General features: G+C 44.1%; 9 protein-coding genes, 3 long non-coding RNA genes and 3 other non-coding genes across 58 annotated transcripts; 6 read left to right on the top strand and 9 right to left on the bottom strand.

The window, feature by feature from the left end:
- Positions 1 to 7,815: 7,815 nt before the first annotated feature.
- On the bottom strand, positions 7,816 to 10,633 carry LOC122465411. The gene is made up of 2 exons (XR_006290255.1): positions 9,784 to 10,633; positions 7,816 to 8,709 (listed from the first exon to the last, which is right to left on the bottom strand). It is a non-coding gene; the product is annotated as an uncharacterized LOC122465411 (long non-coding RNA).
- A 23,837-nt stretch (positions 10,634 to 34,470) lies between these two features.
- On the top strand, positions 34,471 to 58,441 carry CD8A (CD8a molecule). Its single transcript, XM_037898303.2, has 7 exons — positions 34,471 to 34,839; positions 35,556 to 35,930; positions 41,707 to 42,081; positions 47,503 to 47,607; positions 48,131 to 48,247; positions 49,316 to 49,346; positions 56,102 to 58,441. Exons 1-7 carry the CDS (start codon positions 34,794 to 34,796, stop codon positions 56,151 to 56,153), a joined length of 1,101 nt encoding a protein of 366 aa, XP_037754231.1. The 5' UTR covers positions 34,471 to 34,793; the 3' UTR covers positions 56,154 to 58,441.
- Positions 58,442 to 67,499: 9,058 nt separating this feature from the next.
- RMND5A (required for meiotic nuclear division 5 homolog A) lies at positions 67,500 to 112,029 on the bottom strand. 3 transcript variants are annotated; one of them, XM_037898302.2, is made up of 10 exons: positions 111,888 to 112,029; positions 102,778 to 102,920; positions 87,705 to 87,839; positions 87,405 to 87,505; positions 79,919 to 80,085; positions 77,047 to 77,212; positions 72,751 to 72,853; positions 71,194 to 71,348; positions 70,222 to 70,235; positions 67,500 to 69,217 (listed from the first exon to the last, which is right to left on the bottom strand). In XM_037898302.2, the coding sequence occupies exons 1-9, from the start codon at positions 112,027 to 112,029 to the stop codon at positions 70,226 to 70,228; spliced, it is 1,122 nt and encodes a 373-aa protein (XP_037754230.1). In that variant the 3' UTR covers positions 67,500 to 69,217; positions 70,222 to 70,225. The 3 variants fall into 3 exon arrangements, with proteins under 3 accessions (XP_037754230.1, XP_043400811.1, XP_037754229.1); XM_043544876.1 differs by lacking the exons at positions 70,222 to 70,235; positions 111,888 to 112,029 and adding exons at positions 107,466 to 107,576; positions 107,789 to 107,813; XM_037898301.2 differs by lacking the exon at positions 70,222 to 70,235.
- Positions 112,030 to 112,246: 217 nt separating this feature from the next.
- Positions 112,247 to 118,589, top strand: LOC119566152. Of its 2 annotated transcripts, none has more exons than XR_006290249.1 (2): positions 112,247 to 112,381; positions 113,132 to 118,589. It is a non-coding gene; the product is annotated as an uncharacterized LOC119566152 (long non-coding RNA). The 2 variants fall into 2 exon arrangements; XR_005225260.2 differs by lacking the exon at positions 112,247 to 112,381 and adding an exon at positions 112,597 to 112,772.
- A 780-nt stretch (positions 118,590 to 119,369) lies between these two features.
- On the top strand, positions 119,370 to 175,944 carry LOC102937884 (charged multivesicular body protein 3). 6 transcript variants are annotated; one of them, XM_043544875.1, is made up of 8 exons: positions 119,459 to 119,473; positions 121,331 to 121,601; positions 126,215 to 126,354; positions 159,557 to 159,617; positions 168,410 to 168,589; positions 172,747 to 172,868; positions 173,794 to 173,908; positions 175,418 to 175,944. In XM_043544875.1, exons 2-8 carry the CDS (start codon positions 121,376 to 121,378, stop codon positions 175,555 to 175,557), a joined length of 984 nt encoding a protein of 327 aa, XP_043400810.1. In that variant the 5' UTR covers positions 119,459 to 119,473; positions 121,331 to 121,375; the 3' UTR covers positions 175,558 to 175,944. The 6 variants fall into 6 exon arrangements, with proteins under 6 accessions (XP_007063773.2, XP_043400810.1, XP_037754225.1 ...); XM_027826187.2 differs by lacking the exons at positions 119,459 to 119,473; positions 121,331 to 121,601; positions 126,215 to 126,354 and adding an exon at positions 154,028 to 154,156; XM_037898298.2 differs by lacking the exons at positions 119,459 to 119,473; positions 121,331 to 121,601; positions 126,215 to 126,354 and adding an exon at positions 154,151 to 154,304.
- Positions 175,945 to 181,421: 5,477 nt separating this feature from the next.
- On the bottom strand, positions 181,422 to 228,118 carry KDM3A (lysine demethylase 3A). Of its 4 annotated transcripts, XM_007063710.4 has the most exons (25): positions 226,967 to 228,118; positions 222,039 to 222,194; positions 219,464 to 219,574; positions 217,763 to 217,865; positions 216,533 to 216,657; positions 215,861 to 215,933; positions 215,684 to 215,772; positions 208,469 to 208,629; positions 205,039 to 205,598; positions 203,361 to 203,562; positions 200,558 to 200,772; positions 199,088 to 199,240; positions 198,801 to 198,896; positions 198,206 to 198,333; positions 195,370 to 195,553; positions 194,384 to 194,553; positions 193,283 to 193,519; positions 191,787 to 191,958; positions 189,360 to 189,450; positions 188,551 to 188,681; positions 187,561 to 187,680; positions 187,332 to 187,471; positions 183,990 to 184,166; positions 183,775 to 183,909; positions 181,422 to 182,134 (listed from the first exon to the last, which is right to left on the bottom strand). In XM_007063710.4, exons 1-25 carry the CDS (start codon positions 227,138 to 227,140, stop codon positions 182,039 to 182,041), a joined length of 3,999 nt encoding a protein of 1,332 aa, XP_007063772.2. In that variant the 5' UTR covers positions 227,141 to 228,118; the 3' UTR covers positions 181,422 to 182,038. The 4 variants fall into 4 exon arrangements, 3 of the variants coding, with proteins under 3 accessions (XP_007063772.2, XP_037754223.1, XP_027681975.2); XM_037898295.2 differs by lacking the exon at positions 183,990 to 184,166 and having other exon boundaries at positions 226,967 to 227,793; XR_005225259.2 differs by lacking the exon at positions 181,422 to 182,134 and having other exon boundaries at positions 183,990 to 184,195; positions 226,967 to 227,793.
- A 20,977-nt stretch (positions 228,119 to 249,095) lies between these two features.
- On the bottom strand, positions 249,096 to 256,914 carry LOC122465410. 4 transcript variants are annotated; one of them, XR_006290247.1, is made up of 4 exons: positions 256,378 to 256,914; positions 255,763 to 256,049; positions 254,904 to 255,130; positions 249,096 to 249,206 (listed from the first exon to the last, which is right to left on the bottom strand). It is a non-coding gene; the product is annotated as an uncharacterized LOC122465410 (long non-coding RNA). The 4 variants fall into 4 exon arrangements; XR_006290246.1 differs by lacking the exon at positions 249,096 to 249,206 and adding an exon at positions 253,187 to 253,889; XR_006290244.1 differs by lacking the exon at positions 249,096 to 249,206 and having other exon boundaries at positions 252,718 to 255,130.
- On the top strand, positions 252,136 to 364,917 carry REEP1 (receptor accessory protein 1). Of its 11 annotated transcripts, none has more exons than XM_037898283.2 (9): positions 252,136 to 252,528; positions 298,292 to 298,364; positions 302,667 to 302,949; positions 303,049 to 303,125; positions 305,836 to 305,956; positions 308,124 to 308,237; positions 324,604 to 324,772; positions 333,413 to 333,448; positions 334,495 to 334,547. In XM_037898283.2, the coding sequence occupies exons 3-9, from the start codon at positions 302,785 to 302,787 to the stop codon at positions 334,530 to 334,532; spliced, it is 720 nt and encodes a 239-aa protein (XP_037754211.1). In that variant the 5' UTR covers positions 252,136 to 252,528; positions 298,292 to 298,364; positions 302,667 to 302,784; the 3' UTR covers positions 334,533 to 334,547. The 11 variants fall into 11 exon arrangements, 9 of the variants coding, with proteins under 9 accessions (XP_037754211.1, XP_043400807.1, XP_037754212.1 ...); XM_043544872.1 differs by lacking the exons at positions 302,667 to 302,949; positions 334,495 to 334,547 and adding exons at positions 352,227 to 352,378; positions 357,674 to 359,519 and having other exon boundaries at positions 252,138 to 252,528; XM_037898284.2 differs by lacking the exon at positions 334,495 to 334,547 and adding an exon at positions 357,674 to 359,519 and having other exon boundaries at positions 252,139 to 252,528.
- MRPL35 (mitochondrial ribosomal protein L35) lies at positions 336,166 to 367,320 on the bottom strand. Of its 10 annotated transcripts, none has more exons than XR_005225256.2 (7): positions 367,187 to 367,239; positions 364,219 to 364,405; positions 363,056 to 363,200; positions 362,683 to 362,816; positions 339,044 to 339,069; positions 338,510 to 338,937; positions 336,166 to 336,797 (listed from the first exon to the last, which is right to left on the bottom strand). XR_005225256.2 is itself a non-coding variant. In XM_037898292.2 (7 exons), exons 1-7 carry the CDS (start codon positions 367,215 to 367,217, stop codon positions 338,820 to 338,822), a joined length of 603 nt encoding a protein of 200 aa, XP_037754220.1. In that variant the 5' UTR covers positions 367,218 to 367,239; the 3' UTR covers positions 338,212 to 338,819. The 10 variants fall into 10 exon arrangements, 7 of the variants coding, with proteins under 7 accessions (XP_037754220.1, XP_037754218.1, XP_027681986.2 ...); XM_037898292.2 differs by lacking the exon at positions 336,166 to 336,797 and having other exon boundaries at positions 338,212 to 338,858; positions 338,897 to 338,937; XR_005225258.2 differs by lacking the exon at positions 336,166 to 336,797 and adding an exon at positions 343,213 to 343,263 and having other exon boundaries at positions 338,896 to 338,937.
- A 6,498-nt stretch (positions 367,321 to 373,818) lies between these two features.
- IMMT (inner membrane mitochondrial protein) lies at positions 373,819 to 412,990 on the top strand. Of its 9 annotated transcripts, none has more exons than XM_037898278.2 (16): positions 373,851 to 374,063; positions 381,570 to 381,643; positions 382,486 to 382,675; positions 383,465 to 383,543; positions 385,523 to 385,612; positions 386,252 to 386,389; positions 387,468 to 387,575; positions 390,448 to 390,584; positions 393,981 to 394,084; positions 395,911 to 396,046; positions 398,689 to 398,818; positions 402,663 to 402,677; positions 408,248 to 408,471; positions 409,699 to 409,830; positions 410,304 to 410,433; positions 412,015 to 412,990. In XM_037898278.2, exons 1-16 carry the CDS (start codon positions 374,019 to 374,021, stop codon positions 412,620 to 412,622), a joined length of 2,340 nt encoding a protein of 779 aa, XP_037754206.1. In that variant the 5' UTR covers positions 373,851 to 374,018; the 3' UTR covers positions 412,623 to 412,990. The 9 variants fall into 9 exon arrangements, with proteins under 9 accessions (XP_043400802.1, XP_043400803.1, XP_037754207.1 ...); XM_037898280.2 differs by having other exon boundaries at positions 373,853 to 374,063; positions 386,252 to 386,332; XM_043544867.1 differs by lacking the exon at positions 383,465 to 383,543 and having other exon boundaries at positions 373,819 to 374,063; positions 385,489 to 385,612; positions 386,252 to 386,332.
- A 397-nt stretch (positions 412,991 to 413,387) lies between these two features.
- On the bottom strand, positions 413,388 to 453,255 carry PTCD3 (pentatricopeptide repeat domain 3). The gene is made up of 24 exons (XM_037898282.2): positions 453,124 to 453,255; positions 451,162 to 451,211; positions 450,871 to 450,910; positions 449,635 to 449,680; positions 448,603 to 448,671; positions 447,419 to 447,523; positions 445,824 to 445,947; positions 444,755 to 444,873; positions 443,163 to 443,236; positions 434,469 to 434,556; positions 434,317 to 434,377; positions 433,859 to 433,941; positions 433,108 to 433,252; positions 431,350 to 431,400; positions 430,283 to 430,357; positions 426,486 to 426,514; positions 425,740 to 425,846; positions 422,336 to 422,414; positions 422,141 to 422,231; positions 421,484 to 421,569; positions 420,210 to 420,358; positions 419,282 to 419,323; positions 416,967 to 417,125; positions 413,388 to 415,515 (listed from the first exon to the last, which is right to left on the bottom strand). Exons 1-24 carry the CDS (start codon positions 453,225 to 453,227, stop codon positions 415,455 to 415,457), a joined length of 2,037 nt encoding a protein of 678 aa, XP_037754210.1. The 5' UTR covers positions 453,228 to 453,255; the 3' UTR covers positions 413,388 to 415,454.
- LOC114020364 lies at positions 421,677 to 421,808 on the bottom strand. Its single transcript, XR_003565204.1, has one exon. It is a non-coding gene; the product is annotated as a small nucleolar RNA SNORD94 (small nucleolar RNA).
- Positions 428,702 to 428,834, bottom strand: LOC114020365. The gene has a single exon (XR_003565205.1). It is a non-coding gene; the product is annotated as a small nucleolar RNA SNORD94 (small nucleolar RNA).
- Positions 434,034 to 434,180, bottom strand: LOC114020366. The gene has a single exon (XR_003565206.1). It is a non-coding gene; the product is annotated as a small nucleolar RNA SNORD94 (small nucleolar RNA).
- Positions 453,256 to 453,404: 149 nt separating the features above from the next.
- On the top strand, positions 453,405 to 508,167 carry POLR1A (RNA polymerase I subunit A). Of its 3 annotated transcripts, none has more exons than XM_037898276.2 (34): positions 453,405 to 453,542; positions 454,464 to 454,668; positions 456,700 to 456,849; positions 456,926 to 457,033; positions 458,536 to 458,621; positions 458,744 to 458,853; positions 462,407 to 462,493; positions 463,260 to 463,362; positions 463,806 to 463,968; positions 465,791 to 465,964; positions 466,201 to 466,323; positions 468,880 to 469,107; positions 474,061 to 474,315; positions 475,098 to 475,289; positions 476,588 to 476,737; positions 477,303 to 477,486; positions 481,502 to 481,584; positions 481,696 to 481,854; positions 482,313 to 482,411; positions 487,579 to 487,731; positions 487,977 to 488,059; positions 488,840 to 489,005; positions 489,756 to 489,977; positions 491,771 to 491,985; positions 493,295 to 493,462; positions 494,034 to 494,169; positions 496,638 to 496,795; positions 497,861 to 497,990; positions 498,805 to 498,915; positions 499,874 to 500,131; positions 501,047 to 501,247; positions 502,047 to 502,164; positions 503,392 to 503,556; positions 506,479 to 508,167. In XM_037898276.2, exons 1-34 carry the CDS (start codon positions 453,466 to 453,468, stop codon positions 506,577 to 506,579), a joined length of 5,121 nt encoding a protein of 1,706 aa, XP_037754204.1. In that variant the 5' UTR covers positions 453,405 to 453,465; the 3' UTR covers positions 506,580 to 508,167. The 3 variants fall into 3 exon arrangements, with proteins under 3 accessions (XP_037754204.1, XP_043400798.1, XP_043400800.1); XM_043544863.1 differs by having other exon boundaries at positions 498,799 to 498,915; XM_043544865.1 differs by lacking the exon at positions 453,405 to 453,542 and adding an exon at positions 454,002 to 454,151 and having other exon boundaries at positions 498,799 to 498,915.
- The last annotated feature ends 64,925 nt before the right edge of the window (positions 508,168 to 573,092 follow it).

The following is a 573,092-nucleotide window of genomic DNA, read 5'->3' as shown; positions in this document are numbered from 1 at the left end:
CTGGCCCAATGCACTTTGCTTTCCAAAGCTGGTGGCAATACTGCATCATTTTTAGTTGATAAGTGTGGGCATAACCTGAACTTTCACCCAGGTGGCTTCTCTGGTTGAGATGATCCACTGAGCTTGGGCAGCAGGGCGATCACTGAGCACACTGTAGACCTGAATCCTAGCAGTCGCTGAAATGCATTACCCGAGTCTGCCTGAGAGCTTGTTGATCCCTGAGCCCTGTGCATGTTCTTGGTTCACTGCTCTGGGTGTCTGCATGGCACTAATCAGTGAGGATGGAGCTTTGAGTGAGGTCTGAGAACCCAGTACGGAGAATACGGCTTGGGATGGTGCTGAGGACACTCTCTGTGGATGCGTGTGACAGTGCGGATAACTGTGCTGGCTGGATTTCTCTCCCTCAGGCTGCTGCAGGTCCCAGCGCCTGAGGAGCAAAATGAATGAGGATCCGCAGCAGCAACCCCCTAACCCCGGGAGCCAGGGTAGAGCTGGAGGGTGTGATCTCAAACCACAGCCTGTCCAACAGCGGCATGTCCTGGATGCGCCAGCACGGGGACTCTGCCCCCCAGTTCACCTTGTTCATTTCCTCCCTGTCCTGGACAGCAGCAATGGGGAGTGGAAAATCATCTGCACACTTTGAGGTGAGGAAAGAATCCAGCAACTACAGACTGACCGTGACGTCCCTCCAGGAGCAGGACCAGGGCAATTATTACTGCAATGTCAACCACAACCAGAGACTGCACTTCAGCTCCAGCCTCCCGCTCCACCTGCCAGGTCAGCACCAAGCTCACCCCATCTCAGCCCCCTCTGCCTGGGCTGGAGCCCCAACATCCCATGCCAACTCTGCACCATGTCCATCACCCTGCAGACCCAGTCCCCAATGCCTGTGTGCCCAAGAAGAGGGATGTGCAGATGGATGGTAAGGGTCCTTGTCTCTCATTGGCTTTCTTCCCCTGAATGACTCAGCCAGGCCAACTCCTGGCACCTGCCTCAACTTCCATCTCAGAATCCCAACCAATTCCAGTCACTGTCTGTTTTGCTAGGCGCTTGGCGTCCCTGCAGAGTGAGGTTCTCAGGTTCCTGGTGCTCCTTTTTAAATTTTCCCCTTCAAAGACTGAAGAGGGTGAGTGACGCCTAGTCACCTTTCCTCTCCTCCCTCCCCATTCCCAGTAGGAGTTCAGGGACTTTGCTGCTCTTTGGATCCTTGCGGGGGTCCCAGCTGGGAGAAGCCATGGAGAAGTGAGGGGGGAGAGCTGTCCATGTGGGCTCTCTGTATCTCATCCCTATTTCATGGATGTGGGGCTAACAACACTTCCCCAGGGCTGAGGATAAATTTACTAATGTTTGTAAGGCTCAGGTACTATGGTGATGAGCAACATAGAAAATTTCATTATCCCTTATTCTGTCCAGAGTTTGATGGCATGCAGTAAATAAGGTCTGGGGCCACACGCTGAATGAGGAGGTTAAAAAGAAATATTGGACAGTTCCTCGTCCCCTGAACATTGTCCATCCCTTGCACTGAATGAGGTGGGGGTCCCGTGGAAAAAATAATAAATGATCATGTAATTAAAGACCATTGTAACATACACACACAAGGGGGCCAGATTAAGATTCCACAGTCAACTGTATTGGTTAGATGTAAATTAAACTTGTTGAAATTTTTTGCATTAAACACCTTTTTGTCAAAAAAAAGCAGATGTTTAAAACAATATGTTTCACGGAAAACTGTCGCCATTATCTACATTTTCCATTTTATGCAAAAAAATTCATTTGATTTTTAGACCAAATTTTTTATTGAAATCATTAGCCACTTTTTTTGTTTACTGACAACATGGTTTTCAACAAGACAACACAGTGTTTGGTAAATGAAATATTTTGCAGGCAAAGGATTCATACATGATTCAATTGATAAAGAGCTAAAGGATAGGAATATAATTAATGCCGGTCACCTGGTTTTATTGAAAATGGGTCTTGTCAGGCAAACCCAATTTCATTCTTTGATGAGAATACAAGTTTGGTTGATAAAGGTAACTCCACAGCTGTAATATACTTAGACTTTTGTAAGGCACTTAGTACCTCTCGACATTCTGATTAAAATGTTAGCACTATACAATATTAAATGAACACGTTAAATAAGAACTGACTAAATGACAGATCTCAAAAAGTAGTCATCAGTGGGGAATCGTCACTGAAGCAGGCCTTTCACTAGGGATTGGTCTTAGGCCCAACACTATTCAACGTTTCCATAAATGACATTAAAGTAAATATAAAATCACTGCTGATAAAATTTGCAGATAACACAAAGATTAGTGGAGTGGTAAATAATGATGAAGACAGGGCAACCATACAGAGGTGATCTGGACCACTTGGTAAACTGGGCACATTCAAACGAAATGCAATTTAATATATCTAGGAAGAAGAAATGCCAGGGGACCGTATCCTGGAAAGGATTCAGGGGCCAAAGTGGACACACAACTCAACATGAGCTCCCAGTACGATGCTGTAGTGAACAGGGTCACTGCGAGCACAGAATGAAGTAGTTTCCTTACACTGCTGAATAAATATAACATTATACAAAATAAGTGTTTGATCCTGAAAATATTACTCACATAAGTAATTGTTCTTCTCATTGACTTCATTGGAACTGCTCACGTGAGTGAGGACTATTTGCATGCACAAGATTTGCTGCAAAATCTGGGCCCAAAGCAAAAGTAACTGGCTGATCCAAACCTAAACCAAGTCAGAGCTCAAGTCAAAGACTATGAGTGTCTGAGCTAATACCAGCAGGGTGCTGTTGCAGTTTCTTATTTCCTGAACAATGAATCTTTGTAATATGTTTAACTGGTTTTTTTTTCTTTTTAATTCAGGAATCCAGGAGAAGATTCAAATCTAAGAAGCTGAGAACTTTGTTTTTCAACCAACTTGTTGAACAGTAAATCATATTGCATACCATAAAAGTACTTTAATTAATGCATAGGCAATAGCAACACTAAACCTGTAGTAGACATATAATACAGCTAAATATGTGATAGATAGTTTTACTGCATGTGCATTAAAACGGATGTCTTCATTATATGTATTTTTTTAAACCCAAATTTTGGAAGGCGTTATTTGTAGGGAAAGAGAAACCATGGGAGAACGGGAGAACACACACCCATCTAGATTCAAAACCAGCTGAATGGATTTCATTCAAACTTTCCCATAATTCATTTTTGGGCTCAGACCAAAAACTGGGAAGTTCCCAGCCAGAAAGAATATTTCTGAGAAAATTCTAAGCGTTTGCAAAGCGAGTGAAAGTACCTTTTTATATATTTTTTGGAAGCTTAGGGGCCGAGGCCTGTAAAGCCTTACTCACATGACTACTCCCGTTGACTTCAATGAGAAAACTGATACCAATAAGTAGTGTCAGGCTCAGACCCTGGACAAAACAGCTGGAGCAGTGAAAAGCTGCTCTAAAAGCTCTAGATCCAGCCAGAGGAGAATTCCCCTTGCGCAGGAAGTGAGGAGCTCTTTGCAGGCCCCAGCACAGGGGGCATGGTGGGGTGGGGCTGGGAGCAGAGGAAGTGATATTTCCAAGGTTATGAAAGCAGGGAGTACCCTCCATTCCCACTGAGGCCAGAGGCCCCTTTATCTTTGTTAGCAATAAGGATAGTGTTAGCGGTCAGACGGCTCACCCAGCTAGCTGAGTACCCGACATGTGTGTGCAAACAGGTACTTCAATGTCTACATGGCCCAAGCTGCCCCCAGGGAGACTAAGCTTTGTAAATTGGGTCTGCAAGCAAACAGATCAGGCAAGTGTTATTACAAAGAGCAAGCCAGCAGGTGTTTGTTCTGTTTTAAATGGGTGATCTTCGTGATCTTATCCGGGTAACAAACACAAACGAAGAGCTCCCTTTCGTGTCATTCTCTTTATGTCATGGGGTTCATTCACTGCTAGGCAGCGCCTCCTCCTGGCTGCTCTAGGGATTAGCTCCATTCAGGTCTGATGCCCCCTTCTGTGGTTTCTCACCCTATGGTCTCGCATTGTCTCTGGAGCCAGGTTACTCCCAATTCATCATTCAGGCAACTCCCTCCTTATGATTCAGCCCTCTGGCTAGGTCACTACCTAGCCCGCCCCTGCTGGGGTACCAAAGTCCCACTGGACAATCTGTCTCAGGCAGACTCCCATTCCACTGCCCAGTCTGTGCCACTTCCCCAGTGACTGGAAAGGGAACCCAGGCCCACCCACTACTCTGAGTTCCAGCCCAGGGACCCTACAACCAGCCACCAAGGTCTGCACTGTCCGAAACCTTGCTGCTGTTTCCCTAGGCTACTTCCCACTTTGGCTCCATCTTCTCCACCCGCCTCTGGGTACACCCTTCCTTCAAGGCCAGGCTACCAAGGCTTCTATTCTCCCCCTGGTTTCCACCTGTCCCCCACTCAGCCCAGCGAGTGACTGCAGACCTTCACATACTGCCATCTCCTGCACATCACTTCCTAGTTATCTATCGGCCCAGCTGGGCATCATCGTCAGTTGGAGCTTATCAGGCCTGACTCTCCTCCAGGGGCAGCCTGCCATGGGGTTCGTTACCTGGCCATTTTGACTTCCTCAGGCCTTGTGTGAAGTAAACCCCCCCATCACACTTTGACTAAACACAGGGTTTGTACCACTTGATTTCTTAAAGAAGTAACCAGAGATGACACGGCAAGACATAAAGTATTTCACAAAATAAGGATAAAAACACAAAAGGCATCTGCAGAGCTCTCTGTGCTGACAGGCAGGGCGTGCAGCATTCAGAAAGAACCATTTAAAGGGTACGCTGCTCCTAGGCCGTATCTTCTGAGGACTTTGTACAGCAACGAGCACAATGGGCCCCCAGTCTTGACTGCAGCCTTTGCGCACGACTGTAAGATAATAATAATATCTATTCTCAAGTATTTGCACTGAGAGAGAGAAAGCATCTGTGATCAAACACCTACTAAGGCCGATCTCTGAACTACTATCTGCTCTACTGCTGGCCCGAGAAAAGAATATTGAGCCTTTATTTCACTAGCAAATGTTCAGAGCACTTTGCAAATGTCAATGACTCCTCAGAGCACCCTGGGTGAGGGGTAAATCAATATCATTAGCACCATTTTATAGATGGGGAAAATAACGCCGAGTTTAAAAAATGTGTCCAAGGCCACAGAGAACATTTGTCAACACACGGTTTCGGACGCAGACGCCTAGCTCCCAGCACTCTTTCTGTTAAGAAGTTCCATATGTTCGTGGCATACAGATCTGTATTCATCTGAGCTCGATCCTGTAAATATGTACTACTGGGGTAGTGGATGCTACCGTGGTTCCTCTGACTTCAGCTCCTGAAAGGAGCTGAGCATCCTCAGTTCCCATTGACTTTGATGCCAGTAGTATGGCCTGTAGTCAGAGTTTACAGGATTGGGCCCTATTACCGTTATTCCATTCCCTAACAATGATAAAGGGGCTTGATCCTGCAAGGTGCTGAGTGCCCCTGGTTTCAATGAGAGTTGAGGGTGCTCATCGCCTTCCAGGAGGTGGTCAGCACAGGATCACGCCCTTTGTACCAAGCAGGGCATTGTCATTGTGCCAAATCTTGACAGGGGCTGAGCACCGGCAGGTTCCATTGGGCCAAGTCTAGAGTTCCTGTCTTAAGCCAAGAAAATTTACCTCTGTGTTGACTGAAGGAAAGCTGAGTTGGTACCTCAGGGTTTGACTTATTGACCTTCGTGAGAGTTTCAGGTGCTCAGCACCTCTGTTGGCCCAATACTGTGAAGTCATGATTCTCCTCATCTCTCAGTGACTTCCACAGGAGGTAAGTGCACTCAACAGTTCCCTTCAGGATCAGGCCACACTACAGGTATATTACTTCTGAAAAGTTGCTACACTTGTTAATCACTCCCATAAAAACACGTTCTCCCTCATTCCACTGGGTGGGGAGAGTCTGTAGGGTAGGGATATTAAATGATATTTCATTGAAGTCTTCATCGAGCAACTGCCTTGATGTCAGAAGATTACTGGTCGGTTTTAAAATGAAGTCGATTTGTTAAATGAAAAGGGCAAACACCAGCAGGGACATGTGGTATTTTCCTTTTAGGGAACATTATAGTTCTTGCTGCTTCATCCTTTAGTCTATTCAGGTTCTTATGCTGTGCCCATCACCATGGTATCTGAATATTGAAGCAACCATTTGACTTGTCACGGCCTCACATTTCGAGCTTTCAATCACTGGAACATCGACTAGTCCAGAATGCAGTTATTTAAGGGCTGAATTGCCATGCATTTACTTCTCTGCCATCTTCCAAACTGATGCCGATCTAGTGTAGTAACAAGGGGCACTATTTTAACAAACTTGCCCGAATAATATAATGTTGCTTCGTTGTGATTTTTAGAAAAAGGGTTTTCATCTCCGTTCGGTACAATGGACAACAAAACTCCAGAACCCTACATCTAGTCTGGAGAGACGCGTGTATGTATTTTAATAGCAATTACGAATGTTTGAGTGCTGATAACACGCATAACCGTTACTTTTTATCAATGCAGTGCATTGTCTTTAAATATTGCAAACATCTGGACTTTGGCAGCAAGTTTCACCTTCTTTCTCATAGACTCTTCCTGGAAAACACACAAATAAGGAAACCACCCACACAGGACGTTTGATGAAACTAGCCTTGTGCCCAGATATTTTCCGTTTCTTTTCTCAGACCCAGCTCAAAGTAGCAACCTCAAGAACCATCCCACTGAAAGTCCGAGGTGTCATGTTTCCAGTACGAACAGGAAAAGGGTACTTTGCTCACATAGTCTAACGGAACAGCACCTGTCATGGGACTCTGCTAGGAGTACTATGCACATAGTAAATATCAAAATAAGATTGATGGCTAAGAGTGACGACGTCACTAGACCTCATGCCATGCTGCACATGACATTGCGTTGGATGTGATGTTGTATCCTAAACCCTTTGCCTTCTTCAGCATAACATACCCCCTTCCACCAGCTGATCGTTAATAGCAATATTCCCCTTATCTAGGGAGGGAAGCTAATGGGTTTGGGTGTATAGCCCAGAACTCTTAAACCAACGACTAATAAGTAGCAGCACCCTTAGAAGTGATAAAAAAACATGGCTAAAAGTATGAAAAAATATCAAATAGAATATTGAGAGAGCAGTGTTTAAAAAATGTGCAGAGAGAATTGTTGAGGAAAAACGGACATTCATAAATTTATATATGAACTAAAATACCCCACTGCATTTTCGCATGTGAATATCTGGAGAGAAAAGTCGCAGGTATTTATAGTGATATGGCATAATAATCTGAGTTATATATTTGTTATGAGGTGTATATTTTTATTAAACATTTTTGTTAGAAAATTTAATTTTAATTTAAAAACAAACTGAATTGCTGATAGCACATGTAATTTCCTTAAAAGGTATTAAAAGAGAGGAAAAAGAAAAGGAGTCTTTGTGGCACCTTAGACCTAACAAATTTATTTGAGCATAAGCTTTCATGAATGCATCCGATGAAGTGAGCTGTAGCTCACGAAAGCTTATGCTCAAATAAATTGGTTAGTCTCTAAGGTGCCACAGGTACTCCTTTTCTTTTTGCGAATACAGACTAATATGGCGGCTACTCTGAAAAGAGAGGAAGTAAGTGTAAAAGGCAAGGAAATACAGCAGAGCAGAGACATTATAAGTTATATTTGCGGCAGGTATTTATATTGTTTTTGTAAAGTACTTAAAAAAATCAGTTCATCCCTTTTGGCCCATATTTCCCCCCCAAATAGCTCAACTGTTAATCTAATACAGGCAGTAAATCGCTCCATTTTTCTTAATTCTTTTATTCATATTCATTATTCAATCCCATTTCCATGGATGATTTTTTATTTTTGCAACCAAAGAGACAAGATGCAAACTGGGTGCAGTCACAAACATTCCAAACTGGCATCTCTCCTTACTTACCATCCACACAGCAGGATGTGTGCCTAGCACCATGGCCGCAGGTACTGTGGGATGTGGCCCTTCAAATAACTCTTACGTGTACTTTCTAATGTCCTCACAGAAGCCATATCTGATTTTAAAGCCACGCAGAAAATATGTGCAAGCTCATAAACGTATGCCTTTTTGGTAGATTCGTAAAAGTGAATGGGAAAAGCACTTGTAATGTTCCTAGAACTTACATTATTAAAACTGATAGTCATGCAAGTGGGACAAAAATTGAGAAAAAAAATCTATCTATTCTCAAGGTAGATGGAATTGGGTAAAATGTCCACGTTTTCACATAGTGCAGTCTAACTTACTTATAAACCCATGAACACACACAGAGAGGCAAACTCTCTGACATATATTCAAGTTTCTTTTAAAATTCTTTCAGCAGCAAAGCATATAACACAAACAACCCCGCAACACCTCATCCGTAGCACACACCCAACGGAACCAGTTTATAGATGCTATTTTATAGATAAACTTCTTGGAGCCTACTTACAAACTAACTTGTATATTTACAGCTGTGTCACCCACAGACACATACATTGAAAAATTAGAAAAACACCATCTTGGTTGTGCTGCCTAACAAATTAACAATAGAACTGCAAGCAGCAGATGTTAAGCCGTCCCAACTCCTAAGAAAAGTTCCTTGAGGAAAAAGTTGGTTTCTGTCTGACCTTCAGGGCAGCGGTGTTGGTTCACAAGGCTCCAGCCCTCTTCATAACACAGGAACCTAGTTTGTATAAAACACAAAGGAAAGGTGCTAATTACACTCTGCAGCCAGACCTGCAAGGACTCGCTACTCCATCATGGTCACCTTCCTTCTCCCCGTCTCTGACAGGCTTAATGCTTCGCAGTAATGGGGAACAGTGCAGGGCAGTCTCTGCGCAAAAGTTAATGTGTATACAGATTTTACGTAACAGACAGGCTTTACCAATTTTAGCTCCCCTCCAACACAGTAATATTTCAGTATTTTAGAAAAATATATGCACACAGGGGCTACATCTGAAGGCCAAGTGCAATCAGTACAGATACACATAAATAGAAACAACATACATACGTAGAGGAACACTGTCAGACACCCAGGGCACTGCCTATACCCAGGGATTGATAACAATTTCAGAGAAAACCAGGCTCTCTCACATACAAAGGCTATATAGATTATCCTGTGTGAATCCGGTACCTGCATAGCTCAACCCCAAAGTACACAAACTCAGTCAATCTTTTTTAGCAATATTTTATAGAAAACACACAGCCTAGCTTAAAAGAAATGTGTGTTAGAAATATACAAAACCACATTTGTATTATCTGCTAAATTGCTATCAAAGCTACAAATGATCTAACCTTTGAGTAAAGTTAATTACTACATTAGTTGTTCTCTCTTGGTCAGACTATTCTATGTAAAGGAGTTGAGCACATTTTTGATTTTCTTGCCACAGATTATGCCCTTTTGGTAAATTAAATCTGTAACTCTTTCAGAATTTAAGGTACACAGGAGTATAGGCAGGTACTCTATTTTACTGTGCTTTTAAATAATGGAATGTCAATGTATGAAAATGGTCACCTTTTTATTTAATAAATAAAATGTAAATTGCCTTTAAACATTAGGCAAAGCTACAGCTGTGCTTTACAGTAATCAAAACCAAATTGTTTTCCTTAAGATTCACCATATCTTAAGTGCTTTAGCAGTAAACATTTAGCAAAATACAGATCTGTATACATATCTATATCATGCAACCCACACACAGACACACACAAAGAAAATACAGTGGCTGATGGTTAACCTAAAAAGAAGACCTGCAAATACCAGATGGTAAAATGCTCCCAAGCTGTCACTTCAGAAAGAGCTGGTTGTCCATCTCTCTTCCTCTGTGTTGTCACACGACCTGAGAGTAAAAACTGCCTCTAGTCTTTGTGATACTTTTTGCCTACTGACAATGAGTCAGAGAGACAGTTTTGGCGCCCAAGCTGTCAGCAAGGTACACAGGTTTTGCAGAGCAACCTTCCTTCCCTCCCCCGCTTCTCTTTACACAAACTCTGACAGGATTAACGCTTCACAAACCAAAGGGGAAACAAGAGGGCAGGCTTACTGTCAAAGTTATTGCATATACAGTGTTGTGTATTGAGGCCTGTGGGAACGGGAAGCTACCACTGCTTGCAGGTGCTGGGGCTCTGTACCAACGTGTGGGAGTCCATCTGGAAAGAGCCAGCTAAAAGCAAGGTGGGGTGAGTTGTGCCTCACTGCCTTAGGGAGCAGTCTGCTTTTCCTCTCTCTGTTTTGGGGCTCTTGTGTGTTACTGTTCAGAATTGTAAGAAATGAAGTTGTGTCACACTGCAGCCTTCCAGCAAGAGTACTTGATGTTTCTATCTAACTTCTTGGTGTGTATGCCATGAATGTAATATATAGATTATAGGTAAAATACAGATTTTACCAGACAAAGACTTTTGCAACCTCCAACAAAATAAAGTTTCAGTATATAGAAAACAACACGCACAGGGTACATATGGACACCCAAATGTTAACAAGGGCTCCCCAAACCTATAGTAGCAGGATCCTTCAAGCTGGACCCAATTAAAGTAGCAGGCCCTAACTGATGGGGTGGTCTTCTCTTAGCATAAGCAGGTGGTGAAAACGTTCCTTGGGGAGACTGAGCCCACCCCACACTCACCCTGCAGCAGCAGCTCCTGTCCCACGGGGCTAGGCCTGACTCCCCGCTCTAGCCCGTTGGTTCTCACTGCTGGCAGATTGGGAGGAGCCCACCACAGAATCACTTGATGCACAGGTCCATGCATAGGTGACGCCCCCCCCCCCCCTTCCTGGCCCTGGATCTCCCCCTCTCCACCTGGGACTCCTGCCCCCCCCCCAACCCTTCAAGATCACCCTTCTCTCCCCAGGGCTCTGCTTCCCCCCCAATCCCCTCAACATCTCCTCTCCTCCCCGCAATCTCTTCAAGATCCTTCCCCCCAGGACTCCTCCCCTTCCCAGTCCTCTCTGGATCTCCCCCTTCCCCTAGGACCCGCATCCAGCCCCAGAGATCCTCCCCTGGTAGCACCACTCAGGAGCCAGCACCTCCCTGTATGGACTGAAGAATCTAGTTCTATCTACAGGAAATCCAGTGCGCAGGCAGGGCCTTCCCCCAGTGACACCCTGACCCCATTCCAGCTCCAGCACCACCAAACATGGGGCTCTGCTTGCCGACCTGGCCATGTGCACAGTGTGGTGAGGGGCTCCCAAAATAGATTGGGGTGGTCTGTGCCCACTCTCGCCCTAGCCACCCACCGTCCATGTCTCTTAGTGAAACCTCCAGTAAATGAATCACTCATGTCTCCTTTAAAAAACACCTGCCATAAACCAATAATATCCAGCACACTTCACATGGTCCCAGATGGGGAACTGTCCATATATCTACAAGAGCCAACCCTACAGACACACACACAGACGGACAGACCCTGTACTTTTGTTTTGCTCAAATGTCCCTCCACCCAACCCCCACCAGGTCTATCATGGAACATAAATACAAAACTAGCTGTGCAAATGTCTTGTTGGAAAGAATCCTACTCCTTAAACATGCTGGCTCCACGGGTGCCCACATCAGGCAAGAAGGGGAAAAAAACCAAGCAATGGCCTGAGAGCCAACAAACTAGGAGGTGCAATGTACACAGCCTGCAAATCCTGTGCAGACAAATGGAGAATTATTATTATTATTATAAATGGAGAATTATTAGACCTCGCTTTGCTTGACCAATTAGTTGTATCTAATGAACAATTAAAGACCTGAACACAAAAAGGAAAACATCTTGGCTTGGTACGGTATCGCCACCCTTACTTCCGTGCTGCTGATGGCGGGATGCTGCCTTTGGAGCTGGGCATCCAACCAACAGCCGCCACTCTCCAGCCACCCCGCTCTGAAGTCAGCACAGATGTAAGGGTGGCAATACTGCAACCCCCCTAAAATAACTTTGTGATGCCCCTGCAACTCCCTTTTGGGTCAGGACCCCCAATTTAAGAAATGCTGGTCTCCCCCATGAAATCTGCATAGTATAGGGTAAAAGCACAAAAAAGACCAGATTTGACGGTTTGTGATGCATTTTTCATGGCCGTGAATTTGGTAGGGTCCTAAATTATGATGTATTTGTAGCATCACCAGATTTCAGTCGCATTACACAGTTCAGTTTAACAGGAGCTTTAAATCTTTCCTTTGTAAAGATCTCAATGAAACAGCAAGAACCAAACCACAGTATATAAACTGAGCCCAGTGTGAATTTCTCAGGGTGATTATTGAAAAATGAATTGACACAGAGAGAATAAGAGTTCAGAAAATCAGCCCTTTTGGTCATTTCTCACTGGATTGTCTCACGTTTCTTTGTACCACTTTTGCAAGAAATGTACAACACTCTGGGATCAGCCCTTTGGCCAAACTGTTGCTGCTCATAAACTGATTCCTAAGATATTAGTGATACATCAGGAATCTTTGTCGATAGAGCGTTTCCTACTATTTTAGCCATAAAAGAAAACATGTGCACCAAGGTAAACCCACCAAATAATCAGCTATGGCACAACCGCCATCACCCACTTCTGGGACAGGGAAACAACTCATCAAATACCTGTTCCTCTTGGTTTTGGGAAAAAGGAGACCTTAACAGTGACCTCAGAAGGGGTAAGGCAGAATAATTTCCCAGAGACACGGAATGTGTGACAGTAGGCTGTGCTGATCTGTAGATATAATTGATATAAAAGCATACGAGCTCACTGTTAACGTCTGCAGTAGAGTGCAACTTCTAAGCAGCTTCCTATCCAAATACACTTCACCCAGTAATGCTGAATCTGAACAGCGATGGCCTCCAGCCAAGAAAGTTACATAACTGATCCATTTGTTTTCTCCAAGTGGGGTTACAGTGTACGAAGAGCCGTTCTCCTTTCCGTCAGTAACACTGGGTTTTGTTGATACCGTTGTGCCGAGTGTCTCCTGGGTTCAGAATTCACTTGACTTTCTCAAATCCTCCATTTTGCTCTGCTGCGATCACAAAGGAACCACAATCTAACCACAAACATCTACCACGCGTGCCTGGGGCTTTTGTGACAGTTAATGGCTGCATTGGTGCAACAAATGAGACTATTATACAGGCAAGGACCAAAACTAAACAATAATGAATTAAAAAAGGAAATTTCAGCTGCATTACAGAAGTTCTTAGCTTTGAAGGACTTGCACCAGAAAGGGCTCCTGGGGGTTACTTATAACGTGACCAGTTATGCCTTGCCTGCTATTACCTACAATATCAGTGTGCACTGCACACCTGACTGCATGCTTTAATGTGGTCAGCGCTATGTAGGACACACCACACAGCAGCTGCTGCTACACCTGAATCTGCCACTTCTTGGGTTCTTAGAAACTGACTCTTCTATTATGTTCGTTCGGTGCAAGCGAGCTGTCTCCAAAATGTGTTTAAAGGCAGCTGATGAAAGGATTTTGGTTTGCTAAGCTCTGTAGAAAAACAACAATAATCATGTCACTTTATCCACTGCATGTCCCTGCCCCTGTGACTGCCCAGCCAGAGCCGTTTTATTTTAATAAGAGACAAAATAAATGCATTTTTCATCACAGATTGTCATTCACCCCAGTGAGTGAAAATATCCCATACAGCCCACAGCATTGCACTCAGCTATTCAAATTCCACTGTATAGTAACTGTGTTTGTCATAGAAAATATCCCTGTTAGCGCTAAGTGGTATCATTAGTCTGGCAAGTACCGCAACGATTTAAGAATAACAAAAGGGAAGGATTATTAGGTTATTTTATATTAGTAGTAGCACCATAGCACCTAGGAGTCCTAAGCATAGCCCGGGACCCCAAAGTGCTAGACGCTGTACAAACACAAAACAGTCCCTACCCCAAGGCACCTACAATCTGTGCATAAAACAAGAGACAAAAGACAGAGCTAGACAGACGGGGAGTACAAAGGAGACAACACTGGTCAGCATGACAGGCAGTGATCTCAGCACACCAGCTGCCTAACTGTATTCCCTGGACTACAAAGGATGGGAACATTGTTCATGGCAAACAGAAGCAGAGGAATTGTTCCCAGTAGCCAGTGTCCACCGCACAATAGCTACCACTGCCACGACAATAGCTATCGCCACAGCTGGTCAGATAATGGCGAACAAGTTTTTGCAGAAATGTTTCAACATTTTCCATGAACATTTCTCTTCCCGATTTTGAATTTTTGAAGAACGTTGGCCACATCGTACACCGGTCAGGACACGGCGAAACTTATCTGCAGGGGGAAAAATCTAAACTGTGAGAAGCATTCAGAGCCAGCTCTGATAATAACTAATAATTGGGACCTGATTTTCCCTCACCCTTACACTGTTGCATAGCTTGGACAGTGAATAAGGAGCCTTCCTTTTCTCCTATGACTGCTCCGAATCACAGCCCCAGCAGACCAGGGACTGCTATTGAGATGCTCCCATCAGAAAGGGAGAAGGAACTAGGGGAGGCTGCTTGGCAAGTGAAGCCCTGGGCTTATTCCGGGAGTAAATTACAAGTCAGCAGGAGTAAGGGTGGCAGAATCTAGCGCTAGCTAATCAATTTCCTGCCCTATGTATTAGGAAAGTAAATATCAGTATCCCCACTGTGCAAACAGATTCCAAGAGGTGAAGTGCCTTCCCCAAGGCCACAACAGAAGTTAGCACCAGAGCCAGAATTAGAACAGAGAAGTTCCTGGTTCCCAAGCTTGTGCAATAGACAGGCATTTCCACACACATTGGTGGGATGAGCACAGAAGACAAGGACTGTGTGGGACACGGACACTGCACTCCCCTGTTATCGTAGGGCTGGTGCATCCAGGTCAGAGTCAGTCGTGGATTAGCCACTCGGCCAACAGGGCCCATGCCCAGGGTCCCCAGGCAACTGGGGGGCCCTGGAAAAAATCTGCCACTGGCCAGCAGCAGCCCAGAGCCCCCGGCAGGGGGAGCCCCCGTGGCCCGACCCCACTCCCCGGCAGCAGCTGTGGGGCAGTGGGGGAAGCCCCTGCACCCCGTGACCCCATTCCCGGCAGAAGTCATGGAGCAGTGGGGGAAGCCCCCAGCACCCCGACCCTGTCAGAAGCGCCAGGAGGGGGGGCGGGAGAAGCCCTAGTGACCCGACCCTGGTCCCCCACAGAAGCACAGGGGGTGGGAGGGGAAGCCCCAGCACCCAGGCCCCTGCTGCAGCCCCAGGACTAAAGGAGCTCTCACTGCCTGCCATGGCCTCAGGGCTGGGGGAGTTCTCACTCCCTGCTGTGGTCCCGGGGCAGGGGCTGTGGTCCCGGGGTAGGAGTGAGAGCTTCTCTGGTCCTGGGGCACCAGTGGGGTGGGGGAAGAAAGCAAGCAGGTTGCAGGGCCGCAGTGTGGGAGCGGAATGGGGGAGACCCTGGGGGGAACAGGGGCGGGCCCCAGGAAAGGGGCAGAAAGGGGTGGGGCTAAGGGCGGGGCCACAGGCAAAAGGGGCAGGGAGGGGCCCAGGGCCCCAGGAAACCTTAATCCGCCTCTGATCAGACTTGAAGCACGCTGGCAGGGCTATGGGGGGAAGCTTGTACTGCCAGTTCCCATGCTGGACCCTTTCTGTAAATAGGCAAGACGTCAGTCTCCCTGGCTCTCTGTATAGCCCCTTGCCCAGGCACTAAAAATTCACACCTTTTTTAAAAGGTCAGACTAGAAGGTCCAAGGCACGACCTAGCACACGCTGACCACTCGCCCAATGGATGGATTAGCTTTCCCCAGCCACTCTTCTTTCCTAAGAACTAAATTCTGCGAGCCTCCTGGATGCTACGGAAAAATGCAAACCAGAAGTGCTATAGGTCTGCCCCGCTACAAGGAAACAAGTAGGACCCGAAGGCTACCCCTCTGGGTGTGATCCCCAGCGAAGGAGCCATAGGACATACAAAATTAAATCCGTTTAATGTTTAAATAAAAGAGGTTTGGAGGAAGGAATCAAGCTGGATCAAATATGTCACCAACCACCAGCCAAGTAGGCTGGTGTTGATGATGTGCTGTGTCCAGTAGGAGTCTTGAGTCTTATCATGGCTCTTTGGGCCAGTAAGGACTGGCAGCTCTGCAGTCAGCTCACTCTGCTCTGAGGAAGGAGAGCTAGCAGAACAGTATCGCTTCCAGTTAGGGAAGGGGCAGCACTCACAGACTTTGAGGGGAGTTGCCCAATATCCCTCCTTCTGCTGAAAGGATGGTGGCTGTGACATAGGACCTTAAGGGTATGTCTACACTGCACTCTAAGCCCAGGCTCTGACTGAGGTTTGAGCCCAAGCCCCCCTTCCGTCCACACACAAATCAGTTGGATTCAGGTCAGCAAGCAGAGGCCCCATCCCATGACTCTCTTTTCATTTCACTGAAATGAAACAAAACCCAAATTTTTTTCAACATTTCAATTTGCCAAAAACTTTGAAAATTTGTTTTCGGTCCAACCCAATGTGAATCTTTTTCAGCATTTCAAAGTAGCCAGCAAACTGAGCAGTCCATTATTCACCTAGCTCCAGCCTATACCACCAGATGGGCCAGGTCCTGAAGCAGCTTCCAATAGACAATCTTGAAAAACATTCAGGTTACACATACAGACAGTCCAGAGAATCCAAACACCCTTGTGCTTTGCTGAGAGTTCAAAATCCAGACCCAAACCTAGACCCAAATTTTGCATCTCAGTTATATCTTGAGTAACATGGACCCACCAGCTGGTGCCAGCCTGGTGGGTCCATTTTGTAATGGTTATTGCTGCTCATTCCTGAATCTAGCAGGTTCCAGAATGAACTTCTACAACTGTTGTTAAAATGCCATGTCCCACAAGACAGCACTGTGCAGCACAATCACATTGCTGAATGGTTTTCAAAACCCTCCCTTTACCCTGTTTTTGCCCTATCAGGAACTCGCTAGAATGTTGTTGGGGACTCAGCATAGTCCCTGCTTTTGGCCAACACCTTCACCGGTGTTATACGCTGGAAGGGAACTAGAAAGGTTGGGGTTATAGCCTGCAAAAAATGCGGGACAGAGAGTGTAAAACATGCTCCAGCCACAATGCAGCCCTGGCAGACTCCCTTGGCACTCCCAAAGTTGACCTGTAACCCCAGAACTTGACCAAACTCCAGTCAGCAATTTTGTGTGTCCAGCTACAGCTAACTGAAAGCCAAATACCACAGAGCTAGAAATAATCATTAGGGCTTTGAGAGGCAAGGCCAAACAGCTGCATGATTGAAGTTTTGCTAATCAGAATGGGAGGATGGGACAGAGAGTGAATGTACCATGAGAATGGAAGGAATGTTTGGACCACCAGATGGGTTTAAGTGCCCCTGACTTATAAGTTTTATTGTTGTTATGACTAGAAATACTAGAAATGCTTTGATGATAAGAGATCATAAGCAATTTGTTGAAACTAGAAGAATTGTAGACCAAGCAGGAGTTTTAGACCAAGCTGGATGAGCAAGCATCTCAGAGAGGTGATTAAGAAAAAGCAGAAAGCATACAGGGAGTGGAAGATGGGAGGGATCAGCAAGGAAAGCTATCTTATTGAGGTCAGAACATGTAGGGATAAAGTGAGACAGGCTAAAAGTCAAGTAGAGTTGGACCTTGCAAAGGGAATTAAAACCAATAGTAAAAGGTTCTATAGCCATATAAATAAGAAGAAAACAAAGAAAGAAGAAGTGGGACGCTAAACACTGAGGATGGAGTGGAGGTCAAGGATAATCTAGGCATGGCCCAATATCTAAACAGATACTTTGCCTCAGTCTTTAATAAGGCTAAAGAGGATCTTAGGGATAATGGTAGCATGACAAATGGGAATGAGGATATGGAGATAGATATTACCATATCTGAGGTAGAAGCGAAACTCAAACAGCTTAATGGGACTAAATTGGGGGGCCCAGATAATCTTCATCCAAGAATATTAAAGGAATTGGCATCCGAAATTGCAAGCCCATTAGCAAGAATTTTTAATGAATCTGTAAACTCAGGAGTTGTACCGTATGATTGGAGAATTGCTAACATAGTTCCTATTTTTAAGAAAGGGAAAAAAAGTGATCCGGGTAACTACAGGCCTGTTAGTTTGACATCTGTAGTATGCAAGGTCTTGGAAAAAATTTTGAAGGAGAAAGTAGTTAAGGACATTGAAGTCAATGGTAAATGGGACAAAATACAACACGGTTTTACAAAAGGTAGATCGTGCCAAACCAACCTGAGCTCCTTCTTTGAGAAAGTAACAGATTTTTTAGACAAAGGAAACGCAGTGGATCTAATTTACCTAGATTTCAGTATGGCGTTTGATACCGTGCCACATGGGGAATTATTAGCTAAATTGGAAAAGATGGGGATCAATATGAACACTGAAAGGTGGATAAGGAATTGGTTAAAGGGGAGACTACAACAGGTCTAACTGAAAGGTGAACTGTCAGGCTGGAGGGAGGTTACCAGTGGAGTTCCTCAAGGATCAGTTTTGGGACCAATCTTATTTAATTTTTTTATTACTGACCTCGGCACAAAAAGTGGGAGTGTGCTAATAAAGTTTGCAGATGATACAAAGCTGGGAGGTATTGCCAATTTAGAGAAGGACTGGGATATCATACAAGAGGATCTGGATGACCTTGTATACTGGAGTAATAGTAATAGGATGAAATTTAATAGTGAGAAGTGTAAGGTTATGCATTTAGGGATTAATAACAAGAATTTTAGTTATAAGCTGGGGATGCATCAATTAGAAGAAACGGAGGAGGAGAAGGACCTTGGAGTATTGGTTGATTATAGGATGACTATGAGCCGCCAATGTGATATGGCTGTGAAAAAAGCTAATGTGGTCTTGGGATGCATCAGGCGAGGTATTTCCAGTAGGGATAAGGAAGTTTTAGTACCATTATACAAGGCACTGGTGAGACCTCACCTGGAATACTGTGTGCAGTTCTGGTCTCCCATGTTTAAGAAGGATGAATTCAAACTGGAACAGGTACAGAGAAGGGCTACTAGGATGATCCAAGGAACGGAAAACTTGTCTTTTGAAAGGAGACTCAAGGAGCTTGGCTTGTTTAGCCTAACTAAAAGAAGGTTGAGGGGAGATATGATTGCTCTCTATAAATATATCAGAGGGATAAATACTGGAGAGGGAGAGGAATTATTTAAGCTCAGTACCAATGTGGACACAAGAACAAATGGATATAAACTGGCCACCGGGAAGTTTAGACTTGAAATTAGACGAAGGTTTCTAACCATCAGAGGAGTGAAGTTTTGGAATAGCCTTCCAAGGGAAGCAGTGGGGGCAAAAGATCTATCTGGCTTTAAGATTAAACTCGATAAGTTTATAGAGGAGATGGTACGATGGGATAACATGATTTTGGTAATTAATTGATCTTTAAATATTCATGGTAAATAGGCCTAATGGCCTGCGATGGGATGTTTGATGGGGTGGGATCTGAGTTACCCAGGAAAGAATTTTCTGTAGTATCTGGCTGGTGAATCTTGCCCATATGCTCAGGGTTTAGCTGATCGCCATATTTGGGGTCGGGAAGGAATTTTCCTCCAGGGCAGATTGGAAGAGGCCCTGGAGGTTTTTTGCCTTCCTCTGTAGCATGGGGCATGGGTCACTTGCAGGAGGATTCTCTGCTCCTTGAAGTCTTTAAACCTTGATTTGAGGACTTCAATACCTCAGGCATACGTGAGAGGTTTTTCGCAGGAGTGGGTGGGTGAGCTTCTGTGGCCTGAGTTGTGCAGGAGGTCAGACTAGATGATCATAATGGTCCCTTCTGACCTTAGTGTCTATGAATCTATGGTGACCCACTAGGGGTTACTATGGTGACCCACTAGGCGTCACTATGAGTTATGTCCTTTGTTTAAGTTAGCTATAAAGATAAAGGAAAAGAATACATTTTGGAGCCATCAGCAGGAGCTTTTCTTTGGGCAAGGAGCTGACACTTAATCTCACCTTGAAGCCCAGCTGGTGATCACTCAAAACCATCTCAGACTTTGGGTAACTATAATGTTTGGGGTGCTCTGACCCCATTGCTACAGCGTGTGTGTGTGTGTGTGTGTGTGTACGCTTGAGACCTAATAAAAGAGTAGTTTTAGGTACAGGGACTCTGGTTTGTATCAATCATTTATCAGACGGAGGAGCTGGGTCCCCACTGGTTTCTTCCTGACACCACCTGGAGAAAACCAGTTGTTACTGCTGCTTAGCGTTCTGAAAACCCCAGGTAACAGCCCAAGGCAGACTCTTTCCCTAAGTTTTCATATAATACAGCTGCATCTTCCACTGGCAGGTTTTCAGGGCAGGAAAGAGTAGATAGTGTCAACTTCTCAATCAGGTACTTCATGATCCTTACCTGCTGCTGCCAACTGGCTTTGATAATTCACTTTCACATGTCAACATCACTTACCCTGTTTTAGAGACCACCAGAGTCAGTGTTTTGGCATCCTCTGTGTTTCAGAAGTGATCTGGAGGATTCCATTGCGGGAGACCATAAAAGCAGTTGCAATGAACAATGGGTCAGACTCATGGCTGATGTAATGCGATGGACTGTAATGGAGTAAGCAAAACCAGGAATTACTTTGGCCTTGAATCTCCCACCATAAGAAACAAATCAAAATTGCAAGAGATTCCTTGCTAAAATAGAACATTTCCTCACCCAGTTCCCAAAAGTATCCTGGGATGCTGAAAATTCTATATTCCACCAGCAATAACAGGAGACAGAAAGAAACTGAGGAAAAATCCAGTGAAATAGAGAGAGAAGTTGCAAAGCTATTGAGAACATTTATCCTTCATCAGATAAAGCATTTCTTAAATATCTGACCAGTACCTCTTGTCTGGCCTGTGGTCAGGAGAAAATAGTTTTGTGCCTTCAAAAATAATTTCCCTGGACACTGATCCATCTTCTCCCCACATTTTGTTTTCTGATTCCATGACCAACAATTCAGGTTTGAAAACCGCATACCATCCAAGTGATGCTAAGCAGGTACTGCATACAGAACATGTAAAGACCCAGGAAGTGGTTTCTTTCTCTAAGCAACAGAAACCACATTAAAGAATTAGGAACATTTCTTTTCTCTGTCATTTTTTGTTCAGCTTTTGTGGTTCAGAAGATGGAGAATCAGATGGTGGAGTAACCTGGCAAGATTTCAAGATTAATTCTGTAAAAGGGAAATTTCTTTGTGTCCAATCAACAACCAGAGTTTCATTGCAGTGCATTATAGCGAGATGTAATCTGAACATGTAAACTCAAAAATAAATAGTCTTTCAAAATATTCTCACTTACTATAGAGAATGGAAGTGGAGTTTTTCAATGAACTGTTTGTTCAAGATTATCATTGTAATAAAAATCTTACGTTATGTAGCATCTTTTAAACTAGGTGATCTCAAAGCAATTCTGAATGTCTGAGGGTCTGCATGTATTTATATATATTAGACAATGTTTGTAAGAATCTTTTAAAATATAAGCACTATACAAGTACTTGATGTGTGATTATATTGATGATGATATCAAAAATAGTAGTAATCAAACTTTTCTCTAAAACATCGCCATTTGGGGGCACACAGAATATATGATGGGGTGGTATAAAGGTTTTATTGTGTGTGTGTGTGAGAGAGAGAGAGAGAGAGAGAGAGAGGAAATGGAGGGGGAGGGGGAGAAGTATGCAGGTCATCACAAACTAATATTAATAAATTTCATCCTAATGCCATGTATTTTGGGGGGACAATATTTTAGAAATATCTCAGAGAGTTTTCAATGTTCAATTTGTACTAGTCCCCAGTTCCCACCACGTGCCCTGATACCATGAGTTCAACGGTACAGGTCTCAGAGAAAGAAAAAATTAACTAAAATATTTTATAAACCTCTAAAACTTATGTATAATAATTTTTCCATGCATAATATTCTTGTTATTGAAAGGTTTGGTAACCTTTGGACACCCCAGATTTAGAAGTACCTGCTGGGTATCCCATTGGAAAACTAGGAATCTCTCCTTTTCAATGATATAAACCTCACGTTTGTAGCCGAGCGGCATTGTACAACTTGTCACTAGTAGTGATCATCCTCGGCCTTGGGCCAATGTAATTTCAAGGGAGATATTCCGCATTTGAGGCAAAGAAGGAAATGTTTCACTGACTGGTTGGGGGTTTGCCTGATTTTTTTCTTGTTTTTGAATAGCAGCTTTCTGTGTGCGCATCTTCACTGGAGACTTAACTCCGGTTCAACTAGGTGTTTTTCTCCTTAACATGCTCTGTGTCCATACCTCCGCATGCCTCAGCCATGTCGTGGTGGCGCCATACAGTGACGCAGCCATCATGCTTTCTGAATGAGCTTATCCTGCACGTTGCTAACTGCAATGAAAACACATGACCGCAGCCAAATCACAGCAACAGATAGAGGTTGGTCCACCAATCCCTTCCCACAAGCATCCTGGTTATGCCTTCCTGTGTGCTATCTTGCCATTTACATGTGCTCTGATCTCTGACCAGACATGGCCTACAGTTATAAGCCTCCGCTCAGCATCCTCAATCCCATATTGCTTGTAGTTTCTCTAATTTTGGTCATCTCCAATCTTCAATACAGCAGCAAGAAGAATACCCAGGAAGAAGCCCCAGACCTCATGGAGACCTGAGGACAGGAGAGACCATGGCCCCAGAACTCACCATCCAAGGACACCGAGAGACGCTGCAGTTTGGTATGATCCAGTCCCTGCATTTCCCCCTGATTCTCAGTGTCACCTGACTGGTTCTCCACAACCCCCACATCATCTGGCAGGAACAAAAAAATCAGTTTCCCTCTGAATTCTGCCAGCAGAGCTACCTGCAGCCACCAGCACCAGGTCTTCAGACCCGGCAGACCCTTCCAGTATAAGGTAACACCAACCTTAAAGGTGTCCTGATGGAAGCAGAGTCAGGATGAGCTCCACCCTGACATCTGGTGGTGAGTTGTGGCAAGTTGTGGAAAAGAACTTCAGGGGCTGATCTCATTTGCATAGGCACACCCACCCCGCCTAGCATGAGCCCATAGCTGCCCAAATGGTCACTTCAGCTGCTGTGGGGTCCCCAGTTTCTCTGTTATTGGGGCAGGAAGAATAAATTGTTATGATCCTGATTATGTGAATCAAGGACAGTGGAACAGTACTTGGTCTTTTGTTATGATGGAGGGACTCGCCATCAACTAAGTAGCACTCGCTAGGCAAGGGACATGGGTTCCAAAACTCTGTGAATGAAGAGAAAACTCTTTGTAGGTACAGAGTGCTGGCTGGAAAGGTAGTTTTGGAACAACAACAACAACAACAACAACAACAACAACAACAGAAAAGTCTCCTGCTGATTTATTCCTACTATATTCAGGCAAACAGGACTTTATGTGCATCCTCTGTAAATATACAAGATTACATTAAATACCTAGCTCTGTCATCAATTTCTCCTTCTAGGTCCCAAACTTTGACTAGTCACTCAGGTCAAAAGGGGAAGCAATAGATGTGTGTTTGTGGGTGTAGAGATTACTCCCACAGTATTCTTGCCAGCAAGTTAAAGAAGTATGGGCTGGATGAATGGACTATAAGGTGGATAGAAAGCTGGCTAGATTGTCGGGCTCAACGGGTGGTGATCAATGGCTCCATGTCTAGTTGGCAGCCGGTGTCAAGTGGAGTGCCCCAAGGGTCGGTCCTCGGGCCGGTTTTGTTCAATATCTTCATAAATGATCTGGAGGATGGCGTAGATTGCACCCTCAGCAAGTTTGCAGATGACACGAAACTGGGAGGAGAGGTAGATACGCTGGAGGGTAGGGATAGGATACAGAGGGACCTAGACAAATTAGAGGATTGGGCCAAAAGAAATCTGATGAGGTTCAACAAGGACAAGTGCAGAGTCCTGCCCTTAGGACAGAAGAATCCCATGCACCGCTACAGACTAGGGACCAAATGGCTCAGCAGCAGTTCTGCAGAAAAGGACCTGGGGGTTACAGTGGACGAGAAGCTGGATATGAGTCAACAGTGTGCCCTTGTTGCCAAGAAGGCCAACGGCATTTTGGGATGTATAGGTAGGGGCATTGCCAGCAGATCGAGAGACATGATCGTTCCCCTCTATTTGACATTGGTGAAGCCTCATCTGGAGTACTGTGTCCAGTTTTGGGCCCCACACTACAAGAAGAATGTGGAAAAATTGGAAAGAGTCCAGCGGAGGGCAACAAAAATGATTAGGGGACTGGAACACATGACTTATGAGGAGAGGCTGAGGGAACTGGGATTGTTTAGTCTGCAGAAGAGAAGAATGAGGGAGGATTTGATAGCTGCTTTCAACTACCTGAAAGGGGGTTCCAAAGAGGATGGATCTAGACTGTTCTCAGTGGTAGCTGATGACAGAACAAGGAGTAATGGTCTCAAGTTGCAGTGGGGGTGGTTTAGGTTGGATATTAGGAAAAACTTTTTCACTAGGAGGGTGGTGAAGCACTGGAATGCGTTACCTAGGGAGATTTTTAAGGTCAGGCTTGACAAAGCCCTGGCTGGGATGATTTAGTTGGGGATTGGTCCTGCTTTGAGCAGGGGGTTGGACTAGATGACCTCCTGAGGTCCCTTCCAACCCTGATATTCTATGATTCTATGATTCTACTAGATTTAGGTCTTTATTCAGCTGAGGTTTTCTTACCTTTAAGGATTGAGATTCCACCACCTCCCTAGGTAACCCATTCCATTGCTTCACCCCACTCCTTGTGAAATAGTTTTTCCTAATATCCAACCTAGACCTCCCCCACTGCAATTTGAGACCATTGCTCCTTGTTCTGTCATCTGCCATCACTGAGAACAGTCTAGCTCCATCCTCTTTGAAACCTCCCTTCAGATAGTTGAAGGCTGCTATCAAATCCCCCCTCATTCTTCTCTTCTGCAGACTTAATAAGCCCAGTTTCCTCAGCCTCTCCTCATAAGTCATGTGCCCCAGCCCCCTAATCATTTTCATTGCCCTCCGCTGGATTCTCTCCAATTTGTCCACATCCTTTCTGTAGTGGGGGCCCAAGTCTGGATGCAATTCTTCAGATGTGGCCTCACCAGTGCCGAATAGAGGGGAATAACCACTTCCCTCCATCTGCTGGAAATGCTCCTACTAATGCAGACCAATATGGTGTTAGCCTTCTTGGCAACAAGGGAACATGGTTGACTCATAGCCAGCTTCCACTGTAATCCCCAGGTCCTTTTCTGCAGAACTGCTGCTTAGCCAATCAGTCTCCAGCCTGTAGCAGTGCCTGGGATTCCTCCATCCTAAGTGTAGGACTCTGCACTTGTCTTTGTTGAACCTCATCTGATTTCTTTCCGCCCAATCCTCCAATTTGTCTAAGTCACTCTGGACCCTATCCCTACCCTTCAGTGTATCTACATCTCCCCCCAGCTTAGTGTCGTCCGCAAACTTGCTGGGGGTGCAGCCCATCCCATCATCCAGATCATTAATGAAGATGTTGAACAAAACCGGCCCCAGAAGAATATTATTATTATTGAGATAATTCTACACATTTTCTTCACGAGAATGTGAAAAGAGGATGGAATAGCACAATTCCACAAGTCAGTCTGAAGTCACTAATAATACTGGAAAAGAGATGGGTCTAGCGATACAGAGCAGCACACTGGTATAAGTACTGGAAACACATCAGCAATTTCTTAGTTCAAGCTCCTGAATGCACTTTTTTATCTTTCATACCAGTTCCTCCAGAAATAATGAACCTGTCTAAACTCAAAGCAGCCTCCCAAATCCTCACTAACAATAATTGAAGGTCATATCAATCCCTCTCCCCCCATGGAAAAATAAACACACCCAATCCACAAAGGGATCCAGAAACTCCATAGGGTCACCTTCTAGAGTTTCCTTCTAAAGCTCTTTGAGGTAAAAGTTATGGGGTCCATCAAGGGAATGTGGGACTCCAAACCTGTAGAGACTGAAGAACTCAGCTCCTAACTCTGTGAGGATAATGTGCACTGTTTCTTTAAATCTGTCACAGTGAGCCAGGCCTAAGGGGGCTGGGGAAGGTTCTATGTGAAAGCTTTACAGGGCACTAGAGAGTAGATTGACAGATAACGCTGTTTCCCTTCTTCTAAATAAGGTCCTTGTTCAGTGTGAGAAGAAAGTCACTCTTCAGGTGATTCTTTACCGAGTCCAAAGTCACCAATGCCCCCTAGAGGATGAAGGCTGAAAAGCATCTACCTTCACTTTGCCTCACTCCAGCTCTGCTGGCAGTCCCTTGCTTTCAGTATTACAAACCCACCACTACCAAAAAGACTGGCTAGTTAGCAAATCGCCACGCAGCCTGCTGATTTTCAGCTCTGCCATATTGATAATTAAGGGTGAAATTCACCTCTGAGCAGAGAGCCAGCAGGAGGCCTGTGCACAAGGGTGAATTTCACCTTTACTGTATACCTTTCTCCTCACTGAAATTAACCAGCTGGACTAGCTAGATGCATTAGGACAAATGAGCTGTGATCTAGTGATCAGGTGACAGGACTAAGCAGTGGGTGGGAGAGAGGGAGTGTTTGTGGTTAGTAACCCATGTCATAAGATTACAGAAATCTATAGAGTACTTTACTGGACACGTGAAGTTACAATGGAAGGAGACTCCCTGGGGGTCTCCATCTCACCGAATCACTTTCAGTGCTTCCTGGGAGACAGAATATTTTCTTCTGATCTATTTTAAAGATCAACAGAAGGACAATAAGCACTGGACCTTAACCATATGTCATTCCAAAGAAAACCTTACCTTATCGAGTGATCAAAGCAAGGGAGCAGTGTCCAGTTCCCAGCCTGTTCTGACAATGACTCACTGTGTAACCTTGGACAAGTCACTTAGCACAAACGTTTCAAACTTGGCTGCCTAGAGGTAGGCACCTAAATAAAAGTGACCTACTTTTCAGAGCTGCTGAGTACAACGAAGACAAAGGAAGCTGCAGGTGCCTAACGTTAGACACCCAAGTTTTAAAGGTTTAGCTGAAGGGCTATGTTCAGAAAGGAAACTTGGGCACGCTAACTCCTAGGAGTCCTGCCACCCAGTGGAATCTGCAGCTCCATGCATTGGATAGGGCAAGTTAGGCACCTAAGAAAGGGAGTCACAGTAGCCAGCATGCTGATCCAGGAGCCACCTATGCTAGCCAGCAGTGAAATGCAGAGGAAACAAGGCATGGGACCCAGATCCACAAAAGGACTCAGGTGCCTGACTCCCATTGTTCTGGTCCATAGGCACATTGTGGCATGGGGATCTCTCAGTCTCTCCTGTTGAAGCTGTTCCACTTTGTACTAAATAATTAAATATGCATTGGGCCAGAGAGAGAGAAACAATGGGAGTCTGAGTCTATAGCCTGCTGATGCAGCCACTCGCCTGGGATGTGGGACACCCAAATTCAATCCCTGCTCCAAATCAGGCAGAGGAGGGATTTAAATCTGGGTCTGTCCCATAGGTGAGTGCCATAATCACTGGCCTACTGGGTATGGTGGGACACACACAAATTCCTGGCTGCCTTTGTGCAGGTTAAGCATGTTCAGCACCTGCCTACCAGACTGGGCCCTATGGGCAAGACAAGACCTAGATTGAGAATCCCACAGGGGTTAGCTGTGAACAAGGGCTCCAAGCAGCTCCCTACCTGTAGGGTGGGGTCAGGACTGAGGTGGCTTCATGCTCGCCCACTGGGGTTAGGTGACAGATGAGGAGTGGCTGTATGAATGTCAAGGCACCTAAATGTTGGACTTATTATTTCTATTACTGTATACCTAGGAGCCCTACTCACAGACCAGGACCCCATTGCGCTAGGCCCTATACAAACAACCTAAGTCCCTTTGTGAATCCAGCCCGACGTTTCTTGTCCAAGACAAGTCAGTAACACATTGTAATCTTAGAACTCAAGAGTCTTTGGCTCCTGGGCAAGTGATTAGCAGTTCAGACCACACAGCTTCCTTTGGCAATGACAACTGTAGAAGTCCCAAATAAAAATAACTCAGAAAAACACACCATGTCCACATTATTAATAGCAAAAGACAAGTGCTACTGAAGAGGAAAAGTTAATAGGAGCCCACTCGTCAGAAAGAGAAGCCTGATGAGAGGAGGTTGTCTTGAAGAAATGACTTGCCTGTTACAGATTAAAGTAAAGAGCTAGTGAGATAGTGGCACATTTGACGTTCTCAAGACCTCTTTAGTGCCGCAGTTTGCAAAGGAAAGGGAGCAGCAAGCTAGCACATAAACCACAGGTTTATTACATTTGGCGCCGGAAAAGTCAAACAATTGTGTTCTTAGCAATTGAGTTTGTTTTTCTCTGTTCAGAACAGAAAGCTTGTGGTCTGAGACTTCACTAAATTTGGAAATAATATATCAAAATCTTCAATTTCTTTTTAATCGCTGAGTTCCTGATGGGTGATTTTAATGACCAACAATAGCAAGAGTTAGGAGTGCTGAAATAAGGACAATCATGTCTCATGCTGCAGGGCATAAGATGATCATTTAGAGGGGTCAGGAAGGAATTCTTACTCATGTTCAACATTTTACAGTTGACTAGACAGAGGAGAGGGAATCTCCTTCTTCAAAATCCTTAGGTTGGGGCACTGTCAGTGGCAGGATGCTACGAGACGAGATGAACCAAACAGTCTGATTTAGTCTGGTAATACTGACCATCAAAACTATAGCTACCACGGGATAACACCCAAGATAGTTTGCAGTGTATCCGAGATGCCGATAGTGGAGGGCCAGAGTGAGTGCAGCTGGCTTCAGCAGTGTTCACATGAGCATGCTCAGTACAAGCCAAGCAGCAAATTGTGGGGGGGACATGACCCCGCACACGCTCTGCCAACACGTCACCTCTGTAGCATACATAGCTTGACAGTGGGATGCCTTGTGTTTTCTGCATACTGACCCCACAAGCCGATGGTCATTAGAGGAGGATGGGGCTATGCGCCACTGATAAGGCCCCAGCTGCCAACCACACCACACTGTGCAATGTCTACAGCATGTGCTTTGCACTGCAGGGTGTAATACCACCTACTCCCCTTGGGAGGCAGGTGTTCATCCATCTAGCTAATATGGCTCCCATGGCCGTAATAGGAATATGATACTTGACGTTTCCAGAGACAGACGAAACAACACAATCGCTTTCTGAGCGATTTCACTGCTCTGGCCTCCCCAGGAATCTCTGCAGAAAACTAGCTTCAGGCAGCTAGCACAGGGGAGTGAGGTCAGGACTCAGCAGGATTAATTCAGATTAGCTCCCTTTCAGCAGAGTCTGTGGCTCTGGATATGGGATTTTCTTACAAACAAAATGTTATTTTTTCAGATAACACTGCAGCACAGAATGTCAATAAAACAATAATTTTGCTTAAAAAAAAAGGCTAAGACACAAATCTTACAAAGCTTTAACACAATTCTAACCTGAGGCCGCACTGATCCCTCTCCCTCTCTCTCTCTGTTTCTGCATCTGTAAAATGGAGATAATACTGTGAGGCTTAATTTACTCATATTCCTAAAGCCCCACGAGACTATAAGAACTGGAGAGAGCCTGTTATATGCGTATGCACACAATACATACATGCCAACATCTGCGGGCAAAAACACCCAGCCGATTTTCAATTTGCATCCATCTAAATAAATTTGCATAAATGTGCATATATTTGACCAGCCCTCATCTAAACCGGGAATTTGCCCATGTTACAGCTGTCGGTGTAGCTATATCAGTGTGACCCTTAGTGCAGCCAGGCAAAGGCTGAGCTAAAGAGCCAGGCTGTCACAAACAGACAGAGAGAGGACATGTAATCCACACTCACCAGTGGGCTATACCAGCATTTTACAAAAGGCACTGCCTGTCATTACTCTCACTTTATCCATGTGGAAAGTAAGGCCCACAGATGCTCAGTAATTTGACCAACATCACAATGTGAGCCAGCAGCAGAGCTAAGCACAGAATCCAGGCCTCCCCAGCCAGTGCCTTCACTAAGGGACCACCCTACCTTCACCCACTCCAATTTCCTCGGCAAGTTCTGAAGACATCTGTTTTATTATTAATTACTTTGCAAGCCAATGTGAGGGAAATTGTTCCGCTTTGCACCGTGCTTCGGAGGATGGGGCTGACCCAACTCCCATCCAAGTAAATGGAAGGAGTCCATCCATGAATATGCTGCCTCGACAGCAGATTTCCCTTTCCCCACAACTCAGAATCCCTCCCAGCACACAAAGGATGACTGCATTTGGAGCTAATTTGGGACATGCCGCAAGCTGCTTCATAAATGTAAACCACATATATGCTTCCTATTTAGATACGTTTGGACTATCAAACTGGGTTTTCACTTTGTTTGTATACAGTGGGGGTGTACCAAAATTAGGAGAGGGTAAGCAATGAGTAAAAGTAAGACTCTTACTCAGGATTTGGCTCATTGGTCCAGAGTCTGAGCTCAGAGTTGTTGGTGTGAATCCTCAGTGACACCATTGACTGCAGTCGAGATACAGCAGATTGACACCAATACAACTGAAATACGAATCTGGACCATTGGGTTTCAGTATTGCTGTTTACATATTATTTATCTTGTTTATTTACATTGGATCTGATTTGAAGCCAAGTCTGTTCTAGTCCACACTTTTTCCTGCTGGCATTTTTTCAGAAGGAAATAACTACAAGTACAGTTTTTGCATCCACAAATTTCTGCAGGTACTGAACAAATTAGGTCATTTAACTCTCTACGTACCACCTATGTGGCGACAATCCAAGTAGTTAAATGTCTGATGGGAGAGATGGCACCCAAGATGGCTAGGTTTTCAGGTCCATCATGAATAAATTAAGGGCACTCTTACTATAAACATTGTTACGAATTATACCTGATAGAACACGCACACAACTGCTGCGAATTACGGCAGGCTGGAGACAAGGAGGAGGATTTTCACAGGAATGCAGTATCTAAGGAACACTCCTCCTGGTGCATGGTGTGCTTGCTTTTAGACAATGGTGGGCCCCAAACCAAAATGGAGTCACATGTGCTAACTTTTCCTTAACACATTAAGAATGTGTTAGTTCGGCCAACCCGAACTAGGGATATTTTCGCGATCTCATTGCTGCAGCAAACATAAATGAACAGCACCCTCTAATGTCGTTCTCTTTGACGCAGCATAGTATTTGTACAAGTTACAAACCCACCTGCATCGCAAAGAAGTGAATAAAGATGAGTGGGGTTGAATCTGTTTTCCTTACAAACATGAGTCACAAAGTATTTCAGCAAATAAAACCATGAAGATAAAATGCATCTGTAGAGTCCTAGGAGCTTATACAGTTCTGCTGGAACTAGCAGTGATTCATGGAAACCCATTTAGATTTCTTCAAGGCATAGACCTTGTCTTCCTATGGCCTGGTATAATACCTAGCCCAGCATGCGACCTTTGGGCATTGCTGTAATCTAAATGATAAATCATAATAAAGATTCAGGAAACTGCCTTCATGTCAGGAAATTTGTAGGCATCTTTACAATGAAGATTATCTTTCCTTGTTAACTGGAAAAAGGGAGAATTGGTACGTCCTTTTTAGGCAATACTATAGTCTTTACTGCTTTATCCTATTCTATACAGGCTTCCATAACATGCCCATCATTAGGGCCCTACCAAATCCATGGCCATGAAAAGTGCATCATGGACCATGAAATCTGGTCTCCCCCTGTGAAATCTGGTCTTTTGTGTGCTTTTACCCTGGGGAGACCAGTGTGAGTGAGGGGGGAATTTGATAGCAGCCTTCAACTACCTGAAGGGGGGTTCCACAGAGGATGGAGCTCGGCTGTTCTCAGTGGTGGCAGATGACAGAACAAGGAGCAATGGTCTCAAGTTGCAGTGGGGGAGGTCTAGGTTGGATATTAGGAAAATCTATTTCACTGGGAGGGTGGTGAAGCACTGCAATGGGTTACCTAGGGAAGTGGTGGAATCTCCATCCCTAAAGGTTTTTAAGGGCTGGCTTGACAAAGCCTTGGCTGGGATGATTTAGTTGGTGTTGGTCCTGCTTTCAGCAGGGGGCTGGACTAGATGACCTCCTGAGGTCTTTTCCAACCCTAGTCTTCTATGATTCTCAAATTGGGGGTCCTGATTCAAAAGAAAGTTGCAGAGGGGTCACAAGGTTATTTTAGGAGCATCGCGGTATTGCCACCCTTACTTCTGCGCTGCCTTCAGAGCTGGGCAACCAGAGAGCGGTGGCGGCTGACTGAAGGCCCAGCTCTGCAGGCAGCAGTGCAGAAGGAAGGGTGGCAATACCACACCATACCATTTTTACTTCTGCGCTGCTGCTGGCGGCAGCTCTGCCTTCAGAAGTGGGCTCCCAACCAGCAGCTGCCGCAGTCCTGCTGCCCAGCTCACCACCACCACCAGCACAATAGTAAGGGTAGCAGTATCCCACCACCCCTACAATGCCCTTTTGATCCACACACACACACACACACACACAACTGCTTTTTGGGTCAGACCCCTTCAATTATAACACTGTGAAATTTCAGATTTAAATAGCTGAAATCATGAAATTTACTATTTTTAACATCCTAAGACTGTGAAATTGACCAAAATGGACCATGAATTTGGTTGGGCCCTACCCATCATCACTGTATGTGAGCATCTGCAATATTAAAGTAACCATTTGACATGGCACAATTAGAACCCAGTTTTAATATACACTTGGTATCCCTTTTATGGATTGTACAGAATACTCCAGAATACTGAAGAACTGGATTTCCCTCTGCTTCCAGCTACACCAGAGGTTCCCCAACTGGGGGGACGTGCCCTCCGTGGGGGGCACGGAAGGTATTCTGGTGGGGGCGTGGGAAGCTTTAGGGGAAAAAAACCTTACCTCACACATTCAGAACTGGGTGGCGGGAAAATAGCGACTGCTGGCCAGGCCCCGGGGTGTGTGTGTGTAAACTAATACAGACGCAAAGAAGGGGGACGTGATGAAATAAGTTGGAGACCCACTGACCTATATGATGCTAAACTATTGCAATGATATTGGAACCATGTAAAGAACTCACATGAATTTTGTTTTGAGGTTCAGACATAGATGTTTGCTTGATGGAAATTAAGAACATTTCGTTTTTAACCAGAAACATGGCATTGCTGTGTTATTTTTATCAAAGTAGCACATTTTTTCTTAATATTGCAAATGTCTGGTATATTCGGGCAGACTTCAGCAGCCATTTTCACCGTTTCAAGGATGTTTGCTCAGCGAGACATGATGGAAAATCACCTGTGTTCTCATTGTATGTTCCTGGAAAAGACACAAAATTAGAACACACACACACATACACTCAAGATCCTTCCATGTCTGCTTAAATTAGCCCAGAGTCTGTCAGTTTTTTGTTTCTTTTCTCATAACCATCTCATCAAAGTAGCAGCCAAAATAACAATTGTATCAAAGGTCAGAGGTGCCAGGTTTCCAACATGAACGGGAAAAGGGTGCTTTGATCACAGAGTCTAATGCAAAAACGCCATGCATGGGACTCTGCTCCAAGATCCATCAGTTTTCAAAGACATGGAAGGCAGAAACAGCCAAGAGAAGAAACAAGAGATGGCGCAACAAAAGTCAATGCCCTCCTGTCTTGTGGAGCTGCTTTCTGTGCTGCAAAGACCCTGTGGCGTTTCATCCCCTCCACCTCTGTCTGCAGTAGCCCTGGTGCAGAGAGCAAAGGCCTTGTACATAACAGAATTTGTTCCTCTTCTGCAGGGCAGAAGTCACAGTGGTTAAGAGAATAAAACCACAAGATCTGAAAAAATACCATGAGGGTCGTGGGCCGCTCTTGGTGGGTTTTACACAGCACAGACCCTCAGCACTGCACAAAGCTGTTTTTGCAAAGCGTTTGCAAGCATAGTAACACCTGACTGAAGGCATGGGTGCAACTAACCTAGATCCCAACTCTGTGTTTTTTTCATAGAATATACTGTACAACAAGTATGTCTGATCGTGTGCTGTATCCTGCTTAGTATATAAATAAAATAGCGTGTTTTGAAATCCACATTATAACATTATAGCATTATGGCATTTCACTAAGACTCTGGCTTGGTGTACACTAAAAACTGACGTTGATATAACTGCATCACTTGGGGTAAGGAAAATTCACATCCCTGCCACAGTTATACTGACCTAACTCCCAGTGTAGACAGTACTGTGTCGATAGGAGAGCTTCTCCCATTGACATAGCTACTGCCTCTCGGGGAGGTGGATTACCTGTGCCGATGGGAGAAGCCCTCCCGTTGGCATAGGTAATATTGTCACTGAAGCAGGCCTTCAGTGTAGGTAAGCCCTCAGTGTAATGCAATGAACTTTTCCATCAGGAAATAGGAGATATGGGATTTGAACACTGAGATCTAAACCATGGGTTCTTAACCTCGGGTCACAACCACCTTGTACTTCCCATATATCTCAATGGGAGGAGGGTTGCGACTAGATCCCAGTTAGATGGGAGGAGAGTTTGAGAGTGGATCCCAGTATGGAAAAAACTGAAAGCCACCCATCTAAAGGATCCAATGCTGCTCCAATCAACATTCATTTTAGTGAATGGTAAAGGAAAAATACAGTCACTGGCAAGAAGATAGATACATGACAGATCATCCCTGATTACAATGCAAAGGTGTTTGGCCTTAAATGAAAAGATAATTGAAACGAATATTTAAAAATGAATCAAGACTGGCTTAGGGATGAATTCTTCTCCTCTTGGTTCACTTAATTTTGGAGGCTGAGAAACTTTTCTACGATGTTTGCTGACATCACATCCTTCCGAAAAGCACTACGTCCTATCAAGCCAAACGAGCAAATTCATCTTTGCTCTGCTGCGCCTTTCTTGAGAACAGTCAGCACAAGGAGATAATGGCCAGATTCGTTTCTTTGCTGTTTTTTCTCAGTCTGAGCTTGTGTGAGTACAGAATCGCTATTTAGTGTAACCTTTTTAAGAAGGGTAATTAATAATGGGAGTTTAGGGTGGTCTCTCCAGAGTCATCTGGATGGAGGAGTCAAAACAAATGGGCAAGGAGTCAAAAGAAAGATTAACAAGCAAACAAACCCACCAGATTAATTTTCAGTTTGGGGTTTTACTTTGTTTCTGTGAGTGAATAGAAGAAAATGGCCCAGAGCCTGAGTTCCGGCATGCAGGTGCAGCCAGTGGGGTTACTCCAGATTTACTCCAGCATGACTGAGAGCAGAGTCTGGCCCAAGGATTTTTTTGGGTTCCAGCACAGTTAAGACCAATGCATCATTTTAAAAAACTTGGTACAAGTCAGTGTAACCCGAGCTTTCACCCAGATGGCTTCTCTGCATCAGATGATCTATTGAACGAGGGCAGCCATTGTAAGGGCTAGGGCAATCGCTGAGCACACTGTAGACCTGAATCCTAGCAGTCGCTGAAATGCATTACCCGAGTCTGCCTGAGAGCATGTTGATCCCTTAGCCCTGTGTAATATTCTTGGTTCACTGCTCTGGGTGTCTGCATGGCACTAATCAGTGAGGATGGAGCTCTGAGTGAGGTCTGAGACCCCAATAAGGAGAATACGGCTTGGGATGGTGCTGAGGACACTCTCTGTGGATGGGTGTGACTGTGTTGATAACTGTGCTGGCTGGATTTCTCTCCCTCAGGCTGCTGCAGATCCCAGGGCCAGAAAAGCAAAATGAGTGTGAGGTTCCACAGGGGCAGCAGCCCCCTTTCCCTGCGAGCCAACGTGGAGCTGGAGTGTGTGATCTCAGACCACAGCCTGTCCGACAGCGGTGTGTCCTGGGTGCGCCAGTACAGGGATTCTGCCCCCCAGTTCATCTTGTTCGTTACCTCCCTCGGCCGGGTGGCACCAACAGAGAATGGAAAACCACCCGAACACTTTCAGGCGAAAAAAGAATCCAGCAACTACAGACTGACCGTGACGTCCTTCCAGGAGCAGGACCAGGGCAATTATTATTGCATCGTCAACCACAACCAGAGACTGCACTTCAGCTCCGGGATCCCACTACACCTGCCAGGTCAGCATGAGCCTCACCCCATTTCAGCCCCCTCTGCTTGGGCTGGAATCCCAGCATTCCCCCTCCATCCCAGCTCAGCATCATCCTTATCAGCCTCATCACCCCTCAGACCAGGCCCTTTCTTCCTGTGTGCCCAGGTGGGCAGGTGTCAGGGGTCTCTGTACAAAGCCCCGTGCCCAGGAAACCCCTCTCAATGTTTTGCTTTCCCTGAATGTCTCAGCCACGCGGACTCCTGGCATCTTCCTCACCTTCCTTCTCCATCACTCCCCTTCACCTCCACTCACTGACCGTAACTGCCAGCAGGTGGGTGTCCCAGAGCAGGGTGTGGGTTTCCCCGTAGGGTCCTAGTGATCCCCCTCCTTCAGGAGACTGGAGACAATGGGATAGATGCCTGTTCACTTTCCCCTCCCAGTTCCCAGTCATGCTTCAGCATGGATAACGCCGTGGGAATGATGCTCAAAATACTGGCATCCCCTTCAACCCAACAAACCCCATCACTGAAACCCTCTTCTACCCAACAAATCCCATGTGACCAGGGTCCCAATGGGGAGCCAGCTGTGGTCACTCAGTTAGGGTGAACTGCAAAGAATGGGGCAGACAATCCCCAAGACAGCATAAAACAGCTTCTTTATTACATTACTGGTTACTCAGAACTCCAAACAACACAGTTCCCTTAAACTGATCCAGCTTCAGGCCTCCATCCAGGTACCCACATCAAATATGATGATTTCTGAAAATCTTATTTTATCATATAAAAGAAAAGGCTCTACCAATCCCAAAGGATCGGACACGTCACCTCCCAGGTTAATGAATGTTTCAGATCTTACCCAAATACATGCTACAGCCAATTCTTATTAACTAAACTAAAATGTATTAAAAAACAAAAGAGAGAGAGTGTGGTTAAAAGATCAATATACATACAGACATGAGTTCAATTCAGCTTTGTGGTTGCAAAGAGTTCCTTTAGAATTCAGGTTCATAGGTCTTAGTCCAATGTCCACATCTCATATTCAGGGCGTACCAGCATAACTGGGACCTCAGTCTTGCGACTCAAACTTTTTCACAGGATTGCAGTATCTAAGGAACACTCCTCCTGGTGCATGGTGTGCTTGCTTTTAGACAATGGTGGGCCCCAAACCAAAATGGAGTCACATGTGCTAACTTTTCCTTAACACATTAAGAATGTGTTAGTTCGGCCAACCCGAACTAGGGATATTTTCACGATCTCATTGCTGCAGCAAACATAAATGAACAGCACCCTCTAATGTCATTCTCTTTGACGCAGCATAGTATTTGTACAAGTTACAAACCCACCTGCATCGCAAAGAAGTGAATAAAGATGAGTGGGGTTGAATCTGTTTTCCTTACAAACATGAGTCACAAAGTATTTCAGCAAATAAAACCATGAAGATAAAATGCATCTGTAGAGTCCTAGGAGCTTATACAGTTCTGCTGGAACTAGCAGTGATTCATGGAAACCCATTTAGATTTCTTCAAGGCATAGACCTTGTCTTCCTATGGCCTGGTATAATACCTAGCCCAGCATGCGACCTTTGGGCATTGCTGTAATCTAAATGATAAATCATAATAAAGATTCAGGAAACTGCCTTCATGTCAGGAAATTTGTAGGCATCTTTACAATGAAGATTATCTTTCCTTGTTAACTGGAAAAAGGGAGAATTGGTACGTCCTTTTTAGGCAATACTATAGTCTTTACTGCTTTATCCTATTCTATACAGGCTTCCATAACATGCCCATCATTAGGGCCCTACCAAATCCATGGCCATGAAAAGTGCATCATGGACCATGAAATCTGGTCTCCCCCTGTGAAATCTGGTCTTTTGTGTGCTTTTACCCTGGGGAGACCAGTGTGAGTGAGGGGGGAATTTGATAGCAGCCTTCAACTACCTGAAGGGGGGTTCCACAGAGGATGGAGCTCGGCTGTTCTCAGTGGTGGCAGATGACAGAACAAGGAGCAATGGTCTCAAGTTGCAGTGGGGGAGGTCTAGGTTGGATATTAGGAAAATCTATTTCACTGGGAGGGTGGTGAAGCACTGCAATGGGTTACCTAGGGAAGTGGTGGAATCTCCATCCCTAAAGGTTTTTAAGGGCTGGCTTGACAAAGCCTTGGCTGGGATGATTTAGTTGGTGTTGGTCCTGCTTTCAGCAGGGGGCTGGACTAGATGACCTCCTGAGGTCTTTTCCAACCCTAGTCTTCTATGATTCTCAAATTGGGGGTCCTGATTCAAAAGAAAGTTGCAGAGGGGTCACAAGGTTATTTTAGGAGCATCGCGGTATTGCCACCCTTACTTCTGCGCTGCCTTCAGAGGTGGGCAACCGGAGAGCAGTGGCGGCTGACTGAAGGCCCAGCTCTGCAGGCAGCAGTGCAGAAGTAAGGGTGGCAATACCACACCATACCATTTTTACTTCTGCGCTGCTGCTGGCGGCAGCTCTGCCTTCAGAGCTGGGCTCCCAACCAGCAGCTGCCGCAGTCCTGCTGCCCAGCTCACCACCACCACCAGCACAATAGTAAGGGTAGCAGTATCCCACCACCCCTACAATGCCCTTTTGATCCACACACACACACACACACACACAACTGCTTTTTGGGTCAGACCCCTTCAATTATAACACTGTGAAATTTCAGATTTAGATAGCTGAAATCATGAGATTTACTATTTTTAACATCCTAAGACTGTGAAATTGACCAAAATGGACCATGAATTTGGTTGGGCCCTACCCATCATCACTGTATGTGAGCATCTGCAATATTAAAGTAACCATTTGACATGGCACAATTAGAACCCAGTTTTAATATACACTTGGTATCCCTTTTATGGATTGTACAGAATACTCCAGAATACTGAAGAACTGGATTTCCCTCTGCTTCCAGCTACACCAGAGGTTCCCCAACTGGGGGGACGTGCCCTCCGTGGGGGGCACGGAAGGTATTCTGGTGGGGGCGTGGGAAGCTTTAGGGGAAAAAAACCTTACCTCACACATTCAGAACTGGGTGGCGGGAAAACAGCGGCTGCTGGCCAGGCCCCGGGGGGTGTGTGTGTAAACTAATACAGACGCAAAGAAGGGGGACGTGATGAAATAAGTTGGAGACCCACTGACCTATATGATGCTAAACTATTGCAATGATATTGGAACCATGTAAAGAACTCACATGAATTCACATGAATTTAGTTTTGAGGTTCAGACATAGATGTTTGCTTGATGGAAATTAAGAACATTTCTTTTTTAACCAGAAACATGGCATTGCTGTGTTATTTTTATCAAAGTAGCACATTCTTTCTTAATATTGCAAATGTCTGGTATATTCGGGCAGACTTCAGCAGCCATTTTCACCGTTTCAAGGATGTTTGCTCAGCGAGACATGATGGAAAATCACCTGCCTTCTCATTGTATGTTCCTGGAAAAGACACAAATTAGAAACACACACACACATACACTCAAGATCCTTCCATGTCTGCTTAAATTAGCCCAGAGTCTGTCAGTTTTTTGTTTCTTTTCTCATAACCATCTCATCAAAGTAGCAGCCAAAATAACAATTCTATCAAAGGTCAGAGGTGCCAGGTTTCCAACATGAACGGGAAAAGGGTGCTTTGATCACAGAGTCTAATGCAAAAACGCCATGCATGGGACTCTGCTCCAAGATCCATCAGTTTTCAAAGACATGGAAGGCAGAAACAGCCAAGAGAAGAAACAAGAGATGGCGCAACAAAAGTCAATGCCCTCCTGTCTTGTGGAGCTGCTTTCTGTGCTGCAAAGACCCTGTGGCGTTTCATCCCCTCCACCTCTGTCTGCAGTAGCCCTGGTGCAGAGAGCAAAGGCCTTGTACATAACAGAATTTGTTCCTCTTCTGCAGGGCGGAAGTCACAGTGGTTAAGAGAATAAAACCACAAGATCTGAAAAAATACCATGAGGGTCGTGGGCCGCTCTTGGTGGGTTTTACACAGCACAGACCCTCAGCACTGCACAAAGTTGTTTTTGCAAAGCATTTGCAAGCATAGTAACACCTGACTGAAGGCATGGGTGCAACTAACCTAGATCCCAACTCTGTGTTTTTTTCATAGAATATACTGTACAACAAGTATATCTGATCGTGTGCTTTATCCTGCTTAGTATATAAATAAAATAGTGTGTTTTGAAATCCGCATTATAACATTATAGCATTATGGCATTTCACTAAGACTCTGGCTTGGTGTACACTAAAAACTGACCTTGATATAACTGCATCACTTGGGGTAAGGAAAATTCACATCCCTGCCACAGTTATACTGACCTAACTCCCAGTGTAGACAGTACTATGTCGATAGGAGAGCTTCTCTCACTGACATAGCTACTGCCTCTCGGGGAGGTGGATTACCTGTGCCGATGGGAGAAGCCCTCCCATTGGCATAGGTAATATCGTCACTGAAGCAGGCCTTCAGTGTAGGTAAGCCCTCAGTGTAATGCAATGAACTTTTCCATCAGGAAATAGGAGATACGGGATTTGAACACTGAAATCTAAACCATGGGTTCTTAACCTTGGGTCACAACCACCTTGTACTTCCCATATATCTCAATGGGAGGAGGGTTGCGACTAGATCCCAGTTAGATGGGAGGAGAGTTTGAGAGTGGATCCCAGTATGGAAAAAACTGAGAGCCACCGATCTAAAGGATCCAATGCTGCTCCAATCAACATTCATTTTAGTGAATGGTAAAGGAAAAGTACAGTCACTGGCAAGAAGATAGATACATGACAGATCATCCCTGATTACAATGCAAAGGTGTTTGGCCTTAAATGAAAAGATAATTGAAACCAATATTTAAAAATGAATCAGGACTGGCTTAGGGATGAATTCTTCTCCTCTTGGTTCACTTAATTTTGGAGGCTGAGAAACTTTCCTATGATGTTTGCTGACATCACATCCTTCCGAAAAGCACTACGTCCTATCAAGCCAAACGAGCAAATTCATCTTTGCTCTGCTGCGCCTTTCTTGAGAACAGTCAGCACAAGGAGATAATGGCCAGATTCGTTTCTTTGCTGTTTTTTCTCAGTCTGAGCTTGAGTGAGTACAGAATCGCTATTTAGTGTAACCTCTTTAAGAAGGGTAATTAATAATGGGAGTTTAGGGTGGTCTCTCCAGAGTCATCTGGATGGAGGAGTCAAAACAAATGGGCAAGGAGTCAAAAGAAAGATTAGCAAGCAAACAAACCCACCAGATTAATTTTCAGTTTGGGGTTTTACTTTGTTTCTGCGAGTGAATAGAAGAAAATGGCCCAGAGCCTGAGTTCCGGCATGAAGGTGCAGCCAGTGGGGTTACTCCAGATTTACTCCAGCATGACTGAGAGCAGAGTCTGGCCCAAGGATTTTGTTGGGTTCCAGCACAGTTAAGGCCAATGCATCATTTTAAAAAACTTGGTACAAGTCAGTGTAACCCGAGCTTTCACCCAGATGGCTTCTCTGCATCAGATGATCTATTGAACGAGGGCAGCCATTGTAAGGGCTAGGGCAATCGCTGAGCACACTGTAGACCTGAATCCTAGCAGTCGCTGAAATGCATTACCCGAGTCTGCCTGAGAGCATGTTGATCCCTTAGCCCTGTGTAATATTCTTGGTTCACTGCTCTGGGTGTCTGCATGGCACTAATCAGTGAGGATGGAGCTCTGAGTGAGGTCTGAGACCCCAATAAGGAGAATACGGCTTGGGATGGTGCTGAGGACACTCTCTGTGGATGGGTGTGACTGTGTTGATAACTGTGCTGGCTGGATTTCTCTCCCTCAGGCTGCTGCAGATCCCAGGGCCAGAAAAGCAAAATGAGTGTGAGGTTCCACAGGGGCAGCAGCCCCCTTTCCCTGCGAGCCAACGTGGAGCTGGAGTGTGTGATCTCAGACCACAGCCTGTCCGACAGCGGTGTGTCCTGGGTGCGCCAGTACAGGGATTCTGCCCCCCAGTTCATCTTGTTCGTTACCTCCCTCGGCCGGGTGGCACCAACAGAGAATGGAAAACCACCCGAACACTTTCAGGCGAAAAAAGAATCCAGCAACTACAGACTGACCGTGACGTCCTTCCAGGAGCAGGACCAGGGCAATTATTATTGCATCGTCAACCACAACCAGAGACTGCACTTCAGCTCCGGGATCCCACTACACCTGCCAGGTCAGCATGAGCCTCACCCCATTTCAGCCCCCTCTGCTTGGGCTGGAATCCCAGCATTCCCCCTCCATCCCAGCTCAGCATCATCCTTATCAGCCTCATCACCCCTCAGACCAGGCCCTTTCTTCCTGTGTGCCCAGGTGGGCAGGTGTCAGGGGTCTCTGTACAAAGCCCCGTGCCCAGGAAACCCCTCTCAATGTTTTGCTTTCCCTGAATGTCTCAGCCACGCGGACTCCTGGCATCTTCCTCACCTTCCTTCTCCATCACTCCCCTTCACCTCCACTCACTGACCGTAACTGCCAGCAGGTGGGTGTCCCAGAGCAGGGTGTGGGTTTCCCCGTAGGGTCCTAGTGATCCCCCTCCTTCAGGAGACTGGAGACAATGGGATAGATGCCTGTTCACTTTCCCCTCCCAGTTCCCAGTCATGCTTCAGCATGGATAACGCCGTGGGAATGATGCTCAAAATACTAGCATCCCCTTCAACCCAACAAACCCCATCACTGAAACCCTCTTCTACCCAACAAATCCCATGTGACCAGGGTCCCAATGGGGAGCCAGCTGTGGTCACTCAGTTAGGGTGAACTGCAAAGAATGGGGCAGACAATCCCCAAGACAGCATAAAACAGCTTCTTTATTACATTACTGGTTACTCAGAACTCCAAACAACACAGTTCCCTTAAACTGATCCAGCTTCAGGCCTCCATCCAGGTACCCACATCAAATATGATGATTTCTGAAAATCTTATTTTATCATATAAAAGAAAAGGCTCTACCAATCCCAAAGGATCGGACACGTCACCTCCCAGGTTAATGAATGTTTCAGATCTTACCCAAATACATGCTACAGCCAATTCTTATTAACTAAACTAAAATGTATTAAAAAACAAAAGAGAGAGAGTGTGGTTAAAAGATCAATATACATACAGACATGAGTTCAATTCAGCTTTGTGGTTGCAAAGAGTTCCTTTAGAATTCAGGTTCATAGGTCTTAGTCCAATGTCCACATCTCATATTCAGGGCGTACCAGCATAACTGGGACCTCAGTCTTGCGACTCAAACTTCCCCTGATAAAGCCTAAGCAGATCTGAGATGACAGAATCAGGACCCAAGGATCTTTTTTACAATTTCATGTATTTTGACAAGTTGGAGTTCTTCAGGAAACAAAAGGTAATTAGGATGACTTTGAAGGAGGTCCATCACCGGTACTTAGCTATCCAAATTAACATAATGCCATTTGCTTGTTCCTCCACCATTCACAGTACATTTCAAAGAGAGAGGAATACTGAGATATCCCGTGTTTACAATTCATTTACATGATAGGATGTTCTTTTGACCTCTGAATTATCAGAATACAGCATAGACAGGGACTGTTGATTACATTGTCCACCCTACTTATACATATGGAAATACATAAAAACACAAACATTATCTCCCCACACGTCTTCTGTGGGTTATTTATTTTCCAGGATATTTAACCCTTTCTAGCCTGCATCAAACCCCCAATGTGAGACTGGTGTGGAAGGGCGAAATTAGAGCTCCTGGATACACCTTAAGGACCTTCCAACAGTGATATGAGCTGTGTTTACATTGAATTCTTTTAAGGCAAAATTATTGAGCCATGCTTTGGCCCCAGCCAAAAACTTAGTACAATATTTGTGAAACACTTTAGTGATTCCAGGGTTTTGTCTATTTATTAACTTAACATAGCCATTCATGTTTTTTAAAGAGCACTTACTCTGGCATTCAGCCATGAAGGCTGTGTGGCGTTGTACCTCAAATTCCCTTTGTGCTCAGCAGTTCAAGCTTGTAGTGGTTTTTCTGCTGTGGAAAGTTTTAGAAACGTGTCTATGCATTAGCTCTGAAACCTTAACATTATTAGGCTCTTTAATACAAAGTGTGTTCTTGTTGAACCAAACAGTATAATCATAAGGGTTTCTGTTATGCACCACTCTTAACATGTTCAAGGGATTTTCCAAAAGACCGTGCACATCATACATTTTGACAGTTCTTGGTATCAGCAAAAGTTAGTTACAATCATTAGCAAGAACATTAACATCAGTTCTATCATAAGTGTACGTTTACAATTATTTTTGTCATGCCAAGCCTTTGGTTTAGACATACCAAAGGGTATCAGGTCGTGGGGTGGTTTGGAACTTTGGACAATTTGGCTTTATTTGCCCAGGCTTTCCACACTGGTAATAGGTAACCGGCCTCCCTTTTGGGTAAGAGGTTTTCAACTCTGGGCTCCCATGAGCTTTTTTATCCACGTTGGGGTTAGGTTTACTCCTAGGCCCTTCCTTTCGATTAAACTGGGGTGAATGGTGATTATTCTTTCCCAGGGGCTTACTTCTTTCATTACTTCAATTCTGCACAAATTCATCTGCAATTTCAGCAGCCTGCAAAACAGAATTGGGCTTTCCATCGCATATAGCAGCCTGGACCTCATCTGGCACCAAATTTAACATTTGTTCAAGTGTAATTAATTGCATTAACTGTTCAAAATTACTCCAAGCTTTCTCACCAGTAATCCACTTCCTGACAAAACCTAACAGTTTATGAGCACATTCCACATAAGAAATACCATTAGACATTTTAAAACCTCTAAATTTCAACCTGCAAGTTTCAGAGGTAAGCTTAAAACATTTTAACACAGTATCTTTATATTTTACATTATCCAAGGCTTCATCCATATCCATTTCACTAAGCACTTCCCTGGCTTTCCCAGTTAATCTGGTCAGCAGGACAGGCATACGCTGATATGATGAATATGGGATATGGTGGATTTCACATAGATGTTCAAAGGTAGACAGAAAAAATTCTTTTTCCCAATTTTTGTTGTCCCAAGGGGATGGATTTCCAGGTTGTGGCAGCTTTTTTCTGCTCTTCCAACACTTGGAACTGAAGTCTGGCAGATTCCTGTTGCATCTGGTGAGCCTTCTCCTCAGCAGCTAGCCATTCTATATGCCTTAAATGGGCCTCTTTTTCCATTTTATCAATCCTTTCTTTAGCCTCCTTTTCCATATCAGCTAGCTTTTTCTTCTCCAGTATATAAGAACATAAGAACGGCCATACTGGGTCAGACCAAAGGTCCATCAAGCCCAGTATCCTGTCCTCTGACAGTGACCAATGGCAGGTGCCCCAAAGGGAATGAACAGACAGGTTATCATCAAGTGATCCATGCCCTGTCACCCAATCCCAGCTTCTGGCAAACAGAGGCTATGGACACCATTCCTGCCCATCCTGGCTAATAGCCATTGATAGACATATCTTCCATGAATCTATCTAGCTCCCTTTTGAGCCCCATTATAGTATTGGCCTTCACAGCACCCTCTGGCAAGGAGTTCCAGAGGTTGACAGTGCGTTGCATGAAAAAATACTTTATTGTGTTTGTTTTAAACCTGCTACCTATTAATTTAATTTGGTGGCCCCTTGTTCTTGTATTATGAGAAGGAGTAAATAACACTTCCTTATTTACTTTCTCTGTACCACTCATGATTTTATAGACCTCTATCATATCCCCCCTTAGTCGCCTCTTTTCCAAGCTGAAAAGTCCCAGTCTTATTTATCTCTCCTCATATAGAAGCCGTTCTATACCCCTAATCATTTTTGTTGCCCTTTTTTTAACCTTTTCCAGTTCCAGTATATCTTTTTTGAGATGGGGCGACCACATCTGCACGCAGTATTCAAGCTGTGGGCATACCATGGATTTATATAGAGGCAATAGGATATTTTCTGTCTTATTAGCTATCCCTTTCTTGATGATTCCCAACATTCTGTTCGCTTTTCTGACTGCCGCTGCACAGTAAACGAAGATCCGTAAGCTTCTGTTCAAATTCAAATTGCTGTTTGTTTCTTATCGCAAGCATTCTCACTGGCTCTGCTTCCTGATCATTTGCCATTAGCAGATTTTTCAGTTCTTGATCTGGGGCTTTTTTCTTAAATGACAACCTTCTCTGTAAGCACAAATCTTCAAGGGCTTTTTCTATGAAGTTCTTCATATGATTGTTGCACGCTCATTGTAACAGAGTTTTAACCCTTAAGCTCTCCAACATCAAAATTACGTTTTTGACAAGTGTGTGGTTCTGATCCAAAAACCCAATTAGTCTGTGGTAATGTGCATCCCAGCACGACTAAGCCACTGTGACTGGAGTCCTAGTGGGGAGCCAGCTGTGGACACTCAATTAGGGTGAACTGCAAAGAATGGGGCAGACAATCCCCATAAAGCTGATGGATATTCCAACACTTAGATTTACCAAGAGAGCATAAAATAGCTTCTTTATTACCTTACTGGTTACTCAGAAGTCCAGACAACACAGTTCTCTTGATCCAGCCACAGGCCTCCATCCAGGTACCCACGTCAAATATGATGATTTCTGAAAATCTTATTTCATCATATAAAAGAAAAGATTCTACCAATCCCAAAGGATCGGACACATGACCTCCCAGGTTAATGAATGTTTCAGATTTTACCCAAATACACACTACAGCCAATTCTTATTAACTAAACTAAAATTTATTAAAAAACAAAAGAGAGAGAGTATGGTTAAAAAATCAATATACAGACAGACATGAGTTCCATTCATTTAGGTGCAGATTCATAGCAGAGATGGTGAGCTTTGTGGTTGCAAAGAGTTCTTTTAGAATTCAGTTTATAGGTCACAGTCCAATGTCAAAATCTTGTACAGTATTCATGGCACACCAGCAACACTGGGACCTCAGTCATGTACTCAAACTTCCCCTGATGAAGTCTAAGTAGATATGAGATGGCAGATTCAGGACCCAAGGATCTTTTATACCATTTCATGTCTTTTGACAAGTTGGAATTCCTCAGGGAACAAAAGGTAATTAGGATGACTTTAAAGGAGGTCCAGCACCTGTAATTAGCTATAAGTTAACATAATGCCATTTGTTTGTTCTTCTACCATTCACAGTACATTTCAAAGAGAGAGGAATACTGAGATATCCCCTGTTTACAATTCATTTGCATGATAGGATGTTCTTTTGACCTCTGAATTATCAGAAAGAAAAGGAGTACTTGTGGCACGTTAGAGACTAACAAATTTATTTATTTGTAAGTGCCAGAGACTCCATGAAGTCCAGGAGGGGCTTTCCTATTGCTACTGATTTTATGTGGACTGGAAGGCACCCAGATACTATGATGATGGGCAGCAGGATAAAACCAGATAGATAGATAGATAGATAGATGAACTTGCTGCTCTTTCGTGTCTGTTCCAGGAGTGGGATTGCCCCAGGAGGTCCCTACAGAGTAGCCTTGGCTGGGGAAGGAGTTGCTGTCCACAGGGGCTATGGCACAGCCTCTGTTGGGGGAGTGAGTCTTGGAGGGAGGGTCAGAGGAAGGCAGCGAGAGGAGATGAAGGGACAGAGATTGACTTCACTACCTGTTGTTTCCATTCTTGTTTCCAGCCCCCGCCACCACAGCCGCCCCTCCGAAGGCAACCACGCCCCAGCCCAGCACCACCACCACCCGCAGCAGGGAACTGGGGGGCTGCAAACCCTTCCCGACCACAGGTACCGGCTTCGGCTCGACCCCGCGGCTTTGGGGGAGACGGAGCCCCCGGCGGCGGCGGCGGGCGGGGAGGGGGCGGCTGTGATTTCTCATGCCCCGGCTGCCCGCTCTGCACGCAGCATTGGCTCCCAGGCTCGCGCCGGCTGTCCCGGGCTGCACAGATCCCAAGCCCGGGTTCGCCGGCCACGTGTTTTCCCTGCGGAGGGGAACCCGGCGGCTCCTTAAACCAGCCCCGGCCGGCGATAAATTCAGCGGCTGGCGCCCGAGCACCAGCCCCGTCCTCCCCGCTGGGATCGCTGCCGAGTAGCAGAAACGGCTCCCGCCGCTGTCGGCCAGCGCGGGTCGCCTCTGTCTCCACCGCACCTTGTGCAGCCTGCACCTGTCCCTCCCTCCCCTGCCTGCACCGAGTGCATCCTGCCTCCCCACCCCCCGCCTGATCCCTCCTCTTGGAGCGCAGCCGGGGGGCGGGGGGGTCGCTGAAGCTCCTGGTTTCGGTTTATTTTTTACGCTATTTTGTTTCTGCAGAGAAAGCCCCAAAGAAAGGGATGGATTTATCCTGTAACATTTTCATCTGGGCCCCCTTAGCCAGCACCTGCCTTCTCCTCTTAATTGCCCTGCTGGCCACCATCACGGTGTATGAAAGTAAGTGACTCCTCTCCAACCGGCTGAGCCAGATACTCCTTCGCTCCAAGGCCAGAGAGCAGCGTTTACAACTTAAAAATTGTCAGTGATGGTGAATCCACCATGAGCCTTGGTAAATTGCTCCAATCGTTAATGGCTTGCGCCCTTAAAATGTAGGCCTCATCTCCAGACTCAATGTGTTTAGCTTCAACTTCCAGCCGTTGGATTGTGTATTTCTGTAATTGGTGAGTGGCACAGAGATTCCCCCAGCAGAGAGCAGCCAGGCCATGAAAATAATTTTGCCCAAAGATGTGGCCTGCTTCTTTTGTGCTAAAATAAATGGTTCTCCCATATATTGTGTCAAATACAGCCCTGGTGCAATGTCCCTGGAGTTATGCCAGGGATGACGTTGGCTAAGTGGGCCAGATACACCACTGGTGTAAATCTGCAGCGCTTCATTGAAGTCAGTGGAGCAATGCTAATTTTCACCACGTGAGGATCTGGCCCAATATGTCTTATTATCCCAGAGTACGTGGGCAACAGAAATGGATTCCGTGAAGAGGGCACAGGGTGATCTTTACTCAGAAAGTCCTCCTTCTTTTTCAGGGTCAGATCTCAGTCGCCGCGGTGTAAATTTGGTTGTGCTCTGCTGGCAAACCATGCCGCTTACTTATTGTAGAAATAATCACTGCAAACAAATTTTCACTGGCTTTCCAGATTGGTATCGATAGCAAACAGTAACTTACAGACAATGCTCCAGTTTTGAGTTTTAGTCCTGAATACAAACCGAAGGCTGGATCCTGCAGCCATTAATCACACGAGCGGCTCTTATTCATGGGAGCAATTTTGTTGACTTCAATAGGACGACGGGTTGGATAAGGACTACTTGCCTCGGTTAAGCGTTGCCCAAAAGAAAGCTAAAAGAGACAGTGGCTGAACCAAACCTACAGCAAATATAAACTCAGCTCTAGCATGCAGAGGATGATTTTGCAGGGTGGAATGCCGGTAATGTGTTGCTGCAGAGTCTTTCTTACTGAATGATGACTCGCTCGCTAATTCTTTCAACTTCATCTTCTTTTCTTTTTAAAGCAACCAGAAGACGAAGATGCAAATGTAAAAGGTTGGTAAACTTCCATTTTGGGGCATTTTCTCTTTAGTTCTTGCACAGCGTGTTGTAAAGTAAATTGCTACCACAAGCCAAAAAGTCCCACGCATCTGCCCCCTCATATGCACACAATATTACTTCTGAGGATTTGTGTGTGTCATTGAGTCCGAAAAATCAGCCTTAGGGTTTTTGCTTTAACCTCTTCCCCTTTGTTATTATTATTTATCATTTAAATTCAGTAGCACCCAATATGGGGTAGGTGCTATACAAACGCACAGGAAGACAGTTCATGCCTCAAAGAGTTTGCAGGCTGAAGACTTTGTGAATGTGAATTACAGCAGGCCCTTTCATTAGAGGATCACCCAATGTACCTACCAAATGTTACGTCTCTGTCAAGGATAATAAGGGAAAGTATAGTTCCTTTGTTTTACCAGCAGGCGTGCTGTCACATTGGCCTGTGTTATCTCAGGGCAGCAAGGTGCTGAGTCCTCTGGCCTGGACCACCAAAAATATTTTAGCACATGCATGATCCTATTGAAGACAGTGGGACTACACACATGCTTAAAGCTGAGCTGTACTTAAATCCTTTTCTGGATCAGGGTCAGAGAACTCAGCCCCTTGCAGGATCAAGCCCTAATTGTGTAACAAAAGGTGTGCCATAATATATACACACAAGGGGGCAGTGTTAAAGTTGCTATGGAAACTTGAATGTTCTGAATTTTTGACACCTCAAATGTAAGGCCTATTATCTTGCATTTTTCTGTTCCCAAAACTACTATTGGATTCAAAAGATGCAGTACCTCTCATAGAATATCAGGGTTTGGAGGGACCTCAAGAGGTCATCTAGTCCAACCCCCTGCTCAAAGCAGGACCAATCCCCAAGTTTTGCCCCAGATCCCTAAATGGCCCCCTCAAGGATTGAACTCACAATCGGTTCAGCAAGAACCTCGGTTTAGCAAGCCAGTGCTCAAACCACTGACCTATCCCTCCCCTTGACACCTGGCCCACTGTGTTGCATTAACATAGAGTTTGGGGCTATTTTTGGATATTTTGGATATTTTTAGATTTTTGGATATCATTTCTTTCCCCCTTTTCCAGATAGTTGCACGTTTATTTATTTGAATAAACAACTGCACATTCAGATAACCACACTGTGAAATGTACCTGTTAGCAGTACTATAAATAAATAAATAGTAATGACAACTAGCATTCAGGCTCAACTGGACAAGTTCTGTCTGCACAGACTTCATGGGCTCTCCATACACCAAGAGCTTGTAAGGTCACGTTCTTATTGTCCATCTTCAAAGCTATTACCACCATTAAGTAAGACTTCGCAACATCACTGTGTTGACTAATGGGAAACTGAGGCAGACAGGTTTAAGTAGCTTTAAGTTGCCAAAGGCCCACAGAAGGTGTTTTAAACAAGGTCACGTCACACTTGTGTGAACCTCATTTTACACTGTCCCAGTGAGTGCACACTAGGAATTTGCATTGGTGGAACTACATTGGTGCACAGATCCATACTATAGACAAGCCCTAAGTGTCAGGGTTGGGATTAGCATTAGGCCATCTGGACTTAATGAATGCTCAGGATAGTATTTCAAACCTCCAGAGCCTTTTCTTTGGCAAATCCAATGTCTGCAGACAAAGCTAAGCTTCACATTCCCCCTTCAGGACCCACATATGTCAGATTTTAAATTTCAGAACAAGCTATTTTTGAGTTACCTAAATGAAAAAATTCATCTGAGAAAAATTAACATAAGAAAAATGCTGTTTTTAATATTTCCCTATTACAGAATGGTTACCAGATTGTTAAAACTTGTTAAAAATGAACTCCTAGGCTGAGATCAAGCATTGGAAATTGCTGCCCAAAGAGTAATGTTTTGTGAAAGGGTTTTAGAATGAAAATGCCTTCTGATCTTTAAATATAACACAGCAATCACAGCTTTGTGACCACACCATAGCAGCTTTACACAGGAACCTAAATATATATATATGCCTCTATTATCTCACTCTATCTCCAGTATGAGATATTTATTGCCTTGTGAAGTGCAATTCTAATCCACCGCAGAGTGTGTTACAGGCCCCCTCTGTGCTGACCTACAGAGCATGGGAGTTGTTGTGGTCACGAGCTGAGCGTATAACAGAGTTTTTTCACTTTGGGAGTCGAATTGGGGGGGAAAATGGTTCAGTTAGAACCAAAACTGAATTTTTGCTGTTTTTCCTTGCCAAACGAAAACATTTTGTTTCAGGTCAAATGAAACCTTTGGTTCAACCCAAAACAAGGGGGCTTTGTTCAGTTTTGGATTGTTTTGTGGTGCCTTTTACCCTTCCTTTTTCTAAAAGTTAAATTTCAAAACAAAATGCCATTTTAAAACCAAAACTCCATATTTTTTGTTTCGAAAGGGCTGAACCGACACACTTCAACATTTTTGAAAATAAAATTCCAATTGTTTTTGGCCAAAACTAGTCACTAACTTTGACCCTAATTCGCAAATAGTTTTGGTGACCTGAAAAATACATTTTGTGGTAAAAAAAAAAAAATTCACTTAGCTCTGTTACAGCCCCCAGCCAGAAAGGGTTGATTCTTTAGTTCAAGCTATAGCAGCTCATACTTTTAGCTCTGGATGTCCCCAGTTCAATACCTGGTTTGTTGGCCAAGAGGTCATCATGCCATGAGTTATCTTTTTGTTCTGTGTTTGTACAGCACCCAGCACAATGGGGCCTTGGTCAGTGACTGGGGCTCCTAGGTGCTACCGTAATAAATAATAAAAATATTGCCTGTTTGCCAACCCAAAACTCCCATTGAAATTACTATGCTATGTTAATATGGGAGTACTTGTGGCACCTTAGAGACTAACCAATTTATTTGAGCATAAGCTTTCGTGAGCTACAGCTCACTACATCGGATGCATTCAGTGAAAAATACAGTGAGGAGATTTATATACACACAGAACATGAAAAAATGGGTGTTATCATACACACTGTAAGGAGAGTGATCACTTAAGATGAGCTAATACCAGCAGGAGAGCCGGGGGCGGGGGGGGGAGAAAACCTTTTGTAGTGATAATCAAGGTGGGCCATTTCCAGCAGTTAACAAGTTAACAGCAGTTGCATCCGATGAAGTGAGCTGTAGCTCACGAAAGCTTATGCTCAAATAAATTGGTTAGTCTCTGAGGTGCCACAAGTACTCCTTTTCTTGCTGGAAATGGCCCACCTTGATTATCACTACAAAAGGTTTTCTCCCCCCCCCCACCTCCTGCTGGTAATAGCTCATCTTAAGTGATCACTCTCCTTACAGTGTGTATGGTAACACCCATTGTTTCATGTTCTGTGTGTATATAAATCTCCTCATTGTATTTTCCACTGAATGCATCTGATGAAGTGAGCTGTAGCTCACGAAAGCTTATGCTCAAATAAATTGGTTAGTCTCTAAGGTGCCACAAATCCCCCTTTTCTTTTTGCGAATACAGACTAACACGGCTGCTACTCTGAAACCTATATTTTAATTACTTACATTTCCATTATTTTAAAACTTTTCCCCAAAAAAGCTTAGCAAAGCAATTAATTATGCCTTACTGCATCAAGTTCATCTGTTGATATGTCATTTGTGCACAAAATGAAATCTTGGGAAAATGGGAACAAGTATGTATATTTTTCCTGGCTCCATTCAAAAACAGCTGGATGGATTGCACTCAAACTTCCCCAGAAATTCACCTGAGGGCTGACCAAAGCTTGGAAAGTTTCAGGCCAGAAGGAACATCTTGGAGAATTTTTGAGCTAGGAGCTGTTAAAGGGGAAGTACCAGTTTTCTTTTTGCTATGTGAGGCATTTAAACCTTACGCTTTACCGTAGTGAATAAAATGAATATCACAGACATTGATGGGAAATGAGAATTAAAGGCCCAATCCTGAAAACCTTTATTCACAGAAGCAGTCCTTGCTCTGGTGAGCAGTTCACTGATTTCAATAACAGCTCTTCAGTGGTACAACTCAGATGATAAAGGACTGCTTCTCAACAGGATCTGGCCCCAGGACTGGCACTGGCAACTTCAGCGTTTATTTTTTCCACCACAAATGAATCATCAGTGAAAATATGCACTGTACACTGAGCTAGATCTTCAGCTGCTGTAAACAAGCGTACATCCAAAGGCCCTGGAGAGGCGCAGATTTACACTGCTTGAGGATCTGGCCCGCTAGACTTTCCTTTTAGTTGAACCTGATGAAACAGATTACTATAGAAGGTGATTCCAGACATTACACTGACAGTCCTGGGCCGGATCCTGTGTGTACTGAGCCCTTCCTGCAAGGTGTCAAGTGCCTGAAGTGAATGGAGGTGGTGGGTGTGAAGCAGGAGGCTGGACCTGTGATCCTTTGCTCACACAAGGAGTCCCAGTGCTTTCAGAGCTACAACTCCCATGACTGAGAAGGGTTAGCAGGATCAGGCCCGAGATGCCCACCACTTGTCAGCATTTGGCCGTTAGTAGACTTGGAGAGCACAGCAAGAGGGAAGTAGGAGCAGGCTTATTATTTGCTGCCAGCTTTCCGTCATAAAGTAAAGTATGATGATGATAATGTATTTGTACTATTGTAGCATCTAGGTACCCCAGTCATGGACCAGGACCCCTTTGTGCTAGGTGCCACACAAACAGAGAACACAAAGCCCCAAGGAGTTCGCAATCTAGGTATCAGACATGAGACAACAGATGGATACAGACATACAGGGGAGTACAAGGAACCAGTGAGACAATACTGGTCAGCATGACAGGCAATGGTCTCAGAGCACCAGCAGCCTGACCGCTGTCCAGTTTTTTGTAGGCATCACAGCAAGAAAGAGTTTGATGGAGGGATTTGAAGGAGGATAATGTATTAGTTATGCAGATGTCTATGGGGAGTTTCTCCCAAGCGGCATGGGAGAAAGCACGAAGGTGCTTGTTTGAAAATTTAACATGTGGGAGATGGAGGCTCATTTCATGGCCTATTGGAGGCAGAAGTTGATAGGTTGTGAGGGACCTTGAAAGGAAAGACAAATCGCTTCTTTAGATTTGGAAGGATTCGATTTTTATCAGTAAATGTCAGTAAACACTGATTTCACTGCACACATGCAAACCAACAAAAATATATTTCCATCGATAATTGAAATTTACAAATAGGCAAAGTAAGAAAAATGCTGTTTAAGAACTTCTTAGAATCAACATCCACTTATTTATTAAAAAGAAGAGGAGGACTTGTGGCACCTTAGAGACTAACCAATTTATTTGAGCATAAGCTTTCGTGAGCTACAGCTCACTTCATCGGATGCATTCAGTGGAAAATACAGCAGATGGACTAGCAAATGAATAGTAAAAACAGGTATGACTGCTTGATTTAAGGCTGTTTACTTGGTATATTTTGACATGTGATGTTGACAATTTGTGTTTTAATGGTTTATAAAGCTCTAACTTTTTGAATCTCAACATCTGATGTCATGAAATAATTGTCTGTCCCCCATAATTTCCCACAACTGTGAAAATTGATAAAAATAGATAAATATAGAATAAAAAATATAAAAAAATATAAAAATAAATATAAAAATATAAAAATAGATAAAAATAGAAAAAAATTGCTTAAAACACATACATTGCGCAACTGTGAACATATAAATTGATAAAAATCTAAAAAATTGCTTTAAAATAGACATTGACATTATCTTTCAAAATTATAAAAAAAAATAAAAATCAAATTCTGGCAAGCCTACTGATATTTGATACAAGACTTCTCTACAAAGTATACATTTCGATCAGAAGCGTCCCAGGGACCACATGCCCTTTCTCCCTCCACGCCAGAAGCCACACCTGTCTTGCAGAAACCAGGAATCTTAGCTACATGAAAAAGTAATAGCAGGACTGTATAGCAAATAAACTCACTCTGACATGGTGGGTACTGACAGCTTAGTTACTTCCCTCCTTTATTCTTGTATCTATTTCCTGTTCTCTGAGCAGGACCTTACAGTACATTGCACTGGATTTCCCCCAGTTGCCTGCAGCCCCCACTGCCCGAATCAATCCAGGTCACTTTGCATTATAGGTCTCTTCCCTGAGTGCTTGTTACTCCTCCAGGACTGGCAGACAAATTTGATCATGGTTGTACTTCCTCCAAAAAAGCTAATTCTTGCCATTTTATCAAAGGTCTCATACTATTTAATGTTATGGTGCTAACTCCAGGAGTCCTGTGATTATGTAAGAGTCTCGGCTTTCATTTTAAAAAAAGACATTTTTAGCCCTCATGATTGCAGAGAAATGCCTGAAAACATAACCTGAGTGTACCCCAAAGGCTCAGAAACCAGAGGCAAATAAAAATAATCCAAATGCATTTTTTTTTTTAAATCTCATGCTGTTAAAGGCAGTCTCACGATTACTGGGGGCCTGACTCGTGATTTTTGATGTTTGGGATTGGCAATACCGTGTCACAAAGAACAATACGAAGCAGCTGTACAGGATCCAGATTGGGGACTTGTTTTGCTGATCAAAAAGGCTTTCTAAGGTCCTGAAAGAATTATGGTGCGGGCTACAGCAAGCAGAAGGTGTCACTTAGTTGATGACTGGCAGATGCTTCACCAGTGTGAAGTGTACCCGGAAGTACTCCATGGCCTACAGCTTGAGAACCATTGGTTTAGATGAAGGCCAGATGAGCTGATCAATGCTAGTGGATCTTGCTTTTTTACAGAACTCATTTTCTTGTACACTTCACATCCAAATAAATTGTAAACATTACCTTCTCCTCTCTCTTTAGACCTATGCATGGGAACAATGGAAAACCCAGCTTGCCAAACAGATACGTGTAACGTGACTGAGCCATTTGCATCTGGATCTCCAAACGGGAGCTGTCACTGCATAAACAAACCCTACGTCTATTTCCATTACTCATTCTCGCTCTCACTTTATTTTTTAAATTGTTCTTGTACTTTCTAGTCTGTTAATTTTTAAAAGGCAAACTGTTCAAAAAGAGCATATAGATAATGCTGGACATCAGCCACTTCCTACATCAACTGTATTGCCTGGATTTTAAAATGTAGCTCCCTCCAAAATTTTCTTGGTTGAATCTTTCAAGCTGGTTTCCAAGTCATAGAAAAGCAAAACATGCCAAATGATATAATCCATAACTCTGGCAAAACCCTCACTTACTGAAGCCTGTGGCGCAAATCCTGAGATTTTTATTGTCCTTACTCAGATATATACCAATTGACTTCAACAGCTAAGTAAAGACCTCAACATTCAGTCTGTTGGAATTTTGCCTGCACAAAAACCGAGTAAAGACTGCCAGATTAGGCCTGCCGCAACAAAGTGTGTGATCCTGCCGCAACTGAAGTCAGTGGTAAAGCTCTCGTTCACTTCAGTGATGCAGGACTGGGGCCTTCGTGAAGACATTTCTATTTGTGATGCTGTCTACAATGGGGAAAGGAGATAAAAGGTATTTAATCTAATGAGCATCCCAATGCTGAGCTAACTGGAAGTGGGGCATTAGCACAGGTCCTAGGCACTGCTAGGATTTTTAATTTTAAAAGGGGGCAAAAAGCCAGTTAAGGTTGAACAATCACAGAGTTTAATATCAGCAACTGGCTAAAATCAATGAAACTGTAAAACTTTTAGAAGACATGATGCAGGGTTGAAAGGGCAAATGCTAAAAAAGGCTGTTATTTCTTTCACAGTCCCTAAGACTAAAGATTGCAAGCTCCAGCATTCTGCCCTTACTCAGGTAGACTGTCACTGACTTCAGTGGGAGTTTTGACTGATCAAGGTATGCAGGATTCATCCTATTTGTAGGCACCCACAGGCAAGTGGCAAAAGAGTAAATCTAACCCCACTCTCCTTTCCGCAAACCAGTGTTTTAAGCACAGAATGAAAGATCTTATTTTTTTCAACTACGTAGTTGATGTAAATATTTTCTTGCTATAATTGCCATAAAGTTTTTCAATATTTCTATTCCCAACAATCAGTATAAATACTGTGGAACAATTCAACTATACTTCTAGATAGTCTCACTGAAGTACATTGCCTTATCTTCTTCTTAGCCTCAGAAAAGCTAGAGAACTAAATAAAAATATAAATGACCTTTTTGCTGAGAGATTTGAATAAGAGAAGAAAGGTGTTGCTGTGGTTAAAGATACAGGCCTAGGCTTCATGAGACCTGGGTTCAAATCCCAGCTCTACCACAGTCTGTAACCTTAATCTCTTCCGTACCTTGCTGTCATGCTAAACCCGTAAATACGTTGGGGATAAAGGCCTTATAAGTCTGTAGATACAAGATGTTGACTGGAAAGAGAAATCTCTGGCTACATATTTGTACACAAATCAGCCAGGCAAAATGTTCCCATATGTATTGGCACTACCACAGTAACACAATCCAAATTCACTTCCAACATCCCAAGTGTATCTCTTCTTAAACAATGGATCTGGTAATAAGTGTGGCCCCAATTTAGTAAAATCTTAAGCTTGTGCCTATCTCAAGACTTGTGAGTAGTCCCATTCACTAGACCAAGAAATACTTTTGTGACAGATGTTGAGATGCCATGTAATAATCTATGAATACTGAGATATAATAATGTTATGAACACTGCATGTGACCTGCTCTGTAAAGGGAAGTTACAGTATAGTATGGTGGGTTATTGGAATTTCCTGAATGAATGTATCGATCTGACTTTATAGGAGGTTGTGAGAAAAGCAAGCAGGAAAGCAACAAAATAGCTAGAGGTAAGCAACCCTTACCCTCCCAACAAACACAGGGGTCAGGGAGGGAGGGAGGGAGTATGAGGGGCAATTGTAAGACAGTGGCATTCCTCCAGGCCCTAGGCCAAAGTGACATAGCTGTTCTGCCAATGCAAGGAACTAGTAGATCAAAGGGCTATAAACAGTTAAGTCTCCTCAGGAGAAGAAGAAGGATTGATTGTCACTATGTGTGACAGACCCAGAGAGAGGCTCTGTGGAGGAGTCTGAAAGATTAGGATCTTTCCCCAGATCCAGGGAATGGTAAGCCTTAGGGAAAGACAGGCAAGCATGTAGGGTGTTGATTGTTTTAAGATTTGTTTTCTCTGAAAGGCTTTTGTACTAAATAAATAATGCATTGCTTGACGAATGCTGTCTGGTCACTAGTTATCACTGTCATTGCTCCGGAGGGGATGGAACTGCAGGTACTAAGGATAAATCAGACCTGCTGAGGTAACCACGGTTGATCACAGGGGACTACAGAGTGGGAGAATCACATGATCCCATACCAAGAGAGGTGATGGTGAGAGGCCCAAGACCTGAGAGGGGTGCATGTGAAGAGACCAGAAGGAGTCAGAGGTGCAGTTAACTCAATAACTTGGACAACTTTGTTACACAATGCATAACTAATCTTTGGAACTCATTGCCACAGTATTGCCAAAGTATTATTGAAGCCAAGAGCATAGCAAGATTCAAAAAAGAACTAGACACACACACACATATATATATATGTATATATATATATACACGTCTAATTCTTTTTTATATATAGTTATCTATATAGTTATATTGCAGTAGCACCTAGAGGCCCCATTGTGTTAAATGCTCTACCTACACATCATAAGAGACAGTCCCTGCCCCAGAATTTATAGTCTACATATACAAAGGGTAGGAAGGGCAATAGAGGCACAGAGACGGGAAATGACTTGCCCAAGGTCACAGAGCAGGTCAGGGGCAAAGCTGAGAGTAGCACCCAGGTCTCCTCACACCCAGTCCATTGCCATAGCCTCTGGACAATAATGGCCTCATTGATTGAATCCACAGTTACAGTAGACTGCTTTTTTTTTTAATGTTTGTTTAGAACGGAGCATTTACACTCATGTTGCAGGGCATAAACCAACTTCTAGCTTACTAGAGGTTCAGAAGAACCTTCCCCTTTGGGGAGATTATTCCAAAATTGTCCACCAAAGAATTTCTTACAGTTTCCTCTGAAGCATCTGGCCACTGTCAAAGACAGGATACTAGGCTAGAAGGAACCCTAGCATGATCCAGTATGGCATCTCCTCGGTTCCTAAGAGAAGCTGTATTCTGGGTTGGTACTTTCCCCTAAGGAATAATGGGGGACTCAGAAATAGTCTCTGCACCTAAAACTATATATCTGGGGTCTGTAAAACAAGCATTACAATCTCACTGCACTGATCTCAGACTAAGAGAGTTGAGCTGTCATAAACAGAACCGTAGGAAATCTCACTAGTTGGAACTTTTAAAAAAGTTTTGTCCTTTTCTTTCCCCCATACACATTGAAACAAAGGCTCAAGTGTGTTGCTCTACTCAGTAATGGCATTTGTCATTTTAAAAACAATAATTCAACCACTTTTTACAGTAACTGAGAGAAAGATCAGAGAACCCCTCCAGCTGTGACATCCCCTGAGAGCTGTGAGCTCATCGAGGCATTTTAATGACATTATGTTAACCGCACGAGTAAAGGCCACATAGTTTGTGTTGGTTTTCAGAACCCTCAGAGAAGTTTGTGACCTTTGTATCTGTTTACACCTATTACGTATTTACAAGGGCTTCCATGCCTGTCTAAAACTACGGGCGATCAGCATAGTCTAGTGACTGGGAACCTATCCTGGGAAATCCTACTATCAGCCTTGCCACTGAGTTGTTTTCAAACCACAACTTCTCTGTGCCTTTGTTCCCACTGCTGTAAAGACCCAGCCTTGTCAAGAGCTCGGGTGTTTTGGATGGAAACTGCTGTATAAGTGCAAAGTATTATAACTGCAGTGTGTTCTCGTGAGTGGTGTGGGTAATGCCTAGTGCCAAAAACTGTACAGTTGTCCAAACGTCAAGCAAGTGAACATCACTCCAGAGAAGGCCCTTTTTCTGGTGAAATCCCTAGGGTCCAGGGTATCTGACCACAGCAAGGCTTGGCCAAATTCACCCAGCTCTGTCCAAGCTCTGTCCAAGTCCTTCCTCAAGTGACATGTTGGAGCTGTGGAACCCATAGAAGTAGCCTCCCAGGCTGTCTCTGAGGAGTTTGGATTCTGAGGACTTTTGAGTTATTTCTGGGACTTCCTACAGGGCATCTTCTCCAGAGACCAACCCTTCTGGCTCTGCATGGAACCACCAAACTTCAGATCTGAGGCAGGTTTCACAGCCGCGCCACTTGGGCCTGGAGAGCTTCACTTTGCAGAAAACCTCTCCAGCTCTGGAGTTGTTAAAGCTCCCTCACACCAGAAAGAGACTTGCTTGGTGATTCTTTGGGAAAGGGGCCGGGACACTGGGCAAGTCTTTGCTAAATGGCCTTTTCCTAACCAAGGGAGACATACCTTGTGCCCATCAGAGGATGGGAATTTGCTGGGAATGTGGTGCATCTCTTAAACCCATTGATTGTTTGATATTTTGCCAGATCCTCAATAATGACCAGATCCAAAAGGATCCTATAAACTTAACAACATATGAAATATATTTTTTTAAAGTTCACAATAGAGTGAAGCACAGAACTAGCTCCAGGGCAGAGATTTCATATCATTTTCCCACATAGAGCAAGAGGAGGGAAAATTATCTAGATCACTGAGTTTGTCACAGAGAGAGGAACTAGGGAGTAGAGGAAATGGGTTAATTACAGCATCAACTCCGCGGTGGCAGGGCATTCGGAACATACCTGCATTTCCAACCATAAGGCTTGAAAAGGTTCCATGGTCCAGCAGCTAGGCACCCAGGCCTACATTTTCAAAAGTGACTCATGGTTTTAGGTGCCCAGGTCAGGGCACCCTGATGGAGCCTGATTGCCAGAAAGCACTGAACATCTTCCCTCTAAAAATCAGGCCCTAAACACTGAGGCACCCAAAATCACTAGTCACTTTTGAAAATTTAGTCTACAAATACCTATTGTAGGGCTCTGGAAAAGGCAGTGTCAAGAAAGAGAACCAATTCTTTTCTCATATCCACACTGGCTCCCTTAAACTCTACTCACACTCATGGCGTCTGCAATGATCCCTGATGTGTACAGAAAGGTGCTGCAGGAATATGGTAAAACGTGCTCATCATGTATTTTATTGTCACAAATTGGTCTAGTAAAAGATATTACCTCACCCACCTTGTCTCTTTCACATCCTTTAAAATAGCATTTCCCATTCACAGTCCTTCCGAACTTCATTATATACCACAGCTACGTGAGATGTATAAATAACGTTAAGCAGAACATAACCAAAAGCAAATACTATTCCATTTTTTAAAGTAAGTCCCTGTAAGCGACAGTGCATATTCAATAGATTTTTCAAATCAAATGGACCGATTCTTTCACGATTCATGCATTAAATAATATTTATGGTTAGTTCTATTGCCTATAATCTACAAGATTCAATATTGTACTCTTATATTACAGTGCAACACTTCTTGTTACATGTAAATTATAGATACACTATGGAATCCTACAAAACAGACAAATACAATCCTGAGCCATGTGAACAAATATTTTGCTATTATTTTGGAATATTGCATTATCACTTTTTAGGAAGAACCCCCTATTGCTTTCTATGGGGAGTTCGGTTTACAAACAGGTGGCACAAAAATGGTCCCTTTAAGTTAAGGATTAAAAAAACTCAGTGAAAATAAAAATGAATGTGTCTGTTCTAAACCATAAACAAGCCAGAGAGAGAACAATAGCCTCACCTCAGACATGGCTATGGGGTTTCACCTGTGGATGTCACTATCCCTATACAAGGGGGAAGGGTCCGGCTCTCAAGTGAACTCCCGTCTCAGAGTGGAGTCAGCAACTAGCTCATTGGAAAGCAGTCCATTGTTAAGGCAAATGTTCAGGTGCACATTACAGCCAATTCTAACTGGCAAAAACAGCCAGCAGGCCACTCACATGGTATTTGAAGGGGGCTATCCCTAGGTGAAAATAACAATGTTGATCCAGACCCATTGAAGTCCATGGAAACCTTTCCATGGACTTCAAAGAATGCGGGGATTAGGCTTATAATGCTGTGTATATTGAAAGTGCTGGGAATGTGAGGAAAATTCAGAATAATTTAACCCTAAAGCCTTAATCCAGCAATTGGATCCATGCAGCCGGACCATATGCCCATGTTAATCATGTTGTTTAATGCATCATTAGGAGGCACCCAGATAATACGGCGACGAGTACAGTAAACGAACCTATATAGAATAGAATACTACGTGGAGGCCCAGTGACTTCCTGAATTAATCTACTGCCAGGATCAGTAGATTATATATATATTTAGTTTTATATTTAGATTGCTATATATATATTTAGTAATTACTGTTTGAATTGAAGATTAACATAAAAATGTTATGATACAAAGAAACAAAAATAATAACCCTCCTATGTATTGTCTAAAAATACATTTGCAGTCCTACCTATTTTGCGTATCTAGTTTCATCCCAACATCTCTTTCAAGAAATTTTGTCACTATTCATATACTCTTCATGCTAAATCACCAAACTGCACTCTGCTGGCCAAAAGTTATGTGGCACCAGAAGTATTTTCTCAGCATTCTCAAGTGCGTAGCACAGCTGTAGCTGCTGTAAAAAGAACAGCAGCATTTGAGATCACACAGCCAAATGCAGCAATTGTTCCTTTTCTAGAATCCAGTCCAAATCCAGATTATTTGGTCTGATGCCCAAAATGGATTCCCCTTCCTAGATTCCTTCCTAAAGATAAAGCTAAGTAATGCCTCGCCTTTTAAAATAACCAGTCTTCATGGATACACTGATGAGCCTAGCAAGATCTCCATGATTTTTGATCTTAAAGAAGCCTCTTGTCACAGTACTTATGCAACATGCTCCCTCTCTCAAGGCTAGAGCTGACTGTTTCAGAGGGAAGGGAAGGATATTTAGCGCAAAAATCTCAGCATCCCTGATAGGAGAAGCTGCTCCCTGCTCCACACACTGGCATGCCGGAATACAATGGGACTGTGCCGTGCTAGGTTACAGGCAATTGCACTAATTATTTCACATTCACCATCTTTTCTAGTTACATTGATTATAAATTTAAGGCAAAGGTGGCGACTCTCTGTTGAAGGGTATGCTGCTACTTTAAGAGAACAGAGAAATAGAGAGTACTTATATATATATAGTTTACCAAAGAACATGGGATCAGTGCTACTTATAGATACACACGCACTGCCTATGAATGTGAGATTCTTAAATATCCACATGAAAACAAACCATTCTATTCTGTGCTATAGATTAGTTAGGTCCACATCTCCCCCTCTCCCCCCGAGCACTCTCTGCTGCACTGTCTCCCCGAATCCAGCCTCATGGCATCACACTGGCGTGGGGGTGGTGGGTATGCAGATCAAGACAGCTGAGTTATGTTCTTTGCCTTCTGTCCCCATGGAGAATCCCCAGACTAGATTACACGGACCGAGGCTGTATTATCTTCTCCATAGAGTTCCTAGGTGGGGGTCCTGAGTGAAGCCAAGGCCAGAGCAGTCCTGATAGTGGGGCTTCAGTGAAGCAGTATTTCCAGAAAGGATGCCAGGGACCAGGACTATTGTGGTTGCACCGGATGCCGGGGAGCAGAGCTTCTGGCCTTTCCCATGGTAGATGGGGCTAGAACATCTGCTTCCCTCAGTGATGCAACACAAGGAACAAAGCTTGGATCAGCATGGAGGAATCTCCTAAAGGGATTCTCACAGAAATTCCCTCCCTCAGAGCCCTCTCCTCAGGGCTTAAAGCAGGGGGAGATAATCTGGGCCCTGGGTTTATAAAGTAACATTTTATCACCATTAAAATAGGAGAACCCCACAGTGAATGCTAGGAGAATGAGGGAGCTGGAAGAAGAATGCTCTGGCTTCCATGTCTGATTTTACTATACAGCTCTCTTGCTCTGTGGGGCATTTACATCATATGGAGTTGTCTCTCTTATTTCCAGCTGCTAAATTACATCAAAGACTGCTGTAAACTCATTAAATGCTCCTACCGTTTTTCCATGTAAGCATTTCCTGGATTTGCTACAAGGGACATTATTGCAATGGCGCGTGGGAGGAGCCATCACACACAGGAAGGGACATGTCTTATGAACCTTCACAGTATTTAAATATGGTTCATGCTATGAAAGTGCTTGAGAAGCCCTATCCCATTGCTTTAAAACAATGGGTATTTAAAACATTATTTTTAAAAAAAATCTGCTAGCATCATCTCGGGGGGTGGGGTATTCAAAAATGCAAATAATTCCTGTAGATTGCTTTTACCAGGAACAGGACTGCAAATGACTTAGTACATGTAATGCAAAAGCAGGGTATGATGAAAATAGTAAAGCTATTGTTTTAATTATTTCCATTTAAATATATTTACAGACATGCATTACATAAAAGGCAAATCATGAAGGTGTGGTATTGGCTTGGTGGCTTGGCTGAATGACTCATACCTGCCTAACATTCAGTGAGGATGAGGGAAGATGAATGAGGTCTGTGGTCTCATACTGCAAGGTTGTAACTCTGACCTAGGCTTTTCCATTCTTCCTGCACAAACTGTGCACCTTCTAACTTACTGGGTGACAGAATGAACACGAGACAACTCGTCCACAGGAACTGGACTCACACAAAGCTAGCATTCCCAGAGTCCCAAGCAGGAAGAAGCTTGTTCATGGTAAAACAACCTGCTGAGAGGTAAGAGAGAACAAGAATGGTCATATTTAGGGCCCTAAAAACGCGTCACGGACCATGAAATCTGGTCTTTTGTTCACTTTTACCCTATACTCTACAGATTTCTCCAGCATTTCTCAAACTGGGGGTCCTGACCCAAAAGGGGGGGTAGCAGGGTTATTGTAGGGGGGGTTGCTGTATTGCTACCTTTCTGCACCGCCGTCAGAGCTGGGTGGCTGGAAAGTGGCAGTTGCTGGCCAGACGCCCAGCTCTGAAGGCAGCACCCAGCTACCAGCAGCCCAGAAGGATGTCAATACCGTACCACGCCACCCTTACTTCTGCACTGTTGCCTTCAGAGCTGGGCGGCTGAAGAGCGGTGGCTGCTGGCCGAGGGCCCAGCTCTGCAGGCAGCAGTGGAGAAGTTAAGGGTGGCAATATCGTACCACGTCATCCTTACTTCTGCACTGTTGCCGCCGGTCGGCGCTGCCTTCAGAGCCGGGCTCCCGGCCAGCAGCCGCCGCTCTCCAGCCGCCCAGCTCTGAAAGCAGCGCCGCCGCCAGCAGCAGAGTGGAAATAAGGGTAGCAGTACTGTGACCCCCATACAATAGCCTTGCAACCCCCCGCAGCTTCCTTTGGGGTCAGGACCCTACAGTTACAACACCGTGAAATTTCAGATTTAAATAACTGAAATCATGAAATTTACAATTTTTTAAATCCTATGACCATGAAATTGACCAAAATGGACGGTGAATTTGGGAGGGCCCCAGTCATACTGGGTCAGACCAATCGTCCATTTAGCCCAGGATCCTGTCTTCCAACAGTGGCCGGTGCCAGAAAGGATTCAGAGGGAATGAATGGAACAGGGCAATTATCAAGTGATCCAGCTTGTTGTCCAGTTCCAGCTTCTAGAAGTCAGAGATTTAGGGACACCCAGAGCATGGAGCTGCATCCCTGACCATCCCTAACTGCCATTCATGGACCTATCCTTCATGAACTTATCTAATTCTTTTTTAAACCCAATTATACTTTTAGCCTTCACAACATCCCCTCTTAACGAATTCCACAGGTTGACTGCATTGTGTGAAGTGCTTCCTTACGTTAGTTTTAAACCTCTTGCCTATTAATTTAATTGAGTGACCCCTGATCCTTGTGAAAGGTAAATAACACTTCCCTATTCACTTTTTCCATATCAGTCATGATTTTATAGACCTCCATCATATCCCCCCTCCGCGTCATCTCTTTTCTAGATTTAGATGAACTGTTCCAGGCTTTTTAATCTCTCCTCATATGGAAGCTCTTCCAGTCCCCTAATCATTTTTGTTGCCCTTCTCTGCACCTTTTCCAGTTCTAATATATCTTTTGTGAGATGGGGCGACCAGAACTGCATGCAGTATTCAAGGGATGGGTGTACCATGGATTTATATAGTGGTATTATATTTTCTATCTCATTATCTATTCCTCTCCTAATGGTTCTGAACATTGGTAGCTTTTTTGCCTGATGTTGCACATTGAGCAGATGTTTTCAGAGAACTAGCCATGATGATGCCATGGTCTTTTTCTTGAGTAGGAACTGCTAATTTAGATCCAATCACTTTGTATGGAGAGTTGGGATTGTTTTCCAACATACAATACTTTGCACTTAAGAGCCCAGATGCCAGGGAACAGCTCCACTCAGACATCATCAACTTTATCAGTCTCCAGCTGGGAGACCCTAATCAAACGCACTGACATGGGAAAGCATCACTTACTGCATCAAAGCAAGATAAAGACCCCACGCATGTAGCCAGAAAGGGAAAACTTTGATTGGTGTTCTCACTGCATTCGACATCATAAAACACATGCAGCGTGGGGAAAGCAGCAGGCAGAGCTCGAAGCTAGTCCAACATTGAAGAAAGCACATGGGTTCCATATATGGGAAAAGCAGCAGGCAGAGCACTAAACAGGCCCAGGTGCTTGGTCCTGCTCTGCTTTCTTTGTGCCACTCAGGCAATTCAAAGGAAATGGCCCACAAGGTGCCAGCTAGGGAGATCCTGGAGGAAGGGCCAGGGGGCCTAGAGGCAGTATAGCTAGCTCCTGCGTTACCAGCAGCAACAGTCCAGGAGGCACAGTCAGCAAGCATTACACTCCAGCTCTCCTCAGGTGGATGACAGTCTTTTTAGGGACTATCAGCTGCCATGGGTTAGAAGCTGGCCCTTGCAGGCCAGGATGGAGCCAGACGGAGTACTAGAGAACAAAAAACAGTTCCCTGGTAATTCCTATCTCTGCCCCCAGGCCTGAGCATATTTTGATTACACAGGAGAATCTGGGACAAAGTTCCTACCTACTTAATACAAATGGCACTATTTGTGTGTTATGAACAATTCTCTGTTCAGGACACCACAGAAATTAGCTTTTGTTTATGCTGATCCCGCTGCACCAGCATTATAGATAGCACTGTATGTTACAAAGTGGAAAGCTACAATAACATTTTTTAAAATTACATTTACATCATTTTTCTTTACAGTACACATGCTATTTTGCTGAAATGCCAAAATAAAGCAATTCCACTCAAGATAAAGGTTAAAAGTAACTTCACCGAGACTAAAAACCTACATTAAAAATAATATCCTCACCCGTTTATTGTTGATTTCACCACTTAGCCTCGTTTTTTTAACTCAGTATGAATACAATTTAATTGCAGAAGAAGTCACACACACAGCTCTATTTTTTCCACACACATACTGAACACATATTCAAAGTTTAATGTGTGTCTTGGTTTGCTCCTCTTGTCTCACTCAGAGCGTCCATTGCCACTGAGCCCAAGTCCATCTCTTAAATCGGACGAAACAGGGATGCAAAAATGTAGATTTCTCAGTGATGTTCTCCTCTGTCGTGCATTGTACTAGTGCATTCAACCAGTGTGTCAGAATTCAATCAGATAAGCTGGGGGGGGGGATTATTACACAATACAGAAATATATTTTTACATGTATCTTAACATGCCATATGGCTGCTTGCCCTACTATAGTACAGTGCAATAAATACAAATATATTCACACTAGAAAAGTTTTAACTGCCATGATCTACATCTGGTTTATGAGTACAAATTCACCTAGTCAACAATATAACAAACTGAGCAGGAAAAAGTGGCATTGGCAGTAATAGTCTAGTACGAAACGCAAGGCTAGAAGCAAAGTGTTTTCAAGCTACAGAAAATTTGCTAGCTTCTAATATGAGGATGTAGGGCCCAATCCTGCAAGGTGCAGCTTTGTGATCAGTAGATTGCATCAGAACATGGGTTGGTTTTTTTTCCAATTTAACAATGAATACTCTGACAGTTTATTTGGCTTTGCTAACCGTTTATAAATAACACACTATGTCTATTAAACTATACAGCAACATGACATTTATAGCCTAATCCTGAATACAAAGTTCAAAGAACATGACTACAAAGGCCAAAGAGCAAGTGTCATTGACTAAAAGCATTTCCACTTAGAACTCCATTTTATTGAATATTCTGTTACACAAACATTTCTTGATCACGAAAGCAAAAGGAACAGGATTCCCTGTTCCACTCCATTCCAGTAGTAATTTATCCATACACCACTTTTATAAATTAGTGATGGAATTTAACAGTTAGCCCCTCAGGGCTATATATTTATATATTTTATATATATGCACATTTACTTTGAGTTCTATGTAAAAATTGAAAAAATGTTTGAAAGAAAACTCAGAATATATCACAGCTTTTTTTTCCCAGGAAAAAAAAAATTAGTTTTATAACACTATTCAATTTATCAAACTTTTTCGGAAGTATTTACTTTGAATTATGTACACATTACTGGAAATAAAACTTTTTCCACAAACATTCCTTAGGGTGACAGTTATCAACAGGATGACAGAAGAATAGCAGGATGAATATTAAACATATTGAGGGGAGAAGAGGGAGGAGGTGATCGGTTTATACTTTAAAAAGTCACCATATAATTAAGTACAAAAACCTGCATTGAATGACAACTGCTGGTGTAGAAACTTGATCAGATATGGAGACCAAGAGTATAGTAAAGCTCTATGGTAATATTATTTCTGTAGCATTTCCACTCTGTATGTATATACTAAACGTTGGCAAAGTTTCTGTAGCATTAGCTTATACAAACACAGGAGTCCTCAGTCTGCTGCATAAAATGGAACAAGTGTTTTTAATTCTTCTGAAATGCACCCGTAATTCAGAGTGTCACTTACAAACGGCATATTGAATCACTTCTTCAGAAAAATATCTGTTTGGCATCTCCAGGACTCTGTTCCATTGGACAATAGGGGCATTTTAATCTAGAGACAAAGACAACGTGTTAGGGTTGTTCTAATATGACAGCCTGCAGCGGAGCCGCAACTGCAATTACTGGACATCTCCATTTGTTTTCACATGTTGAAATAACAGACCACTAGGAATTTACATTAATTATTATTTATATTATAATAGCACCTAGTTCTCAATTATATTTGATAGGGTAGGCAGGAAAAGGAGACTAGATAGCCCTTTCTGCATAATGCTTTCCTCAGCTCCACTGAACAGATCCCCTCGCTATAAAGCAGGGGTGGGCAAACTTTTTGGCCCGAGGGCCACATCGGGGTTGCGAAACGGTATGGAGGGCCGGGTAGGGAAGGCTGTGCCTCCGCAAACAGCCTGGCCCCTGCCCCCATCCACCCTCCGACTGCCCCCCTCAGAACCTCCGACCCATCCAACCTCCCCTGTTCTTTGTCCCCTAACCGCCCCCTCCTGGGACCCCACCCCCTATCCAACCCACCCTGCTCCCTGTCCCCTGACTGCCCTGACCCCAATCCACACCCCCGCCCCCGACAGGCCCCGCAGGACCCCCGACCCATCCAACCGCCCCCACTCCTTGTCCCCTGACCACCTCCTCCTGGGACTCCTGTCCCTAACTGCCCTCCCCCAGGACTTCCCCCCCATCCAACCCCCCTTGCTCAGTCTCCTGACCGCCCCGAACCTCCACCCCATCCAACCGCCATCTGTCTCCTGACTGCCCCCCAGGACCTCCTGCCCATTATCCAACCACCACCCCCACACTGCCCCCTTACCAGGCCGCTCAGAGCAGCAGGACAGGCTTATTGGAAAGCCTGGGAGGTGAGCAGGCGCAAGCCACGCTACCCACATGGTGGCATAACTCCGGGGGAGGGGCCGGGGGCTAGCCTCCCTGGCCAGGAGCTCAGGGGCCAGGCAGGACTGGACATGGCCCGTAGTTTACCCATCTCTGCTACAAAGGGACTCTAGCCAGAGTTAGAATAATTTTTTTAAAGATGTAGTTGCTACTTACCTTATTATTCATGCCTAGATTATTAAAAATGAAGAAGTTAGATTTTAAAATTCATTCTTTATCCTGTGTGGTTGCTTGCTGCATTTTGCTCAGTTTGGGCTATGAAATTAGACCGGCCACTTACAGTTAACGTCTAGACAGTTTCATGGACTGCCTCTCATGCACTAACACAATGCTATTCCGCTGGGGTTTCTAACCCAGCAGTGAATATGAAAACCAGAACACATCCAAGATTTTCATTTGAAAAAACCCAGCAACATTTTCTATTTGGTTTCACAAAACCCTCGTATTACAAAAATCTAAGTTTGGGCCTAAATTAACGTTATAGTGTATTTATATTGTGCAGCTCTCTATGCTTTACTGATGCGGTGTGTCCTAAAGTGGAATTACCAGTAGTTGTACAGGTTCCCTTCCTAAAAAGTACTTTCCTTATTTCCTGCATTCCTTCCTGCCCCCTCCACATCTAAGTAGTTAATGAATAACATGAAATCACCATTGCAAGAAATATTCATCTGCTCAAAGTTATTTGATTATCCTAGTTTCCTCCAAGGATCTCCCCCAACTGACCCCTTTCCTTTTTTCTGTTTAATTTGTTTGGTGTGTAATTAACCTTGCTCTCCACGGAAAACCCAATGCATAGAAAACCTGAGCCTTCATACAGCAATAATTAATAGGTACTTATAGTTTCTGTAAAATGGAAGGATAATTTTTCAAAGTGATGTAATCCTATCTACTGAGATTCTTATATCAGGTCCTTCAGTGTCATATAAGAGAATAATATACAGCCAACTCACTCGTTCTTATTCTAGTGCACCAACAATGCTATCCTGCTTTGAAGTCAGCCACCAGAATTTCAACTAGCTTCCCACCCATGCTGCCTTTATGGAGTCTTCTCTCACCCCAAACTCACTCTTTTAACCTTAAAATTGGTCCCTGCCCACACTTTGCTAATAGGGAAAGAATGAGACTTACTTGCTGCCATTAAACATTTTATTCAGAGCGTCTCTTGATATAATATGACCACAGACCAGTTTCATAGGTGGATTATTATCTGTTGTTTGCTGACGAAGAATGGGACAGGCAAATATTGAGTGATACCAGCACTTTTTACCAAGGTCCACTTCAATCTGTATAAAAGAATACAGTAATTAAAATCACCATGTATCTTGTGTAACTGCATTTCCAGCAGACAGTCATCACCACTCTATACAGGGCCATTAAACACATTTCCATATAACTTTAAGTACACCGGAATCACTTGTGCTGATGAGTGGGAAGCCTTCAGCCAGAAATATCTCAGAGTGATCTTAAATTAAACTGTTTTCTGTTTTTGCAAAGCAGAGCATAGTGCTGGCACACCACTTGTAGGTACGCATTGTAGAACAAACCAGCACTGGCAGGGAAATGGACCTGGAAATGGATGATCCCACAGGACTTATCTGTTCTAGGCAGAGATTTCCAAAGCTGGCTAAAGGATTTGATGACTAATTTCCATTAGAAATTAACTAGAATGGATTATCCACATTCCTAAAGTGCTTTTAAAACTCCCACCACTAACACATTTATGATTCAGATCAAAAGTCTTGGGATCACTCCAGTCAGAGGCCAATGCAGAAGATACAAGTCCAGGCAAAAATTCTTCCACCACTCCTCAGGCAGGGGGATTGTATGATTTCAGGAAGAGATGAATGCAAAGACAGAGAGAGAAAAATGTGGCTCAGTGGTTTTAGGCAAAGGACTGGGGACTAGGAACTCCCAACCTCTAATCCTGGCTAACACTGGTGCTTCTGATTGAGTCCTTTAACCTTGGTATTACTTAACCTCTCAGGGGTGTGGTGAAAATGGATTAGGCAGTGTTTGTGAAGTGTTTAGACTATGCAAGAAGCTATATACGTACTGTTAACGAATCCACATCTGCTGGATGATCCTTTGCTAAACCACTTTCTTTCCAGTGATTCTTTTGGGACTGGTTACCCATCTCAGACCAGATTCCACAGTCACAATTATAAAAAGCAATACTGGACTGGTCCCAACAGACACTTTGGTGCCACACATGGATCCTCATCACAACTACAGTCAGGAATGCCACGTCTACTGCTGCCCAGCTCAATGCCTGAAAAGTTTTCTCCTTCTCAAAGCAGGAGCAGAGAGCCTTGAACAGTTTCATAGGCATGGTCACACGGATTTTGCTATGAACAAGCTCCTCCAGAATTGTGTCTGTGGGTCCCAATTCAGTCCACCAATCATACAACGATGCCATTCCTGGTCATTTCAAGCCCACCTAGTATTGTGGCAGTACTCCAGCAAGCTGTGGGTGGAGCTCAGGCCTGGCTGAACAATGGGAATATAACAATCTGATTTTTTTCCTCCCCATTTTTACAGCAGCATACACTCCTGGCTGTTTTAGCAGTTACACAGTTGACTTTTGGGGTGAAATAAAATCCATACACACTTTCAGTGTAAGAGAAATTCAAAAGGCTTGCTCACTGTCCGAATCCCTGTCTGTCTGAAAGTACAGAACATACTTACCGGCAATTCATCTTTCTGGTTCCAAACTCCAGTGCACTGTCTTTGTTCGATCACAGCTTTGATATTAATTAAAGCTGGCAATGCTACACAACCTGCTGAAAAACTGCAGAAGGCACAGAAATGTTAGCACAGGATGCTGTTTTAAAATAAATATTTCGCACAGCTCTACTTCATTAGTAAGTTACTGGGGACAAAAGACTGTCATATTTCCTCAGTCCATTCTTGCCTTCTGTATTACTACCCAACAAGTAAGACTGCAGGTTGCTGGGATTCTGTTATGTTCAACAAGCTGAAGGGTAACAATTTGAGCGAAGCACATCAATAATCTGATTTACGGTACCATTTGTTTTGGTATTGTGACGGGGCAAGGCCAGATGTCTATAGAAAAGTAGTGGGAGATAGTAGATATATTAGCTCCAGGCTAAACAAATCCCTGGTACCAGGATAAGTGAAATGGCAGCTGTTCCAGGTCAATTAAGACACCTGGGGCCAATTAAGAACTTTCCAGAAGGCAGGGAGAAGGCTAGGTTGATTGGGACACCTGAAGCCAATCAGGGGCTGGCTGAAACTAGTTAAAAGCCTCCCAGTCAGTCAGGTGGGTGTGCATGTCAGGAGCTGTGGGAGGAAGTTGTGCTGTTGGAGAGGCTGAGTAGTACACACCATATCAGGCACAAGGAAGGAGGCCCTGAGGTAAAGGTGAAGTTGAGCTTGAGGAAGTGAGGGCTGATGTGGGGGAAGTAGCCCAGGGAATTGTACATGTCATGTTTCTAAAAGGTCAGCTACTATAGCTGATGCTATTAGGGTCCCTGGGCTGGAGCCCGGAGTAGAGGGTGGGCCCTGGCTCTCCTCCCCCACCTTTGCCCCCTGATTAATCACTGAGACTGGGAGACAACAGAGACTGTGCAAAGAAGGATAACTTCTCCTCACCTCCCTCGCTGGCTTATGATGAAAATGGCTCAGTAGACTGTGACCCTTATCTCTAGAGAGAGAAGGGTTACGTGCAGGGTCACAGTGAGCCTCTGAGACTAGCGAAATCCGCCAGGAAACGTGGGACCCATGGAAGGAAGGACAGAGCTTTGTCACAGTATCCACTGTCCAAGAGAAAAAGGGGACTGGAAACGACACAGCTTTACATGTGGTCAAGAGACTGTTACATAACTGGCATGGCCAAAATGTGATCTGAATGCAGCCTAAGGAGTTGTACGTACATGGACCACAATCAGACCTTTAATAGTCTGCTAGTGTAACTTCAAGAGACTCCAGATCTCACTACCTACGGTCCCTGGGATTAAGATGTACAAGGAGTCTCCACAGAATGGAGCTGAGGAAGGTAATGCAACCTGCTCTGTTTATGTTGCAAATGTGGTCTTCAGCTGGGCTAAGATTGGGTGCCACACAGAGTCTGTTCCAGGAGCTTCCTGTTACCCCAGTATATTCTATTACTTTGCAGTACTCCATGAGGTTGCCACAATAAGTGTGGAAATGATTTTCGGCAAACTATCAGGAAAGTCTGAATATTTTGCACTGAGTGTACATTTACCCCCTGCAACAAATTAACGGAGGACAGGAAGGGGAGCCAAGAGTTCTAATCCCAGCTCTGCTATTGACGTGCTATGTTGCTTTGGCAAAGTCACGTCACTATTTGTGCCAGTTTTATCATCTGTGAAAATAATACTTGCTCCTTCACAGGAGCTTTGAGAGGTTTAGTTAATAAAATGCTTTTAGAACAATGCCTCTGGCAGGGTCGTCTGTGGGGACTACACCTGGAACCTCTGGATCTAAAAGCATGAGCCTGTAGCATCTAAGCCACTTCGGGGGGGGGGGGGGGAATTGCATGCAGGGCCATGAATGTAGGGCTGGGGTGTGGGAGGGAGTGCAGTGTGCAGGAGGGGGCTCAGGGCAAGAGGTTGGGGTGCAGGAGGGGGCTCAGGGCAGGGGGCTGGGGTACAGGAGGGGGCTCAGGGCAGGGGGTTGGGGTGTGGGGTGCAGGAGGGTTCGGGGTGCGGGCTCTGGCCCAGCACCCCTTACCTTGAGCGGCTCCAGGGTGGCAGCAGCGTGCAGCGGGGCTAAGACAGGCTCCATGCCTGCCCTGGCCCCACGCCACTCCCAGAAGTGGCTGGCACCATGTCCCTACAGCCCCTGGGGGAGGGGAAGGAAGAGGGCTCCATGCGCTGCCCTCCCCTCGGGTACCTCCCCCGAAGCTCCCATTGGGCGCGGTTCCCGGCCAATGGGAGCTGCGGGGGGCAGTGCCTGCAGGCGAGGGCAGCGCGCGGAGCCCTCTGCCCACCCCCACCCCCAGGGGCTGCAGGGACGTAGTGCCGGCTGCTTCTGGGAGCAGCGCGGGGCCAGGGCAGGCAGGGAGCCTGCCTTAGCCCCACTGCGCCACGGGGCTGGTAATCCCAAGGGCCATCGTTTGCCCACCCCTGATCTAAGCTAAAGAATCAGATCCATTACCTCAGACACAGTAGCCAATTCAAACCATTATCTGTGCTCCAGCCAGTAGGGGGAGACCAATAGCTCCAGCATTAGCCTATATTACACTTGGAAGATTTATATTCTGCACAAACAAAAGCACCAGCTCACTTAGTAGTCCTAAAAGAACACATCTGTGAGGGATGTCAGAGAGCCTTCTGAAAACTAACAGTAGCTAAAATAAATTGATTTAGCACATGATAATTTATCTGGATTGCAGTAGTGCTTAAAGGGCCCCGATTCAAAGCCCACTGAATCCAATGGGAGTCTTTCCACTGACTTCAATGGGTTTGGAACAGGCTCAAGGGCCCCAATAAGATTGGATCCTCATTGTTGTAAGCCACTGAACAGCCATAAAAAGAGAAATGGTGATGCACCAAAATTTTAGAAAATGAAATTTTGTAGGCAGACTTCTATTTCAAACTGGTCTAATTTTTAAAGTATTTGCTACGTACGTGCAGTAGCCACATTTTAGAGCAGTCTTGTTTATGCCATGAATGTCAATAACACATGCACAATAAAAACATCACAGTTCAACTGATTTCACTTTGGGCCCAAAACGGCTGTCTAATCAACACAAGTATCAATAAAAGGGAGGGGATTTTTCCACCTCAGTGGTAGCAACGCATACACTTGTGCTGATAATGAACTGTGCACATTACTCAGTCAATGCATGGGCCATTAAAATGTCAGTGAGTGACTATTAACTCACTGGATATTGTTCTGGGAGGAAAAAAGATGGACTAAAAATCTACTACAGGGACACAAATTCCTTAGTGCTCATTTTTACATCCACAAATTAAAATTAATCAATAAAACGCTGCTACAGAAGGATGTAGATGCAGGCGTACTTTTCCTTTCCATTCTGCCGCTCCTTTCCAATGAGCCTGGCTCCAAAAGAAATGGATCCACTGAAAATCATTTAATACTATTACTTGGCAGATATTAATGAAATGTCTGAAGTGCTGCTGTAGTGAGTTTGTACCTCTTTAAAAGTGGTCAGCTAAGCAGGAATGTAACTAACAGTCACAAGCAAGCAGATAACCAAGAAAAACAATAGTGGTACTTCCATAGGATTGAGTCCACTGAAAGATAAAACCCATCTCTCATTTCTCATCTAACCTCTACAGTGCATTTGGGGGATGTACAGCTCAAAGTCCGAGTGATGGTTAATTCTTCACTATCTGGGTAAAGGGTGGTTTATGATTTGACTGCTGTCGGCCACTATACTTGTAAAGAAAAATTAGATTTCGGTATTTTCAGATAAACACAACGTTAATATTCACCACAGAGCTCGGAAACACCAGTTCCCGTGAAAGTGCAAGATTTCATCTTTGCAAATCTTGAATTCCCATGAGTGGCTGTAAATTTTACCTGCTGAAATCACCTTCTAGCATATTTAGAAACAGAACTTCAACACAGAACCAATGCAAAGTGAGAAAACTGAATTGAAGATAACAAAATTGACTAGAAGTGTTAGCAAGTAGATAACTGGTTCAGGCTTTTTCATTTTTAAGTGTCAAGTTGTGGTACCAGTCTTCACACACTTGTCCTAAGATCAAAGTAGCTGGTTGCTGCCTCATCTTTAATATGGATGTGTAATCTATAGCATCTTAAGAATCCCAGCATACAATGTTCCACTTTGAGCTGAATAGAAGGCCATTTGGCCACACTGCATGCTGGAATCTATAGTCTTACAACTGGCTATATTTAATGCACATTAGGCAAGTCTCTTGCATTCCTGTCAAGTTAGCACTGCAGCCTGCAGCTGGGAAAAGATTAGACACGCTGGCCTTCAAAACATTTCAATGGGAGATAGCATACCTAACACTCAGAGGTGATTCAACCGAGAGACCCAGGAGAGCACAGGCGTCCCTTGTAAAGATGTCACAGATGTCTGCCCACTGATTTGCATCTAGTAGATGAACGTACGGAGAGTTCTCTATACCCTGTCTCAAGTACACCAGGCTGCCCATCAAAACCTGAATATCTGTGAAGGACAAAAAACAAAACTTTAGCTGTTACATTTCACATTGTTTTATGCTACAATGGGAAGATTAGTCTGAGCTTTTCCCCTTGACACAGGAAAAAAAAGTCATTTTAATGTATACCGAGTCAGCGATTATCAGCTGTGTTACAAGAGATTCAGAAATATACACACACTTCAGTACCAAATATGGGTATGATCAGCACGGAATAGATATCTTTCTGTAACCAGAACAGACCGCAGTGCTATGGAATAGACTGCATTATTTTTGCACTTCTGCTATCACCTGCACTCTGCCCCCACCAACCTGCTTCTACCGGGTCTACTTGCAATGTGCCAAATGTCTGAGCAGCTTTCAGATGTCAGGTTCTGCTTATTTAGAGAGGCTGTTACAAAACATGTTACTTTTCCCCTACCAACAGGTGGTCGGACCCTGGATGAGGTTGGAGCACAGATTATTAGTCCAAGGTCCAGGACTACAGACAGTTTTTAGATCAGATGTCTCACAAATTACTCAGACAAATGATGCCGGAGCAGGAATTCCACTCTTCAACAGGATATGAATCGATCTCTAACTCTGGCGCAGCAGAAACACTGGGGTCAAGACAGCTGGATTTATAGAAATATACTCTTCCTTTTTTAAGATCATTTGCTGAGGTTTTTACAATGTCTTCATACGAATTTCTCTCCCTGCCCAGACAGCTGCACTCATGTTAATAGGGCAATCTCTCTATACAGGCAGAGGGATATGAAAAACTAGTACTGATGAAGTTTTCAAGGCTCCCTAACACTTTTCAAAAGTAGTTCTTCTGTAAGCTTTGTGAAGAGAGAGCCTGGAGTGCTGGGCCTGGGGCAAGATCTGAGGCCTAAACCAGAGGCTTTGAACCAAAGTCTGGCCATGCATTAAAGCAGATGCTTACAAGTTCACTGTCCAGCCCATGAACTTGGCAAAGTTGTTGTTAGTGTACTATGCACTAGATATTTACATAAGATAAGATGGTTTGACAAAATAACCAATAGAGATGTTTTGTCCAAGATATCAGGAACAAGGGGAGGTAACAAACGGATGTCATGAAATACGTAAAGTGGTGTGTAAATTGTGTGTTCCAGTTGTTTGTCTCAGCCTAGAAATGTCAGGGTACTTTGCCGTACCTCCTTTGTCCAGCCTAGGGGGCAGCAGAAAGCCCCGCAGCTGACTGAGCTGAATCCATTGTAACGAGCATACATGCGTTAGTGTAACTGTAGACATTGATCCAGGGAGCTAATACCGTGCTTCGTGGACAACAAACTCGGCTGAGCGCCTTCACCCTCGAATTGTGCCTGTGGTCTTCCTTTATGAGTCTGCTGAACTCACCTGCTGCACGAGCTACTAATAACATTGAAGCTACAAGGATAGAAGCACTGAGCAGCCTAAACGGTGCTACCGAGGCAATGACATTCCAACCTCCCGCACTTAACCACCCTGGCTAATACTACTGAGGTCTGTTGAACCCGCTATCTGTGCGGAGCTGGACAGAATGCTGAAAGTACACACGTATCCAAGCCACTACAACATAAACAGAGTATACAATGGTACGGAATTAAGCTTTTATTGGCTCTCATTTGGGAATGCATGTTTAACTCACTCCTGGCTTCCCAGCTTGTCGAGAGATCAAGTCACCTGAATCTCACGACAAAAAAACCCTTTATATTCTCACATACAGCTGGAATACCAGACGTCTGCCCAAACAGTATTTATGTGCGTATTTTTGTATACTTTACCCTGGCAATGAATCTATATTAGAGAAGACCTAAATAAAAAGCCCAGCAACATTATAATTATAGTTTGAATATATCTGCTTGTCACCTTTAAAAGATAAAGATAATTCAAGCTACCAGGATGCCGGGACAGTATTCCTGAAGGCGGGGGAGGGGGGCGAATTTACATTTCAAGATACGGTGACAAGTTTCAAAAGCATTAAGGTTCTGTGTTAGCTTGTTCGAAAAAGCTAGCTACTTGTGGGAGATGCTGCAAAGCAAAGAGGAATCAGAGGAGTGGGAATGCAAGTGGGTGGGAGAGATGAGAAGGCTAAAGAAGAGTGGAAGAGAGAAAAGCAAAATATCCGGTGAGTGACTTTAAAAAAGTCAATTGAATAATATATTCAGGTTGTCTCTCCTCCCAATCCTACCTCCGCAGTGGATAGAATGTCAGCGTCAAACCTGATCAATATCACATTCTACTAGTTGTAGCCTATAAAGATTATACAAGCTTTAAACTAGGATGTAGGAAGTGTGAAAAGAAAGACAGATTGACACTTCAGATGGAGGAAGATACAGCCAGTCTCACTAACCCATGATTCCCACCCTCTCACTTTCTAGCTAATGTGCTTAAAACATGTATGTAATTATTTTATGGTTGTAATTTCACCTTGGGTTTTCTGGAGAGATGAATACTTAACTCAACATGCCCTTCACTTATTCAATGCTCTATTACCTATGTACAGCTGCTCTTAGCACTTTATTCCTTGTGTTTATTAACAGTCAAGATTTCATTGTGGCATCACAACTTGCTCTTGAATATATTCTAATATGAAGAAAAGGCCTCCACATCTCCCCCTGGAAAAGTAAATAAGTGACTTGATGAAACACAGCAATAGAATACAAAGGCAATTCAAACTGAATGCCAAGTACTCAACGTTACAAATTTAAAAACAACTAAAACTCACTCACCTTTCTGATGGTTTAGAGCAAATGGCTGAAAGTTTTTAGCATATTGCAATGCCTCTCTCTGATTTGCTGTTCCACCCATCAATAAACTAATGAAATATAGCCTGTGTAGTTTAAATTCCAAGGAACTATTCTGGGCCATGAGCATTTCTCGGTTAGATACTGCCCACCTAAAGAAAATTGGGGGAAAAAAATCAGTTTCAGCCTACAGCAGTGCAGAATTGTTAAAATTATAACTTTCATTTCATGGAGCATCTCAGAAAGAATATGGCTCCGTATCCTGCACTTCCATTATAATACTCAGTGCTCAGAGGATCTCAAAACATTTTACAAATAATTAAGCCTCCCACCTCCGGCAAGGAATACATATAAATACAAAGGGATCACTTAATCTACCACTTAAATGCCGCCACTTTTGGGGTTGAATAACGCAGCCCCATTTAACAGCACACAGTAATACTACCCAACAACCCAGGACAGGAAGTATACATCATATATCAAGCTAAAACTGCAGGAGAAGTATAATTAAGCAGAATATAGACCTGGAATTTGACCAAGACACTGGGATTAATACCCATATTGTGTTCCTACAGGATCTTTAATAGCCACAAATTGTCAGGACCTCTATTTTAATTACCATCCAAAGACTCAACCTGTAAGAACGTGGTGCCCCCCTCCATTCTCTAGGTGTCATCTACTGAATCACCAGCATTACGGATGTTCACCGGAGCAGTCCCCACTGGGAGCTCTTTATGACAGATCTTACTAACACCTGACATTTTAAAAAATCTTTCATTTAATAACTGAATTTTGTACTGATTATGCTATTATTCTATTTTCTCTGTTATCTTCAGCTCGAACAATAAAAATAGCCTTGTCAATCTCCCTTTCCTCCTGCCATGCACAATCACAACACTGCAGTGTTTTGAGTTGCAAATGCCACAGCAAAATGTTTATACACAAACCAAATAAAGTGTAATGGAACATTCTAAAGAGTTTCATGGAAACATTTATATTGTTTAGGTTTTATGGAACCTCATTTTGATGTTTTAAACAGGGCTGGACCTAAACCAATCTGATCTTGTCCCTTTAAGAAGCCTTTTGATAAAGCCCAAATTCTAGTAAGATCAGTTACACCTGTCCGTTATTAGTGGCTACCTGCTTTTTATCTGGAGTACCATTAAGCTAGGAGAGCAGCTTTCCACCTCTCAGCAAGGAAGTGATGTAGTCAATAATGTCTTTTACAAGGAAGAGCTGAGTAGGGTCCAGGTGAAATTAACAATCCCAAAAAGCAAGGAAATATATCACCCTACCATATCAAAAACACTTCAGTCACTTAGTGAAAATCACCCGGGTAGGCAGGTCTTACAATCTCCAAACAAGCAAATATAAACTTCCATTTTATTGCAATGAAAGAGTCACAATCCTGACTTAAGCATTGTGGGCTTGAAACCAGAACTATTGACTTGAACTTTTAATGATGCCCGGTGGAAAATATAACCTTCATAATCAGCAGGGAGCCTAGAAATCCGTTTGCCAAGGAAAAATGCAGAATTTGCATTTTTACAGAGAATCTTTAGTTTTTACATTTTGTGAAAAAATAAAAACATATACAGTGGAACGCCATGATTCCGATCTCATTGGAACCAGGGCCAGATTGAATAATCAAAAATTTGGATAATCAGTAGAATTGGCAAAGAGCTTTCTATCCCCTATTTTAAGTTGGCAGGAGGAGGCTAGGGCAGTCAGCCCCAGGTGGCGAGAGCTCGGGTGGTCAGCCCCAGTCGGTAGGGCTGACAACAAGAGCCCCAGCCACCCAGGGTTGACAGCCCGAGCCCCACTACTGTCAGCCCCAAGCGGCTGGTGGTTCAGTTCATATGGAGAGCCGGATAAGGGAGGCTCAAATAAACTGGGTTCTACTGTATGGAATACAGACATAGAAATTTTGGTATACGTAAGAAATACAAATTGCAATTCTATTAATGTTATTATAATGATTGATGGCACTGGTAGGCTTCAAACTTGCTTAAAAATTGTAAAAATAGAACACTGTGTTCAATTGATACCTATATATACACTGTGGTTATGTTTCATTTTAATCAGGGAAAAGGGGGATTTTTATGGAGGGGGGTTAAAATCAGAGAATTTGGGGTTTTTTAATCATGGAAAACTAGGATCCCTGACAATCAGTAAACTTAGATGCTTGAATTTCAGCAGTGCAGCATAAGTCTCAGACGGTTCAACCCAACCAAGTCTGTCAGCATTGTATCTCCACTTGGGGGCTAATGTCACTGAAGAATGTAACAGCAGAACCTCTAAATCAGGAAGCTAGTATCATGAAAATATTGTCCATGGTACAGTTCTGGTCATCTGGCTATACCCACTGAAGCTCAGTCCCTTACTATGAAATAAGTGCCACTAAATGTCATCCACAGAGTGATTAAGTGGCTCATAAATAGGAAAGCCTGTTCAGCAAACACTGCAACTAGAATCACAGAATCGTAGGACTGGAAGGGACACTGAGAGGTCATCTAGTCCAGTCCCCTGCACTCATGGCAGTACTAAATATTATTCTAGACCATCCCTAACAGGTATTTGTCTACCCTGCTCTTAAAAATCTGCAATGAAAGAAATTCTACAACCTCTCTAGGCAATTTATTCCAGTGTTTAACCACCCTAACAGTCAGGAAGTTTTTCCTAATGTCCAACCTAAACTGCTCTTGCTTCAGTTTAAGCCCATTGCTTCTTGTCCTACCCTCAGAGGTTAACGAGAACAATTTATGTCCCTCCTCCTTATAACTACCTTCTGTGTAATTGAAAACTGTTATAATGTCCCCTCTCAGTCTTCTCTTCTCCAGACTAAACAGACCCAATTTTTTTTCAATCATCCCCCATAGGTCATGTTTTCTAGACCTTTAATGCTTTTTGTTGCTCTTCTCTAGACTTTCTCCAACTTGTCCACATCTTTCCTAAAATGTGGCACCCAGAACTGGACCGAATACTCCAGCTGAGACCTAATCAGCGTGGAGCAGAACAGAAGAATTACTTCTCGTGTCTTGCTTACAACTCTCCGGCTAATACATCCCAGAATGATGTTTGCTTTTTTTGCAAGTGTTACACGGTTGACTCAGATTTAGCTTGTGATTCATTATGATACCCAGATCCGCAGTATTCCCTCCTAGGCACTCATTTCCCATTTTGTACATATGCAACTGATTGTTCCTTCCTAAGTGGAGTACTTTGCATTTGTCTTTATTGAATTTCAACCTATTTACTTCAGACCATATCTCCAGTTTGTCCAGGTTATTTTGACTAATGTCACAATCAGAGACAGCAGCACGGGACAGCCTGTTTTTATTAAAAAGATTCCTGCCAAAGCAACAAGTGACACTCATTTGTTAACTAAGTTCAAGTTCAACCCCCATATACGCTCTACCATGCTCTGAAATGAAGCATTAGTCACTGCACTGTCTGCCCTCCCAAAGAAAGCTGATACTTCTTTCAGAACAATACTTGCTTTACTACATATTCACTTTTGCAATTCAAATCCAAATGACAGGTTAATTTAAGTCCAAAATCAGGCTCTGTAAAAACAACCTTCAAAGTTGCGCTTCAGTCTCACCGAATCTTTATATCGCTGCAGTGCTCAGAGACCCCTGTCGATATCGGGACTCTGCTGTGCACAGGGCAGGACAGATACATAGGACGACAACATCCACTGCCTGGAGAAGTTACAATTGAAAGCCTAGATCCCGTAAGCTGTTCCACAGAAGTGAACCCCTACACCCGCATAGAGACCCCCTGGAATCAATGGGGCTCCACAGAGGCACAGGGATCCATCTGGAAAGGACCTAAGGCCTCAGCCCAGCAATCAGACTGAATGAGCAAACCTCTCTGCCAGTGTCAGAGCTCTTTTGAAGTCAGTGGGGTTCTATGCAAGTGCAGGAATCTCAAGGGTTAGAATGTAGGATCAAGGTTGAATAGCCTACCTGCTCAAGCTGAGTGACATGCAAAAAAGTAAATAAACAGCATAATTGGTAAAAAAGTAAACTAGATATAAATGTTAGCCCATGTATTACTAATCTTAGAATTTTTAAGTTTTATAGCTTTTATTTTTAATAATCTAAAGGGTAATCAATAACACAGATAGATCTCTCTATTTCAAAAACTTCCACCACTCTGTCTGGGCACATGAACTTTAATCTGAAAATGTTCCTTTTAAAAAAAATGGCTTCATCTTAAAAAACAATGGCCAGTGATTATCTTTAGGTGGTTGGTTTTTTTGTTTGTTTTTGGGAGGTGGGCAGTTATGTAACTAACCAAACACTGCATCTTCCCCGCCTGATTAATGATGCTGTAATTAACAGTTCTTTCCCTGTTTCCTCCTTTATGCTCCATCGACATCAGCAGAACAGCCCCTGGGATCAGGTCAGCCAAGTACGTGAGCCTGCCATTTAAACACTTCTTTTAAAGCTATATTTAATGTTGCCAGCCTTGTCTGCCCGTTTGTTGGCTTCTCACACAAACATTGCCATGCCTCCTTCTGTGCTGCCCCCATGCATGGACCGAATCTTCCTGAGCTCACCCCCAAGGCCTCTACCCATTCCAACGCAATTCCCTCCTGAAGCTCCACTTCTGCTGGGGCACCCATGGGAAACTAGCTCACTAATGATCTCAAGTTTGAGGAGTAATTGGGAATGGCTTATAGTACCTCTTTATTCGTTCAAAACACTGTTCACATAACTTTTTATAATCAAGATGTCATTATGTACCACCTTGATCGCTCTCCTTATATGCTGCACTACTTTCTTCCACCCCGTCTTTGGAATATGAAATCCCTGGAGAAAAGAACATGCCTTCCCTCTTGTTTGGCAAGTGCTTCGCACATTGTGGGAGTTACCCGAAATAAACAAGTAGCAATGAGTGAGGCACAGGGTATTTCCTGGAAATGTGTAGCTAGCTGGAGCCAAGAGGACTTGCTGCCCGGAGGTGCAGATGACAGTCATTAATAGCAATCAGCTATCAATCCCCAGGTAATGCCCTTCACTAAGGTTGTGCTACTGTTATAACTACAAGAACAGAATCATAGAATACCAGGGTTGGAAGGGACCTCAGGAGGTCATCTAGTCCAACCCCCTGCTCAAAGCAGGACCAATCCCCAACTAAATATCCCAGCCAGGGCTTTGTCAAGCCTGACCTTAAAAATCTCCCTAGGTAACGCATTCCAGTGCTTCACCACCCTCCTAGTGAAAAAGTTTTTCCTAATATCCAACCTAAACCTCCCCCACTGCAACTTGAGACCATTACTCCTTGTTCTGTCAACAGCTACCACTGAGAACAGTCTAGACCCATCCTCTTTGGAACCCCCTTTCAGGTAGTTGAAAACAGCTATCAAATCCCCCCTCATTCTTCTCTTCCGCAGACTAAACAATCCCACTTCCCTCAGCCTCTCCTCATAAGTCATGTGTTCCAGTCCCCTAATCATTTTTGTTGCCCTCCGCTGGACTCTTTCCAATTTTTCCACATCCTTCTTGTAGTGTGGGGCCCAAAACTGGACACAGTACTCCAGATGAGGCCTCACCAATGTCGAATAGAGGGGAATGATCACATCCCTCGATCTGCTGGCGATGCCCCTACATATACATCTCAAAATGCCATTGGCCTTTTTGGCAAAAAGGGCACACTGTTGACTCATATCCAGCTTCTCGTCCACTGTAACCCCTAGGTCCTTTTCTGCAGAACTGCTGCCGAGCCATTCGGTCCCCAGTCTGTAGAGGTGCATAGGATTCTTCCATCCTAAGTGCAGGACTCTGCATTTGTCCTTGTTGAACCTCATCAGATTTCTTTTGTCCCAATCCTCTAATTTGTCTAGGTCCCTCTGCATCCTATCCCTACCCTCCAGCGTATCTACCTCTCCTCCCAGTTTAGTGTCATGTAAGTGGCAGGTGATGCCATTTCAATTGGTACATCCAGGTCATCGTTAGATTATTAATGCCCTGTAATTATCTGGTTCAGTGCCACTGAACCAGCTCAACATTCCATTCACCTTAGCATATTCAATGAGTAATTATTTATGCTGCCCTCATGTTCTATAGAAAAATTTCAGTACTCGGTGTCTGTGGAGTAATGGCTTAAACTTCACAGCGTCGGTGCATTTAACTTTGATGCCAATTTCATGATCATAGATTTTCAAAGTAAGACTATAAGACTAGTAGTTATGAGTGAATACAAGTGTCAAGGGAAAAATGTCTTTGCCCATATGAAAATTACTTCACTGAACAATGAAGAAAATTGGATATCCTAACTGCATGATGATCACATGCAATAAAATGTGAAGGAATTCTGTTTGCTTTGCTCTACTATTTCTAGTAATACAGAATAAATATCAAAGGCTAACAAAGATGTATTTTTAACAACTCATTCTTTAATTTGTCTTGTTTTATTTATAGAAGAGAGAAGCTAAAGTTAATTTACATAGAATTTGATGCACACTGAGAACCGGACTCAAGTGCCAAAATCTCTTTCAAGGTTGCATGCTTCACTGAAAGTTGTATAGCACATCCTAATCAGTTATCCATGGTCTGGAAAGGTAGAAAACACAGTGTAATCCACAAGAGGCGATTTTTCATCGTCTTGCCTTTTTTCTTTATCGTGCACTTCCCTTTACAGGTCTAACGGGGGAAAAACCTACTAAATCCAAGATATATCATAGCCTGAAGTTCAACAACATATGCTAGATGCTCTTTGCTTGCACATCAGATACCATTCTCCGCTGGCTCTTGCCACTGGGAGAAAGGATAATTTTGTCCAAGAGCAGGACTTCACCTGCAATCCATCTTCCCAGTCTGACCTCAGGTGAACCAGGGACTCTACCTGCCTGAGGAAAGAGCAAAACTCTAGTGTGAAGCTAACACCACCACTCACTTATCACCACCAGCCCATGAAGAGCACCTATCCTTCAAACCACCTGCTCCTCCATCCTCCAGCTTTTCCCTTCTCTTGTGATCTCTCTTATTTGTGTTTGATTGGCAAAACTGACAAAATGAATAGCTTTGAACATGATCCTGCAGGGCCCTGAGCACCCTCAGTCCCCATTAAAGTCAATGGGAACGGGGGGTGCACAGCCACGAGGTACTTGGGACTCTCTACTATTAGATCCTTTTAAAGTAAGCTGACAGTGTTTTGTTGTAACCTAGGTAACATTTCATTGTTTAAGACATACAACTGTTTCTGTAACTGACAGTTTTTCCTGCAAGATTAAATTAATAACAGGATTATACTGTGTGTAGTTCAAATTAAGCATTCAACCAGGAGAAAGAACCTGGAAGTTCAGCACTAGCCATAGGGGGGGAAGAAACACAGAATAACATCTAAACCTCCTATAAACTATGACCCCCTCCTTAAAGTGTATTGAAGTCAATGCCAAGATTTCCACCACCCTTTGGATTTTCACTTAAAGTATTCAAATAAAGAAAACTGAGCAACTCACTCTAATGCGGGTCTCAAAACTCTAACTTTTAATGCTTCCAATATTCGATTTAACTCCACAAATGGTTCTTTTTGACTTTGGTCTATAGAAAGACCAGATTCCTGAAAAACAAAGTCACACCTTTTAGTTACCAGAAAAGTGGCCAGAAAAAGTCTACAAAGTAGTATCTCATTTTTGAAATTATTTACACTTTAAATATTAATACTCCAGTTGAGAGCTTCAGCTAACAAAATCAAAGATGCTTATCTGGGGTATAATTTCTACTTCTTGGTAACGTTAATCATCCTGAGCTATGGTTACCTGACAGAGCTCCTCAGCGACATCAAGCATTCCTTGTCGGAAAAAATGTTCTACCATCACCTCATTGAGAATTCGCTGGCTGTCAGCTTGCCAGCATCCATCTATCCCCACGCTGCTGATGTCCGAGTCAAAATTCTGAAACGTACAAATTAACATTTAATAGGCTGGAACAAATAACTCCATGTAATTATTCTTTCATTAGGCAGAGACATCTATGTCTACACTCCGATGCTTTTTGCTTGTTACTCAGCTGCCCTCAATTACCTCCCATTCTAAGAGAAACATGCTTCGTTATCTTCTGTGTGCAGTAAGAAGAAATCCGTGGCTTGCTTGCTTGGAGTCTGAAATTTATCCAATATAAGGAATTATGATAGCAAATTACAAGTCAAGTTAATTAATAAAAGGATTTCCAGCCCATGACATGTCCTCACAGAGAAGTGTCAGCAGAGGAGAGTTTTCCGTATCTTTTAATCTGTCCCTCCACTGTCTCCCCCTTATCTATTTGGGAACCTCTAGAACCTTGGGTCAACCTGTTGTCAGGTGCTAGAACCTTGAATAAAGGCGCTACTGAGTTATGTTAATAGGTGAATCATTAGCTCCAACTGAGACATCAGAAAGACTATAGTATCTCTCTTGGTAGAGGAAATTAAGAGTATAGAAGCTATCCTGCAGGGAAAGCTTACCCTGAGGCTGAGGTATGTTTTGTTGTTTTAGTTAACAATGAAGCAAAACCACAGAAAAGGGGTACATTTGGACTATAAACACTGGGCAGATACTCTGTTTAGAGTAAAGTGGGAACTTCACAGGCTTATTCTACCCAATTTAAACTGCTCATCCTTGCTTTCAACTATAGCTCCCCTTCACTTGCCAATGATGCCCAGTGTCTAACTGATCACTATATTTGGAGTCAGGAAGGAATTTTCCCCCAGGTCAGACTGGCAGAGACCGTTGGGAGTTTTTTGGCTTCCTCGGCAGCATCAGGCACAGCTCACTTACTGGTTTGAACTAGAGTAAACGGGGGACTACTTGAAGTCTTTAAACCAAGATTTGAGGATTTCAGTAACTCAGCCAGAGATTATGGACCTATTGCTGGAGTGAGTGGGTCAGGTTCTGTGGCCTGTGACGTGCAGGTCAGACTAGATGATCATGATGGTCCCTTCTGGCCTTAAAGTCTATGAATCTATGCCAGCTTCACTGTTCCCTTTATTTCCTGCACCAAATACCATCTTCCTGCCTTTTTTCCATGCTGCCCCATAGATGTGGAACAACCTCCTCCTCTCAGTGCATAAGGCCTCAACCATCTCCTTCCAATCTTAAAGACACAGTCATTAGTGAGGAACAAAAACACTAGCCCTAAGTCAACCAACTATCTTCTCCACCTCATTATAGGACGGGAGACATGGAGTGAGTCAGAAAGCTCAATATTAAAAATATAAAAGCTATGACCATTCACAAGCTGTCTCACATTTAACAAGAGGTTTGTCTTAGGTGTATTAATTTGTAAACTTCTTGAGGTATAGACTGTCTTTTCTTTTCTTTTTCTTTTTTGCATGTCTTGAACAGCCCTGAGCACCTTAGAGCTTAATAATAAACCTCATATCTGAAAAAATCCTGTGAACCATGCGAGGTTCATCTCCATCACCAATCCTGATGACAATTTCCCAAGCACATTGTGACTAGACAGATGGAACTCATTACAGCTGTGATATTTAATAAGCACTCAGGAGTTTGGTCTATCAGGGAGGAATGCACAGCTACAAATAAGCACTCAGATCGGTCCAATTCTGCTCAGGCTTTTGCTAAAGAACCTTATAGTAACAGTGGTTCTTCAACACGACTTGTCCATATGGATTTCACTCTTTGTTAACATGCATCACATGCACACAAGATAAGAACTGTTTAACCTGTAATGTCTGTTAGGGTCGTGTTTATGCTCTAGACATCCTCATGTCCTCCCAAACCTGATGCCATAAAGAGTGGAGAAGGTCAAACCATCCTTCAGTTCCTTTGCCAATACAGAATTTATGAGGAGTGGGACTCCACAGTAGTGGGGAAGGATGGTGGGTCATAGAAACCATGTGGACAACACATCTCAAAGAACCACAATTACTGTAGGAAAGTCACTGCTGTTTCTTCTTCAAGTAATTGTCCACGTGGATTCCACTCTTGGTGACTAATACACAGTTATCTGTTTGCCTGGAGGTGGGTAGTAGGAGTCCTACTTAAACAATGACAGTGAGACAGCCCTACCAAAGAAGGTGTCCCTCTAATGTGGCTGGGTGGATTTAATTTGGCTAATTCATAATAAGTACTTTTACTCAGATAATCTGAGAAGATATTGCCTGACCCTTAACCCTCTCTGCAGAGGTCACAAACCATCTAGATATATTCCTGAATAGTTTTCTCTTGTCAGTGTAAAAAGACAGTGCTCTTACTGCTGCAAGTGTGTGAAGATTAGTTTTTCTCAAGGTTAAGTGAGGCTTGGAAGACAAATGAACTGGTTTATATGGAATTCTGAAACAACCTTGGGCATGTCGGAGAAGCTACAATTAGCCTGACTCCTGCTCATTTCAGAGGCCTGCATCCAAATCCCCTTTATCTACTTCCACGGGCAAGAACTTGGGATGAGGCCTGAGCATGACCTTATGAAACACTGTATATGGGGGACCCACCCTGAGGGCCTGAAGCTCCCTTACCCTTTGAGCTGATGTAATGGCTACAAAAAAGGCAATCTTCATTGATAGGTGATATAGGGCAAGTGTTCTCCATCTTCTTCTTTCTGAGCCCTCCTGCAACATGCTATAAAAACTCCATGGCCCACCTGTGCCACAACAATTGGTTTTCTGCATATAAAAGTCAGGCCCAGCATTGGTTGGTAGCAAGCAGGGCAACTGCCTAGGGCCCCATGCCGCAGGAGCTCCCGTGAAGCTAAATTGCTTAGACTTTGGCTTCAGCCCAGGGTGGTGGGGCTCAGGGCCCCAGGCTTCAGCCCTATGCAGTGGGGCTTTGGCTTTCTGCCCTGGGCCCCAGCAAGTCTAAAGGTGGCCCAGCTAGGGGGACCCCCTGAAAAATTCACACAGCTCCCTAGGGGGCCTCTGGTTGAGAACCACTTACATAGGAAACAGGTTGCTAAGGGCTCAAGGGGGGGGACCCATCAACTCTGATAATACTATAGTGAGATTCCAAATGGGAGAGGGCTCCTGAACCAGGAGAAAAACCATAAATTAGACCTTCAATTCATCAAGCCCCTGTAGGTAAGAACTTTCAGCTTGACCCTGGACAGGAGCAGATATTGCTGTGAGATGGACCCTTACTGAGCCAACAGAAAGCCAGGATTGTTTCAGGGCTAAAAATAGCATTGCTGCTGTGGGTGTTGTCAAGGGAGGCAGCAGTGCTGAGATACCCATACAGAAAACCTCTTCGTAAGTCTGTCGCTCCTGCTTTGGAGGATAATATTCCAAACTTGAGTTGAACAGCTTCTTTCAGTGGACAGCATCCAGCCAGCATCCAAGCTGTCAGCTGTAACGAAGCTAGGTCCAGGTGTAAAAACTGACCATTGTTCTGCCACACTATGTTAGGCACAGCAGATAAAGTGATCGGGTGCTGCGCGCTGACAGATTCACCAGCTCCGAGGGGAGGCGGAGGGCGTACCTCAGTCCCAGTGTTCAGGAAGTGAGAAAGGCGTCAACAGTGAGCCTGGACTAGATCCCCTTTGGAACAGAACACATGGCATGTCTTGTTCTGGTCTGTGACAAAACTGGTCTATTCCCACTTGCGAAACACATTCTGTAACACCGGGTCCTTGACTGACCAGTCGTGGTTATTAGGGACCTGTCGGCTAGCAAGTTCTGAATGCCTGGCAGACACAAGGTGAGTGGTGTGATATGATGAAAAATACACCAACGCCATAGTTGAACAACTTCCTGACAGAGTGGCGAAGACCTGGCTCCTCATGGTCTGATGATATAGCGCGTAGCCATGGGGTCAGCACTTGGATAATGGATCCCTGGAGTAAAAAGCAGAAATTCTCTGCAGGCTAGAAGGATGACTGTGATCCAGGACGTTTATGTGCAGATAAGTTTCCTGAAGGGACCACAGGCCCTGAGTACAAAGATGGTTTAGGTGAGTTCCCCATCCCTGAGTGGAGGTATCTGTCACCACAGACTTGGTAGGCGGAGGTGTAAAGAAAGGTACTCTGTTGTGCACTTGATGAGGGTCTTTCCACCAGAGAGAGGACTTCTTGTGGGACCATAACCATCATGTCTGTGTGGTATGAGCTGGGTAAATACACCCATTTCAGCCACCCTTGTATGGAGCACAGGTGAAGTTTGGCAACATGCGTCCCATTAGCTACTGACTTGCAGGAATTGGGTTGCATATCACATGGTACCCAGTAAGACCCAAGTTGATAGGCATATGGGTAATGGACCCATAGAGGAGATTACTGGGAGCCTGATCTCTATGAGATTCGTGCCTTTTCCTACTGAGAACAGTTCCTGGAATCCCTCTTGGATTCCCATTGTGACGCCATGGAGGTGAGTGGGAGATGAGTCCCTACTGTGTACTGACAGAGAGGATGAGGAGTACAGAGGTAAGGCAACACTTTCAGGTGTACAAGGACACTAATGAGCCCTCTACTCAGATAGGAGATGGAGTTGGTACCACTCCAATATAGAGAATTTGGTGACCAGTGGTCTAGCCAGCACCCCTTTCAATCTCTCCAGAGGTGACTCTAGTACTAGACTCACAGCTAAATCACTCAGTACCATATATGTTCTAGGTACCAGTAGGGACAAAGCACCAGAAGCCAGAGGAATAGCAGTCTGCAGGTATAGGGGGTACCGCAAGCATCTGTTTAACAGCTGGTCCCAAGGGACCTTGGTCAGACCAATGGCTGCCCTTCAAGTCCTTAGTCTGAGGGGAGTCAGACCCCCACTAACTTTTTGTCTGGACCTTGTAGGCAGCAGAGAGGGTGACCTACACTTTGGCTCGACTCTGGAGAGGTGCTCCTTCCTGCCCCTTTCCAAAGCTGTCATCACAGGTATTGAAGGCGACGACTGGAGTCTCTAAGTCGATGTTGCCCTGGAGCTCAAGGTTGAATCACAGCTCACCGCAGCGCTCCTCAAAAAGGAACGAGCCTTCACTAGGTCCTTCTTTCCATGTGTGAAGAGGTCTTCACGGAGCACTGAAGAAGAAATAATCAAAGATGGGTTTCCCAGACCTTTTGAATCCACTTGGAAAACGAGTGGTAGATGGGATATGCCCCTCACCATTATTTAGAGGCACAGCAGCCTCCCAAGAAGGGCAAGTTTTGAATGCTGGGGATTTTGCTTCTGCTCTGATGGCTAGAGCTCTTGTACAAGGGGGTCCCTAGCCTATTAAGTGATAAAAGGGTTGGGGGATTTTATGTCAATGGGCAAAATAAATCTACATCAACAACACTAACTAACTAACCATTAGGACAGCATTTATAGGAAACAGGAAAGCAGGTTGTCACTGTAGTGGTTCTTCTCACTGCCATGGGTGGTAAGAAGGAACTGAGGGACAGCTGGCTCCACTCTGCTCTTTACACCCTCAGGTGGGAGTGTGCATGAGGGGAGGATACCTCGGGTGCAGGTGTGGCCCCAACAGACATTGCTGGCCAAAAGAATCTAACCTCAGGCACATGCACACCAAGAATGGAATCCATGTGGACAATCACTCAAAGAAGAACCTTTAGTTCATACCGAATGTGGTCAGAGGCTTACAGGTACTAGTATAGCACTCATAATGGAATGCCAGGCTTATATTTACCTGCACTCTGTCCCTTTAAGGCTGTACCCTCTTCCTTTAAGGGTTTGGAGTTCTGCTGATGAGGTTAAAGTGAACACAGTGGGGAAGCAAGATGTGATGCCAGGAAGATTGCTGTTGTCCTTCAGTGAGACTGAGCACATACAAACTGCGTTTGTTTGGGGGGGTTGTGGATATTATGTTTAATAAAACCCTAGTTTTTAAAACCTTTCCGGGTCTGGGAGTGTAACACAAGTAGAGTCACTCCCATATTATTATCTCATCTCATCTGCCTACTCACTCCCATGTTAGTAACTACATGCATATCCTCACCTCCCTCACCTTTTAGCTATTTTAATTACTGTTAAGGCAACACTTAGTTTTGAAATAACATCTGGTCCATAAACCTTGCAACTCTTTTCAAAGCCACTTAGTGCTGTATGTATCTGGCTATTTTGTCAGGTGACTAGCTATAAATCCCTGAAACCAGGCTAATTATGTTGTGGTTTCCAGTTGTGGCATTGCCAGCAGATCGAGGGACGTGATCGTTCCCCTCTATTCGACATTGGTGAGGCCTCATCTGGAGTACTGTGTCCAGTTTCGGGCCCCACACTACAAGACGGATGCGGAAAAATTGGAAAGAGTCCAGCGGAGGGCAACAAAAACTATTATGGGGCTGGAGCTCATGATTTATGAGGAGAAGCTGAGGGAAGTGGGATTGTTTAGTCTGCAGAAGAGAAGAATGAGGGGGGATTTGATAGCTGCTTTCAACTACCTGAAAGGGGGTTCCAAAGAGGATGGATCTAGACTATTCTCGGTGGTACCAGATGACAGAACAAGGAGTAATGGTCTCAAGTTACAGTTTCACAAGGAGGGCGGTGAAGCACTGGAATGGGTTACTTAGGGAGGTGGTGGAATCTCCTTCCTTAGAGGTTTTTAAGGTCAGGCTTGACAAAACCCTGGCTGGGATAATTTAGTTGGGGATTGATCCTGCTTTGAGCAGGGGGTTGGACTAGATGACCTCCTGAGGTCCCTTCCAACCCTGATATTCTATGATGTGCTAGAACATGATGATTTTGGGATTCCAGTGCCTGAAATAATTCTGCTGGCCCTTATCCTAATTCTCTCCTCCATTCTTTGAGGAATCATGTCTTCATTTTTTTTCTCCTGTTTCAACAGATTTACAGATGTCTCTGGTATTTTAAGTAAATTAGCAATTTCTCTAGTATTTTGCCATAGTTACGGGGATTTCAAGACCCTGCAGTGAATGTTCTGTGCTCTTCAGAAGCAATTATACATATCACAATGAGTGCTTATTCCATGTAGAACAAAACATTGCTTGCCCTTTGTTTACATTTTTCATAGCTGTCATGTAAGTATTATATTTTAGGAGTACTAGTGGCACCTTAGAGACTAACCAATTTATTTGAGCATAAGCTTTTGTGAGTTACATCCGAGATGCATCCGATGAAGTGAGCTGTAGCTCACGAAAGCTTATGCTCAAATAAATTGGTTAGTCTCTAAGGTGCCACTAGTACTCCCTTTCTTTTTGCGAATACAGACTAACACGGCTGCTACTCTGAAACCTATTATATTTTAGTGACCAGGCATTTCTCAATGCTGCTATCTAGATGAGCGAACTTGCTCCATCTTCAGTTCAATATAATTTCTGACATGTGGTATTTAATAAGGATCTAAGAGTCAGGCTTATTAGAAAGGCCCAGAATTTGTATTAATTGCATGAGCACTAATTATCGTATTATCGGATTATATTAATATTATCGTACCCTGCTCAGCCTTCTGGAAACATTATTCATACTGAGCATGGTCAGAGGCTTAACTGAGGTAATAACAGCAAATAATAATTTGCTTCCAAATTAGTAACTTGAAAAAACAATCCTTACAACAGCCAGAATAGTAGACCTAGGACAAAGAAATGTAGAAGATGATGTGGTGAATATACCAGAGCTGTACCGTAAAAAAATATTACTGATACTGATGAAATTTGGAAGGAATTTCAAGAAACATCAAGAAAAAAAATATATAAAGTGACATTGTCAGGTTAAATATCACTTTAAACAGATTACTGGCCTTCCCTATGTTATTAGTAGTACCTAAGGCTATTAAAAGTGAAATGTTTAAGATCTAGCTAATTTTCTCACTTTTGAATAGACATAAAAGTGAGACTAGTAATAACTAGTCTATTTCATTGTCCATTTCGTTTTCTGGTTCATAATATAATATTTGGGTTGTAAAGAATGCATTCTTTAATATCTCGCATAACTGTAATATCTGAGAAGAAAAGGAGTACTAGTGGTACCTTAGAGACTAACAAATTTATTTCAGCATAAGCTTTCGTGAGCTACTTCCGATGAAGTGAGCTGTAGCTCATGAAAGCTTATGCTCAAATAAATTTGTTAGTCTCTAAGGTGCCACTAGTACTCCTTTTCTTTTTGCAAATACAGACTAACACGGCTGCTACTCTGAAACCTGTAACATCTGAACGACACTCCAAAGGAATATTTATTTTTAAAATGTGTGTCCATGCCCCCTGCTCCCTGGACTAATTTTGTTTCATGGAAAATTTTCCAGACATCTTAGTAAAAGCTTGTTTCCCCAAAACTTATATTTGGGGTGAAATCTGACCTAACTGTATGCCTTTAAGGACAAGGTTTAGCGAAGGTATGGAAGAAATGGATGGAGTCAGCATTTCTCCACCTCATTCTCCTGATGACAATCCCACCTCAAAACACCAGCACAGGTATCCAACTACTAATGAGATGGATACTGCTAGGATATGAGCTTCCACTATTCACATCCCAATCATGATCAGCCAGTGTCAAACCATTCAAGAGTATGTTTTTTTACATTCAACTGGTAGAAATCACTGGCCAACCACTGCAGACAGCTTGTTTGATGATAACAATGTGACTCCGATCCTGGGAGGGGGGCAGAGAAACTACATTAAGATTAAATTTGGCTGTAATCATTCCCTTCCAAGGAAGCAACAGCCCTTTGTAATAAGGAGTAACTTTCACAGATGTGGAACCTGGGAATCTTGAATAGTTGATATGGAGACAAAGGGTTTGGTTAGTTAAAGATCTTGGTGAGATGGATGCTAATACTTCATGCCAAATTTGAAGTTCCTCTTCAGTTGTTATGATAATGAGCCTGTGATCTCAGCAAGAACCCTACTGGCAACATGCCTAGTAAATCTGTCCAGCTCATTAGTATGGAGTTGCATAAACAAAAGACTGGCCAACGGAAATATCATGCGTAGGCCCCTCCCTTTCATTACACAGGAAATGAAACATTTAATCTGAAACTCACTATGGACTCATTGCACACCAAATTCCATCAAAATCTGAGCTTGCTGAGCAGGAAGCACTGGTTGATTTGAAACAATAGATGTCACTGGGATGTAACACTCAATTAAAATCAGTGATGAGCTGCCAAAATCTTAACAACCGGTTCCCTATAAAAAGTTCTGATTTAAGGGATGTGCCCCAGTATGTATTTTTTGTACCAACAGGGTTACCATACGTCCGTATTTTCCCGGGAGGAATTTTTAAAATTTAAAAATTCCTCCCGGGCGGCGATTTAAGAACCAAAAAGCCTGACCTGTCCAGGAAAATACAGATGTATGTTAACCCTGTCTAAAGTTCTTTTTTAAAAAGATGGGCCTGAACTAGAATTGAGCTCCGTTTCACATGTGTGGGTCCCTGCCACTCCCTGGGGGTGTGTTAGGGTGACCAGATGTCCAGATTTTATAGGGACAGTCCTGATTTTGGTTTTTTTTTTCTTATATAGGCTCCTGTTACCCCCCCACCCCCTGTCCTGATTTTTCACACTTGCTGTCTGATCACCCTAGGGTATGCACATGTGTGGGTCCCAGCTGCTCCCTGCCCCCCTCATTGAAGCAGGTGTGCAGGGTTACTGCCCTGGGAACTGCAGGGCACCAGTGGACGTGGGGCCAGCTGCAGACAGGGGAGTGGGGCAGGGCTAGCTGGAAGCAGGGGGTGCGGGGCTGGCTGCGGGCAGGGCAAGGGGTGCGGAGCTGGCTGGAGACAGGAGGGTGCAGGGTTGGCTGGAGGCAAGGGGGTGTGGGGCTGGCTGGAGACAGGGCAGGGGCTGATTGGAGGTAGGGGCTGGCTGCAGGCAGGGCAGGGGGGTGCAGGGCTGGCTGGAGACAGGGGCTGGCTGCGGGCAGGGAAGGGGGTGCGGCAGGGGCTGGCTGTAGGCAGGGTAGGGGGTGCGGCAGGGGCTGGCTGCAGGCAGGGTAGGGGGTGCAGGGGTGGCTGGAGACGGGCTGGCTGAGGGCAGGGCAGGGGGTGCGTGCAGCAGGGGTTGGCTGGATACAGGGCAGGGGGTGCGGCAGGGGCTGGCTGCGGGCAGGGCAGGGGGTGCGTGCGGCAGGGGTTGGCTGGAGACAGGGCAGGGGTGTGGCAGGGGCTGGTGCGGGGGTGGCTGGAGACAGGGGCTGGTGCGGGCAGGGCAGGGAGTGCGCCGGGGCTGGTGCGGGCAGGAGGTGCGGGGGTGGCTGGAGACAGGGGTTGGTGCGGGCAGGGGGTGCGGGGTGGCTGGCTGTGGGCAGGGCAGGGGGTGCAGGGGTGGCTGGAGACGGGCTGGCTGAGGGCAGGGGGTGCGGCGGGGCTGGCTGCGGGCAGGCGGTGCGGCGGGGCTGGCTGCGGGCAGGCGGTGCGGCGGGGCTGGCTGCGGGCAGGCGGTGCGGCGGGGCTGGCTGCGGGCAGGCGGTGCGGCGGGGCTGGCTGCGGGCAGGCGGTGCGGGGGTGCGGCGAGGCTGGCTGCGGGCAGGCGGTGCGGGGGTGCGGCGGGGCTGGCTGCGGGCAGGCGGTGCGGGGGTGCGGCGGGGCTGGCTGCGGGCAGGCGGTGCGGGGGTGCGGCGGGGCTGGCTGCGGGCAGGCGGTGCGGCGGGGCTGGCGGCGGGCAGGCGGTGCGGCGGGGCTGGCTGCGGGCAGGCGGTGCGGCGGGGCTGGCTGCGGGCAGGCGGTGCGGCGGGGCTGGCTGCGGGCAGGCGGTGCGGCGGGGCTGGCTGCGGGCAGGCGGTGCGGCGGGGCTGGCTGCGGGCAGGCGGTGCGGCGGGGCTGGCTGCGGGCAGGCGGTGCGGCGGGGCTGGCTGCGGGCAGGCGGTGCGGCGGGGCTGGCTGCGGGCAGGCGGTGCGGCGGGGCTGGCTGCGGGCAGGCGGTGCGGCGGGGCTGGCTGCGGGCAGGCGGTGCGAGGTGCGGCGGGGCTGGCTGCGGGCAGGCGGTGCGAGGTGCGGCGGGGCTGGCTGCGGGCAGGCGGTGCGAGGTGCGGCGGGGCTGGCTGAGGGCAGGCGGTGCGAGGTGCGGCGGGGCTGGCTGCGGGCAGGCGGTGCGAGGTGCGGCGGGGCTGGCTGCGGGCAGGCGGTGCGGGGGCGGCTGGAGACAGGGGCTGGTGCGGGCAGGGCAGGGGATGTGGCAGGGGCTAGCTGCGGGCAGGGCAGGGGGTGCAGGGGTGGCTGGAGACGGGGGCTGGCTGTGGGCAGGGTGGTGGGTGCTCACAGGGAGAGCAGCTCGGAGCAGCCCGAGCAGCAGGACACAGCCCAGGCCCAGCAGAGCAGCTGGGGACGCACCAGGCAGCAATGGCAGCCCAGGGCCAGGGGTCGGGGGAGCAGCAGCAGCACCAGGGCTCGTGCCCTGGGCCAGGCGGCAGCCCACATGGCTCCCGCAGCACAGCGCCCCCGGTGGTCGGAGGAGGAATTACATCACTTCCCAGCCGGAGCCCATCAAAGCCTCAGCGCCCCCTGCAGGGAAGCGGGTTAACAACCGGTTCTAAAACTGCTTCAAAATTTAACAACTGGTTGGCGCAAACCGGTGCAAACCGGCTCCAGCTCACCACTGACTAAAGTTAGTTCCAATAAATTTTGGAAGCCTCATTCTAATCTTGAAGCCCACGATAAATTCATCTGAGAGACACTTGTCCACATCTGATCATATTTTAACAAGAACCTGATGACCTACAAAACACCAATCACATTGTCATGAGGTTTTAGTCTATCTGTAAAAATAAAGATGAAAATGAAGATGCTGCTGGAAGGCTATTGTAAATACAAAACCTACATCTTGTGAATTATAGTAAAAGACTGATCTTTCAGGTTCTAATGAGGATTTTATTTATTGACAACAAAACTTTGTCTAGGATTTGTCTGGAAGCCATGAGGGATCAATTCACTAGATCAATTATATCTAATTACTTTTAATTGGTTTAAAACTTAAGTATATTATTTGGGGAGATTTTAATTTAAATTGTTTATGGAACCCTAATAAGCCAATAGATACTTCATTAGAAGGAATCAGATTTGCTTGAAATGCAAACATTATCTTAAAGCAGTGCAAGCGGATAGATTAGATGGACCCCATGAGACTTCTTCAACCTGATCGTCCATGAAATCATTATGTTCAACTTTATACAATGGATTTTGTGAATAGACCAAGAAGGATTAGAATATATTTTCTGTAGTTTATTTGTCTAGGGAAATTCTCAGCAGATGCAGCTCCTGCTTTCTACCCAGTTTTCCAGCTGTATGGACTGAAGCTTTTGGTTCAAGTGACTTGCACAAGATCTCACAGAAAGTCTGTGTTTCAAGGCATGATCTTGCAAAGTGCCAAATAACTTGGAAAAAGTGTTTGTGCCCTGAACTCCCAGTGATATTGATGGGAGTTGAGGTTGCTCAGAATACCACAGGACTGAACTTTCAGCTAGGGGTCCTTATTGGCAATCCTGCACCCACTCGGGGCACAGACCAGATGAACTTGTTGATGTCCTTCCACTTCTTGTTTCTATCAGTCTCTAAATGTAGTGCCTACAGTTTAATAAAACTTTTATTTATATGGTCCATTTTTTAATACTGGGCAAACGTCATTTGGTAAAGTGACAATAAAACTGTTGAGAAACTACATGAGTGAATAACTGAAACAGTTACTTGGAAACAAGAGACCATGTCTAATTTTATCAAATCCCTAAATGTCAGGGGGGATTATACCTCTTATTTTTTGTTACTACAAACCATTTCCCTATTGTTTCACTCAGTACTGAAATCCACCTAAATTACGTTGCTATTATTTAGTGCTGCTCTGTTTTACCAGAGCAATTAAATTGAAAAAGAACCTAATCAAATTCAGAATGGTTCATAGGAAGTCCATTTGTTAAATCAAAAGAGGACTGAAGTTACAAGTTTCAAACTCAAGACAAGATTAAACAGATTTATAGCAGGTTTCAAGCTACTAATAAGGATGGATTGCTTTTACTTTAGTTAATTGGTTTAGATACAATAGCTAGGATCATGAACAGATGTATACTTAAGCTTTGAATATCACACTGATGCTTGGATTAGCACTGTTGGTATTAAGCCATACATTGTTTTTTAGATCTATATGATAGCTAAATATAGAGCAAACAAAAAAATCACAATTGTTGCACAGATATTCCACCCAATAATGCAGTGCACTGTGTATTGTGATTGTTAGTACACTCTGCTGCTACTAAATTAAAACTTAATGGATTAGGTGTCTTGTTTAAACCTTGTTATGAAAGATAAAAGATTAACCATTACTTTGTATAGCTGGGGTGACTCTTTACAGTCAAGAGACATGTTCACAGGGGTCTCCTTTATAAAAGAATTGTCTGCGGTCTACCAACTCTATGTCTGACACTGTGTTTAAGAAATCTGTCAGTACACACAATCTGAGATCTAAAGATGTCTCAATATTAAACCACAACACAAATGAAAATCTGAAGAGTTTTGGGGATTTTTTGTTTTGTTTTGTTTATTACAGATGCTCTGACACACAGAACTATCTTCCATGAGAGGGAAGAATGCTTCACAATATTGTTTCATGGAAAAGCGTGGTTTGAAGGTTTACATATGGCATCAATTGCTGTGAGAGAGAATTCGGGTACCTTTTCAAAGGGATATTGAAGTCTATCCTACAGTAACTTGTGGCGCTCCTAGAAATCCTTGAAATCAGAATTTGTATCAGAATGTCTCACCAGAAAAGCTTCAACTATAATAATTTTTGTGCTCTCTTTATTATTTATGAAGTGCACAAATGCATCATATTAATAGCCTGATCCGGTGTGGTGCTCAGCATCCTGTATTCCCACTGAGAGTGCTCAGCACCTCACAGGACCAAGCCCTCAGTGAACTGATTAAAAGCAAACTAGAAAAAAAAATCATGCAAAAATACCTTTCTTGATAAAGCTGTTCCAGATTAACAGGTCTCCTAAAACAGGATACAACTGTCTAAACATCAGTTACCAGTGATTAGACAGAAAGAAGACATGATACCCAGAAATAGCATATTTCTTAGCTAGAAGATTTCTATTAATCCTGTTAACACCTGTTAATACATTGAACCAGCTCAGATTCATGGACAATATTGTGTTGATTGCCGAAAATACTATCAAACTACAGAAAATGCTGTAAGAACTCAACACAAAAAGCAGCCAAGTCAGACTGAAAATGAACCGCTCCAAAAATGAAATTTATGTGGTCTGATACCTTGCCAAAAGTCCAAATCACAATCAAGGGAGAACAAACAGAAGAAGTTGAGCAATATGTCTATTTGGGCCAAGAAATTAACATGCGCCACAATCAGGAAGGTGAACTCTCACGAAAAAAGCAAGCACACTGGTGTGCATTCAATTCTATCAGGGATGTCCTCCAAGGAAAAATCAACCAGGCAACACACGCCAACCTCTTCAACTTACCAGTACTGCCAGCAATGTTGTGCGGCAGCAAAACATGGGTGCTGACGAAGACAGAGGAGCAGCAACTGTCTGTCACAGAGAGGGTGATGGAAAGAAGAATTCTGGGAATTTCAATCCACAATCGAGTCCCCAGTGAAGAGATCAGGAGAGCAGAGTGGAGTGTAGGACATTGTTGTTGAGAGCAGGCATAGGAAAATTCGATGGGCCGGACATATAGTGAGGCTTACTGACAATCGATGGACTGCAGCTGTCACCAAGTGGTACCCACAGGAACTGAAACGACCACTTGGCTGACCTCCAAAGAGTTGGGAAGATTTTATTGTGAAAAGACATGGAGAAGGAAGGCCCGGATATGAATTTTCAGAAGACTAGTTTATACACAGAGATAAAATCCTGGCTCTGTTGAAGTCCATGGAAGTTTTCCAATTATTGGGCCAGGATTTAACCCCAACCTTCTGATTCCAAATATAGCAGGGTTGACTATATACTATAAAATACAAGGCGGGAAATATTTAACAAGTTTCAACACAATAGAAGTCATAACGTAAATACCTTATCAATGGCTTTTCCAACTCGGGAAACACTGCTGTGAATGTCTTTATGATCTGAGGCCAATTTCTGAACTGTGTCTTTTATTCTTTTGCAGCACTGTGTCATAACAAGGGAAATTGTCCCTGACAAGGCTCCATCTTGGTCTAGGCAGAAGACAAGAAAATTAATTACAAACTTTATTATAAACAAATGATAATGCTAAATCCCTCCCAAATAGGTGAAGATAATAAAAGGTGAAAATGGTACTGGAAGAGTGAAGAGCTCTGAAAAAAACAAAGTCAAAAGCCAATCTAGAAAGTGTAGGCAAAGCAACATCAGCTAAACGCAGTTTTAAAAAAAATAAAACCGATAGGATATGGGCAACCTCATAAGATGCCAGTCCCAGTTTTGCTATGGCAGGTACAAATTCTCCTGAATGGAATAACAGTTTTTCAAATTGATGAATTCAAGGTTAATGATAAATAGGACTTTCTAGTGCCTTTCACCAGAGGATCTCAAAGCACTAACATTAAACCAACCTTCCTCACAGAATGTACTGAGGTACCATTTCTACCCTCACCATAGGATCAGCTTTCATTTGTTCAGTTCTTTGAGGATGTACTAGTGCTAGGCATTACATATTGCGTGTGCACGCACACAGAGTCCAGGATTAGAATTTAAGGGCCCAATTCATTGTTGCCCTGCACCTTATGTAGCTATTTACACCAGTGCAAAGTGAGTGCCGAGTGCTACCACTCTGATTTGGTAGCATATTACATTCAAAACAAAGTGCAAAGCAATACCATTCGGGTTCTAAATCTTCTGACTCACAATCCCATGTCTAAATAATTAAACTAATAGGTCCTAAACAGAAAAGGAGTACTTGTGGCACCTTAGAGACTAACCAGTTTATTTGAGCATGAGCTTTCGTGAGCTACAGCTCACTTCATCGGATGCATAGCATATCGTGGAAACTGCAGAAGACATTATATACACACAGAGACCATGAAACAAAACTTCCTCCCACCCCACTCTCCTGCTGGTAACAGCTTATCTAAAGTGATCATCAAGTAGGGCCATTTCCAGCACAAATCCAGGTTTTCTCACCCTTCCCCCCCCCCCCACACACACATACAAACTCACTCTCCTGCTGGTAATAGCCCATCCCTCTTTGAAACCTCTCTTTATAATGCGCATGATAATCAAGGTGGGTCATTTCCAGCACTAATCCAGGTTTTCTCACCCCCCCCCACACCCCCCTCCAAAAACCACACACACAAACTCACTCTCCTGCTGGCAATAGCTCATCTTACAATGTGCACAGCAATCAAGGTGGGCCATTTCCAGCATAAATCCAAGTTTAACCAGAACGTCTTGGGGGGGGTTTGTAGGAAAAAAACAAGGGGAGATAGGCTACCTTGCATAATGACTTAGCCACTCCCAGTCTCTATTCAAGCCCAAATTAATAGTATCCAATTTGCAAATGAATTCCAATTCAGCAGTTTCTCGCTGGAGTCTGGATTTGAAGTTTTTTTGCTTTAAGATAGCAACCCTCATGTCTGTGATTGCGTGATTCAAAGAGCAGAGGTGGGCCATGGAGCACTTGCTGGTGGTCCACAAAGAGCTGGCTCATCACATTGTGCTGGATTTCCTCATTTCCAGTTGCTAAATCACATGTGACAGCTAAAAATACATTGTTCCTTTCCAGATATTACTTTTCCATTGCATCAGGTTCAATAGTTGCCACAGGAATGCTATGGGATCACCAGTGGGAGGGGAGGAGGCATACTCTATGTATAAAATAATAAATATGAAAATGTCTGAGAACCCTTAAACTAAATCCCAGTATCTCCCAGGCAACTCACACCATCTATGCCTCAGTTTCCCTACGGGTTAAATAGTCTCAGTTGGAGAAATTGACTTTTTCTCTTCAGCGTTCTGCTTCAATCCCACTTTCTTTCAACTTTTGGATCCCAGATTCAGGAGTACTGTCTCCTCCAGTCTTGTTTTAGATCTTATTGTTGATGAGAGGATTTTTCTCATCACTGCTTCTGCCCAGATCATTCTACGAGTTACATCATTCAATCAGGCACACACACTCAAGGTCTGTGTTAAAATATCCCTCAGGTAGCGTACACAGTGATGGCTGAAGTGACCAACCAGTCCAAGAACGGTTTTCCTAACAGCCGTAGCTATAAATCCTCCCAATGAGAAATATTTAAAAGGATGAGATCCTAAAAGTTCCACAACATTTAATAAAACAAGGTTCAAAAAGCAACCATTAATTTTAATCCCTATTCTTTTCTCATTCTGTGTCTTGAATTACTGTTGGTTGGAGCAGAGTGTTACACAGCCAGTTTCTCTTCTGATATTTCAGGCATTACGACATGCGTAACAAACTGCCATCACAGGAGTTGCAAGTGTGGGGAGAGGAGAAACAAAATGTAACTACCATAATGTATAGCCCCTAACTTCATGCCTCTTACAAGTTGGGTGAAGGAAATCAAAAACATCTCGTAACAGAAGAAGCGTAGCTGCAATCAGAGGGACTAGGTACAAATTTACAGCTCCTTATTCCACACACCTGCTTTGAGGTATCTCAACCATATCTGCCTATTTTACTGACAAAGCAATCTTTTTCTGCCATGAGCACCACAGAACCAATACAGCTCCAAAAAAAGCAAGCCCCCATTCTGTCTCTAAATTCTAAATTCTAGTTGCAGAATCTTTATTAATTGCAATGTTTAAGGTTGCATGTTTGCTACAGCCATAACAATCACGTTTCTCCCTTAGGTGCTCTTCATAAAGCCATGGTCTTTGTCACAAAGGAAATACTCCATATTCTTCCTAGTAAATGAATATGGAGTAACAGCAGGGAGCCAGTCTCCTCTATGAAATGTTACATATTTGGCTTTGTGCACACAAAGTAGGGAGCACGTTTATTGGAATGGCTTTCAACTATTAGATAAATCTTATTGTTTTAATAACTGTTATTGTACAGTAAGGGATATTTGACTTTTCAATTTTCCATGATACATCACTAAAATACTGCATGTCATGACTTAAAAAAACAACCCCTATCTGGCATAAAATCATGACTTTTGTCATGACAAACAGCCAGCCTTGGAGATTATACGTGAGGCAGAAAGAAATAATACCACCCATCAATATTTCCTTATCAACATTCACTAAGATCAGACTAGATGGTTAGAATAGTCCATTCTGGCCTTAACATTTATTAATCTGAAATGCAAAGGATGACGTCAACTTGAAAGCTACTCAATTTTTTAAAAAAAGTTAAGTAGTTTCAGGTATCATACTACACCTGTCCACAGATTTCTCTCCCCCACCAATTATTGTAGTTTCACAATTTCCCTAATTAAAAAGAAATCCCTCTTAAGTTGTGTAAAAAAACCCACACAACAAGTGGAAACTTATTATAGAGAAACAAGGACAATCTCTACACAGAAAAGGCTGTCAACCACACAAAGGAAAGCCAGAAGAAAAAAGATTTTTTTCCCCTCTCAAATCTTTCAGTTACAGTAACAACTGAGATAACTTGAAACAAATAATGGGTTAAAAAACAACAACTTCAGACAGAAATTGGTGTCCCTTTAATAATCCAATGTTAATGGACAGCAACAGTCTGACACGCATACTCCTCAGGGGTACGCAGAGGTCTTCCAGGGGGTACATCAACTTATCTAGATATTTGCCTAGTTTTACAACAGGCTACATAAAAAGCACTAGCGAAGTTAGTACAAACTAAAATTTCATACAATAACTTGTTTATACTGCTATATATACTATACATTGAAATGTAGGTACAATGTTTATATTCCAATTGATTATAATTATATGGTAAAAATGAGAAATTAAGCAATAAGATAATAAATTACTAAGAACAAAGCTAAACACCTTGTTCTATTTAAAAAGTTATAAATCACTAGTGAAAATTAAATTAGAACTTTTGCTATCAAAAAAGGAAGCTTTATAACGTCCCCAAACAGTCTGAAGGTGCATAGTAAACACCCCTTACTTTATTCCAGAGTGTTTACTAAGCAATGGCAATATTCACATTTGGTTGATATGGGGTTATTGCTCATTCATTAGGTACCAACAACGTGCATGGCCCTTTACAAGATATGAAAAAAGATAGCACCAGTCTCAAAGCATCTTGCTAAAGGTCTCGAAAAGAGGCACAGCGGGGACACAGTCAGAAGAGAGTAAAGACATACAAGAGTGTTTTGTTTTGTTTTTTTAACAGATAAGAGGCTTGGACCCCAAAAAGGGGTCCTTGTAGGCTGATCTTTCTGGCTAAAGCAGAACCCCACTGAGATCAATGAGACCCTCTGCAAGCAGAAGGGTCATACCACACACCTCTCCTTGCAGGATAAGAGTCTCAATTTGTAAAATGTATGTTTTATTGATTGTCTTTAACATATCATTATTGTTGGTGTGTTTCAAGGCACTGGAGTACTTGGTCCTACAGCGCATATTACCCGATGTGGAGAGAATTTTGAGCCCTGACCAAGCCGCCTTTCGCCGAGGCCATAGCACATGCGACCAAGTACTCACACTGACCATATTCGTTGAAAAAGGCTTCCAGAGAAACCTGAAAACAGGCACTGTTTTCATCGATCTAACAGCGGCGTACAATACGGTATGGCACACTGGCCTGCTCATGAAGGTATCACGGGTCCTGCTACCTTGGGTCACAGGCGTTGTTGAATTGTTCCTTCGCAATAGGCGGTTCAGAATCCATATGGGGGAGAAGATGAGTGCTTGGAGACAACAGAGCAATGGGTTACCCCAGGGCTCTGTGCTTTCTCCAACCCTGTTCAACCTTTATATCAATGACCTGCCAACAATGGAGTAAATGAAAGTTCATTTACCCAGACAACATCTGTTGCGGGACCCAAGCCCGGACGTTTCACGAGCTTGATGCCATCTTAAACCGGGTCATGATAAAGTTAGCTGACTACTGTAAGACTTGGCGCCTCCAGCCAAGCACCATAAAAACAGTCTCCACTTTGTTCCATCTTCATCACACCAGCGCAATCTGAGAACTGAATGTTTATCTGAATGGTCAGGAGCTGAAACACAAAGTGGAAGCATTCTATCTACGTGTGACCTTAGACCTCACTCTGAGTTACCATGCCCACCTGAAGAAGACAGCAGCTAAAGTTAAGGCGTGCAACAATCTTCTTAGCAAACTGGCAGGTTCGTCATGGGGTGTTTTTGCTCCAACTTTGCGGACATCAGCTCTTGCCACCTCGTATTCGGTGGCGGAGTACTGCGCACCAGTTTGGAGTTGATCGTCACACACCAAACTGGTGGATACGCAGTTACATGCCGCCATGCGTATCATCTCTGACACCATGCGTCCGACTCCAATCCTATGGCTCCCAGTTCTGAGCAATAATGCTCCTCCTCATATCAGACGACAGGTTGCCACTGGCCGGTTACTGGAGAAAGTACGTGTCAACTCAAGCCTGCCGCCGCACAATGACCTTTTTAAACCACCAGCTGCACATCTGCCGTCACGTTGCCCATTCTGGTCTCATCCGCCATGCCAGGATGTCAGGGCGGTAACACTCTGGCGAGAGGAATGGATATCTGTTATAATCCCCAACCAGTCCCTCATCGCCGACCCCACAATTTGCCCGCCTCGTTTTGACCTGCTCCAGCGCCAATGGTTGAATAGGTTCCAGACCGGGCAAGGTCTCTGTGCAGACAACCAGTATCGCTGGGGCCTTCCTGACAGCCCTTTGTGCAGCTGCGGTGCAACACAGCCGATGACGCACAGTGTCAATGAACGCCTGCTGACTAGGGTCAGCGGTGGCCTAGAAGAACTGCATCACACCACTGAAGATGCCATCGCTTGGCTAGACGACTATGCATACGCTAAATAATAAACATACATACAAAGTGCTGGCCACTTAGTCAAACCATTTTGTTCGACAAAGAATTTCTTTGAATTGTGGACCGATAAAACAGGGTGCAGAAGGAACAGATTTAATTTAATTTTTACCTGCCTGGACAACTTGAAAAAAATATGAGGGACTATTAAAAATGTGCTTCCAAAGAGGAAGATTCTCTAAAGAATTAATTTCTGGTAGGTAATGCCACTAGGAATTTCTGATCCACCAACCTTTGAAAAAACAAGGGAACAAGTTTTGGCAGAGGATTAACAGCTGTTCAAGAACTTCTCACAGAATGAAGACTCTACTGCCTATATTGGACTGGACTTCTACAAATACCTAAATTGTGAGATCATCAGAACAGGGCCTGCTTCTATAGTCTCTCTGTAAACTGCCATGTCTAAATAAGAGCCCTGATCCTGCCAACATCTAACTTTACTCACAGGAGTAATCCCACTGACATCAATGCAAGTAAAGTTATGCAGCTGCATTTGCACAGGACTAGAACAAACAAATACAACTCTTGGAACTAAACAAAAGTGGATTCTTCTAGAGCACAGTGATAATAAACACAGGACTGGGAGCCAGGAATGCCCGGATTCTAATTCCATATCTATCACTCACTTCCTCTATGGCACTGGGTAAATCGCATGATTTGTCTCACCACTCCCTCCCATTACATGTATAAATACTGAGTTACTTACCTCTCAGGGATTTTGCAAGGTTTACGTGCGTGGTTCATTTTTATAAAGAGCTGCTATGGCGTATGACACTCTGAAAGTGCTAAATATTATTTGCAAATATAATACTTAGGCGGCTATGTTTATCTTCACCTGAAGCCCCATTAAATCTAGCCCAGAAAATCCAACAAACATGTTGTTTATGTCACCCAGCCTGGCTCTTATGACTCCTCTTTCAATACCAGTGACTAATCCCATTATTACTCAATGCAAAGGAATAAAGATATAAACATATTGACCAATATAAAGATGACACAGCAGAATCTCCTAACCAGGAATAAATATTTCTATTCATTAAAGAATAAGTAGGCATACCCAAAATGGACCAATGCCTTTCCCAACTCAACACCCCACAACCAGAAGTGCTAACCTCCTCCATCACCCAAATAAGGCTCTGTTTATGCTATGGTTAGTACCATGGTAGCAACAAAGGCATTTAAGTTCAGAGGGTAGCAGAGATCTGCACAGTCTCCAGCATGAAGAAGGATTGCTTCTTTCTTTTAACTGGTCAGGGAAACAGAAAAATGCCCCTGTCCCTGCAATATGCAGAAGTTGGTCTAATAAAAAGATATTACCTCACCCCCCCTTGTCTCCCTGTCCTAGCAAGTCAGGAAACCACACTACTGCTAGCAACAATGGTGCCCAAATACTCTTGTTAGCATGTTGTTAACTGTAAGGTGTGGACAGGGTCTAAATTTAAACATGGTTGTAACCTCTTCACTAAATTGCTGTGACTCACCGTTTCCCCCTACAAGGCCATTTAATACTATCTCAGAAACTGTAAACAAAGGCTTGTTTCCCTTTAGGAAAACTGGATAAACATGGGAAAGGAAGAAAAGGAAAAAAGGAAGTTTGTCTACAGTTTCCTTTAACTTTTACATGTTTTGACTGGCTGGGAATTTCCCCCCATTTACACTCTATTTGTGAAATCGCTATTTCATTTTCCTTGAGTGCTTAAAAATCACAGCACCTGAAAAAGCCATGGGCCCTTCCAAACTGGCAGGGACAGGCTGGGGGTGATGAGGCCAGGAAGTGGCGGGAGGAGGGAGACACCCAGCCCCGGGGAGTTGTTCCAAACCGGGAAGGGGCGATGGTGGTAGTAGCGGTGGGGAAGGGGGCCGCTGGGACCGGGAAAAGGGAGCCCGAGGAGAAGCCAGACCGGGACATTGGGGAAGTTGGGGGCTCCGGGTCTCTGTGGGGAGAGGGGGTGTGACACGGAGAAAGTGGACCCCCGGGGTTTCTTACAGATACGGCTGGGAAAGGGGCCTGAAGAGAAGCCGAGATCGGGGGGTCGTTCGGGCGAGTGGCCGGGATCGGGGAGGGGGGCAAATGGGGGACGCCCGGACAGGATTTAGGAGCCGAAGAGAACCGGGATCGGGGGAGCTTGGGGCGGGGGGTGGGCTGCGGAGAACCAGGATGGGGGGGGCTAGGAGAGCCGGGACCGGGGGGTGGGGAGGGCTGAGGAGCACCGGGATCGGGGGGGGGAGGGGCGGGGGGGAGCGAGGAGAACCGGGATCGGGGGAGCCTGGGGAGGGCTGAGGAGAAGCGGGATGGGAGGGGGAGCTAAGAGAGCCGGGATCGGGGGGCGGGCTGGGGAGAACTGGGATGGGGAGGGGGGTAGGAGAGCCGGGATCGGGGGAGCCTGGAGAGGGCTGAGGAGAAGCGGGATGGGAGGGGGGTGTAGGAGAGCCGGGATCGGGGGCGGGCTGGGGGGAAGTGGGATGGGGAGGGGGGTAGGAGAATCGGGGGCGGGCTGGGGGGAACTGGGATGGGGAGGGGGGTAGGAGAGCCGGGATCGGGGGCGGGTTGGGGGGAACTGGGATGGGGAGAGGGGTAGGAGAGTCGGGGGCGGGCTAGGGGGAACTGGGATGGGGAGGGGGGTAGGAGAGCCGGGATCGGGGGCGGGCTGGGGAGAATTGGGATGGGGGGGGGGGTAGGAGAGCCGGGATCGGGGGCGGGCTGGGGAGAATTGGGATGGGGGGGGGTAGGAGAGCCGGGATCGGGGGCGGGCTGGGGAGAATTGGGATGGGGGGGGGGTAGGAGAGCCGGGATCGGGGGCGGGCTGGGGGGAAGTGGGATGGGGAGGGGGGGTAGGAGAGTCGGGGGCGGGCTGGGGGGAAGTGGGATGGGGAGGGGGGTAGGAGAGTCGGGGGCGGGCTGGGGGGAAGTGGGATGGGGAGGGGGGTAGGAGAGCCGGGATGGGGAGGGGAGTAGGAGAGCCGGGATCGGGGGCGGGCTGGGGGGAACTGGGATGGGGAGGGGGTAGGAGAGCCGGGATGGGGAGGGGAGTAGGAGAGCCGGGATCGCGGGCGGGCTGGGGGGAACTGGGATGGGGCGGGGGGTAGGAGAGCCGGGATGGGGAGGGGAGTAGGAGAGCAGGGATCGGGGGCGGGCTCTCTGGCGGGGCTGAAGGGTGCCCCCCCCCCCCATTACTGCCCGAGTCCCGGGCCCGGCGCGCCGCACGTACTCTCGCTCTGCAGGATCTCGCGGCGCAGCCCCCCCGCGTACTGGATCAGCTCCTCCAGGCTCCGCTCGCAGAGCTGCCCGTAGCCCGAGAACTTCTGCAGCACCTTCTCCAGCTCCCGCTCCACCGTCACACACTGATCCATGGCGAGCGCGGCGGGGCTCCCCGCTCGCTCAGGCCGGGTCTCCCTGCCGCCGCCGGGCTCCCCGCCGCTCGCCGGGCCGGAATTTTGTTTAGAACTTCTCCCTGAGGCTGGCGGAGCAGTGTTATTGTGCAGGCAGCGCAAAGGCAGCCGGGGTCCTGAGCGGCAGCGGGCTCACTCGCTGCGCAGGCAGTGGACTAGACACCCGAGGTCCTCAGTCAATTATTGTTCAGGCTGCACCGTAGGCAGTCCGGGTCCGGAGAAAGGCTCTGTTTAAAACAGCTGGCAGGGCGCTGAGGGTCGTCGGCGGTTTTGTTACTGCGGGATCGGGAATGATCGCTCGGATCCTTGCGCAGTGCGTGTGCTGTGGCTGTACGGGGGGTTGGAGTTCTCGGTGGAATTATTCTTCAGGCAGTGCCACAGGCTCCTGGGGTCTTGGAAAGTCTATGATAGGCTGCTGGATGGCCAGCTGGGGTCCTCGGCTGCATTGTTTTTCAGGCAGCCCCACAGACAGCAGGGCTGGAGGAGATGCCGGGAGGGCGCGCTACGGTCGCGCCTGGGCCCGGGCAGGGGGCGGCGGCGATGGGGGCGGGGCTCAGAGGTGGCGGCAGGGGCCGGCCGGCTGCCCGCCCCTAATGGGCAAAGAGGCGATTCGTAGGGAGAAGGCCTGGGGGAAGACGGGTGGGGGCTGCGCCCTGGGGGCGCTCAATGGCGGGCAGCCCCTTCACAGGCTCTCCTGCCCCTAGGTAGGCGACGGGCTTGCTTCAGCCAGCGTCAGGGGTGGGAGCTTGCAAGGGAGAGGCGGTGAGGTACCTGTGGGGGCGGGGGTCAAGGGCTGTGTCTGCAGATATAAGTGCTCGGGTGCGCTTTTGAGGGGGCAATGCAGGGAGCTCTGCCTCCAGCTACACGCACCTTGCTGTCAAGGCAATAGTTGCCCCTGAGGAAACCGCACAGACAGTGATCCCGCACGGGGTATGCAGTCAGTGGCCTAAGGTGATACCTGTGGAGCAAGTACTGGCTGTAGGGAGCAGGCTTGGGCGGGGGGGAGGTTGATTGCGCTTACTGCTTTCCTGGGTTTTGTAACTTGCCAGTGGCCTTTTTCCAGGAGAAGCTGGCACTTTCTACATGGACTGGCTCAGGCAAAAGCATTTGAGGAGTCCTAGAGCTATGACTTCTTCACCCAGGATTCTGCCCAGATTGAAACATCTTATCTTGAAAACTAATGGAAGACAATACATGTTTAAAGTATCTTCATTTCCACCACCTTGCTTCTGTACCTAAACTTACCACCTGCTTTGTCTAGTCAAGCTTTAAAGATCTTATTTCCATCTCTTCACAACTTTGGGAAGGTGTTGCATATGTCATTTTATTGCTGTTGGCTTCATGAATCTGCATATGGCTCAGTGCTTGGAGCTTTTTCAAACAGCAGCCATCTGGAATAAGAGCAGAACTTTTGTAGCTTTTACTGTTGCTATTCAGAATCCAATCCTATCCCATCTGTAGTAGTGGAACTGACAAGAACTATGTCACTTTAACCCTGCTACTTGGAAAAATCCTGAGAGGCAGCAAAAGAAACTACTGGAGAGGGAAATTCAGAGTATGAAGGAAGGTGGAGGATAGACTGGTAGAACAACTTTAAGGTTAGGGGCTGGTAGACAGAATGCTCCTTCTTTTGCAGGGGGAATGTATGGAGAGGGGGCTTCAAAGCTGTCAGATACTTACTAGCAAGAGGCTGACATAAAAGATGGAGCCCTTGAGTAGGTTAAAGGGACAACACCATGGTAGGAACATGATAGCACAGTTTCCCTTTCCAGCAAGTTGGGAAGGGCAGTTGGCTTTTCACTAGATCATTTAAGTTGGGCAGTTGGGCTCCTGTCCTTTTATTTTGGACTCTGTCTAGTGAGTTTAATCTTTTGACTAGTTGGTAGCTGGTAAATTTTTCAAACCCTGCTTTAAAACTTCATCCCATTGCTTTAACATCACTGACTCAGTATTCACTGTATTCCCACTTTTCTGATGGAGAAACTGAGGCAGAATGTCACGAATTGTGATATCACACAGTGCTTGCTGGAACTTGTGTTGATTTGTGACTATTAAAACTGCCAGTAAAACTGTACAATGATATCTTGCCTTTGCACAATATAGATAATGCTACTGAAATTTCATTTTAAAGGATACTGTTAGCTGGGGTGTTTAAAAAAACACTTTTTAAAATTTCCATTGTATATAGTTGCATCTTAAAGGCTTGAAAATACTACTTTCCCTATCGTTTAGCAAAGGTTTTGGGGGTTTTTGTCCCATTTCTCAATTTAACTGTATTTTGGTTAAAGTTATTTAAAATATGAATTTTTGTTTTTAGTTCCAAACTACCAGCGGGCGGGGAGTGAAGGCACTTCTGATTGTCAATGGACAGTTAAGACTTCAAATTTGTCTGTCTGACAAAACATGGTTGTCCCGGTTTTCAAGCTTTGGTCTATTTCTTTCGGGTAAATAAAAATGAAAGATAGTTGCTGCTGTAACTGTCTAAATGTATTTCTCCATGTTCATTTTTGTACCTAAATCAGAGATTTCACTTTATAAGTAATAGAGTACTCTATTCACACTCACAGTACTTGCTTTTTGAGTACGAGATGAGTTTTCTGACCATTCACAAGTAATTTTGCTAAATAGGTTGTTAGAATGAATTTTAAAATGGGCCTTTTAAAAATACCAGTACATATCTTGCCTTTCTTTGGTCCAAACATTCTTAACAATTGAATTAGGGACTTTTCAGACTTTTCATATAGTTAAAACTCACTGAATACTTATGTGTAGGCTACATTTGAAAAAAATTGGGTTGTAATTCAGCAAAGTTGATGGTTGTATCTAGCCTTTAATCATCAGTATAGTTAGGGCCAAATTCGTAGGTTGGGGAGACAATGAGGGGTGGGGGACAGATGGGGGAAGAGGGCTGTGTTAGACTAAGGCCTTGTCTACAGAGTTTTTTCTGCTTTAATTGAAACGGCTGTTGCCTGTCCACACTAGCTCCTTGTGTTGGCAGAGTGCATCCACGCTAACAGCTCTCGCATCCACACAGAGAGCAGTGTACTGTGATAGCTACCCCCACTGTGCAACTAGCTGCAGGGTGCTTTGGGAAGGGTTTGCAGTGCCTCATGGGGCAGGTACAGCATCATATGATGAAGGTTTCTCAATCCCATTGTTCCAGGGGCATTCTAGTAGATTGTCAGCTGCTTTTTCAGATGAAGTGTGTGGGGGAGGGAGAGCAGAGCCATGTGTCTGAGGTGGGGGAGACAGCAGGCTGACTTATCCTGAGGCAGGGAAAGGTGGACGCCACCACCCCACGTCAGCCCCCAGCTCTGGTTGGCACAGCACTCTCTCCTGCAGCAGCCTACTCTGCCTGCCTATGGTTCTGTGATTCTCTCCAAGTTCTGCCACAGTGGCATTCTGAGCAGCTGTGTGAGCTCTTCCTCCTGAGGAATATGTCACAGTAGCACAGCAGTCCTGTCCCTGCAGTAGCAGTCTGCCTGCTGCTGTGTTCCTAGTGCAGGGTAGAACAGGAGCATTCCACATCAATGATTTGCTCTTTGTTTCCCCAAAGGGTGCAGCATGCACAGCTGTTAGATACTTCCTGGAGCTGTGAGAGGGGAGGGGCGCATGCCTGCGGAGCAGCAGAGATCAAAACAATGAGCCGAGCGGTCATGGCAGGCACTGTGGAATAGTGGTGGCAGGCACTGAGGAATACTTGTGGAAGCCAGTTATGTCAACGAAACAAACAGCAGTGTCTACACTGATGCTTTGTTGCTTTAATTTTGCCGCAAAAAGCTTTATGCCCCTTGTTGAGGTGGTCTTATTTTGTCTGCAAAACTGCAGAGTTTTGCTGCTAAAAGTAGCTTTTTAGTGTGTACGCCTCCCCTGTTTTGCTTTTGCCAACAAAACTTTGTAGTGTATACAAGGCCTAACCTAATGTGATGGGGGATACAGCCTGGTCTATCTGCTCATATCTCTGTACTTCAAGGGCTCCTCCTGCTTCAGTTCCCCTAACTGGGCCACCTAGGTGCAAAATGGAGTTGAGGCAGAAGTGTTGTGGGGAGCCTTTCAACTACTGATGCTAAGCCAGATCCCAGTCTGATTCACAGGCCCCTCTTATATAGAGAAACTTCGGTAGTCTCCGCTTCTTTGCTGTGAAAGTCTCAGTCAGTTACCTTGCTGCCCAGTCTACCACTGAGCACTGATAGAAAATCAAATTTTAAAAAGTAGTGATGTCTGTGTCCTTACTATTAGGACGGTCATATTCCAGAGTTTCATATTTTGGTTTGCTTGCCAAAATATCAGCATGTGAATACATATGAACTGCCAGAAAGTTGAACTACAAGCCTAGAGAAATTATTTTAACCAAAAACCACAATCAACAGTGCGTGGGAAGTGTTGGGACTAACTTTTGAGGCACTTGGCAAAGGCAGTGCTGTTCTGCTTCACTTAGTCCATTGACAATAGGAAATGCCATATTAGAGACAAGCATTGTCTATGTGCCCCTACCACACCTTACTTAATTGACATTAAACAGTTTTGCTGTGTGTACTTTTATTTAATTATTGCTATGTGCTTTCCAAACTGAGGAGGAGCTGAACAGCCCCTACCCTGAAAAGCATACACCCTAAAAACATAAAAGCAGTGAGGGATACAACATATGAGCAAAGTATTCATACGGTGATAAGTCCACTGCTTATTAAAAATCCTGAACAAACTTTTAACTGAAATTAAACATGGTAGGTTCCTCCCACCCATCACTCCATGTATGTCTGAGCTGTTCACTTTAGATAAATATATAGGAATTAGTCAGCTACGTTCTTGTATGTGTCTCAGAAGAAGTAGATCTTTAAGAGGGATTTAAAGGAGAAGAGGGTTGCAGTACGGGTACAAAGAATCTGTTAGGGGCCTGACGTCAGGTGATGTTGAACATGCTTTTTGTAATGCTGTAAATTACATTTTGGACCTATCTACGCTAGTAGCCAAACAGTTTTCAGCACAGGCAGGGGTGTGTGTGGGCTGGTCCTGTTAGTGGTCATTACAGCAGTGAGTCACTTTCTCATTATTTAGAAGGACCCTTAGTGCATGGAAGATTTGACAGAGACCCAGAAATTATGCCTCACATTTGTCAGCTTGATAAAGTTTTGTGGACTGTGACATATTATGAAGAAATGGGAGAGCATTACAACCCCTCCCTCTCATAGATTAACTTTAAAATACCAACTGATCCCTGGGTACATTCTGTTCAAGCTGGTCTTCCCCCATGTGACTCAGTATTGAGCAAAACTATCTCCTAAAATCAGTTTGTCCTTAACTGTCTAGTATTGGCGCTATATGGTTCATCCTTCAAATCTTTACTCTTGACTATCCCTTCACAAATGTACATCCTAAGAATAAAGGACTATGACTTTCAATATAGGGAGCAAAGGTGACAAAGCCAAAAGGCTCAGCTTGTGACCAGCTACCACTAAAATCAATTAACCTTGCCACTCTTGACGATCAGAACTCTACTCAGCAAGTACACGGAGGATAAGAGTAGCCATGTTCAAATTTGGGGAATGGTATCTATGGTGTTCTCAGTGAAGGGGCCCTGGCTGTGAACTAACATGCACCAGAAATTAGGTTGAGCTTGTGTCCTGAGACAGCTGAGGCATGTTGCTATACTTTGTTTTTCTGTAAGCCCTGCTATTATTAAGGAGCCTTAGGCCTTGTCTACATTACACAGTTTTGTCAACAAAAGTCAGCTTTCATTGACAAAACAGTGGAGGTGTACACACTGCAATGCTCCTTCTGGCAAGAAAACTCTCCTGCTTTGCCAACAAAATAAAACCACTTTGCTGAGAAGCATAGAGCTTTTTGCAGCAGTTATATCAACTAAGTGTCAGTGTAGACACCGCCTTTGGTTATGTTGCTCTAATTGCCTCCATGAGGTGTCCCACAATGCCCATCGTGACAACTGGTCAGCAGTTTGAACTTTGCTGCGCTGCACCTAGGTACAAAGGTATCCACCCTTCCCCCTTTTAAGGCCCAATAATTTTTTGAAATTCCACTTCCTGTTTGCTCCCTATGGACAGCTGAATGCATCTTCCCAGCTGACCATGGGGGCTCCATGCAGCAAATGCTCTCCAGCTATGCTTTAGCTGTAGGAACTTCAATACTTTTGGTCAGATTTCATGTGGCTTGTTGGACAAGAGTTACGAATGGGACACATATCAGTGCTGTGGTTTTGTGAAGCTTTTCTTTTCATACAAAACTTAAATCGGGGGCCTAAGCTGCCTGACCATCTGATCTAACTCTGCATGGCTTTTCTATAGTTAAGTGTGCAAAGGTTACATTTTTATTGGTAAATGTCAATTTCACCATCCACACACAAAAATGACAAAAATTGGTAATTGAAATGTAACAAATAGGCAATGTAAGAAAAATGCTGCTTGCAAACTTATTAGAGTTTGATTTAAGGATATCTACTTTGTATATTTTGGCATGTGATGTTGACAATTTGTGTTTTAATGGTTATAAAGCTTTTACTTTTTGAATCTCAATGCCTACAATCATTAAATAATTAGTATCTGATGCCTCCCCCGCTCCCAATTTCCTGCAATTTTGAAAATTTCAGTTAATAAAAAAAGTCTTAAACATTAAAATGTCAAAACTATTAAAAAGTCTATAGTCAGTCACCATAGAATTTACCATTAACATCCAACTGAGCACATAAATTAAACTCCAGCTCTGGCAAGGCACAGGGGGATGTGTGGGGGGGTTCGTCTCTCTGGAAGCACTTAGGGCCTGATCCTGGGGAGCAGCAGCATTTGGGTTGCTTGTTATCACTTTGGGTGAGAGGAATAAATCATGTGAGTTAAGGGGGGAGCACACATGAATCTCCATCGACAGAGGCCCCACAAGACAATCTGCCATCCTAGGCAAAACTACATTTGCAGCCGCTCCTCCTCACAAGCGGGCAGCAGATTTGCCCTCCCCCCGTCATGATGGGGGAGCAGCCGGGCCACATTTGAGTGAGTGGCAGTGTGACCTGGCGCATGGGGTTACAAGGCCACCCAAATTTGACCCAGCCATCTCTCCATCATGACAGAGGGGTGGCCGGGCCAAACCTGCAGCCCTAGGCAGCTGCCTGGCTTGCACACAGGTAGAGCAGCTGCTGTCAGCAGGAAGGACCGGGCTCCTCGCGTTACACCCCAGTTCACTTGCCCTGGAGCTCCCTTGTTCGTGGGGTGTCAGCCCTTCACAGCAGGGCCGGGGTGGGGGCGGGATGCTGCGGACTCGCCAACGCGGTTATGAAAAAGCCCGGCTCGGGGTGCTAAAACCATGCCTGCCCCACGCCTCAGCCTCTCCCGCTTCCGCCTCGGCTCGCTTGGGTGGGGGCGACTGGGTCCCACAGGGAGCCCGGGAGCGGGGGGCCGAGGTAAACAGGCTGCTGCCCGTGTGCTTTAGCAAATGATAATCCCAGTCACAGGATATGGGGGGGAGGATCATTCCCTGGGGGGCATGTGTCCGGGGAAGAGATCGGGGGGGGGGGGGTGAATGAGGAATGAGTATCCGGGGCCGGGGAAGAGATGGGGGGGGGAATAAGTGTCCGGAGCCCGGGAATGGGGGGAGGGGGGGATTAGGGGCCGGGGAAGAGATGGGGGGACACTAAGTGTCCGGGGCCCGGGAATGGGGGGAAGGGGGGGATTAGGGGCCGGGGAAGAGATGGGGGGGAGAACTATGTGTCCGGGGCCCGGGAATGGTGGCTCAGGGGCCGGGGAAGAGATGGGGGGGGGAACTAAGTGTCCGGGGCCCGGGAATGGGGGGAGGAGGGCATTAGGGGCCGGGGAAGAGATGGGGGGGAACTAAGTGTCCGGGGCCCGGGAATGGTGGCTCAGGGGCCGGGGAAGAGATGGGGGGGGGGGAAACTAAGTGTCCGGGGCCCGGGAATGGGGGGGGAGGGGGGATTAGGGGCCGGGGAAGAGATGGGGGGGGACTAAGTGTCCGGGGCCCGGGAATGGGGGGAGGAGGGCATTAGGGCCCGGGGAAGAGATGGGGGGGAACTAAGTGTCCGGGGCCCGGGAATGGGGGGGGAGGGGGGATTAGGGGCCGGGGAAGAGATGGGGGGGAACTAAGTGTCCGGGGCCCGGGAATGGGGGGGGAGGGGGGATTAGGGGCCGGGGAAGAGATGGGGGGGAACTAAGTGTCCGGGGCCCGGGAATGGGGGGGAGGGGGGATTAGGGGCCGGGGAAGAGATGGGGGGGGAACTAAGTGTCCGGGGCCCGGGAATGGGGGGAGGAGGGCATTAGGGGCCGGGGAAGAGATGGGGGGGAACTAAGTGTCCGGGGCCCGGGAATGGGGGGGAGGGGGGATTAGGGGCCGGGGAAGAGATGGGGGGGGAACTAAGTGTCCGGGGCCCGGGAATGGGGGGAGGAGGGCATTAGGGGCCGGGGAAGAGATGGGGGGGGAACTAAGTGTCCGGGGCCCGGGAATGGGGGGAGGGGGGATTAGGGGCCGTGGAAGAGATGGGGGAGGGGCAATGAGGGGCCAAGGCAGAGACTGAAGGGCAATGAGGGGCCGGGGAAAACGGGGGATTGGGGGGAGGCAGTTCCCTGGCATCTCCTCCTACAAATAGCGCTCCCGGGTGGGGTGGGGGGGGGGGGGTCTGTGTTCCCGGCCTTGCGCCCCCCCGCTCCCTTTGGTGGCTGGCTATGCACCCAGCACCGCCCTCGGGCGGGCGGAAACAGGGAGGGGGCGGTGCCCGAGGTGCCCCCTCCCCGCTGCCCTTTGCCCCCTCCCCGGCTGTCCCCGGCTGCGACGTCACTTGTTATGTCTCGGCCGGCGGCTCGGGCTCCGCTGGGGCCAGGCGGCGGCCGGGCGCGGGAGGCCGGGACCCGGACCTTGCAGGCAGGCGCCAGGCCCAGCGCCTCACCCCGCTGACCGTTCAGCCCGGGGAGTGGTCTCCCCTCCAAATCCCCCTCACACAGATCAGCCTCTTCCCCTCCCCCCGCCCCCCCGGCCTGAGTGGGGGCCGCAGGCCACCCCCTCCCCCCCATCCATCCCCGGCCTCACTGGGGGCTCAGCCCCCTCCCCCGGCCAACTTGGCAACACCCCTGAGATCTCCTTTCTCTCCCCCCAACACCCGACTGGGGACCAGGGCAGCAAGGAGAGGGCCCAGAAGCCAGGGGCGAGGAGGAGGATCCAGGCGGCGGCAGCAGTGGGGTTATTGGTCTGAATAATTCGCTCCTTCCCCCTGTCTCCTCCATTGGGATCTCTCTCTTTCTCTCTCTCCTAGGATTGGCTCTCTCTGCAGAGAGTCACACACACACAGAGAGGAAAGATGTGGCTGAAGCTGTTTTTCTTGCTTCTCTATTTTCTGGTCCTGTTTGTCCTGGCCAGGTTTTTTGAGGCCATTGTCTGGTATGAGACTGGCTTCTTTGCCACCCAGTTGGTGGACCCGGTGGCCCTGAGCTTCAAGAAGCTGAAGACCATTTTGGAGTGCAGGGGGCTTGGGTACTCTGGGCTGCCGGAAAAGAAAGATGTCAGGGAGCTGGTGGAGAAGTCAGGTAAGAGATCATGTAAGAAGATATTTCACCCATTAACGTTTAGACGTTTGCTGGCTTTTTGCCTAGGAATGGTTTTCTTTAGTTAAAAATCTTTGAACGCTTGATTTTAAAAAAACCTTAATACGCATTAAGAGCTTATTGGGGAACAAAATCATCTCAGTAGTAATAATCTTACATTTCTAATAGCAGCTTTCATACGGAAGGGTCCTAAAGTGCTTTCCAGATTGTACATACAGCACCATTGAAATGCAGCCACCTCTGGGGTATAGGACAGCAGCCAGCTGGCACAGGGCATGCCTTACTATAGTATTGTGGGAGGAGGGAAATTTTGGCCAAGGACATCCGGACAAATGCTACTTTTATGCAAAGTATCACGATATGCTTACTGTGAGGGGTCAGAGCCTCAGTTTTGCAGGTCTTGTCAAATGTTATATACAATACATGTCTCTGTTTCTCAACCTTATGTCCACCTTTATGAGTTAACAGCTCTCCAAGCAGAATTTAAATAAATAACCAGTTGTCTTGGTAGACCAAATAATAAAATATTAGTGTGATAAATGTAAGAGATCATTCAAAAAGCTGTAGAACTGTGAAATACATTAAATTTCTAACAGAAGTTGTAAATGTGAATATCATATTCTACCATCTGTCAAGAAAATAGATCTTCTATATTCAATAGACTAGTTACTGAGCAAGCAGGAAAGGGACTATTTTAGAGAAGTTAGTCTGAGTTGCTGAGGGGGATTGAATCTGAATATTAGATTATGTTTGCACAGTAGGAAGTATCCTGTCAGCTTTGCTTCTAAAAAGAAAAGGAGTACTTGTGGCACCTTAGAGACTAACCAATTTATTTGAGCATAAGCTTTCGTGAGCTACATCCGAGATGCATCCGATGAAGTGAGCTGTAGCTCACAAAAGCTTATGCTCAAATAAATTGGTTAGTCTCTAAGGTGCCACAAGTCCTCCTTTTCTTTTTGCAAATACAGACTAACACGGCTGTTACTCTGAGCTTTGCTTCTGAAAGTCAAACATTTTTTTCCCCTCCCACTCTGCATCCTCCTGGCTACTCTAGCCCTCAGCACTGTAACTACATAGGCCAGAATATTAACTTTTTAAAAGGACACTGTTATGGGCCTAATTTTGGTCACACTGGTCTTGCCCTGGTGGAACTCCTCTAACTTACCATTTATATTACCATAGTGCTCGAAGACCCCAATTAGGAGCAACATTCTTATGTGTGTGTTTATGCAGGACATAGCACAGAGATGTAACTAACTCCTGTGCCAAAGAGCCTGCTATCTAAAAAGAGAAGTAACCTATGGTGCTAGATTCACAAAGGGACTTAAGCATCTAACTGCCACTTTAGGTGTGTAAAATCCAGATACCACTGGTATTTACAAAATTTCTGCTCCACTGCCACCTAGCCCTGTAGGTGCCTAAACTCACTCAGCACTCACATTTTTGCTGGAAAAGATTTCCCTAGGTGCCTATGTTTCAGCCTCTGGGAATGTAGGCTGGTGCTTCACTCTAGATGTCTGGGCGCCCGAGCCCAGTGCAATTAATTAGCTGAGGGAAGAAAAATGCTCCTCCGCCTAACTCACCTGTGGGGCCTGATCTGGTTGGTGTGCTCTGAGCATATCTAACTGCACTTAAAATGGCCCATGATGGTCAGAGGTGTTCCCACATAAATTTGAGCCCAGGGTTAGGGCAGTGGTGCCCAAACTTATTACACAGGAGGGCCACACAAACCTAAGTACAACCTTGTATGGGCCAAACAGATTATACATCTTTTAATAAGATTTAAAGTCACCTGTATTGATTTCTATTTTAAGTTCAGCTTATTTCATATGTATGTAGACAGGTTGTTTCTATGTACAGTATTATCTACTTACACACTTGTGTGCACTGTCTCTCGCTTGCCCAGTGACTCTTTAATTTCTTATCCAAACTGGAACAGCAAGTGGCAGATCAGGCATCAGGCACCACTGCCATCAGGCAGTGGCGGGGTAATCGAACCACTGGGTCATAGACATACCAGGTGAATACCATAAGCATTGGGCTAAAAGTTATGAGGGAGCTCTTCTTCTCCCCAGCTTGAACTTTTTGTAAGAAATACCGTAGGCACTTGACTCAGGAGAGGGTTCACAGCGGAGAATCCCAAGCAGAGATAGGCACTTTGCTCCAGCCCATGGATTTAGGCATGGAACTCCCTGAGAGGGGCATGGCTTAGGAGAGATGCACTTCCAATTGGCTAGCTTAGGTGGCTCCTAATCTAGCTGCTGGCTTTTGTGAACTCCATTTCTAGGTGCCTATCTCCCTTTGTTATAGGAAGCTTGAGCATCTAACTCTATCTTTGTGAATCACAGCAATTTCCTAGGCACCTAGGCGTTAAGCATTGCAACGCTTCGCATCACAATGCCTAAAACCCTTTGTGAATCTAGCCCAGTGATACTCAGGCCTAGGCTCATGAGCCGCAAGTGGCTCTTTAATGTATCTCCTGTGGCTCTTCGCCTCACATTATATTAAAACACTGTGTGATTTAATTATTAGCCAATCAGTATGCTTTTCCTATGTTGTTAACCCATTGTAGTTGATAAAATAATAATACTTGGTCCATCATTTTGCTGTAAGAATAATAATATATAATATTAAAGAAACAATGAATTCACGCTACTGTGGCTCTTTTGGATAATGTCGATTGCTAATTTGGCTTCTGAACCACTGAGGTCTGAGTATCACTGATCTAGTCTAGGAAGAGAGAAGGATACCAACAAATATGCTAATCTTTATAATAATGTGCCAGCTTTCCCTATGTGCTTCTCAACCTAGCAGTCTGACTGGTTTCTTACAGGTGTTGCTTCAGAGGTGTGGGTCTTGAGGAGAGGGTAGTGTAGTGGTTTTATAGTTCTATACATATACAAAACACAGTCAGGAATTAGGCATGGAAATGTTGTGTGAGAAGCTGAGAAAGGATGAGATTGGCATCTTTGAAGGTGGCAAGCAACATAAGGATTGAGCAGACCAGTAAAGAAGTGCGGTGTTGTAGAAGGGCCTTGATGGTGAGGATGTGAAATTAGAATGTGATATGGCGAATGGGGTTGGGAGGAAGGGCTGATGTGGACTGAGTAACAGGCAAGGAAGATAATTTTAGCTGCTGCTTTTTAAATTGATTGTCAATGGGATGTGGGTGTAGGAGAGGGGGAGGATGGAGAAGAGGCAACAGTAATGGGAGCTAGGACTTCAGAGTGTTTGGGCAGAAAGAAAAAGACTAGCATGGACTGACTCTTAATTTACACCAGTGAAAGTGAGAAGAGATTTGGGTCCCATTGACTTAAAAAAATTAATTGTTGATATTAATTGCTGATACTGTTAGCACTGACACTTTAAAAATCTAACTTGCTTTTCACCATTTACCTTGTTTAGTTACTTTTTTTTATTATTATTATTATTTATTATTATTTCCCTTGTTTGAACAGTGACAACTGATTAGTCAGTTTCACTTGTGTTGATTGTCACTTTTGCTTTTTGGCTCCTGTGCTTTCATAATGGTGTAATGTTTGGGTGCAAACACTGAAAGGGAATGTTTAACTCCAAACAAAATGTTGTCACTGATTTTTTTTAAATGTCACAGAAACACTCCTATTAAGTTTTGTAACAATTTTACACAATTTTTTTTTTTTGGCTTTAAATCATGTGATGGTGTCTCTCAATGAAGTTCATAGCTTTCTAACAACCAAGAGTTCAACTTTAATTCTAAATTTCGTACATTTTGTAAGAAACAACTTCCTTGTTTACCAAAAAAAACTTTCAAGAGAGTTTAATACAGTAACTGCTACAATGTTATTTGGTATTAACAATATAATCTAGTTTGTAATGTCTCTAAAAGGAAGTATGGGAAAGGAAATGAGATAACAAAAGAGAGATGATCAAATACGCTTACATACATTGTTTTAAGGAAACCATGTTGCTAGGCTTGAAGTTCTTAGGAAATGTTTACTACTTTGTAAATAGAATGAATAAATAAATTTTTAGAATGGAATAATTTAATCATAGGCTAGCTGTGTAAAAGCTACGTCAGATTATTCGATTGTAAGTAAAATTCTAATTATAGTGTTTGGAATTCTAAAAACCTGTCTAAATTGGCAGTTTTAACAATTTGTCTTTTGTGTGATCTCTGTGTTTACTATAGAACTAAATTTCATGTAAAATAAAGGAGTAGACATCGAAACTAAAACTGATGTCTTCCAATTTAGTACTGCAAATTTCAGTCAACATCAACAGGGACTTACGAGGCTGAAAATACATTTGTTTTTCAGTATGTCCAATTACATATGTAGATGCATCTCTGTAATCTGTGTAATGTTAATTTCTCATGGCTTATTGACAGCTAAAATTGGTGTGTGTGTTAACAGTATGAATACATATAAAAATAAACTAAGAATAGTTTTAATGGTCCTTGGACTGAAGTGATGCTGCACCCAGCTATGTAAAATGTAATCAACAAAATCTTCACTATCTGACAAAGAAATGGCTTTCGTGTTGGAATATTTTTGATTAATGTGACCTTTATCAAATGTAGTGTAATTTTTTTTTTCCTTCTGTCCATTATTCAGGAGACCTCATGGAGGGTGAGCTCTATTCTGCTCTCAAGGAAGAAGAGGCCTCTGAATCAGTGTCCAGTACAAACTTCAGTGGCGAAATGCACTTCTATGAGCTTGTCGAAGACACAAAGGATGGTATCTGGCTGGTACAGGTATTGGAAATTTTTCTAGTTTTGATCGTGGCTAAAATATGCTTCAAAGGAGAAGTTATTTCTGGAGACTAGTTCATGTAATAGCAACATGTAGGGTCTGAGTTTGCTAAGAGACTGCATTTGACTCTATGGTACAAGGAAAACCCCAGAAGGGTACTCCAAGGTAACAAGCACGAGAGAACTAACCTGTGCGACAGCAGATAGGATAGGAAGTGACAGAGCTCCTATACCGATCATAACAATTTTTCATTAAATGTCTCTTACTAAACAGCATACTATAATATAGAACCAGTAAATAGCACAATAATACATATTTGTTCTTAAGTGTACACACTGCACTGGCATGTAGCCAGGTACAGTAAGAATTTGCCATTGTATGTTATGTATATGCATTATGAAACATCCCAATAGGCAAAGCTAAGGATTTGGGGGGAAATGTACTTGACCCCCAGCTGGCCAGGATGAAAAATGTGTGTTGGCACCTTCCCAAAGGTCAGCCCCAACAATTTTAAAGGAATAAAATTAGTTGTGTACTTTCAGTTGCATACTGAATTTGATTGCAATATATTATTCATCAGCTTACTTAATACATTTTAAAAATGTAGTTATTTATTACTATGACTGATCAAATAGTAGACTATATTAGAAATAATTATTTGGACATAACTGGTATTTTTGAATGATATTTGACCAGCTATAGAGTTTGTCACAATACTGCAAAAATAAAAATCATTGAATAAATTATTTGATCCAGTGCAACTTATTGAATAGCATATTCACTAAATAGTATTTGCCCAGTCCTACAGAATAAAAGGAAGAAAGCTGTAGTATCGCCTTTCCATTCTTGGTTTCTCTCCATTTTTTGTTCTAGTAATAGCTTGTGGTATATGACTTTCTGAACTATTTTCATTGTTTCTCCTCCTCCTCTCACTCTTCCCCCCCCCCCCCCCACATTTCTTACTCTACATTGTGGCCTCTACTTTCCCCCCTATCTTTTCTGTTTCTCCTTTCTTTCTCAAATCTCTTGATATCATACTTTTTTTTTCTCCCCTAACTTATCTGATCAATCTGTACTGCTTCTGTCCATCTAATTGGCCACCCTGAGCCATATACATATGTAGGGCTTGGAAATTTAACAAGACAGCTAATAGTCAGAGGACTAAACCTTCTAAGTACAGATCAGTAACGAAGACAGGGACTCCAGTGTTCATGGGCAGTGCCCAGGGAAGATGCCTGCCCTACCTTCCTTTCCCCCACATTGCCTGCCCTACCTTCCTTTCCCCCACGTTGCCTGCACTAATTGCTGGGAAACAGAAAGGAGCTGGGATACCTATCGGGGTACTGTCCCTGGATCTCCAGTCAGTTTTGGCTGCTGTAGTGAAGCAGAGTAAGAGTGACAGTCACAGCTCATCGCATGCTCAGCCATGGTCAGCTGCCAGTGTTTTGTAGGCTATAGAATTGAGGACGGTCTTAAAGTGACAGGTTTCGGGGTTTTGAAAGAGGATAAGATAGTGGGTCTACACTTTTTTTGTTTGTTGTTGTCCTCCCAGGGGTCTGTCCTATGCATAAATAATGGCACAGAAAAAGTACAGAGATGTTAGATTTTTCCTGAAACTGGTGGGTGCAAAGGTTGGTCAAGTGAGGGCTCACTTAAGACAGGTTTATCTGTGAGTGTATTGTTTACGGCCAGCAATATAAACATTTGAAGAAACAGATCAAAGTCAGTATGCAAAGAAATGTCAAATATTTTGTGGCTATGTTCCTTGTTTTTTTGTGAACTCTTACACAAAGTATCCAAAATAATCTGGTAATCTGTGCATCAATACAAGCAATCTCGCCTTCCTCAATGACTGCATATGTCAAAGTGCCTGATATTTCTCCATGGAGCTTCCTTGGAGTCCCTAAAGCTGCAACATTCTTTCTCTTGTATTAGCTGATGAGCTCATTACTTCTTTCCTTTTATCTTGATGATATGGCATTTCCTTTTTGGTTGACAAGGAGGTTAAGTAGTAACTCCAAGAGCTGAGGCCAGTCCAGTTTACCATATTGATAACCATGTTGATGTAGGATTGGTGTGTGGCACTCTTGCTTCCTCTTATCCCTCCTGCTACAGCCTCAACTCTGCAGACAGGTTCTAGAATTTCTTCATGCCTGATGACATGAGAGTGATTCCAATATCATTGTTACACTATATGACTCTCAAATATACAGCAAGTCATCTACAGATAAAAATGCCTCTTTAAATGATGTTATAGTTGTCAGGGCTGTGGCTTAACTACTGCCATATACCACAAATGGATGGACCTGCAAAAACCTGATCAGGTCTCCTGTCTCTGACCGTAGCCATTGCTGGAAGTGTCAGAGGAAGTTGTGAAACCCTCACAGTATACCTGTGCAACATTGTACCATGGATGTGGAGAGGAAAAGGAAACTTCCAGGCTTCAGCTGCTGATTAGCTTATGCCATGAAAACATAAGGAGAGCTAGAATGAAATAAGGACTGTCAAAGGGCAGCTGCAAAGGATATTCTAATTCATGTAAAATGTTGACATCTTTCTGAATTTAATTGGTTTGCCTGAATAATGTAATGTGGCAACAAGCTTTTTTTGTGTTTTGGGAGGTTCTTGTTTTTGTGTTTTGCACACAAGGTCTTAACTTTTATATTTGCCTTTTAATTCATCAAGTACTCTCTTGTTCTTGCATTTTATAAAGAAGGCTGTTATTTATATATCACTTACGTCTTTTCCAATGGAAATAGTCTTTTATGTCTAGATTCACAAAGGTACTTAGGCACCTAAGTTCCAGTTTTAGAGTCCACTGCAATCCACAAGACTTCTACTGAACTCATTCAAGCCTTCCCGTAAAAGTTCCCTAATCACCTAAGGTTTTGCCTCTGGGCATGCATGATCCTGACACCTATCTCCTACTTAAGCCCCAGAGCACTTCACAAACTGGGGAAGATAGATGTTTGTCTGCCTAACTTTCAGATGGGGCCTGATTAGGATGACTATATTTCCCAAAGGGAAAACAGAACATCACATGAGGCTAGCCTGAGGTGCCCCGCCCCACCCCAAACTCTATGCGGGGCTGGCGTTGCTGATCGCCCAAGCCCTGCCTTTCCCCCTGCATCAGGCTGAGACTAGAGATGCTGCTTGCTCGAGCCCTGCCTGTCCCCCACTTGAGCCCTGCCTCTCTCCCTGTGCAGGGTTGGCATCACCACTCCCCCCCACCCCCGTACATGTATCCGCACCCCACTTTTTTTTTTTCTTTTTACACAAAACTAGGCATCTGTCTTGTTTGCTTTTGCCAAAAAAAAGTCAGGACAGGGCTTAAAAAAGGGACTCTCCAACCAAAACAGGACGTATTGTCACCCTTGATCCAGTAGGTATGCTCAGAGGCTGCCTACTAGATCAGGTCCCATTCAAAATCTGAGCGGGGAGGAGGAGATGGTGGTGCCCATCTTATAACTTTTATACCAGTGGTTAGAGTACTCACCTGGGATGTGGGAGACTCAGGTTCAATTCACCCCTCTGCCAGAAGCAGGGAAAGAATTTGAACAGGGGGTTTCCCGTCCCTCAGGAGAGTGCTCTAACCATTAAGCAAAGGGATATTCTGATGTAGGACTCCTAGTCTCCAGGAGAAGCTGTTCTACTGTATATAAATACTTTTGAGTACTTGGAGCAGGGAGACTGGTCCCTGGATCTCCATCCAAGAGGGTGCCCTAAGCACCTGACTACGGAGTCATTCTCTCGCTCTCTCTTTCTGGCCTAGTGACTCTAAGTATTTATCCACAATGGAACAGTTTTAACGTAAGAGACTGAGGGGAGGCCTTTTCAGAATATCCAGAACTCTGTGGTTAGTGCACTCTCCTCAGATGTGTGAGACCCCCCCGTTCGGTCCCCTTTTTTTCTTTTAAGTTGGTATTTCTTTCAAACGGCTGCTGTTTCACCATAGATAGGTGAAATGATCCCCAAGTAGGCTCTGTATCAGTTTGTAGAATGCTTTGGGTTCCTTTAGAGATTCAAGTTGGGTGAGGTAATATCTTTTATTGGACCAACTTCTGCTGGTAGGAGAGATAAGCTTTTAAGTTTACACAGAGCTCCTCTTCAGGTCTGGGAAATGTACTCAGAGAGTCACAGCTAGGTACAAGATAGAACAGATTGGTTGGTCCAATAAAAGAGATTATCTCACCCACTTGGTGTCTTTAATATCCTGAGACCAACACAGCTACAACAACATTGGGTTTCTTCAGTCAAACAACTTTAGTCGCCCTGTGTTCTTGATAAAGTACTACATTTTAAATCACCATGCATTATACCTTAATCTGTATGTGATATGTTGAAAGCATTATTTAACATTCAAATTGTCTAGTTAATCCTGTTTTAATGTTTTCTGCATCAAAATATACCTAATCCCTCTCCTGCATCTCATCCTCCCTCTTGTGCCTCAAATGCACAGAAAATTTTTATCCTATGTCTTGTAACTACAGTGCAGAGGGAAAAACTTATAGAAATCAAAAATGCTAAAATGACATACTATACTGGAGACTATACCAAAGTTATAATTAAATGCGGTTCTTGTCCTCAGTTGTCAACTGCGAGACCCTTCATTCACATGTCTTGTGATGGTTGCACATCTTGGAAATTTAATGAGGGACTAGATATTATTATTATGACCTACAAAAAACTCTGCATGAAATAGCATGAGGGATATCTGGCTTACACCAACAGCAGAAATGAAACTTAGAATTTAGGTTGCTACCCTGGTGTGCTCATGTTTGTGTATTTCTGGAGTAATGGAAAAGGGAGTGATCTTTCTGTGTTGCGTAGACACAGCAGCTGATCTGGACAGTAGGAGTGTTTAATTTCCTCAAGTTCATTGGTTTATATCAAACCCTTTAACACTTGTATGGGATTTATAGTGGAATAATAATAGTTTTTTAAAAATCCTAATTAGGGCAATTGGCAAAGCAAGTAGCAACTATACTGATTAGCTAATGATGGAGAAACCATTTGGCTGCGCAATTGTCTGAGATTCTTTCTTGTTGGGAGAGGGAGAGCCACTTCCTACTGATGTCGTTCTAGGCATCTGTGTGACGGGTTGGATCACAGAAACCCCCTTGGGGCTGCCAGCTGATGTGCCAAGACTACTTCTGCCCCTGCTTTCCCTGCCAGTTTGGGACTCTAGCACCCTGTCTTGTTGAGCCAGACATGCCAGTCTGCTCCTGCACAGACCCAGGGTCTGAACCACGTGTCCCAAAGCTGCAGGCTTGAAATGAAAGCAGTTTAAGAAATGTTCCTGTCTTTAACACTCAGTTGCCCAACTCCCAATGGGGTCCAAACCCCAAATAAATCTGTTTTACCCCATATAAAGCTTATACAGGGTAAACTCATAAATTGTTCGCCCTCTATAACACTGATAGAGAGAGATGCACAGCTGTTTGCCCCCCCCGCCCCCAGATATTAATACATACTCTGCGTTAATTAATAAGTAAAAAGTGATTTTATTCAATACAGAAAGTAGGATTTAAGTGGTTCCAAGTAATAGCAGACAGAACAAAGTGAATTACCAAGCAAAATAAAATAGAACATGCAAGTCTATGTCTAAGAAAACTGAATACAGATTAAAAACCTCACCCTTAAAGGAATTCTAGTAAGCTTCCTTTTACAGACTAGTCTCCTTCTAGTCTGGGTGCAGCAATCACTCACACCCCCTGTAGTTACTGTCCTTTGTTCCAGTTTCTTTCAGGTATCCTTGTCGGTGGAGAGGCTATCTCTTTAGCCAGCTGAAGACAAAATGGAGGGCCTCCCCCCCCCCCCCCCCGGGGTTTAAATAGACTTTCTCTGGTGGGTGGACACCCTTCACTCCCCCTGTGTAGAATCTCAGCTACAGTATGGAGTTTTGGAATCACATGGGCCAGTCACATGTCCATGCATGACTCAGAATTTACAGGTAGCAGCCATGGGTCACATGATACCTTGGACGTCCTCAAGTAGACTTCTTATGTGGATTGGAGCATTCCAAGATCCATTGTTCGTTAAGTGCTTCTTGATTGGGCACTTAATTTGCACATTCCTTTCTCAAGAAGCTGACCAAATCCTTGACTAAGGCTACTTAGAAATCAAGCAAATACACAGCCAATATTCATAACTTCGAATACAACAATGACACATGCATACAAATAGGATTAATAGATTCAGTAGATCATAACCTTTACAGAGATATGTTACATGGCATATGTAGCATAAAACATATTCCAGTTATGTTATGTATACATAAATAAGCATATTTCCATAAAGCCTTATGGGGGGCACCGTCACAATCTGTACCTTATTCATCCAAATATCTGTTCTTAAAGGCCTTTTGGTCCCTTCGCCCCATAATTTTGAGTCACATCTTAAATGAGATTCTTCACTTGAAATCGTTTGGGACCTTTCACTCTAATCCAGTGTCAACAAAGCTATTACATTACAAGTTTTATTGTGAAATTTCCTGTCAAAATCAACAGGATTTTACATTGTTGCCAAATTATATATTCCTACATTAATTAATTCCGGTTTTTTAATTGCAACATTTTAAAAAATAAAGATACATGTCTAATAATACTGTTTTAAGATATTGCTTAAAATTAAAATAGAATTAATGATCCAATACTAACTTTAATTCTGCTTTCATATTTTTCATTTATCAGTGGGAACACCTGTCTGTCTTCAAGTGTATAGATGGCACCTATTATGATAGTATCTGAGCATCTCATCTTTTAAAGTACTTATCCTTTCAATTCTGTAGAAGAACCGAGGCTTAGAGAAACTAAATGACTTACCCAAGGCCACACAGGCAGTTTGTGGCAGAGCATGGAATTGAATCCACATCTCCCAAGCCCCAGGCTAGTGCCCTAACTACTGGACTATTGTGCCTCTCCAAGTTGCCACATTACTCTACCTGACTAGTTGTTACGTGACAGCAATTTGTCTTCTCTCTTCCATATACAAATAGCAGTGATCTGGACTGTGTAAACTTAACTAACCCTTTTCACCTGTATTTAGACTCAGACTATGCATATAATCTTTAATATATATGGGATTGTTAGTTAACACAGTATTTTTTTTATCATACTGGATCCTCTTGACACATTAAATCACTAATGGACTAATATTATATAAATTTTATTACAGTAATTCCCATTCAAACTGATAACCTTTTGCAGATTATGAATACGTATACCATGAAATGTGATGCATAGAGGATAAAGTCCTATCCTGTCTATGCACTGAACTAGTGATGTCAGCAGGTGTTCACTGTGCAAAGTGGCTGCAATATATGGCTCTTTGCCATCTTCGTATTTTACAAAGAAAACAAAGCAAAAGACACAATTCCAAGATGTGCTAGCAAAACTTCATTTTGCAAAACCATGTTGTAAATTAGTTTTTTAACTAGATCCGTCATGGTTTAAAACCACTAATAATGTGTTTATTCTCTAGTGCAAATAAATAACCAGTTCCAAGAGAGAAGCTTTTTTGTCATTTGTACATAATGCAATTGTGCTGTAATGGTGCAATCAGTGCAAACAGCCAAATTACATTGAAGCCTACTAGTAACTGTATTTTCTTGACTGTCATTACAAGTAATTGGATAGTGCAGTATGGAAATGGGAGAGACAGTGAAGTAGTGTTTCACTTTTATGTAATGTTAAAATATATTTGTCCTCTGGACTTCCCACAGCCTTGTTTTTTCCCCTATATGACGGAAGAGTGTTTTTGGCTGTCTTAGGGTTTGGAGTTCTGAACATCCAATCTTTAATTATGTTTCAGCTGTCCTAATGTTTGCTCACAGTGACTATGCAGCCACCTGCAGGAGCAACATAGGGTGGCTAATCATGATGGAGATACCAACTTTTGAAGTGTGTGTGAAATTTCCTATTGTTAGGTCAGATTATCATTGGGACCAGTTTTACTGTGTTTATTTTAATAAACACTTGACAAATGTGAGTTTTTAAAGTGAAGTCTGAAATCATTTAAAAAGTGGTAACCAGTCAGCTTTTAGGGCATATTAAGCATTTCTAAAATAAGCAGTGTGTGTAGATACTGTAATATCATACTGATTGATTCGTGATCAATCATGTAACTTAAAATTACCTGTCAGCAGCCTGCAGGCAGTTTTTTAACTCTCTCTTGGTTTTAATAAGTCAGATGAGTGTTTGTTTAATAATTTATTTGTGACACTTTTGATCAAAGAGGCTCTAAGCATTTTATAGACATTATTAACTAAGCCTTGGAACTTCTCTGTGAATTAAGTATTAACCTCATGTTCAAATGGGGAAGGAACTTCATGTTACAAATGAGGCATCGAGTGGTTACATACAGTTATAGAGTGAGTCACTGGTAGAGTTGGAAGTAAATTCCTAGGTGCCTGTCTGTGGATCTAATCACTAGACAGCATTGCCTTCTTTGGCAAATGGCTTTAGGGAGTCTAATACGGTAATGGTTGTGTGTAGTCTAAAGCAGTTGTGTATAATTCTACTTGCTCTGGATCAACTCTTTTTTGGGTAGGTTTTAGTTTTTCATTGGGAGAGAAAAGAGAGACTGGTTAGTAATGTATCACTAACATTTTCCTCACTGGTAAAGAACAAGCATATTTTTGTACCTGGGCTGGTAAATTTTAATGAGTTTTTTGCAAGGCTGCTATTAAATGTTAGAAGCTTTGGTATGTAGCAAATAATTGTATTAGTTGTCATGTTCCTGACATGTTTTTCTCTTGGCAAGAAACCATAATACTCCTACTACCAATGTTACAGGTTCACTTACAAAACACAATCTTTTAGCTAGGGATAGACAAAACTTCAGAATAAAATCTGGAGGAAATGAAATATTGAGGATGAACCGGTTTCTGTTTTCATGAAAAGTTAACTTAATTGTAGGAGAGCAGATGTTGTAAAATGTTGATTAAGTTTGTTTCTGGCACTAAAGCTTCCCCCCCCACCCCTTTTTTGGCAATAGGTGATAGCGAATGATAGAAGTCCTCTCGTGGGTAAAGTCCATTGGGAAAAAATGGTGAAGAAAGTATCAAGATTTGGCATACGGACAGGCACTTTTAACTGCTCCAGTGACCCCAGGTATGTTCTTTAAAGGGCAGTTTAAATCCATAGGCTGTCTTAAAGTACAGTTGGATTCTAACTGGAATGCCTTCTGAGGTACAGGTAGCCATGACAAAAGCCTGCTACCTACAGGTTTTTATCCCTGCTAAAGTATGTTCAAAACTCTCCATTATGATTTTCATAAATAATGTAATTACCTGTAAAATTGCTGCTACTAAAAGTAGCGTCTGAGAAATATATATTTGGGCTAGGGTAGAGTAGAGTACAGCAGTGTGAAAAGATGACTAAATGAATCTGTTGGCTTTATAGCCATGACTGAAGTTAATGGGAATTGTGCTCACTTATGACCTGGCTGAATTTGGCCCATGTTGGATAAATTTATTAGTTACAAGACTCTAAAGTTTAGTCTGAAAAGGGGGGCAAAATGTATATGTTTTATAGCCACCGTGTTTTAACTGGGGATTTGTCCAAATTGAGGGGGTGGGGGGGAAGTCCACTGGAGCTCTACATGCTAGCTACTCCACACTAACTCGTTGTGTGGACACACACTTACTGTGCACCAGTAGAGCCTTTGTGCACATTAGCTTAATGTACTTCGGAAGTGCATTAAGCTAAACTGCCCAAAGGCACTCTTAGTGCTCATAAGAACGGCCATACTGGGTCTACCAATGGTCCATCTAGCCCGGTATCCTGTCTTCCAACTATGGCCAATGCCAGGTGCTTCAGAGGGAATGAACAGGACAGATAATCATCAAGTGATCCATCCCCTGTCACCCATTCCCAGCTTCTGGCAGACAGAGGCTAGGGAGACTTCAAAGCATGATTTTGCATCCCAGCCCATCATGGCTAATAGCCATTGATGGACCTATCCTCCATGAGCTTATGTAATTCTTTTTTGAACCCTGTTATAGTCTTGGCCTTCACAACATCTTCTGGTAAAGTGTTCCACAGGTTGACCGTTGTGTGAAGAAATACTTCCTTTTGTTTGTTTTAAACCTCCTGCCTATTAGTCCTTGTGTTATGAGAAGGAGTAAATAACACTTCCTTATTTTCTTTCTCCACACCAGTCATTATTTTATAGACCTCTATCATATCCCTCCTTAGTTGTCTCTTTTCCAAGCTGAAAAGTCAGTCTTATTAATCTGTCCTCCTATGGAAGCTGTTCCATATCCGTAATCATTTTTGTTGCCCTTTTCTATACCTTTTAAAATTCCAGTATCCCCTTTTTGAGATGGGGTGACCAGATCTGCACGCAGTACTCAAGCTGTGGGCATACCATGGATTTATATAGAGGCAATAGGATATATTCTGTCTTATTATCTATCCCTTTCCTAATGATTCCCAACATTCTGTTCGCTTTTCTGACTGCCTCTGCATATTGGAAAAAGTGCTCAGTAAGAATGTCCACATGGGGAGTTAGTGTGGAGTATCTAGTGCACTTTAAGCTCACATCCTAGCTTACTGTGCACTGACTTCCATGTGTGGACAAGCCATTTGTTTGAACCTTGACCATAGTACCCTATTCTCAGAAGAATGTACACAGGATATTGTTTTCTCTCAGCCTGAGGAATGTGTGTATATACATGTGTAAATATGAACACACCCTTTTAACAACATACAGTATCCTGTTGGAAAGTAGACTTAATGTAACCGAAGCTCTTAAATGTGCCAGAGACTCTCTGATTCTGGAACATCACTGTAAATGGAAGAATCTCCAAAGAAGTTGCAGCTGCTTCAGCAGTAGCTGTTGCTATGCTGTCGCAAAACCAATACAATCCTTTAGTATACTTAGCAGGCATTAGTGGTCGCTTCCTTCAGACGACAGACAAGCTTGCCTTGAATTTCAGTAGGATGTACAGGAAGGGTAGTATATGTGTGCATGATTCTTAGATGGTCTTAATCCTAAAAGTTTACAGAAGTATTAAACTGAATAGGATGGGAGAAATTTTAGATCAGAAGTGTTTATGCAAGCTAATATTGTATTAATTTTTTTTTAACTTTAAACATTTTAAAAATGAGAGGCAGCATTTAGAGATTCATAGTGCTTAATGCCAGAAGGGACCATTAGATCATCTAGTTGTGTACATAATTTCTGACTAGTCTTCACATTGTGATCAAATATTATTTTTAAATAAAATCTAACTTAAAGAAACAAAACTAACATTGTATTTTAGTCTTTTTTTGTCTCGCTGAATAAATGCTCATGAATAATTTTCATCAGAAAACAGTTGAAACTTCCACTAAAGAGCACATAGCATCATCATCAATTAAGATTCTTTTGCTATTGGCATAATATCTTGTGGCCCTTTTCAAAATTAATGTTAACTTCTTTGTGGTGGCAGCAATTAATTTTTTTTATATGAGGAATTTAAAAATAATTACTCAAAACTATGACTACAGATAGAAAGGGAATAGATTATTTGGATGGTGAGCCAGTCTTCCTGCTTTTATTCCTTTGCAGAACTTGTTTGTCAGGTTTGGAAAGAGAGGCAGATGGCTGTGTTTATAGTTTTTGTTGGGTTTTAAAATGTCCTGAAAAATTTATCAGACACCTGCTAACTAAAGTGATTAATCAGAGGCTGACACAAAAGATTTGTGGAGGAAGGGGTCACCAGGGAGTTCCAGGAACAACACCTGGCAGACCAGACCAGCCCCACAGTTGGTGGGATTAGAAAAGGTTCTTGGAAATCTGCCAGGGAGGTGTCTGTGGACCCTGCTTGGGAGCTTAGTCTTTATCAAACTTGAGCTAGTAGGTGTTTGTTTGAAGTCAGTCTCTCTTCCCTTCCTTCAGCCAGCTGGAAAGTAGAGAAGCTTTCTCTTGTAGAACTTCACTCCAGAACCTCCTGGCAGAATGCCTCTGCACCTTGTTTTTCAAAGCAGCAGAGAAACAGACCAGAATCTTTCCAACTTCACTTTGCTATTGCTTGACAAAGCTGTGAATAACAACAGAAGCACTGGGACGTTAGTTTGCAGAGTCAAGAAAGCACTGCTGCATCTGTTCACATTGTAAAGGTTATCTCTACAACTGGAAGGCCTAGAAACTTAATAACTTCTAAAATTAAAGCTTTCTACTTACCACTTGAAAGTGAGCACATTTTTTCCCCCAAGTTCTACTATAAGAACTTTGATATCAATGATACATGACTTTATTAACTATAATAAACCTTTATTTAGCACTTTCCTCATCACCAATTCTTTACACATCCTCCCAAGACCCCGCAGCACCCTTGTGAAGTAGGTAGGAAAGTAGAAGAATTATAACAGCAGGTTCTGGGAGTGGGGAAAGGTTTCCATTGGTGTTGAGCACACACACCTCCCATTTATTTCTCTGTGTGCAGGTGCTCAGCACTTCTGATAATCATCAGACTTGCATTCAAAATTTAAGGACTGCTGTCCACGAAATATAAAACTGTATAGGCTTATCCACTATTTTCTTTGCAGATACTGCAGGAGAAGAGGCTGGGTGAGATCCACACTAATTATGTCAGTCCCACAAACCAGTACCTCCAAGGGGAAAGTGATGCTTAAAGAATACAGTGGACGCAAAATTGAAGCTGAACACATTTTCAAGTGGATAACAGCCCATGCAGCTTCTCGGATCAAAACTATCTACAACTCTGAACATTTAAAAGAAGAATGGAACAAAAGTGACCAGTATCGGGTGAAAATATACCTGTTTGCTAACCTTGACCAGCCTCCAGCTTTTTTCTCTGCACTAAGTGTAAAGTTTACTGGAAGAGTTGAGTTTATTTTTGTGAATGTAGAAAACTGGGACAACAAGAGTCATATGGGGGAGATTGGTATCTGTAAGACACCATCCTACATACTTAGAACTCCAGAGGGAATTTACAGGTATGGGAATAACACTGGTGAATTTATATCCCTACATGCCATGGATTCCTTCTTGCGCTCAATACAACCTGAAGTTAATGATTTATTTGTTTTAAGCTTAGTATTGGTTAATCTGATGGCTTGGATGGACCTATTTATCACACAAGGCGCTACTATAAAGCGTTTTGTGGTTCTGATAAGCACTTTAGGGACATATAATTCTCTCTTAATTATTTCTTGGCTACCTGTGTTGGGCTTTTTGCAGTTACCTTACTTAGATAGCTTTTATGAGTATAGTTTAAAACTCTTCAGGTATTCTAATACAACTACTCTAGCTTCGTGGGTGAGAGCTGACTGGATGTTCTACTCATCACACCCAGCCCTATTCCTCAGCACTTACCTTGGTCATGGCTTACTAGTAGATTACTTTGAGAAAAAAAGACGACGGAACAACAATGATGAAATAAATGCCAATAACTTGGAATGGCTGTCAAGTCTGTGGGACTGGTACACCAGCTACTTGTTCCACCCAATTGCTTCTTTTCAACACTTCCCCTATGAATCAGATTGGGACGAAGACCCAGATTTGTTCTTAGAGCGATTAGCTTTCCCTGATTTATGGCTTCACCCTCTGATACCAACTGATTATATAAAAAGTTTACCAATGTGGAGGTTTAAATGTCTTGGCATGCATTCTGAAGAGGAAATGATGGAAGCCTCTCAAGAAAGTGAAAGTGACTCAGACAGTGAAAGCAAAGATGTCTTGAGTGGAGAAAAAGAAGTATCTGAGGATGAGCTAAGTACAGTTCACAGTCCCAGTGAAGGAGAGCCTCAGTGCAATGCTGATATCTGTTCATGTGCCAGTAAAAATTGTCATAATGAGCCGTATGAAAGGAAAGCAAGGTCGTATGGATCATATAGCACTACAGAAGACATGGAACCAGATTGGTCAGCCTGGCCCTCTAATATGTTGCACTGTACAGAATGTGTTGTGTGTCTAGAGAATTTTGAAAATGGATGTCTGCTAATGGGTTTACCATGTGGTCATGTGTTTCATCAGAATTGCATTGTGATGTGGTTAGCTGGGGGGCGACATTGCTGCCCAGTTTGTAGATGGGCTTCTTATAAGAAAAAGCAGCCATATACACATCATCAGCCTTTGTCAAACGATACCCCATCTTAGCTGTGTACTAATGTCCTTTGTAAGCTTTCCGTATATTACCGCTTGCCTTTTAAATGTTAGTCACTTAAAAGATTTTGTGGTTTGAAGTTTTAGTTTAAATGTTAGTGCAGTGAACTAAAATATACATGATGGTAATGTTAATGACAGAATCATTTGGTTGCCTTGTACGTTGAAACTGAATGCATACTTACTATACAATTAATTGTTTTTTCCTTTACAACATTTGGAAATTTAATGCAGTTTTTGTAAGCACAAAGATGAAGCCTACAACAAAAGTGTATTCCAGCAAAAGTTTACAAGTTAGGGTTTGGATGAACATTTGAAATTCTAATCTGAGAATTGCATAATTTGAGTTTCTTCTTTTAGAGTCTGCTCAGCACACCTTTGTTGAATAATGTATGTTATATGACAGTACCATTTAAAAATAAATCCGTAAAATAAATTATTTTAAAAGGAGAAGGCTGCAGACTTGTAATATGAGTTTTGATAAATATCCTGTGCATGTGGCTACAGATGTTGCCAGTCTTACATAGCTGTGAAGACAAATAAAAACACAATAAAACTTCTGTGTCTGTATACAGAAGAAATGCAAAAATCAGTAAGTATAACTCCTTATCTCACTCAGAGCCATTTAAACTCATTACTATTTCAGACTTGCAGCAAGACCTATAGATCATCTCTCTGGTGGTGGAAGAATTTGTTTTATTGTGGTAGTTCCAAAAATGTACTAGACACTTGCCAAACACTGGAAGACCATGTGTCCCTGTCTTGAAGAGTTCTCCTTTGTAAGTATTTCTGAGCCTGCTTTTTGCTGTTGTGTGCTGTTCTGCTAGACCAGTGGTTCTGCAGTTCGTTCTGCTAGACCACTTTGTAAAAGGTCTATGAGAGAAGATCTCCCTCTCTCCCCTCACAGCCATCCATTGCTTGGTCCTTTGTGTCTCATTCTACAGCCAGCCATAAGGGCATGTAGACCTTAGTATGAGATCCACTGTACTAGGTGGCATAGCATTCTCACATAATGACTAAAACAACTTTTCTAATATTGTTTATTTAAATAACAAGTTTGAGATTTCAAAGTCCAACTGTTTCTTATTACCTGTGTGTACAGTGCGAGCAGCAGTGGGGAGGATGGGTGCTTAATATAGTGGCAAAGTGTATGTGTTACGACCTTGATGCATAAAATGGATGAAGGTATTTTGTTTACACTTGTCAAAAATCATCTAGCTGAAAATCCAGCATGGAAACTTTCAGTGCAAAAGGTAACTTTTGATAAGAAGGTAAATAAAAAGAATCCAACTACGCAGTATTTCTTTTTAACAGGGGCTCAGTCAACTTGATGTTAATTTGAACGTTTGTACTGCATAGTTCTGACTGAATGCCATTGAACTTGCTTGAATACAAGTAATTTTACCAGGTGTCCCATATTCAGCATAGAGAAATGTGGTCACCCTATGTCAGTGGTTCTCAAACTTTTGTATTGGTGACCCCTTTCACACAGCAAGCCTCTAAGTGTGACCCCCCCCCCCTTATAAATTAAAAATACTTGTTTTTATATTTAACAGCATTATAAATACGGGATTTGAAGTGGGGTTTGGGGTGGAGGCTGACAGCTTGCGATCCCACACGTCATAACCTCACAACCCCCAGTTTGAGAACCCCTGCCCTATGTTATTTGTTACACCTGAAGCTCCAGGGCCTGTCGCTGTCCTCGGTCAAGGTGCACCTGGCAGCCATTTCAGCTTTCCATCCTCTATTTCATGGCAGATTAGTATTCGCCCATGCCATGATGGCGCGGTTCCTGAAAGTTCTGGAATGCCTTTACCTGCACACCCGGGACCCGGTCCCTCCTTGGGACCTGAACCTTGTGCTGTCCAGGCTCACGGGGACCCCCCTTTGAGCCCCTGGCTACCTGCTCCCTTCTGCTTCTCTCCTGGAAGGTCTCCTTTTTGGTCACTATAACTTTGGCCCGTGTCCCAAGGGTGTCCCAAGATCAGGGCACTCGCTTTGGAGCCCCTGTATACGATCTTCTATAAGGACAAGCTTACAAGCTACAAGGATCCAGCTGCGTCCATACCCAGCTTTTCTGCCCAAGGATGTCTCCCATTTCCATACTGGTCAGGACATATATAATAGAATATCAGGGTTGGAAGGGACCTCAGGAGGTCATCTAGTCCAACCCCCTGCTCAAAGCAGGACCAATCCCCAACTAAATCATCCCAGACAGGGTTTTGTTAAGCCTGACCTTAAAAACCTCTAAGGAAGGAGATTCCACCACCTCCCTAGGTAACACATTCCAGTGCTTCACCACCCTCCCAATGAAAAAGTTTTTCCCAATATCCAACCTAAACCTCCCCCACTGCAACTTGAGACCATTTCTCCTCGTTCTGTCATCTGCTACCACTGAGAACAGTCTAGATCCATCCTCTTCGGAACCCCCTTTCAGATAGTTGAAAGCAGCTATCAAATCCCCCCTCATTCTTCTCTTCAGCAGACTAAATAATCCCAGTTCCCTCAGCCTCTCCTCATAAGTCATGTGCTCCAATCCCCTAATCATTTTTGTTGCCTCCACTGGATGCTTTCCAATTTTTTCACATCCTTCTTGTAGTATGGGGCCCAAAACTGGACACAGTACTCCAGATGAGGACTCACCAATGCCGAATAGAGAGAAACAATCCTGTCCCTTGATCTGCTGACAATGCCCCTACTTATACAGCCCAAAATGCCATTAGCCTTCTTGGCAAGAAGGGCACACTGTTGACTCATATCCAGTTTCTCATCCACTGTAACCCCTAGGTCCTTTTCTGCAGAACTGCTGCCTAGCCACTTGGTCCCGAGTGTGTAGCAGTGCATGGGATTCTTCCGTCCTAAATGCAGGACTCTGCTCTTGTTGAACCTCATCAGATTTCTTTTGGCCCAATCCTCTAATTTGTCTAGGTCCCTCTGTATCCTATCCCTACCCTCCAGCGTATCTACCACTCCTCCCAGTTTAGTGTCCTCTGCAAACTTGCTGAGGGTGCAATCCACACCATCCTCCAGATCATTAATGAAGATATTGAACAAAACCAGCCCCAGGACCGACCCTTGGGACACTCTGCTTGATACCAGCTGCCAACTAGACATGGAGCCATTGATCACTACTCGTTGAGCCCAACAATCTAGTCAGCTTTCTATCCACCTTATAGTCCATTCATCCAGCCCACACTACTTTAACTTGCTGGTAAGAATACTGTGGGAGACCATATCAAAAGCTTTCCTAAGTCAAAGAATAACACGTCCACTGCTTTCCCCTCATCCACAGAGCCAGTTATCTCATCATAGAAGGCAATTAGGTTAGTCAGGCATGACTTGCCCTTGGTGAAACCATGCTGACTGTTCCTGATCACTTTCCTCGAAGTGCTTCAAAATTGATTCCTTGAGGACCTACTCTATGGCCTGTAGTTCCCCGGATCCTCCTCATTCCCCTTTTTAAAGATGGGCACTTCATTAGCCTTTTTCTAGTCATCCGGGACCTCCCCCAATCGCCATGAGTTTGATCGTGTAAGATCATATATTTTCCAGTCCTCTGCCCAAAGCCTCATGTTACGGATGAGGAATGCAGGCTGCATATCCTGGACATCAGGCGGGCGCTGGCCTACATAGAGAGGACGAAGCCATAGCGTAAGTCTATGCAATTTTGTTGCTGTCACAGACCGGATGAAGGGTTGCCCAATATCTACCCAGAGAATCTCATCCTGGATCACGGCCTGCATCAGCTACTGCTATGAGCTGGCGAAGGTAACTCCCCGCCCCCCAAGCGGCTGTGACATCCCACTTGACTAGGGTGCAAGCGTCATTGGCATCCTTCCTCGCTCAAGTGCCAATCCAGGAAATTTGCAGTGCCGCAACCTGGTTGTCCATCCACACGTTTGCTTCACACTATGTGCTGACCCAGCAGGCTCAGGCTGATGCTGGTTTTGGCAGAGCAGTACTCCAATCTGCAAGACTGTGAACTCCGAGCCCCCCTCAGGGAATTCTGCTTGTGAGTCACCTACAATGGAATTGACATGAGCAAGCACTTGAAGAAGAAAAAATGGTTACCCACCTTTCTGTAACTGTTGTTCTTTGAGATGTGTTGCTCATGTCCATTTCATTACCCGCCCTCCTGCCCCTCTGTCGGAGTTGTTGGCAAGAAGGAACCGAGAGGGCACAGGGCCGGCAGTGCCTGATCTACCACGCCATGAGCACGGCACTCCAAAGGGTGCCACAGGCAGCCCTACGGGTACCGCTAAGGCAAAAGTCTCTGGCCACACTGTGGGTGTGCGTACATCTACAATGGAAAGGACGTGAGCAGCACATCTCGAAGAACAACAGTTACAAAAAGGTGGGTAACTGTTTATCCATCCTCTGTTGTGTGGTCTCAGCTTCTGGCAGTTGGAGGTTTAGGGACACCCAGACAGGGCCGTCCCTAGCCATTTTGATGTGCTACGCAGCCCCCACCAGGCCTCCATGGGGGCGGGGGGGGCGGGGTAGGGGGGAAACCACCCCCCCAGCACAAGCCGGCGTAGCATAGCGGGCTGGGACCGTGTCATTCCACTTCCTACTGCCTGGTGAGTGCAGGGCGGGCCAAGCCCTGCACTCACGGGGCGATGGGAAGTGGAGCGACCCGGCTCCAGCCTGCTCTGCTCTGCTTCGCTCCCCTGGCTCCTAGCCTTGGAGGGCAGGGGGAACCGCCCACCAGCACTTGCTGGCGCCGCGGCTGGAAGCCGGTGGAGTGGAGCATGCTGGGCCCGGGTCACTCTACTTACCACTGGTGAGTGCAGGCCCGACCCCTGCTGCAGTCCTCAGGGGGGGTGGGGGTGGGGCTGGGGCGGAGCAGGGGCGGGGGCTTGGGGAAGGGGTGGAGTGTGGGCGGAGGCGGAGTAGGGGCGGAGGCCATGGGGAAGAGGCGGGGCAGGGACTGGAGCAGCACACAGCTGCGTAGGGCACCAGGAAATTTGGTGCCTCAAATTTCCTGGTGCCCTATGCAGCTGCATACTTTGCATATGGGTAGGGACGGCTCTGCACCCAGAGTATGGGGTTATGTCCCTGACCATGTTGGCTAATAGCTATTGAGGGACCTATTCTCTATGAACTTACCTAATTCTTTTTTGAACCCAGTTATGCTTTTCCCTTCACAAAATCACATGACAAGAAGTTCCACAGGTTGACTGTGTTGTGTGATGAAGTACTTCCTTTGGTTTGTTTTAAATGTGCTGCCTATTGGTTTCTTTGGGTGATCTTTTGGTTCTTGTGATATGTGAAGGGATAAATAACACTCCACATCATTAATGGTTTTATAGCCCTCTATCATATCCCTCCTTCGTAATCTCTTTCCTAAGATGAACAGTTCTATACAACACTACTACAGTAATGATCAGGCAGAGTGCACCTTTGGGCTAAGTATACACTGTGGGTTACAGAAAGTTGTCATTGTAATGTGAAACCTGAGTGGGTACTGTCCTTGATTTGCAAGCAATAGTGAGCGGATGTCCATTTCAGTCAAAGATTGTTCTAATGGTCACTGCTGCTGTAGAAGTCTATTTCTGTTTGAGAAATAAGCCAATAGTTTGGACAGTCAGAAGGAGGCATATAGAGGACACAGACACACTAGTTTTACATGCATCCGATGAAGTGAGCTGTAGCTCACGAAAGCTTATGCTCAAATAAATTTGTTAGTCTCTAAGGTGCCACAAGTACTCCTTTTCTTTTTGCGGATACAGACTAACACGGCTGCTACTCTGAAACCTAGTTTTACAAGGATGACTTATGGTAATGAAAGAAAGAATCTCGCTGCTGTAGGTCTCCAGATCATGAGCAGTAAGTAATGACTCAGATCTTTGGCATCTGCTGTCTGTTTGGTCGCCTTTGTAAAATTAATGGTCTCAGTCTAGTTCGTAGTGGACATGTGTCTATTTCAGAAACCAGCGCATTTGGTATCTTTGTTGGCAGTTTCGGCTGAGAAGCAATGGCAATGGGGTGCATTTATTATATTAAACTTTTGTTACAGTAGCACCCAAAGGCTGCAGTCAGGATTGAGTCTATTATGCTGCATGCTATACAAACACAGAGACACTCCCTATCCCAGTGTTTACAATCTAAGACACAAGAATAGGCGAAAGGCTGAGAATATAAAACAAATAAGATTCGCACAATTTGGGTAGTTTGTTGTTCAGTTGGATTTCATGAATATTTGTAAAGTGTCTTGAAATCTTTGGGTGAAAAGGGTCTTAGAAGTGCAGTGTCCTAAGAAAGAGGCTGGGCTGAGAGTTCAACAAGTGAAAATGCAAAATGACCAACTTTGAGCTACTCAGTCAATAGACTTAATGAGGTGCAAGAGACTTTGAGAGAATGTCTTTATGTTCTTCTAGCTCGGATGCACTGGAATAAATAATACCCCTAACAATGAATAGAACTCTTCTCTAGAAAATACCTGCTCATACTGGGTAAGATTTAGGAAGGAGACTGAGATGAACGATAAATATTTGTAAGTGTTAAATGGTCTTGTTCTGGGAATTAAATAATAAAGGCAAGTATATGTAGCTACTGTAATTAGAGTAGGATGGTTCATGCCCTTTTCTTTTACCTTGTTCCAAAAATCCTGTATTTCTTCACATGCACTGCTTAGTGATACTTAGCCCTCGTCAAACCCTTCTACAGTCATTAACTAATTCTCCCAACCACCACTCCCTACCGTGCCATGATCTTGGTAGGTATTCCTCAGTTTACAGATAAACTAAGGCAGAGAGGTGAAATGACCTGCCCAAGGCCACACAGCAAATCAGTGGCAGAGCAGTGTGAGAACTCTAAACTATCTGTGTTAATTTAAACCTTTGGCTCTCAAACTGTCTAGACTACTGTACCCCCTTCAGGATTGAATACCACAAGTTTCACCTCACTTAAACTACTTGTTTACAAAATCAGACATAAAAATACAAAAGTGTCACAGTACATTATTTCTGAAAAATTGCTTACTGTTACGTTCTCATTTTTACCATATAATTATAAAATAAATCAAGTAGAATATAAATATTGTATTTACATTTCAGTGTCTAGTATATAGAGCAGTGTAAAAAGTTACTGTCTGCATGAAATTTTAGTTTGTAGTGACTAGTACTTTTTTTGTAGCCTGTTGTAAAACTAGGCAAATATCTAGATGAGTTGCTGTACCCCCTGGAAGACCTCTGCATATCCCCAGGGGTATGTGTGCCTCTGGTTGAGATCCACTGATTTAAACCAACTCCCATTAGGTATCAACCCCCTACTGAGGAAGGGTAGTAGGGTCAGGCATACACAGCAGAGGCCATGGCAGCATGGCTTCTTGAGGATGCCCTGCCATCTTGAAGATTAGGAGGGCTACTTCCCCTGACCGCTCTATGGATACAAAATATTACTGTGCCAATTGCATGGTTTTAATGTAGTCCTTCCATGGGTTTTCCCACCAAGGCACACAATCTAGGTCTACATACAGGTTAACAGAGAAAATTATTTAAAATGTAAAGTGCGTGATTTTAATTCCAAAGGAGGGATACCCTAAGCTCCTGTACAAGTCTGAATTAGTTAAAATATTCCTAAGTAGCTCATCTGTAGTATGTGTGGCATATACAGAATACATGATGGTGTGGCCTGAAGGTTTTATTGCACTCAACTGGGATCAGCTGCATAACTGACTCATAGCATTTGCTTTGTGTGAATAATGTACCCATGACAAACTCGTGATGTTAAAACCTTTGTACCACCACTATCATGTATTCCTGGTTTGTACATACGTAATAAGTAAATGATCAAATGTGGAGTCCCACTAGAGACTTTGCTATCACCACTCTGTTTTATGCAAAAGGTACTCAGTTACTGCTGTAGTATAAAATCCTAAAGTAGGTAGGAAGACACAGATCAGCTTCTCAGAATACACTGGTTTAGCTATTGTAGTGGACGTAGAAAATGGGTCAAATATGACCAAACCTCGCTCTCCCTTGTACAAAGATTCCTTGAGGAAATAAAATAATAAAAAGCCTGGTCTAGTGGTTAGAGTAAGGGCCCTGGCCATTAGGAAATCCTGGTTTCCATTCCCAACTCTGTCATTAACTTGTCTGATTTCAGGCAAGTCACTTTAACCCTTTGGTACCTCAGTTTCCACATTAGTGAAATAGGACTAGTCCTAGCCTGTCTTGTAAAGCACAGTGCAGTCTCTGGATAAGTGATATATACAGTAAATGTAACATTTTAATTGGACAACTCTGTTCAATTCAAGTTGGATTACAGCCATAGAAAAGAGGGTAGGGAGATAGCTACCATTTTCTTTCTTCAACTATAAGACATCTAGAAGGATATGAACACCCACATCCACCACTATCTCCTGAGCAAATGCTATGCTATGCTAACTCAGCATATACACAGTTATTGAGGCTTGATCCTAAGTCCCTCCCAGACAGACATGGGGCTTCTAAGGTCTCAGTTATGCTGTGCTGAGTCCCTTTTACAAGGATGCAAGGATTAGGATTAGCCCCAGGTACCTTTCCCAACACCATATAAGAGACCTTTCCTAACATCATCTCTTCAAAAGCAATATCCCAAATTTTGCTCTAACTTAAAGTGGGACAATTCAGGTTGCCTCTTTGGACTTCCCCAGTGCAACTGAGGGGAAAATTTGGTCCATTCTCTTTGAAGAAAAAAAAAAAACCTGTCAAAATGTACTGCTCTATACACTACACCTACTTGCTTGTGCTTCCTCATGATGGTGGATGGTAATGAAAACACTAATGAGATTGTATTGCCTGTTAAAGTTACTGGCTCCGAGAACAATTTTGCAAGACTGTATTGAAAGTAAAGGAGATTGCACACAAGAGACGACACAGGTGCTGGAGCAATGGCAGGAGCAGGCTGCAAACTACTGCAGGGACATCCCCAGCTGCTGTAAATTGGCAGTGCTCCATTCACTTCAGTTGCACTATGCCATTTTGCTAGCAGTGGTCTTTTACAGAAACCAGTGTAGTGCTGTATAAACAATGCCTCAGGTACTTGTTTTTTCACTATTCCTTACACAAGTAGTCCAACTGCTGTTAATGGACTACATCTGTAACTAAAGACAACAGGATTCTTCCCTAAATATAGGCATCATCGTTCAATGACAAATGATGGTGCTGGGGTGATGAGTAGGGTAGAGAACCAGCACCACGGCACTCGGATTAGGTTTTTATATAATGGCGGCATTATAATCTGTCTAATATTGTTATAAACTAAGTTGACATACATGATAAATAAATGCAAGTGCTATAGGCTGGGGGGGGCAGGCGGGATGGGAGGAGATTAAAGTTAGAACAGTGTTTTTCAAAGTTTTGGATCACAACCCAGTACTGGGTTGCAGTGTGTAAGGCACGGGGTTGCCTTGCTCAGCACCCAGGGACCCTAGCGGCTCTGGTCAGCACTGCCAACCGGGACGTTAAAAGTCCTGTTGGCGGTGCTGCCCAGCTAAAGCAGGCTAGTACCTACCTGTTCCAACACTGTGCCCCAGAAGCGGCCAGTAGCGGGTCTGGTTTCTAGGCAGGGGGGCCACAGGGCTCTGCACGCTAACCCCGCCCTGAGCACCGGCTCGACACTCCCATTGGCTGGGAACAAAGGCTTGCGCGCCTCCACCTAGGAGCCAGACCTGCTGCTGGCCCCTTCCGGGGCACAGCACGGTCTGCGGTGCCAGGACAGGTGGGAAGCCTGCCTCTGCACCCCAGTAAGTCTGTGCCCCAATCCCCTGCCCCAGCCCTAACCCCGCCAACTCGGAACCCCTCCTGCACCCCAAACCCCTATCCTCAGCTGCACCCTAGAGCCTGCAGCCCAGAGCCCCCATCCCACACCCTGAACCCCTCATTCCTGGCCCCACCCCTCAGCCCTCACCCCCGTACCCCAACTCTCTGCCCAAACCCTTCATCCCCAGCTCCACTGGGTCACAGGCATCAACAATTTTCTTCAACTGGGTCCCCAGAAAAAACGTTTGAAAACCACTGAGTTAGAAGACACTTGTCTGGAGATATTGACTCTCCCTGGGTGGAAAGACAAAGAAGGGTCATAAACAGCCAGTGGTCAGGAGAGGGGGACGCAGAGCCCATGGGGGGAGCAGAAGGGAGGGTAGATAGATGTAAGAAGCCCCTGACACAGAAGTGGTGTTGAACACAGAGAGTTGCTAGCATAGAAGGGGTAGATGGAAGTAGGCTCTAGTGTGGAATGCAGGGATGGGGTCATTGCACACAGCCCCTGCCAAAGAGGTGGGGGCAGGGCATAGGGGTGCAGAGAGGCCCTAGTGTGTGGGATGGGATACATGGGGGAATACACAAAGTCTCTGATGTTTGGGGGGAGGGTAGAGGGGAAGAACAGACACAAGACCTATGATTGGTAGGACCCCATGGGGGGAAACACAAGGTGGAAGATGTGTATTGGAAGGGGGACACAGAGGTGTATGGATGTGGCAGAGGCCTTCAGGAGAGAGGGAAGAATGAACAAAATCATGGGAGCCATGTAAGCTTGATTTTATTTTAAAATTTAACGCTACGGTATATTCCAATGCCTGCTTGGATGTGTTTTTACTGTTTGTAAGCTAGTGTTTGACACATGCCATTCATATCAACACAGGTCGTGATGCTGTGGGCAGCCTGCTGGGTGGGGATGGGGCAGAGCTTGTTTCTCTTTCCCTCTCCACAAATAAGGTTGCCAATTTTGGTTAGTTGTGTTCCTTGAGGTTTCATCACATGATCTAATCTTTAATTAAAGATTGATCTTTAATGCCTGGAGACTCCAGGATAATCTTGGAGGGTTGGCAACCCTACACCTTGGGGCTAAATGACCCCCAATGAATTACAGTAGCTGTCCACCTGCGTAATGGGTGATCAGCAGACAAAGGTCTCAGCCTCAGGGTGAAGCTTCAAAAGGCTGAATTCTTCGGGTTACATTTGCATATGCCACCCAAACTATAAAAAGAAAAGGAGTACCTGTGGCACCTTAGAGACTAACCAATTTATTTGAGCATAAGCTTTTGTGAGCTGTAGCTCACTTCATCGGATGCATAAAGTGGAAAATACAGTGAGGAGATTTATATACACACAGACCATGCAAAAATGGATGTTTACCATACACATTGTAAGGAGAGTGATCACTTAAGATGAGCTATCACCAGCAGGAGAGTGGGGTGGGGGAGAGAAAACCTTTTGAAGTGATAATCAAGGTGGGCCATTTCCAGGAGTTAACAAGAACGTCTGAGGAACAGTGGGTGGGAAGAGGGGAGGAATAAACAAGGGGAAATAGTTTTACTTTGTATAATGACTCAACCACTCCCAGTCTCTATTCAAGCCTAACTTAATTGTATCCAATTTGCAAATTTATTCCAATTCAGCAGTCTCTCATTGGAGTCTGTTTTCAAAGTTTTTTTGTTGAAGAATAGTCACTTTTAGATCAGAAATCGAGTGACCAGAAAGATTGAAGTGTTCTCTGAATGGTTTTTGAATGTTATAATTCTTGACATCTGATTTGTGTCCATTTATTCTTTTACGTAGAGACTGTCCAGTTTGACCAATGTACATGGCAGAGGGGCACAACTACAATACCCACCTGCGGAAGTGAAGAAACAGATTGATAGAGCCAGAAGAGTTCCCAGAAGTCACCTACTACAGGACAGGCCTAACAAAGAAAATAACAGAATGCCACTAGCCGTCACCTTCAGCCCCCAACTAAAACTTCTCCAGCGCATCATCAAGGAGCTACAACCTATCTTGAAGGACGACCCATCACTCTCACAGATCTTGGGAGACAGGCCAGTCCTTGCATACAGATAGCCCCCCAACCTGAAGCAAATACTCACCAGCAACTACACACCCCACAACAGAACCACTAACCCAGGAACCTATCCTTGCAACAAAGCCTGCTGCCAACTGTGTCCACATACCTATTCAGCGGACACCATCATAGGGCCTAATCACATCAGCCACACTATCAGAGGCTCGTTCACCTGCACATCTACCAATGTGATATATGCCATCATGTGCCAGCAATGCCCCTCTGCCATGTACATTGGTCAAACTGGACAGTCTCTACGTAAAAGAATAAATGGACACAAATCAGATGTCAAGAATTATAACATTCATAAACCAGTCGGGGAACACTTCAATCTCTCTGGTCACTCGATTTCTGATCTAAAAGTGACTATTCTTCAACAAAAAAACTTCGAAAACAGACTCCAACGAGAGACTGCTGAATTGGAATTAATTTGCAAATTGGATACAATTAAGTTAGGCTTGAATAGAGACTGGGAGTGGTTGAGTCATTATACAAAGTAAAACTATTTCCCCTTGTTTATTCCTCCCCTCTCCCCCCCCCCCCCCCCCCCCCCCGCCCCACTGTTCCTCAGACGTTCTTGCTAACGCCTGGAAATGTGCTGGAAATGGCCCACCTTGATTATCACTTCAAAAGGTTTTCTCTCCCCCCACCCCACTCTCCTGCTGGTAATAGCTCATCTTAAGTGATCACTCTCCTTACAATGTGTATGGTAAACATCCATTTTTGCATGGTCTGTGTGTATATAAATCTCCTCACTGTATTTTCCACTTTATGCATCCGATGAAGTGAGCTGTAGCTCACAAAAACTTATGCTCAGATAAATTGGTTAGTCTCTAAGGTGCCACAAGTACTCATTTTCTTTTTCCAAACTATAAAGGAATCACTCACAGGTTTAGGGGTATGTTTTGTTTGAGCTAATAGCTGTTATGAGTTTGTGGCCTTGTTGAAGTTGGGTTGATCCCTGGTAAACTCATTAGTATGCATATAGCTTCTTTTATTGTTGAAATATACTTTCTCTGTAATGCTTTTTCCTTAAGAATAAATGTACTTGTCTAGCAATGGCTGTATGGTAGCTTAACTGTGGTCAATTATGCTATTTTATAGGCTCTTAGAAGCCAAAACAGGCCACCTTCAGCCGTCTGACTTGCTGGGGAATTCAGTGTAGGCACGGAACTGTGCAGCCTGGAAAAAATCCTGATCAGGAAGGAGAGAGACTCACGTCCTCCACCCACATGCTGTGACAGCGGGAGAGGCCGCAGCCTGAGACAAGGGGGACTTTGCAGGACCATAGAGGGGGAATGCAGGTGCCCTGAATTGTGACAGCTGCTTATGGGAGGGTGTAACAATTCAGGAGTGTGGGCAGCAGGTGGGCTGGTTCCCAGCTGTGACCGCCTGCCTGAGGCCAGATCCTCCGGGTAGGAATTAATATCCTTGGACCTATGGAAAATTCTGTCTCAGTTGGGCAGCCCCAGCTATGGGGCTGACACATGCTGGGGTGCAGAGAGAAGTGGGTCAATGCACCACCCACCTGTGGCCTCCGCTGTCCACCTCCTCTCCCTTCTCCCCACCCACCCCTCCTTCCAGCATGATTTTCTATTACTCTCATCCGCAGCCAGGGTTAAACGCCCCCTGGCGGCCGAGGCGAGGAACAGAACGGCGCTGCCACCAGCCCAGGAAGGAGGGAACGCACGCGCAGTGCCGCCTCCGAGACGCCCCGGAGGGAGGGAGGCAGGCAGGCAGGAAAAGGGACGCATGCGCAAAGGCGGGAGCTTGGGGTTTGTTTCCCCTCAGAGGCGGCAGCGGTGCCGTGGCCGCACGCGCAGTGGTACGCGAATGAGCCTCGCGTCGGAAGGCAGGAGGAGGGAGGTAAGCTGCGACTGCGCAATGTGTGTGGCTGACTCCCCGCCCGCCAGTGGAGGAGGGGACGGAAAGCCGGAAGGGCCAGAAGTCGCTGTTTTGTTGGTCAGCGATGGGTCTTTTCGGGAAAACGCCGGAGAAGCCGCCCAAGGAGCTGGTAATGGCGGGGGGCACCCGCGGGAGAAGGCGCGTTCCCAGCCCCCCGGGAGGGTGGGGGACGAGGGCGCCTTAGGGGCAGGGCGGCCGCTGAAGGGGTGGGGCCGGGGACACTGCAGGGGCGGGGCAGTGAAGGGGCGAACACCCTGCTGGGGGGGGAAGAGGCTGAGAGTGGGGTCGGGGTGGCCGCCACGGGGTTGGGTGCTATGTAGGGAGGGCTTTGTGAGGGGGTGGCCGCCATGGGGGGTGGGGCCGGGGTTCTGTGGGGAGGGGGCGGGTAATGCTGAAGGGGGGGTCGGGTTGGGCGCTGAGGGAGGGGGGCTGGCCGCTGAGAGGATCAGAGCCCCCAGCATCTCAGGGCTGCTGTGACCGGGTCCCACCGGGCCAGGTACCTACATGCTGAGGGGTGTCGGTGAAGCAGCTGGCCCCCTGGGATGGATGGGGGCTGCAGTGGGGGCCTGCCTCCAGTACTCCTGTTGGTGCAGCCCATAGAGGCAACAGGCTGTAACTGACGGCTTGCGTGCAGATAGCCCATAAGGCAGTGCGTCTCAAACTCACCCCTTTCACACAGCAAGCCTCTGAGTGCGACCCCCCCCCTTATAAATTAAAAACACTTTTATCTATTTAACACCATTATAAATGCTGGAGGCAAAGCGGGGTTTAGGATGGAATCTGACAGCTCGTGACCCCCCCCATGTAATAGCCGCGTGACCCCCTGCGGGGTCCCGACCCACAGTTTGAGAACCTCTGCCATAAGGGATTGGAGCTGGGGGTCCGGACTGAACCCTGTCTAATTAATTTTATGGCTAAAAGATGTCTGGCAAAATTGTCAAGCCTTGTGCCAGTTCTTAACAATACATTCACACGTTACTTTGGCCTTCTGTACATGCAGGAGATGAAGCAGTTTCATTTAACTCGGTTTTTAAACTGATATAGTTAAACGGATGAAAAACACTCTGTAGACGCTTCTGTTTTGTTTTGGATAGCTTATTTCAGTTTAGCTTAGCAGTCTCTACCAAATTAAAATAGGCCGCTCTTAAACTGAACTAAGACTGTCTGCATAAAAATTTGCACTGGCTTAACTAGATCAGTTTAAAAATACTTTTAGTTAAACTGATGCAAGTGTAATCCATTCCTCTTCTGCCTTTGGCTGAACCTTGTGTAATTTAGGTCAAATTCTTCAGTTCCTTTCCTTTATATACCATACAGCTCTGTGGTGCTATAGACATTATTTAAAAAGCAGACACTGGTGCTTGTGAATTGCACTGTGGTGAGCAGAGGAAAGCAGGTCTAAAACTTTTGTTGCTCTGTGTGGGATCAGTGACTACCAATTCAGCAAGGGGAAAACAATGCTGCAAATATGATGTGAGGTTGTGACTCTAGGTTGGACAGAGACTATTTTAGATACAACAGTAAAGGAACACGTGGCTAGAAGTGTGCAATTGTGCAACCATTTCAGAAAGGAAACTTGGGCACCCAAATTTGAAGACTCTTCTATGGACTCTGTAAGTATAGGCAGTGCTGTACAGTAGGTGAACACAGGGCTGGATTAAGGCTGCTCACATTGAGATGGGTCCCCTGTGGCTCTGTCTCCCATTTGGAGTGATGGTGGCAGACCCCGCTCTCCCACCCCAGAGTCAACAACATGGCATCCTACTCTCTTTGCTTGCAGCTGCAGTGGTCCCTTCTCTTCACTCCAAGAAGTAGAGGTGTCAACTTTGGAGCCCCAAATATGAATCTCAGCAGTTGGGATGTATCTACTTGGTTGAGTAGGTAGTCTTGCTGTGCCTTTCCCCTGTCACACCCATTGTAAGATAGAGAAATATAATCCACGCTTTACAGATGAGAAAACATGGCACATAGGCATTAAGTGACTTGTCCTAGGTCACACAGGAAGTCTGTGGCAGAGCTGGGACCAGATCTCCTGCATCTCAGTCCATCATCTAAACAACGGATAGGACAGGAAATGCAGTGGAACCCAGTTCTGCACTAATGTGAACATTTCTATGTGGCCACTTACTTGCTTCTGTATAGCAGCAGGCATGAGACAAAAGGTTTTTCTGCACTCAGTTAGCTGACAGGTGTGTACATGTTAGTCTACACACACCACAAATGTTGGCCTGTAAGTATCAGGTCCTGTATGTACCTTGCCTGGTTTCCAAATTGGTATCACGAATGCTTGTTTCCATTCTACTGACAGGAGTCCTTTCGACCTCATACAGTATTGTTATATAACCACAATAGAATCTTTAGACTCCCTTCTGACAAACACTAGAGCATTTCATTACTTACTTTATCTTTACCTGGAACTGTCTTTTTGTTGGCTGCAATAAAGCCCTTGTATTCTAAAGTTTTGTTTAACACATAATCAGTATATTCCCTCCAGCCATTTAATAGTTCAGTTTTCCTCAATAAACCTCCTTTTTTCCCCTCACAAAGCTCATTGCTTTGATTCATTTCACTACTGATCTTTTGGAATTATTTTGCTAAAATGTCTGCTTTTCCCAAATTGGAGACCTCAATTTCACTGTTAACTATAACACCAGGTAGACACTTACTTCAACTTCCATTCATTCTTTGAATTTGTTTATATATTTTTGAAAGCTTTGAATCTTTGTTCAGTTTCCCAAAGAAATTTAGCCAAATATTGTGTCTTTGATAATCCTTTGTGTGGCTGCCTTACATCTTTTAGAATTCTTTAGGTCTTTACTCTTCATCATGTATTTTGCTTGCTTGTATGCCTTCTTTCCTTTATTGCTAATTTGCAACCCTCATTCCCTCAGGGAACTAGATTTCTAAACTAGTGGCAATTTGATGTTTTGTAGATGACCAGATCAGCTGTTGCTGTAATTCCTTTTATTAGATTGTAATAGAATTCTCCTAGGTTGTCAGTTGTATAGTTACTACATAAATATACATAACAATCTTGAAAAGGCCCCAATCAGCTTTCAAAAATTCCAGTTTAGGAACTTTTTGTGTTTTTTGACATCTCCTCAACCTTGGTACTCAATAAGTGTAGGGAAGTCATCACTTCCCATTCTGTCATCTTTATATATTTCCCAGTGCTTTTACTACCTATATTATTTGTTGCAATTCCCAAATCTAACACAAAAGGATACATCCACAGAATTAAATCTACTATGTGCTCCTGTATTCAATATTACCAAGTTATGCATATTAGTAAATTGTTCCAAGCATTTACCATTTAGATCAGTTTTGTTTCTTCCCCATAGCTCATTATGACTGTTAAAGTGCCTGAATATTATCAAGTCTGCTCCTGCTGCAAACTTTCTGGCTTTGTAGGAGCTCAGCATGCCTCCATCCAGCTGACCTTCATCATCAATTAGCCTTTCCCAGTCTCTGGCTCTTCCCCAAATGTGGCCTAATTGGCCCCTTCTGAGCCATCTTAACCCCTTCAGGGTTGGTGTGGAGTGAACTCCCCATCACACTTTTTTTTTTTCCCCCCCCACTTCTGCTGGGGGTTAACACAGTGATACAAACTGTAAGAACAGGTTTTGTTACATAGCTCCTTACATAGTAGCAATACATATGTTTCACGATGATATTCATAACCAGCGTGACCAGGCTTTCCTCTGATACCTTGCATTACATTCTTTGGTGAACCAGGATGTACGTGCCAGAATTAAGACATTTTTGTAACCTCTGTGCACCCCATCTGTGCCCCTTTGCTAGCTGGCATTAAGAGGTTCTTTGGTCATGCGTGCCAAATGTGCATATATCAGTGCAGGATATTTGTGCCCCCAGGGAAAGAGGTTTGTTGCATTTCTGAAGCATTGATTCTGAAAATATGCATCTAAAAGCTACATAAAAGAACCACTTTTTAAAAATAAAGTACACCCCCGTTTACCTGAATGGCCTGGGGGACACCTGAAACGTTCTGCTAACCGGCCATTCAGACAAATGGAAGTGCTACTTTGAGGTAGATTCTAGGTATGGGCTGGGAGGCTGTAACGGTCCAGATACAGCTGGGCGGGCTAAAGAGTCTGAGGTATTGCTTTTCCCGATCGTGTGCTATTGTTACTATTCTGGACTATGAGCCAATGAGTGGCTGCACTCTCCCTGTCAGCCCCTGCACACCCCACCCCTCTGTGGTTGTCCCAGTGCCCAGGCTGCCTGTCCCGAGCTGTGGCTGGATATGGCCTCTCCGTGGTTGCAGTGTTAATGTGACTCCTGCCTGCTGATCACTGGGAGGGTATTTCCTGGATTGTGGGGTCAGAGATGAGAGTTGACTAGAGATGCCGCTATGGATACAACTAGTTATTGTGAGCTGCACTTTGCACTGGATACAATGTTGCAGCCATGGAACCATAATTAAGGCTGCGAATCCCTGGATTCTGTGACTTTCCATGACGTCTGCAGCAGCTGGTGCTGACTCCAGGGCTGCCCAAGCTGGGCAGCCCCTGGGCCAGTAGCAGCAGTCTGGTTGTGTGGGAGGGGGCTAGGGGCAGGGGGTTGGGAGGTGCGAGGCTGGTGGTGCTTACCTTGGGTTGGGGGGCTCCCACTTGCATGGCCCTGCAGCTCCTATGCGGAGGGGCCAGGGGCTCTGCACTCTACCTGTGCCCGCAAGCCTCGCCCCCGCAGCTCCCATTGGCGGCGGTTCCTGGCCAATGCAAGCTTCCTGCAGGAGCAGCGCGCGGAGTCCCCGGCCCCTCTGCAGCCTAGGAGCTGCAGGGACACACACAGCTGAGTAGGGAGCTCCTGCCAGCCCCGCCAACCCTCCTCCGCAGCACCAGCAGGGGTCCCAGGCCATGCGCTGCACCCCCCCCCCCCAATCATCAGCGGGGTCCTGGGCCACCTTCCCCAGCACCTGTGGCGTCCCTGAACAGCCCCCCTTCCCAGAGCACCTGTGGCCCCCTGCCCAAATTTAAGTTAAGGGTGTATAGTAAAAATCATGGACAGGTCACGGGCTGTGAATTTTTGTTTACTGCCCGTGACCTGTCCATGACTTTGACTAAAAACACCCATGACTAAAACGTAGCTTTAACCATAATTTGAGTGAATACGTTGTTGCACTGGTATAGCATGAATTAGAGGCATTGCTGTAAATTGGCTCCTTGAACCCTGCAATTCGCTGGTAGGTGGATGCTGTTTGCAGAGAGAGGATGCACCATGTAGTCAGATAAGTGGGATATTTGGATGAAGGGAATTTGGACAACTGGGAGTGTACTGTATAAAGTCAGTTTTAGTTATGGTATCTTTTATGCTTTCTCTTTTTCCTGTCTTTATTTTTAGGTCAATGAATGGTCGCTGAAGATGAGGAAAGAAATGAGAGTAATTGATAGACAGATCAGAGGTTTGTGTTTTTTTCACATTTTCTCAGACTTCCTCTTTGTGCGTATATATGCTGGTTTATATCAAAATACAAAAGAAAAAAAATGGAATTTTAGGTAACTTCTTAATAGGGAATTGCGGGAAGTCTGTGGAGAGCCAACTATAGTAAATGTAGTGAAATTCCAAGGACTTCAGTGGGCAGGGCACATGGGTAGGATGGTGGAAGATGGATCAACTAAGTGTCTGTGGAAAGGACATCCTTAGAGTGGCAACTTCATGGCTGAGCAAGGAGAAGATGGGATAATATTGAGCAAGACCTAAGAGCTCTTATTGTGAATTACCATCAATAGAGGGGAAAAAATGCCCTTGATCAAAAGAGGTGGGGGCAGACTGTGAGAGTGGCCAAAGGCCTGTGTAGTGTGTGGAGCCACAGAATGAGTTTACTCCTCATTTTAGAGGTACAGAATTGTGAATGTATGAAAAGAACAGTATAGTCCAAGGGATTTATATCTTTTGTAAGCATGAAACTCCCATAGAAGTCTCTAGGAGTAAAATTTTCAAAAGTACCCAAGTCCCATACACTTTCAATGTGAGTTAATCTCCAAAATCCCATTTTCTGAAATTATTTAGGCATTTAAGGTCTTAAGGCACTTGTAAAATTTTCAAAAGTGTCCATTAGGTCAAATTAACCAGCAACTTCAGCCATGTAACATACAGTTTAGTTGCAAGAGGTTACGATGTGCACTGACTTGCAGGGAGTATGCAAAAAAGTATAACTTACATGTCAGATGGGTAAAGGGAGGTAAATTTGGGAAAGTGACAAAAAGGAGAACTGGATATAAGAGGTGAAGTTTGACTTCTGGTAATGAGAGATTGGACTTCAATTTCTGTGAGCACAGGATTGACTCCTGTATGGGTTTTTTTTTGCGGGAAGGAGGGGAGTTTTGATATTACACCATACTATTAGTAGATTTTTCTGCTACATCCCCTTCTTCCCACATTCCCAGCAGCTGGGATTGGGTGCGGGGATGGACTTCTCACCAGGGTTTTGCTCTATGAACAAGTTCCAGGAGGACCTTTTGTATTGGTCTCTGACTATTAGGTAAAAAGAACAGGAGTACTTGTGGCTCCTTAGAGACTAACCAATTTATTTGAGCATAAGCTTTCGTGAGCTACAGCTCACTTCATCGGATGCATTCAGTGGAAAATACAGTGGGGAGATTTATATACATAGAGAACATGAAACAATGGGTGTTACCATACACACTGTAATGAGAGTGATCACTTAAGGTGAGCTATTACCAGCAGGAGGGGGGGAGGGACGACCTTTTGTAGTGATAAATCAAGGTGGGCCATTTCCAGCAGTTGACAAGAACGTCTGAGGAACAGGGTGTGGGTGGGGGTGGGGAATAAACAAGGTGAAATAGTTTTACTTTGTGTAATGACCCATCCACTCCCAGTCTCTATTCAAGCCTAAGTTAATTGTATCCAGTTTGCAAATTAATTCCAATTCAGCAGTCTCTCCTTAGAGTCTGTTTTTGAAGTTTTTTTTGTTGAAGAATTGCCACTTTTAGGTCTGTAATCGAGTGACCAAAGAGATTGAAGTGTTCTCCAACTGGTTTTTGAATGTTATAATTCTTGACATCTGATTTGTGTCCAATTATTCTTTTACGTAGAGACTGTCCAGTTGCCAAATCACAGTAATGCATATGCTATAATAAAATACACATATCATGATTATGCTCAATCTAGAAAAATTGGAGTATGTCATACTGCAACAAAACCATTCAGTTTATTATTAGCTATGGAGCAGAATGTGCCTGTGATGGGATCCCCCCAGGGTGCAGCCTGGGACAGTGCCCCCTGAACTCTCCCCAGCCTGAGCTCTCTCACAATGCCTTGCTAGTGACCAGCAGCAACCCCTCCAGGAGCTGTGATCACTCAGCACAACCACATGTAGAGCCACACACCCAGCTAAATTGCATGACTGCTCCCCAAGCCGCTCATGAATCACACAGAGAAAGGCACCAGCCAAATCCCCCCAGTTCCCAGCACTGTACCCCAGGAATATACCGTCTTGCACTGCTCAAGATGGGCAGTGAAAATTTATTAATTGATTCACCACTTCAACAATGGAATGTGGACATACACCAGCCTTTGCCAACCTGAGCAGATTTGCCCCACACTTCATACAAACTCACTGGTAAAGATAAACAAATAAACAAATGTATTGATTATAAAAGGTAGATTTTAAGTGATATTAAGTGATAGGTTAAAAAGTCAGAATGGTTACTAAAATAAAATATAAGCACACAGTCTAAACTCTCAACCCTATTAGACTGGGCAACGTCTAGATTAAGCAGTTTTTCTCACCCCGCTGGATATTGCAGTCCTTAATATACAGGTTTGTTCCTTAAACTTGGGCCAATCTCCTCTGTTGGGAGTCTTGTCTTCTTCTCAGTGTCTTAGTTGCTTGCAGCGACGGTGGGGCAGGAGAAGGGCCCAGTATGTGTCCACTCTGTCTGTTTTATACCCTCAGTCCATGTGCTTGGGGAGCACAAGTCCAGGCATGTCTGCGTTGCATTGCTGAGTCTCTCCAGGCAAGGTTAAGCAATTCCCCCGGTGTTGCCTCATGCAGGCGAGTCATCGCATTGTAGCTCCCTTGCTGGACAATGGCTGTTGATAGGTTGTTTGACACCCCACCCGGGTGTTGCTTACTTTCCTTGCTGTTGCCTCGGGAAGCATACATATGGATAGAGAAATGACTTTCAGCAGATCATAACCTTTTCCCTGATACCTTACAAGGCATGCTTTATACGTAAGATCATGATTATATGAAAATGAGGAATATGGGGGTTACAGTACGCTCCCCCAAGGTATAGAATATCACAGTGCCCCTGTCAAATGGATGCTTTTGGATGTTTAAAGCCAGCAAGTAACTTTATTTCTCATTTCTTTAGTGTCTTCCATCCCAGGACCTCTAAGTACTTTATAAACCTTGAGTTAAGCCTATGACACAGGGATGTGTCTCCACTTGATAGATGGGAAACTGAGGCACAGGGACAATTACTTGTCTAAAGTCATGCATCGTGTCTTTGGCAGAGCTGAAAGTAGAATCTACCTTTTGACCACAAGATAAGTCTGCATTCCCTGCAAAAGGAGATATTCACATAGTTGGGTTCTCTGCCCTCAAAGTAGTCAAACAAAGCTTACCTTACAAAAATATAGACTGATAGAGGCTTTGGGCCTTCTAAATGGTCAGTGTAGGAAGGCTTTCATAGAATCATAGAATCATAGAATATCAGGGTTGGAAGGGACCCCAGAAGGTCATCTAGTCCAACCCCCTGCTCGAAGCAGGACCAATTCCCAGTTAAATCATCCCAGCCAGGGCTTTGTCAAGCCTGACCTTAAAAACCTCTAAGGAAGGAGATTCTACCACCTCCCTAGGTAACGCATTCCAGTGTTTCACCACCCTCTTAGTGAAAAAGTTTTTCCTAATATCCAATCTAAACCTCCCCCATTGCAACTTGAGACCATTACTCCTCGTTCTGTCATCTGCTACCATTGAGAACAGTCTAGAGCCATCCTCTTTGGAACCCCCTTTCAGGTAGTTGAAAGCAGCTATCAAATCCCCCCTCATTCTTCTCTTCTGCAGACTAAACAATCCCAGCTCCCTCAGCCTCTCCTCATAAGTCATGTGCTCTAGACCCCTAATCATTTTTGTTGCCCTTCGCTGGACTCTCTCCAATTTATCCACATCCTTCTTGTAGTGTGGGGCCCAAAACTGGACACAGTACTCCAGATGAGGCCTCACCAGTGTCGAATAGAGGGGAATGATCACGTCCCTCGATCTGCTCGCTATGCCCCTACTTATACATCCCAAAATGCCATTGGCCTTCTTGGCAACAAGGGCACACTGCTGACTCATATCCAGCTTCTCGTCCACTGTCACCCCTAGGTCCTTTTCCGCAGAACTGCTGCCTAGCCATTCGGTCCCTAGTCTGTAGCGGTGCATTGGATTCTTCCATCCTAAGTGCAGGACCCTGCACTTATCCTTATTGAACCTCATCAGATTTCTTTTGGCCCAATCCTCCAATTTGTCTAGGTCCTTCTGTATCCTATCCCTCCCCTCCAGTGTATCTACCGCTCCTCCCAGTTTAGTATCATCCGCAAATTTGCTGAGAGTGCAATCCACACCATCCTCCAGATCATTTATGAAGATATTGAACAAAACCGGCCCCAGGACCGACCCCTGGGGCACTCCACTTGACACCGGCTGCCAACTAGACATGGAGCCATTGATCACTACCCGTTGAGCCCGACAATCTAGCCAGCTTTCTACCCACCTTATAGTGCATTCATCCAGCCCATACTTCCTTAACTTGCTGACAAGAATACTGTGGGAGACCGTGTCAAAAGCTTTGCTAAAGTCAAGAAACAATACATCCACTGCTTTCCCTTCATCCACAGAACCAGTAATCTCATCATAAAAGGCGATTAGATTAGGCAGGCGTGACCTTCCCTTGGTGAATCCATGCTGACTGTTCCTGATCACTTTCCTCTCATGTAAGTGCTTTGTGCACAATGGATTGATCTTAGCACTTTCTCATGCCTGAACTGTTGTTTCACTTAGGGTATTTGTCCTAGTTGTATTGTACACTCTTTGGAGCAGGGACTTAAGTATTCCCGTGTCCTGTAAAGTGCATAGTTGATTGTGCTGAAGAAATGGTTTCAGCATCTTGTAAGCACATGGTGTCTCTTGTGGATAATAAGAGGAAAACACCACTAAGCCAGACTCTGCTAAAGGAAAATAGTCCGGGGGGAGGGAGGAGGGAGGGTACTCATTGTCCCAGTGGATTGGCTGATAGAGATTTCTTAGGTGTTCTGCTGCTGAATGACATTTATGCTGGGTGAGTCATTCTCCAAAAGATTCATTAACTCCCACATGAGAATTTGCACTGATGTCTCCAATTCATATTGGGCCTGTGTGTGCCAAAATGCAGAATGCTATTTTGATGGATTTATTTTTATAACTTGCCAAATCCTGAATCATTCTGGTGTAAAATTTCTGTGTAAATCAGTGAGCTTTTGAAAATAATCACTGCATACATTTGTCGTGAGCTTGCTCTCTTTATAAGGCAATTTCACTGAAATCTTCTATCAGTAATATCCCTAAATGTTAATATAGCTGAATGGATTCAAATGGTGGTGTTGCCTTTTTCTTGCAAGCTAGTTTTCAGCCACCTCTGCAATGGAAGCTTTATTTCTGGGCCAGGAGAATAGAAGCCCAGTTTTTAACCCCTTATTCTTTTATGAGCATATGTCTCTTACCTGAGGATATTTTTCGGGTGCCTTGATTTTTTTGTTTTTTTGCTGTGCATAGCCACCATTATCCCTTCAAGATGAGTAAAATGCGGAGATTTTACACTACTTAAATCCTTTTCTAAAAGGAGGGGCCTTGATTATTTCAGGAAGCTTATGCATAAGAACGGCCGTACTGGGTCAGACCAAAGGTCCATCTAGCCCAGTATCCTGTCTTCCGACAGTGGCCAATGCCAGGTTCCCCAGAGGGAATGAACAGAACAGGTAATCATCAAGTGATCCATTCCCTGTTGCCCATTCCCAGCTTCTGGCAAACAGAGGCTAGGGAACCATCCCTGCCCATCCTGGCTAATAGCCATTGATGGACCTATCCTAGTTCTTGTCTAGTTCTTTTTTTAACCCTGTTATAATCTTGGCCTTCACAGCATCCTCTGGCAAGGAGTTCCACAGGTTGGCTGTGCATTGTGTGAAAAAATACATACTTTAGTTTGTTTTAAATCTGCTGCCTATTAATTTAATTTGGTGACCCCTAGTTCTTGTGTTATGAGAAGGAGTAAATAACACTTTCTCCACATCAGTCACGATTTTATAGACCTCTATCATATCCCCCCTTCGTCATCTCTTTTCCAAGCTGAGCATTGTACAGTACCTTAATTTCAAAGCATAAAAGACTGGAATTCATTTTGTGAAGACGCTATTCAGTATTGTTCTTCCTCACATCTAATACATGGACATCAAATTAGCAACTGTGAAAAATCAGGACACTTTCTTTTTTGCGGGGGGCGGGGAGACATAGTTGCATATAGAAGACAAAGCCCCTACTGTTGGGACTGTCCCGATAATATTGGTCACATCAAATGCTGGGAGTTAAGCTGGAGACTAAACTAAGGTTGAGTTAGGCCATTCAGGTGTTCCTCAGTCTATCAATGTTGTTGAAAGTTTCCAGAATAAAGGGCTTCTCTAATCATATAACATTATCAATGATATCAACAGTGGCCATACAGCTGTTTCAAATGGATGTATTTTGAATGTACCATTTTATATTTAAAAGTTAATGCACCAGGTGGAATACTATGAATTGCTTCTAAGCCCTGTTCATTAAATGCCAGTGAAAGTGTATAAACCTGGCAGGAAAGCAAGTCAAAGCTTAATTATTTAATGAACTGTGTCTGACAAAGTGATTATCCCACCTGCAAGATTAAAGATTTTGAGTAATAAACAAATGTGATTCTAAAATAACTTGCAAAGCTAGTTGGGAAGTTGAGCCATTTATTTACAAAATGTGTATGGAGTCTAAATAGATGAAAGATTTCTGCTTCCTGAAGGAGCAAAGTGAATCTAAACCATCTACATTTTTGTGAAAAGAACAGGAGTACTTGTGGCACCTTAGAGACTAACAAATGTATTTGTTAGTCTCTAAGGTGCCACAAGTACTCCTGTTCTTTTTGCGGATACAGACTAACACGGCTGCTACTCTGAAACCTACATTTTTGTGAGGTCACCCATCATAATGGTATATGAACACCTTCTACAAATCTTTATTTCCCAGCCCAGTTGGCAGGAACAAACAAGATGTTAGGGATTTAAATGTGAGTGATAATGTGACTGAGAACGTTATTGTGGGAAAGCTATAGCAGACAGATGGATTTAGCATGTAGTTCTGAATGTAATGAGGCTGGCAGTCGTTTCCGTAATCTTGGTCCAGCTCCTAAGAAATTTCCATTTTCTTTGGCTACTAGTTTTCCCCTCTTTCTTGGTCACCTCATCTTTTCCAGTGGTGTGGAGCTTAGATTATCACAAGAAAGTCTCTCGGGTAGTTAGTGGGGGCTGATTTCATGCAAGCTGTTGAAATTCAGAACAGCAGCCTTGACCTCTAGGTGTTTGAGAGGGAGCCAATGCAGGGACTGGGAAATCAGGATGATCCATTCCCAGTTACCTGTCTTAGTGAGAAGGCAAGTTGCTGTGTTCTGAACCAGATGCAGACATGCCAAGCATTCCTAACTTTCAGTACTCCTCCTGAATTTGCACATGTAATTACAAAATTACAATTTTAAGTTTAAATCTACTAATTTTGTCTCTGTCACATAAATAAAATGTGTGTGTCACTCACCACCACTGGAGTCCACCAAACACAGCATATAGCATTGTGGGAATGGGGGGCTTTTTTCTCCACTGCCTATGACTCGTGCACAGACTGCACCATGAGGGTCGGAAAGGAGGCAAGATGTGGTGGTTTTGAATAGGTTGGGGCACTGCTGGATTCACTGCCCAAGCCACAGGCTGCGTGTTGCTCTTTAACTGCCCCAAGTGGGCCATGCTGGACTTTGTCAACGTGCTCTAGGTACTAGAGCTCTCCACCAGGATCCACCTGAGGCAATTCATGCACAGCCTGTGGCTTGGGCAGTGAATCCAGCACCACCCCAAGCCCCACTGGTTTGCCATGGTTTGCTTCCTATCAGACCTGACTTCCCAGGCTGAAAGGGAGGTGAAGTCGGAAGGGCAGGAGGAGAAGGCAGCAGTGGCAGAGGAGGAGGATCATCCCAGCAAGGAGTTCCAGGCCAGGAATGGCCAAAGTAATTAAGGGCCCTAGGCAGCATAGGAGGGCACGTTTCCTAGGGCTGATCCTTCTTTCTCTTTAAGGGTGAGGGTCAACAAGTAGGGGAGTGAGGGGAACCCAGCCCCCCAGCCATTGGAGGAGAGGGACAAGAGGTCCCAGTTTCTCCAAAGGGAAGGGGCAGAGAGGTCCGAGCAACCTCCCTAACTTTTTCATAAACATCCCTAAAAGTATGATCAAGGTTGGCATCTCGATAGATGTAGCTTCCTTTACGGCACTAACTTCATAGGTATAAGGAATTTCAGTAAGTAGGATTAGAGGTTATAAACGTCTCTCATCATGGTTGGATCTGTGTCGGATAGGACTTGACCAGTTGTAGATGGAAATTGGCATTCATTGCCACCACAACTGTCTGGCTATCTGAGCGCAGTGCAGTGTCTGGTTTACAGCAAGCAGATTGCATTAATCTAACAATGTGAATGTGGTTGCCTTTGATGATGGCAATTGTAATGGAGGAGGTGAGTGGTTCAAAGTGCTTCCCTCTTCTGGCCGGCATTATTTCACTCATCAGAGTTTAGCTTCAGCCAGCTGCTCTTCATACAGGAGTTGATCTCAGCCAGGTGCTTGGAAAGCTTGGAGGTAATGCTGTGACAGACTGATGTAAGGGAAATCATAGAACTGGATGTGCTATGCTAGAAATAGATATTTTGCTATTACAACTTTAGTTAACAAATCTGTTGGTGATGCATAAACCACAATACCCCATTCAATCTTCAATGGCTGGATACATGCTTAAATGAAAGGCATTATTGAAGTGGAAAGTTTTAATGATGAACTGTTGCTTTTAAAAATGCACTCCAATAAGCAATGAATGTCTGCTCCTAGCTTCCAGCCATTTCTGACGACTTGTCCGTACTTGTTTGTCCTTTGTAACCCAGATATCCAAAGAGAAGAAGAAAAAGTAAAGCGGTCAGTAAAAGATGCTGCCAAAAAGGGTCAAAAAGACGTGTGTGTGGTTTTGGCAAAGGAAATGATCCGCTCTCGGAAGGCTGTGAGCAAACTCTATGCATCCAAAGCACACATGAACTCTGTGCTCATGGGGATGAAGAACCAGCTTGGTAAGAACCTTGTTGCACCTAAATACAATAACTGTTCCTTAGATTAACGGTAGAGATTGGCCCTGAACTGAATGTTTCAAAATTGGAGTCAAATTCTGTCAAAGTTTGGGATGGTTTGGGCCTATCTCAAATGAGTCCAAGCCTGCAGGATGTATTTACACTTAAGTCATCTGCTCCAAAAGGTAGTCTTTCCTCTCATGATGCGCTGTGTGTCTGTTTTTCTTTGAGCGTTTCTAAAATAGCGAGAGTATGAGTAATGCTGGCTGACTCCAGAGCCCCTTGTAAGAAAGATTCTAGCATTACAAGAAGAGCTTGATCACATTCTGTTACTGGGGTGGGGTGTTTTTTGACAGGCTGCGTATCCGAGGGGTATTTCATTTGTAAGAGCACCCAGTATCTTCTTGCATGAATTCCTGTGGTTTTTAAAGCAAGAGTCCTGCACTGTGAAGCATCAAAGCAAGGGTGGGCTTGATAGAGAAGAGGAACAGTTTGCCCAATGGCTTAATATTTAGCACTTAGACCATTTTTCATCTGTCAAAGCATTTGACAACCCCTTACTGAGACCTTCTTCCATGCCTCCCCTACACTTAGAATTTTTGCCCCCTTCTTGACCATCTACAAGTCTTGTTGTCCATGTTGAAATCTCCCTTTAAAATGCATTTTCTGGCTGGTCTATCACTGATAACTCACCACATTGTAGCTCCTAACAGCAGCAGGGAGAAAAGGGATCCAAGGATAGGGAGGGGAAGACTTGCAAGCAATTGCCTTATTATGAATTTGTATTACTGTAGCACCTAAAAGCCCTAGTCATGGACCAGGACCCTGTGGTGGTGTACAAACGCAGAACAAAATGAGGAGGAGCTCCTAGCTCTGCAGTGGAGGCACCTTCTTTAGTCCACAACAGGCGCCAGAGTCTGATTTAATCATATCATATATAATCTGTTTGCTAAGAGGAGACCTAGTGTGACTTATCGGGTCCATTGGGGACGAGGGGAGTGTTAGAGAGCTTATTCCTTCACTCTCCCACTTCCCTGGTCCTTCTCGCACGAACAGAGAGCAACAATACCCGAAGTCCGAAGGTGCAAACAATTCGATGTTTATTGGGGTGAACTTCCAGCAAGCTTAAATACAAGTTCCTTTTTCCTTATTTTCGAATCCCAACTTACTTCCTGTTTGCCCCTAATTTATATAGTAATATTCTTAGCTATACCTTAAATTTCAGTAGAATGATTGGTTAACTAACCAATCCTAACATATTGTAACATGATTAGCTAACCAATTATATCCCACTACCTTAATTAGATTACACCCAGCAAAATTAATTATACAGCAGTCAGGAACAATCACAGAACCAGACAGAGATTATACAGACAAACAATAGCAAAGTGGGAACTATAATGACAAAACAATACAGAAGTGAGGATTTCACATCCCAGCTATTGATAAGTGAGTTCTTGCCAGACAGGATGCTATCAAACTAAGTTTCCTTTTACATTTTTTAGGCACTTCCCTTTCTCCGGAGGTGATAGGAATACAATCCTGTCCTGATAGTGCCTGACAGCCCAATAGCACCTTATTTCAATGTGACTAGTTTGGAATGTGAGGATGTGACTATTCGCATCCTAGCTTATGGCTGCCTCTGCTGCTTAGCCAAAGGCCTTAGCCTAAGAACAGGGCCTCAAACTGTCACAGTAAGAGAAGGCCCTTACACCAGCAGACAGTGATTTTGACTCTTTCTTTTATACCTCTAGAACTAGCCAAGTGATAAGAATACCCCTAAATTCTTAAAGTACAGGCCTTTGCAGACAGGCCTGAATATCTATATCCTAATAGGGAGAAATGCATTGGAAGAGGTGTAGAGAAAAGCAGGGTGACAGTCTGGCTGGGTGTGTGAACAGCTTCCAGAAAGAACGACCAGCCAACCACCAAAAAACTGAGGTGAGAGGCTGAAAAGCTGGGCCGGGGAGGAGGCTCCGGAACAAGTTGGCTGGGTAGCAGAACTAGGGACGCAGGATTGGAAGACAGTAAATGAAGACTTATTGATCCAGGTGTCAGCTCTTGCTGTATGGTCCATGCAAATGGTTATAATTAAGGCTCCGTGTTTGTCATGGAAGTCACGGATTCCGTGACCTCTGTAACTTCTGCAGCAGCCTGGTGTGGCTGGCCCAGAAGCTGCCTGGCTGCTGCTGGGACAGTCTCTGCCCTCCTGCCCCCCAGCAGCAGGAGTTTGGGGGTGTGGGGCTCAGGGCTGGGGGGCAGGGCGGTGGTTACTTGGGGGGAGCCCTCTGGAAGGGCGACAGGAAGTCCCCTCCCTCAGCTCCTAGCTCCATGTGCTGCCTCTGCCTGCAGGCACCACCCCCGCAGCTCCCATTGGCCGCCGTTCCCAGCCAGTGGGAGCTGCAGAACCAGGGCTTGGGACAGAGCTGAGGCAGCACATGGAGCTAGGAGCTGGGGTCGCCACTTCCCAGGAGCTGGGTAGGGAACCACCCCCCTCACCCCCCCGAGCACCCGCCGCACTTCCCTGAGCTGCGCTGCCCACGGTGCCCCCCCAGGCCATGCGAGCACCCACTGCGCCCCTGTGCCACCCCCACCACCCCCTCAAGTTTTAGTTGGGTATATAGTAAAAGTAATGGACAGGTCACGGGCCATTTATTTTTGTTTACTGCCCATGACCTGTCCATGACTTTTACTAAAAATACCCATGACTAAAATGTAGCCTTAGTTATAATTAAGAGGAATTACTTTTGTTTCTAATTCTGAGATTTCCAAAATGCCTGTTATGCAGGATGCCATGATCATAGGTGGTGGTGGTGGGGGGGGGGGGTGTAAGAAGTTTTTTGTTTGTGGGGACTGTGATGGCTTAGCTACAAGGAGACCTCCACATCAAACTTCATTGATTTATTATAGTTACCTTTGCTGGAGAGTTTAGTAACTATTTTACCCAACAAAGTGTCCTACAAAACTAATCTGAACAATAGTAATGGTAAATCTGGGAACTAAATTCAATCAATGAACTCTGCTCTAGAGGGATTTTAATCCTCCTTTAACTGAAAAACTGAAGGCCGTCTTCACTGTAGAGTTACTACTGATACCACCACAGTAATAACAGTGATATTATAGCCATTATTTTATCAGAGGCAGAAAGGAAGGTGGGATTCTGGCTTGTATTTTTATTAGACCCCTAATTGGCTTGAAAAACTTTGACTATCAATACAATTGAAATGTTTTGATATTTCTGTACCTTCTCATTATTCAGGCCTGATGTTAAAAACACTTGTAAGCTAGGAGAGTTTTGAAATGAAAAGTACCATGTGAAATTCATCCCCTTAGTTCAAGAGTGTCGTTTAAAATATGGGAACTCTTCATTATTAATAAAGAGATGCTGTTATTTCTCAACTTTATCTTTATTCAGGATTTGACATTTAAGGAACATTTAAGCACCATTCTAATAATTAGCTTCACAGACATCGTTGGATGTTGCCCAGGACTGTTAATTAGCCACTGCAAAAAAATATTGATGGAAACCCAATTTAGGCTGTAATTTAGTCCAGTTTTTATTTCTTGTTCAAAAAGGGGCAATTGTCAGTTTTCTAATTCAATATTAAATGGCTTTGCAACAATCCAGTGATGTGAATTCCTGACAGTGAGAGAGTTTCTAATTCTCCCAAAAATGTCAGACTACAAGGGTGGCTTCACAACATCAGGGTACTAATATCATGAATAATCAGATACATGGATACATAGTCTTGCTCGCCTGACCAGCATGAAAACTTCAGTAAGACTTTCTGTGTAGGTTTTATTCCATGCTCATCAACTTCCCACCTGAGAAGAGCAAACAGAAACTTTTTATTTTCTGAATCTAACTGCAGGTGGGGTGGAATCTAGATCTATTGGCATGGCTCAACTGCAGTTAATTGGAGCAGTATCTCCACTAAAACTCTTCCATCTTTCAAAACAGGGAAAGTCAGATTTTTCCCCTCTCCTAAAACAGACAACTTTAAGTTTAGAAGGTGATTAAATAAATGGACAATCTCTTTTCTTATATGCACTTTCCTAGATTCCAAAATGATGATAAACGGTACAAGCAGGACTCTCCGTCAGTTTTGTTCCCCTCTGCTGGCTTCATTCTAAAGCCTTTCCATGCCTTCTCTTGGCAGCTGTCCTCAGGGTGGCAGGTTCGTTACAGAAGAGCACAGAGGTCATGAAAGCCATGCAAAATCTAGTAAAAATCCCTGAAATTCAGGCAACGATGAGGGAATTGTCCAAAGAAATGATGAAGGTAAGTTCTGAAATATATTGTGTATTACAATAGCACCTAGACATTCAAAGTGAGATTGGGGTCCCATTGTTCAGCAGTGTGCAAACGCATAGTAAAATGGTCCCTGCCTTGAAGAGCTTACAATATACACAGATAGGACATAGGTTCCAGAGTCTTCCTCTGCTGCTATTAAAGGAATACTCAAGTTAAAAACACACTTTTAAATAATAATTTTCTTACGTTAATACTCTAGATTACTAAAACTTTTTTCTTATCCATTTTACTGTGCGCATGTGATATGCGCTAGTGTAATTTTGTAATGTTTGGTTTCCAAGCCCTGCAGGGGGATTTTTCTTTAAAGAAAAAGTGTTCCCAGTGGAATTTATAGAAAAAGCTTCCAAAATTTTTAGCTGATTACAGAATATCATTTGGGCAAATATAGCTGTGTGTGACTGACTGGAGCATTAACATACAGGCTGGCTTTTCAAAGGTTTCAGTGTTGTAGTTGCATTTGATTAAATATAGGGCAATAAATTTGATATATTGCTCTAAGGTGTTAATAAGACAACACTGCAGTTTAATTCTTGGGTTATCCTACTCTTGATTGTCAGTCATTCTTTCCTCACAGTAAGTGTGCAATAACATGTCATTTTGTTGCAGTGAAAACATTCAAAGGGTCTGTGTTTTAAAAATAACCCACATGCTAAACCAGCTCCACTGCACGCTGACCTAATTACAGAACTATCAGGAAAGCACAGGGATGGTGTGTGTAGTAGATAGGCTGCTATTGGAAGCAAGGCTGAGTCCTTTGATGGCGAGATAGCGGCACGCATAATCTAGACTATTATGAAATTGAGGGAGCTGAATATACTTTCCTGAGAGTGCTGCGCTGCTGGCTGGCTGTAAGTCCCAGAAATGGGATCTGTTACCTTCCATTTCCCTATAGGCTGGTATCATAGAAGAAATGTTAGAGGATACTTTTGAAAATATGGAAGACCAAGAGGAAATGGAAGAGGAAGCAGAGCTGGAAATCGATAAAATCCTGTTTGAGATTACAGCTGGTGAGTACATGAGTCTGTGTTATGAGGACTAAGAACATGGTTCTGTTCCCAGTGGATTAAATGGCAAAACTCACTGATTCCTATTGCAGAATTAGACCCTCTGTATATACCTGGACTAAATGTCTGGGGGCCCAATTCTGCAAAGTGTTGAATGCCCTTAGCGTTAGTGGCAGCAGGGAGTTCTCAGTACTTCACAAGATGGGGCCCTCAGAGATGGAACAGAAGTACTGTAGCTGATAATCGGAATACTGAGGCAGGAAAGAACTGGCTAGGGTGGGTCCAAAAAGTATAAATAGGAGGAATGCACAGAACTCAATAGAGACAGAGTCAGGTTATCACCTTATTTTAAAAAGCCACTTTCCTTTGGTACTAGTAACCCCTTAAACCAGAATTTAAATAAATTCATGCTTGCTGCAGTTTAGTTACTTTGTGTTTCTCTCAACTTGTACAGTAACAATAGCGGAGACTGCATTGCTTTTGATTCTGATCTAGTCAGGGTCACAGGCTGCTACACTGTTTGGGCTAAACACACTTTAGTTTAACTATTTTCCCCTATTTTCCAATTTTTGAAAAAATGAAAATCTCTGGGTCTTACGCAGCTTAAATAACACCAAAACAATTGGCCCTGAACCACTTGACTGTGTCCCTTTTTAAGTAAAATCTAGGCTGAATAATTGGAAAATCTCCTTATTAAATGAGACAACTTGTAAAAGTGCTTTGAATATAAAATATTAATTCAGAAGTCTCTGACTGTAGACTATTATCTGAAGGGCTACAGGGAAGCTGGAAGTCCCACAAGTCCCAGCCTCCTTAGTGGCCAGTCCTATGGGTGAATTAGGTTCCCTGCCCCATGCTTTGCCGTGTCTCCTTGTGCCCAGTTCCCAACCCCCCCCCCTTTTTTTTTTGGTCCCCCTTTCCCTGCCTCACATTTCTTTTCCTTTTTAAAAATACTCTTTAACCCTCTGCTCACTTGCCAAAAGATGTGTAATGCTCTGCAGCATTTGGGTTTATGGATTGGGCCATAGATGCTGTCACGGCTGAGTACCATGGGAACGGAAGTGAAGTTGCCCTGCAACAAGGAGCTCTTCCCATTCACAACTGTTAAGAGCCTCAGAAGAATAAAGCAGGAAGGCGAGCTACTTTTAATCTGTTTTGCCTGTGGCCACAGGAGTGCAGGGAGCCAGGGTCGGGTTAGTGTCACAGCATGAGTCTCCCACTATCTTTCCCTAGGGCCCTTAGAATTAGAGTACAGTGCTCGTCTAGACACTTTAAAATGGGCAAGATACTGTATGGTACACACTAGGAAGAACTGATCATGAATTATTGCCTAGATAGCCTAATCACTTGTTTCTAAATTTCCAACATGCTGTCTCAACCGTACAGCAGTGGCTGACTTCTGTTACTTTTAAACCTCTAAAATGTGCAGCTACCTGAGAACTTCTCCATTTGTTAAATACAGATGACTGACTGATTAATGATGATTCTGGACATTATCTTGCTTGTTTTCAGGGGCATTGGGTAAAGCACCTAGCAAAGTTACAGATGCTCTTCCAGAAACTGAGCCCATAGGGGCTGTTGGTATGGCTGATGAAGAAGAGGAAGAGGATATTGAAGCAATGCAGTCACGGTTAGCTACGCTCCGTAGCTAGATATTAAGTTCACATGTACAGCTTGTTTTTTTGTGGTTTGGTTTTTTTCCTCTGGGATGGTCTGTTCCTCCTGTAAAATGTAAAACTTTGTTTCTGAAAATACTTCCTGTAATATACATTTTTCCTGGGGCTTGTGTTCTATAAAGGTTATTTTTGCCAACCTTTCACAGATAATGTAGGCTATAGGGAAATAGGGGGTGTAATGTATTTTCAGATCTAAAACAATCTTTCCAAAAATATTCTTTGTAGCAAGGTAGGGTCTTCCTCTAACAAAGTACTTGTACTGGCTTAAGCTGCTACCAAAAAAACCCTTTACTATTTAAGTGTGTGTACATTTTTCTGAAACATTACGAATGGATTTTAATAAACTTCTTGTTTAACACTTGCTCCCCGGGGGTCTGTTTAGCTTGCATCTTAGTTTAAGAGTCTGTTCTAACCTTTGTGCGTATTCAAGCTGATAATGGTGAGGAAAGGGAAGTTTTGGTCAATGGTCAGTCTACGCTGAAGCATTTAGTTTATTTTCTTAAAGCTATTTCTACCACCCCCTTCCATCCAGAGATCAGGCATTTTACAAGTGCAGACTAACCCACCCAGCCTTCAACAGGAGCTATTTTCCCCTCCAGTGTGCAAATGGGAAAACTGAGCTGTAAAGACTATTTGACCACAGCTGTAACAGTCCTATGCTTTAGGTTGTAGCTGTTCAATTTTTAACAAATGTTACTGAAGCATGTTTTTCTACTGTCCCTTACCCAAAGTCCTTTTTAGCAAACCCTTTATCAGGACAGCAGGGTATTTCTTCAGAAGTAAGACTGGTGCTTGATAAAAGAAGGATGAAGCCTACTGCTGTTGAGAGCTCAAGAAACTAGTGAAGGAAGCTCTATTTTTAAGGAATTGGGTACTCAATACATTCATAGAATCATAGAAAATTAGGGTTGGAAGAGACAATATCCCACAATATTCTTGCCAGCAAGTTTTAAGAGTATGGATTGGATGAATGGACTATAAGGTGGATACAAAGCTGGCTAGATAGTTGAGCTCAACAGGTACTGATCAGGTTTCAGAGTAACAGCCATGATCAATGGCTCGATGTCTAGTTGGCAGCCCGTATCAAGCAGAGTGCCCTAGGGGTTGGTCCTGGGGCTGGTTTTATTCAACATCTTCATTAATGATCTGGATGATGGGATGGATTGCACCCTCAGAAAGTTTGGATGACACTAAGCTGGGGGCAGAGGGTAGGAACAGGGTCTAGAGTGACCTTGTCAAATTGGGTCAGAAGAAATCTGCATTTGTCCTTGTTGAACCCCAGAGTCCTGCACTTAGGAGGGAAGAATCCCAGGCACTGCTACAGGCCAGGGACCGACTGGCTAAGCGGCAGTTCTACAGAAAAGGACCTGGGAATTACAGTGGACAAGAAGCTGGATATGAGTCCAATGTGCCCTTGTTGCAAGAAGGCTAACAGCATTTTGGGCTGCATTAGTAGGAGCATTGCCAGCAGATAGAGGGGAATACTCACTTCCCCTCAATTTGGCACTGGTGAGGCCACATCTGGACTTATTGCATCCAGTTTTGGGCTTCCACTACAGAAAGATGAGGACAAATTGCAGAGTCCAATGAAAATGATTAGGGGGCTGGGGAGCTGGGATTGTTTAGTCTGCAGAAGAGAAGAGTGAGGGGGTAGCCTTCAGCTACCTGAAAAGGGGTTCCAAAGAGGATGGCTCTAGACTGTTCAGGGCACCAGATGACAGAATGAGGAGTAATGGTCTCAAGTTGCAGTGGGGGAGGTTTAGGTTGGATATTAGGAAAAACTTTTCACTAGGAGGGTGGTGAAGCACTGGAAGGGGTTACCTAGGGAGGTGGTGGAATCTCCTTCCTTTGAAGTTTTTAAGGTCGGGCTTGACAAAGCCCGGGCTTGACAAAGCCCTGGCTTGGATGATTTAGTTGGGGATTGGTCCTGCTTTGAGCAGGGGGTTGGACTAGGTGACCTCCTGAGGTCCCTTCCAACCCTGATATTCTATGATTAGGCTACTCTTGCTGGTGCCAATGAGCGTAGAACCTCTAGTAACTTGTGCTGACTGTCCTGCGCCTCTTCCAGTGGCATCTCAAGAGCACTGGCTATTCTCCCTAGGTGTTCTTGAAACTGATAATCACTTGGCTAGGAGGAAGGTGTCTGACACAACTTCATCTGGAGACAAAGTGAATCTCTCCAGCTGCACTGGTATTGTTACCCGGAGTTCTGTCAATCCAAAACTTTTGGTAACTCTTACTCTGTGAGGTAGTGTCAGGAAATAAATTAAGGGAGACACAGCCATCTGACTGATAGATGGCTGGCACAAACAGCGCAACACAGGAGTGCTTTCACTTAAAGCTAAACTTTGTCTCAAGTACTTACATATGTCTGCAACTAACATATGTCTGGTTAGTAAAACACCCCCAACCCTTGATAATTACCAAAGCTGAGTAACTTTCAAGGGGCACAGCGACAGGCTGCCGTTGGCCAAACTTCCATCTGCCCATGGGGACCCCAATATGTGTTCAGGGGAGCATCCCTGAAGAAACCCTCCTGAAGAGTCCCACTACCTCAGCCTTTTTCATACATTGTATTACTAATGACATGTCACATTAAAAAAAACTTGCTAAGCAAGCAACTTTTAAAGGTCAAGCAAGAGGTTTCCTTATGGTCATCAACTCTGTTTTTTTCAGCATGTGCATGCCTTGAGGCCCTGACAAACACATTCCTGAGGGTATGTTATAGACAAGCTTCTGGTTTTTCTAAAATACATATAGTGGCAATTTCAACATTATCAGGAAGGATGTGGGGTGAAGCTGCCCTTTCTGTGGCACCCAAAGCCCCCTCCCCTCCTGCCTTGGTTAAGCTAAGGCTGCTGCATGGCCCATTTATGGCCTGCTGAACTGGCTCCTGTCAGTAATAAGCAATAGTAGTTTCAGGCACTTTATTGGTTTGCCAAAGTCTCCCCATACAGTGCTGTCAGAGCTGGGCTGATTGGTGCATTGTCTAACTACTTCTGAATGTCTACTGGATGAAGAGTAGGGCAGTGAAACGGGGGTTCTCCTGAGCCAAAGGAGACTGTTCTGAAGGCAAATACTGGGGCCATGAACTCCAATATGGCCAACCCAGTTGATCCAGCAGCACAAGTACAACAACAGAAGGAGCTGGATACCAGCTTCTTGGGTAAGGCAAAGGAGGAAATTGCCACGGAGGCCTTGCAACCCTCTGGTAGTTGTATTTCTGAAATGAAAGAGGTGGACTGCTGAACATCCAGGTCCTCGGATTCAGGAGTTAGTCTTGTGTGAATGACCGGCCGATGGAGAAGGATGCATTGAGAGGTATGGCCAGCAGGTGGTAGATGCAATGCAGGAGATGGAGCCCTCTGCAGAGGTGAGTGCACTGGAACGTAAGGAAACCTCACTCCTTTCACGGCAAACAGTTCATGAGGGCTGGGAGCACTTCCAATTTTCCCTAAAGTCAATGGTATCCAGTCTATTGACAGGACCAGAACCAGTAAAAGCACCTGTCTCAGGACTGACAAATCATGGGAATCTGGCAGAGCCAAGGCAGGATTTGGTGCAATAACCAGCAGATCTGGCAAGTGGTATAGCCTATCACTCCTTTACACCTTGGAGTGCGTAGCAACTCTGTGGCTGGAACTAGTGGACAGTGCAGCATCTCTCTTGGATTGAGACTTACAGCCAAGCTTATGCACATGCTGCTATGGCTTGCCCTGATGTGAGGTTCATAGCTCTGATACCAGAGGATCTGGATGGAAGCTCCATGGTAGGGGAAGTGCTCAGGCCGATGCACAGGGGGAGGTTCATCCTATCCAGGATCTGACTTTGGCCTTCCCCTGTATGAGCAGGGAAGGAGAGACAGATACTGCACCAAGAGGTGATGTGGGCTTCCCCCAAACAGTGTTGGTGTTAGTCATTGATAGAAAGTGAACAAGGGTAGAAAGCACAAACTTTGAATCCTGGCATCTTTGGAATAACCCACTACCCTGACATGAGAGTTCAGCAGGGGAAAGATTGGTTGGCAGGGAACACTGTCGAGGTGGAGTCACAAATCCTTAATAAAAAAAAGTAGGAGTTACTAAAGTACAACAAAAAATAAAACCCAATAAAATCCTATGAACCATGAGGCAATACAAGGGTTCACATGTGGACCACTGAGCAATACTACTTTGAAAAAGCTCTAGACATGCGTCCTAACCCTCAGAGGAATACAATAGGGACCACCACTCAAAGAACATTAGCTACACTACACCCCACCCACCTGACTGGTTTGCTGCTCTTGATCTTCAGGATGCTTATTTTTGTGCAGCAATTGTCCTGAGCTACAGGAAGTTTCAGATTCATAGGGGCAGATCAGCATTATCAATATATAGTTCTCATCTTTGGGCTGTTTACTAACTGCATGACACAATAGTGACAGCCTCTCTCAAAGAGGTTGGGAATTCACATCTTCCCATATTTAAACAATTGGCTAGATGCCAGGTAAGTCCAAAAAATTGCTCCCTCCATCTCCACTTTGTTCAATCTCATTGGCTGGGGCTGATTTTGAGCAAGGCAAAGTTATTAGCTCCAAACACAAAATCAAATCTATTATAGCTCTACAAGATTAAGTTTGAGTTTGTCTTTAGCTACCTGTGCAATTCTTTGGTACTCAGTCGGACCAAATTTATCCATGTTTCCATTTTCTGTAGAATTTGTTTTTGATTTTCCAGTCATTAAAAAGTTCATGATGGAGTCACAGTGGCCTCTTACTTTCTTCCTATCTTTCCTTTGCAGGAGGCTAGTTTACTGTAGTGTCCAACATTATCTCTTTAAGAAACTGACAGTTCTCCTGCACTCCTTTTTCCCTATGGTCACATGGCAAGAAAAAAAAACCTACCAGTTTGAGTTTGTTAAAATCATCCTTTATAAAGTCCATTTTCTTAGTCTACTGAAAGGAAGGAGTAAGAGCAACAGACTCAGGAGATCTGTCATTTCATGATCACCTCAATGCATATGGTGCAGGTGCATCAAGACTGACAAGCACTTAACATTTTTTCTTCAAGAGCTGTACATGTAGTTCATATTCCAAAGAGTTTACAATCGGAGATCAAAACAGGTAGGGAAAATGGATCCAGTAGAGAGACAGATCAGGGTGACAATAGGTATTAGTGCCATATTTTTTTCTACCACCAAAAAAAACCTGTTGGCATAAGATGCAGGGTTAAAGGAGGAAAGGGGAAGGAATTATTGGACAAAGTAGTGAGAACCTTAGTGGAGAAGCATTATGAACACTGAGGCTGAGCAGCTGAAGGGTTGCCTGGAAGAAGAGGGATGAAGCAATTGGTAGTAAGGGCCCAAAGCCTGAGCTCCAGCCCAAGCCCAGAAGTCTACACAGCAATGAACCAGCCCCGCAGCCTGGGCCCTCATGAGGCTACCTGCTCTTTTAAATACAGCCTTGAAAACCACTTTGACATGATCTAGAGTGGGATAGATAATTCACATCTCATTCTATTGCAGAGACTACAGTAACAGTATTGGAATAAGAACTTAAGAGTAGTTAAATCAAACTTCAGTTAACCAAGTTTGTAAAAGTGCTATTAAATGCAATTTAATTTCCAGTTGCCTAGGCTTTTAGTTCAGACTTCTTTAAGCACAAGGTAGAAGTTTCTACCCTGAAACACCTTGCTTTTGTATATACCTTTTTTGTTTTTAACTTAATAGCATTGTATCAGGGTAGTCAGTTTAGAGGGTCAACAGAAGAGGTTGGAAAAGGAACACACTCTTAAAACAGAAATAATAGTATTCGCTATTAGACCCTAGAGTTAAAGAGTACAAATACCAGTTTAAGCTGGAAATCAAAGTTTCAAAACAGGAATTTTTAATGAAAAATGCCCTTTTCATTTTACATTTAGGAATGTAAACACATTTACCTGAAGATGGTTAATCCCCATCCTTGTCAATATACACTAGTTTTAATACTATTTTTGATGCTAGTTCTGTGTTAATGTAAAAACTTAAGAACTGCACTCTCAGTACACTTACTGTGGGCTATTAAATCAAAACTTCGTACTTCCTCCTGTCCCCTCCCCCCAAAAGCAAATTACAAAAAAGTTGATGACCTTTGCATCATGTCTTGATTAACATTTTTTAAATGGATAATTTGGAAATTTCCAGTGTACATATTTTCCAGAGTAAGGTTTACAGGACGTATCTTTGTACAGGTTGGAGAGTTTCTCCTTATAAAATTCTATTGCAAATGAGCATTCACAGTATGTCAGAGTCTGTTAATGTTATTACTACTACATATACATCTCAGGTTTGTAAACATTAGACAAATACATAGAACAAAGTACCATGATCCTCTGGTACTGCTGAAAGGAAGATGAGGTAACAATTAATCTCAGCATCCACAGGAGGTCCTGATGGAATAGTTTAAACTGCTGCCAATATTTTTCAGTTTCACCGTTCATGGTTAAGGCTTTCCACTTGATGGTTTGCTAAGGCTGGATTCATTAGCTCTCAATATCCCAACTGCATCTTTAACAGCATGGTATATGACATTCTTCACCTAGAAGGAAAACAAGAAGTTAACCACTTTAAAGAGGCAAAGCTAAAGCACTTATCTAGTCAGTCTCGAAGATTTTACATTTAGCCTCTTGTAGAGTGAAAAAGTTTTGACTTTGACTTTTTCCAAAATAAGCAGCATCCATGAACTCCAACCATGTTTAAGGCTGTACATTCAAGTTTCAACAATTAACTGAAGGTTGGTGTAGCCTGAATAAAGTCCATTCTGCTTACTTCTGTATGTGGCTATGTATTGGTGTGTGCAATTAGATGAGGTATGGCATCAGGTATAAGTGGCTACTTGAGATATTTTCCTAAGTATCAAACAATGACTAGATGATTCATGTTAATAACTGTTCTATATTTTGGCTCACTTAGTTATGTATGGTACTGAACTGAATCTGCACGTGAACCCAATGGTGTATTGTAGGTATGGCCAGAGTTAAGGCTGCATAGTACTTGTTCAGTATGAGGACGGAGATATACAGGACATGGATGGTGGAGGGGGAACAGTTGAGACTGAGATGGCAACTGATGAAAGGAATGTAGGTGCGGTTGAATCTATCAATGCTGTATGTCCTCTTCCAGAGCCCCCAGGTCTCTCCCCTGACAGTTTCATTGGCTAATCTCAGTGTGACTCCATTAGGTTATTTCAAACTAGAGAAATAACTGTCATTTTTAAAAGTTCAAGACTGGCTTATGATCGTATCACAAAATATGAGTTTGGTGAGAGAAGTTTGGAATTAGGGGAGACTATAGTTCTTCAGCTCCATGAAACCAAAGAAATGAGGAAGACAGGGCAAAATTTTAAAAAGCTTCCTCCACAAAACTTATACAGAAAATTCAATTACTTCTGAAGAGTTATTCTTCAGAATTTGATTTAAAAATCAATTAAAACCATTCTGTTAACATGCATTAAGTCAGGGGTGGGCAAACTTTTTGGCCCAGGGGCCACATCTGGGTATGGAAATTGTATGGTGGGCCACGAATGCTCATGAAATTGTGGGTTGGGGTGCGGAAGGGGGTGAGGGCTCCAGCTGGGGGTGTGGGCTCTGGGCTGAGGCTAGAAAAAAAAAGTTCAGGGTGCAGGAGGGAGGTACAGGTTCTGGGGGTGCAGGAGGGTGCTCTGGACTGGGACCAAGGGGTTCAGAGGGTGGGAGGGGCATCAGGGCTGGGGCCCAGGAGGAGGTCAAGGATGCAGGATCTGCAGGCCGTTTACCTCAAGCGGCTCCCAGAAGCCGCAGCAGGCCTCCGCATAGGAGCCCGAGGGGGGACGCCACCCCTGCAGCTCGCATTGGCTGTGGTTCCTGGCCAATGGGAGCTGCGGGGGCGGTGTTTGGGGCGGGAACAGCATGCAGAGCCTCCTGGCTGCCCCTAAGCGTAGGAGCCAGATGGGGGACATGCTGCTGCTTCCGGGAGCCGCGTGGAGCAAGGCAAGCCCCCAACCCCGCTCTCCAGCTGGAGCTTGAGGGCTGGATTAAAATGTCTGGAGGGCCGGATGCGGCCCCCGGGCCATAGTTTGCCCACCCCTGCATTAAGTGCAACTCAACGTAACATTAATATGCAGTTGCTATTAAACCCAACATATGTAGTTTAAATTTTTTTTTTTTTTTTTTAATATAAAACTAAAAATTGATAAATTACCTGCAGTTTATCTTCATGGTTCGTATGTGTATGCGACAGATATCTGAATTCCTGAGTGAGCCAAAAGCAATGTTTGACATGCTCCGGAGAAACAAAATCTTCTGCTACTTTAATACAACTGTATAAGTTATGAACCTGAGGAGAGAACAAAGGTATCAGTCACATATCTAGAAGTCTAAAATTATCAAGTCAATAATAGTGTCATTGGTTCTTGCCTGATGCGGTGCTCCTGCTGGAATGAAAACTACATCTCCTAGAAACTGCACGATAGCCCAGCCTTGAACTCCATATTCTTGATGAAGACGTTTCCTTAAAGATCTGTCCAAGTACCAACTCTGATCATGAATTGGATCATGATCGATGGGGTTCTCTTGACCTTGTTCTTCTGAGACCTGAACAAATAGTCACAATACGATAGTGACTATCCAAAAAGATGTCAAATACTGTATCAATGTGCACTTCTTGTATTTGACAGAAAGTCAGACCATTAAGTAGTTGACCTGTGTATCTGTGTTCAACTACAGTACTAGCTATAAAAACAAGGAGTTCGGTGGTACCTTAAAGACTAACAGATTGGGGCATAAGCTTTTGGGCATACGTTTTTTACCCACGAAAGCTTATGCCCAAATAAATCTGTTAGTCTTTAAGGTGCCACCGGACTCCTTGTTGTTTTTGTGGATACAGATTAACACAGCTACCCCCTGATACTTGAGTACTAGCTATAAACACTAATGAAAATGGAAGTTTCATCCTCCAGTACTTTAAGAGCTCTAAAGGTTATTACGACAGTCTGTTTAATAATACAGAAGATTTGGTATTCTTATGGTGCTTTGAAAGCATTTGCTAATGATCTTTACTACACTTCTGTGACAAGGACAAGTATCTCATTTACAGAGAGCCCCTCTGCGTCCTTCATGTGACTTGCCCAAGGCCATAGAGGGAACCAGTGTAGCAATGGGATTAGAGGTTTTGTTCTAGAAAATAAGATATGATATGTACTATAATCTACCTCTTTGGTCTTCTCATACAAATATTTAAGGTAGAGCTATGTACTGTTTTGTAAGGTCATCTGAAATGAAGTGGAAGTATTAACTTCCCAGGTAGAAGCAGTGTACTTATTTGCCATTAACATCCCTTAAACCTAGCTGGCGTACTAGGCCTCTCTGATCCCTACCAATAAGCCTGTCAGAGATCCCCACATTCACATCTCTTATGAATAAGACAGTGTGTAGGTTTATCAGCAGTTTATTTCTCCAAGAGAACAGCCCAGAACCATCATCAGAATTTGGAAGTTTCACTCTTCCAAGGTCTTTTTCACCAAGACATAATACTTTCCAATCATTTGGCTGACTCAACCACCTCCCTTTTAAAAGCTTTGCATCTGGTTTACTTTTGTTCCCATTACCAAACAGGACTACACCTGGAATTGAGCCCACTAATTAAGCCGTCTTGCAAGACCTACACAAAGTCCTGATAGGCAGAAACAAAGTTCTTCAGTCTGCATAATTTAATTATCCCTTCCAGTGTTAATACCTCACCCACCCCACGTCTCTGTTGGTGAGAGATAAGCTTTCGAGCTTACACAATGCTCTTCTTCAGCTATGGGAAACGCAGAGCAGGTCTACACTACAAACTTGCAGTTGTGCCGCTATAGCTTCTGGTGAAGATGCTCTAACTGCTCTCCTGTCGGCTCAACTCCACCTCCACAAGAGGCGATAGCTATGTCGGTGGGAGAAGCTCTCCCACCAACATAGCACTTTCAACATGTGGGGTTAAGGTCAGTATAACTACATCGCTCAGGGGTGTGGATTTTTCACACCCTTGAGCAACGTAGTTATGCCAAAATAAGTGTGTAGTGTAGACCTGGCCTCACCCAGTGTTGAAGCTTAATACAAGGCAGAACAGATTGTTTAATGTAAGTAGTTAACATATTTCAAGGGACAATTCAAGGTGAAGTGGCACGTTAACACCTCTCCAGTCATAGGGAGAAACAGGGGGGTTGTTAGTGGGTTATAGATTGTTGTAATAAGCCATAAATCCAGTCGATTTTTAGTGTCCAGCAAAGTTATGGCTTATCTTTTGCAAGTGTTGTGGGGGTTTGGATGAGGACTGATAAGTCACATATAGTGATCGCTTGGAGAGGGCGGGAGGAGTGTTCATCCACAAGTGAGAGGGTGTTTTTGTGTTTTGTTTTCCTGTGGGAGTTCATTTAAGAGCATAGTTACTGTCTGGTTTCACCCACATAGTTGCTACTGGGACATTTAGTTCACTGGATGAGGTACACCCTGTGTTGGGATAGGCATGTGCAGGACCCATGGAGCTTGAAAGGTGGGTTGTGGGGGGCGGAGGGTGGGTTGATCATTGTAGCAGTGGAGATGTGTGTGTAGGTTTTGCATCTGTTGTTCTGGCAGGGTCTGGGACTGACACAGCTACAAAATGCCCCTCCCTCCAGTTTTAATCCTTTACACATCAGCTAACAGCAGACTTAAAAGCTGACCAGTTTTTAAGATTCTTAAAGGTTATAATATATTCAAGCCACACTGTAGTAGTCAGGAGGGTGGAGCCTGGCTACTGAAATTCTTGCCTAGAGTGTCAGTTTAAGATCATATCTCCATCCTCACACAATGCCATAAATTCAGGATCCACTGAAAACACGGTTTAACAAAACAAAAACACACAAAACACTCAGATTTCCTTTATCTTACCTCCTGGGCTAGTTTCTACTCTCCCCTCTGACCCCACTGCTCATCTACCACCAGATTCTTCTAACTCATCACACAATCTGGCCATTCTTGGTGCAAGAGCCCCTGCAGCACATGCCACATGAAATGAACTTTAGACTAAGGCCAGAAAGGAAAATTGTGATCTAGTTTAACCTTCTGCATAACAGGCTATAGGACTTCCCTGAATCAATTACTGATTCAGCTGTGGGTGAACTACAGCATCTCTTTGGATATAATTCTACGTCTTGATTTTAAAATTCCCAGTAATCAATAATCCACTATAACCCTCAGTTACGTTGTTCCAAAGGTTAATTACTAGATTTTGGAAAAATTCTGTTGAAGCAGTTTTTCATCAGAATTTGATGCTTTTAGCAAAATCCAGCTATTTTGCAGAGAAAAAAAAGTTTGATTATGAAGTTTTACAGAACCTGCCTACATTCCTGCAAGCTCACCTGTCCTGCTCCCTGGCAACCTGCCTTATAGACTGCCTTGGAGTTGGAGACACCAGGGCTCTCAGCAGGTTGGCTGCCTCAGAGCCAAGGCTCCATTCCCTCTTGCAGAAAATTTCCAGGCGTTTGTTTTGTGTTCCAAATTGAAACTAAACCAAAATTTCAATTTCAAAATATCAAAAAATTCTCCATGAAAGGGAGTTCTCTGCCCAGTTCTATTAGTTACTCTCAGTTAAAATTTGCATTTCTTTTTAACCTTAGTTTTGTCTGGCTTCCACTTCCAGCCATTGGATCTTGTTAGAGTTTTGTCAGATTGAAGAGCTCTCTATCACCACATTTCTGTTCCCCATGTGTAAGTTTGTTTCTAAGCATAACATTAACCTACCTTTTTAAGGAATTCCCGGATCTTCTCTGTATCTTTAGCAGCATAAATGTGCCATAGAGCTCCAGGTTTCTCTCGACTGTCTATAAAACGCTTAATTGTCAACTCATCAGAATCACCATCTTGTATAGTTTTAAGCACTTCTGTTACAGAACAAAGAGTGAATGCATAATTAACTGAAGGGCTTTGCCTCTGAGTACACACGGCTGATCTCAATGAGCAAATGTTTTACCTTCTTCTTGATTGACCTGCCCTTTTGGTATGCCCACATAAACCATAACATTAGCTGCATCAGACACATCTAAATGGAGGTTTGTTGTGCCATACTTTCTATCGTCTGGTGTAATTAAACCTGGAAAATTTAAATATATGCAACATATTTATAAGCCAATAAAGAAAAATGCACTTTCAGAAGCAATTGTATTTGAAAAGCAATGTTTACAATGTTTGTTAATGTGATTACAGTATCAAACTGTTTTTCAGAGATACAGAATCCAAGGCCGGCCTCACTATCAACTTACAAATTGTAAAAAAATACATTTTCAAAATAGGCTTCTGGCCTAACACGCTGTTTGCCTTCATGCCTAACATGGCTAACATGTACAGAAGCCATGCTCAAGACTTACTAGTACAGGGTTTCTATAGCCATGTAGCCCAGTATGAGTCTCAGAAACAACCCAGTTCCTATGAAGTATGGCGGCTATACTAACAACCCCCATAACGAAAAATTTGTCAAGCATGGCTCTGAAAGAACCATGTCTGAGAGCTGTTTTAAACACACGTCGAGGAAAGAAGGGCTCAGGGAGAGATTAAAAAGGGAGGCTATGGCTGAGAGGAAAAAAGAGTTCCAAAAAGATTGGGCAGAAGTAGTGGGCACACGTAGGACAAGCAAATATCCATGGAGAGGTGGAATAAAGTAACAAAGAGAACAGGCAGATGTGTCGTTAAAAGGACAGTGGAATGAATGCACAGAAGTTCTTGAGAACTAAGGATAAAAGTGACTACTTACATACAAACCAAGAGATCAACTGATGGATATTGACAGTAACTCATCTGAGCAATTCTAGTTCTTACAAAAGGGAACCAAGATCAAACACCTAATTTGGATTGACAGAACGACTAATCTGATTGTCTGTGATTACAGGTCTGTACTTAATTCTGAATTTAACATTTACTGGAATATATGGAAAGTATGAGCTACAAAATTAACAGGATTACTTACCATATGCATTGTACATTTTAGGACCTAAATCTGGTCGAACAAAATAGTTGGGAAGTCTGGAGGCAAGGTTGAGTTTACCATCTCTTCTAGTGTACTCTGGCAATGGAATGTTATTCATCAGGTCATCAAACCTATGGTAATACAACTCCATTAATATCAGGCAACAGTATAAAATATTTTAGGGACAGATTTATTAAAATTACTACAACCAACATTATTTTCTTTCCCAGCCAAGGGGTATAATTCTTTCATCAATGCACTCATTAAATCTAAATGGGAAAACAGGAGAACAAACAGCTAGATAAGACATAGGAACGCAGTAGATATGTGAAGTTTAAGATATATTAGTAATTATACTAATGTACTCAACACTGAAGCCCCTAATGTCAAGTAATTGGCCAATTATCTCTATTGTCATTAAGTACAATATGCAAATTAGGCAAGGCATGGATTAAATTTGGTCCAGAATTTAAACTTGGCAAAAATGTACACTTTGACAGAACCTAAAAACTAAGAGAAGTGTTATGGATTTTTTCTTTTTTGAAGTCTAAACTTTATCAATCAGCAGCAAAGGGTTAATTTAGATGCAAATACAACCTATTGTATATTCATGAGCATCTATAGCAAAGCTTATTTCTCAGACACTCAACCATGCTGAGCATCTCACAGAAACAGATGTAGTTTATGCATAAACGACAGTCACTGCTCAGAGTTGAATCAGGTGTTTCAGAGGCCAATAGCATTTGTGATTTCTGTGATGTCTTTGGTGCATCAACCATGCAAGGAATAGTTTTTTCAAAAGTTCATACCGAGATGGCATCATGTCTCGGAAGTCTTCTCCCGGAGGCCAGTCCTTAAGCTTCAACACCATTGGCTCCCTTCCTTCTGTTTTAAGGCGGCCTATGATTAAGAGTTTACAGGTATTAGTTTCTTGTAACTTGTACTTTTTATAATGGAAAACCCATCCAAAGGTATCTGGTCTCACACATTACAAGCACACTGTAGCCACAAACATTTATGCAAAACCAGGGCCCTGTTTTTTCCTATGACACTGTTGTCTGGAAAATTCCTTGACTTGTGTCCCAGAAAAAGCAGTTTCTTACAATAGCAACTGGTTCTTCCAGAAATTGGGTGTGTCCTCCCTATCCATCCAATCCCAGCTGCAATTTAATTTCAGGAATCTTCAGGAAATCAGTGGCTATTGTGTCCTCTCAGCAACCTCTCCTAGCATCAGACACTTTGAACAGAGGTTAGAAATGTACTGTCCAGCTCCCATTGCTTAAGTTTCTTCCCCCAAGTGCCACAGTTTTAAGAGAATCTAACTCTGCAGATGATGGGGGAGGTGGATAGATTCTGCATTTTCACATTAAGAACCACAACAACTATGGGAATTAAATGTTCTTTCTTTGAAGTGGCCTCTGTTTCCACTTGTGGGAACCTAGCAAGCAGCACAATTCTTTTCTGATGAGTTCTAGTTTAATCAAGTAATGCACAACTGTCCTCGCAAAGCAACCCTCAGCTCTAGATGAGAGAGAGAGAGAGACAGACAGAGAGCCCTGCGGATTTTCATGATGGAGACATTATGTAGATAGACCACTGATGAAACCTGAATTCTAGTAGAGCAGGGGTGGGCAAACTACGGCCAGTGGGCTGCATCCGACCCTTGAGTTCCTGCTGGGGAGCAGGGTGTGGTCTGCGCAGCTTCCAGAAACGGCGGCATATCCCCCCTCCAGCTCCTATGCAAAGGGGGAGCCAGGGGGCTCTTCTCCGCATGCTGCTCCCGTCCCAAGCGCCGCCCACACAGCTCCCAGTGGCCAGGAACCACAGCCAATGGGAGATGCAAGGGCAGCGCCTGCAGACGGGGCAGCGCACAGGAGAGCCGAGTGGCCATGCCTCGGTGTAGGAGGCAGAGGGGGAACATGCTGCTGCTTCCGAGAGCTGCTTGAGGTAAGCATCATCCGGAGCCTGCACCTGTGCCCCAAACTGCTGCCCCAGCCCAGAGCCCCCTCCCGCCCTCTGAACCCCTCTGTCCCAGCCCGGAACACCCTCCCCCCGCTGCTCTCCCCCCCCCCACCCCTGCTGCCCCAGCCCAGAGCCCCCTTCCGCACCATGAACTCATTTCTGGCCCCACCCTGGAGCCTGCACCCCCAGCCAGAATCCTAAACCCCTCCTGCACCCCAATTTCATGATCATTCATGGCCCGCCATACAATTTCTATACCCAGAAGTGGCCCTCGGGCCAAAAAAGTTTGCCCACCCCAGTAGTAGAGCAAACTAACCAGTGTTTAACAATGTCCAGCCTACAGCCCAATGCACTTTAGATGTACTGAGTGGAAATGCATTCCCTTTACACTGATTAAGGGCTACTAAAAACATAGATGGCTTTCTAAATTGCTTTAGTCCTATTCAAACAGCAAAAGCAGAAGACCCTTGCACCCTCAAACATCTACTGTATAAGTCTAGTTTCCCACAAGTGAGAAGGAGGTTTTAGGAAGTACACCTGGAGAGGATAGTCAAATTCATGAGGAATTCAAGACACCACTTCTGGTATCAATTCAAGATGAGGCCACAGGACAACTTAATCACTACGGAATACTGAAAAATTAGAAGTTAGAAGTCCAAGACAAGCTTTATTTAATGGCTCACAGAAGTAATTCCAGTTAGAAGTGCAACATGTGGAATAAAAAGAGTTCTCTAGGGGTTCAAAAAGCCAATTCAACCATCCTGTTAGCATCAACATTTATATTTTAATCATCCAGATTCCATTCAACTGGTAAAGCAGTTGAAGGATGTAAATTAGGCTATGGGAGTACTCAAACTTCATCGAAGTGTTCCCCCAAAGACCTTCTCTCTGCCAGAGAGAGAGAGAAAAAAAAAAGGACGCTGAAGAAAGAGCCCTCAAAAAGGAAATTTTGAAGAAATATCTTCCTCTTAGTATGGAGGACTAGGAACAAGGTCAGTGCATTTCACAAGGTGCATCTGTAAAGAGCACTGACACGCATGCTACACTGGAGCATGGGGAAGATGAACCATTTGTCAAACTCTGAAACTTGGAACTTTTCCAAGCCAGACAGAACGGCATATTCCCCTTACAGAGGCATCAAAGATAAACAAGTCTGACATTCTGGAGTAAAGCAAGCAATAAGAATGGAAAGCAGGATATTTTCTTCCGTTTGCCATATTTCTTAGTATCCATTAGGCAAAACAATAGAATATAAGTGACTTCACATTGCATACTTGGAATATCTTCAAATCCATCCCAGAAGTCTCCTACTGTAGCTCCTGTGATAATTTCATTGGTTCTACAATTGACCAGATCTACTTCCTGTTGGCCGAACTCCTTCCTGAAGGATTCTGGTTTCCAAAGCTCTGCATTTAGTTTGTGATGCACTCCAGACACCATCACAGGCTAAAAGACATATGAATTAGAGAAAATTAATGCCTCTTTAATACAGAATATTTTAAGATTTAATAAGCATTTCTGCAGGGCCTCATCATACAGGAATTATAATGGCAATAGAGATTATACCAAATTTAGTAAGAAAAAAATTGAAAATATTTTTTAAAATAACTATACCTTTTCTCTAACATCTTATTTATAGTGTTGCTGAGGATATGGGTACCTCGTGAAGATATACTTAGTAGAATTTACAATGCCTTTCCATTATTTCAGCTGCCATGCTAGATTTACGTAGTCTGTACATGTTATAAAAGCTGCTTTGTAGTTTGAAATCTTATCCATACTTGAGGGAAATAAAGGAGGAACCAGTAGCCACAAAACTGCTAATTCATTCATATGCTGTACTTTCAGAAGTTAAGTTGTAGTTTCTAAAGCTTACAAAAACTTCAAGTGTATTAAGTTGCCTGGAAAACAGAAGTAGTAAATCTTTCACGCAAATTTTAACTCTCAACCAGAAAAAGTATGTTCTGTTAGAAGACCAAAAAAAAAAAAAAAGTTGGCCACAAGACAGCGACAGAGATCATTGCTGCTAAGTGAGCGGTTTTTCATAAGTGACTCTGGGTGTCAACTCCCAGACTTATGAACCGGACATGATGGGTATTAAAGGTGAGTAATCCACTTCCCAATAAAGGTTTATATATAGTTTTAGAGACAACTTTGCTGTCCTGTCTTTGTAAATCAAACAAGTTATGATGGACAGCCTCCATCTGGTACAAGAAAGCCAGAGTCACAACAGGAGCCACCAATATATCCCAGCAAGAGGTATTAAAATGCACAGAAGTAGTATTTTATACAGTTTATCCTCTTCTATGCAAGGAGCTCAGCACTAACGAACTCACTCAACACTCAGGTAAGGGAAGCAATTATGGATAATCATTTCCCTCTAAACAGATAATGAAACGAAAGCAAAGAAATTTTGACACCTCATCATTTGTCAGTGGCAATGCTAAAAAAAGTCTGAAGTCCAGTCCCACCCTGCTTTAACCACTAGACAATAGTCCATGCTCTCTGGCACAGTAGCATGCCATACATTGCACTACTAACTGGAAATTATAATCAATCTCAGAACCAAGGCTGAATGTCCAGCTGTATGCTCTGCCACTAGAGAACATCCATTCTATATTTAGAAAATCCTTTCTGTTGACTAGTGCTCAGATACCACAACTATAAGGGCCATTTAAAAAAAAAAAAAAAAAATCTACATAGTCTGTATTAGCCCACTAAGGATAATGTGAGTGTGCAGGAAACAAACAAAACATCTTGAGGAAAATACCTGTCCCTGCTTCCAGCATTCTCTAAAGACATTCCAGTTACTCGCATTGTTGGGATCCTGAAGACACAGCAAGCGGTTATCACATAACCAATAGTGAGGTGTATCAAAACCCAATATAGTAGGCTTTATAGTTAATCCTTGAGGTTTCTTAGGCAAATCTGTGAGAGTTCTACTTTGCACCAACGATGCAAAAATGTCATCAAGGATTTTGGGAGTGCTCTTGAGCCCACTTTCTGTCTGAATTGAAGAGGGAGAAGAGAAAGTGAATGTTAATATATGCTTTTGTTGCAGTCATATGTCAAGATGCCATTGTTCTGCAGAGATTTTAATAAGTCATGCAACATTCCTACTACATATTTTTGCCACCAACTGCTTCCTTTTCACTTCAGCCCACGTTTATATTATGTAGGCATAATAGTCTCCTTATAGTTTATGCTTAATTATGTAAGTGACATAGCTTTATACTAAAATACTGTAGAAAGACTTGCTGTTATTTATACCTGTGCAAACCCATTGAAGAAGATGGAGCGTGGCTCCTAGTTAGGATTATATTTAAAGTTAGTGATCTGAAATCAGTGAGATTGCATTTCTGAAACCCAGTTTAAATATTTCCCCCATTATTTCAAAATTAGTTACAGACGGGGTTTAATTCACACCTGGAGGGACAGGGTGAAGTAATTTGCAAACTATGCATCTGAAAGAAAAAAAATAAGTCACTTGATGGAGAACGCAGCTTTAAACTCTAGCTGGGGGTCGTTTCAGAGCCCTCCTGGAGGCTACCAGGGAAGTGCATCTGCTGGATGCTCTGGCTCTATCCTTCCAGGTGTATGGGCTGCAGCAGACACAGCAAGGGTAGCTGGCAAGCTTATGCTGTTGTGGCACTACTCTATGTAGGCTATAACTAGGCACCTCCATATGGATGCCTCTGATGAAAGCCAGACAATGTATTTTTGATGGCCTTCCCCAGCAAAATATTTTTGATGGTTATGTATTTAATTTGGCACATGCCTGGTGAAATGGTTCCTATTCACTATACACTTCCAGCACAGTTTGGCTTTAAAACCACAATAAGGAAGAAGCACTGCAAAAATCCTCATATACCTTTCCTCCAGAAGAGTTCAGCAGATTCCTCAAGAAACCTGTGTTGTTGTTGCTCACAGGTGTTAGTATTGCACTGTTGAAAGTCTGCAGGGCTGTAGGGGGTTTAGTGAAAGTGGGAAGGGTCTGAAGAGGTTTGTTTTCATTCTTTAAAGTGGACGCGAGGAGTTTATCTGAAACGGAGAGGTAAAACTCCACTGAAACTGAACCAAGGCAGGTATATTCTGGAGTTTGAAGCACAGTTTTATATCAATTAAAAAAAAATTACTTGTTAATATGGCCAATATATTCCATTTTAAACCATCTTCGAGTCACACTACATTTCAACTATATTCATTAAAAAAATACTATTCCTTTTTGGAAGAGACATTTTCCCCCTTATGTAGTTTTGAATTTAAAAACAGATAGACAAAACTCTGTGGGTGAAATGTAAACAAGTCCAGTATAAAACAAATATTTTGCTCATTGCCAATTTAAGAAGATCATTAGACTCTTCAGACTTGCCTAATGTCTTAAAGTATCTGAAACTGTGCACTTCCTCTTCCATTTCCTTTTGGGAGCAGGAGGGAATCTGTTCTCTTCCCCAAACTAGCACCATACCTGAATTGACAAATTATTACTTATTCCTCAGAAGTCTTCATTACTTCCTTCCACTGTATTGCTGCAGAGTACTACAGTCTAGCGAGTGAATTTTCACGAGTACCTAAGCAAGTTAGGTACCTAGTGTGCTTAGGCAGTTTTGAAAAATCCAGTGTCATGGGTGAAGTTTTCAAAAATGCCTAAATGACTTAGGAACTTAAGTTCCATTTTCAAAAGTGACTTAGGTGGTTAGGCATTTTAAAATACACAAGTCTTTTTACCTGGTTTATTAAACTTATACCAGCAGCCAGCCACCATAACCCCCACCCCATTCTGCAGATGGGTCTGATATTATACATTTTCAATTAGCTAGTAGCAGTGGAAGGTTGTTTTTCATATATGACATTTACCTTTATTTTCTTTATTCACGTTTCCACTTGTTAGGTTAGCCAGCCAACTTAAGGAAGGAGAAGTATTTACTGAAGAGACTGGTTTACTTCCAAATGTTGGTTTTACAGGAGAATCATAGCTAGTGGCTAATGGGTTTAGGACAAAATTATGCTGAAGTGTGGATTTCTCTCCGGGGAGTAAACTCTGCAAGACAAGTTGAAGACACCTAAGTGGCTTGCCCAAAGTCACAGAGGAAGTCTATGGAGGAACAGAGATAGCAACCTAGCCTATCACTTAATATTTTTCTTGGCATCTGTTATTGACACCTTAGAGCAGTTTTCAACTGGCCCGCCCGCTATACATCAGCAGTTCTGTCCTGTTCCCCACTAGGGGCTCTGCTTTAAGGATAGCCTACTACTCTGCTCCAATTCCACCCTGAGCTCCCAGCAGTTCCAGCCCATGTGCTCCCCCTGCCTAGTCCCAGCTGCAATGTCCCCATGCTGACACACGTCTGAGCACACCCTGCTACACAACTGCTGTTCCACCTCTGAGCATATGCACCTGAGGCCAGCACCTGCCAGCTTGGAGGATCCTCTGTTGCCAGGGAGTAAAAAGGCCTGCCTGGCAGGGAGCACTAGGGCCAAAGACACCAGAAGCCTTGGTGAACTGGATGTGGCGGGAAGGAAGGGAGAATGCCTTTACAACAGAGCCCCCAGTGGGGAGCAGGAAGTAATAGATACCAAGTGGAACAAATGGAAAATCCTCCCCTGCAGCTTCAGCACCTATACTGAGAGATAACCGCTTTCCCTTCACAGCTGCAAAGTATCCTTTGAGCCCATACATGCTAGGCCCGGGCAGGAGGGGTTCAGAAACAGGTCAGCACATGGATGCTGCAGGGGAATATAGGGGCTGGAGCCGACAGTAGACCATGAGCTAAGTAGTAGGGCCTTCCTTACAGCACAGCTCCCGGAGGGAAGCAGGAGATAAGAAAGGCTCTGTCTGGGGGGAGTCACCCCCTGATTCCCTGGGCCTCCCCCACTGCTCCCTGCTCAAACTGTACGAGGGATGCTCCTGTCTCCTACAATTACTCCTCCATCCTCAGGGCCCAAAATCCTGAATACCCAAGCGAGCACGGAGGACCCAATGCTCATTCAGCTCATGAGGATTTCTGGCTAACTGAATATCAAACATTTCCACTCCCAATAGAGTATCATTAAGATCAGTGACTAAAAAGTTTCACTGTGAAACTGCAGCTAAAATATCATTTCCTTTATCTGAATGCCCAGTTATCAGATGTCCCACAAGCCATATAGATAAACAGACTTCACCTGCATTTATTTTAGAAACTTTTCATTTACCTTTTTAACACACTGAAGCTACCCTATTGATACATTTCAACGTATAGTGGTACACTTTTAAACAGGCACTTATTGATTGCTTTATGTTGCATAAGCAAATAATTAACTGACATGCTTTTGCTAGTGTGCAAACACCCAAAGAGCCCTTTGGCCCGCCAAGATTTGGCCATCACCTTATCCAGCCAGAGAGAAAACAAATACATACTACTGCCCTAGAGTATTAAGGCTAAAATAATTTTCTGAAGTTCATGCTGCTTTTAAGTTTAAAACCAAAAAGTCAGACCTATTTTAATACTTGCTTGTAGAAGCCATAATTTAAGTATGGTCTTCTGCCTACCACATCCTCAAAACCAAAGGCCAGATACCCCATTGATTTCAATGGAACTATGCTGATTTACACCATTTGTGGAGCTGGCCTTTGGCAATTTGGGGGGGGGGGGGAGTGAGGGGGAAGAGGAGGGAGTGGGATGGGGAAGACGATTGCTAGCATCAACCCTGCCAAGTAACATATGCCGGGGGGGGGGGGGGGGGGGGGGGATTATTTCACAAGTCCAATTAGCAATAAAAACATGATAAATTTAAATATTTTTCATATGTAGTATGGAAACTACTCAACTTTCAGAAGGTCACTACCAAAAGGGAAGCATTTAATTTATTCCCAAGTACCTGTAAGTGTTTAAAAACTTAACAGAGTACTTCAAAACTAGACTAAAATTGTATAATGCAATTTAAAAAAGGACTAGCTTTGTGGATTGTGTTTTCAATAAGATGGTTATGTTTTCATAAACAAAAGCTATGTTTTAATTATAGGAAAGCTCTCTCTTATATCCCAGCCATTAAGATTTATTTGTTATCTAGTTAGCCTAAAATTCTTGTTAGAGACTCCATTACTGGAGTTTTATAAGGCATACGAGAATCTCTGAAGAAAGATTTTCATATCTTCTAGGAATTTAAACAGATTAATATTTTTAAGAACTCCAAATTTCCTCTGAACTGCTTATTTTAGATTTAACCTACTTTGTTGCATTATTTTGTCATTAAGTCTCCAGGACTCAAGGAGTTTCCTCTGTTCTCTTTCTGCACCCCACCACATTCCCTCACCCTTCCAGTCTAGAAGTTTCTTGAAAATATCTTCAGTACAATCCTCCTTTTCCTTTAGCAGTCAGTCGAAGAGAGCCGCAGAACGCTCAATGCCTTTAAAGAACTGGACACTTATCTTAAAAAAAAAAATGGGTCCCTATAAATAGACACCTAAACATTTTGCTAGTACATTTAAGAAAGTTTAACCAGTGAATATGCACACACATTAATATTGCACAAATCCACAGAATGGGATTTCAGAAGTGGTTGGTGTTGACCTAACTCCATACCCATTGAAATCAGTTATCACTGAGACTTTAATGGGAGCAGAGTCAGGCCAACACTGAGCACCTTTGAAAGACCCAATCATTGTTTCTCAAACTATGTGTATATATATAGCGTGAGACAGTGGCAATACCTGTTTTGGATCCTCCTTCAGATTTGGTTTTGATAGAGCCTTTAACTGCTTATTCGCACAAGGACAGTTTGCCTTTATTCCCCATTTTGCTCTTACAGAGTGAACAGTGTCACCAACATCATAGAGAGCTAAATGAGAAGAATCAGTAATGAGCTCATATTATCCAAATTAAACATACAGACTATCAAGATTCAATGTGGGTACACTCTGTAGCTAAAAGACGGTTAAGAGAGAAAGCATTTCCAAAATGGAAATGTGTCAGTTTAACTCATGCTTTGTTTATTAGGATTTAACTTTTTCAGAGAAATCAAGATACTTTTTGTACTTAAAATTAAATACTTTACACAAATAACACCAGCAAAACAAAATACAGAGTTAGTCTTTAAACACTGCTTCTTGGTAAACTGGCTGAACAATTTTATTACTCAAATCATTTTATCCTAGTCTATGGAGAAGCATTCTGGACTAGATCCAGTGGCCACTGAAGTCAATGGAATCTTTTCCATTCAACTAGCATTGGATCAGGCCCTATATGAGTAAACAACAGAACACTTGGTACTGTTTGCATATATTTCCACAGTAATTATTAGAATACCTTTTCCAGGAATTATCTGTGTAGGCATTAAGTTCTCTGGTTCATGTAACTGACCCTTCACACATTTAAGCCAGGAAAAAGTATCAGATGCACCATCTGCAAACAAATCATTTAAAATGACTAGTTAATGTATTCATTCAGTCTCTGAATAGCCACTTGTTTGTCCTTTAATAATTTCAGCATACAAGTTTATAAAAAGAGCTTTACAATAAGCCTATCCATTCATTAACATAATAGTTCAACAACTTAAGTCATTTTTAAGAAAGCAGGACACTGCACATTCTCACCTTCATGTATGCTTTTCTTTTTCATCCTGTAACAATCTACACACACTCCAAAGCCACACTTGGGGCAAACCCAGTGAAGGTTGAATATTGTGGTGTCACACACATCACACATTTCTCGAATGCCTCGAACTGCACGTTTCCAGGCTACTTGTCCTGTGGTAATTGACAGTCTAGTCAAAGTTAAAGAGTTAACTTGCAGCCCTATGGGTTTCGATTAACATACTTCAAAAATAATTACATTAGTATAACATATCCCCCATTGGCTCAAGAATTAATCTTGCCCCATCTCGGGGAGAATTTTAAGAGGAAGAATTACATGTCCGGAGGAGGAAGAGGAAACACTTCAGAGGCAGGTTTGAATCTATTCAAGGTTTTGCATGTAAGAAAAAATCCTGGGAAGACTGATTAGTGGACAGAGGGCAAACAAGGCTGTCAAAGGTGCACAATAAAGAGTAATCATATGGATACTATGACCTTGCCATGCGCACATATACATGTATGAAGAGAAACAATGCAGCCATTCCTTTAACCCATGCTGCACCTCTGGCTATACAATTATAGCTACAGGAAAAAGACATTGCTTAAACTGCAATTCTTCACTGAGGAGTAAAATGCCATAGGGTGTAAAATGTGTAAAATGCCATAGGGTTCCATATTTGTTGTCTTTTCATGGTTTCTAGTTTAAAAAGTATGCTCAGTTTAAGGTAAAATAAGAATAGTTTTTTCTAGCTGTCAGTCGTGTAATCTCAGAATAGACTCAGAAATTTGAACCGAGTTCTTTCCCTCATGCACATCTGCACCAGTAGAGGTTCCACAAACTAATTATCCCTTCAGCAACACCTGTTTAGTCCTTTGCCATCAGTGAAGTTTCAAAAAAGGTGCAACTGTGTAGGGCAATTCTGTTGGGGCTCAATCCTGCACCACTGAAGATAATGAGAGTTCTATTATCGACTTCAATGGAAGCAAGATGAGGCCCTTGATATACAAAAAGGAACAGAAGCCACATCACTCAACTGTGTTAGCCCCCTATTGCTACCAAGAACAGAAAGCAATAAAAACTTATTTTGTCTCTAAATTAGTAGATCTGACTGAATATACACAGGCAGCAGATAAGTAGAGTAGAAAAAGTACCATTTTTACATCATCACTTTCTATAACAGAACTGCACTTCAAGGTTTTTTCTAGAAAGGGAGGAGAGGTCAGGCCAATTGAGAGTATGAGACTCATGTGCAGAGCTGAATCCTGATAAGGGTCCAAGAGTACAGAGTTGCTTAACATTCATATCCACAAGTTTAAAGATATTATTACTTCCCACCACCAACAATCAAAATGGACATTTAATAAAGCTTTTAAAATGGCAACACCAAATGCATACAATCAATTTGCATGCAGGAAACAAGCTATGAAGACCTATTTTGAAAAGTTGAGTGAAAAGTCCTAAATGTTACATTTCAGAAGAGCTGCTCTTACTGTGTGGTTCTATTGTGGACATGACCTCCTTTTCAGATATCACCAGCCGGCAGAAGTGATCTCCAATGTTGGCTAGAATATACTTTGCAGTGTCTAGATCTAGACCCACAACATTTTTTGCTAAAGGCAGCCACAAGCTGATAGCCTCAGAGTCGTACTTGTCCGGCGTTAAGAAACCTTCTTCACGCAGCAATCCATGTCTATTGAACCGCAGCCTGTGGAGGAGAGAGGATGGGGATAACAAAAACAAAAAACCCAAATGTTGTCTACTAGCTCATTTCCACCTCTTCTAGTCTGTTACCCAGACACCTGCATACAACCATACAAGAAATTAACAGGATAACTGACAATGCTGAATATGATTTAATGGTTAGTATAGATCAGGATAAATTGTGTTCTCTATTATGTCAGAGAATCATGATTAAGCCATGCTCACTGAGGAAGAAATTCAGTTTTTGTTGTGCCCTTCGCATTTTAAGCCAGGAAATCTAAAGAATCCAATTAGTGAGAATCTTAAATGCATTTGCAATATAAGACATGCACTTTAGGGCTGTAGCAAAGATTTCTCATTGTATTAGTGGTGCACAGCTCAAACTTGATTCAAACCCTAACACAGCAGGAAACTGAATATCTTAAACATAACCAATAAAACAATTATGGCTAACTTGGAAAGCAGGTCAGTAGACAAAAGAACGTCTACTTTCCAGAAGGTTTTGTATTTAGATTTACCAGTAGGAAAATCTAGGGGGAAAAATATTTAACTATTGACAACACAGAAAAAGAAATATATTAAAGAAAACTTTACAAATCACATGCTAAAAGTGTTCATTAATAGGGCTCCTTTACAAACTATCCATGAAATCTCAGTGAAAGACAGCTGCTTCTGAGGTGGAACAACCAACAGGTGCTCAATATGCTGCATAAAAATGGCAAGGAAGTTAGTTCAAAAGCAAAAAAAAACAAACACACACAAAAAAAACTGCTACCCGTTACTCTTCCCATGAATTAAGAGTGCTGTGGGATCTTTAACATCCACACAGAGGAGATGGGACCACCATTTTTAAAGTTCTAATTGAAAAGACTCAATGTAGTTGAATCTCAACATCTACCTTGAAGCGATGAGTTAACATTACTTAGCTTTAAAACAACTGTGGTATTTCAGGCATAATATTAAGCCACCTTTATTAAATCACCAGTAAGCAATATTGGTCTTAAATGTCTTGTTCTCATGTTACACTTTTTTCTTACTTCTCCCCTTCAATCCTCCCTCCCCAAGAGCTCACAGAGCTATAATACTTCTTCCACTAGAAGGTGTGCAGGAAATTAAGCCTGTAACGCAACAGTAAAACAGGGAGATTTTTCCAGCCCCAAATCTTCATTCAAGGAGACTAGGACTTCAATGTTTGTTTTTAAATTTAATCAAAAAGTGAGCTCTCTCTACACAGCACTACACATGCGTCACTTTATGCAACAAAAGAATGATACAATCCATGCCCCATAAAGTTTAACACAAGAAAAACAAAACTAGTAAGGACAGACATGACAAAATCATTGGGAATGAGATGAATATAGAAAGATTTCATGAAAGGGGAGAGATTTATGTAGGATTTGAAAGAGGGGATATTTTCAGGAACCTTGCATAGTCTGCATTTCTGCAGAAAAAACCTATACCTTCCCTCCCAATTGTACTCCGAAATTTAAGCTGTCCTTTAAAAATATTTCTCTAGTTCCTGACAACCACCTTCATGACAGACACCCCTGGGTATTGAATCAGGAACCTCTGGAACTCAAAGCATGAATCTCTACAGCTTGAGATAAAAGAGCCAGGCTCCCAAGCAGGCAGCTGTAACAGACTCAACCTCTCTGGATCAGGCATGGCCGGGGGGGGGGGGGGGGGGGGGGGGGGGGGGGGGAGGGGGGGGTGTTCCACACCAGACAGAGTGACCATTTGGTTTAACTTAGGGCTAGTCTACACTAGCAAGTATACTGTGGGAGACTGTATCAAAAGCTTTGCTAATGTCAAGCAACAACACGTCCACTGCTTTCCCCCCATCCACAGAGCCAGTTATCTTGTCATAGAAGGCAATTAGAAGGAGAAATAGAAGGATATCATGTATCTCTTCAGGATCATCCACTGAGCTGACCTGGGTGGTCTCTTACTCCTATTTTATAGCTTCTCCCTACTTGAGTTCTGAGTGGCTCAGTTCTCAAAGTACAAATATTTAGGACTTCACCCATGGAAACTTACTCTAGCTATAGCATACCCTCCTAAATAGCAAAAAGATGTACCAAATCTAGTGTAAAGGCTTTATTTAATTGTAAATAAACATGTTCTAACCAACCCAATAAGAATGCACCTTTCTTTAGAAAATAACAATTACAAAATAAAACATTGATTTAAAATCACTGATTTTAATTAAGACTTTCCACTTGGTAATTTAAATTATCTTGATTTAAAATTAATCCATCCTACACTGAGAACACAGTATGTATCACGTAAGCCACTGGACAGCTGTCAAGGTTATTAATTGACCTCAGATGCATTTGAAACAGTGACTTAGAGGTGATTGGCTGTAGGATCTCCAAAGCCATTGTAGGCCAGGATTTAAAAGAGACTAAAGATAAACTACTGAGCACTCTGCACTTTTTTTTTTATATTATTATTAAAGTCAGACAGGTGCCCATTTATGCCTAACTTTAGGGTTGTTTTTTTTTTTTTTTTTAAGTCTTTGATTGAGTCATCTTAAATCTGTTTGTACAGCTAAGAATATCAGCATCCACATATTTTCAAAATTGCTCTCACCTCCTGAAGTGAAAGAATCTGCAAAACACAGTGGAGTCTTTTTGCTCTTTGTTTTTCCGGTAGCTGTCCAGGCGGCATTCCCTGCACTTATGCAGGTGAGGTGCAATGTTATTGCAGGAACCATCCTGCACAAAAGCTTCCCCACTTTGCTGCAGCTTCTTAACTTTACAAGCATCTGTCAAGACTGACCTGTGAACAATTACTGCAGGAAAAAAAAAATAGTGCAGGTTAAACAACTTCAACTAGTCACTCAGACTCCCATTCGCTTACCCTATGCATCTCTGTTAAAGCTGTAGCTGCTTTTGTTAAGTTACTTTAACTTTTCACCCTATACCTCAAATTAATCTTAACATATTTTGAAGTTGGTTGCTTATTACAGAGCATAAACTTCTTTTCAAGTTTTCTGACAATAAGGTCATAGTCAGGGACCCATTTTTTGTTACAACCCTGCAATTTACCCCTTCCCACACAACTGCATTCCAGAACCTCAGCTTTTGTTTGTTTTTAAATTATGTTTCTGCAGACATAATAGCTAGTTGCAACCTTGAACACAGGACCAGAGTGTAAACAGATGTAACTATGTCTTTTGGAGTCTTCAAAGAGCCTGAAATACTTCTGAGAGATATAAATTGCCCCATTCATCTCAGTGAAATCCCCAGTGACTCCATAATTCTGCTGCTGCAGTCAGACATTTTTCAAAAGCATTATGGAATTCAGTATTTTACTACAGTCAGTGTTCAGGACACCCTCCTCCACCCTGCCCCCCGGCCTTCATGCCCAGCTGGGATCCACCTGCAACTGTTGCTTGCTCTGCACCTTTCCCCACAAGACAGAGAACTGAGTCACAGTGTCTACTACATGACCTGTTCCACAAAGCCAGGCAACAGGGGGTCAGGGAGCCAGAGCTGGATTTCTGTGGTCTGACTGCAAACTCAATGATCAGCTAAGCTTCCTGGAGGACAGTGCAGCAGCCCAGGTCCATGGAGCGGAGTCACTGAATCCAGCTACAAGCTTCCCCATTCTCTGGCACACAGAGTGGGAAGGAGAGAAAAGTTCCTCTAAAGAACATTGCAGGACCTTAGTGAGTGGCAACTGGGCCACCTGGAAAGCACAGCTAAAAAACCCATCAACTAATTTTGTCAATGAATTATTTTCAACTGTGAGCTTGACTCGTATGAGTGTGTATGGAGGTGGGAGTGTGGAAGGATAGAAATGAAAGGTAGAATAAATTAACATTGCCTTAGAATTTAGGGATTGTTGCTGTAGCATTTGGTCCCATTCTGCCATGGAGTAGGAGCCCTATTCGTAAGTTATCCTCACTTTTGCAACCCTTCTTCCCTAATGTAGCCTAACAGAATTTTGTTCGGATTAGATTTGCGATGATGAAAAAGTATTTTTTCCTTATGACATGCATATCTAATCCTATCAAGACCTTAAATATCTTTTCCCAAGACTTACTCTGTATACATAATCTGAAAATTGGGTATAAATTTTAGGAGCCCCCATCATACTCCTTGAGTTCCTATTCTAGAAGTGAAATCTAGGTGTTTCACTAACTCAGACATCAAGACTGCAATTTCGTAAGATTCCTTATCCTATTAACACATTTTTCTGAAATTTCTAAGCAACTTTATATACAATAATTCTCTGTTGATATCACAGCTCCAGATATACTTGCCATTGTTGTGGACTTTACTGGTGCTCCCAGCCCTAGAGCCTTCGTTTTCATTTCTCTCACATGAAATCTCATTTGAGTTTCCTCTGACTGAGGAACACGCAGAAAAGGAGTTTTCTGCCTTGTTTCCTTTGCAGCTGCTTTGTAATTTAATCTCATGCCCAGCAAAAAGGCTAACAGAAGCATCGGATGTTGAGGGTTTACAATCAAAGATTTTCTGCAGTTCTGATATGCCATTAAGCCTGGATGTTACTCTGGAAGAACTGTCTAGGTCCTGTGTGGATTTTATAGGAACATGCTCCTTTGGGAAGTTTGTCATTGGCTTGGTAAAAGATTTGTGGACGTTTTTCAAGTCACTTTGTTTTTCATTGTGTGTGTCAGTCAAAGATGGCGATCTTGAGGTCTTCAAAGAGGTATAGTTACTATTCTGATCATTAGGAGTTTTAGTTTGTTCTTTCGATAGAAACTCTGCTTTATGGAAGACCGTCAGATTTTCTTTTGACATTTTCACCGTCGTATTAAGACAAGAAGGATGTTCTTCTGGTAAATTCTCTTTGCAAATGCTGAAATGTACAATATGCAGTAATAAGACCTAAAGAGAAACTCAAACCATAACTGAATGCATCGGCTCTCCCAAGCTTTTCAAAGGAACCAGAGTTTACATAGGTAAAATAGGAAGTTAATCATGGATGCTAGCAGTTAAGATTAAGAATTCAGAAAAGTTTCACATACCAAATACCTTAAAAAGAGATACACAAACAATGAAAAACCACAAGGGGATTTTAAGATACTACAACTACTGTTCCTTCTGGGCTCCCGTGCCAACTTGTTGACTGTGTACCTCCCCCACCACAGAAGTTACAAGTACCTATTTATAAAAAGATAGTGTTTCTCTCCCCACTGTTGCTATGTGAAAGACCTACATAAACATGGGAAACGATCAATAGCTAAATGCAAGTTATGTTTTAGTCAAACAAGTTATTGGACTCAATACAGGATAACTGCGTGAACACTAATGGTTTATGATATACAGGAGGCCAGACTATATGAACTACTGGCCCCTTCTGGCCTTATATATTAAAAAAACCCACACACAACCACCCTCTATTAAGCTATATAGGAAAACAGTGAAAATGGTTCAGCAGAAAGTTCTGTTAAATGCACATAGTAAGCTTTTTTTTTTTTTAAGATTTTTTTTTCAGTTACAGTAATCTTAAATAGCATGGATAACAGGTTAAATCTGGATAATGGAATGTTAAATAGCACTTAAGAGAATCTTGTTTCCTACTATGCCATTTTCTATAAGAAGCACTCTTCTCCTATTGTGACAGGAGAATCAGGGAGACGGGGCAGAGCTTGATGCCTGGAACACTAAGTCAGGACTGAAGTGCAGTTACACTCTAAAGAATGTTTAGTACCTTTGTAAAAAGAAAAGGAGTACCTGTGGCACCTTAGAGACTAACCAATTTATTTGAGCATAAGCTTTCGTGAGCTACAGCTCACTTCATCGGATGCATACTGTGGAAACTGCAGAAGACATATACACAGAGACCATGAAACAATACCTCCTCCCACCCCACTCTCCTGCTGGTAATAGCCCATCCAAGGTGACCACTCTCCTTACAATGTGTATGAGAATCAAGGTGGGCCATTTCCAGCTCAAATCCAGGTTCTCTCACCCCGCCCCCCCCCCCCCAAAAAAACACACACACAAACTCACTCTCCTGCTGGTAATAGCTTATCCAAAGTGACCACTCTCCCTACAATGTGCATGATAATCAAGGTGGGCCATTTCCAGCACAAATCCAAGTACCTTTGTGTGTTCCAGATCTACTTTGCTCAGTCAACATATATTTCAAACTAATAGTGCCATAAATTTAGCCTTTCAGATTCCAGATCCCCACGTCCATGCAATACAAACAGAACTTTTAACAATTCTTTTGATTCATTGGTCATTTCCTTAATTGTATCTAGCTGCTTTTACATCTCTATATTGGATCTGCCAGGCTACCATGAGTAAGATTATTTGGATCAGAAAATAGATATGCCTGATTACACACAGGGAACAAACCTCTTGATTAATTTGCTTTCCTCCCCTACTCCAAAAAATAAAGTCACTTGGACTGTATTTGCATTTGTAATTAGGTTAGCAACATTCCGTATACGAGACGGAACTCCCATAAGGGTATGTATACAACACATACGCTTTATGGTAGCATGTAGAGTACATACACTAAATATTCCTCTAGCATGGGTATAAACAGCAGTGTGGACAGTGAGGCACTGTATAAAGACACTCCTGAACCCTGTGAGTATGTATCCTACACTGCTTTCTACAAGCCTAAGCAGTGCCTTCCCCCACCCACAGTGCTATTTTTAGGAACATATAGAATGCTAGAGCCTTTTCACTTACATGTAGCTACACACCGCAGCGTGGACGCAGCCTGCTTTTCACTGTAGTGTGTAACGATACATGCCCTACCAGCTTGCCACCAGTGACTTGCAGTGTAGACACAGCCTATGAAGCCTTCACTATTGAATCATAAAGGATAGTCTTGTGACTAAACAGCTGACTGAACCAGAAAAATCTGGATTCTGTTTCAAACTCTACACAGGCTTCCTGTGTGACCACAAGCAATTCATGTAACTATTCTATACTTCAGTTTCCTGATCAGCAAAAGGGGAATAATATTTTCCTAATGTCAAAGAAGAGTTTAGAAGCTTCATTAAATTAAAATTCTTGTAAAGTGCTTTAAGAATTTACTTTCAGCATAAAAAAAAGTGTTATAGAAGTATATTTTATTACATCAGGCTTATCTTTATAAGATGCAAACACCCCAGAAAAGTGGAAAAAATTGTAACTTGTGTCATTGGAGAAGGGTAGAATGAACATAAGAAAACTCCCCCCTTGCCAGGTCTGCAACTCACGACAATTCTGAAATTAAACGTATCAAAGTCCATCTACAAGCCAAGAACACAATTTCTATTCACTGTAACAATCAACTGCAGGTAAACTAATCTCCCTCCCTATTTACAATATGCCTACTTTGGTGCTTTTCATTTTAGAGTCTAAGACACACTAAGTAATTTAAAGCAATGAAGCCACAAAATACATCCAGGCATTATCCCCCGCTTTACAGATGGATAAACAGAGGCACTGGATGGTTAAACTATTTCCTTAAGGTCACAAGCTGAGTCAACAGAAAGTGGCAGAAATACAACCCAGAGGTAATTATATATTCAGGGCAATTGACAAAAATCAGTCAGATATGTCTCACCCACACCAATAGTCGAGGGGTGGGGGTAGGGAAGCTTAGTTACCATGATTTCTTTAAAAAAACCCACCCTTAGTCTACTTTGTATAAAATATTATTATTCTGCTGTATTTTTCCCCCCCACAGGTTAAAAAACCCCAAAGAGAGTCACCACTTACCCCTGAGGAGTTTCTGCGCCAACATTAGGAGGTGAGTTAGCTGGCTGAGGCATGCCCTGGTTCCTGAGGTCTTTGCTAGCAGGGGTTGCAGGCGTACACCCTAGCAATGTTTCACCAAACACTGTTGGTACTGACTGCACGTGACTCAGACTATGTGATACCTGAAACAGATGTCAGAGTCAACAGAAAAATTCAAAGCCAACACACGAGAAAAATATATCACTTCTATGACTCTACCATGCCCACTTAAATAAATACATAACACTCCTGTTTCTATGCCCAAGAATTATATTCACCTTTTTTGCAACCGCACCATATTGTTGGCTTGTATTCACCTGGTAATCCACTATACCCCCCAAGATCCTTTTCAGCAGGACCACCACCTAGCCAGTTATTCTCCATTTTGCAGTTGTGCATTTCATTTTTCCTTCCTAAGTGAAGTACTTGGAACTTGTCCTTATTGATTTCATCAGTTGATTTCAGACCAATTCTTCAATTTGTCAAGCTCTTTCAATTCCAATCCTTTCCTCCAAAGTGCCTACAACCCTGCCAGCTTGGTGTTGTCTATATAAGTACATCAGAAGCAGGAAGCCTGCTAAACAACCAGTGGGACCCCTGGACAACCGAGATACAAAAGGAGCACTTAAAGACGATAACGTCATTGCAGAGAAACTAAATGAATTCTTTGCTTCAGTCTTCATGGCTGAGGATGTTAGGGAGATTCCCAAACCTGAGCTATCTTTTGTAGGTGACAAATCTGAGGAATTGTCACAGACTGAAGGGTCACTAGAGGAGGTACTGGAATTAATTGAGAATCTTAACAGTAACAAGTCACCGGGACGAGATGGCATTCACCCAAGAGTTCGGCAATTTCACATTTGAGTTCTTTCAGAACTATTAACTATGGTTTGTAACCTGTCCTTTAAATCAGCTTCTGTACCCAAAGACTGGAAGATAGCTAATGTAAAGCCAATATTCAAAAAGGGCTCTAGAGGTGATCCCGGCAATTACAGACCGGTAAATCTAATGTCAGTACCAGGCAAATTAGTTGAAACAATAGTAAAGAATAAAATTGTCAGACACATAGAAGAACATAAATTGTTGGGCAAAAGTCAACATGGTTTCTGTAAAGGGAAATCATGTCTTACTAATCTATTAGAGTTCTTTGAAGGGGGTCAAACAAACATGTGGACCAGGGGGAATCCAGTGGACACAGTGTACTTAGATTTCCAGAAAGCCTTTGACAAAGTCCCTCACCAAAGGCTCTTACGTAAATTAAGTTGTCATGGGATAAGAGGGAAGATCCTTTCATGGATTGAGAACTGGTTAAAAGACAGGGAACAAAGGGTAGGAATAAATGGCAATTATCAGAATGGAGAGGGGTAACTAGCAGTGTTCCCCAAGGGTCAGTCTTAGGACCAATCCTATTCAACTTATTCATAAATGATCCGGAGAAAGGGGTAAACAGTGAGGTGGCAAAGTTTGCAGACTGTACTAAACTGCTCAAGATAGTTAAGACCAAAGCAGACTGTAAAGAACTTCAAAAAGATCTCACAAAACTAAGTGATTGGCCAACAAAATGGCAAATGAAATTTAATGTGGATAAATGTAAAGTAATGCACACTGGAAAAAATAACCCCAACTATACATACAATATGATGGGGGCCAATTTAGCTACAACTAATCAGGAAAGATCTTGGAGTCATCGTGGATAATTCTCTTAAGACATCCACGCAGCGTACAGTGGCAGTCAAAAAAGCAAATAGGATGTTAGGAATCATTAAAAAAGGGATAGAGAATAAGACGGAGAACATCTTATTGCCCTTAAATCCATGGTACGCCCACATCTTGAATACTGCGTACAGATGTGGTCTCCTCATCTCAAAAAAGATATACTGGCATTAGAAAACGTTCAGAGAAGGGCAACTAAAATGTTTAGTGGTTTGGAACAGGTCCCATATGAGGAGAGATTAAAGAGGCTAGGACTTTTCATCTTGGAAAAGAGGAGACTAAGGGGAGATATGATAGAGGTATATAAAATCATGAGTGGTATGGAGAAAGTTATTTACTTGTTCCCATAATATAAGAACTAGGGGCCACCAAACGAAATTAACGGGCAGCAGGTTTAAAACAAAAGGAAGCTGTTGTTCTTCACACAGCGCACAGTCAACCTGTGGAACTTCTTGTCTGAGGAGGTTGTGAAGGCTAGGACTATAACATGGTTTAAAAGAGAACTGGATAAATTCATGGAGGTTAAGTCCATTAATGGCTATTAGCCAGGATGGGTAAGGAATGGTGTCCCTAGCCTCTGTTTGTCGGATGGTGGAGATAGATGGCAGGAGAGAGATCACTTTATCATTATCTGTTAGGTTTATTCCTCTGGGGCAACTGGCATTGACCACTGTCAGTAGACAGGATACTGGGCTGGATGGACCTTTGGTCTGACCCAGTATGGCCATTCTTATGTTCTTATTTTATAACTATACTCTCCACTTCATTATCCAAGTCATTAGTGAAAATACTGACTAGTACTGGACCAAAGACTGACCCGTTCAGGACCCCACTAGCAGCTCTCCTATTTTGACAGCAAACCATTGATAACTACTCTTAAGTATGGTCTTTCAGTTATATACCTGCCATATAGTAAATTAATCTAGACCACATTTCCCTAGTTTGCTGATGGGAATGTCACGTAGCACTGTGTCAAGAGCCTTACTAGAATCAAGATACGTCTCATCTACCACTTTCTCCCTATCCAATAGGCCAGTAACCCTATGAGGGGGAAATTAGGTTGGTTTAGCATGATTTGTTCTTGACAAATCCATGCTGGCTATTCCTTATAACCCTATCATCATGCTAACAAATTCATTGTTTAAAAAGTTGTTCCAGTATCTTTTCGGGTATATAGGTAGACTTACTGTCCTCTTTACTCCCCTTTTTAAAGACAGGTACTATATTTGCCCTTCTCCAGACCTCTGGGACCAAATGCACCCTCCATGAGTTCTCGAATAATCACTAATGGTTCCAAGATGAGTACTTCAGGAACTAGCTAAAGCACTCTAGGATGAATTTTGTCAGGCCCTGCTGACTTTAATACATCTATATATTCTTCAACTTGTCTTTTCTTATTTCCTGCCCCCTTATTGTTACAATAATATATCATGTTATATCTTTGCAACCCACAGCACACAAGCATTTCAGAAAAATGGATAACGTGTTAAGAAGTTAGAAGAAACTTCTAAAGGAGACTAGAAAAGTCAAGTATTTCAGATAACTGCCAGCTGACATGCCACAGCTAATTTTCCTCTAAAGCAATTAAGAGCTATTAATGTTGACAACTTTCAGAACTCATCTGGAAACCTACACTGGTACAAAAAGCCCTCAAGAATTTAAGTCGGATAAGTAATTTTATTAGTTTGTGTTAATTCTTCCATACAATCCAAACGTATAGAATTTTCTGTAGTATAGAACCCCCCCATAAGAAGATTCTAGGTGTAGAGATAGTCAGCCTTAGACACACGGGACCCCAGTAACAAGCAAGTGCTGAGAGAATGCGGAATTGGTCAACGCTCTGCTGATGTGGCAACTCATGGTGTCAGATGCCATCAGATGGTCAAGGGACATCTACATAGAACACATCACTGGATGTCAGCAATACCAGGAGGGATGAGCTGGAGTGCCAATGAGAAGCACAGGTCAGGAAAGTAACAAATACTTTCCTCATGGACTGTATTTTCTAAATGGACAACCAACCTAATTCTCAAATTACTGAGGGACAATCTCTACTCATTGATATACTTTACTTTCCACAATCAAATCTCTATACAACTTTTCATGAGTGATGTACCTGAGTATTCAGGTTCTAATATCTAAACTGTAAAATCTAGTTTAAACTGTTAAATCTAGTCACCTAAATTTGGGTTATTGCTGATTATGTACTCTATGTATCATATGACTTTTAAAAACTAAACTTTATATCTATGGATAATCTAAGCACTATACCCAGATGTACAGACACTTTTCCCAACCTACGTATTACATATATATTTTTATTAGCGTTAATAAAAATTGTAAATCTCTGTGCCTAGTTATGAAACCACTGCCAACAGTTCAGAACACAGCAGCTTGTCCACTCAGAAGCAAAAGCCACAGAGAGCACTGACCACTAGCTCCTTGTGGAATATGGGGTCAAATCCACAATATCTATGTCACTAACTTCAAAACTTTCCATGGGACTGTGCTAAGTCACCGCCTCATGCTGTGGAATCATCTCCTCCTAAGACAGCTACATTACAATAAAACAAAGGGAGCTGTCAATCCTCATTACTAAGTGCTAGTCTACAATGAAAATTTACAGTGGCACAGCTACGTCTGTCAGGGGTGTGAAATATTCACACCCTGAGAGACATAGTTAAGCTGACTTAGCCCCCAGCATAGACAGCACTACCTCAAACGGAAGAATTTTTCCATTGAACTAGCTATCACCTCTCAAGGAGGTGGATTACCTACAGCGACAGGATAACCCCGCCCATCACAGTAGTAAGTGTCTACACTGAAGCACTATGGTACTGCAGCTGTAGCATTTTAAAATCGTAGACAGCCTAAAACTCATGCTCGCTCAGAAAATGGCCCCCGAATCTTGAACTCAATCCCAGAAGTCACCAGGACAGTCTTACTTACCTTCAGAGCAAAATACAAAATCCAGTTCTTTGATCTATACTTCCCATACCACCGCCACATTTAAAAAAATAAAAACAAAACAAACAGGAGTTCAGTTATTGCTGACCGGAAAGAAGAGAAATATCAGCTTCCATGCTTTTTGGAAGGTGCTCAGATATAATGATAGACATCTTATAGCAGGGGCAGTCAATAGGAAGACTGCGGGCCAAATTCAAACCACCAGCTACTTTTGACCGGACTGCAAAATCTTTTTTATTTACTTATCATTGTTATTGCAGTGTGGAAAAGTGTTTCTCTGGAGCCTGGACCTTCACTGACCAAGAAATTTGGACCTTTACAAAAAATAAATTGACTACCCCTGCCTTATAGGAATCCAGATAACCCCTCCAGAGTTCTGGGGTAACTAAAGTATCCTCCTTCCAAAGACTACAGTGAAAAGTTTCCACCTCAGACAGAAGTGACTATATTTCTGATATCACTACTGTACTTTAGCAGTCTCTACTAAAAGTGTCTGACCATGAAATGGACCTATATAGCTGGCTTGACAAAGGACTGACCACATGGCTACAGTAACCTATGCACAGAAGCAAGATGGTACAGAGATAACCCCTAGACCTCCCAGAAGGCCCGTCCCTCCTCCACAAAAAGCAACTAGATCTGATGAGGCTAATCACATGGTCATTTGACAGGTTTCAGAGTAACAGCCGTGTTAGTCTGTATTCGTAAAAAGAAAAGGAGTACTTGTGGCACCTTAGAGACTAACCAGTTTATTTGAGCATGAGCTTTCGTGAGCTACAGCTCACTTCATCGGATGCATAGCATATCGTGGAAACTGCAGAAGACATTATATACACACAGACCATGAAACAAAACTTCCTCCCATCCCAAAATCAGATTCTTGACATCTGATTTGTGTCCATTTATTCTTTTACGTAGAGACTGTCCAGTTTGACCAATGTACATGGCAGAGGGGCACGTAAAAGAATAAATGGACACAAATCAGATGTCAAGAATTATAACATTCATAAACCAGTCGGAGAACACTTCAATCTCTCTGGTCACGCAATCACAGACATGAGGGTCGCTATCTTAAAGCAAAAAAACTTCAAAACCAGACTCCAGCAAGAAACTGCTGAATTGGAATTCATTTGCAAATTGGATACTATTAATTTGGGCTTGAATAGAGACTGGGAGTGGCTAAGTCATTATGCAAGGTAGCCTAACCCCCCCCCCAAGACGTTCTGGTTAAACTTGGATTATTGCTGTGCACATTGTAAGATAAGTTATTGCCAGCAGGAGAGTGAGTTTGTGTGTGTGGTTTTTGGAGGGGGGGGGGGTGAGAAAACCTGGATTAGTGCTGGAAATGACCCACCTTGATTATCATGCGCATTATAAAGAGAGGTTTCAAAGAGGGATGGCCTGGGATTTGTGCTGGAAATGGCTCTACTTGATGATCACTTTAGATAAGCTGTTACCAGCAGGAGAGTGGGATGGGAGGAAGTTTTGTTTCATGGTCTCTGTGTGTATATAATGTCTTCTGCAGTTTCCACGATATGCTATGCATCCGATGAAGTGAGCTGTAGCTCACGGAAGCTCATGCTCAAATAAACTGGTTAGTCTCTAAGGTGCCACAAGTACTCCTTTTCTTTTTATGGTCATTTGAAGGGCTGTTCTATAGCTATACCATTATTCTCCATATCCAAATCATCCAGGCCTTTGGCCTTCGAGACAGCTTTCTTGGATCTTAGCTAGGCTTGGTGGACCACTCAAATGCATCTGGCTCAGAAAAACATGAAAATATTAGAAAAGCTGCCAGATTCTCCCTTTGCAGAACATACAATGTCTCTGCAAGACTGGTACACTCCTGTCTCGTAGCAAAAAATCTGAGCAGTCAAGCAGGTAAGTTACAGGGTAAAGTTACCATTGAATTTTTCCTCTTTTCCTAGGTATTTTTCTAAGCTAGAGAAACCCTGATCTTTAAATTTCTCTCTAGATAACCAGCAAGAAAAGTCTGCACACAGGAAAAAGACACCCACAAGATTGGAAGTAGACAAACTCCTTTTACGAATGAGAAAGTGATCTCACCCAAAGGCTCAATTATATTGTTCTCTGTCTTCTAGTAGAGAGAACTACACCCACTTCTGGACTAGCACAGAAGTGTGAGTGCGAAGCTGCTCTACTCTGAAAAGTTACAGCGGCAGCGCTACATCACTCAGGGGTGTGAAAAATCCATATCTCTGAGACAGTCAAGTCAACCTAACCCCCAGCATAGACAATGGTAGGACGATGGAAGAATTCTTCTGTCAACCTAGCTACCATTCTCTCAGGGAGGTAGGTTATCTACACTGACAGAAGCATCCCTTCTGTTGCTATAATTGTCTAAACTGAAGCGCTACAGAGGCACAGCTGCACCACAGAAGCTGTAGCATTCTAAGCGTAGACATAGCATAGTGGGTCAGTAAATTGAGGCCATCTAGTCCTCTTCTTTAACAGCTCAATGACAAAGTTACAATAGTGAAAATAAGCCATAGTTACCTCAGAGCAGGACTTTATATGTTTGGCATCAACATTTCCTTTATCATCAGATGATTTTCTTTTCATACCCCCATTTCTCTTAGATTTGCCTGAAGCATTGAAAGTGATTAAATTAGTATGTTTCCAACATTGAAAACTACTTCAAACAGCAAAAGGCCAATAAATAAAAGGTCTTACCACACTTGTCATGGCTGTCATGTATGATTTCAACATGAATCAATTCTGGATCAAGAGTTTTTAAAGCTGGAATCTTAAGGGAAAATGGAGTAAGCTTTTTTAAAAAGACAATTTGTGTAAGAGGTTTTAGATTAGATATTTTCACAACTCAGGGGAGACTAATAAAGCAGTTTTAAACAAACAAACAGAAGTATGATACTCTAGCTATGGAACAACAGAGTAAGCTTCTGGTCTGAAAAACCTTGACTCTGTGGAACTTCAAGTTCAAATTTTAACAAGGATGACTCAATCCTCCATTCCAAGTTAGATAAATTGTATGTATGCATGCATTTTCAGAAGGCAGTCTCCAAGACATGGTGCTGCAAACTCTGTACACATAGAGATGCTAAAATAGGGGTTTCCCCAACTGTTAGGCCAAAAGAGAAAATCCCAACCCCTGCTCTCCCACTAGTGTGCAGTGAGCCATTTGCTATCCTTCCACGCACATCAGTAGCACTGTGCATGCAGTATAAAGTGCTCTAGGATCCTTTGGAATGAAGCATGACATAAAATACAAGGTATTATTCCAGCTGGTTAACCCTACTATGGAAAAGCAAGGATAGAATTACCTAGATATAAGGAAGGTGTTTTAATTCTTTTTATCTACCCATGTTGCATCAGTTGCTTCTTTACCTCCTGACAGTTGACTTCCAGAGTCCTTGTAGTTGGATTACCATTTACAACAGTTGCTGTGAACCACTGGGTAGATGGATCCAAGCTATAAATCCTTACTTTTGAACCAATTACATTCTTACCACCTTTAAAAAACAAAAAACATGCTTCAGAGAGTGGGAAGATGGGGGCACACACATTATGGTAACTTTCATTACATATCCACGTGTCAACACTAACTAGCCAGTAGCGCTATACACCAGAAAATAAGTAAATAGCACTGGAAGACAACAGGCAAAGTAACAATGTAGTTTTCAGATGCCTCCCTCTTGACCCCAGACACAGGGGACTAGTGTGGCTGGGAAAAAGGAGTGTGGCCAGGATACCTCCACATTCTGGTTAGTCCATATGCTGGAACAGCTTATTGGGTTTTCTGCTGCTATAATACACACTGGGGGCCATGCCACTCTCAGAATTCAGGAGTCAAAAAAATGGCAAGCACAGCTCAGCTGGACCTGGAGATTGAGCCCTGAGTGTCCGATTTGTGGAGTTCTTCCTCACTTTTATTGCTACTGTTTCAAGAGCTGCCATGTTACTTACTCCACTATACTAATTTTCTACCCAGAAGTAGATCATTTCCACTAGACACAACTTTTTTTTTTTTTTTTTTTTTTTTAAAACAAGAAAGACTTATAGGAAGCCAACAAATAAGAGATTACAGTTGGTGAGCTGCACTATAAACAATTTTAACTTGAATAGAAGGGACGTTCCTAATAAGTCTCCAATGCCTTTCAATTGAGCTATAGAATAGTGAAGGTTAAGATTTTGGATTTTTTTAAAAAGAAAAAAAAAAAGAGTGGGTGGCTAAAGTCAGGCACCTAAATAAGTCATCAGATTTTCAGAAGTACTGAGCAATCAAACAGCTCTCACCGAATTCCATGGGAACTGCTGAGTGCTCCGCACTGCTGAAAATCAGATGACTTTTTAGATGCCTGATGTTAGCCAGCCATTTTTTTTTAAAAAAAAGAGTCCTAGTTTCTAATTCTGCCCATTTTGGAGCATTTCATTATGGATGGTGGACAGCAAATCTATAAAATTGTTTTGGGAGAGGTAGACTACCCGATATTCTTCTATGAAAGGAAAGACTACTGGAGAGAAAAATCAAAACGGGATTTTTGCTAACAGATGATACTGTAAATACCACCAGTGCAGTGACCTCCAGTATCCTTCCACGAGATGGTATTCTCATACCTTGCATCAAGTGGCTTTCATCTAGATGTTTCATAATCAAAGCTTGAATTTCTTCATTAACATTCTGATCATCCATAAGAGAGTGTCTCAGACTGTCCACATCCTATTAGGATGAAAGCATTCAATGTAAATAGTTGCCAAGAGCACTAAATGTTTAATTTAAAAAAAAAATGTTTTTCCAACAGAAGCATGTTCAACAGCAAGAGATTATACTGTGAAGCTTCATATCTATCAGATGGTTCTGTTGTGTTTAAGAATTTGGTTTGTAATTTGTGCAGAAAAGAACAGAAAATAAACCAGTATTTCAAAAAATTAATAAGAATTAGTAAAACTTCCATTAGTACTTGTAGTGTGAGCACCCAAAGGCCCAAGTCAGAATCAATTCTCTATTATGCTAAGTGCTGTACAAAACACAGGGAGAGAATTCCTGCCCCCCAAACATTCTACAATCTTACCTAAAGCAGAATGCAAAAACCAAACAAAAGTGAAGCAGGGAGGGCATAGTACCTGAAATAAAGATCAAGGTGGCCTGGAGTAGCTAAATGTTAACAGATTATTGCTGTTTAGAGTTATACTCAAAGTGTAATGGGAGTTTATGATTTTGCCTGGCAACTCAGAGATAACCAGCCACTCCCATCTTTTTATGCTCTGAACTACCTCCCCATTAATTAATTTAGATGCACTCATCATCCAGACAGCATATCAGCACAGCAACTATCAATGCCACCTTAAGATGAGATCTGAAATACAGTTCCGAAGCATTAAAAATTCCACGGCACTCCATTATAGTTATGTTCTGCACAAAAGTCAACTCAAGTACATTTCGTCAGATTAAAAGCAGAGCTGGTCAGAGAATGAAGATTCATCAAGATGTTTCTGAAACAGTTAGACTTTGAACAAAGCGTTGATAGGAAACCAGGCAGGTTTCCCGTCAGCTTGCTTGGCAGGCTAATGGGGAGTCAAAAGCCCTAGCTCCCAATCTCCAACGCTTAGCAAATACTCTCAGAGCTGAAGGGAAATCAGGACCCTGAAGCCCCAGCTGAGCTGGGAGCCAGCAATCCAAGGGTCTCTGCTTCCCATAAGCCTTCCAGACAATTTCATTTGCACGTTATATAACACTTTGTTTTTTCAAAAATTTTTTTTTGGTTTCCATTTTGGAATGAAAACCAGGATTTCAAGTTGGAATGAAACCAAAGTTCGAAAACCTCCATGAAATGGAATTATTGTTCTCCACACAGCTCTAATTAAAACGTCACCTGTAGTTTCAAATGGAAAAAATATTCTTCACCACTTCCTATCCTAACTGTTGTGGAGCGTTTCTATTTCATAGTAAGATTTGTTATCTATTCTCCCTTCTATATATGCACACAACTCCTTCAATGCTAATGGAAATCGTGTTCATAAGTCAACTGGCCATATAGAAAGAACCTCCCATTTTACCATCATGATATACCAATGGTTCATCAACCCGAAAAGCTAGAAGCCTAATGTTATTCCTACACCAAGCTCTCTTATATGGCTACATGCTGAGCTACCATCAGCAGGTTTTTAACACAACACACAGTATTAAGGATAGATTTTCCATGAGCTATAGCAACATGGACATGCTTCAAATTTTCACTTAATGTTTCAGTAGTGAACACTAGACAAAATAAGGCTTGAGCCCTCTTACTGTATGCAAGAGGGTCCGAATAAAGTTACCTGAATAGGCTTCAAAAGGTCTTTAGAAAGAAACACACATCTCTCTTCACCAAGAAAGCGTACAGAAACCACGGATCCTAAACCAGCCTTGTCCAATAAGAATTTGTAAACCTGAAAGACAAGAGCAAGCATTTTAGAAACAGTACTTTTCCTGCTTATTGTCCTTTCATTTGGTATGTGTTTTGCCCCTGTATTTTGAAAAAAGATGGAAGTAACGTGGCTGCCATAGGGCATCCCTTTACATACCCTGTGAATATAGCTGCCTATCCTGGTCTTCTGGTCTCCTATCCAGGAACGCAGAAGGCCATTTCCCTTTTACCACAGGTGCTTTTTAATCTTCAATTTAAAAGGATACCAGAAGGACTCACAGGTATACAGCAGGAGACTGACTCCCACCCACGTCTCTCTCCCCTCCCTAACTCATTCTCCAAGTCCCACAGTACTTCCAGTTCTTCCCAAATATATTATATACACACACACACTCCCAATTACCCCCAGGTGTCAGTAATCCCCAACAGAAACTGGTTAATTGACTTCATATAAACTTGCAATCTTCCCAGCATTGCAGCAACCTTAGTGACTAGGGTGCTACAAATAGTATCAAGAAAAGGAGTACTTGTGGCACCTTAGAGACTAACCAGTTTATTTGAGCATGAGCTTTCGTGAGCTACAGCTCACTTCATCGGATGCATAGCATATCGTGGAAACTGCCTGTCACAATAGCATTTTTATTTCCTTGTTTGGCCATCAGAACACATCCGAGAATGATGTTTGCATTTCACTGACACTGATGTTAGCAGAGGTTTGAGAATGATGTTTGTAAGCTTAATGCCATGGAACAAAAAGACAATACTGTAGGTACCATAAGTTTCCAGAACTAAATTGTGACTGTAAGCGTAAATTTAAATTTAGGTGAGGTCTGTCCCATCATTTTAAAATATACAGTTACTTACTATTTACTGAGCATTTTTCATGATCAAAGTTGTTTTCAAATATTAACCAACAGTCCTGCAAGACAGACCATAGAACTGTGCCTTAAAACTCCACAGCATTCCTTGTTAAAGTGACTCATGAAATTTTTTTACACTGTGTACCTAAAAATATGTCATAGAAAAGACTCTATACCTAAATGTATTTACTGAATAAACAAGTTCCCGGGCTATACAATGCATTCAGATACATGTAAGGGCTGTACTTCCCATTTGATGCTCTGTAGTCCAAAAAGTTTAAGAATTTAGATATTTTCACGGTGGCACTGGAAACTATGTATAATGTATCTGTAGCATTTATAACAATCCACGAATTCAAGAAACAAGTGAAAAGCAGACTTCCCCAGTACTGTATGACTGTATTTCCAATTTACACACAAGCAGATTTTTAAATAAACAATGCTAATTTCAGCAGTCTTATCAAAACTGAGCTAAAAAAAGCTGAATTAATTTGCATAACCAAAAAACAAACACCCCTTGGTTGTTTGGCTGCATAAGACGACCTTAATGCTGCAAGTAGCCTAGTAGTTTATTCTGATGTGTATAACAGAATGTTCTAAACTCCACCTGTATCAGTAAAAATAGTTAATCATCTCTTCCATCTCATTACCTTTTAAGGAAATCAAAGGACTCCAGGCCACACAACTCCTAAAGTTTGACAGAACTCTAATCCAATGACACTAGTACTTTTCCCTAGAAATACCAACAGTACAGATTACTGAACTCCCCTCCACCATACTTCACTACAGATTGAAAACTGGATGATGTATTCAGTTTTCCAGACACATGGATACCAGGACAGTATAAGAATTTAAAAAGTAAAATAAATCTATAGTGGGTAAGTAAATGCATATTACCAGAAAAAGGGCCTTTCACGATCTCTACTGACTGGTCCACATAAAGTGTAAATCAATCTGCTACAGCTGCTACCTAAGGAGAATTTATGTCCTTTGGCTCAAGCAGTTAAAACTCATGCTTTTGAGTGTATGAGATCCAGGGTTCAATCCTCACAAAATGACCCAAAGCAGGCAACTATCACATGGGCACAGGAATTGAAAGTTTACAGAGCACTGAGCCATGGGGACAAAGGCTTGAAACAACATGCATCTTCAATGCCTGATCACCTTTCCATCTCTCACCAAAACCCCTTCAGAAGTAGTACCCGTGGGAAATTAGAGAAGGGAAAAGGATTTGAAACATCTCTCCCACTCCAAAACACAATCCTAGAAATAGTCAGAGATCCACTATGAGGCAGTACAAGGCATCCCTTCAATGTAAGAATGGAAAATACTGCTCTCAAATGCTTAGAGACCCTGCCTACCCATGGCTACAGAACTAAGCTTTAGTACAATTTCAGATTTCTCACATGGGTGCATAAAGAGTGCTACACACAACATGCATTCAGCCATTTTGGTGAAGCTGGATTTTATTTTTAGATTAGAGGTTTTTAAAACAGTAAATTCTAATTTTTGGACTGCTGATCACATTAAAAACAAATTCTGAAGCCTACAAAACCAGGAACTAGGAAATACTGCCTTCAGATCAAATACTGAAGTGCAGTTGATCAGGCCAATTTGTATACTTACCATTGCCGGCCACTGAACAGTATCTGTAGAGTTGGCTTGAGATTTTCGTTCAGCAAGTACCAATTTTTGCTCTACTAGAAATCCTCTCATTTTATGGTTGTAGACCTCAATCCATCTTCTTCTCTCCCATGACTCACCATCAAACTCCACACATACCTAGAGGAATGGGGAAGAAGTTAAAAATCTAGGACATGACCATCAGATTGCTGTTTAGATAGAAGGAAGAGAAAGACCAAGGCAAGTGCTATGAAAGAGAATTTTTTTGTGACCCTAAGAACCCTTCATTGCCCGATGGCAGATGGCCCACTATACTGTAACTCATAATCAGGCCTGACGCAGCCACTATCTATAAGACACTGTTGTCATAATATGTATCGAAAATGTATCGTAATCATATATAAACTGGGGATATGCTGGTCAGGAACATCATTGTGTGATGTATGTATAAGTTGTATATAGAAGAACCTCAGAGTTACAAACATTTCAGAATTATGAACAACCTTCATTCCCCAGGTTTTTGTAACTCTGAACAAAACGTCAGTATCTCTTTCAAAAGTTTACAACTGAATATTGACTGAATACAGCTTTGAAACTTTACTACGCAGAAGAAAAATGCTGCCTTTTTTTTTTAAGTAGTTTACATTTAACACAGTACTGTATTTGCTTTTTTTGGTCTCTGTTGCTACCTGATTGTGTACTTCCAGTTCCAAACGAAGTGTGGGGTTGACTGGTCAGTTTGTAACTCTGAGGTTCTACTGTACAAGGAATTACGCACGTGTGTGTGTGCTGAAAATATGTTCTTCAAATGTGTTTTGAAGGCAGGGCATAAATCAAATCTACCCTAGACAAAGGAATTTGGATTTATCAATCTGTACCCCCAGGAAATCTTCCTGAGACAAAGACACTGGACTTTGGAATATATAAGGGGAAGCAAAAAGACATTCTAGTTATCCATCACTTAGGGGACATAAGAAACAGCACCCTAGGAGCCTGTGAACAGTGGATCCTCTTGGCTGAAGGGCAGGAGCTGCTGCTACAATTCCCTGGTGTGGCAGGGAGCGGAAACAGTCCCCAGCAAAGTTCACTTTTGCTAAGGCAGAAAGGTAACTCAGTGGCTTACAGTTCTGGGCTGCATTGAGGAGAATGCCACTTTTTTTACCTTACCCAACAATTAAGTTTAATTATAAGCACTTATTCTTACTAAAATGTCCAATTATTGCATTTTTGTCACACAATGAAACAATTACTATACAATAATTACACTGCTCTATTTTTAAATTAAAAACTAGTAAACTTAAATTCCAACCTAGTCAATGTTATGCAACATCTTTAACCATAAAATTCCAGTCTTCTATATCACTTACCCATCTCCACAGTGAGCCACATTCTAATTTGAAATTAATGTATTTCAACAGCTCCACTACTGCTGCTGAGAGTTGAAACAATGTTTATCTTAATACAGAAGAAAAGCTTATTAAAATGTAGGGTTTTTTTAATACCATGTCAGAACATCATTCAATTCTCACTTTCTATTTTTTCAGCACCCAAGCGTGTTAGCTGCTTTACAGAAACATATGAAAAGATCAGTCTCTGCACAATGGAGCTTAAATTTTGCATGTATTGCAAGAAGAGGGTGACAAAAAGAGTGAGGAAAGATCATTTAACTTTATTGCTGTAAATGTTAACTATCTGATTACTTTTTTTTTTTAATTTGTGCAGATCTTGGGGAGCTGTTAAATTTAAAAAAAAAAAAAAAAAAAAAAAAAAAAAAAAGTACAAAATATTCCTCACTTCTGAGTGAGGAGAATATGGTAGCTTGATGAACTGGTTTTGGGATGTCATTTCATGCCTGGTAAGGAACATGAAGAAAGGTGTGGACAAAGGAAGAGAAAACGTAATATAAAAAAATGCTGCCTCCATTCCTGCATATGCATATATTATTGCTTGCATGCAACTGTGTTTACAGGTTGCACTCCATATAGGTTTTTACATGCCCCCTTCCCAATCACCATAATATCTGACAACATGTGAGGTGTTAGGGCAAAGTTTTTGTAGCATTGATTTTTGAGAATATTTTGTAAAACCTAAATGATTTTGTTTTGAGTGAAACATCCCTTAGAGTGTGCAACCCAACACTGCAGCACTTTGATAACATGAGAATCAAAAGTCAAACTCACAGAAACAAGAGTGAAACTGACTAATCTTTTCACTGTCCAAGCTGAATAGCAGACAATAAGCAAACAGGATAAGCAGAAACACTAGGTTGTTTGTTACTAATAGTTTAGACAAAAGAACATATCAGCAATTGGAAAACAACATGTTTTGATAATTTTACATTTGGTATTACTTGAAACAAATAGTTAAAGGTGAAAATATTACAAAGACCAAGCACTATGCAGTTTTGTAGCTGTGTTGGTCCCAGGATACGAGCAAGACAAGGTTATTGGATCAACTTCTGTTGGTGAGAGAGAGAAGCTTTCAAGCTTACAGAGAGCTCTTCTCCAGGGCTGGGAAATGTACTCAGAGCATCCCAGCTAAATACAAGCCATAAATCCAATCTATAACCCACTAAACCTCCCTTTTCGTTTCCCCTGCCCCCCATGACTGGAGGGGTGTTAACAGGCCACTTCACCTTCAATGGTCCCTTAAAATGTGTTAAATAGTTATGCTAAACAATGTCTCTATTCAGTCCATGAGTTTTAGGCTATGTCTACACTACAGACCTTATGGCAGCACAGCTGTACTGATGTAGGTGTGCCATTGTAAGGTTTCCTGTGTAGCCGCTCTAAGCAGGTGGGAGAGAGCGCTCCTCCTGGCATAATTAAACCATCCCCAATGAGTGGCGGTAGCTATGTCACAGGAGAGCATCTCTTGCCCACACAGTGCTGTCCACACCAGCACTTTTGTCCGTCAGGGGTGTGTTTTCCCCTCCGCCCCCATACCTCTTACCAACGTATGTTTTACCAACAAAAGTGCTAGTGTAGCCAAAGCCTAAGGCTTTGTCTACGCTACGTAGCTTTTAGCGACATGGCTGTGCCGCCACAGCTGTGCCGCTAAAAGCTGTGCAGTTTAGCCGCTGTTTGTCGGCTCTCCTGACAACAGCATGCTGTTCACACCGGCACTTGTCTCAGCAAAACTTTTGTCTTTCGGGAGATGGGGGTGTTTAAATACCTCTGAAAGACAAAAGTTTTGTCATTCAATTGCCAGTTCAGACATAGCCTTCGTGTCTAGCTGCCCCCCATGACTGGAGGGGGGTTAATAGACCACTTCACCTTAAATGATCCCTTGAAATATGTGTTAACTAGTTATGCTAAACAATCTGTTCCCTCTTGTATTTAAACTGTGACTCTCTTTCCCAGACCTGAAGAAGAGCAGTGCGTAAGCTCGAAAGCTTGTCTCTCACCAAAAGAAGTTGATCCAATAAAAGATGTTACTTCACCCACCATGTCTCTCTTCAGACTAAGCACTGCAATTCAAATCTCTGTTCCTCAACATGAATTTTCAGTTCACCACCACTCTGAAAGCTTTTGCTATAAATTCCTTTTACACCCCCCCCCCTTTTCTTTTGAGACTGGCGGTGGGTTGTATGCTTTTTTGTACAAAAGCTCTTTATGATCACAACCATCTCCCTTGCCATCCTGGTGACTTTTCACACTAACACTTCTACTGGAGAGAGGAGAATGCATTAGAGTTAATCTCTTCTAGCAGAGCCGTAACCAATTACAGGTCTCACAGTAAAGCTCTGCAAAATCCCCAGCAGCACCTGCTCCTTTTCCTTTCTATTATCAGAGAGGGCTGAAGAGAGAGCACTCTGCAGCAATTTCTCCTCCCCAAACCATACAAGGCTTTGATACCTCCCCTGACATGCCATACATGGGCAAAACTCTACACCCAGCACACTAGATATGACTAAAATGCCATCCTCTGGAATTTAGGCTTCGTCTGTAGTGTAATCCCAAAGTTTACAAACCACAGAGAAATTAGTCAATTAGAACTATTTAGTAACTGTCTTGAAAGGAAAAGGGACAAACACTTCCTCAGATTATCAGACGCAGTCAGGGTCTCCCACTAAGGGAGCAAGGGAAAACCATATAACTAAAAGAAGTTAACCACAGCAGAAGTAGAGTCATGAAACAAGGCAGTCTGCCACCAAGTCAAAAGTAGAAGAAAATATAAAATTTACACACAATAAAACTCCATTACTACTTTGAAGTCCTGTCACTAGCAGATGCTTCCCGCACTACAACGGCTGTGGCCCAAGGAGAGCTAACTGGTCATATGGTGTTAACACCTTGTTTCCACCTAACATATATATTTTTAGCTGTCCTCTTATACAATTTAATACTTCCCAGTATTCTGCCATTTAAGTAATTGTCACAGTTGCCATTGGGACGTTTTCTGACTGTGAGAACCATCTAAACTCATGACCACCTAACAATCATGAATATCAGATGTCCACACTTATCATACCCGCGACCACGGTCAACAAGAAAATATTAAGGTATTGCAACAATAGCCACTACCAACATTAAAAGCATCAGCCCACCCCTCAAACTTATAAATGTATTGTAGTCATAGGAAGACATATTCACCATTGAAACAAAATTTATAACTGCAGTAGTGAAGTGTGCCGAAATGCGTCTTAACAGGTAGGATATAATACAAACTTTGTCCAGGTGGTAGGAGAAGACAGATAATCTATACATATTTAGAGGGTTTTTTTGTACATGTATTTAACATTCCAGAAGATTGAAAATATAGACATCAGCATATAGGTTGTTTTCAAACAGATAAGTAATTACTGACAGATTTATCTAGTCCAGAACAGTTTTTGAGAAACAGATGGAAACACATGCGTGTTCCCAAGAGGCAAGAGAGTCACCATATTGCACTCATCTCCCCAGAACGGTTACATAAACAGAACTTACCTTCAAGTCCCGTTTGGAAACATCTGGGTGCGAAACGGCCCTGATTCTGCCCGCTTTCCAGGGCCATTCAGAGACGTGAGCCGTGTCCCACGGGCCGTTGTTCTCCTCCTCAGACAGGCTCAGGAACCTCTTCCCTACGAGCAAGGGCCAGCTCTCCTCCAGCCGGAGCACCATCCTAGCGCATTGGGCAGCCCTGTTCTCCGCAGAAGAGACCCAGGCAACACGAACAAAGCAGTAATTTCCTTAGGCAAGCGCTCCGGGACAGCTGCACGCCGACCCCAACAAGCCCAGACGAGGCTGAGCGGAGCTTCCCGCTCTTGTTAGAGGACGGGGAGGATTTCTAGTTAGTCGCCGTTTAACCGTAGACACCGGGGGGAGTTTTGACACGACCGCGTTATGTCCGCGCAGGTGGGGAGAACGGAACGGCCGCAGCTACTGCGCAGCGCTGAGGGAACCTGTCCCGCTCCCAGACGCCAACCTCCGAGCCCCCCTTTGTTCCCGGCGAGCCCTCCTCAGCAGGAACAGACGAGCCAAGTCACTGGGCGTCAATGGAGCCGGCTGAGGGGGCAGCTCCTTGGAGAGGCCGCCGAGCCCCGCACCCGCCACCTCACTCCTCAGCACCCAGCCCTCACCGGCTCTTTCCCCCCATATACACAGCCCCCGGGCAGCACGTCCCGCTCAAGCCCCCGAAACAGCCCAAAGAGTCCCCCCTCAGCCCGAGCACAAACAGCACCCACCAACCCTCCCGGGCATTGCATACACCCTCTTAGTCACTCACACACACCCCTCAATGCGCCCTCCCGCGAGCTCTTCCCGCTCATTGGCCCGGCCCGGCACGAGGGGCGGGGCACGCGGCAAGCCTCCGCCTCGGATTGGCCGAGGGGCGGAGTTAGCTCTCGCAGTTCATCGGTTCGGTTTTTTAGAGGCTATACTTCCGAAGACGGTGATTCTTCCGCCGACCCCAGATAAAGGAGTCCCGGATCCCATTCCACTCTCAGAGGGTCCCGAGTCAGAAGCCAATATGGAAAACATTCAGCATGTAATTAGTAGCATCCATGTGATTTTTCCAGGTAGGTTGGCTGTGACTAGAGGGATCCATACGCGACTGGCGGAGGGATCTCAAATGTAGGCAAAAAGTGTGCGAGGGCCACTTATACGTGCGGTTAGCAGCGTACTCAGATATAGCACAGGGGGAGGGGGTACTTGCGGAGCTGTTCTGCGCAAGCGCACATTGCCAAGTGCACCTGCGGGCGTGCTGCGCATGACTCTGTGCGCGTGGGCACACAGGGAACGCTTGACGCCTACTGACGGTATGCTATAGCCATGCGCATCAGAAGGGAGGCTGATGATCGGGGAAGCATGGAAAGGAGGCTGAGGTGGCTCATAGGCGGCCATCTTGTATAGCAGCCTTGAAGGCTATGGAGAGGCCTTTTAGATTCAGGTCTTGACCAGTGTCCCCTTAAAGTTAAGCCAGAGGGATGAGGCAGCCAGGGCGCTCATAGGGGGAAGTGTGTTGGGGTACATTAGAAACACCACAGGTGGAGAAAGGAGAGATGGGTACACCACATCTTTTGGGTGATGGCAGCAAGACGCTCTCGAAGGCCAAGCTAATCATGAGAGGCAAGCTCCACACAGACCAGGACATACTAGCTCAAACCGGCACCAGACCCTGCTACAGCAACAGATGCATAACCTGTTGACATAGCTCCGTTGCTACACTGATCAGCACCCCCCACAACTCACTTTTCAAGATTTGTGGATCTTACAGATGCCTATCACAACATGTGGTGTCCCTCGTCCAGTGCACTAAATGTCCCAATAAAAACTATAAAAAGAACAGGAGTACTTGTGGCACCTTAGAGACTAACCAATTTATTTGAGCATAAGCTTTCGTGAGCTACAGCCCACTTCATCGGATACATACAGTGGAAAATACAGTAGGAGGATTTTATATACACAGAGAACATGAAACAATGGGTGTTAGCATACACACTGTAATGAGAGCGCTCAGGTAAGGTGAGCTATTACCAGCAGGAGAGAAAAAAAACCTTTTGTAGTGATAATCAAGGTGGGCCATTTCCAGCAGTTGACAAGAATATCTGAGGAACAGTAAGGGGGAAAAATAAACATGGGGAAATAGTTTTACTTTGTGTAATGACACATCCACTCCCAGTCTCTATTCAAGCCTAAGTTAATGGTGTCCAATTTGCAAATTAATTCCAATTCAGCAGTCTCTCGTTGGAGTGTGTTTTTGAAGGTTTTTGTTGAAGAATTGCGACTTTTAGGTCTGTAATGGAGTGACCAGAGAGATTGAAGTGTTCTCCGACTGGCTTTTGAATGTTATAATTCTTGATGTCTGATTTGTGTCCATTTATTCTTTTATGTAGACACTGTCCAGTTTGGCCAATGTACATGGTAGAGGGGCATTGCTGGCACATAATGGCATATATCACATTGGTAGATGTGCAGGTGAACGAGCCTCTGATAGTGTGGCTGATGTGATTAGGTCCTATGATGGTGTCCCCTGAATAGATATGTGGACACAGTTGGCAACAGGCTATGTTGCAAGGATAGGTTCCTGGGTTAGTGTTTTTGTTGTGTGGTGTGTAGTTGCTGGTGAGTGTTTGCTTCAAGTTGGGGGGCTGTCTGTAAGCAAGGACTGGCCTGTCTCCCAAGATCTGTGAGAGTGATGGGTCATCCTATGTGGGTGAACTGACAATCACTACACTCTGAAATGAACTTACACAGGAAAATAATGCAAGATAAAAAGACCACATCACCGTGGGTGAACACTTTTCACAGCTATCTGTATTTGAGCTCTCAATCCTCAATCTCAGAAGAAACCTGCACAACACCTTCAAAAGACAAGCTTAAATTCACAACTTTCCTATGAATGGACTGAATAGAGACATTGGATTTATGGCTTATTACAACCATTTATAACCCACCCCCCTCGCTTTTTTTCTCCTTTCCTCTTATGACTGGAGAGGTGTTAACTCCCCACTCAAATGGTTCCTTGAAGTATGTGTTAACTATCTATGCTAAACAATCTGTTTCACCTTGTAGTTAGCTATGACACTCTGAGTACATTTCCCAGACCTGAAGAAGAGCTGTGTGTAAACTTCAAAGCTTGTCTCTCACCAACAGAGGCTTGTCCAATAAAAGATACTATCTCACCCACCTTGTCTCTGTAATAAAGAAAAATGCCCACTGTGAGCCACTGAGCTGGCTTAGTCTTATTTGATGCCAAGAGACATCCACTGTGATCCAACATTCCATGAGTACCCATCTGGCCATCATCCAACATCCAGCTTCACTATGTAAGATGTGGGAAGAAGAAGAATAGAGAGAGAACTACTAAAACAGAGAACGTATTACATCATCCAACCTGCTGCCTTCTGCTGGTTATAGAAGAAGCAGATAACCCACAATCCATACCTTCCTCTGGGTTCTTCCCAACACAAGGGCGTCCCTGAGGTCCACTCTCCTTCTGCCCCTTGCAGTCCACCTCAGCCAGGGATTCCATCACATCCTGCAGTTGTCTGTTGAAGACTGGTGTCATAAAAATAAAGGGAAGGGTAAACCCCTGTAAAATCCCTCCTGGCCAGAGGAAATCTCCTCTCACCTGTAAAGGGTTAAGAAGCTAAAGGTAACCTCGCTGGCACCTGACCAAAATGACCAATGAGGAGACAAGATAATTTCAAAAGCTGGGAGGAGGGAGAGAAACAAAGGGTATGTGTGTCTGTCTATAGTTTGTCTTTGCCGGGGATAGACCAGGAATGAAGCCTTAGAACTTTTAGTAAGTAATCTAGCTAGGTACGTGTTAGATTATGATTTCTTTAAATGGCTGAGAAAAGAATTGTGCTGAATAGAATAACTATTTCTGTCTGTGTATCTTTTTTGTAACTTAAGGTTTTGCCTAGAGGGGTTCTCTATGTTTTGAATCTAATTACCCTGTAAAGTATTTACCATCCTGATTTTACAGGGGGGATTTTTTTTTATTTCTATTTACTTCTATTTCTATTAAAAGTCTTCTTGTAAGAAAACTGAATGCTTTTTCATTGTTCTCAGATCCAAGGGTTTGGGTCTGTGGTCACCTATGCAAATTGGTGAGGCTTTTTATCCAACATTTCCCTGGAAAGGGGGGGTGCAAGTGTTGGGAGGATTGTTCATTGTTCTTAAGATCCAAGGGTCTGGGTCTGTAGTCACCTAGGCAAATTGGTGAGGCTTTTTACCAAACCTTGTCCAGGAAGTGGGGTGCAAGGTTTTGGGAAGTATTTTGGGGGGGAAGACGTGTCCAACAGCTCTTCCCCAGTAACCAGTATTTGTTTGGTGGTGGTAGCGGCCAATCCAAGGACAAAGGGTGGAATATTTTGTACCTTGGGGAAGTTTTGACCTAAGCTGGTAAAGATAAGCTTAGGAGGTTTTTTTTCATGCAGGTCCCCACATCTGTACCCTAGAGTTCAGAGTGGGGGAGGAACCTTGACATGGTGGCAGAGTGGTGGGATTAACCTGAAATCATTTTGAGATCCAGTTGAGATTTTTTTTTGAACTAGAAATACAGATTTTAAAAAAAGGAGATTTTTTTTTTCTTTCCTTTGGAAAGGAAGTCCAGAAGCAGCTGAAACTGAAAGCAGCTTGTTTTTTTCTCTGCTTTGTGGCCAAGCAGAGACAAAAGGGGATTATCTTTGTGAATTGCAGGTTTTCTTTGCCTGGAGGCAGGGTACTTAACTCCTGCAGGGAAATTCACAGTCTTCCAACCCAGAGTTTTTTTTTTTTCCCTAAAAGTAAATAGAAGGGGGGGTGTTCTACCCATTTGCCTGGAGACAAAAGTGGCAAGGGTTTTTTTCTTTGGATTTTGATTTTTTACAAGGAGCACAAGTTTAAAAAGGAAACTTGGTTTTTCTTTGGGCTGGGTAAACAGGTTTCAAAGTAGCTGGAAGTTTTTGCTTTGATTTGGGCCCAGAGCAGAGACAAGGGAATTGTCTTTTTTTTTTTTTTGTAGGCTGACAATCACTATCAGAGAATAGGTATTCTATTCCAGCACAGCAAAATTTTACAGCCAAGTTTTTTTTTTGTTTATTTCTAAACCTCGGGTGTAAAGTTAGTTAAAAACAGAGAGGTTAGAATGACAAAATCTGCGGCTCGACTACGGCTGGAATTAGCCAGATTTCAGGCTGAGGAAAGACAAAGGGAACATGAAAGACAGATAGAACTCATCCGGCTGAAGAAGGAGGAGAAGGAACAAGAAAGGGAGGCAGCGAAAGAGGCAGCGAAAGAGGCAGAACAACACCAAGCGGCTGCTCACAGGAGAGCTATGGAAGCAAGGGACAAAGAACTGGAGGAGAAGGAAAAAGAGAGGAAGTATGTGGAGGAGATAGAGAAGATAAAGGCTCAGGAGAATATCCCAACAAACCCTAGCTATCCTTCTCCAAGTACCACTTCCCATCCCAGAAAGTTCCCCACCTACAAAGCAGGCGATGATACTGAGGCCTTCCTAGAAAACTTCGAAAGGGCCTGCCTTGGGTACAACATCTCTACTGACCAATACATGGTAGAGCTGAGGCCGCAGCTCAGTGGACCCTTAGCTGAGGTGGCAGCTGAAATGCCTAAAGAACACATGAACAAGTATGAACTGTTTACATCCAAGGCGAGAGTCAGAATGGGGATAACACCCGAGCAGTCTCGTCGGAGGTTCAGAGCCCTAAGGTGGAAACCAGATGTGTCATTTACCCGACATGCCTACCACATTGTGAAGCATTGGGAGGCCTGGATATCCGGAGCAAGTGTTGAATCTCCAGTAAATTTGCCCTTCCTAATGCAAATGGAACAATTCTTAGAGGGTGTTCCTGAGGAAATAGAAAGATACATCCTAGATGGGAAGCCCAAAACTGTAATCGAGGCAGGAGAGATTGGAGCCAGATGGGTGGAGGTGGCAGAGAAGAAGAAAACTGGTCGCAGTTGGAGCGGAGACCAGAAGGGACAACCCCAGACCACACCCTATTACCGGGGGCCGCCCAAAGCCCCACCTACCTCCCAAAGAACCCTCCAGACCCCTTATCGTCCCTCCACCCCGTTCTCCAGCAACCCTCCTCGCCCCAGTGACCAGTCAGCTGGACGATGTTTTAAATGTAACGAGCTGGGGCATGTAAAGGCCAACTGCCCCAAGAACCCCAACAGATTACAGTTCATTGCACCGGAATCGCACCAGAGGTCCACAGGCCCAGATACCTCCCAGATACCCTTGGAGCGGAGGGAAACTGTGAGTGTGGGCGGGAAGAAGGTCACCGCGTGGAGGGACACCGGAGCACAAGTGTCAGCTATCCATGCTTCCTTAGTGGACCCCAATTTAATCAACCCAGAGATCCAAGTGACGATTCAACCCTTCAAGTCCAACTCTTTCGATTTGCCTACAGCCAAGTTGCCTGTCCAGTACAAGGGCTGGTCCGGAACGTGGACTTTTGCAGTCTATGATGATTATCCCATCCCCATGCTGTTGGGGGAAGACTTGGCCAATCATGTGAAGCAGGCCAAGAGGGTGGGAACGGTCACCCGCAGCCAGGCTAACCAAGCCGTGAGGCCTAGCTCTGTTCCGGAAACTTCTATCAGGACCCGGTCAGAGGTGATGGATCCGGACCCCAGACCAATGTCTGCAACAGCAGTAGTGGATCCAGTCCCAGAGACCCAGACGGAACCAGTCCCAGAACCGGAACCAGCCGAACAACCAACACCAGACCCATTGCCAGCACTGAATCCAGTACTTGCAACCTCAACACCAGAGGGCCCCACCGACCCTGAACCGACAGCAGCCGATAACCCGACACAAGAGGCTCAGCCGGAGCCTGAATCCCAACATAGTTCACCAGCGGAGAGCGGTTCACAGTCAACAGAAACAGCCCCATCCCCTATATCGCTTCCAGAGGGACCAAGCCTAGGTCCACAATCCAATAAGGAACTGATGTCTCCAGCATCAAGGGAACAGTTCCAGACTGAACAGGAAGCAGATGAAAGCCTCCAGAGAGCTTGGACGGCGGCACGGAGCCACCCACTGCCTCTCAGCTCTTCTAATCGATCCAGGTTTGTTGTAGAAAGAGGACTTTTATACAAGGAAACTCTTTCTGGTGGACACCAGGAAGACTGGCATCCTCAGAGGCAGTTGGTAGTTCCAACTAAATACCGGGCCAAGCTCTTGAGCTTAGCCCATGATCACCCTAGTGGCCATGCTGGGGTGAACAGGACCAAAGACCGTTTGGGGGGGTCATTCCACTGGGAGGGAATGGGCAAGGATGTTTCTACCTATGTCCAGTCTTGTGAGGTGTGCCAAAGAGTGGGAAAGCCCCAAGACCAGGTCAAATCCCCTCTCCAGCCACTCCCCATCATTGAAGTTCCATTTCAGCGAGTAGCTGTGGATATTCTGGGTCCTTTTCCGAAAAAGACACCCAGAGGAAAGCAGTACATACTGACTTTCATGGATTTTGCCACCCGATGGCCGGAAGCAGTAGCTCTAAGCAACACCAGGGCTAAAAGTGTGTGCCAGGCACTAGCAGACATTTTTGCCAGGGTAGGTTGGCCCTCCGACATCCTCACAGATGCAGGGACTAATTTCCTGGCAGGAACTATGAAAAACCTTTGGGAAGCTCATGGGGTAAATCACTTGGTTGCCACTCCTTACCACCATCAAACAAATGGCATGGTGGAGAAGTTTAATGGAACTTTGGGGGCCATGATACGTAAATTCGTAAATGAGCACTCCAATGATTGGGACCTAGTGTTGCAGCAGTTGCTCTTTGCCTACAGAGCTGTACCACACCCCAGTTTAGGGTTTTCCCCATTTGAACTTGTATATGGCCGTGAGGTTAAGGGGCCATTGCAGTTGGTGAAGCAGCAATGGGAGGGATTTACACCTTCTCCAGGAACTAACATTCTGGACTTTGTAACCAACCTACAAAACACCCTCCGAACCTCTTTAGCCCTTGCTAAAGAAAACTTACAGGATGCTCAAAAAGAGCAAAAAGCCTGGTATGATAAACATGCCAGAGAGCGTTCCTTCAAAGTAGGGGACCAGGTCATGGTCTTAAAGGCGCTCCAGGCCCATAAAATGGAAGCATCGTGGGAAGGGCCATTCACGGTCCAGGAGCGCCTGGGAGCTGTTAATTATCTCATAGCATTCCCCACCTCCAACCGAAAGCCTAAGAGGTACCATATTAATTCTCTAAAGCCCTTTTATTCCAGAGAATTAAAGGTTTGTCAGTTTACAGCCCAGGGAGGAGACGACGCTGAGTGGCCTGAAGGTGTCTACTACGAAGGGAAATGTGCTGGTGGTGTGGAAGAGGTGAACCTCTCCATGACCCTTGGGCGTATGCAGCGACAGCAGATCCAGGAGCTGTGCACTAGCTATGCGCCAACGTTCTCAGCCACCCCAGGACTGACTGAACGGGCATACCACTCCATTGACACAGGTAATGCTCGCCCAATTAGAGTCCAACCTTACCGGGTGTCTCCTCAAGCTAAAACTGCTATAGAACGGGAGATCCGGGATATGTTACAGATGGGTGTAATCCGCCCCTCTGAAAGTGCATGGGCATCTCCAGTGGTTCTAGTTCCCAAACCAGATGGGGAAATACGTTTTTGCGTGGACTACCGTAAGCTAAATGCTGTAACTCGCCCAGACAACTATCCAATGCCACGCACAGATGAACTATTAGAGAAACTGGGACGGGCCCAGTTCATCTCTACCTTGGACTTAACCAAGGGGTACTGGCAGGTACCGCTAGATGAATCTGCCAAGGAAAGGTCAGCCTTCACCACACATCTCGGGCTGTATGAATTTAATGTACTCCCTTTCGGGCTGCGAAATGCACCCGCCACCTTCCAAAGACTTGTAGATGGTCTCCTAGCAGGATTAGGAGAATATGCAGTCGCCTACCTTGACGATGTGGCCATATTTTCGGATTCCTGGGCAGACCACCTGGAACATCTACAAAAAGTCCTTGAGCGCATAAGGGAGGCAGGACTAACTGTTAAGGCTAAGAAGTGTCAAATAGGCCTAAACAGAGTGACTTACCTTGGACACCAGGTGGGTCAAGGAACTATCAGCCCCCTACAGGCCAAAGTGGATGCTATCCAAAAGTGGCCTGTCCCAAAGTCAAAGAAACAGGTTCAATCCTTCTTAGGCTTGGCCGGTTATTACAGACGATTTGTACCGCACTACAGCCAAATCGCCGCCCCACTGACAGACCTAACCAAAAAGAAACAGCCAAATGCAGTTCAGTGGACCGAAAAGTGTCAGAAGGCCTTTAACAAGCTTAAAGCGACACTCATGTCTGACCCTGTACTAAGGGCCCCAGACTTTGACAAACCGTTCCTAGTAACCACAGATGCGTCCGAGCGTGGTGTGGGAGCAGTTTTAATGCAGAAAGGACCTGATCAAGAATTCCACCCTGTAGTGTTTCTCAGCAAAAAACTGTCTGAGAGGGAAAGCCACTGGTCAGTCACTGAAAAAGAATGTTACGCCATTGTCTACGCTCTGGAAAAGCTACGCCCATATGTTTGGGGACGGCGTTTCCACCTGCAAACCGACCATGCTGCACTGAAGTGGCTTCACACGGTCAAAGAAAATAGCAAAAAACTTCTTCGGTGGAGTTTAGCTCTCCAAGATTTTGATTTTGACATCCAACACATCTCAGGAGCTTCTAACAAAGTGGCTGATGCACTCTCCCGTGAAAGTTTCCCAGAATCAACTGGTTAAAATCGTCCTTGAGATGTAGAAAATATTGTTAGTCTTTATGTACTTGGTAGTATATTTAGAGATGCATGTGTCTTATTAACTCTGTTTTTCCTAGAGCTCCAGGAAGAAATCCCAGCCAGTGTTTCACCCTAGCTGAGATTTGGGGGGCGTGTCATAAAAATAAAGGGAAGGGTAAACCCCTGTAAAATCCCTCCTGGCCAGAGGAAATCTCCTCTCACCTGTAAAGGGTTAAGAAGCTAAAGGTAACCTCGCTGGCACCTGACCAAAATGACCAATGAGGAGACAAGATAATTTCAAAAGCTGGGAGGAGGGAGAGAAACAAAGGGTATGTGTGTCTGTCTATAGTTTGTCTTTGCCGGGGATAGACCAGGAATGAAGCCTTAGAACTTTTAGTAAGTAATCTAGCTAGGTACGTGTTAGATTATGATTTCTTTAAATGGCTGAGAAAAGAATTGTGCTGAATAGAATAACTATTTCTGTCTGTGTATCTTTTTTGTAACTTAAGGTTTTGCCTAGAGGGGTTCTCTATGTTTTGAATCTAATTACCCTGTAAAGTATTTACCATCCTGATTTTACAGGGGGGATTTTTTTTTATTTCTATTTACTTCTATTTCTATTAAAAGTCTTCTTGTAAGAAAACTGAATGCTTTTTCATTGTTCTCAGATCCAAGGGTTTGGGTCTGTGGTCACCTATGCAAATTGGTGAGGCTTTTTATCCAACATTTCCCTGGAAAGGGGGGGTGCAAGTGTTGGGAGGATTGTTCATTGTTCTTAAGATCCAAGGGTCTGGGTCTGTAGTCACCTAGGCAAATTGGTGAGGCTTTTTACCAAACCTTGTCCAGGAAGTGGGGTGCAAGGTTTTGGGAAGTATTTTGGGGGGGAAGACGTGTCCAAACAGCTCTTCCCCAGTAACCAGTATTTGTTTGGTGGTGGTAGCGGCCAATCCAAGGACAAAGGGTGGAATATTTTGTACCTTGGGGAAGTTTTGACCTAAGCTGGTAAAGATAAGCTTAGGAGGTTTTTTTTCATGCAGGTCCCCACATCTGTACCCTAGAGTTCAGAGTGGGGGAGGAACCTTGACAACTGGCTATTTCCACTATGTGTTTGGCTGCTATTGCTCTTGTCTTGGAGAAGTGATCTCCACTTTAACTAACTCCTTATGCTTTTTCCACTAGTTTTCTTCAGGGCTTCACTTCTGATAACTCTCCAACTACTACCCTCTATCAAACAACAACAAATTGAAATTATTTTAAAAAAACATAGAAATTATTTTACGAAGCTTGCCAAAATGCAGACACTTCACTAATATATGGTCTGATGGACTAATTAGCACAATACACAGAAGAAGAGACTGAGTCAACCCACATTACTTAGGTAACTATTAGCATCAACAACAGCCTGGTGTTCCAGAGCATCCTCAGTAAAAGAAAAATACGATATCTAACCAACAACAATGGAATACATGAAAATTGCTTTGGATTTCTCCTTGAGAAATACATTACAACCACATCTATACCCTCAAGCTGCTCTTTAACAAACATCAAGGTTTGCCTTCTTCAGACTGTAAAAGAGCTAAAACTCCATCTGGCACCCAGGAATGGACCATAAGTTGCTACTAAGTGAAAATGAGGGTGAAACATGACATAATTAAATCCACATACCAAGATATCAAATGTAGGATAAAAGCAAACGGCCATGCAAACAGAGGTTTTCAGTCATGAAAGGGCAGTAAAGCCATAATCATAGAATCGTAGGACTGGAAGGGACCTTGAGATTTCTTCTAGTCCAGTCCCCTGCACTGATGGCAGGACTAAGTATTATCTAGACCAGTGGTTCTCAAAGCCGGTCCGTCACTTGTTCAGGGAAAGCCCCTGGCGGGCCGGACAGGTTTGTTTACCTGCCGTGTCCACAGGTTCGGCCGATCGCGGCTCCCACTGGCTGCGGTTCGCAGCTCCAGGCCAATGGGGCTGCGGGAAGTGGCGCGGGCCAAGGGACATGCTGGCTGCCCTTCCCGCAGCCCCCAGTGGCCTGGAGCGGCAAACCGCGGCCAGTGGGAGCCGCGATCGGCCAAACCTGCGGACGCGGCAGGTAAACAAACCGGTCTGGCCCTCCAGGTGCTTTCCCTGAACAAGCGGCAGACCGGCTTTGAGAACCACTGATCTAGACCATCCCTGACAGGTGTTTGTCTAACCTGCTCTTAAAAATCTCCAATGGTAGAGATTCCACAACCTCCCTAGGCAATTGATTCCAGTGCTTAACCACCCTGAGAGGAAGTTTTTCCTAATGTCCAACCTAAACCTCCCTTGCTGCAATTTAAGCCCTTTGCTTCTTGTCCTATCCTCAGCTGTTAAGAAGAACAATTTTTCTCCCTCCTCCTCATAATAATCTTTTATTTTTTTGAAAACTGCTATCATGTCCCTTCTCAGTCTTCTCTTCTCCAGACTAAACAAACCCAATTTTTTCAGTCTTCCTGAGAGATCATGTTTTCTCAACCTGTAATCATTTTTGTTGTTTTTCTCTGAACTTCCTCCAGTTTGCCCACATCTTTCCTGAAATGTGGCCCAGAACTGGACACTCCATTTGAGGCCTAATCAGCATGGAGTAGAGTGGAAGAAGGACTTCTCCTATCTTGCTTACAACACTCCTGCTAATATATCTGTTGAGGCTAATTCCCCACTCGGGAATTTAGAATGCAGAAGGTGGGGGCCTGCAAGAATTCTACAAATTAATATTGGCCACTCCAGGCTTGTATTAAACTCCCAAGGTTACAGCTTTTTTTTTTTTTAGCTTGGATTGGTAGATGCTGCCACCACCCAAGTGCAGAACCCCTTTGAGAGCCCAGGAAGGCGCACTTGGGAATTCTTTCCTCTGTGGTACCTTTAAGCCCTTTCACCCCACCTCCGGGGAAGAGCTGAAAAAAAAAAAAAAGGAAATTAGCTGTTGCCACCATCTAATTAAACAATATGTGCACAAACCTCTTAGGACAAAAAAATCCAATTCTATTTTTAAAAAAGGTAAATTTTATTAATGAAAAAAAAGAAGAAAATACATCTGGGAACTCAGGCTATTGCTAGATTTTAAAAGAGCAACGATAAGGATTAAGCAACAAGAATAGCTTTCTTGAGGTCCACCTTAAAGGTTACAAGCAAAACAAAAGCACCTGGGGTTAGCACAGAGGAATTCACAAGCCATAAAGAAATAAAAAGGATAAACCTAATCGGGTCTTCCTAGAAATTTCCTGATCTACTTACATATCTGGGGTTTGAAATCAGTAGTTTCTAGGTATGATACTGATGATTTTTTCATACCTGGCCCAAGCTTTTTACAGCATAGCTGTTGCCCTGTCCACCTCTCCCCAGGAGAACAGACAGACAGACAAAAGGGGATTTTTTTCTTAATTTTAAAAGTTCTAGCCTTCCCATTGGCTCTTTTGGGTAGACGCCCCTTCACTTCCTTTTACCTATGCATAGCAGTGAGACCTTTCAACCCTTTACAGGTAGAGCAATTAGTCCTAGCCTTCACAACCTCCTCAGGTAAGGAGTTCCACAGGTAGACTGTGCGCTGAGTGAAGAAGAACTTCCTTTTATTTCATTTAAACCTGCTACCCATTAATTTCATTTGGTGGCCCCTAGGTCTTATATTATGGGAACAAGTAAATAACTTTTCCTTATTCACTTTCTCCACGCCACTCATGATTTTGTGTACCTCTATCATATCCCCCCTTAGTCTCCTCTTTTCCAAGCTGAAAAGTCCTAGTCTCTGTAATCTCTCCTCATCTGGGATCCGTTCCAACCCCTGATCATTTTAGTTGACCTTTTCTGAACCTTTTCTAATGCCAGTAAATCTTTTTTGAGATGAAGGGACCACATCTGTACGCAGTATTCAAGATGTGGGCGTACCATGGATTTATATAAGGGCAATAAGATATTCTCCCTCTTATTCTCCCTCCCTTTTTAAATGATTCCTAACATCCCGTTTGCTTTTTTGACTGCTGCTGTACCCTGCATGGACGTCTTCAGAGAACTATCCACGATGATTCCAAGATCTTTCTCCTGATTAGTTGTAGCTAAATTAGCCCCCATCATACTGTATGTATAGTTGGGGTTATTTTTTTCCAATATGTATTACTTTACATTTATCCACATTAAATTTCATTTGCCATTTTGTTGTGCAATCACTTAGTTATGTGAGATCTTTTTGGAGTTCTTCACAGTCTGCTTTGGTCTTAACTATCTTGAGCAGTTTAGTATCATCTGCAATATCAACTCCCTGAGTTTGCTAAAGTCTGTCTTCTTGAAATCCATTATATTTATTGTGATGTTTTCCCTCCTACCATTCTTTAGAATCATAAACTCTACTATTTCATGATCACTTTCACCTAAGCTGCCTTTAGTTTTTACATTTTTTGAAAAAATAAAAATATATATTAACTATTAACTAAATTTTACTGAAAGTACCAGTGTCACTTATTCAGTATGCACAGTCCCCCTCTTGTGGTTGATTTTTGAATGCACGTGAAATTTACAGTGGAATCCTGATCTAATTGGGACCGGGGCCAGATCGGATAATCAAAAATTGGGATAATCAGGAGAATCGGCAAAGGACTTTCTGTCCCTTATTTTAAGATGGCAGGGGCTTGGGTGGTTGGCTCACCACCCGAGCTCCACTGCTGTCAGCCCCAGGTGGCTGGTGGTTTGGTTAATATGGAGAGCCAGATAATGGAGGCTTGGATAAACGGGGTTCTACTGTATATCAATAAAAGATTACGTTCAACTGATACCTATATATATTGTGGCTAGAGAAACTAAAGTTCAGTGTTTCATTTTAATCATGGAAAAAAGCGGATTTTTACTTTTTTTAATCAGAGAATTTTGGTTTTTTTATCATGGAAAACTAGGATCCCTGGAAATCACGAAGTGGGGATAGGAAACCCACATTTATTTGGTGTATACAGTCTGAGCAAGCCAAGCTACAGTGTTTTTATCAACAATGTTCAAGGCACAAAGACCTTCAGGAAGTTGAGTCATTTTGCAGTCCTCAGCGATGTGTGTCATGGTTTGTGGCTGCCCACATTGACATAGTGGACTGTCTCTAAAACACCACCGAAATTTTGCTGCAGCACAGGTTCTATGTCTGGTATGAAACCATTAGAGAAGGCCCCATTGCCTTTGTGGTAATGAGTTGACGGTGGTAATGAGTTGAAGCTCACTATGCATCCTCCACTGTAAATCCCTCACCCTCAACTTATCCACAATGGGCACCGTGAGGACAGACGATCATGTGATGGATTAAACAAATCTTTAATTAACAGTAGATGTGGCGTATCACGCAGTTTCGTCATAAGCTTTGCAACGCTTTCCTCTCTGTGAACACTGAGTGGAACAATATTTCAGAGAACTGAACCATGGTAGAGGAGTAGATTTAAGTGTGCCTGAAATAATACGCATGGTGGAATTAAGTAGTATGTCAGTCATCCTTTTGTGAGACGAACAAGCCCATACTGGAGTGCAGTACTCCACTGCTGAATAACAGAGTGCCAAGTCTGAAGTACAAAATGTTTGGGCTTTGGTGCCCCATATAATTCCAGTCAGCTTTCTGAGCAGGTTGTTGTGCATCACTGTCTTTGTAAGATGGTCATGATATGCGAGAGTTCTATCCAATGTAATGCCTAGATAGACCAGATATGAATCATACTTTATTCACTGACCATTGAGAACTATATTCACTCTCCGCCCACTTGTGCATGATGTAAGTGGAAGACACTCAACATAGTCTTACTTCCACTTGGTATCAGTCGCCACCAATCACGATAATCGCCCATAGCCACCATATCTGCATTCAAAACACTCTCCAATATGTCAAAGGAGTGTGACTGAGTGCCAAACCATATGTCATCTGCATAAAGAAACTTGTAAGACCTGTATACAGTATCATTCACAAATAAGTTGAATAACAGTGGAGATAATACTTCTGGAAGGCCATTCTTCTGGTACTTCCAAGCACTTGTTATATCATCAATAGGTACACGGAAATGGTGATTTCTCAGAAATAGAGTGTGACATTCTGCACCTCAAAGTAGCATCCTGGAAACCCCATATTCACCACTGCCATATAATTATGATGTTTTGTACAAAGTATGCCTTGTGAGGTATTGTTTTAAAAGTCTTGATTTGTTAAACAGTAATATCCTGTTGGGTTGTATGTACTGTCATGGTATGTGAAGTTACAAAGTATTGCCATATGTGTTTCTGAAATATGTTGTGAGGTTGGGAACACGGACAACCAGCTTTTCAGTTACAACAAAGGAATACCCATTGATAGCCAGAGAGCATTAATGGCTCATCAACATCCATCATGAAAAGAATCCACTATCCTAGAGACTTGGAGAAGGCACGTACGCCACGGGGGTGGACTAACCCACATCACAGAAAAGATCTTTCCAGCAAGCTGGAAGAAAATATGAAAGTGAGACAGTGACATCATCACTTGGCCCCTTCCCCCTCCCCCCCATTCAACACCTGGAGGAACGTCTGGAGGACAAAGACTTTGAACTGGGGAAGGGTGGTCCCAGGCTGGGAAAGAGTTCCAATCTGTCTGTTGAGGAGCTGTGACCTGCTTGTACCATCTGTCAGGATGAGAAGAGCTGTTTGATTCAACTTTTGCTAAAAGTTTAGGATTTAGAATGTGTGTTTACTTTTTACTTTCGTAAGGTAACTATCTCTGACCTGTATGCCTACCACTTATAATCTATCTTTCTGTAGTTAATAAATTTATTTTATATTTTACCTAAAACAGTGTGTTTTGTTTGAAGTGCTTGGGAAATCTCAGCTCAGTTTACAAAGGCTAGTGTGTGTCCATTCAACATCGAGGGAGTGGCGAACCGGATAATGAACTTACACTGACCAGGCTTCTGACCAGTGAAAGATGGTGCAGTTCCAGGGTGCAAGTCTGGAGGCCTCTCTATTTTTGGTTCATGAGTGGCTGGGAGATCATTCATGTAACTCAGCTAGGTGCATTACTGCCTGTGGATCGCTGTGTAAATGCAGTACCTGCCAGAGGCTTGTAGCTTGACATCAGCATCACAGTGTGAGAGGCAGCCCAGGTTGGTGGGAAAGAAGGCTCAGCAGTCCCACAGTCCATGTTGCACCCCAGGTCCCCTGTGACACAGAACGATTGCACATACAAACCAACATGGCATAGTTCTAGACAATTTCACCAAAAGGCCTGTGTGCCAAACCATATCGTATTCCATGGTCAGGTCAAGAAAAACTGAACCAGTCTTCAGCTTATGTTGCAATTCATTTTCAATGAAAGTTGTGTGACGCTGTACCCCATAATGTTTTATAGAAATATGCTTATGAGTGTAAATATGACATAACAGGAATTTGTTTTACGCTAGATATGCCATGTAACATATGTTTGCAAAGGTTATGTTCTACTGCATGTATTCAGCCTGTTCGTATGCATGTATCATTTTTATATCTGAAGTTATGAGGGTTGGCTCTATGCTTGTATTTAAAGTGTTTGCTGTCAAAAGCACCTAAGGCAGATTTGGTCAACATAGTTTGAAGGGGTTATTCAAGTAATTGGGAGTACTTGGCTAACAATGGACCTTGATAGACGCCAATCCACATCTGAACTTTCCTGGGAACATTCGGGCTAACATGTGGGCAATGGCATCGGCCTGGAGAGAACTGTGTCGTGCATGGACATGTGACTTGCCTGTGTGACTCCAAAACTTCATCTTTGTAGCTGTGATTCTACACAGGGGGAGAGAGGGGTTTCCACCCACAAGAGAGAGACTATATAAGCCCCTGGAAATCCCTCCATTTTGTTTTCAGCTGTCTCAGTAGATAGCCCCTGCACCCCAGAGATGCCTGAAAGAAACTGGAACAAAAGACAGTTACTACAGGGGTGTGAGTGATTTTTGGACCCAGACTAGGAGGAAGTCTAGTCTGTAAAAGAAGCTTATTGGAACATCTCTGAGCATGAGATTTACTTGCATTTAGTTTCTTACTGTATTAGGCTTAGACTTGCATGTTTTATTTTATTTTGCTTGGTAATTTACTTTGTTCTGTCTGTCATTACTTGGAACCACTTAAATCCTACTTTTTATATTTAATAAAATCACTTTTTACTTACCAGTTAACCCAGAGCAAGTATTAATTCCTGGGGGAGCAAACAGCTGTGCATATCTCTCTTTTAGTAAAAAAGAAAAGGAGTACTAGTGGCACCTTAGAAACTAACCAATTTATTTGAGCATAAGCTTTCGTGAGCTACATCCGATGAAGTGAGCTGTAGCTCACGAAAGCTTATGCTCAAATAAATTGGTTAGTCTCTAAGGTGACACTAGTACTCCTTTTCTTTTTGCGAATAGAGACTAACACGGCTGCTACTCTGAAACCTCTCTTTTAGTGTTATAGAGAGCGAACAATTTATGAGTTTACCCTGTATAAGCTTTATACAGAGTAAAACAGATTTATTTGGGGTTTGGATCCCATTGGGAACTGGGTATCTGGGTGTTGGAGACAGGAGCACTTCTTAAGCTGTTTTCAGTTAAGCCTGCAGCTTTTGCGGGACGTGTTTCAGACCTGGGTCTGTGTTTGTAGAAGGCTAGCGTGTCTGGCACAACCAGGCAAGGTACTGAAGTCCCAAGCTGCCAGGGAAAACGGGCTCAGAGGTAATCCCAGGACATCAAGTGGCAGTCCCAAGGGGGTTTCTGTGACCCAACCTGTCACAAGTTGTAAGTGCGGTTGATCACATGTACTGTAACCGTGGCAAAGACCAGTTTGCTCTGGTGCCAGCATGCCTTCCACAGATGGTGAAATTCTTTGCAAAATCAGATGCTCAAGTACCTTAAAGCAGATGCTTACAAGTGAAATTGGTCTGAATCTCGAAGGCAAGTATGGATCTTTCCCAGGTTTCAGCAAGGCAGTGACCTTCACTTAGCGGCAGATTCTAGGCAGTCTGGATTCCCACAGAACTCTGTTGAAAAAACAAACAAGTCATTCCTGAGCACGAGGATCCAGATGTTTCATGAATTCAGGTGCAATTCTATCATATCTGGGAGTTGTACCCATTTTTAAATCATTCAGCACTTTATCCAATTCCAAACTAGTGAATGGCTCCATCTTACTAATAGATGGATTATTCCTTAGGAAATGCTGCCACTCGTCAAGTATCTGTTGTTTGACAACTCTGTCAATGGGAGCCTTGCTGATTTTCAACAGGTGACTGGCTATCTGATTTGGAGTAACTGCGGGCTTGCTTTGTGCACATGGACATTGAGCCACATCTAGTTGATGAATTAAGCTCCAGTTCTTCAAGCTTGACCGTGTAAATTCAAGCACCACTATCATTTCCTCCCATCAAGCCCAGCAAGCGGTATCCAATGATTCATAAGATGGTCCGCAATCTCCAGATCACCTGACTGCTCACACTGCCTCAGCAAGTCTGCACAGTGCTCATTCAAACATGGAATATACAGTGGTCGGAAGCCATGTGGAATTGTTGCACCTGCAACTTTAAAAATGGCACAACGGAAATGATGGTTTGCATCTTCCACAGAGATGATATTTAATTAGACGGTTATGATACTCCATTCTAAATATTCTGTAAAGGAGCCCCAATCTGCCTTCTGGAAGTTCCATCTAGGCTTCGATATGCTCCTTATAATTGGAAGACACATTCCCATCTGAATCAACGATGGCCAGTGTTGGCAATGTGAAAAATCATTAAGTACAGTACACACCACTGGTGTGGATGATTGGGAAACGACGTGACCCAGCACATGTCTGGACAGTAGTCCCTATTCCATCGTGCTGAATAGAAGGTACCACGCTGCTTAGGGAAGCCCACAGAAAGGGAAGAACAGCATGAGGTCATCCTGCCTTTTGAAACGAGTTAATTGAACTTTGGAAGAAATAACCAAGGTCAGAAGTCATCCTTGGCATCCACCACTAGACAGACACAATGGAACAGAGCTCTTGCAAGCTAAGAAAGATGGGTCCTTCAACCAATGGTGGGTTGAAGTCTCTGGAACTGAATATAGGTGAGAAACCTGCTTAGGCAAAGATCTTTCACCTAAGAAGACATGGGTAGCGAGAACCTTATACTTTTGTGGAAGGTTGTGACAGAGGGCAAGTCAGCCATGGCTGGGAAAAAAGAGTGACTGGTAAGAGAAACCATCTTGAACAAAGGCTGTATCTCGCTAGATTAAGTTTTAGACTTTTACATGTGTGTTTTCACTTTTGTTTTACTTGTCACCCTTTCTAACTTTATTCTTATTACTTGGCATCACATAACCTATATCTTATTGTTAATTAATTGGTTTTATTCCTACTATAAACCACCTCAGTGCTGTGTTTAAAGGGAAGGGTGTATTTACCCCAGTTAAGTTAATAAGTTTTTGTGTCTTTGGAGGAACAAACAAACCATATTATTTCTCTGAACTGTCCAGGAAAGGGCTGGACATTGCAGAGAACATGGTTTTGGGAGTGGGACTGGGAGTGTGTTGGGGTCATCCTGCTGATTGTAACCAAGGCTGGTGGAAGCCAGAATGGGGCTGTTTGGATGTAGATAGGCTGCTGGGGTGAGAGCTGCTGAACCAAGGCTGTGTAAGCACACAGACATTCAGAATGTGAGCTGCATGTTTGTAAGCTGGTTGTGAGCAGCCCAGATTGGGACCTCCAACAGCAAAGCATTGTGAGGGATGCAGGGTTACAGGGAAAATGGTGATACAACCCCTTGCTGGTCTGGATTGCACCTCGGAACCCCAACTGGACTGTCACAGCCTCCCTGGACTTCTGGTATGCCTGCTGCAGTTCCTTTTCTTTCACGCAGCACTGCTGCTTATTTCTATCATACCCCCTTCATCTGCATCCCTCATGCAATCTACTTGTAGACATCCACGTTTCTACAACTGCTCCATAGGGCAGTTGCAAGGGAAATTGGGAAATGTTGTTTCCCTTGTGGGGGAATATAGAAAATGGTGTTCATAATGGCGTTCAACAGCTGATAGTTCTGCTGAGGCTGGAGAACTTCAGTTCTGCTTCCTTGTGCTTACTTACTCAGAAGATGGGAGAGGCAGGAGAGCTTGCAAACCTCTCTTCCATAGAGGATAGGACTGGCATATGACTTCTTAAGAAAAATCAAGGGGTAAAATTCTGGCCCTGTTGAAGTCAATGGGAGTTTTGCTACTGACTTCCGTGGGGTCAGGATTTCACACAGGAAGTTTTTTGCATCTAGATGCAGTTCTCCAGTGTCCAGATCCAGGCTTGGGGTGCCATTCCTTGACTGCTGTGGAAATGGTCATTTAGGGAGAAAAATATTATTAGTGACTTTGAAATGCATTGGACTGGAAGAGTTTGTTTTGAAGGGACAGAATGGAAAAATTAAATATTCAATATAGAGGCAGAAGCTCTAAAACAAACGCAGGCCCTCCTATGCAACTCTGTCACAAGTCTCAATGGTATTACAACTACCAGATTTTATCTCTTACCCTGTTATGAGAGGTGAGCTATGGAGAAAAAGAGCCTCCTGGTCATATGGGAGAGGTGGAAGTATCCTCAACGACAAATCTATACCTATCAGATGTACTTACTTTCCAGGTAGATTACTGCTTTTTGGGCCATCCTATGAGTCTGTTGAGAAGTCCAACCAATCTATTGCTTTTTTTTTATTCTCGGCTCAGTGTAGGGGGAGGATAGACATTATTGCAGGGCTTTGGAGGTGTCAGCCAATTTTAGAAATAGCCTCAATCCTTAAATGTTTAAAAATAATCTAGGGTTTCCCTTGATTTCTCTTGGAATATAGATTATCCAAAATAATGTGTATACATGTATGCTTCTTGGTGGGGCCTAGCTCATCTATTCACCTGTCACATCAGTCTTCTCTTTCTGGGTTACTTTCAGGTTCTATTTTAGCCATACAGTCAAACCTGTGCAGAAACATACCTCTTTCTTATTTACAGAGAAAGCCTTGGAAACTTTCAAATGTACTGCTCAGACTCTACCACAGGCTTGTCCCAATACTTGGGACATAGCATTTTCTAAATGACATATATATGCCTCCCAACTGATTGTGAGATTTCTCCTCTCTGGGGCTGTCAAAGACGGGAGAGGTTCCATCAGAGGGAATGCCTTGTAGATGCAGAATTCCTCCTCTTCCGGCAGTTAGTGTTTCCTGGCCGGTTTCAAGGTCTGACACTGTCACTGTGCCCTGTGAGTGGCTATTTTTTGTAGTGGTTCTGGAGATCTGGCAGTATTCAGATATCTGGGGCCCTGCACTGATTGCTTAGCTGTAAGAATTGCAACTCCACTTCTAGGGCCAAAGGGGGGTAATCTGATTCACTGGAACCATGGTGCAGTCATTTAGATCTGTGTCTTCCAAGACCATGACCAATTTCCCCTCCAAAGCTGGTTACCTGGCTGTTAAACTTCAACTCAGGGTGGGCCTCATTGCTGACGTCGGAAGGTGCAGGGTCTTCGCTCCCTATTTAAGGAAAATTACCATATATTCTTTTTTCGTTTGAGAAACAAGGCTCAGATATTACAGTGACAGAATCTATGTAGAGTGTTAGAATGTACCCATCACCATAGTATTCTGTGCAAGTTTGTGCAAAATGTCACATTAACATCCTATGACACCTGCAACGTCTGTAACCCTGAGTGTATAAACAAGCCCCAAAATGTCCCTGGAGCTTTAATCCTCTCCCTGTGTCTGTCTCCCCACTATATTCCTTTGTGGACTGGGTCAGCTGGTCCAGCAACAAAAGAACGGCTTTCAACAAGCAAAGCATTTCTCCAAGGCTTTATTCTTGATCTTTCTTGTGCACAGATTATAACAAAAGGAAAAAGCAACTGTTACCCAATGCAGAATCAACCAAGATTGAATGAGGGGACAGGGGGGCTACTGCTCAGACTGTATCTATCAATTAACAGAGTATCTGAATACCTCGCTTCCCCTGTATTTACCACGTAAGTGTTTATATAGTTTCCAGGGTTTGCTCTGGCAACCTGATTTGGTCCCCAACCCTGCTTTATTACCCCACTCTACACTTGTGTGAGGTCTGAATGGGAGTTAGTTAACTCTAATCAGGTAGGACTACCACACCCTGTCAAGTATGCCCTTAGGATCTGCTGTCTTTTCCTGTTGTGTCATTGTGTTATGCTTAAAATATAGGGCAAGCTCCCCATGGCAAGTACTTTGTTTTATTTTGATGTCTACAAATCACTATACAGGCCTTTGATATCATATAATTAATAATATCACATAATTAATAGTAATTGTGAAAAGTGAAACTTGTAAAAGTGCAACTTGAAACCCCCACAATAAATAGGTGTGCCCACACCTTGAATGGTTGGTCTAGTTCTGGTCGCCCCATCTCAGAGAAAATATAGTGGAACTGGAAAAGGTTCAGAGATTGGCGACAAAGATGATGCAGGCTAAGGAACAGCTTCCATATGAGCAAGAGACTAAAAAGATAAGGTCTGTTCAGCTTAGAAAAGAGATGACTAAGAGGAAGTATGAGAGAGGTCTATAAAATCATGAACAGTGTGGAAAAAGTTGATGGAAAGGGTAAATACTTCTCTCACAATACAAAAACCAGGGCTCATCTGATTAAATTAATGGGCAGCAGACTGAATATAAACAAGAGGAAGTCCTTTTTCACACAACATACAATTAACCTGTGGCACTCATTGCCATGGGATGTTGTGATGGCCAAAAGTGTAACTGGGTTCAAAAAAGAACTAGATAAGTTAATGGAGGATAGATCCATCAATGGCTATTAGCCAAGATCATCAGGGATGCAGCACAGGCTCGGAGTGATCCTGAACCTCTGACTTCCAGAAGCTGGGAGGGGAAGACAGGGTGGATCATTCCAAATTGCTTTGTTCTGTACACTCCCCCTGAAGCTCTGGTACTGGCCACTATTGGAGACAGGGTACTAGGCTAGATGGACCATTGGTCTGATCCAGAATGGCAGTTCTTAAATTCTTATGGTGTGCTGAGAATTTCTTGCCAACATACAAAAAACGGCTACCACTTTGCTCCTCTTTGGATAGCACCATGCTACATATACTGATGAACCAGCTACAATATAGATTCCTGGGTTACAGTGTGGGCTACCTAGCACTATTTCTACTCTGGAGTGACGGAATTCCTCCAGCAAGCAATCCTGTCCTGAGAAGTTATGACCAATTTCTATATAAACCCGTTTACAGTAACAAATCGTGCAAGCCAATCTCCATGATCTCTCCCTGGTTTGTATGGTAAACGAAACTCCCCCATGGCCAATAGCAATGCCTAGCATTGTACATCTAAAGCAAATAAAGCTGGAATGCCCATTTTCAGCCCTAATATCCTCCAGATGTTGTTTATAGATCGTTCCAGTTATAGACTGTATCTGTGGTCATAAACACAGTTCCCTCTAGTGGAGGAATAGACCTACTACTGGAATTAGACCAATTCCAGACTCCACTGTATGGCTCCACTGCAGAAAGTTGTAAATGAGATTTTGTGGCTAGTGCTGTAGTGCTTCCTGTGATGACGGGCTTCAGAAGCATGTATATCTGTCAATCAACCTCCCAGTGCTGCAGCATGGGATCGAGACTCCTATAATGTGCGATGCTGCCCGACATAAGGATTCCTGTCTATCCTATGGGGCCATCAAGCGGTGATGGTTTAAATGAGGGAAACTTCAGAATAGTCCGGTGTAGATTTTATAAGGCACATCGATGAGCACAGAAAAATCCTTCATCATAATTATGAGAAACTGCTTTAAAAATAATTTAAAATGAGGGAATCTCCCTCTAAAAACTGGGTAAGACTTGGTGCCTGGTCTGAATCCCCATGTCCTGAAGAAGAAGTCTGAAGCGGCTGAAGAGTCAGGGATTATTTTGGAGCGGATGTGATCACAATGCATTGTCACACAGTGGGACAATGTCATGACTTTCCTATGCCAATGTTATGATACATTGTGTTGTGTCACTGTGTTCTTCTGCTGGACCAAAGAGGTAAAGTAGCAGCCACTAGTGGCCTCCTAGGATTAAATTAATTAAATTAAATTAATTAAAGCCACTTTGCTTTCCCTCTAGCTGCTCAGAGACAGAGGAGCAGAAGAGGGAAAGCACTTTGCTTTCCCTCTAGTCTGCTCAGTGACAGAGGAGCTAAAATTTGGGGCAGGGACTGTCCTTTTGTTCTGTGTCTGTACCGTGCCTAGCCCTGGTCCATCACGGGGCTCCTGGGCGCTGCCGCAAAACAGATAATACAAATTAATAAAAACTTAGCTCTCCTTTGGCTGGGAGCAGTATAGGGACTATGATACACAGCCGAGCAGCTCCTTTTCAGGCTAACAGAGGTGGCAGTAACCCCGCAGCCAGTTCGTTATATTGCTGAAGTGGAATGAAAGACCCTGGGGTCTATAAAGGGAAACATGCGGGCCACATGGGACAGTCTGCAGATCAAAGTGGGGCCTGCAGGCAGGCAGTGGAGAGAGAGGCTGGAGCCAGAGAGAAAGTGAAAACGCAGACGGGGCTTGCAGAGCTGTGGGTGCACCCAGCCGTCGATGACTCCTAATGTCCTGCCCAATCCCCTCCGCAGCCGCTCGCTGGAGCCCCTTTGGCGTGAGCAGCTGCGCGGAGTGAGGCTGCGCTGAAATGCTGAATGGCTGAGCCGCTCGCCCTGCTCATTCCGGTGGGAGCCGCAGACAGACATATTCAGGGACGGAGAAACAGGGAGACCCCTCCCTGGCAAGAGAGCGACCCCCTGCACACAGCGCCATGGTGTCATGGATCATCTCCAGGCTAGTTGTGTGAGTAGAGGGGGGTTGTTTGTTTTTTCTGTATTTTTCACTGCAGTCCAGTCCGCCCCTTGCATTGTGTGTGTGTCTCAGGTTTGCGGACGCACATAGACACACTGTGCGCAGGGCATGTCTTGAATGCTGCTGCTATTAATACCAGATCATGACTAGTCAACTAAATTTAGCAGGTTGTTACTAATGGTTCTTTTGGCTGGACTGGGGGGTGGGGGCGCAGAAGGGGAAGGATTATTGCATGGATCAAGCCGTATTTACACCGTGGGAAAATTACAGTATGGGGGAAAAAATTGCGATCCTCTGTTGTACAGTGCAGGAAAACCCTTTGCCAGCCAGGCATTCGTTCTGCCTTTCCTTGGAGATTGCTGAATAAGCAGGGTGGTTTGCACCGCTCTATGCTTTGCGAATCAAACCCCCAGGGCTGGGAAGTGTGTGTGTGTGGGGGGGGGGGAAACAAGCACCAAAGGAGAATAAAAAAAAAATTCAAAGTTGATTTCAGGGGTACCGCTTTGTTTATTGGAAAATGGCACATCTGGCTGATAATCGCTAGGGGGCGCTGCCCAGAGGGATCAGAGGAGGCGGCGGCGAGGAGCGGGCAGTGTCGTTTTGTAATTACCTTTCATAAAAGGGGAATATCAAATACTCCCACCCTGTTGGCACCCCAACCAAAGCTATGAATCTAACTGGGGGATCTTGCAGCTTCCTCACCCTTGTGCCAATTCCATGCTTTTTAGTGAGTCCTAGCCTTACTGCACTTTAGGAATATGAAAGATTTCACTGGGAATGCTTCCCAGGCGGGGGGGGGGGGGGGGGGGGGGGGAGAGAAAGAGAGAGAGAAGCAGCAGCAAATTCCCAATACAGCCAAATTTGCTGCATCTCTCCGGGATGCACTCTAGGGGGTTTATGTTTAAGGTAGGGGAGCATAGGGGCCGATCTGTCATATTTTCCCTTCTGGAATGGTCAAGGTTAGTACACTGATTGAATCCACTAAATTGTTGGTCATTTTCCTGTCTGGGCATTAAACAGACTGAGGCGGACACAGGTGATACTCTCAAGTCATGGTGGTTGATCAGTTGCAGGCCTGTCGCTTTCTTTGTTTGGGAGTAGCATGTGGGGCTGTTGCACAATCAGCACAATTTAGAAATGATATTTTCAGGGTCTGCCTCTGCCCAATGAAATTAAAGACAAGGGGATACAAGTGTCTCTTAATCCTCAGAAGCCCCTAGGAGCAGGTCACACATTCAGAGGTGGAGTTTTCCCAGTGTAAAATTATGGTCTCTTTCCCTTTAAGCCCCCAAGTTATATGATCTGGATCCACCTGCAGCTGTCGGTAACTGTTGTTGGGTTTGCACTTTATTCTGGGGAAGCATGTTAAATATTTAAATGATTTAATATGAACAGTAGAACTGTGCAGATATCATTGGCAATAATATGAGACATCATTTCAAGGCTTCATTTCATGTCCTACAAGGCTGTTCTGGCCTGGCCCCCCTGAGAAATCTGTTTATCACCACATGATCCAACAGAGTTCCCAGGAACAAAGAACCAGTGGGAAACCAAAGGAAAGATGGTAATTTGACTTAGACTTCAAACACATGATTTCACAGAACACACGGAGTTTGACAGAAATCTTATTGGGGCAGGATATTCAGCATTTGATATCTGCAGTAACAATTAGCTGAACACAGACTTCCATAGTCTCGTCTGCTTTCTCCAAATGGCAGGTGGGGTGTCAAATCTGAATTTGGAGGGTCATACTATTGATTTGTTCTGTTTGAATTCTGATAAATTATAGGATGGTGGAGAAATGTTGCAACAAAATGTAGCTGAGCTTGGATTGCTACCTCTTCCTTTGTGCAACCAATTAACTTTAATACATGCCACATGTCTTAAGATCTAATCTGATCTAACTAGCTATGAATTTCTAGTTCACCCATAAGTGCAGTTATCTGTGTCTCACATACAGGCATTAACACTGTAGTCTAGTTAGGGCCATATTCTGTGCCCATCCCTTTGATTTCTTGATTTTCCCGTGAATCCCTGTTTACATTCATATAAAGGGGAGTCTTGCATTATGCTCTTAGCACTCCTCCTGACTGCAATAGGCTTGGGATCAAGTCCTTAATGGGACTGCAGCTCAGTTGATCTCTAGTGATAGAGAGATCCACAGTAGGCAAAAGAATGCCCTACCCAGGCTCCTGGGAGTTTGAACTCTGGCAGCCTCAGCATCCCTGTTGTCTGTATCTATTTTTCTAAACCACATCTTGCTACAGTTTAGCTGACAGGTGTGTGTCTCATCTGCTTAATATTACTAGTATCAAGACCCCATTGTTCTAGGTGCAGTACAAACACAGAACAGAGACAGTCCCTACCCGCATCTAAGTAGGGAAGATCTTCATGATTACTTTACAGGCCCGATCCTATTCCCACTGGAGTGCAGAGGAGTTTTGCCACTCACTGCAAGAGAGTGAAAAAATGAACATCCTTTGGGGCCTGTCAGTAGACTGCCAATCATTTCACCTCTAGAGGAGGGCTGGAGTAGGTCTGTTATTTTGCATCCTGGAGATGTGTTTGAGGCTTTGCCCTTGATTGAGACATTCTGGAAATAGAAGAACAAAATTGCACCATTACCACCAGGTTAGTGACAGAAAATTATGCATCAGCTTTCAGCAGAAAGAACATTTCATACACCACCTGTGTCTCCGTTTCCCCATCTGTAACATGTTGACCACTGCCCGCTACTGGATGGAATCAGAGTTGATCAGTGGTGTGTCCTATTCCCTATATTGCTAACAATTTTAAAGGAAGTGTCACTCTGTCTAGAGTAAATCATGACTGTAAGTGCCAACTTCAGGGCAGGCACCCCAAGCTGGGGTATGTTCTATAATTAGATTTCACCAACCCAGTATCAAATGTTAACTCCTGGATCACTGCAACAGTCTGACCATGGAGTCACAGACAGTCCCCTTGGGTAGTTCAGTTTATCTTGCTATTCAGGCATGTGGGACTTATTGAAAAATGGTCACTTACACAAAAATAAAGTAAATATTCAGGTTGCTCCTAGTCTCAAGAGATCCTTCCCAAACCAATCTATACCTTAGATCTCACACCAAAGATCACTAACTAAGCATTTATTAACTAGTAAAAAGAAATTAGAGTTATTCACAGGTTAAAGCAGGCAATGTATAAAAACAAATGAGTTATGATCCATGGTTCCAAAAGGTGACAGACCTGTAGTAATCTCTCCACTGAGATTCTTAGAACTAACCCATCTTGACACTGGAGATCTTTACTTTCGTTTCTCAGCTCCAGCCCTTTTAAGAGTCCAAACAGCAGGAGAGAACTATTTCTTCTTGTGAGTATCTTTATATGCCCTTCTCCCAGAGCTCAAACTTTTGAGACGAGGGCTCCTGCTCATAACTTCATGGGTTAATGGGGCAAATCAATGGAGTTTTTGTCCTACCGTGGCCCATTTACTTTTGATAGTCCTTGATGGGTGAGGGAACCACTCTTCCTGCCTAAGTTCACAAATTCAGAGCAGGTATTTTTACAGTTGTAAAGCAAGACTTACATATTATCTTATAGCAGGGGTCACCAAACTAAGTTGAGCCCCCTCTTACTCCAATGTAATCTGCTTACGCCCCTCCCCAGGAGCTGCTCCCACTTCTTGTCAGGGCTGGCCTGAGCCCTGCTACACTCCCCCAAACATTCTTCTGCACCCCCTAGGGCAGCATGCCCCACAGTTTGGGGACCTCTGCCTTATAGGATGGGATACAGACATCACAAGTAAGATTAATGCATGCAGTAACTCAAGTATTTTAGAGAGTTCTCACAGGGTCCACTCACAGCTAGGGTACCCCCTCCTGGTTGCTCTGGGGATTAGCTCTTTGCAGCTCCAACAACCCCTTTGGTCAGTCCCTCTCCCTGTTTCTTTTTCTCTGGGACTCAGGGTGCTCCTTCACAACTCAGCCCTCTAGTAATCTGGCAATAGTCCTCCCCTTCTGGGGTAGGAAAGGCTCTCTATACAAAATAGCAGTGTTCCTTTCACTGCCCTGACTGTGCTACTTCTTCAGTGGCTAGTGGGGGAAGTCACCCCAGCCACTTACTCCAGGTTCCAGTCTATGGACTCTTATCTCTAGGGACAGTGACCTGCTCACTGCTAGGTATTGTTACTCTTCCCCAGACACCTTCCTACATCTCAACTCTATCTTATGGCTCCCCTAGCCTTCTGGATTTACCAGCCTAATGTCCCTTCTCCCAGGGAGTAATAATTGCAGGCTACCTAGCACTATAGCCTCAGACACATCTCCCTTCTCCTAGGAGTGACTACAGACTATTTCCCCTATAGCCCTTTTCTGTTGCCAGATTCCTAGCTTTATATCAGTCCCTCCTACTCCTCCCCCGCTGGACTCCATCCTCAATCAGACCTTTAATCCCTGGCCCTTCCTCAGGTGCAGCTTATCAGGTTAATTATCCTCATTTCCTGACTCTGCCTTGTGTTGTGTAAACACCCATCAGTAGTCTAGACACCAAACACATCCTTACAAGACTAACAACTGTTGGGAACAATATTAACATACAGCTGAGCTGATCTGATTTCTAGCTATGAGTTTGTCAGATGACACCTATTGCTTTAGCAAGAGCTGGCATCGATTTACCAGCATCACGGGAGATAAATCCTTTACTTTAAATGATAGGCACCTGTAGTGTTGGAGTAGATGGACTGGGATTCTATCTTTGCTGTTGCTGTGAAGTTCCCATTGGCCATGGTGTGCAGGCATGATGACAGCTGTGAAGTCCTAGATGCCTGTTCTGCCTCCCAGGAGAGGGACTTAGTCTGCAGAAGAGAAGAGTGAGGGGGGATTTGACAGCAGCCTTCAACTACCTGAAGGGGGGTTCCAAGAGGATGGAACTTGGCTGTTCTCAGTGGTGGCAGATGACAGAACAAGGAGCAATGGTCTTAAGTTGCAGTGCGGGAGGTCTAGGTTGGATATTAGGAAACACTGTTTCACTAGGAGGGTGGTGAAGCACTGGAATGGGTTACCTAGGGAGGTGGTGGAATCTCCAACCTTAGCGGTTTTTAAAGCCCGGCTTGACAAAGCCTTGGCTGGGATGATTTAGTTGGGGATTGGTCCTGCTTTGAGCAGGGGATTGAACTAGATGACCTCCTGAGGTCCATGACCTCCATAATATTCTATGATTCTATGAATTCATTAGTTAATATCTGAACACATTTTGAAGATGGAAAGTGATGTAGAAATGCTTGGTACCGTATTATGATATAAATCCTGTTATTTTCTAGAAGCAGGGAAATAATCTATATGCTGCTTTTTGCATTGGATATTCTTTCAGTGCTTGGGATCACACAAATACAAAATTCTGCTCCAGCTTTGGAAGTTAGTTCCATATATCACCTTCTCTGTGAAAAACCTTTTGATTTTTAACATGTGGAAGATAGGGTGGCCAGACTAGATCAGACCACTGATCTAATGACGTTGCAAGTTGTAACATGGGTACTGGAATACCTGGAGCAATGTGCTGAAAGGTGATCCACAAATGATTTTAAATAAATTAGGTTTTGTTACTTTATGATGTGGAGAAAGGGCCTGAGCAAGTGGGTTTTTTGTTTTGTTTTTTCCTTTTTTTAACTAGAAATATCAGAAATGTCATGTCTGATCTTTTCTAGTTTTGCTGGAGAACTTGTTGGAGATCTCAGAGATATGCATTGTGTGTTCTCATTCCATATTGAAGGGTAGGGGATATTGAAATGTAACAACCAAGTGTTCACTGGAGCTAAATGGGTGTTAATGCAAACAAAAAGCACAGAGTTTTTCAACAGAATGATTAAAAGTTCCTGCTCCCGCTCAATTGTTTAGCTTTCACTCTTTTGTGATGTCATTTCAATAGCTCTCCTATTGCCAGAGTCATCTATGGTAGGCTAGATCTGAGGGCCACACCTTCCACAGGTGTAAATTAGTATCGCCACTGATTTCAGCCGTTGATTTCAGTCAGATGACGCTGATTTATATCAACCAAGGCCCCAGTTTTTAATATAAAACACAAGCAGAAAAACACCCAAAATATTTTTCATTGACCAACTTTTTCTGGGGATAGACCCTGGGATGCCAGTTCCACAGGGAACCTCCATACTAAATTGTGGCCCCTGGTTAAGGGGATGGGGGATGTGGATGCCCACCACATTACCTTTGAGCAGGCTGGCGATATGAACCAGGGGGACTCTGCTGAAAAGCCCAGGTGTCTAGCTCCCTTGCTGGGTCCCATGGCCATAGACGCCATCAGCCAGATGGGTGGCGTGGTTGACAGGCTCCCACTCCTGACCTCAATTTATATGTCTGTGTGGAGTCTCCTAGGTTCAGGCCCCTAGGACCCACTGTGGGAGCGGAAGGTGGTGGTCAATGGGGAGACATTCCTGGGGTGGTGAAACCCTGGAACAGAGAGCACTGTTGTCAGGCCCCAGGTGGTGCAGCCTCAGATGCTGAGGGGCTGTATAACCTGGGTGAGGGTCCTAGGGATGGAACCATTCACCCTGCCTATGGTCTAGATCCCTGTGCAGACCCAAGAGGGGTCGGGCTGGCTGGTTGTTGGGGTTCTCCAGGATATCAGCTATGAGACCCTGTTGGGGGGTGACTGTGTCTCTTTGGGACAGGATCCAGGCCCTGCTCCTGTAACGGCTGAGGGTTTGAATTTGAATCCAGGGAACCAATCTGCTGAGACACAAACGGTCAGTGAAATTGCAGATGACCTGGCTGGCAGGGGGGAGGAGTTGCTAAGCTTAGGGGGTCTTTCATGCGGGTCCCCTCATCTATACCCCAGAGCTCAGAGCGGGGAAGGAACCCTGACATGGTGGCAGAGGTGAGAAAGCTTATGCTCAGATAAATTTGTTAGTCTCTAAGGTGCTACAAGTCCTCCTGTTCTTTATACACATGATAATGAATTAAAAAAAAAAAAGGCTCCAGCCCAATTTGTCTTCCTTTGCAGACCATCTTTAATTGGGAGCTGTATAATTGTGAAAAGGAAGCCAGTTTGCCCTGTCCACCCTAGGAGACATATTAGGAGTGTGGGTGTATGTTTTGGGAAGGACCAATAAATTAGATCTAGGCCTCAGGGTAGCTCAGCATCTGAGTGTATCCCACGGTGAGCGTGTTACGGGTCCTCCGCTGTGCCAACCTGCCGTTGTTACAGCCCCCAATTACAGAGCTTTGGTTCAAGGTGTAGCAGCTCCTGCTTTTAGCTTTGGAGAATTCCAGTTCATTCCCTGGTGTGTCAGCCAAGAGGGCACTCATCCCAGGAGCATTAGCCTGCCCCTCACCCGATGGATTCCTCCTCTGCAAAGAGCCTTCTGTCCAGTCCTTATGCTGTTTTCCATTTATTTGCAGATTACATTGAGGGGTTGTGGCATCAGTGAAATGAAAGGCATGTCACATACCAGCTGCTGGGCTGTGGTTGCCATTTAGACTGTGCCATGCCAAAAGACAGCATTGGCATAGCAGAGCATGAATAGCCAACTTGGGCTGTGTGATGGTTTTAATAGAACTGCAAGCTTTATATGAACCTAAGCACAGCCTGGGAAAAGGATAGAACACCAGCCATGAAATGAACATGCAGGGTTTGCTGTGCTAAGCGCTGCTAATAAATGCACCACATAGGAAAAAATGAATGTGATCCATAGAAACATAACCCTTTCAGAGGTTGCATAGCCCTTGTCACAACTTGCCTCACTCCTATGCATGCCATATGCCATTACATGCTGCAGTGTCTGCTACTTTGCTTAGGGGGAATGTAACCTGCTGGTGACAGTAATTGACACACGAGGATCCCGCACAGGTGCGGCATTTAGTTTGCCCTTCATGTGATATGTGGGCAATCTGTCTGGGATAATGCTACTGTCTAATTTGTCAAATGTGACCTAGATTTTCTTGCACAAACATGAATGTGCTGTAAATGTTGTTAGGTCACCTCTACGCTACAAACTTTGGTCGATGGAAGTGAAGTCTGCATAAAGCTGCCTCAGTTAGCATATCACTTGCACACTTGGCTCCTTGCGTCGGCGCTGCGCATACTCACCAGGAGTGCTTGTGGTGCACTATGGGTAGGTATCCCAGTTTGCAACCCTTCACCGGCCAGTGCGCAGTCTTTTGGGAAGTTTTGGTAATGTATGGTGGGGCAGAAACAAGTCACATAGGTGAGACTGGGACCAAGGGGTCAACTTCGCAGTGTGCAACTGTCTCTATCTCATAATGTCAACTATATTCCACATTTTTTGTGCCTTTGTTGAAAAATCCCCTGAACCCACATGGCCCTTCTTGATGTAGCTGTCTCTGACAGCAACATGGAAGCCTGCACAGCTCTGCACTATTTTCATGTGCGTTGCAAACATAGGACACATGATCCTCCAGTATTTGCAGAACCATAAAAGAACCAAATCAATGGAGAACATGACCATTTCTGCGACATTGCGAGAACCAATTCAAGGTTGTTGGTGTTCATGGATCAGCTACAGATGGTAGAGTGCAGCTTCTGGGCTGGAAAAACAAGCACTAAAACATGCAGTGGGATCGCATCATAATGCAAGTTTGGGATGATGAGCAGTGGCTGCCGCACTTTCGGATGCACAAAACCACATTCCTGGATCTGTGTGCTGAGCTCACCCGAACCCCCCAGTGCAGAGACACCAAAATGAGACAGCACCTACAATGGAGAAACAAGTGGCGATCGCACTGCAGAAACATGCAATACCACATTGGAGTTGGAAAATCCACGTGTGGAAGCCACTGTTATGCAAATGTGTAGGACCATTAATTGCCTCCTGCTACACAGGACTGTAACTGTCGGCAATGTGCAGGCCATAATGGATGGATTTTCAGCAATGGGGTTCTTGAACTGCGGTGGAGTGATAGACAGCATGCATATCCCTATTATGGCACCAGATGACCTTGCCACAGAGTATGTCAACAGAAAGGGATCACTGAGGATGGTTCACCGACATCAGTGTTGGCTGGTCAGGGAAGGTGCATGATGTGCACATCTCTAAGAGCACACAATTGTTCAGAAAGCTACAAGCAGGGACTTTCTTTCTTGACGGGCAGATTACCGTTGGGAATGTTGAAATGCCAATAGTGATTTGGGGGACCCTTGCTCCCGTGGCTTCACCGACCACCCTGACAGCACCAAGAAAAGATTCAACTACTGGCTCAGCAGGTGCAGAATGACAGTTGAATGCACTTTTGGTAGATTGAAGGGACGCTGGCGTTGTTTACTCACAAGATTGGATCTCAGTGAAAAAAAATCCCAATGTTCATAGCTGCCTGCTGTGTCCTGAATTATATCTGTGATGCAAAGAGGGGGAAAGCTGCTGTCAGGGTGTAGGTGGAGCAGCAGTCTGCTGAGTTTGAACAGCCAGACACCAGGGCTATTAGAAGAGCTCAATGTGGAGCTATATGGCTCAGGAAGGTTTTGACAGTGAGCCACAGTGATGTATTGTGGTGTACTGTGCTCTACAGGGGCCTGTTAGGCATTGTGTGGTGCTTGGTGCACATCAATGGATATAACCCTGTCAATGCACCTGTTTATTTTGTGATGCTTGCTGCACATTTATGATTATTACACTGTGTTTGTCATCAATCCTATGAGGTGTCATACTGTACAGTAACAAGTAAGTGGGTGCTTTCAGAACTGCTAGACACTCTGCAGGGTATGTTGTCAACTAATAAAGATTAATTATTTTCCAAATAGTATAATTTTATTCCGCAACAAAACCAGTGCAAAGAAAAATCTGTGCAATTTAAATGCAAATACATAAAAAACTTAATAAATTAATGGAAAAGAACTGAACAAGGGGAAAGAAGTCCTGTCCATTTTAGTTACACATACACCAATCAGGGCTCTCACAGGTTAGGGTATGTGAAGCTGTGGTTGTCCTTAAAGTCCCCTGGGGTGCAGTGGTAGGGGTAGGACAGCAGCCCTTGATGCCATGTGGAGTGTTAAGCGGGAGCATAGGGAGGTGCTGCCATGGAGTTCTCAATTGACTGCAGCGGGACATGAGCCTGGGATTGTTGAGCATGTCGGTCCACAAGAGTCTGCAGCATCTCTGTTTTCTTCCAGAGAACCCCCATTATGTCCTGGTGCATCTTCTTCTCCTTTTCCTGCTGGGACTTTCTGTCCACTTTTTTTCTTCTCCGGGCTGGCCACAATATTCATCCTCCAGGCCCTTTGCTCAGTGTCTGATGCAGCACTGGCTTGCAGGATCTCCTTGAACACATCATCCCAAGTCCTCTTCTTTCTCCCCCTTATCTGGATCAGGTGTTCTGTGGGTGTTTAGGGGGCAGCCCTCAAGGCTGCAATGGCAGCAGCGGCAGATAAAACAAAGGAAACACTGTCAATATAGTCCCCATGAAAAGCGGAAGTTAAGATTCAGAACTCCTAAAATTTCAAACAAGACATGCTTATTGATGCTTCTGCTGTGGAGTGCTTGTGCCTGGCACCATTCACAGCTCCAGCCTTGGTGCGTATGGCCCACCAGGGCCAAGGGAAATGAGGGAATTGCTCAGTTGCATGAAACTATGAGTACAGGGTAATGGCATTGAATACTAGCAACATTTTCCACAGGCAGTGGTGATTCTAGCTGTTATCTCACTCCTGAGGGTAACACAGGCACTGAAAGTACTGCTGCTGCTAGTGTCCTGAAGCTGCCCAGGCCTGCATTTTGCTAGCCTGTGTACTGCAGTGGTGCCTGCTGAAGTTATCACTGACTGGCATGAGAAAGTGTCCTACTGCGGGGTAAGAAATGAGGCTGCCATCCCTAGAAACCTTCGGGAGAGGACTGCAGAGTACCTCCATGAAAGCGTCAGTGAGATTTCTCAGGAGGCTTCAAGAGACATCCCTGTGTTCCTAAACAACCTGCTTCTCATGACCCTTGTTGCCTAACTCTAAAGGGGAATGAAAGCAGATATGCACCTCTCCTTGTTGTACCACTAACTCTTCTAGTACGAATAAATGAATAAAAAGTCTATAGCTGTGTCCTGTTTAGTTGGGGGCCCCATCAGTACGTCACTGTAATGGGAAATACAATTACACATGACTTACCCAAGGCTCCTTCCCCTGCATCAGGCTTCCCTGTGCTCGACTGCTGGGATTGACTGGACTGAGCGAATGAGTGAGGGTGGGGGAGAGCGAGTGACGGAGGGAGGGGGGATGGAGTGAGTGGGGGGACAGGACCTCGGAGAAGGGGCAAGGCAGGGGCAGAGCCTTGGAGAAGGGGCCGGGCTGGGGTGGGGAAAAGGGTGTTCGGTTTTGTGCAGTTAGAAAGTTGGCAACCCTATGGTGGGATGACAGTGGAGGAACCTGAAGACAGGCGGAATGTGGTCAGAGTAGATGAGGTAGATTAGTGGCAGCCTTGCAAACAGACCAGGGCCATCCCTAGCCATTTGGGTACCCTATGCAGCCCCCCTATGGGGGGGCTGTGGAGGACCCCAGGCCTCCCCTTCCCCCTCCACCAGGGTCTGGGAGGTAGGAGCTGTGGGGGGGCCACTTTTGGGGGCCCCACAGGCCCAGAGTGGCCTGGGGGATTAGCAGGAGGCCGGGAGCAGCCTGCTCCACTTCCCTTACCCCGGCCCCAGCCGTGTTGCTTGGGGAGGGGGCTTGGGAGAAGGGATCCCCTCCCACTGGCAGTGGTGGGAAGCGGAGCAGCCCGGCCCTAGCCAGCTCTATTCCACCAGCTCCCAGCTATGGTGCTCCGGTTCCTACCGCTGGTGAGTGCGGGGAGCGATTGTTTCCCCGCACTCAGCGGCGGCGGGAAGTGGAGCACTGCGGCTGGGAGCTGGTGGAGTGGAGCGGGCTGGGGCCGGGTTGCTTCGCTTCCTGCCACTGCCAGTGAGTGCGGGGTTGCTGGGGGAAGAGGTTTGCGGGGAAGAGGTGGAATGGGGGCAGAGGAGGGGAAAGGGTAAGGGGCAGGGCGGAGGGAGTTGTCCGGGGCCCCACACTCCCCTAGGGACGGTCCTGCCCCTTGCAGTGGGCGCAGCCCATGGCGGGGCCGGCAGAGGATAGGGCTGGTCACTGGGGCTGGAGCTGCCGTGTATGCAACACGAAGCTGCGTAGGGGCACGGTGAAATTTGGTGCCCTAAATTTCATGGTGCCCTATGCAGCTGCATATGCCTAGGGATGGCCCTGAAACAGACTGAAGAAGGACATGGTAGGTATTGTAGAGGAGGGGAAGAAGGCTGTAGTTGTAGTACAATGAGTGGAGCTGGAGACAGAGGATCAGGTTTCAGGAGGGACCTATATTGGCATGGGAGGTTAAGGAAAGCAAGTGGACAATTGACTCCTGGGCTGGGAGTGACTGGAAGACAAGCAGCACAGCCTCAGTGAGTACTGTTCTCTCATGTTTAATAAGGCTCTGTTGCTGCCTGCCTCCTTGCCCCATCCTTATTGTGAGTGAAATAGTAGTCCGCCAATAAATCAACCAATGAGGCTATTTTAATGACAGGTTTCAGAGTAGCAGCCGTGTTAGTCTGTATCTGCAAAAAGAACAGGAGTACTTATGGCACCTTAGGGACTAACAAATGTATTTGAGCATAAGCTTTCGTGGACTACAGCCCACTTCATTGGCTGCGTAGACTGGAACATATAGTAAGAAGATATATATATATATATATATGCATACAGAGAACATGAAAAGGTGGAGTAAGAGGCTAATTAATTAAGATGAGCTATTATCAGCAGGAGAAAAAAACTTTTGTAGTGATAATCAAGATGGCCCATTTAGACAGTTGACAAGAAGGTGTGAGGATACTTAACATGGGGAAATAGATTCAATATGTGTAATGACCCAGCCACTCCCAGTCTCTATTCAAACCCAAGTTAATGGTATCTAGTATGCATATTAATTCAAGCTCAGCAGTTTCCCATTGGAGTCTGTTTTTGAAGCTTTTCTGTTGCGAAATTGCCACCTTTAAGTCTGTCACTGAGTGACCAGAGAGGTTGAAGTGTTCTCCTACCGGTTTTTGAATGTTATGATTCCTGATGTCAGATTTGTGTCCATTTATTCTTTTGCGTAGAGACTGTCCGGTTTGGACAATGTACATGGCAGAAGGGCATTGCTGGCACTGATGGCATATATCACATTGGTAGATGTGCTGGTGAATGAGCCCCTGATGGGGTGGCTAATGTGATTAGGTCCTATGATGGTGTCCCTTGAATAAATACGTGGACAGAGTTGGCATTGGGCTTTGTTGCAAGGATAGGTTCCTGGGTTAGTGTTTTTGTTGTGTGGCTGCTGGAGAGTTGCTTCAGGTTGGGGGGCTGTCTGTAAGCAAGGACTGGTCTATCTCCCAAGATTTGTGAGAGTGAGGGATCATTTTTCAGGATAGGTTGTAGATCTTTGATGATGCGCTGGAGAGGTTTTAGTTGGGGGCTGAAGGTGACGGCTAGTGGCGTTCTGTTATTTTCTTTGTTGGGCCTGTCCTGTAGTAGGTGATTTTGGGTACTCTTCTGTCTCTGTCAACTGGTTTCTTCCCTTCAGCAGGTGAGTATTGTAGTTGAAAGAACGCTTGATAGAGATCTTGTAGGTGTTTGAGGGATTGGAGCAAATGCGGCTGTATCTTAGAGCTTGGCTGTAGATCATGGATCGTGTGGTGTGTCCTGGATGAAAGCTGGAGGCATGTAGGTAAGTATAGCGGTCAGTAGGTTTCCGGTATAGGGTGGTGTTTATGTGACCATTGCTTATCAGCACCGTAGTGCCCAGGAAATGGACCGCTTGTGTGGATTGGTCTAGGCTGAGGTTGATGGTGGGATGGAAATTGTTGAAATCATGGTGGAATTCCTCAAGGTCTTCTTTTCCATGGGTCCAAATGATGAAGCTGTCATCAATGTAGCACAAGTAGAGTAGGGGCGTTAGGTGACGAGAGCTAAGGAAGCATTGTTCTAAGTCAGCCATAAAAATGTTGGCATGCTGTGGGGCCATGCGGGTACCCATAGCAGTGCTGCTGACTTGAAGGTATATATTGTCCCCAAATGTGAAATACTTGTGGGTATATATGTATGTTAAAGGCCAAAACATCAATCAGTCAGTACTTTGTGAGGGGCTAGAAAGTCCAGGAGAGTCCTAAAGACTGAAACCAAGAATTCCCACTCACTTTTAGATTTATGGAGATTTATTGGAAAAATTCCAAGGATCACAGGGAAACTTGTGTAGACCATTTTCAGAAACAAAGAGCAGTTCAATAACATCAGCTTCAAGAAATGTTTCGGAGCTTCTGTCTGAGGCATGTTTATATCCACTTGAGTTCATTCTGTTGCTTCCTTTCATTCAGCTCAGTTGAGCTGATTTCTTGTACTTCCTGAGTCTAGAATCTAAGTATTTTTTACAGAAAGTTAAAAACTGTCCAACATTTTGAGTTTTTCTAGTGTTCAGGAGTAGTGATCAACTTCACATTGAAGAGTAAGGGTGGGCTTGTGTGGAACTGTGGGTTCTAGTCCTGGCTCTGCTACAGATTGTGTGTGCACGCTTGGGAGGTTAGTCTCTGTGTTTCAATTCTGCACCTGTAAAATGGGGATAATAATACCCCCTTTGTCTGTCTTGTCTATTTAGACCATATGCTCTTTGTGGCAGCTCCTAACACGGTGGGGTCCTACTCAAGCTTAGAGGGTGGGACCTCTAAGCACTATTGTAATGTAAATATTAATTAAATGCAAAAATATTAGAACAGTGGTTTTCAAACTTTTTAGGCTGCGTATCCCTTTCCAAATAATGTAATCTACCGCATACCCCCAACTGAGATAAGGTCATAATATGCCTGTGAAAACAGAAAAGAAAGTCTGTGAGGGCTAACACAATGCACAAGCCCTCGGAGTGTGCTGTCCCAGATACAATTATTATTTGTTGTAGTAGCATAACAAACAATTTTATTATATATACTTTTTCCTTGGATAAAAATAGTCCCTGAAACAAGTTTCTAGTTGTTGTTAAACATTAAATTGGAAATTTTCAACCTCATTTTATTGTAATTAATTAAAATGAATGAAGCCTCCATGCTGGTCTCAATCACTCAGAACTGATATAACCCGTGATAGCCTGTTCGTGACTAAGCATTTTAAAATGCCAATCATGTATTTTTGTTGATGATAAAAAGATACAGAAAAGGAGGCAAAGAAAAGTTCAGTATCCACGCAGTTCTACAGCTGACCTGGGTAATACAAAAATATATTATTGGCATTTTTAAATTCTTGGTGACTAACATATAGAACTTACTGATGTTCGTTAAAAATAGTAATAATAAAATGCAAAAAGAAAAGGAGTACTTGTGGCACCTTAGAGACTATCCAATTTATTTGAGCATAAGCTTTCGTGAGCTACAGCTCACTTCATCGGATGCATACTGTGGAAACTGCAGAAGACATTATATACACAGAGACCATGAAACAATACCTCCTCCCACCCCACTCTCCTGCTGGTAATAGCTTATCTAATGTGATCACTCTCCTTACAATGTGTATGATAATCAAGTTGGGCCATTTCCAGCACAAATCCAGGTTTTCTCACCCTCCGCCCTCCCCCACACAAACTCACTCTCCTGCTGGTAATAGCCAATCCAAAGTGACCACTCTCTTTACAATGTGTATGAAAATCAAGGTGGGCCATTTCCAGCACAAATCCAGGTTTTCTCACCTCCCCTCCCCCCTCCAAAAAAACACACACACACAAACTCACTCTCCTGCTGGTAACAGCTTATCCAAAGTGACCGCTCTCCCTACAATGTGCATGATAATCAAGGTGGGCCATTTCCAGCACAAATCCAGGTTTTCTCACCCCCCCCCCCCCCCAACACACACACAAACTCACTCTCCTGCTGGTAATAGCTCATCCAAACTGACCACTCTCCTTACAATGTGTATGATAATCAAGGTGGGCCATTTCCAGCATAAATCCAAGTTTAACCAGAACGTCTGGGGGGGGGGGGTGTTAGGAAAAAACAAGGGGGAATAGGCTACCTTGCTTATAATAAAATAAAAATAAAATAATAAAATGCTTACCAATCAGTGTGATGGATAGCCCTGCTTTTTATCACACATATCACTGATGGCAGGGAAAATTGGAGAGAGCTTCAATCACAAGTCATTTTTGGCATTTAATCTCTGACGCTACTTGGTCTTGATCACCGTAAGGGCAGAGAATCCAGTCTCACAAAGGTACGTTGTGGAGAAGAGCATCAGAAACTTGACAGCTCATTTTGACAGGTCTGGGTAATCTTCCATTCTTTGCTCCCAAACATCTGCCAAAGGTTTGAATGCCAATTCTGATTTAAAAGCCCACCGTCAGAACAAAGATCTAAAAATTTCTCCTGCTCATGAACTGACAGATGAGGGATTGAGAGATATTCAAGCACCTCAAATGGATTGCGTATCCAGGCGTTTGCATTGTCCATTTTGGGAAAATATTTTCCAAGTTGTTGGCTAAGTTGTTACTAGTGCTCCATAATGTCAACTTTTACACTCTCATGGAACTGCATATTGTCATTTGTTGCAAGAAATTCTTGCAATGTTGGAAAGCAACAATCACATCTCTCTTTCAGCTGCTATCCCAAAAACAGTCGTTTCTTAATCATGGATTTGATTTTGTCTTGTGTTTTGAAAATAGTGACGTTTAAGCCCTGAAGGCCTAAACTGAGCTCATTGAGGCAGGAAAAAATGTCTGCCAAGTAGGCTAATTGCTGAAGTCAGGCAGCATCTTCCAAGCAAGAAGACAGTGCAAAGAGGTGGTGATTGGCGAAAAAACTCAGATTCGTGTCAGCACTTTGCCACACGACAGCCAGCGAACCTCAGGGTGCATTAGTATCATCAAATGGTCACTTCCCATTTCGTCACACAGGGTAGCAAAAATTCTTGAATTTAGAGGCCGAGCCTTAACGAGGTTAACCATTTTGACTGCATCAGACAGCAATGACATTAAGGCTTCAGGAATTTTTTAGGAAGCAAAGGGCTTCTCTGTGGATGCTGCAGGACTCCTGTCACTACGGCCTTGATGCAAACCATGACTCCACTGCTTTCCTGTCATTGATTTCGCCCCATCAGTACAAATCCCTACACAGCGGGGCCAATCAATCCTATCCTTACTCATGAAGTTATCAAGCAAGTACAAAAATCTCTTCTCCTGTTTTTCAGGTAGACAGAGGACAAAAGAGAAAACCTTCACGAATGGTACTTCTGAACATATAACAAACATAAACAAAAAAATTAGCTAGGCTAGCTAAATCCATGGGCTTGTCTAGTTGGAGAGAATAATAGTCACTGTTTCTAACACAATTCACAAACTAAGAAAGAATATTTTGGCCATATTGCCAATGCAGCGCAACACAGTGTTAGAGAGGGGTACGGTATCAAGTTTTTTTCCTGCTTGTTCACTGAGCATGCACTTCACCAAGTCTTTCGCAGCAGGCATTATTAAATCTTGTGCACCAGCATGTGGTTTCCCCAATTTAGCCACTTTGTAATTCACAAGGTTAGAAGTTGGTCGTGCATTCACGTTTTCCATGCAAGAATTCAATTGCAGAATTACTTTACTGCTTTTTAGCTCTTCCAGTTTGTAATTAAAAAAGTTGTTTTTCCATTGATTGTGTTTAGTCTGTAGATGCTGGCGAAGAAGGGATGGTTTAAGACTGACCAAACTTTGCAGAATAGGACACACTGTGGCTGAGGATATCCAACGTCCTCAGTCCATGTAAATCCAAGTTCAATGTAACTTTCATCATACTTGCATTTTTTTGATGTCCTTTCTTTGTCCTGCTCTGTAACACACTTCCCAAGTTGAACTTGTACGTCATGCATGGCCTTTTCTGCATTCGCACCGTTACAGCCAGCAGTAGTGGTTGAATCAGCTGAAACTGTGGATGCACTGGGCTCCTGCTGATCCCTAGGTGTTCCACTCTTTGCTAATGTGCCAGTCTTGAGCCAATGATCCATATTTTTTCACTGAATTGAAGACTAAAAACTCTTACCTGTGACACCAGAGGTCAATAATGGCTTGAAAGAATTAGGCCAGTTAGACCTCATTAGAGTTAACCTAATTAATGAGGTCTAATTGGCCGCATTCTGATAGCGTTTATACGTGTTTATAGTGTTAATCTCACACAACAGAAAGGAAACATACACCAATGTGGCTGTAATTTTAATTGAAAGGAGATTAAAAGTTGATTAGGTTGCCGTATCTTACTAAATAAAATGTGTTGTCCGCCATTACAGGGTTTTTCTCTCATACTCCCTGATAAGAGCTTGCGTACCCCAAGACAGTTTACATCGACCTAACTCTGTAAGTGTCTACACTGAACTGTAGCTCCCACCAATGTAACTTGCCCACAATACCGACTTAATAACTCCACCCCCTTGAGAGGCATAGAGCTTAGGTCAATGTATTTAGTTCGATGCCGTGTCAGTGTAGACACCGCATTACTTACATTGACTGTTGCTGCCTTTCAGAAGCCGTCCCACAATGTCCCACACTGAGAGTTAAATCGGTGCAAGCGCTCCTGGTGAGGATGCACACCACTGACATAAGGAGCATAGTTCAAAAGCAATTTTATTACCGTATGGCTGTACGTTGATGTAACTTAGGTCGATTTAATTTTGTAGTGTAGGCCTGCCCTTAGAGAGGCAAGGAGGGTGAGGTAGTATAGTTTAGTGGACCAACTTCTGCTGGTGAGAGAGACAGGCTTTCAAGCTTACACGGAGCTCTTTTTCAGGTCTGGAAAACTAACTCAGAGTGTCACAACTAAATACAATGTGGAACAGATCGTTTAGCATAAGTACTGAAAACATTCAAGGTGAAGTGGCCTGTTAACACCTCTTCAGTCATAGGGAGAAAAGGAAAAACATTGTGGAATGGGGGGACTAAGTAGGTCATAGATTGTTGTAATAAGTGATCGGCAGAAGCAAGTTCCCCACAGACCAGGATACACCAAAGCAGCACCAGACCCTGCCAGAACAACAGATGCAAAACCTGCAGACATCCCTCCACTGCTACAATGATCAACATCCCCCACAACACACCTTTCAAGATCCATGGTTCCTACACAGCCTATCACAATATGTGGTCTACTTCATCCAATGCACCAAATGCCCCAATAGCAACTATGTAGGTGAAACCAGACAGTCACTATGTTCTCAAATGAACTCACACAGGAAAATGATAAAAGACAAAGAACACTATCAACCGTGAGTGAACACTTTTCATAAAGCGATCACTCTATCTGACCTCTCAGTCCTCATCCTCAAAGGAAATCTGCACAACACTTGCAAACGACAAGCCTGGGAGCTTAAATTCATAACTTTTCTAGGTACTAAAAACCATGGACTGAATAGGGACACTCATCTGTGGCTTATTATCTGTAACCCATCTATCTCACTCATTAACCACGCCTCCAGCTCCCCCTTGGCCCCTTTTTCCTGCTATGACTGGAGATAAACAATCTGTTCCCTCTTGTATTTAGCTGGGACATTCTGAGTACATTTCCCAGATGTGAAGAAGAGCTCTGCATACATTTGAAAGGGTCTCTCTCTCACCAACAGAAGTTGGTCCAATAAAAGATATTACCTTATCCACCATGAATCTCTTTGGCAGGGCCGCACAGAGGAAGCTTGCATCATCCTTGTTTATGCTGAACCTGTTTTGTGGATGAACAAAAGGATGTAATTTTCCAAGATTACCGTTTTGGCATCATTCATGAGCTCTTCGTTGTCTACAGAAAGCTTTTATTTAGCGATGTCATAAATATTTAATTAAAGCAAGATCCACAGGAGAATATGATCCATAAGGCTGGATTTGTCAAATTTATTTAGATCACAATAATTTCCATGGCAACATACTATGATGTCCTCTCCACAGGATCAAGTAAAAGTAGAGCTAGACTATGGGGGAGGAAGCTTTTATTCATAACTACACGGCTTGTTCTGTCATGGTAACCCTTCTTTTAAATTCCGGTGTTACTCCTATTGAAACCAGTGACAAATTGCTCCGCACCCCCCTCCCTCCTCCGCTTCATTGATGCCAGCAGGAGCAGGATTAAAGTGGTTGTTTAGGGAAAAATTATGATCTAACAATGAAAGCATAGCATGTCATGAGATCTGGGTTCTATGACAGAGGCTGCTTGTGTGACCCTATACATGTCTTCTAGCTGGCATTTCTGTGTAACCTCAGTTTCCCAATTTATAAAAGCATACCAATTCCTTCCTACCTCACAGGAATTTTGTGAGGCTTATTTCATCAATATTTGGAAAGTGCTTTGAGGTCCGTGTACAAAATGCACTACTGTATATAGGTCCTAAATATTATTAAGGAACTTATAACAATAGTCCAGTGCATGATCACTGAGGGTCTGCTGAATACCTGTAAAAGAAGACATGGAGATTAAGAAGACATGTAGATTCCAAGGCTTGTTAGAATTAATAATTTTATTAAGATGATGTTGAAGTAAAAAGAAAATGGTACAGAGTTTAAGCATAGAAGTTTCTGGTTATCAGGGAATAAGGTACAGATTATCAAGGGGTGCGAAATTCGGTTTAGGAATGGGTGGCGTAAGGAATACATAATCTGCAATCTCCCCGATTGGGGGTAAAAGGTTAACGGGTCAAAGTACAGACATTGAGATATGGGGGTATGTTGTTCATATAATGGCTATGTTCAGGTGTGGAGTATAATGAGTGGATATGATGATGAGGATGGATTTACCCTCATTTGGTGAGATTTAATGTTCAGTGAGTTTATGGTTCCAGTTCATATGGTCCAATGGAAAAAGTCTCTCAGTCCCTTTCCCATAGTTGATGTACGATGTCGTACCGGGTCACGCCTCCTGGTACTGTTGGTGGCCGGTGATGTGTTCGATGTAGATGTCCCTGGACCATCGGATGGTGTCCGAGACCATGAGGCGCCGCATGAGCCGTGCGTAGCGTCGACTGATCCCATAGGTCCGCAGCACACGCTCATTGCAGGGGTCCCAAGCGCCCAGGGCTCCGACGATCAGGGCATCCATCTGCACCTCATAGCCCTTCGCTCTCAGGCCAGGGAAGCATATTTTTCCAGCTTACGAACTCGGGCTTCGCAGAAGGACGGGGTCCTGTTCTCAAAGGAGACCATGACGTCAACGAGGATGATCTTTTTCTGGGCCTCGTCGGTGACTACCACATCAGGTCAGCTACATTAAGGGCTGTCCCCTAAACTAGCTAATTTAGCATCTTTTTGTGCCCACAAACCCCACACTCATACATGAAACAGATGGGCATGCCGATTGCGTAATTATGTAGCTGATACCTGATTTGAAAGCGTAAACATATGCATGTACAAGTTTGAGTGACAGCTTGAAAATGCTCCCCTAAACAAAAATGACAATTCCTCTACAAAGAGTTGTACCACAGCTAATAATATATAACAACACTAATATTTCATTATTTATATTTCAGTAGTGTCCAAACTGTGCCTGGTACTGTACAAAATATAGCAAGACATACTCAAGGCACTAAACAGCACAATCTTAAAAGCAAGAAGCTACTGAAAAGTATGGAATAGAATACAGCATATAGGCAAAATGATCAGGGTGACAATTGGCATATGTCCTGTTAGTTCAAATGATACCAGATTTGCCCATTACTTTGGGGTATGCTCATTTATTAGGGTTACTCTCCTGCGGGAGAGGGGGGAGAGGTTGTCTGTGATTCTATCAATGTACTGCTTGTGTCACTTGTGTTCTCATACGGAGCTCTACTTCTCCCTGCTGCAAGTTCCCTCCCAACGGAGCTATCCTGCAGGACCTAGGTTCCTCAGGGCTGGGTTCCTCCAGCCCCAGAATCAGACGCACACATTAACAGAGTGTGTCTGAGAGGACTGGGTTAATCAGTACTCCCAAGCTGACCCCTTATATGTCCCCGGACTCAGCAGGCTGGGTCAAGCAGCACTTCCAAGCTGTCACCCTGAGATGCCACGGGCACCGCACCGGAATAGAGCACGCCTCAGCAGCTGGATCGAGCAGCATTTTCAATCTGCCACCCTTATATGCCCCAGTTTCAGCACATCCCCATCCCCTCTTTCACGTTACAATTGTTCTGGTAGTAACCCACTTGATGAGCAAACCCCACCGGACATTTGGGCACTGCGGGGATCTTTAGCTTAGGTACGAGGAGCTTTGTTGCAGAGCAAATGGGGAAGCCAAAAACACTCACGAGTGGGGGAGAGAGAAAGAAGCAACCAGCTTAACAATGAAAGTTATTTATTGTCAGGTAATAATCATACAAGGGGAGCCAAACAAACAAAATAATTATAATATTAAGTCTAACTTAAATTTGATTATAAAAGTCAGGCTTAGAAAACTGTAACTGATCACACAAGTCAGGGTCAGAAGGCTATATCTAGAGGGAGAGAGAGAGAGCTGGGTTCTCACCACTCCATGAAGCTTGAATTGATCGGGGTTCCCAGGTGGTGGTGGTAACTGAGGGTCCAGAGTGCTGGAGACAGGCAGAGCCCCCAGCATGACCAGACAGGAGAATATGAAGTCCCAATGGAACAGATACAGATTTTGGATCCAGGCATCAAAGCACTTACTTGAGCATGGGTAGGGGTTTTTTTAGGGAAAGAACAGTGGTTCAAGGGAGAACACTAGATTTGTTTATGAGTAAACTGATGGCTCAAGGGAGGGGTTTAGGTGTGTCTTCCACTGCCTTTTCATTGCTTTCTGTAAGTCTTTCTTCTGATCGGCTTTGGTTCAAGCAGAGGCTGGGCAGGGAGAAGGTCTTTCATGAGTCAGATAGGCTGGGCACTGCGCCTTGGTTCCCCAAGAACATAGAGCTGATAGGTAACAGTCTTTTTACCATTATCCCTGATCAGAGCCACAGAACCCTTATGAAAAAACCTTATAGAATTTAATAGACAAGGCTAACCTTTCTGTAGCTCTTTTGCTAATAGAGTGACTTTCCTTCTCTAGAATTCAGTGGGATGGTTCAAAAACCCACAGAAAAAAATTCACACTCTATTCAATTCTGTAGGCTTTTATACTGATTTCTATAGGACTCTACTAGGTTCTTTCCTATTAATTCTACAGCACTTTTCCATAAGGGAATAAAACAGAGTGGCTCAAAAAGGAAGATTAGTTGGCGTTTGAAATAGTTGCAACAGGTTTTATTTTGTCAGTGGGACTGAGCCGGTCATCTGCTGCCACTATTATAAACAAGAGCTTCCACAAAAATTCCTAGCTTTTGCCCATTATCAGGGTGGATTTTAATGCAGATAGGAGAAGCAAAGGACTGGAAAACCCATTTTATTTCGGATGCAAACCAAAACCACTTTCTTGTAACCAATCTGCACTTAACTGTATATATTTTTACTTCGACCCTAAAAGAGAGATGGTGGGACAGATCTTCAGCTGATGTAAATCAGTGTAACACCACTGAAGTCAACGGAGTAACGCCAGTCTGCCCGGCAGCGGGGCAATCATCCTTCCCTTTCCTTCCATTTAGTGCTGGAATTTGAACAAGAGGCTTTCCAATAGCCCCTCCAGCCCTTTGCTGGGTTAAACCAAACCTCTGGTGAACTTCCCTTTTGGATGCGGATCCAAATTTTGCAGCCCTCCCTCAGCAATAGAACAGACCAAACCAAAACCTGGGATCCAAACACCATGTGGCCTTGTGAATGTTCAAAGCTGGAACTTTGCTGGCTGAGCTTCCCTCTAATACAGAGTTCATACCCAGCGCAAGGTGAGGATGAGGAGCCAGAGCCATCTCCCATTAAATTGGATGGAAAAAGTCCCTTTGATTTTAATGGGACTTGACTTAGGCTCAAGCAGAGCACATATTTTTAAAAACCATTTTCTGCCTATTAGGGAAAACATCTATCATCTTTCATACTTCGTCACTGTCTCCGTATCTAAGGAGAAGTTATAGCTGGTGCTGCACATAGCTTCATGCCAATCTATCAGCCAGTAGCAGATATGTAGTGTTGTAGCTGACAGGTATTCTTGGTTCTGGGTCCTGGAAATCTCATGCAAATACTCCTCTGTAGGCTTTCCACAACAGGACCTACACTGGGCATGCCCAAGGGATGAAAGTGTGAGGTCTGCATAGTCACGGACACCCGGCCAGTATGCACAGCTCCCCACATGCAGATTATTGCTAGATTGTGAAGAGGGATGAGCAGAGCTGTGCATGAGGCTACTTGCAGCCTGAATGCAAGATCACATCCATGCTGGCCCCCCGGAAAGGATACATGTTGCATGTACATAGATAGTACAGAGACAAGGTGGGTGAGGTAATATCTTTTATTGGACCAACTTCAGAGATGCTTTCAAGTCATACAGAACTCGACTGTGAAATCCTTAACAAACATCAAACCCACCACAGTCCCTCCAGTGCAGAGAGCACAGCTATATAGTCTCTGAAATCTAAACACCAGATAGTGATTAAACCAGCAAACAAAGGGGGCACCATCATAGCCCTCAACTATGATGACTATGTTAATGAGGCCAGCCAACTACTCGAGCACCATCTACTAGAAAGACTTCACAGAAGACTCCACGCCACAGGTTACCCAGGAATTTAAGGATATCATCACATCCTTCACCAAACAACTCTAAGAGAAACTCTACAAACTCATCCCCTATGTACCCACCCCAGGGACCTTGTACATGCTTCCCAAAATAAACCAACAAGGGAACCCAGGTAGATGCATCATATCTGGCCACGACACTCTTACTGGAGGAATATTGGGACTCACAGAAGACATCCTCAAACCGTGCACCACTCAAAGGACAAGCTTATTCCAGGACACAACAGACTTCTTCCCCAAACTCTGCAACATTAACAACTTCTCTCAGAACACCATCTTTGCCACTATGGATGTCACCTCCCTGTATACCAACATCCCTCACAATGATGGCCTAGCTGCATGGTTCAAATATTTACAAGACAATGGACAACTCTCAGTTATCCGCCTCAAACACATCACCAAACTCATCCATTTCATCCTTACCCACAATTTTACATTTGACAACACACACTGGGTCCAAGCTGTGGGAACAGCCCTGGGTACCAGGATGGCTCCCCAATATGGCAATCTCTTCCTGAGCCACCTTCAGGAAGAATTTCTGGACAAATGCACCACAAAACCAATGATATACCTGAGATATATCGATATTTTCATCCTCTGGACAGACAACTTACACTCCCTCATAGATTTCCCCCACAACTTGAACAACCACTACCCATCCATTGAACTCTTCTGGAACATTACCACACGAGCATCAACTTCCTGGATATCACAATCAGCTTCAACAATGGAACCCTACAGACAACCACATACAAGAAACTCACGGATCACCACATCTACCGTCATAGATCCTGTAACCAGCCCAAACGCACCAAGAAATCTGTTCTCTACAGCCATGCGATCAGATATCACAGAATATGATCTGAGGAGAAAATCTGGTATATACACCTTAACACACTCAAAACCACCTTCATCAAACAAGGATACTCCACTAGAGAAATAGATCACATCATGGAAAAGGCCACTCAAATGCCCAGGAGAACCTGCTTCAATATAAAAATAAAACCCCCTTTGACTACACACCCTTAGTTTTCATCTACCACCCACACTAGAATCCATACAGGGTATCATCAAACAACTACAACCCATATTCGATGGGGATCCCATCCTGAAAGAAATTTTTCCTGAACCCCTTCTTCTGGTCTTCAAAACAACCCACTAGCCTCTCCACACTCATCAGAAGCAAGCTCCCCACAGATCTAGCCTTTGTTTGCCAGAAGCTGGGAATGCGTGACAGGGGATAGATCACTTGATGATTACCTGTTCTGTTCATTCCCTCTGAAGCACCTGGCTTTGGCCATTGTCAGAAGACAGGATACTGAGCTAGATGGACCACTGGACTGACCCAGTGTAGCCGTTCTTATGTTCTATTCTTATAACACACCAACTCAAAGCGGAACCAGACCCTGCCAGAACAACAGATGCAAAACCTGCAAACATATCTCCATTGCTACAATGATCAACACCTACTACAACACACCTTTTACCGATCCATGGGTCCTACACAGTCTATCACAACATGTGGTGTACCTCATCCAGTGCACTAAATGTCCCAATAGCAACTATGTCGGTGTAACCAGACAAGCATTCCGCTCTTTCTTGATGAACTCACACAGGAAAATGACAAAAGACAAAAATGCCATTATCACCTGTGGGAGAACACTTTTCTCAAAACGATCACTCTGTGTCTGACCTATCAGTCCTCATCCTTAATGGAAACCTGCACAACACATTCAAAAGATGAGCCTGGGAGCTTAAATTCATAACTTTGCTAGACACTAAATAGAATGAGCTGAATAGGGACACTGGATTTATGGCTTATTACAACAATCTGTAATCCTCTAACAACTCCGCACCCCCACCCCCAGGCATAGGCCGACTTCTCCTCTGTCCCATGGGTGCTCGACCTGCCCCCCCCACCGCCCCTGGCCCCCCTCCGTCCACCCGTGCACCACCCTCAACTTGCCACAGTTACACCCGCTTTCCCCAAGTCCTCGCCCCTGCCCAGCCTCTTTACCACCTCCTCCCTCTCTCTCCCAGAAAGTCCTAAGCGCTGCCAAACAGCTGTTAGGCGGTGGGTGGGAAGCGCTGGGAGGGGGAGGAACGGGGACGCCGCGCTCGGGGAAGGAGGAGGAGGGTGGGTGGGGGGTGATTGGCTGCCGGTGAGTGCAAAGCGCCCGCTAATTTTTCCCTGTGGGTGCTCCAGCCCCGCAGCACCCACGGAGTCGGCGCCTATGCCCCTGAGTGCTTTCCCTCTACTTCCTTTCCTACCTATGACTGGAGGGGTATTAACAGGCCACTTCACCTTGAACAGTCCCTTGAAATATGTGGTAACTACTTATGCTAAACTATCTGTTCAGCCTTATATTTCGCAGTGACACTGTTAGTTTCTCAGACCTGAAGAAGAGCTCTGTGTAAGCTCGAAAGCTGGTCTCTCTCACCAACAGAAGTTGGTCCAATAAAAGATATTACCTCACCCACCTTGTCTCTCTTTGTAACTTAGCAGATTCAGATTTGAAGACCGTGACTTGGAGGGATCCTAGAAACCCACCAACACATTCCTGATAGTCAGGATTGTAGAAGGTTGCAACAATCCAGTCCTCAAGGCATCCTTTATATAACTAAACTATTGCCTCTGAAACTGTTCACTTCACAATAGCAGCACTATAAAATGCCCTTTACAGGGGTGTGATGGCTCCTGGAAACTGGACCTTAGTTCTGCATGAACCTCAGTACTTTGGGAGAATAATAAAGGCTCATTGGACTGTGACATTTAGACAGCAGTGTGACAACCAACAAAATGTTAAGGAAAACTAGACCTAAGAAAGCAAGCACTATGGGTGTCCCCACTTTAAAAGCAAACAGCCTTACACAGTTGCTGTTCTCTTACACCATGTCTACACTACAAAAATAAGTCCACCTAACTTACGTTGGCATACAGCCGCCACAGTAATTAAATCACTTGTGCATGTCTACACTTTGCTCCTTGTATCTGCGGTACACATCCTCACCAGGAGCGCTTGTATCAATTGTGCTGTCAGTGTGGGGCATCGTGGGACGGCTCCTGAAAGCCTGTAACAGTCAACATAAGCAACACAGTGTTTACACTGACATTGCACCAACCTAACCATGTTGGCCTTGAATCTTTGTCACTTGTGAAGGTGAAGTTATTACGTTGGCTTAGCAGGGCAGCTATGTCAGCCAGAGTGAAATTTAAGTGTAGACACTTCCATAGTTAGGTTGACGTAAGCTACCTTGAATCAACCGAACTCTGGAGTGTAGACCAGACCTTACAAATGCTCTGTTAGAGGAATCTGAGGCATCTGTTTGCCTTCCCTCCTTGCTTTCATTTGGAATTGTCACTGTAAAATCTATTTCTAATCCCAAGCCCTAGCTAGTAAAAAAATAAATAATAAAAAATAAAATTTAAACATCTTGTGTTTTAAACACAGTAACTGCTGGATGCAGGATATATGCATGCAGTAGTAGAGAGGTCAAGTGAGGAAAAGGAAAGAAGAGGCCACTTGTCCAAAGAAGGAGAAGAGAAAGGGGAAAAAAAGGAACCTTTTTGCTGTACACCAAGCTTTCATTCAAACCCATCCCCAGGGCTTCTGGGGGAGGGATATCTCTAAAGTAAGAGCAGAAATGGACCCAAATCAAAGACTTGAATCTGAACATACTAGCCCTCCTGGGAAATAAAGACCCAGATTGGAACTGTGTGACTGACCCTATTTCTCTGTAATGGTCTGAACCCGCTCTGTTCTGGCACCCCTGGGTCAGGCTTCTCTTAAGTGCTCCTCTCCTCTGGAGCCTCCTGTCTCCCTTGGGAGTTCCCTCTAACTAAGCTTAGGTAACCTTCATTAGGCCCAGGTGCTTGTTTAATAATCAGTCACCTGGGGCAGTCAGTGACCCGAGATGGTGCCTTAATAAGGCAGTCATGGGCACACTGGGCCCTAACTCTCCATAAAGAGCAGCTGCCCCAGGACAGAGCTTCAGATACTCAGCACCTCTGAAAACCCTAAACCCCTCAGGTCTACACTACAAACTTATATCGGTATAACTACATTGCTCATTGCCAAAAATCCACACCCCTGAGCAACACAGTTAAACCAACCTAACCCTGGTGTAGACAGCTTTATGTCAACGGGAGGGCTTCTCCTGCAACACAGCTCTTGCCTCTCACGGAGGTGGATTAACTATGCCGGTGGGAGATGCTCTCCTGTCAGCATAGTAGCATCTTCACTAAAGCGCTACAGCGGCAGAGCTGCGCCGGTGCAGCATTGCCCATCTGTAAAAGGGGATAAAAATACCTACCTACTGGGCACGGTGAGGATTAATAAAAGGTTGTAAAGTGTTCTGTAGTTTAAAAGTACTTTAACTGCTATTAATCAACCATATTTCTGTAGGAGGGTCCTTTGGTGCCCTCAGCAATAGTCTTAAAAAGCTTCTTTGGGTTAGGAGGTAACAGAAATGAATTCTCACTGAATCCTGCCTTGTATGTTTGCTTTGTGACTAACACTGGTGAACCCTTTGAAGACTGGGAGATAAGTATTCTCCTAAACATTGTCCCAGTTAGCATTTGTTTGGGTGGCTGCCTGGAAAAGGGCAGGATTTTTCTAACATTTAAGGGCTGATTTTAGGAATTAATGTTCGAGATTAGCTTCTTTTTCCCAAAGGGCTAAGGCAGCCACTTAGATCAGGCCTCAGCTCAGACTAGGGCAGCAGTTTTTCATTTCTAACCCTTTTAAAATGACCAAATCTTGGCTGTCAGCTTCGTGTATGAATAATGCAATTTCTATGCAAGGCTCTTGGATACAGCAAAAGCAAAAAAGAAAAAAAAAAAAGGATGTGTTGTTCTGTTACAAGGTGCATGTCACAGAGTATTGCATTTGGCACTGAAGTAAATAAGCTGCTAATGGCCTTATCCCTGATTGTGGCTTTATGCAAGAGTAGCTCTTGCTAAAGCTTTGTTGGAAAGCTTTTACATTTAACAGAGGCAAGTGGGCTGTAAAGCAACACAGAGGCTTACTCCTAATACATGGCTGTAGACTCAGATAAGGGGAAATTTAGCTCTCCTTTTTCTAGAACACACACAATATCTAGGCAGTACAGCTGAAAGGAAGATGAGTTTGCAAATAGTCTCTCCAGCTCCTTTTTTAGTCCTTTGCTAACTTAAGTCCAGACCAAAACCATCTAAGCTGATGAAGAAGACACTGAGATGCTGGCTTTTTTTATAGGAAGAATCTTTCTGTTACAGACTGGGGGCGTGATCCTGCTCTCATTGATGGGGCTTTTGCCACTGTTTGCAATTGGGGCGTATCATTTTCTATTAATGAAATGATGGACTTTCTGTGAGTTTGTACTGTACAGAAGGAAAAAGCTGGGCAGTACAAAACGCACATTTCTGGGTACAAGTCTGGGCCTGGGAATTTGCTGGTGTTACCCTGTGATGCAATTCATGAGTGGTTAGCTACAACACTCTTACAATTTAGCTGGGAGTGATTTTGCTTGTTAGTGGCTGTGTGGGAGTAGGACCAGGAGTGGTTGCTCTCCCAGTGAAGCAGTATAAAAGGCACCTCAAGTTGAAGACTGAGGGGACACAGCTGTCCATCTGTCCAGGTTGTACCCTGGAGAGCCCCACAGAGCAAAGGGAAGTAACAGAGGCTTGCCAGCTGCCATAAGAGCACATTGAGGTCATTTACAACAAGTACATTTAAAGCAGCCTATGGGCTGCTCCAGTTTATACCAAAGGACACAGTCAGTCCAGGACTGGGGAGCATGAAGGTGGCTTATAGTCACCTTTGAGCAGCACCCTTGTTCCCTTGAGTAGTTCTGTACTTTTCACAGTCATAGCTGAGGATCTGGGCCAATGTTTTTTAAACAGCTATGGTCATTTAGAGTATTTCTTGCATTGTACTTCATGATTTCCAGTAATATCCTCCCACTAGCAAGCAAAAGCAGCATTACTATAATGAGATCATAAGCAATTGATCTGGCTAAATCACTTTCATGTAAATTTCATCCTTTCTTTCCAAACCCTTCACTGCAGCACTAAAAGTCTGTGCAACAGAGAATTGCCCTTAAGCAAAGATAGGAAAATGATACAGGTTTTTGCATTTCCCATCACTACACCAACTAGTGGTAACACTTTAAGGGCCTGATCCTGAAATCCATGCATGTCCCAAAACTGTAATTAAGTTTTGGGGTGTATAAAGAATGCAAGTTTAACCCCTAAACTAAGATTCACACATATATATTTAATTTAGTTTTAACATATGTAAATAGATTTAGTATAACTTAAAACAGCACAATCTTTGCAGCATGATCTTTGTATGTTTGTATTATAACAGTTATGCAGTGCCTGATTACTGATGTGCCATTGAAATAGGCATTTACTGCATCAACTATTTCCTAGAAAATAGGCTTGTTTCTTTAAAAATACTTTATTAATTTCCCTTTTATGCCATGAGTCTATCATAAATCTGTAGGCTCATTTACAAAACAAATTTTAAATCACATAATCAAATAATCAAATATAATCTATACCAACACAATGCAGTGCTGCTAAAAAACTCTCTCTTTCCAATATGCCCTGCCAAAAAAACCTCCCCACATAACCCATTCCCTCTAGGATTGTAAATTGCCAGTAGACAAGAAAAGCCATGATCCCTGCCCTAAGGATCTTAGAGACTACCTTGGACATAAAATTACAGACACACAATGCATTAGGGCCTGCTTTTCAGAGGTGCTGAGCTCAGCCCTCTGAAGATCTGGTCCCAAGTCTCCTGCAAGTAGATGATTCAGTCTCAAAGAGGTGAAGATTTCCCCCCACAAATCTCATGGTGAATTACTGTTGAAAGGCTTCTCCACAAAGAAGCATGTTCTGAGAAAGAGACTGAATGAAGTAAAGTTGTTTGTGGGATGCACAAGGAGATGGGAGTTGCAAGCACAGCACACTCCTCCCAGCGCCTGATAAGTCAATGTACTGAGAGCTACACTTAATGGACAGTGAGAGTGGGGGCAGCAGTAAAAGAAAGAAAAGGAATACTTGTGGCACCTTAGAGACTAACAAATTTGAGCATAAGCTTTCATGAGCTACGGCTCACTTCATCGGATGCATGCAGTGGAAAATACAGTAGAGGGATTTTATATACATAGAGAACATGAAACAATGGGTGTTACCATACACACCGTAACGAGAGTGATCAGGTAAGGTGAGCTATTACCAGCAGGAGAGAAAAAAAACCTTCTGTAGTGATAATCAAGGTGGGCCAATTCTAGCAGTTGACAAGAATGTGTGAGGAACAGGGTTGGGGGGGGGAGAAATAAACATGGGGAAATAGTTTTACTTTGTGTAATGACCCACCCACTCCCAGTCTTTATTCAAGCCTAATTTAATGGTGTCCAGTTTAATGGTGGCTGACTTAGAACAACGCTTCCTCAGCTCTCGTCCCCTAATGCCCCTACTCTACTTGCGCTACATTGATGACATCTTCATCATCTGGACCCATGGAAAAGAAGCCCTTGAGGAATTCCACCATGATTTCAACAATTTCCATCCCAACATCAACCTCAGCCTGGACCAGTCCACACAAGAGATCCACTTCCTGGACACTACTGTGCTAGTAAGCGATGGTCACATAAACACCACCCTATAGCGGAAACCTACTGACCGCTATACTTACCTACATGCCTCCAGGTTTCATCCAGACAACACCACATGATCCGTTGTCTACAACCAAGCTCTACGATACAACTGCATTTGCTCCAACCCCTCAGACAGAGACAAACACCTACAAGATCTCTATCAAGCATTCTTACAACTACAATACCCACCTGCTGAAGTGAAGAAACAGATTGACAGAGCCAGAAGAGTACCCAGAAGTCACCTACTAGAGGACAGGCCCAACAAAGAAAATAACAGAACGCCACTAGCCGTCACCTTCAGCCCCCAACTAAAACCTCTCCAGCGCATCATCAAGGAGCTACAACCTATCTTAAAGGACGACCCATCACTCTCACAGATCTTGGGAGACAGGCCAGTCCTTGCGTACAGATAGCCCCCCAACCTGAAGCAAATACTCACCAGCAACTACACACCCCACAACAGAACCACTAACCCAGGAACCTATCCTTGCAACAAAGCCTGCTGCCAACTGTGTCCACATACCTATTCAGCGGACACCATCATAGGGCCTAATCACATCAGCCACACTATCAGAGGCTCGTTCACCTGCACATCTACCACATGTGATATATGCCATTATGTGCCAGCAATGACCCTCTGCCATGTACATTGGCCAAACTGGACAGTGTCTACATAAAAGAATAAATGGACACAAATCAGACATCAAGAATTATAACATTCAAAAACCAGTCGGAGAACACTTCAATCTCTCTGGTCACTCGATTACAGACCTAAAAGTCGCAATTCTTCAACAAAAAAACTTCAGAACGAGACTCCAATGAGAGACTGCTGAATTGGAATTAATTTGCAAACTGGACACCATTAAATTAGGCTTGAATAAAGACTGGGAGTGGATGTGTCATTACACAAAGTAAAACTATTTTCCCGTGTTTATTTTCCCCCCATACTGTTCCTCACACGTTCTTGTCAACTCCTGGAAATGGCCCACCTTGATTATCACTACAAAAGGTTTTTTTTCTCTCCTGCTGGTAATACCTCACCTGATCACTCTCGTTACAGTGTGTATGGTAACACCCATTGTTTCATGTTCTCTATGTATATAAAATCCCCCTACTGTATTTTCCACTGCATGCATCCGATTAAGTGAGCTGTAGCTCACGAAAGCTTATGCTCAAATACATTTGTTAGTCTCTAAGGTGCCACAAGTACTCCTGTTCTTTTTGCAGATACAGACTAACACGGCTGCTACTCTGAAACTTGTCAGTAGGAGAAAGATGTCAGTTTAAATAGAGACATTGTTAATGATGTCACTCCTGATCGTTTTAGCAGAAACAGCCAGCTATTGTTTTTATCCCACAGCCCCAAAACTGCCTCCCAACCCTCCCCAGATGTCAAAAGCCCACCCAGCAGGTATTAGCATTTCAGCATTTCTAGTTCCTTTCTGTAAATCAGATATGTGTGGGTGTGGACACTTGAGCTGACGTTAGAGAAAGCCTGGTGCAGGTTTGGTTCCAAAAATGGGCATGTATTGTGTCTGTCCTCATTCAGCAATCTCTCATTTTGTGCTGACCAGTCACCTTTTCACTTTGTGAACTAGATTGTAAAAGACAGAGTCTCTCAACCTCCCAATCCCGCACGGCTTGGTTCTCAAAATATGTCCTGCTCTGGGTCCTCAGGAACAGCTCTGCGCCCCAATGGTGGCCCATGGACCACTGCATTCAAAACAAACAGCAGAATTTATCAAAACAATTTCTCAAGAGACAAGGTGGGTGAGGTGATATCTTTTATTGGACCAGCTTCTGTTGGTGAGAGGGACAAGCTTTCGAGCTTACACAGAGATCTTCTCCAGGTTTTCACTGCCCTCTTCCCTCCACACCTCCCCAAACCTTCCAAAGGAAATGGAGCCAGGATTACATGTAAGAGAAATTACATGGTGAAAAGCTAGGACGTTGTTTTGCCTGCAGCAAGGCAAATAGACCAGCTGTGTAGTCTCCACCACAACAAGGAGAACTGTCTATGCCCCACTCATGGTGCTCCGTTCTCAGGTGCTCCCTGAAAATGGGCTTGGGAGAACAGGATAGTCACAGGTTAGCTAAGGCCACTTCCTCAGCCATCTCTTTGACTGTTCATGACTTGCTGGCTTCCAGTCGCTTCTTCAAGAGTGCCTAAGCCAAAAAAAAAAAAAGTGGTGCAGTCAGCTGAGAGAGGCATGTCCTGCTTTAAGGGGGATCAAGGCTGCTTAAATTAGACCCACTCAAGGACAGCTCTCCCTCTAGGGGTATGTCGACACAGCAAAGAAAAACCCTCAGCTGGCCTGTGCCAGCTGACCCGGGCTTGCAGGGCTCAGGCTGTGGGGCTGTTTCATGGCTGTGTAGACTTCTACACAAGAATGAAACAGGCCTGATCCCGAGCTGTGGGTTTTTCTTTGCTGTAGACATACCCTAGGTTCTAGCTAGTTATGTGGTAAGCAGTCACCCAACTCTCCTTATTTTGAAATTTAATCAAAAGGAGCAATGAGGTGTTGTTATCACCCGCCCTTCCATTACATGGGCCACGTGGCAGGGAGGGATCAGTATTTAATGGCATGGGCACCGGCAGAGGGGATGGGATATGTGGGGACACCCTAAGAAATCATCTTGGCTTGAACTTGACTTAAAGGCCTTTTTAAAGAAGCATCTTCTGCAGGATGGCGCGGTTCCCTGGAGTTTGCTATCGGATTTTTATAGTGCCAGGGATATGCATCACAGGCAGGTGTGAAGGCAAGATCCCTGCTGCCCCTAAAGAGTTTAGGGTCTAAGCAGGTGAAATACAGGTGGGGATGGGGAGAGACACAGCAGAAAAGCAAGGAGGCAGAGCAGTTGTTTTATTTATTTATTTTTAATTATGTGATTTCTGTTTGAATGCGAAGAGCTCAGTGATGCCCCATCAGCACATTCCTGCTCTCGGGGTGGCCTGGCGATGCACTGCTCCAGGAGCAGCTGCTCTGGGAGGGATTGTGTTTCAGGGAGTCCCGGTGTCTGCCAGAATTCCCAGCATTCAATGGGAGTGTGCGGTCTGGGTTGGTGCCATGCCCTCCCCTCTCTGTGCCCAGGCAATTCTGCAGATTGTGTGAAAGAGTGGGGCTATAGGACTGACAAAACATAACGGGGCCAGTTGACACTGGCTAGTGGCCACTTTGCAGTGACTTTTCTGGGACAAAGTCTGTAAGCAACCACTGCCTTTGTGAATACCAGCCTGGAGCCTTTAGTCATCGTCTTCTGCTGATTCCCCTCTTACCTTACCTGAATCTTTACTTTAAAATATCACAGCATCATTCGGCACACAGCGTGACTCACATTATTTGTAGGGTTGTCAGGCGATTAAAAAAATTAATTGTGATTAATCACACTGTTAAACAATAATAGAATACCATTTATTTAAGTATTTTTGGATGGTTTCTACATTTTCGAATCTATTGATTTCAGTTACAACACAGAATGCAAAGTGTACAGTGCTCACTTTATTTTTTATTACAAATATTTGCACTGTAAAAAACAAAAGAAATAGTATATTTGTATTTGTATTCTTTGTTGTAATAGAAATCAATATATTTGAAAATGTAGAAAAACATCCAAAAATATTTAATACATTTCAGTTGATATTCTATTGTTTAACAATGCGATTAATCACAATTAATTTTTTTAATCGCAGTTAATTTTTTTGAGTTAATTGCGTGAGTTAACTGTGATTAATCAACAGCCCTAATTATTTGTATTTGCTTTAACCTTTTCCCTGACTCATTCCTTTACTTAGCTCATAAAAACATAAGAATGGCCATACTGAGTCAGACCAGTGGTCCATCTAGCTCAGTATCCTGTCTTCTAACAGTGGTCAATGCCAGATGTCCCAGAGGGAATGAACAGAACAGGTAATCATCAAGTGATCCATCCCCTGTCACTCATACCCAGCTTCTGGCAGAGAGGCTAGGGACACTTCAGAGTTTGTGTTTGCATCTTGGCCCATAGCCATTGATGAGTCCATCCCCCATGAACTTATCTAGTTCTTTTTTGAACCCTGTTATAGTCTGGGCCTTCACAACATCCTCTGGCAAAGATTTCCACAGGTTGACTGTGCGTTGTGTGAAGAAATACTTCCTTTTGTTTGCTTTAAACCTGCTGCCTATTAATTTATTTGGTGACCCCCAGTTCTTGTTTACGAGGAGTAAATAACACTTCCTTATTTACTTTCTCCACACCAGTCATGATTTTATAGATGTCAATCATATCCCCCCTTAGTCGTCTCTTTTCCAACCTGAAAAGTCCCAGTCTTATTAATCGCTCCTCATATGGAAGCTCTTCCATATCCCTAATCATTTTTGTTGCTCTTTTCTGTATCTTTTCCAATTCCAATATCTCTCTTTTGAAATGGGGCAGCCAGATCTGCATGCAGTATTCAAGATGTGGGCATACCATGGATTTATATGAGGCAATATAATATTATCTGTCTTATTATTGATCCCTTTCCTAATGATTCCCAAAATTCTGTTCGCTTTTTTGACTGCCGCTGCCCATGGCGTGGATGTTTTCAGAGAACTATCCACAATGACTGACTCCAAGATCTCTTTCTTGAGTGGTAACAACTAATTTAGACCCCATCATTTTATATGTATAGTTGGGATTATGTTTCCAATATGCATTACTTTGCATTTATCAACATTGAATTTCATCTGTCATTTTATTGCCAACTCACCCAGTTCTGTGAAATCCTTTTGTAACTCTTCACAATCTGCTTTGGACTTAATTATCTTGCTGAGTTTTATATCGTCTGGAAAAAGGGGTAAACAGTGAGGTGGCAAAATTTGCAGATCATTTATGAATATGTTGAACAGTACTGGTTCCAGTACAGACCACTAGGGGACGCCACTATTTACCTCTCTCCATTCTGAAAGCTGGCCATTTATTCCTACCCTTTGTGACAAAGTTTCTCCTCTGCCTTGTTGGGTCCTGCACTTACTGGCGGATTTGCTCGCCTCAGAGATTCACAGCAGCCCTCAGTTTGGCCACTTTTGCTAGTGGCTCAAACCTGCCATTCACTCAGCTAACCTCATCACTGGACAGCATGGGGAAAAGGAAGGAGAACAATTCCCACAGTCTCTGCTGGTCCACCAAATGGGTCAGGGGACAGGCCAGGGACCTTCCCCTCCAGTGGGACCCACAGTCCAGGTCACCTCCTCTTGTCTCAAATAGGGAGTTGAGGGAGATAGGGGGAACCCAGGCCTGCCCTCTACTCCAGGTTCCAGCCCAGGGCCCTGTAGATTGCAACTGTCTACAGTGTCTCTTGTAACAGTTGCATGACAGCTTCATCTCCCTGGGCTACTTCCCCATGGCCTCCTCCCAACACCTTCTTTATCCTCACCACAGGACCTTCCTCCTGATGTCTGGTAATGCTTGTACTTCGCAGTCCTCCTGCAGTATACCTTCTCACTCTCAGCTTCTTACACCTCTTGCTCCCAACTTCTCACACACGCCTCACTAATTGAAGTGAGGTTCTTTTTAAAACCAGGTGCCCTGATTAGCCTGCTTGTCCTAATTGATTCTGGTAGCTTCTTAATTGGCTCCAGGTGTCCTAATTAGCCTGCCTTAATTTGTTCCAGCAACTTCCTGATTGTTCTGGAACAGCCCATGATCTTACTCAGTGAAAAGGGACCTGCTTAATCTGGGGCTAATATATCTACCTTCTATCACTCTCCTGTAGTCAGGTTCCCTTTGTTTGACCCTTTGACCGCATTCCTGTCCCTGTTATTTCATTAGTTGTCCCCAAGAATCATTCCTCCCGCCCACTTCCTGGATCCCAATAGGATCACTGTCCTGTAGCCATCTGGTCTGACCCTGTCACACCTTTGTTTCCTATCTTTGAACCAGTTAGTGATCCATAAGTGGACCTTCCCTCTTATCCTATGACAGCTTACTTTGCTTAAGAGGCTTTGGTGTGGGACCTTGTCAAAGGCTTTTTGAAAATCTAAGAACACTATATCCACTGGATCCCCCTTGTCCACATGCTTGTTGATCCCCTGAAAGAATTCTAGTAGATTGGTGAGACATGATTTCCCTTTACAAAAACCATGTTGACTCTTCCCCAACAAATCACGTTCATCTATGTGTCTGATAATTCTGTTATTTACTATAGTTTCAACCAATTTGCCTTGTACTGAAGTCAGGCTTACCAGCCTGTAATTGCCAGTATCACCTCTGGAACCTCTTTAAAACATTGGCATCACATTAGCTATCCTCCAGTCATCTGGTACAGAAGCTGATTTAAATGACAGGTTATATACCACAGTTAGTAGCTCCACGTTCCACACCTGTTAGATTTATACTGTAAGCCTTTTGGGGCAGACGCTGCCTTTTTTTTAAATCTGTGCAAAGCCCTGTGCAAATTGATGGTGCTCTGAAAACATTCTTCGTCCTAATAATAATGATCACAAGCCCATTGGCACCCTTATTGGCAGCCTCAGTAAGGAATCCTGGCACTGAAACAGTTCAGCTGCTACTAAGTACTATAAGAAGCATATGCTGCCCAACAAATATGTTGAGAAGACCAAAATATTTCAACAATTCAAAAGTGTATCCAGGCCCTTATTGAAGCAGAAGTTCTTAGTCTTGGCTGCTTTGTGCTAATGATATGGAAACATCAGCTATTCATGAAAAAAGGCTTGCTGCGTTTGTCTTGTTTGTTCTACAGTGCTCCAAGGATGTGCCCCACCATCCAAATATCTAGAGGCTCTGATGACATGGTAACAAAAACAGCAAAGCTTGACAGATTTGTGGTGTCAGCAGCACCGTGCTGTGTGTTTGTAACATTAAGGCCAGATCTTGCAAACCTATGTGAGGAAAATTACTCGCTCTAATAGACTCATTGATGTCACACGGAGCTGTTTATGAGTCTGGTCCAATGCCCATTGAAGTGAGTGGGTTCCTCCATTGACTTCAGTGGATACTAGATTGGGTATGTGTGTAACTTTGTGCATGTGTGTTTGTAGGACACGGACCTTAGTCAGGGAGCCAGCAATGTCTAGTGGCTTAGAGTTTAGCATGTGGAATGAGGCTGTTCTGAATTCTAATCCCAGCTCTGCTGCTGGCTCCCAGACTATGGGGTTGCAGTAGGGTGGTCTGTTCCTCTAAAGGCTAGTGGCCAGCCAGTCCTGTGTGATTATCAGACCCAGCTGGGAAAGGGACAGGGGATGTCTATAAATGGCTGAGAGAGCTTAGCTCAGTTGGAAGAAGAAAAGCTGTGGGAGGGAGGTGGGTCCTGTGGCTTGTCCTGGAGCAGTGTGGAACAAAAGGTTTCTGGGTCCCTGCAGCCCAGTGCTGGTTGGGGGAATAGCTTTATTTTGTGTTGCTAACATAGTTCCTATTTTTAAGAAAGGGAAAAAAAGTGATCCGGGTAACTATAGGCCTGTTAGTTTGACATCTGTAGTATGCAAGGTCTTGGAAAAAATTTTGAAGGAGAAGGTAGTTAAGGACATTGAAGTCAATGGTAAATGGGACAAAATACAACATGGTTTTACAAAAGGTAGATCGTGCCAAACCAACCTGAGCTCCTTCTTTGAGAAAGTAACAGATTTTTTAGACAAAGGAAACGCAGTGGATCTAATTTACCTAGATTTCAGTAAGGCGTTTGATACCGTGCCACATGGGGAATTATTAGTTAAATTGGATAAGATGGGGATCAATAGGAAAATTGAAAGGTGGATAAGGAATTGGTTAAAGAGGAGACTACAACGGGTCCTACTGAAAGGTGAACTGTCAGGCTGGAGGGAGGTTACCAGTGGAGTTCCTCAAGGATTGGTTTTGGGACCAATCTTATTTAATCTTTTTATTACTGATCTTGGCACAAAAAGTGGGAGTGTGCTAATAAAGTTTGCGGATGATACAAAGCTGGGAGGTATTGCCAATTTAGAGAAGGACAGAGATATCCTACAGGAGGATCTGGATGACCTTGTAAACTGGAGTAATAGTAATAGGATGAAATTTAATAGTCAGAAGTGTAAGGTCATGCATTTAGGGATTAATAACAAGAATTTTAGTTATAAGCAGGGGACGCATCAATTAGAAGTAACGGAGGAGGAGAAGGACCTTGAAATATTGGTTGATCATAGGATGACTATGAGCTGCCAATATGATATGGCCGTGAAAAAAGCTAATGTGGTCTTGGGATGCATCAGGAGAGGTATTTCCAGTAGGGATAAGGAGGTTTTAGTACCGTTATACAAGGCATTGGTGAGACCTCACCTGGAATACTGTGTGCAGTTCTGGTCTCCCATGTTTAAGAAGGATGAATTCAAACTGGAACAGGTACAGAGAAGGGCTACTAGGATGATCCGAGGAATGGAAAACTTGTCTTTTGAAAGGAGACTCAAGGAGCTTGGCTTGTTTAGCCTAACTAAAAGAAGGTTGAGGGGAGATATGACTGCTCTCTATAAATATATCAGAGGGATAAATACTGGAGAGGGAAAGGAATTATTTAAGCTCAGTACCAATGTGGACACAAGAACAAATGGATATAAACTGGCCACCGGGAAGTTTAGACTTGAAATTAGACGAAGGTTTCTAACCATCAGAGGAGTGAAGTTTTGGAATAGCCTTCCAAGGGAAGCAGTGGGAGCAAAAGATCTATCTGGCTTTAAGATTAAACTCAATAAGTTTATGGAGGAGATGGTACGATGGGATAACATGGTTTTGGTAATTAAATATTCATGGTAAATAGGCCCAATGACCTGTGATGGGATATTAGATGGGGTAGGATCTGAGTTACCCAGGAAAGAATTTTCTGTAGTATCTGGCTGGTGAATCTTGCCCATATGCTCAGGGTTTAGCTGATCGCCATATTTGGGGTCGGGAAGGAATTTTCCTCCAGGGCAGATTGGAAGAGGCCCTGGAGGTTTTTCGCCTTCCTCTGTAGCATGGGGCATGGGTCACTTGCTGGAGGATTCTCTGCTCCTTGAAGTCTTTAAACCACGATTTGAGGACTTCAATAGCTCAGACATAGGTGAGAGGTTTTTCGCAGGAGTGGTGGGTGAAATTTTGTGGCCTGCGTTGTGCAGGAGGTCAGACTAGATGATCATAATGGTCCCTTCTGACCTAAATATCTATGAATCTATGATGTTTTTGTCTGAAGGGCCTGACCGAGAGTTGGGTGTGGGACAAGCCAGTATCCTTCAAGGGTGTATATTATTAATAATTTAGGAACTGCACATTGGATCAGACTTCCGGTCCCTTTAGTCCAGTATCCTGAGCCAAACAGTGGCTGCTATCATCTGCTTCAGAGGAAGGTGCATGAAATGTCGTAATGGGCAGTTTCTTCTTCTCCCTTGTCAGTTAATGATTGACCTGACTCACAAAGGTTTATTTAAAAATCCTATCTAATGTAACTGGATATATAAATGTAACATTTTGAATGTTCTTATGCTCTTGACCTCAGTGATATCCTACTTCAATGAGTTCCACAGGTTAATTGTTTGTTGTGCAGAAAAGTATTTCCTTGTGTGGGTTTGAAATGTGTTCTTTCAGTTTAATTGAACAGTCTCTGGTGCTGCTATTAGGAGGAGGGTGTGTGTGTCTGATTTACTTTCTCTAGACCCTCTGTTAGTTCTTACACCCTTATCCTGGCCACTTTATTTGCTTCCTCTCTGAAATAAACAATCTCAGTCACTTCAACCTTTCTTCATGTGGAACTCTTTCTATGTCCCACTAAGTATTTTCATTGCCCTTTTCCAGTCCCCTTCAGTTTTCATGGTATCCTTTTTGAGAGAGAGAGAGTGGCCAGATGGGAACACAGTGTCCCAGCTCAGAGCGTGCTATTGACTTGTATAATGGCACTGTAATATTATCAGGATTATTCTCCATCCCATTCCTGAGGTACCCTGACATTTTGCTTATGTTTTTGCCCATTTGTGCACAATAAGCAGAGCTCTTCACTGAGCTGTGTGCAGTCATTCCCAGACCTTTTTGCTAAGTGGTTATAATTAATTTAGACCCCAGTGATATGTCAGAATGATATACTAACTGCTACATGATTGTGCTCAGTGCTGAGAGTGAACTGATGAGACCTACTGGTCAGTGTGTCACAAGCCCCCCGTCTGGGCCCAATTCAATGAAGCTGTGAGTCTCTTATAGCTCCAGGTAGAGATCCTTGTCTATAGCTCAAGCTGTAGCCGCTCATACGTCTGTCTCTGGAGCTCCCGAATTCAATTTCTAGCTTGGCAGTGAAGATAGAGGCCTGTACAAGACTTTTAGGCCTTTGTGTTTTGGACAGTTTATTTCCCACCCCAAGGCTAAAAGGTCACACAAAAGCCTCATTGGGGGACTCAAAAGAAGGAGATACCAGAGGGTTTTTTTTGCAGGGGTGGTGGTGAGCAGTTTTATTTTATTTTTAGAATTGGAATGGTGATACATAAAGGGGATGAGGGCTTTGTGGACAGAGTGGATATTTGGGAAGAATTTGAATGAAGATAGCATGAGACCTGGTGCAGCATGGACGAAGGCACACAGAAAAAGTGGGATAAGAAAACTGCAAGACTGTCATCATTAGGGAAGAGATGGGACTGTGTAAGACACCAGAATAGGGGTGTAGGCAGGAGCAGTATTCAGACACTTGAAGGCAACGATGAGACTCTCAGACTTGACTTGGCAGGCCAGAGGGGAGCCAGTGGAAGGATTTGAATGGGTGAGTAGGGTGACCAGATGTCCCGTTTTTAAAGGGACAGTCCCGTTTTTTGGGACTTTCTTATATAGGCGCCTATTACCTCCCCCACCCCCTGTCCCATTTTTTCACAGTTGCTATCTGGTCACTCTGTGGGTGAGTGACATGGTTTGAGAGATGGGCGAGAGGTGGTTTTAGTTGCTCCAGTTTGGATGCGCTGGAGCAGTGGTTCTCAACCTTTCTTTTTTTTTTTTAAACCCAGGGGCCCTTAAACTTAAATAGACAAGTCTGTGGAACCCCAACCAAAGGCGACACATGGGGGGGGCATGTGCCTCCCCCAGATTTCTACTGTCCATTTGGCCCTGCTCTCTGAAGTGCTGATGTAGCAGGGCAGAGTAGTGGTGTGTTTCCTTGCCTAGTTGCTGCCTGCTCGTGGAGTTCAGTGGTTGTGAGGCAACCCTTTCTGTTAGCAGCAGGAGGAGATCTCTCTTCTGCAGCAACGCTGCCATTTTTTGTTGCGCTCCACGCCCCCTCCCCCAACCCGGACAGGCTGCGGCAAGTCTGGGGATGGAAGTGGCACTTCGTCACTGAGCCCTGCCGTCCAGGACTGACGCTGGAGCCCCGCCACCCATTTTATAGATAGAGAGACTGAGGCACAGAGAGGTTAAGTGAGTTGCTCCAGGTCACAGAGCAAGTTAGCAGGACTAGGGCTAAGTCTCCTACCCCAGGGCTCAGTCTATTAAACCACAGCTGCCTGGATAATACAAACCCACTTCGTACTGTCAGGAAAATCTGAAGTTTGTTACATAACCCCCACAGGGAAGACACATCAGCCTATTAATTATGCTGTATACTTTAGGTAAACAAAATAGTAAGGGCTTCTCTTCCTCCACAGGAAACTTTCCAAGTATTTGCCATATATAACTGTGTTCCAGAGATTCTGTAAACTCGCTTGCCTCTAAGACCAAGTTAGTTTCTGTTACTGGCATAAACTGAGGAAGCAACTATAAATCATCAGATGTTGGAATCTCTGCAGGAAACAAGAGCGTGTGATAGCAACCAGTTCAGGGAGGGAGGGAAATGGATTGGGACAGAAATGAGGAACTTTTATAAATGAGGGGTGTGTTGTGGGGGAAATAATTCATGTGCATTGGTTGTTTTTCTGAGCTGTGCAGAAAAACTCTGCCTTTTTTAGCATTATCTTCACTGGACCAGATCCCACTACCACTGATGTCAGTGGAAAATTGCTGTTTAGCTTCAATGAGAATAGGATCAGGACCATTGTCTGTGTCTCTCCACTGCCTTAAGCAGCACTGTTGTTTAAGGTATTTCAAGGGAGAACAATGAATGTGTTTTCCCAGAATCTTCTCTCTGGGCATGTTACCTAATCCCTGCATACAGCACATCTCTGGTGAACGAAATTGCTTCAGTGCTCCCAGTTTCCAGCAGCTCTTTCTGAAACCAGCATGAAACGTCTGCAAAACATTGAGCTCCTCACTCCGTGGTTGCTTTTCTGAAGTCTGCATCATGCTTTGGGTTTTGTTAAATTACGCTACAGTAGGCATGATGAATACCCAGCAAATTGTGCTAGCGCAGTGCTTTGCAAATTGAGATAGTGTGCAGTCTCATTCTGTTCTTTTACAAATGCTTTCCTGAGAACAGCTTTGGGAGGGACAATTGCGAGCTGCATGGAGGAGAGTAAATTTTTAATATATCATCCATGAATTGGACATAAATGTAATTGAGTCCCTTGGCAGGGGAACATAACTGGCAAAATGGAAAGGATAATATCAGGTTAATATGGCTCTAAGTTTAGGTTTTGAAACAATGAACTTTGATTAAACCCTAAGAACAATGGAAATGATTACATGAAATTAAGAAAAAGTCCAGTGGAAACATTTTTTTTTTTTAAACCAGTAAACATTCCCCTGCTACAATTTTCAATCCAAACATTGCAGTACCCTGCAATTACAGGGGAAATTGACTAAAACCTGTCTAGAAGAAAGTGGAAATGATTAGCCTATGTTCAGGGTGTACACTTAAAGAAATGATCAAAGTGAAGAAGCAGCACAAATAGCGAAGAGGAAAGGAGATTTTTAAACATTCCCTCGCTTTTTAAACTCTAAGGTGCTATACGTAGCTTAAGGATTTGTTTTTACAGCTCTATGACTTTGAACCTGGTAGTGTCTCTTTCAGACACAGAAAACTTGAGGGGCTTTAGAGTTGGAGTCAACGGGGCCATGCAGGATTCCTCCTGCCCCGATCTGAGTGCAGGATTGGGCCCTAATCTTGTCAAACCACAACCAGGTGTAATCTGAGTCCCATTTTTGTCCCTTTCCCCTCTAAAGTTTTTTGGGGGAGTAGGGGTAGAGGATGGGGATTTCTGATAAATGGTTCCCATTTTGTCCCATCTCTAAAAATAACTAATAAACCTTCTTTGCTGTGTCATGGTAGATTATTTTAAAATTACATTTACCTTTTCCTTGAGGTTTGTTTTTCTGCCTTGTTTTCATGCTGATGTGTCACTCTTTTTGGTGCTTTTCATCGGAAGTTGCCTCTTAAATGTAATGCAGCCTCAAAGGGACAATCACAAAAGAGGGGAAACAATTTTGGCCCTAATCCTGCTCCATGTGAATCAATGGCAAAATTGTCACTTAGGTCAATGAGGCAGGATCAGCCCTATACTGTAAACCACAGAGGAAGTCAGTGCATGGTGTATCGTAGCCCTAGATCAGAATCTACTAACACTTTCTACAGGTGCAAGAAATGCAGTTAACAGAAGGAAAAAATATTTCCCTGTGACAGGAAATCAAGCTTCTCCATTTCTTTTTTTCTTTCAGGATTATATTTGGCACTCTTTACCCTGCGTATTATTCTTACAAAGCTGTAAAATCAAAGGATATTAAAGAATATGTAAGTAATTTTTTTTCCTCCTGTGCTATGTTTTATGGTCTCTGATCGTTACATTTTAAAGTTGCTACCTGCATTCCAGGTGAGTCTGTAAACCAGGGCTGGGGGAAGTCTGATGTGTAGGCTGGTGGATAGGGCCCTCGACTGAAAGTTAGGAGAGCTGGATTCTGTTCCTAGCTCTGCTCGTGACCTTTGACAAATTGCTTATGCCTCCATGTGGTGGCATCATTGTGCTTGTATGGCTGATCTCAAAAGGTGCTTGATGCCCATACCTGAGATACAGTTTTGCTTTGCTTATTTGTTGTAGGAGAGCAGAACAAAATAAAGCCTCTTCAGAAGCCCATTGGCCCTTTGGCTGCTCTCTCAAAACAGGGTTTGCAATGGAATTAGCAAACCAAAAGTACATATGATTGTGAATATCTTTCAGGAAGCAGAGACCCTTTCTCTCCAAAGCAGCAGCCAGCCTCCACAGTGGGACAGCCTCTTTATATACTTATGGGTGGAGCTGTCCTGCCTTTTTCCTAGGAGAACGCCTCTGGGTCCTAGTGTCCCATGGTTCAGGCAGACACTGCCAACTTTTGTTAGGGGAAGTGGGATGTGGAAGAAGCATGACCCACAAGGGCCCCTTCTGTGTCCCAAAGGGGCTGTACTGTCTGTCATAATCTTGTTTTCTATCTAAAGTGTACTGAACACTGCAGAGCCTTCAGGTATTTACTCTTCAAATATCTGAGCATCTCAATGATGATAAGGCCATTTCCATGTCTTGGTGACAGCTTTGACGATTATCTTAACGTGTCCTTAGCACAATGTCAAGCTGTGACTTGGAGAGGCTCTTGAGATTCTTCCAGTCAAGCGTTTCCCTTGGTGAGATTAGTTCTTTATATCCGAAAGCATTAACTTGTCGTGAGCATTGTAAGTAAACCAGATGAGGGCTGCCTGACATGCCAGGTACTTGCAGAGCTGACTCTGCTGCACCACTCCAGCTATATAAATCCCCTTTGATGTGCTGGCAGTTCAAATCACATCACCTAGCAGTGGCTAGCAATGATAGTCTCCATTTTGAGAACACATTTCATTTAAAGGCCTGGTCTGCGCTTGGAAGTTGTTTTGTTATAACTATGTCAGTTAGGGGTGTGCTTTTTCTTTAACCAATATAGTTATACCAATACAAGCCCTTGGGTTAGGGTTGCCAGGTGTCCGGTTTTCAACCGGTTCACCTGCTCTAAAAGGGACCCTGGCACTAGCTTCAGTCAACACTAGCTCCGGTCAGCACCGTTGACCAGGCCATTAAAAGTCCGGTTGGCAACACAGTGGGGCTAAGGTAGGCTCCCTGCCCAGCTCTGCATAGCTCCCGGGAAGTGGCCGGCATGTCCCTCTGGCTCCTAGGTGGAGGGGCGGCCACGGGGGCCACATGTGCTTCCCCCACCCCGAGCACCGGCTCCGCAGCTCCCATTGGCCGGGAACGGTGGCCAATGGTTGCTGCGGGAGCGGCGCTTGCAGGTGGCTGCTCCTCTGCCTAGGAGTCAGAGGGCCATGTTGCTGCTTCCTGGGAGCCACCCAAGGTCAGTGCCGCCCAGAGCCTGCAGACCGAGCTTCCTCCCGTGCTCCAACCCCCTGCCCCAGCTTGGAACTTCCTCCGTCATGCAAACTCCCTCCCGGATCCCGCACCCCCTTCCACACCTCTGCCCCCGCCCAGAGCCCCCTCCCACACTCTGAACCCTTCGGCCCCAACCTGGAGCCCCCTCCTGCACCCCAAATCCCTCATCCCCAGCCCCACCCCTGAACCTGCACCCCCAGCCAGAGCCCACACCCTCTCCCTCACCCCAGTCCCCTGCCCCAGCCCGGAGCCCCCTCCCACATACCAAACCCTTTGGCCTTAGCCATGAACACCCCAAACCCATCATCCCCAGCCTCACCCCAGAGCCTGCATCCCCACCCCAGAGCCCATATCCCCTCCCACACCCCAACCTTCTGCCTCAGGCCGGAGCCTCCTCCCACATTCCGAACTCCTGCCCCAACCCAGACCTCCCTCCCACACTCTGCAACCCTTGGTCCCAACCTGGAGCCTTCTCCTGCACCCCAAACCCCCCATCCCCAGCCACACCCCAGATCCCGCACCCCCAGCTGGAGCCCTCACCCCCTCCCACATCCCAACCCCCTGCCTCAGCCTGGTGAAAATGAGCGAGAGTGGGGGAGAGTGAGTGATGGAGGGAGAGGGGATGGAGTGAGCGGGGGCGGGCCTCAGAGAAGAGGCCGGGCAAGGGTGGGGCCTTGGGGTGGGGCGGGTAGGAGGTGGGGCAAGAATGTTTGGTTTTCTGCAATTAGAAAGGTGGCAACCCTACCTTGAATGGATGCAGTTATATCAGTAAAGGTACCTTATACCAATATAGCTTATTCCCTTTCCCATGTGGGAATCGTTATACCAGTATAAAGCACCTTTACTCTGATATACTTTATCCATACTTGGGCTTGATCTATACTTAATAGTTTTGCCAGCATTGCTATGTTAGTTAGGAGTGTGAGGAAATCACCACCCTGCTTCCCAAACTGATGTAGCTGTGCCAGCAAAAGTCCTAGTGTAGATGCTGTTACATGGACAAAAAGGAACTTTTGCCAGTATAGCTTATTCTGTTTGGGGAACTGGTGTAAACTATATTGGCAAAAAAATTATTGGTAGCATAATCTACATTTCCACTAGGGTATTGGCTGGGGTTAGCCAATGTAGCCCTCCTGACATACCTATACTAGCAAACCAAGTGTGGACAAGGCCTGCCAGGAGTGGTACTGCTTAATTATTCTGGTTGAGTTACCATAGTACACCTTTTCAGTGTAGACAAGACCTCTGACTCTTAAAGTACTTCACTGATATTGTTTAATTAAGCTTAATAGCACCCCTGTGAGGTTGCTTAGACATACTCAGGGGAGTTGGTCAAAAAATTTTGTTCACAATATATTTTTCAACAAAAAATGGCTTTTTTAGCAAAATGGAAATATCCATGGGAAATGTCACGATTCAACGACGTGTTATTGGAAAAACATTTGATTTGTTTTTGTCAACTGAAAAATTTCAGCCAGTCAGGCAAAAATTTTCAGTGAAACAAAGAATGTTCACCCAACTGATCAAAACATTTTGATTTTTGGTTGCCAAAAAAACAAAACAAACTAAACAAACAAATAACCAAGAAGTTTTCAGCCTGGCAGTTTTTCAATGAAAACTGTTTTTAAAAATTTATCTTTATCAAATTCATCACTGGGGGTGGAGAATGTGTTTCCTGACCACCACTGAAATGCAGCTGCCTCTGGGGTGTAAGGCAACAGCCCTACAGTATGCTTTAAGATGGGAAATTAAGAATATTGTGTCCATCTGTGCTGCTGGCGGTATGTTAGCTGGTAGGCTTGTCAGCCCAGGAAAAAATGGTTGTTACCCCTGAATCCGTTTCAGGTCCCTGCTTCAAGATGCAATTTTCCATTCAAACACCCAAAATGCATGAATAACTCAAAGCAAAGCAATTCCCTGACCAGCACAGGCTGAGGCCCTTGCCTTTCTCAGCGAGCAGAAAGAAGAAGTGCCCTTCCCTTAAATCCTTGCAGGGTCATGGAACAGACAGGTAACCCTTAACACTTTCCTGGCTTTTTTTAACCCTGTGACAGGCTATTTAGGTAAGGTAAGTATATTTTATCTAACTGCAAAGACATCCCTACTCTTATGTCACGTACCATGGGATCTCTGATGACCACAGATGGTTAGGACCTCGGCTATGTACGTGTAACCCCCACCCAGTCAGTATGGCACTCTGTCCCCCTCTCGTCATGGCTGGGCCGTGTATAGAGGTTGATGAGCCTGCTACAGCCTTGACCTCTGGAGCTAAAAGCCTCTATTGCCTAAGCTAAAAGACCCACCTCTGTTAGCCTTGGCTACAGCAGGCTCACCAACCTCTTTCTGTGGCCCCGACCACTAAAGGGGCACAGAGCACCACACTGAGTGGGTGTGGGTTACATAGGTCATCTGAGAGAAGACACCTCCAATAGCACAGCTCCTTCTGTCAGCAAATTTGGGTGTGCTGGAACTTACTCAGAGGGAATCATAAGCACCCTTTCCTTCCTGCAGTACTTAGAGGTCACTTGGCGATCTCCCATCCATGTATTGACCTAACCTAACCTTGATTATAGGCCACGACCAGATGGGAGTACCGCACCAGGTAACATGATAGCAGGGTTGCACTTGCATTTGCAGATGAAGAGGGAAATTATATGGCATCATTTGTATGTTCTAGTGTTATCAAACTGTCTAAATCACTATCTCAGTCTGACAGCAATTCTACAGCAGAAACTCCTCGTGGAATACGAGCAGCGAGTCTGACTACTTGGTCTTTTGGTCGGATTGATCATAAAGGACAAATTCCTTCTTCACGTGGGTTTGTGCATGACTCTGATTTGTGTTGTGGACTACACCTATGTGACAACTTGCTGCGTGACACCTGGCAAAGCCCTTCAGTTCTCCGTGCCTGCACAACAGGGTTCTGAGGCTTTCTTGTCAATAAGCGTATCACCAGGCAGCTGTGGATGGGCTGAGCTTTGGGATCCTCAGGTGAAAGGTGCTCTCCCCTAGAAGAGTAAAATACCATCACTGTACATTTGTGCCTTCCTAGAACAACATGGTTACAAAATATCTGATTTCTCTTCACAGGTCAAATGGATGATGTACTGGATCATATTTGCACTCTTCACGACAGCCGAGACTTTCACAGATCTCTTTCTTTGCTGGTGAGCATCAGACCGAGGTGGGGCATTTGTAATGAGATAGGGAGGAAAACAGAAGGGTTTATAAGGGAACAGAGCTCCAGAGAGAGGATTGTAAGACTGTGTAATTTCCTGTGCAAGGGGTTAAATGTCAGGTGCATGGCATGTTTTGCTTGGAGGACCAGCACTTCCTCTCTTAGTGCTGCCAGATTTAGGGGTTGGGAAATACTAACGTCAGGGGAACTGCTCAGGTGCCTGTGAGAAAGCAGTTGGAACTGGAGAGAGTTTGACGAAGGTCTGTCACTGTCAACAGAGGATGGCTGAGCCAGCAGCCCTCTTCTGCTGTGGGCACTGGTGCAGGTGTTGGAATGGAGACAGGCACATGGAAAGAGTGGAATGGGTATGTGAGAGAGGAGAGGTGAACATGAGTGAGGGGAAAAGGGAAAAAGGGGAGAGAAAGGGATAGGGGGAAGGAAGAGATGGAGGGAGGAAGAAGGAGGAGGAAGATACAAACAGGAATAAGACAAACCACTTTAACTTTTTCCCTTCTAAAACTTTCTAATCCCTAGGGTAAGCAAGTGTGTTACGTGTTCCTCTCTGTGCCTGCTCCACAGTGGTTAGGAGTCTATTGGCCTGTGATGGGTTGTTAGATGGGGTAGGATCTGAGTTACCCAGGAAAGAATTTTCTGTAGTATCTGGCTGGTGAATCTTGCCCATATGCTCAGGGTTTAGCTGATCGCCATATTTGGGGTCGGGAAGGAATTTTCCTCCAAGGCAGATTGGAAGAGGCCCTGGAGGTTTTTCGCCTTCCTCTGTAGCATGGGGCACGGGTCACTTGCTGGAGGATTCTCTGCTCCTTGAAGTCTTTAAACTATGATTTGAGGGCTTCAATAGCTCAGACATAGGTGAGAGGTTTTTCGCAGGAGTGGGTGGGTGAAATTCTGTGGCCTGCGTTGTGCAGGAGGTCAGACTAGATGATCATAATGGTCCCTTCTGACCTTAGTATCTATGAATCTATTGCAGTCCCAGTTGAGAGAGCTGCCATCTTGGCCGATACACTGGGAATTGAACCGGGAACCTCCAGAGCTAAAAGCATGAGCTACTAAAGCTTGAGCTAGAGATCCAGGGCTTTCTGGCGAGGGCTGTAGCAGACTGATATTCAGGTTGGGCACAGAAGGGCCTGCAACACACACTCCGCAGTGGGTTTCAATAGCAGGAGGTATTACTTGTTCCTGCTCTGTCCTTTTCCTTTGGGATAGATACTTGGGTATATAGGAGCACAAAGGAAAATGACATTCTTTGTTTGCAAAGGGGCCGAGCCTGCGCACCCTGCAGCTTCCTCCCAGTCTGTTCTCATGTGGGGGGTTCGGAGGGGAGGAACACAGGCCATTGTTAAAGTGGGGTGTTAAGGTCAATAGAGGCTTTGGGTGCTCAGCGCTTCTGCAAATCAGGCCACTTGCACTGAAGTGAGGGGGAAAACTCCTGTGGGCTTTGGACTAGGCCACTTAGATAGGTAGCTAACATCAGGCACATTTTGACCACTCTTATACGGCCTGATCCAATGCCCATTGAAGCCAATGGAAACCGGAGACGTGAATGGGCTTTGCGTCAAGTTCTTAATCCTTACACATGTACCTCACCAAGGGCCCAGACCTACAAGGTGCTGATCACCTGCAGGGAGCACTCTTTTCAATGGGAGTTTCAGGGAGCTCACCACCACACAGAATCCGGCCCAAAAGGAGGCATTATGTTGGTACTTCAGTGTGTCCTTAACTCATTGGGTCCTGATCCAGGGGGTGTGACTGCAGCTCATATATGGGCCTGAGCTAGCTGTCATCGAGCTCGCTTGGGTTCCAGAGATGAAGACACAGCAGCGCATGCTACGGCGCAGGTTAGCCACACAAGTCACTGTGTGCGGTTCTGAGCGGGCTTGTACAGACTGTGCTGCTGTGACTTCACGCCGAGAAGATTAAAGCTAGCTTGGGTGTCCCATGATTGCAGTGTAGACATTCTCTTAACTGAGGGAAATGAGACACGTAAACCATCTGCAGAAAACGCGGAGGACAGGTTAGATTTTTAAAATTCTCTGTGTTAAGTCACGGTGCTGCTAGCAAAACAAAATGGAAGGACATGTGGTTATAGCAGGAACGTCTCTTATTATTAGTAATTGTTATTCTGTGTATATTACAGTAGCGCCAGAAATGCCCAGGGAGGATTGGGCCCCATTATGTTGCACACTATACAAGCACAGATAATGGGACAGCGCCTGCATAATGTGAAAGGAATGATGGTTCGATTCCGTGATAAGTGCCATCTAACTGCAGAAAGGCAGAGAGACGAAAGGTGTATAAATAAATCCAGAGGCTGGTTTGCTGGCTGCTGGTGGGTGTGATAGGTAGTGTTCTCTCTGCACCCCAGGCCTGTAAGGGCTGGGAACAGTGCAAAGAAAGCCTCCATGGCCCCTTTGTGCATACCGCACCCCTTGTCACTTAATTGGCTCTCAGGGTCCCTTTTAAAAAACGTTGCTGCTACCTGGCTGCCAGAAAACTTTGCATAGCGCTCAGCCAGAGTTTGGGTGTGAGTGAATGTGGAAAGAGGGTGGTAGATCCTTAGAACACTCAGGTAGACAGAAACTAGCCTAGGTTCTGAATCTGCCAATTGCTAACTGCCTTGGGCTTCTATTATCTCAGAGAAGCAGTTACCATGAATTTATGTCATCTTTGTTTTCCCATAGGTTTCCATTCTATTATGAACTGAAAATAGCTTTTGTAGCTTGGTTGCTGTCTCCATACACAAAAGGCTCCAGCCTCCTGTATAGAAAATTTGTACACCCAACACTGTCTTCAAAAGAAAAGGTAATTACAGGTGTTCATGCCCTAACTGAGTGGATGGCTCACAGCGGTGGAATTAGTGTGTTTACCGTATGTCAGCTGTATCAATGGTTTTCATCTCAAGAAGATGAGTCACTGCTTTTTCTTTTATTTATTTTTGTTCTTTGATCTTCTCTTTGGTTTTTTTTTTGTATCAGCAGCTGCTGAGCTCATTCAGAATAACTTAACTACGTCTGGGCATCAGAGAACCTAAGAGGGTGGGATACATGTATTTTGTTTTCCCTGAAAATACCACCCTGAAAATAATCCTTCCTTGCATGACAAACTTCACAGTGTTGGAAATGCTGACTGAATGTAGCTGGGGTGACAAGGTGGGTGAGGTAATATCGTTTATTGGACCAACTTCTGTTGGTGAGAAAGACAAGCTTTTGAGTCACACAGCGCTCTTCTTCAGGTCTAGGACAGGCACTCTGAGCATCACAGCTAAATGGAAGGTGGAACAGATTGGTTAGCATAAGCAGGTAGCACATATTCTAAGGGACTTCTCAAGGTAGAGTGGTCCATTAACACCTCTGCAGTCATAGGACAAAAAGAGGGGATTAGTGGGTTACAGATAGTTGTAATAAACCATAAATTCAATCTCTAACTCAGGCCTGATCTACACTACAGAGATAGGTCGACATAAACTAACTCTACACTACACATCTACACTAAAGTAGATACACAGGGAGAACTGCAGAAGAGGATCTGGACCACAAGTGGACCACAAGCTAAATATGAGTCAACAGTGTAACACTTTTGCAAAAAAAAAAAAAGCGAACATCGTTCTGGGATGTATTAGCAGGAGTGTTGTAAGCAAGACACATGAAGTAATTCTTCTGCTCTGCTCCACGCTGATTAGGCCTCAACTGGAGTATTGTGTCCAGTTCTGGGCCCCACATTTCAGGAAAGATGTGGACAAATTGGAGAAAATCCAGAGAAGAGCAAGAAAAATGATTAAAGGTCTAGAAAACATGACTTATGAGGGAAGATTGAAAAAATTGGGTTTGTTTAGTCTGGAAGCGATAAGACTGAGAGGGGACATAACAGTTTTCAAGTACTGTGACAAAGTTCCTCCTCTGCCTTGGTGGGTCCTGCACTTATTGGCGGATTTGCTCGCCTCAGAGATTCACGGCTGCCCTCAGTTTGGCGACTTTACTAGTGGCTCAAACCTGCTGTTCACTCAACTAACCTCATCACCAGCGTGGGGAAAAGGAAGGAGAACAATTCCCACAGTCTCTGCTGGTCCACCTAGTGGGTCAGGGGACAGGCCAGGACCTTCCCCTCTGATGGGACCCACAGTCCAGGTCAACTCCTCCTGTATCCAATAGGGAGTTGGGGGGATGGGGGAACCCTGGCCCGCCCTCTACTCCAGGTTCCAGCCCAGGGCCCTGTGGATCACAGCTGTCCACAGTGTTTCATGTAACACCTGTGTGACATCTGCAACTCCCTGGGTTACTTCTCCATGGCCTTCTCCCGATACCTTCTGTATCCTCACCACAGGACCTTCCTCCTGAAGCCAGATAGCATTTGTACTCCTCATCCTCCAGCAGCACACCCTCTCCCTCTCAGCTCCTTGTGTGCCCCTCACTGACTGAAGTGAGCTCCTTTTTAAACCAGGTGCCCTGATTATCCTGCCTTAATTGATTCTAGCAGCTTCTTAATTGGCTCCAGGTATCCTAATTAGCCTGTCTGCCTTAATTGGTTCCAGCAAGTTCCTGATTGTTCTGGAACTGCCCCTGTTACCTTACCCAGGGAAAAGGGACCTGCTTAACCTGGGGTTAATATATCTGCCTTCTATCACTCTCCTTTAGTAGTGGGTGGGCAGAAGCCCACTCACCTCCTGGATTTTTTATTTTAAGAAAAAAAAATCACTCTCCTGTAGCCATCTGGCCCGACCCTGTCACACCACTCAGCCTTGTAGGCCCAATTCTCCACTCACAGAATAAAAGCAACTCCCAGAGGTTTCAGTGGAAGCTACTGCTCTCCTGCCGTCTTCTTTTCCTTTTCAAGTACTGGCTGTACTCCAGCTGCTGGGAAGGAGGGAGGGAGATGGCCGCCTCTGTGAATGATGGCCTGATCCTTGAGAGAGACAGCAGGAGGTCTGAACTCTTCCCTCTTGTGCTTTTTTTTTTTTGGTCTTGCATGACAGGAAATTGATGACTGCCTCGTCCAAGCGAAGGATCGGAGCTATGATGCCCTGGTGCACTTTGGGAAGCGGGGACTGAATGTCGCAGCAACAGCAGCCGTGATGGCGGCTTCCAAGGTAACAGCCAGGAGAGCGCAGGTCACGGCAGTGCCGTTAGCCTCTCAGTTGGGTCTGGGTCCATCGTCTATGGTAACAACACAGCGGGGCGGAGAGGAGGAAGGCGTGGGAGGGAGTCCAGAATTCTTCCAGTTATTACGATCCTGCCTCCCAGCGTCCTGTTCATCAGCCTCACGGGTGTGTCTTGGGATGAACACATTATGCAAGACCATGATGCTGTGGGAGTGAATGAAGGGGGTAAACGCAAGGGGCCAAGCTTTGCTTTCAGGTCTGTGTGAGGGCTTCTGCTGAGCAGGATGCGGAGCAGCACACTCTAGCCTTATGATGATGCACAATTAGATTTCCATGAGCGATACTGATTAATCATACCCGGGAACAGTTACTACTCCAGGCTGGGAAATTGCTTAATGGCTCCTTTGAGGAAAAATTAAGCTCAGCTGTCCAGTTATTCCCTGCCCCCTTTCACAGGAGAAAGCACAGAGTAGGACTGAGGAGGGAGCCCCCACGCCAGGCCTGTTGTTTCATTGGATTGTTAAAAAGGCTGGATAACATTCTCACCTCTAATTTGGATGCTAATATCAGACCAATGAAATCTGAGGCTTCTGAACATTAAATGACCAGCTGCTGAGGTCAGGAAGGATCTCTTCTTTCATACCTTGTACAGCATCATATGATTGACTAGGTTCATTATTATGTTGCGTGAAGGAAAGATCACTTTCCTTTGAAGCAGCAGATATTGGTCACTTTTGGAGACAGGTTGCTGGACGTGATGGAGAAATGGTCTCATCTGATCCTTAGATGGAAAGTGCTCTAGATATGCAAAGCAGACACCCACATTGTTCTGTATTGCATCTGTACTGTTACACCCATGCCTGGTGCTACAGCAATATTGAGATCTGTTTTAAATGTGCAAAAGCCAGGAATGCTTATTTTGTTCCCTGCTCACAGTCGTCTGTTTCTAGATGTTGAGCTGACGTGATGCTGTATGTGTGAAGGTCCCTACAACACCTCCACACAACAGTGAGACATTTGGCTGACACCTTGGCTGCGCCAAGGCCTTTTATGCCACTCTAGCAGCATAAAAGGGCCTTAAAATGGGCAGCAGCAGTCTACTGAGAGTATCACTGTCTCTGTACTGCCTTTGCTCCCAGCACGTGGTGTAGATGCACTGATGTCCCTGATGCATTGCACTACGTCTGTCTCTGCTTTCCAGGGCCTGCAGGAGCACGTTGGAAGCAGAGTACAAGTTAGAGCAGCCCTGAGGCTGCTCTGATTTACACTTGAGGCTTGGCAGGGCCCTGTCCAACCCCAGAATATGGCCTAAAGCCTTTGTGCCCCACCTCTCCCTCCCTGCCCTGAGCACAGGAACAGAATAATTGAGTCTTGGGCCCTTTCTCTTGAGGGTCAATGAGTGTCACTGTCCTACTTGCCTCCTTTCTCCTCCTCAGGGATTTCTCTTGAAAAAGAATCTGTCTCTCTAAATGCTTGTTTTCCACCTTGCGAGGATATGTACACAGCTCCAGAGGTAGCAGGAGGCTGGGTGGAAGGGAGGCTGGGGACGGCCATAGAGAAGAAGGTCTGCAGTGAAAGAGGGGGACAGAGTAGTTCTAGGGATGATAGTTTTCCTTGATGTAATGGAGATCCTTGTTCAGTGTTAGAAGAAAGTATCTCTTTCTATGATTCTTTACCATTGTCACACCTTACCTTTGGTTCTTATCCTGCCCCTGTCCCTGCAGTATCTGAGCACCTCACAATCTTCAATCCTCACAACACATCTGTGAGGTAGGGAAGTGCTACTGTCTCCATTTCAGATGGGGAAATGGAGGCACAGAGAGGCTAAATGAGTTGCCTAGGGTCACAGAAGAAGTCGATGGTAGAGCATGGACTTGAACCCAAGTTTCAGGCTTGGGCCCTAACCACTGAACCATCCTCCCTGTCTGCGACATCTTGGAAGGCCTACTCCTAGGAACAACACTTTAAATTAGCAAAAAGAAAAGGAGTACTTGTGGCACCTTAGAGACTAACCAATTTATTTGAGCATAAGCTTTCGTGAGCTACAGCTCACTTCATCGGATGCATACTGTGGAAAGTGTAGAAGATCTTATTATATACACATAAAGCATGAAAAAATACCTCCTCCTACCCCACTCTCCTGCTGGTAATAGCTTATCTAAAGTGATCACTCTCCTTACAATGTGTATGATAATCAAGTTGGGCCATTTCCAGCACAAATCCAGGTTTTCTCACCCCTCCCCCCCACAAACTCACTCTCCTGCTGGTAATAGCTTATCCAAAGTGACCACTCTCCTTACATTGTGTATGATAATCAAGGTGGGCCATTTCCAGCACAAATCCAGGGTTTAACAAGAACGTCTGGGGGGGGGGGGTAGGAAAAAACAAGGGGAAATAGACTACCTTGCATAATGACTAAGCCACTCCCAGTCTCTATTCAAGCCTAAGTTAATTGTATCCAATTTGCAAATGAATTCCAATTCAGCAGTTTCTCGCTGGAGTCTGGATTTGAAGTTTTTTTGTTGTAAAATAGCGACTTTCATGTCTGTAATCGCGTGACCAGAGAGATTGAAGTGTTCTCCGACTGGTTTATGAATGTTATAATTCTTGACATCTGATTTGTGTCCATTTATTCTTTTACGTAAAGACTGTCCAATTTGACCAATGTACATGGCAGAGGGGCATTGCTGGCACATGATGGCATATATCACATTGGTGGATGTGCAGGTGAATGAGCCTCTGATAGTGTGGCTGATGTTATTAGGCCCTGTGATGGTGTCCCCTGAATAGATATGTGGGCACAGTTGGCAACGGGCTTTGTTGCAAGGATAGGTTCCTGGGTTAGTGGTTCTGTTGTGTGGTATGTGGTTGCTGGTGAGTATTTGCTTCAGGTTGGGGGGGCTGTCTGTAGGCAAGGACTGGCCTGGTCTCCCAAGATTTGTGAGAGTGTTGGGTCATCTTTCAGGATAGGTTGTAGATCCTTAATAATGCATTGGAGGGGTTTTATTTGGGGGCTGAAGGTGACGGCTAGTGGCGTTCTGTTATTTTCTTTGTTAGGCCTGTCCTGTAGTAGGTGACTTCTGGGAACTGTTCTGGCTCTATCAGTCTGTTTCTTCACTTCAGGAGGTGGGTATTGTAGTTGTAAGAATGCTTGATAGAGATCTTGTAGGTGTTTGTCTCTGTCTGAGGGGTTGGAGCAAATGCGGTTGTATCGCAGAGCTTGGCTGTAGACAATGGATCGTGTGGTGTGGTCAGGGTGAAAGCTAGAGACATGTAGGTAGGAATAGCGGTCAGTAGGTTTCCGGTATAGGGTGGTGTTCATGTGACCATCGTTTATTAGCACCGTAGTGTCCAGGAAGTGGATCTCTTGTGTGGACTGGACCAGGCTGAGGTTGATGGTGGGATGGAAATTGTTGAAATCATGGTGGAATTCCTCAAGGGCTTCTTTTCCATGGGTCCAGATGATGAAGATGTCATCAATATAGCGCGAGTAGGGGCGTTAGGGGACGAGAGCTGAGGAAGCGTTGTTCTAAATCAGCCATAAAAATGTTGGCATACTGTGGGGCCATGCAGGTACCCATAGCAGTGCCGCTGATCTGAAGGTATACATTGTCCCCAAATGTAAAATAGTTATGGGTAAGGACAAAGTCACAAAGTTCAGCCACCCGGTTAGCCGTGACATTATCGGGGATAGTGTTCTTGACAGCTTGTAGTCCATCTTTGTGTGGAATGTGGGTGTAGAGGGCTTCTACATCCATAGTGGCCAGGATGGTGTTATCAGGAAGATCACCGATGGGTTGTAGTTTCCTCAGGAAGTCAGTGGTGTCTCGAAGGTAGCTGGGAGTGCTGGTAGCGTAGGGCCTGAGGAGGGAGTCTACATAGCCAGACAATCCTGCTGTCAGGGTGCCAATGCCTGAGATGATGGGGTGCCCAGGATTTCCAGGTTTATGGATCTTGGGTAGTAGATAGAATATCCCAGGTCGGGGTTCCAGGGGTGTGTCTGTGCGGATTTGATCTTGTGCTTTTTCAGGGAGTTTCTTGAGCAAATGCTGTAGTTGCTGTTGGTAACTCTCAGTGGGATCAGAGGGTAATGGCTTGTAGAAAGTGGTGTTGGAGAGCTGCCGAGCAGCCTCTTGTTCATATTCTGACCTATTCATGATGACAACAGCACCTCCTTTGTCAGCCTTTTTGATTATGATGTCAGAGTTGTTTCTGAGGCTGTGGATGGCATTGTGTTCCGCACGGCTGAGGTTATGGGGCAAGTGATGCTGCTTTTCCACAATTTCAGCCCGTGCGCGTCGGCGGAAGCACTCTATGTAGAAGTCCAGTCTGCTGTTTCGACCTTCAGGAGGAGTCCACCTAGAATCCTTCTTTTTCTAATGTTGGTAGGGAGGTCTCTGTGGATTAGTATGTTGTTCAGAGGTATGTTGGAAATATTCCTTGAGTCGGAGACCTCGAAAATAGGATTCCAGCTCACCACAGAACTGTATCATGTTCGTGGCGGTGGAGGGGCAGAAGGAGAGGCCCCGAGATAGGACAGCTGCTTCTGCTCGGCTGAGAGTATAGTTGGATAGGTTAACAATATTGCTGGGTGGGTTGAGAGACCCATTGCTGTAACCCCTTGTGGCATGTAGTAGTTTAGAAAGTTTAGTGTCCTTTTTCTTTTGTAGAGAAGCAAAGTGTGTGTTGTAAATGGCTTGTCTAGTTTCAGTAAAGTCCAGCCACGAGGACATTCATGGCTGGACTTTATGGGTACCCGCATGGCCCCACAGTATGCCAACATTTTTATGGCTGATTTAGAACAACGCTTCCTCAGCTCTCGTCCCCTAACGCCCTTACTCTACTTGCGCTATATTGATGACATCTTCATCATCTGGACCCATGGAAAAGAAGCCCTTGAGGAATTCCACCATGATTTCAACAATTTCCATCTCACCATCAACCTCAGCCTGGTCCAGTCCACACAAGAGATCCACTTCCTGGACACTACAGTGCTAATAAACGATGGTCACATAAACACCACTCTATACCGGAAACCTACTGACCGCTATTCCTACCTACATGCCTCCAGCTTTCACCCTGACCACACCACACGATCCATTGTATACAGCCAAGCTCTGCGATACAACTGCATTTGCTCCAACCCCTCAGACAGAGACAAACACCTACAAGATCTCTATCAAGCATTCTTACAACTACAATACTCACCTGCGGAAGTGAAGAAACAGATTGATAGAGCCAGAAGAGTTCCCAGAAGTCACCTACTAGAGGACAGGCCTAACAAAGAAAATAACAGAACGCCACTAGCCGTCACCTTCAGCTCCCAACTAAAACCCCTCCAACGCATTATTAAGGATCTACAACCTAACCTGAAGGATGACCCAACACTCTCACAAATCTTGGGAGACAGGCCAGTCCTTGCCTACAGACAGCCCCCCAACCTGAAGCAAATACTCACCAGCAACCACATACCACACAACAGAACCACTAACCCAGGAACTTATCCTTGCAACAAAGCCCGTTACCAACTGTGCCCACATATCTATTCAGGGGACACCATCACAGGGCCTAATAACATCAGCCACACTATCAGAGGCTCGTTCACCTGCACATCCACCAATGTGATATATGCCTTCATGTGCCAGCAATGGCCCTCTGCCATGTACATTGGTCAAACTGGACAGTCTTTACGTAAAAGAATAAATGGACACAAATCAGATGTCAAGAATTATAACATTCATAAACCAGTCGGAGAACACTTCAATCTCTCTGGTCACGCGATTACAGACATGAAAGTCGCTATTTTACAACAAAAAAAATTTCAAATCCAGACTCCAGCGAGAAACTGCTGAATTGGAATTCATTTGCAAATTGGATACAATTAACTTAGGCTTGAATAGAGACTGGGAGTGGCTTAGTCATTATGCAAGGTAGCCTATTTCCCCTTGTTTTTTCCTCCCCCCTCCCCCCCAGACGTTCTTGTTAAACCCTGGATTTGTGCTGGAAATGGCCCACCTTGATTATCATACACAATGTAAGGAGAGTGGTCACTTTGGATAAGCTATTACCAGCAGGAGAGTGAGTTTGTGTGTGTGTGTGGCGGGGGGGTGGTGGTGAGAAAACCTGGATTTGCGTTGGAAATGGCCCAACTTGATTATCATACACATTGTAAGGAGAGTGGTCACTTTAGATAAGCTATTACCAGCAGGAGAGTGAGTTTGTGTGTGTTGGGGGGGGGGTGAGAAAACCTGGATTTGTGCTGGAAATGGCCCAACTTGATTATCATACACATTGTAAGGAGAGTGATCACTTTAGATAAACTATTACCAACAGGAGAGTGGGGTGGGAGGAGGTATTTTTTCATGCTTTATGTGTATATAATAAGATCTTCTACACTTTCCACAGTATGCATCCGATGAAGTGAGCTGTAGCTCACGAAAGCTTATGCTCAAATAAATTGGTTAGTCTCTAAGGTGCCACAAGTACTCCTTTTCTTTTTGCGAATACAGACTAACACGGCTATTACTCTGAAACTTTAAATTAGGCTAGTACCCATCACAGGTAAGAAGTTTTACCTCGCTGCTTGTTTTCAGAAGTGGGAGAGTGGTTTAATGGCTAGCTCAGGGGATTAGTATTGGATCGATTTGAGGCATTTGTAACAAAACAATCACTCTGTTCTATTCCTGACTCTGGAAGGGAGTTTAATGGTTAGAGTAGGGGATGGAGTTGGGATTCCTGGGTTCTGCCGTCAGTTCAGTGTTTGGCCTTTGACAAGCCACTCACCTCTCTGTGCCTCAATTTATTCACCTGAAAAGTAGGTATAATACTTCTCTGAATTCCTAGGTGCTGAGTTTTAATGACTTAATTATGGTCTGGGGAGCACGTCAGGATGACAGACAGTGAATAAAACCAAAATACAGCTGTCATTAAGGGGAAATGTTTCTCTGCACCCTCGCACCCAAGTTTAGAAAGCGCCCTACCCCCTATTTCAGTCGTCAGCTCCAGGACTCACACTGGCTTGTCTCCCCTAGCCTTTGGAAGGTGATAGCTAATATGTATATGGAGACAAGGCAGTTTGCCTTTAACACATGTTAAACTGCTCCAGTTGAAGCCCAAAGCCGAAGTTAGGCCCCCAAATCCATATTTCAGCACCAAAATAAGTGGCCTGGCTTTCAGAAAGGCTGAGCCCCTGTGGAAAATGTGGCCTTACAAAGTAGAGAAAGGAAAGGTCCATCCCGTGTCCTACTTCAGCTGGAATAACAGGACAGAAATAGATGCTAAGATATCTGGGGCCCCTCCTCAGCTGGTATAAATCAGTGTAGCATCTGTTGACCTAGGTACGAGGCTCTAGCCCTAAGCTTATTGGGTGCAGGCCCAGTTAAAGTGAGAAATGGACCCAGATCTAAGTACTCTTAAACTTTGAGACATGCCCCCTTCTTTTCCTTCTCTCTGGTGGACAAACCGTGTCCCTCACAGACCAAGATGCTACAAGCACGGGCTAGAATATACGTACCTCCTCCTTAGCTCAGTCAGATTCTCCACTGGCCTGACTGATAAATGGCCTAGATGTTTGATTAGCTGGACACAATTTAAAAAAAAAACAATAATTGTGCTGCCAGGCAAAAATATAGGTCATTATTAGACAGGTGCGGGGTTCTCAGAACACCAAACCCCTTGTGCCAATCTCCCCTGCTTGCATGTGCTCTCTCTCTCTCATTCTCTCTCTCAAGATGAGTGGTACATTTCTGAGGCTCTCTGAGTGGAGACAAAGTCAGACATCTGGTGCTGGGTACTCAGCACAGAGTCCCTGTCCCACCACTTTGCATCCCCCTCGTGTTGCACCACAGTTCTTCCCTCAGCACACGGTGACTTCACGAGGGTAAGAACTAAGTGGTAGGATCCGGTAACGAGGTAAATCCTGATGTGCAGCCCCCTTAACTTCCATTAGTTCAGCCCATTGCCCTCCGAGGGGCACGGAGCTCCGGCCCGCTAACAAGACGTATACCAATCGCCAACTCAGACACTTGCTCATATGTTGTCTCTCTTTCCTGGCCCTTCTTCTGGTTTTGCCTTTTCGATTGTAAGCTCTTCCAGGCTGGGACTACCTTCCAAATGTTTGCACAGCACCTGGCACAACAGGCTCTTTAGGTCTACTGCTATATTGACGATGATGATGATAGCAAATGGGGAATGAAAAACTGAAACCTCCTTGCAACAGCCACAGTGTTTTGGATGGGAAAAAAATGAGATGGAGAGAGAAGGCATGCATGACTGGCAGTGATGAAAAGCCTGTTTGTGCCTAATAGGTCTGAGAGATTGTCCGAGAGTCTGTCATGCGTGTGAAAATATGACCTGAAACACTGCCAGAGTTGGTGGTAATTCTGGCTGTCCGCTAGAAGTGCCAGTCACACAAATTAAGGAGTTAGAATTGCAGCACACACACATCACCCTGGATCTCAAAAGCCTTTAGGGCCTGATCCAAAGCCCACTGGTTTCAGTGGAATGACTCCTATTGACTCCTATGATCCGCGGGGTTTTGGATCAGGCCCTCAGAAAATATCCTTGCTCTAGCATGTCTGTTTGGGCCAGTTCTTCCTCTCTGGGCAAACTCCGTCCCACTCTCTCAGGTTCCCAGCCGGTTTCTAGATCCCACATAGGAGAATGCTGCCTTGGCACAATTTGCCAGTGGAGAGCTGCAGAGCGCTCCCCTTCAAATTGCATGTGTAGCTGAGTGATGTGGGGAGGGAGAACACTGCATTGGGCAGGGTGGATTTCCTTCCTTTGATCACATGCATAGAGCCCTCTTTGATAATTAAAGCCCTCTGTGGTAGATTCACCCCTTTGTCTGCCTATCTAAGGTATCTGATGAAAACTCTATTCACAGCACTTAGCACATCCATCAAGATGAGGGCCCTATCCTGTCCCTAGTCTTTGTGGTCAGGAATTGCAAAAGTGGTAAGTGATTTTGGATGCCCAGCATGCGGGACCTTAAAGGGGCCTGGTTTCCAGGAGGGGCCGAGCACCTGTCCTCTGAAATCAGGCCTCCTTTAAGTGTCTCAAGTTGGGCACTCAAAATCAATGGTCTCTTGAAAAGCCTTGGCCTGGTTGTATTGGGCTAGTCAAGAGAAGGACACACAGCTTTCTTGAAGCATATCGTCATGGGCTGGCTATTACAGCGTTTCTCAAGTTACCTCAGCGGCACGCCATGGCAGCAGAGCTCACCACTGCTTTTGGTTTCCAGAGGCCTTTTTCACTAACTACACTACAAACCAAACACATACTCAAACTCTTGCTGCACACAGCCAGGGCAGGGCAGCTGCTTAATCCCCCCCCCCCCCCCACTTCTGTTGGGTGTTTTTTTGATGTAAATCCAGCCCCAGTCAAAGGTAAAGATGACCTATAGCCAAAGCACAGGAGGGCAGAGCCGTGCTGCAAACGTGGAGAGAGTAGATTAGGAGGAACTGTCTGCAGGCATTGATGTAAAGTCCCCAGGAGAGGAAATGAACTGCACGAACAAACCAGCTGGATGTAATGAACAGTCACACCATCACAGTACAGTAAGCAAATTTCCCATTGTTTCTTTATTACTCTTTTAGTATTTTTTTCACACTCTGTCGTGGTTACAGGAAAGATGTGGAATCAAGATTGAACGGAGCATTGGGGTGTGTGTGTGTGTGTGTTCATATTGCTCTATGATGGCCAGTCTATGGAGGCGATAGGTCTTAATATTACCAAAGCCTTTTTTAGCTCATGGGGAAGAGGCCTCTATTTCTGAGCATAGGGTCCTGGGTTCTATTCCCAAAGCTTGTGATTGCATCCGACTATGATAGCTTCTCTGTGCAACCATCACCTCTTTACAGTGTCTTTAGTAGATATAGCCCAATTTCTCACGCTGCCTCCCAATCGCCAGAACTAAGAAAGCTGCCAGCATGCCAGTTAGTGGTACATGAACCTCACCTAGCACTGTTTCTAAACTGGCAGTAAATGCAAGAGCATTTAGCTCCTGTTGACACCAATGGAAATTCCTCATGTGAATTACAAACATGCCAGGAGACTTGATGCTCATAGGGTGAGGAGTGCCGAGGAGTATAAAGAATCAAGTGGTGATACTTGGTGCTTTTTATGCAAGCACTTTACAAACAGTATGACTGTTCTTATCAATGGCTATTAGCCAGGATGGTCTGGGACATAACACCAGGCGCTGGGTGTCTTTCAACCACCAGAAGCTGGGACTGGAGGATGGGATGGATCACTCAAAATTGCCCTGTTCTGTTCATTCCCTCCAAAGCACCTGGCATTGGCAAGTGTCAGAAGACAGAATACTGGGCTAGATGGACCATTGGTTTGACCCAGTGTGGCTGTTCTTATGTTCTTAACACTAACTCATACAACACCTGTGAGTTAGATGTTATTTTCCCCATCTGTCAGATGGGGAAACTGAGGCAGGAGAAGTTAAATAACTCATCCGAGGTTACAGATGGACTTCCCTGCCCATCCTCTGTTGCCATTCCAGGCAACTGCACCTGTATGTCCTCTCTATGGTTCTTCAAGGGCACCCCCTCGAGGCTCCTGGCTCCTCAACCATCACCTTTCTTGGGCAGAGATCCGCATCTCCCTCCTCACCAGGATTTTTTCCAGGCTGCTCAGTTCCCTGCCTACAGTGTGATATCCCCAGTAAGCCAGACTGCCAAAACAGGCCAGCACTTGCCCTTTGCTTTCTCTTCAGAGGTTATGAACAGCATGATTGCTAGCAGTTACAAGTTACCACACAGGTCTTTATAAGCAGCTAGATTTATTCTTAAGATGAAAGAATAAATATAGCTGCTTATAAAGTTCTAGATCAAGGACTTGGTAACAACCATAATGAGAGAACCTATACACATGCTAATAAGGTCCCAGCGTGGTTAAGCACTGGAATAAATTGCCTAGGGAGGTAGTGGAATCTCTATCATTAGAGACTTTTAAGAGCAGGTTAGACAGTCACCTGTCAGGGATGGTCTAGATCAGTGGTCCCCAACCTTTCTTGTGGGAATAGCATATTGCTATTCCCAGAAGACTGTGGCGGGCGCCAGGCACCTTGCCGCTGAAACGCTGCCACTGAGAAGTGGCAACGGCAAGAAGCGCCGTCGCTGAAATGCCGCCGAGAAATGGCAAAGCTTCTCGGCAGCATTTCGGTGGAGGGGTTTTCTGCAGGCACACAAAAATGCCCCGGCAGGTGCTATGGCGCCTGTGGGCACCGCTTTGGGGACCCCTGGTCTAGATAATACTTAGTCCTGCCTTGAGTGTAGGGGACTGGACTAGATGACCTCTCTAGGTCCCTTCCAGTCCTATGATTCTATGATAATAAGCTTACCAGAGATCACTCCCTGACTCCAACAAAAGCTCTGGCAGGAAATTAGTCCTTCAAACCCCACAAAGAGGTTCTTCTGTGGTTACAAGTTCATAACAGCCTGGGCTTAAACCAGAACAACAATGAATAGTTCAGTCTCTCTTTTATACAGCTCGAGCCTTTGATCTTGGCCTAGTGAACAGATGATCAGTAGACAATGGTCTCCTCTTCAGGGTGTAGCCTCTGTGCCTCAGTTTCCCAAAGGCTGGGTTTTGCGTAGCTGGGGTGGATTTCCCAGGAAATCCATGACACATGTACGGTCCCAAAAGACCAAGGATGGTCCAGGCCCATGGTAATATGTAACCTTCGCATTTAATACAACAGGCTCCAAAGACACATAATCTTAATTCAATAAGGTTTTTCAAGGATATTGCCACAGCTTTCACACTAACCTTCTGCCATCGTCAGCCACAGAGATGTGCATGCCTCCCGAGCACATCACAGCCCCCCTCAAAACATTGGGCTGGCCTGGATTACGTTTGCCCCGAATGCACGGGCTCTGACTATTATTTTTCGCCAGTGGGTCCTCCACCCCTGCCCCACCCTGAGGCCCTGCCCTCGCTCCACCTCTTCCCGCCCCCACTCCGCCCCCTAACTCCCAGGCTAGCAAATGATTCCCAACAAGACTAGTGTGTTGAAGAACGTAATCATCAAAACAAAACCAGTCCATGCCAGGACTAGCAAACATTTCCCACTCAGATGGGATTGTCATGGGGACACCCAGTGTCTACTCAGCTTACAGTGTGTGGCTTTTGTGTACTCCGCTCTAAAATCCTCTCCAGTCTCATCAGCAAAATATCTTAAAAGTCCTTTGCTGGTAATTAGATCAAATCCAACAGTTAGTCAGGGGGGTTGAGAGTTTGTTTTTCACGTAACTCTTGTTGTTGCCGCTATATTGGCCGAGTTGCTGTGTTTGCTTTTCATTGCAGAATCCCCCATACAGCTGAGGGGGCAGATTCTGCCCTCACTTACACCAGTTGGTGCAATTCCATTGAAATTTATGAGGCTGCATTGGTGTAAATGAGGGCAGAATTTGGCTCTAGTGTTTAGATATCAAACCCCCTTCTGCAAATGTTCACTAACTGCCTTATCACTTACTGTACTATACAGGCCCACAAAAAAATTGACAATGGTTAGGATGCTGGTGTGCTGAGACCACAGCCTGTCATGATGACCAATACTGTCTCATTGTTCTCTTGTACTCCCTCAGTCTGTCTCACTCCATCTGCTGTCTCTTGTTTTACACTTAGATTGAGAGCTCTTTGGGGCAGGGTTTGTCTTTTTGTGCAGTGTTTGTACAGCGCCTAGCACAATGGGGTCCTGGTCCATGACTGGGCTACTGAAATAGAAAGAAGGATAAATAATAATTTGCTTCAGGGTGTAGTCCTATCAAAGCCAGTGGGACCACAATTCAGTAGCAAGCACTATTCCCCATAGTAAATGTCTGTAGTACTGAACCCACAGTGTGGGTGCAGATGGGTCTGGTACTATACATGGGACTGCTGAACCAAAGTTATGGAGAAAGAAGTATTAATTTTATTCAGCATAATGCTGCATATGTGGTGGAGGTGGATTGGTGTTCAATTGCCTGTCAAGAAACCACTGATGCTGAGGTACAGTAACTACAGATTGGCCACATGTGATCATCACTGGATGGCTTAAAATTTTTGCTTTCACTAGGTGAACATCTTTGGGGTTTCTGTGTGGAGCCTTGGTGCAAAATCCTGCTCCCACTGAAGTCGAAGGCCAAATTTCCACTGGGGAAATTTAGGGATCTAGGGATCAAGTCCTGTCTCAGCCGCACCCTTGTTGTATGATCTTTATCCTCATCTGAAGCAAAGGTCATTTTGGGAATCTCTAAGCACTTTTCTTATAAGCCTTGATTTTCAGCAGCTGTCTCAAGGCTCCCTGGGGAAGAAGAGGGATGGTCTTGTTGTGCAACAGATTTCTTGTTTTACCTTGAGTGAATCACTTGACCTCTGTGCCTCAGTTTCCCCAACTATAAAATGACATTATCATCTTTCTAGCTTATAGGTGTGTTGTGAGGGATAAATGTTTACAAAATGCTTTGGAGATGGTTAGACCAAAGGAGTGATAAAATCTAAATACTATTTATTTATTTGTAATTAAATTGCAATGAATCGGACCTGGCTAAAGAAGTTATTGGCCCATTTCTGATTTTATTTTTTAACAAAAATTGTTTCAAACATTGAGTCCATTTTAAGTTTACTTGTGCACATGAATTAACGTTTCTCCTATGAAGAGTCTCATTAGCTTCAAATGCAGCATTTTTTCTTCAGGCCTCTAAATTCATCTCCCATTAAAAGGTTATTTTTTTAAAAGTTACAGATTTAAAAATGAATTGTCGTAATAAAGATATTTCCAGATATTTCAGATGAAGACATTCAGAATGTATGTAACAATACATATCCCTACTTTTTTTTTTTGGTAACATCAAGATTTCTTATCCTTCAAGATGAATTTATCTTGGTCAATATTTGCCTCTTAGGGTTGTGAATGTTGATGTTCAGTTCTGCAGATATTAATAGTTGCAAAGTTTAGAGAAACTTAGCATGTGATGTATCTAATCACTAACTTTTAAAGCTAAATATCTCTGTGGTCTTTTGTACTATTTTTTTAGTTTTCAAAACTAAAGAGATTTATTATATGTAGGGATTTAGATTCTGGATCTCGCAATCACATATGCATAGGATGCATTGAAATCCCTGGGACTACTCAGTTGTGTAAGGTTAAGCACATTCATAGGGGTTTTAGGATCAAGGCCTAAGGCAGGAAAGAACATAAATTTCTTGACTCATCATGGGACTGTTTTGAGCCAGTCATGAGTCAAAATGTTTTTTCTGATGTATGTAACAATATCTTGCTGTACAGTAAAGCCAGTTACTACAAATTTTTTTATTTATTATTATTATTATTTTATTTTGCTGTTTAATAAATATTGCTACTATATGTCAAGTCTTATTACTGGATAACAAACCTTATTACTGCATAACAGCCTTTTACTGCAAATTTAACTAAAACTGCACAAAACTACATATTGGCCTTGCAAAAGTGTGCATGTGAAACCAGATGTTCATGCGTATTCATGAAAATTCACATATTTGACCAGTAATGACATTTCTCAGTTTGTGGAAGAAAATATGTTGTTTCACTTTGAAAATTCTTTGAAAATTCAAATTCTGCTGTAGTCAAAGTCATGCCATTTTGCTAATTGGGCTCAGACAGAAATGTTGGCAGGCAAACAGCAAAGATTGGTGATGAAACGGTGAAATTTTACCCATAGACTGCTGAGAAGGCAAGATTTTCCTATAAAGAGTGAAGGTGAAAAGGTGGGGGAAATGAGCTGGAAATCCATGAGCCAAATCCTCAACTTGTGTAAATTGTGGTATCTCCATCGACTTCAATTGAGCTATGACAATTCATAGGATCCCCCCACACAATGTTTTGGGTATAACTTTTTCAAGAAATAGCAGGAATATAACATTTTGCCATTGTGTTTGTGATGAGCATCCTTCCATATGGCTCAGTAATAAACCTTGCTAGAGAGTTTATGAATAGTAATGCTTGTTCTTTATTCCTTACCCTAAAGAGAAGGAAAATAAAGAAACAAGCATGCTTTACTTTATCAGCAAGAAAGTCAAGCACATTCAGTGGTTGTTTGCTGTGTTGTTGTAGCCGGGTTGGTCCCAGAATATGAGACGCACAAGGTGGGTGAGAGATCTTTTATTGGACCAACTTCTGTTAGTGAAAGCGATAAGTTTTAGGTGCCGGAAGAAGAGCTCTGTGTAGTTCGAAAGCTTGTCTCTTTTACTGACAGAAGTGGGTCCAATAAAAGATGTTACCTCACCCACCTTGTCTCAAGCACATTCAGCACAGATTTCATCGCAGTGCCACATTATAACCACACTGCAGTTATAACCGTTATAGACAAATATAATGGACACACAGATTATATTCATACCTCATTTCTTTGTTTGGAAGCTCTCCATGGGACCATTGATTAGATGGTACTACTGTGGCGTAGGGTGTATTAAAAATAAAGCCACTCATCTCCTTAGTTCTAGACCAAATGAAGCTATCACTTGGTTGCAATAATAAAGGTAGCTTCTGAGAGTGGCCCAGAGACAGGAAGGAAAGCGGAAGAAAGGATTTAGGCATCCAGTCATGGGGAAGATAGGAGAGTGAAGTGGGGAAGATTGGATTTTTAAATTACCTCTGTTCAAGGGGCATGGTTGTCAAGATGAAAAACCAGCAGAGGGAAACATCTGTGTCCATGGTATTGTCACCTCTCAACACAGCATACACCATCTATCTAAAATGCCCTTTTGTTTTAGAACAAGATAAACAAGAAAGAACGAAAGTAAAGTCTCCTTGGAAGAGCACAGTATATAGGCTAGTCTACACTAGAAAGGCTTTGCTGTTATAGCTATAATATCATCTTATACTGACATAAGGAGCTTTTTTGCCAGTATGGTTAAACCACCTCCTTGAATGACTTAGCTGTACAGACAAAAGGACTGTCTTGCGGGTATAGCTGTGTCTGCACGGAGGGTTTTGTTGGCATAGCTACATCAATCAGGTGTGTCCTTTTTTTTTTTTTTTTTGGACCCCTTTCTGACATAGTGTAGACCTGGCCCATGTGTCCCTTTTAAAAGGCTGCAGCAAGCCTGAGGGGAGAGAGATCTCCCGTCAGCTTAATAACTCCTCCCTCCATCAGAGGTGGTAGCTATGTTGGTGGGAGAAGCTCTCCTGCTGACATAGGGCTGTCTACACCAGCACGTAGGTCGGTATAACTGACCAGGAGTGTGAATAATCCACAACCCTGAGCAATGTATAACTTACATTTCTCAAAGTAACCTGTAGTGTAGACAAGGTCTTAGAAGGAGGGGAGCTTAAAATGTTGTGTCATGGACTCTGACTTGTGTGTATTGTTTGTTTGACCAGGGACAAGGGGCTCTGTCTGAGAGACTCAGGAGCTTTAGCATGCAGGATCTCTCAACCATTCGAGGAGACAGCAGCAGCCCTGTACCTCCTCCAGTCACTGTACGAACAAGCAGCAAACAGAGCAAGCCCAAAACATCCAGAAGTGCGTCAGAAAGCACGGGCAGCTCAGGTAAGTCTCAGCATTTTCCTCAATCTTGTATTTTCTGATGTTTTTTCTCCACTCACTGATCCTCAAAATGGAGCAACAGCGGAATGCAGGAAGCACTGGTACAAGGACATGGAGATACATAGACGTTGCAATGCTTACGTTCACAGGATAGCAGCACACCATTGAAGCTTAGGGTCAGGGTAATTAAAGGAGGGAGCAATATTGCTGTGTGATGGCCACCATTCTGGCAGACACCAAGGATTGAACCTTAAACTTCCAGAGAAGAAGAGTTTCTACAGCTTGAACTAATGCATTGGCTCTCAACCTTTCCAGACTCCCGTACACACTTCAGGAGTCTGATGTGTCTTGCTTATCACAAGTTACAGTTCACTTAAAAATTACTTGCTTACAAAATCAGAGCTAAAAATACAAAAGTGTCACAGCACACTATTATTGAAAAATGTCTTACTTTCTTATTTTAATTATATGGTAAAAATGAATCAATTGGAATATAAATATTGTACTTACATTTCAGTATATAGTATATAGAGCAGAATAAACAAGTCATTGTATGAAATTTTAGTTTGTACTAACTTCGCTAGTGCTTTTTATGTAGCCTGTTGTAAAACTAGGCAAATGTCTAGGTGAGTTGATGTACCCCTGTAAGACCTCTACCTACCCCGAGGGGTACGTGTACCCCTGGTTGAGAACCACTGTTCTAAGGAGTCAGGCCCTGGGGCTGCAGCAGATTCTCATCCTCTGCAGGGCAGCACAGAGCAGGATGTATGATACACATTAACAGTGGCTTACAATTGCACATAGACAAAACAATCCTGCCGCAAGATTGTGTCAATCAGGAAAAACATGCTGAGCTGACAGCTCTCATGTACCAGTGGAGTCCGGTGACTGCTAAATGTGGGTGGGTGAAATTGACACTCAGAGTCCATTTATCGTAAGGAGTAAGGAGTGTAGGGTAAAATCTTCAAAAGTCCCTAAGTGACTTATGCACAAGTCCCATTTTCAGATGTAACTCAAGAGCTTAAGTCCCAATGACTTTCAGTGAGACTTAGTCCCATTTTCAAAAGAAAATTAGGAGCCTTACGCTTCTACGTCACCTAATTTTGAAAATTATACCCATGCCATGGTGTGTATTTTGTGTGAATTAGGTGCACCAGTGCCTACCCTGCCTGTCCTCTTGAATCACCGCTGAAATGTACAGTAGATATTATGACAGTCATATTTTAAGATACTGCACTATAGACAGACAACTCATGAATAAAACCCCTATCAATGTATGTGTAAGGATAGATCCCGAGATTTGAAAGCTATGTATGAGGGATGTCCCGTAAGTGTGGGGGAAGGGAGAGGAATAGAAGCAATTGCCTCTGAAATGTATTTGATTGGATTCAGCTTCTGGGAGGACAAAAGCAGAAAAGCAGCACAGATTTTGCTTTGTCAGAAAAGTGTGGAGATCAGAAGAGGGAGAGATTTCATTATAAAGATTTTTGCAAGTTCAGGTGTGAAAAGCTTTGTGGGCCCAGATCCAAAATGTGTGGCTTGAGCAGATAAATTTCAGATAAATTAATCTGAAAGCTTGTTAGTTAGTAGGTTGTCCCAGACAATGTTTTCCAGAACTCTTCTGTATCACCCTCAGACCAAAACTCCTGTAACTGCCTTGCTTGATTCTGGGGAGAGGTTAGGTTCTTCTGGAAAGCAGCAGGTTTGTCAGCATTTGGAGGCTGGTCAGTGAAGTGAAAAGTAGAGTTGTTTGAAATCTAGCAGTTTCAATTCCTGGTGGGGTCTGTGTAAAGGTTTGCTGGGTTTCAGATTTATGTGAATTTGCACCTCTCAAGGTTTGCTTTGAGTCCTGGGATCTACCGGTAATGTCTGTTCCATGGTTACCACTATCATCATATCTGAGCACCTTACAAATTCTTAAGGTTATAAATCGCAAGGATCTCTGGTGATGTTTTTTCATCCCCCCATTTGTAAAGGTTTGTCTATACACAAACCTACACCAAAATAATAAAATTGCTTTTAATTCACACTTGTATTATTCCAGTGCAAGTTTGTGTGTGAACACACTTGGCTCCAATTTGTGTGTCATATTTTGTTTTATTAACAGGACACTCTCAATCTGAAATAAGAGGGTTCATAACAACAAAATAGGACATTCTTAATCCAAAATAAGTGTTCACATGCGGACTTCCACCAAAATAACCAATAAACCTGCTTTAGATATTTGTTTGATCTTGTGAGCAGACCAGCCCTTGTGTTTTGTTCTTGCTGATTTTGGCCTGGTTTCACACTGACGCCAGACATTGACCTTGGCTCTTCCAAAGCTGGGCCGTGGTTAACCGAACTGTTCATGAACCGTTCAGCAAAGCTGGGCTGAGTTCAGAGTCCCTCGCAAAATCCAGGATCCAGGTGAATTGTGTGTGATTTGATGTTTTGTAATAAAATTTGTGAACAGTGTATGTGTGCAAGTGAGAGTGGGAGAGAGATTTGCCAGTCAAGCGGTACCATGTCTGGAGAGCCATGGACAGGGTAAACAGCTGGACTTCCCACCCTACTGCAACCAGAGTGCACTCACACTAGATACAGTCCAAACTGCCCTCGTTCCTGGAGTTTGCCTTACAAATTAACAACAAAACACAAATATATCCATGGTGTCAGTGGTGCCCTCTACCTCACAGAAACATTTATTGTACATCTTTTTATACTGCTGGGTTAGAGCTAAGAGGACTCAGCTGCTCAGACATCAGAAGGAATCAGCAAAAGTATCTCTGCCTCTCTGCACAGTACTGGACAGGACAACTCAGCTGAAAGGCTTTGCATTCCTGTAAAGGGTCTGAGAACCTGCCAGACTGTTACAGTGACAGCAGTAGCTAGATTACAGGGGACAGCCACAAATCTCCTACAGCTTCAAGAGGATTTACAGAAATCCTGGCCCATGCTAACATATTGTAACAACTGGGACTTGGCATTGCTAGCCTTCTGTAAGTGGAACTCCTGCTTTGTGAAGAGAGTTATTCCAGCCTGGCGTGTAGTACTGGGTCCTGCATTTGCAAAAGAGGAAATCTAGTTGTTCGGGCACAAGCCTAGAACTTGAGAGACCTTGGTTCAAGTTCTTCCTCCACCACAGACTTCCTGTGTGACCTTGGGTAAGCCATATAGGCCCAGCTCCTCAAAGGGATTTAGGATCCTTGCTCCTAATAGGAGTTAGGTGCCTAAATACCTTTTAAGGATCTGGGCCTTAGTGTCTCTGTGCCTCAGTGCATCTGTCAAATGGGGATAGTAGCATTTTCCAGAGGTGTTGTGAAGACAAATGTTAAAGATTGCAAGGTGCTCAGACACTATGGTAAATATTTTAGCTAGGTACTTATATGCATTTTACTTCAGTGATTGAAAATAATGAAATATGCAATTAACGCCCCCCACCCAGAAGTTTCCCTTTGGAATCAGTTCCAGTTTTTGGAGTGAGTTTCTGGAGGAGAGTTTGTGTTGTTCCTGAACCGCTTTCTCTGTTGCTAGTAACAACATTCCATCTTGTCACAAGGTCTCAGAGTCCATGGCCCCTCCAAATTCCTATTTTACACGTGGGAGGAAAATTCTCTTTCTCTCGAGAAAGCCATGTGTTAGTGTCATGGAGTGCTCTACTCACCACTGTAGTGCCTCCTTCTGGCTGCATCCAGCCATTAGCTCTGCCAGGCCATCAGCCCTTCCCAGGTTCTGTAGTCCTCCCTTTCTCAGGTACTATCAACATCCTCCACAGCGTTCCAGGCATAGGCACCAACTCCATGGGTGCTCCAAGGCTGGAGCACCCAGAGAAAAAAATAGTGAGCACCCACCAGCCACCCAACAATCAGCTGTTCGGTGGGCCCCACCAATCAGCTTCTCCCCTCCCTCCAGCACTTCCTGCCCAACAGGACCAATCAGCTGTTCGGTGGCAGGCAGGAGGCACTGGGGGGATGCAGAGGAGCATGGGTGGGAAGAGGCAGAGCAAGGGCATGGAGCACTTGTGGGAGGGGGCAGGAAGAGGCAGAGTGGGGACAGAGCCTCAGGGGAGGGATAGGAAGAAACAGAGCAAGGGTCGGGTCTTGGGGCAGGGCCTCAGAGCAGGGGTGGAGCACCCCCAGGGAAAGCTGAAAGTCAGCACCTGTGGTCCTAGGTAGTCCTGAAGTCCACTGCCCTGGCTAAGTGATTCCCTCAGTGACTGGGATGAATGGTCCCAGACAGTCTTCAAGATCACTGGCCCAGTTGTACCACTAACTCATTCAGTGGCTCAGGCCTCCCCCCACATTGGGTTCCAGTCCAGGGGCCCTATCTCCTGCAGCTGAGGTCTGTACTACCCCAAACCTTCCTGCCTCCCACACTGGAGTGCTCACTTTGCCTATCCCAGGCTCGCGTTCACCACCCTAGCTAAACCCCTATATCCTGGGTCTGCTCGAGAAACCCTTCCTTTTCGGTTCAAACCCCTTTCCTTCCCATATCCCAGAGAGAGGTCCTACTGCCCATTTTCTGCCACCAGCTCCCCGGTTTTATAGACACCCCTTCTGTTGCTCCACAGGTGAGCTTCCTGCTTCCCTTAATTAGGGCTCTCCTCTCCCTGTAAATATCCCCCCGCTTGCAGCCTAATAGGTTAATTGGCCCACCTGGCCTACGTTATCCCTGTCTAGCAAGTGTGGGGAATACACCCCATCATGGTTAGTCTTTCTAAAACCTTTACCTTGTTTCCTTGGCTTAGCACCATCTGCCTTTTGCCTACATTACTCATGGATCAACAGGCAATTGGTTTAAACCAGCTTTATGTTGCTTCAGTGATGAGGTGGCTGCTAAATAATTTTCTGCAGTTTTTTAGTAAAAAAATGGTTCCGTGCATCACTAAGGCACTGAGGGCCCAATGACATAGACGCCTAGGGTGTGTCTACACAGCCCACGGCTGGCCTGTGTCAGCTGACTCAGGCTCACAGGGCTCAGGCTATGTGGCTGTAAAATTGCAGCGTAGGCATTTGGGCTCGGGCTGGAGCTTGTACTCCGGGACCCTGCGGGAGAGGGGAATGTCTACACTGCAATCTAAGCCCAGTGTTAGTAGAACTCGAGTTAGCAGACCCTGGGTTTGTAACCTCATTTGTAACCTCAGGTTAGGAATTGTTGAAACCTGGGTCCTAACCTGGGGCTCCGGTGTCTGTGGTGTGTTATGCGGGCTCAAGTCCAACCACCCATATCCCAGACTTCTTAGTGCCCTCACAAAACATGTCCACTCTAGCCCTTTGTTCGTGGCGCAGTGTGGGAAAACTTGACAGTCCAGAGGACAAAGAAAGTCGGTCCATGGCACCATGGGATACTTTTGGTTGACTCCCAGAGCATGAGTCCAGCGGGGCTGTATCTACACTGCAAAGAAAAGAGGACTTAAACCCTGGGTCACAGCTTGACTCAGGTTCGGACCCTCCACCCCGATAGGTCCTGGACTGGGCCTGAGCCCCAGATTACCGCGATTTGTGTGTAGATGGAAGGGAGATTGGCTTGAGCCTGAGTTTGAACCGTGGGCTTATGTTGCAGTGTAGACGTACGCTTAGGGTTGGTCTACACCTAACACTTAGGTTGACGTAGCTGCATCGCTTGGGGCCAGTGGCACTGGAACACTTTTTACAGCAGGGGTGCTGAAAGCCAGTGGTCCCCAAAAATTTTACCTTGCACCCTCCTTGCCCCTGTCCGCACCCCCTCTCCCCAGAGCTCGGGCCAGGACTGGGCCGTGGCTTGAGGGGTGGGGATGTGGACAGCGGGTAAGGGGGCTGAGGCTGGGACCACAGCTGGGGGCAGAAGCAGAGCCCTGGGGGCAGAAGCAGAGCCCTGGGTGTGGGTCCTGCAACTAGGACCTCGGGTGAGGGCCGGGAGCAGAGCCCCGGGCATGAGGCCTGCAGCTCCGGGACTAGGCTGACGGAAGATTTCTTCCATTGATCTTGCTACTGCCTCTCAGTGGGGTAAATTTCCTGCAGTGATGGAAACCCCGCTTCCTTCGCTGTGGTAAGCGTCTACGCTACAGCCCTGAAGCAGTGTAGCTGCAGCTGTGCCCCTGTAGCACTTGTAGTGTAGACACAGCCTTAGGGCTCGACTCTCCCAGCCACTCGGGGCAATAAGGGAGATTCCAGCCTCCCTTGCTCACCTAGTTGGCCCTGCTCCGATGGTGACTGGCTGTGGGGAGGGATAATTCACCCAAGCAGGGGTGTTTCCCCTGGTACTCCCCACCATAGAGGGGTGGGGACTGAGAGGAGGTCTGACTTCATCCCCCTTCCCCTCTCGTTGGCCAGAGTAAGTGGCTGGATGCACGGGGGAAGTAAGCTGCTCCCTGAAAATGGGTGGTGGGGCCGAGAGCCACAGCCCGTTACCTGCTCTCCTTGTGGCACAGCGCAGCTACATGTGACGTTGCCCGCAGTCACCTGACAATTTAGCCCCTAGGCTGGGGAGTAACTGTGTCACAGTGCGGAGGTCCCATTGAAGTCATGACACGTATCTGCTTAGGTCAGTACATTTATTCCTGGGTGTATCCTTTGTCAGCCCCTTGCCCCAGTAAAAAGAGGCACTTCGGGGTTGGGCTGGGAGCATGGTAGAGCTCATGACTGCATCTCTTTGGCAGAAGAGTCCTAGCACCAGCAATGTAAGTTAGAGCAGGATTCTTTCTGCTCTAACTTTGTGCTGAAGCCAGGTGGCCCTGAACTGGGAAGATGCAGCCGGCTCCCTGAGGCTGCCACTGCTCTACAAAGTGGAGAATCAGGGCCAGACTGGGGTTTTCTTGTAACTTCTCAAACTAAGGATTTGCAGAGCAGACGCTAAGTGCATGACAAATTGGTCATTTGGGTGTTCCCAAACTTCGATGCATCTACTAACCACAACGACTCTGGGAGTGAACATATGATGAGGGTGGGGATGGGAGGCAAAATATGTCTATTACATGAACTAAGATACATATTGGGAAAATAAACCCCCTTGAAGAGATTATCTGTAAGTGAGATCAGAACTGCTGTCTTTCACTCTTCCTGCTATTTCTTTTTTGGACAGCAGCATAGTGAGTTAAGTAGAGCCTTAGGAATTGAGTTTAGGGCTTGGTTCTAATCTAATCTATCTATCCCATAGAGTTTCATTTTGCCCCCCTTCACTGTAGTACCTGACTGCCTTCTGTGTAAAATCGATAGGAAAGTCCCTAGCAGACCTCATGGAGTATTCATTATTGGTATGGAATGGCTTCTGAATGAGGAGAGATTAATAAGACAGGGACTTTTCAGCTTGGAAAAGGTGAGATGTCTATAAAATCATGACTGGTGTAGAGAAAGTAGATAAGGAAGTGTTGTTTACTACTTCTCATAACACAAAAACTAGGGGTCACAAAACGAAATTAATAGGCAACAGGTTTAAAACAAATAAAAGGAAGTATTTTTTTCACACAATGCACAGTCAACCTGTGGAACTCCTTGCCAGAGGATATTGTGAAGGCCAATACCATAACTGGGTTCAAAAAAGAACTAGATAAGTTCATGGAGGATAAGTCCATCAATGGCTATTAGCCAGGATGGGCAGGAATGGAGTCCCTAGCCTCTGTTTGCCAGAAGCTGAATGAGCAACAGGAGATGGATCACTTGATGATTACCTGTTCTGTTCATTCCTTCTGGGGCACCTGGCACTGGCCACTGACAGAAGACAGGATACTGGGCTAGATGGACCTTTGGTCTGACCCAGTAGGGCCATTCTTATGTTCTTATGAGTCTCTGGCACCTCTCTTTTACACTGGTTTTACACTGACATTGACTTGAGTGTGCTGGTTTGAAACAAGAATCAGGCCCTCAGTGATCAGATGGCTCAATGGATCAAACCTTGCTTTCCAAAAGCCATTTCCTCTTAGTGTCAATGTTTCTCTTCTCCATGTATAGGGATCAGTTGGGGGCATACATGGTAAGGACCAGATTGGGAGCAATTTCTCAGATGTTTTAAAAGACAGGTGCCACTTGCCTGCAGGTGAAGGTCACAACTTGTGAGTTACCAGTGCTTTGGGACTGAAGGGTTCTGTAGAACTCCCTGGACCATTTCCATCCCAAGTGTAACACCACTGAAGCACGGCCTGTTGTGTCCTTGCGAGAGGAAGATTTTGACACTCTGTCCATGTCTGATTTGTAGTGATAGTAATGACCATTCTGATGTACTGCTCAGAAGCTGGGTGAATGACTAAACCAATGCTTCCAACATAACTCCTCTGTAAATCTATTGAATTAAATAGATCTGTATGGATGCAAACCCTACATTATGGAGCTGTGCGGTTATTCTCATATAACCTCCGCATGTAGTGTGTAGGGTGGCTTATTCAGTCTTACAGAGACTATTAAAGGCTTGTCAGAGGGCAGTGTTATCCAGTGGTCTGAGCACAGGACTGGGAGCTTGGAACTTCTGTACCTAACCCCTGCTCTACCACTCCCTATCTGCAGTGGCCTTCAGTAAAGCATTTAACATCTCTGTGTCTGTCCCCCCATTGTTACATGGAGATGGTAACACTTATCTACCTCACAAGACTGAGTCATGATTGTACAGAGCTTGGGAAGAAAAGTCAAGTGCTTTCTAAGTGTTATTGTTGATGCAGCACGATTGATTCTTAACGTTCGGCTCCTCTTTCAGTGTGCTCATGTTGTTCGGTGTGCCGAATCCTCAGAGGTGAGTGCTGGATTCCACGCATCCCTTGTGCGCACGGCTGCATTCACCTGCGATGTCTTGCTGTTTTTATTCTTGCTCCCCGGCTTTCTTAACAAAGAGGACAAATGAATAAGGCTGGGGCAACAATGAATGAGTTTGTAACTGTGAAAAACGAGACTCGGGGCTGCGCTGTGTGTGTTTCCTTGCTAACCATGCATTTCCGTGAGCTCTTTCTTTCACTTACTGACCTGCATTACAGAGGCTGTGGAGTGCTTTGACTTCAGGCCTGTGGATATTGGGGAGTTTTGTGCCACTGTTGCTCCACCAGTGCAAATCCCCAGCATAGATGCATTGTGCCAATGTAAAACAGGGCTTGCTCTGCTGTGATTGTGACTAAGCAAGAGTAAATTACCAGGGTACATCACACCAGTCCCAGACTCGTGTTGCACTGGTACAGTGTGTCTACACTAGGGGTTTGCACAGATGTCACTATGTAGATGCATTTACACCAGTACAGATTTCTCTAACGTAGACCTGGTCTATACCTAAAACTTAGATTGACCTCGCTACATCGCTCAGGGCTGTGAAAAATTTCACCCCCCTGTGACATTGTTAAGCTGACCTAAGTTCTGGTTTAGACACTGCTAGGTCAATGGAAGAATGCCAACCTAGATACCACCTCTCAGGGCATGTCTACACTACAAACTTTTGCTGACACAAGTTACGTTGGCATAAAGCCGCCACAGTTACTTTAGTCCTTGTGCGCATGCAAACTTTGCTTCTTGCGTCAGCGCTGCGTGTACTCAGTAGGAGTATTTCTGTCGATGCACAATGTGGTGCACCATGGTTAGGTATCCCAGAGTGCAACTTGCTGCCATCCAGCTCACTGACTTTTTGGGAAGTTTTGGCAAAGCATGGTGGGACAGAAATGAGTTGGACAGGGTTAACTTGGACTGCAGGGTCAAGTTTCTACCCTGTCGTGCCATCTTTATCCCATAATTTTTGCACTTATTTTGAAAATATCATGAACCTGTGTGTGACCTGTCGCTGTACGGCATCTCTGACAGAAGCATGGAGCCTGCTCAGCTTTGCACAGTTATCATGAACATTGTGAGCACAGGACGCATGGTCCTCCAGTATTTGCAAAACCACAAGAAGTGCCGTGGGGAACATGATGATTTCCTAGAGGTCAGATTGCTGTTGGACGTGGCGAGAACCAATTCAGGGTTGGTGGTGGTGGTCACGGAGCAGCTGGAAATGGCAGCGTGCCACTTCTGGGCCTGAGAAATGAGCACTAACTGGTGGGCTCGCATTGGAATGCAGGTTCGGGATGACGAGCAGTGGCTGCAGAATGTACGGATGCGCAAGGCCACGTTCCTGGATCTCCAGCACAGGGACACCAGAATGAGAGCTGCACTGACAGTGGAGAAGCGAGTGGCAATTGCACTATGGAAACTTGCAATCCTGAATTGCTACCAGTGGGAAATCATTTTGGAGTCGGAAAATGCACTGTGAGGACTGTTGTCATGCAAATGTGCAGGGCCATTAATCGTCTCCTGCTATGCAGGACTGTGACTCTAGGCAATGTGCAGGGTATAATGAATGGATTTGCAGCAGTGGGGTTCCCGAACTGCAGTGGCGCGATAGACAGCATGCATATCCCTATTTTGGCACCAGACCACCTTGCCACATAGTACGTCAACAGAAATGGCTACTTTTCTGCGGTTATTCAAGTGCTGGTGGATCACCAGAGACATTTCACCGACCTCAGTGTTGGCTGGTCAGGAAAGGGGCATGACGCTCACATCTTAAGAACACAGGACTGTTCAGAACGCTAAAACCAGGGATATTGCTTCCCAACCGGCAGAATCCCATTGGTGATGTTGAAATGCCAATAGGGATCCAACCAACCCCTTATTCCCGTACGCAGGCCACCTTGACAGCACCAAGGAAAGATTCAACAATTGGCCCAGCCGGTGCAGAATGACAGCTGAATGCGCTTTTGGTAGATTGATGCAAAGGGGGAAAAGGTGCTGCCAGGGTGGAGAGCAGAGATGGAGCAGCAGTCTGCTGAGTGTGAACAGCCAGACACAAGGGATATCGGAAGAGCTCAATACAGAGCTGTACGGCTCAGGGAGGCTTTAAAAAGCATTTTAATAGTGAGCCACATTGATGTGTTGTGGTGCACTGCGCTCTACCTAGCTCTGCAGTTTGAGGGCCTGTTAGGCATTATGTGGTGCTTGGTGCACATCTATGGATATAACCGTTTCAATGAACCTGTTAATTTTGTGATGCTTGCTGCACATTTGTGATATCACACTGTGTCTGTCTCTGCGCCTCTGAATTGTGTCAAAGTGTACAATCACAAGAGGGTGGGTGCTTTCAATGTCACCAGCCATTCTGCAGCATATGTTGGAAACTAATAAAGGATGACTTATTTTCCAAACGATAGAGTTTTATTGAATAACAAAAAACACTTCAAAAAAATTCTGTGCAAGTTAAAAGCAAACACATTAAAACAGTGGTTCCCAAACTAGGGGCGCCGCTTGTTCAGGGAAAGCCCCTGGTGGGCCAGGCCAGTTTGTTTACCTGCCGCGTCCGCAGGTTTGGCCAATCGCGGCTCCCACTGGCTGCGGTTTGCCGCTCCAGGCCAACAGGGGCTGCGGGAAGGGCGGTCACCACATCCCTTGGCCCGCGCCACTTCCCGCAGCCTCCAGAGGCCGAGAACAGCGAACCGCGGCCAGTGGGAGCTGTGATGGGCTGAAACTGCGGACGCTGCAGGTAAACAAACCAGCCCGGCCCGCCAGGGGCTTTCCCTGAGCAAGCGGCACCCCTAGTTTGGGAACCACTGCATTAAAACCTTAACAAATTTTTGGAACAGAGCTTAAAGAATGGGAAGTAACACTCATGTCCATTATAGTTACACATACTACATCGTGGCTCTCACAGCTCAGTGTATTTGAAGCTGTGGTTGTACTTAATGTCCCCCGGTGTGCAGTACGGATGCGGCCCCTGATGCCACGTGAAATGTTGATTGGGATATAGGGAGGTGCTGTGATGGAGCTCTCCATGGACTGCAAAGGGATTTTTGAACCTGTAGGTCCACAAGAGTCTGCAGCATCCATGTTTGCTGCCAGAGAAGCCCCATTATATTCCAGTGCATCTCCCTCTCTGACTCCTGGGCCTTTCTCCTGTCCACTCTTTCCTTCTCCATATAGTTTGCAATATTCATCCTCCAGATCCTCTGGTCATGGTCTGATGCAGCACTGGCTTGTAGGATCTCACTGAACACGTCATCTCGAGTCCTCTTCTTTCTCCTCTTTATCGGGCTCAGGTGTTCCCCGGGTGTGGAGGGGGCACCCCTCAAGGCCTTAGCGACAGCAGCCGCAGATAAAACACACAGAGGTACCATTGTCAGTATTGTCACAGCAGAAAGCAGAAGTAAACAATCAGAATTCCTGTCCCTAGCTCCCCTAAAGTTTTAAACCAGACATGCTTATTGACACTTCTATTTCAGAGGGCTTGTGCATGGCACCACTCACAGCCACAGATGACCAGTGCCTGGCGATAGTGGGGGGGCAGAGAGAGGGCAGCCAGCTTCAGCAGTGTTACTGAGCATGGTCAGTCTGGGTGAGCGTGCTCAGTACAAGCCAAGCAGCCAGTCTGGGGTGGGTGGGCTCATCACCCCGCATGCCCCCCCACGTGTCACCTCTGCTCACAGCACCGGCCCTGGTGAGTATGGCCTGAGATCGGAATTGCTCGGTTGCGTGAAGCTATGAATGTAGGGCAATGGCACTGAATATCGGCATCATTTTCTACTGGGGGTGATTCTAGCTGATATCTCACTCCTGAGGGTAACAAAGGCACTGAGAGCACAGCTGCTGCTGGTGTCCCAGAGCTGCCTGAGCCCATGTGCCACTAGCCTCTTTACTGAAATGGTGACTACCAAAGTTATTGCTAACTGTCATGGGAAAGTGTCCTCCCACAGAGGTAGAAATAAGGCAGCCATGCCTAGAAACCTTCAGGAGAGGATTGCAGAGTACCTCCATGAATGTTTCATCAAGGATTCAAGGGACATCCCTGTCAGGGTTCCCTCCCCACTCTGAACTCTAGGGTACAGATGTTGGGACCCGCATGAAAGACCCTCTAAGCTTATTTCTACCAGTTTAGGTTAAAAACTTCCCCAAGGTACAAATTCTTCCTTGTCCTTGGACTGTATCACTGCCATCACCAACTGAGTTAGACAAAGATTCAGGAAAAGGACCACTTGGAGTTCCTGTTTCCCCAAAATATCCCCCCAAGTCCCTTCACCCTCTTTCCTGGGGAGGCTTGAGAATAATCTACCAACCAAATAGGTAAACAAGGTGAGCACAGACCAGACCCTTGGGTTTTTAGGACACTAAAAACCAATCAGGTTCTTAAAAACAGAACTTTATTATAAAGAAAAAAATAAAAGAAGCACCTCTGTAAAATCAGGATGGAAGGTAATTTTACAGGGTAATAAGATTTTAAAAACACAGAGGATTCCCCTCTAGGCAAAACTTCAAAGTTACAAAAACAAGAATAAACCTCCTTCTTAGCATAGGGAAAATTCACAAGCTAAAACAAAAGATAATCTAATGCATTTCCTTGCTTTACTTACAATTTTTCTAATCTAGATGCTTATTTCAGGTAGAGTTTTAGGAGATGGTTTTTCCTGCCCTGGTCCCTCTCTGTCCCGGAGAGAACAACAAAGAGAGCACAAACAAAAAAACCTTCCCCCACAGATTTGAAAGGATCTTCTTCTCTTATTGGTCCTTTTGGTCAGATGTCAACCAGGTTATTTGAGTTTCTTAACCCCTTACAGGTAAAGGAGGGATTTTATGCTACCCTTTGCTGTATGTTTATGACAATCCCTGTGTACATAAACGAACTGCTCCACATGTGACCCCTGCCTGACTCTACAAGGGAAGGAAAAGCAGATAACAACTCTACCTCTCTTTGTGGTAATATACCTCTTCCAGATTAATGAAAAGTCATTAGCTGTGTCCTGCTAAGTTGGGAACGCCATCACTGTAACAGGAAATAAATTTACACGCTTACCCAAGGTTCCTTCCCCAGCATCGGGCTCACTTATGCTCGACTGGTGGGACTGACTAGACTTCACTGGAGTCTCAAACAGGTCCTGGTTCATGGCATAGTTGGATCCCCCAGTCACATGTCCCCCATCCTCCTTGTCCTCACTTTTCACACCCGGGGCTGTGTCTCGGGCTCCTGGGAGGTATCCACAGTAGTGTGCAGAGTAGCATTGGGGTCTCAGCAGTAGCTGTGCCCCTGTAGCAGCTGGAGTGTAGACATGCCCTGTAGTTGGGGGTTGGCTGTCAACACTGTTTTCAGCACCACATCAATTAGATCAGTTCCTTGCCAGACCTAGGTCATATCCTTTCCTTTGCTCTTTATCCTGGTGGGAGGGAAAGGTCCTTTGTTTTGAGTGTGCCATGAATGGAGGGTTGGGCTGCAAGGGACATTACCTAAAGGTAAATAAAAACAAATCCTTGCTGTATTATTTGCTGATGGCACCTTAGGTAATTAGCAGTGAAAGGGGTTTTAAATGTCTTCTTCAGCCTTTGTACTTACTGTTTATTGTGTGCACTTCTGTCACCCTGGAAATGCAACAGCACAAAGATCAAAGGGTTGCAGTGCTCCCACACCCATTACAGCCATTCCTTTCCACAGGGCCCATTCCCCTCACCCACACAGCCTCAGGGCCTGATTCTCCATTGCTGCCTTCTTGTGTAGTCATTTGCCTACCTGCAACATTAATGCTCCATGAGCTGGTGATTCTGACCTGGTAGCTTTTTACAGACAGTCGGCACAGGTGGACAGGACTCCCCTTTGTCTGTCAGGGTTGGCCATCAGGCCCAGGTAATTGGTCACTTTCCCTTTTCTTTCAAGTTCAGTTTCATTTTCTGGTTCTCAGGCACTAATACAGTTTTGCAATGAGTGAACATCACTGCAGGACCATACAAAGACTGTTTAAAGCGATTCATATTAGATTTTAGAAGTGCCCCTATTGCTTTAAGAAAATCTAGGTTTGGAGTATAAACTTGTCTGACAACATTGATTGGAATCCAGAAGTGTTTCTCATAAAAAAAGGGCTTAATCCTTAACATTGTCAGGTATAGAGCTTACTACCATGAGGAAATCTTACTTAAGTCACTGAAAGGGGGTTATTCATGTTATTAAACCCAGGAGTTCATGTGTGGCCTGTGTTAAACTTTACACACTGCCTTTAAGGTTTTCCTTTTCTTATTCAAAATAAGCATTTACAAATAATTCAGCCGCTGGGAGCATGTTGGTAAGAATACGCTGAAGCTCCATCTTGTGCCTCCACAAGCTGCCCTTTCTCTGGCTCCAAAGCAAGAGTGAACCGGTCCCTGAGTAAATTAGATGAGTGTATTGTCTCAATTCTGCAAAAAGCAGGGAGAAAAGCAACCCAGCTCTGTACAAGAGCTTGAGAGATGCTAAGTCTTTCTACACTGTTATTTATCCTTGAGACAAGGTGGGTGAGGTCATATCTTTTATTTGACCAACTTCTGTTGGTGGGAGAGACAAGCTTTGGAGCTTACACAGAGCTGCATAGGCTCGGGAAGTAGGGGTGTGGGGGATGCTCCAGCACCCCCAGGTTTTCTGCCTGGGGTCCCAGCCGCCAGCTCCAAGCCCCTGCCACCCAGGGTCCTGACCACTGGCCCCACTACTGCTTGGGGGCTCCAAGGCTGGCCCCTGGTCCTGCTCAGCCGCCCGTCCCGCTCGGCCACCAGCCCCGCACCCCAGGGCTTGCTGCAGGCCTGGGGTGCTGCTCAGCTGCAGCGTCCCAGCCGCCGACCCTGCATGCGGGGTCCCAGCTGCCGGGGGCCTGGGGGCTCTGCTGCCAGCCCCAGGGTCCCGCCCAGCCACTGACCTCACATGTGGGATCCCAGCCGCCTTACCCCTGTCCCTGTCCGTGTCCCCACCTCCCGGAGCCACAGCCCTGCTCCCGGCCCCAGCTCTAGGGGGCGGTGAGGGGCATGGATTGTTTAGCCAACTAATTAACACTTATTTCAAATGACAGGTTTCAGAGTAGCAGCTGTGTTAGTCTGTATTCGCAAAAAGAAAAGGAGGACTTGTGGCACCTTAGAGACTAACAAATTTATTTGAGCATAAGCTTTCGTGAGCTACAGCTCACTTCATCGGATGCGTTCAGTGGAAAATACAGTGGGGAGATTTATATACATAGAGAACATGAAACAATGGGTGTTACCATACGCACTGTAATGAGAGTGATCACTTAAGGTGAGCTATTACCAGCAGGAGAGCGGGGCGGGGGGGAACACACAGGTGATATGGTGTGTTTTGTCTTTTATCATTTTCCTCTCTGAGTTCATTGGAGAACGTAGTGACTGTCTGGGTTCACCCACATAGTTGCTATTGGGGCATTTAGTGCACTGGATGAGGTACACCACACGTTGTGATAGGCATGTGTAGGGCACAGGATCTTGAAATGTGTGTTGTGGGGGGTGTTGATCACTGTAACACTGGAGAGATGTCTGCGAGTTTTGCATCTGTCCTGCTGACAGGGTCTGGTGCTGGCTTATGTTGGTGTGTACTGGTCTGTGGGGAGTTTGCTTCTGAAAATGAGCTTGGAGAGGTTGCAGGGGAGGAGTTGTTGTTTGAAGGCTAGAAGAGGAGGTTTAGGAAAGGTTTCTTTCAGGATGGGTCCCCATCAAGTGTGGGTTGTAGTTGTGTGATACCCCAAATGGGTTCCAGTGGGGGTGGTAAGTGACAACAAGGGGTGTGTTTCTGTATTGAAAGCTGGTTCTCTCTGAATCCACAGGCCCTACACATGCCTATCACAACATGTGGTGTACTCATCCAGTACACTAAATGCCCCAATAACAACTATGTGGGTGAAACCAGACAGTCACTACGCTTTTGAACGAACTCACACAGGAAAATGATAAAAGACAAACACACCACACCACCCGTGGGTGAACACTTTTCACAAAGCAATCACTCTATATCTGACCTCTCAATCCTCATCCTCAAAGGAAACCTGCACAACACTTTGAAAAGACGAGCCTGGAAGCTTAAATTAATAAATTTTCTAGACAGTAAAAATCATGGACAGAATAGAGACACTGGATTTATGGCTTATTACAAAAATCTGTAACCTACTAATAATCCCCCCTCCACACCCTCCATTCCCACTTTCTCCCCTGACTGGAGGGACTGAATGGTCCCTTGAAATATGTGTTACCTACTTATACTAAACAATCTGTTCCCTTTTGTATTTATCTGTGACACTCTGAGTACTTGTCCCAGACCTGAAGATCTCTGTGTAAACTCGAAAACATGTCTCTCTCTCTGACAGAAGTTGGTTCAATAGAAGATATTAGCTCACCCACTTCGTCTCTCTAATGTCATGGGATTGACAGGGCTACGATAACATATTTATCCTCATTTAGCACACACATTGTGTTCAATGCTGTACAAGATGCAAGAATAAATATAGTCTCAGCCCCAAAGGGTTTATTGTTTAAACAAGCAGACACACAAAGCTTGTCTACGCTAGGAAAATTAGAGGCCACTTTATAGCCATGGTGCAGCTGTAGCCATGGGAGCAATAGCATCAGTGCAAGTGCAAGTAAGACTCCATTGTTTTTCTCATGGAAACCTGCTCCTGTATCATTCATTCATTTATTCATATGAATGTAGTGTCTCAGAGGCCGAGGTATGGACCAGGACTTCATTGTGCTAGGCGCTACACAAGCACAGAATAAAAAACAGCCCCTGCCCCAAATGTAAAACCTTTATTTTTATTGGAAAACAGCATTGCAGGAACAATCTGCTGCTCCTGCTCCATGCATAATGTTCCACGAATGTCATTCACAGCACAAAACATTACTCAGGAAACAGATATTAATAATAATAAAAAACCAGGAAAAAGTATCATGAGCCAGAACATTTATGGCAAAGTCCTGTTCCCTTTGCTGCAGATGAGGGTTTTGCCATTGGCTTCAGTAGAATAGGAGTTGACATGCAGCTGGTTACAGGTGTCATGGACTGTATTTTCCCATTTTTATTAATCTACAACCCCTTGATTTCCTCAGAGAGAGAATAAAGGGTTGGCTAAGCACGCACTGGAATCACTCCAGATAGCAAGTAGATCTGTCAGGATCAGACTACAGTGGAACCCACTTATACTGGAGCTGTTTGTTTCACAGAACAGCTTAATTATGCAGTTTGTTCACTCTAACTGGCCTCACAATCTGCACATTGCAGGGTACTGATATAATTCAGGACAATCATCCTCCTTTTCTAGGAACAATTTCACTAACTCCAAGCCCATTGTAAATGGGTTCCAAAATACACATGAAAATGTGTCTTCTTGACAGTTCCTGTGTCAGCCTTTCTTACTCTGACTCAGTGGTATGCCTTTTCTGGCAAAGTTCCCTCCAGTGGCTTTTAAAGAAGTAGTTGATTTACTTCTACTATATTAAGGCCCTGTTGAAAGATCAGGCTATAACATCAGGGAACATTGATACTATGAAATCACAACTTGGTTCCATTCTGGGATCTTCAGAAAGGGTTAAATTAATATCCTCAGTGATGCATGCTTGTTTGTTGGATGCTGGCTGTATCTGGAAAATGCACAAATCCTGATGGAATATTAAACAAGCTTTCTTGGAATTTGCACTTTTAAAATAAAAGCTTCTTTTTTTTTTTATTAAATACTCTCAGCTCAACCAATCTTATCGGATAGATACCTTTGCACTGATGAGAAGAGCAGTTTCAATTCTGATAGTGAATAAGTACATCTGAAAGAGATTTAACAAGCAGAACTGTGAGGAGCGCTGTTATGATAGCAAACATTGTGCTTTTGGTGAGGGACCCTTATCAGTAAAATACTGATCAAAAACTGGGAACAGTAAGAAATGTTTAAAGATGTTAGTGACCAATGGGACTATATGCCTGAGCAGGGCTGAGGGTTGTGCTCCCAAATGGATGACCAATACAAGAATGTGTTCCTTTAAAGCAACAGTGCAGTTGTAACACGGGATCCCAGCCTTGGTTGGCAGACTCAGTTAGTCATGCACAATGTGTTGCCGTGTAAAGCCGGCTCCTGGAGCTCTCCCAGTAAAATAAAGTTGGATGTTTTCTGGTGTGTCCCCACAAGGCAGGGAGACATGTCATGTACAACCAGTGGCAGGGTTCTTAGGATACAGCTGATCATGATCTTAAAGGCACATTCACCAAATTGTGCATTTTTAACCAATCATGTGCTAGTATGTTACAAATATGTCCAAATCCTTATTTTTAGCATGTTACAAATTACACCTGAGATTACTGAAATGGAAAGAATTTTTAAAATCTAATTGACTTTTCACATGTATGCTGTTTGTTTGCATTTTTGAGTTAGGACAATTAAATAGCTTAGTCAGTTTTACTTTTGTTCCTAGTCAGTTTCACTTATAGGTTCTCTGGCACTTGCAGAATACAGGGAAATAATGATTTGGTTTCAAAAACTATTTCCAGTGGAACTTAAAACCACAGAAAATGTCTACTGGTTGCAGGGTTGTTGGTTTTTTTTCTTTTGTTTGTTTTAAAGCCTCTTGTTACAAACCTTAACTTTTGGGCCACATTTGTTGTACAGGAACACAAACGTGAGTACATTACCTCGGAATTACAACTCATGAGTTTCTCTAGGCTTTTAAAATATTTTAATCCTTACCCTGCTTAATTCAGGGAACGGGACGGTATGTACATAGCAAGTCAATATGTACGTCTGCTGCCCAAGCATGTTAACAAGAGAGAGTTAAAACATGCATTTCAGTTTAATAAACTACAGTTTAACCACTGGTGTTACAGGCAGTGATGATGAAGCTCTGCAGAAGATTTCTGAGCTCTGCAACAATGTGCCATTTTTCCACAAATGTTTTCCCTAAAAGTTTGTTCTTTTCTTTTCTCTATGTGACTATTGTGGGACTCTGATGTAAGTGTTACAGCTTTGCATGACTTTTCATCTGAGCTATTTAGACTAGACTAGCTTTCTCCTTGCACTTAACGCCTTAATCATTTGTGGGATGTGTTTTCATTAACTGATGACTCCGTTGATGATGTGACTAGACTTGTTTGCCTGATTAATATTGAGCCTGACTTATGTTTTGAAAAGATGACCCTCCTGACACCCTTTGTTATTATGATTGCTGTACAGTGTGTGGGGGTGTCTGTACTTAGCTTCTTGATTTGGCAATGAAACAGTTGCTGTGAGACATGTAATTTGTCCAGTTACCTTCTGGAAATGAATACCTTTTGAATCTAATGAATGAAAAGGGATTGAGCTCCAATGCTTTCATTGACTCATTAACTAATATGGAAGAAGTAAGATGAGTGACCCACAGCAAAGAAGATGAGATTTTGCTTTTGTGTGACCTTGTCTTGCATTATAGTAATATGATCTCTAACATGTGACCGATACAATATGTGACTCTGAACTATCCTATTCTCCTAGGGGAATTTAATCAGTAAGGCGATCATGTCATTGGGCAAAATGAGTCCTTTGCTCATCCACCAATCACATATGGGACCAGGTTCTGATCTCTGCTATACTGGTGTAAATCCATTGAGATTACTCTGGATTTTCACAAGTGTAGAGGAGAACAGAGTCCTGTCCATAACGCAGCAATTGCTCTGCTACGAAAGCTCCTTTGGTGCTGCATAATGGGTTTAGTCCTTTCTCAAGGAGGATTTACCAGCCTACATCAAATCATAGACATTAGAGATGACCACGACCTATTAGGTCATGTTCTCCATCTCCTTGTCAGTAAGTACACAATTGTTCTCTGCTAGCTTAGGCCCGGACTCAGCAAAATACTTAAGCATGTACGTAAGTGCTTTTTACAATCGGGGTTTTAGGCCCAAATCCTCAAAGATATTTGGGTGCCTAACTCCCACTGATTTCAGTAGGAGTTAGGTACCTTAATACCTTTGAGGACCCAGGTCTAAGTGCTTTGCTTGGTCTAATTTTAAATGTCTGAAGCATCGAGCCTCAGTGTGCTGCTGAATGTTGTTTCCCTCTGAGCGAATTAAAGCCCTCAGACTTGCCTTGGTGATCATCGCAGCCTGAGGGGAGACACCCCTGTATATGATGGGCTTATAATTATTGTAATCATGGCAGCAGCCTCAGCTCTGGGAGCTGAGCCATAGAATTCATCCAGGTGCATGTGGAATGCTCCAGTCTCTCTCGCGTGCCATGCGATGCTGCTTCCCGGAGCAATTCCTGTACGTCTGCTTGGAGAGGCGCAGGAGTAAGTGCGACGGGCCAAGACCCCATCCACACCCATGTAGTTCAGGCTGACGTGTGGCCCTAAGCACGTCCCAGAGCAGATGTGCTGGAATCAGTGAGGGAGGTGGAGGGATTTGGCTGGCCACTGTTGCTCAGATACAGCCACCTGCTGACCGGTCTGGGAAACACTTCCAGTGGCCAGACTATAGGCTGTTCCTCCAGTCTCTACAGAAATGCTCTGTGCTAGAGCAGCTGGTAGGGGAATGGGTGTTGATGACCTACAATCCTGCACCAAAGCTTCAGATCATAATAAAACATTTTAGGAAGCACGAAAAGGTCACCCAGCCGCACATGCCCTCCCTTTCAAAGAGCATGTCAGTCCCAAGTGTATTTCTATATCCCTCAATCCACTCCTTCTCCTGAAACAAATCGAGCTATCTCTGGCACTCGTCAATATGCTCTTTGCCTCAGTATCTTTTCCCAGTTGCTTATTGCACATGTTGTTTATTGGTCAGGCTAGTGCCCTTAGCATGAAGTACAAAGTTCCCTGTTTATTCTTAGTTTCTCCTGCATCAGAACCTGATTTAGAGAATTTACCTCCATCGCCATTATCCATTTCTCTTCTCCACCGTCATGGCCACAGAAACCACCCCTACAGCTGACACTAATTGACACTCTTGTTGGCAGCCCTTCTTCAGTAACAGCCCTGCTGTGGCACTAGTGTATGCTGTGCCGTGTTGGACCACAACTGTAGAATACTGCTCTCCCCGTCTGTGTTTGGAGGCGACGCCCTGTACACAGATCTCCTCCCTGCTGCACTGCAGAGGGTGTGCGATCAGTCACCTCCATGGCACCTCCTACCCACTCTGGATTCCATGGAGGGTACTTCCTGGGTCCAAAACCCACAGAGTAGGGCGGTTTAGACAGTCATTGTCCCCCCCTCTCCTCCCTCCTGAAGTCCAGGTTGCTAGCAGAACACAAGTGGCTAAAGTCTGGCAGGTTTTTGGTGGCTTCTATGAAGTGAGTTGGAGGGTCTCAGTCCAATTCCTGGGGGACAAGTGCCCATCTAGCAAAATCACCATCATCAACAGAGTTAATTGGCCGTCGGCAAAGAGAGGTAAAGGACTAAAACAGCTGGAGACTGAACCCTCAGGCTTCTAGAGAGGGGTGCCTGCAGGGCAGGGTAAAGGCACGAACGCTGGTGGAGCACTGCAGCTGCTACTCATGGAGTACCAGTCCTGGGGATAGGCTGCCCATCTGGCATTTATGTACCAGCACCAAATTCGAAAGAGAGAGAAAATAGCAACAATGTGAGCCTAAGAAAGGTGTGATTCTCTCAGAGATTGTCAGGGCTGTTGGTCCCTTCCCTGTGTCTCCTGTTGTCTGGTGAAATGCTGGCTTTAGGGATAAGGGGTTGAGCGCATTTGATCATGTAAAGTTTGCATGTTTCCTCGGGCGGCGGGTGAAACTTCCCTGAGGAGCAGCTAGCCCCCTGCTCTGCCTCTTTTGGACACTGTCCCGCCTCTGAGGCCACGCACCCGCTCGCTGCTGTCAGCCTCTCCGTGGCCCCGGCCAGGGTGGGATGGGAGGGGGCAGAGAACTCAGTCAGGACCAGGGGAGGGGCGCTGAGAGCTCGGCCCTGCCTGGGGTCAAGCTCTCAGCCTCGGCTGGGACCGCAGCGGAGCTCTCGGCCCGAGCTGGAGCTCTGAGCCCAGAGCCCCTCCCTCGTTCCGCCTGCGGCCCCACCCATGGCCCCACCGTATTCTGCCCCTTCCCCCACAGCCTCACCCCCATTCCGCCTCTGCTCCACCTCTTCCCTCCAAGCCCCGCCCCCTGCTTGGTCCATCCCCCACGCCCCCTGTGGCCCCAAGACCGGAAAAGCTCTGTGGCCCTACTGCATCCCTGGCCAGAGTCAAGCTCTCAGCCTCAGCTGGGACCATGGCGGAGCTCTCGGTCCTAACTGGAGCTCTGAGCCTGAAGACCCTCCCCTGTTTGGCCTCTTCCACCCACGGCCCCGCCCAGGACCCCACCCCATTCCGCCCCTTCCCCTGCGGTCCTGTCTCCGTTCCACCCCCACTCCGCCTCTTTCCCCTCAGACACCCTGCCCCCCACTTGCTTCTGCCCCCCTCCCTCCCACTGAGGCCCCGAGACTGGCCGCGGCAGGGAGCAAGAGCTCTTCCAGCCCCGCGGGTGTGGCAGGAGGAGATTTTCCTGGGGGCCTCAAATCTGCCACTGCCTGCCCACTGGCAGCGCGAGGTCTGGGGAGCTTTAGCATCCCCCAGCCTCCATTACATGCCACCCAAGATGTTTCTGTGCATTTCTGGTTTTAGTTGCGTGTGGTTCTGTAGCCTGTTTACTGATTCTGCTGGATAGTCTAGGTGATTCCTCAACAACACCGCTTCCTCTACAACACATTCCCTGGCCAAGGGAATGTCATTGTCCATGTTTGGCAGCGCATGGCTTGAGTTGCATTATTTTACTTGTTTAACCATTGTTGCGTTTCTCTAAAAATAGTGCAGCTGGGCTACAAGACAAAAGATTATAATTTCTTTGGGAGTGGGTAGAAACTGGGCTTGCTCACAATGGGGAAATATTTTAACTGGTTCTAAAACTGGTTCAGTTAAACTGATTCTAAAAATGACTAGCGCCATAATATAGACCCAGTTATAGGTGGTTTAAGGCAGCCTGACCCATTTTTACTGAACAGGAAACAATCAGTCAGACTGCTTTAAACTGCCTCAAACTCACCGTACACTATGGTTCTTAGACCAGCTTTAAACTGTTTTAAAACCAGTTAGAATGTTTCCACAGTATAGACAGGGCTTAAAGACCAAATCTTATCATTTCTTTGAAGTTAATGGGAATTTTGCTCAAGTAAGGCCTGCAGGATATTGTCCTCATGTGCTAGGATGTTATATAATAAAAATTGAAAATTAGTTTCCCAAAGCATGGCCAACCTTCTGTGATGACCCCGCAGCTACAGGAGTTGCCTGTTTTCAGAGGCTTCCCTATGGCAAGGCTACAAACAAGTTCAGTAACATTTGGGTCCCTCCTAATGCAAGGTTTGTTTAAGGCCCAAGCAGTTTAGGAGGAAGGATGGTCTTATGGCTAAAACAGATAATGGGGTGACAGGAGACATGGATTCTATCCCTAGTTGACTCACTGTGTGACCTGGGGCAAGTCCATCCCTTCCCCTCCCTAAACTTCAGTCCCCCTAGCTATAAAGTGAGAATATCCCCCTCTGAGAGGCTTTATTAATGTTTGTGTAACACTGACAGACCCCAGTCATCAGGATCGAACCTGGGACTTCTGGAGCTAAATGCATGAGCCTCTACTCCATGAGCTAAAAGCCATATGCTCCTTAGTTAAGGCTATAGAGCAAACTCATTAATCTCTCTCTACGTGGTCTCGGTTGCCACTAGATGGGACAGAACACCACACCCAAAAGGTGCGTGGGTTACATGTGCACAGGACTTTCAGATGGGAGATGCTATATATAGGTGGGCAAAATGTTATTTCTGTCTAGGTTATAGTAGTCTAGCTCCCTACAGTCCTTACATTTCTGTTAAAGGAAGGCAGTGCTTTAGAGATAGGTCAGCCATTATTCCACTGAACCTGTCTCCATCCGGAAGACTACACTTCAAGTTCTTCAGTAGTGGTTTTGAGAACTATGTCACCATATAGGAAATAGCTCATTGGCTGACACTGTGGAATCATAGATATTTAATATCGCTACAGTCTTCCATATTGCTACTGGAGTGACTGAGATAGTTTGAACCATTACTGTACCGTAATGTGTTTTTTGTTCTAATAAGGGCACCCACTTGAAGTGCTTCCCTTCAGAGATTCTGCGTCTCGCAGTGAACTTAAAACACAGCTGTAAACAGAGCCCGCATATAAACTGTGTTTTTGAGCAATTATGGTGGCTCAGTGATTAATACCAGTGTGGCATCTTGCATGCTCTCTTAACAAAATGAAGTAAAACTGAGCTCTTCCTCAAAATATCATTTTCCAGGTGTCAGAAAAAAATGCTGTACAATGAAAATGAAATGTACCCAGACTTATTTATAATGTGATTGAGAGAATACTTAAGATTTTCCCACACGTTTTTTTAGAACTGTCATCATCTGTAAAACCTGAAATCAGCATTGTCCCTGGCCTCTCTGTTTTAACATTTTTCGACACTGCTTGACATTGCTGGGAAAATAGACGTTTACTGCACTTACTGAAAACCACTAGAGGCCATAGTCCAACCTAGCTATTGAGATGACAGATAAATTGATACAGGCAGCAGGATCTAGTGGTTTAAGGATACTATGGCCTAGTATGTGTAGAGGCGGCCTGGTCTAGTGGACTAAGATCATGACACTCAGGAGCTATTAGTTTATTTCAACAGGCAACGGACAGGGCCATAGGCTCTGAGCTATAAAAAAAACCCACCTTCACAAGGGGAGTAGCTGCCAGCGCGGCTCCCAGCGCTGGTACACTATCTATACTGGCACGTTACAGCGCTGAAACTTGCAGCGCTCAGGGGTGTGTTTTTTCACACCCCTGAGCGAGAAAGTTGCAGGGCTGTAAAGTGCCAGTGTAGACAAGCCCTTACTCTCACCATCTGTATAATAAGGGGAGTGTTAGAGCTGAGTGAATAATGGATTTTTGGTTTGGGGTTTGATTCAAACTGGATCAATTTTTTTTTTCAATTTTTTTTTGTCTAATTGCAGAACCTGAAAACTTTTTGTTTCTAATTGACTGAAACAATTTTTGTTTTTTATTTTGTTTCAGGTTGACCATAATGTTGACTCCAAATGTGGGGTGGAGGGTGTTCGAGTTTTTGTTAAAATTCAGCCATTTGGGGTGTTTTTCACCTTTAAAAAAAAACTGGCTAAATTTGAAATGGAAATGCTGTTTTTGCATTGAAAAGTCAAAATGAAACACTTTGAAATAGTCCCAAATTCAACAAATAGTTCTGGGCTGTGAAAAATGCATTTTCCTAAGGGGAAAAAAGGTGTCACTCAGCTGTAATAGTAATACTTATGACAGGTTTCAGAGTAGCAGCCCTGTTAGTCTGTATCCGCAAAAAGAAAAGGAGGACTTGTGGCACCTTAGAGACTAACCAATTTATTTGAGCATAAGCTTTCGTGATCTAAGGTGCCACAAGTCCTCCTTTTCTTTTTGAGTAATACTTATGTAACTCATGGCAATTGATTAGTTGAGTACTTTGAAGACTTAAAATGCTACGTATACTTATCAGGAATTTAAGGATCCTCTTATTATCACATTGGTGCACTTATCGCCAGTCTGAGAGGTAGAAATTGCTATTTTTATGCTGTCCTAGATTATTATAAAAAATCTATAGTTTAACTGGACCTTGAGCCAGTGATTGTCAGTAATATTTGTACAAGCAGCAAAAGCTTCCAGGCCCACAACAATTCAGAATGGAAAAGATATAAGCCATCAGTTTAACTATAAAAGCACCGTAGCAAATTGTCTGCAGAGGGTTAGGAGGTTTAGTTGGAGCTAGGTACCATTTCATTGATTCATACTTTGTACTACCCATTAAAAATATCATCTAATTTAACTGTCTGGATACACTATACCAACTTTGGACCACAATCTGCCCGTACTGTTAATGACTCAAACTGCCTCCATATAATAGCACTTAAAAAGTTCAAAATGCTGCACAGACATTAACTATTAAACAAGCATTTGCAGTCTGCACACAGCGGGCCAAATTCAGTTACATCAGTGAGGTCTGATTATAGTCAGAGTGGCTTTGGAAATTTCCCAGCAGCCACTCCTTTCTGGAAGCAGTACCAGGAACTGTGGAATAGATGTCCTGAGGGAAATGCATCTGAATGGAGTTAGAAGAGCATTAAACATGAGGCAAAACTGTAGCAGTTCAGAACACAAGGCAGCATGTCAAGGATGGGGCATATTGAACCATTACTGCTTATACTAGTGCAGCCATACTAATTCACCCAGGAATGCCTCGGTTCTGTAGTGTGAACACAGCCAAAGTGGCCAATGCAAGAGGAGATCTAAGTAACTCCTCAAGTTCAGTTACAAGTTTGTTTTTTTTTTGTTTTGTTTTTTTGCTGAGGTGAAAATGTTCCCTTGGTGTATTTGTTCAGATCAGTATGGTGCCAGAATGGTTTTTCTAGAGTGATTAGCCATTTCACTGATCTGTGATCTAAATATGATTAAAACCAACTGTTTATGGAATCTACATAACATCAGATGGGCTGTTAAATTAGTCTAAATTGCATTTAAAAAGTCCAACACAACTAATAAACACACCATAAGCTGGGGCCACTTTGGTTTCTGACACCGCAACCACTGTTACTAGAGTGTGATATATGAACTCCATTTCTATTAATCTCTGGAAGATGCATGGCTTTGAGGTGGGATTAGTGAAATGAACAGCAGAAGCCAAGTCACCACTGACCTTCCTTATCCTTTGTTTTCACCATGTAGATTTAAAAATGCTGTTGTAAGTGGTTGAGGTAGACATGGATGATGCGTGTGAAAAGCCTCGTGAGGCAAACTGTGAAACAAAAGACTTAGTGTTCTCAGATGATGAAGAACATGATTTATTGGATCACATGGTCAAGAACAGAAGGCTCAAAAAGAAGGAACAAGCTCTTGAGGTACTTCCATATTGGAAAAGGTGCTGCAACCAGCAAGGTTGCCTGGATTTCCAGAAGGACACCTCTCTTTGGAATGGAAACGCTGTTTGAGGCCAACATTCTACTTTCAGTCTTGCAGGGTGGATCTGGACTTGAATATTCAGCTCTTCCTACAGGTGTGGAATCTCCCTGTGGGAGTTTAAGTTCCACACCTATAAGAACAAATCAGAGCTGCAAAATTAGGAGCTATATTTGAATTCTTCCAAAGTTTTGAGGTGTTTGGATGTGAGGTTTTGGAGATACATAAAACTCTCCATTTCACTTTGCATTTACTTAAGGGAAATTTTTATTGTCATATTTTGAGGGGAAGACAGATGGAGAGATGTGCCAAGATCCAAACACCCCAAAACTTTGGGAGAATTCAGAGCCAGATCCATACATATTCAATATGGACTTAATCCAAAGCTCATTGATATTAATAGGTCTTTCCACTGATTTCATTAGTTGGATGGGCTTTGAATCAGGCCCTATATTAGCAAGTATGCTTTAATTTGTAACAAAGACAGACAGACATATAAAGGATACAAGAGCATACATTCTGCTCTGCCAGAAAAGGTTTTAGCATCACTCATGTTCATAGGAAATACAGCCACAAGGCAGACAAGTCAAAGGAAAAATACTTAAAAGAAATCAGAGATGGCAGAGATGAGGAAGCCTTCCAGATCTTTGCGAAAATGGAGGCAGCTGCTGTCTGCCCGGATATAGGTCCTAAGAAATCAAAGGTGGGAAATCTCTACCAATGGGTAAGTCGGAACAGTTACACTCTTAACTTGGCTCAAAGAGAGAGTATGAAAGGGGATATTGTTGGGGTAAAAATAATACTCGTTGCTCTAAAGTGTCCTTATCTATGGCTCTAATAATACCTGAGATCATTAACGGGAGGAATTTTGAAAATCTCAGTGACTTCTCACCAGTTATGCTCCATGTCAACTCCCTGAGTTGTTGTCTGCCGGTCCCAGCCCTGGCCCTGCTGTGGGTGGCGAGGGAGAGAAGAGACCTGGCCTTTTTGAAGACCTTTTTGAGACCTTGCCTCTGGATGGTAGCTCCTCAGGCTAGAGTGCTGCCCCCTCTCCAATGCTACTATGAAGGGAAGAGAGAGGGTGGCTGCTCACAGACAAAACTGTGAAGTGGGCCACCAGCACAGAGCCGTGCCCTCCTCTCCCTACCGAACGAGCATCCCAGAACTATGCAGCAATGATTTCTCTGTTGTCAGGGTGGCTCTGCTGCCCCAGTAGCAGCCCTCTCCAAAGCTGCTGCAGGATCTACTCCTCTGATGCGCTATCTATTCTGTGGATGGCTCCTATTCCAGACATGGTGGCTATGTCTCTGGCAGCTCCACACATGGTGCAGGATCCATGAAGGCCACAGGATTTATACCCAGGATCACCTTCTGCAGCTGTTCCAGTGGGAGCCTCTCCGAGTTCTTCCCTTCTGGCTGGAAGCCTCAGTTCTGATATTTCTATCTCGTATTTATTTTCCATTAGATCCGTAGTGCTCTTCAGGAATTCAGAGATGAAGAGATTGCTGAGCATGGGCTTGTGGCACAGGCATGGGACCTGGGGGACTTGGGTCCTAGTGCCAGCTCTGCCACAGACATCCTCTGACATTGGGCAAATCATCTGTCTAATCTAATGAACTCATCAGTGTAGTGTCTAAACAAAACCTCTTTGTACCAGTTTCCTCATTGGTACAAATGGGATAATGGGCCCACGCTACCTCACAGAAGGATTGAGAGGCTAAATTAAACAGTGTTCACAAAGTGTGGTATGACCTTTGGTCAGAAGGTGCTATAGCAATATAAACAATTCATAATAAAAAGATAATGTAATGGGTCCCACTGGATATTAGGTTTATGCTGCAGAGGCCTCAGATACTTGTCACTGCCAGATGCAGGGTAATGGAATGGATGAACAAATAGTTTGATCCAGTGTAATGCACCTCATGGTCTTTTCACATCATTTAGCTGGACCCTCAGGTTTGACCCAGGTCAGCACTGAGGTGGACTGGCAGAATGCTTCTCCTTACAGTGCCTGGTCTCAATCTCTCACTTTACAGAGCATGGACCTCTGGGCCCTCTTAGAAACCATCCCCAACTCATTTCCCCTGGCACCCAAAGCTCAGTTAAATCCAAGTCTGGGGTTTAGGGAGGAGGGTAACAGCTAGTGCTGGAACTGATTGTAGTTTTTTCATGCATTGAAGGAATAAGCCAAATTAAACACGCCTCCCCCCCCCCCCCCCTTTTGGAAAGTCACAGCTTTTCTCCCAGGAACTCCTCTGCCTGCATTAAAAGGGTGGCAAATATTTAAAGATGTCTTCTCCCCACCCCTCCTCTGGGTATCTGATGTCTTTAAAGCACAAGAGAAGTAGAACAGAGAAGCAGTTGGCATTGGCATTACATGAGAAGCTGGGAGGAGACTTGAGATGTCTCAAAGTACTCCATTTAGGAAGGAACAATCAGTTTTGCACACGTACAAAATGGGAAATGACTACCTAGAAAGGAGTACTGTAGAAAAGGATCTGGAGGTCACAGTGAATCACAAGCTAAATATGAGTCAACAGTGTAACCCTGTTGCAAAAAAAGCGAACATCATTCTGGGATGTATTAGCAGGAGTGTTGTAAGCAAAACACACGAAATAATTCTTCCGCTCTACTCCGCGCTGATTGTGCCTCAACTGGAGTACAGTGTCTGGTTCTGGGCACCACATTTTGGGAAAGATGTGGACAAACTGGAGAAAGTCCAGAGAAGAACAACAAAAATGATTAAAGGTCTAGAAAACATGACCGATGAGGGAAGATTGAAAAAATTGGGTTTGTTTAGTCTGGAAAAGAGTAGACTGAGAGGGCACAAGATAACAGTTTTTATAAAAGGTTGTTACAAGGAATAGGACAAGAAGCAATGGGCTTAAATTGCAGCAAGAGCCATTTCAGTTGGACATTAGGAAAAACTTCCTAACTGTCAGGGTAGTTAAGCACTGGAATAAATTGACTAGGGAGATTGTGGAATCTCTGTCTTTGGAGATTTTTAAGGGCAGGTTAGACAATCACCTGTCAGGGATGGTCTAGATAATACTTAGTCCTGCCCTGAGTGCAGGGGAGTGGACTAGAAGACCTCTCAAGGGCTCTTCCAGTCCTACAATTCTTTGATTCTATAATTCTGTGCAGAGACCTTTAAATGCCAGCCATGAGTTAACCCCTGAGTCTCTGGTTGTAAAGATTGAAACAGGTAAGATAGCAGAAATGGAGTTGTCTCTGCTGTGATCTGGAAATACATACTTGTCCTAGATCAGTTGTGAGTAACTGCAAACTAATGGAAAGACAAGAGGACTTGAATCTCCTGACTATTCCTGAAGTAAAAACGAAGGGTGGGCCCCAGTGGTTGGGGGCTTGCCGGAGACCTGGGTTCAGTTCAAATCTGCTCTACCACAATTATCTCTATGACTTTAGGCAAGTCATATAGGCCCAGATCCCCAAAGATTTCAAATGGAAATTAGTGGAAGTTAGCTGCCTAAGTACCTTTGGGGATCTGGGCCTTAGTCTTTCTGTGCCTCAGTTCCCCATCTGTAAAATGGGGATAATAGCACTGCCCTAGCTGTCGGGTGTTGTGAGGAGCAATGCATTAAAGATTGTGAGGTGCTCAGATACCATGATGATGGAGGCCATGTAAATACCACAGATAACTAGATCTGCCAGCCATGCAGCAAACTGCCAGAGGCTCAAGCCTGCAGACCATACTCGGGCCCAACTTCTGTTAATTTCATTGAGAGTTTTTCTGGTGTAAGGATTTCAGGATTGGGGTCCAAGGCAGTTTTGGGGTACTATCTGGTAGAGAATGGGAGTGGGTGGTAGATGCCAGGTTAAGCTGCGTGATGATGGCCCACACTACTCAGGCCTGGTGTAAGCGGGCACAATTTACAGTGAAGCCAATGATATCTGTTCCCCCTGAAACCAGGGCAGATTTTGGCCCTATGTGTTGAGCAAATCTAAGTACTTGTCAGAATATTGAAAAGTGATTTGTATGTTATATCACTTTATAGTCATTCAGCTACCATGCACTCATTATGAATACTACCATATTATAGAGAATCATAATATGCTGGCCTGCTACAGCATAGGCAGTTTGCTACACAATGTACGTAAATGCATTTTTAAATTGAGCAACACTTTCTACTGCTTTAAGATTCATCTAACTAGTTTCCTGTGTGATTCTGACAAACCATAACTAGGCCATGCTGTAGCTCTGTTGGGTGAACTATGCACCAGTGGTTACCACCACCACATAGTGGTCTGTTTGCTGCTCAAGGTGCTTTCTCTCTCTCAGACTGTTTACCCACCTGGGGAATGGGGCTACCCGGGATTTGAGACTAAAGCGGAGTTAATCTGGCACCTGCCACTTAGGCAGCCATGACAGACCTCCTGGCAGATTGCCTGTGAGTCGTACAGTGAACCGTCCACTTGTAGCTCACTTATGATGTCTGAAGGGGTCTATTTTTAAGAACTCCACATCAGTAATGTAACTGTAAGGCAGAATTTCAATGATTCTGTTTTGAAATAATTTCAAACAGTGTCCAGGCTTTGTCCGGACAAGGTATCTGGGTTGGCAGCTTGGCAGGAGTTCACAGGCTTCATCCAGTTAGCATAAAATGGAGAAGATTGCAGATGTCCTTGTCTTTTTTTATGAAGAGGCTGCCTGTGAAGGCTACAAGTCACAGCATGCATTGTTCCCTTTCGAGTGGGCCTTAGGTTTTGTGGGGCCCAGACGACTGATTTCTCAGGTGCCCTGGAGCAGCATTTGGGGTGGGGAGTGCCAAAATTGGCGTTCTGGTACTTTTTTGCTCTCCTGATCATAGGGGCATAACTTAGAGCAGTCTCGAGGCTTCTGTAAATTGCACTAGCTTATAATGCCTTCCTAGGGGCCATTACTCCGGTAGGGTTTATTGAAGCACAGCGTGCTCTAGACAGGCCTCCTAAGTCAGGAGTCCAGAAGGGTGATGATGTTGAGCTGGCTACAGGGCTTTAAGCCACTCAAGGATTCCCTCATATTGGGGAATTCCCAGCTGCCTATTTAGGGAATCTTTACGTGGGGATTTATTAGGGATCCGGTCTTTGTTTCTTCATCTCTAAATGTGGATAATACCTACCTGCCCTCCATGAGGTATCATGAGGATGAGTAAATGAATATCTGTACATCACTTTGAAGATGTAAAACACAATATGTTACTCCTGTTTCAACAAAAACTTCCCTTGATTCCCCACAGGCACCGCCTAGACCTCTTAGACCTCGCTTCAGGAAGAAAAGTACCTCGACCTCTACCACTGAAACCATGTGAGTGCGATGAGCCAATAGCACCAAGATCCACAGAATGTCTCTCTTCTGCCTTAAAGAGCTACTTGCTAATTATGTAGAAAAACAGCAGTGAGATGGATGTGATTTGATGTGCAGCACTGCAGACATGGCCTTTCTCTCTTCCCTTAAGTTACACGTTACTCGCATTTTCCCATAACATGAGAACACTCTCACAGGTAGTAACAGTGTCAGAGTCCCCCTGTTTCATTTGCAGAATATACAATCACTCAAGCTAACCCTGTCAGGCTGTACATTTGCAATTATTAGTTGTGTCTGCATAGTTTTAGCTTGTGAATGCAAACAAACAAAAAAATACTCAATAGCTCTCAATGATACTTTGACTAATGTATCTGTTTATGGCTTTATCCTTAACGAAGAGGACTTGCAGGAGCCATAGATTTTTCTCCCTACCCTTCCTCCATCTTATAACAAGACTGTGACTGACGTGAGATATTTTGAATTCTTTCGACTGTACAGAATGTCTGAGACTTATTAGCAAAAGCTGAGCTGCAGCTCCATTTCTTTTTCTGCAAGTAAATTATGTGAACTCGTCATTGTGCTGAAAATGTAGAGACAACAACTTAGAGATGATGAGAAAGAGAGATGTACAAGAGAATGAACTGATTTCACAAAATAAAGTAGGGGAGTCTTAATTTTGATACTCCTGAGCCAGAAGAAGTCATATATTTTGTAAAAATGAAAGAATTAATCTTATAACTTTTGATCAACATTTTACTGGCAGTTCTACAATATATGTAAGCCATGTTTGTAATAACTGCTACAATGTTAACCAGAATCACATTAGCCATTGAGTTCATAGGGCAAAATTCACCGTCCTCATCTGCATGTAGGAGCTCACTTCAGGTGTTTTGCTTTCCTGGTGCAGATGTGGGAATAGCATTCCCACAGCCAGAGAAGAGCATTGGAATTGAGCTCTTCCATGTGGCTTGGAGAGAATTTTGCCAGTATGTGGATTCTGGTTTAAACCATGAGACTCTGTAGTTTGGCTGGTGCATTGGTATCCATATATAAATGCTAAATACAAAAGAAGAGGAAGAAGTTGTAGGATATGTGTATTTGTGCTTAAAGTTGGTGTCTCCTGTAAATGTAAAAGCATGTGAAATTCATAAATGAGTTAATTATGTGGCCCTTTGTGTTTGCTCTTGGCCCTATCCCATAGACTAGAAAAACTTTTAGAATGTGACGTCTGATTGCCATTGATAACTGATCAATAAACAGACTTGATTATGAATAATATTGTTAACCTAGTTCAGGTACAGAAGTGGCCCAGCATGCCAATAACTGGTTAGAGTGCACCAGACTCAGAGATAAGCATATCCGATGTGGCCTTTGTTAAATATTATCTGACGGATAGGCTTCTACATCTCAGCCTTCTTACTAACTCATCTTGAGGTAATTCTGAAGCTTCCTTAAATGGTTTGGGAAGTAAAAATTACTGCTGTCCCCTCCCCACAAACATTTGTGTCAGTTTGGTTAGTAAGAGGAAAGGGCAAACAGACATTTCTTGCGATTGCCACAATACTTGGACCTGTTATTGGAAAATCTGATTTCCCTTATAAGCACTGAGTATATTGTGTTTTGTGAAGACTATATGCTAAAAAAAAAATGCATTCTAGATGGCAGTTGAAAAATATTCCGTCATTAGAACACACTCAGCAAAAGCTTTGAGTAGCCAAGCTTATGTATTTAAGTTAAGCAGCTTTAGAGTCAATTTGATTTTTCAGCAAAAGTTTTTTTAAAAAAAAATCGCAACGTTGCCTGAAGTGTTCGCTGAAATTTATTTTCAGTGCTACGCAATAGGGTGCCATAAAACAAAACAAAAGCTGACAAGTTTGCACTCAAATTATGCCAAAAATAAAAATATACAGCTGCATAACGTTTGATGAATTCTACTCAGTGTATTAACATTCATCCTCACTAAAGTTATTTAAATGTCTGACCTGCTGTTTTACTGTAAACTTGACTGTTTCGATTTTCTTAAATGCTGAGGTGAAACTGTTGACAAGGGAGTTGCCTTATCTCTCGAAGACATTCACTGTATAACTGAAAAAAAAACAAACCCCACTTTTCATATCGCTGGCAAAAATGTGTTATCAACTGAGCTGTGTATTTGTGTATATACTGACAAGAAATGTGAATGCCTAAACCTGTATGCTTAGTGGTATAGTGTTCTGTACACAGGCTAGAACAATCACTTGCTTTGAATTCAGTATATTACAGACACAGGCTGTTTACAAATGCTGCCTCTAAAGGTCTGTCATTTTAACATTCAGATATGTATGTTCATTTGGGATCGACATCAGCTGTATGTTCTTTGGTCCTGACTCTTCTCTCAGGCACTGTCTCCCCTTGGGAATAACTTCAGTTCAACAATTGTTGTTGCTACACATGGGCTGACCCCTAGCAGTAGACAGAGGCAAACCTGGGTTTGCATCAATTGAACTAATCAGAATATCACATGCTAACTGGCCCTTTAAGGGGAATGGGGCTCCAGCCCCTCCTCTGACTAATCCGTTGCCACCCAGCTGAAGCAGTAAGATCAAAGAGCAGGTAGCTTGAAGATAACCTGGTTCTCATCAATAACAAGAGCTCAGGTTGGGGGCAAAGCCCCCTCCAGCATCAGTCCTCAGCTCTGGGGAAAAAACCCAGGGTATCCGACTCTCAGGTGGTTGTAAGCCTGTATGGAGTAGTTAGGCCCCTGCAAAAGACCCCAGCTCAGGCAATGATATGTTGAATAGTTTTATTTCTTCAAAATAACACAAAGCCTTGAAGAGAAGGTGACAGAAATCCTGTGACTGGAGAATGTTCTTTGGTGCCTGGGCCAGTGAATTAGCCTGCATGTTTACACAGGATTTACCTTAATTATGAATGGGGTAAACTTTGAGCAACTCACTGCAAACCCTTATGCCTCCTTGTCTAAATGTAACTATCAGCACCAGTGCAGCTACAATGATCGTTGAAGCAGCGCTATTTTCAATTACAGCCAAGGTGCCACTTACCCTAGTGTAAATTGGGAGTAATTGCCAAGGGAATTATACAAGTGTAAACCTGGTATAAGGAAGAGGAGAACCAGGCCTTCTGTTTCTAACAACAAGGGGAGAAATTACCTCGTGATTAAAAAATGAGGAAAGGCTTACTAGAGGGATGTGATGCTCCCTGGCATCATGTAAACAGCCTGCTGCCTTTGTCTGTGCTCTGTGAAATATCCATGTTCTCATGTAGTAATATCTATATATTTGTGACAGAATGCTTATTAATCAGTCTTCTTTTGCTGTTTATTTGTTTCGGGTACCTGTTTTGCACCTAGCACGTATTTAAAATTGTAAAGAACACTATGCGTACTCTTGAGATTCACACTTATACAAACATATTTAAGGATCATAACTGTGCACTTAAAAGAGGTTTCTTTCCCATGATCAGTGTAAAAGATCTGTGATAGGACAGTACACTTAATGCCTCATAAGGATGGACATTACAACAGTATTCCAAAGGTTGGCATTTTGCTGGTTTTGTTATGCTTGATATACATCCTGAATAAAGTCTTAATCTTTTCTTTAAAAGAAAAAAAAACCCACAAAGAAGAAAGCATCTTCAGTCTGTTCAATGTATCTGGCAGGCCAGAATACTTGTTACTTTTATTACTGCATTATTTAGTTGTCTTAATTCTTGCTAACTGTATATGGATGTATTCACTAAATGCTGCATGTCCTTCAGAACTCCTTTCTGTATTACCAGTTGGTAAAAAATACAGCTACTAAACCTGTTACCAGTGAATTCATTGGACTACCACAGCTTTATTATAAAGTAAGCCTTGTCTTGTCAAACAAGTGATAATGGAACTGATTGACAGAGGCTACAGTAAAGAGAATGGAACAGTTTGAAGCTACTGTTGTCACATTGTCTACAGGCTGCCAAGTTTTAAAGAATGCAAGGGATTGGGCCTTAGTAAAAGCAGAAGCAAACATATCATCCTGACCTAGAGTGTAAAACTAAAATCACATACATTGTTTCATATAAAAGGGCCAAGAGTGTACCAAAATGTGTAGTGTAAAGTGGAGCCAGAATTTAAAAGAGAATTAACAAGCAGGCAATTATTCACAATTAATAAGAAAGCAATGAAAATTAGAAACTTTCAGAGTGGTTGTAAGGGAAGTTCTCTAATTTTAGATAATTTAACATTTGTTTTAATCACTTTAGTTATCCACTGACCAGCATTTGGAACACACTAATTTTCAGCGTTTTCCAGTGGAGAAGCTACGTCAGTCCTACTCAGTATCAAACTGGGCAGTGTTATTAAAATGGTAGCCCCATTCAGTTAATGCAGACACTGAGACAGCAACTGTCTTTTTGTTCTGTTTGTACAGTGCCTCGCCCAATGGAGTCCCGGTCCATGACTGGGGCTCCTAGGTGCTTTGGTAATACCCAATTATTTGTATTTTTCAAACTGCTTTAAACATTCCCATTCTAATATTAATTCTTAAAATTTAGCTTAGATGTTCAACTACATACCCTATTGCAAGAATCTCACCACAAGAAGTTCAGAATATTTAGCTGAATCAAAATTTCTCAACTTTTCCCCTTGCCCCTCCTCCACTTTAAGTGAAATACAATAACCAAGTATGACTGAATACTCCAGTCACAGTCCAGAATTAGTTTATTTTGGGTGTTTGTACCAATAATTCAAATCAGACTGTATATTTGCATGTAAATGTGGAAAAATGACAGACTATAGTTATTTGTCTTTGGAAATACATAAAAAGATCCCAGCCTACATACAATGACATGTATTGGGCAGTAAGAGGAAAAACAGAAGCGTGAACTGAGACACAGAAGAGAGAGGTTTTCTATAGTCGAAGGTTTGTGCGATCATGATACTTCTGGAAGGGATCATCAACGTACCAGTTTCTTCTCTTCCAGAAAGAAGTGGTCATTTTATCAAGGAGTTTACTTTGAGTTTTATTGCAAAACACTTGTTCCCTCAAGCGTCTTTTCTGGCGAATAGACTTTTTCCATAATTTTTTCTTGTAACCAGCCTGTCAGAAGACAAAGAATTCTACATCACTTTACCATAGACGGATGTATAGCAACAATAATAACCCATACCTCAACAATCCCCATGCCCTGAGCAAGTCAGCTTTCAACTCTCACCCTGGATTTTCTTTGTTTTTTTAATCTTCCCCCCCAATCACTACTGATCCCTAGAGGAAGGAAGGCAGCTGGTCACTCTTTTAAGTAAGGGTAGATCTCATATTTAATAAAATGAAAGCCTTACTTTTTTCCTTAACCAAAGGCCACAGTGCAGTCGGAGAAATCTATAGACCACAGATTTTACAGATTTCCTCTTTCCTTTTCGAAGGCTATAATATGTGAGAGTCCTCGCTGGCTGCTGAAGGACATGTGGCAGTAAGGCTGTTACACTGAAATAAAGAACAGAAAAGATGAAGTATGTAATTTAACAAGAACTAAGTGGTCTTTCCCCAGAACGCAGCACCTGACTGACTCCACCTGGAAAACCCAGAGTGGCTTTACACCAACTTGCCTCAGAAAATTTAAAAGCAAACTGATCTAACATTTCAATAGGCCCTTTGGCTGAGTATTGACATATACATATCTATTACATTGCAGTGCAAATGTCTGGCTGAGTGAATTTCAAATATTATCATCTAAATTATCGTAGCACCTAGGACCCTTAGTTATGGACTAGGGCCCCACTGTGCTAGGCACTGTATAGACAGTTTTCTTTGGTTCATAACTTTTAAAAATGGAGTTGAGAACTCAGGGTAGTGTAACACAAGAGCTAGCTCAGGTGAAAAGTTAAAATGACATGTTTTAATATTAGAGATCTGGGGCTTTCATTATTTTAATTAATAAAACAAACACCAGTTTTATAACAAGGTTTCTTATTACGATGAGCTGAGGTACATGTTTGAGGCACGTTCCATCTCGCATCTTCATTAAAGGGTCTTGACATGATACAGGTGGGAGAAGGAGTTTTAAAAACTGATCCCACTTGCAAGAGTGAAAAGTAGCAGCAGAACTTCCCATGCCAAATTGGGGAAAGATGCTACTTTTCAAAAGTGTTGATGAGAATATGGAATTTGGATAGAAATCAGGTTTAACCCTAACACTCTCCTTATAAGCTTGTGTACACAGGTATTTTTCTTTGTTTCCCATCATTGCTCTAGCACTGGTTCAACCTGCTCTGAGCAGAGTTAGGTCAGTGACAAACATACTTGTGGTGGTCTACATTGCATTCCAACCACTGATGCCACTGGTGGAGCTGAACTGTACGCTGGGCTAGTGCAATGGTGGGAAATATGAAAGAAAGTTCTAGTGCTGACTCTAGTGTGTATTACATTCTGCAAATTTTACAGCAGGCTCTTTGTTTTCTAATAGGTTTTATGTAACATTCACCCTTTAAAAACCACACCATACCTGTTAAAGATGGAGAGAGGACACCCACATGACCGATCACTAACAGACAACAGAGGTTTCGTAGCAGAGGAAGCTAATGGTGCCTGCACCCGGTTGAAACATCGTATGGAGAGTCCAGAAATAAGACGGATGTTGCAGGAGCTGTTGTAGGCCAAAGGGACCAGAAAATTCAGAGGTCTTAAAATCCCTATGGCGAAAGAATAGATAATACCAGGAAAAGTTAATGAAAAGTGAGCAGTGGGTTGAAACCGCCTGACACCTGAACCCATGTTTTGTGTTGCAGTAAACATTAATACCACTTAATTACAAATCTGCTAGATTCCCTGTTTAGACACTTTGCACACAGCAGACAGTGGGATTCGCAAGGGTAATCAGCAAAATCTCTCTGGCTGAAAATGTAGAGCTAGATATTCCTCAGACACTCTAACATGTAGGTTCAATATCACCAATGACTTTCATTCTAGCACCAAATTCAGAATTTTCAGCTTCTGGGTGTGAAAGTTTTTGAAGATCTGCCACCTAGCGGTCAATGAAAATCAAGGAAAGTTTTATAATGATGGTTGACTGACCAAGACCCTGTTGGAAATATTTTGCTGCTCTCATGTACATTATCTTAAGACAGCCTTTCAATAAGTATTTTCAGACTAATGATATCTAGAAATAAGTCTTCTTTTATAAATTGTAAAAGATTGACATTAATATTGATGTTTTGCTCATTTATGAGCTGAAACTAAATATTGCAAAGAGAAAACAAAAGTCATTTCCCCATACACAGAGCGCTTCTGACCAACAACTTTAAACATGACACTTTCCTTTCAGTGTTTAGCACACAGATCACCTTGTTTCCCCTTCGATGTTTTAGAAATCATTTAGCTAGGCTTCTGGCAAGACAGACCAGCATTTCAGAGCATTGCACACCATCCATGGTTACAGGGAATCACAGCACCAACAAGCTGCAGTTTGTCTAAACCAAGAACGGCCAAAGCGTGGCTCACAGGGAAAACACACTCATGGCCATAGCCACAATCACAGTCACTTTCAATATGGAAATGCACCCCGCATAAATGAGATTCTAACATGCAGTTCTCCATCCTGACCCAAGAACTTTCAGGCTGGAGGACTGTGTTATGTACAGCCCTCATATCCAATTTGAAGATGAGGTCACCTACATCATGTTCCATCAGTTGCCTGTGGGTGAGTGAACTTTTTAAAAGCTATTTATGAGACTCACTAAACAGGGTTAGGACAAGCCAAAAAGTTGGGCTTGTCACATGCGTGACCCTGGAGTATGGTGCATGGAGACATGTCCCAGCATGCAATGCTTCATTTTGATTCAAGGAGGTGCAGCAATAAAAATACCAAATCCCACCATGCACTGCTTCATCTTGCACAGGATGCTCCATCCCAGTTTGAGTGACACAGCTATAGGGCATACTGGGATTTGTCATCTCTGCAAACCACACAGGCCCCCATACCAACGAGGGTTGCTGCAATCCGCTTCCAGTTACACCCTTCCATCTCTAATACATGGTCAGTGTGGGCAGGGGTGGCAACTTTCTACTCACACAAAACCGAACACCCTTGCCCCGCCCCTTCTCCGAGACCCTGCCCATGCCTTGCCCCTTCTCCGAGGCCGTGCCCCTACTCACTCCATCTCCCCCCCCCATTGCTTGCTCTCCTCCCGCACCCTCACTCATTTTAACTGGGCTGCTTCAGGGGGCTGGGGTGTGGGAGGGGGTGAGGGCTTCAGCTGGGGGTGCAGGCTCTGGGGTGGGACCAGAAATGAGTAGTTCAGAGTGCGGGAGGGGGCTGCGACAGTGGATTAGGATGCGAGAAGGGGTGATGGCTCGGGCTGGGGGGTCGGGGCTCCAATGTGGGGCTGGGGATGACGGATTTGGGGTGCAGAAAGGGGTTCTGGGCTGGGGGGTTTGGAGTGTGGGAGGGGACTCTGGTTGGGGGTGAGGGTGCAGGAGGGGGATGAGGGCTCTGGTTGGGGGTGAGGGTGCAGGAGGGGGATGAGGGCTCTGGTTGGGGATGTAGGAGGGTGCTCTGGGCTGGGATCGAGGGGTTCAAAGGGCAGGAGGGGGATCAGGGCTTGGGCAGAGGGTTGGGGTGCAGATGGGGGGGTGTGAGGGATGGGGGTGCAGGCTCTGGGGTGGGGCTGGGGATGAGTGGTTTGGGGTGTAAAAGGGTACTCTGGGTTGGGATCAAGGGATTCAGAGGGCAGGGGATCAGGGCTGGGGCAGAGGCCCGGGAGGAGGTCCGGGGTGCAGGCTCCAGGCAGCACTTACTTCAAGCAGCTCCTGGAAGCAGCAGCATGTCCTCTCTCCGGCTCCTACGCAAAGGCCTGGTCAGGCAGCTCTGCGCCGCTCCCTCCACAGGTGTTACCCCTGCAGCTCCCACTGGCTGGGAACCACGGCCAATGGGAGCCGTAGGGGCGGTGCTTGGGGTGGGGACAGCATACAGAGCCCTTGGGTTGCCCCTACCTAGCAGCCAGGGGGGGAACATGCTGGCTGCTTCCTGGGAGCCTGCCAGCCCCGCTGTTCAGCGCCAACAGCCAGACAGTCAGCGGCCTGGTCAGCAGCGCTGACGGGAACTGCCAGGATCCCGTTTTTGACTGGGTGCTCCGGTCAAAAACCAGACACCTGCTCACCCGAAGCGTGCCCCCCACCATGTGGGTGCAGCTGGGGCAGAGCCTCAGCCCGAGGTTCCCAGTCCCAAATCCCATGTCCCCTAGAGGCAGCGAACTGGAGTAGCTGATTGTTAACCAAGGCCAGGAGGGTTCCTGTTGGTGCTGCCCCCGACAGAACCACTGGCCGGGCTGCTGAAAGGGGGCAAGGAATTGATGGCCACCGTGATCCAGGAGCTGCCCCCACGGGCCAGGATCCCCCCCCGCTCACCTCCCCTACCCTGCATCCTCGCCACGGGCAAGGAGCCGGCCCCCGCCGCTAGAGTCTCTCACACTGACCCGACAGCCTCCGCACGACAGCTGCCGCCATCTTGCCAGCCGCGCGCAGACTGCCTACAGCACGCAGCGAGGGACGTACCGCGCAGGGGGCGGGGACTAGAACGCGGAGCCCGCGGGACGGGCGGTTACAGGCAGGGGGCGGGGCAGGATACTGCGCGGCGCCGGAATGTGCTGTGGACGGTGGCGTACTGAGCATGCTCAGTTCATCTGCTGAAGCCACTGCCCTTCACCCTGCCCGTATACCCGTAGGATTCTGCTGAGTGCGCTTGACAGGGGTTAAAAAGTGGCCAAGGGGCGAATCGGAGGAGGGGGGTGCCCAGGGTCGGCGCAGGGGGCAGAAACTGACTGGTCAGGGGGGTCAAGCAGCTGGAGGCAGGATTAGGAGAGGGGCTAACGGGCAACATCAGGGCTGGGGCGGGAGGGAGGAGCAGGAGTTAAGCTCGCGGTGAGGCGCTGGCAGAAGGCAAAACCCAGCAGGGGCACAGGGGGTAACAGTTACCCCAGTGGGACTGAGACATCAGCGTTTGCCAAAATGGTGGGGGGGCAAAGGGGGCTTTTTTTATTTCCCCTCTCACAGACAGCAGCTCCCAGCAGCGGCTTCCCAGGCCTGGGTTCTTAAAGGCTCAGGCATCCCAATGCCTCCTCAAGGCGTCTCCTCTCTGTCTGATCTAACCCAGTGGGTCTCAAAGCCGGTCCCCCGCTTGTGCAGGGAAAGCCCCCGGCGGGCCGGGCCGGTTTGTTTGCCTGCCGCGTCCGCAGGTTGGGCCGATCCCGGCTCCCACATTGACCCGCAAATGACCCTTCAATCCAGAGGTATTGAATGGGTCCCACTTTATGTAATTGTCTCAAGGCTGTATAATTTTTTTGAAACAAGCTGAGCTGGTGATTTCAGCATCCAACAGAACATACCACACATTACAATTAACATTAAATTTATCAGAATAAAGAAAAGAATAATTGGGTGTAACAATTTTTAAAGTTGAAGACCAAGAGGGGGCCCATCCTTCAAGAATATCATACCAATGGTGTGTTATAATTTGTTCTGCTTGTGCAGAGACTATTTATATTTCAGATCCCTGATGTAAAATAGCCAAACTGTGTGTCTGAACCTGGGCCTGTGTGATTTCAGTCAGTTGGATAATTTGGTTATTTTTCTTCATTAGTTTGTACAGACCTGTCCAATTGATCCACAAAGAAAAGTTAAAGTTTATAATTATACTGGTATCCAGTGTGTTAGTTCTTTTATCCTCACGAGCTGGGAAGTAATAGGTTAAGGTGGGAGTTTTTAACATAGCTATATTACACATACGTTGCTCTACTGGTGGTTCTAGCCACAAAAGCTCCTGTAATTCAATGGCACAGTAGTGAGGTCAAGACTCACCAGTGCAGCGCCTCCTGCTGGTTGTCTAGGGAATTAGCTCTCCAGTGTACAGAGCGCCTCCTACTGGCCAGTGTCTCGCCTGTCGGTTCCCGGTGCCCTTTACCTTGGGGTGCTGCCCCCTTATTCTGGGTTTCCCCTCCCAGGGGAACCCCCAACCCTCTAAACCCACCTTGCCTCAGTGACTACTGCCAGTCATCATCTAGCCACCACTCACTGGGGCAGACTGCAGTCTGTAATGGCCACTCATCATTGGCAAGGGGTTAGGACTTGCTGCCTTTGCCTATCCCCGGGCTGCCCCCTACAGCCCCAGTACCTTTTCAAAGGCCTTCATCAAGGCCTGCAGCCTGGGAGTTTTACAGGCTGGCGCTCCCCAGCTCCCCTTGCCCTTCCCCAGCACTGCTCCACTTCAGGTACCTTACTCCCCTTTCGACTCACTCCAGGGCTAGAGTGAGACTTCTCCAGCTTCTGGCCCACAGCCCTCTCATCAGGGCCAGCTGGGCCCTAATTGAGCTGGCCACAGCTGTGTACCATCCAGAAACATATGTAAGGAAAAGGTTATTTTCATGTTTTGTCAGCAGGGGAGTTAAGACTGTCATATCTTTGGCTCATACCCAATCCATCTCAATTTCTGTTAGCATAATAGCTAATGTTGTTCAGAACACCACAAGGCTAACAGGTACGGCCCTTCGCAGCTATCAGGAACTGCTAATGGTAAGAATTCACTAAAGCCATCTGATGTAGCTGATTCCTACAGATAGCAGTCTCACATACCCAAGGTGTGAGAAAGTGCTGTCTGTAGGAATTAGCTTCATTACATTGCAGTGTCACAGGTAGCACATCCCTATAGTTTGCAGCAGCGACAGGTCCAACTTTGCTAAAAACGGTATTTCAAGCAGTCTCACATGTAAAACCAATCTTTAACAGTGTAAAAAGCCTACAAGCAGTAGATGTGGTATATCTTGCCTTTAGTAAGGCTTTTGATACTGTCTCCCATGACCATCTCATAAACAAACTATGGAAATGAAACCTAGATGGACATAACGGTAAATAAGATGGGCATAATGAGTGGGGTTCTCTAGGAATCAGTTCTGGTCCATCAGGTAGCAATTTAATACAATAGCAGTTTCTTACAATCAGTACGTATTGATAAGTGCTACCGGTAGCACGTTCCTACGCGGAGCAGTATCCTTTACTAAATAGGGCGGTGGCTCAAGGCTCTTCCTTCCTTACCTGCCCCCTGGCTGCCCCCTCCCCACCAAAGAGCGCGTGCCCCAGGGGCGGGAGAAGCTGGTCATGCAGCCCCATTCCGCCTTGCGCTGGGTGTTACCAGGTTTACTCGCCCTGGTGCAGCGGGTGCCAACCAGTGCACGTGCTTCCTAGTCCCGGCCCTGCACTGTGGGCAAGGTTGCGGTGCAGCAGCTCCAACTTTGTGGGCAAGGTGGCGGTGCAGCAGCTCCAACTTGGTTACACATTCCGAATCCTCTCATCTCAATGAGTGTCTTGCTGGCCAGGAAAGCATTAAATCGCTTCTGGGGGGTTTCAGAGGTGCCCGGTACCTTAGTGCCTGATTAGATGCGTTTGGATGTCTGGGTGGGCTGGTTACATTCAGTAGCATTCTGACAAAAGTGAAAGCGGAATAAATCCTTACTTCCCTCATCCACTGCAACATTAGGCTCCGTACCCAGCCATTTGTAGTAATGCAGCTGTTCTTGCATTAAAAGTGCAGCATCAGAACCCAGGGAAATCTGAAAATGTGAGAAGGGCTGGTAGAAAGTACCCTGCAGAATATCCCACCCGTCCCTCAGTTACATCTTCTCTTCCTGATCATTTAATATTTTTGTCTTTCATGGTCTTCCTAAAAGCCCTGTTCCCTATAGGCAAGATGCATTCCTAGCAGAAAACACCACTAAGTTCCTGCTTCTGTAATAAAAGCCACATGAGCTGACCTTTGCACCCATATAGTGTGCATTGCCCTACAGTTCTTATCGCAGGATCAAGACCTTCCTATGCAGGCAGCTACAATCTATTCTAGTCGCAATTTCTGAACTGTTTGAAGTGTAGCCCTACACAAAACATATTGCTGTAATCTAACCTCCAGGTGACAAAGGAATGGATAACCATACCCCAAAGGAAAGGATGCAGCATTCCTGCTAAGTGTAGATGATATGAATTACACCTGGTAATTACTGCTAGCTGGAAATCTGGAGGCAGTTTTCCCAGTCCATTCTGAGTGTTTCAATGAAGTTAAAGGTGTACAGCTATTTTTTCCTCATATATCTCTATTTATAACTTCCAAAATACTACCAGATATGACTATACAGTGAAGTTATCAACAGCGTTTTTAAATCTAACAAATGAGTCTGTAATTCTGTAACATAAATGTGATTCTTTCGGTGCAGACTGGGATCCTTTATGTTTGTTCCCTTCAGTTGGGTGATCAGAGCCTCCCACTAATAGGTTCAGGCAGGAAGAGGGCAAATTAATCCTGACATAAATAAAGCAGAACACATGCTAGAAACACTGAGAAGTTCCAGACACACAGTGGATCTGCAAAAAATTACAGTATTTACAAAGAACAGATAGTTTATTGTCCCCAGGTCTGTAATTACTAAAATCCCCCCCTCCAGAAATTCTTAACCCAGATTCTACCCCATAGTCAGACACTTTCTCCTGTAAGAATCCTCATTGACCCTCACCCAGAAGTTATGTGGATAAGTGAAAGCTGACTACACTGTGTTTCCCAAATCTGTTCCAAGGAAGCATCTTCCTTAATTCTGACCCAGAATATTAATTAATATTTCGTTCCTAGAGGCTTCAGTGAAGATCAGGACCCCTTAATTATTTTTATTGCAGTCACACCTAGAGTCTCCAGCTCAATAAATTCCTGCATTAAAAGTTTATAATCTAAATAGGCAGATACAATGGTGGAGGATGGGTTCTGCTAAAAAGAGAACTGTGATTGAAAACATGTTAGTTTCACAATGTTGTGTTTTGTGTGTGTGTGTTTTACTTTATTATACATAATGGATTACATTGTAGGGCAGGAGTGGGTGCAGAGCGCAGAGAGAAGGAAGGGATGAATTGAAAGGAAAAGCACAGGATCGGAAAGAGCAGGGATAGCAATGGGGGTTAGACTGAATTGATGAGACTGTGAGGTAGGGGCAGGAGGCGGGGACCGGAGCAAGCAGCCAATTAGCTGGATGGAAAGGAGGAGTGAAAACCCTGGCAGGCAGGGCTGATGGCAGCAGTGTCTATGGGGTTGGCTGAAACTGCCTGAGCAACTGCTTCTTCCCTTTTGAGACTGTACTACAGATTTGTAGACTCCTGCCTCCTATATGACTTGCAGTTCTTTTAGCTTAATCCAAAGGGTCTTCCTTGAGACCGCTCTGAGCTGCTGGTCTTCTTCCGGACCTGGAAGCTGGTTTTGGTGACCAGGTCTGTGGCGGCCGCCGAGAGGGCAGATCTTCTCGCGGAGCCCCTGCTACACAACCCCCAATTAGGCGTGCAAGTGGTGGGGTCTCCAGAGGCTGGAGGCTGGTCCTGGCAGGCGCCACAGGAATTGGAGACCTCCTGGACTATGACCAGGGGGACGGGGTGGATCCTTTGGCACTTGGTTAGCGGATGGAGCTCTCCACCCCTCAACTCCCTGGTGTGTACTCCAGGAGGCGAGGGCAGCCTTATTCCCTGCCTCTCGGGCTTTCCTTGAGCAGGTCCTGCAAGAGGGTGCTCCCTGCCCCACACTCCTGGCTCTCTGGATCTTTTCACTGGGCCCCTGTCTGCAAGGCCCCTGGCTCCCCTCCTGCATAATCTGAGCCAGCTGTGCGATCTGTAGCTGGTTCATTTCTGAACTGTGCCAAGGGCACATCTGTACATGCTGATACTCCACACATTTCATTTCCTCACCCTCGTGTCCCACCTTGACATTAAGTGGCGGGACCTATCACCTGTGGAGGGGGAAGAACCCCGGTAGGCCAGCCTATATTCCACCCTGATCCTACTGCCCGCTGGGGATATGAACTGACAGCTCCTTCATGGAGCTGTGAGCACAGGCATGTACTTGGCGTAGTACACCCTCATCCCTGATACTTGCCCTTTTTGTGGTGGCAAGGAAGATCCTGGTGCACATTTATCTCGAGTGCACCAGGTTGCAGCCCCTCTTCTGGCTTCTCCAGAACCTTCTCCTAAGGTTTTGGCTGCACTATTCCCTTCACCTCCTGATCCATGCACATCCTCTCTGTGGCCCCACAAATCACAAGATCTCCTGGTCAATCTCCTCCTGGCATTGGTCGAAGTGGCCATTTATAAAACCAAGAGGAGGATGCTGGATGGTGAGGAGCTCTGCTACTGTGGGGTCTCTTTCCGTTCTTGCAGCCGATCACGTGTCTGGGCATAAGTTCCTCTGGGCAGCATCCACTGGTTCCCTAAACACCTTTGAGGAACAGTGGGAGCTGTCCAGGGCTCTCTGCTCAGTGTCCAGCTCCGGTTCCTTGCTTATGGCCCTATGACCTCACTCCTCCTGGCCCTGTTTCCTCATTAGTTGTTCCCTGAAATTATTTGAGCTCCAGGTTCAGCTGCTCCTCCCCTTAGACTGGGAGAGGGACCTTCAGCTGTTGGTGGGCTTGTGCCCACCCACCTCCTGGAACTGAACAGGTGCGCCTGCTAGCTGGAGTCTCTGGCACAAACTTGGACCTAAGCTCACGCTGCAATTATAGGTGCTGGAACTCGGGGCGCTGCTGCCGCACCCCCTGTCCTGAAGTGGATTCCATCCTATACAGGGTGTACAGTTTGGTACAATGGCTCTCAGCACCACTGTGCAAATTGTTCCAGCACTGGGCCCTGGCTGCAATCAGGTCAACAGGCTTGCTCCCAGTGGGGGAGCGGAGACTGGACCCTTTTCGTTTTGAACCCCAAGACTCTCCTGCCTGCCCTGAGGGTGACCTCTGAGGTGGGAGCCCTAGCGGGCCCCTAAGGAGCGTGGCACGGAGAGCTCAGCTAGGCATGGGGCACAGCATGTTCTGAGCAAGTGGGGGGGAAGGGGGCTGGCTGTGGTGTGGCCCCACCTCACCCACGTCCCTTTAGTTACATTCCCCTCTTAGCCAGCCTACAGCCAGCGGCCAGCTCCCCCACTTCTGATTGGCTCCCACCCCGGTGCACCGCCCCACCCTGAGGCCTGGGCGCGATACGCGGCCAGCGTGACTCATGTTGGCTCGCGGGCTATTTATTTGCATATTCTCCGAGTCCTGATTGGGCGCCCACTCGCGTCAGTCACCATCTCCTCCCAGTGAGGCTCCGCCCCACAGCGGCGCGGCACTGCCGGTTGCTGCGTCTGCGCAGTGCGTGCGAAGGCTGAGGGGGCGGAGGCAGCGGCCCTGCTGGGAGTTACCGCACAGGGCGCTTTCCCGCACGCTTCCGCCTGCCACCACGCACAGTGCCCGGCCTTTGAGGACGAAGATGCTGCGAGTCTGTCAGCGAGCGGGGGCCGCGGCAGCCGCCCAGGTGAGCGGGGAAGGGGGGCGCCAGCAGCTGGCAGGGAGGGCAGGAGCCATCGCTGCTCCTGTGCCGGTCGCGCGCTGCGCTCTCGTCGCGCTACTGGGAGGGGGGGGCTGCCTCGATAAATCGCGACAACGCCGCTTTCCGGCGAGGAGAATGAATCGGGGTCACGAGCACGAGAGGAGACACGGGGAGAAGTCGTGTCCTCTAATCGCTGCTCAGCTCTCCCCGAATGACGGGGCGCACCTAGACGCTGATTGGCTGCCCGTCTATTGAGTGACGGGTGAAGCGGCCAATAGAGTGGTGCAGTCGGTTCTCACGGTCCGGCTAGGGAGACTACGGGCCCCAGCATGCAAGGCGCAAGCTTTGTCTGTGGCAAGGGGGAAGTCGCCTTGCATGCTGGTCCTTGTAGTCTTCGTGGGCCGGTGCTGCTCTCGTGCGCCGTAAGTGGGACGTTTGTAGCCTGCTGACGTCTACTCCTTAGGAGAGGTCTACGGTCTTAAGGTGGAGCAGTGCATTGTGGGATTAATCGTCGACACGGACGACTAACTTCTTCGAGCCAGGAGGAGCCCAGTTCCACGCTGTATGCTGGGAGTTGTAGTCGCAGCTCCGCCCCCCCCCAAAAGGCTTTAGGCTTGGCCCGCAGCATGCTGGGGACTGTAGTCTCTTTGGGCATCACCTCTACCGTAGAGGCGGGCCTCTGCCAGCTGCACACATTGTAGAAGTCCGTGAGCCTGGCCTTGGTTGTTCCCTGGCTGCTGTTGCAGTGTCTGGGAGCAGGTGGTGCAATAAACACTGAGAGGTGGTTGAAAAATTCTTACAGCTGTCTCTTGCTACAGGAACAAAATGGACATGTTGTGTCTAAAGCGCCCAGATGCCTGCATCAGTAGAGAAGGACATGACCTTGTTTTCCTCTAATTTCTCCTGATTACATGACTCACACCCTCTCTTGTTTCCTTCTAAATCTTCTATAATGACCACAACAGACAAACCAATAGGCTAAAACTGCCCTAAGGCAATCCCTTGTTTTGGTTTCCCAGTGCACTCTAACATTTTTCTCCTATATTGAAAAGGAGGACTTGTGGCACCTTAGAGACTAACAAATTTATTTGAGCACAAGCTTTCGTGAGCTACAGCTCACTTCATCAGCATTGGCATGCATCCGGTGAAGTGAGCTGTAGCTCATGAAAGCTTGTGCTCAAATAAATTTGTTAGTCTCTAAGGTGCCACAAGTCCTCCTTTTTCTTTTTGTGGATACAGACTAACACGGCTGCTACTCTGAAACCTGTCATTCTTCTATATTGTAACCTGTGGTGGACTGGGACTGTTTTTATGTTGTCCTGTACAGCCCAGAGCACATTGGTGTTTCATAAACCCTAACAGGGAACATGATAATGGGAAGGAGTTGTTTTTGGTTGAGGCTGAGGGGATACTTCAAACTTTGAGTAACTTTAAATGTTGCTGAAATCCACACAGCTAGCTTTATCATCTGTTTTTAAAAGCAGTTTTAAAGTCAATCCCCAAACGAGGGAGTCTGCCACCCTTCAGTGAGTGGGACTTGTCAGTTTTGGTAGTTATGGAGAAAAAAGGAATAGGAAAGAAGTGTATGGTGTCATTCCAAGAAGCAGCCAATTGAAGGGAAAAAAAAGTGGAACCTTGACTTTATATCACGTTTGGAGATTATGAGCTTGAAGTCTTTTTAAAGCAATTTTTCACATTTTCTGCTGAAGACCATAAGCATTTATAGATTGGACTGGTTTTCAAGTACCTTGTTGGAATATTGTGTTTTTCGTTACAGAAGCATATAAAACAACTGACTTAATAAATATATACTTTTAGGATTTTACTCTATACGTCAGTATACTTTAGGTTTTCCAACCACAGAGAACGACAAAGAGCCAATATATAAAAGGCCTGATGGCTTTGTAGTTGGAGTGTAATCTCTTTAAAGCTAGCTAGCCAGCCCCACAACAGCGGCTGGCATTCTTGTTGTTGCCCTGTAAGGTTGAAGAACTCAGTATGCCAAGTCATCTGACATCCTCTAAATCAAGGTTTGTGGAAAGTTTGAGCTGTGGGGTGGGATCCTAGAATGTAGACTTCCAGAAACTGCCGGCCATCTCTTGGGAGTTTTACACGTGTATCCTTCCTGTTTTAAACATCTTTGGAAACATCCAAAGCTGGTAGAGAATCAGGGTTATAGTATAGTTCTAAAATGTGGCTATGATCTGAACAATTTTTATATAAAAACATCTGAGTTGTGTGTGGTGTATATCAGTGGCCTTTGAATCTCTTTTCTCAGTTTGTAAGTAAATATCTTTCTAATGAGATGACGTCAAGGAGGTGGAGAGAGAGAGGACTATCTCAGATGGCAGGAGCTAGATGTAGAATAAGGCAGCATACCAAGCTTTAAAATGTTCCATCTTTTACTGAGTCACTTATTTTTATTTCCCTATTTACGTTTCCGGGGCCTGCGTTTCTGGAAGACTTGGGGCCTCAAAGGAGCTAGAAGCTGAAAATTAGAAATAAATGGTTTTAATTCTAGGGGCTATTTTGATAGCGTGGTTAGGGCACCCACCTGGAAGATGGGAGACCAACTGACCAGTACCCCTGCTCTAATCACTCTTTCATTATTTATCCACAGTGGAACAGTTTCAGTAGGAGAGATTGATGGAGCCTCGCATCAGGATATCCCATAGCTTAGTGGTTAGAGCACTCTTGAGAGGTGGGAGACTCCTTTTTAAATCCTTTCTCTCCATCTGGCAGAGGAGGGAATTGAATTGGGTCTCCTACATCCCAGGTGAGAACTCTAAGCACTGGGCCAAACATTATAAGCTGGGTTTCTGCTGCTGCCAGATTTTGAATAGGACCCAGTCCAGTAGGCAGCCTCTGAGCACACCTGCCAGATCAGGCAGTTCACACAACTTTAGGTGTTTGTCTGCCTATCTTCCCCCAGTTTGTGAATTGCTCTGGGGCTTAGGTGGGAGATAGGTGTCAGGACACCTGTGGCAGCAGTGTGCATGCCTAGAGGTAGACACTTAGACACCAACAGAACTTAAACCATGAAAACTTAGAGAATAAGTGAGTTTAGGCACCTACAAGGTTCAGTCAGAGTTTTTGGATTGCAGTAGAGACTTGGGCACTGAAGTACCTTTGTGGATCTGGGCCCCAGCGTTCCTATGTAAATTAAACTTGTGTCTTTGAGAGGAGTATGGTGGTTAGTGTTGCCTATCACAGGGTGGGGAAATTTTTGTCCAGTTTGTCTGTCTTGTGTTCTTTTTAAAGACTTTTAAAACAAGATGTGTTTATACAATGTATGGTCTTGATGGTGTAAAGTGATACACCTGTTTCCATTAATAATGGGAGGATGGATTTCAAACTTGTGGGCAGGTGTCCTTAGTACACACAACTCTACCATCAGGATTAAGTTCTGCCTTGTCTGATTTTTGTTCATTCCTATTTATTAAATGCATCTATTTTACATTCTAGGAGCACATCCTTGTTTTATAGATGCACAGGCAAAAGGAATTAAAATGCAGTACTATGCTCATGCAGACACTTCCTTATTGTTGGCAGTCTATTGAGACCTGAGCACTGTTGTTGCCTATAAAGCTGATTTTCTGGCACTTTTCTCAAGCTCAAAATTCACTCAGCTTCTCTTTATGAAATGTGTGGCAAATAGTACTTCTATTGCAAAATGGCTCTTTTAGAAGGTGGAATGCCAAGATTAAAAAAACCAAGAAGCGGGTAAGTGGAAATTAAAATGTCAGATGGCACTTCAGTAGGAGAAGGAAGTAGAATACTTCTGCAGTGTCCTTGCCACTAGGATCTGTGCTGTCAGCTTGACTCTTCATCAAAAGGGATTTCTGCTACCTTGGCTTCTAAACTCAGAAATAATTGCTTGTTGTTCTTTATGCAGGACATAGCAACAACCATATGAAGTAATTAAATCCTCTGATACAGTTTCCACTATCAGTAGTTAGGTCCGTGTTCCTTGTAAGTAGTTATATTTCCAGTAATTACACAAAAAAGAAATATTGGGATGATGCATTAGCTAGTGATTTTATGAAATGCTAAACTAGGCTTGAAATAAATGTAGGTAAAATAATTGAAATGGACAAAAGAGTATTAACACCTCTGGGTAACTCCTACCATTCTTATCTGTAGAAGGAAAAGTGGATAGGAAATGGAAAACGACACACAGGCCACCCTCTGCTTACAAAACTTCTTAAGGTCCACAGATGTGCCAAACTGCTAGAAACCCTCTGTGCACTGCTGCATTTTAAAAGGATGGTTACAAAGGCCTTGTATTCCCTGAGATTTTATCAAATTCTCCCTCCATTTTGCTACTGTGGAAGTGGTAGCATACTGTGGCTGCTAGCATTTTTACCACTCTGTCATCTAGAACTGCTCTGAGCAGTGATGACTGGTCTAAGCTAGTGCTTCCATTGGTGCACAAAAAGAGAAACAAGTCTTTCCCTCTCACATGATTCCTAAAAGCTGTTTCCTACGTAAATATAAGAACTGGTGTGTGTGTGTGTGTGTGTGTATATATATATATAGATATGTATGTGTGTGGAGATATATATATCAGATCTTGTCACTAGTGTCTGGCCTGTCTAGAGGATGGGGTATTTGATCCATATTGAAAGGTGAAATGGGAACAATGGTATCTGCAGTCATATCAGACAAGCACATTGTGAAAGTTGGAATCTTTGGCTCCGCTGTGCTGTACCAACTGTTCATACCTAACTGGTCCTTTTTTTCCTCCTTCCACTCTCTGCGTTGTGCCTTTTTTCATTGTGCCCCCTACACCTGGCAAAAACTCCCTCTTAAGGTACCATCCTCAGTCTCTTCCTTCAAATCCTTTGTCATCCCACCTCTGTAGCCTGAGTGCCCACTGATGACCTCCACTCCTGTGTTATTCCTTCCCTGTTGTGAGACTGGGGTAAGACTCCAAAAAGAGAACTTAACAGCTTCATTTGAAATGTAATACAGCTCACGTTCTCTTAATGTTTGTCCCTCCCTTTCTTTGTCATTTGTCTTAATTTGGTGTGTTTGATTTAGGTTGTGAGCTCTTGAGGCCTGTATTGAATTTTTATTTCTGTAAAGTACCATGCAGACTTCTAGCATTATAAATATTATAAATCAAGCCACTGGTATTCGATAGGTGGATTGGAAGAATGTCAGGTTACTGGCCTGTGGTTGGGGAAGTTGCATGGGGGTTTCAGCTCACTTCAGAAAAAGAAAGCACAGAAAGTGATGGGATCTGTGGCTTGTAAGTCAGGTAGGTGAGAATGTGGGGACAAAACTAAAGTTGGTCTGGGAAATTAACTGTAAATATCTATTCTACAGATTTCTGTCTTTATTGTACTATCCTACTAATGTTAAAGGCAGTATATTCTTACTTTTAAAAAATAATTACCTTTCTTTTTTACTTTTTCAAGTAGCAGTGGTAAGAGAATTTTTTTCATGCTTGTACAACTCAAACATGTCTGCTGCTGTTCTCGTGTGACTTGCATTAAATCAGTTGTGCTAGACAGGAGAACAGAAGTTAAGATCCATAGACCATTGAGCCAGTAACTGCTCTGGGACCCATGTTTCTGCACTCTAGGGGTTTAAGGCTCCCCCAGCATAGCCAGTGGCACTCAAAGCAGTTAAACTCTGTCAGCATGGTGTTTAGAGGGGTAATAATTCCTGATGGGCATCTGATAGATTTTATAATCGCTGTTGGGTTATCTGACGGAGTTTCCAGCATTAAAGAATTTGATCGTTGATATATAAGATATCAGTGAGGCTTACTGCATAAAACTAGTATGAAATTTGTGCACTTGCCATGAAGTTATGAATGGACAAAAGAATCTGGAATTCTAGAAAGTTAATTTTCCAAAGTCTACTAATTTAAGAATAGTATATCTCATTAACACCAATTTTGTTTTCAACAAATTCTGCTCTGATTTGAAATTAAGCATGAGAAACTTCAGGCTGAAAGAAGTTTATGTTGGGAAACCTAGAAGAAGATCGGAAATAGGGTTTGAATGGAAACTGAATGGTAGAATCATAATAGCGACTCATAGTAGAAACAATTTTTTCAGGAGTGAAAAGCAATCCCAGTTCTCTCTAGTAGTAGTGCTATGACAAGAACCATGTTCCTAAGATTAAGGAATGCAAATAGCAGAGTACAAATCTTATGTGAATAAACACATTTATTCATACTTAGTAAAGGGTGTGGTAAAGAGCCGCTAACTTTGAGTCAGAAGCAATAAAAGTTATACTTTAAAAGATTTTAATTTAAAAGAAATAACAAAAAATCTTAGTTTGCATTTGCAGGGATTGACTCTAATAGGTTTTATCTGATTTCTGTATTTATAAATTTTGCTTCCTCATTGCCCCATTGTGAACCAAAAAAAACCCTTACTGCTGCCCACAACTGGATAGTTTTGTAAACCAGCTTTGCAAGGGTAAGAAACACGCATTTCCTGTCACTGAGCACTCCTGTTTCTGTTGGCAGTTAAAAGGTTTTTGGCTACAGTTCTGGAAAGAATAAGAAATAAGAATTCAGTGTATTGTGTTACTGCTTTAATTCTGTATACTGTTTGAATAAATATGGAAACAGGGCTATAGGATCTGCTCTACCTTTTATTTATTTCAAAGCATAATGTCCAAAATAGCAATTTATCTTCCTTTGTCTTTTTAACCAGCTCCTTTCGATTACAAAATTTATCTGCCGCCTAAAATGCTTAACTGTGGGAAAAGTTCTCTTTGTGGTTTGTGTATTTGTTTCCCAGGAGTCCTGTACTATTCCATCAGAAATTCATACCCCTGTCTTTTGCTAGAATCATTAGTAGGGAGAGACTTCCCCTGCTACTGGATTGGAGTGGTTTAGCCAGTCTTTTCTGTCAATCTTAATATTCAACAGAAATGGAAGCTGGACATTTTAGCATAGCTAATTCATGATGTTCACAATAGTCTTTTTGAAATCTGAACCAAGTGTCTGTTAAGACAGGAAAAAGAAAACCGTTAAATATTCCGTCAGTGTTTGTCTCTCAGTCACTGATGAATTACAGTGTATGAGCACCCCAAAGTGTAGTCCAGTTGCACGGTCTAAGCTGAATTAAGTGCAGAACCTAAACAGGCAGCGTAAATGGGAAAGTAAATTTAGATTTTTTTTTTTTGTTTTGTTGAAAATTGCTTTGGTTTTAATAATGTAAAATGATGTTAGTAATGCAGGGAAGATGCTTCGGAATGACTTTTTTTTTTTTTTTTTTTTTTTTTTTTTTTTACCATTTCTGAGTGGAATCTATTGTTTGGAGAAACTGCCCAATAATTAATTATGGAGAAACAGAATCTAGTATCACTGTTTTGATATCAGGTGTTCCTCTTACATATATTCTGATAAATAGAAGAGGTAGTGATTGACTATTTTGTTGAATAAATGAAATTAGTTGAAATGCAGAAAATTTAAAAAATGTTTTAAATTATATGCATCACTTTATTCTTGTGTTTTCTTCTTAGAACTGCCTATGTGGTAAATATTCACTCCGTCCGTTACAACTGTGCCGCAGATATGCTACATCAGGACAGTCTGGGTATGTATTGAGTTTTGTAAGTGGTATTGGTACTTTAACCTATCTGATTCATCAAGAGTGAGTTTGGTTGTCATTTTCATTTACGTGGGATTTGCAGTTACACATTTGTTGCCACTATATGTTTATGGTGTGCAGCAATGGTTTCTTGCGTGATTGCATCAGATTTCAAGCTGCCAAACGGTCATCGCTTGGATGGGAAACCACCATAGAGAAAGTGGGTTGTTGCAGACAATGTTAGTTGGTGGCATTCTTGCTTCTGTGTTAGTCTGGAACCGATGCCCCAGTGTGGTACTGAGGGACTTGGTAGTGCTGAAGGAGGAGTCATGCAGATGCGATTGAAAAGAGACTGAACTCTTCAGAAAATTGGCCCCATTTGCAGGTACAGAGGTTTCTTGAAAAGCTGGCCCTTAAAGTATATTCGCTGTCAGTGGAGTTAGACTCCATAGAAAGTTCCTGCCCCAAAGGTCTCTGGTTGCCCTATGGCATGTTAAACCAAATTAATTGGTTGTGGTGTTCTTCATTAGTTTCTCACAAACGCTTGTAATGCTTGTCCATCCCTTGTGCTTAATATCAATATATCAGGCTTTGTGTGGCTCAGAAAGCTGCAGTAACTAGAAAAGTTTAAGTTGAAGTTATTCAACTTGTTGGTATGTGTATTTAGGTTTGCCTAGATATATTGGAATGGTCGTGATAAATACTGAATACTTGTGGGCCTTCATTTTAAAAAGGATGGCTTTCAGATCTATAACGACAATTTGGTGTTCCTCCCCGAGATTGTTAGTTTGCTATCCTACTGGTTTGACGTACATAAAAGCTTTCTCAGCCTTATTTCTTTTCTCTAGTGTTTCTGCAGGCAAAATTATTGGGGCAAGTGTCTTGTTTGTTGGCGGAGGAGTTGGTGGAACTGTTCTGTATGCTAATTATGATCCACGTTTCCGAGAGAACGTAGAGAAGACCCTCCCATACTCGGATAAACTCTTTGAAATGGCACTTGGTCCTGCCCCTTATAATGTGCCAATGCCAAAAAAACCGGTAAGTTTTCACGTAAATTTTTTTTATAAAGGAAACTTTTGCTCTGTTTCTCAAATTCTAAATACTTTTGATTCAATATACACAAGAGGCCAGACTTGTGAATTCAGCATGACTGTAATTAGAAAGTCAGTATGTATTTCTGCTTTTTTTTAAAGAAAGAGAAAGAGAGATTTAATAGATACACAATAAAAATCCTTTCATATTTCAGACATTGTGTGCTGCTGACTTACCAATTACCTTTTGACTGACTTCACCTGCTGTGTTCTGTTGTCCTTGTGCCCTGCTTCCTCTTGGTTTTAATATGGTTTCACAGTCTCAAATGGATTGTGATTCATGGATTGTAAAATCTTGCCATTTTTACTTATTTGAGTGGAGAGGTCTAAAATGGATAGGTATTATGTTTGGTCATTAATGACCTGGAAAAGGGGGAAATGGCACACTGATGAAATTTGCATCTCATATTATGTTGGAAGGAATAGTACTGATTAGGGATGTAGTGAGGTTAAGAAATATGAGCAGGAAATACATTTGTCCAGGCTGAATCACTTTAAGGTCATGCATCTTGGGGAACAGATAAACTTTGAAATCTTTAAAGTTAAGAATGATAGATAACACCATGTTGGATGTTGTATTGCAATAAAGGTCATATTGGAAAAGGTCATTGGCATCATGTTGCAGACGGCAGGAGAGACCCTTTCTGCGATCCTGATCTGGGAAGGTGCTGAGTGCCCTTAGCTCCTATTGACTTTAAAGAAATTAACTTTAGAAATTTCACATTTACTTTATCAGAAAGAAAAGGCCTCCTGGCCAGGCATAGATGATGAAAAGCGTTCCTGGCCACTGCTGCTATCTGAGCTTTCAGAAGCAGGTGAGGATCCAGAAAGACCCCAGGGTTGCAGACCTAAGTTGTGTGTGGGGGGGTGTTAAACTAGCATATTCTCTGAATGGAACAGGACAATATAACTTACCCCAGTTGTTTTAGTTGGTTCTCCATCTTAGCTAATGTTGTTTCTTATCTGAGTTGAGTCTCAGCCGGTTTGTCCTTATTCAAGCCCTCTATCCCAGCCAGACACTAAGTAAACCTATTAACTGCTTTGTGCACATTTGATGAAATGGAGACAACAAAGCTGGTGTCATCTGCCTAATAAAGGCATTGTAGCCTAAATTGCCTTATCTTCTCTAGTGATCTGTCTTACCCACTGGACAGGAGAGGCTTGGGGGTGAAAGAATAGGCAGCCCCTTACCAGAGGGAACCTTTGGGCTAGATGCACATTCGGTCAATATTAACTTCTGGGTCCTGTCAGAGAAATCAGTAGAACCATTCAAATTTGATTCATCTATTCCTGTCAGTCTGTAGCCATGTCAATTACATATTGTGGTCAATGGTATCAAAAGCATCTGATAGAATAATCATGACTGCTTGACTTTTACATCTGTTATCCATTGTCACAAGGTCATCTACCAATGAACCATGTGTGTTTTTTCCCACTATATTGTGGTCTGAAAGTGGATTGCCTAGGATCTAGGAAATCTGAGACTCCAGGAGTTTCCATAGTTTTTTCACCATCACCACCACTTTTGTAGCCTACCCAGAAAAGGGACTGGGTGATGATTAGTGAGATCTTAATGTCAGATGATGGTTTCTTGAGCAAGGGTTTAATGTAAACTTTGTTGATGCCTGCCCTCACTAAGAGAGTGACAGTTTCTACCAGTACAGACCCAGTGTCTCCCTTCTAGATTTTTATTGTGCAACAAAGACAGGAGTCAAGTTTGGTAGTAATAGTCAAAAGTTCCCTAAATACATCCAGAACGTCAATGAATGATGCTGACCAAAAATCAGAGAGCGTGTCCTGTTTCTCTGTCACCCCTCTTCTGCCAGGAGATATGTTTCCCTGAAGATAGTTTGCTCTGAATCAGGGTGATAAAAGTAAATTGAAAATTCCTCCAAGCGAGGACCCTTGACTTTGTTTCCAAGTGGACATAGTCTGGATTAACCCGGAAGAAAAATTTAAAAGAACTCCCTATTTATAGCTTGGCAGAGTGACAGCTAAGGGAGGACACAGTCTACAAGCATATAAAGACTATAAGTGCCAATAAGGGAGAGGACTTGTTCAATATGGTATGAAGATGTATTGGTAGTGGCTAATGAATATCAGAAAGAAACTTTGTCCGTGAGGTCTTATAGACTATGTAGTTGTCTCCGTTGGGAAGTAGTGGAAACCCAGTCTCCAAAGCTGCATGTGAGCCATTTGGTGAGTGTGTGAATAGTGTATCTGGAGTCTGTACACAATCTGTATTAATACAGTTAATTGCTTTGTAGAGCTCTTTGGGGTACCTTGAATGTTATGGGGTGGTACTTGATAAAGACAGTCTGTTCAAATTCTTACATTTGTCAAACTTTGTTCATATTTAAATTACACAAATTAATGAATTCATTTTGAAAGAACTGAAAATTGTGAAGGCTGTTTTCAAATTCAAAATTGGGTGTGAAATTCTAAATTTACCATGGAAAATATGAAACTGATAGCAAAGGGTCTTGTATGGTCAAGTCTCTGATCTTGAAAATTGCTAATGCAAATGCCATTTTACATTCTAATAGCATTTTGGGGTTATTCAGGTAATCTGATCTGCTACTGCCTGGTGGGTGGAATTATTATTTTGAAGTGCTAGCAATGTGCATGGTGTTGTACAGTATATAAAAACAGAGGTCCTATGCTGAAATGTTTATAATCTAATAGAACTGTGACTCTTTGAATATTCATTGTATGACTGATAGTATGTGGTGATTTAAAAATATATATATGATTTTCAAGATACAACCTGGTCCACTAAAAATCTCCTCTGTAGAAGAGTTAACGAAAGACTCCAAACAGCCCAGTACCAGATCGCAGAAGAGTAAGACAGAAGCTCCTTCAACGTTAGTGGAAGAAAAAGGAGGTAACTTTCCAGAATGGTGTAAAATTTAGTGTGGGGAGAGGAACAAAAGGGTTATTTTTGGTACACTTTTCATTGTCTTATTACATTATAAAACTATTTGAAGACTGGTGTTATGTAATCATTGGTAAGATATTTGCTTTAGGAGATAATGGTCTTCTCTATTTCAGTGGTGGGGTGCTTTCTGATTGCATTCTGGTTACTTTTCAGCAGGCTAATGTAAACTGCAGTGACTAGATTTTTTTTTTTTTTTTTAATGCAGCTGAAGACTTGAATTAACTGGACTGTGAGACTTGTACACAGGATTCAATAAGAATATCTTGGATACTTGTCTCATAGGTCTTCTAAGTTTCTGGTAACTGCAAGGGGCTTAATGTGGGCAAACTGCCAAGTCACAGTTTGTAGAAGTTGGGAGTGTCCTGTCCTTCAGCCCTAGCTTCAGTTAAATTCTGAGTGGGAAGCAGTGTCTGGTTGTCGGCCACTTATGATCTTTGCCTTGTGGGAGAAGGTGGCTTATTCACACTCTATACGTGGCATGTTCTTTCTCACCAACATAAACAACATTCAGGTGTCTATACTATGTTATACACAGAAATTATACAAATAGTACTGTATATGTTGTTGTTTTTTATTTGTTTACAGCAAGCTCAGAAGTAGCTCAAATAATTTCTGCAACAGGTGAAGCTTTGTCAATACCAGCTCCAGGCATGCAGGATGACAAAGGTGAGAAAGATCACGTACAAGGACACCATGAAGGGAAACACAAACCTGCTGCATCAGGTGCTTAAATGACTTATTAATCAGATCTAATGACTCAATCCTTTATGCCTTCTGGATGCAGATCTCTTACCAACTTGTGAATGTTCTGCATGCAAAGGGACTGCAGGATTGGGCCATATTAGACCCTAGATAATGTGAAAAGATTTATGCTTGGTTAGTGCTGAAAATCAGAACTGTATACATCCCACTCAACCTCCGATCTGGTGATTTCTTGGCCAGAGTTCAGGAAAGCTATGTATCCAGGGCCTTAGTGAAGAAGCATCAATCACGAAACTTTAAAACACACTGTATCAAACCGATCAGAAGAACTATAGCTTCTTTGCAATAATAGCGTTTTTTTTCTAAATAAGATTTTTATTGGTATTGACTCTGAGACCTGTTAAATACAATATGCCAACGGTAAACAAACACTTCAGAGTTAGCATGAGCATTAAGAGGCAACTTGGTCTTGTGGTTACAGCATAGGGCTGGGAGTCAGGAGATCTGGATTCTCATCTCCGCTCTTCCACAGACTTCCTGTACAAAAACCATTTAGGCCCTAACTTTTCAATTGTCCACTTACTGTGTGTTTTAGGGACAGGGAAAAATAGTGCAGAGTGAACGGTCCTAAACAGTGGGAGAATTGAACTCTGCTGATTGAAATTATATCATCCCATCTTTCTATAGCCTCCCTCCTAACCTTTCACTGCTTTGGCCGAACTTCCCAGCCATGGTAACAAAGCAATGGAAATGAAAAGCAATGGTTATTCATATGACAGTCTATGTTTAGTTTCCCAGCTGTGTTTTAGCATTGCTTTCCATCTCAATTTTTTGTTCAGTTTATCCTTTTCAACTGGCAGAAATGTAGGGATAAGTCTGAGTATGTGTGTCTGTGCAGTTATCTTTGACTGCAAGGAGAGCTCAGGCTAAACTTCGCAACTCTGGAAATACAAGGTTTGAGGAGGTTGCTGGATGATGGTAGTGATGCTGCCAATACAAATTAGACTCAAAAGGAAATGGTCCCTCCACGATAAGTAACCGTGGTACTAATTTTGGTTTTTCATCAGCCTTGTTTTTCCCTCTTCATCTCTGTGCCTAGGTGAGGAATGTGTGGGTGGAGACTCCCCTGCCATAAAAGAACGGCCACCAGAGGAAGTTGCAGCCCGTCTTGCACAGCAAGACAAAGAGGAACAAGAGAAGATTTCATGTATGTAAATTAAGATATAATTTGGTTGTCATAGATAGGAATTCACGCTGTTGTAAATATACAATATAGCCATATGTATATATGGTAGTGTACAAATGATAATTTATGAAGCAGCTACAGTGTTTCTTTATACAAGACTGCTTCCATAGTCTTTCCGTTCCCTTTTTGTCTGGTTCCTCTGCCTGTCTTATGTTAGTAAGAATAAGTGGCATTCTTATTGTAGCAGACTTAGCAGTGCAGGGCAGCATGAACCACGCTGGGGTTTGTGTTGGGTCACTGGGAAAGAATGACTAGAGATCTGTGTTGGAGAGCAGACTGCTTCAGAGGGGAAAAGTCCATTACAATGGATCTCACTCAGTGCTTAATTTGTGTTAGGGCTTGTGAGAACCTTTGTGCTTGCCCTTGATGCAGCATAGTCCACATATATCATCTTCCTTTCCAAATGCAAACAGACAGACATCATACCGAAAGGACTGAAGGTAAAAAAAAATCCATTACAATCTACATACCACACAGACTATGCTGAGAGATTGTGCCACACACTCTCAAAGAAACTGCGGAATCACCTGATCAACCTCCTATACAGCAAACAGGGAAAGATTAAGAATGAGCTCTCAAAACTGGATACTCTCATAAAAAATCAACCTTCCACACAAACTTCCTCGTGGCTGGACTTTACAAAAACTAGATAAGCCATTTACAACACACACTTTGCTTCTCTACAAAGGAAAAAGGACACTAAACTGTCTAAACTACTACATGCCACAAGGGGCCACAACAGTGGTTCCCTTAACCCACCCAACAATATTATTAATCTATCCAGCTATACTCTTAGCCCGGCAGAAGAATCTGTCCTATCTTGGGGCCTCTCCTTCTGCCTCTCCACCCACGCAAACATGATACAGTTCTGTGGTGACCTAGAATCCTACTTTTGATGTCTCTGACTCAAAGAATATTTCCAACACACCTCTGAACAGCACACTAACCCACAGAAACCTTCCTACCAACACTACAAAAAGAAGGATTCTGCGTGGACTCCTCCTGAAGGTCGAAACAACAGACTGGACTTCTACATAGAGTGCTTCTACTAATGTGCATGGGCTGAAATTGTGGAAAAGCATCATCATTTGACCCATAACCTCAGCTGTGCAGAACACAACGCCATCCACAGCCTCAGGAATTACTCTGACATCATAAAAAAAGAAAAGGAGTACTTGTGGCACCTTAGAGACTAACCAATTTATTTGAGCATAAGCTTTCGTGAGCTACAGCTCACTTCATCGGATGCATACTATGAACTGGCTGCTGAGTACTTGAGGCAGGTCCTAAAAGGATTTTAGTGATGAAATCACTTCATCATGCATCCGATGAAGTGAGCTGTAGCTCACGAAAGCTTATGCTCAAATAAATTGGTTAGTCTCTAAGGTGCCACAAGTACTCCTTTTTCTTTTTGCGAATACAGACTAACACGGCTGTTACTCTGAAATCTGACATCATAATAAAAAAGGCTGACACAGGAGTTGCTGTCGTCGTCATGAATAGGTCAGAATATGAACAAGAGACTGCTAGGCAGCTCTGTAACACCACATTCTACAGGCCATTACCCTCTGATTCCACTGAGGGTTACCAAAAGAAACTACGCCATCTGCACAAGAAACTCCCTGACAAAGCACAGGAACAAATCTGCACAGACACACCCCTAGAACCCTGACATGGGGTATTCTATCTGCTACCCAAGATTCATAAACCTGGAAATCCTGGATGCTCCATCATCTCAGGCACTGGCACCCTGACAGCAGGATTGTCTGGCTATGTAGACTCTCTCCTCAGGCCCTACGCTACCAGCACTCCCAGCTATCTTCGAGACATCACTGACTTCCTGAGGAAACTTCAATCCCTTGGTGATCTTCCAGAAAACACCATCCTAGCCACTATGGATGTAGAAGCCCTCTACACCAGCATCTTCACAAAGATGGACTACAAGCCATCAGGAACAGTATCCCTAATAATGTCACTGCAAACTTGGTGGTTGAACTTTGTGACTTTGTCCTCGCTCACTATTTCACATTTGGGGACAATGTATACCTTCAAGTCAATGGCACTGCTATGGGTACCCGCATGGCCCTAGCATTTTTATGGCTGACTTAGGGGATGAGAGCTGAGGAAGCGTTGTTCTAACACCCCTACTCTACTTGCGCTACGTTGATGACATCATCATCTGGACCCATGGAAAAGAAGCCCTTGAGGAATTCCACCAGGATTTCAACAATTTCCATCCCACTATCAACCTCAGCCTGGACCAGTCCACACAAGAGATCCACTTCCTGGACACTACAGTGCTAATAAGCGATGGTCACATGAACACCACCCTATACTGGAAACCTACTGACCGCTATACTTCCCTACATGCCTCCAGCTTCCATCCAGGACACACCACACGATCCAGTGGGCCATCCTGATTATCACTACAAAAGTTTTTTTTCTCCTGCTGATAATAGTCCACCTTAATTGATTTCTCGTTAGAGTTGGTATGGCAGCCCCCATCTTTTCAAGTTCTGTGTGTGTGTGTATATATGTGTGTGTGTATCTTCCTACTGCATGGAGTGGAAAATACATCTGATGAAGTGGGTTTTAGCCCATGAAAGCTTACGCCCAAATAAATTTGTTAGTTTCTAAGGTGCCACAAGTTCTTTTTTTTGATAATTTTAAGGAATTCTCAGTAATCCTTTTGGGTGGTGAAAAGTAATATCATGGGGCCAATTGAGGAAATGTAGTGGGGGACATGAGTGTTACCCATATGTATGCAAATGTTTTTTTTTAAGGTAAGGGTGATGGAGGAAATTATCTGTGTTTTAACTGTTTATTTCTCCAGCTCTTGCAGCAGCTTTGGAAGGAGCCCTAAGCAGTACTGCTCGAGTAACCCTTCAGGCAATTACTGCCCAGGAAGCTGCAGTGCAAGCTGTTAATACTCATGCTCAGATACTGAAGGAGGCTATGGATAATTCTGAGGTAAACTGAATAAAATGCTGATGCAGCCCTTACTTTGTCTACTGAAGTATCTAGAAATGTTTATCATACAATCGAAGATAATATCAGATAATTGATTTTTCTCCTGGGAGTTTGAACATGTAATGGCACTTTTGTTCCTCAGTTTCCCTGTCTGTGAAATAGGGATAGTTCTTATTTGCCTGCTCAATAGGGGTATTCAGAGAGTTAACATTTAATATACGTGAAGTGTGTAGGAAATGAATATACGAAATAGTGTGGTAGGGTCATCAAACTGCCCTATAACTCCATTTTAGATCACTTTGTTAAAACCATTACTATTGCTAAAATAGTTCCAGTCGGAGAACACTTCAGCCTCCCTGGACGCTCGGTTACAGTGGATTTCTCTCTCTTGCTACAGAAGTTCATTTGTTAGTGTCTGGTAGTGAATATGGAATGTGTCATCATGGAGTCTCACATCAGTGTCAATGTGCGAGGATTCAGCAAACACTATAAATGAACAAGTATATGGCAGATCAGTCTGAAGTGAGAAGCGCAGACATAATTGCATGTGGGACAGAAAAAATTGTCCGTGACCACTGCAAGCTATTGTATCCTTGTTTTGTGCTGTTCATATTTTTCTCATAAGTTGCTGGTACCTCTTGCTTCAAAGTGGTTAACAGCAGCATGACAAATGTGCTGCCACCTTGCTCTGTCATGGGATGTTGCTTCCCAGAGTACTGGGATCAACCGGACATGTTTTCAGGCTTGACTTCAGTGTATCTTTATACCGTTTGTACTGATCAACATGAGAGTGGGTGCCTTACATTGACCGACCATAATATATGGCCTAGGGTGTTCTTGGGTTGGCCATACAAACGAGGGGCCCAGGCCAATGCAGTTGAGTTGTTATGACATCCAACAACGATTAAGGAGTTTGGTTTAGGAATCTTGTGCCATTATGTGACCCAGCAAACAGACTGAAGACAGCGCATATGGAACTGATCAAGTTTCCTGGTATGGTGGTGATCCCATATAGAAGTGTTATCACCACTGCCTCATAAACATATATCTTAGCGCTTATTTGTACGCCTGTAGTGTTCCATAGGCAGTGTGACAACATTGCAAATGCAAAGCTTGCGTTGGCTATTTGATGGGTAATCTCATAGTTAGTTGTGGCGCTGTTTGACAGCATGCTCCCTAGGTAACAAAACTTCTCCATGGACTTGAGCATTGTACACATCCCCTGGCACAAGTTGGTATAGTACTGCAGTTTTCTTTCAGCTAACTGTGAAACCAAAGCAGTTAACTACATGAGCGAAGTGATCATTTATAAATCCACTATTACTAATCAAGTGAGCAACTAGTGCAGTCATTGGCGCACACGAGCTCCTTAAGTAAATCTGCCACTTTTATGCAAGCATGGAAGCATTAAACAACTTTCCATCGGTGTGGAAATGAATAAATAATCCTCTGTCAGTGTTATGAAATGCATCCATAAGCATAGCTGAAAAAAGGATGGAAAAGAGTGTGGGAGCCATCATGAACCTGGTTTGGTGCCACTGATGACTGGAAAGGAGTCTGATATCTTGCCATTTTCCCCCACTCTGGCCATCATCCCATTGTGCACAAAATGACAAAAACAAACTTTGAACAGCATCCAAAGATGAATAAAAGTTTCCAAAGTCTTTCATGATTTACAGAATTAAAAGCCGTGGCTAAGTTGATGGACACCATATAAAAGTCGTGGTTTTTCTCCCGTCACTTTTCCTGAAGTTGATGGGCTGTGAAGATGATGTCTGCAGTGCCCTGTCCAGACCAAAATCCACATTGAGAGTCAGGGAGGAGATTTCCACAAGATAGGGGTTAAATCTGTTCAGTATAACCCATGGAAGGCTTTTCCCAGCAACAGAAGGTAAAAAAATGACATGGTGATTATCAGTTTGCCTTATCACCTTCGTAAGGGTGAATGATATTGGCATACTTGAAATCCTGTAGCACTGACTCTTGCTCTCAGATAGTGGGGAAGAATCTTGAAAGACACCTTGCAATAGGATAGCCAGCCTGCTTGTAGATCTGTGCTGGAATGGCACCTGGTCTGGGTGCTTTCCCTTGTGACCTCTGCTTGACTGCTGTTATGGTCTCATATCAGGTTGGGGCTAGTACAAATCTTATTTTAAAGAGCGCTGTTGAATAGTATTAATTGCTTTCTCAGAAATGTTGGAAGGGCAGTTGAGTATCAACTGTTTGAAACTGAACTGTTTGTTCATCGAGCAAGTACTTCTTTTTTTTGTCAGTTGAACGGATTGCTGTCCAGCATGCGTTATCACGTTGCATCTGAGGCCATATGTAGCACAAAGGCCAGCAAAACCGCTTTGGGGTGTCTTTGTGGTCTGCTGTCCATGGTAACTCCATGGCTTTATTTTTCTGACCACTTGTTTTTTATTTGCTAAAGTCTGGTATGAGACACCTTCCTAGCTGCTGAATCCTTATCCTTAATGTAGACTCGATGTGTAGCATGCAGTGAGTGTTTTGGGGTCATTCTCCTCAAACCAGTCCTGGTTCCCCTTAACCAAGCCGAAAACTTCAGCAGCCATATTATATGTTGTACGGTATCTCAAAAATGTTTCCAGGCTGTGTCTACATCCACTAAGATGTCTGTGGCTAAGGAATGTACATTAGCTATGCCAACATACAGTCCCAGTGTGTTTTAATTTAGCATTTCTAGATTTTATTTTCAGCAGAGGGCTGTTACTTTCAGCAATGTTCTAGGCCAGAAGGTGTTCAAGTGGCTAATTAGCTTTACAGAGGCATATCCATAGCTAATAAGGACTGGGCTTGAGAGGTCTCCTATGTCTGAAATGGTGATACCACTTTTCACATTGGGGAATTTGGCAGTCAATGCTACTGGATTGATAGGAAGTGTATGAAAAATATATTCATCTGTTTTAAAATGAAAGGAACGTGATTATATAGATTAAACTGAATCTAGAGCTTGAATTTTAAAAGATTATTTTTAAAACACAAGAACTAGTATTCTGTTTACTTGTATTACATTTTTAAAGATCAGCAAATATTTCCCAGTAGTGTCCAACCCAAAGACTCCTACATTTCTCTATTTCAGGAGGATCAATGTGAAATTGACTAGTTTATTTTCACTGTTTAGTCAGAACAAAGTGCATAAAGTAAACAGCATAAATTCTGATAAAATTAGATTTTAAAAACTTTCAGTTGTTCGTATTAGTAACAAAGGTAATTGTTTTTAAATGATTTAAGCTAATTTTTAAAAGGGCATATTTCAAGTTAATTGCAAATAAGTTAGGAACCTTCAAGTTTGTGCAGCTATTTTGAATTTCCATTCTTGCTGATAATTTTGTTAGTGGTTATAACTTGCCTAATTAGAAAGCTTGTGCTTCCTAGACTTCAGGAGAGAGAAAATCTGCTCAGTGGCGGACCTTGGAGGAAGCATTGAAAGATCGCAGGAAGGCTGTGGATGAAGCTGCTGATGCCCTTCTGAAAGCCAAGTAAGTTGTTCTGAGCATTTCATGGGGTTGATTACATATCGCCAGTGTCCAAGTTGGCCGAAATTCTAGAAACGACACACAGTAAACTGTATTTGTGTAAATTAGATTGACTTGTTCATAACTAGATTATACCTAGGCCAGCACCAAAGAATTTAACCCAAGCATACTCTTGATATAAGAATGCTTAGCATGTGCTTCTCAGGTGTCTCTGGATTTGGTATTTTGCAGAACATTGATATAATAGAGCATCTGAAACAGTAAAATCTTAGATATTTTCATTGTTTCCTTTCCTTTTTTCTAATAAAACAATGAATCTGATCACTCTTGGAGCTTAGATACTGTGGCAGTGAGACCAAACAACCCAAATCTGGTCTGAACTATTAATTAGAAGAGACAGTGGACCAAAAAAAAAAAAAGATTATATTATATCTGTAATATCTTGTGCAGATAAAATCTTGGATAAACTTAAACAGTATTAGCAAACCTATTGCAGATATTTCACAGCTGGCCTCTGTATGTATAGGGATCAATAATACCATTAGGTATCGTCAGTTGTAATGGCCAAAACTTTAAAACCTGGTTATATAAAGTTAGACTCCTTAGGATTGTGCAGTAATTACATTAGAAACTTAAAAATAAGACACATATCCTTGCTTTTTAGATCATAATCCTTTTTCAGCACATAATCCTAAAGTTTTGTATAACTACTTCTAACTCTTCGTTAATGAGTTTTTAATTTATGCAGGCTCTTGAAGAATAGTGATTTCAGTGGTATTAAAGGGGTTGTGTATGTGGAAGTAGGACTCACCTAAAATTTGGTTATCTTGGAAAGACTCTTTCTGGGGAGATGCGAAAAATAAAACCTGAAAGCATGTGGGAAGAACTCAGGAAAGCCCGTCAGTAAAACCCCCCCAGAAAGCTAGTAAACGATAAAAATGCTCCTAATAGCCACTGACTGTGTGTAAACTTTTTTCAACAAAAAAAATCCTTTTTTAAATTCAAAATGATTGGAGTGTTGAATGCTGCTCTTCCCCTCCCCTTACTGTTAGGAATAGTCAAACAGGTATCACTAGAGCCAATATTTTTAAAGAACATGTAAGATAATTTAGCTATAATAAAAATCTGACTTGCTGCTGTTCGTTTACTTTTTGCTCTATTGCTTGTATTCATTTAGGGCCTGCTTTATCGTCCCTTGAAGCAATGGGAGTCTTTCCCATTCGTTTCAATGGACTTTGGATCAGGAACATAGTGCTGTTGTCTTGAGTTTCCAATTATGCAAGGGGAGAACTTAAATTAAAAAAAAGTCACAAAAACATTTCTATTAATGTTTGAGTTTATAAAGGTCTCTCCATTTCCTTTTCATCACACCCTCCAAAAAACTTGGGCCAAAAGTTATACAGCCAATTCACTTCTAAAAATGTAAGCATTTCTTTAGTACTAAACTTTGCATTAGCTAGAAGTGGCTCAGTTTTCAAATATCAGGTGTGTTTGATTTGGCAGAGTACATCCAACCCAGTTCCCTGCATGTAACAATGTACAAATGTACAATTGCATATACAATTTAAGAATATAAAACTAAATGAGCTTCCAAAATCTGTGTCCTCACAACCCAACCTGTTGGGCAAAAAGTTTTATGACAGAAAATTTCACACTAAATACAATCATAATTTCAAATCTGTTTAAAACATTGAACCCTTTAGCAGCTCTGTTTAGAGTTTAAAGTTCTCCTTTAGTTAGTTTGTTAGATCATCTGATCAATCTCCCTGCCAGTGCAGATAAGAAGGGAACTTCTGTATATGCTAATTAGTAGTTTCTGCCTTTTTCAGAGAAAAATTAGAGAAAATGAAGGGTGTGATTGATGATGCCAAGAAGTCTCAGATCGCTGGAACTAAATCTCACATTCTTGCAGCAGAAGAGAATCTTCATCATATGATAATTGACCTGGACAATGAAGTAAAAAAGGTAACGATTCCCAAGTCTGTTCTAACAAATCATCATTTGCATAATGGACAATTGCCAGCATGTGCAGAAACTCCTGCAATAGCTTAAAAATACTGAGTATAAATTCAGAACCATTCAGCTATAATTTGAGCTTTTGAGCTGACCTGTCACAATGAACAATTTTTCACAAGATCCTGGTAGGTGGGGAAAAGGTGACTCAATTACTTGATCTGTTTTAGTGGGTGAATGCTTTCTTTAGTTTGATGGAAGTTGGGTAACTTGTAGCTTTTGATCATGGTGCTAGTTGTAAATCAATCAAAATGGATAAATAGACACTTGACATATTCAGGTACTGTTGTTTTTCACGATATTCTGGAGTTGCTTTTTTTGTTTTCCCTCTTCAGGAAAAAAATGTAAATAATATTATAGGTGACTTAGAGGGTTGTGATATTCTTTAACCTTCATGAGAAATTCATATTTCTTTGAAAGATAGGAAAGGAGAGACACCATGGTCCAGTGGTTAGAACACAGAACTAGCAGCAAGCATCTGTTTTGCCAGTGATTTTCTATGTAGCCTCAGGCAAATCACTTTACTTCTCTTTCTCAGCTTTCTTATTTGTAAAGTGACGATAAAACTTACCTGCCTTGCAGGGTTCTTATGACTTATAAAGCTGCTTTTATTGAAATGTGCCTTTTCTTTTGCCTTTATGTATTGATAGGAACATCGGCACACAGATCTGAACTAGAGCAACAGCTCTAGGGTCAATCTTGGCTATAAACAATACAATATGATTGTCTCAGAACGGCTGACTTAGAGCATAGATATGACCTTAACTGTGTTCCATCAGTGCTAAACCCTTGGATGTGTTCAAGGACTTAGCTTTGATGTAGAATACTCTTAGGGTATGTCCACACTGCCAATTAAAAAATCTGCAGCACCGAGTCTCAGAGCCTGGGTCAGCTGGCTCGGGCTCTGAGGCTAAAAATAGCAGTGTAGATGCTTGGGCTGGAGAGTAGAATCTTAGAGCTGAAGCTCCAGCCTGAATCCAAATGTTTACACTGTAATCATATAGCCCTGAGCCTGAGTCAACTGGGTGTTTTTTTACATTTTCAATTATGAAGTATACGGTGCTCACTTTATATTATTTTTGATTAAATATTTACACTGTAAAAAAGATAAAAGAAATAGTATTTTTCAGTTCACCTCATACAAGTACTGTAGTGCAATCTCTTTACCATGAAAGTGTAACTTACAAATTTAGATTTTTTTTGTTGTTGTTACATAACTGCACTCAAAAACAAAACAATGTAAAACTTTAGAACCTAGAAGTCCACTCAGTCCTACCTCTTGTTCAGCTAATCGCTAAGACAAACAAGTTTGTTTACATTTACGGGAGATACTGCTGCCTGCTTCTTATTTACAATGTCACTTGAAAGTGAGAACAGGCATTCGTGTGGCACTTTTGTAGCCGGTGTTGCAAGGTATTGGTGTCAGATATGCTCAACATTCGTATGTCCCTTCATGCCTGGGCCACCATTCCAGAGGACATGCTTCCATGCGGATGATAGTCATTAAAAAAAATAATGCTATAATTAAATTTGTGACTGAACTCCTTGGGGGAGAATTGTATGTCTCTTGTTCTGTTTTACCTGTATTCTGCCATATATTTCATGTTATAGCCGTCTCGGATGATAACCCAGCACACGTTCATTTTAAGAACACTTTTGCAGCAGATTTGATAAAACACAAAGAAGGTACCAATGTGAGATTTCTAAAAATAGCTACAGCACTCAACCCAAGGTTTTAGAATCTGAAGTGCAGTCCAAAATCTGAGAGGGACGAGGTGTGGAGCATGCTTTTAGAAGTCTTAAAAGAGCAACACTCCGATGCGGAAACTACAGAATTGAAATCACCAAAAAAGAAAATCAGCTTTCTGCTGGTGGTATCTGACTCAGATGGTGAAAATGAACATGCGTTGGTCTGCTCTGCTTTGGATTGTTATCGAGCAGAACCCACCATCGGCATGGACACATGTCCTTTGGAATGGTGGATGAAGCATCAAGGGACATATGAAACTTTAGCGCATCTGGTACGTAAACATCGTGCCACGCCAGTTACAACAGTGCCATGTGAACGCCTGTTCTCCCTTTCAGGTGACATTGTAAACAAGAAGCAGGAAGCAAATTATAACCAAACTTGTTTGTCTGAGTGATTGGCTGAAGTAGGACTGATTGAACTTGTAGGCTCTAAAGTTTTACATTATTTATTTTATTTCTGAATGCAGTTATCTTTTTGTACATAATTCCACATTTGTAAGTTCAACTTTCATGCTAAAGAGATTGCACTACAGTACTTGTATGAGCTGAATTGAAAAATACTATTTTTTACAGTGCAAATATTTGTAATAAATATAAAGTGAGCACTGTACACTTTGTATTCTGTGTTGTAACTGAAATCAATATATTTTAAAATGTGGAAAACATCCAAAAATATTTAAATAAATGTTATTCCATTATTTAACAGTGTGATTAATTGCGATTAATTTTTTTCATCGCACGATTAATCGTGATTAATTTTTTTCATCGCTTGACAGCCCTAATAGATATACCTTTGAAGGCAAGTATTAAATCATATCTAACCCAATTTTTATTATATCTTGTAGGTTCAGGCAGCACAATCTGAGGCTAAGATAGTAGCTCAGTACCATGAACTTGTGGCGAAAGCGAAGGATGAATTTCAGCGAGAACTGGATAGTATCACTCCAGAAATACAAACTGGCTGGAAGGGGCTCAGTAAGTCTTGGACTGTTATGTTACCTTTAATATTTAATGATGCACAAAGCACTTTGTTTTCCAAGAGCACTACAGCTGTGTATACTGACATACAATTGTTTTAATTTTCTGTTTCTATACATTAATTGTAAACTATTGTGAATTAACTCTAAAATCCCAAGTAATCTGAACCAACTGGTACAGAAGGCCCTCATTTTCAGTAGGTAATTTATGGAGCAATTATACTCTTGGTGATGAAATCACAAGAGATGTTTTTTGGGTAGCTTGAAGAAAGCACCCGCACTGAAACTTAACATTAGAAAGGTGCTTATGTTGTCCTCTGTTGTAGTCTTTTAAATTTCCAGGTGTTCCAAGAGTAGTGATGTAGATAAACCCATATGATGGAAAGAGAAGGGCAGGTGAAACTGAAAAGGATCCTTTCAATAAAGCAGAAGCAACTGTTATTTATGTAACAGCTAGAGAAACTTAGTTTTGTTTTTCAACTTGTTTCCATTAAAAAATCAAATCTGTAATATTTCCTTTCTGAGATTCTTAATGGAATATAAACTGTATAAAGCAGTAAACTGTTTAAAGAGATCTGTAGCCGAGTTTTTATAGAATATGGGTGGAGTAACCAGTGTACAGTTAGCTAGATTAAATTATCTTGAACTGAAATGGAGCAAGTCCATTTAATGTCACACAGAAGCTCTCTTGAGATAGTACTGAACAGCTACTGCTCTACTGCATTAGTGATCATCAGATAACATGACAGATATGTTAAACAACAGAGATAAAGCATAAGGATGTTTCTTTCATTTGGAAAGTATATACTATTAAATACCATGGTTTTGCCCTGTTGCTGAGTCCCTTTGAGTAAAGCCCCTAAGCATATGCATAACTCTTCCCTTTTCAGAACAAAGAACTTAAGCATATGCTTAAATGCTTTGCGAAATCCAGGCCTTCCTTCTGAAGAATGGTTTGGCATTTATCTGGCCCTGGGAGTCTATAACTTTCTGACAATGTTTAGCTTCCTTGACATAGTTGAGGCTATCACTTAATGGCTTTCAGGGATGTTTTAATGATTCATCTTATGGATATGCAAAGGCATCTTTATAATTTAAGAAGTGATTTATTTTTTTTTTAATGATCAGAGGGATAACCGTGTTAGTCTGGGTCTTTAAAAGCGGCAAAGAGTCCTGGGTGTTACGAATTACACCTGGTAGGACACGCACACAAATGCTGCGAATTATACCTGGTAGGTCACGCACAGTTCAAATCTAGGCTGAGACACATAAACAAAGTCCACAACTGCAGAGTTCCCAAAAAACACCAAGTTTATTATGCTCGAGCGTGGTGCCCCCCTGCTAGCCAGGAGGGGACCCCGAATACAGATTATACAAAGGTTATATACTTTTTAGCAAAGCATGTTGCCCTCGTGCATTGGAAACCTTAGCCAATAAACAAACCCTTTTCTTATCTACCACCTATCCCTGCTTGGTGCATTCCTCTGCTAAACCAGTATGTTAATTACACAGCGTGGTCCTAAAGCCATGCATCAGTAACTTTTATTATCAGGATGGGAGGCCTCACATCAAAGGCCAGGAGATAAGAGTTAGAGACTGACAAAAAACAGATACTGGGAGTCAAGGCAGGCTGGAGACAAGGAGGAGGATTTTCACAGGGATGCAGTATCTAAGGAACACTCCTCCGGTGCATGATGTGCTTGCTTTTAGACAATGGTGGGCCCCAAATCAAAATGGAGTCACATGTGCTAACTTTTCCTTAACATGGGGCACCTTATAGACTAACAGACGTATTGGAGCATAAGCTTTCGGCCACCGGACTCTTTGCTGTTTTTTAATGATGTTTGTTTAAATTGTCGTCTTGTGTTGCAGTAGTGGATACTGATATGATTCTGAGAGAATGCTGCTGGTTTTTTAGTGTGCTCCTACCCTTCATTAGTGAGAGAATGCCCAACTCGCTGTCGAGGCCCATAGCTTTATGTGCATGCAGTGGAAAGCAAGACCTGTGTTGGAAATAGTGTATTTACCAGATACTTGTTCATATTTATGTAGTCAGAAATTGACAGCAGTAACTTCAGCACTGAACTTTGAAAAGTAAATACACATTTTTCTAAGTTACTGTTCTTTTTACTTGTCAGGTGACTTACTAAATATGGTTCTACAGAGAGTGGAGTATTGTGTTAGAGCAGCAAATAAGCCTGGTCTGATAACATTACAGCTCTTCTGTCAGTGAAATTGGAGTTTTTTATTCTTTGGGGAATTTCTCTGCTAGGTGCTTGGGTTTTTTTCTCCTGGCTTAAAAATATGCTAGCCCATATTAGGAACCATTTGAAACATATTTAAGTAGAGAGTCACAAATTCTTTAAACAGTAATTTAAAATTTCAATTACCTTACCTAAAGGACTTGCAGAGCTTGATGCGCTATAGGGAATTTTGTCAGAATAAATCTTGTACCTGTGTACCTCATGCAATTAATGCAGTCAGGATTTGTATCCTAGCACAAAACAAGGGGGGAAAAAACCAGCCAGCAAGCGTTATTCAGGAAACCTCAGTTATGCTGTTCTGATGATGGTTTATCAAACAATCTAAGATTTTGTTTTATATCCAATATAAAAAAATTTTTTTTTCATAGCTTTTAATGAGTTAGCTTCTGAATTGGTCTATGTATTTGTAGACATAACATATTTGTGTATGTTACAGGTTGTGAATTAATATTAACTTAGTATGATATAGCTGTGCTGAATCATGCTGCAGTTGTTCACCTTTTCTGTGATTTTCTGTGATTACTGCTTTTATTTTTAAGGAATTTGTAACAGCCATAAAAAAAACTTCACTTCAGGCCCAAAAATAGCATTCTAGGTCTTTGCAGATGGTAAACTGTTTTTGCCAAATTCTCTTCAAACAAACAAGAAAAGCTATTTTGAAAATAAGTTTAATAAAATTTTCCTTATTTAATTAATAAAGACAGTGATAAGAATAAATCTGTGAAATGTGAGCAGACTTTTTAGATGTAAAAAGCTGTGTCTAGAAAAATGAACATATTGGAACTCATGGCTATGAATTGTAGCAGGTTCATTTTTCAGGTGTTTAGTTCTGCACTCTGTGTTAATGCTTGAAATTATTTCCTAGCTTTCATGCTCGGGCCCTGATCCTGCAAGTGACAATGCACTTCAGTTGGGCTCCCTGCAAGTGTAGATGTCCCACCTGCAAGCTGTTAATTGCAGGGCAAGGGCACAAAGAGGCCACATTCAGTTTGCGTTTTCTGGGGAAAATCTTCCCTGTGCTGGTCTGTCTTAAATTTCAGTCTTGAGAGAGCTTCATTTGAGCAAATAACAAGTTTAATGAACCATATTGCTGCTCATAATTAAATGCTTCAGAGTTGTATTCTGAAGTGTTTGTGTGTCGAGCAATAGGTATGTTGTGGAAACCTCTGCTCTGGAATAATTAAAACTGAAAGACTAACTTCAAAGTGTAATGCTGTGCTTCCCAATTAAAATTTGTAGTCCTTAGTCTTAAACATATTTTAGCTTAATCTGCACTGCTCCTTTGCTATGACTGTTAAAGCTCTAAAATCTGCATTTATGGATTTCGGAATATGATTTTTAGAGGCTTTGATGTTGTGGGTTTTATGTTGGTAGTATGTAAAGGGACTTTAAAGAGCTTTAACAAAAAGAAACAGCTGCCAGTCTAACTAAAAGACTCCCTATAATATGCTAGGCACTCTAAATACAAAGCTATGAGTGGTACGTTTTCATGTACATTTCTGCATGCTTTTACCAACTAATTGATTTGCTGTGTTGACTGTTCATTAATTTTTCCAAACCTTCCTCTTTCTATTGCAGAGATAACTGATTTAGGTGAGTTACTGTAACTTTTTCTGCTCTTACGAATGTTATTTCTCAAGTCTCTTTCTGTGTTTGTGTTGTGCATTGCTTTACAACTAGGCAATATCAACTAGTGTTTAGTTGCTGCATTTATAAAATTTACTAGCGCTGAGGTTTGCTTTGGAATACTTCCCATTTAGGTTCTGTGTGTAGTCTGGTTCTTGTCTGTTGTGCTTGTAAATCATACACTTGAAATAGTTTTGCTGCTCAGGTAACAGTTACTGTAAATGCTAACAACTGCATGGTTAAATTCCTTACGTGAATATTGGCATGTCACTAGGTATGCCCTTATGCTGATCCCAGATGATTGGGAGCACAGAACTGTGAACCAGAAAGTTTTGTGTCCTGCCATTGATTTGCTGGATAACCTTGGGTAAGCCATTTGGGCCTAAATTTTCCAGTGCCCACTAATTTTTAGTTCCTCAATTTTCCTATGCCCACCTTGAGCCTCATTTTGTAGAGGTTCTGAGCACCACCAGCACCGTTTAAAACTTGTAGATACTCAGCACCTCTGAAAACCAGGCCCTTGAGATCAAGTAGGGCCTGCAAAATGAGTGGATGCTTGAAAAATTTTGGCCTAAATGCACTGTAGATTCTTCACATTAGGAAAATGGTAAATTTATCAACTTGCTTAGTTCGATTTTAAAAACTCTGAACCAAAGCAGGTTGTACAAGGAGCTGGTTCCCTTGACATCTAACTTAAACACAGTACAAGGAGTTACAAACAACGCTTCATCACAGGAGCAGCGCTTCTTCCTGCCACCTGTCCACGTCATACTAATCATTGATCAGCAGTCCTAAACTGGACTAAAAACTCCACTTGGCAGCACATTCCCCCAAATAAAATCCCATGGCCAGCAGTATCAATTCCTCCTCCAGTGCCCACCGGAATGGATGGGCTTCGGAGCGCATGACTGGCAGGTCAACAAGCAGGGCTGGCCCACAACATTTTGGCACCTGAGGCGGGGAGCTCAAATGATGCCCCCATGCCCCCTCGCTTGGGCCAAAACTTTGAAAGGTCTCAATTCTGCCTTCTTCCTGTTCTCCTCCTCTCATGGTACTGCTCTGCTGCCTATCCCAATAAAGGAGAACGAACAACTTAAAATGCTTTGTTCAAAAATTTTAAGTAACATTTAACTTTCAAACGCCTGAACAGCAAAGGTAACTTTTCTTGTCTGCATAGTAAACACTGGCATTTTTATCTGTTTGAATAATCAAAGTGGTGCTTTCCATGCCTTCTTGGTTGCAAAGATTTGAACTGCTTCCTGCTGAAGATCCGCAGTCTGGTCCAGTTCATGCTCTGCTGAGATGGTTAGGCCCACCAGCGTCTCCTGTGTCACTGTGGAGCGTAGATGTGTTTTTATTAACTTCAGCTTGGAGAAGCTGCGTTCTCCACTGGCAGCTGTTACAGGAAGTGTTAGAAGTGTGAGCAGAGCAACAAAAGCATTCGGAAAGAGGGTGGTCATCCTAGTTGTGCACATATATTCCAGAACAGCCTTTGGAGTTGATCCTGCTGATATGTATCTTGAAAGGGCTTTCAGTTCATCACCTAAATCACTTGCATCAATATCGCGCATGTCATCATGTGTCAACACTGTCTCTAGTGCCCTGCATTGCTAGTGTAGGTGGTCTTTAGGTATAGTGAGGAGTTTTGGAGTATCAAATATACCAAATATGCTGCAAGAAATGTTCTTCAACTGACTGTATTGCACAATCTAGCACCTGGTTAAAGAATTCAACTTCGAATTGTTGTTTGGGGTCTCTTACGGGATTATCCCATGCCTCGTAATCAAAATGTCGTCTTCTTCGGTGACTCTTGTATTCTTGAATGGGTGGGAAAATAGCTTCAGTGTGAAATTCCTCTGCCAACTTCTGTGCACTTTTCAGAAAGTTTTGGAATCCCTCATCTGACCGGTAAGACTGTAGGTATGACTTTGCTTTGTCCACTTGTTCCATTGCTCCAGATATATCAAGGTGAACATCTTGGAGTCTCTTGCTTACAACATTTATTTCAAACAGTAGGTCATGCCACAACACTAAGCCACACAGAAATTTGAAGTTATGTATGTTTCTGGTGATTCCATTTCCCTCTGCCACTGGTCTCCCATGAACAGTTCCCGTCATAGCATTATCCTCCATAATGGCAACCATGGCATTATCTATCTTCCCAATTTGGAGTTTGATAGGCTTTATCGCCTCCACTTGACTTTCCCACCATGTGGCACTCAGTGGTTTCAGTGTCAGAGAGGCTGTTCCCAGATGTTGCTTCAAAATTTGCCATCGATGAGTTGATGCAGAGAAAAAATACATAGATGCTTTGAATTACATTAAAAAATTCAGGAGCCTCACTAAAAGCTGATGCTGCATCACTGGCCACCAAGTTCAATGAATGAGAACTGCAGGGGACAAAAAAAGCTCGAGGGTTTAACTCTCGGATCTGTGTCTGCACTCCTCTGTTCTTTCCTCTCATGTTGGCACCATTATCGTAGCCCTGACCTCTCATGTCAGCTATCGCAATGCCCGTATCTTCCAGCTTTTTGAGAAGCACATTTGTCATACCAGCTCCTGTAGTATCATCAATGTCAATAAATTCTAGAAAATGCTCTCTGACAGACACCATTGCAGGGACATTTTTCACTAGGTTCTGTTACAAAAACACATCATTAAAGTAATTTGTTCTGTATGGCTGATGTCAGGTGTGCAGTCCAGAATAACAGAGTAATATCTTGCTGACTTCAGATCTGCCACAATCTTCCGTTTGACTTTTGTTGCCAGTAACTGTATGATCTCATTTTGAATTGTTTTTCCAAGGTAGTGGTGTGTGTACATTTCTTAGGTGGTGACTCTTCTTAGATGCTCCTGGAGTACAGCACCAGACTTGGCCATCAGCTCCACAATTTTAAGGAAGTTTCCATTGTTTGGCACATACAGCTGATCTGAAGTGCCATGCAGTGCTAGGTTTTGGGTCGCAAGCGTTCTCATAATGGCAATGAGCCTTTTCAGAACATTTTGCCAGTAAAGAGACTCTGATGCAATCTTCTCTTGCTGCTGATCATCTATGGTGGCCTTTAACCTTAGTCTCATCTCAAGCTCTTTCCACCTATGGAATGCTCTCTGGTGACTTGCCTTCTCATGGCATGCCAGATTTCTAGCCAAAATTTTCCAGTCCTTTGTTCCTGTGGAACCCAATGTTGCTGGAACATTAGACTGGAAGAGTTTGCAACAAAAACAGTATGCAGCATTCTGGGTTTTTGAGTACAAACGCCATGGCCTCTCCACTTTGTCACCACTGGGGATTTCACGCCAGTAATGTGTTGGATGGAAACTTCTATTTTCATTGTCTTTGGGGAACGTGAAATTTTTCACTTGCTGTGGCCCATGCAGTACGAGGAAGTCCCTCAGGCTACTGCTCAAGTGGGTCCCCAGTCCTGGATCATCTAGACTTAAGGAACTAAACTCAGCAGCCGCTGTTTCTTGTGTCTCCACCCCACTCTTCTCTGATCTACACTTTTCTTCAGGAATGTGCATGGTTACGTCCATTTGAGATGGAGATATGGAGGCTGCAGTAGCTGCCAGGTCACCTGCACACTGACTAACTGGAAGATCAGGCATCTCCTTGCCACTCACGTCCTCACTGGGGCCGGAAGGCTCACTGTGAACATTTGTGTCTATGTATCTCAGGAGAGCTCCTTCCTGCTTAGCTAGAAAAGCTTCCTTTGCTTGCTCTCTTTTTCTGAATGCTGCCCCAGAGGGGCGTTTTCTTCTTTCACTCATGACTGCTGTTCTGTGCCAGCTATAGTGGCTCTCAACACTCAGTTGAAGGGGACAATAAGCAGGCTGGTAGCAGGGCCTGGGTGAGGGAAGATATCAGCGGCTTAAGGGCCTAACTGTCTCTTACTACTTCAGTTGACTGCCTGTTCTCCTCAGGTGGGTTCAGGAAAGCAGCAAGAAACAGGAAGGTCTCTGAGAAGCTGGTATTAATCAGTCCAGGTTCCTGGGGGTGCTAGTCCAGGCTCCTGGGAGTGCTAGAGAGGTACATAAGAGGCTCCTCCTCCTCCTCTCTCTCCCTGCAGCTCCTGCTGCTTTCTGTTATTCCCTCTTCTCCTGCCTGCCTGTTATGTCTCTTGTGCCCTCCTTCCTCCAGCACAGCACTCCACCATCTCTATCATCTAGAGCAGAGAGAATCCATGTGCACCAGCAGCAGACACAATTTTCTACACTCTGGGTCCTAGTGACGCCCCCCACACAGTCTGGCATCTGAGGTGGCCACCTCAGTTTGCCTCATGGTAAGGCCAGCCCTGTCAACAAGCTTGGGCTATTTTGAACCAGGACTGGGACAGAACATTCCAGAGGAAAAGGGGTCATCGCAGAGAATGCTCTGCTGGTAGCCCCATCTCTTCCCTACTGACAGCAAGGTGATGCAGCTCAAGTATGCCTGCTAATCTTTACTGGGGCAGCCTGTGTCGGGGTGACTTTTTGTGTAGGATAGCCTGAGGCCAGGGGTTCATCCTTTTACATGCTGGGAAGCATCCCCCTTCCCCCCTCCACTCTTTCCCCCATTTAACAGGTTGAGATCTCATTTCCTGGGCCATGTAGGGCTTCCTAGGTAAGAACCAACACCTTTAAGCTCCACCCAGAAGCCAATAGCAGACGTAGATCCTGGAGCACAAGTAAAATCTTCTCATGGTAAGATACTCTGCTTATCAAGCAGGTTGCTGCCTTCTGCACTGGCTCGAGCTTGGGAATGGGTTTGAGAGAGAGCCCTGTATAGCACACATTGTAGAAATCTGGTCCTGAGTGCCAAAGGTGGCCAGGTCTACATCCCAAAGAAAAGGCTGCAACCTTTGACCATATGCATATATAGTTTTGATCTCTGCCACTGTTTGATCAACCAGACCCCCAACTTGTGGACTCTGGTAACAGATGCTGGATAAAAACCTCAATCAGAGGAACTTGTATAATAGCTGCCAATACTTTGACTTGCTCTCCTCTCACTCACTGTCCCTGCTCGTCTTCTCAGGACTGAGCTTCAGCAAGCTCACTGTCATCCATATCTAGTCTCACCCAGACTTTGCATCTGCTTTACTCTACATCCCTTGAGGTGCTGTATGGCTTATTAGCACAGTAATAGCTGCATGGTGCTTTAAAAACCAATAAAAGGGCAGTTCTTGAGCTATGAGGAACTTACAGTTCTAAATTAGATTTAATGGTGGGGTGGAGAAGAATGGTGGGAAAAAGTCTAGGGGCTGGCAGGGTGGCAATTAAGAGTGAAATATTGTGAGATGAGCATTTTGGTGGCTCCTTCTTGTATTTAGGAAAAAATAATTCACTTTGTTAGTTTGTAGATGCTGTCCAGAAAGGCTTGGATGGGTGTCCGGGCAGGGAGAGGGGGAGAGTTAGTAAGGTACTAGTTGAGTATTAAATATGCCCAGTTTGTGACCTGAGGATGATCTTATTTCGTGCGTGTGCGCGCTGGGTAGCGCAGGTGGTGTGTCTGACTGTTTCTGCAGTGATCTATTTCTAATAAAACTTGTTCTCTCTAGCTGGTCAGCTGTCTACAGATGATTTAAATTCTCTCATTGCCCATGCTCATCGTCGTATTGACCAGCTCAACAGTGAACTGGCCGATCAGAGAGTGAGAGAACAGCAGCACATTGAGGCAGCCCTGGAAAAGCAAAAACTGGAAGATAAGAGAGCACTTGAGACAGCAGTGGCAAAAGCACTAGAGCATCGCAAAAGCGAGATCCAGATCGACCAGGACAAAAAGGTACAGTAAGTGTAGGGGAATTGGTCCTCCCATGCTGCTGCTTTCCAGTATGTTTTCTGCCTGCAGTGGAATTCACCAGTGAAGTCTGATATCTTCCAAGCCGCAAACTAATAGTGTGGCAGCTGGCTAGAAAACAGGAATATAGCTTTGGACATTGAGGCTTGATTCTCAAATGTGTGTGCAAATTAGGCTTGTAGGGTAAAACTTTCAACAGCCTGTGAGTCACTTAAGTACTTTTGAAAATGTTCCATGCAGTTGCATAGTCAGCCATAGCTATTACACACAAGTATTGGGTATTTGTATTCGTATATGGTCAGCAAGCTGTAGAGAGTGCTTGCAAACAGGACTGGAAATCTTGCATGTGTGCACTTCTGAAAAGCAGGGTGTAATCTTGGCTGTACTGAGGTCAACAGCAAAACTCCCATTAGCTTCAGTAGGGCCAAGATTTCACTCCCGGTTCTGGTTGTCCAAAGCTGCATTCTGATTGAGATCTTCGGATCCCCCCCCCAATTTGTTTTAATTGAGCTGTTTGGATCCAGGTTGTTGTGACATTTGAAGAAAAGGGAAAACCGTAGAAATCCCAATTGTTCAATGAACTAAAAATAACTAGTGACCAGGGCTAGCTTGAGTGAACAGTTCACTGACAGGAAGCTCATTACAAGAAAGAACTAGAAGCCTGTTGACTTCTCATGTGACTCATTATTGCAAAAAACATTCAGGGATTGGGAAAACATACAGCCACGCCTGAAATAAATGTGTCAAGTTTATAAGCAGCTAATCTGACACTATGTGTATAGCTTGAAATAAAATAATGGGGATAGAGGAGGGGAAAAAAAGTAGAAGCATTTTAATTTGAGACCTGATGGGGGAAATTTTAGAATTTTTTTATGTATACTTTTATCTGAGCAATTTTATTTTTCATGCATGTCTAAAATTAAAAGCATGCACTGTTAGCTGTCTAGCAAGTGTAATCACTGGTTACTAGCATTATGGGCTTTTAGCCATTAGAAAGACAAACCAACAGAGCAAGAGAACTTTCAAGGTGTCTCTAAAACGCTGTTAATTTAAAAAATGTAAAGTTGTATAGTCTCTTCATAAAAAGCTCAGTGATGTCAGGAATATGTCCTCAAGAAAATTATTGTTGGGTTAATTTTAAGTAACATCACCCTGGCTATCAGCAAGCAGTTGGGAGATGAAGGCTTATAGCAAGTGCCTGTTTATGTACAGATAGAAGAAGTCCGAGAAGTAATGGAGAGTGAAATGAGGACCCAGCTCCGCAGGCAGGCAGCTGCTCACACCGATCACCTGAGAGAGGTTCTGAAGATCCAAGAACAGGAACTCAAGCTGGAGTTTCAGCAGGTGAGGGAGGGGAGATCTATAATGAAATGGCCAGGGACTACATGGCATGGTATCCAGTTTACTGTGATAGCCTTGCGAGATGCACATCATGTAAGGGTCCCACTGGACAGCAGTCTTACAAATGCATCCTTCAGTACGCTTTAATTCAGGCCAATTATACTGAAAGGGGATAGAATACACAAACTCTTTGATCACTTCAGGTTCTATTCCTTTTAATCTTTTTGATGGAAGAGAGGATTTGCTGATACTAAACAGCAAGTGCAATAGTATTTGGCCCTACTCTCAGGTTAGGGTGCCTGATTGCCCGGGCGATGTTGTATTTACTATAATATGCGTTGTCTTTGGAAGGCATACAATAAACTGATCTGTGGTATTGTGTTCTAAAGGGTATAATTTTGATCTCTCTCCATGAAGTATTTGTTTATGTATTTGTTTACAGTGGTACTAGATTTATGTTAGGTTTCTTGTTTCAGAGCTTGTCTGAGAAGCTCAATGAACAGGAAATGCAATTCAAACGCCTTACTCAGGAACAACTTGACAACTTCACTTTGGATATCAACACAGCCTATGCCCGGCTGAAAGGAATTGAGCAGGCAGTAGAGAGTGAGTACTGGAAAATGGGGCAGAAACATTTTGTAATGACTGTGATGTATCAGAGCACAATCCAGACTAGTGGGGCACTGTGTCAACCATGCACCCAAGATTGCAGGGTCTTACAATACCTTGCTGTAGTAGTTCCTGCTTGGGCTGCTCACAAACAGCCTTCTAGCATGCTGGCCATACCCTCTGTGTTTGTGTAACTGCAGACTGCCAGCTATACGCTGGTTTTCACCAGGCTTGATTCTACTGCAGGGTGACCCCAATATTTACCCCCCCCCCCCCCAAGTCCCGGATCAGATCTTCCTCCAGAAATGTTTGTCCTTTACTGCCCAGCCCTTTCCTGGACAGTACAACTATATTTAGTCTGTTATTCCTTGAAGGCAATAATATGCCATCTTATTTTAAATGGAGTTACCCAAGCACTTCAACTTAAACACAACTGGATTAGATGAAACAGTAAAAAGTTTATTAACTACAGAGAGATTTTGAGTGAGTCTAAGTGATGAGGCACAAAAGTCACAAATGGTTACAAGGAAAAAAAAAAAAGGTAAAACCCTGACTAGTATCTAGTTAAGAAACAATCTGGGTTGCAAAGCAAACTTTCTCACCACATGCTCCAGTAGATTACTGACCAAACTTTCAGGTCTGGACCCCTGCCCCAGAGTCCAACGGCTCTTTCCTTTTGTCCTCTCAGGTGTGGAGAATGTGGTTTGCGGGCGGGGGTTGTCCCTTGAGGTGTTTGTCCCTCTTGAAAAACATTTCCAGCTGAGACCTGGGAGTCAGACTCTATGTGGAAGACTATTCCCTGCTGGGGTTTTATTTTTCACTTGTTTGAACTTCCTTTGTTTTCCCTCCATGCTTGATGACGTTTATTGCTTAAATGCAAAGTAAGGCAAGCACACATTTCTTCCTTTGTTTAGGACAGACCTGACTTCTGTCTGGTCAGGGCTGTGGGGTTTGGAACCTGTGTTAACATCATACAGGGGAATCTTATAACTTCACATACAATGTTGCCACACATTTTACCAGGACAATATTGACCAGCAAATTGTGAGGTATCATTTGAAAACTTAGAAGGAATACTCTGTACAAAGATTATTACAGTAGTGTGTAGGGTCTGAACATAGGGGTGTATTTCATCACAGTGACCCAAGATTGATGCCTAAGCACATATTGGTCACATAAGTAAGTGGCCTGTTTTTCCTAACGGTGCTGAGCACTTCCGCTCTAGTTAGCGGATTCAAAGAGACTATAACCCTCTGCCAAAGTGTACTTGTGGAGAAGTAGCTCTCCTGTTTTTGAAGAGGCTGGCTTGATCAAGACAGCTCAGGGATAATAACAGGTGTTGCACACCTCACTTCAGCAGTCAAACCCAATATTATCCTGAACTGCTGTTAAGCCAGCCCATCCCACACCTCCAAAAGTAGATGGTGCTCTCTTTGGAAGTGCTTGTTAATGTGTTAAACTGGCCTATGAGGGTGCAGATCTTTATAGTTACTTTACTTTGATGTGGCAGTCTCTCTCTCTCACACACACACGTCAATGTCAGTCTACAAAAACCTCCTCTCTGGGTTTATTCTGCAGGCCACGCAGTTGCTGAAGAAGAAGCCAGAAAGGCACATCAGTTGTGGCTTTCAGTTGAGGCTTTAAAATACAGTCTGAAGACGGCATCTGGGGATAGTCCCACTGAGCCACTGGAGTGCGCAGTTGAGGCCATCAAAGCCAATTGTTCTGACAATGCATTTACCGAAGCCTTAGTGGCAGCTCTCCCCCAAGAATCTTTGACCCGGGGAGTCTATAGTGAAGAAGCACTCAGGGCACGTTTCTGCACAGTCCAAAAACTGGCAAAAAGAGTGGCCATGATCGATGAAACCAGAAACAGCTTGTATCAGTACTTGCTCTCTTACCTACAGTCGCTTCTCCTGTTTCATCCTCCGCAACTGAAACCACCTGCTGAGCTCAGCCCTGAAGATCTGGACACATTTAAATTACTATCCTATGCTTCATATTGCATTGAACATGGAGATCTGGAGCTGGCAGCTAAATTTGTCAACCAGCTGAAAGGGGAGTCTAGGAGAGTGGCACAGGATTGGCTGACTGAAGCTCGAATGACCCTGGAAACGAAACAAGTAGTAGATATCCTGACTGCATATGCCAGTGCAGTGGGATTAGGAACAACTCAAATGGATTGATCTAAGCTAGGGATCTATACTATACTTGTGGAAGCAGCCTAATGCAGAATTGTTTAAGTGCTGGGAAAAAATCAAATGATCTGTAAAGGGTTTGCAAACCAGGACCTTGGAAGGGGTATAAATGAGTTATGTCACAAACCACAGGTACCGTCCTGTTTCCTTGCACTGAGCTGACTCTCACCACTTGTTATATTTGTCTTGGTTTCAGTCGTTATCATGACAGGAAACACCAGGATGCTTTCTCTGCAACTTGTGTAGCCATTTTCCAAGTTGTACTGATTTGGCTTGTGATCCAGCCAAAATGTTTGTAACCCACCATTATTGATTTGCCAGTTGGTGCCGTTGAATAAAACAAGATGTAAAACCCATGTCTCTTCTATTATTCAATTCTCTTGCTTAAATCTGTTACCAAATAGAAACTTTCTGCATTTGCTCCTTGTTTGTATCAGCTATCTCATATGCACATAGGAGGAAGATGAGATTGCAGCATCCAGAGAAGATCATGCAAGGGTTGGTAGTGGTGGCCTGAAACTGATGGTGGCAAATAGCTACCACATCTCTTGGTAACTGTTAGTATATATTCTTGTTTTCAGGGTGTAGGAATTTCAATTTATACCATCACTAGCCCTTGCCTTTTACCCTACATAGTATAACTGCTGATGCTATTTCTTGCAGTTGTATTTTAAATCCTTGTAGTGCCAGGTTAGGTGCATAATCTAGAATTAAAATATCTTCGTGCTTGGGCAATTACAAATACACATCCTCTCACTGTATAAGGAAATACTTTAATTTAGTAGTCTGTTAAACAGCATGGTCTGTAGTTAGGACAGGAAGTTTCCAGATGTGTGCATAGTATCATTGACAATGAATTGGTTTAACCAGAAAACATCTTGAAAAATATTTAAAACTCATTCTGTGCCTCTATCATGATAGATATATCTAAGTATTGATCACACAAAAAACACATTCAGACTTGCAAGAAACTTCTGCTAGGTTTCCTGAATGCCTCCCTGTTCTGCATGTTTAGGGCTCATTAGTGGTAAGGAACTTTCCTCCCTATGTTTCACTTTGAAGTGTAATGTTAATCTGGATAGAATGTATCAGCTCTCTTTAACTTGCCTAGAACCAACCACATTCATCAGTATCTCATGCAAGGTGTCCTGCCAAACAAACGACAAATTTATTTACAAAACATACAACAGATTTACACCGCTTACTGTATTTCAGTTCCAACATGGAAGATAGTGAAGTATACCTGTTCAAGCCTTTATTTACCCTTATTCCATATGAACTAGTTAAAATATCAATTTTTCCTGTCATTTCTGGCATGTTTTATTATATATTTCTGCATGGTTAACTTTGCCTTGTGTTTTAGAATCAAAGAGCATAGAAGTGGGATATTTACTTAGAACAGATATCTACAACCCTATCACAATTAATTCACATCCCTATAATGTTGGCATTCCAATTCTCACCAACAAAAATTGCTATTTACTTTCGGCTTCAAACATTTGGAAAGGCTTTTGTGGGCTTAGCAGTACTCCTATAGGAAAATCGCAGTTATACTGACTGCTCTATTTCAGCTTTACATGAACTTAAGACCAGTGGCTGAATAATACAGTAGGAATCTAAGCTACTACTGTAACACTCTAGCTCTGTCCTCATGGTTGACAGATCCAAGCAAGACTGGGTGACATGTGAAGGCCAGCCATTCCCTCCACTGGCTGAGAAAGTTAGAAACAACTGGCTAGTTCCTTGCACTATTTTTTTAGTCTAGCTGTAAAAATGGCAATGGGAAGACAGGACGAAAGAAAAGTTTCCCTCATTTTGCTTAGGCTAATCAAGTGTAATATGGCAGAGACTCCTGTATTACTATGCTGGTAGCTATAGAAGTGATCAAAAGGATGTTACCTATGAAAATGATTGATTTGTGCCTTGAGGTTCTTCATACTACCCAACTGTGATCTTCTTCCATGAAAAGATTCATCATCTCAGAAGGCAGATTAAAAGACTGACAAACTCCCTCTTCCCACAGTGGAGCCTGGGAGGGTAAACACTATCCTTTGGAGTGGGTGTGTTACGACAACATAATCCTAGTGATATCAGTTAAACAGAACCATCAAGCTTCTCAAGGCAGCACTGCCCCTGCATGCTAGAAGATAAGGTCGCAGTAGGCCTCTGCTGGAGGGTAGAAGCAGCATCTTTGAGTACACCAGCCATGTACATTTTAAGGTGAGAATCACACCCCCAGCTTGCAGGGTAGCTGGAGCCTTAGAGGCTCATAGTAGAACAGCTGTCACAGCCCATTCCTGAACCCAAGAGGGGAGAGGTACCATAAGCAAGCCCCTGAAGGAGTCTTCATAGATCAGCTCCATTATGCTGCAGAGTAACTTATAACACTTAGACTGATTGCACAGGGCTAGTAAGAATGTTTCATGTAACATGGTGAAACAGTAACTGAGGCTGTTTAAATTCACAGACTAAGTCAATAGAAAACAGGTAATTGTCCCAGTAAGGTTCATGTAGATGTGGTCTAGTCCTTAACCATGTGTCTCCTCTCTACCCCCTGGACAAGTCACTAGAGGAGCATTTACCAGGGAAGAATTTCCATTGTCTCTCCTAGCTGGCTTGAGGGTAGTAGTGGAAGGAGAGGTATCACTGCAAGCAGAAGAGTACAAGCCTCTTATTCCTAGTGTCCTTTGGTCTGTCACGTCCAATGGAAGGAGAGATGTGAAATCATTCATGCAGCTTTCCAAAGCAGCCCACACAGGCCCTAGTAGTGAGAAACTACTCCCATTCTTTGTTACACAGGGAAAGCTAGAGAAAAGGGTCCTAGTCGCTGTCGCTATCACTGCTGTCACTGCTTTCGGGATCAGCATCTTCCAGAGCCTTCCTGGGGAGAAAAGGTGCAATTTAACTTGTGACACTGTTACAGAAAGGACAGTTCAATGCCCACTAAGCTGCTTCCACCTATCCATACTCCTCCCTGGTAGATAGCTCCCTTCCAGAGGGAAATGAAGGAGACCACCCGCTCGTAAGGCTCATTTTGTAGCAGGAGAAGCAGGCTGGAATAGGAGCCAGGCCAGATTGGGCCTCGAGGAATAATTTCAGTTCTGCAGTGCGACTTTCAGAGTAAGGGTTTCCTTTCCTTTATTCTAAGAAACTAAGCTGACGAAGCCCACTGGAAGCATTATCTACTGGTAACGTCTCTGAGTCACTGAGCTGAGAGAAGACAGCATGTATTTTCAGATGTGGCTTGGGTGCCCAACTAGACACCATCCAGGCTTTGATTTTCCAAGGTTGGGTGCTCAGCACTACCCGATAAATGAGTTCCTTTTAAAGATGGTCTCACACTGGGCACCCAAAAATCCCTAGTCACTTCAGCCCATTTTTGGGGGGTCGGGCGGTGTTACTCTGACTAGACACAGAAGGGCCAGATTTTTATACAGTCATTTAGGCAACTAAAGATGTAGACAAAGTCTCACAATGGTGTATATCTGCAGCTATAGGTGCCCAAAGTGCCATCAAATGCAGCTTCACTGTATCTCTGTTCAGTTTTCCCTGGTTTTGAGGATCCGTCTCTCAGCAACAGGAAACAGGAGGGTTTTTGTTGTTTTTAAATGAAGTTATATAGTAAAACTACACCCAGGCAGGAGACTCACTAATCACTTTGTAAGGAGAGTGATCACTTTAGATAAGCTATTACCAACAGGAGAGTGGGTTTGTGTGTGTGGAAAAAAAAAGGGGGGGGGGGGGGGAGGAGGGAGAAAACCTGGATTTGTGCTGGAAATGGCCCACCTTGATTATCATACACATTGTAAGGAGAGTGATCACTTTAGATAAGCTATTACCAGCAGGAGAGTGGGGTGGGGGGAGAGAAAACCTTTTGTAGTGGTAAACACCCATTTTTTCATGGTCTGTGTGTATAAAAATCTTCTGTACTTTCCACAGTATGCATCCGATGAAGTGAGCTGTAGCTCACAAAAGCTTATGCTCAAATAAATTGGTTAGTCTCTAAGGTGCCACAAGTACTCCTTTTCTTTTTGCGAATACAGACTAACACTAATAACTAACATGCCTTAGTTACTCTGAAACTAATCACTTGAATCTAATCACCTTAGTGAAGAAAGGTGCTAAATTACAAGTGGTAGGAGTAAAGCCTGGGATTAACGTTTGAGGTTTTCTGCAACCGAGGAGGACTGGCATGATGCTTACAGCAAAGCTGTGTGTGGCCTTCTGAAAGCCAACTCTCCCGTAAGCCATTCACACAGAGGGACACAGACTTTCCTAGTTACTGCTGACAGTAGATATGGAACAACAAATACATAAAATAATCCATCTTACTTCCGTTCTTCAGACAGTTCAAACTCCTCTATCACCCTCCTTGCAAGCTTTGCAGTTGTAGGTAGACTGAAGGCAGCAGCCAACTTCACTAGTTCAACCGCCTGATCTGGAGTGTTGCTTTGTTTAGTGCAGGTCAAGACCTCGTTCATCACCTTGTCACTGCAAGTGAGAAGCAAAGAGTGAATGCTCTGCAGAGCCAGAGATGTCTGGGTTGGGAAGCAATAGGCTGAACTCCAGTGTGGGGGTGTCCACAGCACACACAAGCCCTCAGGAATTAACTTCACTTGCTGCGTTTCAATGCTTAGGAGATTTTCAGAACCGTTCAGCCCGGGCCTAAGTGCTCTCCTGGAAATCAGTGGGAGTTTTAGCTTTGCCTTTAATGCAAGTAGTTAGGCCAACACTTCTGAAAACGCCCTCCCTAACTGAGGAACACACGTTACTATACATGTGACCATGTGCGGAACCTCCTCACCCACACCCATCCCATGCTGGGCAGCGCCTCTCAGTGGTGGAGACAGAGTTACAGGAGCTTAGGGTTAAGTGGCGTTATTTTTGAGCCCTGTTTACAGATCGTTCTCACAGCCAGCCCCTCTCCCATTACTGGCTGACAAGGAGTTAGAGCATCTTGCTTGAACAATACCAGAGGCAGTGCTCAGAGCTGAGCCCTCTAAATGACAGGCAGAGCCCTAGTCTGTTGTAGGGAGCTGCCTGTAAGAGTGGGTATGGGGGAAATTTGCCTTCTCTACCTTCCCCAACAAGCTCAGCATGGGGGGGGGGGGGGGCCACAAAGAACAGCAGGCTCCAGCTCTGTTACTTCTGGAAAGCTGCCAGTCTGGCAGAGCTCTTAAGGTGGTTGGCCAGGCTCCCTCCTCTCCTACTGGAGGTTCCACATGTTGCTGATGGGGAAGAGGAGCGTCTTCAGCAGCTACCAGAGAGATGAGTAGGACAAGGGGGTGCAGCTAGGCCACTTAAACTAAAGGAGCCTTTTCCTGTTCTACTGGCAGCTCTCAAGGAGCAGCTTCCCTCCCAACACATTCAGAGCTGGTGGCCACTGAGGACTAGCAGCCATGCTGAAAACTTCAGAATTCTCCTCCCTCCCCTCAGCACAGATTCCTGCTGGGGCTCTGACTTCGCACATCAGCTCAGGGGATTCCACTAGTGCAAGTGCTTTGAGACATACATATGCAGGTGTATGCGTGGAATTAAACACGCAACAGCTCCTTCCTATACAATACCTAATTCCCACTGCAAGCGTATCTAGGCAGACTGGCTGTAATTACTAGAACTGATGCTTGGTCAGGACACCAGGGCCAACACAGACTCCCGTTGTAAGAATCAGCACCCTCCCCCCGCCCCCAAATAATTTTCTGAGGTAAAGATCACGCTGGTTTAAACCTGTTAATTTCTCTTAGGAGTTAAAATTTCTATTTTTAAATGAAGCTTCTTTCTAGAGCTTCTCAAAAGGTACTTAACCCCCCCCCCCCCACTCTGGTCCGTTTCATTTTGAATGCTCTAACAAACATGTACAAACTGTAAAGTGATCCGTTCAGGAGCTGGTGTGATCTGAAGAACTCCAGAAGCCAGTAGGAGTACCTATTGCTTTCAGCTAGAGCGTCGAATGCTAAGTATGCTAAAATCAAAGACCATCAATCTTAATATAAGAATGGCCATACTGGGTCAGACCAATGGTCCACCTAGCCCAGTATCCTGTTTTCTGACAGTGGCCAATGCCAGGTGCTTCAGAGGGAATGAACAGAACAGGCCAATTTATCAAGTGATCCATCCCCTGTTGCCCATTCCCAGCTTCTGGCAAACAGAGGCTAGGGTCACTTCGGGGTGATGTTGGCTGGGAGAGTCTCAGATAAGCTGCTCTCCGTTTCTAGTGGAGAATTAATCTGGCCCCACACTGAGCTGTTGGGCTTGTTTGACAACACACTCTGAGCTGTTGAGCCGATTCAATTATTTTATTACCCATATCTCAAGAGTCTGACACAAGGGGGGGAAAAAGTCACAGCATCCAGAATTTTAAGGTTTCAAGGATCTCATTCAAACCAACCTCTGCCCCTTGACCATGTCCTGGGGCAGAAAGAGCTCTCAGCACAGGCTTTATACTGGGTAAATGAAGAAACCCTCCCACACTCACCAGGGAGGCCAACACCCAAATGGAAAGTATTGAATTTAGGAATTCACTTAGGAAGTGAAGGTGTGAAAATCACACTACAACTGCTACCGTCACCTAGAAACACAGTGCAAGACCTCAACCAACGTAGTGTGTGAGATTTGCCACCTGAAGTCGGACCACTAAATGAACTCACCTGGGGACTCTATTGTTTTTTTTGAAAAGCTCCAGCATGTTCCTGTTTGAAGACGAAGGAAAAAAACAACTGAGGTTATAATGTCAGTCTCATTCTAAGATAAATGTCTGCTTGGAACACCTGTAAAGGTCCTTCATGAGAACCACCTTCACCACAATTTGGAATAGACCCTTCAATATGGTCTGCTCTCTCACCAATATGTGGAAAACACTCATTAAGGAAGGAGTTCTACGGTATACACATTTTGAAATATTCACTGATTTTATCTTCAGACTAAAATGAGTGATTAATTTATGTCTGCCTTAGTCTTCAATATACTAAGAAAAATGTCACTGCAGGCATATATGCGGAGTGTGCTCTTAAAAAACCCATTCGCTTTTCAAACATTAAAACAGATGCAAATGTACAACTTTATATAAAGGCACCCACCTCTTGGCCTGTTCCCGAACGTATTGATTTAAGTGAATCAATGGGAGATTTTACTTTAATGGGAGTTGGATCAGATCCCAAAATTGCGGATTGGACATTTGAAGCAACAACATTATTTTGAATTGAACCTCTGTATTATGGCAAAGTTAGAAGTCTCCAAAAAAAAAAAAAAAAAAAAAAAAATTACAATGCTCACAGACACTATTTTCTTTGGTGCATTTACAAGACACCTGGCAGCATAAAGCATTTTGCATGCAAGTGAGTAGAATATTCTCTGTGCCAGCTACCATATTTACTTCTAGGTCATCTTATTGAGTGGAAGACTGTAACCTTAAACTAGTCAGCACCAAAGAGGGGACAAACGTCAAGTAAAAATTCCAGAATTTAGCAGGTTTTTTCCCATTTACAATAGAGTTTAAAAGCATCTGCACATCACAGTCTGAACTGGAGATATCAAGGATGCAAGCAGGACAAGAATTCATAGCAGCCACACACTTACCAGGCTTCTTGGATTCTCCCCACCCTTGAGAACAGAATGGCAATGTTACCCAGAGCACTTGCTGTCCACCCTAAAGGGACCTGGTTCCTCTCTCGAGTTTCAAAAATAGATTTGATATCTGCAGCACAGTTGGCAAATGACATCTGAGTCTGTGAAGAGATTACTCTATTAGCACCCAAACAGCTAACTTGTGGGGCATCTGGTTTACCAGTGAATTGTCTACCATGCTTTCAGCATCAAAAACACACCTCTTTTGTAGGAAGACAGCTCCACCAGAAAGCTCTTAACTGGACGATTTTTAAGCACCACTGCAACTGTAAGTCACTGTATACTAAGGCAAGAAAGGGGAATACTACCAGGTGACGTTCGGAAAGCTGCAGCAAGCTGCTTCACAATAAACCATTGGGGCCGGGCATGTTATGAGCATCTACATTTGCACATTTTTTAAAAGTAATCTCAATGGAGGAAATTTTCAAAAGGCACAAATGGCAGCTATGCATCTCACTCTCCTTGAACGCCAGTGAGAGTTATGGAGCTAAATGTCATTGGTTTCCCCCAGGGAAAAACAGCTTTTCTCAGAGTAAGTCAGATGTATATAGTCTGTAGATTTCTTGATCTTACAATTTTTGAGTCATCTTGAGTCAAGTTCATTTCTGGTTTAACTCCACTGAAGTCAATGGAGTTATATCAAGACGGTGGAATTTGGCTGCTCATCTCTACAAAGTCAGAGATGACAAACCCAACATGGCCCAGAGAGAGACCAATTTCATTCTAGGACAGCGAGATCTATTCATTGTGCACGGTCAGATTTGGAGCCTGAACCCCTCTCCATTTACAAGAAAATTAGTTGCTGGCAGGGCGTTCTCATGAGGGACCCACCCAAGTACTGGAATTCACCACCCTGGTCCCCAACAGGTCTAACGTACTGATTGTCAGGGCATGCTGCAAAGCCCATCTTTTTTGAGGATGGAGGCGCATGTTGAAAGCTGATGCAGGTTTTTGGGAGGATGCTGAGCTTATTTGCCATATACTGAAACCTCAAACTAATAAAGGTGCCTAGAACCCTTAATAGGAACTTTAAATTAATCTAAATATATAGGCTTGTATTATTTGTGATCTCTATGCAGTGAATGGAAATCTAGGATTCTCTACATGATGGTTCTAGTTACTCTAATACTTTGCACTTAGTGTTAAAAAAAACAAAATAACCCCCCCAATGGACAGTAAAGTCAGGGTGACAATTTCACCCTCACTGGTCACTTCATGAGCCTCACCTCCTGAGGGTGTATCTCCCTGGCCATCAGAGCCAACACCTCCTCCAACAGTTCAGGTCTGTTGCTAAGCCCAAGCTGTTTGATCTCTGATTGAAGGAAGAGAGTGGTTAGCAATGGTGCCATTACTGCATCGGACACCCAACATTCCCTCCCAAGGAGCAAGCAAGACAATTTTTAATAGTACATTTAAAGAGCAGCTCAGATGTAGGCACCACTCTCATGTAAATGTTCTCACTTTTCCCACCACATGCAGGACAAAAACATTTACATTCAGCTCCCATAATGCAGCTGAGGTCCGTACCCCTGCGCCAATCATCATTGCCGTTTTAAAGGAAGAGCCATGTATTTTTCCCTTCAACGAATACTTCCACTAGTTGTACAACCTCTGTTGTCCACCCTCCCTTTAATCACCATACTAAGATGTCCTGATGTTGCATTGTGAGACTATCATGGCTGTGAGCTTGTGTTCGGAAGATGCAAGCAGGACAAACATCACAGCAGGATGACATTGTACTGCAATAGTTTGTGGCTCTCACCATGGAGGCATTTAAATGGCTCTTCAATGACTAGTATGCTGCCTTAACCCTTTTAGCAGATGAGCTGTATGGGCAAGCCTTAGGTTACCATAAGGAAGCAAGAAACCAAGCTACCACTAACCTTTCCAAATCTGAGGGACCATTTCCAAATGGTTGGCTGTGTCCAGTGCTTGAAGGAGATCCCACATTACTTGAGCATTTGGGTAGAAGAGCTGATGAACAGAGACAGCAGTTTAGCCTGGTAGGATTGCCTTGCTCTTCCAGATTTATATCGTAAACATGAATGCTGCCCAGATACATGGAAATACCATCTTACCGAAGGGACCAGTTCTTTATACCACTTCAATATGACATCAAGTTGTTCCATCATACACAACAGAGTAAAGAACCTTGCACTGCAGAAAAGGGAAAAAAATGCAGGCTATCAGAACTTGGTAGTAATTAGACTGGCTGAAATGGACATAAGCAGGACCTGTAAATAGCAATGCTCAGATCTGAATGAAGTAACATTTCCATGACTAGCATGAAATTGGACATTAAACACAATCAGCTTTAAAAAAGTAATGTTTTTGGTCGGTGTGACCCTAAGAACCCTCAATGCCATCTAGCAAAGGGTTCACTGTTCTGTAACAGCAACTCCTATCAGGCCTGACAAACTCACTACACCTAACACACTGCTCTCATAGTATTTACCCAGAAAGGGTCGTGAGGTGTCTAATGGAAGCTTATGTCATACTGATCCTCCTAATCATTGTGTGATGTATGTACGGGTGATATTTAAGAAGCTGTATGTACATACTTAAAATATGTTTAGAATCTGTGTCCTAGGCAGAGCTGACAAGCTGGTTTTGCCAGACAAAGGGATGTGGAATTACCTATCCACTCTGCCTCTGATGGAAATTAAGCCAACACAAAGCAAGCCCCATTTGCATGAAAAGTCAACAGGAATAACAGATTGTTGAGGGGAGAGAAGGAAAAGTCAACTCAGAAGGGGAGAACACCCCAGAGTCCGAACCTCAGGGAGTTGTCTGACTCTGTGGACAAAAACAATGCATTTGGGGGTATAAGGTGGCACCAGAACCCCTCCTGCCCTTGAAGGGGTAACCAGACAGTGTGGTTGCATTCATGGAAACAGGATCTCAACCAACCTAGGCTCAAATACTGCAGAAAAGGCTTAGCTGAGACAAGACTACCTTAGACAAGGATTATTTGCAGTGTTTTTGTAGCTGTGCTGGTCCCAGGACAAGAGAGACAAGGTTGGTGAGGTAATATCTTTTATTGTACCAACTTCCGTTGGTGAAAGACAAGCTTTCAGGCTCCAAGAGCTCTTCTTCAGGTCTTTACACAAGGACTTCAGCCTGTTACGTGTCAGTCTCTAGAAAGAATGTTACAACTTTTGCTTTATTTGTAACCTGTTGTTCTTAGTATCCTTGATCATTGTCTCTTAAAACTTAACTTTTATTAATCAATTTATATTTGTTTTCACTATAAATAGATTACAGTGCTATATTGTTATATTGGAGCTGATACTCAGCTGAATCAAACAAGCTGGAGTGTTTATACTATTTCCTTGGGTGCAGCAAACAGGTTAATTTCTGTGACTGTCCAGTGACACGGGCCGGACACTAGAGAGGAATGTTCTGCAAGGGGGTTCAGGCATTGGGGAACAAAGCAAAGTTAGAACTGGCAGAGTCCTGAGGAGAATGCTTGAGTGGGTGAAAGGCTGGTGGTGTGCAGGAGCTGGCACCCAGCTACCACAAAAGAGACTCCCACAAGGCAGGGGGTAGCAAGGTGACTCCCAGTCCTGGGCATCCAGAGAGAGTGTCACAGTGGGAAAGAACTTTTAGGGTTGATGTAAGTGGTAGGACTGGTTAGAATTAGGATGCAAATATCCATCTTGCCTTGCAATATACTAGTTTCAATATCCAAAGTCTAGGTATCTCTTCCATGTAACTGCAGATTAATGTTCACATAGAAATGGATGGAAAGTGAACTTGTGCCAACAGCCAGATCAGAATGTAGGTCAAAGAGCAGTGAAACACTATCATCCTACTCCTCCTACCATGGTGTAACAACCCCCACTCCCCAAGTGTTCCCCCAATTCATTGACAGGAAGATCCATGCACTTTGTTAAAACAGCCAAAACCCTGCCCTTTTAAACTTGTTAGAACGGTTTCATTGGTACAGTATCCAGAATAGGTGAACACAGAGAAAACATTTTTGCCCTATAGATAAGAAACAATTTCTAAGAATAGTAACAGAATATTTTTGTGAGCTGGTGATTGGCCAAGAAACTACTTCACTTTTGCTTTACTCAACAGACTGTCCTAGAGCCACAAAGAGAAGCAACTCATCAAATCAAGTCCCTGACCTGATGCAATGAATGAGACTGCTTATCATCTAAATCCAGTTGTCTCCTTTGACTTAAACTATAGACTTTAAACTATAGACTAATAAAGATCCTATCAATCCTATTACACTAACAGTGTCTTCATGGATACTGATTCCAATACCGAATTCCTTTCTTGGTGCTTCTTTAACCCTATCCTTCCAATGGGCTTTTCTTCAGGTCACCTCAGCATCTCTCTTCATATTTCCTATTATGCTCAATTAGCGTGACGTCTGAGAACCTTTGGATATGCATGTTTTAGATGCTATTGCTAGACCTGCACAACACTAAGTGTAACAGGATGAAATCTTTACCCCTTTAGGGGTAGAAGCAGGGGACCTGGGACCAGCCAACCCTGTTCCAGGGCTAAGCCCTTTTAAAGAGAATGCATGCTGGGATTCCTGGTTCCCTGAAGGACATGGAGAACTACATTCCTTTTTGGGGGTCAGAGGGGCAGGTGACAGTCACATGACCAGCCACAGTATAAAAGGAAAGCCTGAACTTTCACTTAGCCTGTGAGGATGGCGGGAGAGTAAAGTAGAAACACTCTCCAGAGTCCAAATCCTAGGTTGGAGACTGCAGGAGCCTCAGCTGAGAGAGCTGCAAGAAACTGAACCAAGCCCTAGTAAAGGACTGGAAAGCCTTGTGAGCCTAGAGGGAGGGCTATATGGACACTAAATCCTATTATAAACTGAAAGGACTAATGGATCCCAGAGAACATGGCTAGGCTAGAGGGTTTGATGCATGTCATTTTATGGTAACAAACTATACCTAGAAGGGGAGTGGTACTGTGAAGAACTCTTCATTTCTTGTGCTGGTTTGATCAGAGACCAAAGGTAAACTGAGACAGTGGATAGGCGAGACAGAAGATTGGGTGAGCCCCTGCCTCACCAAGAGTTTTTATGCTTCCTCTATTCTGGGCAAGAAAATGTGCTGGGTGAAAAGACAGAACTGATTTTCCTATAACGTAAGTGGGTCTGTTTAGGGGAAGTGATTTTGAAACACTGAATCTGGTGTCCTTTCAAAATTATTTATTCTACACATTTAGTCTGCTAGCAGTTATGAATCTTAATCAGCTTGTTGTATATTTTAAAGAGCTTTCATTTTACTGTTAGATGAGAACCACAAGCAAGCTATCCCCACTCCTACTCCAAAGGACAGACTTAAAAAGTTATCTATATTCTAGCTGATGCTCACGAAAGTCTCTTTCTGCATAAAGAACAGTTCAATTTTCAAATCCTAATTTATTAAATACTGGTTTATGTTTAAGTAAAATGAGGACAGTGTTCTTAATATATTAATGGTACTAAATGTAGCTGCACCAAACTTACCAATAGAGAGACTGTCGCTGTGCATCTCCTATAAGTTTCCAGTTGTCTCCTGTCTCCAATACCTTATGTAATCTATATGCAAGATCAACATCCTTAAGACTGAAGCACTGCAATAAACAAATGCACATTTAAGTTGCTCAGATACAACACTTACATCGCATCCTTCTATGCATGCCATCAGAGCTATTTACAGAGTCAATCAGCTGATCGTGAAAGGAAAGTTTAAAGACAAGATGTGAAGAAGCAATTCAGTGCAGTGATGGATTAACTGTTTCCTTGAGCTAAGACAAAGAATCACTTTGGCTGGCTTCACTTAAGGGCAAGTTAAACAAGTGGGGGTGTGTGGATCTTTTGAACAATGTTGAAGTGATCAGAAAACATATAGTGGGACAGAGAAATACAGTCCAAAAAGAGAGAAAAAAGTATCCCTTTATCTGTATTGCATGCTGGAAGTTGCCTGGATTGTGGCCCACAGGCAGATGGGTTACTGATTCAGTGGCTGACAGGGGCAGAAGAGAATTTCAGACTGGGAGGTACAAATGAAACAATGGGGAAATGAAAGACTACTGGAGGCAGCCAAGGCTGGTGGAACTGAATGAGCAAGGAAAGCAAATAGTTGAAGCTAGTCTGTGCACTAGGTTTGGAATACCCACAGGCAATTCTAAACTAGATTTATAAGCCTGCAGGAAGGCAATGAAATACAGGAACTCGTTCAAAGTATTAAAATACAAGCAACGAATACTTACTGTTCGCATCGCACTGACAAAGAAATTGTCTGAAAGGAAAAAAAACATTGAGTCCATTAACATCTAGTTTTGAGAAATACTAACCACATCTCTAACGTGGTCTCACACGAAACGGGAGAGGCTTTTCCAGTTATACAGAAGACTTTGTAGTTAAGTTTGATAAAGTAGCTGGGACTCCTGTATTACACTTTTAGACTCAGGCTAGAGATCTGTTCGGCTAGCCAGCTTTTGGGAGAAAGACATCTACAGAGGACTCCATATTCAGGAGTAGGGCAGCTTTGTGAAAACTACATTCATCTGTTTGCTTCAGGACAGTATTTTCAGAGTCACGCCAGTAAGAAGAGCCACCTGCTTCCCACCTCCACAGCCTCCAATAGAGGCTGTAGGAACACATACATAAAGGCAGACACTTCCCAAACTCCTTTCTTCCCCTTTGCTGGGGTACATACTAGAGCAGTGTTTCCCAAATGCCGCCACCAGGGGCTTTTCTTGTGGCCACAGCCTCCTGGGCTGTGATGGGGGGGAGGGAAAAGTAGAGCCCCTTCCCTCACCCTGCTGCTCCTGGATGCTGGGGCCAGCAGCAGGGGTTGGGTCCTGCCTCCCTCTGGAGTCACCTGGGGCACAACGCTGTAGGAGCGGGCTGAGTTCCCATTTTGCCCTGGGTGGCGGGGCTCAGGCTTTGGGCTTCAGCCCTGGGGCAGCAAGTTCTGTCCGTGGGCTTCAGTCTCCAGCCCTGGGCTCTGGCTGTGCAGTAGCAAGCCCCAGGCTCCGGCCACATGCTTCAGGCTGTCCCTGGACCCCATCCCTCTGGCCACGGGGCTTTGGGCTCTGGCCGCAGGGCTTCAGGCTCCAGCCCCGCACTGCCTCCCCCAACCCTCCATCCATGGCTTAATTTGTCTCCAGTCTTGCCAGGGCTGATTAAGTCTGCTGTGAAAAGTGATACTTGTACGTTTGTTAATATCACTTTTCACAACAGACTTACTAGCTAACAATAAATAAATTACAATGCTTTAGATGTGTAAATGTGCATATTTATTGATTAGCTTTAGGATAACCAAAGTATTTTAGGAAAAAGTGAGATAGCAGCCACCAAAAAATTTATCCTGAGAACCCCTGCACTAGAGCATGTACAACAGTTGCCTCCTCCCCCTTTGCCTACATACTTATCCACTCTTCATCACTAACAGACTCCTCAAGTAGCAAGAAAACCACTTCCCTGCCACCTCTGATAAACGCAGAAACCACTAAAGAGGGGAAAACCATTCAGTCAGGGAATATGGAGAAGAGCAACAGCTGTGCAGACCATCTGTGCATGGGCTAGAGAAGTCTTCCTGGCAGTTTTTAAAAACAAGTTTAATGTAAGAGTGTGCAACTTGTGCTCTAAATTCAGGTAGTGACTGAAATCATGGCTGTTTGTGGACAGCAATATGGATGAAAGAATCTAACTGAATTGCCTTTGGGAGATGTATTAGGCCAGAAGTGGGCAAACTATGGCCGTCAGGACTGTCCTTCCTGGCCCCTAAGCTCCTGGCCTGGGAGGCTAGACCCTGGCCCCTCCTGGGGGGCCGGTCAGGGTCGGGGGTGTGGATAGGGGGTCGGGGCAGTTAAAGGACAGGGAGCAGGGGAGGTTGGATAGGGGGTGGGATCCCGGGGGGGCGGTTTGGGGCAGGGGGGTCCCAGGAGGGGGCAGTCAGGGGACAAGGAGCAGGGGGGGTTGGATGGGTCGGGGGTTCTCAGGGGGACAGAGGGTGAGAATGGGAGGGGGCAAATAGGGGGCGGGGGCCAGGCTTCCCTACCTGGCCCTCCATACAGTTTTGCACCCCCATGTGGCCCTTGGGCCAAAAAGGTTGCCCACTCCTGTATTAGGCTCATTGTGGCAAGGCATTGAAGAGTTAAGATGCCTTTTTAGGACAGAGAAGTACCATCCTGCTATTAAAATGTTTAGAATATCCATCAGCTATCTGCATTATAACCTACAAATCCTTTGGGATACAAGGTCAAGATCTTGCAGAGAACATTTTAAATTGGTGTGTGGTTTACAAGGACAAGAGTGAATATATACACTGCAATGCACTCCAAAGGGGCAAGACTCTATTTTAGTGAAAGTGCTAAGTTTAGAGGAACGACTGGAAGTCTCCAAAAATAAGTTGAGAAATATCATGTACTGGAGAAGTGTAAGAATGATTTGTTGTTGTTTTTTTAAGAGTTTAATTAAAGCAGCTCAGACTAGGCACAAGTCTCATGTAAATATTCTCAGATGCCCCACTACATGCAGGACAGAGAAACATTTACATTCAGCTCCCATGATTCAGCTGAGGTCTGTACCCCTGCGCCAATCATCATTGCCTTATTCAAAAGTGATATTTCTTTCGTGATTCCAAAGGAACATTAAGAGCAACGTGGAAGAGTCAGCAAAGGGCTAGTTTTTGTTCATTTACATGGTCTTTTCCTTCAGTGATCATTACTAGCATTTCACTCAGTCTGTACCATGTCTGATATGAACGAGTGTACAGAGTAGTTCTAAATGCGAAGTAAGACCATCCTTAGGGTCAAGCCACAGCGCATTAGGCTGCCACACAGTAGTCAGTTTGAAATGAGACTCTGGGTCCTTAGTTCCTGGGACACCATGAATGGAAGGGTCTCAATCCCCACAGGAAAAACACCTGTCTGGGTCACTCTGTGAGTCCCCTCCAACCAACATAAGGAGCGGTGCTGAAAGACAGCAGAAGCAGTGTGGGGTGAAAAGCCAGTGTAGAAGGGCCAAAACTTTAATGTAAAACATTAAGGGCTTGTGTACACTTAACACACTGCAGCTGCATTGCTGTCGTGCTTCAGTGTAGACACTACCTATGGTGATGGGAGGTGTTCTCCCACTGGTGCAGGTAATCCACCTCCCTGAGAATTCTTCCATCAACCTAGCACAGTTTACATGGGGACTAAGGTCAGCTTAGCTATGCTGCTCACGGGTGTGGATTTTTCACACCCCTGAGTGACATAGCTGAGCTGATCTAATTTTCTAGGGCAGATCAGCCCTAAGACTAGATTATGTGGCAGACAGATCATCTGAAGATTAGTTTTCCAGGGTGAAGAAAGTTTCTAGCAGAGTAGCCTAGTGGACTACTAAACATCTAGCAATACACATTTGTCAGAAACACACTTGTTGAGGCAAATACAGTAAAGTACTAGTTTCTTTTCTACAGCACATGCTTCAAAATCTAATTTTAGAACTAATTTGTTCAACCCATCTGACATTTCCATTCGCTGATCAAATTTGCCCAGTACAGCGATAGCAACAAGACACATGGGACATTCTGAATCTTTGCCTCTCCTCACCTACCACAGAGTAGAGTTGTTTGAAGTACTGTTTTCCATTAGGCTTCATTTTATACAATTTTCAGACCAGGACTAGGAGTCTAGAACTAATCACACAGTTCTGCAATCAAAACCCATCTAAAATCAAGAAATGCAGTGACTTTCTGGAAATGCTAGCAGACATTCTTCTCCAGAATGGTGTGGTGCTGCTCCACCACTTGCTCCTCTCGATACTGTCCCACGAGAAAGGAAATGCTGTGTCAATACTGTGGAGCACCTTTAAGACAGCTGGTGTTTTGTGCTCCACCCCACTAACAAATACTGTACTATATTTAGTCAGAGGTAGACAAATTAGTAAGCTACTAGTTCAGAATACACTTGGTTTACCTATGCCTGCTGGACTTATTTGCAGTTGGCTGGACAGCTTACCCGTGTTTATTACATCAGAAGAGAGAACAAGTTGTTAGATATACCAAATTACTTACCATCATCTGGATCCCGAGCAACAAAAGTCTTTCCTTCAATTTCATCCATCACTTCATAGATCATTTCCATTGAGCCTGGGGCAGATATGATAGTATGACAAACATATATGCAACTATCAGAGCTCCACTTGTTACACAGTTCATTGACAAGATATGTCTAGCAAAAGCACCATGGAAATGGAACCCGGTGTTGGTGGGATTCTGAAGGCAGCTCAAGTAACAGTTCTTTTTTTCTCCCTCTCACTATGGTTTTGCTGCTCCAAATCAACTGCAGTTTTATTTAAATTAAAAGTTGCCCAACTGACATTGGATTTACATAACACAACAGGATGGCTTCAGAAATGTAGACATTTCCTAAAAGACCCATTAAAGATCCCTCCCCAAAGGCCAAGCAAACAGGCCTTAACAGGTAGGGGATTTGCCACAGCGGTTGATGGGATGAGCAGAGAAAATCCAAGCCACTCAACCACAGATACCAGTGTAGCTGTCCCACAAACATTCTTACAGCCTGTGAACTACAGTAGTGACCACTGCATTCTTTTCTTCCCCACCCTCAGGGATTTTGGCTAGTGGACCATGTGGTGATGGATTCCACAGGTCAGACCCCTGCCTTTCTCCCACCCATGCTACACAGAGTACCATATACAGCACTGTTCCCAAGCAGCAGGGGATGCAGAGTCCCTCTGCATGGCCTATCCCATGTCCAGTGTAGTGCTGTGTTTATGGCTTGCAAGAGTGTAGGATTTTCCGACTAATGCATGGTCATAACACAGTCTTCTATTTGCTGATCTCCATGTGGAAAGGGTATCTCTTCTGTCCCCACAGAAAGTTCGCCAGAGAGAAGAAGCCTCCTCTCCTTAACACATGATAGGAACCCCCTTAGCTTTTTCTAATGAGCTATTTGGGCAGTGCAGCAATCAGAGAGGCAGTGCGCATGATCCTTACAAGATAGTTGCATGGCATGACAATATTTTCAAACCATCAGAGTGCTGCTTTCATCCAAGCCACTTTTAGGCACTCAGAACAGTTTGCAACTAAGACACAGAGCAAGTTTACATTGTACCTACCGGATTTATAAAATATACCAAGGAGATGTTCAAACGTTGCAAGGCTGGGTTCTGCAATGTACAAAGACACTGAAGTCAGCCTGGTAAATGGAGGCAGGCAAAGCTTTACAACTGAACTCTAAAGTAACAGCAAAGAGACACTGCACAAAGAAGTTATATATATTTTGTCTATTAATACCTGTGTATCTGCAAAAGATTTATTAATAGCAAAGGTTTCTCAGAGACTGAAAAATAAATTAATAAATAAAACTAACATGGCCCCAGAGATGACATTAAACATATTATTTTACCTCTTAAATCAGTGGAGTAAAAGAAGCCACATTTAGAACTTGTGTAGTTAATAGTCCATTTGACTATTCCTATCACACATGGACTCCTATGTTACACATTACAGATGTACAATTATTCATAGATTAAGACCTGAAGGGACCACTGCTCATCTAGTCTGATCTCTTTCAGTCAGTAATTCCTGCATCAAGCCCATAAATTCTGGTTAAAATAGTGCATCTCTGTTAGAAAGACACCAGTCTTGTTTTAAAGACTTCATGGGATACAGACTCCACATCTCTGGAAAAACTGTTAATGACTATTTACCCTCACTGTTGAACATACATTCAAACTAGAAATAAGGTGCATCTAGCTTCAGCTTTGAGCAAGTCTATATCATTGTGCCTTTTTCTGCTAGATTCACATGCCAGTTATCAGAATCTTCTTCCACATAGGCACTTAAGACCATGAGCATGTCACCTCTGAACCTTTTCTTAGATAAACTAAATAGATTTAGCTTAAGTCTCACTGTGAAACAGGATTTTCCAGTCCTCAAATCAGTCCTGTAGCTTTTTCCCAGCATCCTTTTTGAAGTGCTAATGGAATCTCATTTAAAAAAAAAGAAAAAGCAGCAGATTCGTTTAACAAGACCTACTTTTCTATCAAACCACATTGCTACAGCATTAGTTCTTGTTTGCCTGCATTATTTTTACAAGTTAGTTTATAAGTAAACCAAGAGGCATTAAAACCTGAACTGCAGGAACTTCTATTGCAAAGATTTGAAAACTGTATGCTTTATTTCATATTACTTATATTATAGTAACATCTTACGGCCCCAGTTTAGATCAGAGCCCAGGCACTGTACGAACACATAGTAAGAGAAAATTCTTGCCTTGAAAAGCTTAGAATCTAACTAATAATTATGGATAACTGCATTATATAGATGTAATGCAAATCTCCCCTAATTTGTTTGTTTACAAATGACATTTACCTGAACCAGCATGAGGCTTGATCCTGTAGTCTTTACAAGCCCCAAACTCTCATGGGCTTCAAAGAGTGCAGAATTGGGGCCCATGGTTTTAAACATGCAAAGCAGTATTCCTGGCACACGTCACAAAGTTTTAAACTCTCAGAACCTTGTCTTTCTTTGGTGAAGCCTATGATGTATTAATCATTTGTATAGTACTTTACAATTTAGAATTAAGATTGGAATGGGACTCATGAGAGTCAGGTTCAATTCCAGGCTCTGGCACTGATTTGCCAGGTTACTTCACCTCTGTGCCTCAGTTTCCCCTCCATCTGTAAAATGAAGATAATTACACTGACCACCTTTGTAAAGCACTTTGAGATCTCTGGAGGAAAAGCTTTATGTAAGAGACAGGTATAACTAAATTATGCCCTGCCTTAAAACTTCTCTGGCCATCACCCTAAAGTTTGCTATTTTGGAAATACCATTGGGAATATCCAATAGAGTCTAGGGCTCTCTCTTACCTATGTTAAGTGCTTTCATTTCTCTCAGTATCTTTAGGGAGATACCCTTTCCCATACCACCACATTTCCTCAGGGTCTTCAAAACAGCATTAAAAGTTAACAGATTTGGTTGCACCTTCTGTTGAACCATGTGATTCAGCAAGTCCTATACCAAGAAAAAAAAAAGAAGAAATAAAACCACACTGCTTTGCGTTTTATTCATGACAATTCAGCACTTCTATAGAATTTCAGGTGTTTCTCCTGTCTTTATATTGCCAGTGGATGATTGCTCCCAAAACTGTACATTTACTAATGCATTATCTAGTCTTGGTTTAGATTTCCCAAATTATGGGGCTGCAATAAGTTTTCTTGGGTGACTATTCCACTCTTATGTTATCCCAAATAATTTAATCTCCCTCCATGGTTTTTATTCCTTTCATATATTTGTACACAAAATTCAGTGCAGAATTTTGTTTAGAATGCTTGCTCATGTTCCATCTTAATTCCACACCCATTCCACTGATTCATGTGTTCTTTAGGCTATTTCCTAAAGGACACATGAATCCCTCTCAAAACAATAGAAGGATTAATTTTTTGGCGCCACTGTTCTACAAAAATTAGTATTAAACTGGAGTACTTTCTTTGCAAGCACTAATTATATTAGCACCTCATTAGAAAGCTTTTATTTTTAGTATTATTCAAAACACACTTTCATTTACTCCAAACAAAACCAGCCTCCAGCCTCTTCCGTCCCTCATCCCTTTCTCCTTACTTCAACAAGTTCCCATCTTTCAATGTAGTTTTCTTTCACTTCTGGGACTGCCAAAATTAGGGCATTGAAGGTGTACACATCAGCTGGAAGATTTAAGAAAATTAATTTCACAATGAGCAGTTGTATTTTACTAACAAGTACATCTTTATATGGGAGTTTATCGCTTATTGCTAACATGGCTCAGTGTTAGGCAAAGTTTTCATGTGAACTTGTTTCCAGGCAGCCAACCACATGTTGGTCACACTGGAAAAAAAGCAGAGTTCACATTCAGCTCCCATGATCTAGCTGAGGTCTGTACCCCTGCGCCAATCATCATTGCCATGGAAGAAGAGATAGCCAAACAAAATTAGAATATTTTACAACTTTCCAGAAGAATGGATTTTACGTAACAGAAGATGGTGCATTACATACCAATCTGTCAACTATTAGAGAAAAACAGGAGACAGAAAGACACTCACCGGTGTGCCTGTCATTCAGCAAGTCTGTGTACATATCATGAGCCCTCACGGAAGCCCCATGCTGAGAGAAGATAAAAATGTTTTAGAGATACTGACATAGTAAACCGGAAACGAGCAAAACAAAAACTGATATCCTCTGGAGATAACTGTACCTTCACCATTCCTCTGATCATTGTGCAATAGGAGTGTGCATTTCTCTCTGGCATTAGGTTAAATATCCTTTCGGCATTGTTGTTCTCCCTAAACTCAATAAAGAGTACAACATTAGACAGGAAGTCTAGGAGAAAGAATAAGTAGTTTATGAAATTTTTGAGTTAGAGTTTTCCACGAAGAATATCCTCAGGAAAAGAATCGAACATATTACATCTATAGTTTGCTGTATTCTACAGAAGAGTAGGGGTGTTACTTCTGGGATCCAGGAAAAATTCTAAATTTGAATAATTCTATTTTACCTAACAAAACTTTTCTGGCAGCATCAACTGGAGATGGTATTATTCTTCACTTCTTGTCATCCATCGTGTCCCATACAGAGGTGACAAACATGATTTCTATTTGTAATTCAACTTCTAAAGCTTTAAAATCACTTTGTCTAGGGATATTTTAAGGGTGACCAATGCCATGGCTACTGAGCATAAGAACATAAGAATGGCCATGCTGCAGAGGTGGGCGAACTACGGCCCTCCAGACATTTTAATCTGGCCCTCGAGCTCCCGCCAGGAAGTGGGGTCTGGGGCTTGTCCCGCTCTGGTGCTCCAGCCAGGGAGTGGTGTTAGGGTCTTACCCCACTCCGCACGGCTCCCAGAAGCAGCAGCATGTCTCCCCTCCGGCTCCTACATGTAGGGGCAGCCAGAGAGCTCTGCACACTGCCCCCACCTCAAGCGCTGCCCCCGCAGCTCCCATTGGCTGGGAACCGCAGCCAGTGGGAGCTGCAGGGGCAGCGTCTGCACACAGGGAAGTGCGGAGAACCACCTGGCCACGCCTCTGCATAGGAGCCGGGGGGGGGGGGGGGGGCGGGGCATGCCGCTGTTTCTGGGAGCTGCTTGAGATAAGTGCTACCCGGAGCCTGTCCCCCCGACTCCCTCCAGAGCCCCAACCCCCTACCTCAGCCCTGATCCCCCTCCTGCCCTCTGAACCCCTCAGTCCCAGCCCGGAGCACCCTCCTGCTTCCCCAACTCCTCATTCCCAGCCCCACCCCAGAGCCCACACCCCCAGCCGGAGCCCTCACACCCTCCTGCACCTTCAATTTTGTGAGCATACAGAGCCTGCCATACAATTTCCATACCCAGATGTGGTGCTTGGGCAAAAGAGTTTGCCCACCCTGCCATACTAGGTCAGACCAATGGGTCCTTCTAGCCCAATATCCAGTCTGACAGTGGTCAGTTCCAGGTACTTCAAAAGAAATGAACAGAACAGGGAAATTTGGAGCGATCCATCCTCTGTTATCCAGTCCCAGCTTCTGGCTGTTGGAGGATTAGGGACACCCCAGGGCATGAAGTTGCAACTCTAACTATCTTAGCTTACAGCCATTGATGGACCTATCCTCCATGAACTTATCTAATTCTTTTCTGAACCCAGTTATACTGTTGGTTGATTGTGTGAAGAACTACTTCCTTTTGTTTGTTTTAAACCTCTGCCTATTAATTTAATTGGGTGACCCCAAGTTCTTGTGTTATGTGAAAAGATAAAGAATACTTCCCTATTCACTTTCTCCATGCCACTCATAATTGTATAGACCTCTATCATACCCCCCTGCCGCGAGTCATCTCTTTTCTAAGTTGAACAGACCCAGTCTTTTTAATCTCTCCCTATATGGAAGCTGTTCCATACCCCAAGCATTTGTGTTGCCCTTCTCTGCCCCTTTTCCGATTCTAATATATCTTTTTTTGAGGTGACGCAATCAGAGATGCATGCTGTATTCAAGATGAGGGCATACCATGGCATTATGCAGTGGCATTATGATATATTTTCTATTTTATTATCTATCCCTTTCCTAATAGTTCCTAACATTCTATAAGTTTCTTTGACTGCTGCTGCACATTAAGCAGATGTTTTTAAGAGAATTACCCACAATGACACCAAGATATCTTTCTTGAGTGGTAACAGCTAGTTTAGACCCCATCATTTTGTATGTATTGTTGGGATTAAGTTTTCCAATTAGCATCACTTTGCATTTATCAGTACTGAATTTCATCTGCCATTTTCTTGCCCAGTCACCCAGTTTAGTGAGATTCATTTGTAACTCTTCACAGTCTGCTTTGGACGTAACCATCTTGACTAATTTCGTCTCATCTCCAAACTTTGCCATCTCACTGTTTCAAAAATGATCTGGAAAAGGCGTAATATTGAACCATATAGGGCCCAATGCAGATCCTTGGGGGATCCCACTATTTACTCCTTCCCATTGTGAAAACTGACTATTTATTCCTAACTTTGCTTCCTGTCCTTGAATCAGATACTGATCCATGAGAGGACCTTCCCTCATATCCCATGACTGTTTATTTAGCTTAAGAGCCTTTGTTGGGGACCTTTTCAAAAGCTTTCTGAAAGTCCAAGTACACTATATCCACTGGATCATCCTTGTCCCCATGCTTGCTGACTACTCAAAGAATTCTAATAGCCCTGGTCTACACTAGGAGTTGAGGTCAAATTTAGCAGCATTAAATTGATTTAACCCTGCACCTGTCCACACGACGAAGCCCTTTTTTTTGACTTAAAGGGCTCTTAAAATCGATTTCCTTACTCCATCCCCAACAAGGGGATTAGCGCTGAAATCAACCTGGCCGGGTCGAATTTGGGGTACTGTGGATGCAATTAAACAGTACTGGCCTCCAGGAGCTATCCCAGAGTGCTCCATTGTGACCGCTCTGGACAGCACTCTCAACTCAGATGCACTGGCCAGGTAGACAGGAAAAGGCCCATGAACTTTTGAATTTCATTTCCTCTTTGGCCAGCGTGGCAAGCTGCAGGTGAGTGCAGAGGTCATCAGCACAGGGGACCATGATGGAGTCCCAGAATCGCAAAAGAGCTCCAGTATGGACCAAACGGGAGGTACGGAATCTGACTGCTGTATGGGGAGAGGAATCCGAGCTATCAGAACTCCATTCCAGTTTTTGAAATGCCAAAACATTTGTCAAAATCTCCCAGGGCATGAAGGACAAAGGCCATACCAGGGACCTGAAGCAGTGCCGTGTGAAACTTAAGGAGCTGAGGCAAGCCTACCAGAAAACCAGAGAGGCAAATGGCAGCTCTGGGTCAGAGCCCCAAACATGCCGCTTCTATGATGAGCTGCATGCCATTTTAGGGGGTTCAGCCACCCTACCCCAGCCGTGTTGTTTGACTCCTTCAGTGGAGATGGAAGCAACACGGAAGCAGGTTTTGGGGACGAGGAAGATGATGAGGACGAGGTTGTAGATAGCTCACAGCAAGCAAGCGGAGAAACTGGTTTTCCCAACAGCCAGGAACTGTTTCTCACCCTGGACCTGGAGCCAGTACCCCTGAACCCACCCAAGGCTGCCTCCCGGACCCGCCAGGCAGAGAAGGGACCTCTGGTGAGTGTACCTTTTTAAACAGTTTACATGGTTTAAAAGCAGGAGTGTTTAATGATTAATTTGCCCTGGCATTCACGGCCAGTACAGTTACTGGAAAAGTCTGTTAACGTGTCTGGGGATGGAGCGGAAGTCCTCCAGGGACATCTCCATAAAGCTCTCCTGGATATATTCCCAAAGCCTTTGCAAAAGGTTTCTGGGGAGGGCAGCCTTATTCCATCCACCATGATAGGACACTTTACCACACCAGGCCAGTAGTACGTAGTCGAGAATCACTGCAGAACAAAGCACTGCAGCGTATGTTTGCTGGCGTTCAAACAACATCCGTTCTTTATCTCTCTGTGTTATCCTCAGGAGAGTGATATCATTCATCGTCACCTGGTTGAAATAGGGTGCTTTTCTTAAGGGGATATTCAGAGGTGCCAGTTCCTGCTGGGCTGTTTGCCTGAGGCTCAACAGAAATGCTCCCCGCTGTTAGCCAAGGGGAGGGGTTAACCACGTGGTCGGGAGAGGCAAAATGCGACCATGTAACGAAAGCACATGTGCTTTCGTTATGTAATGTTAACAGCAAGGTTTACCGAGAAAGAGTGTACCCATTGTTCTATAAAATGTGTCTTTTTAAATACCACTGTCCCTTTTTTTTTTCCTCCACCAGCTGCATGTGTTTCAAGGATCACAGGATCTTCTTCTTCCCAGAGGCTAGCGAAGATCAGAAGGCGAAAAAAATGCACTCGCGATGAAATGTTCTCTGAGCTCATGCTGTCCTCCCACACTGACAGAGCACAGACGAATGCGTGGAGGCAGACAATGTCAGGGTGCAGGAAAGCACAAAATGACCGGGAAGAGAGATGGTGGGCTGAAGAGAGGGCTGAAGTTGATAGGTGGCAGCAGCATAAAGAGAGGAGGCAGGATTCAATGCTGAGGCTGCTGGAGGACCAAACTCATATGCTCCAGCGTCTGGTTGAGCTGCAGGAAAGGCAGCAGGAGCACAGACTGCCGCCGCGACAGCCCCTGTGTAACCAACCGCCCTCCTCCCCAAGTTCCATAGCCTCCTCACCCAGATGCCCAAGTATGCGGTGGGGGGGGCCCCCCTCCGGCCACCCAGCCACTCCATCCCAGATGATTGCCCAAGCAACAGAAGGCTGGCATTCAATAAGTTTTAAACTTTTAAAGTGCTGTGTGGCCTTGTCCTTCCCTCCTCCACCACCCCTCCCGGGCTACCTTGGTAGTTATCCCCCTGTTTGTGTGATGAATTAATAAAGAATGCATGAATGTGAAGCAACAATGACTTTATTGCCTCTGCAAGTGGTGATCGAAGGGAGGAGGGGAAGGTGGTTAGCTTACAGGGAAATAGAGTGAACCAAGGGGCGGGGGTTTCATCAAGGAGAAATAAACAGAACTTTCACACCGTAGCCTGGCCAGTCATGAAACTGGTTTTCAAAGCTTCTCTGATGCGCACCGTGCCCTCCTGTGCTCTTCTAACCTCCCTGGTGTCTGGCTGCGCGTAAATAGCGGCCAGGTGATTTGCCTCAACCTCCCACCCCGCCATAAATGTCTCCCCCTTACTCTCACAGATATTGTGGAGTGCACAGCAAGCAGTAATAACAGTGGCAATATTGGTTTCGCTGAGGTCTAACTGAGTCAGTAAACTGCGCCAGCGTGCTTTTAAACGTCCAAATGCACATTCTACCACCATTCTGCACTTGCTCAGCCTGTAGTTGAACAGCTCCTGACTACAGTCCAGGGTGCCTGTGCATGGCTTCTTGAGCCATGGCATTAAGGGGTAGGCTCGGTCCCCAAGGATAACTATAGGCATTTCAACATCCCCAACGGTTATTTTCTGGTCTGGGAATAAAGTCCTTTCCTGCAGCTTTTGAAACAGACCAGAGTTCCTGAAGATGCGAGCGTCATGTACCTTTCCCGGCCATCCCACGTTGATGTTGGTAAAACGTCCCTTGTGATCCACCAGTGTTTGCAGCACTATTGAAAAGTACCCCTTGCGGTTTATGTACTGGCCGACTTGGTGCTCCGGTGCCAAGACAGGCATATGAGTTCTGTCTATGGCCCCACCACAGTTAGGGAATCCCATTGCAGCAAAGCCATCCACTATGACCTGCACATTTCCCAGGGTCACTACCCTTGATATCAGCAGATCTTTGATTGCATTGGCTACTTGCAGCACAGCAGCCCCCACAGTAGATTTGCCCACTCCAAATTGATTCCCGACTGACTGGTAGCTGTCTGGCGTTGCAAGCTTCCACTGGCTATTGCCAGTCGCTTCTCAACTGTGAGGGCTGCTCTCATCTTGGTCTTGTGCCTCAGGGCAGGGGAAAGCAAGTCACAAAGTTCCATGAAAGTGCCTTTACGCATGCGAAAGTTTCGCAGCCACTGGGAATCGTCCCAGACCTGCGATGCTATGTGGTTCCACCAGTCTGTGCTTGTTTCCTGGGCCCAGAATCGGCGTTCTACTGCATGAACCTGCCCCTTTAGCACCATGATGCCTACATTGCCAGGGCCTGTGCTTTGAGAGAAGTCTGTGTCCATGTCCTCATCACTCTCGTCACCGCGCTGATGTCGCCTACTCGCCCGGTTTCGTTTTGCCACGTTCTGGTGCTGCATATACTGCTGGATAATGCACGTGGTGTTTAATGTGCTCCTAATTGCCAAAGTGATCTGAGCAGGCTCCATGCTTGCCATGGTATGGCGTCTGCACAGAAAAAAGGCGCGGAACGATTGTCTACCGTTGCTCTGACGGAGGGAGGGGCGACTGACGACTTGGCTTACAGGGAATTAAAATCAACAAAGGGGGTGGCTTTACATCAAGGAGAAACAAAAACAACTGTCACACAGAGTGGGCCCCTCAAGGATTGAACTCAAAACCCTAGGTTTAGCAGGCCAATGCTCAACCCACTGAGCTATCCCTCCCCCCAGTATTTCAGGCAGGACTGAATCTCCATTAAACTTTTCACAGTGCTCCTGACAGACCTCACCAAAACGACTGTCGGCTGTTGATTTCACAGAGGGAGGGAGGGGGGAGCAAATGAATACAAAACAAATCTGGTGTATTTCTTGTTTTGATCCACTCCATCTGTCTTTTAGATCTTTGGCTGGCAGCAGACGGTGCAGTAGGACTGCTAGCCATCCTCATCTCCTGACTGCTCGTCAGAAGATGGTGCAATAGGACTGCCGGCAGGACTAAAAAGAATGACCTGGTCGAGTCACTCCTATTTTAGTCCCTGCGCCTGTGTCTGCCCAGGCTCTCCTGACCGACCTTACCGAGGCGGCCAAGAGCACCTCGGACATGACGACGATAGTTATCAGACCTATTGCACCGTCTGCTGCCAAAAGGCAATGGGCTGCTTGCAGTACCACGTCTGCCAGCACCCAGGAGATGTACGGTGACAGTGAGCTAAGCGGGCTCCATGCTTGCCATGGTATGGCGTCTGCACAGGTAACTCAGGAAAAAAGGCGCAAAACGATTGTCTGCCATTGCTTTCAAGGAGAGAGGGAAGGAGGGCCTGACGATATGTACCCAGAACCATCCGTGACAATGTTTTTGCCCCATTAGGCATTGGGATCTCAACCCAGAATTCCAATGGGCAGCGGAGACTGTGGGAACTGTGGGATAGGTACCCACAGTGCAACGCTCCGGAAGTCGACGCTAGCCTTGGTACTGTGGAAACACTCCGCTGAATTAATGCACTTAGAGCATTTTGTGTGGGGACACACACAATCGACTATATAAAAACGATTTCTAAAAAACCGACTTCTATAAATTCAACCTAATTTCGTAGTGTAGACATACCCATAGATTGGCAAGGCATGATTTCTCTTTACAAAAGCCGTGTTGACTCTTCCCAACATATCATGTTCATCTATGCATCTGATAATTCTGTTCTTTACTATAGTTTCAAACAATTTGCCTGGTATTGAAGTTAGGCGTATTGGCCTGCAATTGCCAGGATTGCCTCTGGAACATTTTTTTAAAAATAGACATGACACTAGCTACCTTCAAGTCATCTGGTACAGAGGCTGATTTAGGTGATAGATTACATACTACAGTTAGTAGTTCTCAAGTTCCTTCACAACTTTTGGTTGAATACCATCTGGTCCTGGTGACTTCTTACCATTTATCAATTTGTTCCAAAACCTTCTCTATTGTCACCTCATTCTGGGAGAGTTCCTCAGATTTGTCATCTAAAAAAAATGGCTCATTTAGCTTCTCTGCAATGGCCTGGTCTTCCTTGAGTACTCCTTTAGCATCTTGATCATCCAGTGACCACACTGATTGTTTGGCAGGGTTCCTGCTTCTGATGTACTTAATTTTTTTGCTGTCAGATTTTGTGTCCTTAGTTAATTGTTCTTCAAGTTCTTTCTTAGCTTGCCTTATTCTACTTTTACACATGACTTGCCAGAGTTTATGCTCCTTTCTATTTTTCTCACTAGGATCTGACTTCCAGTTTTTCAAGGATGCCTTTCTGCCTCTAAATGCCTTTTTAATGTGCTATTTAGCCATGATGGCATTTTTATTGTCCCCTTACTGCTGTTTGTTTTTTTTTTAAATTTTCTCCTGGTGCTTCAGAAGTCTTCAGGATGACAGATGTAACATAATTCCACTCTGTTGGTTACTATTTGCTAGTCACATGTATGCTTGTCAGCCCACCCTCTCTCAAATGTTGCAGAATATAGACTGTGTATAAGATTTACAAACTTCTCCAACCATGTTAAGCCAGAGGTAAAAGGTCAAGCCATTCTTAAATCTCTTATTGGATCTTGATTACCACTCTAGAAAAAGTACAGTAAAACCTCAGAGTTACGAACACCACAGGAATGGAGGTTGTTCATAACTATGAAATATTCATAATTCTGAACAAAACTTTATGGTTGTTCTTTCAAAAGTTTACAACTGAACATTGACTTAATACAGTTTTGAAACTTTACTATGGAGAAGAAAAATGCTGCTTTACCTTTACTTTTTAGTACTTAACATTTAACATAGTATTGTACTGTATTTCCTTTTTTATTTTCGTCTCTGCTGCTGTCTGATTGCATACTTCTGGTTCCAAATGAGGTGTGTAGTTGACTAGTCAGTTTGTAACTCTGGTGTTCATAACTCTGAGGTTCTACTGTATATTTTAAATACATCAACATATGGTATAAAGAGGTGTCAGCTGCAGATATGTTAATAGGTCTTTACAAACACAACAAAAAGAAACTGAAATCTTAGAACACCACAAGATTCACATCTAAATTACATTTAATAAAACCCCAAGAGACTGCAGGAACACCTTCTATACATACCTCCACTTAGGGCCAGTGAAGTCTGAGGTCTTCCGTGAACGCCCCTTCCGTCGCCTCTGATCCGGAACTTCCTCCTGAAAAGATTTTTGCCACAAATATTTACAATGAGTAAAATATCAACCTTTTATTACAATTCTAGTAAGTGATAGCTAGAATTAAATAGGCTAAAGACAGCTCCAACTAAACAAGATTTATACACTGCAAAAGAAGTCTAGTGATTCCGTGTCTTCCCCCTAGTCACCAGTGGGGTCACACACAGTGTAGACATTGCTTGCAGGTGAAACCGTATTCCTTCACCCTGCCTCCCAATCTACATCAGACAAGTGAATATGAACTGTAAGTGAACTCATGTATGGAGCACAGAAAGAAGAGGAACATTAGACTCCTCTCACCATGTATAAATCACAATTGGTTTGTCTGCCTTGAGATGACAAGGAAGCCAGTTTGCATCACCTTGTTTGGTGCTTAAAAAAAAAAAAAAAAAAAAAAATGGATTTTAATACAGATTTTCTCTCTCTCTCTCACACACACACACATACGTGTGTGTGTGTTTACAAGAGAAGTATGCGTGTTGGTCTCCCAAATCAAATGCATCAAGATGGGTTTCATTTATTAATGGGACACAATCAGGTCAGAAATGACATTTCTGTATGAAAGTGTTTGCTCCTGTCATTAATCGCTACCTCAAAATACAAAAAAAGTAAATATTAACTCAGAATGCATTTCAATTACTTGCTTATTCCTGTTCACCCTGCAGAACCACATGCACCCTGTTGCCCACCCTGGGCATAGATTAGAAATGTTGTCCCCATTGCCCACTTCATCTAAAAGCAAAACACACTTGTCTCCATGCTCTGTATGCTAACCAGGGTACAGGAAAGGAATTCAGCCAGTCAGAAATCTTTGAGTACCTGGGCAAGCGAAACAGGCAGTGAACTAGAACCAGAGTGGTGGAATTGGAGAGTAGGGAAGGAGGAAGATAGGGAGTGAGAGGGAACAGTATCAAGACACACTCTCCTTTCCTTACCACAGGGCCAAGGAGAGAGCAGCAGCACTCATGTGGGATAAACAATTGCTTGTTCCTGGTCAACAGGTCTTGGCATCAGTCTCATCAATATGCTGGCTGCACATTAGGACCTTAGATGCCAGCCATGGCTGAAGCCTTACCAGCATGTCAGTGCTTTATCATGGTTCTTAGTACCCAATTCTCTGATCTGTGAAGGCAGAGATCCCAACCTGAGAAGTACACTAAGTCAACCCTTGCCACAGGCTAGGCCCTCTTTGTAGGATATCACTTTTTTTTTTTTTAAATTATAAAAACATGGCAGGCAGAAAAAAAAAAAGTTATCCACCTTCACCACTACACAGATCAACAACAACTGTTTAAGCATGGTTCTTGCCAGCAAGGTTTCAGCTAAGTCTGGACAGCTTTTAAAAGTAGGCCACTTTGGTCAGTTCACAAGATTTGTAACTGCTCAGCACACTCACGCCTCTCCAGGCACACAAGGTGTGAGGATGTTCTTGCCATCACATGTGCTCTCCTACTATTTGAGCAGAAAGTTAACTAAACAGCCTCTTTACAGTTTTTGTACCTCTGATTCTTCCAGCTCCTCCTTTTGTTCAGACTGGTCTTCTCTATTAGGCTCTCTGTCTCCATAGAAACATAATAGATCCAGAAGACGGTTTGATGTCTCCAGAGATAAAGGGGTTCCTGCAAGCAACGAGGAAGCAGAATTATGAAGCATAAAGGATACATTGTTTATTCAACACTCATGAAATGGGGCTCTTCATTGACACCAAAACATGTCACAGCATGCAGAATTTCCAGAAAGCAACTTTATATGAACAAAGATGGGTTCAAAAGCAACACTCCCAGAATTACACATCCAGATTACACAGTCACTTCAGAATGGGGTGACCACAGAATAGCATTTTAGTACCCATAAAAAAATGTCTGTCTTCTTGGCTGTAACACTGATGCCACTGCTGGCTATCCAGAGCATGGACAAGAGGTAGAGCTTTGCTGACCAAGTATTGGCTGGTGTGGGGGTGACAGATAGTGGCCAACAGTGAAAGTGCTGCAATACCAGTATAACCGAACTAAAACACCATAAGCTTTCGGTAAGGGCTCCTGTGCTCTGCCCTGTCAAAAAAAGCTAGTGAGGGACAACGTGTTCTAGGACATCAAACCACCTTCCCCATCAAAAACATTTAGTCTCAACAAGCTTTAAATTCATGTAATGGAATCCTCTCCTCTCCATTTCTTAGGGCAAGGCCTTCTCAGCTCCCATTACCTCATATTTCTTTTTAGCTCTTTATTCAAAAGGCCTTGCATTCCAGGGTCTTTCCTGCTTCTTGACAGACATATGGCCCAGATTAACTAGAGCGGTAAAAGAAAGAGCCTATCTTGGAACCTCCTCCCTCTTCACACCCTTATCTTCCGCTGCTGAGCTAGCAAAGTGTATCATTCGTGAGACTACTAAGAATGTCTCAGTGAACAAGTGATAGCAGATGAGAGCCCAAGATTTAAGAACCAGTTCTCAAGAATACAAATCAGTTCTGCAACTCTGTACTTTAACATTAAACCAGCTTTACCCTACGCCTAGGTCTCCATACACATAAGCTGGCTGCCAAATTCAGTTCTGCAGCTCAAGGTGGTACCTGCTTGCAGGAGCTGATCAAACATGTCCACAGAAGCTTTTACTCTTCTAAGCTGGATACGTTCCTTAAGAGCTGCCTCACTCACTTCTTCAATCTGAGGTGTAAGGTTCTCTGGCATCAGGCACTAAAATTAAAGAGCACATAGGCTGAATGGATGCTCTACTCCTGGGGGAATTCTGTACCACTGTGTACGTGCAGAATTCACCCTCCCCACAGAATTTTTTTTTTCCTGTAGAAAATACATTCCGCCAGAGAGGAGCTGCAGTTATGCCTCTTACCCACTAGGGGCTGCTGTGGCACCAGAACAGAGGGCAGCCACTCCCAGGCACAAGCAGTCAACGGAGGATGTGGGGGGAGAAGAGGCTGCGTTCCTCACAGTGCCCGTCCCATGGAACCAGATGAGGAGGCGTGGGATATGGGGGGGAGGATGGACAGTGAGGGGCACATGGGGGGGTACAAATACACATGGGGACAGGGGTAGGGAGGTGCAAGGACACATGGGGATGGAGGAAAGGGGGGGGGGGGGGGCTGAGTGAGGGTGCAGGACCACATGGGGATGGGGATAGATGTGCTTGACTGAGAGAGGCTAGGGGTTAGCCAGGGTTTGCATGGAGAAGAATCCTCAACTCTCCCCGCTCAAAACAACCAAATTAATTCCACATCTCCCCCACCCACACCCAACAACTTCCAGGTTCACTCTCTGGCTCCTTCCCAGCAATTACTTCCCTTCTCCCTCAGCTACTCCATTTCCTCTGACGCCCCCACACCTTTGCACTTCTTCTGAGGGGTGCGGGAAATTAAATTCTGTATTGTAGTTTAAATGAATTATTACTCAAAGTTCTGTATTAATATGCCTAGTAAGGAATCTCTTTGTCAAAAAACATTTCCTGAATCTTTTTTGGTATCTGTATTGTTACTAATGTACTTGCTGACAGGTATTTTGAAAGAAATTATGAAAATATTTGAAACTGGGATGATTATATTGTTATTTTGACAAATAAAATATTCATAATTTTAAAATACTGTGCGCAGAATTTAATTTTTTGGTGCAGAATTCAACCAAGAATAATGCTCGAACCATCTAATAGCCAGGACACCAACTGAAATGTATTACCCATCTTAAAAGCCATTATGGCTCCTATCTTCCCTGCCCCCCCAAAATGTAATAATAGAAGTGACTGTAGCGCGAATCATTTTCTGGGGATTAGGGACTGCATTTCCTAACTGGACAGTCACTTACCAACTGGACCATCAACACTAAAATCATTAGAATTAAAATCAAACTTGAGACAAAAAAAAAAAAAAAAATCACCTAGATCCATTCACTCCTTACTTCTGCCTGAAAAGCCTTGACTGACTTTAATCACAAATGTTATCTGAGGTCTTAAGAGTTGTTCCCCTTGGTAAACCCAAACTGATATGTAGCTTATGTAAACAAGAGAACACTCAGTTATTTAGTGGTAAGTCATAAGGTTTTGCCATTTTTAGACTAATTTTTGGGCCCAGTCCTATAATCCTTACACAAACAGTCCTACTGCCCATATTGCTACATAGCAAAAGTAGAGATACCATGACCACAAGAGCAGAGAGTTTACCGGTATATGAGGCTCCGCAATGTCCTTCTCAAAGAATCGAGGGAATTCGTTAACAATGTACTTTGCAGCATTTTTCCCAGACTCCTTGGACAACGAAAATAAACGCTGTATAGGAAGGAAAGGGGATAAGTTTGTTTCTTTACAATACCTAGTCCTCTGGGGGTCAAGTATGTCATGCCTCCCCCAGAGCATGAACACTTCTTAGGGACAGGAGGACACTCCTTCGCTATCTCAGCTGCTAAGCTCCCCCCGACCCCCATCTCACATTGACTACAGCAGCCTTGTCCTCTCTGACTTCACCTCTCCAATCTTCATTCTCAAATCACATCAGTCCCTATCCTAATTTTTATGGGATTCCAGTCACATCAAATTCAAGTTCCTGCGCTTCACTTTCAAGGTCTCATTTAATCTTGCTCCAACCTACGTTCCTTCTACTTGCCTTCTCTTATATTGCACTCCTTCCAATTCTGTCCCCTGCCCCACTCATGACTTTATGCCTTCTATCTGCTGCCCTCCATGCTTGAGATAAACCAGCTGCTGCTCTGCAAGTACCCTCTCTCTCTTTCAAAGCTTTCTTCCTCTCAACACTATTCTTTCCACACACTCCATTATAATATGGCTATTCTGTGTAAGACTGTAAGCTCTTACAAGTTGGGACAATTCGTTTCTTATGGTACATAGAGCAACACATACATTTACAATTCTATACAGATGTTTTAGCTCACATTTTTATTTCAAAATTTTACTAAATTGCAAGTGTATACTGTGTTGCAAGCATCAGCTCCAGAGACAGTATTTAAACGGAGTAATCATTGCACATAAACACCATCTGTGCAAAGGTTTGTATTCTTCAACGAAAACTGCATACCAGCAAAGAGTCTGGCAGTGCAGGCCAGTGGATAAGGTATTAGACTGAAGAAACAGTAGCAGTTCTTAAAGTGGAAAGGGAGCAGGCAGCTAAGTGCCTAGAGCAGGGGTCTGAGCCTGCTTGGTGGTGTTGCCCCAAGCCTGCCCAGAAGAACCTTATAATCAATAGGAGACCATAAGTACTGAAGGAAAAAAATATTCTGAACACGTTTAACGACTGATCAGAAACTATTTTCTTTTTCAATTAAAAAAACCCCAAGCTGCCGACTTAATAACTGGGGGTAGAGTTCATCAAAGTTTCAAAATGGAATACTTACAAACTCAAAATAGTTTCTAGGGATAAGGTAGGGGTCATCTTGAAACATATAATGAGCAGCTGTAGGATCCTATAGAAAGAAAAAGGCAGAATTTAAAGTTCTAGACAGGTGTATTGTAGATATATCTTATTTCATCTCTGAAATTAAGAGACTGTCAGCAGATCTAGTGCAATCACCTCTCTACCCCATTTTAAAGAGGAATATATGTATCTAGCAAAAAATTCACCAGTTTGAAATGTAGCCATGTGTTGGTTTGGGAATAAATGATTAACCAGTTTTTCAGAAGTACGTAATAGGTATACATACATTATTAATACAATGATCACATTAGATGGGAACCTAAATAACTAAGGTACGAAGAGCATCCTGCAAAGCAACAAGTGCCTTAACTGCCACAGAAATGAACGGGACCCAAGGGCTCTTAACACCTTGCATGATTGGGCTATTAATTCCAGGAATCATCAACAAACACTAACTTCTCTGGGACTTTCTGTTCCTGTGACTAACAGAATCTTGATTTTGAAGATTTCTGGTCTTTAGTCTATAATGCTTTTTAAGCAGGCTCATTTGGTACAGTCAGAGTGAAAACCAAGGGCCTGATTCTCTGCTACCAAGCACCTTGCATAATGAATGTAAAACTCTACCAAATCAGACGCTGGCATTTTAAAATATGCTTCGCACTCAGGCTGCACTGATGAGAATGGCTGTACAATGTGCATGGCAACTGAGAAATAGGCTCTTATGGTCCACAGTGCATGTGCAATCTCTCCTCCATTCTTTAACAGTTCAACACTGGTCTGACAAATGATCTTAACATATTACTACAGAGCAACAGCTTCAGACAGGTTATTCATAGAAGACTCAAGGTGCTGAATGATGCAGCAAGTTTATGCTCAGATGGCAACTAGGATCCCATTTTTCACTTATGATTGTGGCAGGTATATAAAAGGTCATCAGAAGGCAAGTCTAGTGTATTAAAAAGCAGCACTACACAGTTCCACAGGATTGATTATAACCTAAGAAAGTACTTACCCTGTTTACTGTAGATGCAAGTGTTTGAAGAACTGCTAGTTTATCCCTAAATTTAAGAAACTTGCATTAATAGCGTGCAACAGGCTTTCAACATCAATTCATCCCATGTATTAACTTTTTGTCCTGTACTAGATGAATTGAGAGTCTCAAGGGATCAGGATTTTAAGAAAAATTGCACTGTCAAGTAAATGATGCTCTAAATATTCTAATCCTATTTAAAATACATCGTTTTCTCTTGGGACATGGAGGGAAGAAGGGGAATGAAAGCTTGACTGATGAAGTGGTGTTGAACCATTTAATTTAATACCCTATTATATATTTATTTAATTAGTATGAAATCATTGCAGCCAACACAGTTAAAACTTTATAAAAATGGTGTCTGTATATGTATTTTCATCCCCCCCATGCCAGGTGCACTAGTTGAGAGAGAACTGTGGGGAGAGGGGTAAGGGAGAGAATGTTATCTCTGAAAGCCTCAAATCACAGAAACCAATTCTTGCACTGACTGAGGACTGGATATAGTAACCTATGCTGTGACTCTTGGGCTGATTGAAAGATATGTAGTTGATGGTGCCAAGAGCTACTCCTTTCTGTAATGCTCCCAGGCCTTGCAAATTCAAGGATCCCAACTCAAATCCTTCACAGGTAGCATGCTGTACTGACATTCAATTGCTAAGCACACCCATCCATATTGGTTTGCCTCTAATATCTCACTTCTAGATCTGCAGTATAACTAGTAAGACTCACTCTGCACTCGAGTCAGCTCCCCTCCATGGATCAACTAGCAATGATAAGAATGGAGTGGGGTACACCCAATACCATATCTTCAGCATCGCCTCCACAATAATCCATTCTCCAAGGTTTTAGAAATACAAGCTTCCTCCTGGTTTTATTTTATCTACTCCAATTAGGCAAAAGTTTATTTTAGCTATATTGAAATATGCCTCAATATAGGCAACCTCCCAAAAGATCAGTAAGATTTGGTTGGCTAGTAAACATGGTCTTTAAGTAAGAAAAAAACAAAAGTACTGAAACAGAGGTTTTTTAAAGTGGCTTACTGGAGACAGAGCCCTTCATTCAGTTTCCCCATTGACTTTCTCCCTCATACCACAATACACAAAACTGAGATTTCTTTACTGTTCGCATACACAAAAGTGTAGAGGGACACATGTCAGAAAAACTCCGGGGGCCCCAACTCGGAGGGAGAAGAGAAAGAGATGGGATATTAACACTCACCAAGTTTTCTTTCTTGGAACAACAATTTCTTCTTCAGTAACTTCAAAAAGAAATATTGATCATACTACTGTTAGAACACAAACATGAGACTGGCATTTCTGCAACTACAACCAAACTGTTGATTACTCTAAGCTGTTAAAAGTCAAAAATAGCACTCCTGATATTTAAGATGGGCAATTCTGAACCTAATACGTTTTAAATTCCTCTTTAGGTGCCTTGTTTATTTTAACTACATAACAGAGTACATTTTGCAGAGCTGTAAAAATGAACTATATAATTAAGATACTGTACCTCCTGGGTCAGCTTCAGTCTTCTGAAGTGATGCAGTTCCTGAACAATGCCTACAGACACCAAACATGACCATGAGGGTTTTGAGTATCAGCACACACATTAATGTGTATTGCAGAAATGGATTTTCAGAATTCTGGATTGCAAGCAACTAGACCAATAACAAATGCAGGTCAGTGGCAATCCTACACAGTATTGCCAACCTTGGGGTTTTATCACAAGCCTCGTGATATGTTGTTTTTCTTAAAGCCCCAGCTCCAGGAATCAGGTGATCACAAGAGAATCTCTAGCCAAGTTTCTAGAGCAGTGGTTCCCAAACTTGTTCCGCCGCTTGTGCAGGGAAAGCCCCTGACGGGCCAGCCGGTTTGTTTACCGGCTGCGTCCGCAGGTTCGGCCGATCGCGGCTCCCACTGGCCATGGTTCGCTGCTCCAGGCCAATGGGAGCTGCTGGAAGTGGTGCGGGCCAAGGGACGTACTGGCTGCCGCTTCCAGCGGCTCCTATTAGCCTGGAGCAGCGAACCGCAGTCAGTGGGAGCCGCGACCGGCCGAACCTGCGGACGCGGCAGGTAAACAAACCGGCCGGCCCGCCAGGGGCTTTCCCTGCACAAGCGGTGGAACAAGTTTGGGAACCACTGTTCTAGAGAAAAGCTTGAAAATGTGAACTCTAAAGGTTCCAAAAACGGAAGGCAATTTAAAAAATAAATTCTCAGGATTTTGTCCCTCTCCTCCATGTTTTTGAATACTTGCACTACCTGCACAAACACAAAGCTTTGTGCTAGAAGCTGGAACTAGATTGAATGCTTATACAGAATCATAGAAGATTAGGGTTGGAAGAGACCTCAGGAGGTCATCTAGTACAACCCCCTGCTCAAGGCAGGGCCAACACCAACTATAGATCAATACAGATTAGATCTGTTTCAAAGAGCTCACAGGATGTAGAGTGATTCAGAAATGAGTGTACCGCACCTCTACGTACTGTGCAGCCTATAGATAGCTAGCCATTTTGCACTGAATTTGGATATGATTTGCTCTCTAGAGCACACAGAACATAAGAGAATGCCCTTTGACGCAATCCTCTCTTTTGTTCGCTTTGGTTTTCATGTCAATCTAACTTAAGAGTAATTTGTACTGAAATCTATTTGCTCCTATCAAATAAACAGGCTTAAACTTTGTATTAGACTGTGCCCCCAAACTTTGTTACAGCTCTGGGGCTGGTATACACTACAAGACTAAACACTGGCCCTGAGCCTGTGCAAAGAGTGAACCTACATGTACCTCACTGCAGGATCAGGGATGTGTGTTCGTTTTGTAACCAGGTCTCTCAGCACTGCTATTAAAAAAACCCCGCCACGATATAGTTTTTTCCTTTCCTCATCTCTCTGTTAGATTGTAACTAAGGTCTCTAGCGCAGTGAGTGTTTACTACTCTGTTTGTTCAATGGGGTCCTCCGGAGTTCTGCCCACACACAACTGCCATGAACGTAATTAACAACAGTACACACCGGAAAAGGGGCCGTTTAAAAATAAATCAGCAACGGGCTAGCTCCCCCAGAACCGGTCCTGAAAATCGTGTAAGTGCTAATGCAGCCAGGGCAGACCCCTCCCCGGGCAGCTGAAACCCCCACGCAAATGGAGGCAGATTCCCTGCTGACAGCCTCCGGCCAGACCCCACCAGACAATTTAACTTCGGTAGGGTCTTAAAGTCAACCCCAGTAACCCCATCCGCGGACCACAACGGCCACTGCGCACGCGCGGTTTCCCGATCCGTTCCCGGAGCACCAGCATGAATTCCAGCACCTGGCTAGAGCGCGCCGTGAAGGGTGACTACATTGCGCAGGCGCAGCGCCCGTTCACTCGCTCTCGTGGCGCAGGCGCTGGCCTCATCGCCTTGCCCGCCCACCCGCGTTACCGGCTCTTTCAGCCCAGGGCACGCGGAGCCGCTCTCCAGCCCGGCCCCTGCTCCTACCTGCTGCTCGCTCCCTTCCCCGTGCTGGGCAGCCGTAAGCTGCAGCGTCCGCTCAACAGCATCGCTCGCCGCCAGGAGCTATGCTGCAACCACCTTCCCGCCATCTTAGCGTCCCGCCCGGGGGCTGCTGGGAAGCAGGGGCGGTACCATTTGCCGCTGTGAGGAGGAGGGAAGCGGGAGACACCCTTCTCCAGGAAGTGGAGTTGGTATCGTCCAGGGACGGTCCCTCCCCCTGAGTGCGGGAACGCAGTTGGGGCCGCGTGGTGCTCGTGGCGCAGTGGCTACCCGTTGTGGGAGTTTCTGGTGCCGGAGCGGGAGGAGGGAGCTGCTTGAGCGCCCACCATGAGGCCGCCCAGAGAGGTGCCGTGGCGGCGGCTGGCCGGTATTTCCTTCGGGATGTACACGGCCGAGGAGATCAGGTGAGGACCGGAGCCCGGAGGGCCCCCGCGGGAACTACTGCTCCCAGCATGCCTTGCGCCGCCGAGCGGCCAGAACCCCATGGACCCTTGGCGCATGCCATGCTGGGACGTGTAGTCCCTGGGTGGGAGATCGCCCGTTGTGCTGGGCTCTATTTCTGAGAGACCCCCCCACCCCCACCCCTTGGGCTGGAGGGAGCTAGGTCGGCGCCCTTGTGCCTGCCCCGCTCCTGGAGCCCAGCGCAGCATGGGGGGGGCCGGGAGAGTGGAGACTAGAGAAGGGTCTGGGGCAGCCCAGGCTGGAGGGGGGCTGTGGTGAAATGCAGCCTATGAGGCGGGGGGGGGGGTAAAGAGGCTGCCAACACGGGGGGGGGGGGTGGAGACAGGGGAAGGGGTGTCTTATGCCATAGAATGGGAGCTAAAGTGGAGAGGAGAAGCCCCAGCCTGGGTGGGAGCGGGGCAGAGGAGGTGGCCCTCTTCTGTTGTGGAAGGGAGAAGAGGACCTGGTGCGTGCTCCCAGGAGGGAGGGTACTTTAGCCAACTGCGGAGGGAGAGCTGCTGTTGCGTGCTGCCGGGGAGCAGACCCTGTGGTTATTAAAAATGGTACTTCTGGTAAGAATAGGAGTATTCCCTTGGGCGTCGTGACTAGCGTGCCTGGCATTCCTGCCACTGTTGGTGGTGCAGTGGTTAGAGCCTTTAAGGAAAAGTTTTCTATAGATGTGGCCCTATAACTGGGTATACAGAGGAAGCAAGTGAAACTGACTATACACAAAGTGCTGGCAAATGCACAAAAAAAAAGGGGGAGGAGGAAGACGTGATCGTTTTCCCTAACTTTTTTGCTGTTACTCGTAACACCGAAGCATATACAAAGTTAACAATATCTGCCGTCATAGATGTAACTTTTTGTTTTTCTTTCATCTTTAGGAAACTAAGTGTAAAAGCCATAAGCAACCCTCGTTACCTAGATAACGTGGGCAACCCATCAGTAAATGGACTGTATGACTTGTCTTTGGGACCTCCTGATGCCAAAGAAGTGTGTACCACTTGTATGCAGGACTTCAACAACTGTCCCGGACACCTAGGCCACATAGATCTGCCACTGACTGTCTACAATCCTCTATTTTTTGATGTATGTATATGCTGCTGAGAATGTGTTAATGTTGTAGACTAGTCTTCACTAGCTAGTAGTCTAGTGTCTTTCAGAGCTAGTGATCTTTGAAGATTATTAAGGATTCAGTAGGTAGTGATACAGGGAAATCCTCCTCTGGTGAAATGTCTTCCATCAAAAGGACTTAAATTTAAACACATATTCACTGTAATAGTCAAATGATTCCTCCCTCCCTTTCCCACTTGCTATTGCCATGCCTTCACTTACAGTGAGAAACCTCTGTAGTAAGACTAGCCAAACTTTTTTTCACCTAATAGAAGAAACTGTAGTAAAATGAGGAGCGAAGGGTCACATTCGACTTTGTAGTAGCAATGTATACACCACTCCTCCTTACTTAGCCAGAGGACATATAGAGAAGATTAATATAGCAGAACTAATTTATGGTGGAATGAAATTTCAGTATAAGCACAGTGAAGTTTCACTATAAGAGGAGTCAGATTTCAGAGTAGCAGCCGTGTTAGTCTGTATTTGCAAAAAGAAAAGGAGTACTTGTGGCACCTTAGAGACTAACCAATTTATTTGAGCATAAGCTTTCGTGAGCTACAGCTCACTTCATTGGATGCATTCGATGAAGTGAGCTGTAGCTCACGAAAGCTTATGCTCAAATAAATTGGTTAGTCTCTAAGGTGCCACAAGTACTCCTTTTCTTTTTATAAGAGGAGTGAAAGTCCATTGAAATGTACTTAAACCATTCAGACTTTCACTCCAGTTCACTATAACATTCACTGCAAGCAGATGCTATTTTATTTGAGTAAGGCTAAGATTTGGTCATGTTTTTTTTTTAGTAAAAGTCATGGACCAGTCACGGTCAATAAACAAAAATTCACAGCCCCATGACCTGTCCATGACTTGAACTATATACCCCTGACAAAATCTGGAGGGCTCCGGGGGTGCCCGTTGGTGCACTGGAGGGAGTGGGGGACGGACTCCGGGGTGCGCGCTGGTGCTCCAGGCAGTGTGCGGGGAGGGATGGGACTCTGGAGCACCCACTGGTGCTCCAGTTGGGGGTGGGGGTTGAGCAGCCCTGAGGTCAGTCGCACCTGCTGGCTGCAGAAGCCATGGAGGTCCTGGAAAGTCACAGCCTTATTTATGAGGTACTGAGGATGTAATACTTGAATGGTACCATTTACTGTAAGATGTGCCTTGGTTAAACACAAATTGATAATATAATTATTAGTAATATTACAAATTAGTAATAATACTTCAGTTTAGCATTTAATTTATATTGCTTATTATCCAAAATCTCAAAGGGCTTTACAGACATTAAGGGCTTGTCTACACTTGGAAATTTATTTAAATAGGTATTGTGGAGTAAGAGCAATCACACAGGAGCTGATACCAACTCACTAGTCCAGAATTCTGGAAGAGCTGTTTAGGTAAATATCCAAGTGAAGGAAAGCCCAAAGAGCTACATCCTGCAGTATGCTGAGTGGCTGAGGAGAGATGCTGAACTCCTGTTGATTTCAGTAGAACTTGAGGGCACTCCATGCATACCTGATCCTGGGAGGTGCTGTCCATACGCAAAGTCTCACATCTCTGTAACATGCTGCAGCTAATTCAAAATCAGTGGGTAGCTATTATCCCCAAACTAACTTTTATAAATATGAAAAGGTCCTTCACTCTGAGCCTCATCAGCTGTTTTGAAGCAGGATGCTACCTCTGGATGCTTCTTTCTCCTTGATCAGGGCATAGAGTCTCAGATACCATGGCGAGGGGTATGGTATATGAACCTGAATAGAAATAAAATGAAGCAGTTCTGCTGCTGTCCGGGATGTGGAGGGAGAAGCTGGCTCTTATGGGTGGGCTCAGGGCTTCAAGGAAACCCTTCCCTGTTTGAGAGCATTGGAAGCTAGAGACTTTCTGTATTGCAGACTGGTAACTTCTGTCTTCCAGATAACACTGATTCGTTTTAAGGAAAATGCCAACTTCCCTCCAGTTCTTCTATTTTCCACACCATTAAATCTACCAGACTAATTTTTCTTTTCTTTTCAGAAATTATACCTTCTGATCCGAGGTTCTTGTTTAAACTGTCACTTGCTGACCTGTACTCGAGCTGTGGTTCACCTATTGCTTAGCCAGCTGAAGGTCTTGGAGAGGGGATTGCTTCATGCGGTCTGTGATCTTGAGGCCATCCTGAATAGGGTAGGTATCCCCTTGTTTGAGTTTGCAGCATTGTAATGGTGTGATGATGCTAATTTTCTCTTCCTCTGTCTTTCAGTTTTTGGATGAAAACACAGATGCATCTGGTTTAGACATCGAAGAAGAGTTAAATCGTCATGTGAATGAAATACTACAAAATAATCAACTAGGAGATCAGTGCTCACATGTAAGTAGAATAAGTGATCTTTCTTGGAATCTCAGGCTTGCCATGTGTGTACCTCTTTAAATAAGTAGTTTGGTCAGGTATCTTCCAGATTTTATCCTAGAGTTGTGAATGCTGCTGCTTTAGAGGGGGAAAAAAGGTGACTTGTGGCCAAGCGTTTATAGTGGAGCTGCCATTGGATCCATAACAGAATAAGAACTTAGTACCATCCCAAAAGAGTGTTGTTTGTGGTGTGTGTGTCATTTTGTGTGCATGTGTGAAGGGAAATAATTTGATAGTGCTTTGAGAATAATTATGTAAATGAGATAAAACTAACAGTCATTAAAGCCGTCTTGCAAATATTCTGTACTTGAGGCTGTAGCAGGTCCTTTTAAGAAGTCAAGAATATTTTGTATGTATCTAAATATCTTAGGATATCCTATGTGAACAAGCCACAGAATAGCTATAATCAGGTAAAGTAATTTGCCTACAATGTTTATCTTTCTTGAGTTTGTCCCTTGTTCCTTGTGAGAGGAATGTTGCTATAATGAAGCTCTTATGTGTTCTTAGGACAACAGAAATCCTTTGGCATGAAAAATCTGCAGATTCTGAAGATTTACTGCCGCTCCACAAATTTTTCTGTTTTGTACACAATTTAAGCTTTGACTCAAAATTTGTAGCCTTTCTGATTTCAAAGACCCGCTAGCATAGTCTTGGGTTTAGAATTAGACAGTGAAACTAGCAGTAATGGAAATGTTGACACCCCACTGCCTGTCGGCCTCAGTTGGGGGTGGGGGATACCTGCAAAGCCTTATTGTGACAGTTAAAATGCTAACACATTGTCTATTTCTGAGGACTGGGATGTATTCTCCTACCAGTCCTAATTACAGGATGCTTACAGGTGCCTTATCCTGCAATCCTGCTGCATGTCGGACTCCCGTTAACAGCAGTGTGAGTTCTCACACAGGACTTTATATGATCAGGTTACATAACATGGTAAAAACACCAGTACTCTCCCTACACTAGTGTTTCTGCTGTTGCTACCATCAGCATAACCATGCTGGGGCTAAGGCAGTAAGGGGAAGACATTTCAAAAGTCTAATGTCAACGCTGCCTAAAGTCCGAGATTTAATTTCTTGTCCCATTCTCTAAGCCACCAGGTACCAGGAGCACTGTGAAGACAAGACACACACAGTCCCAGTTAGGTGTCAGTCAGTGATCCCTCTGGCCAAAATGTATCCCATTAATTTATTCTTGTCTGAAAGATTGTTAGCCACATATAGGGTGGATTTAAAAAAATCTGGGGAATCTTTGGGTCTCTGGAGAATTTGGGAGAATCTCAGCTGAAGGGGAAATTAGGTGATTAAGGCATGTATTTAATCAGTAAAGGCAAATTTAATTAACTGCTATTATTCAGCATTAGAAATAAAATCTGTTTTGTGTGTGTACCTCTTAAATTGTAGCTTTTATTGTCACTTTTATCATTTTTAAGGCTTTGGGTTTTGTTTTATTTTTCTCCATTTTAGGTAAAAAACGTGTGTGAGTGTAGGAGTAAACTGATTGCACAGTTTTGGAAACTGCATATGACTTCAAAGAGATGCCCAAACTGCAAGTAAGTATGACTGTGTGCAGAGAAAGCAAGTAGCCTTGTGGATTTGTTTCTTGTAATATAAATAGTCATTCAAACATTGCGAACCATTACACTGCCTTTTGTTTTTCCTACTTTTCTTCAAGATCTAGAAGATCACAGGTACGGAAAGAGCACAATAGCAAGTTGACAGTAACCTACCCCACTGTGGTACAGCAGAAGTCTGGCAAAGAGGCCATCTTGGAGGAGCCAGCAAGTAAAACACATTTTTGTTCTGTGCAAATAGTAGTATAATATTTGTATTTTTCATCTTACTTAAGGGTCACAGATCAACTACAATGGGCACTTCAGCATGCTTGCAACTCGGGGGCACAGCCAGATCTAAAGTTCCCTCCAGTTTTCTGTACTTAACCAGCCCTCCGTGCTGCAGAGATTTTTCTGAGGAAAATTCCAGCTTTTTATTTCAAATATCTGATTTATAAGTCAGCTCAATAATTTGGCTTTGCTTTCTGAGTTGCTGTAGCAGCTGGCACCCCTGCTGATTTCAGGGAGAGAGCTAGGCTGAGAAAGCACAAACATCCAGCTGCTGTAACTCAGTGATTCATCAATGTCTTGGAACTCTCTTCCTTCCATAGACAACAGTCTTTTCTGGTCATAACAAGCAACATGTCTCTGGGATTTTTCATAAACAAACTAGGAAGAAAATGATAATCCCACAGACAAAATAAACTTCTCTCATGGGAAGAGCAGTTTCCTATCTCTGTATGCACTGCACGTCAGAGATGAACATCAAGGCAGAATGGTTTACAAGACAGAAGCTGTATTAAACAGAGTGGAGCCTGCACCTGAAGGTATCTTCACTCATTTTTAGTCAGTTTGGTGGGCTGCTGATTGATCTCTTTGCATCTGCAATAAAGCATCTTGTTTGTGTCTCCACTTGTGAGGACTAGGGATGTGAAGTGACAAAGTGTTCTAGAGTTAGCATTGGCCTCTGCTGTATGTCTTTCCTCTACTCCTTAGGACTAAAGACAAGAATATCAGTGATACTGTTTTTGTGCTGTTTTGGCTGAAGAGACTGGTTCTTAGCCCTGATTCGCCTAGCACTGGACCTCCTGATACTTTTCTCACAGAGCAGGTCTATTCTTGAAAGACTGATCCTCTGTCCAGAACCAGACAGGTTTAAAATGGATATGGTGATTTAATCCTTTCTTAGCCACTAAAAGGATGTCAACAGACAGCTTATTCTACTGACTGGTGCAAAGACCCTGGTTTAACTACCATGATAAAATAAGCGAAACTACCATGACTTCCTTCCAAGGGGCTGTAATGTGGGTGAATGAGTGTCAAAGCTCTGCATTGTTATTCTCTGCATGTTCAAGAGTGTGTTATTGTGGGATGTTTTTTGCAATTTCCAACATTAAACATTTTCTTTGGGTGACTACTCAGATTTCACTCCTACAAGGTCGTAGAGCATCACTTTGAGACCTCATTCTGGTCAATATGCCCTGTGGATGATATTGTTGTACTTTCTAACCATTAAAGTAGCTGCTATCTTTAATCAGGTGAGTTTCCAAATTTGAGAGCTTTCTCTGATGAGATGCAGTATTGGACTTCTTGGCCAGACAAGTAGTCCTCACCTTCTTCATAGCATTCGTTCTCAAAGCGTATTCAAGAAATGTTTCCTTCTATCAGCCATCAAAGGCCAGTCTTTAAGAGCCCAGACAATCCCATGGCAGAGAAGTCTTATATCTCCTGTAATGAGACGGGCTAGGTGGCCACATAAATTCACCAAATTCTACGTATTGGTCATCCAGTCGTTAGCCAATGATATTTTTGGCAGAAGTCGTCTGCAGGCTTTAGTGCCTTTGTAGGGGGAAGACAGAGGACATCTAACTTGTCTTACTTCTGGATATCGGTGTTTAAAGAACAATCTTACCTTCCTTCCCAGGAGGCACACTACTGTGAGGATCTCATTAAAACTGATCTGTGGGCCTCAGTATGAAGAAGAATATGTGAGCTTAGTGAAAATTTCCTCTTTTTGAGTAATAAGGTCCACGCCTCTGGCCCACCCTGGAGACAAAGGAATCAATCATCCATAATAGAGAAATGGACATCCTAAGATTCAGGTTTAATTTGTTTGGGGGAAATTATTCCCATGCTCAACAGTAGGAGAAAATATTGTTTGATTTCTTTCCCCCACTGTATAGATAACAGTCTCTAGCATTCTTAAAACTACAATACCTACCTGGGGAAGTGAGGAAACAGATTGACAGAGCGAGAAGGGTACCCAGAAGTCACCTACTACAGGACAGGCCCAACAAGGAAAATAACAGAACACCACTGGCCATCACATACAGCCCCCAGGTAAAACCTCTCCAGCACATCATCAGCGATCTACAACCTATCCTGGAAAATGATCCCTCACTCTCTCAGACCTTGGGAGGCAGGCCAGTCCTCACTTACAGACAGCCCCCCAACCTGAAGCAAATACTCACCAGCAACTACATGCCACAACACAGAAACACTAACACAGGAACCAATCCCTGTAACAAACCTCGTTGCCTACTGTGTCCCTATATCTACTCTAGTGACACCATCAGAGGACCCAACCACATCAGCCACACCATCAGGGACTCCTTCACCTGCACATCTGTTAATGTGATATATGCCATCATGTGCCAGCAGTGCTCTTCTGCCATGTACATTGGCCAAACCAGACAGTTCCTACGTAAAAGAATAAATGGACACAAATCGGGCATGAGGAACGGTAACATACAAAAGCCAGTAGGAGAACACTTCAATCTTCCTGGACATTCTATAACAGATTTAAAAGTAACTATACTTGAACAAAAAACTTCAGAAACAGACTTCAAAGAGAAACTGCAGAACTAAAATTCATTTGCAAATTTAACACCATTAATTTGGGCTTGAATAGGGACTGGGAGTGGCTGGCTCACTACAAAAGCAACTTTCCCTCTCCTGGAATTGACACCTCCTCATCAGTTATTGGGCGTGGACTAAATCCACCCTGATTGAATTGGCCCTGTCAGCACTGGTTCTCCACTTGTGAGGTAACTCCCTTTTCTTCATGTGTCAGTATAATAATGCCTGCATCTGTAATTTTCACTCCATGCATCTGAAGAAGTGGGTTTTTTTACCCACGAAAGCTTACACCCAAATAAATCTGTTAGCCTTTAAGATGCCACCGGACTCGTTTTTACAGTCTCTAGGAAGTAAGATGGAATTCTGGCTGTAGAAGCTGTCACAAATGAAGGGACCTTTTGGAGCCCGGACATTCATTCCCTTGCCAGTGACTGACAGATCCTGGTTCTGCCCCAAAGTAGGCAAGCAATCTGTAGCTCTATTGTATCAGATCTGTGTATTTATTACTTGAAGAAAGGGAAATCTTTCATGTGAAGTTGGATACGTTTTCCCTATGGTAATCCACAGGGTAAATTTTTCCTGTTGAACTAATCTGGACTTGTACACACCTCCTAAAATGTATATGTCAGACTTGGCTTTAATTGTTTCAATTCTGTAGACTGTGACCAGCTTCATGACTGTCATATCATGCATATTTTATTTTAATTTTACTTGAAAAGCAGTTGGTTTACTTAACTTGATTTCCCCTTAACATAGGTTGCATCAATAAAGCGCCGTTGCAGATGCCAGCAAATGGTGCTCAGTCAGTTGTGTTTTCTGTTGATTTGCTCCTTTCCATTCCTTTCTCTAAGTGGAAGCAGAATTTGACTTTTTCACAATTACTATCGAAAGGGAATATATCAAAATAACTTTTTTTCACCCCTCAGTTATAGATGAGACTCAGTTGGGGAAAAGAGGTTACTTGACACCCATCACTGCCAAAGACCACATTGTGGCTCTGTGGAAGAATGAAGGTAACTGTTGTTAGACCAAAGCTACTTCAGATTTCTCAATGCTTATATGTTGTATTCCTATCCCCTACCTTTCATCTTTGTTTCTTTAGCTTATCAGGGCGGATAATGATTTTTTTTTTCTTTGTTTGTACAGTGCCCAGCATAATGATCTAAATTGGGGATTAAATTAAAATCTGTATCATAATGTGTATGCAGAAATAAGTTTATATAGGCTACCTAAAATCTGATATTTCTTTACTTTACAACTTACATGTTCTCTTATTATAGGGTTTTGGGGGTGTGTTTTTTTTTTTTGTATAGAATACAGGTCTAGTATATATTGTATACACAATGAGACCAAGTGATGTGGGGGAGTGGAACATAATATCCTGTGAAACAGCATTGACATTTGCTCATGTGGCTCTTTGGAGAGATGTGGCAAACCAGATAGGATATTGCTAAGTCAAAGGCTAATTAGAAGTGTTTTCATTTGGCCGTTTTATAATACAGAACCTCCTTTCCTTTTATAGCAAGTAATAGGAACCCAAGGACATGCATATATAAAACAAAACCCTGAAGGTTATAATAGCATAAGGACAAGAAATAACTACTGACTAGTAAATAATTTAATTTGTTTGTGTGGTGGATGCCATTGGTATTTAGCATTTGGTCTAGATCTTTAAACCAGTTAAATGCCATTAGTCCATCACCAAATGCATTTGTGAGTTTGGATGCCTAGAGTACAGCAGACCTAATTCAAGTTTTATCTCTTCTCTGTACTACTTAGGTTTCTTTCTAAATCACCTCTTCTCTGGTCTGGAGGTGGGTGAGAATTCAGGATTCAGCCCTGATATGTTCTTTCTAGATCTCCTTGTGGTTCCACCTTCCAGGTAACAAAACTTGTGAAACTTTGTAGAATTTAGTTATTGGCACATACTGTTTGCAAAAGTCAGAAATGCAGACTCCTAGGGTATAGGTTGTGCTCTGTTATAATGTTAGAAGAGTAATGTAATTCAGGAAAAATCCCAATAATAATAATCAAAGATGTCTTTCACCAGGTTCCCTGGGAAAACTATTGAAGGACTGAAATGCTATTTACAAGTAATGTTCCAAATTACTATAGTAACTGTGTGATAATATGTACTTGTTTGTACCAGTGGAATTTCTTATAAGAGGAGTGATCTTTCAGCATGACAATGTTGCTTGTAAAGGTTGCATGTGAACTAATAGTTCACATTGCTATTTCTAATGTAATGAAGATGGCGGGGGGACGGGCAGGAGGTTATTGTTTCTATTGGCTTTATCCCTGTATAATGAGTACGACCTGCCTTAGGTATCGTCCTGTGAATCGTCTTGGAGATCAGATGTTTACAAATGGTCAAACTGTGAACTTGCAGGCTGTCATGAAAGATGTCCAATTAATAAGGAAGCTTCTGGCTTTCATGGCTCAAGAACAAAGTCAACCAATACAGCTTGTAGAGAATGAAATCCAGAAGGTAAGAGCAGCCGCATACCTGAGTATCCAAAGTGAAAAAATAATGTAAAATTCAAGAAGACTCTAAAACTGCTCTAATAAAGATCGTAGAGTGGGTCAGCAGGCCATTTATGACTGGAGAGGGTCTCTGCGTGGCCGGGCTCGTATGCTATTGTCCCAAGGACACCTGCTGCAAGGGGAAACCAGTTTGCTCACAGACTTCTATTGTTGATTTTTCTGCATTTATTAATAAAGTGAATGTTTGGTGTGTAAGAGAGAATGGGCAACTAGCACTGGAGAGTGAAGTCCTCTGTTCACTGGGTTGGTATGGCACAGACCACCAAAGTGGAAGTTTCTGCCATTCTACTCTAAACATATGTCCTTGCTGAGATGCAGGAAGTGGGATTACCACTGTGGGTAAGGGGCAATTCAGCTTCTGAGGCTAAGCAGTGCCAGTTATGGTGAGTACTGCCCATTAGTAGCTAGGCTGGCATCAACTAATTCACTCAGGCCACAAAATAGCAGTTGGTAACAATGTTCAGTCACTGCTGACCTAAGCTGTTTTCACATGAGTGAACTAGAAGTGGAAAGCTCCATATCCAGTCACCAATCCTCTGAAACATCCAGACCCACGTCATTTCCCAGTTGGATCATATTGAGAGCTGCCAGGGGAGTGCTGGGGAAGCCCTGTACCGATGATTTCTGAATTTAACATATGAGCCACTTTAGCTGCAATCAGGGTATGCCCAACACTTGCATAGGGGCCTTTCTCCCCCAGATTTAAGTACTCTCCTTTATGGTTGCACTCCTGACTGTGGAGTGGCATCCAAATATTTTACTTCTATTATTATGATTTATATTTTTTAACATTTAGATTGAGGTAGCACTTACAGGCCTTAACTAGGTCAGTCCCTGTTACGCTAGGTGCTGTACAAACATGGTAAATTACAGTCCTGGGTCTCTGTCAAACATGTTCTGTGTTTCTCATCCTCAGATAAGAAACATTTGCACCTTTTAGCTAGGAGAGGAACTCCCCAATTCCAGTTCGAAACATGCTAAACCTTAAAAAAAAGTAGGACTAGAAATAAACTGTAATCCAATTGAGTGCCTCTCTCCAGGTATATAGTCCAGGGTTGCTGTATGTTATGATGTCTCTTTGACACACATGCTTGGCATCAGCTAAACTAAATACTCCTTTTGATTTACGTTCATTACAATAACCTCACTGAAGGCATTGTAAATTACTTTAATCACTTGGAGTTTCACCACTAGGTGGAGCTTTATCTTCAGCTATTTGAAACTGCTTGAGATAGGCATGCAATTAACTGTGTTTGGAAATTGGCCATGGCACAGACTGTAATACCTCTTATGAAAAAATGGCGTAGGGTTTTTAATGATTGTGAGAAATTAAGATTTTGGATTATTTTTATCCAAAAGATGGTGTCTCCCAGCAGTACAGTGGCTCCTAGCATCTTGCTGGGTCACTCACTCAATGCTGACTCGGATGGGAGACTGTCACTTATTTAGTTACCAACTATTTAATCCCTATCGCTGTGTATTACATATTGTTTTCTTTGGAAGTCTCCTATCCAGGGGCTAACAAGGCCTGACCCTGTTTAATTTTTGAGGTTTCATAACAGAACAGCCCAACACAGTATGTTGAGATAATCTAAAAGTAACATGTCTCTTGTTAATGATTCATTATGTTTCTTAGATTTAATCAGGTGGACAAAAATGAGCCACGTTTCAGCTGTGATTTCCTTTGAGAGCTTAATGCTATAAACACAAGGCTGGTAAAACAGGAATTGAATTTTTTAAATCCTGGTTCTCGTACGTTTCCACAGGTGACAGATGAGCCATTGGAATCACTGGATCGCTCAGTCCTGGCTATGATCTCAGGGCAGAGCACTGCAGATAAACTGTACAACATTTGGATTCGTCTTCAGAGCCATGTCAATATTGTGTTCGACAGTGACATGGACAAACTAATGACAGAAAAATATCCTGGTATCCGTCAGGTGAGAGTCAAGGGAGTCTCAAACAGACTTCACTAGACTAAGACAGCTATAGAGAGAAGCACGAAGGGAATAAGTATGAAAAGTGAAGTAGTTGTGTTTAATTTGTAGGCATTTCCATGGCACTCATCACTATAGTATCTTTTGAGTTTGAATGACTCGTTGGATATTTTGATACAGTATATTTGTAACTTCTGCACTTTTTTGTTTTATCATTCTTTTAATTTCCACTTTCAAAGATACTGGAGAAAAAGGAAGGACTGTTCCGCAAGCACATGATGGGAAAACGTGTGGATTATGCTGCTCGGTCAGTTATCTGCCCTGACATGTACATTGCTACCAATGAGATTGGTATTCCTATGGTAAGGAAAAATGAAGTATTAGGTATGTTAGGACAAGCCTGTAGGTGGGATTGCAGTGTAGCATATTTGACAATGAAGTTACCAATTTTAAATTTGTATATTCACTGACTGATCCAGTCTCTTACCCCACAGCCCCTGATTCTCACAGTATCTCCGTTATCCTGCAAAGCAGATTCCCCTTACATGTAATCTGTTTGTTACATCTGTGTTAATAAAAAGATACAAAGAGTCCTGTGGCACTTTATAGACTAACAGATGTATTGGAGCATGAGTTTTCATGGGTGAATACCCATTTTGTCAGTTGCACGTCTGCTAATTACTGACATGCATCCAACAAAGTGGGTATTCACCCATGAAAGCTCATGCTTCAGTACGTCTGTTAGTCTATAAGGTGCCACAGGACTCTTAGTCTGGATCTGTAAAAGCAGCAAACAGGGCTATGCCTTAGAAAATAAAAAGATAGTTGAAGACCAGAAAATTTGCCAGTTGTTATACTAAATATTGCCTCTGGGAAAGAGATTGGAAGGAGGAAGGTCTGAATTGGGTCATCAGAGCTTGACAACCACTGAACGTTTTAAGTAGAGCTCGGCTCCCATTTTCCTATCCCTAGTCTTTGCATGTTGCATTTTGTAACATCGCAGCAGCCTGTGCCAAGCTTTAGGTAAAGGTAGTGTGATGAGTCACTGGTGCAAAGCTGCCTTAATTCCTTCCCTAGTGACTTGCAGTTTCCTCCCAAAAGAGAGAACTACACTGAAGGGAAGCTCTTGCTGGCACTTCTGAAGACCTGAAAGTTCTGCTAATTACTGTGGCTGGAATTCTCAGCCTGTGCAACAAGGTCTATATGGAAGGGTGTTACTGTGATTTGTTAAAAAAAAATTTTTTTTTACTTCAATCACATTTCCCTTGCTCCAGCTTGTGGAGTTTAATTAGCTTAGAGACTTGGGCTGTTCTCATAACATCTTTTCCATTTCGCTGTCTAAGACTCATGGATCTATGACTGATTGTATTTTTTTTCTTTTGTCATCAGCTGTTTGCTTTTGGAAAATCATGATTTCTGTTCGTGTGTGTGTGTGTGTATGTGTTTATATAGTTAATGGATTTTTCTACTTGTCTTCAGGGGGAAAACAGAGAAGGAACAAATTTTCCCATTTATCGTAGTGAAACCACAAAGAAGGAACAGAAATATATTTGTTAGAAGTGAAAATTCTTTAATATGGCAATTATCGCAGTTTTGGGGTAATTGCACCTGCATACCACCTTTGGGGTCCTCTCTAGGGGCACCCAGTCAGGACTTCAGACCTTCAGCTGTCACCTGATTGGGGGCAGGGAACTGTGTGCCCACTGCCTTCTGAACAGTGTTTTTAAGGCTGCACAGTGCCCTGCTGTACACTGATATCCCCAGCAAGTCAGTCTGCCTAAAGGCCAACTCCTATGTGTTGCTTTCTCTCTCTGGGCTATGAACAGTGTATTGCCAGCACATACAAGTTACCACGTAACTGTGACTCAGCAGAGTACATTTATTCTTAACAGAGGAAAGCACATAGATGTATAACAATAAATATATATTTAAAAAAGCCTACAATGTTTCCTACACACATTCACCAGAAATCGCCCATATTTCACGTGGGGGGTCTGGTAGGCCCATGCCCCTTCCAGCACTGCAGCAAGAGGCAGAGCCTTTCCTTGGAAAGAAGGTCCTGTCCATTTGCTGAAAGGAAGACCCCAAGTCAGTTCAGGCTCATCCTTTTATACCAGGAGCCCTGTATTTATTTTCTTAGTCTCTGGGAAACCCAGCTTGACCTAGTATAAGCAAACCAACCAAGAGGTGGTGCTTCTCCGGACTTGTTTACTATCACAGGGTTAATCAGTCTCCCCTGGTTTTAATTCCAGCACAGAGTTATAATAACCCTTCCCCATGGAGAAGAACACAACGCTATATAAGCTATTTATAAATTAAATACAGTGGTTCCCAAAGATACTGCATGGCGTTGTAGTTTGTCACTGTGATATTTCTGGATTTCATTTTTTGTCTTAGTTTGCATTCATGTGTGGTTTTAGAGTTGTCATTCTGAGTCGCTAGTACCATTTTTAAACCTAAATCCAGCACCCAATTATTTTGTTTTGCACTGACTGATATGTGGCTAGGAAAAAATGACTTAGTTTGATTTATTTACTAGAGCTAAAAGAAGATTATAAATAAATGGTTAATTTAGAAGGCTACTGATAAACTTGTAAAAATATTTCCTGATATAAGGAGATTTAAACAAAACTTAGATAAAAAGTCATATGTTGGATCTGTCCTCATGCCTTTTGGTAAATCAAAGGTTGTGTATCATAGATTGCAAGGAGATGGTAACAGTATTGTGGGGCCTGAAGAGGGTGTGCGGATTATAATGTGGGTTAGGATGCAGATAGGAGAAATGGCTGGGGTGCTCCTCATCTTTCTTCCAAGTGCTCAGCACCTTTTGGAAATAAAAACTCGGCTGTCTGTCGACTGGCTGCTGTTCAGCAGTACCTTGTTCATTGATCATTGTGCCTGTTTTTCTTCCCGGTTAGGTATTTGCTACCAAATTGACTTACCCTCAGCCAGTAACTCCGTGGAATGTCAAAGAACTGAGGCAGGCTGTCATAAATGGTCCAAATGTTCACCCTGGTGCCTCCATGATCGTTAATGAAGACGGGTCACGTACGGTGTTGAGTGCAACCAGCCAGACCCAGAGGGAAGCCATAGCTAAGCAGCTCCTCACTCCTTCCACTGGAGTCCCAAAACCAGGAATGAAAATTGTGAGTACTGTGCAAACCCAACCCAGTAGGGTAAAGAGTTTTTTGGAGGTGGGGGCTGTTGAAGCCGGTTACAAAGTGAAGCTGGGACAATGTTCCAGGTACCTCACCTTTTCATCTGGTGGCTAGAGAAGCTCATGTGGATGTCTGAGGAGAAATGAACAACTTCTAGGTTCAGGGAATTTTTCCTTCCTGCATTTCACTTGAATTCTTGGTGTTTGCATATGACTTCCCAATCCCGTAAAGCTAACGAATGCTGCTCCTCTTGGAGGTCTGGGTGGATTTAGCTAGCGAGATACATTTTCTTTTAGTCCTGAAACTGTTTTTTTTTTTTTTCATCCTTTTCTTTGTTATACTTTAATATTAAATGTCAAGGTACCGTGCTGACAATCCTGACAACTGTAGTTCTGCATACCCATAAAATAGATATAGCACAAGCAGCAATAGTGCAGTAGTCTTCTCTTGTTCTGATGATATGACTCAGCTTGTGACCTCGAAAGACCTCCTCTAGTGGCAAGAGGGGAATTCAGCCTCCTGGCACATTCAAACCATGTCCTGTGCTGAGACTGCCACCAGAGTAGCAAGTGAGAGGAAGCGTGGCCTTGTTAAGACACAAATTTGAAAGTCTGATTTCAGTGGCAAGCTCCTTCAGACTTTGAGGTAGGGTGAATCATGTCCCCTTTGTCCCTTAGTTTCCCATCTGTAAAATGGGGATAACACTTAACAAGGTTGTTTGAAAGGATACATTAACTTAATGTTTGAGAGATGCTTAGAGGAAGCTGTTTCGTTGCTCCAGCGTCACTGTCCTAGTGACCAAAGCTGGACAGCATGTCTTTCTTCCATGGTTTTTCCACAGATAGTAAGTTTTCATTTTAGACTGTCCTAAATGTGCATATATTGTTTCCAACTCTTTGTGGGTGAGTTGTGCACCTCTTTATGCTCAGCTGAGTGTAAAGGGAGGAGGGAAGAACAAAAGTAGGGAGTTCAATCCTTGAGGGGGCCATTTAGGGATCTGGAGCAAAAAAATTGGGGATTGATCCTGCTTTGAGCAGGGGGTTGGACTAGTTGATCTCCTGAGGTCCCTTCCAACTCTGATATTCTATGATTGGATATCTTGTTTTGTCAGGAAAATGAGTTGCTTCGATGGTTGGAAGAACAGAAGTACTTGTGGCACCTTAGACTAACAAATTTATTTGAGCATAAGCTTTTGTGGGCTACAGCTCACTTCATTGGATGCATAGAATGGAACATATAGTAAGAAGATATATACACACACATACAGAGAACAGACTATTCTATGGTTAGGTCTCCATTTCAGCTGAGAGATGTGATTCCCAGCTCCTGTAGACCTGCAGTGTAACCAGGGTAGCACAGGTGGCGGCTCAGGCTAGGCACCCAAGTAAGTACCCGCCTAGACCACTGGGTATGCACTCAGGTAGCTAGCTCAATCCATTACCCTTGCTACACTGCAATTTTTAGCAGAGCTAGCTCAGGCCAGGCAGCGGTGGTATGATATAGACAGTTTAGTATTGTTTAGCTGTTAGAGTCCAAAACTGGGCCTCTTGTCTTCGAATCTCAGCTCTGTTGCTCACTGTCCGATCTTATCTAAGTCACTTAGCTTCACTATGCCACAGTTCAACCCATGTGTAAAATTCATATAATATTTCCCTACCTCACAACTGCTGAGGCTTAATCTTAACAAAGGATAGTTACCTACTTGGATGAAAAATGTTGTACAAGTGGTGAATGTTTTTATTTTGATACCTTTTACTTCTACCGACATGTTTTTGACAGAGATTGCTGTGCTGATAAGATAGTATTTAATACTTAGCATTTCAGTGTGTCCAGTTAGCTCAAAGACCTTCATAGACCTAAAATAAACCTTCACCTTGTTGTTACGAAGTAGGGAGAATAAAAACCTGATTTAAAAAAAAATCAGATATCAGATTTCTTTAATTAAAATCAAATACAGTTTTCTTTTTAAAAATAAACCTGTTTAAAATTAAATTTGAAACTGGCAGCCATTTTCTTTGATCCCTCAGATTTTACCTTGGGCATGCTTTGAAATTGGCTCTTTTCTGCTGTGTTGGAAGTGGCAAAAGAACACCTGTGAATTAGGGCCTGAAACTTAAGCTTTTTCTCAATGTTAGCTGAATAGCTTATTCGACTGAAGCTATGAAAGACTGAAACCAGGATCACCACATTTATATTAGAAATATTCTGTCCTAAATAGAGTTGGGGACTCTCAGAATACCATTGTTTGGGAACTTGTATTATAGAATGGCTCTCTTAATTCATGAAAGTCCTTAAGATTCTAAGAGCTCGTATAATGTTCTTGAACATAGAGTTATTTTTAAAACAGAAGCAAGGTAGATTGTTGCAAATACGAAGAGCAGTACCTTTGCCACATAGACAGTAATATCCACCTCCAGAAAGCAGCCTTTGGGCCAAGTTGTAGATCTTCAAGAAATCTCAAGCTGAATCCTAAGCAGTGATGCAAAGTGATGCTACTACCACTGGCTAGTCTGGCTGACCTAAAAGCAGATGGGAATACACTCAGGTCAGATGTACAACTGTCCGTGTATCTCCTCCTTCATGATGGATGCTTACATTTTCTTCTGGTGTCATATTTGGTTGCTTTGTGTAGTATAACCTGGTGCATAGCATTAGGCTTGGGTGGTGGCTCTTGTACCAGGGGAGCCGAGTTCAATTTCCTGTGCTGCCGCAGACTCCCTGTGAGACCTGGGGCAAGTGACATTGTTAAGGCTGCAAGTCTTTCACGGAAGTCACTGATTCCGTGACTTGCCAGGACCTCCGTGACAGCTGCAGCAGCTGGTGCGGCTGACCCCAGGGCTGCCCGAGCAGCTGGGGTGGCACCGGCGCCAGCTGCTGCTCTGGCGGCCCCAGGCAGCTGGTCCCAGGTGCTGCCCTGGAGCAGCGGTCCAGGAGCAGCAACAGCAGCATGCCTGGCCCCCCTCCGCCCCCGGCCCCAACAGTAGCAGCGGCAGCAGGTCCCCCATAGGAGCGGCAGCGGGTTGCTGGGACGCCCCCCTCCTCAGAGCGCCCCCTCTCCCCCAGCACCTAAGATTTAGTTAGGGATATTTTTAGTAAAAGTCACAGACAGGTCACTGGCCCTGACATTTTGTTTATTGCCCGTGACCTGTCTGTGACTTTTACTAAAAACACCCATCACTAAATCGTAGCCTTGGACATAGTGTCTCTGTACTTAAGCTTCCCCCTGTAAAAGGGGCAGAATAGCACTGCTCTACCTCACAGGGGTGTTGTGAGGAAAAATGTGTTCAAGACTGTGAGGTGCTCAGATATGACAGTAAAGGGGGCCATATAAATGCCATAGATTGTATAGAATATGGTCAGTTCTGACTGAACTAAAATACTCTAGAAATGTCTTTAAATAGTGAACCACTGGGAAGATTGGCAGACAATTACAGCTCCCTTACATCTCCACCCAGATCTATAAATAAACTTTCTCTTCTGTTGCATACACTTTTGGAGGTAGGTGAGGGCTAACCTTGATGTGAACTTCTTGTCTCGTCCAGAACAAATCCTACAGAAGCCTTACAAAAAAGCCTTCACTGTGGTATTTATTCAGTGAACAGAAGCAGGAGAACTGCCTCTTTTGGGCTAGAAAGGGCAGTGCTCAATCGTTTGCGGTTTGGCAACAGTTGTGAACATTTGGGGCTTTTCCACGGTGTGCTCCAGGGGAGGACAATAATCAATACACTACAGCAATATCTGCACTTTTATAAACCTGAAATTATATAACATCAGTGGCTGTCGGAACATCCAGTCTAACATTCCACAGAGAAGGGTAGAAAAAAAACAACCCAGCACGCTTAATGGGCCTGTGACATAAAGTGGTACTTAGAGCACTTGCCAAATATTCACGTGGATCCACTGAGTCAGAGTTGAAGTATCTTCTTGGAAACTTTTGGTTATTCTGGCCATTGAATCATCTCTGAGGGCTGGGGAATTCCAGCGATCATAGATTCCCTCTCTCTAAGGACTGTTGGAGTCATGTTACTTAACATTTCCTGTTGTTTTTGTTTTTAGATTGTAAGTGACCTGCAAAGCAAACATTAAAATTGAGTTCACTACTCAAATATGCGCTGAATGCATCCCCTAACCAGACTGTGGAGAGCACTCCACACAGAAAGATGCCAAGCTCAGCCTCTTAAAGGGATTTGTTTGATGCCTGGAAAGTTTGCTGCAACTGCTCAGGCTGTGGATGCCTTAGAATAAAATACTAAACAAATGCTAAGTGTTTTATGTGCTTAAAGCATTTGTACAAACAATTTAAGTAATCACAATAGCACTGCAAAGTAGTTAAGTATTCTAGCACCTGTTCTATTGAAAGGGAAACTGAGGTACAGTGAGGTGAGGTGTTGTGGTCCAAATCAAATGGCAAGCTGGTGTCAAAATTGAAATTAGAATTCAGGAGTCCCTGGGCTCTGGTCCTGTGCTCCACCCACTTGACCATGCTGTCTTATTCTAGGATGTCCGATATTGGAATTACAGTACTCCCTCTTATTATTGAACCAATTCAGAGGGAACCGGGTAAATGATTTTTTTTTTTTTTTTCTCCCCTCACATGGCAGAATTTTAAAGGTTTCCTTTTTAGTATTCTGCTAAAGTCTTCGATAAACCATACTTTGAAGGGAGAGGAGGGATTGCATCTTACCTGGAATGCTGAACTGGTTTGATAACATGGGGAACTAATTCTGGTTTCTGTGGAGTCTTGGAATGTGGTCTAGTGGGGAACAGAGTGGTTGAGGGGGTAAGTGTACTGGACCTGATACCCTTACAAAGGAGGTCCACAGAATGAAAATGCTAGAGGAAAAACTGCTTTAGACTGTGCACGTGGGTTTAAAATTGTCTTTCTGATGAGAGACTGGTATGCTTTATAAACAGATGAACTGTATTAAATCTCTCTCATAGGTATGCCGCCATGTTAAAAATGGAGATGTCCTCTTACTGAACCGTCAGCCCACCCTTCACAGACCCTCCATCCAAGCCCACCGGGCCAGAATCCTGCCAGGAGAAAAGGTGCTGAGGCTTCACTATGCCAACTGCAAAGCCTACAATGCTGATTTTGATGGCGATGAAATGAATGCTCATTTTCCTCAGAGCGAGCTGGGCCGGGCAGAAGCCTACATGTTAGCCTGCACCGATGAACAGTATCTTGTTCCTAAGGTAAATAAAACCGTCTCTGTGAAAGACAATAAATAAATAGTTTACATCTCTATAAACCTCTTCCTTCCTCAGAGTACTTCTTTGGGTTTTTTGTTTTCTTCAGTGGTAACTTTGCTTCATAATGTGTTCTTGAGATGGTAAAGGTGGCTAGTAACTATACTTCATTGTGTTAGATCTTGGTGGTCATAGCCTTAAGAATGAAAATTACGAACACAGGCTCAAATTGTGCATGTGAGGGGGATTTTGTGGGGAAACCTGGACACCTAATCCTGGGGGTTGACACCTACATACTGTGGTGACAGGGTGCTTAAAATACGCTTGATTGATCCTCCTCCTACTTTTAACTCTTCTAGTGCCTGATTGCTGGTATTGTCCCCCTGTGTCTGAGCCCCTGAAATACCATTCATACCTTCCAGTTCCGACTCTCCACTCATCCTCCATAACATGTTTCTCACTCAGCCACCTGCTCTTCCTGATCCCAAGGGGACTGGGAGAAGGTGAACTTAGAAGTCAGTGTGAGGGTGGTAGAATATCTCATTATTCCGAATAGAATTAAGGAAGTGGTTGGGGGAAGTGGTTGTCCTTTTTAAATGAGTTTGGGGCCTGCTATGTCTCTTAAATCTCAATGTTTAGGAGATATTTAGTATAGGGAGAGGAGCTGTTACCATAAAGGACTACTCACATCTGGACTATTGTGCTTTTATACACCCATAATGGAGCTAATTTTGGAAGATATTAATATGTGATTCCCACCTCACGTACTCTTTGTATATGTCTCTTAGGATGGCAAGCCACTGGCAGGTTTGATCCAGGATCATATGATCTCTGGTGCCAGCATGACGATCCGGGGTTGCTTTTTCACAAGAGAACAGTACATGGAGCTGATATATCGAGGACTGACAGACAAAAAGGGAAGAGTGAAAATCCTTGCACCTGCCATTATGAAACCACAGCGGTTATGGACAGGAAAACAGGTAGCTGAAAAGTTAAGACTGTTAAAACAGATTGTTCAGAACTAAGCAAAGCATTATAATTAAAACCAGGATAAGCTATAGTGACTGAGAAGCATAGTCCCAGTAGGTCGGCAACACTGCACATCTTCATGTGTATTCTCCCTGGAGTTGTACAGTTTTGTGTCCTTTAAAATAATATTATAGGAATAGCACTTTATCACTTACTCTGGACAGTGTTTCAACAGAATTGTGGCATGATTTACAGTGTATGAACTGAAGGAGGAGATGCACATGCAGAACAGAAGCAGAGAAATGATGTGACTGCTGCTTAGTGATTTAGTTTCCTTTTTGGGATGGATCTAGATAAAATCTTTGAGACACTTTTTATAGGTGTTCTTTTTTCTAGTCCTTGAGATTTTTCTCATTCATGCATCGCTGATATCAAAACGATTCTATCATTTTCTGTAGAAAATATAATTTTTCACTGGGTCAGGGGGGGTGTGTGTGGGTGTGTGTGTGTGTGTGTGCATTTTAAATTGGGTCACAGTTTAAATCTCCTAAATTTAATCTTGACAGGCAAAGTCTTATCTGTTTTTGGTGTGTTTGCTACAATGTTGATTTTAGTCATGAAATATCTGATAGGCCCTACTAGAGAGTATTTCTTGCTTTTTCAGAGGGATGTGCTCTACATCCAGTTACTATGATCCTTGGCACAATAAGGGAATGCTCTAGTGCTGTTTATGCTATATCATTCTGACCTTCCTTAGATATGCCTCCAGATGTCACACACTAGTCTCTTATTACCCATATGCTTTATGTGGTAATGAGACTGAATTTTAATATATGGCAAAGGAGGGTAGAAACCACTTTTTAATGCCCTGTATAAATCTGATTACAATATTTTAAAAAAATACTGCACTCTACAGTACCTGCCCCAGAGTTTACAATAGGGTTACTGCACTGAAGCGTCTAGAACTCCTTTTCGTAGAATAATACATTATATCCTTTGAATATGGGAAATTTTAAACAAAAAGGAATACCGGCTGGTTCTGGATAATTGAGGGGAATAGCTTTGGGGACTTTCAGTGTCTGTAGTTAACCAAAGGGTAGTCCTTCCTTGAGTGCAGACTTCCAACACTCCTGGCAGTTTTCTGCTGTTGGATAGGTGAGCTGCCAGAACACGGCTGAGTGGCAGGGCTTTCTATTGCATGTGTGTGGATGTTTATCCTCTCCCCCTGTTTGCCATAGTCGGGTGGGGGATATGAAAAACTGACTGCTTCTGACAGTTCGTTAATCCTGCCCTATGTTTTTCTTTTCAGGTTGTTTCTACGTTGCTAATAAACGTAATCCCTGAAAATCAAATCCCACTGAATTTGTCCGGGAAAGCTAAGATTGGTGGAAAAGCCTGGGTGAAAGGGCCCCAAAACAGAATTCCTGGATCTAACCTTGATTCAATGTGTGAATCCCAGGTATGTTTGTGGAAATAACTGGCCACAGAGGCAAGGACTTACTTGTTAAAAAAAAAAAAAAAAAAATCCTGAAGGGGATAAAATGTATTGTAAAGTTTTTTTATAATTGCTAGAATGGGGTAGTCTGAGCTTGGGACTGGGAACTAGGATCACTGGAGTTCTGTTCCTGGCTCTGACATAAACTCCATCTTTCTTTTTTTAGAGTATCTTCTCTGCCTTCTCCCATTTTGCAGGTGGGGGCAACTCGTATGCACCTGCTTAACTTGTTTTGTAAAGTGCTTTCAGGATGCAATGTATTATAGAAGTGCAAAATCTATTTGTAATTCTAGATTTACACTTATTTTACAATTTACAAGTATTTTAATTTACTTGTTCTTGTTTATAGTTCACCAGAAGATACTGATCCATAAGCATTTTGTATGTTATATGTTTTTATTCCTCATAGTTTATTCAATCTACTAGTCACTAAGAATAATCTGTGGTCAGAGTTGGATCTTGTCCACACAAAGATCAAAATGGCTGCTTTCCTAACTGTTTAAATCTGTCATCTCATCCTATCAACCAGGTTATCATTAGAGAGGGGGAGTTACTTTGCGGGGTCTTGGACAAAGCTCACTATGGCAGCTCTGCCTATGGCCTAGTTCACTGTTGCCATGAAGTCTATGGTGGTGAAACCGGCGGCAAGGTGCTTACATGTCTAGCTCGCCTCTTTACTGCCTATTTGCAGCTGTACAGGGGATTTACAATGGGTGAGTATGGGAAATGTAAATTAGCCCTTGGACTACTGCAGTACCTCCTGAGGTACAAAACTGCAGTTGTGTGTAAGAAATGGAAACAGTTCTGTGCATGACATTTCACAACACATTGCTGAATCTGATAGTTCACCTAACATGGCTTTCTTTCTATTCAGCATGCATTTCAGTTCCTTCCAATCACTACAGTGAAATGATGCAATCTCAAGTATATCCATCACTGAGTTATCTCCTGTCCTTCATGTTTTACATGTACATGGTCATAATGTCTTTTAATGAATCTTTGTTCAGATCAAAATTACATTATAAAGTTTTACGTTTCTTTTTCACATGAGTAAAAAAAATCACAACAAGCAGCATAGTAACCAAAGCTTACCCACATGTTCAGGTTAAAGGATTCAGAGGTGTTATTAATTAGGTCTTGCATTTACTTTGTGCTGTTAATCTCCCTGTAGATATGACTCTTATTTTGCATCAACTTTGCAAAATCACAATGTGAATTACTCAGCCAGGCATAAAATCTACCCCCTGTGTGCGCTCGTGCTCTCTCTCCCTCTCTCCCATTAAAACATGTCCCTCACCAGGGCAAATGGCTGAGTAGACTTTTACAGGACTTTCATTGGTATAAAATATGCATACTTGTGTAACTTTATAATGGTCTAAATCAGGGGTGGGCAAACTTTTTGGCCCGAGGGCCACATCGGGGAATAGAAATTGTATGGCGGGCCATGAATGCTCACAAAATTGGGGTGGGGGTGCAGGCTCTGGAATGGGGCTGGGGATGAGGAGTTTGGATTGTAGGAGGGTGCTCTGGGCTGGGACTGAGGGGTTCGGGGAACGGGATCAGGGCTGGGGATGAGGTGCAGGAAGGGATGCAGTTTCCCACTGGGGGTGCGGGCTTTGCGGTGGGGCTGGGGATGAGAGGCTTGGGAATGCCGGAGTGGTGCGGCGCCGACCCAGCGCCCCAGCTGGAGTGGGGCTGAGCCACATGGTCCAGTCCCCAACCCAGCGCCTGTGCCAGAGCAGAGCTGAGCTGCGTGGAGCGGCTTGCGGGCCAGCTTACAATGTAGTTTGCCCACCCCTGGTCTAAATACTCTGTAGGCTGTAGCTACATATGATCAATTATATTTACTTTCAGTAGAGGGCAGGAGTGTGCACCGCTCTGACTCAAACCTCCCTTTTACTACAGGCAAGTCTAGGTAACACCGCCTATTATTAAGGTTGGCCAAAGCTTCCCATGAGAAGATCCTGTTTTCAGTCATTTATATTTTTGCTAAACTTTAACTGTTTGGGCTGAAATTTCCCATGTTGAGTCACCGCCTCAGGCTGAATTTTTTTGGAAAGTGACAACCAAAGCATTTCAGCTGTTTCCAAGAATGAGGTTAGGGGAAAATAGTTGTTTTGCTCATGTTAAAATAAACAACACCCTCGGGACCTCTTCTTTTGAAAAATTCTAGCCTCCCCTGCTTTGGAACAAGGACTTGAAATTAGGCGGAGGAGTGACCTTTGTATCAGCAGGGTGCCTTTTGCCATCCCTGTGAAAATCCTCCAGTTTGGCCAAATTATAAGCCTTTGGAAAAAAATCATAGTGCACATGCTCAATAGCTGTGAAGTTCTAGTAAGTCTCTAAATTTCCCAAAGATTCTGTCCGTACTGGGCATGCTTCAGCTTGGGACTGGGCAGGACTTTGCCTGCAGTTGCAGCTCTGGGCTGCTTCAGGCTATAGCTGTGCACCAGAACTAAGAGTGGTCAGCCTTTCTCTCCTGTGCTCTTACTGACTTCCTGCTGGACCCAGGCAGCATGGAGGAGGAAGCTGCCTGATTCAAGAGCCGGGCCTAGGGAGAGAAAGGGGGAGTAGACTGGGACTGGAGGATGCTTGTTGTGGGAGGGAAACTGGGGGTTATTGTGGCAGTAGAGACTGGGACCAGCTGGGCAAGGAGACTGTGGGGAGAACTTGGAATGGGTCAGAAGAATATTGAGAGTCCTGAAGGGTGAGTCTAGGACTTTTTGGGAAAGGGAATTAGGGACTAGGATGAGATGCCTGAGGAGTGGGACTGGGATTGACTAGTAGGTAAGAAGAATGGGCCTGGAACAAGGAGCTAGCCATGGGGGAGAGACCAAATTAGAGCAGGAACAGGTAGGCAGGGATGGGGCAGAAGGTGTCAAGCTTGGGGAAAATGGGCAATGAGTCTGTCTATGACCACGAGAGCAGGGGTTCTCAACATTTTTTCTTTTGGAGCTCTTCCCTTCCCCTCTCCACCCTCCCAGCATGCTATTAAAATCTCCATGGTCCGGAGCAGGGGAAGGTTTTCTGTCCCATGGGGCTGGGGGGCTCCAGCCTTCTGCCTCATGGGGCTCAGGGCTCTGAGCAGCCCCTGCTTGGTGGAGCCCCTGAGTGCCGCCCCCCACTCCCAGTGGGCCACGGAGCCTCAGATGAGAACCGCTGTGCTAGACTACAATGCCTTTCAGAGCCTGGAATGGAAACCAGAATTCCTGAGTCTCCTCCTTCCTCTGCTGTTAGCAAGTGTCTGTAAAACCCAGTGGCAAAATGTCTCATCCCCCTCGTCAGCTGGCCCACATAATGGATAACTTACTGTTGCAATCACTTACTCCATTAGATCAAGTGGCAGAGATCTCTGTGGTGGATCTTACGTTTTCAGACCTGCTGATGGCTGTTGTAGGTGTGAATATGAGGCCACATGATGGAATTTGTTTTTTCAGATTCCTTATCAGATCCTAGGAAATTACACTAAGATTCCCTGTGCAACCTTAATTTGGCCACCTTGTGCATATGTATTATGACAGTCTTTTATTACATAATAAACTGCCTTTTTTCCCACAAGATCCTTGGCTAATACAATGCACAGGCTGGACCTGCCCTTAGCCTGAATCAGGGTTGTATTGCAAAGGAGACTGTCTCTAGAATCCTTGTTGCAGAAGTTAGGATGTGTGCAGGTGGATTTCAGGAAGGGAAAGGGTGGTCTCGTGGCCAAGCAGTTTTATGCTTTCCGGGAGAACTGTACTCTAACCCTGCCTCTGCCACAGAGTTCCTGTGTGATGCTGGGGGAGTCACTTAGGTCAGATTTTTCACAGGTAGTCACTAATTTTGTTCTCCTGGATTTCTGGGTTCCTGACTTGAGACCCTTGGTCTCATTTGCAGAAATGCAGATCCCAACTGCAACTGAAGTGCTATATAATGCTAAGTACCCTAAAAAAGCAGGTCCTCTTTGTCTCAAATTAGGCACAGAAAATGTATGGGTACTTCTGACCTTAATTTCTCTGTGCCTCTGTATCTATAAAATGGGGATAATAATACCCCCTCATCTCTCAGAGTGTTGTGGAAATAAATTCACTATTGTTCGTGAAGTGCTGAGATATTCTAGTATCGAGCACCCTAGAAAAGCCCATGAGGAAATGAATAATTATCTCTTCAGAGCAGGGTTTGAATAGTGTGCAGTATACGAACTATGGGGGGCATGCATTGAACAAGGAGACAACAAAATATTGAATAGATGTGCTCTATGAGTAAACATCATCCATCTTGTTCACTGAGTGAGGCAGGGGTCCTGTGAAAAGAACAGCATGTGATCATGTAGTTTAAAGATGCTAATAATGCATGCGCACAAGGGGACTGAATTAAGGTTGCATAGGCAACCTTCATTCTGTCATTTCCAAACTTTTTTTAGTGCTTGACTTTGCAATCTTACTGTTCTTTTAACATAGCTTTTTGTGTGAGTGATTTTTGTTTATATAATATAATATATAAAATGTGTTCCTGAGACCATCCTGCCCACCCAAAAAAAGTCCCCAATATTTTTTCTTGTTGTAGCTATTAAAATGCAATGAGTCTGATCCAAGCAGCTATGATGCTTGGTGTTCGTGATAAGTTCCTCTTTACCTCCACTCTGACACTCAAACGTGCCAGCAGCAGTCCAGTACATAAATCCCTGGTGATTTAGGATTCAGATACATTGTACCGTGGTCTGAATCTTTTTCTATTTCACTGCTGCAGGAGTTGAAGATATTTTGGTCAAACCGCAAGCAGACCACAGAAGACACCGAATCATTGAAGTGTCCACCCATTGTGGTACCAGGGTAAATACATCTTGCAGCAGGATTTTAGTCCTTGTAACTTTTTCATTTCAAGCCCTTGCTCTGTGTAGTTGCATCTGTTTTGGCACCTAAGAGGCTTTTTTTTACTTTCAGGCTGTTAGAGCTGCATTTAACTTGCCAGAAACTGCATCGTGTGAAGAGGTCCAAGGGAAATGGCAGGATGCCCATCTCCACAAAGACCAGAGGGATTTTAATATGGTTGATCTGAAATTCAAGGAGGAAGTAAACAATTACAGCAATGAGGTTAACAAGGTTGGTATTGAGAAGCATCCATATATACTATGTTTGGAGATTTTTCTTATTATGTTAATTTAATGCTGATGAAAGGCACCTGACAGTCCTGCAGACTGAAGTCATCCCTCTGTCCACAATATGGGCCTTTCCATGCTGCCCTGCTAGTGTTCCTCAATCATCTTGTTTTTTTAGAGGGAGATGACCTCTGTAGAATAAGAAGCTGGCGTACCCTTTAAGGCCCTTTTAATTTTTGGCTTGTCATCAGAGTCTAGCAACAAGGTTGCCAGCTGCAGTGGTACTTCTAGATGAGAGTTTCCATAAAAGCTTACCAACAATTTTGTTTTCTGTAACTATCAATAATATCTGTTTGTCTTGGATTTCACCTTTTTTCTTACTGCCAACAGAAATTATTGTGATTTAATTAGAAATGTGAACTTTAACTCTTTGGTATCTTTCTTTCGAAACTTTTTTTTTAGGCATGCATGCCCCTTGGTCTCCACAGGAGCTTCCCAGAGAACAACTTGCAGTTAATGGTGCAGTCAGGAGCCAAAGGATCCACTGTAAATACAATGCAGGTATTAAAGTAATTACTTTTATAAGACTCACTGGTTTGTTTCCATGGTTCTACAAATATAGCTTATCAAGGGGCTATTTCAGGAATGGCTTGTGTATTCTGTAACAAAGTAGGGTATTTATTCTTAGCTTTGGGAGTTGGGAGGGCACAATTTTGACTTGAGTGACTTTTAGGGAAATATATTATAAATGAGTCAGAGACCTCATTGGCACATAGGACAGTGAGGGACAAGTATTTTCAGTTTGACCACGTTTTACTTTTGCATCAGTTCTTAGAAAAGCAAGATTTGTAGCAAAAATAATAACTCCTTAGTAGGTGATGACATAATGAAGAATACCAAAACAAACCCCATTTCTAACTTGTAATTGTTTTGTTGTATTTCACAATGGAACTTTGTACCATCAAGGTAAAGCTTGTCTATGTAGGAGACAGAGCTTTCTCAGGGGAATGAACTTCCACAGGAACTAAGGGCCATAATAACTTTCATAGAATCATAGAATATCAGGGTTGGAAGGGACCCCAGAAGGTCATCTAGTCCAACCCCCTGCTCGAAGCAGGACCAATTCCCAGTTAAATCATCCCAGCCAGGGCTTTGTCAAGCCTGACCTTAAAAACCTCTAAGGAAGGAGATTCTACCACCTCCCTAGGTAACGCATTCCAGTGTTTCACCACCCTCTTAGTGAAAAAGTTTTTCCTAATATCCAATCTAAACCTCCCCCATTGCAACTTGAGACCATTACTCCTCGTTCTGTCATCTGCTACCATTGAGAACAGTCTAGAGCCATCCTCTTTGGAACCCCCTTTCAGGTAGTTGAAAGCAGCTATCAAATCCCCCCTCATTCTTCTCTTCTGCAGACTAAACAATCCCAGCTCCCTCAGCCTCTCCTCATAAGTCATGTGCTCTAGACCCCTAATCATTTTTGTTGCCCTTCGCTGGACTCTCTCCAATTTATCCACATCCTTCTTGTAGTGTGGGGCCCAAAACTGGACACAGTACTCCAGATGAGGCCTCACCAGTGTCGAATAGAGGGGAACGATCACGTCCCTCGATCTGCTCGCTATGCCCCTACTTATACATCCCAAAATGCCATTGGCCTTCTTGGCAACAAGGGCACACTGCTGACTCATATCCAGCTTCTCGTCCACTGTCACCCCTAGGTCCTTTTCTGCAGAACTGCTGCCTAGCCATTCGGTCCCTAGTCTGTAGCGGTGCATTGGATTCTTCCGTCCTAAGTGCAGGACCCTGCACTTATCCTTATTGAACCTCATCAGATTTCTTTTGGCCCAATCCTCCAATTTGTCTAGGTCCTTCTGTATCCTATCTCTCCCCTCCAGCGTATCTACCACTCCTCCCAGTTTAGTATCATCCGCAAATTTGCTGAGAGTGCAATCCACACCATCCTCCAGATCATTTATGAAGATATTGAACAAAACCGGCCCCAGGACCGACCCCTGGGGCACTCCACTTGACACCGGCTGCCAACTAGACATGGAGCCATTGATCACTACCCGTTGAGCCCGACAATCTAGCCAGCTTTCTACCCACCTTATAGTGCATTCATCCAGCCCATACTTCCTTAACTTGCTGACAAGAATACTGTGGGAGACCGTGTCAAAAGCTTTGCTAAAGTCAAGAAACAATACATCCACTGCTTTCCCTTCATGCACAGAACCAGTAATCTCATCATAGAAGGCGATTAGATTAGTCAGGCATGACCTTCCCTTGGTGAATCCATGCTGACTGTTCCTGATCACTTTCCTCTCATGTAAGTGCTTCAGGATTGATTCTTTGAGGACCTGCTCCATGATTTTTCCAGGGACTGAGGTGAGGCTGACTGGCCTGTAGTTCCCAGGATCCTCCTTCTTCCCTTTTTTAAAGATTGGCACTACATTAGCCTTTTTCCAGTCATCCGGGACCTCCCCCGATTGCCATGAGTTTTCAAAGATAATGGCCAAGGGCTCTGCAATCACAGCCGCCAATTCCTTCAGCACTCTCGGATGCAACTCGTCCGGCCCCATGGACTTGTGCACGTCCAGCTTTTCTAAATAGTCCCGAACCACTTCTTTCTTCACAGAGGGCTGGTCACCTCCTCCCGATGCTGTGCTGCCCAGTGCAGCAGTCTGGGAGCTGACCTTGTTAGTGAAAACAGAGGCAAAAAAAGCATTGAGTACATTAGCTTTTTCCACATCCTCTGTCACTAGGTTGCCTCCCTCATTCAGTAAGGGGCCCACACTTTCCTTGGCTTTCTTCTTGTTGCCAACATACCTGAAGAAACCCTTCTTGTTACTCTTGACATCTCTTGCTAGCTGCAGCTCCAGGTGCGATTTGGCCCTCCTGATATCTTTCCTACATGCCCGAGCAATATTTTTATACTCTTCCCTGGTCATATGTCCAACCTTCCACTTCTTGTAAGCTTCTTTTTTATGTTTAAGATCCGCTAGGATTTCACCATTAAGCCAAGCTGGTCGCCTGCCATATTTACTATTCTTTCAACTCATCGGGATGGTTTGTCCCTGTAACCTCAACAGGGATTCCTTGAAATACAGCCAGCTCTCCTGGACTCCCTTCCCCTTCATGTTAGTCCCCTAGGGGATCCTGGCCATCTGTTCCCTGAGGGAGTCGAAGTCTGCTTTCCTGAAGTCCAGGGTCCGTATCCTGCTGCTTACCTTTCTTCCCTGCGTCAGGATCCTGAACTCAACCAACTCATGGTCACTGCCTCCCAGATTCCCATCCACTTTTGCTTCCCCCACTAATTCTACCCGGTTTGTGAGCAGCAGGTCAAGAAAAGCGCCCCCCCTAGTTGGCTCCCCTAGCACTTGCACCAGGAAATTGTCCCCTATGCTTTCCAAAAACTTCCTGGATTGTCTATGCACCGCTGTATTGCTCTCCCAGCAGATATCAGGAAAATTAAAGTCACCCATGAGAATCAGGGCATGCGATCCAGTAGCTTCCGTGAGTTGCCGGAAGAAAGCCTCATCCCCCTGGTCCGGTGGTCTATAGCAGACTCCCACCACTACATCACTCTTGTTGCACACACTTCTAAACTTAATCCAGAGACACTCAACCACTCCAACCATTCTCCCTCTGGGAGGAGGATGGTTAAGAGAATGAACCACAGTGACAAATGACAGTCATGTTGCTTAATGCACTACTGAAAGGCGCTCAGATACTATTATGAGAACAGTATAAGAACCTATATCGAATAGAATAGAATTTCTACATCTATTTAAAGATAGACACTGAGCAGAAGAGAGGAATGCCTACTTTGCTGTAGTCTTTACTAAAAATATTAATTTTGTGACCACATGCTCAACACAATTAATATTAACAACTAGGGGGATGGTACACAAGCCAAAAGAGTGATAAGTTAGATGTATTCAAGCCTGATGAAATTCATCCTAGGGTACTTAAGGAACCAGCTGAAGCAAATTTGGAACTGTTTGCAATTATCTTCAAGATCTCATGGAGGATGAGTGAGGTCCCATAAGACTGGAGAAGGGCAAATGTAGTACCTATCTTTAAAAAGGGGAACAAAGAGTAGCCCGGGAATTATAGACCAGTCTGCCTAACTTTGATACCTGGAAAGATACTAGAACAAATTTATTAAACAATCAGTTTATAAGCACCTGGATAATAGAATTATAAGGAACAAATGATGCCAAATCAACCTAATTTCCTTCTTGAACAGGTGTACTGGCCTAGTAGACGGGGAAACAGTAGACATGATATATCTTGATTTTAGTAGGGCTTTTGACACAGTCCCACATGACATTCCCGTAAGTAAATGTGGGAAATGAGGTCTAGATACTGGTTGAAAAACTACTCAGAGTAGTTAGTGGTTTGCTGTCACACCGAAAGGGTGTATCTAGTGGGATCCTATTGGGTCATTCCTGGGTCCAGTACTATTCAATATTTTCATTAAATGACTTGGATAATGGAATGGAGAGTAAGTTTATAAAATTTGCAGATTGACATCAACAGTTTTGGATGACAGGATTATAATTCAAAATGACCTTGACAAATTGGAGAATTTGGTCTGAAATTCAATAAAGATAAATGCAAAATACTCGATTTAGGAAGGAAAACTCAAATGCACACTGTGAAATGGGGAATAACTGGCTAAGTGGTGTATTGCTGAAAAGGATCTAAAGATTACAATGGATCACAAATTGAATACGAGTCAGCAACGTGATGCAGTTGTGAAAAAGGCTAATACTCCTGTTTATACACCCCAGAGTGTCATGTAAGACACAGGAGGTATTTGTCTTGCTGTGCTTGGCACTGGTGAGGCCTTGGCTGGAGTACCTTGTCCAATTCTGGGCAGCACACTTTAGGAAAATGTGGACAAATTGGAGTGTGTCCAGAAGAGAGCAACAAAAATGGTAGGTCAGGGTTTCTAAACCTTCTATGAGGAAAGTTTAGAAAAAAATAGGTCTTGGGGAAAAATAGTGAGGGAGGATTTGATAAGTCTTCATATATGTGAAAGGCTGTTATATACAGGGCTTTGGAGCTGTGCTCCGGCTCTGCTCCAGCTCCAGGCAAAAACCTGCAGCTCCACTGCTCCGGAGTTGCTCTGCTCCAAAGCCCTGATAAAGAAGACTGATCAGTTGTTCTCCGTGTCTCCTAAAAGTAGGACAAGAAGTAATGGGATTAATCTGGGAGATTTAGCTTAGATGGTAAGATAAACTTTCTAACCGTAAGGCTATTTAAGCTCTGGAATCAGCTTCCAAGGGAGGTTGTAGAATCCCTGTCACTAGAGGTCTTTAAGAACAATTTGGACAACCGCTTTCTCAGGGATGATCTAGGTTTACTTGGTCCTGCTTCAGCACAGGGTCCTGGACTTGATGACTTCTCAAGGTCCTTTCTAGCCCTACATTTAGATGATTCTGTGAATTGTTCAGAATGATCTTAGGGGACATAAGTAGTAATGTGGTGAAAATGAGCAAAGGAAATCTTTATAAGGAAAAGGCTGGACAAGATGGCCTAACTGGACTTCTCTATCTCTTAACAGTGCTTATTTCCTTTATATATAAATACATTTTTTTCAGGAGGGAAAAGGTGTTACACTTATGTGAACCAAGAGAGTAAAATAGAAAAATGAGCTTTTTACCATTTGAGGTTTTGCATGTCATTCTGTTTCTGTTCTGCATGCATCTTTCCAATGTAGATTTCGTGCTTGCTGGGTCAGATTGAGTTGGAAGGTCGAAGGCCCCCTCTGATGGCATCTGGTAAATCGTTGCCTTGTTTCCAGCCTTATGATTTTTCCCCTAGATCAGGGGGATTTGTGACTGGCAGATTTCTCACAGGCATCAAACCTGCTGTAAGTATTCTGGTCAGGTTCCTGTTTCTATTTCCCTCTTTCATGCCTTACTTGTACCATAACTTATTTACATTCAGATACTAAAGTAGAGCATGTCCTTGTAAATATCTAGACAAGTAGGCCTTATCCAACCCTATTTTTAAGTGCTGCTCTTGAGAACAGTAGTTCATACTCTACCTTAACATGCTCCCTGGCAACATGAAGCTGTTTTATATTTTCTCATGAAGACTGTGCTTGTATCTTAGGAATTCTTCTTTCACTGCATGGCTGGCAGGGAAGGTCTGGTGGATACAGCTGTCAAAACCAGCCGATCTGGATACCTTCAAAGGTAGGAGTTGCTCCTTGGAAACTTTTGACATCTTAAAAGTATTTTTTCATGAAATATTTTAACTTAGGCAATAGATGTGCATCATCTAGTCCAATTGTACCAGAAGCTGGATGGTGGGTTCCTAAAGCATGATTTCACCATGTAGGCTTTTGGGCTAAGAAAAAGAAACATTCCCTTTCTGAGGGCTTAGATCCAATGGCTCTTTTTCATCTTACCTTCTCTGACTTGTATTGATACTGGCTTCTTATCTGTACCAGGAAAAGCAAGTCCTGGGAATGAAAATAAACAGATTAGCGTGCAGTGTCAGTTTTCTTGGCCAAATAGTTTTAGTAGTCCATACTCGGACAAAACTCCTAAGGCCTTCAGAATAGGCCCCCCATTTCCAGTGCAGTGAATTTTCAGCAGTAAGTGACATGATGCAAAATACCCTCTTACATGTTCAGTGCCCTATCTCGAATGTGTTGGTCTCAATCCCACTCCTGTTGAATGCGTGTCCATATCTCTCAACTCACCACTAGCAGAGAGGCCAAAGGTCAAAAGGGGCATAAAGTGAACTACCCTCTTGTTCACTGAGGTGGTCCCTTCAATTCATGTTCAAGGAAAATGGGAGGGACGGGGGGTGCCATAACTGCGCTGTGGTTACACAAGATTTCAGTCTCCAGGATTCCTGATCATCCCTAAAACTTCCTTGAAAAATACTCACTAGAGTAATAGTCCAGTTTAAAAATCTGTCATAACCTAGTTGTTCCATAGCCTCTGACAACACTTGTTTTCTTGCAGGTGTATCATAAAGCACTTGGAAGGGCTGGTAGTTCAGTATGACCTGAGTGTGAGGGACAGCGATGGCAGCGTCGTGCAGTTCCTGTATGGTGAAGACGGGCTAGATATCCCCAGGACCCAGTTCCTGCAACCCAGGCAGTTTCCTTTCATTGCAGATAACTATGAGGTAGAACACACTGATCTTAAACTCACATGGTGAGGGGAAAGGCGTGCACACACTTAGCATCTTGTAGATCTGTTTTGAATACAATGGCATAATTGCTTTCATGGCATTGTCTGAGTGTGCCTCTCTTATTTAATATAGTATTTTATTTCCCCAACTCTTTCAGACTATAAAAATGTCTTATCAGAATAAGGAATAACTGAGTTGAGCTTCAGAGTAACAGCCGTGTTAGTCTGTATTCGCAAAAAGAAAAGGAGTACTTGTGGCACCTTAGAGACTAACCAATTTATTTGAGCATGAGCTTTCATGAGCTGTAGCTCACGAAAGCTCATGCTCAAATAAATTGGTTAGTCTCTAAGGTGCCACAAGTACTCCTTTTCTTTTTGAGTTGAGCTTGATTCTCAGTGGAGCCTCAGGCATGCTCATACCTGTACTCTCCCCTCTACTCGAACCTTGGCAATTGATATGAATCCAACCTAGATTATGCAGCATCACCATGGCCAATATTTTCCCTTCAATACTGTCACGTCAGCCTTAATTATTATGGAGTGGTAATAGTCACATGAAGCAAAAATAGTTTTAAAAGTCAGCTTTGTTGGAAAATAATAGAACACGTTATGAGAACTGAAGATTTTGAGGACCAGTATATGTCCATTTCAACTCTGCCTTTGTATTTTCAGTTATAATAAATGTAGGGTGAAAAATTATCATAAGGAGAACTAGAAGACACATGCTTTGGGTCTCTTTTTCTAGGTGATACAGAAGTCTAAACACATAGATGAAGTTTTATCCAAGATAGATCCTCGGCAAGCAAATCAACATTTCAGAGCTATCAAAAAGTGGCAAACCAAGCATCAAGTTTCTTTGCCAAGAGAAGGCGCTTTTCTGCTGTATTCTCAGAAAAAAATGGCGAGAGTGAGGGAACAGACCCTAGGAGGAGAGATCATAAATGGCAGAGACCCTGCAACCCTACAGGTAATGCAAAGAGCAAATGAACTGATTTAAAAGCTTGAGTACAGGATTCTGGAGTGGGGGGGCGGAAAATGGCTCCAGCGCCTCTTTACTTGTATATTATGTCTTTTTATCCCAAAGTGCTATCTGAGCTACTAAAATGTACCCATCTTTTGAGATGGAATGTGCCAGCCTGGTAAATGCTTAATGGTGGGCAGAGGCTAAGAACTCTGGGGCAGGCCCTCAGATCTTGAACATCCACAATGAGTAGGTCTCCTCTGACAGACTGATGCACAGCAAACTAGATGAAAGTCCATTTAACTGGGAAGGATGAAAGGCTGAGTCAGCTCTGCTTGGTATTTCAAGCAGTATAACTGTTCCGAATCTTATACTTCAGAGCACTAACCTGTCTTCTGTAGCTTCTAATTAATAAAGCAAATGTGCAGGCAAATGGTGTAAACAGGGGCAACTCCACTGACTTCAGTGGGGTTTCTTTTCCTATAACAAGTCTGAATTTTCCCCATTAATTATATGTGGTTTCTTTTTTGCACAGAAGCTAAATTGTACTTTGTTCTCCTAAAGCTTCATAAATTCTAAAGCCAGAAGGGACCACTGTGATCATGTGGCCTGACCTGCTGTATAACACGGGCCAGAGAATTTCCCCAAAATAATTCCTGTTTGAACTAGAACACATGTCCTAGAAAAGCATCAAATCTTAATTTAAAAATTACCAGTGATCAAGAATCCACCTCAGCACTTGGTAAATTGTTTCAATGGTTAATTATCCTCACTGTAAAAATTGAAGCTTCTAATGCCGGTAACTCAGCTGAAATGATTATAAATTCTTTCATTGATCTGATTTGCACATTTTGTGATGTAATTACATTTCCACTAATTTTCAGGGCAATGCAGCTACATGGAATGTGAAACTTCTTTTTACCATGGGCCCCATTCATCCCTGAGCTGAGCCCTGGAAGAGAAGGGAGTTACATGAGAAATGAATTTGACCCATTGTATATATCAGATACTTTTGTTTGGTGTTGGCTTGTGCAATGCAAAAGATGAAAGGTTGATCCCCCCCCCCCCAAACTGAAGAACAGAAATATGGCCTGAGACAATATAATCTCATCTTTTTGTCCTGTCAGCACTGATAAGGTTCAAGCTAAATGGAAAATCTCCATTTAATACCTATTGGGCTAGAGCCTTGGCTGGTGTAAACAGGAATAGCTCCACTGATTTGCTAGGTTTACATCAGCTGATGATCTGAGGAAAGTGGTGTTTGTATTTCAGGTGGTGTCACCCTTTTCTCTGAGGTGGTATTGGAACAGTGCCCCATATAATAGGAGTCCTTTTTCTGCTAAAAGTGCCATTTTTCAGATGACACTTGCAACTGACAGAGATCATTCAAGAGTGTATGTCACTATTGATTAAAGTAGGTGTGTTAACTTCAGTGCCCTAGATATTTCATTCCATTCTGTCTGCGGAACATCTTCAATTATAATTGGAAAAGGTATTCTTCACTTTATCCTAAACAGGTGCATAGTGTTATTGTATACTGTTAAACTATATTGGGGCAATTGACTCTCAGAAGTGGCTGCATGTCAGTGGTGGATGAAATGACCATTGTGTATTGCAGGTATATCTACTTTAAGTTGGTTACGTGTTTTGGGATCAAAGATGCGATCATGAATATAAACATCTCATATGACATCTGATATTATCTCACTATCACACTGGTGATCTTTTTCCCTTCTCTGTGGCTTGATGTAATGCTGCATGGGTAAACTGTGGCTCATTTCGCAATCCGCTGTTTTCAGTTACTGAAGATGTGGTATGAACTGGATGAGAAGAGCCGGAGAAAATATCTAAAGAGGACCTCTAAGTGTCCAGACCCCAGCCTGGCCGTCTGGCGTCCAGATATTTATTTTGCATCTGTTTCAGAAGCATTTGAAAGTGAAGTAGAGAATTACATCAATGAATGGAATGCTCAGAACAATAGCAACTATGTAAAATCAGAGCTTTCTTGTGATAGGTAATAACTTTAATATATTTACAATGCCTCTTTCCTCTTTCGCCCTTCTCTCCCCCCCCCCCACCCCCGCACAAGGAACACTGATTTGGATCCAGGATGGTAGTGATAAAGTCTTTACCATCTGGTGGTTCTGTCTTGACCTTTGTGAAATGGGTTAGTGGGTCTCAGTCTGGTTCCTAGGAAACAAATGTGTCCAGCACAAAACCATGGCCACAGTTGGTACCTTTATGGTCATGCTCAACAGAGCTCCCAAGGACTGAATTTCCCATAGACACGGATACTTGTCTCTGTGTAAAATGTGGATAATGGTACTGACCTCCTTTTTGTAAAGCATTTTGAGATCGGATGAAAAGCGCTATACAAGAGCTAGGTGTTATATTATTATCCTTAGAGATGCACCTCAACCCTATTCTGGAGAGAGGGTATCTGCTCTGTGGATAGAGGGCTGACAATCCAGCAACTTTCACAAGCACTAAATTAACAAATATGTGTTTTGACATCAACCATTACTTGTACAACTCATCCTTGATCTCAAGAGGACTACTGGTGTGAATAAGGGTTGCTGGAAGGCACTCTCTGTCAGTTGCACTATACATTTCCTGCTCTATTTATGCAATGGTAAAATATTACAGTAATACTATATTAAAAACTCACACTAATTCTCACTATACCTCAGTGAGATAGATAGGAATAGCAAGTTGTAGTAAATGTATTCACATTTTAGAAATGGGGAAACCAAGACAAAGAGGTTATGACTCGTTTGAAGGCTCCTAGTTCTATGCTCAGATCAGTAGACTGTGCCTCTCAGGTTTAGATTATGCCTACACTGCCTGGGGGAGGGGTGATCCCCAGTGGGGCTAGACAGACTCATGCTAGCTCAGCTTGAGTTAGTGTGCTAAAAATAGCAACCAGGACATTGTGACAGTGGCTCAGGCTAGCTGCCAGAGTTCAAGCCTGCCCAACCCCTGGGTCTGAGCTTGGGTAGCTAGCCCAAGCCGCTGCCAGTGGTGCAGTGCCCACGCTACTATTTTTAGTACATTATCTTGAGCTGAGCTAGCGTGAGTCTGGAAATCACAGTTCCCCGCTGCACGTAGACATACCCTTAAAGTTAGATGAATTGGCGTACTATTTGTGGAGGACTAAGTGTTTGCAGACCCATCCCTATCACTGACTTTTCCAAAAGCAACCCTGGGTGTAAAACAGAAAACGCTCCTGATAACCAGAGTAATGCTGCAGTCTGCACCTGGTTTCTACTTTGTACAGTGTTGAGTTAAGCCTCTGTGTGCGATCATCTCTTGTCTGTCTTCAGATTAAACAGCTTGTTGCATTTGAAGTGGCAAAGGTCCCTGTGTGACCCAGGAGAGGCTGTGGGTCTCCTTGCGGCTCAAAGCATTGGGGAGCCTTCCACGCAGATGACTCTGAACACCTTTCATTTTGCTGGCAGAGGTGAAATGAATGTCACATTGGGTATTCCAAGGTAAGAAACTTTTATTCCCTCTGGGTCTGTTATCCCTCTTGAAGCTTGTAGATAGTACACATTAATACTTCCTGGAAACTGCATGTGTGAACTGAGAGCAGAACAGTCCCTCGAGGTTACTGATCACTGGTGACTGTGTATGGAAAACAAGGGTGTTTAAAAATGTTGTAGATTGAAAGAAAAACAAATAAAGATAAATTACAGAAATTGGAGGTGGAACAGACCTATTAATAGCCATCTAGTCTAAGAGGAAGTGCGGTTGAATATCCTTTTTGTTTTGTATTTTTAGTCAGTACGTCATTTTATTTCACATCATTTCAGGCTTCTTAGAATCCAGATGATATTCCAATTGAGAGCTATATTCTGTTTATTTAGTATGTATTTGATGATGGGGGAAATGAATACCAAATTGAAATGGAACAAGTGTTGCACTGGCCATAGCTTTTAGATGCACACTGATTTGAGGGAGGTTGCAGAGAGTATTGCATGCTACCTCATTAAATGAACTATATTCTTATTTGATTGTATTATGCCCTTATAGCTTAATTTATGAGAGTATTTTCTATTAAAGGTTGCGGGAGATCCTCATGGTAGCTAGTGCTAACATCAAAACTCCAATGATGAGCGTTCCTGTGTTTAGTACCAAGAAAGCTCACAAGAAGGTGAAAAGGCTTAAGAAACAGTTTACAAGAGTGTGCTTAGCCGAGGTGAGCCTCTCCTTTATGTTTTTGTGTATGTTTTGTGACTCCTTGCAGCCAAAAGTGGGTACACTATCAGTCAGCAACTTAATAAACCATTGCTTGTCCCAGATTTTTCCAGAGGGTGCAAGTTTGAATAGGGTGAGAGGGAGGAAGGCCTAGAAATTGATTTTGGGATTTGGAGGTCCTTTTACGACTATTCTTGCCTACTGAATTCATTGAATAATTAGATCGTTGGAAAGAGGCTTTGATAAGTATGACTATATAAAGTAAGAAGTACTTGAATTCAAATTCACTTGAATAAGAGCACTGTCACAGGTTAGAAACTGACCAAAGGACAATAAAGAAAGGGTAATGGTGCATAACAGTATGTTGAGGGGAAGGTCCACGCATTATCTCTGAGGCAGCCTGTCTTGGTCTTGCCACCCGCTCATTTTGTTAAGCTCTCGAATTGGAGATTTTCATTGTCTTTAGCCTTTAGGAAATGCGGTAATCCTAAAGAGACTTGCACTAGAGCAATGGTGGGAAACCTGTGGCCTGCACACAGCCTGTTGAGGTAATCCACGGGCGAGCCACAAGACAGTTTGTTTACATTGACCGTCTGCAGGCACGGCCATTCCCAGCTCCCATTGGCCAGGAACAGTGAACCGCAGCCACTGGGAGCTGCGGGCGGCCGTGCCTGCGGACGATCAATATAAACTGTCTCGCAGCCTGCCAGCAGATTACCCTGGTGGGCTGCAAGTTGCCCACCACTGCACTAGAGGAACCAACTATTTTTCTAGGTTTTTCCCTAAGCTACCTGGGGGTGCTGTGCTGGGGAGGAGGAAAGCACTTGGGAAAATGGAGAGCTCAGAGTCCGATCTATTCTGTATTTCCCCTTTTTGACTGCTTCCCACACTCCTCTAATACCCTACCTTTTCCTGCTCCTGCTGTGGCATCTTGTCCCTTCCTAAAACTGGAAAACAGCAGGAGCAAACACAAGCTGCTGCTGCTATGTGCATGAGGACCTGACACATTCAATGAGCAAGTGAATGTGAGTCACTAGCTTGAGTCTGACCCACTGAGGTGTGTGTGAGCTCTTCTGGCTTCTTGGAGGGAACAGGGAAAGAAGGTGAAGCAGTTCTGTCAGAGAAAAGGCAGCGTGTATACAAATCTGCCGAGTTAAGTTTGAGCTGAAAGTGCCAAATTAGGCTTACTCCTGGGGGAATTCTGCGCCACTGCACATGCGCAGATTTCATGTCCCCGCAGATTTCTTTGCTTCCCCGCAGAAAAATGACTTTGACAGGGAAGCAAAGGGAAGCCACAAGAGAGGTCATGCGACTCTCCCCAGCATTATGTTTCGGGTGCCTAAGGCAGCCGGCAGAGAGGTAAATCGCTGTGGGGTAGGGGGCAGGACTGGGGAAGACTGGTGGCTCCTGCCCTGCACCGGTCTCAGCTGCTAGTCCTGGCTGGGCTGGGGAGAATGGGACTTCCTCTTCCCCTGGACAGCATCTGGGGCTGGGTCAGACCCACCCCCAGATTTCTCCCCAGACTGCAGGAAGCTCTGCAAACAATCCACCTCTCCCCTGCTTTCTGCATCCATCACTCCTCAGCTGCAGGGAGAGAGATCACTGTATGGGGAGCTTCTCCCCCATCCACGCAACCCCTGTGCATTCAGACCCCCTCATATCCAGAAATCCCCCTCCTCTGCCCCCCTAGCCCCACTCCCTCTGCACCTGGACCATCCCAACAAGCCACCCGTACTCAGATCCCCATCCCGCTGAGCCCCAACCATCTGCACCTGGACCCTCCACTGAATCCCCCCCAACCTCTTCCCCTCCCCAACCTCTTCCCCCCCCCGCTGAGCCCCAACCACCTTCACCTGGACCCCCCTGCAAAGTCCCATTACTGTGGCACCCAGAACCCCCCTGCATCCAGATCCGCCCCCCCACTGAGCCACCCGCACCCAGATTGCCCCACATAGAACCCTCTCAACCCACCCAGGGATCCCCCCACACTAAGCTCCTTCACACTTGGATCCTGTGTTGCTGAGCCTGCCTGCTCACACCTGGTGCACCTGGCATGGAGGGGCAGGGCCCTGGGGTGTTTCTGGGGCAGGCCCGGTCCTTGCACTGTGTCAGGGTTGGGTGCAGCCTCACTGCAGAGTCAGTGTCCTTGGGCGGGGGAGCTGTAGAGTGATCTCCCACTTCTGTGCAGCCAGTGGCCTGTGCTCCCCAGTGCCATGCTGGAGCCTCCACATTTATTTGACAAATAAAATATGCAGATTTTTTTGGCACAGAATTTTTAATTTTTTGGTGCAGAATGCCCCCAGGAGTACAGGGTGTAGTCTCCTTCCCCATGTCCCCAAAACCAGCATGCAGGGAGCGTTTGACAGCTTGCTACATGCAACTCGTCTCCTATAAAAAGGGATGAAGTTCTGGGGAGTGGATGAAATGCCTTGCTTGGAGGAGGCAGAATTTTACTCACTGCTGTTTCAGGTCTTGCAAAAAGTTGAAGTTGAGGAGTCTCTGTGCATAGAAGGGAAGCTAAGCAAACACCGTCTCTACCAAATCAAATTTTATTTCCTGCCATATGAATACTATCGGGAGGAGAAGTGTCTGAAGCCGAGGGACATCTTATACTTCATGGAAACACGGTCAGTTCACTTTCAAATCCCTCCACTGTTCACTCTTCACTCATTCCATCTGCATAGTCCTAAATTCATTCTAGGCTGCAGGATCTCGCCAGGGCTGCTTGAGGCTTCCAATTTTGGACACTTATGAAGGGATCTGTGCAGTAATGTCTATACACATGTTTGCTGGGTTAACAAAGGGATTTAAATGAAGAATGGCAAAGGTTTCAAAATAATAAACGGTAGAGATCTGCACATGCATTACATAACTAGTCTGTATGGGTGGGGGGCAAATTTTCAACTGTTCTCTACTGTCACGCCTAAAGAATAATCTGTATAATCAACCCCCTCTTCCGCTTGTGTAGTATCTATTGCAGGCAGGATTGTTGAATTATAAGGGATTCCACGACTCTCTGACCAAATAGGAACTTTCTTACATCAATAACATTTCAGGAGAGGCTGATTTTCAGTGTTTATTACCAAATGTGGTGTGGCTGAGAGCAGATAGTTTATCTGGGGAGACTGATCCCTTCCATCAGATCTTAATCCAAACTTTACATATACAGTAAAAGAAAACCCAAGAGGAACCATGCTACAATTGTTTTGAAAACTGTTCGGGTTTTGTGTGACAAAGGAGAGTTCACCATTCCAGCATTCTTTGTTCTTCCCTCAGGTAGTGTTAGCTCAGACTGAGATCTTTGAAAAAAAAAAAAAAAGTCTTGACCGCTCTCACTGCTAAAAAAATGTGATAATAAACCAGCAGCACTGAAAACTGCTCTCCTACCTCTCTTTCAGTTTGATAGCCCACTGATCTTGATGGGTGAGCTAATTGTTTGTTTAAGCTTTGGATAGGTAGTTTCATATGTAACTGAAAGACACACATCATCATTCTTGGGAAGAAAAAAAAGGTGGGGGAGGAAAAGCAAAATAATTTGTCCCACCTTAAAAGTCCTTTTAAATGCATCAACAAGTTTGTCCTCTGCTTCTGAATTGACTGGCTTCCTGAACAGAACATATGCATCTTGCAATGCCTGGAAGATGATTATGGTACTTCTGAGCTTGGAGATTTTGCACTGCATTTTCTTTTAGATTCTTTAAAATCTTGCTGGAAACGATTAAAAGGAAGAGTGCAAAGCTGGCGTCTTTCAATGTGGTCAATACTCGTAAAGCAACTCGGAGGGATCTAGATGGCAGTGGTGGAGAATCCCAAGAAAACCAGGTGAGGGGAAAATTAGTTTCTTAGAAAATCCCTTTACATTTTTCTTTGTGAGCTCAGCACATCATTAAAATGCTATTATCCATAGAATGCTAATGCTTGTCACGTATAGTGCTTTATATGACTATACAAATACTGTCTCCATTTTTGAAGCACTAATAATTCTCTAAAGATGCCCTTTATGTATATACCACCTCTGTATTTTTATAAAAACCAGTCTTATTGACAAGGGTCTGAAAAGCCAATTTGGTGACACGCTCTGCTCAGAATAACATTCCCAGAGAGTGGCACGGAAATGAATAGCTTACTATAGTTTGGCAAACTAAGGTCTACTAAACTCCCATGTCCCTTAGGATTTACTGGATGAAAGTGCCCAGTTGACTTTAGCCCCAGTGATTGCTGCCCTCACTTTGCTCTTGGGTTGAGGAGCAGCATTTTTCAAAGCCTGCTGGCCAGCTCTGTTTCATCTGAAGGCATTGGGTGTTGGCTAAACAGGGTAATAGTGGATATATCCTCGACAGACTTGTCTCTTGTTTAATTCCTGAAAGTATCACCAACTGGACTTTGTTGCTCCTGTATAATAGGATTCTGAGTGTGACTTGATGAACTGAATATTCTTCCACTTACACTGAAAACAGTCTCAGGTGGAAGGATAGGATAATGTTGCATTCCATAGGTTTAGCAGAGTGCTTTTAGTTCAGGGGAAGCTTCCAAGTGGTCAGGCTTTTTCTTGTCTAACATTGGGCATATTTCAGGACCAGAATCAAAATACAGAATCTGCTTGTGCTTCTCACTTGTAACTGTTCTCCAAGCACAGGATGATCATGAAGCTGATGAGGAGGAAGCAGGGAGGCTCGTTGATGGTGAAGCAGATGAAGGGGATGCTGATGCTACAGATACAAAACGAAGAGAGAAGCAGGAAGAAGAGGTAATGACTTTGGGACCAATTCTAGAGAGGTGCTGAAGACCGCAACTGCCATTGACTTCATTAGAGCTGGTTCAGAGAATTTCCATCAAAGCAAAATGTCAAACAAAAATGGGAAAGAAATTGTGAAAACTTTTTCCTGTTTTTTGATCAGCTCTGTGCTTTGGTGGGAGTAGAAAGTACTTAGCATCCCTGGGGATTTGGCCCATTCTGTGAAATCGTTGGCCTGGAACCTCACCTAGCATCAGAGATTAGGTATAAACCACCTTGTCAATCTGGACACCATCTGTCCAGTATTCCTTAGTCTGATAGACCAAAAAATAGAAATTAGAGATGACAAAGACTTGGTGGATTTTCTAGTCCATCCCCTGCTGATGCAGGATTGATGCATCTGGTAGTCAAGTTGTCCTTGCTGTAATTCAATCTAAATTTACTTAATTTCATCCCATTACTTCAATTTATAACCCTTCTACAGAATTAAACAAACCCCCTCCTTGTGTGTTTATATTGTATAGCTATTATTTAAGACAGATAGCTATCATTTCAGCATAAGGGTGAACTAGTTGAAATATGTGGAGTTCCTTTAGAGTCACTCATAGAAGCATTGCTCTCTTCCCAGAATCCTTGAGGAAACAGCCATATTTTGCACGATGGTGGTGTACATTTATATATGTGTATGTGTGTATGAGATGCAGTCTGAAGTTAATAAGGCTTAGTAAAACTTATCATGCTGAGAAATCATATCACTATTGCAAAGAAATTGAGACTAAAATGAATACGTACCACTGTCTTTATAGGCAAAACCTGCCTTTTGAAGGGTTAAAAGTGAACTTCATGTCAACCTGTCTGTCAGGAAGATCACTTCCACAGTGAGGGGTTTGTGTGAACAAAACTGCTTCCTGCAGTGCTCTCCACATATATGGGGTCTAGATTGGATTTTAAGCATATAATCTCTGTGCAGGTTGATTATGAGAGCGAGGAAGAGAACAGTGAGGAAAATGGTGACGAAAATCCAGAAGAGGACGAAGGCATGTTGAATGATGATAAAAGGGCTGAGGATGCTGAAGAAGGGGTTCAGAATGAATCTAATTTTCAGACTAAAAAAGAAAAAGGACCCAAACTAGAGCATTCAACACAGCTAAGAGTTAGTGCTGTGATGAGCAGTCATCCATCTATAGTCAACTATGCATATGATACAGAAAGTGAGCTCTGGTGTGAGGTAAGATGGTGGTGACTGGAAACTTCTGCATCTGTATGTGTGCGCATTGATATCTTCAAAGCTACAGTGCACAGTTACTATAATTCAAAGAATAAATAAATCTCTCTAGTAGAATGCTGCTGCTCTTTCTCAGCACTACTATTATTAACTTGCGGATATGTCTATCCAACTCATGCATGTAAGCAGGTATTTCCTGGCTGTAGATTTTAAATTACAGGAACTGGAAGTGTTTTTTCTAGTGGCAATTAACAAGTTTTCATTCTGCCTCAGGCTTTTTATTTAATACACGCCTAGGTCTTTCCATATGAGGGATGATGGTTGACATTACCATGGGAGACTATTTGGGTGTGCTGTAAAGGTGTAAAAGCAAGGCAACAATAGGCTTTGTGTGTGTGTTCAGAGCAGGGAAACCTGCATAATCTTCCAAAGTGCATGGCCAGCAAAGGAGACTCATGTTAATTGGGGTGTGTGAAGCGAGCATGCAGCTTTGCGGCTGTAAGAAGATTTGGCTTAATTGGACTGAGCAGCAGATAAAGGGATCCTCTGTGTGGCTGAAACAAGAGCGAAATTGTTTAGAGCTCATGTCAGTAAGGCCTTAGCTGCTGTGTGAGAGTGAATAGGCCTGGAGTGTATTGTTTCCTGTTAATACCCATCTGTTGGAATACCCATCAGGATCTGGGGCAAAAAATGGGATTGGTCCTGCTTTGAGCAGGGGGTGGGACTAGATGATCTCCTGAGGTCCCTTCCAACCCCGATATTCTGTGATTCTGTGATCTATCCATTTGTAAATAAATGAGTACTAGGATAAATGTGTTTTTGTAAATCTTTTTCCCCTAAAAAGAAATAACCCAGTGTTTGAGCCTATACCTCCCTGTCCTCTGACTCAGTCCAACACTGCATTGTTCTTCTTTCTAGGTTTCACTAAAGCTTCCTCTGATGAAGGCATACTTCGACCTCTCCTCCATCCTAACGTCCCTCATGCAGAACACAATTGTCCATGAGACAAGAGGGATCACGCGGTGCTTCTTAAATGAAAGCACCAATAAGAAAGGAGAGAAAGAATTTGTTTTAAACACTGAGGGAATAAACCTCCCAGAGCTATTCAGATATGCTGATGTATGTAATATGTTTATAACCCCTGAGATGTCTGTAATTGTTGTGTAATGTTCTAGGGAAAAACCTGGGAGACGGGCACCTACCTCCTCCATTGATTTTCAGTGGGTGCTGGGTACCTAACTGCTTTTTGACCCTCTGGAAATCTCCTCCCAGCAGGTTCAAAATGTACGTGCCACGTCTCCCTCAAGCGAACCCTTAAGTCACTTTTTGATCTCTTCGGATGGACTTTTGTGCAGAGCCACAGAATATCTTATTGCCAAGATAATGACCAGAGACGCTCCACTCTCCTTGCAGCTGTCTCTGAAAGTGTTACTTGAGGAAGCTCTCCCATCTAAGTGAATCACAGTAGTTGGAGATGAATAGATCTGTTATGCTGCCTACCCCATCTCCCTACAAGTTCAGGATTGTTGCATGCACTGTAAGCTCCAGTGCTTTGTCTGAGAGTTTCAAATGCCCCAAGCATCATGCTTTCCACTATGTAAGAGACGTTTCCATAGTCTAATAGATCTCATTGTTGGGAATTTCCTCTGAAATTGTTAATTTTTTTCTTTGCTGAATTTCCATCCCTTACATCTGATGATGTAAATGATGATGATGTTGTTGACCTGGGTATAAAACTATATGTACGTTTTCTCTATGGCTAATGCTGTGCCTGCATCTGATCACTTTGTAATTGACTATATTGGCCCTCCTTGAGGTAATTCGAGCAAGTGGAGAATTGGAGAAAAATTATCCCAGTTTATCTGGGGGAGGTACAGTAACTGCTGTAATAACTTTCACCTATCTTCCTTGCCTCCAGCTTTTGGACCTAAGTCGGCTTTATTCCAATGACATTCATGCAATGGCTAAGACCTATGGAATCGAGGCTGCCCTGAGGGTGATTGAAAGGGAAATTAAAGATGTGTTTGCTGTGTATGGTAAGATATTGTTGTTAGATCAGCTGAGTTAGTCTTGTGATTCATCTGATTTTCATTAAGATGGGAAAACTTCACCTCTGGAAATAGGTTTGGAAAGTGACCTCTTTGCATTAGCTACTCCTTCACTTGTGTATTTTCAGTCTCTTCTTTGAATCTATAATTGATGTATCTAACGTCTCATATTGAATTCATCCTCATGATATGTGAGCATCTTCTCTGAGATAATTCTCTTGTTTAACTGATTGGTTTCCATTTATTCCTCAGTAAAATCACTGGAGGATATTGGCTCTATATTTTCTCTTTTTATATATATATAGCGTCAATATCCTCCAGTGATTTTAATGTAAAATATTATGATGGCATTGTCCATTGAAACTGTTAAGGTGAAATGGCTAATGCCACCTGAAGTGCCTGCATAGATTTGTCTTTCAGCACTAACTGGCCCGTGTCTTACTATGAATTACAGCCCGTGAAAAGAGGGAAGACTGTTTTGGACGACTGCTGGTCTGCAAATGCCTCTGTAGTAGCTGCTCACTAATATCCCCATTTTTATTAATGCCTAGCTTTTTGTGCTATTTAAGAGCCCTGGGATATATGTTGGTAGAGGCTGTTAACAGACTTCACCATCACACTGTATAAATTTCCGAAGCTCCATCATAATTATGTGGTGTACACCTGCTGGGGTAAAGCCTCCGACCTCCTGCACATGTGTAGTAATTCCCCAATAACAAAGCTCTGATGATCCACTGCACAGGATTTAGGGGTAACCATGTGGGGAGGCAGGGGGCAGAGGTCTGTACTGTAGTGGCTGGACCAGAAATGACTTATCCAACTTTGGCTGAACAAAGATGATGTGTGTGTTATTGCTATCTTTAAAAAAAAAAAAAAAAAAAAAAAATGTACTGCCCCAAAAGACCAGCATACTGTTATCATACATGATGAAACATTCGGGTAGCTAAGGCACAATTATCATTATAGTCCCTCTGCAAATCCATTATTTCATGCAATAAAGAGGAGGTCTGATAGTGTTGCAGCGAATGGTTGATGCCAGTTACTGAAAGGAGAAGCACCACTGCATCATTAGTGACTTACTTGTGTCGTGGTGAAGGAAATAAAGAGATTTTCTCCCCTTCCCCTCCCCCAGCTCCATTGATTAGACTATAGGGATTTAACTTAGTGCTGGTTAGTTCTTGAATGTTCTCGTGTTCCCTTTTCCTGTGCTGTCAGGTATTGTGGTAGATCCTCGGCACCTTTCTCTTGTGGCAGATTACATGTGTTTTGAAGGTGTTTACAAACCGCTGAATCGTTTTGGAATGCAGTCCAACTCCTCCCCTCTGCAACAGATGACGTTTGAAACCAGCTACAAATTTTTGAAGGAAGCAACAATGATGGGTAAATAGTTTTAGTTGGAATTATAAGTCTCTGTATTACTGCTGCTGCATTTCACATCTGCTTGGTTTCCCTTTATAACTCTCCACTCTATTGAGATATTTAACTACATTTTAAAACTCTCTACAGAGAGCTCCTTGCATGTCAAAAAGTTTGAGATAAATTGGGATGCTCTTTTTAATATAGTGATGACAGCTGAAATAAGAAGCCTCTCCCATGGGGTGGTTTGTGGAGTCTAACATTCTTTCAAGAACCAGATAATGCTTGTCTATAATACCTTGAAGATCTGGCCTTTCTTCTCTGTCTACACCGTTAAAACTCTCTTCCAAGTCCTTCTCTCATGGCTGTATTGTATCCTCTGCCTGGCCTGCTATAACTTTTTCCATTCATAATGACAGGTTTCAGAGTAACAGCCGTGTTAGTCTGTATTCGTAAAAAGAAAAGGAGTACTTGTGGCACCTTAGAGACTAACCAGTTTATTTGAGCATGAGCTTTCGTGAGCTACAGCTCACTTCATCGGATGCACGAAAGCTCATGCTCAAATAAACTGGTTAGTCTCTAAGGTGCCACAAGTACTCCTTTTCTTTTTCCATTCAAATCAATTCAACATTCTGCCAAAATCATCTTCCTAGTTTGTTGCTCTGAAAGCATTTGTTCCCCTCTTTTCACCAGTGGCTTCTCCTTGTTCACTGTTTCAAACATAAGCCGCTTGTCTGTATTCCTTTAATAGGTTATCCCCGTTCTACCTAGCTGCTCTAACTTGTCACATATTAGCCAGACCTTCATTTTGTCAACATCCCCAGCCTTCACCACCTACCAATCAGCTTCTTTTTCAGACTCTTTAATGCTTTCTTCCTTGCTACCTATATAAATGGGAAAAGCTCCCCAACAAAATCTGTTCAGCCATTACCTTCACCTCCTTTTGTCTGTGGACAGACACAAGTTAAGGGTGTAGGATCACTCCTTAACACTGAATATACTGGTAAGAGACAGAAGATCATTTTTTAAAGTTTAGAAAGATGATTAATATTAAACTGCACTGTGCACATGACAATCTGCAAAGGCAGAAGTGTAAATACAGGATTAAATTGAATAAAGAAGGGGTATGCCACATTGTTTCTTCCTGTATTTATATATTTAGCATCCTAGGTGGATTTAGAAATAACATATCATCCCTGCCAAGTGAACATCAATCTTATTTATACAGGTAACATCACAAATAAACACATGAAATATGGAAGAAACAAAAGGGCATAAGGGGTCAGTGGAAAGTGCTGTAGGGTGTTTAGGAGTGGAGCGGTAGATCTGGAAGTTGTTGGCAGCATTCAGATGGAAATTGAAGTCATGGTCTGGATTATGGTGGTGTCAATTGAATTTACAACAAATTAGATGTAGTCAACTGGATGGTCTTCTGTCATTTCTATGGGATTAAATACATGTAACCTTTTGTCCTCGCAGTGAGGAGTACTGAAAGTGCATAGCATAGTGGGTGGTGCTTGGTGTTCCCGTCTCTGCTACAGCTGTGCAAGCGAATAACTGCCTCTGATGTTAGTCAGAAATAAAGCCTCTTTGTTAGCTTATTACATGAGACAGTCATAACTGTTCTATTTCCCCATGAGATGTTAACAAAGCAAATAGTTGTTCTTTGAACATTTGTCTACATGGATTTCATTTCTGGTGTATATGTGCCCCAAGCATGCAAAATCAGATTCTTTTGTCCTGCAGTGCCCTAAGTCTCCTTTTGGGCACCCATCCAAGGGTCCAGCTGTCCCTCGGTTCCTTCTTGCTGCCTGTGACATCTGTGAACTTTTGTGATCTTTCTTAGGCTAGTCATGGTGGTTTCTCTTGTTGTTATACTCCTGTTGGCATTTAAAAAAACACTTTTTTCCTAATAGATTAAGGGACACCCCTGTAGAATGTGTCTACAGTGAAAGTGATTTTAGTTCTCTTCAAATCTAGCCAAAAAGATCTAAAACTAGTCTTTATAGGAAGAAGCTAGTAATAAAAAGGGATGTTCTTTATTTTTGTTTGCTATATACATCAGACCCTCGCTAGAATGCGGGATTTGGGATCCATGCATGGGGACCATGTTAAAATGAATTACAATTAAAGTAATTCAATTTGGGATCCATGGCTGCGACCACGTTATATGCGAATTCGCACTATGTAGACGCATGTTCTAACAAGGGTCCGGTGTACTTCCTTAAATAAACACACATATCAACGAAATGTTTTATCAGGAGGCCTGAAGTGCTGTGTTCTCCTTTAGAACTCTGCATGCATTCTATTTTCATGCCTGTTGATAAAAAGGGCTATCTTAAATTGGTTAAGAAAACAGGACCTGGTTCTCTTTTACACCAGTATAGAGTAACATGAGTGGCTCGTATAATAGGCTGGGGAAGGCTGTGCCTCCCCAAACAGCCCAGCGAGGCCCCTCCCTGCTGCTGCTAGCCGGCTGGGGCCGCGCCATGCAGCTCCTCAGGACTGTGGGGAAGAGGGGGGTGGGATGGCTGCATGCCACCCCCCAGGTGCTTTGGGCCTGGAGGTGCTTGGGCAACCTGGGGTTGGTGAGGGCTGGTGGGGGTGGGGTTGGGGGGAAGGGAGGCGGAGGGGCAGGTCCTCAGGCGGAAGGGGTGGGCCAGGCCGGGGGCTAGCCTCCCCGAGCCTGTGGTTCACCCACCGCCCATGACCCTATTGAAGTCAGAGGAGGTACTCTAGTGTAGAACTACTGTGAGAAAAGAATCAGGTCCACATTTTCCACAGAGATGAATTCAATCCAAACAGCAGATGGCAGCATCTGTCTGAGATGGCAGGTCTGACTTCTTTGTCAACAAAATAAATACTTGAATCATTAGCATTTTTGTAACCTGTAAAAGACCTTTGGGAATGGCCCTAATCTGATTTTTGTTGAACTCTTTGACTTAGGTGCCCATGATGAGCTGAGATCTCCTTCTGCATGCCTGGTGGTAGGAAAAGTTGTCAGAGGAGGGACTGGTTTGTTTGACCTCAAGCAACCCCTTACATAGTGTTTTGCCTCTATTTTAAAAAAAAAATTAAGTGTGGCTATCACAAGAAATGTACGCACACTGCAGTTGTTTGCAAAGCCTCTGCTGAAATTTCCAAACCAATGAATGTTTTTGTACAAGACCATTAATGATATCTTCAGGGTGTGGAGGGATTCTATATAATGTGTATCCAGTTTTTCTCTTGATCTCTTGGGTTTGTTAACTTAACTAAATGATGTACTTTGTAAAGTATTTGATGGGAATGTTCATGCCTAAAAACTCTCCTCTGGCCTAGAACCCTTCCTTCTCTCCCTCCACCCCCTGCAGTACTGATCAAAATGAAATTATTGTTATACACTGGAGAGAGATGAACAGAGCTGTGTGTGTCTGATTAGGAGCCAGGTGTAGCTTTTGACATGTACAATTCAAAGGGGAGAGTCTGCTCGCTTATCTGAGGTATCTGTGGTATTTCCAATTTATCTGGATAGGCCTTGGGTATCACATTGCTCAGTCACATGATAACTGTACCTAATCTTATTTGAAACAGTTTTGGGACAAACTCACAAGTGGCCTTGAGGAGCAGTGTGTTGACAGGAATGAAACTTGTGTGCTGGAGACAAGTCCTGTTCTTTTATTGTATTTATTTGTACTGTACTGTTACGATTTTTAAAGAGATACAGGGCACCTTTTCCTCTTCGCTCCAGTCATTAAAAAGAGTGTGTCTGTGACAATTAATGGGCTCTCTGGGGAAGACCATGATTTGAATGCCATGTATTCACTAGTTCTTTTAGACCATTTCAATACCCGTGCTTGCCCCAAGCAGAACTGTCCTCAGTGAAATGTTTCTCCTCCTCTGTTAAGATTTCTCTCTAGAGCATCTGGAGCAAAATGAACTGCTGTGAACGTGACTGCACAAAGCAAACATGTAACTTTATTGTAAAGCAGAATTTAAACTTCTACAGTAAAAGCTTTTTTATCCAGCATGTTGGGGAAATAAAGGGTGCCGGTGAGTGGAAAAATTCCAGTTAACTAAGAGGGAGGGAGTTTGGGTATTGGGTTGGGGCGTGGGCTCTGAGAGGGAGTTTGGCTGCAGGAGGGGGCTTGGGGTGCCAAATCCAGGGGGCGCTCTTCTTGGGTAGTTCCCTGCAAGCAGCAACCTGTCCCTGCTGTTCCTAGGCAGAAGTGCCCCTACCTGAGCGCTGGCTCCGCAGCTTCCATTGGCCGGGGACCGCAGCCAAGGGGAGCTGCAGGAGCAGAGGCAACGCACAGAACTGCCTAGCCGCGCATTTGCCTAGGAACAGCAGGGACGGGTAACTGCTTGCAGGGAGCCGCCTGAAGTGAGCACCCCTTGGATCCAGCACCTTGAGTGACCTCCGGTACCCCAAACCCTTCGTGGCCGTTCCTCCGCCTAGGAGCAGCAGGAACATGTCGCTGCTTCCGGGGAGCCACGCGCAGCCAGACCTTCTATGAAGATTGGAAATGCCGGTTTATAGAGCTTTCTGATTGGTACAGGGCCGGATAACACAGCTTTTTACTGTATTTTGGTTTAAAATTATTCTGTGTAAGGGAGGATCTGTAATAAAGGACATCGTCAGATGTTGGAAAAACACCTTTGTGTAGTTTCTCTGTGCTGTTAAAGCTCTAGCATCAGCATGCAGGATCTTTTACTTCCTAACAACAAGCTAATGCAGGAGTGCCAGACTGTGATGCTGAGAGCCATGTTAGCCACGTATCAGGAATAGTTAGGGTGATGCAGTGTCCGTGTAGATGCTGTTACACTTATATCGGCTGTTGGCTGTCATTGTCATAGCATGGAGCTGTGAAATTGACAAGAAAGCCAGGCTGTCACCCCGATGCAGGTGGGGGGCTCCAGCTAGAGCCCTGCTCCTAGCTGGGCTGTGCCTGCCCCTTTGGGTTCTGGCTCCCCCAGTCTGGCTGCTGCCTGGGCTCCGAGCTGGGCTGCGACCACCTAGCTCCCCAGTGGGATCCCAGCTAAGGCAGTGTAAGCTGGCGTGGCCATCCCTCTGGGTCTGCGACTGAGGGAGGCCATGCCTCCTGGCAGTTTAGTCTGCCAAAGGAAGTAAAAACAAAAAGGGGGGAATTAGCAGTTCTTAGTGGGCCCTGGCCTTCAAGTGGGGCAGGGCCATAAACAGTCTGGACTCTGGCCTGCAGTTTTAGCCCAGCTGTTAAACGAGGCACGGAAGCAAACAGAAGGGCTCCAGTTGGCTTGTAGTCAGGCCGAGCTGTAACAGTTTTAGCCCAACTGTTAAGCAAGGCGGGACAGCAAACAGTCAGGGCTCTGGCTTCTAGTGAGGCAGAGCTGTAACTCCAGCCCGTCTGAGGGCTCTGGCAGGGGTGAGCGCCAGTCACCGTCTGTGGGGCTCAGCTAGGGCTGACTGAAGAGCTCAGGCCCTGCGGCCTAAGGAGGGGGAGTACTGACACCACAGGGGTGAGGTGGCTGCGGGTCGCATCCCAGCCCAGAGCCCTAACAGTGGCAGAATGGTCTGCCCCTGGGTCAGCGGTGGAGTCCACCTGCAATATGCTGACCGTGTTTCTGGTGGCACCACAGCCAAACGGTAGTCTGGCTCCCTTGGGCTGCTTCCTACTCTCCCCCTTGGGTGTACCTGTATCCAGGGATCATCCTCAGTCTTCCCAGGATACTCTGCCAGGGACAGCGGTAGCAGCTTCTCAGCGTTGGGAGCGGCAGGGCTCTCTGGGAGCTCAGGCTGGGCCTCAGAGTAGCGGCAGTTCCTGGTGTTCCACTCCAGCAGCGGGGAAGGAACATCAGTCTCCTTCAGCAGGTCCCTCTTAACTCTGCTTCCAGCATGCGGGGCGTGGCCCTCCTGGTTCCACCTGCCAGGCAGCTTGCGGCGGCGTCCCCTCTGTGTCCGCCTCTGAGGGAGGCCACACCTCCTTGCGCCGCCCCTTCCCTCCCCCCCCCCCCCTTCATCCCAACTCCCTATCTTCAGAGCTGGTCTGGTCCTGTTCCCCCAGCTGGTGTTGGAACTGTAAAGGCAAAGGGTTGGAGAGACAGGAATCAGCATATCAGCTGGGTTTTGGTTTCTTTTATTTGCTGCAACCATTCCACAGGAGCATGGTTGGTCATGATGATAAAGGGTTCCCAAGGAGATAGTACCAGATGGCTTCTAGTGCCCATTTGATGGCCGGGGCTTCTTTTTAGATCACCGAATAATTACATTCCCACAGGAACAACTTCCAGCTCATGTACAGCACAGGGTGTTCTTCGCCTTCTGTGTCCTGCGAGAGGATAGCCCCTAGTCCGACTGCTGACGCATCAGTTTGGACTATGAAGCTATGTGTAAAGTCCAGACTGTAGAGCAATTGCAAGGATACCCTTCTATGTGCTAGTTCACTCACTAATTTGGCAGTTTTGTCCAAAGATACCAAGACTCTTTTTTCACCATCTTGGTAGGTAAATACATTTTACTTCTATAGCTCTTTTCATGGTGAGAGGCACATTCATACACCCAGCAGGGCAGCAGCCAGCTAGCATACTGCACAACAGGTATGCAGGGTACATACTGGACAAGGATACCTATAAACATTAATATGGGGTCTAAGGTTTGGTCTGATCCACACTGACAATAAAGAGCAGCTCTTTTGTGAAAGCTGAGTCTAAAAATGGCATTGCAGGGATGCTTATTTTCTTTGTGACTTCACATCAGCTCAGTTTTCAAGCAGAAGCTGTTTTTCCTACAGTTGTGGAAGATCAGCTGAGCACGAAAGGATGGTGATTCAGAAGGTGGAAATAACTTTAATGATGTTTCTTTAAATAAACCCTTTAAATTCAGATATTACTGGGGCAGGGTGAGTCAGCTTCCCATTGTTGCAATTTGTAAGTCATCCATTGTATTCATGGGCGTGGGCCAGTATTCAGGAGACTCCTTACCTATGCATCCGATGAAGTGAGCTGTAGCTCACGAAAGCTCATGCTCAAATAAACTGGTTAGTCTCTAAGGTGCCACAAGTACTCCTTTTCTTTTTACGAATACAGACTAACACGGCTGTTACTCTGAAACCTGTTTTTAAAGCCTGACGCTGGTTAGAAAATAACCTTCTGTAGTAATAAGGGTACTTTCTGAATCACAGTCTAACATCTGTTTAATGATTCAGTGATGAAAATGAATGAACTGGTGCTCAGGCCCCTTTATAGCTGAGCCATGTGGTGTCTATGGATGGAATATGTCAAGTGCCCTGACATCCTCTCGTCTGGATCTGGTTCTTGACAGTCTAAGTGGGGTCAGCTACACTGTGATCCTTTGTGCTCCTCCAGATGCAAGAGAAGCAAATAAGATGGCAGATAGACCATAAGTCACTAGGGCTGACACACTTGTCAGTGCATCAAATAAAGCTCCCGCTAGCAGCAAAATCAGTCCCTTCCTGGATTGATGCATTGTTCAGAACTAGAACAGATAAACCAAGTCCTTTTGCCTGACATGCTCCTTTCATAAGGCTTCCGTCATGATTCTTGGCCCTACAAACCTACCCTAACAGTGAGCTCAACTGTGAAAAGTGACTGAAAGTTCAGGAAGTGTTACAATAACCTAGACAGATAAATGTTGATTGAAAAAAGGTAGTATTTGATGGTATTTGCTGGCGGTATTTGCTGGTGGGGGAAAAAGATAGGGATTTCTACACGGCATTAACTGCTTCCAAATGTATTAGTAAAAATGTAACCTGGGCACAAAAAAAGAAGGTAATAATAAATTGGTGTGCTAAGTTAAAAATAAATCTCTCTATATATATACACAACAGCAGCGGAAACTGCCTGTCAGTAAAAAATTAAGTGTAACCATAACTGTACTACGGTCTTAGACAACTGAAATACAGAAATAAAATCAGGGAATTAAACCAGCAGTAAAACAGATTATAGAATCACAGAAGATTAGAGTTGGAAGAGACCTCAGGAGGTCATCTAGTCCAACCCCCTGCTCAAAGCAGGACCAATCCCCAACTAAATCGTCCCAGCCAGGGCTTTATCAAGCTGGGCCTTAAAAACCTCTAAGGATGGAGATTCCACCACCTCCGTAGGTAACCCATTCCAGTGCTTCACCACCCTCCTAGTGAAATAGTTTTTCCTAATATCCAACCTAACCCTAACCTCCCCCACTGAAACTTGAGACCATTGCTCCTTGTTCTGTCACTGAGAACAGTCTAGCTCCATCCTCTGTGGAACCCCTCTTCAGATAGTTGAAGGCCGCTATCAAATCCCCCCTCACTCTTCTCTTCTGCAGACTAAATAAGCCCAGTTCCCTCAGCCTCTCCTCATAAGTCATGTGCTCCAGCCCTCTAATCATTTTTGTTGCCCTCCACTGGACTCTTTCCAATTTTTCCACATCCTTCTTGTATGTTTGGGGCCCAAAACTGTACTCCAGATTAGGCCTCACCGACGCCAAATAGAGGGGAATGATCACGTCCCTCAATCTGATGGCAATGCTCCTACTTACACAGCCCAAAATGCCATTAGCCTTCTTGGCAACAAGGTCACACTGTTGACTCATATCCAGCTTCTCGTCCTCTGTAACCCTGTGACGAAGTGGGACTGTTCTTAATGTTTCCTCTGAATAGTGTGGGGGTGCCTCAGTTTCCCCTATGCAGTTCTTAAGTATCTAGGTGGTGGGGTAAGGGTGTATGATCATTGCAGAGCCCTAGAGGGCAGGTGTGTGCAGGGGACTGGACACAGAGAATGGCCGACACCCTGTTTCCTGGCAACTGATGGCCTGGGCCCTTCCCCCCAGCGAGGTGACAGCTAAAGGGTTGGAGAACAAAGGAATCAGGTGACCTCCTGGCCCGGGGAAAGGGGAAAGCCCAGAGGAGGAGGGGCTGGAGGGAGTTTCAGTTTGGGGCTGGCTGGGACATGGAGTGAAGTGCAGACATGGTTGTCTGGCTCACTGACCCCCAAAATGGACCCAGCTGAGGGGTCCTCTTCTCTGCACCTGCAAGCTCTGTTTTAGACCATGTTCCTGTTGTCTAATAAACCTCTGTTTTACTGGCTGGCTGAGAGTCGCGTCTGACTGCGAAGTTGGGGTGCAGGACCTTCTGGCTTCCCCAGGAGCCCCGCCTGAGCGGACTCCTGTGGGAAGCACATGGAGGGGCAGAGGATGCTGAATGCTCCGAGGTCAGACCCAGGAAGGTGGAAGCTGTGTGAGCTTTGTGTCCTGAAGACAGGCTGCTCACAGAAAGGAGACTTCCCCAGAGTCCTGACTGGCTTCATGGGGAGCAATTCCAGAGCATCGCCCAGGGACTCCATGACAAACCCCTAGGTCCTTTTCTGCAGAACTGCTGCCTAGCCACTCAATCCCGAGTCTGTAGCAGTGCATGGGATTCTTCCGTCCTAAGTGCAGGACTCTGCCCTTGTCCTTGTTGAACCTCATCAGATTTCTTTTGTCCCAATCCTCTAATTTGTCTAGGGCCCTTGGCTCTGTATCCTATCCCTACCCTCCAGCGTATCTGCCACCCCTCCCACTTTAGTGTCATCTGCAAACTTGCTGAGGGTGCAATCCACACCATCCTCCAGATCATTAATGAAGATATTGAACAAAACCGGCCCCAGGACCGACCCATGGGGCACTCCGCTTGATACCAGCTGCCAACTAGACATGGAGCCATTAATGACTACCTGTTGAGCCCAATGGTCTAGCCAGCTTTCTATCCCTCTTATAGTCCATTCGTCCAGCCCATACTTCTTTAACTTGCTGGCAAGAATACTGTGGGAGACCGTATCAAAAGCTTTGCTAAAGTCAAGGAATAACACATCCACTGCTTTCTCCTCATCCACAGAGCCAGTTATCTCGTCATAGAAGGCAATTAGGTTAGTCAGGCATGACTTGCCCTTGGTGAATCCATGCTGACTGTTCCTGATCACTTTCATCTCCTCTAAGTGCTTCAAAAAAGTGAGGACCTGCTCCATGATTTTTTCAGGGACTGAGGTGAGGCTGACTGTAGTTCCCTGGATCCTCCTCCTTCCCTTTTTTAAAGATGGGCACTACATTAGCCTGTAGTTCCCGGATCCTCCTTCTCCCCTTTTTTAAAGATGGGCACTACATTAGCCTTTTTCCAGTCATCCAGGACCTCCCCCGATCGCCATGAGTTTTCAAAGATAATGGCCAATGGCTCTGCAATCACATCCACCAACTCCTTTAGCATCCTCGGATGCAGCGCATCCGGCCCCATGGACTTGTGCTTGTCCAGCTTTTAAATAGTTCTGAACCACTTCTTTCTTCACAGGGGGCTGGTCATCTCCTCCCCATGCTGTGCTGCCCAGTGCAGTAGTCTGGGAGCTGACCTTGTTCGTGAAGACAGAGACAAAAAAAGCACTGAGTACATTAGCTTTTTCCACATCCTCTGTCACTAGGTTGCCTCCCCCATTCAGTAAGGGGCCCACACTTTCCCTGACCACCTTCCTGTTGCTAACACCTGTAGAAACCGTTCTTGTTAACTCTTAACATCCCTTGCTAGTTGCAAGTCCAATTGTGATTTGGCCTTCCTGATTTCACTCCTGCATGCCTGAGCAATATTTTTATACTCCTCCCTGGTCATTTGTCCAAGCTTCCACTTCTTGTAAGCTTCTTTTTTGTGTTTAAGATCAGCAAGAATTTCACTGTTAAGCCAACGTGGTCGCCTGCCATATTTACTATTCTTTCTACACATCAGGATGATTTGTTCCTGCAACCTCAAAAAGGTTTCTTTAAAATGCAGCCAGCTGTCCTGGACTCCTTTCCACCTCATGTTATTCTCCCAGGGATCCTGCCCATCAGCTCCATGAGGGAGTCAAAGTCTGCTTTTCTGAAGTTCAGGATCCATATTCTGCTGCTCTCCTTTCTTCCTTTTGTCAGGATCCTGAACTCAACCATTTCATGGTCTCTGCCTCCCAGGTTCCCATCCACTTTTGCTTCCCCTACTAATTCTTTCCTGTCTGTGAGCAGCAGGTCAAGAAGAGCTCTGCCCCTAGTTGGTTCCTCCAGCACTTGCACCAGGAAATTGTCCCCTGCACTTTCCAAAAACTTCCTGGATTGTCTGTGCTCCGCTGTATTGCTCTTCCAGCTGATATCAGGGTGATTGAAGTCCCCCATGAGAACTAGGGCCTGTGATCTAGTAACTTCTGTTATTTGCCTGAAGAAAGCCTCGTCCACCTCATCCCCCTGGTCTGGTGGTCTATAGCAGACTCCCACCACGACATCACCCTTGTTGCTCACACTTCTAAACTTAATCTAGAGACTCTCAGGTTTTTCTGCAGCTTCATACTGGAGCTCTGAGTAGTCATACTGCTCTCTTACATACAATGCAACTCCCCCACCTTTTCTGGCCTCCCTGTCCTTCCTGAACAGTTTATATCCATCCATGACAGTACTCCAGTCATGTGAGTTATCCCACCAAGTCTGTTATTCCAATCACATCATAATTCCTTGACTGTGCCAGGACTTCCAGGTCTCCCTGCTTGTTTTCCAGCGTTCTTGCATTTGTGTATAGGCACTTAAGATAACTCGATGATGTCCTGCTTTCTCAGTATGAGGCAGGAGCCCTCCCAGCTTGTGCTCTCCTGCTTGTTCTTCCTCCTGGTATCCCACTTACTTCAGGGCTTTGGTCTCCTATTTGCGAATATGTTCTTCCCTCTCTTTGTTAGGTGGAGCCCATCTCTACATAGCACTCCTCCTTCTTGGAACACCATCCCATGGTCAAAGAATCCAAACCCTTCTCTGGCCTCAGCTGTGTTAGCAGCTGCATTCTCTGTGGTCTGTGTTCTCTGTGAACTATGCACAGGGAAGACCCCATTATGAATAAACGGTAAAGTGTTAGTACAGCAATCCTGTTCATTATCATTAAATATAGATGGTTGTATGTTTATAGTTTCTCATGCCCGTTTATGGAAATGTCAGATAAAACATTTTATAATGGTTTCCTGGAGCTTACCTTAGTTTTATGGCCATGATCGCTGAACCACTCATGTTTTTTATTGGTATTTTGAAATCAGATGACGTTGCTTTGGGATGCAACTTTGCTTCTTCCCTGAGGAAGCCTCACTCATTTTGTTTTCTGTTTCCTTGTCCTCTGCCAACAGAGTTGCCCACAGCCTTGGATGGATGTTCTTTGCTTTGGAATTCTTAAAAATTGAATTAATGTAACAAAGATTTTTTTGTAATCTTCACTGATATTAGCATGGTGATAAAGTGCCTTGGGATATAGCTTTGTTGGTATCCGTGGTAAAGGATTTTTGGTGTATCCCCCAAGTCGGCAAAAGGGGTCCTTACTTATTAATTTCCCCGTGTCTGGATCGTCCTCATCTCCGACCCCTTATTTTGGCTATGATCCCATCTCTTTCCTCTCAACTACGTTTTAGATGTGTGTATGCCAACATCAAGGATAAGGAGCCTTCCTTTTGTCACCAATTAATGGAGTTCTCCTTTAGCTGAAGTGATAAAGGCCTAGGTTCTGTGAGGTAAAGAATCAGAGTTCTAATCCTGGCTACCCAGTTGTATGGGTGATGTGCATACATGGTAGCAGATTCAGTACCTGCTCGCTGGTTTTGTTTATGTGGAGAAATGCACCGAGGTCAAGTCCTGGCTGGTGTTCAATTTTTAATAGAACTATCCATTTTTTAAAGTTAACATCATTACCATCGACTGTCAAAAGTCTTCTGGATTCTGAATACCTCCTTGGTATGCTGGCTAAGTCAGATGTGGTCTAGTGTTGAGAGAGCAGCCTGGGGGGGCCAAGAACTCCCGAATTTAGTTCCTGCTTCTGACATTAGCTCACTCTGTGACCTTGGGTAAGAAACTTAACACCTATGACTCAGGCCTGGCCTACACTAGGAAATTAGGCCGGTATAATGGCGTTGCACGGAGGTGTGAAAAAATCTACTTCCCTGTGGGACGCAGTTAAACTGACCTAATTCCTGATGTAGACAGCGCTAGGTCAACAGGAGAGTTCAGAGAGGTGGATCACTGACCGCGCCGGCAGAATGCATCCCTTCGGCATATGGAGGGTCTTCACTGAAGTGCTACAGAAGCACCGTTGCAGCATTTTAAGTACTGTATAGATAAGCCCTTAGCTTTCAGTGGTGATGTAAGAGGATCAATTAGCTTACGTTTGCCCAGCATTTTTAAAGTGATAAGAGACATAATTGCTTAGTAAATCTTAATTAAGTGATTAATCATGTCACTGAACTTTCAAAACTGTAAAGCAGACAGAGCGAATGGATTCAAATCAAAATGAATGTCTTCAAGATTTAGTGGAGCACACTAAACATTAAGATACAGGGAGCACGATGAGTTTGTTTTGGCAAACCTTTCAGACAAATGTAACCAACATGAGGAATTAATCACTAAACAAGCTGCAGGAACATTAATGTCTCCTGCCTTAAAAATCATTCAAAAGTCTGCACAAAACTACCAAGCTACCAGTAAATACTGAATTCTGGAAGCTACTGTAGCGGCTAAAGAGCTTGGCTGGCATGAGACGCTGTAACTATCAGGAGGCATTGTACAATAAGCTAGTTTGCCATGAAAAGGCTCCCAGGTCTGTTTGGCTGCAGGTGGACCTAGCCTAGGGGAATCCTTTCTCTTTAATGGACTGGATCAAGCAAGAGAAATCTTGAACATCAGTCATGAAGCCCATTTTATCCCCCACCTGGAAACAAGTTCTGCGTGAGAATGCACCAGTAAGGAATGGGCCAGTACCGATATGCTCTGGGGGCACATTCTTTTCCCAACTCAGAATTAGTCATGCTGCCCAGTGGATCGCTGGCTGTCAGTTAATCCCGCCGCCTGTGAGCCAGAATCACCATAATTAATTATTTAATCCTGACTAGGCCACGAGCCCATAATCTAAATGGAATCTATCTGTCCTTATGTAGACAAAAAATCCCATGTAGTGGGTGCATACTGCATAATATCCTGGGGACCCTCTCAGAGTCCTGGCTAGGGACCCTGGAACAATCAAAGAGGAGCCTGCTCCATTGAATCCACCCCAGGTTTTACACTGAGCCCTGAGCACGCTTGAGCAGTTTGACCAATGCTTTGTGTAGCATAGATGTGACTGATTAAAGGTTATAGCAATCTACTTCACTGTCAAATCTTGGTGCCCTGGTTGGGAACTGGGTGGAACTGCAAGTTCCCTTAAATGGTATGACTGCAGATATCCCTTCTGTGAACTTTACTCAGAAAGGAACCTGTGGTCAGGAATTTCTCTTCCCCTCCGCAGCCCGCCACTTCCCGCAGCTCCCATTGGCTGGGAATGGTGAACCGCCGCCACTGGGAGCTGTGGGGGTGGGGGACGTGCCTGCAGACGGTCAACGTGAACAAAGCGTCTCACGGATTACCCTCATGGGCCGCGTGCCAAAGGTTGCCAATCCCTGGTGTAGGCAGCACCAGGAGATGGAGGTTTTAAGTAGTAAGTTGTCCTGTGCAGGTATAAAGTGCATATTCCACCAGCATATCAGGAATCATCTCCCAATATTGCAAACACCAGGTGAGCTGAACAGATTGGTCAATGCTGAGGCCTGTTCCTGCTCCCATTAAAGGAAATGTTACAACTCTCGGGATCAGGATTGAGCCCTTAGTGATTAGCAAGCTTTTAGTAATAATGTTTCCAGCATGTGGTTTAGATCCAGCAAAAGAGTTGAACTTCAGATTGTTCTGTGGGATGGAGTCTAGCATTACTGGCCCAGTCAGCATGTAAAACTTCTACAGTCTCACATCGTGAGTGGACCATTAAGCCAGCCCACGGCATGCAGATGAGATTCTCCTTCCCTACATGTGCAGGGCTATGCTGACTCTGGTGGGGCTCCAACTTGTTCTAATACTGCAGCAGCTGTTTGCTTTTGGATCCTCACCTGGCAGTGCAGAGAGAATGGCGAGTAATCAAGAAATAACAGTGGAACATTAATGCAATCCACAATAATACACAGATGCATTATTAATGGAGCATTAACATTGAAAGGGCAAGTAGCACAAATTACACAGTACAACAGCTCTTCATAACTTCCCCAGTACAGCAGCTTGGAAAATCAATGCTCTGTAAAAACATGCTCTTTCCATTAGGCTGTATTCCCACTGAGAAGTGACCTAAATATTCTGCAAGATCGAGTTTTACAGCAAGGCTGATCTGACCAAACTGTTAGTGTGTTGATAGAATTATTTAGTTGGCCAGGTCTAGAAAACAGGGCAGTGCCTTAGCCTTTCAGGGAAGTAAGTTACAAGTTAACTGCTTCCTTTTTCTTAGAGCTAAACCTCTGGAACCAGTTCATTCTTATCAAAAACAGAAATGGGACTGAATCAGAATCCTGGATCCAAGCTTCCCAGACTTTGGGGGAAGTTTGAAGCTAGATCCAGACCTCATGCTCCCCCTTAATCTCTATAATATATCAAACCAACATCTCATGTCTGAATACTGGGAATATCTAGATCTGTGCTGTGTGGTTCAGACCCACTGCTAATTAAACATAAATACACCTTCCACCCTTCCTATCAGTTAATTCTGATAAATCATTATTGGATAATCCAGTCACTGATTAATACAATATTGCCTTTCTGTTGATGAGGCCAAAATTCTGGATGATGATACAGTTGTCCAAGGATGGTTTATGAGACAGTACAAGATAAGTACCATTTAAAAGTCATTACTCATTGACTGGTTTCAGAGTAGCAGCCGTGTTAGTCTGTATTCGCAAAAAGAAAAGGAGTACTTGTGGCACCTTAGAGACTAACAAATTTGTTTGAGCATAAGCTTTCGTTGGAGTCTGTTGCATCCAATGAAGTGAGCTGTAGCTCACGAAAGCTTATGCTCAAATAAATCTGTTAATCTCCAAGGTGCCACAAGTCCTCCTTTTCTTTTTACTCATTGATTGTTTCTAAAAGAGGATGTGATCTAGCACTGACTGATTTTAATGGAAAGACTCCCATTGACCTCAGTGGAGATTAGATCAGGCCCATTAGCACTAGCATATGTATGCTTGTAAAGGTTAGATTTTACGTTAATTTCACCAAATACACGCAAACCAAGGCAAAAATATTTCCATCGATGATAATTGATATTTACAGAGCGGCAAGGTAAGAAAAATGCTGCTTCAGAACTTATTAGAGTTTAAGGGTATTTACTGTATGTTTTGATGTGATGTTGACAATTTTGTGTTTTAACAGTTATCAAGCTTTAACTTTTTGAATCTCAACATCTACTGTCACTAAATAATTGTCTGACCAGCCATAATTTCTCTCTTCTGTGAAAATTTAAATTGAGAAAAAATACTTATAAAAACACAATATAATCTGTCAAAATGATTAAATTCTACCAAGCCTAAGCATACAGTCTGATTTGGAGGCACAGTGAAATAATTTGCTGGAGGTCTCACAGAAAATCTGTGGTAGAGCTGGGAATAGATTCCAGCTATCCAGACTCCCAGGTCTTTGTTCTCCACTGCCTTGTACCTTGTCTAGTCATTTACCCCTCTGCAAGATGAATGCAAAGTGCATGTAAATGCTACCCAATCAGAATGGTGGTGTTTTACCCCCACTTGTGCTCATTCTGCCCAAGTATAAATGACTGCTAGGCTCAAGGCAGTTGAGATTCACACTTTGAGTCTGGTGTCCAAGCTACTGGACTGTGCTTGATTGAAATAAGAGGAAGACACTGTGTTAGTGGCCTGTGCTGGTAGGCTGTTTAGACTGTACCATCTATCCTATCCCAGTGAAAGGATCTGCCATTACTAAGGATACAGTTTGGTCATGGAGATTATGGATTCCGTGACTTTAACGGATCTCCATCACTTCTTCGGTTTCAGCTTCAGCCCCGGGCAGTGAGGTTTGGGCTGTCAGCCCTGGGCGGTGGGACTCCAGCTTCGGCTTCAGCCCCGCTGTGACCAGACCCTGATTTTGTCCTTTTTCCCTATGATTGTTCCATGAATTTTGCTTAATTTTACCTTGACAAAATCGTATCCATCGCCATTACAACCCAAAAGCACAAAAATGAGTCCTCTAAAGCAAATTTGGTTTCTGTAAAAATAGTGGGGGTTGGGGGTGTATATCATCTCAATCAGTGTGGTCACATAGTGGTTACAGCAAAGCCCTGGAAATGGGAACAAGAGTTTTTATATTTAAACCGAGCAGCTTTGTGGTGGTCAGTGAATCATTTGACTTGTCTTGGAATTGGGTAAAAGCAAGGTTGGCCTCACTCATGGGCAGTGGGTATAATAGGCCGGGGCGGCTCTGCCTCCCCTGGCTCTGCTGTGGCCACCAGACGCCCGGTTGCAGGGTTTGGCGGCGAAGTTTTTGCTTTATTATGCCCCATACAGGTTCCGGGGTGGCTGAGGAGGCCCACACCGCCGCCTCAGTGCCCCAGAACCTGCATGGGACATATCAAAAGCATCTTCTAACTGACGCTTTGCTCCTGGGCTGGTTGGGTCTGGGGAGGGGAGGTGGGGCCTGGCTTCAGCCAGCCCGGGGGTCCTCTGAGCGGATGTGGGGGTGCTCGGGGTTTCAGCCAGCCCGGGGCTCCCTGGCTGGGGGGAAGCTCAGTGCTCCGGTGGGCAGGCTTGGGGCTGCGGCCAGCCCGGGGCTCCTCCAGCTGAGGGGGGGTGCTTAGGGCTTCTCTGGGTTGGGGAGGGGGGCTTGTGGCTCTGACCTGGGGTGGGCAGGGGGTCTCGGGCCTCCAGCTGTGGGAGGGTGTGGATGGAAGGGGCGGAGCTGGAGGCTAGCCTCCTTAAAGGGGGGCTCCACCCGCCGCCCATGGTGTCACTGATGCTGCGATAACAATAATTTAACATTATCCTTTTAATATGATCACAAAACTATCCACTAAGGAGTTTATCTGGCCCATCAGCATCGTATACAAGTGCCACTGGGACCTTAGTAATTCTAACATTCTTATCGTTAACAAAAACAAAATATGTTCCCCTGCTCAATTCAGGGCCCTCAGGTGAAATTCTATTGCTTCTATGGACTCCGCTAGACTCTCCAGAATGCGTCGCTTTGGGATGTCACAGGTAGCAGAGGTCTCCATACAACTATTGACTCTTCCAGGATCTGTGATGCCCTCAAAATGATGCATTCTGTGAATGGAAACCTTCATTTTCAGAAGTGACCAGTGATTGTAGGTGACATTTCCTCTAGCACATGTTGAAAGGAGTTTAGTTTTCAGAAAGTGCTCAGGACCTATTCTTGAAAATTAGGTCCATTCAGCGTATCAAGGAGAAAGTAGTTAAGGACATTGAGGTCAATGGTAAATGGGACAAAATACAACATAGTTTTACAAAAGGTAGATCATGCCAAACCAACCTGATATCCTTCTTTGAGAAAGTAACAGAGTTTTTAGACAAAGGAAATGCAGTGGATCTAATTTACCTAGATTTCAGTAAGGCATTTGATACAGTGCCACATGGGGAATTATTAGTTAAATTGGAAAAGATGGGGATCAATATGAAAATTGAAAGGTGAATAAGAAATTAGTTAAAGGGGAGACTACAGCGCATCATACTGAAAGGTGAACTGTCAGGCTGAAGGGAGGTTACCAGTAGAGTTCCTCAGGGATCAGTTTTGGGACCAATCTTATTTAATCTTTTTATTACTGACCTAGGTGCAAAAAGTGGGAGTGTGCTAATAAAGTTTGTGGATGACACAAAGCTGGGAGGTATTGCCAATTCAAGGAAGGACCGGGATATCATACAGGAAGATCTGGATGACCTTGTAAACTGGAGTAATAGTAACAGGATGACATTTAATAGTGAAAAGGGAAAGATCATGCATTTAGGGATTAATAACAAGAATTTTTGTTATAAACTGGGGACTCATCAGTTGGAAGTAACGGAGGAGGAGAAGAACCTCGGAGTATTGGTTGACCGCAGGATGACTATGAGCTGCCAATGTGACATGGCCGTGAAAAAAGATAATGCGGTGTTGGGATGCATCAGGTGAGTTATTTCCAGTAGAGATAAGGAGGTGTTAGTACCGTTATACAAGGCACTGGTGAGACCTCATCTTGAATACTGTGTGCATTTCTGGTCTCCCATGTTTAAGAAGGATGAATTCAAACTGGAACAGGTACAGAGAAGGGCTACTAGGATGATCCAAGGAATGGAAAATCTGTCTTATGAAAGGAGACTTGAGGAGCTTGACTTGTTTAGCCTAACCAAAAGAAGGCTGAGGGGAGATATGATTGCCCTCTATAAATATATCAGAGGGATAAATACCAGGGAGGGAGAGGAATTATTTAAGCTCAGTACCAATGTGGACACAAGAACAAATGGATATAAACTGGCCATCCGGAAGTTTAGACTTGAAATTAGGCGAAGATTTCTAACCATCAGAGGAGTGAAGTTTTGGAACAGCCTTCCAAGGGAAGCAGTGGGGGCACAAGACCTATCTGGCTTCAAGATTAAGCTCGATAAGTTTATGGAGGAGATGGTATGATGGGATAACGTGATTTTGGCAATTAACTGATCTTTAACTATTAATGGTAAATAGGCCCAATGGCCTGTGATGGGATGTTAGATGGGGTGGGATCTGAGTTACTACAGAGAATTCTTTCCTGGGTATCTGGCTGGTGAATTTTGCCCACATTCTCAGGGTTCAGCTGATCGCCATATATGGGGTCGGGAAGGAATTTTCCTCCAGGGCAGATTGGAAGAGGCTCTGGGAGTTTTTCGCCTTCCTCAGCAGCATGGGGCACGGGTCACTTGCTGGAGGATTCTCTGCACCTTGAAGTCTTAAAACCATGATTTGAGGACTTCTATAGCTTAGACATAGGTGAGAGGTTTATTGCAGGAGTGGGTGGGTGAGATTCTGTGGCCTGCTTTATGCAGGAGATCAGACTAGATGATCATAATGGTCCCTTCTGACCTTAATGTCTATGAGTCTAAGTTGGGCACCCAATATCACTAGCCACTTCTGAAAACTTAGCCTAGAGTCTCAAGAGAATCTGAAAGAATCTGTGGATTTTCATGTAGGTGACCCATAAACATTAAAGAAGTTAGTGAAAATGTAGTCATAAACAGTTCTAGGGGCATTCAACACAAACCTTCAGGCTACGTGCATTTTTGACTATAGCCTTGCAATCCGCCATTCTTATTATTATTTATTGTTATTTGTATTGCAGTCGCAGCTAGGGGCACTAGTGATGGACCAGGACCCCACTGTGCGAGGTGGTGTACAAGCCCGGAACAAAAAGACAGTCCTTTCCCCAAAGAGTTTACAATCTAAGTATAAAAAGTTAAAGTAAACCTTAAAATACAGTTCCACTATGAAAACTGACTACAGAAAAAAGCACATTCTTATCCTACAGAGCTGCTTCTCCTTTGTATGCAGAGTCAGAACTGCTGACTGTGACAGTTGCTTGCTGATCTTAAACACAAAAAAGAAGCTTACAGGAAGTGGAAGATTGGACAAATGACCAGAGAGGAGTATAAAAATATTGCTCGGGCATGCAGGAGTGAAATCAGGAAGGCCAAATCACACCTGGAGGTGCAGCTAGCAAGAGATGTTAAGAGTAACAAGAAGGGTTTCTTCAGGTATGTTAGCAACAAGAAGGAAGTCAAGGAAAGTGTGGGCCCCTTAGTGAATGAGGGAAGCAACCTAGTGACAGAGGATGTGGAAAAAGCTAATGTACTCAATGCTTTTTTTGTCTCTGTCTTCACGAACAAGGTCAGCTCCCAGACTGCTGCACTGGGCAGCACAGCATCGGGAGGAGGTGACCAGCCCTCTGTGAAGAAAGAAGTGGTTCGGGACTATTTAGAAAAGCTGGACGAGCACAAGTCCATGGGGCCGGATGCGTTGCATCCGAGAGTGCTAAAAGAGTTAGCGGATGTGATTGCAGAGCCATTGGCCATTATCTTTGAAAACTCGTGGCGATCGGGGGAGGTCCCGGATGACTGGAAAAAGGCTAATGTAGTGCCAATCTTTAAAAAAGGGAAGGAGGAGGATCCGGGGAACTACAGGCCAGTTAGCCTCACCTCAGTCCCTGGAAAAATCATGGAGCAGTTCCTGAAGAAATCAATTCTGAAGCACTTAGAGGAGAGGAAAGTGATCAGGAACAGTCAGCATGGATTCACCAAGGGCAAGTCATGCCTGACTAATCTAATTGCCTTCTATGATGAGATAACTGGCTCTGTGGATGAGGGGAAAGCAGTGGACGTGTTGTTCCTTGACTTTAGCAAAGCTTTTGACACGGTCTCCCACAGTATTCTTGCCAGTAAGTTAAAGAAGTATGGGCTGGATGAATGGACTGTAAGGTGGATAGAAAGTTGGCTAGATTGTCGGGCTCAACAGGTAGTGATCAATGGCTCCATGACTAGTTTGGCAGCCGGTATCAAGTGGAGTGCCCCAAGGGTCGGTCCTGGGGCCGGTTTTGTTCAATATCTTCATAAATGATCTGGAGGATGGTGTGGATTGCACCCTCAGCAAGTTTGCAGATGACACTAAACTGGGAGGAGAGGTAGATATGCTGGAGGGTAGGGATAGGATACAGAGGGCCCTAGACAAATTAGAGGATTGGGACAAAAGAAATCTGATGAGGTTCAACAAGGACAAGGGCAGAGTCCTGCACTTAGGGCGGAAGAATCCCATGCACCTCTACAGACTGGGGACCGAATGGCTCAGCAGCAGTTCTGAAGAAAAGGACCTAGGGGTTACAGTGGACGAGAAGCTGGATATGAGTCAAGAGTGTGCCCTTGTTGCCAAGAAGGCCAATGGCATTTTGGGATGTATAAATAGGGGCATTGCCAGCAGATTGAGGGACGTGATCGTTCCCCTCTATTCGACATTGGTGAGGCCTCATCTTGAGTACTGTGTCCAGTTTTGGGCCCCACACTACAAGAAGGATGTAGAAAAATTGGAAAACGCCCAGCGGAGGGCAACAAAAATGATTAGAGGACTGGAACACATGACTTATGAGGAGAGGCTGAGGGAACTGGGATTGTTTAGTCTGCGGAGGAGAAGAGTGAGGGGGGATTTGATAACTGCTTTCAACTACCTGAAAGGGGGTTCCAAAGAGGATGGATCTAGACTGTTCTCAGTGGTAGCAGATGACAGAACAAGGAGTAATGGTGTCAAGTTGCAGTGGGGGAGGTTTAGGTTGGATATTAGGAAAAACTTTTTCACTAGGAGAGTGGTGAAACACTGGAATGTGTTACCTAGGGAGGTGGTGGAATCTCCTTCCTTAGAGATTTTTTTAAGGTCAGGCTTGACAAAGCCCTGGCTGGGATGATTTAGTTGGGGATTGGTCCTGCTTTGAGCAGGGGGTTGGACTAGATGACATCCTGAGGTCCCTTCCAACCCTGATATTCTATGATTCTATGACAGCTCAGACCTTGACTAGACTACGTGTGTTGCCAGCATGTGATAGCCAATACATGCCAACTAGCACATTCTAAGATTCAAGTTACAGACAATGCAGTGTGTACTTGACCAGTTAAGCATGTGTTCAAGTTAAAGCTTTGTCTCTTTGCTAGCCTTTAATGAGGGCCAGATTATGACATTCTGAGGCCCTGAGATATGTCAAGTGTAAGAGGCCCATACCATTAAAAAAATAATAATTTATTATTTTCACAGAAAGGACATTGAATATATAAACACGAAAGCTTTATATTTGTATATATACAAAGGCAAAGTTGTAAAAATAGAAGGATAATCTAACTGAAACACATCTTGCAATATGCCTGTTTGCATTATAAAATAGTTTCAAATTAACATATTTTCATTATGATTTCTTAATTAGTAGATATGAAAACTTTAAATCTACAGCAACACAAAATCAGTTACAGTTACACAGACCAGCTTACTTAATGGCAGCAGTACAAGCTGCAGTATGTCTGTATGCACATCATATTAATTTTAACACTGACATTTAAAGCATTTTCTTTCATGATTTTTGGAGAGCAAAGTCATTGATGATGTCCCCAAATGGAGAGCAAAGTCATTGATGATGTCCTCAAATGATAAGCTATGGAGTTTGTCACTTTCGATGCACAGAATGCTTTTCTTGCAGCATTTTCTAGGCAGACATCTCTGTTCGCCTTCACTTCTCTATCCTCTGTCTTCCCCAGGACCACTAACTAATCTCGAGTAAACACTCGGACATACAATGTGACAATAATCTATATGTGCGAAAGAGAAAGAAAGTATTTACCAGTAAAAAGACTGGTAATCTCTAGACAGGCATGGAGAAAGTGAGAAAAGCTAGCCTATTCAAGCAAATATAATGAATATTATAGGCTTTAATAGCCTATAAATCATATATGCACATAGTCTGAAATAACTTGCTCACCAAATACTCAGAATATTTTGATATATGTGTATATCTTCCTTCACTTCTCTCAAAACCCTCTATCCTGTCATCAGCACTCGCTGATATTTACTGTGAAAGTTCCCGAAACCAACGGAAGGAAGCCAACAAAACTGAGCTACATAGTTTCACATGTATTGTATCATCCAGTCACCAGAGAGATGCCTGCGGCAATGTTGGTGTGGCAAGAAACATGCACAAAACTGCCACTATTCAATCAGAACTCCTTACTCAAGCAAAACTTCCCAGGATATTATGCTTTGGTCTTGCTCTGACCCAATGAGTAGAAGCATTATCAGAGGCATCTGATACAAGTCCATTCCTGCGGATGATGGGATTGACCTGACCTAAAGCCCATTGAAGTCACTTGGAAAATTCCCACTCCTATCAGTAATCTTTGGATCAGGCTTTTGGTGAACGTCATATACACAAAACAAACACACGTTTTTCGAATGGAATTTGGTGCTTGTGGGAGGTACTGACTGGAAAAGCCCAGAGACCGAAGGGCTAGATTCTTAGGGTATGTCTACGCTGCCCTTGTTACAGCGCGGCTTCGGCAGCACTATGATGTGAGCAGTGTAGTCATGCTTTATGTCCGGGAGAGAGCTCTCCCGGCGATAGAAAATATAACCACCCCAAATGAACGACTAAAATTTTAGCGCTGAAAAGTGCCAGTATAGATACAGCCTTAGTTAGACTGACCCTGGGGGCTTGTCTACACTACCACGTGGGGTCGATCTAAGATACGCAACTTCAGCTACGTGAATAGCGTAGGTGAAGTCGACGTACTTAGATCTCCTTACCACGGTGTCTTCACTGTGGTAAGTTGGCAGCTGACGCTCTCCTGTCAACTCTGCTTGTGCTCCTCATTCTGGTGGAGTACCGGAGTCAACGGGAGAGCGCTCAGCAGTCGATCGACCCCTGCTGGATCGATCGCTGCCCGCCGATCCGGCGGGTGGTGTAGACAAGCCCTGAGTTACAGGGATGTGGGGGTGGGGAGTATAAAGATGCATTATTGCAATGAGGATTTGACCCAGATAATTCCACTCTGGTTACAGATCAGATATAAGTTCAGGAACCACCAGTAGAGGAGAAAAGGTAGCTCTGTCTCCGTGGCCATTCAGTGTGTTCTCATGCCCTGGCCCCAGGGGAATCCTATCTGCAGTACAGTCTGAATGTGGAATGTGAGTTCTGCAGAGGAGAGGTGCTGCTCCCAGCTTTTGTCAGTAAGACAGTATTTTGTTGATAAACAGAGGCAGGGTGATTAAGATAAGAAAGAGGTGGTAATGAAATTAAGGATCTGGAAACGAGGAATCCCCTGAAAATGGGGAATCCCCCTGCTGGTGTGGGGGGGTGTGTGTGGGAGAGTTTGAAGAGAGGGGCAGGGGACTCGGCCAAGATTACATTCAGAAAAGAGGGAGATGTGAGGGGCGTAGGTGAAAATAAGGGGCCAAAACCCAGGGAAGAGATAGCAGTGGTATAGAGAAATTCCCACTCTACCTGTGGTACTTATGTGCAGTGCTAAATTTGTAATGAAAGAGGTGCCAGGGCTTAAGCAATTAGGTGCCGAGGCTCAAACAATTTTTAAATTTTCATAACGGACGTGACAAGGCCAGAGGTGTTGGGGCTATGAAGTGCCAAGCCTACAGATGCTGGGGCTCAGCCCTGGCACAAATTAAGCCCTGCTTATGTGGCCCCACATCACCATGGTATCTGAGTGCCTTACAATGTCTAACCTATTTTTCCTCGCAGCCCTTCGGGGAGGTAGAGCAGTGCTGTTGTCCCCGTTGCACAGATGGGGGGGCACTAAGGCACACACAGACTAAGGGCTTGATTTTCAACGGTATTTCAGCACCTAGTGAGATTTTTCAAAAGCTCTTAGAAGGTTAGGTGCTTTGTAAACCCCACTGGATGCCTAGCTGCATCTTTGGGTGCCTAAAAACCTTTGAAACTCTGTCCCTAAGGCACTGGCCTGAGGTCATACAGGAAGTCCGTGGAGGGAGTAGGACTCAGGTCTCTGAGGGCATGGCTACACTTGCAGATGTAGAGCGCTTTGAGTTAAACCAGCCTTCCGAGAGCGCAGTAGGGAAAGCGCTGCAGTCTGTCCACGCTGACAGGAACAAGCGCACTGGCGTGGCCACATTTGCGGCACTTCCCGCGACATTGGGAGTGGTGCATTATGGGCAGCTATCCCACAGAGCACCTCTTCCCATTCTGGTGTTGTGGCTTGTGGGAAGGGGGTCGGCGGGGCGGGGCATTCTGGGTCCTCTCCCAATGCCCCATGATGCATCGCTTCGCATCCCAGCAATCCCTGTGCTTCCGTCCACATTTGGCGCCATCTTACAACGTTTTTCGTACTGCGCGCTCTATCTTCCCTTTCGGTCTGCAGGAATGGAGCCCGAACTGCTGAGGAGTACGCTGACGAGTCTCGCCAGCACGTCATGTTTGGCAGTCGCTTTATTCCTTATGATCCAATGTGACAGTGAGGGCTCTGGCGATGATATTGACTCGAGTAACTCATATGACACAAGTTTGCCTGTGGCATTCACGGACACGCTCACTACCACGGAACGCTGCTTTTGGGCTTGGGAAACAAGCACTGAGTGGTGGGATCACATCGTCATGCAAGTCTGGGATGACGAGCAGTGGCTGCAGAACTTTCGGATGAGAAAAGCCACTTTCACCGGACTCTGTGAGGAGCTCCTCCCCACCCTGCAGCACAAGGACATGAGCTTGAGAGCTGCCCTGCCAGTGGAGAAGCGGGTGGCTATTGCAGTCTGGAAGCTGGCAACTCCAGACAGCTACCGATCAGTCGCTAACCAGTTTGGAGTGGGGAAGTCGATCGTTGGAATCGTGTTGATGCAAGTTTGCAGGGCCATTAATCGCATCCTGCTCAGAAGAACCGTGACTCTGGGTAACGTGCATGACATTGTGCCTGGCTTTGCACAAATGGCTTTCCCTAACTGCGGAGGGGCGATAGATGGGACGCATATTCCAATTCTGGCATCAGCCCACCTAGCCTCTGAGTACGTTAATCAGAAGGGGTATTTCTCTATGGTTCTCCAGGCGCTTGTGGATCACCGTGGGCGTTTCATTGACACTAACACAGGCTAGCCTGGAAAGGTGCATGACACACGCATCTTTCGGAACACTGGCCTGTTCAGGAAGCTGCAAGCCAGGACTTTTTTCCCAGACCAGAAGATTACTGTAGGGGAAGTCGAAATGCCCATTGTGATCCTTGGAGACCCCGCTTACCCTTTGATGCCGTGGCTCATGTAACCCTACACAGGGAGCCTTGACAGCAGCAAGGAGCAGTTCAACAACAGGCTGATCTGGTGCAGTATGACTGTGGAGTGTGCTTTTGGCCGTTTAAAGGGCCGCTGGTGCTCTCTGTATGGGAAGCCGGACCTGGCCGATGACAGCATCCGCGCCGTTATATCCGCGTGCTGTACCCTCCATAACATTTGTGAAGGGAAGCGTGAACGATTCACTCAGGCATGGAACTCGGAGGTTCAACACCTGGAGGCTGAATCTGAGCCAGAGAGCAGGGCTACTAGAGGGGCCCAGCGGGGGCTGCAAGGATTAGGGATGCCTTGAGGGAGCAATTTGAGGCTGAAAGCTACCAGTAATGTCTGGTGCCCTGCACAGGAGTGAAGTGCAGTGGTTCCAATGTTAATAGAATCTGTGTTTGCTACGCTGACTTGCAGTGCCTCTTTCTTTCCTGGGTTAAGGTATCTTTTACTTTATGCAATAATAAAGAATGTTTTCAAAGCCAAAAAATCAATTTATTGAAAAGAAACAAAATTACTTGGGAAACAGAAAGGGCAAGGGGGTCGGGTGGGGAACGGAACGGTACAATCACAGATTTGCGTATGTCCTGTTATCATACTCAGCCTTCCTGTCTGGAGTGCTGTGCAATGAGTGCTGCACTTCAGGATGGCCGTACTGCATGGTGATGGGGGTTGAGTGCAGTGGGTCAGGGTCGTAGTTTTCAGGGCTGGGTGGTGAAGCTACAGGTGTTGGAGGCAAGAACCTGGATGTTGGGGAAAGTGGGTTGGAGGTGATATGGGGGCACAAGGGAAAGAGTTTTGGGACAAGAGCTGCAGGGGGGGTCGGGCACGGTACTGTTCCACCTGCATGGCTACGAGCACCTGGATCGAGTCTGCTTGGCGTTCCATTATGCTTATCAGCCGATCCGTGCTTTGCTGCCGGAGCACCGCACTTTTGTGCCGGCGCTCCTCATTCTGCTGGTGGATCCTCCTTTCACTGTCCCACCGCTCCTGCACTTTTAGATTTTCATTACTTGAATGCTGCATTACTTCATGCAACATGTCTTCCTTGCTTCTACGTGGCCTCTTTCTGATTCTTTGGAGTCTTTCGGCCGATGATAACACGGACGGCTGAGATCTCAAGGCTGCATCTGTAAAGGCAAAATGCAACACTTAACAAAGGCAGCATTGTTCACATCAGACAGAGCAATGATTCCCCCGTACTTAAGGGCAAGCACAGTCTACACAACAGCAATATTTGCCTGTCCCAAAGCGAGCGTACATAACCCACTGGAGCCCCGAAATGGTGAGTAAGCACAGGGTCAAGTGTGACTGATTGTTTCACGGCTGTACTGTCCTCTGGGTTTCTGTGCCTTGGGAGAGCAGGGGCCCCTAAACTGAACACTGTCCCCACATTTTCCACAGGAGTTTGTCCTGGAAGATATCTTGCTGCTGAGGGTGAACTGGGAAGCAAGGAAAGGTCTTCTACTGCAATGCGGATTCCGCCCTGGCCCATATGCAGCTCGCCTGTGTGCAGCAATGGTCCCCTCGCCCCTCATGGCACAGTGGCGCGGCCAAGTTAGTCTGCCTGGGACAAGGACCACACTGGCTCTCCCGAGAAACCTGCGCAAGCGCATTGCCCAGGTTCTGGATGAGACCTTTGAAGAGATCACTGAGGCTGATTACCACGATGTGAGAGAGCACATCAATGCCCTATTCCACATCTAGGCATGCATGCAGCCCTAACCCTCCTCGTCCCAAGAGCCTGCACCGAATAACTTCCTTCCCAAAATAAAAGCCGGTTACCGGGAACCTCCTCTGGTTTGTGTCCGTCCCCAACCACCGGCCGCCTCAACGTGCTACCTTTCTCCTGGTTTGAGAACAGCTCCTGGCTGCATGTATCTAGGGATGCCGGGGTGTCTTCCTCTGCCTCAGCACCCTCGCTCCTGCTTTGCTGCTGCTCTTCCTCCTCCTCCCTCCTTGTTGGATTGTGCTCTGAAGTGTCCGTGGTGGTCCTCGGCTCCAAGTATCGCGTTCAGCTCTTTGTAGAAACAGCAGGTCGTGGGGGCAGCACTGGAGCGGCTGTTTGCCTCGTGGGCTTTGCAGTAGGCATTCCGCAGCTCCTTCACTTTAACCCTACATTGCAGTGCATCCCGGTCATGGCCCCTTTCCACCATGGCTCTTGATATCTGCCCGAAGGTATCGTAATTCCGATGGCTGGAGCGCAGCTGGGACTGGACAGCTTCCTTCCCCCAAACACTGATGAGGTCCAGCACCTCGCCATTGCTCCATACTGGGGATCGCCTGGCGCGTGGAGGCATGGTCACCTGGAAAGGTTCGCTGAGAGCACTCCACGCCTGGCTGAGCAAACAGGAAGGGGATTTTCAAAATTCCCAGAAAATTTAAAGGGCAGGTCTGACGGTTGGTCACCTGAGGGCAGGGCAGTAGAGTTCAAAGTGATGACCAGAGTGGCTAGCACAGGCATTGTGGGACACTTCTGGAGGCTGATCAGAGCACATTAACAGGCCAGGGCATCCACATTGGTGCCACGGCACTCCAGGGGGGGTGCACAAAATGTTATTCCACTCACCGAGGTGGAGTAACAGGAGCGCTCTATGTGCCTTGCCAGTGTGGACGGGTAGTGAGCTAGTGCACCCAGGGCTGCTTTAATGCACTCTAACTCTCAAGTGTAGCCATGCCCTGAGAGCTAGCTCCCTATCCACTGCAGCAGCCTCTCTCTCTCTGCTGCATGCTCCCAAAAAGGGGACTCTGCTAGTTGGGACCAAATCCAAGAAGGCCAGTTCTCTGAGGCTCCAGCAAATGGTCAGAGGAGGCTGGGAAGGAGATCATGGTTGACAGCATGAAAAGCAGCACAGAGGTCAGGAAGGACAGAGAGAGAGAGAGAGAGAGAGGAGGGGGAGATCACTAAACCCCCAAGGGGTGGCAGGTGTTGTCCCAGCTGGGCTGCAGAACAATGGCTGCTGTGCAATTTTACCTTTTAACTGAAAACTATTTTGTTTTGTATTTCTTTTTATTCTGATTTTGAGAAAAGGAAGGAATGAGAAAGTGTCTCATGAGTATCAAATGAGCCTTATGCCTCAAATTCTTAGCGTTTCGGTTGTATTCAGGCCAATCCCAGAACAAAGAACAGAAATTGCCTCCACAGAATCCATAAAGTCGATGATTATTGTCATGATTTGTATTATTCACTGGGCAACATCTGTGTTTTCAGCACTGTTCAGAATATGCCAGAAAATGTAGTCCCTGGGCCAATGTGTATAAAATGTGTAGCTCTGGATAAGATGGCTCAGACATTTAAGTATGAAGTGTATAGTTATTGAATACGTTAATATCTATGAGTGGAGGTGCTGATAGCTGTAGAAGTTTTACCTGACTGAGCACTGGAAGATTTGACCCCTCAACTTTCTTTCAAGGGGAAGAGCTGCCCAGAGCTCCTGTGCCTGTTTATTTTCCTTTCCTGCCTGCAGTGGCCCTGATATACATCAGAAGACTCGATTTTTTTCTCAACTTTCAAATGTGGAGTTTTTTTGGTGTTTGATTTTAAATATGCTCCTATGAGAACTGCAACTCAGTTGCCGTAGTGTTGTGTTTAACAACCTTGTGGAAAGTCACTAGCCTTTAAACAGAAAGCAGTGTTGCCAACTCTCATGATTTGTCATGAGTCTCATGATAGTTATAATTTTCCTCAGAGCCCCAGCTCCTGGAGTCAAGTGGATGTGTGACGATTTCAGTCTTCGTTCTTAAAGAAAAATGAAGTTCCTAGCCCTCATGGCTCTGGGGAAAGGTTCAAAATGTGACCCTCTGTGCACCCTCAAAAAGCAGAAGGCAAATAAAAAGAACAACAAATCTACTATTGTTACATAAATTCATGATTTTTATGACAATCTCATGATTTTTGAACAATTGGGGTTGGCAATACTGGAGGGACTGTTACAAACGGGAAGAATAGTCCAGTATGTAGATGATATTTTAATAGTCAGTAAAACAGAGCAGGAAAACGAATGTGGCAGTTGCTGACTAGCTGCCAAGTGTACGGCTTGAAACTTAATGCCTCTAAGTCCCAGATTAAACAGAGAGAAGTGCAATGTCTTGGAATTCGACTCAGTACAGGGGGAAGGTCTGGGGATAAGGAAAGGGTGAAGTGTATTGTTAACCTCCCTATGCCGGTAGATACTAAATCTTTGCAATCTTTTTTGGGGCTATACTTCTGCAGAGAATTCATGGTTGTGTAAGCAGAGTCAGGATGAGCTCCACCCTGACATCTGGTGGTGAGGTGTGGCAAGTTGTGGAAAAGAACTTCCAATCTCATTTGCATAGGCACACCCACCCCGCCTAGAATGAGGCCATAGCTGCCCAAATGGTCACTTTGGCTGCTGTGGGATCCCCAGTGTCTCTGTTATTGGGGCAGGAAGAATAAATTGTTATTACCCTGATTATTGGAATCAAGGACAGTGGAACTGTACTTGACCTTTTGTTATGATGGAGAGACTCGCCATCAACTAAGTAGCACTCGCTAGGCAAGGGACATGGGTTCAAAAACTCTGTGAATTGAGAGAGGCTGGAGACAGGTATTAGTACCTGGTGGTGTGGGCCCGAACATCAATTGCACCTCTGTCTCTCTCCACTGTGGAATATCAGAACTAATTTTGGGTCTATTAGGAGTCTAGCTCCAGATGCTGAGCTGAATTCACTTTGGCCTTATGGTGCACCAGCACTAAGGCTCCCACTACTACAAGCTGAAATCACTAAAGAGCTAAAATTACTAAGAGCTGAAATCACTGAGCACTGTGTTAAGTAGTAGGGAGCCTGAAGATCTAGATCGGAGCAGTTTGTGGACCTGCTGGTGGAGCAGCTTGTGGAGCGGATCGGAGTGAAGCCCTATGGAGCTGCGGGGCAGTCAGCTTCAGATCATGTAAGATGCCCCCTTACCTCTCCGCCCCCCCCCACATTTTTCACCCAGACTGGGGAGTAACACTCTGCAGATGAACTTTTGAACTCTGGGGCTGGACTTTTTGGACTTTGGGTGATTTTTTGGATTGCTGGACTCAGAAGACGTTTGGGTTGTGGGACTCAAGAACCCGAGGGAAAGGACATGGCCCAATTTGCTGGGGTGGGTCTTTGCTCATGGTTTGGTTGATGAACCCTAGTTGTGGTGTTTTCTTAATTTAATGCTGATGTCGTTTACCTCATGTTATTAAAGATTCTCTGCTACACCGAGACTCTGTGCTTGCGAGAGGGGAAGTATGGCCTCTTTGAGGCGCCCAGGGGGTGTGTAACATTTTCCCAGGTCACTGAGTGGGGGCTCGAGCCAGTTTTGCATTTGCTTTGATGAGAGGGAACCCCTGTGTACTGAACCCGACCCTTGCTGCTATCAACTCGGCCTGGCAGTTGGGTACGCAGAGAAGGCAGGTCCCCAAAAGACCACAGAGGACCTGCAGAGAGGAAGCAACTAATGCATGGGAAAGCCTGAAAAAAGGGTTAATGGACGCACCTACCTTGGCCACCCCTAACAAAGAATTCCCCTTTGTGTTGTACCCTAGTGTTAAGAATTTCTGTATTGTTAGTATGCTTACACAGGATCCTGGTGCTGGGGAAATTATTATAGCAAAAGGTTAACAGGTCCAGAAAGTAAACTGGGAATTTGTGAGCAAACTGCTCTCGCTGCCTACTGGACACTACAAAAAGCTCAGGCAATTATTGTAGCAAGCAAGGTGATTGTAAAGAGCCACCATGCACTGGGAAAATTCCTCAGTCAGGAAAACCTATCTAAAGGACATGTGAAAGTAGATAAGGCCTATTCAATGGGTCTTTGCTCTCATGTCCAAGAATGTTCAATTAGTCCCACTAAAAGAACCTGAAATATCTGTATGGGGGTTGACTATAAATGGTGGAGAACATGTTTGTGAACCCCCAGGGGAATCCAAAGCACATCCTATCTTTAAAGCAACCCCAGCTGAACAGGCATCAGAGGGGTAGCCGTGTTAGTCTGGATCTGTAAAAGCGGCAAAGAGTTCTGTGGCACCTTATAGACTACAGACGTATTGGAGCATAAGCTTTTGTGGGTGCATACCCACTTTGTCAGATGCATGTACTGAACAGGTGATTGGAAAAACCATTTCATTTGTGGATGGTAGCTTATATTACACCGAAGGAAAATGAGTCACTGGTTTTGCAGGGATTTGTTTAACTGAAACCTGCAAAGAGTTGACTTTTTCCAGTACAAATTAAGCAAAGAGGAAACACAGTCTGCAGAAGTGTCAGCGATCTTAGACGTTTTAGCTAGAATGAGGAACAAGCAAATGGAACTGCTAATAGGAACAGATTCAGATTATGTTTACAAGGGAACCACCATCTATCTACCATGGTGGAATAGTGTAGGTTTTACAGGAACTGACGGATCCGAAATTAAACACAAGACCTTATGGCAGCAAATAGAGCAATTGGCAGGGCAGTATCAGAGGATCCGGATGGTTAAAATAAAAGCCCATAAGAGGACAGGCCCGTTGAAAAAGGGAAATGAACTAGCAGATAAATTGGCTAAGGAAGCAGCCCTTACTGGAACACTGTGGGAACCTACACCTGTGGCAGTAACCACCTGGGCACAGGCAAAGCAAAAACAACAAAGTGAGGGAAACAACCAGAAAGCGCTTCAGTCTCTATAGGACCTACAGGCAAAAGATGACTTAATACAGCAATGGATAGTAGAATGCCCCTCATAGTGGCAGGGTGTCCCGTTGAGAAAGGAGGGAAATCTAATTCTGGCAAAACCAGAAACTGAATGGGTTTTGGTAATACCTCAGCAGATACAGTACCTCCTTTTAGGATGGATACATGGTTCAATTGTGGGAGGTCACCCAAAACAGGAAGAGGCATTGGAAAAACTTAAAAACCTGGGATGGTGGCCTGGAATGAAAAATGATTTAAATCTGCATATTCATAGCTGTTTAACATGTGCTAAGGAAGACCCTGCTAGAAGAAAAAGATGTGGAGAGTTAATGCACCAAGCGTTAAAAGGACCCCTCCAACGTTTACAGGTTGATTTTGTAGGACCCTTGCCTACTACTCCTAGGGGAAATAGATTTCTGTTTGTAATTGTGGATAGCTTTAGCAAATGGGTAGAAGCATTCCCTACTAGGAAAGAAACCAGCGGGGCCACTGCAAAAACGTTAACTGAAATTTTTCCAAATTGGGGACTGCCACACTGCATTGATTCTGACAATGGTCCCGCCTTTATCGGGCAGGTATAGCGAAGTATGGGTACCTGGGCCGGTATTCCCCTACTGTTACGCATCCCCTACCACCCTCAAGCTGGGGGACAGGTGGAAAGGACGAATAAATCTCTTAACATTGAACTGTCTAAAGTGTGAAATGCGCTGGGAACAATTTGGGACATGGTACTTCCATGGGTTCGGATGAGGATCAGGAGCCGTCCAAACCGCATGACAGGATTTAGTCCCTATGAAATACTCTTTGGGAGACCTATGCCTGGCTGGGAAACCTTGCTGGATCCCTCAGATTGGGAAACAGTTACAGCACTGGCAACTACCACCTGAAGGAACAGCTTTAAATATCGATTGGATACAGTTCAAGGAGCAGCTGCAGCACAACTGGCTGCAGAACAGCAAAAAATGAATCAGGAATGTGTCTGGCCGTTGTTTAGTATATTACATCTTTCTCTCTGGAGTATGAAATCAAAGACTGATCCAAGTCCAGAGGAACAGAGGTCATTCAAAAGGGCATATGAACTGCATTAGGGGCCTGATGCAGAAATTACTGGGTGAGGTTCTCTGGCCTTTGTCATGCTGGAGGTCACACTAGATGATCATAATGGTCTCTTTTGACCTTAAAAATCTGTGAATCTACATCCAGTCATTCTTGCACAATAGATCTGTGTGGAAAACTCAGATGACTACTGCTTAAAAAGTCTACCTACATTATTTTTAGAGGATGTTTCTTGCAGATTGAACCTTTGCCAAAAAACTGGTGAATTCCCACCTGGAAACTCTGAATTGTGTCCAGAGGATAGAATTTTGCCATTTTAATCATTAGAAGCTGGTTTCATCAGCAAAAATGGAAACCTTTGTCCTCTGGATGAAATTAATGAATAATAGTATTTGGATATCTACAGCACTTTCCATAACAAAATCTCAAACACCAATGGAATTAAACTTCAGAAGTGCCACGGGGGGTGCTCGACCCCCCAGCTCCCCCCCAGTGCCTCCCACCTGCCGGTGGGCCCCACAGATCAGCGGCTCCCACCCACCACAATCAGCTGTTTCGTGGTGTGCAGGAGGCTGGGAGGGAGGGGAAGGAGCGAGGATGTGGTGGGTTCGGGGGGAGAGGGGGTGTGGAACTGGCCGGGAAGAGGCTGGGTGGAGGTGGGAAGAGGCGGGGTGTGGGTGGGGCCTTGGGGAAAGGGGTGGAGTGGGGCAGGGCCTGGGGTGGAGCTGCGGGGTCAAGCACCCCCCTGGCACTTTGAAAAGTCAGTGCCTGTGATTCTCTAACTGGAAAAGTACAGTTCTGTGTGTGGTGCTCTGCGCTGTCCAATGTTGATAACAGTCGGCTGCATGCGTGTGTGTTCGCTCTGTGTGCTGTCCCGGCTCTGCAGATCGCTGACACAGCAGACCCTGAGAGAACCCCCAATGACCACAGACTCCGATAAGGTACGAGGGCACCCGGCCAGGTTTATTGTCTAACGAAACACAGTAATAGTTTCCCGCAGACTACCGGACATACTACGAATATGTGCCCCTTGACAATGGACACAGCTCAATGACCATTTTTGCTATCACATTCTTATAACTATATTTATATTTAAAAGTGCAAACAAGTTTACAAAAACCCAAACAAGAAATTGACATTTTGTTAATATTATCTTTACCTTAATGTTGAGGTTTCCCCTTACATGAATAACAAATAAAAAAACCTTGAAAAATAAAACAAAACTGTGATTAATAAAAGAGAATTCTTTTTGTTTGCAATTGCATTATTTGTTGAGGCAGAAATATATGTACATGTATTTGTAACTGAAACCTTTTTGAACTTTGTACAAAAAAATTGGTGTTAATAATACTATGATTATACCCCAACCATGATCTTACAGTAGTGTGGTACCACATATACATATATTTTTAAAAGGGTATAAAATTGACTTTTGTTGCAACAAAATAAAAATAAGAAGTAGTCAAGTGACACACACAACACAGGAAAACATACATGACATACAGGACTAACTGACAATTAAAAACAAATGGCACCAGAATTCTATTTACAACTATACAAAATAAGGCACACAAAAATAAAAAATAAAAAAATAAATGAAAGGGTTAAACATAAATAAGCGAGTTATTACCTTTTTATTTAAAACTTTTAATAAAAAATTATATTAAGTTATTTGCCAAATTTCTTGCATTAATTTAGTAACTTAAGGCATTTTTATTACTTTATATCAAACTTTATTATAAAACTCTACTATCTGGAAATAAGGAAAGCCCATGTTTCAAATCTTAGTCAGTGGTTAGGATTAGAAGCAGAGTCTCCATTTCTGTTGCTTGGCAACCATATTTTCAAGAAAGTTAGGAGTAACGTCAGCTGTTGCATTCCTGAAGGGTTAAAATAATCTACTGGATTTATCTGAAGTAAAAGTGTTTACCTTGTTTTCTCTTTGTTTGTTGTTTTTGTTCTGTTTTCAATGGCTTTGTCTTTTCGAGGTTTCTGTAAAAACTATAACTTTTAACTTTTAAAACAAAGAGAGAGAGCTGAAGTGAGGAGGGGCGGGGGAAAGGGGGTGTGAAGAGCAAGCTAGGAAGGTAGCGAGATCTGAGCCAAGAGAGATTAACTCTATTAAGGTATGTGAAAGTATAAGGTAAGCTCATATCTAAAAATATAACCTTCTTTCTCAAATATTTTTACATATCGGTTCAGTTTTTTCCTTTATATGCTTTCTCAGTTTGCTAAACTCGCTGCTGCTGCCTGCAGCAGTGAGTTTAGCAGCGAGTTCAGCAAACTGAGAAAGCATATAAAGGAAAAAACTGAACCGGTATGTAAAAATATTTGAGAAAGAAGGTTATATTTTTAGATATGAGTGTGGTTCTGTGGGTCAAAGCAGCTGGGAACCATGCCGCTGGTTTTTATCCTGGCTTTGAGAGGAGAGTGGGGGTAGTTACCTGCTCTTGTAAAACCTGAATTTGTGTCTGTTGCTTTTGTCTGCATGCCAAATGGATTGCAGGAGTGCCCTTTTTTGCTGCAGTTAACTGTTTTGGGGCAGCTCCATGGGTTAAAGTACTAAGTATAGGTGTTAACCTGCTTAATCTTGGTTTTTCACTTCGAAATTCTTTTTTATTTACTTCCCTGCCATTGAGTCGCAGCTCCTGTCTCCTAATGTGCTCTGTGAACCATTCCATTTTTAACTTCATCTGATTTACCAATTCAGTGACAGTATTGTTTGCTACTTTCCCCTCCTGTGCAGTTACTTGTCCCATTCTGACAGGCACCAATCTAGGTTTAGGTTTTACCAGAACCTGGCTTTTATCATGCAGTGGTGGTTGCAATGCAGTGGACACCGTTTTGTCTTTTAATTTTCCTAGGGCCACCTTTTTCCATTTCTGTCCCCATTCTTCAGGCACAGGGTAGCTACCTGAAGCCTGCTGTTGACCACAAATATTTATAACAAGGGATGGCACATTTTTCTTTTGCAGGTTTTCCACAGCTGTCTCCAGTTCTTTGTTTTCCTACTTTATCTGTTTGAGCATATCATGAGTCTGGATCGTCTGCTGCCCTGTTAAAAAAGCTTGGGCTTTCCGGTGCTTGACTGCCTGGGTTGCCTCCTCCAAGGCTTTAGTTATCTCTTCCACTTCCCTGGTTTTCTCCATTACTTGCCTGGCCAGTATGTTGGCGTGTTGTTTAAGCCATCTTACTGCCATGGACATTTAATTTCAAAATTCTAGCTTTTTTACTTTTGTTATTATTTTTTAGAGCTTCTGTTTCTACCATTGCTTTAGATATGCCAGTCCATGGTTCGCCACATTCTTTTTAAAATTCATATGGACCCCCTTTACTGGCAATACAGCGGGTCCACGAGTTATCAAACTCTGTGAGGATTTGAAGGGAGGGGATAAGGGGCTTCCCTTGCTTGTGGTTTTCTGTCATGTTAGATTGCGATTCCTACAGCAGACAGCTCGCTTACTCACCAGATCAGCAGTCGGGGTCACCAATGTGGAGCTCTGCTCTGTCCAATGTTGATAACAGTCCGCTGCGTGCGTGTGTGTTCCCTCTGTGTACCCCCCTGGCTCTGCAGATCACTGACACAGCAGACCCCAAGAGAACCCCCAATGACCACAGACTCCGATAAGTTACGAAGGCACCCGGCCAGGTTTATTGTCAAATGAAACACAGTAATAGTTTCCCGCAGACTCTACCGGACATACTACGAATATATGCCCCTTGACAATGGACACAGCTCAGCCAGTGGTGGGACTGTCCACTGCCCCCTAGGCTGGACAGAGACACTGCCCCAGGGATGCATTCTTATATACAGGTACAAACAAGTTACACATCACTCCTGATGTATTGAGGTACAACCCCTCTACATGTTAGGGTGTGGCCTCTCTCCTGGTACATGTTGGTTCAAACAAACAACTCTATTCATCATATTATCCTTTTGACCCTGTCTTTAGGATGGGTCAGCGTGTTCCTTGTTATCTCTTTAGAAAGTGTTCATACCAGAATGTCCTGGTACCATCCTGGCACATGTTCATCCTATTAGTACTTGATACCTTTGAGATATGTGGATACGTGCAATTAGCAGCCTTCTTCTTGCCAACTTCTGTGAGCAAGGCCTGCCTCTTGCTCACGGTGTAACTTTGCTTTATGTTAGCAAAGTCTTGACCATTACTTTAGTTCAGGCCTTAGGCCTTATACCAGGCCTCTGATACAAGGGTTTATGTTTCTGAGTCTCATTTTACCACACTGTGCCTCTGGGCTACCACAGCAGGTTTTCTTGCATAGCCTTGTGTTTTATAATGGGAGTTATTTAAAGAATCTTTCTTTCAGAGGTAACAGTTCCTGGACAGAACGAGGCAGGCTTCTAGCTGCATGTAATGTGTTTATTTTTTTCAATGAGGGATGCAAAAGATCCCAAAGGATCAGACACTCTGTAATTCCCATCTGTCTTGTTTCCACATATGCTGCATCCAGGAGCAGCTCTTTCCTCTGAGACATATGAAACTCTTGCTGGGCTGTCAAAGGTGAATGGAAGAAACCCTATAAGAGCTAAGTGATATTAAGAAAGTAAATAAATATGCGTGACATGATTTAGTGAATAGTGGCAAGAAGTGGACATGACAATACTGCAATCTTTTATTTCTTTTATCCTTTTTTTTTAATATTACTTCTCTTTTATAGGGACTGATCCCACTCAATTGTGGACTCGACTTTAATGGGTGTTTGATTAGGCCCTCTGTTCTCAACCTCTGAGGATAGGACAAGAAGCAATGGGCTTAAATTGCAGCAAGGGAGGTTTAGGTTGGACATTAGGAAAAACTTCCTAACTGTCAGCGTGGTTAAGCACTGGAATAAATTGCCTAGGGAGGTTGCGGAATCTCCGTCAGTGGAGATTTTTAAGAGCAGGTTAGACAAACACCTGTCAGGGATGGTCTAGATAATACTTAGTCCTGCTATCAGTGCAGGGGATTGGACTAGATGACCACTCGAGATCCCTTCCAGTCCTATAATTCCTCATGGCCTCTATTACTTCCTTCTAAGTATTCTCCCTTTGGAATGCTTTGGACTGAGTAGTGTAAAGGACAGTTAGCTATAAAACTAATGAAGTAAAGTGTAATTGAGGTCTGGTAATTAAGTTAAATCTCTGTGATGGCCCTCCTGTTACAGAGGAGAGCTTATATGTCAGATGGAAACTGCATTTTGATGGACTGTTTGTCTTCTGATAAATGAACCTATTTCATACTTTTCTCATCAAGCTGGGCAGAGCATTGAATGATTGAAATCTGCAGAGTTTTGAAACTACACAGAGACTGGCACAAAAATGCCTAACAGTCTTGCAAAGTAGTACTTGGTCATGGTAAATGTCTAATTTAGATTGATGGATGAGATACGGATGATGATGTCACCAGAAGTCCCACCTGCCTTGGCATCAATGGAAGTCCTGCCTTACACAAAAGTGATATTACAAGAACTGATGATGTCACCCGAAATGAAGTTGGGGCATAAATTCATGCCCTTTGGGGATCTGGTCTAACCTCTTCTAACCTCTGAACATAGAATCATAGAATATCAGGGTTGGAAGGGACCTCAGGAGGTCACCTAGTCCAACCCCCTGTTCAAAGCAGGACCAATCCCCATTTTTTGGCCCAGATCCCTAAATGGCCCCCTCAAGGATTGAACTCACAACCCTGGGTTTAGCAGGCCAAACATGAAGGCCTACCTGACCTAGAGAGGTAAACCACTATGATCTGATGTTGGCTCAGACTCCCTAACCCACCACCTGATAAGTAGCATCATCCATAAAAATGATAAAGATATTGGCAAGGTGGTGGAGCCTCTGAACCTGGGTCCGGCATTTTGGTGAAAGACAGTGTAGAGGTGGTGAGGTACCCCTCCCCAGCACCAACAGAGCTGTAATCACTCTAGCCCGGTTAGGAACCTAAAGACCTGGGTCTGGCACCATAGTTAGAGGCACCAGTGTGAGAAATAGCATGGAGAGAGAAGCTAGAGGCAGCGGCAAGGCATCCTTCACAGAACCCGGACAGTACCTCCCTTTAGGCGCCGGAGGTGGGCCTGCCGGAATCCATTCCTGGGCTCTGAGACTTCATCAACCACTGACAATCTGTGAGTGGGGTGCACCAGAGGGGACAAGGGGGGGCAGCATTTGTCCATTGAATGTGCACAGCAGAAGGTGGGGAAACTAAGACAAAGGACTACTCCTTAGGATACCGTGGAGAGGTGGATATTACTATTCATATAGTTTATGGTTGAATTACTCTTGTTTTCCCAACTTAATGCTGTGCTCCTTTCCCCCATCCATAAGGAAGACAGACATGATGCCAGTATTAAAAAACAACATTTTTGCATCAGTAACAATCATGCTACTTTTCCAAACCTTTCACATTTATGAAAGTTGTTTGCTGCTTTTGATATTCATTGCTTGACATCTAGCACGGTGTCAGCATCATTGCTTCCTAGATAGGTAAATGACTTACCTCTTCTATTGCTTCTTCATCCAATCTAATAGTTACTTTTGGGATATTGACAACCACATATTTTGTCTTTCCCTTGATGAACAAATCAACTTGTTTGCTGTGTCTGCCAAAATCTGGGTCTTTTCTTCCATTGAGCGGTGTGTTGAATTGAACAGGACAATGTCATCAGCAAAAATGAGGTCATCCAACTGCTTTATCATTTGTACATAAAATTCCTCTGTAGCCTTCTGCAGTTACTTTCCCCATGACATGGTCAATGACCAGTGAAAACAAGTAAATTTAGTTTTGTAAGTATCTATTTTCTCTTAAGAAAACTCTGCACATTTTAAAAACTCCTTCTGTGTACATTTTTTTACCATTTTTAATGCTTTAAACTGTTTCTTTATCATTTCTAGTGGTGGTGCTACTTATCAGGCTCTGGTTTAAGGAGTCTGGGCCAACATCAGCGCCTACTGGTTTACCTTTCTAGGTAAGCAGGCCTTCTGGTTGGGGTGAAGGTTCACAAGGGTTTAGATCAGCGCCTTGAAGGGCATGGGTTTAGGTCATAATATCATTTCTTGTTACATCATTCTATCCTGTGCTGCCATTTCTGGTTAAAGTAAAACTTCCAGTGATAGCAAGAGCTGGGACTTCTGGTTAAGGCAGGATTTCTGGTGACATCATCATTGTTAAGTCATCCATCAATCTCTTATCTCATATAACAATCTGAACATAAACATTTACTGTGGTCAGGAATGTGCTAGTTCTAGGACTTTGTAAGAACCCTGAATACTTCTCCAGCACACTAGCCATAGTGCCAGCAGCAGGCAGTTCAGGTTGTGCAAATACTATTGTTTGCATTCAACAGAGGACCGAAATGAGAATTTGAACTCTTCTGGGTCCTCCCATGCCTACTGGAATAATAGAGTATTAATAAATTACTCCTGGGGGAATTGTGTGCTACTGCTCATGCGCATAATTAAAGAGCCATGCATACTTTTAATTTTTTTGTGCAAAAAAAAGCTGCCAAAATGTTGCTGCAGTTCCACCTCTTGCGCACCAGAGGGCACTGTGGCAATAGAACACAGGAGCAGCTCCCAGCCAGCTAGGGAAGAGACAGAGCCTGCCTTCTTCGCAGCACCTGTAAGGCCAGGTCAGGAGACAGGGACTATGGGGAGACAGACAGCGTGGGTACTTGGAGGGGTCAGACAGGGGCTCATAAGGGCTAGTGGGGGAGGACAGACTGGGGCAGGAGTTGAATGGGAGTGGAGGCACAGGACCATGGGCGGGGGGAGGTACAGGGCCACATGGTGATGGGGGAGGGAGTGCAGAGCTACATATGGACAGAGGGTTGCTGAGTGGGAACACAGAGACACATGGGGACAGGGACAGGGGGTACAGAGCCACATAGGGATGGGGAGTGGCTGGATGGGGGCACAGAAACACATGGAGACAGGGGAGAGGGTGCAGGGCCACATGAGGATGGGGGAAAGGGGGTCTGAGTGGGGGTGGAGGGACATGTGGACAGGGGGTGCAAGGACACATGGGGAGAGGGGCAGATGTGCCTGACTGAATGGGAGAGACTAGGGGTCAGCCAGGATTTGTATAGGGGGAAGTTCCCTAACAATCCCTCCCCGCCCCCGCAAAAAACCTGTTCCATACTTTTCCCACCCATACCCAGCAACCCTCTAAGTTCACACCCAGGATCCTTCCCATCAATTTACTTCCCTCTCCCTCAGCTCCTCCGTTACCCCTGACTCCTCCAAGCCTTTGCACTGCTTCTGAGGGGGTGCAGGAAATACGGTTCTATATTGTCGTTTAAATGAATTATTACTCAGAGTTCTGCATTAATATGCCTACTAAGGAATCTATTTGTCAAAAAACATTTCCTGACTCTTTTTTGTTGTCTGTATTGTTACAGACATACGTGCTGACAGGTATTTAGAAATAAATTATCAAAAATAATTGAAACTGGTGTGATTATATTGTGTTATTTTGACAAATAAAATATGCAGAATTTTGCAGAATTTTAAAATATTGTATGCAGAATTTTTAATTTTTGGCACAGAATTCCCCCAGGAGTAATAAATAATAGTACTAGCTTTGTATAGTAGCAGTGATTTCAAGCTGAGTATTTCAAAACACGTTACAAAGTTATTGTACTATAAAAGCATTAACTCTGTTTCACAGATGAGAAACCCGAGACAGAGAGCTTAGATGACTTGTGCAAGGTCACATGGGAAGTCTATAGTTGAGCTGGGAACAGAGCCCAGATCTCATGACTCCCAGTAATGTGTGCTTAACCACATGGCCATCCTTCCTTTCCTAATGGAAGCTAATGACTCTGATGTGTCCTTAGGCTAGTCATGTTCCATCCTCATACCCAATTACAAACCCAGTGAAACCCAAATGAAAACAAGAGGTCAGATCCTTGACACTGATTTGCCAGTTTACATCAGTTGAAGATCTGATTCCAGGTCTTCACAGTCAAGCAGAAGCTCCCATTAAAGACTGTGGCAAAACTCCTATTGATTTCAGGATTGGGGACAATGGGATTTAGCTTGCAGTACCATTTCATTTACTTTGACAGAAAATGGTGATGTAGCACAAATATGACAGAGATGCTTAAAAGCAGGGTCCTTTATTCTGAGATGAGCTGGTAAAGACAGGATTCTGCATGGCACTGTAATTTCAGAGATTGTTTATATGTCCAGAGCAGCTCTCTCATACACCGCACATTTAGTTGTTTATCATAATTTACAAGGCCATGTCTAGGTAAACATTAGCTGGCTGGCAAATTTGTCATGCTGCAAGATGAATATTTAATGTGTCATTTTCATTACTGATGCTTTTGAATATGAAGGGCAATTACTGCTGTAGTTTTCCGACAGAGCAGGAAAGCTTAAGAGTGACATGATGACTTTCACCTAAAATTAAATATGTCAATAACAACAACAATCTCTGAAAACTGGTTTATTCTAGTAGAGGCTGGTGACATCTGAAAATACATAGGAAATGCCTGGACTCCTAGGTGGGCTCATGATGTAGAGAGCGCATTGACCTTGGTCATTCTTGAGGTGGCCTTACCCTTCCTTTGTGTCTATGCACAAGGGAGAATTCCCACCAAAGTGTACCTTTTGCATTGCTGTCTAGCACTTCTGATTCAGTGGCTCCAGATGCCACATGTTGTGAGGCTGGTCCTGCCATCTCGTTTCTGTCTCCAAATTCAGAATCTTCCTTCCTGGGCTTTTATCTGAATTCCCAGAGTCCAGGTTGTGTTTGTGTGTGTGTGTTTGGGCAGGGTTGGGGGGGTTTGAATAAAGAAGACACCTCTAATAGAGGAACACTTCTCCCAAGCTTTGCAGCGTCAGCCTTGCAAAGACGTTCAGGTCTTGGTGTGAGACTTGAATGAACCCACGATCTCAAGAGCCAAAAAAATGCTAGCAACAGTGTCAGCCACTGCTGCTTCTTGGTAGGATCATCACTCAGAACTGCTGACCCCGACAGTCAAGCTCCTTTCTCAGCCTCTGTTGCCTGGGTTTCCTTAAACCCAACTTCCTGTAGTTTACAGATGCTTATCCCAGCATGTTAGGGAGGGCACAGAGTCAGGCTCACTCCTTGTGATCACTGCCCCCTTCCAGCTTTGCCATAGTTTTCCTAAGGCTGCTACAAAGGCCTACTAGCTTAGCTGCTTTGGGCAATGAGCAAAATTTGTGATATTTCAGTGCTGGCAGTGGCCTAGGCATTTTGCTGCGCTGCCAATGTCTTCCCTAACACCTTCTACATATCAAAGGTTGCCCAACTGGTAAATTGCAGCCTGGGGAGATCTATCTCAGCCATTTCCCATGCCCACCCCGACCCTTGACAGCTCTATCTTAGATAGTTCTAAGCCATACACCAATAAACATGACAGACAATTTCACCTCTTCTGCAACTGACTGCCCGTCTCACAATAGCCTTTTCCGATCCACTAAGGTGAATGCAGCGTAGCCTTCCTTCAGATGAGATGGCGATGCCAGGTTTCTTCTGACCTTCTGTTATAGTTGGCCGAGTAGGAAAGAGTAGGGGTTAATTAGAATGGTGTAAAATGCTCACAACAAAACCCAAGCCCAGGAAAGACTTGTCTGCTTTCACATTTAGTTACAAATGCAAACCATGTTTGTAGACAGAGTGAGAACTTTCTTGAGTCACCCTGGGCTTATGCTCAATACCCCATTGAAACTCCCAGCGTGGCACTGTGTGGTCAGGAAAGCGAGTGAAATTCTGTCTTTATCAGGAATCACACTTCGAGTTTTTGTGCTCATTTCTGCCTGAAATGCCAACCAAGACTCAAGAAACATGAAACTTAATGAAAGGTTTGCACCAGCCCCTGGCAGCCAAAACCAGATGAGTTGCATCCAGCTATGGATTGCTCTAGCCAATGCAAATACCTTTCTCACTGAAACAGGTTTGTATTTCCCAAGATGGGTGTGAGTTATTGGCAGTGAAGACAGAATGGCTTCCACATTTGGAGCATTACTGGTGTTTCACTTATTCTTTTGTGAAGGGTTTAGTGGTCCTTGGAATGAGGAGCTCACTTCTGTTTATTAACTGCAAGAAAAGCTCATTTATTTCTGTCTCAGAGACAGACAGGCAATCTGCTTACTGCTGCACAAAACACTGGCTGCATGGCTATTTATTAATAGTTTATGTCTAATGTGATCATGTCATGTGTCCAACAACTTCCATGGGCTCTATTTATGGTCCTCAGGACAGAGCCCAGTGCTATTATCTTCTTAGACTCTAGTCAGCAGGGAGAAATCAGAAGCTTCTAGCTGTTAATTCAGCTAGCTAATATTTTCACCTATGTAGTTTAGATACAGGAGTCCCTTGTTTCCTCATGTTCTATACAGTCACTGTCAAAGGGCCAGATCCTGCAATGTGCAGTGAGCCCTCACTGCTCATTGAAGTCAGTGGGCAGTGAGGGTGCTCCATTCCTTGTTGGATGGGGTCTTTAATCCTCCACCCCATTTCTTTCCTGCCCCATCTTCCCATTCTATCAGGGCTTCTTGATCCAATGCTCACTGAAGTCAAGAGAAATGAGCTTCAATAGGCTTTGGGTCAGGCCGTTAGATCAATGCATTGGAGTTCTGCAGGAATATGAACGAAGCCTCAGGTAGAGGTGTTTGAGTAAACCCAAATATCCCAGTGTTTGTGTGTATTTTCCACAGGCATCGCCTTAAGGGGCCCTGTCATAAATATAAAGGGAAGGGTAAACACCTTTAAAATCCCTCCTGGCCAGAGGAAAAACCCTTTCACCTGTAAAGGGTTAAGAAGCTAGGATAACCTTGCTGGCACCTGACCAAAATGACCAATGAGGAGACAAGATACTTTCAAAAGCTGGGGGGAGGGAGAAACAAAGCCTCTCTCTCTCGGTCTGTGTGATGCTTTTGCTGGGGACAGAACAGGAATGGAGTCTTAGAACTTAGTAAGTAATCTAGCTAGATATGCGTTAGATTCTGATTCCTTTAAATGGCTGAGAAAATAAGCTGTGCTGAATGAACTGTAGATTCCTGTTTTTCTGTCTTTTTGTAACTTAAGGTTTTGCCTAGAGGGATTCTCTATGCTTTGAATCTGATTACCCTGTAAGGTATTTACCATCCTGATTTTACAGAAGTGATTTTTTTTTACTTTTTCTTCTATTAAAATTCTTCTTTTAAGAATCTGAATGCTTTTTCATTGTTCTTAAGATCCAAGGGTTTGGGTCTGTGTTCACCTATGCAAATCAGTGAGGATTTTTATCAAACCTTTCCCAGGAAAGGGGGTGTAAGGTTTGGGAGGATTGTGGGGGGAAAGACGTTTCCAAACAGACTCTTTCCCAGTAATATACCGGTTAGATGTTTGGTGGTGGCAGCGATAAAGTCCAAGGGCAAAAGGTAAAATAGTTTGTACCTTGGGGAAGTTTTAACCTAAGCTGGTAAAAGAAAGCTTAGGAGGTTTTCATGCAGGTCCCCACATCTGTATCCTAGAGTTCAGAGTGGGGAAGGAACCTTGACAGGCCCAAATAATGTAAGAGCTGGATTGCTCAGGCTGTCTTTAGTGATTTGGGCTTCAGTGGGACTACTCATATGCTTAATAGTAGGTATGTGTTTAAGTGCTTTGCTAGATCAGTGCCACAAGGATTAGCCTCTTGCAGGACTGAGCTCTAAATGAGAAGCACCTGACTCCTCTTTCCCCCAATCAGTCACTTTCATCTTTCCTGTACAGTCGCCATTTTAAGACCATCTTTTTCCTACAGCCTATATTTTGTTTCCACTTTCAAGGCTTGTTCAGAAGACTTCACCCCTGCAGCTCTTCTGCTATTAGATAAAATTCCTGTTAGACAAAATCTTGCACCAACATCATGTATGTGCGCATCCAGGCTGGCAGGGCACCAGCACCACCTTGGGGGAAATCCCAAGCATAGATCCACTGTAATAGCTCCAGTACCACCCCCTTGCCTGGACCCGTGCCTCATGTCAGGGATGTGGCTGGTAGAAAGGGATGTGGCTGGAGAGCTCAGTGCTGGGACAGCCATTGAAGGCCTTGAGATCAAGTTTAATTTAGAGCAGTCTTGAGGCTGCTTTAAACTGCCCCGCGTAACAGGATCAGGCAGCCATAAAGTGAACTGAGAATCTGGCCCAGCAACTGGATGTAGAAGCATAGCAAGGCACTGGCAACTGTATGGCACTGGCCCTGTTTTGTGCCTTATGTTTGAAGGTTTACAAGGAAATCCGAGGTGGATGGGCAGAGCACAACTAAGAAAATGCCTACATTACAGATCAGTGACATTAGAAAGTGTGTTTCCATCCAGATAACACCCTTCCTTTCCCACAAATACAAAAATATGTTGGAAAGATTGTCTTTCCATGTCAGCATCAGCAAGTGATGAGAGATCTGATTTCCAGGAAAGAGAGAGGCTTTCTGTATTGCAGCAGTTCTGCAATGTTATAATAATTGGTGAATTATTCCCTGCTTCCATGACTGTGAAAGGCACTGAATATGCCTCTTATAGAACTGGTATGTGTTTGTACAGTGTGTTTTCTTCAGCCTTGAGTAATTAATCAGTCACTCCTCTGGGTTGACTCACCACATCAGAATGCTGATTTTTGTGGTAACATCTGCCCAAGGGCCAGATTACAGAGACAAGGTGGGGGAGGTAATATCTTTTATTGGACCAACTTCTGTTGGTGAAAGAGAGAAGCTTTCGAGCCACACAGAGCTCTTCTTCAGGTCTGGGAAAGGTGCTGAAGAGAGACACTGGATTTATGGCTTAAAAATTTTATTAAGATGATGTTAAAATAAAAAGAAAACGGTACAGAGTTTAAGCATAGAAGTTTCTGCTTATCAGGGAATAACGTACAGATTATCAAGGGGAGTGAAGTTTGGTTTAGGATCAGATGGCGTAAGGAATACATAATCTGCAATATCCCCAATTGGGGATAAAAGGTTAACGGGTCAAAGTACAGACATTGAGATATGAGGGTATGTTGTTCATATAATGGCTATGTTCAGGTGTGGAGTATAATGAGTGGATGCGATGATGAGGATGGATTTACCTTCATTTGGTGAGATTTAATGTTCAATGAGTTTATGGTTCCAGTTCATATGGTCCAATGGAAAAAGTCTCTTGGTCCCTTTCTCACAGTTGATGCACGATGTTGTACCGGGTCACGCCTCCTGGTACTGCCGGTGGCCAGTGACGTGTTCAATGTGGATGTCCCTGGACCATCGGATGGTGTCTGAGACCATGAGGCGCCACATGAACTGTGCGTAGCGTCGACCGATCATTACATCAGCCTTTAATCACTAACCCCCTCTTTTTATCCTATTGCCATGTTTACACTACAAAAGTACTCCGATTTTACAGAAGTCAATTTTTGGGAACAGATTGTATAAAGTCGAGTGCATGCATCCACACTAAGGACATTAATTCGGCGGCGTGCGTCCACAGTACTGTGGCAAGTGTCGACATTCCGAGTGGTGCACTGTGGGTAGCTATCCCACAGTTCCCGCAGTCTCTGCTGCCCATTGGAATTCTGGGCTGAGTTCCCAATGCCTGATGGGGCCAAAAATATGTCGCGGGTGGTTATGGGTAAATGTCATCAGTCAATCCTCCCTCCCTCTGTGAAAGCAACAGCAGACAATCATTTGGTGCCCTTTTCCCTGGACTGCCCGAGCAGACGCCATAGCACCGTTCAGCTCACCACAGCAGTTATGACCATTGTAAACACCTCGCACATTATCGTGCAGTTTATTCAGAACCAGCACCTGAAAAACTGGGCGAGGAGGCGACGGAAGCGCGGTGACGAGGACATGAACACAATTTTCTCTAAAATTGCGGTCCCCAGCAATTTGGAGATCATGGTTTTACTGGGGCAGGCTCATGCCGTGGAACGCCGATTCTGGGCCCGGGAAACAAGCACAGACTGGTGGGACTGCATAGTGTTGCAGGTTTGGAATGATTCCCAGTGGCTCCAAAACTTTCGCATGTGTAATGGCACTTTCACGGAACTTTGTGACTTGCTTTCCCCTGCCCTGAAGCACAAGAATACCAAGGTGAGAGCAGCCCTCACAGTTCACAAGTGATTGGCAATACCCCTGGGGAAGCTTGCAATGCCAGACAGCTACCGGTCAGTCGGTAATCAATTTGGAGTGGGCAAATCCACTGTGGGGGGTTTCTATGATGCAAGTAGCCAGCGCAATCATTGAGCTACTGCTATCAAAGGTAGTGACTCTGGGAAATGTGCAGGTCATACTAGAAGGCTTTGCTGCAATGGGATTCCCTAACTGTGGTGGGGTGATAGAATGCATATCCCTACCTTGGGACCGGATCACCAGGGCAGCCAGTACATAAACCGCAAGGGATACTTTTCAAGGGTGCTGCAAGCACTGGTGGATCACAAAGGACGTTTCACCAACATCAACGTGGGATGGCCGGGAAAGGTTCATGACACTCGCGTCTTCAGGAACTCTGGTCTGTTTAAATGGCTGCAGGAAGGGATTTACTTCCCAGACCAGAAAATAACTGTTGGGAATGTTGAAATGCCTATAGTTATCCTTGGGGACCCAGCCTACCCCTTAATGCCATGGCTCATGAAGCCGTACACAGGCACCCTGGACAGTAGTAAGGAGCTGTTCTACTATAGGCTGAGCAAGTGCAGAATGGTGGTAGAGTGTGCATTTGGACATTTAAAGGGTTGCTGGCGCAGTTTACTGACTCGCTCAGACCTCAGCGAAACCAATATTCCCATTGTTATTGCTGCTTGCTGTGTGCTCCACAATCTCTGTGAGAGTAAGGGGGAGACGTTTATGGTGGGGTGGGAGGTTGATGCAAATCGCCTGGCCACTGAATACGCGCAGCCAGACACCAGGGCGGTTAGAAGAGCACAGCAGGAAGCGCTGCGCATCAGAGAAGCTTTGAAAACCAGTTTCATGACTGGCCAGGGTACTGTGTGACACTTCTGTTTGTTCCTCCTTGATGAAAACCCGCCTCCTTGGTTGCCTCTAAATTCCATGTAAGCCATCTGCCCTCCCCCCTTCAATCACAGCTTGCTTGCAAAGGAAATAAAGTCACTATCATTTAAAAAAACATGTATTCTTTATTAATTGATTATAAAAATAGGGAGATAACTCACAAGGTAGCCTGGGTGGGGTGTGGGAGGAGGGAAGGAAAAGGCCACTTTAAAGCTTCTTGAATGACGGCCTTCTGTTGCTTGGGCTGTCCACTGGGGGGGAGTGGTTGGGTACCCGGAGCCTCCCACCCCGCGTTCTTGGGTGTCTGGTGAGGAGGCTATGGAACTTGGGGAGGAGGGAGGGCAGTTAAGCAGGGGCTGCAGCAGCAGTCTGTGATCCTACTGCCATTCATGAACCTCCACCGACGCCGGAGCATGTCCGTTTGATCCTGCAGTAGCCCCAGCGTTGCCTCATGCCTCCTCTGATCTTCCTGCCACCACCTCTCCTCACGTTCATCGGCCGCTTTTCTGTACTCTGCTATTGCGTCCCTCCACACAATCTGCTGAACTCTGTCAGTGCCGGATGACTGCATGAGCTCAGAAAACATGTCATCACGCATGCATTTTTTTCGCAGCCTTATCTGAGATTAGCCTTTGGGACGGAGGTGGGAGGCTTGAAACATCTGCTGGAGGAAAAAAAGGGAGTGAAGTATTTTAAAAGATACGTTTTACAGAACAATGGCTATACTCTTTCACGGTGAACAACACTATTCACATTACATAGCACATGTGATTTTGGTACAAGGTCGCATTTTGCATCTTCTATTGAGTGCTTGCGGCTTTGGTGTTAGAGATCACACACGCAGGGCCGGGCAACAGAATTCGGCTTGCAAGCGGCCATGGTAAGACATAGTCTTTTGGCTTCTGCTACCTTCATAACAGCGGTGCCCTCCTCTCCCATATCAAGCAAAGCCCGTTGAATTGGCCATTTAGTGCTGTGGTTTTCCTGTTAACGTGCAGCAGCAGAAACCAAACTAACCCCCCACCCCATCCAATTCTCTGGGATGATCGCTTTACCCCTCCCCCCACCGCGTGGGTGGTATCAGGGAAGATCCCTGCTAGCCAAACACGAACAGCTCAGCACCAATGCGCCCCCCGCCCCCCACTGCATGGCTAACTGCAGGGAGGATTTCTTTTCAGCCACAGGCAAACAACCCAGTAGGAATGGCTACCCTGAATGTCCCCTTAATTAAATTCCCCTATTTCAACCAGGTTACCATGAATGATATCACTCTACTGAGGATAACACAGAGAGATAAAGAACGGATGTTGCTTGAATGCCAGCAAACACCGGGACCATACGCTGCCAGGCGTTGTCATGCAATGATACCAGATTACTTGCTACTAGCATGGCGTGGTAAAGTGTCCTACCATGGTGGATGGAATAAGGCTGCCCTCCCCAGAAACCTTTTGCAAAGACTTTGGGAGTACATCCAGGAGAGCTTTATGGAGATGTCCCTGGAGGATTTCCGCTCCATCCCCAGACACATTAACAGACTTTTCCAGTAGCTGTAGTGGCCGTGAATGCCAGGGCAAATTAATCATTAAACACGCTTGCTTTTAAACTATGTATACTATTTAAAAAGGTACACTCACCAGAGGTCCCTTCTCTGCCTGGCGGGTCTGGGAGGCAGCCTTGGGTGGGTGCGGGGGGTACTGGCTCCAGGTCCAGGGTGAGAAACAGTTCCTGGCTGTCGGGAAAACCGGTTTCTCCACTTGCTTGCTGTGAGCTATCTACAACCTCCTCCTCATCATCTTCCTCGTCCCCAAAACCTGCTTCCCTGTTGCCTCCATCTCTATTGAAGGAGTCAAACAACACGGTTGGGGTAGAGGTGGCTGAACCCCCTAAAATGGCATGCAGCTCATCATAGAAGCGGCATGTTTGGGGCTCTGACCCAGAGCGGCCGTTTGCCTCTCTGGTTTTCTGGTAGGCTTGCCTCAGCTTCTTAAGTTTCACACGGCACTGCTTCGGGCCCCTGTTATGGCCTCTGTCCTTCATGCCCCGGAAGATTTTGACAAATGTTTTGGCATTTCGAAATCTGGAACGTAGTTCTGATAGCACAGATTCCTCTCCCCATACAGCAATCAGATCCCGTACCTCCCGTTCGGTCCATGCTGGAGCTCTTTTGCGATTCTGGGACTTCATCATGGTCACCTCTGCTGATGAGCTCTGCATGGTCACCTCTGCTGATGAGCTCTGCACTCACCTGCAGCTTGCCACGCTGGCCGGACAGGAAATGAAATTCAAAAGTTCACGGGCCTTTTCCTGTCTACCTGGCCAGTGCATCTGAGTCGAGAGTGCTGTCCAGAGCGGTCACAATGGAGCACTCTGGGATAGCTCCTGGAGGCCAATACCATCTAATTGCATCCACAGTACCCCAAATTCGACCTGGCAAGGCTGATTTCAGCGCTAATCCCCTTGTCGGGGGTGGAGTAAGGAAATCGATTTTAAGAGCCCTTTAAGTTGAAAAAAAGGGCTTCGTCGTGTGGACTGTGCAGGGTTAAATCAATTTAATGCTGCTCAGTTCGACCTCAACTCCTAGTGTAGACCAGGGCTAAAGGTCAGTTTCAATGTGAACGCAATGAAACAACAATGCAGATTCAGACATGCCTCAGTGTATTTGGATGATTTGGGGACTGAAGCTGGGTTGCTTAAGGTTTTAAAAAACAATGTCTGGTAGACATAACCTGCCTTGCATCAACCTAGATGTGGTAATGTCTTCATTTAAATTTGGCTACCACTGACATAAGTGCCTCTCTCTGCTGATTTAGTAACACCGCCTCCCTGAGCGGCGTGGAGTTATGCTCAATGTAAATTTGGTCGACTCAGTGTCACTGTTGACAAAGTTGCTTACGGGAGCCATCCCACGGTGCCCCACACTGACAACACAATTGATACAAATGCTCCTCACGAGGACACGCATCACCGACACAAGGAGCCAAGTGTGCACACACACAAGCGATTTAATTATTGCACTGTCTTTATGCTGATGTCAGTTAGGTCAACATAATTTTGTAGCAGAGACATGGCCTAAATTCCCAACTGCAGTGTTGTTTTCACAGAACTTGGCTTTTTTGGCACATTACACTGTTGCCAACTCTCATTTTTATTTTATTTTATTTGATTTTATTGGCAGTCTCCGGGTAGCTGGTGTTTGTTTTTTTTAAAGACTCAGTTCCTGGAGTTGAGTGGTTGTGTGAAAATCTCAGCTTACATTTGATAAAGAGGGAGTTTCTAGCCCTTGTGGTTGACCAGAAGAGCTTGAAAACATGGATCTTAAAGGCTCAGAGATCCAAAGGCAAATAAAAGCACCCCAGATGCATTAGTGTTTAAGCCAATCTCATGATTCAGGGGGTTGGGAGGAGGGGCTGACTCATGATTATTGAATGCCTGGGATTGGCAATACTGACAACAATAAAACCTATTCCCTCTCCATTACATTTTTTTTTAGTGGTGGGAGTGTGCTGGGGGGAAGGGAAGGAAACAACACAGTTGTGTTTTAAGATGAACAAAAGAAAGATAAATTAGTGGTTAGGTTTTCACAGGGTAGGTGAAAGGAGATCAGCAGGAGGAAGGATGTAGCAGCAGTCAACTGTGCATTAACTCCCAGTTGGATTTCCTGTAGGAAATCTGTAGGGTTGACATACTTCTTCCCCTCTTCCCACCATCTGATTCTTCCACCAACACCACACAGGAGATCTGACCCTAGAAGTCATTCACAGGGGGGTTACTGAAGGATTAGGGGGAGAGGGGGACATGCCACGGGGCTGTCAGTCCCCCATTCTGCACCTATCCTAGAAGGTTCTTTCAGGTTTTGTTTTGCTCAGGTCATAGAAGTGGAGAGGAGAACACAGCTCTAGATGATTCCACTGTGGAATGGAACAGTTAATAATTAATAACCAGGAAAGGTTTTAACTTTTGCAGGGAATCAATAGCTGGCAGTTCCTTCAGAAAGAATGCCAGAGAAGAATGCTGCTGGTTAACAGAATTCTGCCCTGTGCATGGATTCAGATTCCTTTGCAACATTTAGGGTTTGACAGAAAGCCAGTGGATAGGTCAGGTGGAGGGCGGGGGGATGGGATGGAGGTGCAATATCATTTAAGAACTGGAAACTGATTAAAGCAAAGAAAATCCCTCACGGGAATGGGAGGATGCATGAGAGCGAGTGAAGGATTATTAGGACCATGTGACTAAACTGCCATGAGAAACAGCATTTTTTCTAAAACAGCAGGACTATATATTGCAAATCTGTATCGCCTTCCAGCCTGATTAATGTTCCCTCCCAGCACCCTGAAAAGTAGGTATTATTCTAATTTATAGATCTGAAAATGAGACAGTGAATCTTTGTTAGTGCTGGGATGAGAAACCAGATTTTCTGACTTTAATCACTAGCTCATCCTTCTGCCATGGAAAACCATCATCACTTTTTAACCAGAACTCGAAACGATTTCAAAGGCATCTTGGCTAATAGGGCGACGGTATGCAACTGTATTAGCTTAGAGAGTGTGCTGATTGGTTCATTCATCTCTAAACTATCACAATCCCACCACTCAACTATGAGCTGTTCCACAACTGCCTGGAGATAAAAAAATAAAATAAAAATAGTCCCAATTCTTGGGATTTAGCTGTGCTTTAGTGCAGGGTTTGTAAGAGAGTTACGTAGTAAAAAGTTTGCTTTTTGCCAACATTAATTTAGCCCCTGCCATGAGTCAGAGAAGCCCTAGAGCTGCTCTAAGTTACTATAAGGTGCTGTTCTGGCACCTGGGAATAGTAGAACTGTAGAGATGCTCTGGTCACATCCCCTTTCTCCTGGCCATGCCCACTACACCAGACACTGTGGTTGGGATGAGAGTGGGGGTGGGAGAGAGAGCAGTGAGTTACTTATTCTGTAACAGTCACTTTGAATTGACTCACAGCTCTGCTTACCAGCTGGCAGACAGGAAATGCCATTCATTTAAAGGTGCAGTACACAGAAAACTGAATCATAATCTCAGTTAATGACACATTAGATGGGCCCAAATTCTGACCACATTCCAGTCCATTTAAACCAACTCCTGCCAATGAGGTTGCCTGGGGACCGTGTCAGAGCAGAATTGTGACCGTGTTCGGCAAACTGGCATGTAGTCAGAGGAGAGAGAAATAATGGAGAGAGTAACTTGAGAGTTCAGCGGATGTGCTTTTGCCCATGCATGTGTGCACCCAGCGTAATGACTATGCATGCTCACACTGCAGCTATAATTTGGACTCTCAGTCATGGAGCCTTTGTCTGACTCAAATTGTGCAGTCATGTTTGAAGTAATAGTTATTCTAAATAAAACCTTGCCGCTTCAGCACAAGCCAGGAATAGGACACTTAACCTAATGCTCCGTGGCCAGAATAAATAGAGATGCTTGGAGAAAGCCCAAAGAAATAAAAAATTAGCAGCTATCATTTGGTGGGACTAATCAGTAGTATGTGACCTTGAAGAGAAACACCACACCAGTTGCATGTCAGCAGAGGTTACATTTTGCTCCTTCTTTTCCCATACCTCGTTTTTTCCACTTCACTTCACTTTCAGACTGGGGCCCACGGCTTGCTGATAGCAAATATATATTGGGAACAATTATGAGGATGATACCTTATGGCCCTATCCTGTGAGGCGCTAAGCACCTTCATCTGACATTGAATTCATCCCTGATCATGGAGCTAGTTCACATCCACATATGGCTTAGGGTTTTGTGGCTGAAGACTGTGGTGCGTTATGTATTTGTTTTATTTGCACTGCACCTTTGAATCCCTAAGAAATCCGCAAAGACAGGAGCCAATTTGTTCTCAGAGCTGCTACAGTCACCTGTTAGAGAAGAGATGCGCACACTGTACTTTCTCATGGAGACCTTACTTCTGTTCTTGTTTTGATGTTGTTTTCCTTAATTTAAATTCATTTTAGAAACAACATGGCTGGTTTTTGTAACTGGAAATCTAACAGGGCTCATCTCTCAAATGTTCAGATAAGGTTGGAAGTATTACTAAATTAGTTTTCTTTCCCCCCCCATCAGTTTAATAACTATTATGTAAGTAAGGCAAAGGGGTGATGTGTCATACCAGTAATTTATGGAGGACTCAAACACAAAGATGTCATAGCTAACTGGCAAATCAGAACACAGACTTTAGACAACAGGGCCCAGATTTTCATTAACTTTGAGTGTGTGTGTAATATTGCATATACAATTGTATGCCTAATTTAGCAAAGCAGTTATTGCAGTCATCATACAGCCACAATAATTGTTTTCTGTTGATGTACTCACTGGCCAGGTGGGTTGGTGCCAGAATTGGAATATGCACACTGCCTAACACCCCCACCACAGTTAGGAAACCGCATTGCTGCAAATCCATCCATTATTTCCTGCAGATTGCTGAGAGTCACGGTCCTTTGCAGCAGGATACACTTATTGGCCTTGTAGACTTGGATGAGAGGGGCCCCCACTGTGGATTTGCCAACTCCAAACTGATTGCCCACTGGCTGATAGGAACCTGGCAATGCAAGCTGCCGCCGCATTGGTATTTTTATTCACTATGTTGATCATATCCTGTCATCATGGTTGAACATCTTCTCTTCTTCCTCATCACACTCCTGGTTGTGGTTGTACTCACTGAAGCTCTGCAAATACCAGAGAATAACGCATCCTGCCTTAGCAATGGTCATTAGAATTACATTGAGCTCTGCAGGATCTATGCCTCTGCCAGAGAGGAGACCAAAAAGCAGCAAATGGGAATGCAGGAGTTTTAGAAAACCATGCACAAATTATGGGATGGAACAAGCATTATGGGATGGAGGAAGTGGCATTGTGGGAACTTGACACCTAGCTCCCAGAAAGCACTGAGCGAATTGCTGGTATCTCATCAAAAACTGTGAAAATGTCCCACAAGGCATTGCACTGGACAGCAGCATGGGGCACACTGGGATACCTACCCATGGTGCACCACATTTTCACAGAATCATAGAAGTGTACAACTGGAAGGGACCTCAAAACACAGGCGCCAACTTCCCCTCTGCCCCATGGGTTCTTGACCTCCCCCACCCCTGGCCCCGCCCCTGCCTGCCCCTGCACCACCCTAACCCCACCCCAATTCCACCCCCTTCCCCCAAGTCCCCACCCCTGCCCCACCTCTTTACTGCCTCCTCCCCCAAGCGCGCTGCATCCCCGTCCCTCCCAGAAAGTCCTAAGCGCTGCCAAACAGTTGTTAGGCGGCAGGCGGGAAGTGCTGGGATGGGGAGGAGTGGGGACGCAGCACGCTCAGGAAGAGGAGGAGGCAAGGAGGGAGTGGGGATGGGGGTGGGGGGAGCTTGGCTGCTGGTGGGTGCGGAGCACCTGCTAATTTTTCCCTGTGGATACTCCAGCCCCACAGCACCCACGGAGTCGGTGCCTATGCCTCAAAAAGTTGTCAACTCCAACCTCGTGTGCTGTGACAGGACCAAGTAAACCTAGACCATCCCTGACAAATGTTTGTCTAACTTGTCTTTAACAACCTCCAGTAACTGGGATTCCACAGCCTTCTTTGGAAGCTGAGCTTAACTGCCCATATAGTTAGAAAGTTTTTCCTAATATCTAACCAAAATCTCCCTTGCTGCAGATTAAGCCCATTACTTCTTCTGCTACCTTCTGTGGACATGGAGAACAATTGATCACCATTCTCTTTATAACTGTGAAGACTGTTTTGAGGTTCCCTGCTCCGTCTTCTTTTTTCTCGACTAAACATGCCCAGTTTTTTAAATCTTTCCTCAGAGATCAGGTTTTCTAAACCTTTTCTCATTTTGTTGCTCTCCTCTGGACTCTGCAATTTGTCCACATCTTTCCTAAAGAGCGGTGCTCAGAATTGGACACAGTACTCCACCTGGGGCCTCACCAGAGCCGAGTAGAGAGGGACAATTACCTCCTGTGTTTTACATATGACACTCCTGTTAATAAACCCCAGAATGCTATTAGCCTTTTGAACAGCTGCATCACACTGTTGACTCATATTCAATTTGTGATCCACTATAAACCCCAGCTCCTTTTCAGCAGTACTACTGCCTAGCCAATTATATCCCAATTTGTAGTAGTGCTTTTATGTTTTCCTGCCTAAGTGAAGTACTTGGCACTTGTCTTTACTGAATTTCATCTTGTTGATTTCAGACCAATTCTCCAATTTGTCAAGGTCATTTTGAATTCTAATCCTGTTCTCCAAAGTGCTTGCAACCCCTCCCAGTTTAGTAATTCACAGATTTTATAAGTTTACTCTCCATTACATTATCCACATCATTTAATGAAAATATTGAATAGAACTGGACCCAGGACTGACGCCTGCAACACCCCACTAGATATGCCCTCCTAGTTTAACAGCAAGCCATAGATAACTACTACTGGTCTTTCAACCAGTTATACACCCACCTGATAGCAATTCCATCTAGACCACATTTCCTTAGTTTGCTTATAAGAATGTCATCTAGGACTGTATCAAAAGCCTTACTAAAAATCAGGGTGTATCACATTCACTGCCTCCCCCCATCCCTTAGGCCAGTAACCCGGTTCAAGAATGAATTTAGGTTGGTTTACATAAGTTGTTCTTGACAAATCCACACTGTCTATTCCTTATAACCCTATTATCCTCCAGAGTGCTTACAAATTTTCCATTTGACAGGTTTCAGAGTAGCAGCCGTGTTCGTCTGTATCCGCAAAGGGAAAAGGAGGACTTGTGGCACCTTAGAGACTAACCAATTTATTTGAGCATAAGCTTTCATGAGCGACAGCTCACTTCATCAGCTGCACACCATTGACGCTTGGGGTGAGTAAGTGCAGCACCAATACAAGCATCCAAAATTGCATGTGCCCGAGCAATATCCAAATGTTAGTGGCTGCACGCAGACATAACTTGAGCCAACCCAACTTTTGTAGCGGAGACATGGCCTGAGTTCAACCTGACAGAAGGGCCTTCATTTTGATTCAACATATAGACACGATCCGTTTATTCAAGGGGGGATCCAACTCTGTTGAAGGGTTGGAAGACCTTCGACGTGCCAGACTTCCCCATGAGGAAGATGGGCAACATCTGGTATGTTTCGAGTGCCTTTAGCTCTTGTATTGTTTCATGTTTTCTCTGTATCCTTTTGTCTTTAAATAAATGCACTCTGCTTTAAAAGAGCTGCTTGGCTACTGGTAAGCGCTGGCACACGCTGGTCAGAGCCTTTGGAGAGAAACCTAAGTGCAGGGGCTGGATGTTAGTCAGACCTGCTGGGGATAATCACAGCGCAACTGCAGGTAACTGCTGCCTAAACTCCTGATCAGAAGGAGCGGGACGCTAAGGACTGTCTATAGAGAGGTGAACATAAGAACGACCATACTGGGTCAGACCAAAGGTCCATCTAGCCCAGTATCCTGTCTTCTGATAGTGGCCAATGCCAGGTGCCCCAGAAGGAATGAACAGAACAGGTAATCATCAAGTGATCCATCTCCTGTTGCCCATTCCCAGCTTCTGGCAAAAGGTGAGAGCTAGAGGCCTGAGAGGGCATTTTTGGAGCAGATCACAGAGAGGGGTTAAAGGTGCAGTTACCCCCAAAGTGTGACACACATAATAATTACACATACACACTGGCTTACTGACAGAGAAAAACACGTACTGAATTTTGATGGCTCATTTTCTGAGTTGTACGTAGGTGTGGTATGACAGGCTGTGGGCAACAGAAAATGAAAGAAGCATTTGGGGTGTGGTAGTGCCTTTTGCCAGTCCTAGGGGAGACAAGCGCCACTGTGTGTGGGCTCGGGAGACATTAAATGGATTGTCTTAAAATCAGACAACATGGTCTTGCCTCATTCATTCAGATACCCCTATGTGACAGTATTTAGAAAGCTCCCCTCAGCACTGTAGTTGAGTGAAGTGTAGCAAATACCCATGCACGAGCTACTACACACCAGTCACTCAATATTCAGGCTATTGTTGCATGAACAAACACTAAACCTGCATTACATCACATTACATTGTTTTAGTTCATCTCTTACCCACCACAGATGCAGCAGCAGCCTTTCCATACTCCAAAATATTCCATCTGGGTAAATATACAGCTATGTCCATTCTCATGAATTTAACTCAAAGAGCAGTTTTTTGGCTTACCCGGCAGACCAGTTTGATTTACTCTGTGTTTGTCAGTCAAAGGAACAATTAGGAGAAAGTGCCTTTTTCCAATCATAGAATATCAGGGTTGGAAGGGACCTCAGGAGATCATCTAGTCCAACCCCCTGCTCAAAGCAGGACCAATCCCTAATTTTTTTTGCTCCAGATCCCTAAATGGCCCCCTCAAGGATTGAACTCCCTACTTTTGTTCTTCCCTCCTCCCTTTACACTCAGCTGAGCATAAAGAGGTGCACAACTCACCCACAAAGAGCTGGAAACAATATATGCACATTTAGGACAGTCTGAAATGAAGACTTACTATCTGTGGAAAAACCATGGAAGAAAGACATGCTGTCCAGCTTTGGTCACTAGGACAGTGACGCTGGAGCAACGAAACAGCTTCCTCTAAGCGTCTCACTTCCTTTTAGCCTGGGGTCAGCTTCCCCTTTCCTATGTGCCAAACAGCCTGGCTTTCCTCCTTTAAATCTCTCCTTAAAACCCATGGCTTTCACCCAGCCCTCCTTCATCCGACTCTCTCTGCTCCAGCTCATGGCTCCTTAGTGACGGGATGATCTGGTGATCCCTTCTGGCCTTACACTCTATGACTCATTCGTTCATTCTCGGTATTAGATCCAGCCAAATTAGGGTATAAGCTCCTCGGAACAGGGACCTTGTCTAAATATGTGTTTGTAAAGTTGGATGTAAATAATAAATAAAGCAAGTGTGTGCACATATTGCTCTGTGTGTGTGTGTGTGTGTGTGTGTGTGTGCATGTACGTCAATTCCCAGACTTTTCAGAATTGTGCACATGCGGTTGTTCAGACAAAGTGCATGTATATTTACACGTCTAATTTACATACAGAATCATAGTAGCTGTACATGCAAATGACCAAGTAAACTTGTAACTGGTTGTCTGCATGAAGGCCACTTTTCCATGGTATTGCATGGATCACCGGGGACACTTCACTGATATCAGTGTGGGCCGGTCAGGGAACGTGCATGACACTTGCATCTTTAGGAACACAGGACTTTTTCAAAAGCTGCAAACTGGGACATTCTTCCCCGTCTGGTACATTCCCACTGGCAATGTTGAAAGGCCAGTAGTGATTCTGGGGACCCAGCCTTCCCCTTGCTCGCCTGGCTTATGAAGCCGTACTTTGGTCACCTCGACAGCACCAAAGAAATTCAGCTACTGGCTCAGCAGGTGCAGGATGATGGTCGAATGTGCTTTTGGTAGATTGCAGGGACACTGCTGCCTGATGTTTACTGACTATATTGGATCTCAGCAGCACAGGACACTGATCTGAGGTGGGTTATGTGACTCAGACTGCCATCCTACTTTCCTTGAATTTATTTTCATTGTCTAACATTTACAAGTGAAGTAAGCAGTCAGAAGTCACTGCCTTTGTTCCGTACACATGCAGATGGGATGGGTGCCATTTTTCAGAGAGAAAAGAACGGGGAGGGACGGAGGAAGGGAGAAAAGGTTTCAGGCAACAAAAAGGTAAAAGATGTTTCTGAGGAGTAATGCATGTGCACACTTCCTGGGCTCCCTTCCGCTTCATCAGAGGGCTCGTCAGTGCTCGGCTGGTGGGACTGGCTTGACTCCAGCAGACTTTGAACCAGTTCTCGGCTCACCATCCCCCTTCGTGTCCTCTCCCTCTTGTACCCCCTCCCGCCCCCACCGTGGGCTGCAGGGGTCTTTCTGTCATACTCCTGTGAAGTGTCCCCAGTCGTCTGCGGGGTGCTGGTGGGGTCAATGCCAAGGACAGCGCACAGTTTTAGTAGCGGCAGCTCTAAGTTTTAGGCCCAAAGCGGATCCACGCCCGCCCAAACTGTTGTCAGACCTGACTCTCCCCCTTGCTCCCGAACCTGAGTCAGTGCTGCGGCCACCTGCCACCTGTGCGCTCAGCTTTCCTCCTCCTGCCGGTGGGGTCGGCAGGCTTCCGTGTGCCGGCAGCTGCGTGACCCGTGCCTGCGGCTGCTCTGCGGCGTGCGCTGCGGAGCACGAGGCACTGCCCCTCCTCAGCACGCTGGCTCCGCAGCACGCACACGGCAGCAAGGTGGCGGGAGGGTTGCCAACCCTGCAGGATTGTCCTGGAGTCTCCAGGCATTAAAGTTTAATATTTAATTAAAGATGATGTCATGTGAGGACAGCTCCAGGGATACGTCCAACCAAATTTGGCAACCCTAGTTGGTGGGGGCGGCCGGCGGGAGCAGGGCATGCAGCCTCTGCCGTGCTGACCCCATGGGGAGGCAGAGGAAGCGGACCCGACCTTTGCCTGAGAGGGTTCGGTCATTTTCCCACTCAGCCCAGACCCAACGCTTGCATGGGCAATAATTTCACAGGCAAGTGATGTTGGCAGCCATTTCACTCCTAAGGGTGACAAAGGCCTAGAGATCCAACTGCCACTGGCCTCCCGTAACCGGTCGGGTCCATATGCCGCTAGCCTGTTCACTGCAATGGTGCCAGTGGCACTCATCGCAGAGTGGCAGGGGAAAGGGTGAAGGTGGGTCTGCAGTGTGGCACCAGATTTGTTGCTGGTCCCCTTCACCTGCCAACGGTCCTTTGCTCTCATGCAGCCCTGCTGCTCATCCCTGTCCCTAGAGCCCTGCGCTGATACAAATGTATACCCGCAGATGCGGATATCTGTGGATATAAATCAGTATCCACTGAAGCTCAGGGCTTTCCCGGGAACTGCAGCGGCAAAAGGAGCCGAGCATGGGGCCGCTGCTCCCAGGAGCCAGTGCCCTGTGCCGGCAGCTCCTCCAGCATGGCTGTATTGCCCGCAGCCCTGTCCTCCGGCGTGGCTGTACAGACCCCAGACAGGGGACGCAGTCACGCAGACAGCTGCATGGAAGGGATGGGGGCGGGGCAAGGGGTGGTACAGCCACACGCGAGGAGCTGCTGGCACGGGGCGCTGGCTCCTGGGAGCGGCGGCCCCACGTTCTACTCCTTTTGCCACTGCAGTTCCCGGGAGAGCCCTGCAGTTCAGTGGATACCGATTTTTATCGTCAGATATCCGCATCCACGGGTATAAATTTGTATCCACGCAGGGCTCTACCTGTCATGCCCCAGTTTCAGCATCTTTTATGTACCCTGCGCATAGGTGTCTATTTCTTTGGCTGCTCCTGAGCTGGGCTTGCACAGACTCTTCTCCCCACAGACCAAGGAGATCCAAGTCTCCTTTCCTGCTAGTATGTCTAGGCACTCTCTGTCTGAATGGAGCTGTCATGGTTGGATTCTCACCAAGGTATTTCCAAAACACGCTGGGGGTAGTGTGGGAGCACGCTTCCAGTCTCTGTGACTCCTAGGCACTGGAATTCAAACTTGTGACCAGAGCGGACGCTGCCGCAGGGGCAGGGGCATTGTGGGACAGCTGCTGGAGGACTGTGAGGGTCAACACACATAATGCACTGTCTACACTTGCACTGCATCAGCATAAGTATGTCAACCATGCCTCTGCGTTGTTCAGGGAGGTGGTGTTGTTGCATCACCCTAATGAGGTGCTTACATTGGTGGGTGTTAAATCTAGCATTAGACACATGCACAGCTAGGTTGAAACAAATTAATTTTGTAGTGTAGAGCAGGTCTTAGTCTTGTATACCCAAAGCGCTTTCTTTGCCTCCTTGGTCTCTTGACTCCAGTCTGCATCAATACATGCAAATCACCCCAGGAGATGGTACCTCTCTGGAGCTGTTTACAGTCCCAAGGCCTCCAGGAATCACTCCCACAGTTTTTAGTTTCTGGAGGAGCTGCAGTAACCCTCCCCCATTGAGTAGAACATAATCCTTATCTTAAACCATCCATATAACCTTCATAAATGTAATACAGTAGCCTCCCAAAGACACTGCACATGGTTGCAATATCTGTCACAATATAGTGATAAGGTTTTCTTTTATTTGTTTCTGCTTCACTGCAAAGGAAAAATGCTCTCAAAAAGGGGAACAAAATAAGGCTTGAGTTCAGTCTGAGCGCTAGCAAAGAAAGTTCCGTAAGCAGTGCCTTGCAGCTGAGAACACTCTGGTCTGATCTGCATTCTCCTTGCAACCCTCATCACAGTATTTGAATGTCTTAAAATTACTGGTGGAAACGAAACAGCAGAATTTCCATTCCTTCTTCTGCCTCTTGGGAGGAACGATCTGTTTCACTTAGAACACATTTCTTTTTATATTGATGGAATGCCAAGAGGAAGTGTAAAATCCTGTGGTCCACAGTCAATTTATCTCAGCAGCCACAGAATTCTGTTGTCTTGGTCTAGCTTTTAAGAAAGTTCTGTCTTTTTCTGCTGTCATGTGTTACCCTCTGGAGGGCAACAACGTCATGTTTCCAGTGCTCTGTTGCTGCTGTCATGGTGCTGGAGGGAGGTGTGATCTCTGTAGTAGCCCGGCAACCTCCCTCCAATTGGATATCATGAATAAGCCCTTGAAAATTATGCTAATCAAGGTATGTGTGGGGGGTGGGGGGAGCTAGTGCAGAGAGTGGAGTGCTGGAATGGAGCCCTACTGCTGCATTCTCTGCAAGTTGGAGCCTGCCAAGGTAAATGGTTTTATTCCTCAGTGTAATAAGTTGCAATAATCAAGTCCAGAGGCCACATATATGTGAGTCACTATAGCCAGGTCTGTGCCCAATAGAATGGAGACCAGACTGCTGGCCAGCTGCAGATGGAAAAAGGAATTTTTCACAGCTGTAGCTCTTTGGGCAGTGAGGAGTCCAGAAAGACCACAAAGCTGTGGACTGACTTAACAGTCTGAGGGTGATGTTACAGAGGAGGCAACTTCCTCTAGGTGCTTCCCTTTTCCCACAAGCATCATGTCCATCTTGCCTGAGTTCAGCTTTAAGCTAGAGGCTCTTCATCCTGGTGCTGATTTCAGCAAGGGAATGGGAAAGCTGGGAGATGCTGCTGCCTAGCTTTGGTGTGTCATAGGAATTGGAGAACTGAGTGTCATGTTTTCAGTACGTACTATCTCATAGCTCTCATTCCACCTGCCATGGCTTCAGGTAGCTGCTGAATAAGAGAGGGAGAGGCTAGAGGAACTTCACAGGTGAGGAAGGGTCTGGAGGTGCAACTGGCCACCATGACTCCCTAGGTGTTTAGTTCTGGAGCCAGGAGTGGAGGCATTGTGAACACTTTGGGAAATGGGCCAAGAGTTTGCCATCCCTGCTATACATTTGCAGCAATAAATCAGAGTAAAAAGTCTAGCAGTTCCTGGCTCCCAGCTGTTTTGGTCAGATTTTCAAAGCACAATTCAGACTTTATTCTTTCATCAAGAGTTTTCTTGTTTAAGAGGGGGCAGAGGAGGTGAACGTCTCTGACAGAATGTCTCATGACTGTAAAATGTGGCTGAACACAAAGGAGCCTGGAGAAAAGAAGCACTGTACACTTTGTGAGCAATATTACAACCATGTGGCAGCCTCGCCACAAGGTTGTTCTGCCTAAATCCTGTGCTAAACAACAACAACACTCAAAATGCAAAAGCATGTGGGGCAGTGAATTGGAATTGCCAACGTAGGAGTGGATGCTAGGAACTCCTGAATTCAAATCCCGTGTATGCCATTGACGCACTAGGCCCAGTTCAGCACAATAAGTGAACGCAATTTCAGTGACTCCAGTGGAGCTGCTCCCTCTTACTTCACCTATGAATTTAGTCCTGGGAGGTTATGTGGCTTAGGTCAGATAATGGTGTACAGTAGAAAACATGCACTGGTTTAACTAAATTGACTAAATTAATATGTACACTAGATCATTTGCACCTCGGATTCTATACCAAAGACAACACTTGAAGCCAATCCTGTGATAAATTAACTCAAGATTTATTAACTAAGAAAAAGAAATGAGAGGTTAAGGCAGGTAAACTTACACACACATGAGTTACAGTCAGGTTCCAAAAGGTAATAGGAGCTGCTGTAATATGTAAGCTGTATAAACCCTCTAGGGTTAATGCGGCCAAACAGCTGGGGATCTCTTGCTTATGTTCAGAAATCAGAATTCAAGCCGCATAGAGATAATTTCTTCTTGACAAGAATTTTTATTCCCTTCCCCCAGAGTTCAAGCTGATGGGACGAGTGCTTGTGCACAGCTCCTCTTCATGGATGTTGTGGGAGCAATCAACAATCTTTTGTCCATGGATGTTCCCCAAGGGCTTGTCTGGTGTCTATGGGCCTTCTTGAGTTGGAGAGGAGATGACACCTCTTGTGGTAAACTTGTATTTCATACTGGTAATGCTTCTCTCCGGACTGGATTTACAGTTTCAGAGTAAATACTTTTACAGTTACCATGCAAACACTTAAATATTACCTTATAACATGGGATACAGATTTCATCTGTGAGATCAATGCATGCAGCAACTCACAAGCACGTCATAAAGTCTCTACACATTTTTATAAATCTAATACCTATTTTACCAATACTAACACACAGGTGAGTCAGAGTGGTTTCCAACGATGCATTTGTCAGCGTTCAATGAGGCCTAACGGCCTCGGCATTAGCAGACACTTAGTCTGTCAGCGTCACAGTAGCTAGATGGATTTTAATTAAACTAGTGCAAGTTTTTTAATGTAGACCAGTACCTAGCCAAGATCACACAGTAACACAATTAATATATTCATAAACTCATCGATTTTAAGGTCAGAAGGGCTCATTAGATCATCTAGTCAGACCCCCTGTTTTTCAAGGGTGAAATTTAATGACCAGTTACCCCCATACTGACCACAGTCACTTTTGTGTCTGGCTATAGCATATCTTCCAACCAGGCATCCAGTCTTTGAAGACACTAAGAGATGGGGAATCTACCACTTCTCTTAGTAGTTTGTTCCAATGGTTAGTCCCAGTCACTGCTAAAATTGTGCGCATTATTTCTAATTTGAATGTGTCTGATTTCAGCTTCCAGACATTGGTTCTTGTTATGCCTTTCTCCCTTAGAATGGAGAACTTTTTAGTACCTGGTATTTTCTCCCTGTGAACGTGGGCAGCGCGTGAACTGCTGGCTCCGGGAGGCTAGCCCCTGGCCCTTCTGCCCAAGGCCCCTCCCCCAAACCCCTGCTAGAGCCCAGAGACCCCCCACAGTTGCCGGCCCCCGAGCACCCCCAGCCCTGGAGTGCTGGGTGGCTGGGGGGCATGGCCCCCAGTGCAGGAGCACCAGCTGGGTGGGTGGTGTGGCCCCCCCAGCACTCCCAGCCCTGAAGTGCTGGCCGGGCGGGCAGCCCAGCCTCCAGCGCCCCCAGCCCCAGAGTACTGGTGGGGCAGGCAGCACGGCCCTAGCCGCTTGGAGTCCCAGGCTGCAAACCAGCCCCTCCAAGTCCTCCAGGCCTGGCCATGGGGGAAGAGTGCTGGCGAGAAGCAGGAGGGAGCGGGGCCACACAGGGCTGTTTGGGGAGGCTTAGCCTGCCACGGCCTGCGATACCCGCTGTCCATGCCTGTGAAGGTACTTATTATACTTTTCTGCATCATTATTAACAATTTTAGCATCTCCATTTACTAATTGCTAGGACAACGGTAGCCATAGATAAACTATCTAGGTAGTATACTGGGTGACTGGTAAAATAGTCAGCCTCAAAAGTGGGAAAGCTGGGAGGAGTAGGGATTTGATTACTTTACCGAGACTCTTAATTGTAATAGGCCAGATGGAAGAGAGAAGACTTGAGATGGAAGTTGAGAAGAGTCAGGTGGCCAATTTGTTACAGAGAATCTGTTTAATTTGATGGACGCAGTGGATGCAATTCAAGGCAGAGGAAAACAGAAGTCTTATCATGTCACCTCCCCTGCCACCAACACTTCCAGTCACCAGCAATGCAAAGTCTTCATCAAGCAGTGTCCTCCTTCTCCCAGTACATTTGCACTTTCCCCCATGCTGTCCATTATGCACTGAATATCCTCCTTGAACTAGCCTGCAAAACCACTGTGATACTGGCAGATCAGGTGCCAGCTCAGGTCAAAGTCCCTAGTCCGCAAGTGAACACTGTTAAAGGCATACTGGAATCCAGTCTGACTCAGCTTGTTAGTGTTGCTCAAAGAGGTGTTAGACTTGTGTTACGTTATCTGATTAAAATATGACTATTATAGATCGTTGTTGCAATCACTGGTATATATTTGCAGCCAATCTTGCACAAAGGTTGTCAAGTGAGGTGTCTATGAAAAGGTTATGATTTGCTGGTTATGATTCTGCTCTCTGTATGCATGTATAATTTTTGTATTTAAAGTTATGAATATTGGCTCTATTCCTCGATTTCAAATGTTTGCTCTGGGGGTAACGCCCGTGAAGTAGTTAGCCAGCACATTTTGGAGGGATTATTCAAATTGAGTAGCCCACCAAAAGGACACTTAACTGACAATGGACCATGGGAGATGCCCATCTACATTGAGTGGACTGTCCTGCAACGTGCTGTCTGGAATACATGTAATGGCTTCCTGCAATGACTGAGTGAAATTGGGCATGAACATGTGACTTGCCCATGTGACTCCAAACATTATCTGGTCACCTGTGATTCTCCACTACCTGTGTTGAGGTCTTTGTTTGAAACAATGGGCTTCCCTCACATGGCAGAGGATATAGATGGCCCTGAAAACCCCTCCATTTTGCCTCTTTCCTGCCCAAGCCTCTGGACTATAAACTTATATTAATGGGAGCATTCTAACCAAAGGACTGAGGACCTTCCAGTGATTTTGACGCAGCCAGAGATTTATCAAGCCAGAAGTTTATTCCATTACTGCTATAAGCCTGAACCAAAAGCTTTTAACCAACTTTAACTTTCTTTCTTTCTTTCTTTCTTTCTTTCTTTCTTTCTTTCTTTCTTTCTTTCTTTCTTTCTTTCTTTCTTTCTTTCTATGAATAAACCTTTAGATTTTAGATACTAAAGGATTGGCATCAGTGTGATTTTTGGATAAGATCTAAGTTATATATTGACCTGGATGCGTGTGTGTGTGGCTGGTCCTTTGGGATCAGAAGAACCTATTATTTGATGAGACTGGTTGTAAAGAACCACTCATCTTTAAATCCAGTGTTTTTGGTGGTGACATAAGAACTGGAATGTCCAAGGAAACTGCTTTTGTGACTTCTTGTTAGCCAGTGTGGTGAAACAGAAGTTTACTTTTGTTGCTGGTTTG

This window comes from Chelonia mydas, chromosome 4 (genome assembly GCF_015237465.2).
Source record: "Chelonia mydas isolate rCheMyd1 chromosome 4, rCheMyd1.pri.v2, whole genome shotgun sequence".
Lineage (NCBI taxonomy): Eukaryota > Metazoa > Chordata > Testudines > Cheloniidae > Chelonia > Chelonia mydas.
The sequence above is the reverse complement of the archived record's forward strand: the minus strand, read 5'-3'. Positions and strand labels throughout refer to the sequence as shown.

Excerpts from the sequence above, each read along its gene's own strand:
- CD8A (XM_037898303.2), top strand. The coding sequence starts at position 34,794 with ATGGCCAGATTCGTTTCTTTGCTGTTTTTTCTCAGTCTGAGCTTGT. Across the intron at positions 35,931-41,706 it reads GATCCCACTACACCTGCCAG|GCTGCTGCAGATCCCAGGGC; the intron begins GTCAGCATGAGC and ends TCTCTCCCTCAG. Across the intron at positions 47,608-48,130 it reads CAAACCCTTCCCGACCACAG|AGAAAGCCCCAAAGAAAGGG; the intron begins GTACCGGCTTCG and ends TTGTTTCTGCAG.
- RMND5A (XM_037898301.2), bottom strand. The coding sequence starts at position 112,029 with ATGGATCAGTGTGTGACGGTGGAGCGGGAGCTGGAGAAGGTGCTGCAG. Across the intron at positions 77,213-79,918 it reads TGCTCTAAACCATCAGAAAG|ATATTCAGGTTTTGATGGGC; the intron begins GTGAGTGAGTTT and ends TGTCCTTCACAG. Across the intron at positions 71,349-72,750 it reads ACCAGAAAGATGAATTGCCG|ATTGAAGTGGACCTTGGTAA; the intron begins GTAAGTATGTTC and ends TCTTTTATACAG.
- LOC102937884 (XM_037898297.2), top strand. The coding sequence starts at position 120,865 with ATGTCTCGGCCGGCGGCTCGGGCTCCGCTGGGGCCAGGCGGCGGCCGG. Across the intron at positions 120,943-121,330 it reads CCGGGACCCGGACCTTGCAG|GATTGGCTCTCTCTGCAGAG; the intron begins GCAGGCGCCAGG and ends TCTCTCTCCTAG. Across the intron at positions 126,355-135,349 it reads ATGGTATCTGGCTGGTACAG|GTGATAGCGAATGATAGAAG; the intron begins GTATTGGAAATT and ends TTTTGGCAATAG.
- KDM3A (XM_007063710.4), bottom strand. The coding sequence starts at position 227,140 with ATGGTGCTCCGGCTGGAGGAGAGCTGGCCCTTGCTCGTAGGGAAGAGG. Across the intron at positions 188,682-189,359 it reads CGAGACATGATGCCATCTCG|GTTTGATGACCTGATGAATA; the intron begins GTATGAACTTTT and ends GTATTACCATAG. Across the intron at positions 183,910-183,989 it reads CAGCAGGAGCACCGCATCAG|GTTCATAACTTATACAGTTG; the intron begins GCAAGAACCAAT and ends TTCTCTCCTCAG.
- REEP1 (XM_043544872.1), top strand. The coding sequence starts at position 252,497 with ATGGTGTCATGGATCATCTCCAGGCTAGTTGT. Across the intron at positions 303,126-305,835 it reads ACAGATCTCTTTCTTTGCTG|GTTTCCATTCTATTATGAAC; the intron begins GTGAGCATCAGA and ends GTTTTCCCATAG. Across the intron at positions 333,449-352,226 it reads GGTGTGCCGAATCCTCAGAG|TGGTTGAGGTAGACATGGAT; the intron begins GTGAGTGCTGGA and ends TGCTGTTGTAAG.
- MRPL35 (XM_037898290.2), bottom strand. The coding sequence starts at position 367,217 with ATGGCGGCAGCTGTCGTGCGGAGGCTGTCGG. Across the intron at positions 364,406-367,186 it reads TGTCGTGCGGAGGCTGTCGG|GGATTTTAAGACCTCTGAAT; the intron begins GTCAGTGTGAGA and ends CTTTCGCCATAG. Across the intron at positions 339,070-362,682 it reads TTCTGGAAGAGAAGAAACTG|GGTGACAGAAGTGCACACAA; the intron begins GTACGTTGATGA and ends TTGCATTTCCAG.
- IMMT (XM_037898278.2), top strand. The coding sequence starts at position 374,019 with ATGCTGCGAGTCTGTCAGCGAGCGGGGGCCGCGGCAGCCGCCCAG. Across the intron at positions 385,613-386,251 it reads GTTAGTGGAAGAAAAAGGAG|CAAGCTCAGAAGTAGCTCAA; the intron begins GTAACTTTCCAG and ends ATTTGTTTACAG. Across the intron at positions 386,390-387,467 it reads ACACAAACCTGCTGCATCAG|GTGAGGAATGTGTGGGTGGA; the intron begins GTGCTTAAATGA and ends CTCTGTGCCTAG.
- PTCD3 (XM_037898282.2), bottom strand. The coding sequence starts at position 453,227 with ATGGCGGGAAGGTGGTTGCAGCATAGCTCCTGGCGGCGAGCGATGCTG. Across the intron at positions 447,524-448,602 it reads CTAGAAACTATTTTGAGTTT|CGTTTATTTTCGTTGTCCAA; the intron begins GTAAGTATTCCA and ends CTTCCTATACAG. Across the intron at positions 430,358-431,349 it reads TGGTATATTTTATAAATCCG|GCTCAATGGAAATGATCTAT; the intron begins GTAGGTACAATG and ends TATCTGCCCCAG.
- POLR1A (XM_043544863.1), top strand. The coding sequence starts at position 453,466 with ATGAGGCCGCCCAGAGAGGTGCCGTGGCGGCGGCTGGCCGGTATTTCC. Across the intron at positions 458,854-462,406 it reads CATCTTGGAGGAGCCAGCAA|TTATAGATGAGACTCAGTTG; the intron begins GTAAAACACATT and ends TTCACCCCTCAG. Across the intron at positions 498,916-499,873 it reads GAGAGAAGCAGGAAGAAGAG|GTTGATTATGAGAGCGAGGA; the intron begins GTAATGACTTTG and ends ATCTCTGTGCAG.